At 41.0% G+C, this 518,177-nt stretch overlaps 6 protein-coding genes, 1 long non-coding RNA gene and 1 pseudogene across 21 annotated transcripts; 5 read left to right on the forward strand and 3 right to left on the reverse strand.

The window, feature by feature from the left end:
• On the forward strand, positions 338–26,429 carry TOR3A (torsin family 3 member A). The gene is made up of 6 exons (XM_003130340.5): positions 338–945; positions 1,885–1,998; positions 3,014–3,279; positions 4,765–4,943; positions 24,937–25,061; positions 25,576–26,429. The coding sequence occupies exons 1-6, from the start codon at positions 453–455 to the stop codon at positions 25,824–25,826; spliced, it is 1,428 nt and encodes a 475-aa protein (XP_003130388.3). The 5' UTR covers positions 338–452; the 3' UTR covers positions 25,827–26,429.
• LOC110255520 lies at positions 18,849–22,285 on the reverse strand. The gene is made up of 2 exons (XR_002335951.1): positions 22,187–22,285; positions 18,849–20,624 (listed from the first exon to the last, which is right to left on the reverse strand). It is a non-coding gene; the product is annotated as an uncharacterized LOC110255520 (long non-coding RNA).
• On the reverse strand, positions 29,395–125,228 carry ABL2 (ABL proto-oncogene 2, non-receptor tyrosine kinase). Of its 8 annotated transcripts, none has more exons than XM_003482731.4 (13): positions 124,767–125,228; positions 59,099–59,161; positions 57,344–57,514; positions 52,844–53,139; positions 49,432–49,704; positions 48,075–48,159; positions 46,706–46,883; positions 45,916–46,100; positions 44,605–44,757; positions 43,673–43,762; positions 39,846–40,019; positions 39,074–39,307; positions 29,395–38,788 (listed from the first exon to the last, which is right to left on the reverse strand). In XM_003482731.4, exons 1-13 carry the CDS (start codon positions 124,921–124,923, stop codon positions 37,608–37,610), a joined length of 3,240 nt encoding a protein of 1,079 aa, XP_003482779.2. In that variant the 5' UTR covers positions 124,924–125,228; the 3' UTR covers positions 29,395–37,607. The 8 variants fall into 8 exon arrangements, with proteins under 8 accessions (XP_003482779.2, XP_003357599.2, XP_003482778.2 ...); XM_003357551.5 differs by lacking the exon at positions 124,767–125,228 and adding an exon at positions 64,502–65,968; XM_003482730.4 differs by lacking the exon at positions 59,099–59,161.
• SOAT1 (sterol O-acyltransferase 1) lies at positions 185,715–252,897 on the forward strand. 2 transcript variants are annotated; one of them, XM_021063736.1, is made up of 16 exons: positions 185,715–185,795; positions 196,431–196,556; positions 214,411–214,469; positions 233,749–233,897; positions 235,614–235,673; positions 237,275–237,382; positions 238,307–238,589; positions 240,174–240,252; positions 240,789–240,870; positions 241,630–241,675; positions 243,077–243,206; positions 245,175–245,272; positions 246,274–246,372; positions 248,066–248,201; positions 249,232–249,377; positions 251,206–252,897. In XM_021063736.1, exons 2-16 carry the CDS (start codon positions 196,439–196,441, stop codon positions 251,260–251,262), a joined length of 1,650 nt encoding a protein of 549 aa, XP_020919395.1. In that variant the 5' UTR covers positions 185,715–185,795; positions 196,431–196,438; the 3' UTR covers positions 251,263–252,897. The 2 variants fall into 2 exon arrangements, with proteins under 2 accessions (XP_020919395.1, XP_003357604.2); XM_003357556.5 differs by having other exon boundaries at positions 185,719–185,953.
• On the forward strand, positions 260,535–350,190 carry AXDND1 (axonemal dynein light chain domain containing 1). 3 transcript variants are annotated; one of them, XM_021063737.1, is made up of 26 exons: positions 260,536–260,783; positions 261,181–261,372; positions 262,383–262,555; positions 262,964–263,067; positions 275,218–275,338; positions 276,118–276,203; positions 278,813–278,869; positions 281,669–281,771; positions 283,535–283,656; positions 291,380–291,520; positions 292,766–292,870; positions 300,976–301,096; positions 302,834–302,935; positions 303,753–303,916; positions 306,101–306,176; positions 307,300–307,534; positions 308,759–308,960; positions 310,650–310,743; positions 318,094–318,293; positions 319,235–319,331; positions 329,240–329,350; positions 340,099–340,212; positions 341,108–341,212; positions 343,935–344,017; positions 344,902–345,131; positions 349,146–350,190. In XM_021063737.1, exons 2-26 carry the CDS (start codon positions 261,294–261,296, stop codon positions 349,202–349,204), a joined length of 3,084 nt encoding a protein of 1,027 aa, XP_020919396.1. In that variant the 5' UTR covers positions 260,536–260,783; positions 261,181–261,293; the 3' UTR covers positions 349,205–350,190. The 3 variants fall into 3 exon arrangements, with proteins under 3 accessions (XP_020919398.1, XP_020919396.1, XP_020919399.1); XM_021063739.1 differs by lacking the exon at positions 329,240–329,350 and having other exon boundaries at positions 260,535–260,783; XM_021063740.1 differs by lacking the exons at positions 260,536–260,783; positions 262,964–263,067 and having other exon boundaries at positions 261,239–261,372.
• LOC106505013 lies at positions 265,295–267,321 on the forward strand (annotated as a pseudogene).
• Positions 358,238–376,718, reverse strand: NPHS2 (NPHS2, podocin). Of its 5 annotated transcripts, XR_002335952.1 has the most exons (9): positions 376,376–376,718; positions 372,245–372,348; positions 370,885–370,957; positions 368,610–368,692; positions 366,098–366,301; positions 363,520–363,575; positions 360,300–360,377; positions 359,813–359,945; positions 358,238–359,151 (listed from the first exon to the last, which is right to left on the reverse strand). XR_002335952.1 is itself a non-coding variant. In XM_003130341.4 (8 exons), exons 1-8 carry the CDS (start codon positions 376,635–376,637, stop codon positions 359,148–359,150), a joined length of 864 nt encoding a protein of 287 aa, XP_003130389.2. In that variant the 5' UTR covers positions 376,638–376,718; the 3' UTR covers positions 358,238–359,147. The 5 variants fall into 5 exon arrangements, 2 of the variants coding, with proteins under 2 accessions (XP_003130389.2, XP_020919400.1); XR_002335953.1 differs by lacking the exon at positions 359,813–359,945 and having other exon boundaries at positions 363,516–363,575; XM_003130341.4 differs by lacking the exon at positions 359,813–359,945.
• On the forward strand, positions 385,584–477,843 carry TDRD5 (tudor domain containing 5). Its single transcript, XM_021063742.1, is given in 19 exon segments — positions 385,584–385,666; positions 386,312–386,549; positions 387,904–388,311; positions 390,088–390,281; positions 415,990–416,073; positions 418,215–418,271; positions 431,359–431,512; positions 433,607–433,815; positions 436,211–436,431; positions 438,607–438,819; positions 439,316–439,382; positions 449,707–449,907; positions 450,696–450,854; positions 452,881–453,045; positions 458,035–458,217; positions 458,933–459,076; positions 467,430–467,523; positions 467,526–467,639; positions 472,476–477,843. Coding segments are annotated over 18 exon segments (3,147 nt in total). The 5' UTR covers positions 385,584–385,666; positions 386,312–386,317; the 3' UTR covers positions 472,724–477,843.

The following is a 518,177-nucleotide window of genomic DNA, read 5'->3' on the forward strand; positions in this document are numbered from 1 at the left end:
ACTGACATGAAACCTTGGGAGTTTCCCATGATTCTGGGCGTTTCTAAAACCCAAATACCTCCAGACTGCAGCCCACCAGCTTCCTCTTGCTTTTGGTAGACTCCCAGCTGTAGCAGAAACCCGCTGATCATTTGCTTCTCTCATTTCCCTTTGTAGAGGAGCCAGGCCCAGGGCCGACTTCCCCAGCAACTCAAGCTCCAGGGTGAGATGGTTGCCTAGTTTCTACTAACAGGTTGACCGGAAGATGATCTGCGGCCAAGGAAACAAGGCAAAATGGGTGCCCTAATTTGGTGGGCTTCAGATGGGCCACCAGAGACCCCGAAACCAACGGGTGATTGACAGTGGCCATCTCAAGGCCTGACTTCGACTTCTTCGCAACCACAGTCGTCCAGATAGACTGCTGCCTGGCAGCGAGACCCCGCTGGGTGGCGGAACCCACAGTCGGCCTCTGGATGCCCTCCCGGGCTCCAGTCGGTTTCGGTTCCCGGCGGACGCCAGGTTCGCCCTGGGTCACGTGGGGGCGAGTTCAGCTGCCTGCGGTTCCCAGGGCAACGCCAATCCCCAGCCAATCAGGGCCTCGGAAGTGCCGGCGCCCGCCCGCCAGCCCGGGGCTCCAAAGGGCCGAGAGGGCCGGGCGGCGGAGGGGAGCGGTAGCAGGGCTGGCCATGCTTTGCGGCCGGCGGCATCCGTTCTGCCTCTGGCTCTGGCTCCTGCTGCTTCTACTGCTGCCGCCGCCCCCGGGCGCGCGGGGACACGGCGACCACGCGAGGTCGAGGGACGAGGCGGCAGAGGCGGACTCGGGTCGGGCCTGGAAGGCCTTCCAGCGCTTGCGGGAGCATCTGAGGGCGGCCGGCGCCCTCTCCAGACGCTACTGGGCCCTCTTCAGCTGCCGCCTGTGGCCCGAGGCCTGTGGGAAGGATGAGGAAGCGCCCGCGCGGCCCCTGGGTAAGACTCGCTGGCTCAGGAAGGCGGGGGCGCGCGGGCAGAAGCGCGGGGCACAGTGCTTCGGGGTGCAGTTCGGAGCCTCGCGCCGGCCCTAGGACGCAGGCCGGCGCCTTAGCCTGCGGCGCTGCTGTTCCGGCCAGACTGAGGGCCCGGCAGCATCATTCCAAATTGCTGCTCTTGCCCACCTTCTCCATGGCTTTAAGGAAAGTTCCTGGTTGGAGACACCCTTCAAGTACCTCCCCCTCCTCCTCCTCTGCTGCTTATGGAGCCGGGGCCTGGGTTATGAGTCCGCCGCACCGAGTTCTGATTTCTGTCTCTGACAAATGGTGTGGCAGTGTTGTCACATCACTGTCGTGGACTCGGTGATCTCTGAGGCGCCTTTGCAATCGATGTCGTTAATTCTAGGTCCTGGAATAGGAATGCTGTAATGGTCCCCCTGCTAGAAATATCTTTCATTTAAATTCAAAGCCTTCTAAATTCCAAGTGAATGGTTTTTGTATAGTCTTTTGTTTTAGTCTTTGTGTTTGGTTTTTGTTACTGATGGGTATATTCAAACTGACATTTGATAAAAGTATTGAGACACTTGGGGTTGGCCATAATCAGATGATTCTGGAATCCAAAGCAAGTAGGAAGAAGGATAATCACCAGTTACTGTCTGTCTCCCTGCCGGACCAGCAGGGCCTGGGTTTCTTACATTCTGGACAAAGTGCTTAAGGCTGATTTGTTGGGTAAATTGAGCTTTTGCTGCAGCTAGAGCTGCATCTGTAGTGTAGCAAGGCCATCCACCCACTTCCTCAGAGCTGGAGGCGCCCAGTCTTGCACCCTCCCTGCTGAGGCACTGCTCAGGAGAACAGAAGAGCCTGGTTGGTGGTAGGGAGGCAGTGTTCCCTCTCCTCAACTCTGGGCACCGCCCCTGTCTCACAGCTCCTCCTTTTCCAGGCTGGAGTCTTCCCCTGCTGGGCCAGCAGTACCTGGATATCCTGACCACGTGGTACTGCAGCTTCCAGGACTGCTGTGACAGTGGGGACTGTAGGATCATCAACAACTTCACAGGTAGGACCTTACAGCCCTAAGGGCCAGGAATCTTCAGGGAGGGGAAGCAATTCAGGGAAATGTCAGGGTGAAGGGCGCCCACCTCTTTCTGCCCACAGCTGGCAGCCTCCCTGTCTCCACCATGGCTCCCAGAGGCCATGATCCAAACCCTGCAACCTCACAGCTGAGAGGAAGGAAGGCCTAGCAGAGGGCTTTGTACACACTAGCTGCCTTCAGCAGGTGTTTGCTGGATTGAATTGAAATGGTAAAATGAGGGAGTTACCGTTGTGGCGCAGCGGAAACGAATCCTACTGTGAACCATGAGGTTGCGGATTCGATCCCTTGTCTTGCTCAGTGAGTTAAGGATCAAGCATCGCATGAGCTGTGGTGTAGGTCTCAGATGCAACTCAGATCTGGTGTGGCTGTGACTGTGGCGTAGGTTGGCAGCTACACCTCCAATTAGACCCCTAGCCTGAGAACCTCCATATGCCGCAGGTGTGGCCCTCAGAAAAACAAAAGACCAAAAGAAAAAGAAAATTATAAAATGAGGAGTTCCCGTCGTGGCTCAGCAGTTAACGAATCTGATTAGGAACCATGAGGTTGCGGGTTCAATCCCTGGCCTTGCTCAGTGGGTTAAGGATCTGGCATTGCCCTGAGCTATGGTGTAGGTCGCAGACGTGGCTCAATCCCACGTTGCTGTGGTGCTGGCATAGGCCAGTGGCTACAGCTCGGATCGGACCCCTAGCCTGGGAACCTCCATATGCCGCAGGTGCGGCCCTAAAAAGACAAAAAGGGGCGGAGCAGTGATTCCATTCTCTCCCTTATGTCAGTCTTGATTTCTCAAACTCTTTAGCAAATAGCCCTGAATCTCTTCCATTGCAAGGTCTGCCTGGTGGCTTCTTGTATGGAGGCCACCAAACAGGATGGCTTTCACCTCAGAGATAGATGTTCACTGCTCCGTCTCTTGGCCATCGCGGAGCCTGGAGGGGACAGTGCCTGTGGGCCCTTCTCACAATGGCCTCGTTCCCACCCCTAGGCCTAGAGGCCGACCTGCGCGTGCGACTGCACGGTCAGCACCTGGCCCGGGAGCTGGTCTTGGCGGCAGTAAGGGGCTACCTAGAGCTGCCCCAGCCAGACAAGGCCCTGGCTCTGTCGTTCCATGGCTCGTCTGGCACAGGCAAGAACTTCATGGCTCGGCTGCTGGCGGAGAACCTGTTCCGGGATGGGCTGAGGAGCAACTGCGTCCAGGTGTTCATAGCCACGCTGCACTTCCCTCACCCCAAGTATGTGGACCAGTACAAGGTGAGGCCGGCTGCCTGGGCTGGGCCTCACACAGGCTTGTGCAGCCCCGGGCCCAGGCCTCTGGGCAGGAAGGCGGCCCAGGCCAGCCGTGGGTGTGGGGAGGAGGAGGGACCTGTAACCCGCAGAGGCATCCGCGACACCCAGATGAGGCCATGGACGTGTGGAGGAAAGCACAGGTCCCAAACTGCCGGGCTGTGTCCTTGCCGGCTGCACAGGGGGGGCCAGACACAAGCTGGACCAGAGGATCCGTGTGTTCATTTTTCTTTTTTTTTTAATCTATATATAATGATTCTTATTTTTTTCCATTATAGCTGGTTTACAGTGTTCTGTCAATTCTCTGCCGTACAGCAGGTGACCCAGTCACACATACATGTATAGATTCTTTTTTCTCCCATTATCCGGCTCCGTCATAGGGGACTAGACATAGTTCCCAGGATCTCATTGCTAATCTGTTCCAAAGGCAATAGTCTGCATCCATCAACCCCAGATTCCCAGTCCACGCTCTTCTGGGTTTCGTTCAATCAGACATGTAGCCAGACGATGACCAAGCCCCACTGCAGCATGACAGAGGTGACAGAGTCTGTCTTTGGCCTTCCGCTCCAATATTTGGAGTGTGTTAACTTGGGAAGATTATGTAAGCCTTTGAGGGCAGACTGCCCGAGTCACCTGGCAGTTCTGGTGTGGCCTTGGAGGTCAGGGGCAGCCAAATGCTCCTAAGGGCAGGCAGCTGGTCAGACAGGCCTCCTCCGAGAGAACAGCCTGGCTTTGCAGTAAAGCTGCTGTGAAGCTCAGCTTCCCCACTCGGAAGACCGACATGTACACACTCTCCCACCCTCCGCACATCCTCTCACACACACTCAGGGGGCAGGGGCTGAGGTCAGAATCCAGGTGGCAGGAGCTGGCTCTGATCTCTGGGGGAACCCTGCCAAGCAGCCTCTTTTCAGTCGAGGGCTTACTGTCCTGCCTGGGATGGGGAACTCCAGTTTGGCATTAGCTGGGTCCCAGACAAGTCCTCCCCAGCCTAGCCTGGCGCCCATGGGTGTTCTCCTCCTGGGAATTCAAGACGGGACTGGCCGCCTCCGGGCACTCCGGCCTGTCTCTGCTTGTCACCCCGTGTGAGAGCCTGACTCTTGCCCCTGGGGAGGGTGAATGAGCTGTCCGTTCTAGGGTGGAACCGCATCCAGAAAGGGAGGGAGCAGGTGTGGCCATTTCCCAAGGGCAGCCAGGCCCGCTCCCTCTCCCCAGGCTGGCTCCACCTGGTTGGCTTTCAAACCTTAAGGTGCTGGAGAATCACCTGGGAAGCTCGGGAAGGCAGATGCCCTCGCTCCACCCCCAGGGGTTGGATCTGGCAGTTCTAGGGCGGAACCCAGCCCCAAGTGATCCACTGCAGAGGCTCTGGAGAAACCGCGCCTCCCCTCACCGGGGGCCCTCGGGGCTGGCAGGCTCCTCCCGCTGCTCCCCAGCAGCTGCCTGTATTCCCTGCAGGAGCAGCTGACGGGCCAGATCAGGAAGACGCAGGAGCGCTGCCACCAGACCCTGTTCATTTTAGATGAGGCCGAGAAGCTGCACCCGGAACTGCTGGAGGTCCTCGGGCCACAGCTGGACCGCCAGACCCTGGAGAACCACAGGGCCAAGTCCCCCAGAAGCATCTTTCTTTTTCTCAGGTGAGGACGGAGGAACAAGTCAGGAGAGCTGGGTGAGGGGAGGAAAAGCCCTGCCCAGGCCCTGTGGGTGCCAGTCCTGGGGGCTCTTAATCAGCCTGTAGGCTGGGGTGGGGGAGTCCATGCTGTCCTAGGCTACCTACCCTTGTCCACAAGGGAAACCAACACAAACTCCAGGAGAGGAGACAGAAGCCCAGCTGCTTGGGTGGCAGCAGAGGTGGGGAGTCTTAGGTCTCCCTGCTCCTGCCCTGATTCTGCCAAGCACTTGAGAGGGGCTCTGACACCCCCTTCCCACTCTCCCCAGCACAGTCCGCCTAACTCATTCCCAGGACCAGCCTGGGGAAGACCAGCTGTCCCGCATCTAGCTTCTTCCGTGGTTCTCTTAGGGTGGGGAGGCTCAGTTAGTACGTAGCCTCCTGAGGAAGCTTCCTGAGTCCCCTCTTAGAAGGGCAGTATGTGGGTTTTTTTAAGTTGAGGTGTAACTGACATGTATTAGTTTCAGGTGTGCATAATTTTGTTTCTATTGTGAGAGGATCACAATAGGTCTAGTTAACATCTGTCACATACATAGTTACAGCTCCCATATGTGCAATACAGTGTAATTTCCTAAAGCCACCGTGTTGAATATTACGTCACCATGACTTGATACTTGAAGTTTGTACCTTTTGACCCCTTTTCCCATTTTTCCCATGCCCCCCCACCTCCCCTCTAGTAAGCACCCAATCTATTCTCTGTACCTACCAGTTGGGATTTTTGGTTTGGTTTTGTTTTTTAAGATTCGACATATAAGTGAGATTATACACTGTGTGTCTTACTTGTCTTTGACCTGTTTAACTTAATATAATCCCTTCAAGGTCCATTCATGTTGTTGCAAATGGCAAGATTAACTTTTTTTTTATGGCTGAATAGTATCCAAATATATATACAACATTCTTTTTTAATCTTAATTTTTCCAATTTAATTTGCATTTTATATCGGAGTGTATTTGACTTAACAGTGTTGCATCGTTTCAGGTGTACAGCCAAGTGATTCGCTTATACATACATCCATTCTTCAGATTCTTTTCGCAAACAGTTATTACAGAATATTGAGGAGTGTACCCTCCAATAGGTCCTCCAATATTGAGGAGTGTTCCATCCAATAGGTCCTTGTTGATTATTTTATGTGTAGTAGTGTGTGTATGCTAATCCCAAACTCCTAAATTATCCTTCCAAACGAAACGATGACGTCTTTCCCCTTTGGTAACCATAAGCTTGTTTTCTAAGTCTGTGAGTCTGTTTCTGTTTTGTGAATAAGTTCATTTGTATCACGTTTTAAGATTCCATTAGTGATATCATAGGTAATTGTTTTTGTCTGACTTCATTTAATAGGATAATGTCTAGGTCCCTCCATGTTGCTGCAAATGGCATTTCATTCTTTTTTATGGCTGAGTATTATTCCACTGTGTATATGTACCACATATTTATCAATTCCTGGTGATAGACATTTAGGTTGCTTCCGTGTCTTGGCTATTGAAAATAGCAGCACATTGAACACTGAGGTGCATGTGTCTTTTCAAATTAGGATTTTCTCCGGATATATGCCTAGGAGTGGAAATGGTGGATCATATGGCAGTTCTGTTTTTATTTATTTATTTATTTTTTGTCTTTCTGTCATTTTTTTTTTTAAGGGCCACACCCATGGCAAATGGAGGTTCCCAGGCTAGGGGTCTAATTGGAGCCATAGCTGCTGGCCTATGCCACAGCCATAGCAACACAGGATCCAAGCCACGTCTTCGACCTACACCACAACTCACTGCTTTTTCTTTTTTTTTTTTGGCAGTTCTGTTTTTAATCTTTTAAGGAACCTCCAGTGGTGGCCATTATGTCAAAGAGTGTTCTGCGAATATTTTCCACTAAAGATTTTATAGTATCTGGTCTTATATTTAGGTCTTTAATCCATTTTGAGATTATTTTTGTGTATGGTGTTAGAGAATGTTCTAATTTCATTCCTTTACATGTAGCTGTCCAGTTTTCTCCACTTATTGAAGAGACTGTCTTTTCTCCATTGTATATTCCTGCCTCCTTTGTTGTAAATTAATTGACCATAGATGGTTTATCTCTGGGCTTTCCATCCTGTTCCACTCATCTATATTTCTCTTTTCGTGCCAGTACCATACTGGTTTGATGACTGTGGTTTTATAGTATAATCTAAGGTCAGGGAACTTGATTCCTCCAGCTCCATTTTTCTTCTTCTTCTTCTTCTTTTTTTTTTTTTTGTCTATTTAGGGCCACACCCACAGCATGTGGAGGTTCCCAGGCTAGGGGTCTAATCAGAGCTGTAGCCCACCAGCCTACACCACAGCAACACAGGATCCAAGCTGCATCTGCAACCTACACCATAGCTCATGGCAATGCCAGATCCTTAACCCACTGAGCAAGGCCAGGGATCAAACCCTCAACCTCATGGTTCCTAGTCAGATTCGTTTCCTCTGTGCCATGACAGGAACTCCCCATTTTTCTTTCTCAGGATTGCTTTGGCTATTTGAAGTCTTTTGTGTTTCCATACAAATTAAAAAAATTTTAATTCTAGTTCTGTGAAAAATCCCATTGGTCATTTGATAGGGATTGCATTGAATCTGAAGTTTGCTTTGGGTGCTATAATCATTTTGACAATATTGATTCTTCCAATCTAAGAGTATAATATATTTTTTTAATCATTTAATTTTTTAAATGAATGACTTTTATTACATTAATAGTTGTACAACGATCATCACAACCCACTTTTACAGCATTTCCATCCCAGAGCCCCATCCCATCCCTCCCCCCACCAACCTGTCTCCTTTGGAAGCCATAAGTTTTTCAGAGTTTGTGAGTCAGTTTCTGTTCTTCTGAGAAGCTCATTGTATCCTTTTTTTTTTAGATCCCACATGTAAGCGATAGCATATATATGATGTTGGCATTTCACTGTCTGAGTAACTTCTTGGCATGATAATTTCTAAGTCCATCCATGTTGCTGCAGATGCCATTGTTTGATTCCCTTTTATGGCTGAATAATATCCCATCATGTGTACGTACTACATCTTCTTTATCTACTCCTCTGTCGATGGACATTTACATTGCTCCTATGTCTTGGCTATTGTGTATAGGGCTGCAATGAACACTGGAGTACATGTATCTTTTCAAGTCATAGTTTTCTCCAGATAGATGCCCAGAAGTGGGATTGCTGGATCAAATGGTAATTCTGTTTTTAGTTTCTTAAGGATCTCCATACTGTTTTCCATAGTGGTTGCACCAATTTGCATTCCCACCAAAAGTGTAATAGGGTTCCCTTTTCTTCATGCCCTCTCCAGCATTTAGTGTTTGCAGACTTCCTGATGATGGCCATTCTGGCTGGTATAAGCTGGTACAATTTTGTTGATTAGCATTTCTCTAATAATTAGTGGTGTTGAACATCTTTTCATGTGTTTTTTGGCCACCTCTCTGTCTTTGGAGGATTGTCTGTTTAGATCTTGTGCCCATTTTTTGATGGGGTTGTTTTTTATTGGTATTGAGCTGCAGGAAGTGTTTATACATTTTGAAGATTAATCCCTTGTCAGTCGTTTCATTTGCAAATATTTTCTCCCATTCTGTGGATTGTCCTTTTGTTAAAGTTTCCTTTGCTGTACAAAAACTTTGGAGTTTAATTAGGTCCCATTTATTTTTATTTTTATTGTCATTACTCTAGGAGGTGGATCTGAGAAGATACTGCTGTGGTTTTGTCACAAAGTGTTCAGCCTATGTTTTCCTCTAAGACTTTTATAGTATCCAGTCTTATATTTAGGTCTTTAATCCATTTTGAGTTTATTTTTGTGTATGGTGTTAGGAAGTGTTCTAATTTCATTCTTTTATTTATTTATTTTTTTTTTGTCTTTTGTCCTTTTAGGGCCCTACCCGCGGCATATGGAGGTTCCCAGTCTAGGGGTCTAATTGAAGCTATTGCTGCTGGCCTACACCACAGCCACAGCAACATGGGATCCTTAACCCACTGAGCAAGGCCAGGGATCCAACCCACAACCTCATGGTTCGTAGCAGATTGGTTTCTGCTGTGCCACGGTGGGAACTCCTAATTTCATTCTTTTACAAGTAGCTGTTCAGTTTTTCCAGCTGCAATTATTGAAGGGACTGTCTTTTCTCCATTGTGTATCCTTGCCTCCTTTGTCATAGGTTAGTTGACTATAGGTGTGCGGGTTTATCTCTGGGTTTTCTATCCTGTTCCATATTTCTGTTTCTGTGCCAGTACCATACTGTTTTGATGACTGCAGCTTTGTAGTACTGTCTGAAGTTAGGGAACCTGATTCCTTCAGCTCCATTTGTCTTTCTCAGGATGGCTTTGGCTATTCTGGGTCTTTTATGCTTCCAAACAAACTTTAAAATATTTTGTTTTAGTTCTATGAAAAAAGTCCTTGGTAATTTGAGAGGGGTTGCATTGAATCTGTAGATTGCCTTGGGTGGTATAGTCATTTGAATCAACCCCATCATATTCACTCTTCCAGTCCAAGAGTGTGGTATATCTTTCCATCTGTTTGTGTCATCTTTGATTTCTTTCATCAGTGGCTTACAGTTTTCAGAGTACAGGTCTTTTGTCTCTTTAGGTAGGTTTATTTCCTAGTTATTTTATTCTTTTTGATGCCATGGTGAATGGGATTGTTTCCCTAATTTCTCTTTCTGATCTTTCATTGTTAGTATATAGAAATGCTGTTGATTTCTGTATTAGTTTTGTACCCTTCAGCTTTGCCAAATTCATTGATGAGCTCTAACACTTTTCTAGGAGTGTCTTTAGAATTTTCTAGGTATAGTATCATGTCATCTGCAAACAGTGATAGTTTTACTTCTTCCTTTCCAATTTGGATTCCTTTTATTTCTTTTTCTTCTCTGATTGCCGTGGGTAGGATTTCCAAAACTATGTCGAATAGAAGTGGTGAGAGTGGACATCCTTGTCTTGTTCCTGATCTCAGCAGATATTCTTTCAGCTTTTCACCATTGAGAATGATGTTAGCTGTGGGTTTGTGATATATGGCCTTTATTATGCTGAGGTAGGTTCCCTCTGTACCCACTTTCTGGAGGGTTTTTATCAGAAATGGGTGTTGGATTTTGTCAAAAGCTATTTTTGCATCTGTTGAGATCATATGGTTTTTATTCTTCAGTTTGTTAATGTGGTATATCACACTGATTGATTTATGGATATTGAAGTACCCTTGCATCCCTGGGATAAATCCTACTTGATCATGGTATACAATCCTTTTAATGTATTGTTGGATTTGGTTTGCTAGTATTTTGTTAAGGATTTTTGCATGGATGTGTTTCCTTGTTTTATTTTCTGTCTGGATGATCTGTCCATTGCTGTAAGTGGGCTGTTAAAGTCCCCCACTATTATTGTGTTATTATCAATTCCTCCTTTTAAGGTTGTTAGCAGTTGCCTTATATATTGAGGTGATCCTATGTTGGATGCATATATATTTGCAATTGTTGTATCTTCTTCTTGGATAGATCCTTTGATCATTATGCAATGTCCTGCTTTGTCTCTTATATTCTTTATTTTAAAGTCTATTTTGTCTGATATGAGTATTGCTATTCCAGCTTTCTTTTGATTTCCAGTTGCATGGAATATTTTCTTCCATCCTCTCACTTTCAATTTGTATGTTTCCCTAGAACTGAAATGCGTCTCTTGAAGACAGCATATACATGGGTCTTATTTTTGTATCCATTCAGCCAGGCTGTGTCTTAAGCTTGAGGCATTTAGTCCATTTACATTTAAGGTAATTATTGATATGTATGTTCTTACTGCCATTTTATTAACTGTTTTGGATTTGTTTTTGTTGGTCTTTTTTCTTCCCTTCTCTTTCTCTTCTCGTGGTTTGATGACTAATTTTAGAGTTGTATTTGGATTGCATTTTTCTTATTTGTGTGTGTATCTACTGTAGATTTTTGGTTTGCAGTTACCCTGAAGTTTAGATACAGGAGTCTATATATATATACAAGACTGTTTTATACAGTATATATACATACAAGACTGTATGTGTATATATATACACACACACAAGACTATTTATATATATATATGTGTGTGTGTGTGTGTATATATATATATATATATATATATATATAAGACTGTTTTAAGTTGTTGGTCTCTTAATTGCAAGTACATCTCCAGTGCCCTGCATTTGTACTCTCTTCTTTTCATGATTTCTGACTTTGGTAGCATATTTGTGTGTAGATGATTTCCTACCTTTACTTATATGTGTTCCTTTACCAGTGAGCTATGTCATTTGCAATATTTTTCTTTCTTTTTTTTTTTTTGTCTTTTCTAGGGCCATACCTGTGGCATATGGAGCTTCCCAGGCTAGTGGTCTAATTGGAGCTGTAGCCACCGGCCTACAGCACAGCCACAGCAACCCCAGATCCAAGCCATGTCTGCAACCTACACCACACCTCATGGCAATGCCAGATCCTTAACCCACTGAGTGAGGCGAGGAATCAAACCCACAACCTCATGGTTCCTAATCAGATTCGTTAACCACTGAGCCATGATGGGAACTCCTATAATATTTTTGTTTCTAGTTGTGACCTTTTCTTTTCCACCTAGAGAGGTTCCTTTAGTATTTGTTGTAAGGCTGGTTTAGTGGTGCTGAATTATCTTAGCTTTTGCTTGTCCATAAAGCTTTTGATTTCTCCTTCAGATCTGAATGAGAGCCTTGCTGGGTAGAGAATCTTGGTTGGAGGTTTTTTCCTTTCATCATTTCAAGTATATGGTGCCACTCCCTTCTGGCCTGCAGAGTTTCTGCTGAAAAATCTGCCAATAACCTTATCAGGGCTCCCATGTATGTTGTTTCTTTTTCCCCAGCCACTTTCAGTATTTTTCTCTTTGTCTTTAATTTTGGTCAGTTTGATTAATATGTGTCTCGCAGTGTTCCTCCTTGATTTATATGCTACTCGTTGTGCTTCCTGGATTTGAGTGAGTGATTTCTTTTCCATGTTAGTGACGTTTTTGTTTATCTCTTCACCTATTTTCTTTGGCTCTTTCTCTCTTCTCCTTTTGGCACCCCTTGGCATGTTGGTGCATTTAACATTGTTTCAGCTTTGTCTTCATTTCTTTTCAATCTTTTTTTTCTTTTCTAGTCCCCATCAGTGATTTCCACTTGTCTGTCTTCCACCTTACTTATTTGTTCATCTGACTCCTATTCTGCCATTGGTTTCTTCTAGTGAATTTTTTATTTCAATTACTGCATTTTGCATCCCTGCTTGCTTAATCCTTAAATCTTCTATTTCTTTGCTCAGTGTTTCTTGTAATTTATCAATCTTTGCCTCCAATTCATTTCCAAGATCTTGAATCATCTTTACTATCATTAGTCTAAAGTCTTCTTCATGGAGGTTGATAATCTCCAGATCACTTAGCTGTTTTTCTGGGGTCTTTTCTTGCTCCCTTTTCTGAGTCATAATTCTTTGCCTTTTCATTTTGTGCAGAGCTTTGCTGTGGTCTCCTTTTTGCAGACAATAGAGTTTTAGCCTCGCTTGCTTGTGATGTCTGCCTCCATTGTGGCTGAAGTTGGTACATGGGCTTGTGGTGGCTTCCTGATGGGAGGGACTGGTGCCTGCCCACTGGTAGGTGGAGCTGACTTTATCCTTCTGCTGGGTGGGGCTTTGTCTCTTAGAGGCCCCTGGGGGGTCTTTAGGCAGCCTGTTTGCTTATGGGTGGGGCTTTGTTCCCGCCCAGATTATTGTTTGACCTGGGGCCTCTCAGCCCTGATGGGTGCAGCCAGATTTTTCCAAAATGGCAACGTCCAGAGGAGCACATGTCCAGAGGAGCACATGCGGATGATTATTCCCAAGAACTTTGCCTCCAGTGTCCTTCCCCCACAACGAGCTACAGTCACCCCCTCTTTTCCCAGGAAATCCTCCAGAACTGCAGTCAGGTCTGACCCAAATTCCTGTGGAGTCTCTGCTTTGCCCTGGGACCCAGTGCAGTGCATATGAAAGCCTGTGTGTGCCTTTCAAGAATGGAGCCTCCAAGAAGTTCCTGTCATGGCTCAATGGAAATGAATCTGACTAGTATTAGAATGCATGTTTGATCCCTGGCCTCACCCTGGGTTAAGGATTGGCATTGCCATGAGCTGTGGTGTAGGTCACAGATGTGGCTCGGATCTGGCTTTGCTATGGCTGTGGCATAGGCCTGTGGCTACAGCTCCAATTCAACCCCTAGCCTAGGAACCTCCATATGCCAAGACTGCAGCCCTAAAAAGACTAAATAAATAAGTAAATAGAGTGGAGTCTCTGTTTCCCCCTGTCCTCTAGAGCTCCTGTGCATAAGCTCCACTGTCCCTCAGTGTCAAGTGCTCCAGGGGCTCCTCCCAATGCCAGATCCCCAGACATGGGAACCTGATGTGGGGCTCAGAACTCTCACCCCATAGGTGAGTCTCTGTGATAGTTACTTTCCAGTCTGTGGGCCACCCACTCAGTGGGTATGGAGTTGGTTATATCACATAATCGACCCTCCTGCCATCTTGATGTGGCCTCCTCTTTGTCTTCTGAAGTAGCATATCTTTTTTTGATAGTTTGTAGTCTATTTGGTTGAAAGTTATTCAGCAAATGGTTGTAATTTTGATGTTTTAATGAAAGAAGGTGACCTCTAGTCCTTCTACTCTGCTTTCTTAATCCCTTCCTAAGAGCATGGTATATCTTTACATTTGTTTGTGTCATCTTTGATTTCTGTCATTGGCATCTTATAGTTTTCAGAGCACCTGTTTTTTGGTAGGGTTTATTCCTAGGTATTTTATTGTTTTTGATGCAGTGGTAAATGGGATTGTCTCCTTGATTTCTCTTTCTAATTTTTGTTGTTAGTGTATACAAATGCAAGCAATTTGGGAGTTCCCGTCGTGGCGCAGTGGTTAACGAATCCGACTAGGAACCATGAGGTTGTGGGTTCGGTCCCTGCCCTTGCTCAGTGGGTTAACGATCCGGCGTTGCCGTGAGCTGTGGTGTAGGTTGCAGACGCGGCTCGGATCCCTCGTTGCTGTGGCTCTGGCGTAGGCCGGAGGCTACAGCTCCGATTGGACCCCTAGCCTGGGAACCTCCATATGCCGCAGGAGCGGCTCTAGAAATGGCAAAAAGACAAAAAAAAAAAAAAAAAAAAAAACCAAATGCAAGCAATTTCTGTGTATTAATTTGGTATCCTGCAGCTTTATTGAATGCATTGATGAGTTCTGTTTACTGGTAGCATCTTTAGGATTTTCTAGGTATAGTATCATGTTGTCTGCAAACAGTAACAGTTTTATTTCTTTTCCAATTTGGATTCTCATATTTTTCTTTTCTGATTGCCATGTCTAGGACTTCCAACACTTTGTTCAATAAAAGTGGCGAGCATGGACATCCTTGTCTTGTATCTATCTTAGAGAAAATGTTTTAAGCCTTTCACTTTTGAATATATTAGCTGCGGGTTTGTCAAATATGACCATTATCATGTTGAGGCAGGGTCGCTTTCTGCCCACTTTCTGGAGAGTTTTTATCATAAATGTTGAAATTTTTGTTAAAAGCTTTTTCTGCATCTATTAAGATGATTGTAATGGTTGTTTATTCTTCAATTTGTCAATGTGGTGTATTACTGATTGATTTGTGGATATTGAAGAATCTTGTGTTCCTGGGATAAATTCCACTTGATCATGGTTTATGATCCATGGTGGATTTGATTTGCTTGTGTTTTGTTGAGGATTTTTGCATCTCAGTTCATCAATGATATTGGCTTGTAATTTTCTTTTTTTGTTGTGTCTTTGTCTGGTTTTGGTATCAAAGTGATGGTGGCCTCATAGAATGAGTTTGGGAGTGTTCCTTCCTCTGAAACTTTCTGGAAGCATTTCAGAAGGAAACATTTTCTAAAATGTTTGATAGAATTTGCCTGTGAAGCCTTCTGGTCCTGGACTTTTGTTTGTTGGAAGTTTTTTGTTGTTGAAAGTTTTTTAATCATAGTTTCAATTTCAGTTCTTGTGCTCATATTTTCTATTTCTTCCTGGTTTGGTCTGGGAAGGGTTGTACCCTTCTAAGAATTTGTCCATTTCTTCTAGGTTGTCCATTTTATTGACATATAGTTGCTCATAGTAGTCTCTTATGATCCTTTGTATTTCCATGGTGTTAGTTGTGACTTCTTTTTTCATTTCTAATTTTATTGATTTGAGCCCTCCCCCTTGCCCCCGTTTTTTTGTTTTTTTGTTTTGATGACTCTAGCTAAAGGTTTATCCATTTTGTTTATTTTTTCAGAGAACCAGCCTTTAACTTCATTGATCTTTTCTATTGTTTTCCTTGTCTCTACTTCATTTATTTCTGCTCTGATATTTCTGATTTCTTTCCTTCTACTAATTTTTTATTCTGTTTATTCTTTCTCTAGTTGCTTTACATGTAAGTTTAGGTTGGTTAGTTTGAGCTTTTTTCTAGTTTTCTGAGGTGGGCTTGTATTGCTAGAAACTTAAAACAGTCTTTATATATATATATATATATAAACAGTCTTGTGTATATATATATATACATACAGTCTTGTATATATATATGTATATATGTATGTATATATATGTATATATGTATGTATATATATGTGTGTGTATATGTGTGTGTGTATATATGTGTATATATATATATATATGTATATATATACTGTATAAAACAGTCTTGTATATATATATAGACTCCTGTATCTAAACTTCAGGTTTTGGATCATCATGTTTTGTTTTCATTTGTCTCTAGATGTTTTTTGATTTCCTCTTTAATTTCTCCATTGGTTGTCTAGGAGCATATTGTTTATCCTCCACCTTTTGGTGTTTTTTACAGGGTTTTTTTGTTTTTTTGTTTGTTTTTCCTTGTAGTTGCTTTCTAATGTCAGAGCATTGTAGTCAGAAAAGGTACTTGATATGATTCCAGTTTTCTTAGACGTACCAGGGCTTGCTTTGTGGCCTAGGATGTGATCTATTCTGGAGAATATTCCATGTGCATTTGAGAAGAATGTGTATTCTGCTACTTTCATATGGAATGTTCTATAAGTATCAGTTAAGCCCATCTGGCCCAAAGTGTCATTTCAGACCTGCATTTCCTTATTGATTTTCTGTCTGGATGATCTGCCCATTGATGTCAATGGGGTGTTATATTAAAGTTCCCCCACTATTACTGTGTTACTTCTATGGCTGTTAGTAGTTACCTTACATATTGAGGTGCTCCTATATATTTACAATTGTTTCATCTTCTTCTTGGATTGATCCCTTGATTATTATATAGTGTTTTTTGTCTCTTATATCAGTCTTTAAAGTCTATTTTATCTGAGAATTGCTTCTTGAGCTTTCTTTTGATTTCCATTTGCATGGGATACCTTTTTCTATCCCCTACTCAGTCTCTGTGTGCCTAGATCTGAAGTGGGTCTCTTGTATAGTATATATATATAGTTCTTGTTTTTGTACCCATTCAGCCAGTCTAGGTCTAAAGACTGAACATTTTAATCCATTTACATTTAAGGTACTTATCAATATGTATGTCCTTACTGACATTTGTTAATTGTTTTGGATTTGTTTTTATAGGTCTTTTTTTTTTCTCCCTTTCCTCTTTTGATCTCTTTACTGTTGTGTTTAGATTGTTTTTTCTTTTGTGTGTATCTATTGTACCTTTTTAGTTTGCAGTTTTTATGAGGTTTTCATATAGCTGTCTATAAATATATAAAAGATTGTTTTAAGTTGCTGGTCTTTTAAAGTGCAGTTCTAATATCCTGCTTTTGTACTCTCCTCCCGATAGCTAGTTTTGATAGCATATTTGTCTCCAGATGATTTCCTACCTTTACTGTATGTTTGTCTTTACCAATGAGCCTTCCCATTCATAATTTTCTTGTTTCTAGCTGTGGCCTTTTCTTTTTTCTTCCTAGAACTGTTCCTCTAGCATTTTTTGTAAAAGTTGGTTTGGTGGTGCTGAATTCTCTTAGCTATATTAATCAAACATATATTAATCAAACAGGCCAAGATTAAAGACAAAAACATTAAAAGGAACAAGGCAAAAGCAACAAATAACATACAAGAGAATCCTCACAAAGTTATCAATTGATTTTTCGGCAGGAACTGTGCAGGCCAGAAGGGAGTGGCACAATATATTTAAAATGATGAAAGGGAAAAAACCTACAACCAGGAATACTGTACCCCCCAAGGCTCTCATTGAGATTCAATAGAGAAACCAAAAGCTTTATAGATCCTTAACCCACTAAGCAAGGCCAGGGATTTATTTCTACTGCACCATGAAGGGAAATCCCTTCACATTCTTTATCCTTTCATCTGTTGATGAACACTTAGGTTGTTTTTTATCTTGGCTATTTTGTGAATACTGCTGTAGTGAACAGGGGGGTACAGCTATCTTTTAGTGTTTTTCATTACCTTTGGATAAATAACAAAGGGGAATTGTTGGATCATATGGTAGTTCTATTTTTAATTTTTTGGAGGAACCTCCATATTCTTTTCCATAGTGGTTGCACCAATTTAGATTCCCACCAACCATGCACAAGCATTCCCTTTTCGCCACATTCTCACCAATACTGGTTATTTCCTGTCTTTGTGATGATAGCCATTCTGGCAGGTATGAAGTGGTAGCTCATTGTGGTTTTAATTTGCCTTTGCCTTGTGATTAGTGATGGTGAGCACCTCTTCATGTAGTTGTTGGCCACTTGTATGACTTCTTTGGAAAAAATGTCTATTCAGATATTGTTTAGATTTTTGTTTTATGTGATTTTTATTTTAGATCCCTTAACAGATATGTGATTTGCTAATATTTTCTCCCATTCAGTAAGGTTGCCTTTTGTTTTGTTAATGGTTTTCTTTGCTGTGCAAAAGCTTTTTGGATGTCATTCCAGTTACTATTTTTGCTTTCATTGCCTTTGTTTTTGGTGTCAAACCCAAAAACTAATTGCAAAGACCAGTGTCAATGATCCTACTGCCTATGTTTTCTTCTAGGTTAGTGGTTTCGTGTCTTCAGCTCAAGTCTTTAATCCATTTTGAGTTAATTTTCAGGTGTGGTCTAGTTTCATTATTTTGCATGTAGTTTCCGAATACCATTTATTGAAGAAACTCTCCTCTTCCCATTGCATCTTCTTAGCTCTTTTGTCATAAATTGACTATACATATACATGCACACGTTTCTCTTTCTATTCTGTTCCATTTATGTTTTCATTCCTGTATCATAACTGCTTTGATTGTGAAAGCTTTCTGATAAAGTTTGAAATGTAACTCACACACTGGGAAATCCCCTCTTAGAAGGACATGAAGTTTTCACATCAACACATTGGTTGAAAATTACAGACCACCCTTAAAAATTCCCAAGGTGGAGTTCCCGTTGTGATGCAGTAGTTAACGAATCCGACTAGGAACCGTGGGGTTGCGGGTCCAATCCCTGCCCTTGCTCAGTGGGTTAACGATCCGGCGTTGCCGTGAGCTGTGGTGTAGGTTGCAGACGGGGCTCGGATCCTGCATTGCTGTGGCTCTGGCACAGGCCAGTGGCTACAGCTCCGATTCGACCCCTACCCTGGGAACCTCCATATGCCACAGGAGCGGCCCAAGAAATGGCAAAAAGACAGAAAAAAAAAAATCAATCCCTAAGGTGTACCCAGTTGGAGGATAATTTCCCACTAAGTCCAGCATGGCCAGTTCTTTTCTCTAGGCTTGAAAGGTCTTTTTTTTCACTGATCATGAGAGGAAGTCCCTGGCCTGGAATTCAGGGTATAATATGTTGAATGAAAAGTTCTCTGGCTCCTATGCTGAGATCTGCAATCCTACCCTGCAGGACTGATCACTTAACCAATCACTGCACTACATTTCCTGTTTGGCTTGACTGTGTGCCACAGGCTCTGAAAATAGCTTTTCAAAAAGTGAATTTTGACATCAACTTGTCCAGCCTTATCTTTTTATGGCAGCTCTAAAAGGCAAGTCTTGCTCAAGAACTTTAGAAGTCAAGTTGGGGTCCCATGCTGTCCCAACTTGAATGCTTCACAAGCAGCTTTTTGCACTCAGCGGAAGCCAAATCAGTTGTTCCCTCCTCTCCATTGCACCCTTCCCACAGGCCAGTATATGCTAAGGGGTCTTCTCCAGCTTTAGGGTACACCCTGTGAGAAGTAAGGGGTCTGGTTTTTCATCCAGGCTTGGTAAGTGTGAAGGAGCAAGCTGTGGAGAGCAGATCTTGTTTCACTGTGGACCCACAAGAACAAGGTGTAACAGGTTTGAACTGTGGTTGGGTTGGGATTTTGGTGTGTTCGGGGCAAGTCCTTCCTAGTCTATTAGTCAGACTAACAGGACACTATGGTTGCATTGCAAAGGTGGGAAGTGGAGCCCCAGAGGGTGATTGTAAGAGAAAAGCAGAGAAAGATATTTTGATGTGATTTGAACCCTCAGTAAATTCTTTGAAGTAACAACTCTCCTCCCCAGCTCCATATTACTTTTCACCTTCTGAGGCAGCCCAGAATTAGAAATCTCTTCCTGTTGCAGAGAATGAGGTAGGGGCTCCAAAATGCAGAGGAGGCCAAACAAGGAATCATCCGGGCTCCCCAAGGCTTCTTCACCCAAGCCCTGGCAGGGGGTGGGGGCAGTGACCCTCAGAACCATTCCTGCAGACACGGTCTTCCCATGGAATGGAAGGAATCCTGGTACCAGACGTCCTTGCCCTATTGCTGCCTCTTTCCTCTAACCCGGCCCAGCCCACCTCTGCCTTGTGGCTGCAGCGTAAGGTGCTGTGGTGTCACCTTTCCCACCAGTTCTCAGCTTGGAAAACCTCACCCTCGCAGGTGCCAGAATTTCCTAATGTGACCCCGGTGACCCTGCTGTCTCTAGGCAAACATTTGCCTTTGTAGTAGTTTGCTCATTGACCCTCCAGCAGGGCCCTTGTTCCCCTTTCCCCAGGCCCTGTCTTTTCCCCCAGTGACCTGGTCTCTGTGCACTGTCCAAGCAAGACCAGGCAGTCCCAGAGAGCAGACAGACAGCGGGGTGGAGGCAGGGCCGGCATAGAGAGCCACCAGGCGGAAGCTGCCCTGGCATGGCATGCAGAGGCCGCATTGGCCTGGAGGAGCCTCTGAGCCCCCTGGAGAGGGGCACATACCCTCACGACAGGGACCAAGGACCTGGCCTCCAGTGGGTCTGATAGAGCCTGGGCTGGCACTGTAAGAGCAGGGGTTCTTGACAGGCTGACAGGGTCTCAGAGCTGCTGCCCTGGGCATCCAGAAAGCAGCACCGCTCAACCCGAGTTTTCAGGTGTTCTTTCAGGGGGAGAAGACAGGGCCTCTGAACTTGATTTCTACGGCAACCTCCCCTGTGGTGTGAGGACTCACGTTTGAAAGAAAAGCACAGCTGATTCAAAGGATGGTGTGGACAAATCACTCGTGTAAGGCCAGCAATGCAACCCTGAAAAAAATCCTAAACCTGCTCTTTGAAGTAAAGTGGTAGTGGCTTTGCTGCTCCCTTCACCCTACAAAGTGGTGGTGCCCCATCCCTCAGAACCAGTGCTTCATCTGAGCCTGAGGAATTCAGCATCCCTGGCTGCGTACCAGAAAACTAACACTGACGACTTTCACCTATTGCCACCAAGTAGAGAAGGCCCCACCGAACGGAGGGAGTCACGGTGCAAGACAGGACCCAGAACTCAGGCGATCAGGGCTGCTGTCCTCTTCCCATGGAAGCTGTAAGACAAAGAGCACAATTAATGTCTGTTCTTTTCGGGCTCTTGTCAGGGGAAAAATGTAGAGAAAAGATTCAAAGAACTATACCAATGTAAATTGTTCATAGAATCATAGAATCAAAGTACATCTAAGGGGCCCTAAGGCGGACTTCTGATTCAGTTCTCTGATTTTACAAAGAAGGACATTAAGGCCCAGAGAGATTACGATTGAGTCATATTTGTATCTGTTCTGTAGGGCAGACTTAGCAGTGAAGGTTGTGGTTTGTTATCACAGTCTGGAGAGGTCATTGAGGCGCCCTTCCGGGGCATTCCTAGGGCTGGTGAGATTACATGCTGTCCTGTCCCAGAGCCTGGGGAGAGGCTCATCTCTAGAGGTGCCTTCGGCCCCTTGGTCCCTTCAGACCTCCCAGTCAGCAGGGGAGCTGGGAGGAGGTGCAAGGGCATTGAGGCGCATAGGAAGGCAGCCTCTGGCTCAAGGTGGAATGTTCGTGCCTGAGGAGCTCAAGCCCAGGGGTGTGAGTGGTGAATAGAAAAGGGACCCAGGTGATGGATCGATGGGTTAGATAAAGCCCATAACGTACAAGAAGAAGGGAGACGTTGGCTGTGGGACCAAAGAAGAGAACTTCAGAAGGGAGGTGGAGATAGTGTAGTCAAGCATGCAGAGATGGCCATTTCTTCAAAAAACATTTAATACACCTTGGGAGTTCCCATCATGGCGCAGCGGAAACGAATCTGACTAGAAACCATGAGGTTGTGGGTTCGATCCCTGCCCTCGCTCAGTGGGTTAAGGACCTGGCCTTGCCGTGAGCTGTGGTGTAGGTCGCAGACGCGGCTCAGATCTGGTGTAGGCTGGCAGCTACAGCTCTGATTCAACCCCTAGCCTGGGAACCTCCATATGCCATGGGTGCAGCCCTAAAAGGACAAAAGACACACACACACAAGACACATTTCATAAACCTTGACCACCCGAGAGGCGCTAAGCACCTGCTCTCCGGAAGCTTCGTGTCGGGGCTGAGGAAGTGAGTCCTCCTCCTCTCCCCTTCGCCCTGGATGCCTGCCCTGCAGGCCAGGCACATGTACACCCACCTTTGCCTCCTGGGAGGACTGCAGGATGGGGCAGTCCCCTGGCTGTGGGCAGGTCTTACCTCAGCTGATGCAACTGTGGTCTTGTGTATACACAGGTGACCTGCCTGGCAGGCCTCCCTGCAGCAGAGGGGGGAAGGCAGCAGCTTCGAGAAGCAGAGGAAATGTCGTAAGCAACTTTCTCACGTGCAGGCAGGTGTCAGGGGAAGTCTGGCAGAGCAGCCGAACCGGAGCAGAGCACAAGGGGTGGGGACTACCCTTGTCTCTGCCAGGCTTTCCAGCTGGGGGCTCAGGGCATCACTAAAATCTAGCTGAGGGGCACAGGGGCCCTTATAGGAAGGAAGATTGGCTCACGGGGCTGGAAGGACGCCTGCCCTGCCTCTCCTTGCCCATCACTGGAGGCAGGCGGGAGAGAACCACCCAGTTCCTCCTCCTGTCCCAAGCCTGGCCGCCAGGGTACTCACAGCTGAGTTAACGTACCTGCTGTCAGAGAGCCAGCCAGCGTGGTGAGCATGGAGAGCCTGAACCCCACTCCTCGCTTGCCCCCTGCCGTCGTTAGACTCCTCCCTCTGCTGGGCCTGAGGGGAAAGCAGGGCAGAGCATGGCTAATTTAAGGAGCTGGCAGAAGGTCTGGGAGGGGAGATGGGTGCGGGAAAAGTGGAGAGGAATATGCGGGGGCGGGAGCAGGTGCTGCTGGCCCTGCTTCTGCCTTCCCAGGTTCTCAGCTCCTGTGATTGAGACCCATAGTTCCAGTTGTCCAGGGAAACCACAACCCCTGGCGAGGTGATTGGCAAGTGCATGACACTTAAACGTGTGTTAATCCAAGCTGGCATCTCCACCCTTCTGAATGCTACTTCTGCCGAGGGCTGTAGGCCATTCAAGGATGACACTTGTTTTCTTGGTTGACCTCTTTTCTCTCACTTGGCCCAGTCAACTGTGCCTCCTCCACTGATTGCAACTCCTCGTCCATTGCCTGCATCACCTCTAAACAAGGACTGTTGTAAAAAGCTCCCCGGCTGGCTTTCTCTTCAGTCCAACCACTGTGGCCCCAAAATGATCTGCTTTGGAAGTAAAGCTGATCAGGCCACCCTACTACCCTATACTCCTAAATGAAACTCCTTCAGCAGTTCTCCTTTGCGCATAAGCTAAAACCCACGTGCATGGCTGACAAAAGCCTGAGGCCAGCCTCAGCCTACCTTTCGCCCTGTGTTTCTCCAGCCCCTGAACCCCACAAGCTCCCTGATGGTCCACACCTGGGCACATGCCCTTCCCTGCCTTCTGTCTGAGGGTCACTACGAGGTCTGCATTTGCTCAGAAGCCACGCCCTCTCTCTGGAGTCTCCTGCCTCCTTGCCACACTGTCCAGAATCACACTACATGGGCCTCTCCTTCCACACTGAGGTCAAAAGAACAACATCATGCCATTTTTTGTGCTTTCTGCACTGAGTACAGTCTCGGTGTTTGTCGAAAGGGATTGAGACAGGGAGGATGGGTGGCAAGGCAGGACAGTGGTGTATTTTCCATACAGACTTTTGTGTTGTGACAAGATTTCCTGGAGGAGGGGAGGCACAGGTATCTCAACCTCCATTCTTCCAATCACCTATGCAGTGGCTTCAGTGGTCAGACTATCCATTTAGAAAGTAAATATAGAAATAATAAAACCTAAGACATGACACTGTAAAACTCCTAGAAGAAAGCATAGGCAATACATCCTCTGACATAAATTGTACCAGTGTTTTCTTGGATCAGTCTCCCAAGGCAAAAAAAATAAAAGCAAAAATAAACAAATGGACAACTTTCCTGGTGGCTCAGCGGGTTAAGGGTCCCACGTTGTCACTGCTGTGGCTTGGGTCACCACTGTGGTACGGCTTTGATCCCTGGCCTGGGAACTTTCACATGCTGTGGGCATGGCTAAAAAATAAACAAATGGCACCTAATCAAATGCAAAAGCTTTTTTGCACAGCAAAGGAAACCATCAATAAAACAAAAAGACAACCAATGGAAGGGAAGAAAATATTTGTAAACAATGCAACCAATAAAGGATTAAGTTCCAAAATATACAAACAGCTCATACAACTCAGTACAAAAAATGAACCCAATCAAAAAATGAGCCGAAGACCTAACTAGACATTTCTCCAAAGACACACAGAGAGCCAACAGGTAAATGAAAAGATGTTCAACACCACTAACAGAAATGAAAGCTAAAAAGAAATCAAAACTACAATGAGCTATCACCTCACACTAGTCATAATGGCCATTATCAAAAAGTCTATAAATAATAAATGCTGGAGAGGGTGTGGAGGAAAGGGAACCCTCCTGCATTGTTGGTGGGAACATAAATTGGTGCAGCCACTATGGAAAACAGCATGGAGTTTCCTTAAAAAGCTAGAGTTACCTATGATCTAGCAATCCCACTCCTAGGCATGTATCCTAAAAAGATGAAAATTCTAATTTGAAAAGATACATGCACCCCAACATCCACAGCAGCACACTATACAAAAGCCAAGACATGAAAGCAACCCACATGTTCATCAACAGACAAGTGGCTTAAGAAGATGGGGTACACATCTCAGTGGCATGTTAGCCATAAAAAAGAATGAAATATTGCCATTTGCTAGGTAGACCTAGAGAACTAGGAAAGACAAATAGTATATGTAGAATAAAAAATGAGGAGTTCCCGTCGTGGCTCAGTGGTTAATGAATCCGACTAGGAACCATGAGGTTGTGGGTTCGATCCCTGGCCTTGCTCAGTGGGTTAAGGATCCAGCGTTGCTGTGAGCTGTGGTGTAGGTCGCAGACATGGCTCGGATCCCGCGTTGCTGTGGCTCTGGCGCAGGCCGGTGGCTACAGCTCTAATTAGATTCCTAATCTGGGAACCTCCATACGCTGCAGGGGCGGCCCTAGAAAAGACCAAAAAAAAAAAAGAATCCATGAACAAAACAGACCCACAGATATGGAAAACTAAGTTATCGCTACCAAGGGAGTAAGGGAGGGGGGCAAAGTAAGAGTATGAGATTAACAGATACACACCACTAATATATAAGCCACCAAAATTTACTGTATAACATGGGATAATATTCAATATCTATAATAACCTATAATGGAAAACAATCTGAAAAATATATGTAACTGAATCACTTTGCTATGTACCTGAAACCCAATACTGTAAATCACCTCTACTTCAATTAAACAAAAAACAGAATCTCTTAACAAGGACTTAATCTCTTTCAGTAACCTTGGGGGCAGTGTCATCAATGAGGTGGTCCTGGATCTGCTTAAAGGTGGACGGTCCCGGGAAGACATCAGGATGGAAAATTTGGAGCCCCACCTGCAGGCTGAGATTGTGGAGTCCACAGGTAGGAGACGGCCAGCCTCGCAGAAGATAAGCCCCTGATGAGAGGGGAGGTGGGGGGTGACGTGTGTGCGCTGGAAGCTGTGCTCAGGAGGTAGACGGGGGACTCATGACACGAATCTGCCGTATCGTCCTCTTGCTGTCCAATTCAGGCAGGCGTAAGAAAAGTGCCAGGAAAGCCAGAGTCCTTTTCTAAAGATACTTCGAAAGGGAGCAGTTGCCCTGGCAGTGCAGACAGTGGTCTGCAGAGTGTGTGGACCCTGAGCAAGAGAGTCTCACTTTGAGAAGCGCGGTGGCTCAGCCTCCTCTCGTAGGTGGGGTCACTCCGGCTTCACTGCAGCCCACGTCCAGTTCAACACAGCCCTCTCCCTAAAAGGAGACGCACTGCCGAGTTCCCAACACAATGTTCAACCGCCCTCCTGGAGTTGGCATATGAGATCAGACCTTGCCCAGGCCTTAGGGTGGAGGGCACGGTGCAACCCCAGTCAGACTTCTTGTAACTTGGGTCTTGATTTCAGACAGCGGCTTCGGGCACAGCCGCCTCGTGAAGGAGAACCTCATGGACTTCCTCATCCCCTTCCTGCCGCTGGAGTACCGTCACGTGAGGCTGTGTGCCCGCGATGCCTTCCTGAGCCAGGAGCTCCTGTACACGGAGGCGGCCCTGGATGAAATTGCCAAGATGATGGTGTACGTCCCCAAGGAGGAACAGCTCTTCTCTTCTCAGGGATGCAAATCTATTTCCCAGAGAATTAACTATTTCCTGCCTTGAGGCTAGAAGAAAACTTCCTGAAGCTGCCTTCCTTCCCCTAAGAGGACCCTAGGGCCTGTTAGCACACAGTCCAGGATGCAAGGGGTGGGAGGGGCAGGCTAGCATCCAGCAGTCACAAGTACACAAGTGCTGTGTAAAAGGGAGGCCTTACATCAAGAGGCAGAGCCAACTCTTCAAATCACTTGGTGCCTTAGAGAGCCACATTCCAAAATGTGGCCCAGGTGGTTGGAGAAAGCCACATGAGAGACGAATCCCAAGGATTTATTAGCTCATCAGCTCTTGCCTAGACTTGGGTTTCCTGGACTTGGGTGTTGGGCCTGAGGCTGCATATCCTCGGTGACAGGGAAAAGAAAAATGAAGGTCTGCTTACCAGTGGCTGGCAGTAGACCTCAAGTCTGCAGGCTTGGATGGGTTAGCTTTCAAGTTGTTATTCCCAGAGGCAAGCTGTGTGAGATCAGCAAAGAGCCTAAGGCTGAAGGAGAGAGTGCACAGAGGAAACTTACTTTAAATCAAGTCAGTGTAGGCTAATGCTGATTCTGCTCTGCACATCTAAATCCTTCATTGTGTCATAAGTAAAGATTAAAATTTTGTATTTTTCTAAAACCTCGGCTTCCTTACTTTCTTACTCAGACCTAGTAATCATGCTCACTCAGCAAAATTTCAAATGCCAGGTAACACAGACGAGGACTGGTGGAGGCGGGGGGTGTGCGCCGCCCCCAGAGAGCTGACAGGGTGGTTGCCTGGGCTGCCAGCTCTCCATTTTGCTTTGCGAGCACTTCAGCTGAGCTGGGGTGTTTCAACCTCTTACTGCAGAGGCACCCACAGCATATCGCCCTTACATGTGAAACCAGCACTCCCATTCTCCCAGTTTTCAAAAGAAAACCAGGCATCCTTGAGGCCTGAATGGCCACATATAAATGTGGACATTGTGCCTCTTGCTAACACAGAAAGGTACACATGTTTTTCCCCTTCTCTTGCTTCTCTTGTGAAATTACACACAGCTCTTTTCTAAGTGGCACCACTTCAGGTGGCCCTCCCTTTCATGGAAAGCCCTCCTAACCTGCTTGCCTCTAGCCTCGGTAAAATGGAACACTTCTGCTTCTCTCCCATTTAACACTTTATTACATTCATTTACTCAAATTACTGCCTCAAGGTGAGGGAGGACCTAGCCTGAGCCACATTAGATACCCAATCAATACTCAAATGAACTAAAGGGACTTAGTATCACACAACCCATGGGACAGAAGTAAATCTGACCTAACCTCACAATAAAACAGGAGCTGCTGGCTTGCTGTCTCAGCAACCCTATGCAGCCACCTAATCCTTTAACACACCCAGCCCTCCACACTGTGAATGAATACATACTTTAAATGGTACATTCTAGGAGTTCCCATGGTGGCTCAGCCTCAATGACTCTGACCAGTATCCATGAGGAGGCAGGTTCAGTCCCTGGCCTTGCTCAGAGGGTTAAGGATGCCAAGGGTGGGGCCCTAAAAAAAAAAAAAAAAAAGATGAATGGTACATTCTATAGCTTTAGGTCTCAGAGCCATAGAACAGCTGACATGTTTTTAGCACTGGCCAGCCATGTTTAATACTATAAACATCAGGTCTGAACCTCACACCTTGGACAACAGCAGGCTACAGGGGTTCCAAACACTTCTCTGGAGCCAGACTCCCCAGCCAAGGGCCTCGGCTCAGCCACTTACCACTGTGAGACCACGGGAAAGCTACTAGCTTGTTTTAACTTTGGTTTCCGTTTTTATGAAAGCCTAACTGTACTCACCTCATAGGATTTTGACAATCAAATGAATTAATCTTTATAAAGTGTTCAAGACATTAGAACTTTAGGTGTCCTAAGAATTGTAAAACTGCTGTCAGTTTTGGCACCACACTCAAAGCCCAGGCCGGGCCTTTCCCTCCAGTCTGGAACCCTGGTTGGTTGAGGCTTGTTTCAGGAGACATTTGAAAATGGACCAGGTAGCATAACCCATACGAAGCACTCTATAGCTGATACCTCGTGGAATCCTTAACACTGATCTGGACCAATTTAATCACCATTTAATGAATGAGAAAATTAAGGCTCTAATTTAGGCCCTAAATATCTTGTATTAAGTCACAAAGCTAGTCAGTGGAGGAGAATTCAACCCAGGCAGTCCACCTCCAGCTCTTAGGCTCTTATCTGAGATGACTTCCTTGGCAAATGCCATAGCCTCAGGTGTGGAAAATGTTCCAAGTGATATAGAGAGGGAGATGATAACAATGGGAGGTTCTCCTCCAAAGACTGAAACAAGACTTCCTAGACAAACCACAAATGGGTGGGAGAAAAGGACTGACCTGCTGTGAAACAGGTGTATAAACCTATGCTTAACAGGGCTAGGAGGAAAAATGTTCCTTTTCCCCTTCTGAGGTCTTTGGCTGGCCTGATAATTAAATGGACATAAGATTAACAGGAAGAAACCAAAAGCTTAATAAAATGTATACATGGGAGAGACTCAGGAAAACTAACTCCAATATGGCAGAAACCATCACCTTAAATACTATTTTCAGCTAAAGACAAAAGATGGTGGTGGGGCGGGGAGGAAGGATCAGTTATGGACAGTTACCAGGGAAAGCACAGTCAACAAATGTGAGGCTATTATATAAATTTAAGTCCTCACCTTCTCTGATAAGTTTCTAGAGATTGGGTCACGTTCCTCTTGGTACAGCAAAGAGACATTCTTACAATGGATCTCCCTTATAAACCCAAGTATCTCTTACATAAACATTAGCCTTTACTCCGTTTTCAGAGCTTCACCTGTGCCTTGCAATTTCTTAAAAATAACCAACTTAAGTTAGCAAATTCTACTCTCCCAGCAACAGCCATTCTTATTGGATCTTACATGCACAGCACTTGAGTATGTCCTACTCATCTTTAATTATTACTTCTAAAAGCAATGGATCACTTTTTTCTTTGTATGGCCACACCTGCAGCACATGGAAGTTCCCAGACTAGGGGTCAAATCAGAGCTGCAGCTGCCGGGGCTACACCACAGCCACAGCAACACAGGATCCTTAACCCACGAGTGAGGCCAGGGATGGAAGCAGCATCCTGAGAGACGATGCTGGCGTGTCACTCCGCTGAGCCACAACAGGAACTCCACTCTTTTCAGACTGAGACCAAGTCAAACAGACCAGGATATTCCCTGTGAGGTTCTACACTTCCTCTATGAATGCTGCTTTGGTGCAAAACATTTTTACAACTTAAATTTGGAGCTGTCCTCAGAATGAACTTGGAGAGAATTACATCTCATTTTACCATCACCTCATGTTGGATGGAGGGACAGACCCCCACACACATTACCCACCTTCTGTATCAGCTGGGCTCCGGATGATGCCTTCGGCCATTTCCACAATATCAAGAGATAAGCAGCCACCCCGACAGAGGACCATTCTAAAGAATGTGCCAGAGGGATGCTTGCTAAAATCAGCTTCTTTACCTTATAGACATCTATTTTACATAGAGAGAAATTCTGCTTAGGCTACCTGTCAGTTAAAATTATGGGAGAAACACTACAATCACAAGCCCACATTGCCAATAAAATATTGCAACCTTTATTTAAAATAAAACACAAGTTGGCAAGCCTTGTGAGACAACAGGCAGAGAGCAGTCCCCTTTCAAGGGCCTCATTTATTTACATCAAGTTTAACACTGTTAGCAGTTCACAGTCAGACGACAGGGTGAAAGTATTAAATTAGAACAATAAAACACCGGAAAATATACTACAATAACAATTAAGAACAAATACCTGACAACACTGGTAGTGTGACCCATAAGTGATGTGTTTTCAATTAAATCCCATACTGTCTCACTGTGTCCCCCTTAGTAACGCGCACAGGGCCAGGCCCCCCAGACCTCCCCGTTCTATGCACCCACCACACACACATCTGCAGAGCCTGACCTTTGGTATGAACAAACAAGTTTTAAGGAATCTGAATCATGTGTTTTAAGGTCAAAGTTCCATATCAACCACCATGAAGCATTCAAATTTATTTTTGCCAAATGAACATAAAACTGGGGCTTCCCCACTGATAGTCATGACAAAATCAGATTGCAAAGAAGGAAAAGTGTGGGGTCTACCAGGGGACTGGGGGTGGGGAGGTGGGTTATGAGCACATGTGAAGAGCTCAGCCGGCCTCCTGATGCCAAACCTGTTAACCAGGGCACAGGTGCCGTTCACCACAGGGAAAGATCGGAGTGACTCCTCTCACGCTCACTCCCCTCCTTTGCTAGCTCAACGACAATGGATGTACATAACGTGGACACCACATGTACCCTCTACACAGATCAGAAATAGGAGGGTTTTCAAACATACACCCTTCAAGAACTATGAACACCTCACTGTTCCTTCTAGTTGCTGAATACTAATTTCTCTGAAGGACGAACAGCCTCACCAAGGTGACTCCTCAAGCTCTCAGCCAACTGCCCCCATAATGGAGTCCAAGAACAGAGACCACAGTGAAAAATGGCTTGTCAAAAGCGAGGAAGGCTGGTTATCCAGCCCTCGTTTACCAGAAATTATCTGTCCCTTGGCATTCTTGCCACATACAACACATGGTATGGCACTTCTGAATTGTACACACAGCACGGGCTTCTTCACCAATGACCCTAAAGCATCAGGATCCTGCAGTCTCTTCTGAATCAAGGATAATTTGGCATACCTGCATTATTGTTAGAACAGCTAAAACTTAAGTATTTTTATATGTGATAATTTTAATAACCTCAAGTCTCGTTCTTCAACTAGAATTTATTGTTGCTTAAATGATTTAAAACATCTATCCTGAGGCTCAGAAGCAAATCTAAGCAAGCTCCAACAATACAGACTCTGTACTTCCTTTCTTAAAGCCTGCTGGCATTTGACAGTCCACTTTCACCATGTCCAAAAGAGTTAACTAGAAAGATCCCAGATCTCAAGCCCTGCATAAGCTCAGCAGCTTGGAATGACATGTAGGACCCAGAAACTTGCTGCTTCGAGTACAATGATGAACAAAGATTCTCACAGAACAGACACAGTGTGTACGAGTGTGCTCTGAGGACAATGTTGGGCCCGGCCTTTCCACTTAAAAGGAGACATCCTTTCCCTTAGATGGCCTACAGGGTGGAAAATCTGCTCTTGCTCCTGTGTTCAGGTCACACAGCAACAGAGAGGGTAAAAAATGTAATTGTTCTAGGAAAGGCAGACAAGTTCAAATTTGTAACTTACATAGTGCACTCAGAGGGAAGGCAGGGCCAGGTAGAGCGTCCGTCCCCCCACCCCCGCGCTTGCCAGGTGGATGGAGGAAAGTACAGCCAGCAGTTCACTAAATCGGCACCCCGTGTGGAGAGAATGCCTGACTGACTAGGGCTCGGAGCTATGGCTACCCAAAAAGCTCCTTTCCAGCCACTCTAGTTCCATCATCATGCAACATCAACCCAGCTGTCGTCTTTTCCTGCTCTGCAAAACTCACAAAACTCATCTCTGAAGGCACAGCCCTCTCGGAATGACCTCTACTACTGCAAGGCAGTTCAGAACCACGATGACATGCCCAGGCCTCCTCACTGGGGAGAAACACTGGATCTGCTTACCTTGTCCATCATAGGTGGCGTCTTCCCTAACTTCTTGGTCCTTTCTATCTATCTAGGCTATTGGGTCAGAAGTGAAGAAGTATCATCTTGCACATTTGTTATTCAAGACAGAACATACACCTCAGGTGGGTGGCATGAAAAGCAGCAGCCCCAGAACAGAAACTCATCTTTTTGGACACTGCAGTAAGCTTCACAAAAGACAAGCTAGAGCTAAGACAGTCACCGGGTCAGATGCTCTGGAGCAGGATGCAGCCCATTCCCAAGCCCTGAAATCCATCCCCACCACCCTTGGTTCTGCAGGAGGGCAGGGGATGGCAGGTGATTTCTGACTGTAACAGCTGCAACAAAGCAGGTAACAGTAACTGTTACTGTAGGCACTGCTGGCTTGCAAAAAAAAAAAAAAAAAGCTAGCCTTGTATTGGATTTTTAAAAGTTTGGTAGTTGGAAAACTGGAACTTTACCCAAAGAATATAAATATCCTGACTGTTAAGAATGGGACAAGTTTTAGAATCAGCCCAAGGCTTTGCTCTCTGACCAGTGAGGCTATACTAGCAGCAAGTTCCCTGTGTTGTCACACAGAAGATACAGGCAGTCTTAGCACTGCCTTTCTCTATTTCTGTCCTGCTGCCACATATCCAGGACTGAAGCACGCATTTAAAAAAGAACTGAGATACTGACTTGACAGAAACTAAAACAGAGATACAGAGAGCTGAAGACTAACAATACATAAGAAGAAACTCATGTCCAGAGAAACTTACCTACATAAAAAGAACTGGTCACAACAGATGCTCAGGGCACAGAGTTGGACCCCAAATCCAGGTAGAACAAGTTAATGCAAGATAATGAGAGCCCCAAATCAATGAATAAAAATGCAGACAACCCTGTCAGCCCGAAGTGAACACCTATGGGGGAGTCATCTGATGGTAAACAATGACATCAGTAGCAGAAATGGAGGGGAGTGGGAGGGATCAAAATGCTGTAACTCAACAGTGGCAACCAATGCAATTTAGTCTTGAGAATTTTTATAATTTAATAGATGAGTTATGTTCAGCTACTCTTCTTAGGAAAAACAAAAACAAAAACCCATGGATGATGAATGTCAAGATCATTTCTAACTGGCAGGAAATCCTAGAAAAATAATTCCCAAAGTGCACTGGTCCTACAGCCATCCAATCTCTGCCCCTCTTTCCCCCCCCAGAAACCCAACAAAACCACCCAGGACAGAGGTTAAAAAAGACACTGTCAACATGAACTGGTAACAAGTCTGCACCCACTATATTTAGGGTACTAAATGGCTGAGCATCTGGTGAACAAATGTTCAAAGGTGAGAGGGCCTCATTCTTCTTGAGTCAAGGTCCCTGGAGAACTTCTTTGTTCTGGAGTACACATTACTACTTTTTAAAGATTAAAATTAAACCAAAACATTGGTCCCTAGTTTTCTGCAGTTATTCAGTGCTGAGCTAATAATTTTAGCAAAACACTTACTATACCAGCACGTATTCGTTTAGCAGTTCCATATTAATAAGTGTTATAAATTACAGAGCTGATTGTTTATATATTTGCGTTTTCAGGTCCTCCACAGGCAAAAGCTTCTAAGTCAATCAGCAACTCATTAACTGCTTTATCTTCTAAATAGACCATAATAATACCACCTTATATTACATTTGATACTTTTCTCAAAGTGCTTTCTTATACATTATCTCAGTTATTAAAATGACATGGAACAATAAAGTTTTGTTTTTAAGAAAAAGGAATGCAGACTAGCTTTTTTAAAACTTAAGTTGTTATTTCTTTATTACAAAGTGCAGATTGCTATGTCGCTGAGGTCTGTCCAAAAGAATGACCCCATATAATTTTTTAAATTACTGAGTTCTACTGAATGCCTACTTTGCTAGTATTACCATTACTCAACATCCAAGGCTCTTAAGGTCAGAGAGTGCCAGGAACGTGTGCTTCAGAAAGTGTGCAGCACCGTGCAGACTGATTGTCTATCTGAGGCACTTTTTTTTTTTTTTTTTTTTTTTCTAGCGTCTCACAAGAGGCAGCAGCAATGGTGGCAAGACCCCACAAGAAAATACATAGACCTGATCTCTAGCCTTGGCTCTGCTGCTAATTAACTGCTCTGAGATAACGGGCAAGTAACTTAACCATCTTCTCTCCCAATTTCTTAAGCTGTAAAGCAAAGCTTTGGGGTGTTGCTAGTGTTCACATAGTGCTGGGTGTCTGAAATACCTGGAGGGATTCTTGGAAAATACACTGGCTGAGATTCAACCCCACAGGGAATTCTGATCTGGGGTGATGCCAATGTATCAGGGTTTTTTGGTGGGTTTTTTTTTTTTTTTTTAAATACCAGAAAATTTTGTTGCATATCCCTAAGACTCACTGCAGTAAATGTTAATAATAATAGTAGTTAACATTTATGGAGTACTCATTATGTGCCAGGCACTCAAGCTAAGTATCTTACACACTTTATCTCCTTTTATCCTTTGAACAACCCTGAGGTAGTTACTATTATTATCCCTGTTTTCTAGTGAGGACACTAAGGCCCAGGAAGGTTAAGGGACTTGCCTTCTTGACTGACTTGAGTCTGAACCCTTAATCACTACCAATACTATATCCTTAAATCTCTGTAACTGTGTTAAATAAATATGGGTGGAGCCTTAGCAAAGTCAGCATTTTATGAACCGGGCACTACTTTACTAACCAAATTTCAATTGAATTGTAAGAAAATTCTAACTTAAACCCAAAAATTCAGCTAGGGAAGAGTCTCCCTACCCAAGGACCTCCATGTATAGAGGTCATCTGGAAAAACACTGAATGAATTTCTCAGGGCGGACTTTTTAAGGCTACATCTCTGAAAATCACAATGGAGGATCTCTAGGAAAATAGACACATTTTAATTTCACCCAAAGCCTTTTTAAGAAAATACTTCACATAAAGTACAATCAAGATGTAGTCTACATAAAACACTGCATTTTAAGGTAGCAAATCTAAGATGAAATCATATTATCTGTACATGAAAAGATTCAAGCTGTGGTACCCCAGAAGTATGCATACATATAACTACTTGAGAGTTTTCAACACCTTATAGAAAGGCTTTTGTTCCTGCTACCTGCTGTTTTAAACCAGGTCGCATTAAACTACAATTTTAGTTTCTAAAAGCAGAAGTTTTTCTCTGCTTTAAATTCAAACTTTTAAATTACATACGGTTATTTTTAAAATCTGGTCCTTTTCAAGTAGAAAAAGGAAAAACCCATGTTATACTTTTATACATAAGTTGACAGTGCCTCTTTAACCTGAACCCTGAGCCCTCAACTCCTGAAGTTACACAGTTAAAGCATCATGTGGATGGGGCGTGTGCTACAACAGTCAGCTACTCCTGACAGCGTTGAAAGAAAATCAATTCAGTTCATGAACATACTGTGCACCTACTGCAGACGAGACAGAGCCAGGTGCTGCCCCTGAGTAAGCCCCAGTCCCCACCCTCAAGGACTGTTCTATGGTGAGAAAACCAGGCAGCTTAAATACACTCAGTAGTGTTCCTCCAAGGCTTATTTTCAGAGCTCTCAAGGAAAGATCCCTTGTTTTAAAAAAAAAAAAAAAAAAAAAAAAAACCCAAAAACCTGAAAAACAATTATAATCCCTCAACTTGCATCCACAATGACAGGGATAAACTTAAAAAGCAGCATAATCATATCCTAAAGTATTAGCTTTCCCTGCCCCACCCTTAACAGGTTAATTGCTAAAAAGAGTTCCTGCTGTGGCGCAGTGGGTTAAGAACCTGACTGCAGCAGTGCAGATCACAGGTTCAATCCCTGGCCCATTGTAGTGGGTTAATGGATCTGGTGTTGCCACAACTGCAATGTAGGTTGCAACTGCAGCTCAGATCTGACTCCCAACCCAAGAACTCCATATACCGCGCGCGGGTGGTCAAAAAAGAAAACAATTTCAAGTTTATGGAAATATATGAAGGAAAGTGGCAAAGAAGAAGGTAGGAGGAGGCCTGTTGGTTTTTAATTCCAAGTTAAAGGGAATTCTGTCTTCTCTTCCACCCGTTACAAGGAGATTAGCCAGATCACTCGCTGCCTGCGCTAATAGACAGCAATCACCCGACCCCTGAAGGGAATGCCCATACTGTCTCCTCCCCCTTTGTATTCTTCTCCTGGCCTGGGACTCCTTTGGAACATGCAAGGTAGGAATCAAGGTCTCCTTTCTTTCTAATGAAAACCAAATTTCCTCCTTGGTCAAAGATGCCAAACTGTGTCCAAAACAGTTTCCCCCCTTGGTATTCTAGCCCCATCAATATAATCTCAGCAGTCTTCATTTTCATTATCTGCAACTGAGCCAAAAAAAAAAATGAAAAACTTGTATTCAACATAATACTGTACTAAAGAGCTTTCCCGAGAGGCTCTCAAAGGGATAACTATACACTTATTTGCAAAACACCCTTGAGAATATGTATCATTACCTCCACTTAATAGATTAAGAGATGGGGCTAAGGCCTGACAGTGGATTGATGACAGAGCCAGGAAGAAAGTTCACTGTTCATCAATGTTGAATTCTTATCTTCCTAACTTAATACTCCTTTGGGAGGAAAAAATAATTTTATTTTTTTTAAACTGGGTACTCCTTGGACAGGGGGATGGAGGGGACATAAAGTTTTAACAAAAGGAATGAAGTGGTCATGGGAATTAGACCTGATATCAAAAGTATTAGTATTTAACCTGTAAGATTTGGTTCCAAATTAGGAAACAATCCTAATTAGCTTCCATAATTACTAAACAGGGAAGGAAAAGGAATCATCAGGTTTTCAGAATCTAACTGATGTCCCCTGAAAGTGACCTGCTCCTTTAATTATTCATTCTTGAAAGAGGTGAAATAATAAAATAAATATCAAAGAATATTCCCAAAGTGATCTTTACACACAAGCACAACAATTGGGGGGAGAGGGGGACACGTGAGAGGAGAAAAGCATGTGAAGATAATTTAGAGGGATTCATTTGAATCCATAAAGAGTGAGTGAAGGATTCTCCCTACTCTCTGCCTAGACTGGGTCTGAGGTGATATGGGAGGGGAAAGGTTACAGAGGAACAGCCATGAGAACTCAGCCAGCCTCTCCTCTCAGTCACGGACCCCTAGGCCAACCGCTGGGTTTCGAGAAGAGACCCTCTCCCTAGTATTTTAGTTGATAAAGAAATAGCCAGCTGCTCAAGTCCTTGGCCAGTATGTCGATGTGCAGGGCCACTGTATCAGAAAAGGATTTTCCTGTGAGACCTGTACATGACTGTTATTTTCAAATCAATGTTGGTTAATGCCCTGAATGCTGCCAGGAACAAAAGGAGACACCTGCCCAGCAAGGAGTACAGAAGAACCACCAAGGAGATCCTATGCCTATGGTTTACAGATAGGCACCAACAAGCAGAAAGCCAATCCTGATCCATTAGAATAGACTGGGAGAACTAACTTCTAAGCAATGTTTAAGATTTTAGGAGGAGATTCCAATCTCTCTGAAAATACTTCCTAGCATTCTTTACTTCCTGCACTAATTAACACACCAATGGAAAATAGGACAGGAGCATACAACTAAGGCCAGGTTTCCCAGTTTGGTATATATGGCCATCTGATTTGCAGTTCTTACTGCAGCAGTGACCTTGTGGAAATCAAGGTTAACAGCACTTCTGACAGCCTTGAAAGAAACGTCTCTTGGCACATTCCCAGCTTTCTTCTGTCCCACCCAGTACGTCAGATGAGTTGGAGCATAATCACCACAAGTACCTACTGGAGCCCCAAGTTAATTCCCTTCTGCCTGGTGCAGAATGAGCGCCAGAGCCTATGCACTGTCTAGATAGAGTCCCTGTGGCCTTGCTGGAACAGCCCTGTCTAAACAGCTCACATCACTCCTGGTAAGAATGGGCTGGCTTTGGCCCTGATGTTCCAGTGCAGCTTCCGATCCTGCCCACAATTGCCCTGGCCCCACCTATTTTCCCTCTCCTATGTGTTTTGCTTTTTGTTACTTTTGAGATGAACCTGTAAACGTGAGAACTCAGAGATCTGAGGTACTTCACAGAAACACACTCAAATACCAGTCTTCCATTTTTTGAAAACGAGAACACAGGAAAACAAGTCACTTTCCCTCTTCCCTCAGAAATGTGTGCATCTTCCCCCTCGGCTAACAGTGGCTACCTCTGCACCACATCACTGATTTCCTGTACGCACGACAGTAGGTTGTTAAGGACAGGGTTTGCCCCGGGCACACCAGCAGCTGCAGAAGACACCTGCAGCTCCTGCAGACTGAGTTCCAGTTTGCTCACGGCCTCTCGGAAGGCAAATTTGTTGCGAGTCTGGGGGATGCAGTCCACATAGCCTGAGCAGTAGTCGAGCAGCTGGTGTCCAGTGTCCACCAGCTGGCTGTTGGGCACAGGTTCCGTGATTGCACTCGACAGTAGGTCAGCACATTCCAGCAGGGCCTCCTTGCTGATCTTGTCAGCTGAGATTTTCTCAGCTGCCTGTTTGGTTTTTCTCAGAGCCACTTTAGTACCTGCTGTGCCGTTGGCCATTTTGGCTGGCGAGATGGAAGATGTGGGCAGAGGCACTTGAGGTGGAGGCATTGCAGGCCTCCCAGCTTTTCCACTGATGGGCACTGCCCCTGGAGCTGCCTTTTTTCCTCCTTCCTGTGTTTCTGACATGGGCTGTCCTGCAGTCGGGGCAGTCGGCTCTTCCGTCGGGTCCGAGCACATGGACGGATGCGGCAGTAGTCTCATCACTGGTGGTGGGGGTGGGGCACACTTTGGTTTTACCCGGCGGGGTCGGTCCTTGTCTCCAGAGGAAGTGACCTGATGCTCCGATAAGAGCTTGAATTTATTCCCCTGAGAGTCTGTGCCAATGAGCTGCACATCAGCTGGAGTGTGCTTTAGAGTGGGTGAGATAAGGACTGGCACTTTGTGGTTGTGAGTGGTTGGAAGGACCACTGCAGCCTTGGCTGGAGAAGACCAGCCTGTCTGTTCGCCATCCTCTGGGACTCCAGCCATGCCAAGCCGTGCCCCACCATTTCTCTCCTTGCTCTTTGGGGCAGCTGTCACTCCAGCTACCCCCACCCCGGGAGAGTCCTTCTCTGTGATGGCTGGATCCCCAGAGGGGGTTTTGAGAGGAAGAGCTGTGGCTCCTCTGGGCAAAAGTTTGGCTTTTGGTCTCTCCCTGGTTGGAGCAGCACCTTCCTCTGGTTTTTTTGGAAGCGTGTCATTGGCCCTGTCCCCATTCTCTTCTGGCTGAGAAGAGGTGGACACTGTCCTTTCCAGCTGGAGTTTGGACTTCTGGCAGTTCCTGGGAAGGGTCATTGCCATCCTATCCTGCTCTGGAAGCCCTGAGGACATGGAAGATGTAGAGTTTGACCTTGGAAAAGGCTTGGAAGTGTCATCACTGGCTGTTGGTTTACCCGCTCGTAAGCCCAGTGTCTTTTTGATTAAACGTGGTGTAAAGAAGCCTGTGATGCCAGACCACCCACCCCCACCACTGTCGTCATCACAGAGGTTCCTCTGTGCAAAGCTCCCCCCATAGCACTTGGGTGGCACCAGATTCGCCTCTTGCTGGGCAGAAGTGAAAGAGAACCCATCAGCATGCTGCAGAGAAGCAACAGATGAGAAGTTACCCGTGAGTTCATATTTCTTGTGGGGCTGATTCTCCATTTCTCGGAAGGAGCTGCTGCGTTTGGGGGGTGTGGGAGCATTTCTCTTTTTCATGAAGGAGCTGAAGAAGCCTCCCTTCCTATCTCTGGTGAAGCAAGTCTCTTTGGCATCTTCCAAGAGGCTGCTGGGTGACTTGTCTCTTTGCTTTCGAGGCAGTGCCGGGGACCCACTGGGGGCCTGTGCACTTCTAATGAACCCTGATGAAAAACAGCCAATCAGTAATGAGGAAGGTAAGAAATGACTCATTTGGGTTACTAAGGTTACACTGTAGGAGTTGTGTCAGCATCTATTAAATCTCAGGTATTAGCCGGACTCAGAAAACTAATAACACTTTATCATTTCACACTGTTATTCCAACTTTGAGGAGGGATTTAAGTGAAAATAAATAACCCACAGTTTTTTACCTCGGCATTCATCTTTTTTTCTAGAAACTACAACACAACCTGGCCTCATTTATTAGGCTCAACAAAGGAATTTCTGCCGGAGCTGTAAAGACAGTAACTACTTGGAAATGTGGAGCTTGGGGAAATGGGGTGGGAGGCAGGCTCTATGCTGGCTGGGCAGATCAGGACCACTAACCCTGGCAGTGGAGAGTTGAGGACCACAGTGGTGAATGAAGCAGGTGCCAGCCACACTGACCTCAGTGAAGATAGGCAGGAAAGTAGAAATAAAAACATCGTACCCCAAGGCTCCTTAAAGAAGGCAGTTTGGTTCTACTTGCCTAGGAACTCATACCTGGTGCTGAACTGGAAGCAGAATTTTCTGTGGCATCTTGTGCCCCTTCGATATTCTCCTTGTTCTCCCCCTGTTTCTTCAGCGTCCGGGTCTTGGAAGGAAGTGTAGGTAATCGAGGCAGATATGGAACAACAGATGAGGAGGAGGCTGCTCTCCCGAGCTCCTCAGCTACCTCTGTAAGGAAGACAAAGGGACCGGTAATAAGAACAATTTCATGACCAAAACGGGGGGAGGGGATTTTCTCTTTCAGAAAATGCATCCAGCTGAGAAGACTGGAGTCCTAAAATATGTTAGGTAAGTGGAGTCATTGAGTATGTAGTCTTTCTGTCTGGCTTCTTTTGCTCCACATGCTATCTGGAGATTCATCCAAGCTACTGTACATGGCATGGGTTTTTCTTGTTGCTTGTTCAAATGTGTGAATGTATCCATTCTCATCCTGGTGAATATTTAAGTTGTTTCCACTTGTTGGCTATCATGAATATACTGCTAACAACATCCTACTATGTGCCTTTGGCTTCACAATGGTATGTGCATCTGCTGGGTATGCACATCTGCCAGGAGGTGGACTGGTGGGTTACAGGGAACACACAAGTTCAGCTTTGTTGGGTCTTACCAAACTGCCTCCCAAACAGGCTGTACCAGTCTACATCCCAACTAGCACTGCATGCAAATTCTGGTTACTCTGGATGCCTGCCCGAATTTGAAGTTAGGGGTTTTTGTATCTTAGTTTTAGCCATTCTGAGTGTGTAGTGGTGTGTAGTGGCCATCTCACTGTTTTATTCTGTACTTCTTCATATGCTCATTGGTCATTTGGATATCCTTGTTTACTAAGCGTTTACTCATGGTTTGAAAAAAGCAACCAGATGTCAAGCAACCAGATATTTTTATTTTCAGGTTGTGCTTTGCAAAAAAAAAAGAAAAGTGGATACGATCCATTCCATTTCATGACAATGAAGCAAATGAGGCTCCTGAAAATGTGTTCACCCCATTAGTAAGCCTCAACTGATCAAACTCGGCCGTGGATTTTGTGGCTTTTACTAAAAAGGCAAAAACATGCTTTGCTACTCATTCCTGAACAAAAATCAAGTATGGATCAATTAAAGTGTGAAATTTTGTAACTATTTTACAACTTTTTTTGTATTTACTTTTCAAACCTGACCCCCCCACACACACACAAGAGGGGGTATATTACGGCACAAAACCCGAGCTCGCCAACGAGATTACTTTTTTTTTTTTTTTTTTGGTCTTTTTGCCTTTTCCAGGGTCGCTCCCACAGAATATGGAGGTTCCCAGGCTAGGGGTCCAGTCAGAGCTGTAGCCACTGGCCTACGCCAGAGCCACAGCAACGCGGGATCCAAGCCGCGTCTGCAACCTACACCACAGCTCCCGGCAACACTGGATCCTTAACCCACTGAGCAAGGCCAGGGATCGAACCCACAACCTCATGGTTTCTAGTCGGATTCATTAACCACTGCGCCACGACAGGAACTCCTGAGATTCCTTTCTTATAATGCTTGCTATACTCAGCTCCTAGAAGACAGATATGACCTATAAAGATACGGTCTCAAGGATGCTGACAACTGTGTTTCATGCCACTTGGAGGACTGATTTGGAGGATAAGAACAAGGCAGAAACAAAAGTAAAGAGATATTAGGTGGGAAAAAGTGTGGGAAGGAGGAAGAGAGAAAGGAGACTTGAAGCTATTGGAGCCTGTGGCTTCAAATGACCCTAAGGTTAGCTCCATCCCTGCTTTTCCATGGTCTGGCTATGATGCAATAAATCCTCCTCTTAACTGCTTCAGAAAAGTTTTGAGTTAGTTTCTTTCAGTTACAACTAATAAATACATCTTTGTAAGGTATGAACTATATCTTATCTCTATGTCCTCAGTAGAGTGCTTACCACAGATTAAATACTTAAATACTTAATCAAATGTGGATTTAATAATATTGAATTTCTTGCTTAACAATTCTGAGTTGAAATTAGCTATGAAAATTGTAAGAGTTGGTTTTCTAAAAGGATATAAACATTTTCGAGAGAAGCAGAAATACTTAGCTAAGGATTCAACAGAAGTTAAAAGTTTACATAGAAGTACCAAAGAAATGGAACCTATCCTTTGGCTGATATCCATGACTTCTACCACTTTGACTCCATTGGTAATAGAGCCACAGAGGAAAGAAGAATGCTGTGACAGACAGCTGCTCAATCTGTCCCAAAGGGTGAGCTGTGCCCTCCCCAACCCGCAGACATTTCATAGATCAAATGACTAGGATACAAATACTTTGCATTAAACCATGGTGCTGTACTTTTCCCTTTCTTCTTACCTAGACATGATAAATCATTCAGGGAAGCACACAAAACTAACTTGCCTGATTTCCTCTTCTAACATCTTTTGACTATGTTCAATTATGTTCTATGTTCAATTATGAAGGAAAAGGAAGATTTGAAAAATATGTATACAATTCTGGGAAGATTAACAAAATGTCTAAAAGACAGTATAATCAAGAATCCTGTGTTTTCAGCTTTCTAGGAATAATCTCTCTCTTTATTTGACAAGTTTATTGCTTGACTTTTGCAGATAATTTCAAAGAGGCAGTCTACACAAAAGTAGAAAACTGCCTCTATGTATCCATACCTAAGAGAAAGGTTCTCACTGTTCATAGCTTAACATCCTCATTTTAAATTCCTTTCTGTGGAGTTCCTGTCATGGCTCAGTGGTTGGTGAATCCAACTGGGAACCATGAGGTTGAGGGTTCGATCCTTGGCCTTGCTCAGTGGGTTGGGGATCCAGCGTTGCCGTGGGCTGTGGTGTGGGTTGCAGACGTGACTCGGATCCGGCATTGCTGTGGCTCCAATTTGACCCCTAGCCTGGGAACCTCCGTAGGCTGCAGGAGCAGACGAAGAAATGGCAAAACAAACAAACAAACAAATTCCTTTCTGTGTCAATATGTTTAACACGGCTCGGATCCCACATTGCTGTAGGCCGGCAGCTATAGCTCTGATTAAACCCCTAGCCTGGGAACCTCCATATGCCATGGGTGTGGCCCTAGAAAAGACAAAAAAAAGAAAAAAAATCATTTTAACTATTCAGTTATATGGATATAATAATTAGCACATAAGATATTTAAGTTGTTCTTAATTTTTCAACATGATATAACATCCTTACAGCTAAATTTTTGTTCATAAGATCTATTTCCAGAGATGGAATTTTTGGATACTCCTTTTATGACTTGGTTCTGCTTTTGTAGGTATGGTTCAGGGACTTGAAATGTTTTTCACTCTCATTTTTTCCTCTTCTCTTTCCTTCATTGTGTTACTGCTTAACCACTGAACTTACTCTTCCTGAAAAGACTGAATTAATTTCCAATTAAAATATTTCAATATTAAAAATAAATATGGGAACTCCCTTTGTTGGCTCAGCGGAAACAAATCAGACTAGTATCCATGAGGGCACAGGTTTGATCCCTGTCCTCACTCAGTGGGTTAAGGATCCGCCATTGACATGAACTGTGGTATAGGTCACAGACGCGGCTCAGATCTGGCACTGCTGTGGCTATGGTGTAGACCAGCGGCTACAGCTCCAATTCAATCCCTAGACTGGAAACCTCCATATGCCCCAGGTGTGGCCCTAAAAAAAGACCAAGGGAAGAAAAAAAAAACAACCTAGAGATACAAAGATACACTTTAACAAAAATAAAGGCCAAGAGTTCATTCAACATCCTGAAATGGAGTCCCAAATCACAAGCAAGAATCTATCATTTTTGAAATGTTATTACCATCACCAGCACCCAGAATTAGCCACCACCAACAGCAAATCGCCAAATCCTCACCTTCAGAAATGCTGGAGTCATGAAACATGGTTTCAAAAGCTTGATGTGTTTCAGCAAAAGAGGGCCTGTCAGCAGGGCTCCACTTCCAGCCTATACGACAAAAGAGAGCATTAAAAGCTCTTTGGAGGAAATAAATATCCAGGGGCACACTTTGATGGTGAGTTTCATGCATCAGGACATGTACTTGTTGAAGAAGAGTTTACAGAAAGTTTGCAAATAATAGTGAAGCAGCTGCGTCTTAGTTCAGACTCAGAGGTGTAATGAACCTACCCCCCTAGGGCCAGTCCTATGTAGCCACAGCTCCTATTCCCTCTACAATAGGGATGTGGGGGTGGGATGGGTGTTAGAAAATGACAAGTTTTCTTCCATCTGGAAAGATGAAAGTAGTAAAAGCTATCTTCACACTCACTCTTATATAATCAGCTGTATACATTCAGAAACCTAACAGGACACTGGAAAGGAGGAGCTTGGAATTCACATTTGACAAAGACAGGGCAGTAGGTAACACCAATGTACAATGAGAAAGTAACAGGACTTACACTCAAACACACTGCAATTTAATTCACTAATCACCTTCCTACTTTCTCATCTTTAAGAACTCAGATGCTTGTGTTTATTCATGATCGCATTCGCCATAGTCTTTACCATTTTATGTAGTTGAAAAGAGCCCTCCCCCTACCTAATCTTCAAAGTCAATGTCTTACTCTATTAAATATGCAAATAGTTCAGGGAAAATGAGTATTTGTGCCACTGACAGTGATACTTAGGGTTCCAATAAGACTAATGTAGAGCATATGATATTCCAACTGGCTGATCAGTGACCGACTCTATGTCATGAGGTCGGACTCAATCTTACAACATTAAGAGGAAAATGTTGCAATAGAAAATTGCTCACTCAAACTTGCACAATTAAAATACACAAAAATACTCACATGCTCTCATAAGTTCATACACCTTAGGAGGACATCCTTCAGGTTGTTCCATTCGATATCCTTTTTCCAGCAGATCATAGACCTGAGACAGGTCAATACCTGGATATGGTGACATTCCATATGTAGCAATTTCCCACAAGAGAACCCCAAAAGCTGCAGAAGGGATGAAAAAAGGAGTTTTATGTTTCTTCTTTCTCATTTACTTTATACCATTAGGTAACCACTCTTTCAAATTTTAAGTAACATTCTCACTGTTATAACCTTAGTATACTCCCATAATTCTTTTTCTTTCTTTTCTTTTGGCCGCACCTGGGGTATGTGGAAGTTCCAGGGCCAGGGATCAAACTTGCGCCACAGCAGCCACCCGAGCCACAGCAGTTGATAACGCCAGATGCTTAACCTGCTGAGCCATGAGGGAACTTCTACTCTTCTAGATCTTATAACGTAACTTGTTTTTCTAAGATATCTGCCATAAGAACATTTCAGATACAATCTCAATGGTTTTCTTTAAATTTCCCAATTTTTATTGGGATTTCCTTTACTACAATGAGGGAAAAGTAAACTATGATAATATAAGAAGCCTGGGGCATAATCATCTATTCTTAGAGCAATTTATGATCTATTTCATAAAAGTTTCACAATTTTTAAGTCAGCTAATACTAGAGGAGTAATATAAAAATGGACTCAACTTAAAATCAGATAAAAATCACACTTGTAAAAAGAATTTCCTTGATTTTGTCACAAGTTATTCCTGAAATTGATATTTCTGATAAACAAGACCAAGAAAAAACAAAAAACAAAACCAAGAATTCTACAAGTATTTCTATTGGTCCACAATCCAAATTTCCTGACTTGTTCTATTTCCTGAGCCTCTGCTAAATCACATTGCTTTTCAGGGCAACAAAAACAAGATCAGTTACACAGACAAATTCTAGATGAAACTTCATTATGCCTTCCTTGAAAAGAGTTTGCTACTCTGTGTCACAGTGCTCTAGAAACAAGCAATAAAGCCTAATGTGGACAACAGGGAGCTTCATAGAGAGAGGATCATTGTTACTCCAGTGCAGTATAATACCTAGATTGTGAGTGCTCCGCAGGCAGAGACTTTTTTCTTTAACTTTCTTCTTTATAATTTCTTTCTATGGTAAGTGCCTAGCAGATACTAAGTATTTAATAAGTGCTTGCTGAATGACTAAAAGAAGGATGAATGTAAAGACAGAAGACATGATTATATAAAAGATAAGCTCTAAAGAATTTAGTATTTATTTATAAAGAAAATAACACACAGGAAAATGTTCCTTTCACTCTTACCCCAGACATCAGATTTAATTGAGAAGGTATTGTAGGCAAGACTCTCTGGTGCTGTCCATTTAATAGGAAATTTGGCTCCAGCATGAGCAGTATAGGTGTCTCCAGTCATCAATCTACTTAAGCCAAAGTCAGCCACTTTTACCACATGGTTTTCTCCCACGAGGCAGTTACGAGCTGCAAGATCTCTGTGGGAAAGAGAACTCTAAAATGTGATTCCATACAGGTGGTTGTAGAAAAAGATCATGAATGCTCTATTATCAGTTCCCTTACAGTTTGATAAGTGCTGACAGATATGGTAGTATTTTATGAAAATTACTAAGATGGTAGAAAGCCACTAATTATACATCACTTGTAGAATCCCCATCAAGAGGGAGTTATGTGATGCCAGAATAAAGCAGGCTTCAGAAAAGGGGTTCCTATTCACAAATACTTGGGATAGGCTTCAGAAGTGAGCAACAGATGCTCTTCTACACAGCTGTAAGTTCATTACTAGGACAGAAAGCTATTTTTAAAATTAAGCCACTAGATGGGGCAAAAGGATCTTGGATATAGTCCTGGGCAAAGTAAAGAGCTTTCTCTTCTGAGAATAACAAAGGCCTCGCATTAATACTTTAATCAGAGAACAGGAGGGTTTATAAATTGGCAATGTCATTACAATGGTGCCTGTAAAAGAGAAAATTCCTGAGTCATCTGAAAATTTTTGCTAAAATTCTCACATTCTTTCTTTTATTTGCATGTCAATCAAGAGAGCTTCATGGTTAATCATAAGCAATAACCAGGTTTTACACACCTATGGATGAAATTCTTCTTTTCTAAATACTCCATTGCAGAAGAAATCTGAGTGGCCATGTAAAGCAGTACAACTGCAGTTACCTCTTCTCGGTTGCATTCTCGGAGATAATCAAGCAGGTTCCCATAAGGCATGTACTCAGTCACAATGTAAAATGGTGGCTCCAAAGTACATACACCTGATAGTTCAAATACAGCTTGTTTTATTAGTATATATTCACACACTGCAAACCACTTTGGCAAGAAAAACTGACAATTTTTTAATGGCTACATCCATGGCATATAGAAGTTCCTGGACCAGGGACTGAATCTGCACCACAGCTGCAGCAACTCTAGATCCTTTAACCCACTGCGCAATGCCAGGAGCAGACTCTCACCTCCTCGGTGACCTGAGCTGCTGCAATCAGATTCCTAACCCACTGTGCCACAGCAGGAACTTCAAGAATAATTGACAATTTTTAAAGTCTAGTTCAGCAGTAATCTTTTCCCGTCTTGCCATCATATTCCCTAAAAATGATATAAGCTAGTTGATAAGGGACTCTGTTCTCATTCTATCATTCTCTGGAAATTCATATCCATTTTGAGTAAGTGCCTATTTGGCAAAAGCAGAGTTGCTTGTTCTAATTCCACACGGGGTCAGGACTACCAACACATCTAGAGTTCTGTACATGCCTACATAATCCCCATCCTCAACTGCATGCTGCCCATGTTTACCTAAAAGTAACAGCAACTGTGCATGTGGTAAAGCCTGTATGTGAGCCCGGTCTGTAATAATACTTTGTAAAAAGATTCTGACTATTTCCACAATCAAGGATTCCACTAACACATGGCAGATAACTTATCAAGAACCAAAAGAATCTATTTCCTTTGGGATGGTTTGGCTCAATTTGAACATCCAAAGAAACTGACCCTATTTTTTAAAAAGCAATGGTTTTAGTCAACGGTTTTTCTGTGACCCAAACACGTAAGATAGCAGTCTATTGATGGCACTTTCTGCTTGTAAAGGCAAACTGATGGATGGTCACAATTTTTAATCTGTTTATTTTCAGCAGTCCTTTGCTTAGTATCTCTTTATTTTGTAAAACTATTTTGTGACCGTTTTTGGTTTAGTATCACTTGGAATGATTTTGAACTTTGGATCCAGGGCAATTACCACAGGCTGTGCAGTTTCATATATACTGCAATCAATCCAGGTTACTGCTTCTTGGGTAATTTTTAAATACAGAGACTGCTGATTAAAGTCATTTAAAGAAGTAGATTTGTACTGGGAGCTTCCACCCACAGTGATTCAAAAGAAGGATTTGGAGTTAATAGGGGGTTGGGGGACAAGCATCTTTGAGGAAAGTTATGGTTCAGGAAAGCTCCCTTACCTAATAGTTGTACCAGATTAGGATGCTTGATTTCTTTCATCACTGCAGCTTCTTTTAGGAATTCCTCCACCTCCATAGTATCCTCCTAGAAAGGTGGAAAGATAAGAAAGAAAAAGAGGGCAGGGACAAGCCCCCATCTTAATCATTTGAGTCAACTCACAATCCTAAAATTTCAGAAAAGGGAATATCTTTTGACTATTTCAGCATTTACTTCAGGAAGTTTTATCACAACATAATATCCTCCAAGAAAAATGTCTACTTAAATTTATTCATTATTTTAAACTATACAAAATTTTGTGGGGTGGAGTAAAATTCATCAATCATGTCCTATCACAACTGAAAGGTACAGAACAGTCAGCTGTCTTCCTAACAAATTCCTTAAGGAGCAAGGCATGTTTGCAAGACTATGAATATTGTTTCACACACTCAGAAAAAGCACTCAATAAATACTTGCTAAAAAAACAAAAACAGACTACTATTGATAGGTGAAGAGCAGTCCTTACAAGTGACATGACAAAGCTATTGAGGCATATGAAAGAATCTTGAGAGAATGGAGTGAGTGACAAAATGTATAATTTGATACCAGGATGCTTAAAGGAGAGAAAGGGTAGCATCAGGAAAAAGATATCTGTGAACATTAAGAACAAGAAGTGGTCGGAGTTCCCGTGGTGGCTCAGCGGTTAATGAACCTGACTAGGTACCTATAAGGACGCGGCTCGTGATCCCTGGCCTCGCTCAATGGGTTAAGGATCCAGCATTGCCATGAGCTGTGGTGTAGGTTGCAGACGAAGCTCGGATCCCGCGTTGCTGTGGCGTAGGCCGGTGGCTTCAGCTCTGACTGGACCCCTAGCCTGGGAACTTCCATATGCCGCAGGTGCAGCCCTGAAGAGACAAAAAAATAAGAACAACAACAAAAAAACAACAACCAAGAAGTGGTCTAATCTCAGGGATAAGGGAGGAAATAGCAGCAGAGAGAAAAAGGACAGAATAAGAAAGAGAGAACCCATCATTCTCTCACAGTGCATGAAGAATTGTGTCCAGCAGGGGTTGTTCTGAGGAAGTAAAACAGTTTGTTCTGTTTTTACAACTTACAACATGCATCTAACCTCCCACTAAGATCTACATCAACAGCCTCCAGAGACAAACCTTCTCCATCTGTGGGTTTCACTGCATTGCAGTGAATAAGTTGCCCCCGCATTGTCAGCAACAGCACCCGTGGTTAATCATCACAGTTTGCTGATGTGCTTGGCACCCGTGGGTGGAAAGCCCCGAAGTTAAAGAAAGGCATGCTGCTATTTCCAAGTGATTCAGCACACAAGAAAAAGATGCCTGAGAACTGTAATTCTCAGCAACCCACCTTCAGCGTTTTCACAGCAACAGTAAGGCTGTATTTCTTCCAGACGCCAACGTAAACCTCTCCATACTGACCACCCCCAAGTTTGTGCTTCATGGTAATATCTGTTCGTTCCATTTCCCATTTGTCATGGATGGGGGACACACCATACACGGTAGGCTTATTACACTTGGGTGCTGGGTAGTGTAGTGTTGTCACGAGCCCATCAGCCACTGTTGAGTGATGGTGAACAAGCTCGGCCAAGGTGCTAAAGCGGCTCTCAGCAGTTACATACACCTGATGAGGAGAATAGAGAAAAGCTACACCAACCAAAAAGGAGTCATTATTTCACGGATCTCAAGATAAGATGATAAGGCATTATCTTCTTGAGGTAAATTTAGGAATTAAACCATGATGGCAAAGGGGAAACAGAACTCCAGTTTAATCTCATTTAAACCACTCTTCCTATGATTCCTAAAGTAGTTCTAGTCTTGAGGGTGGGCAGGGGGAGTGAAGCCTCCAAAACCTCTCTCTTGATCATCAAGATCACTGGTCTTCAAATATTTTTAAGCAAAAAAAGGACTAAAAAACCTGAATATATAAGATAAAAGAAGAGACGCATTGATTAAAATAGCTAAGAGGGGACTGGCTTCCTATAAAAGTTTATGAAATACCACCTCAGAATCTGGCTTAGAACATAATTTGAAAACCATCGATTTCCTTTTTTTTTTTTTTTTTTTTGATAGTGCAAGGGCATTCAAACATTTTCTCATTTTTATTTCATTAAGATACGCTTTTGCGTGTCTAGGTCATTTAAAAAGAAAAGGCCACAATTTTATCTCAGAGAGTTGCTAACAAAACAGTTAATTTATGATAGGCAGTAAGAAGTATAAAATTAAATAGCAAGCACCCGTTGGGCCTTATCTCCTAAGTGAGTTTATTTTTTCACAAAAGGAACTTCTAGTATATACAGAAGAGTGTACAATAAACAGAGAATTGATGATTTTTTATTAAGTGAACTTACCCAAGTAAAAACAGCTCCCACACAGAGGATTATAGTACTACCAGCACCCCAGAAGGCTCTCTTGTGCCCTCCCCCCTGCTATTTACCCCATGTGCTGACTTCTAACACCTTAGATTAGCTCTGTCTGCTTGTGAACCCCACCTATACAAATGATATGGTTTGTAGAGGTATGCTACACAATCAGAAAAAACTATGACCCACCAACTGCCTGCTTTTGTTAATAAAACTTTATTGGGATACAGACACACTCATTTGTTAATGCATTGTCTGTGGCTGCTTTCTCATTATTGCAGTTCATCTGAGTAATGACAGAGAAGGTATGGCTATGAGCCTCAAGTATTTACTGTCTGGCCCTCTAGAAAAACTTGCTGACCCCTGCCAAAGGTGAATCTATGGAAGGGGTTAGTGATTGTCAGGGGATGAGGGGAGGGTGAATTACTGCTAATGGGTATAGGTTTCTTTGTGGGCTCATTAAAATGTTCTGCAGTTAGACAGTGGTAGTAGTTGGACAACCAGTGAATATGTTAAAAACCACTGAATTGTCCACTTGAAATTGTGAATTTTGTGGTATGATATATGAACTTTATCACAATTTTAAACAGTTGAGTGAGGAGTTCCTGTCATGGCACAACATAAATGAATCCAACTAGGAACCATGAGGTTTCGCGTTCTATCCCTGGCCTCACTCAGTGGGTTAAGGATCCGGCATTGCTGTGAGCTATGGGGTATGTCACAGACGCACCTCTAATCTGTTTTGCTGTGGCGAAGGCCAACAGCTATAGCTCTGATTGGACCCCTAGTCTGGGAACCTTCATAAGCCGCAGATGCAGCCCTAAAAAGAAAAATAAATTAATACATAATAAAAAGTTGAGTTAAAGAAAGCTGACACAAAACAATACCTATGGTGTGACTCCATTTGTTGCTGTCTCTGACGCCATTTTGTGAATATACCACAATTTATTAGTTCATTCTACTGCTGTTGACAGCTGGGTACTTCTAGTTTCTGGCCACTACAAACAGTACTGATATGAATATTGTACTTTTTTTGGCCACAACTGCAGCATGTGGAAGTTCCCAGGCCGCGTATCAAACCCACACCATAGCAGTGACCCGAACCATAGCAGTAACAATGCTGGATCCTTAACCACTAGGCCACCAGGGAACTCCTGATATAACATTCTCATACTTGTCTTCTGTACACATAAGCACTTGTTTCTATTGGGTGTACAACCAGAAGTCGATCTGCTGAGTCTCTTACACATCATCACTTATCTGATTCTATTTGGTTTCATCACAAGACAACATGTCTGTAAGGTGATGCAAAAGAAAAAGAAAATTAATAATTTACCATTTCCTACTTTTCATCAGCCATTATGTTTTACGGAAATTATCTCACTTGATCCTCACAAGAATCCAATAAAATGGGATGGGAAGCCAAGGCCTAAGTAAGGTCACAATGTTAATAAATGATGGAGTTACCCAGCACACCGAATTTAATTGCTCTAGAGCCTGTGCTTTTCCCCTACTACACACATCACCAAGAGGGAAAGAATGGAAGAATGGATTCAATCTACATTTACTGTTCAAAAGAACTGACATGAGCCTGTGCTTTACCAATTACAAAGTAAAACAGTTCTATTCTTATACAGCCATTCTTATAATGGCTAGTCTTTCCAACATGTAAACTGCTAGGTGACTAAATGATCTATATATTTGAACATACATTTAATGAACAACATCAGTCTCAGAAGCCTGATTTCTTACCCTGTAAACTTTCTGGTAGAGATTATTATAATTCTCAAAGGCACAAGGTTTAACTTATAAAATCTACACAATGTATCGGATGTCTATGTGCACATTTGTGTACTGGTGATGATGAGAACAGCTAACTCATACCCCTCTTTCTCTTTCCTTCATTCTTTATGTTCAAACACAGCTCACCACTGAACTATTAACAGTACTGTTTTTCATTTCCATTACCATATCCTTTTGAAAACAGTTAAGCTCTCTAACATGCCAAATTCACATCAGTGATTATTTTATTTCATGTCAGACATAAAAACTATTTTCTTGGAGTTCCCGTCGTGGCTCAGTGGTTAACAAATCCAACTAGGAACCATGGGGTTGGGGATTCAATCCCTGGCCTTGCTCAGTGGGTTAAGGATCCAGCGTTGCCGTGAGCTGTGGTGTGGTTTGCAGATGCGGTTTGGATCCCGCGTTGCTGTGGCTCTGGTGTAGGCCGGTGGCTACAGCTCTGATTCAACCCCTAGCCTGGGAACCTCCATATGCCGCAGAAGTGGCCCAAGAAATGGCAAAAAGACCAAAAAAAAATTTTTTTTTCTTTAGTCATTCTGAATATTGTTTCTAAAGAATGGCCAGTCCATACTAGAGGTGGCTGCCAGCCAGTCTTACCTTGCCATCTGTGGTGGTATTGATCCTGTAGTGATATACACGCCCCTCGTACCTGAGCGAGATTGATAGCTGCCCGGGGCTGCTCTCACTTTCTCGCACCAGGAAGCTGCCATTGATCAGACTGCTGAGTAGGTACTCTGCTGCGCTGCGGGACACAGGCCCATGGTACCAGGAATGTTTTTCCAGGCTGTTCACTGGGGTGATGTAATTGCTTGGCACCCAGCCTTGGCCATTCTTAGAGCGAACTTCACTCCACTCACCATTCTGGTTGTAACCAAGGACTCGTAGCTTTTCTCCTGGCCAAGAGGTCATCACAGAGTGAAAGAGATGTTAAGATTTTATTTCAACAGAAGCAATCTACCATCAAACTTTAAACTCACTAAAAAATGAATCAAGGAGTTCCTGTTGTGGCTCAGCAGTAACAATCCTGACTAGTACCCAAGAGGACCCAGGTTTAATCCCTGGCTTGGTAGGTTAAGGATCCAGCATTGCCGTGAGCTGTGGTATAGGTCACAGATTCGGTTCAGATACAGCGTTGCTGTGGCTGTGGTATAGGCCAGCAGCTAGAGCTGATTCGACCCCTAGCCTGGGAACTTTCCTATGCCACACCTAAGGCCCTAAAAAAATAAAGAATCAAGAACTTCTATGCCAACAAAATTTTTAAAAATAATGAAAACAAACTTGGCTGTCATCATAGCTTGGTTGGTATCTTTAGTTTGTTGCTTAAACAAAAGAAGCATAGTTAGTTACCTACAGGTTTTCACACCATGGGGAACCTCCATGTATGTAACTAAGGTAGCAAAGATAGAATTACTCAAATGTCTGGAAAACGACACAGTCTCACCCTTCAAAAAATAAAATTCATTTTTTCCTCAAAATAGTCTGTCAAGGAATGAATCTTATATATGGTTCAATGAGTAGCAACAATCAAGGATCAGGGATAAGACATGTGAAATACAAAGTTACCTCTAAATTTTAGTTGGCATCAAGGTTACAAAATCATCAACGTAAAAAAAACAGACAGGAGTTGCTGTCGTGGCTCAGCAGAAATGAATCTGACTAGCATCCATAAGAACGCAGGTGCAGCCACTGGCCTCACTCAGTGGGTTAAGGATCTGGTGTTGCCGTGAGCTGTGGTGTAGGTCACAGTCGCAACTTCGAATCTGGCACTGCTGTGGCACTGGTGTAGGCCAGCAGCTGCAGCTCCAATTTGACCCCTGGCCTGGGAACTGCCATATGCCGCAGGTGTGGCCCTAAAAAGATAGATAAGTAAATAAATAAAGTTGCACACATCGACTTTAGATTCCCTTAAACGTACATCCTGCCCCTATACTTGCAGCGCAAACAAGACAGGGGAGATAAAAGAGATATCACTTGTAATAAATGCTAATTTAAAGAATCCTAAGGTGTTAGGCCCCCATATCTGAGAGAGGCAAGCTTCCTAGAGAGTTCACATCCACTTCTGAGTGGCAGGAGGAGGAAGAAAGCCAGATCAATCAAAAGCACATGGCCCAGTAGTTATCAGGCAAAGACTGTTGAGGAAAAACTCAAATATTATTCTGGCAGCCATCTAACTTTTTTCAGTGGTCTACAGAAATGTTTAGCATGGGATAACTTTGAATTATCCCTGATTATCTCACCCAAGACCCCTGGATGTGAGACATTCAATGAGCAAAAACGTAAGTACATGCACATGCATATGTGTGTGAGTGTCTGTGTGTACAGGTAGATAGGAGTGTCTGTGCAAGTGTGTTGATAAATATTCCCAATCATACCTGCAGGGAAGAAAAATCTTAGTGCTACTAGAAAAGCTAAGTAAGACATGTTGGTCTAATCCTCCAAGAGAATGGGAAGTAGTGGCTAAGTTCCTTACTAAATACATCATTATTGCTTCCTTACAAAGAACTAAAAAGGACAGGTCATCATAATCTGGATAAAACGAAACACCCTAGATTTTCAGTTATTTGTCTTTCCCTTTTTGGCAGGAGGAGAATTTTCCACTCCAGAAGTTTTGAGTACCATGGAAACCGAAATTACTCTACTGCCAGAGGAATCCTGGGACGACTTTGCCTTTTTAATTCAAACAAAATAGCATCTTCGAAGAAGAAACTAAAATAAGTGCTGCTGCTTTATTTTTAATATATTTTCTCATCTTTTAAAATAAAATAGTTTTAGCATGATATCATTTTATATTATTAAGAACCTGGATTAAAAACCTGGCATTTCATAGGTTTTGAGAGAAATCACTGCTGGCCTTAAGATAAAGGTAATCCCACTTCTGGAGCTGCATACTAGTGGTTGCCATAACTGGTAAATGATGAATCAATGTTTCCTTAGTGACTGAGTTACCCTGGAAAATACTGACATGAAAATTACCTCTAGGAAAGAATATTCTGAGTCATCACTTCCCAACTCCTCTACTGAAGCATCTAAAGGTAAAAGAGTGTGTTGTAGCCCAGAGACTATCTACCACTGAAGACTATCTGCCTCTGAAGTCCCTTATTTTATCCTAAAACTGTGTGTAAAATTTTACCTCCAATGCATAGAACACACTCTTCCACACACATGCAAACACCATCACCATTCTGCCACCTGCACCTCTCCCCCACCCCCACAACTACCCAAAATCGTTAAGTAAACTGACACCAGAAGATAATTTTACTTTTCCTGCACCTCTGAAATCTCCTGGCACATGTATACACACCATTAAACCCACGTTGGGATGCCCTATACCCCAGTTTGAGAAATTCAGTTTTAAGGATTTCTGCTTTTGCTGAATCTGGCTGGATTTTAAAAAATGATATATATAAAAATTTTATTTAAGGGTAACATTGCTTGAGTAGAGACCTGTCTTCTCAATGTGGTATATCTACTCCCATTTTAATAACTTATTCTGAACTTTACAAATAAAAAATATGTCTGACAAATAATCACCTGTTACAATTTCATTTAGTAAAAAATTATGCGGAAACATGTTATTTCCCAGTAGAAAGCTTTCATGAGATCAGCAATCCAACTGACGTATACAACGAGAATGTTCCACACTCCTATTTCTTTCTCATGAAAGTTCCACATCTTCTGTCCTTGTTCAAAAAACCAATAATGGGAGTTCCCTTCATGGCTCAGCAGAAAGCAATCTGACTAGTATCCATGAGGACGCAGGTACAATCCCTGGCCTCACTCAGTGGGTTAAGGATCTGGTGTTGCTGGGAGCTGTGGTGTAGGTCGCAGATGAGGCTTGCATCTGGCATTGTTGTGGCTGTGGTGTAGGCCGGCAGCTACAGCACTGATTCGATCCCTAGCCTGGGACTCTCCATATGCCATGGGTGTGGCCCTAAAACAAGACCAAAAAAAAAAAAGAAAAAAAAGGATGATTTCACCTGGTCATGCTCTTAATGTTCCCTCTCACAAGAATTTACTACTGAAATGAACTACTTACTCTCCTAAGAGTGTAACTATAATAGATACCCTTCCTACTAGAGATTTCACTGACCCAAATAAACACAAATGAGAGATAAGTTGTCTAAGGTCAGTGCCACTCAAAAGCAGGTCCACAAAAAGATAAGAATGTGCCAGAATATGAATCAGTGGACTACTTTCTCCATGCTCAAAGTCTTGTTCCAAAAAAGAAAATGTCAGCTTAAGTAAATAATAGTGTACTTGGCAATGCAGTTTGGGGTGCAAGTTTTTTGTTTGTTTTAGGGGTAGGGGTCAAACTGGAACTGCAGCTGCTGGCCTACACCACAGCAACACCAGACCTGAGCCATGTCTGTGACCTACATCACGGCTCACAGCAACGACAGATCCTTAACCAACTGAGCAAGGCCAGGGATCAAACCTGCATCCTCCTAGATACGAGTTGGGTTCGTTACCACTGAGCCACAACAGAACTCCTGGGTACAAGTTCTTAATCTCAGCACAGACTAGTAACCAACAGTTCTCAGACAGGCAGGCAGTACAGGAACAACACTCTGAGTACCACTGGGGTCTGGCAACACGACTCCTCTTAGTTAGCCGGAGCTGAGTGAGAAGAAGGGTACATGGAGTTCTCCTGCAGCACAGCCAGTTAAGGATCTGGCACTGCCCCTGCAGTGGCTTGGGTCACTACTATGGCACAGGTTTGATCCCTGGTTGGGGGACTTCCACTTGTTGAGAGCGCAGCAAAAAAAAAAAAAAAAAAAAGGAGAATTAGACGTGAACAGTGAGCCTTACCTTGTGGCAGATGAATACTGGCATATTACACAGAATTCTGAGAATGAGTAAACTTTATATATTGGGTGGTGTTTTTTCTAAAGCAATTTATCTCATTTTATCCTTAATAAAGACCCTATAAAGTAGATTAACCCATGCACAGGTTAAAAAGAAAAAGACAATGAACCAAAAGTATCTGGGCCCAAATTGCCTGGCTAATTTTAGTCAGAGGCAGAATCTAGACTAGAACTCTTTATTTCTTAACCACTAATAAAAAGTCAAGTGAGAGGATGTTACACAGAAGCTCACCTTTAGTGATACTAAGTGTGTTATCACCACTTGCTACAAAATCATAAAGTGCAACAAAGAGATTGGGGTCACTCTCAGTGGCTCCAAGCAAGTTCTCCTTAGAGCTCCACCTGATGGCTTCATTCAGGGCTTGGGGTTCAACATCACAACCATAGGGGCGGTGCAAGGCTTCTGAAAGACATTAAAAAAAAAAAAAACAGTTCACAGTAAGTCCAAGAGTTGGAAATTCATTTGAATTCAGTGCATACACAATATTTAAGCTGCCTGCAGTTACTGATGGCTCCAGGGTGGAACAAAACTGTACACACAGTTGTAGAGTCATGAAGAATGAGCAAATGGCACTATCTCTTAGGCAGGAAAGAAGTCTACTTGTTGAAAATACAACAAGATAGAGAAAAGAACACAAAATGAGCATTTAGTTGTGATTTACATGCATTAATCAAAATCAGAAATAAATAAATAGGAAAAGCAGTTTCCTCAAAATGAAAAAAGAAATCTCAAAAAGAAATGGCAATTTGTTTTATAAAACACACAAGATATTTGTCTAGGTGATGGCGATTTTAAGAAGGGATAGTTCTACTTTATAAGTCCTCCCAAGATATTCTTCTTTCCTTACTCTCTCCATATATAACAAACTGTAGCAAAGAACAGATTTTAAGGAATATGTTCAGATTGCATTAATCCAGACCCTCCATTTAGATTAGAAATTATAGAAATGTTTTTATTTTTATTTTGCAGACACCACCCCCACCTCCACAGCATATGGAAGTTCCTGGGCCAGGGATCTCCAGAAATAGTGCTTTTAGGGAAAAAAAATCCCAAAATTACCTATTTATCCATGGTTTAATACAAAATATTCTTGGCATCCCAAAATGCCTTTGTGTTATCATGCACTGTCTGACATAACAGCTTTCAATTGTTAATTATTTTAATGAAAAAAGACTTTTATTTTTTTTCCTAGATGGTATATTTTTGTAAAATATCTGTAACTTAATTAGGGCTCTAGACAATACTGAAAGCAACAGATATGATTTATTGAGTTTCTATCATACATAATGGTTGAAGTCTTGGAAGACCCAGATTCTTCCTCAAGGCTTTATGGTCCTAAATTTAGTCATACTACATAAACATGTGATCCCTATACCAACCTAGTTAAAGATCACCTGCTTCTCATAGCTCTGGAGGTTTATACAAAAAAATACAATGCTCTTCCAGCAGCAATTTTCTTTCTTTCTTTTTTTTTTTTTTTTTTTTTTTTTTTTTTTTTTTTGCTGGGGGTTTAGGGCTGCCCACGGTATATGGAGGTTCCCAGGCTAGGGGTCCAATCGGAGCTCTAGCTGCCGGCCCACACCACAGCCACAGCAACACCAGATCCCAGCCGCACCTGCAACCCACACCACAGCTCATGGCAACGCTGGATCCCCAACCCACTGAGTGAGGCCAGGGATCAAAGCCAAAACCTCGTGGTTCCTAGTGTGATTTGATTCTGCTGCACCAAGATGGGAACTCCAGCAGCAATTTTCTTAATCACCAAAAACTTTTTAGTGGCTATCTGCCACTATTCAACTGCCTATGTCATATAACAATATTTTTCTAGTATGTCTCTCTCTTCTTCCACTCACTTTAAATTTAAACTTGGTTTTATCATATATGAAGAAAAAAACTTTGAACTGGGGATTCATCTCTTTCCCAATCCATTCCCTTCTCTCCATTTCTACTGCCAATGCCTTAGTTCAGATGCCCATCGTCTCTCACCTGGACTACTGCCTCCAGTCTTGTCTCCCTCAAATCCATCCTCCACACAGCTGGCAAAGTGATCTATTTTAAAACAAAAATTTGACCATGTCACTCTTCTTAAGATTCTTCAACAGTCACCATCAAGCTAAAATCTCTTCAATATGGCCTTCGAGGTCTCTCGACACCTCTAATTTTAAGCCTGAATATATAATATACAATGATGCTTCCTAGGTTTTTACCTTTGTTGCGGAGTCCTGCCTATCTCAAATGTGAGTTTTTTTGGACTGGCTGACTTCTATTCACTTTATAACACTTGACTCCAATATAACCTCCCCTTGGAAGCCTCACATGCTCCCCCTCTCTGTGCTCTCAAAAGCATTACATTTTCTGCATTAATACCTCCTACCTTTATCTTTATAATACACTTATTTTGTTTCCCCAACGTCACAATGTGCTCCTTGACATAAGAACTGTCTTTTTTCTAGCAGGAGTCACAGAGTATTATTCAATAATTGCTGACTGAATGAATGACCAAATTACACAAAAATATAGGTGAGAGGAAACATGTCTTTTAAATTTAAAACAGCATTAACCAATGTTTTTTAAATGGCCTCAAAATTATCTACGTGATAAAGACAGAAATTCCTTTTGTAGGTTGGATGTTCTCCTAACAGTTTACTTCATCACATTCCTTCTACCTACCTCTTAAAAAGAATTTTTTAAATTTCACAGCTAATTAAATTATTGTACATTAAGAATGTTAGAACAAACCTAAACACATATCCACATGTCCTGAAGAGTTAATCTGAAACAGATATCTTGCTCCTCGCTTAAATACAGAATTGTAGCAATTAGAAACAGTTTATTATAAACTGAGGTAACGAATTAGCATCACCAAAATACTGGTCACATGTATTATGTTTTTCTTTGTTCTAATGAAAAATCATCTGCTCTAGCAGAATTTGCATTGGGCTACTTCCTTAAATGAAAAGAACTGCCAAAAAGAAGTACAGAGAGTATTCTAAATTTTTTTTTAGATTCTATATTGAATATCACATGATCCACAATAATAAATGTTTCTTGCCAGTGATACTGTTCACACACTACAATGTTTTATAATTATTTCTCAGCTTAACGATTATCAAACAGTTTAAGTATATTTCCTTCTTTTTAGGTAAAAAAAAGTCCCCCTTGTTTGAAATTAGAAGAGAACAAAAATCAACAACAACAAAAAAAATCAAGGATAATAAGAACTCTTGTGCTACAAAGTCAGAAACAGTAATTAAACAGACACTGAAGCCAACTCTTAAACCCTATCAGGCCCCCAAACAGCAAACAACATACATTTCTACCTTACTTTGTGAAACCCAATATATTAAACATTTAAGATTTACAAAACTAATAATTTCAGTGAACATCTACTAAACACTAGGCACCACATTGGGCTTCAGAATACAAAGATTTAAAAAATCACTAAAATATCATTATTTAGACTATCAAAAAAAAAAAAAAAAAAAAAAAAAAAAAAAAACCTAGTCTCAGAGTTCCCGTCGTGGCGGAGCAGAAACGAATGAGACTAAGAACCATGACATTGCGGGTTCGATCTCTGGCCTCGCTCAGTGGTTTGAGCATCTGTCGTTGCTGTGAGCTGTGGTGTAGGCCGGCTGCTGCAGCTCCAGTTAGACCCCTAGCATGGGAACCTCCATATGCCACGGTGCAGCCCTAAAAAAAGACAAAAAAAAAACCAAAAACAACAATAAAAAAAACCACAAAAAAACCTAGTCTCCATTCTTGCCCCTAAATCTGCTCCTCCCACAGAATTTTCCACCTCTGTTAATGGCAATTTCATCTTTTCAGTTGCCCAGACCAAAAACCTTGAAAGTTTTTAAGTACAAGTGATAAATAAGTTCTGGTGATCCAGTATATAACTGACTGATTATAGTTAATAACATTGTATTATAAATTTTAAAGTCACTAAGAGACTGGATGGAAACTGGTCTCACCACAAAAAAAATGGTAATTATGTGACATGATGCAGGTATTAGCTGATGCTACAGTGGTAATCATCTTGCAATATGACTATGCACCAAACAAACACATGTACCATTATACCTTAAATTATACAATGTTATATGTCAATTCCATCAATACAGGTGGTGGGAAAGAGACCAAAAAAACCTAAGAATCATTCACAACTCCTTTTTTGCTCTCAAATACAATATCCAATCCATCAGGAAGGCCTATTGGCGCTGTATCCAAAAATCCATCTGGAATCTATCATTTTGTCACCCCCTCTGATACTACTACCCAGTCACCACCATCATCGATCACCTAGATTAAATTTTCACTAGCTTCTTAACTTATCTCCATGCTTCTATCTTTGCTTCTATTGTCCATTCTCAACACATGAGGCAGCTTTTAAAGCATAAATCAGATTGCTTTACTCCTCTGCTCAAAATTCTCTGACAGTTCCCTAGCTTAGAGTAACAGCTAAAGTTCTTGTGAGGTCCTTACTGTAAGGCCAGTTGCAACCTGCCTTGCCCAAGTCTTCTTCCTACTAATCCTCCCCTACTTTACCTCTTTCTGAGGACTCGCTTCCCTGCTGTTACTTGAACAAGGCAGGCACACTCCTACGACCTCAGGACCTTTGGACTGGCTTTTCTTTTTCCATCCACCTAAAACATTCTTCCCCAAGATATTCACATGAGGAAGATTTCTTGTGGTGCAGTAGGTTAAGGATCCAGTGTTGTCACTGCTTGTGTTACTGCTGTGGCACGGGTTTGATCCCTGGCCCAGAAACTTACACATGCTGCAGGTGCTGCCAAATAAAAGAACAAAGATATCCACATGACACCTCACTCAAATGTTATCCTCTTGGTATGCATGCCCTGGCCATCCTATTTTAAAATTCATCTATTCCTGACAATACTTCCACATTCCCATGTCTTCTTTCCTAATTTATTTCTCTGCACCATTCTTATTACCACAAAATATAAAATACTTAATTATTATAATCACACAAGTTATTACCTCATTTGCCCCACCAAGGTATTAGTTTTATAAGGATAGGGAGTTTTGTTTGTTTGTTTTCCAGCCCTTCCCAGGCCAGGGATTGAATCCAAGCTGGAACTGCAACCTACACCACAGCTACAGCCAACACTGGATCCTTAACCCACTGCACCAGGCTAGGGATCAAACCAGCTACTCCATAAAGACAAGCCCGATCGTTAACCCACTATGCCTCAGTGGGAATTCTGAGAACAGGCACTTTTTTTTTTTACTTTGGTCTTTTTAGGGCTACACCCACAGTATAAAGTTCCCAGGTCAGGGGTCAAACCAGAGCTGCCAGCCTACACCACGGCCATGCCAGATCCAAGCTGCATCTGCAACCTACACTGCAGCTCACAGCAACACCAAGCCCTTACCCTACTGGAGCAAGGCCAGGGATCAAACTCAAATCCTCCGGGATACCAGTCAGGTTCTTACCACTGAGCTACAAAAGGAAGTCTTGAGCACAGGCACTTTTTCTTTTTTGTCTTTTAGGGCCGCATCTGCAGCATATGGAGGTTCCCAGGCTAGGGGTCAAATTGGAGCTGTAGCTGCCAGCCTACACCACAACCACAGCAACGCCAGTCTGAGCCGAGTCTGCAACCTACACCACAGTTCATGGCAATTTAACGAAAGATACTTAACCCACGCGAGGCCAGGGATCAAACCTGTGTCCTCATGGATGCTAGCTGGGTTTGTTAACCACTGAGCCACAAGAGGAACTCCCAAGAACAGGTACTTTTGTCCACTCTCTTCACTGATAAATTCCAAGCACCCAGTACAGTTAAGAGGCTCTCAAAAATGATTTGTTGAGTAAATGAATCAAGCATGCTGCTGTACTCACAGAGGATACTATGAGAGCGACAGAACAGAAAACAAAACTCTAGAGTCAGAAAAAGTTTCAGAGAATAGAAAGCATTTAAAGTGGATGAGCAGGAATTCGGCACTGATGAAAGTACACTCACAGAGGTCAAAACGCAAGGACATGTCTATGACGTGATTCACCTACACTGGAGAGGAACTCCATCAAGGTCAAAGGCGGATTTTTAGAACCACAACTTGGAAAAAAATCCTTTTTATTCCCAAATCCCCTTCTGCCCGACTCTGATTTTACAGTCTTTTTGGTCAAGTCAAAAGACTGTATTTCCGTCCTTTCTTCTGTCTTCCCACTCATTCTTTTGTTCTCGCAGAACTAAGGGTCAATTTCCTGTACAATCCGCCTGCACAGGATATCCACTAACAACACCATCCTACCCACCAGCACCTAACAAAAGGGGAAATTTTTCAAAGACAAGAAACAAACATCCTAACATTTTCTGAGGCCAAGAAACAACATGCATTAAGTTATAAAGAGTTAAAGAACTAAATGAGGGAGAACAAGTTAAGGAATGAAGACAAAAAGAGGGAGTGGGAAGCACAGAGGAAGGAAATGCCACACTGTCACCAGTGGGTCTAGTTTATGCCACTTTCCTCATCAGCTTAAGACAAATCTGGATGATTCAGATGTACTACATCCGCCCAAATGCAAGTGTGTAGGTTGGGAATGATTTATTTTTGAACAATGTGAAGTGACTGCTATATATAAACTACCTTAGACAGCAAGTTATCATTCATTAATTCCTATTACAGAGATAGATCATGGATTTAAGATGAGACAACAGAAACTCTAGTTTTTACTTATAGAATAGGACCCAGGTAGCAGAAATACATTATGACTATTAAATACTAGTCTTAATACTTTTTTCTACAGATACACTTGTAGGATACACTAGGAGTAAGGTAAAACACAGAAATAGCACCTTGTACAAAATTATCAGGATTAAAGTTAAAATCTAGAATAAAACTCAAACTCAAATTCAGAGATAATTCCTCAAGTTAAAGCTTAATTTTATTAAAAATACTTTTCACTAATCATTCAGTAACTCTGATCAGTTTAAGTAGAAATTTTTCAGGTAATAATTGGAAAAATTAATATACAAAATTTCAGCTTAGGCATTTCAAAGTATTTTTACTTATCTTGCCAGAATTCTACTTTATCTGACTGCATGTTCTCTAAGAAGTTAATACTTTTTAATACCTCTTTTTAAAACTATGTAAGGATAAATCATTCAATTGTTCTTAATACCGAGCCATCTGTATCTTAATACTACAAAATATTACACATTATTTATGTTTTCATTCCAGAGCTACTTACTAAGGCCCTAGAAAGAAACACAAGGGGGAAAAAAAAATGAAGAAGAAAAAAAGCTTGAAACTTCACTGGCCAAGAATAAAGGTAATGACAGTAGGTTAGACTGATTTTTGTGAGCTCTCCATTCATGCTTGATTGCTTGATTATCTCCCCTCCCCCAAACTATCCCCTCTATACCATACCTGTCAAGTTGGGCAGAGCAGCTTCTGAGGCCCCACCGTACAGGCAGCAAAGGGATGTGTCCTGATCTCTGCCATAATTATTAGGTGGAAGCAGTACTGTCCCAAGGACCATTCCTCTGCCCAGAAGCACCAAAGTCTAACTGTTCTACGTCAAGAGGAAGTCCTGGAATTCCTCTCCCTGACAAGCAATACCACATGCATATGACACTTACTCATGTACTCAGTGGCCGAAGGGAACCAATGGAAGGGAAAGCGTTTGCAAGTCCCAAAGTGGGTGGAGAGTTACCTAAACAAAACGTCTAGTAATTAGCAAAATACTGAGTCAGAACGGAGTTACTTCAAAACCTCTGGAATACTTTGAAAAAATAAACAAGTGAAAACCAACACACATGAGTGACAAATAGTAAAATATGTAGAGTTTAGGACATGCAGATGGGAGTTCATTCCTAAGTAATGATGAAGTGAGACTGTAGGAAAAAGTTTCCTTGGAGAAAATCTGTTTATAATAAAACACCAAACACACTTTTAAAAAATAGGAAACGCCTAACAAGACTCATCTTTTATGTGACTTAAATTATTTCAAGAAACCACAAATCTAAAGTCCAATAAATAGTTACAATCTGATTCATAAACACAGAAGCCAGGAGATGACAGGCTTCAGTACAATTTTGGCTATATAGCTTAAAAAGGTTAAAACATGGCATGATAGTGTGGAAAAACTTTTGAATGTTAAAACTTTTAAAAATGAAGGGCTAATCTTCATTAATATATAGGAACAAAGATAAATTTAAGAATCTGAAAATGAGAGTAATATAAGAATTAAGCTAGTAAAATTTATAAATGACTTTAGTGGTAAAGCTACTACAATAATACAAGAATATTTGTTACTGTATAGGTAATAAAACTCATTGATTCAATAATTATTAAGTACATACTATATACCAGCCAGGTCCCAGATCAATAAAGGTAACAGGGTAAAATTACAGAAAGCAGGACTGAAATAGCCTTCAATAAGATGTTACAAAATTTAATGTAACCTTTAAAAAAAATCACTTTGATGTAGATAATTATTAACAGCTTTTTTAAAAAAAGAAAGCTTATATAAGTTCCCCTGTGGCTCAGTGGGTTAAGGACCTAGCATGGCCCAAGTCTGATCCCTGGTCTGGGAACTTCCAGATGCTGCAGGTATGGCAAAAAACAAAACAAACAAAGCTTATGCACTCAAAGAAATAGACTTTCATGAAGCCTGCACTCTTAATATCATGGGGAAAGAGTTAAGTTAAATGACTAATGAGTTAATTCAATTAATGACTCAGAATTTCAAGTACCGGTTGAATTTCTCCCTCCCTAAATTATAAAAACATAAAAGGGGACAGAGGATTTCCCATGTGGCTCAGTGGTTAACGAATCCAACTAGGAACCAGGAGGTTGAGGTTCGATCCCTGGCCTCGATCAGTGAGTTAAGGATCTGGCATTGCCGTGAGCTGCGGTGTAGGTCACAGACGTGGCTCAGATCCCACGTTGCTGTGGCTGTGGCATAGGCCGTCAGCTACAGCTCCAATTAGACCCCTAGCTTGGGAACCTCCCTATGCCACCGGTGTGGGCCTAGAAAAGACAAAAATAAAAATAAAAAATAAAAATAAAAGGGGACAGAGCTCCATAATTCATGTTCTATACACGTCTATATTCTATACCATATGATTTTAATTTACATTACTACTTAATCAGTAAATCTGCTATTTATATTACCAATTATTAATAACTACATTTTCAGGTGTTTTTTGTTTTTACTGTGCCCACAGCACACAGAGCTTCCTCAACCAGGGACTGAACCCAAGCCACAGCAGAGACAACTCCAAATATTTAACTATTAGGTCACCAGGAACTCCAATACTTACATGCTCCTATACTGTAATCAGGAGCACAGAGGGGATGAACAAGTGAACAGACTATGGTTACAGACATACAACGGAGTATTTTTCAACCATAATAAGGAATGAAATTTTGATATATACTACTACATAGATGGGTTTTGAAAACATTATGCTAAGTGAAATAAGTTAGACAGATAAATATTGTACAGTTCCATTTACAAGAAATATTTAGGAGTTCCCATCGTGGCACAGTGGCTAACGAATCCAACTAGGAACCATGAGGTTGCAGGTTCGATCCCTGGCCTTGCTCAGTGGGTTGAGGATCTGGCGTTGCTGTGAGCTGTGGTGTAGGTCGCAGACACGGCTCAGATCATGCGTTGCTGTGGCTCTGGCATAGGCCAGTGGCTACAGCTCCGACTAGACCCTAGCCTGGGAACCTCCATATGCCGTGGGAAGCGGCCCTAGAAAAGGCAAAAAGATCAAAAAAGAAAAAAAGAAAGAAATATTTAGAGGTTCTTACAGTTCTGGAATTCTAGTTCTACAAATGGGTGGTTACACACCATTGTGAATGTACTTACGGCTACTAAACTATATACTTTAAAATAGTTTACAAGATAAGTTACACATATTTTACCGTAAAAAATTATTATTTTTAAAATAAAAATATCTCCAAAAAACTCTGTTACATGGGTTACATCTATCACTATTTACCATATTTGAAATTAAAGCTGACTGTAATTATATTAATTTTAAAACAATAAAGTCGTATGTTAGCACATTTTTCTTTTTAATTACTACTCTTGGGAGTTTCCTGACGGCACAGTGGATTAAGGATCTGGCATTGTCACTGCTGTGGCACAGGTTCACTCCCTGGCCCAGGAACTTCTGCATGCTGTGGGCATGCATGCGCGCGCACACACGCACACACACACACACACAATCTTGAAAAGAGAATTTTTAAAAATTTTAAAAGAAAAAGAAGAAATAAGAGTAACACTTTCATTTTTTGCAAACCTCTTTAATATCTGGCTTACAACAAGATAGTTGAATCTTCATTCTGCATTTCATTTGCTGTGATGTTATTCATGTTGAAGTACATGAAAATCTTATTTCACATAGATATGCAGAAATAAAAGGAAGGGATTTTTTAAAAATTTTATTATAGTTGGAGTTCCCATCGTGGCTCAGTGGTTAACAAATCCGACTAGGAACCATGAGGTTGCGGGTTTGATCCCTGGCCTTGCTCAGTGGGTTAAGGATCTGGCGTTGCCGTGAGCTGTGGTGTAGGCTGCAGACGCGGCTCGGATCCTGAGTTGCTGTGGCTCTGGCGTAGGCCAGTGGCTACAGCTCCGACCCCTAGCCTGGGAACTTCCATATGCCGCAGGAGCAGCCCTAGAAATGGCAAAAAGGACAAAAAAAAAAAAAAACAAAAAGTTATTATAGTTGATTTACAGTGTTCTGTCAATTTCTGCTGTACAGCGAAGTGACCCAGTCATACATACATATATTATAAATGTTCCATCACAAGTGACTAGATATAGCTCCCTCTGCTATACAATAGGATCCCAATGTTTATGCACTTCAAAGGCAATAGTTTGCATCTACTAACCCCAGACTCCCAGTCTATTCCACTCCCTCCCTCTCCCCCTTGGCAACCATAAGTCTGTTCCTCATGTCCATGAGTTTGTTTCTTTTCTGTAGACAGATTCATTTGTGCCATATATTAGATTCCAGATACAAGTGCTATCATATGGTATTTGTCTTTCTCTTTTTGACTTACTTCAATTAGTTCATGAGAGTCTCTAGTTCCATCCATGTTGCTGCAAATGGCATTATTTTCTTTTTTATGGCTGAATAGTATTCTTTGTGTATATATACCACATCTTCTTAAAGGAAGGGTTATTTTAACATTCTTTCAGATTATTAGGGATATTCTTCTTTGGTACCATACCAAAAGTCAACAAGCAGTGGTTTTTTAAAGGTTAACTGTAAAGTGAAATCTAAAACCACACAGATAAAATTTCATAATCTGTCAAAATAAACTCTGTTGGTTTATCCTGAACTTGGAAAGAGTTTATCTTGTACTTCGAATTTTGTTTACATGTATTGTTGTGTGTGTTTTTTCTGTTTTGTTTTGTTTTTTGTCTTTTTGCCTTTTCTAGGGTTGCTCCCACGGCATATGGAGGTTTCCAGGCTAGAGGTCAAATCGGAGCTGTAGCCGCTGGCCTACACCAGAGCCACAGCAACACATGATCTGAGCCATGTCTGCGACCTACACCACAGCTCACAGCAATGCGGATCCTTAACCCACTGAGCAAGGCCAGGGATCGAACCTGCAACCTCATGGTTCCTAGTCAGATTTGTTAACCACTGCGCCACGATGGGAACTCCGACATGTATTGTTTTTTTAAGTTATCTAGAAATACAGATTCATTAAATGTTGATATAATTCATTATATAATTTTGATACATCATATTCATCACTATTAACCTTATCTGCAAAGTATTAAGTACTAGGAAGTTGTCATGTTCACAATCGTGGTTATTAATTTTAAGAAATTCTAATTTTTGCTTAAGAGCTCAAATTTTATCATTTCCAGCAATTATTGTTCTTTCAAGTAGCAAACTTATTTCATTTGTTTTGAAGAAAATGTCTGCCAAATCCCAATTCTGAGGAGTCTGCCATTCAATCTTTCAAGTAAAAATAGTGCTCCTCTGAAAAAAGCTGCCAGTTGAGCTCAAAACACAAAACACACATAAGCTCTCTCTAAAAACCACAGTGTTTTGATAAAAGCAGAAATGCTTTATGCATATTTCCTATTTTGTCACATGGAATACTAAAAAGGTATGTATCTAAGAACCAAGATTTTTATGAACTTAATTATTTTTACTGCTTTATCAAGGAAATTCTTAAGTAAAACTGACTTTTTTTTTGGACTTTTTAGGGTCACACTTGTAGCATATGGAAGTTCCCAGACTAGGGATTGAATCGGAGCTGCAGCTGCTGGCCTGTGCCACAGTCACAGCCACACAGGATCTGAACCACGTACGCTATCTACACCACAGCTCATGGTAAGGCTGGATCCTTAGTCCATTGAACGAGGCCAGGGATCAAAGTCACATCCTCAAGATACTAGTTAGGTTCTTAATCCACTGAGCCACAATGGCAACTCCAAAACTGATCTTTTTTTTTTTTTTTTTAACTGAAAGTATGTGCAGTGACAAATCCAAAAACTACTAAGTACAGTTTAGTGCCACTACCTTGATTTCTATTAAAGGCAGAAACAGTTTTACCAACAGTGCTTTGGTGTCATAAGTGTAAATAACAACACAGGGGCTTGTTGAACACTATCAAATTTTGAGAACTACTGATACTAGGGTATGCCCTGAAGTTAATCTCTTTTATTTTATTTTCAATCTTTAAGCTTTGATTTTTCAATTTTACTTCATTACATAAAACAGTTACATGGTTCCAAAACTAAACCTACAGAATGAGGCATACTCTCTTCTTTACCCTATTCACTCTTTTCTTAGAGGTAATCTAAATTTCTATGATTTACTCTTACATTGCTTTAATATAAATGGACACATATCCTCTCCCTTTTTCTTAAACAGGATATTTCACACTTTCTCCACTTCGCTCTTCTCATTTAACATATACCTGTAAGATCACTCCACCAGAGCACAAAGAAATACTTCTCTTTCTATGTACAGCTGCATAATATTTCATGTCATCAAGACACTCTTATTAAACAAGGACAATTTAGAATAAATAGTAAGACTGTTTATTCTAGACCATGAATGTGAAAAAATGTCAATTAAATTTAAATTGTCCATTCAAGTTAGAGAAAAACTAATCAGTGCTGTTTCTGTGTTCAAGTCCTATTTCGGCAAACAGACATTTCCACTTATGTAATAAACTTACACCAACAAATCAACATAAACTTTTTGTTAAAGCATGCTGACCTCCCCCTGAATTGCACTGTACAGAACTGAGTAAAACATCCCTAAAAAAGTCCTCAATAACTCAACATTTCTCTACAAAACCAAATTCAGACAATAACTAAATTTCTATTTATAATTTGTGGGTAAGAAAAGAACAGTTACAATAATGATAGGACATTCAGAAGCACCCTTACATTAAGTACTGCTTGCCTGTAAGTCACACAGCTCAAAGGAAAATGTAGAAGGAAAAAACCTACACAACTCCCACAGTACAAATCAGGCAAGGTTCAGAAAAGTCAAAGTCACTAAAGGCAGAGAAAGGATGTACAAAACAGCTCTGTGGGAAATGAAATTAAAATGATGACAGTACCTGAATTAGAAAACTACAAAAATCAAGACACTATAAAAGTAGAATACAAAAAAACACTTTTGTGATTTTACATTGCTTTAAATTATCTAAACCATCTAATACTACCTTTAGAGAATAAAATGAAAAAGTACACATGAAAAACTAAAACCAAAAAGTGATGAAAGCCAAAGACTAAACTCAACAAAATTATTAGTATGACATGTTTTCTTTTTAAATTGTTTTCAGATTATAAAAGCAATATATACTCATTACAGAAAATCTGGGAACTGTGTATAAATAGACAACAACAACACACTACCCACTTCTACATCCTCACTAAATTATTAAAATAATATTGGCCCTTTCTATCTGCATCATGTTTCATTCATTCAGCCAATATTTACTGAGTGGCTACCATGTGCAAAGCACTTTTCCAAGCAGGATATATCAGGTACTAGGCAAGAAATAAAGTCTCTAAGAGATAAAGATAACAAGCTCAAGTAGGGTGGAGAATTTCACTATTTCACTACAGGACTACACTTACAAGGGAATAATGACTAAAATACTGCAGATTTCACATCTGAAACCTTGAAGGCTAGAAAGAAATGAAAAACACTATCCTAACTGCTGAGAGAAACAGTCATCCCAAAATTCCCTACCCACAGAAAACATCCTTCTCTGCTGAAGGGAAGAACTCATTAACAGCAGACCTGCTCTAAAATTGTTAAAAGGAAGTTCTTCAGACAGAATGGAAAAACCAGAAGGAAATCTGATTCATCAGGAATAAAGAAAAAGAAACAAAAACAGTAAATAGAAAGGACTTCTCTTCTTGAGGTCTTTATGTTTGATGGTTGGAAGCAAAAAGTGTAACATCATCTGTAGGGACTCTTCACTGTATGCAGACATAATATATAACAACTATAATATAAAGAGGGAAAGGAAACCATATGACGGTAAGGTTTCCATGTTTCACTTGAAATGCTAAAATAGCTTATCTAAGCAGAGATCGAAAAGTTCAATATGTGTATTGAAACCTCTGGAGTGACACAAGAAAACAAAGAGATACAGCCATAAACACAACAGCTAAATTAAAATCCAATACTGAAAAAAAAAAAAAGTCAATAGTCAAGAGAAAGCAGAAAGGGGGAAAGAGAGGAACAAACAGGAAAAAAACCTAAAATGGCAGTCCAAAATTCAAACACATCAGTAAGTATACTAAATGACAATAGTCTAAACACAATTAAATGGCAGAATGCTATATATAATATAATCCAACAATAGGTTACCTAACAAACATTCATTTCAAATATAATCATATAAGCAGGTTAAAAAAAGGATGAAAACTTATGTCCAAATAACTTGCAATTGAATGTTCACAGCCATTAATCATAATAGCCAAAAACAGAAACAACCAAAATGTCCCAAATGAAAGCCAAAGGGGAAACAACCAAAATGAATGGAGTTACTTAGCAATAAAAATGAAATATTAAAACATGCTATAACATAGATGAAACTTGAAAACATTATGCCAAGTGAAAGAAACCAGTCAAAATAAACACATGTGGGTCCATTAATTTTTTTTTTGCTTTCTTTGCTTTTGAGCGCTGGACCCACGGCATATAGAGGTCCCCGGGCTCGGGGTCTAATCAGAGCTACAGCTGCTGACCTTAAACCATTGCCACAGGAACACCAGATCCTAGCCACATCTGCGACCTACACCACAGTTCACAGTAGATTAGTGGTAGGCCACAGCTGGGATTGTGGGGAGGAATATGGAATGGCTGCAAATGGCTACAAGGTTTCTTTGGAGAGTAATAAAAATGGTGTAAGGTTAAACTGTACTGATGGTTGAAAACCAGTGAATTATATACTTTAAATGGGTGGATTTTATGACATATGGATTTTTATCCCCATGAATCATTAAAAGCATTATGCTATATGAAAGAAGCCAAAATAGGAGTTCCCATCGTGGCGCAGCAGAAACGAATCCAACTAGGAACCATGACGTTGAGGGTTCCATCCCTGGCCTCACTCAGAGGGTTAAGGATCTGGTGTTGCCATAAGCTGTGGTGTAGGTCACAGATGTGGCTTGGATCTGACACTGCTGTGGCTGTGGTGTAGGCCAGCTGCTGTAGCTCCGATTAGACCCCTAGCCTGGGAACCTCCATATTCCACAAGTGAGACCCTAAAAAAGACAAAAGACAAAAAAAAGAAAGATGCCAAACTAAAAGTCTACATATTGCATGATTCCATTTATCCAAAAAAGAGTACATACAGAGACAAAGCAGGTTACCCAGGACTGGGAAAGGAATGCTGACTGACTACAAACTATTTAGTATAAGGGACTTGCTGGATGATGGAAATGTTCTAAAACCATATTGTGGTGAGGGTTACACAACTATGTACACATCTTTCTAAAAATCAACGAATTGTACATCTTTTGAAATTTTTTAAAGTTTCACAGAATGTAAATCCTAACTTAATAAAGTTGTTTCAGTAAGGCATGAAAAGGTAAAAAAAAAAAAAAAAAAAAGAAGCAAAACCAGAATTTTGTTCTCTAAAAGATACTTGTAGAAGCATGAAAAGATAAGCTATAGGGAGGTCCCATTGTGGCTCAGTGGAAAAGAATCTGACTAGTATCCATGTAGACGCATGTTTGATCCCTGGCCTCACTCAGTGGGTTAAGGATCTGGCATGGCTGTAAGCTGTGGTGTGGGTCACAGATGCAGCTCAGATCTGGCATGGCTGTGGTGCTCCGATTCAACCCTTAGCCCGGGAATTTCCACGTGCTATGGGTGTGGCCCTAAAAAGACTGAAGGAAAAAAAAAAAAAAGAGAGAAAAAAAGAAAGAAAAGCTATAAATAGAAGAAAACATTTGCAAATTATATATCTGGCAAATGATATGCATCAGAATACATAAATTCTGAATTCAATAATATGAAAACATACCATCCAACTTTGAAAATGGATAAAAATTTCCTTCACCAAAGAGGATTTAGGAATGACAAAGATGTTCAACATCAGCAGCCATTAAATAAATGCAAATTAAAACCACAATGAGGAGTTCCCATTGTGGCACAGCGAAAACGAACCCAACTAGGAACCATGAGATTGCAGGTTTGATCCCTGGCCTCACTCAGTGGGTTAAGGATCCGGCATTGCCCTGAGCTGTGTGGTGCAGGTTGCAAACGCAGCTCAGACCTGGTGTTGCTGTGGCTTGGTGTAAGCTAGCAGCTCTAACTCCAATTCGATCCCTAGCCTGGGAACCTCCAAATGCCGAGGGTGTGGCCCTAAAAAGACAAAAGATTAAAAAAAAAAAAAAAAAAACCCACAATAAGATGCTATTACCTGCCTGTTAGAGTAACTAACATAAAACTATTAACAACAATACCAAGTGCTAACTAGGATGTGAATCAATAGTAACTTCCATACATCACTGGGTGGATAGCAAAAGATATACATTCTAGAAAGCAATTTGGCAATTTCTTGTAAAGTAAAACTGACACTATTGTAACCCAGTATCCCACTCCCTAAGTATTTATCCAGGAGAAATTAAAATTTACGTCATAAAAAAAAAAACTCGCATATAAATCCTTTTTGGCAGTTCTATTCATAACCGCCCCAAACTGGAAACAACTTAAATGTCCTTTTTCAACAAATAAATGGATAAACTGTGGTACATGCATACAATGAAATACTCTTTGGCATTAAGAAAGGAATTAACTACTGATACACACAACTTGGATGGATCTCAAAGGCATTATGCTGAGTCTCCCAAAGAAGTCAGTATCACAAGATCACATTCTCCAAAAGACGAAACCATTGTAGTTGCCAGTGGTTATAGGTGGGGAAGATGTGACTACAAAGTGAGTACAAGGAAATTATTTTGAAGGGTAACTATTCAGCATCATGATTGTAGTGGTGGTTACATAAAACCTACACGAGTTAAAATTCCTACAACTATACTTCCCCTAAAAGTCAATTTCACTGTTTGTTTATTCAATTTTTTTTTTTTTTTTTTTTTTTTGGCTGTACCCATGGCATGAGGAAGTTCCCAGGCCAGAGATCAAACCGGAGCCACTTCAGCAATGCCAGCCACAGCAGTGGTAATGGTGGACTCTTAACCCAATAAGCCACCAGGAAACTCCTGTTAATTTTTTTTTTTTTCTTTTTTCTGTTTTGGCTGCCTCACCAGCATATATAGTTTCTGGGCCAGGGATCAGATTCAAGCTGCAGTTATGAACCACACCAAAGCTGCACCAACACCAGAGCTTTAACCCACTGTGCCAGGCAGGGGATCAAACCTCCATCTCAGCACTGCAGAGATGCCTCTGATCCTGCTGCACCAAAGTGGAAACTCCCTGTATGTTAATTAAAAAAAAAAAAAATGAAGTATAGGATTCAGGACTAAGCCCTGAAGAACTTCTACACTTAGGGAGCAAACAGGAAGAGAAGGCAGAAGGAAAAAAGCTATGGTGAACCAGATGATCTCTTACGTGGCAGCTGCCATACCCTGCCTGTTATTAACCCTCACCCTTAACTACAAACATAGCAGCTAACCAGAATGCTAAGAAGAAAGGAGAACATCAATTCCACATTTGCTACTTTAGTCTCAACACTCACTTCTTTACCTATGCTTTTGTGAACTCAAGTCTTGAGGGAAAAAAATTGGCCTCTCATTACAAAAAGATTCTGATTCTTAATTTTAAAACACAATGACTCAGAGGAGTTTTAAAATTTGGTGTATGCCACGCCAGAACTTCAAATGCATCCAAAAAATATAACCCTTTCTCTAATTTTAAAAATTTTTTATAGTGATTTCTATTTTTTTTTTTCATTATAGCTGGTTTACAGTGTTCTGTCAATTTTCTACTATGCAGCAAGGTGACCCAGTTACACATACATGTATAGATTCTTTTTTCTCACATTACCATGCTCTATCTTAAGTGACTAGATGTAGTTCCCATTGCTACACAGCAAGGACCTCATTGTTTATTCCCTTTCTCTAAATAATTGGACAACTTTCAGTTTTTCTTTGAAGAAATCTTACCAAAACAGAATAGACTTTGTTTTTTTGGGTTTTTTTTTTTAATTTTATGTCCACACTCACAGCATATGGAAGTTCCAGGCCAGGGGTGAAATCCAAGCCACAGTTGCAACCTATGCCACAAGTGTGGCAATACCAGAACCTATAACCCACTGCACCAGGGATCAAACCTGCACCTCAGCAGTGACCCAAGCCGGTGCAGTTGGATTCTTAACCCACTGCACCAGATCAGACCTAATGTGGTTTTTGATGTGCACCACATCAAACCTGATGTGGTTTTACTTTAGATTTGTCCTCAAATGAGCTGAACAAAAGCCTCCCCTTAAGCCTTCCCTCATCTCACAAATATCTAAAACAAAAAAAAACACTGTCTATGTGTGTATTCATTAGGAAATATTTCTTATAGTTCAAAAGCTCCTCCAACCTTACCCTTTAAGGACACCTGCCACTGACCTGCAGATAACTTAGTAACATAACAATCCTTTCATGTGATACTTAAAATAAAAAAAAAAGCTGGGTTTTCCTGTTTCAATCTGGTGGAGCTAGTTTTCTAATGTCTATGAAGAGGCATGTCTACGTATATATAAAACACTCCCTTTACTTGGTTTCTGACTGCAAGCTATTTCCTGCTGGCTAAATTCAGGTTTTTCCAATGGCCTTAACTAAAAGAAACAAAGACTTCATTCATTACCCTTATTTCAGCAGCACTGGCTGTCCAAAGCAATAGAATCCTTCCTACAACAGGAGAGCTAAGAAGGGGAAAAACATACTTCAAATTACAAAAATTTTTTGGTTTAGGGCTCATATTAATATATATTTGCTGTTCAAATCTATAAAAACACATGCAGAATTCACTACTGAACTCTATATATCTCTCCAGCTTAAAACAAGACTATCAGGGAAATTAGAAAATTACTGGAAAGTTTTAATGCTATATCTTAGTTAATAAAGCTCTCTAGGGAGTTCCCACTGTAGCTCAGCAGCAATGAACCCGACTAATACCCATGAGGTTACAGTTTTGATCCCCAGTCTCACTCAGTGGGTTAAGGATCTGGCACTGCCATGAGCTGTGGTGTAGGCTGCAGACGTGGCTCAGACCCTGTGGCCGTGGCGTGGCTGTGGCCAGCAGCTGCAGCTCTGATTCAAACCCTAGCCTAGGAACTTCCATATGCCACAGTTACAGCCCTAAGAAGCAAAAAACAAATGAATAAATAAAAAGCAAAATAAAGCTAAGTTATTTTTACTAGAAGATCTGTTGTGAATGCACAATATGGTAAGAACTAATATGCAATACTATGTATTATGTGACTGTGTTACTATGACTTATAGTTGAAATTCACTATTACCACTGGCTTAAATTATGATATGGGGTAAAATCATATAGGGCAGCAAAAAATTCTGCTCTAACACCACCACCACTTCCCAGGCCACTAGTTCAAATATCAAGTGAGAGGGGGAGCAGTTAAGCCAAGAATACTTTAGAGGTATCCAAAAGATTAAAACAAGAGCAGAAGGTAGTAGAGTTTCTTCACCAGGACAGCTGGGCCCAAGTCAAGAGAGTAGTCGTAGTGGCTTTGTGTATTTAAATTAACCTAAGTCACTTATGATGGAGCATGATAATGTGCGAGAACAGAATGTGTACATATATGCGTAACTGGGTCACCATGCTATACACTAGAAAAAAAATTTGTGTTGGGGAAATAACTATTAAAAATAATAATAGGAGTCCCCGTCGTGGCGCAGTGGTTAACGAATCCGACTAGGAACCATGAGGTTGCGGGTTCAATCCCTGCCCTTGCTCAGTGGGTTAACGATCCGGCGTTGCCACGAGTTGTGGTGTAGGTTGCAGACGCAACTCGGATCCTGCGTTGCTGTGGCTCTGGCGTAGGCTGATGGCTACAGCTCCGATTCGACCCCTAGCCTGGGAACCTCCACATGCCGCGGGAGCGGCCCAAAGAAATAGCAAAGAGACAAAAAAATAAATAAATATATAAAAAATAAATTAAAAAAATAATAATAATAATAATTAACCTAACAGTGTAACTAATTTCAATTTTCTTTTTCAGTTTTGCTAGGTTTCCCAATTCCATCTTGATGGTAGAAGGGAAAAATATTGTGCTCATTAACATTTACAGGACAGAGTGTAGATCAGCTATCAAAACTCTTCTTGAATGCTGAGCCACACTGTGAGAAAAAGAAATAAAGGACAGGGAAGAGTAAGTAAAAGGTTGAAAAAACAATGTTATACTAACAGCACAGGAGCAAAACTTAAATTATGGACCTTTGAGCACCACATGACTTAGGAACAATATAGAAGATAGAGAATGGGAAAAATTTAACATCTAACAGTTGTTGACTACTTGCTTATATAAGCAAAGCACTCATATCCATTACCACTAATTCTCATCTTAACACTGATAGAGGGGTTCCCATCGTGGCTCATCGGAAACAAATCTGACTAGTATCCATGAGGACCCAGGTTCAATCCCTGGCCCCGCTCAGTGGGTTAAGGATCTGGCACTGCCGTGAGCTGTGGTGTAGGTCACAGACGCGGCTCAGATCTGGCATTGCTGTGGTTGTGGTGTAGGCCAGAGGCTACAGCTCAATTGAACTCCTAGCCTGGGAACCTCCATATGGCGTGGGCGTAGCTCTAAAAAGACAAACAAACACTGATAGAAATATACTATTATCCCATTTCTCAGATAAACAGACTACATAAGGAAACTGTATGTATTTTTATTTTATTTATTTATTTATTTATTGCCCATGCCTGCAGCACGCAGATGTTCCCATTCCAGGGACTGAACCCATAACACAGCAGTGACAACACTAGTCCTTAACCACTGGACCACCAGGAAACTCATTTATTTTATTTTTGGGGGGGTCTTTTTAGGGCCACACCCATGGCATATGGAGGTTCCCAGGCTAGGGGTCAAACTTAAGCTGTAGATGCTGGCCTACACCACAGCCACAGCAATGCCAGATCCGAGCCACATCTGTGACCTACACCACAGCTCACGGCAACACTGAATCCTTAATCCACTGAGTGAGGCCAGGGATGGAACTTGCATCCTCATGGCTGCTAGTCAGATTTGTTTCCACTGAGCCATGATGGGACCTCCTGGAACTCCTTTAATTTTTTACTGTAACGCAGAGAGCCAATTTTGAAGTAATATTTGACATTCTGCCCCTGGCACTTAGGAGCCTTGAAATTATGAGCAATTAGTAACTCTGAAAACAAATAAAACCATTCTATTAACATAATAATATTACTGAAGTATACAAACTTATTAAGGAATCCTCCTCTACTGGGGGTCACTTACCCTGAACTGCCAAAACCACTATGTTTTATGGATCCCCCACAATCACCTGATTGTTTGGCTTTCTGCACGTATGCAGTAAAATAGACCTCTGACCTAAGGCTAGAAATAGGTGAATGAAAACAAGCCTTTTTCCATGATGAAGGAAGAGAATGACTTTAAGAAATGATAAAACCAGAAAAAGTTATCACAAGAAAACCACAGATGAATACATCACATAAATACAGACACAAGAGTTCCCACTGTGGCTCAGTCAGTGAAGAACCCAACTAGTATCCATGAGGATATGGGTTTGATCCCTGGCCTCGCTCAGGGAGTTATGGATCTGGTGTTGTCATGAGCTGTGGTATAGGTTGCAGATGCGACTTGGATCTGGTGTTGCTGTGGCTGTGGCGTAGGCTGGCAGCTGCAGCTGATTTGATCGCTAGCCTGGGAACTTCCATATCCCTCAGGTGTGGCCCTAAATAGATAAATAAATAAATATGCACAAATTTTTAATAAATTAGTAGCAAACTAAATCCAGGGGCATGTTAAAAAAACTACACACCATACCAAGTGTGACTTATCCCAGGAATATAAGGCTGATTCAACACACAAAAATCAACCAAGCAATACACCAAGTCAATAAACTAAAGGGAAAAAAAAATATCATCTCAATATAACAACCATTCTGAGTATGTGGGAAATTTTTTTTAAAGCATTCTTTATTTAGATATGTACTTTTCAGGGTTTTTTTTAAGATGTTTTATTTAAAGCCATGCTTTGCAGAATTCTTTCTAGTTGTTGTTTAACAAAAACATATGACATGTCTCACATACTAACTTACACATGTGAAGTGTTACGTGCATGAAATTTGATTTAATGAAAACTGTCCTGCAAGGCGGCTGTTATGAGCATAAACAGGCGGTAGAGCCCAGGAGTAAGAGCAGACTCTAAAGCCAGATTCACTGTTTAAATCCTAGTTCTGGAGTTCCCGTCATGGCGCAGTGGTTAACGAATCCAACTAGGAACGATGAGGTTTCGGGTTCGATCCCTGGCCTTGGTCCGTGGAATAAGGATCCAGCGTTGCCGTGAGCTGTGGTGTAGGTCGCAGACACGGCTTGGGTCCCGCGTTGCTGTGGCTCTGGCATAGGCTGGCAGCTACAGCTCCGATTAGACCCCTAGCCTAGGAACCTCCATATGCCGTGGGAGCGGCCCAAGAAATGGCAAAAAGACCAAAATCAATCAATCAATCCTAGTTCTACCACTTACTGGGTAACCTTCCTCAAGTTAACTTTTCTGTGCCTCAGTTTATCCATCCAAAAAAGGACAGTGTAATAGCACTTGCTCTTATAGAAGTGGGATAAGAATTAAATGTTACTGTACATAATAATGTTAAAATAGTGTCTGATGCAAAATAAGAACTATATAAAATGTGTTATTTGGTGGATGAAGATGAAAAGGCTGACTAGAATAAATGTATACAAAGCCCTATCTTCATACCTTAGCAATGAAGTTTTCATTTTTTCTATCAGACTGTACTGGATGCCTGAATACTGCTTTCAATATTTTTTTTTGGTTTGTGTGTGTGTGTGCGCGCGCGCGCGCGCTTAGGGCCGCACCCGAGGTGTAAGGAAGCTCCCAGGCTGAGGGCTGAATCAGAGCTATAGCTGCCAGCCTACACCACAGCAACATCAGATCTGAACCTAACCCTCAGTTCACGGCAACACTGGATCCTTAACCCACTGAGTGAAGCCAGGGATCAAACTCACATCCTTATGGATGCTAATCAGGTTTGTTACCACTGAGCCACAATGAGAATTCCGACACCTTGTTTCAGTTTAATGTGGGTAAAATGCATACTCTAAGGACAGATAACCCCTTTAATAACTGGAATCCTTAGAACATGATATCCAAGATTAATTCTCCAATTCATAGAAAGGGTTTATGCTGAACCTTTCCTTCTAACAACTAAGGTAATGAATGGTATAACAGTCACAGACCAAATGAAAATCATCCCATCTTGCTGGTGAAGAAGTGCTAAGCAGTCCTAGACAAGTTAGTGGCTTAAATGTAATGAGAGATTATTTCATAAATTATCAGCAATAGTTGTTTATGACTGGATTTCTGATTTAGGTGATTTCTTGATTTTTTGACTATGAATTTAGGAGTTTAAGAAAGAGGGTAAACTTCCCCCCAAAATGTGGAATAAAACATGGGTTCCCACTCTTACTACTTCTATTCGAAAAAGTATTGGAAGTCCTAGCCACAGCAATCAGACAAGAAAAAGGAATTAAAAGATATTCAAGTTGGAAGGGACGAGGCAAAATTGTCATTATATGCAAAAGACATGATACTGTATCTAGAAAATCCTAAAGACTACACAAAAACTACTAGAACTGATAAAACGAATTCTGCAAGGTAACAGGATACAAGATTAACATACAGAAATCTATTGCATTTCTTTACATTAAGAATAAAATGTCACGGAGTTCCCGTCGTGGCGCAGTGGTTAACGAATCCGACTAGGAACCATGAGGTTGCGGGTTCAGTCCCTGCCCTTGCTCAGTGGGTTAACGATCCGGCGTTGCCGTGAGCTGTGGTGTAGGTTGCAGACGCGGCTCGGATCCCGCGTTGCTGTGGCTCTGGCGTAGGCCGGTGGCTACAGCTCCGATTCAACCCCTAGCCTGGGAACCTCCATATGCCTCGGGAACCTCCATATGCCTCCAAGAAATAGCAACAACAACAAGAACAACAACAAAAAGACAAAAGACAAAAAAAAAAAAAAAAAAAGAGATAAAACAAAAAGTACAATATGAGAATGCCCAATGCAATCCTTCTACCCAACACTGTTATCACATTAATATCCTATAAAATTATCACCCAACTTCAAATTAGAAGAAACTCTTGGAATTCCCGTTATAACCCAGCAGGTTATGAATCCAACTAGTATCCAGGAGGATGCAGGTTCGATTGCTGACCTGGCTCAGTGGGTTAAGGATCCGGCATTGCCATGAGCTGTGAGCTGTGGTGTAGGTAACAGATGTGGCTCAAGATCCCTGTTGCTGTGGCTGAAGCGTTAGGCTGGCAGCTGCAGCTACAATTCAATCCCTAGCCTGAGAACTTCCAAATGCCACACTGAGGCTAAAAACAAAAAAACAAAACAAAAAAAAAACCATGGAGAAGAACTCTCATTCCTATACCCCATTTTTTTTTTTTTTTTTCATTAAATATAGTTGATTTATAGTGTTGTATCAATTTCTGCTATATCAGCATAGTGTCCGTATAATATCACACATTCTTTTTCTCATACTATCTTCCATCATGTTCTATCCCAAGAGTTTGGATATAGTTCCCTACCACATTATTTTCAATGGACAAATACACATACTTGTTCTTATCCCAGACTGCCTAACTTCATTTTTCAAATCATGCTATCATGATGGCTAGATTTCACCCATTTACTGTACTCATAAGTAGCAGAAAATAGATGAATTGATGAGTTAAACATAAAGATCTGAAGTATAAAGATTTAAGTCACTTAAACCTTTAAGAATCTATGTTCGAGGCATACAGGAATGAAATCTATGCTACATACAAAACTCAATCATATCATAGACAAAATTCAAAAAAATGGCTTAGAAAAATCAATAAACCAACAAGAACCATTATTTTCCTATACAAAGAAGAAAAAGAATAACCAGTTTTTCTAAATGCTCAAAGTCTGAAGCAACACCACCAAAAAAAGAGGCCAATGAATCACACACATGAATTTCCACACAACAAAAAATGCAGCAAATTCCATAATCTCACATATATGTGGAATCTAAAATAGTCAAACTCAGAAGCAGAGAAAACAATGGTGGTTGTGGAGTTCCCGTCGTGGCGCAGTGGTTAATGAATCCGACTAGGAACCATGAGGTTGCGGATTCCTTCCCTGGCCTCATCAGTGGGTTAACAATCCGGTGTTGCCATGAGCTGTGGTGTAGGTCGCAGACGAGGCTCAGATCCCACATTGCTGTGGTCTGGTGTAGGCCTGCGGCTACAGCTCCAATTAGACCCCTAGCATGGAAACCTCATTGCCACAGATGTGGCCCTGGAAGACACAAAAAGCAAAAAAAAAAAAAAAAAAAAAATGGTGGTTGTCAGGGAAAATTAAGGAAATAGGGAGATGCTGTCAAAAGGTACAAAGTTTCAATTACTTAAGATGAATAAATTCTGGAATCTAAAATGCAGCATGGTGACTGAGTTAATAATAATGTACTACATGCTTAAAATCTGCTAAGAGTGGGTCTCAAGTGTTCTCACTACCAAAAAAAAAAAAAAAAAAAAACCTTTGTGAGGTAATGGATATGTTTGCCGTGTTCAACTCAATGTATATATGTATCAAAACATCATGCAGGAGTTCCCATCGTGGGCAGTGGTTAAGAATCAGACTAGGAACCATGAGGTTGCGGGTTCAGTCCCTGCCCTTGCTCAGTGGGTTAGATCCAGCGTTGCCGTGAGCTGTGGTGTAGGTGCAGACCGCTGAATCCGCGTTGCTGTGGCTCTGGCGTAGGCCGGTGGCTACAGCTCAATTAGACCCCTAGCCTGGGAACCTCCATATGCCCGGGAGCGCCCAAGAAATAGCAAAAAGACAAAAAAAAAAAAAAAAAAAAAACACACGTCATATCATCAACATACATCAAAACTAAACAACAGCTTGATGTTTTAATTATGTACAATTCCCATTTATCAATTACACTTAATAAAGCTGAAAAATGCTGCAAATTCTTCCATAGATTAAATGTTGTAAAATAAATAACCCAAACCAGTCCTAAAAAGTATACTTTTTTATGAAAGCAAGCAGGAAAGTACTAATTTTATTAAGTAGGAGATAATTTTAAACTATCATAGCAACTGGATTTTCTTTTCTTCTCAAGTACTGGAGTATCCCCTAGTGGACTGCTGAGGAACAGAGGGTTTTTTAGTTATTATATTGAAACTTTGTTACATATTTGATCATAACGAATTCATTAACAATCCTCCCTAAAAAGTACATGTTTTTCCCACGTCAAAGCAAATTTAACATTTTTTTGGGGGGGTCATTATTTAGGAGTCAATAGAGGCCTTGCAAGACAGAACCAAATGTTTCCTGACAAAAATTGTTTCCAATGTTTCAAATATAATCTCGTCCAGAAAAATAAGCATGAATTTAGAAATTTAAAAATCAACTCTAACAGTTTCCAAATAATATAATTTAAAGCAAAGGAAGTTATTTTAATATCTACTCAGAAGAAGCAGAGTACCAAGCCCATGGCCAAGCAGAGGTATATAAAGCCTCAGCCTCAGTGTCTGGCAGTATTCTGCAATGGTGATCCAAGATATGGCCCAAGTATTCTTGGGGCATTTCAACATGACAAACTTAATTCAAAATACCAGAAAGAGGACAGTAGCCAAAACGGCAGAGTAAAAGGACCTAAGCTGACCTCCTCTCACGAGAACAACAAAGTCACAACTAACTGAGGAACGACCATTGCAAGACTGGAACCTACCAAAAAAATTTTCTACAACTGAAGACAGAAAGAAGGAACTACAAAGATGGTTAGGAGGGTAAACTCACAATTCCACAAATCCTACACACCCCAGGGTGGGTAACCCACAAGCTGGAGAGTCATTATATTACAGGAGTGAGAGTTATGAGCCCACATCAGGCACTCCAGCACACGAGTCCAGCAGCAGGAAGTGGAGCCCCAAGAGCATTTGGCTCTGAAGGCAGGCAGGGCTTGATCACAGGACTCCACAGAATTGACAGAAACAGAGGCTTCCCTCTTAAGGAGCACACACACAAATCCCATGTGCACTGGGACCAAGCACAAAAGTAGCAATCTGTAGGAGCCTGGGCAGCCCTATCTGCTACTTCGGAGGGTCTTCTGGGGAGGCAGGGCAGGGGAGGACAGTTCCTCTAGCTCTCCTGAGGACAAGACCCTATGGTGAACTTATCAGTGAGCATTCATCTGTATGAGTTCTCCTGGAGGCTGACATCTTGGCACCAAGACCTAGCCCCATCCAACAGCTTGTAGGCCCAGGGCTGGGACACCTGAGGCCAAAAAAACAAACAAAGCCACGTATCAACAGAGAGCCTGTCTAAAGACTTCCTGAGCCTATAGCTGCCCTTACATGGCCCTGCCCTCTCGAGCACCAAGACCCATTTCAACCACCAGTGCGAAGCATCCACCCCTCTAGCAAGAAGCCTTCACAAACAAACCTCTAGACATCCTTACCCACAGGGGACAGAAACCAGAAGCAAGAAAAACAGAGCCCTTCGTCTGCAGAATGAGCCCACAAACACAGGCAGAATTGATATCTGGGACCAGGTGACCCCTGGCCCATCAGTGACACGGAGGCAAATGCACTGCTCAGACCAGAGGATGCCTCCTACAAAGGACCACATCTCCAAGGTTGAGACACATAATCACCTATCACATATATAATACAAATAGGAATTTCCTGGTGACCTAGCAGTTAAAAATCCAGCATTGTCACTGCGTGGTGGGATTCAATCCCTGGCCTGGGAACTTCTGCATGCTGTGCGCATGCCATATATACACACACACACACACACACACAGGAATTTAGACAAAACAAGGCGAACAAGGAAACAGAACAAGAAACTAAGTGACATGAAGACAGGCAACCTACCCAAGAAAGAGTTCTGAGTAATGATATGAAGATGATCAGAGAACTTGGGAGAAGAATGGATGCACACAGCAAGAAATTAGAAGTTTTTAACAAAGAATTAGAAAATATAAAAAACAACCAAACAGAATTGAATACAATAACTGAAATGAAAAGTCCACTAGAAGGAACATTCTGCACTAGTAGACTAAGTGAGGCAGAAGAACACATCAGTGAGCTGGTAGAGTAATGGAAATCACCATCACCAAATAGAAAAAAGAACAAAGAAATGAGGACCATTTAAAAGACCTCTGGGACAACATCGAGCCATCTCATATTCACATTATAGAGGTCCCAGAAGGAGAAGAGAGATGAGCCTGAAAAAACATACAGCTGAAAACTTCACTTAACCCGGGAAGGAAACAGTCACCCAAGTCCAGAGCATCTCACACACAGAGGCACACACCAAGCCACATGGTAATCAAAGTGACAAACATTAAAGAAAGAATATTAAAACAAAATTACTCAAATTACCTCACTGATCTAAATGTGAACAAATTATGACTACAAAGCAGAATACTTTCTAAAGAGCCAGTGGTTATAAAAGATGAATTTGAGAAACTACTATGATAAAGGATTGAAAATGTTTTTACATATCATCTAATTTCTGATAATAAAATCACTAAAAAAAATTATTTTAAGACACACTCTAATTATTAAGACAAAAACTAAATGACTGTTTCATCTTTTTGCAAGTAATAAAAATAAATCTATAAGAAGATACTGAGTATGCAAAGCCTTTTCTATCAGACTTGAACACGTGAAAATAATGCCACCATGCTTCCTCCAATGACATGGTCTTTATACATTCTGTTCCCTCTACTGGAAATACTCTTTCTCACTCATATCAACTAGTATATTTAATCACCACTCATTCTTCAAATTTCAACTAAATCAACACTATCTCGCTACAAGGCAAATCTTATTAGTGCTTCTCATAGCACTATGTAGCTCACATTTATTGATTATTTAAGCAATGGCTGCTCGTTTTATTAGGTTACTTAGAGAGTTCTATTATTTACAAGGTTGCAAAGTGACACATGTGTAAACCACTAGAACAAGGCCAGTCACATGTAAATACCATTAGTATTGGCCCCATTAAACCTGTCAGAGATAAAATTTGCTTCTGTTATCTAAGATGATCCTTCAGAGTTTTAGTTTGTTGTTAAAAAAAAAAAAAAAATTTCAGGCACAGTGGGTTAAGATCTGATGCAGCAGCTTAGGTCACTGCATAGGCCTGGGTTCAATTCCTGGCCCAGGAGAAAGGGTTAAAGGATCCGCCACAGCTATGGCACAGGCTGCAGCTCGATTCAGTCCCTGTCCCAGGAACTTCCATAGGCTACAGGTGCAGCCATTAAAACAAACAACAAACAAAAAACATGGAGTTCCTGTTGTGGTGCATGGGTTACAAATCAGAGCTGTAGCCCCTCGGGCCTCTGTGGAGGTACAGGTCTCAATCCCCACACAGTGCAGTAGGTTCAAGGATCTGGCATTGCCATAGCTGCCTCCAGAAGCTGAGCTATAGCTTGGTTTCAATTCCTGGCCTAGGAACATCCATATGCCACAGATGAGGCCATTAAAAAAAAAAAAAATCCATTATTAGCATTAACAGAGTACTAAAGTTGCTCTAATCTTTTCCTTGACAAGAAGTATAGCTTCCTTCCCAATATATCCCAATACAACTATAACCATGAATCTCCACACATTTTAAATACAATCAAGTATTTATTTTCATTTTTCACAATATGGTGTGTGTGTGTGTGTGTGTCTGCCTGCCTGTCTTTTTAGGGTCACACCCACAGCACATGGAAGGTCCCAAGCTAGGGGTCAAATCAGAGCTGTAGCTGCCAGCCTACATCACAGCCACAGCAACACAGGATCTGAGTCACATCTTTGACCTATGTCACAGCTCATGGCAAAGGCATATCCTTAACCCAATGATCGAGGCCAGGGATCGAACCTGCGTCCTCACAGATACTAGTCAGGTTTGTTACCACTGAGTTACGACAGGAACTCCTCTTTTTGAATTTTGTGATTTTACTTATCATGTTTCGTTAAGTCCTCTTTAACGTCCCTCTTGTATTTTTGTCAAATTATCTTTTAAGACAAAATTGTCTTGCAGTCAAGTAACTGTGCAATGAAACTGTTTGCAGCAAAACCTCTTGCGGTAAAATTCTTAGGATGGAAATGCCAAACAGTATTTACATCTATTTACAGAGCATCTAATTGTTATTAAATATATAAATAATTGAGATGATTTAAAGTAGGCCAAAGATGTGCAGAGGTTATATGCAAACACTATGTATCATTTTATATGAGACTTGAGCATTGGATGGCTAAAGGGGAGAAAAACAACAGGACAATTAAAAAAAAAAAAAAATGTATACCTATCTTAAATCTCCAACTATATTACCATGTTGACACTCAAACTATATTAATGTGTTAACTTTTCACTAATTAATGTGTTAACGTCAATCTTGCACTATACTGCCGTTAACTTTGTTTTGTCTTTTTAGGGCCACACCCACAGAATATGGAGGTTCCCAGGCTAGGGGTCCAATAGGAGCTACAGCTGCCAGCCTACACCACAGCTCACAGCAACGCCAGATCCTTAGCCCACAGAGCGAGGCCAAGGATCAAACCCACATCCTCATGGATCCTAGTCAGGTTCGTTAACCACTGAATCACTAAGGGAACTCCGACCACTGTACTTCTTAACTTTCAAATTCAGATAATGCTGAATACTTTTCCAACTCTTTTTTTTTTTTTCTTTTTACGGCTGCACGCTCAGCATATGGAGGTTCCCAGGCTAGAGGCTGAATTAGAGCTACAGCTGCTGGCCTACGCCACAGCCACATCAGATCTGAGCCACATCTGCAACCTACACCACAGCTCACAGCAATGCCAGATTCTTAATCCTTAGCCACTGAGCGAGGTCAGGGACCATACCTGCTTCCTCACAGATCCTAGTCGGATTCGTCTCCACTGCACCACAACGGGAACTCCTCCAACTCTTAATAAAATATTAGGTGTTGTATGACAATCTTTCCATATGCAAATAATTCTTTATGAAATCACTTTACATACACATATTCCTCCATCATTTAAATAATCCCTACTTACTAAAATGCTAAAAAAAAAAACCCATGTTTTCTCCCCAAATTACCAAGAAACAATCCATATAGAGTTATATAAAGATGGAATAATTACTCCAATTGAAATCAGAGAAAATAAATGACAATCAAGCGGAACCTATCAAATAAAAATTATGTTTTGGGCCTAAGTAAAAGCACTATGAATGAATAGTCTGTCTTTTGTTTCTATTATTTCTTTTCTGTTAAAAAAAAAATTATTGCAAACAAAGCAAAGTATAAAAGCAAGAGTCTAACAATGGAGTTCCCTCCATGGCACAGTGGGTTAAGAATCTGACTGCAGGAGTGCCCGTTGTAGCTCAGTAGTAATGAACTAGACTAGTATCCTTAAGGACACGGGTTCGGTCCCTGCCCTCGCTCAGTAGGTTAGGGATCCAGCATTGCCATGAGCTGTGGTGTAGGTCACAGATGCAGCTCAGATCCCAAGTTGTTGTGGCTGTGGTGTAGTCCAGCAGCTACAGCTCTGATTCGATCCGTAGCCTAGGAACTTTCATACACCATGGAGACTGCCCTTAAAAAAAAAAAAAAAAAAAAAATAGAACCTGACTGCAGCATCTTATGTAACTGCAGAGGTGTGGGTTTGTTCCCCAGCCAGCACAGTGGGTTAAAGCTGTGGCGAAGGTCACAGCTGTGGATCGGACCCAGGAACTTCCACATGATGTGGGTGTGGTCATTAAATAAATAAATAAATAGTCTAACAGTGACATTTTGCCTTTCCTCTAGTCAAAGTATAACACAGCATAACATTCCATTTGTTGATTATCATTGTATATAGCAGGGAACTTAACCATATTCAGTAGGTACAGACTGGTTATGAAAAATCGTTCATAGGAATATTCTGACAGTAGCTCTGACAATCATTCTACCTTAGATACACAGAGCTGGTATCCTGGTCATGCTGGTCAACCTAACCAGACACATGCATAGCTTAAAGACCTAATTATCCCAACATTCTCTAGCTCTTTCCTCATTTTGCTAGGGAGATAGAGATAAAACAAAAAGTACAATATGAGAATGCCCAATGCAATCCTTCTACCCAACACTGTTATCACATTAATATCCTATAAAATTATCACCCAACTTCAAATTAGAAGAAACTCTTGGAATTCCCGTTATAACCCAGCAGGTTATGAATCCAACTAGTATCCAGGAGGATGCAGGTTCGATTGCTGACCTGGGGCTCAGTGGGTTAAGGATCCGGCATTGCCATGAGCTGTGAGCTGTGGTGTAGGTAACAGATGTGGCTCAGATCCCCTGTTGCTGTGGCTGAAGCGTTAGGCTGGCAGCTGCAGCTACAATTCAATCCCTAGACTGAGAACTTCCAAATGCCACACCTGAGGCCCTAAAAACAAAAAAACAAAACAAAAAAAAAACCATGGAGAAGAAACTCTCATTCCTATACCACATTTTTTTAAATTTTTTTATTTTCATTAAATATAGTTGATTTATAGTGTTGTATCAATTTCTGCTATACAGCATAGTGACCCAGTCATAAATATACACACACATTCTTTTTCTCATACTATCTTCTATCATGTTCTATCCCAAGAGTTTGGATATAGTTCCCTACCACCATTATTTTCAATGGACAAATACACATACTTGTTCTTATCCCAGACTGCCTAACTTCATTTTTCAAATCATGCTATCATGATGGCTAGATTTCACCCATTTACTGTACTCATAAGTAGCAGAAAATAGATGAATTGATGAGTTAAACATAAAGATCTGAAGTATAAAGATTTAAGTCACTTAAACCTTTAAGAATCTATGTTCGAGGCATACAGGAATGAAATCTATGCTACATACAAAACTCAATCATATCATAGACAAAAATCAAAAAAATGGCTTAGGAAAAATCAATAAACCAACAAGAACCATTATTTTCCTATACCAAAGAAGAAAAAGAATAACCAGTTTTTCTAAAGTGCTCAAAGTCTGAAGCAACACCACCAAAAAAAGAGGCCAATGAATCACACCATGAATTTCCACACCATAAAAAATGCAGCAAATTCCATAATCTCACATATATGTGGAATCTAAAATAGTCAAACTCAGAAGCAGAGAAAACAATGGTGGTTGTGGAGTTCCCGTCGTGGCGCAGTGGTTAATGAATCCGACTAGGAACCATGAGGTTGCGGATTCCTTCCCTGGCCTCACTCAGTGGGTTAACAATCCGGTGTTGCCATGAGCTGTGGTGTAGGTCGCAGACGAGGCTCAGATCCCACATTGCTGTGGCTCTGGTGTAGGCCTGCGGCTACAGCTCCAATTAGACCCCTAGCATGGAAACCTACATGTGCCACAGATGTGGCCCTGGAAAAGACACAAAAAAGCCAAAAAAAAAAAAAAAAAAAAAAAAAAAATGGTGGTTGTTCAGGGAAAATTAAGGAAATAGGGAGATGCTGCTCAAAAGGTACAAAGTTTCAATTACTTAAGATGAATAAATTCTGGAAATCTAAAATGCAGCATGGTGACTGGAGTTAATAATAATGTACTACATGCTTAAAATCTGCTAAGAGTGGGTCTCAAGTGTTCTCACTACCAAAAAAAAAAAAAAAAAAAAAAACCTTTGTGAGGTAATGGATATGTTTGCCGTGTTCAACTCAATGTATATGTATGTATCAAAACATCATGCAGGAGTTCCCATCGTGGTGCAGTGGTTAATGAATCAGACTAGGAACCATGAGGTTGCGGGTTCAGTCCCTGCCCTTGCTCAGTGGGTTAACGATCCAGCGTTGCCGTGAGCTGTGGTGTAGGCTGCAGACTCAGCTTGAATCCCGCGTTGCTGTGGCTCTGGCGTAGGCCGGTGGCTACAGCTCCAATTAGACCCCTAGCCTGGGAACCTCCATATGCCGCGGGAGCAGCCCAAAGAAATAGCAAAAAGACAAAAAAAAACCAAAAAAACAAAAAACACACGTCATATCATCAACATACATCAAAACATAACAAACAGCTTGATGTTTTAATTATGTACAATTCCCATTTATCAATTACATCTTAATAAAGCTGAAAAATGCTGCAAATTCTTCCATAGATTAATGTTGTAAAATAAATAACCCAAACCAGTCCTAAAAAGTATACTTTTTTATGAAAGCAAGCAGGAAAGTACTAATTTTATTAAGTAGGAGATAATGTTTAAACTATCATAGCAACTGGATTTTCTTTTCTTCTCAAGTACTGGAGTATCCCCTAGTGGACTGCTGAGGAACAGAGGGTTTTTTAGTTATTATATTGAACTTTGTTAAGTATTTGATCATAACGAATTCATTAACAATCCTCCCTAAAAAGTACATGTTTTTCCCACAGTCAAAGCAAATTTAACATTTTTTGGGGGGGTCATTATTTAGGAGTCAATAGAGGCCTTGCAAGACAGAACCAAATGTTTCCTGACAAAATATTGTTTCCAATGTTTCAAATATAATCTCGTCCAGAAAAATAAGCATGAATTTAGAAATTTAAAAATCAACTCTAACAGTTTCCAAATAATATAATTTAAAGCAAAGGAAGTTATTTTAATATCTACTCAGAAGAAGGAGAGTACCAAGCCCATGGCCAAGCAGAGGTATATAAAGCCTCAGCCTCAGTGTCTGGCAGTATTCTGCAATGGTGATCCAAGATATGGCCCAAGTATTCTTGGGGCATTTCAACATGACAAACTTAATTCAAAATACCAGAAAGAGGACAGTAGCCAAAACGGCAGAGTAGAAGGACCGTAAGCTGACCTCCTCTCACGAGAACAACAAAGTCACAACTAACTGAGGAACGACCATTGCCAAGACTGGAACCTACCAAAAAAGATTTTCTACAACTGAAGACAGAAAGAAGGAACTACAACAAGATGGTTAGGAGGGTAAACTCACAATTCCACAAATCCTACACACCCCAGGGTGGGTAACCCACAAGCTGGAGAGTCATTATATTACAGGAGTGAGAGTTATGAGCCCACATCAGGCACTCCAGCACACGAGTCCAGCAGCAGGAAGTGGAGCCCCAAGAGCATTTGGCTCTGAAGGCAGGCAGGGCTTGATCACAGGACTCCACAGAATTGACAGAAACAGAGGCTTCCCTCTTAAGGAGCACACACAAAATCCCATGTGCACTGGGACCAAGCACAAAAGTAGCAATCTGATAGGAGCCTGGGCCAGCCCTATCTGCTACTCTTGGAGGGTCTTCTGGGGAGGCAGGGCAGGGGGAGGACAGTTCCTCTAGCTCATCCTGAGGACATAGACCCTATGGTGAACTTATCAGTGAGCATTCATCTGTATGGAGTTCTCCTGGAGGCTGACATCTTGGCACCAAGACCTAGCCCCATCCAACAGCCTGTAGGCTCCAGGGCTGGGACACCTGAGGCCAAAAAAACAAACAAAGCCACGTATCAACAGAGAGCCTGTCTAAAGACTTCCTGAGCCTATAGCTGCCCTTAAACTTGGCCCTGCCCTCTCGAGCACCAAGACCCAGATTCAACCACCAGTGCGCAAGCATCCACCCCTCTAGCAAGAAGCCTTCACAAACAAACCTCTAGACCATCCTTACCCACCAGGGGACAGAAACCAGAAGCAAGAAAAACAGAGCCCTTCAGTCTGCAGAATGAGCCCACAAACACAGGCCAGACATTGATATCTGGGACCAGGTGACCCCTGGCCCATCAGTGACAGGAGGCAAATGCACTGCTCAGACGCAGAGGATGCCTCCTACAAAGGACCACATCTCCAAGGTTGAGACACATAACTCACCTATCACATATATAAAAATACAAATAGGAATTTCCTGGTGACCTAGCAGTTAAAAATCCAGCATTGTCACTGCTGTGGTGGGGATTCAATCCCTGGCCTGGGAACTTCTGCATGCTGTGCGCATGCCCAAAATACACACACACACACACACACACAGGAATTTAGACAAAACAAGGCGAACAAGGAAACAGAACAAGAAGAACTAAGTGACATGAAGACAGGCAACCTACCCAAGAAAGAGTTCTGAGTAATGATCATGAAGATGATCAGAGAACTTGGGAGAAGAATGGATGCACACAGCAAGAAATTAGAAGTTTTTAACAAAGAATTAGAAAATATAAAAAACAACCAAACAGAATTGAATACAATAACTGAAATGAAAAGTCCACTAGAAGGAATCACTTCTTCTGCCTCACTTAGTAGACTAAGTGAGGCAGAAGAACACATCAGTGAGCTGGTAGAGTAATGGAAATCACCATCACCAAATAGAAAAAAGAACAAAAAGAAATGAGGACCATTTAAAAGACCTCTGGGACAACATCGAGCCCATTCATATTCACATTATAGAGGTCCCAGAAGGAGAAGAGAGATAGAGCCTGAAAAAACATACAGCTGAAAACTTCACTTAACCCGGGAAAGGAAACAGTCACCCAAGTCCAGAGCATCTCACACACAGAGGCACACACCAAGCCACATGGTAATCAAAGTGACAAACATTAAAGAAAGAATATTAAAACAAAATTACTCAAATTACCTCACTGATCTAAATGTGAACAAATTATGACTACAAAGCAGAATACTTTCTAAAGAGCCAGTGGTTATAAAAGATGAATTTGAGAAACTACTGATAAAGGATTGAAAATGTTTTTACATATCATCTAATTTCTGATAATAAAATCACTAAAAAAAATTATTTTTAAGACACTCTAAAAATTATTTTTAAGACAAAAACTAAATGACTGTTTCATCTTTTTGCAAGTAATAAAATAAAATCTAATGAAGAATACTGAGTATGCAAAGCCTTTTCTATCAGACTTGAACACGCTGAAAATAATGCCACCATGCTTCCTCCAATGACATGGTCTTTATACATTCTGTTCCCTCTACTGGAAATACTCTTTCTCACTCATATCAACTAGTATATTTAATCACCACTCATTCTTCAAATTTCAACTAAATCAACACTATCTCGCTGACCAGGCAAAATTCTATTAGTGCTTCTCATAGCACTATGTAGCTCACATTTATTGACTTATTTAAGCAATGGCTGCTCGTTTTATTAGGTTACTTAGAGAGTTCTATTATTTTACAAGGTTGCAAAGTGACACATGTGTAAACCACCTAGAACAAGGCCAGTCACATGTAAATACCATTAGTATTGGCCCCATTAAACCTGTCAGAGATAAAATTTGCTTCTGTTATCTAAGATGATCCTTCAGAGTTTTAGTTTGTTGTTAAAAAAAAAAAACAAAAAACATTTCAGGCACAGTGGGTTAAGATCTGACTGCAGCAGCTTAGGTCACTGCATAGGCCTGGGTTCAATTCCTGGCCCAGGAGAAAGGGTTAAAGGATCCGCCACAGCTATGGCACAGGCTGCAGCTCAGATTCAGTCCCTGTCCCAGGAACTTCCATAGGCTACAGGTGCAGCCATTAAAACAAACAAACAAACAAAAAACATGGAGTTCCTGTTGTGGTGCAGTGGGTTACAAATCAGACTGTAGCCCCTCGGGCCTCTGTGGAGGTACAGGTTCAATCCCCCACACAGTGCAGTAGGTTCAAGGATCTGGCATTGCCATAGCTGCCTCCAGAAGCTGCAGCTATAGCTTGGATTCAATTCCTGGCCTAGGAACATCCATATGCCACAGATGAGGCCATTAAAAAAAAAAAAAAATCCATTATTAGCATTAACAGAGTACTAAAGTTGCTCTAATCTTTTCCTTGACAAATTGTCTAATACCCTTCTCTTCAAGAGGAAGAGTTTAGGAGTTCCCGTCGTGGCGCAGTGGTTAACGAATCCGACTAGGAACCATGAGGTTGCGGGTTTGGTCCCTGCCCTTGCTCAGTGGGTTAACGATCCGGCGTTGCCGTGAGCTGTGGTGTAGGTTGCAGACACGGCTCGGATCCCGCGTTGCTGTGGCTCTGGCGTAGGCCGGTGGCTACAGCTCCGATTCAACCCCTAGCCTGGGAACCTCCATATGCCGCGGGAGCGGCCCAAGAAATAGCAACAACAACAACAAAAAAGACAAAAGACAAAAAAAAAAAAAAAAAAAGAGGAAGAGTTTAATTCCCTACTCTTTGAGGAAAATTAGGGGCTCACTTCTAAGAAACGGAATAAGATGAAAGTAAAATTGTGTGACTCAGGGACTAGGTCATAAAAGGTACTAGGGAATTCCGTTCACTCTCTCTAGGATGAAGTCTCTCACCAGCAGCCATGTACATGAGCCATTCTGGAAACAGATCCTCCAGCCCCAGGTAAGCCTTCATATGACTATAGCTCCAGCTGGCTGCTTGACTGACACCTCACAAGACATGCTGAGCCAAAACCACCAAGCTAAGACACTGAGAAATCATTGAGTTCATAAATATGGGTAGTTTTAAGCTGTTAAACTCTGGAATAACTGGTTACTCAGCAATAAATATAAACAATGTATTGTGCACGTTTAAAGAAAAAAGAGAATAATGATAGCAGATGAAAAAAAAAAAGACACTATAAAGAAAGACCAACTCAATAAAAAAATAAACCTGATTTTAAAATGGGCAAAATTTTTTCTTTTTTTCTTTTTACAACCACACCTAGAAGTTTCCCGGCTAGAGGTCGAATCAGAGCTATAGCTGCAGGCCTATGCCACAGCCATAGCCACACCAGATCCAAGCCACACCTGTGACCTATGCCACAGCTTGCAGCAATGCTGGATCTTTAACCCACTGAGCGAGGCCAGGGATCAAACCCACATCCTCATGGACAATACCTCAGGTTCTTAACCCTCTGAGGCACAAACAGAATTCCAAAAATGGGCACGAGTGAAGTACTATTCACCAAGAGCCAAGACATGGGAAGAACCTAAATGTACATCAACAGACAAACAGATTAAGAAGATGTACTATACGCATACAATGGAATAAAACTCAGCCATAAAAAAGAATGAAATAATGCCACTTGCAGCAACACAGATGGACCTAGAGATTCTGATACCAAGTGAAGTAAGAAAGAGAATGACAAATACCATATGATATCACTAACATGTGAAATCTAAAATGTGGCACAAATTGGGAGTTTCCGTCATGGCGCAGTGGAAATGAATCCGACTAGGAACCATGAGGTTGCGGGTTCGATCCCTGGCCTAGCTCAGTGGGTTAAGGACCTGGCATTGCTGTAAGCTGCAGTGTAGGTCACAGATGTGCCTCAATCTGGCATCGCTGTGGCACAGGCCTGCAGCTGCAGGTCTGATTCAACTCCTAGACCAAGAACTTCCATATGCCACAGGCGCAGCCATAAAAAGAAAAAGATAATAATAAAAGTAAAATAAAATAAATAAAAATAGGCAAAAGACGTGAATAGACTTTCTCCAAAGAAAAGATATGTAAGTGGCCAACAAGCACATGAAAAGATGCTGAACATCACTAATCACTAAGGAAGTGCAGTCTGAAACCACAACGATATACAACGTCACACTCATTAGGATGGCTACTACCAAAATAATAGAAAATAAGTGTTAACAAAGATGAGGTAGGAATCCCCCTGCAGTGCTCTAAGTTAGGGATCCAGTACTGTCACTGCTGTGGCTCGGGTTTGACCCCTGGCCTAGGAACTTCCACATGCCAGCAATGTGGCCAAAAAAAAATTTTTAAATGAGTTCCCATCCATAGTGGCTCAGTGGTTAACGAATCCAACTAGGAACCACGAGGTTGTGGGTTCAATCCCTGGCCTTGCTCAGTGGGTTAAAGATACAGCATTGCCATGAGCTGTGGTGTAGGTCGCAGACAAGGCTCAGATCCCGAGTTGCTGTGGCTGTGGCAGAGGCCCGCAACTACAGCTCCAATTCGACCCCTAGCCTGGGAACCTCCATATGCGGCGGAAGTGGCCTGAGAAATGGCAAAAAAAAAAAAAGTTTTGAAAGATGTGGCTATTCTGGAACCCTTGTGTACTCTTGGTGGGAATGTAAAATGCTACAGCTACTATGGAAAACAGTATGGCAGCTTCTCAAAAAATTAAATATAGATTTGCCATGTGATCCAAAAATTCCACTTCCAAAGAAATTAAAGCAGGGTCTCAAAGACCTATTTGTTCACCAGTGTTCATAGCAGTGTTATTCACAACAGTCAAAAGGTAGAAACAACCCAACTGGTCCATCAATAGATGAACAAAATGTGGAACACGCAGAGAGTGAATTATCATGGCATATGCTACAACATGGAGAAACCCTAAGGACGTTATGTTAACTAAGCTAATCACAAAAGGACCAATGTTGTATGATTCTCTTTCTATGATGTACTTAAAGCAATCAAAGTCATGGAGACAAAATAGAATGGTGGTCGCCAAGGGCTGGAGGAAGGGGAAATGAGTTATTGTTTAATAGGTACAGAGTTTCAGTTGTGCAGAATGAAAAAAATTCTGGACATGGATACTGGTGATAGTTACACAAAATTGTTAAAACGGTAAATTTTATGTGTATTTTACCACTTTAAAAAAAAAAAAAAGACATTCTAAAGAGAATCAGGGAGTACCCATCGTGGCTTAGCAGTTAATGAACCCGACTAGTATCCATGAGGACTCAGATTTGATCCCTGGCCTCGAGCAGTGGGTTAAGGATCCAGTGTTGCCATGAGCTGTAGTATATTTCACAGACGTGACTCAGATCCCGCATTGCTATGGCTGTGGTGTAGGCTGTAGGCCGGAAACTACAGCTCTGATTCGACCCCTAGTCTGGGAACTTCCATATGCCCCAGGTGCGACCCTAAAAAGAAAAAAAAAAAAAAAAAAGAGAGAGAGAGAGAGAGAATCAAACAAAACTTGCAGAATTGGAATACATAATCACTAAACTAGAAGTTCAATGAATGGTTTAAATAGCTCATTAGATCAGGTAAAGAGCACTTTGAATACACAAAATCTAGCACAGTGATACAACAATTGAAAATACAAAACAGAGATAAAGCAACATGAGGCAGAACAAAAGGTTCAGCATATGTCTAAGCAATGTTTAAAAAGAAAACGGTAGAGAAAATTAGAAAGAGGCAATATGTGAAGATGTAATTGCTGAGACTTTTCCAGAATGCTAAAGTTTCAGAAAGCCTATGGAGTTCCCGTCGTGGCACACTGGAAGTGAATCCGACTAGGAACCATGAGGTTGCAGGTTCAATCCCTGGCCTCGCTAGTGGGTTAAGGATCCAGCATTGCCATGAGCTGTGGTGTACGTCGCAGATGCAGCTCGGATGTGGCGTTGCTGTGGCTCTGGCGTAGGCTGGCAGCTACAGCTCCAATTAGACCCCTAGCCTGGGAACCTCCATACACTTCAGGAGCAGCCTTAAAAGTACAAAAAGACCAAAAACAAAACAAACAAACAAAAAAAGCCCAAAGAATCACTAACAGGATAAATAATAAGAAACCTATACCTAGCAGTTACTTTACAGTGAAAATGCAAATTACTAGAGACCAAAAGATTTATAAAACTACAAGAAATGACAGACTGAGTCCAGGAAGGATAACTACAATGACAGCTAAATTTTCAATAACAATAATATAAACGAGGGGATAACAATATATTTAGAAAAGTGAACACTAAAGCATACATATTCTTAGGCCATACGATTTAGCCTAGGCCCCTCTGCAGTGCAGGGCCCTCTGCAGTGCAGGCCTTTCTAAATAAACTCTCATTATCCTACTACAGTGAACTAATTCTTAATCTGATGTGCCTATCCAAATCCCCAGGGAGAGTTTTTAGTTTTCTTCTCCAGAATGCCCCTACTTGGTTCAGCAGGAACACACTTTTTTTTTTAATATCCTACAGGTGATTTGTGATACATACTCCTGGTAAAGGAGGAAAAGGTAGAGGGAGAAGGAGGAAATATAATAAAACGAAGTGCTTTCTACATCACAGTGCTCTGAGTTACAGAACCTTAGCAGATAGCCTGACACCAAGACCCAGTCTCACAAAAATAGAACCTTGGACAGAAGTTTCTCAGTCACAACTTAAGAGCCTTTTTTTCCTTTCCTACAGACCACAAAGTTTTGGGTTTTTCTTTTCTTTTTTGCGCTTTTGAGGGCTGCACCGAGGCATATGGAGGTTTCCAGGTTAGGGGTCGAATCGCAGCTACAGCTGCCAGCCTACACCACAGCTGCAGCAACGCCATATCTGAGACACGTCTGGGACCTACACCACAGCTCATGGCAACACCAGATCCTTAACCCACTGATGGAGGCCAGGGATCGAACCCACAACCTCATGGTTCCTAGTCGGAGTCATTTCCACTGAGCCACGAAGGAACTCCCCAAACTTATTTTTTTTAGTTTCTCTCTGCTACTCTATTTAGACTATAGCTTAAACCAAAAGAATGACACCTACCTATTGGATACTTCCAGGTAGAGGGTTTATATGAGCATGGTAGACTCCAGTTATAAATTTACTGGATCCACTGTTGTGTCAGGGGTCCCCAAGATCACTCCCAGATTCAATGACTCACTGGGAGGATTCAGCACATAGTTGTATTCATAGTAACAACTTATTAAAATAAAAGGATACAAAGCAAAATCAGCAAAGGGAAAGAGTAGATGGAGCAAAATCCGCAGGAAAACAGGTACAAGTTTCCAAGAGTCTTCTCCCAGGGGAGTCGCAGAAACACACTTCTCCAGTATTGAGTTTTAAGGTGTGTAAAGTGTTGTCTACAGGGAAGCTCCTTAGAGATTTGGTCTAAGAATCTCCTTAGAGATTCTTGGGGGCTGGTCATACAGGCACCCTCTACCTATCCCACAAAATTCTCAACTCCCAGAAGGAAAGCAGGGGCTCTGCAGAAACCTCATTATTTGTGCTAACAGTTTAGACACAGTGAACCACTTTTCTCAGTTCTGGGAATGGTGGAAAGCCTCCCCAAATTCAGGTTCCAAGACACCAGCCATGGGCCAACCTTGTAAGCAAAGGGTTCTAAGGATTATCAGTCTCAAGCTGGTTATGTTCAGTTTTTTCTGCACCACTAAGATGTTACCTTTGCAAATATCCTGTTTCATTTTTGGAGATGCCTGTTTTCTATAAAATGTGTCCCCATTTCTTGTCATTTTAACTAAAATTTTCATTCCTAAGATTTGATTTTTTTCTAACTTATTAGCTACTTATGCTCAACTTTTAAAAATCTTTTTTACGAGCCACAAATACACGTAGATACATGAATGTTAGGATTAAATTCTGTATCTTTAAGGAGAATACCTGTGAGAAAAATCTTTCTAAGATTTAAAAACAGGAGTCCCCACTGTGGCACGGTGGGTTAAAGAACCGGGCATTGCCATGACTATGGCAAAGGTCACAGCTGCAGCTTGGGGTTCAATCCTTGGCCCAGGAACTTCTATATGCTATGAGTGCAGCCATTAAAAAAAGATTTAAAGGAGTTCCCGTTGTGGTGCAGTAGTTAACGAATCCAACTAGGAACCATGAGGTTATGGGTTTGGTTCCCGGCCTTGCTCAGTGGGTTAAGGATCTGGCATTGCCGTGAGCTGTGGTGTAGGTCACAGACGCGGCTCGGGTCCCATGTTGCTGTGGCTCTGGCATAGGCCGGTGGCTACAGTTCCAATTCGACCCCTAGCCTGGGAACCTCCATATGCCGAGGGAGTGGCCCAAGAAAAGGCAAAAAGACAAAAAATAAATAAATAAATTTGTACTTTCTTAGTTTGGGGTTTTATCAGCAAATTAAGCAATGATGGACTATAAAGGAACTAGTGATTGATCTGTACCCTGAAATAATTGCTGAAATGTCTTCTGCTTTTTTCCCCTACAATCTCTTCCATTAATGTATCCTGGCCTTAAATAAATTTAGTATGAGCTCAGAAGAATGAAGGATACAAGCCTTCAATGAGGAATTTATCTAAGGAAACAGGAATAACAATAAAAAGTGTAGGACAAAAATGTGTATGTTAAATAGTGTGAGGAGGAATAAATGCAAAAGTTCTAAAAAGAGGAAGAAAACTTTCTCTCTGAAGATTTACAACTTTCAAAACACATAAAGTGAAAAAAGGAGAGTTAACAAAAAACCGCATGTAAGTTTTACATGCTTTTTGGTTAACAACACAAAGTACATTCACGAAAGAGGGTTTAAAAGGATACACACCAGAATTTTAATAATTTCTGTCTCCAAACAGCAAGGTGGTTTTTTGGCTTGTTCTACTTTTTGCTTATGTTCTTCTTTTCCTATAGTTAATTATACCATGTTTATAATAAGAAAAAAATAACTTTTCCCTTCCCCTTAAAGAAACAAAAGAAAATAGTAAATAAATGGCTTTTTTGTCCTCTTTTTCTAAAGATGAAAGTCTTTATAATAAACATTTTATACTCATATAAATAATACAAAATACAAACATTTCACACTTTGCGATTCTTCTGTTGCCTTTCTAAGGTGTCCCCTTAAAACTCAGTGACCAAAAATAAATACAAAAGGGGCGGGGGAGTTACCTTGTGACGCAGTGGATTAAGGCTGCAGCACTGTTACTGCAGCAGCCTGAGCTGCTGTTGTGGCTCAGGTTCTATCCCTGGCACGGAACTTCCACAAGCCATGGGGGTGACCAAAAATAAAATTAAATAAATAGATAAAAAAAACTACTCCAGGAAAGATCAAGTTAAAAACCAGTTACTATGTATCATTACCCTCCCATTAGTATAAAACTAGCTCCTCCTCTCTAGGTAACCGTCTTAGATCATTCTTCACTTTCATTACTTTCCCAAAAATCATCCTCCTACAAGTAAATTGCCCTTTTTTTAACTTCTATTTACTTATTTATTTTGCTCTTTTTGTCTTTTTAGGGCCGCACCCGCAGCACATGGAGGTTCCCAGGCTAGGGGTCCAATTGGAACTGTAGCCGCCAGCCTACGCCAGAGCCACAGCAACACTGGATCCAAGCTGCGTCTGCGACCTACACCACAGCTCACAGCAACGCTGGATCCTTAAACCACTGAGTAAGGCCAGGGATCAAACCTGCAACCTCATGGATGCTAATCAGGTTTGCTAACTGCTGAGCCACAATGGGATCTCTGTAAATTGCTTTTTAACTCTCTATATTTATTGCAAATAACAAAAAAAAAAAAAAAATACCTTTATATTACTGTTAGAAAGCTGTAACACAGAGGCCCATGCATTATAAGAGGCCACTTGGTATACTGGAAAACACAGTGGGCTAGAGTAAGTCTTACATCACAGTCTAGCTCTGGCTACGCCACTCATCACACATTATTTAATTTAGTATAAATAGGAGATAAGAAGTTTCTTTTGTGCTAGGTTTTGTTCAGATACTTCTCAACACCTGCTCACTGTAAAATATACATATATTCAAATAATATAGATAGGAATTCCCACTGTGGCTCAGTGGCAATGAACCCGAGTAGTATCCATGAGGATGTGGGTTCAATCCCTGGCCTTGCTCAGAGGGTTAAGTGTCCAACATTGCAGTGAGCTGTAATATAGGTCCCAGACGCAGCTCAGAGACCAAATTGCTGCAGCTGTGGTGCAGGCCAGCATGTGCAGCTGCAATTCGACCCCTAGCATGGGAACTTCCATATGCTGCACATGCAACCCTACAAAGCAAGTAATAATAATAATGACATATACAGAGAGTTAAAAGTGGATATTTCTTGGGAGTTCCCGTTGTGGCTCAGTGGTTAATGAATCCAACTAGGAACCAGGAGGTTGAGGTTCAATCCCTGGCCTCGCTCAGTGGATTAAGGATCCATGAGCTGTGGTGTAGGTCGCAGATGTGGCTCGGATCCCGAGTTGCTGTGGCTCTGGTGTAGGCCTGTGGCTACAGCTCCAATTCGATCCCTAGCCTGGGAACCTCCATATGCCGCAGGAACAGCCCAAGAAATGGCAAAAAAGACAAAAAAAAAAAGTGGATGTTTCTTATGTATCTCCAGTCCCACAACCACCAAGGAGCAAGACAAAATACTAACAGGATGCATTTTTTCTTTTTCTTTTTTTCTGGTCTTTTTAGGGCACACCCATGCATATGGAAGTTCTCAGGTTAGGGGCTGAATCGGAGCTGTGGCCACTGGCCTACACTACAGCCACAGTGACAGCAAAGCAAGATCCAAGCGGTGTCAGTGACCTATACCACTGCTCATGGCAACACCAAATCCTTAACCTACTGAGTGAGGCCAGGGATTGAACCTGTGTCCTCATGGATACTAGTCAGATTCGTTTCTGCTGAGCCATGATGGGAACTCCTAGGATGCTATTTTTTTTTTTTTTTTTTTTTTTTTTTGTCTTTTTGTCTTTTTGCCATTTCTAGGGCCTCTCCCACGGCATATGGAGGTTCCCAGGCTAGGGGTCGAATCAGAGATGTAGCCTCCGGCCCACGCCAGAGCCACAGCAACTCGGAATCCCAGCCTCGTCCGTAACCTACACCACAACTCACAGCAACGCCAGATCATTAACCCACTGAGCAAGGGCAGGGACTGAACCCGCAACCTCATGGTTCCTAGTCAGATTCGTTAACCACTGCGCCACGATGGGAACTCCCTAGGATGCTTTTTTAATAGACCAGTTATTATCTTACCTGTTTCATTCACAGCTATCTAGACAAAAAGGAACCTCCTCTGAATCTAATAGACTCTGAATATCACTCAAGAGATTCCAGAGTTTGAGCTCAACACAGTTTCTGACAGAAATCTGGGCTCTCTAAGAGAAGGGGTTAGTATGTTGTATATAACACAAAGAGTGACCCATACTTAGCAACCAGCAGAGCAAGCTTAGGTAGTCCTTACTGCTCCCTACCAAATATTTCTAGCTGCCCTCCCAGACACAGAGCAAAACTGCACCCTCCCTATCCCCTGACATGATGTGAAGCCCAACAACTTGCTTTGGCCAATGAAATGTAAGAGTAAGGGACGCATGTCTCTTCTATTTTTTAAAGTTTCCTCTAGTATTTGATTCACCATTCTCTTTCCCTCTGATATCCAACTGTCAGCATTTTAGAATGATGATATAAGACTTTGTCAGCCTGGATGGCTGGATGACAAAAGATAGGCAGAATCCCTCTCTCATCTCTGCCAAGGCTCCTTCCCCCAACACACACACTGATCTACAGTGAACAGGTATTGTGAGTGACAAACTTTGATGTGTTAATCTACTAAGACTAGGGTGGGGAGGAGCTGCTGTTATCAACCCATAACCTAGTTTATCCTAACTAGACAAACTATTAGATAGGTATTATCATCTCTATTTTACACATAAGGACACTGAATTAAAGGGATGTCAGGTAACTTGCCCAAGATCACACAGCTAAGGAAGTGAAGATTCAAAGCAAGGCAGTTTACGAGTTCCCGTTGTGGCTCAGTGGCAACGAACCAGAATAGTATCCATGAGGATTCGGGTTGGATCCCTGGCCTTGCTCAGTGGGTTATGGATCCGGCACTGCTGTGAGTTGTGGTGTAGGTCGCAGAAGTGGCTCAGATCCCTCACTCCTGTGGCTGTGGAGTAGACTGACAGCTGTAGCTCCATTTTGACCCCTAACCTGGGAACTTCCATATATATGCCACAGGTGTAGCCCTCAAAAGACAAAAATAAATAAGTAAATAAATAAGGCAGTTTAGCACAAAAAAAAAAAATTTTTTTTTTTTTCCTCTTTTTAGGGCAGCACCTGCAGCATAGGGAGATTCCCAGGGTAGGGGTCCATTCAGAGCTATAGCTGCCAGCCTACACCACAGCCACAGCAACGCCAGATCTTAACCCACTGAGCAAGGCCAGGGATCAAACCCGAAACCTCATGGCTCATAGCTGGTTCCTAGTTCCTGCTGCACCACAACAGGAACTCCACAAGATATTATGTATCTTTAACTGCCGTGGTTTACTGCACATTATAAAAATACAATAATTAAAACAGTGTGATACTGGCACGTAATTAGGCAAAACAGAAAATAACAGAAAATCCAGATATAGAATCAAATGCACATACGATTTTAGTGCACACAAAGAGGATTCAAATGCACACAAAAATGTGAGTGAAGACAATTTATTCAATATGCAGTTATTTTAAAATCCTTGGACCCGTTCTGTCAGCAATTTCAATTCAAGGCATTTATTCTATAGCTACACCTAGCGCATGTTTAAAATGATACGTATAAGACTACACTGTTTAGGGGAGTTCCCTTTGGGCTCAGCAGTTAGCAAATCTGACTAGCATCCATGAGGACACAGGTTCAATCCCTGGCTTTGCTCAGTGGGTTAAGGATCGGGCATTGCCATGAGCCGTAGCATAGGTCACAGACATGGCTCAGATCCTGCGCTACTATGGCTATGATGTAGGCCGGCAGCTGTAGCTCTGATTAGACCCCTAGCCTGGGAACTTCCATAAGCTGTGGGTGTGGCCCTAAAGAAAGCAAAAAAAAGTAAAAGGGAAAAAAAAAAAAAAAAAAGACTGCACTGTTAGAAAACAATCTTAACTATATAATTCATCTATACAAGGAAATGTCATGTACTTTCCTAAAGCAAGTTCTTTTTATTTATTTTCTTTTTAAAGAATCTTCAAGATAAATTAAGTAAAAAAAACAAGGTGTAAAACAAGATATATGATTCCGGTGATCTCAAAAAAAAAAGGATTGGAGAATACACATGCATACAGACATGCCTATACGTATATACACCTATCTCTGGAAGTACATACACAAGGAACTGGTGATTTGGATTGCCAAACTTGAGTGGCCAAGGAAAAGAAGGTAGCAGAAACATTTCTGTACCATTTGATTTTTGAACCATGGAAAGGTAATGAGCATTCAATAAATAAATGATTTAAATTTTACAAGAGAAAAAGACGGAGCCATTTACTAGCAGGGATAAATGCCAAAAGAATATATTGAGAGTTGTCATGATAAAGAGAAGCTGAGCAGCCTTTACACTCCATATACTACAAGATGAAATCAAGAAAACCAGCTGGAAGAAAGGAAAACTGAACAGATGTACAGAGCAAAAAAAGATGCCAAAACCCTGCAGCTCCTGAAAGAGAAAGATGGAGTATGCAGTCTTAATTTCTAATGGCTTACCAGCTCCAATTTCCATGAGGCCCAGCTATACAATGATTCCTATCGATGCAGTGTCCCAATCCCAGTGCACCCACATACGACACACGCTTCCACTGGAGTTAGCGCCACTAGTTCACCATGCTCCCCACTTTTTTCCCCTAAGGCTCCTACCACTAGCTTTTCTATTCATATGAGTGAGAAGGTATTTTAGGATAATTTTAAAGAGCCCTTTGTGAAAGAGAAGAGAAAGACTGTGATTCACCTAAGTGAAATGCTGGAAATATCCAATCAGAACACTGCCAACTGTACCAAGATTACTTACCTATATAACCAGAAGAACAGAAATCTAGGAATTAAACCTAGGCACAGAAGAAGCCTAAATACATTATCTTGTCTGAAGGTCTCAAAATTATCTCAGCCTTAACATGACCATAACTGTTAAGTATATTGACTAATAACATTGTTAAAAAGGCAATTTAAAAAAAAAAAATAGGTACCAGTTTTTGAATATCTACGATTCATCACATATCCTTTAGAAATTTTACACCTAGTAATTTTCAGAACTCTATGAGGCAGTTAGTTACCATTAGCATGAGTATTTTACAGACGAGGAAACAGACACACAAAAAATTTGGATCTCTAAGTGACGTAAGTAATTGTGTATTCCTGAGCAAGTTATTTTCTACCTATGCCAAGATCCTGGTGGGTTAAATCATAAATTTAATCCAGGATCTAAACCCACAGTCTAACACCAGACTCCATGCTATTAACAACATGCTTACAAATGGATGCGGCACTGACTGATCTTATCATTGAAAGCACTTAACTAAGCACTCAAAACCTAAAAGCTTCAAGAATTGCAGGGGTAGGAGTTCCAGTTGTGGCTCAGCAAAAACAAACCTTACTAGTACCCATGAGGATGTGGGTTTGATCCCTGGCCTTGCTCAGTGGGTTAAGTATCTGGTGTTGCTGTGACCTGTGGTGTAGGTCAAAGACCCAGCTCAGATCTTGTATTGCTGTGGCAGCTGTAGCTCCAATTCAACCCCTAGCCTAGGAATTTCCTATGCCACACCGTTTGGCCCTTAAAAAGCAAAAAAAAAAAAAAAAAGAGAGAGAGAGAGAGAGAGAATTGAAAATGTTAAAAGTCTATTTACATCAAGATGAAGGAGCAGGGAGTTCCCGTCGTGGCTCAGTGGTTAACGAATCCGACTAGGAACCATGAGGTTGCGGGTTCGGTCCCTGCCCTTGCTCAATGGGTTAACGATCCGGCGTTGCCGTGAGCTGTGGTGTAGGTTGCAGATGCGGCTCGGATCCCGCGTTGCTGTGGCTCTGGCGTAGGCCGGTGGCTACAGCTCCGATTCAACCCCTAGCCTGGGAACCTCCATATGCCGAGGGAGCGGCCCAAGAAATAGCAACAACAACAACAACAACAAAAGACAAAAAAGACAAAAAAAAAAAAAAAAAAAAAAAGATGAAGGAGCAAACACAAAGTCATTCCTGGTAGATCAGTATATCTTAAATATAATTTTTTAGAGAAATATTTTCCTGGTAATAGCACTATCTAGTTTTGGGGGGGTTGTTTTTTGCTTTTGAGGGGTGCACCTGCAGCACATGGAAATTCCCAGGCTAGGGGTTAAATCGCAGCTGCAGCTGCCAGCCTACACCACAGCCACAACAATGCAGGATCCAAGCCAAGGCACATCTGTGCCTATACCACGGCTCACGGCAACACCAGATACTTAACCCAGTAAGCAAGGCCAGGGATCAAACCCGAATCTTCATGGATACTAGTTGGGTTCATTACCGCTGACCCATAAAGGGAACTCCTCTAGCTTTCTTTTATTAATATTTCTTTTAAATTCAATTCTAAAAAAATCTAAGAAGGCACAAAACTCGTATGAAGGCTAATCTCAAGATGAAGAAAACAGTAATATTAATCCTTAACAAGGTGAATTGTTTATGCTATATTCTATTTTCCCTTCTATTTTGTCATCATGAAAGCTCTGGAAAGACAGTGAAGTATCAGTACAGAATACGTCCCCCTAGGTACAGCACAGAATTGGAAAAACCATGAAATTTACGTCAAGCTCTGCTTCCTACTAGTTATGTGGCCTTAAGGCAGGAGACTTTTTTTTTTTTTTGCTTTTTGGGGCCACACCCACGGCATATGAAGGTTCCCAGGCTAGGGGTCTAATTGGAGCTACAGCTGCCGGCCTACACCACAGCTCACGGCAACGCCAGATCCTTAACTCACTGAGCGAGGCCAGAGATCAAACCTGCAACCTCATGGTTCCTAGTCAGATTCCTTAACTGCTATGCCAGGTCGAGAACTCCAAGGCAGGAGACTTTAATCTCTCTCAGCTAAATGTCTTCACCTGCAAAACTAGGAAATATGTATAGCTTCCAGGGTTGTGTTGAGCATTAAGTGATAATAGAATAAAGAACAGAACACAAGCACCCAATCATTTCCCAATGCTATTATGCTACTATTAAAACATAATGGTTACTAGCATAACTTTTAGATACGCCTTATTTTGAGACTCTTTTTATCATCCGTTTGCAGAAAACTAAGTGATATAACACTGAAAGAACAGTTTGGCACATTAATGCTGAATAAATATCAGTATATAAGTAATACTGCCAAAAGCAAAAAAAAAAAAAAAAAAAAAGAGCACCAAAGGTAAGTAGGAACTAAAACTAGAAAATAAAAGTTAGATTATATTCTTTCTGTGCTCTACCAATGAACCCTGTGTCCATGATCAATTTGTTTCATCTAAGCTTTAGTTTATCAATCTGTAAATCAAATTTATCAGAACACATAATTTCTAAGGTCTATTCCGGATCTAAATTTGTATAACTTCAGTTAAAGATTTTAATAAGAAGCATGTTACCATGAAATACTTAAATGAGAAAAAATTATTTCACACAAAGGAACAGCTAAAATAATTTTTTGAAGTGTTCAATTTATAGTTGCTACAAAAAACTGAATATACTTATCAGGCATTTTGAGTACCTGTCTGGCTCATACAGACTCTCCTGCAATGTCCTTCTCACACAGTGGTGGGTCCAGAGTAGCCAAATACATTCTAGATCAGTAGTTCTCAAACAGGGGTGATTTCACCCCAAAGGTGATTTTGGCACTAGCTAGAGATTTTTTTTTTTTTCTTCCAGTTATTACTGTTAGAAGGTGAGTGCTACTAGCATTTAGTTGACAGGGGCCAGAGATGCCGCTAAACACCTTACAATGCACAGGACAACCCCTACAACCAAGAAGCATTCAGCCCAAAATGTCAGTATTACAGAGTTGATCTGACCACCAATCACAGTCACTCTCCTGGGAATTTGGAACTGAGACTAACAAACTAAAATTTACTATAGACTGTGTTTCTGAACAAAGAAGAGATTACCAAAAAATGAAAAGTACGGCATGAATTGAGTATCTAATAATAGAGAGAAATTAAAGTAAGCAAACAGAAGCCAAAACAGGAGACAGAAATAAATAATGCCCTGAATTTTTAGCAGCCTTTCCCTTCCTGTTTCTGGGCTGGACTAGCTGCATTCCTGCGCTTGAGCCTCTACTATCTCCACATAAATTTTCTAGGTATTGCATAATCTGGAACTGGTCTCTATTACTTGTAACCAAGAGTCCTACTCACACATTTTACCTTCTGCCAAGATAGAACAATCGACTATAATGGAACATACAATAGTTCAACACAAGTCAATCAGAAATAAATTTGATGAAACTTCATAATAATGAAAAACCAATGGTGAGGTATAGAAAAAAGATCAATGAGAACTAATCTGTAAGGACAACAGATAAAACAGAAAAGGCAAAGAATGTGAAACCAGGAGGGAAAGTCAAAATTTCCTAAACTAGAAGGACAACCAAAATCCAAAGATAGGTAGTACGTCATGTACAGACTCAAAAATAATCATTTAAGACAGACTTCTCCTCAAACATCGACATAACCAAGCTCTTACGTTTTAAGAGGAAGAATCTTATATAAATCAATAACACAAAAACAATTCAATTGAAAAATGAGCAGAGAATCTGAATAGACATTTTTTCCAAAGACATACAAATGGCAAACAGGTACAAGAAGAGGTGCTCAACATCACTAATCACCAGGGAACTGCAAATCAAAACCACAATGAGGTATCACCCCATACTGATTGGAATGGCTATAATTTAAAAAGAAAAAAAGAGAGATAACAAGCTTTGGCAAAGGTGTGAAGAAAAGGGTGCCCTTCTGCACTGCTGGGGGTAATATAAATCGGTATGGCTACTATAAACCTAGTATGGAAGTTCCCCCAAAAATTAAAAACACAACTGTCATATGATCCAGTGATCCCGCTTCTGGGTTTATATCCAAAGAAACAAAATCAAGATCTTGAAGGTTATCTGCACTTCCATGTTTACCAAGCATTATTCACAACAGCCAAGATGTGGACACGACCTAAGTAACCATCAACAGAATAAATAAAGAATGGAGTGCCTGTTGTAGCTCAGCAGATTAAGAATCTGACTAGTATCCATAAGGATGCAGGTTCAATCCCTGGCCTCACTCAGTGGGTTAAAGGATCCGGCACTGCCAAGCACTGTGGTCTAAGCTGCAGATGCCACTCAGATCTGGCATGGCTGTGGCTGTGGTGTAAGCCAGCAGCTACAGCTCCAATCAACCCTTAGGCCTAGGAAACTTCCATGTGCTTCTGGTGCAGCCCTGTTGGGGGGGGGGGGGAGATGAGTGGATAAAGAAAATGTGGGATACACACACAAACACAACAGAGTATTATTCAGCCATGAAAAGAAGAAAATCCTGCTATTTGCAATAACTTAACTGAACCTTAAGGACATTATGTTAAATGAAATAGAAGACAGAGAAAGGCAAATACTATACAATATCAGTTATATATGGCATCTTAAAAAGCTGAACTCAGATAAGCAAGAGAGGAGGGTGGTGGTTAACAGTGGCTAAGATGGCAACAACTTAAATGTCCATCAACAGAGGAGTGGATCAAGAAGATGTGGTACATATACACAATGGAATGTTACTCAGCCATTGAAAGGAAAGAAATAATGGCATTTGCAGCAACATGGATGGACCTAGAAATCTCATGCTAAATAAAGTTTAGTCAGACGGCAAGACACCATAATATGCTATCACTGACATGTGGAATCTAAAAAAAGGACGCAATGAACTTCTCTGCAGAACAGATACTGACTCACAGACTTTGAAAAACTTATGGTTTCCGAATGAGACAAGTTGAGAGGTGGGGGATGGGCTGGCAGTTTGGGATGGAAATGCTGTAAAACTGGATTGTGATGAACACTGTACAACTATAAACGTAATCAAATTCATAAAAGAAAAAAAAAACAGGGGCTAAGAAGCACAGGAAATCGGGAAATATTGGTCGAAGGGTATAAACTTCCAGTTAGAAGATTATACAAGTTTAGGGAGTTCCCGCTGAGGCTCAGTGGGTTATGAACCTGACTAGTATCCACGAGGATGCAAGTTCGATCCCTGGCTTCGCACAGTGGGTTAAGCATCCAGCATTGCCATGAGCTGTGGTGTAGGTTGCAGACATGGCTCAGATCTGGCATTGCTGTGGCATAAGCCTGCAGCTGCAGCTCCGTTTCAACCCCTAACCTGGAAACTTCCATAAGCCACAGGCAAGGACCTAAAAAGCAAAAAACAAAACAAAACAAAAAACCTAACAAGTTTTGAAGATCTAATGTACAGCATGGTGATTTTAACTTTTTCTACCATATTACATATTTGAAAGCTGTTAAAAGAAACCTTACATGTACCCACCACAAAAAGGAAATGGTGGCATCCCCGTTGTGGCTCAGTGGTTAATACATCTGACTAGGAACCATAAGGTTGCAGGTTCGATCCCTGGCCTTGCTCAGTGGGTTAAAGATCCAGCACTGCCATGAGCTGTGGTGTAAGTCACAGATGTGGCTGGGATCTGGCATTGCTGTGGCGTAGGAGGGCGGCTACAGCTCCGATTGGACCTCTAGCCTCGGAACCTCCATATGCTGCACGTGCAGCCCTAGAGAGACAAAAAGACAAAAAAAAAAAAAAAAAGAAAAGAAAGAAAGAAAGAAAGAAAGAAAGAAAGAAATGGTAGTTATAATGACTTGATGGAGGTGTTAGTTAATGCTATTGCTGGTAATCACACTGCAGTAGATAAATGTGTCACATCAGTAGTTGTATACCATAAACAACAGTATATGTTAATTATATCCCACTAAAGCTAAAAGGAAAAAAAGAGGGAGAATTTTTTTTTTTTAAAGATTTCACATGCTGCCAAGAAGAAAGAATATAAAATGATAACCAAGACCTAAGAATTGAAAAAGGAACAGCTTGGTAGAAAATCTGCCAGAGCTAAAGCCATCTTGACACAGCTCATGCCCAAAACGACTTTTTTTTTTTTTTTTTTTTTTTTTTGCTCTTTAGGGCCGCACCTGCCACACATAGAGGTTTTCAGGCTAGGGGTCAAATCAGAGCTACAGCTGTGGGCCTACACCACAGCTCACCCCAACACCGGATCTTTAACCCACTGAGTGAGGCCAGGGATCAAACCCGCAACATCACGGTTCCTAGTCAGATTCATTTCCACTGCACCACAAGGGGAGCTCCTAACTTTCCTCTTTGAAGACACCTAATAATTTCAAGGAACAGATAACTTGAAATAATTTGATCAAATACTTACAAATCCGTTAGAATTTTTCTAAATAGCAGGATTAATAACAGAAAAAAATGAAATATATAATGATAAATACAGAAGGAAAACTTACAAAATCCTAAGACTTAAAAGTGCAGGTAAGCTAAATATATGTAGTGACCAAAGGAAAAACACACTGGATGATAAAGTCAAATTTAAAGTAACTTTTTACCAATCAGTAACTGTAAAGAAAACTCAGGTTAATTCAAAGCACCTCATGGACTGAACTCTTAATTGTAACATGCCAGATAAAACATCCCTATGTGAACAATGAAGAAAATGCCGTCTCAGAGTTCCCACTGTGGCACCATAGCATCAGTGTCTCTGTAGCCCCAAAACCCAGGTTCAATCCATAGCCTAGCACAGTGTGTTTTAAAGAATCCAGCATTGCTGCAGCTGCAGCATATGGCAGCTTGGTCCGATCCCTGGCCCAGGAACTCCATATGCCCCAGGGCAGACGAAAAAGAAAAATAAAAAATTCTCTCTACTTGCTCAATATAGCAATTCATTTAAGTAATTATTGAGTGTTAACTCTGTACCTTTCACTGTTAAAGGTATAGGCTCTAGTACTGAATAAGATCAAGTTCCTGCTCTCTTAGAGCCTACCATTTAAAGAAGATCTTTCCAGGAGCTCCCATCGTGGTTCAGTGGGCTAAGACTCAATGTTGTCTCTGTAAGGATGTGAATTTGATCCCTGGCCTCACTCAGTGGGTTAAGGATCCATCGTTGCCATGAGCTGTGGTATAGTTCGCCAACAAGGCCCAGATCTGGTGTTGCTGTGGCTTTGGCTATGGCTGCAGGTCCAGTTCAACCCCTGGGCTAAGAACTTCCATATGCCACAAGTGCAGCACTAAAAAGCAATCAAACAAAAAAGAAAGCAACTTTCCAACATAAATGCAAGCAAAATGTTCTGTCATTTTACATAGTCTAGTAGTAGGTAGGTTAAATTCTTTAATCTGTAAAATTAATTTTAATAACCTATTGTATTTAATCTGATACATCTAAAACATCATGTCAGAGTTCCCATTGTGGCGCAGAAGAAACGAATCTGACTGGGAACCATGAGGTTGCAGGTTCAATCCCTGGCCTCACTCAGTAGGTTAAGTATCTGGCATTGCTGTGGCTATAGCGTAGGCCGGCAGCTACAGCTCCGATTAGACCCCTAGCCTGGGAACCTTCATATGCTGTAAGTGCAGCACTAAAAAGGGAAGGAAAAAAAAAAAAATATATATATATATATGTCAACATGTATTCAATATAAAAGGTATGAATGAGATATTTTATTCTTTTTTTCAAACTGGGTATGAAAAATAGTGTATACTTTAACACAGCTCTTCTCAATTAGTACAAAACACATTTGCTCAACAGTGACATGTGGCAAGGAGCTGCCATACTGGATAGTGCCAACCTAGAGAGATGCGGCGGCTATTATTTTACCTCAAACTTGTCCAATCCTTTGACTATTTATAAATTATCTACAGGTATTTCTCCGATAAAAATAACTAAAAAGGGTTTTCTGATCAGAGCACATAGCAACTTCAAGCACCTACTTTATGCAAAACTGGAAACATCCTAGTATCAATATGAAAAACTATTGTATAGTTATACAATGGTATACTGAACTCTATTAATTCAACATGGATATATGTCAACACACAGGACATAACACACAGGATAAAAAAAAAGTTCCATGGAGTTCCCATCGTGGCTCAGTGGTTAATAAATCTGACTAGGAACCATGAGGTTTCAGGTTTGATCCCTCGCCTCGCTCAGTGGGTTAAGAATGCGGCATTGCCGTGAGCTGTAGCCGTTGCAGACATGGCTCAGATCCCACATTGCTGTGGCTCTGGTGTAGGCTGGCAGCTACAGCTCCAATTAGACCCCTAGCCTGGGAACGTCCATATGCCGTGGGTGCGGCCCTGCGAAAGACAAAAAGACAAAATAAATAAATAATAAAATAAAAATAATAAATTAGAAAAGGATACAATGAACTTATGTGCAGAACAGAAACTAACTCACAGACTTTGATGAATTTGACCTTAGAGTTAGCTAATGGATTATCAGCTGAGATAGATAGATAGATATGGATTTAGAAGTTAAACACAAGTCCAGATGCGACCTGGAAAGAATCCAGATCCCCTCCATAGTATCCACAGAATACATCTTTTCTTCATAGATAAAAGGTTTACATTTTCCAAAAATCAATAATCACAGATCTCAACTACTAACATAGCTCTGTGATTATGAATTGTCCACACTGGGAATATATTTACAAACTTAGTATTTTCCTCAGTGCAAAACCCCTAAATTATATACTTTATTCTAGATGTGAGCCACCAATAATGACACTTAATATGTAAAATGCAGAGAAATAACAATTCCTCTAGCTGCCCTATTCAAATATACCAGGGAATTTTGAGGATACACTTACATATTTAATATTTATGGGTATACATACATATTTCTGATAATATATATACTTTAGATATGTTTACTATATTATTTTCTAGAAAGTAAATGGATAAAACATGGATTACCACCAATAATCATAGCCAGATTCATTAATAAGTATAGATGGTCTCTCTCTCTACAACCCAGCCCTATTTCCACCATGCCTCCTCCAACTAAATGCCTTAAGAGTATATTATGTATCACAGAAGGGTGATAAAGGATAAACAGTAAAACAGCTTAAAACTCTTCTGAAATAGTACTTATTTAAAAAAAAAAACTCTCTGGGAGTATCATTTTAATGGAAATAAAAATGTTGGTACAAAGTTACTAAAAGAAAACCTGGCTGCCTACCTAGGAAGAGAATTGAAGGGAAAATGCTTAGGTGTAATATGAGCTCAGTAAGGCAATCACATCCAAGACTGACAAACAAAAACCACCAGTTGCCTTATATACTAGCAATAAACAATTAGGAAATATTTAACACTGAAGAATTAACACTTATGACTACAATAAAAATTATAAGATACCCACAAATAAGCCTAGAAATGTCCAAAAACAATGGAAAATCTTTTACTACAGGACGCAAAAGATGATCTACACTGGCAAAGGGACTTTTTTTTTTTTTTTTTTTTTTTTTTTTTACTTTTTAGGGCCGAACCAGCAGCATATGGAGGTTTACCAGGCTAGGGGTCCAATTAGAGCTGTAGCTGTTGGCCTACACCACAGCCACTGCAACACCAGATCAGAGCCACATCTGCAACCTACACCACAGCTCACAGCAAAGCTGGATCCTTAACCCACTGAGCAAGGCCAGGGATCGAACCTGTGCCCTCATCGATGCTAGTCAGATTCGTTTCTGCTAAGCTACAAGAGGAACTCCCTCAAAGGGACATTCTTTTAGTTTTTGCTTTTGTGCTTTTTTTTGTCTTTTTGTCTTATTAGTGCCAAACCCGCGGCATATGGAGGTTCCCAGGCTAGGGGTCCAATCGGAGCTATAACTGCCAGCCTACACCACAGCAATGCCAGATCCAAGCCTCGTCTGCAACCTACACTACAGCTCATGGCAACTCCAGATCCTTAACCCACTGAGGGAGGCCAGGGATCGAACCTGCAACCTCATGGCTCCTAGTCTGGTTTGTTGACCACTGAGCCACGACAGGAACTCCCATTTGAGAATTTAATATATGAGAAATATGGCTCTTCAAAGCAGTGGAAATTGATGAACTCTTTAAAAATTAGTACAACAGAAAAATACTAAGTTGGTTCCAACCTCAAATAAATCTACATAAATTTCAGGAGTTCTCATCATGGCGCAGTGGTTAATGAATCCCACTAGGAACCATGAGGTTGCGGGTTTGATCCCTGGCCTTGCTCAGTGGGTTGGGAATCTGGCGTTGCCTTGAGCTGTGGTGTAGGTCGCAGACACAGCTCGGATCCCGTGTTGCTGTGGCTCTGGCGTAGGCTGGTGGCTATGGCTCTGATTCAACCCGTAGCCTGGGAACCTCCATATGCCCCAGAAGCAGCCCTAGAAGAGGCTAAAAAATAAAAATTTCAGATAGGTCCAGGTTGGTAATATAAGGAAAAAAATAAGAAGCAGTTGTGTGAGGCTCAGAAGGTTTAGTATCTGGTGTTGTCACTGCAGTGGCTCAGGTCACTGCTGTGGCACAGGTTCAGTCCCTGGTCAGGGAACTTTCACATGCAGGTGAGGCCAAAAGAAAATATGTATTTCTTTTTTTATATATATATAAAAGATATATATATTATCTGAGAAGAAAAACACATCTTTAATAATCTTGTAAACAAATATGCATCAATAAGAAAGTGGTTAATATCTAAACAAAATGGTTTAAATACATATCTAAAGTATAGAACATTATAAAGCTATTGGCAAGAATCAGAAATGTACACATACTGGCATGGTAAGGTCTTCCAGACATATTAACTGCAAAAAACAAATCTGGGAGGAAAAAATCTATACAGTAAAGGTATTAACTTGCATTTGTGAAATGGCAAGAGAAGTATTAGTATGTACACGTACATAAATGTAAATACAGGAGCTCCCACTGTGGTGCAACGGGACCAGCAGCATTTTGGGAGCGCTGGGACAAAGGCTCAATCCCCAGCCCAGCACAGTGGGTTAAGAATCTAGCACTGCCACAGCTGTGACTTAAGTCAAGACTGCGGTTCAGATCTCATCCCTGTCCCAGGAACCTCCACATGCCATGGGCACAACCGAAAAAAAAAACAAAAAAGAAAGAAAGAAATAGCAAAGAGTACTTTCATATCTAGTGTCTTCACCTCTGTATTCATTATTTTTATTACATTGAGATACCTCTTTACATATTTGTACACAACTAAAAAGTGCAATTTTCAAAGTTAATTAAAGAAAACTACTATAATAAAAACATTCAAGTATCAACCTTTCTTTCCTCTAAGAAACAGATGGGTGATTACAAACTGTTCCAGTTAGTACTGCTAGTTTTAAGAAAATGTTTTCTTAGTAATTATCTGGAACCACAAAATGCTAAGTAGTAATCTTTAGTCCTAACTTGTATTGTTATTTTAATTTGCTGGAATTAGCACACAGAGGAACACGTTAACAAAACTGTCCATGTACATACGGTACACTGTATTAAGCCACATAACATTTTCTTTGATCCTGACCACATCAAGTGAAAGGTTTCTAAACGTTCCCTCTCCATGGAAAGCAAACCAGGGAATATAAATTGCCCAGGCCTGCTGAGCTTTGTGTTCCCACTGGATCAAAAGCCAATACTTGCAGAGTTCACTACAGAGAAGCCTGCAGTACCACCACCGACACACTCAGCACATTTATGGCATGAAGTAAAGGGGCGGGGAGGAAGCCCAATATAGTTCTTATTTTTTTAAGAAACTAAAATTCAATTTGGCATAGTATTATATTTTATGTGTACTGATCTTTCATTTGAGTGAAAGTTCATTTGAAAACAATACTGAGAAATTATTCCAATTAGTATAATGACCACAAATTTACATACTGAAATTATGCCCTCAACCCCAAAAGGCAGAGATTAGTAACTAAGGCTTCCCCACACATAGACACACAAACCAAGACTAGTTTTCTAGCTTATGACAATGCTCATCAATATCTACATAAGCAGCATCATTCTTTGGACAGCAGTTCTAAATTATACCTGAAAACTATAACATATTACAATAGTCAATTACTGTAAAATAACTGAATAAAAAAAAATACTCTGGAGCATTAAACTCATTTGTTAAAACTTCTGTCATGTTACCTAAAAAGGAAAAAGAAAGGTCCTTATAAGTTGCATACTGCAGTAATATACTAAATACATCACTTTAAGTGGCTACATAAATTCCAAATCAAGCAAAGGAGAGCTGTAATCAATGAGGGGGTGGGGTTATATGTCTTTAAATAAAAAATATAATAGGAGTTCCTGCCGTGGCACAGTGGTTAACGAATCCGACTAGGAACCATGAGGTTGTGGCTTTGATCCCTGGCCTTGCTCAGTGGGTTAAGGATCTGGCATTGCCGTGAGCTGTGGTATAGGTCGAAGACACGGCTCAGATGCCGCATTGCTGTGGCTCTGGCATAGGCTGGTGGCTATGGCTCTGATTCGACCTGCAGCCTGGGAACCTCCATATAATGCGGGAGTGGCCCAAGAAATGGCAAAAAGACAAAAAAAAAAAAAAAAAAAAAAAACAGTAACACTAAGTTCAGAAATTAAGCCAATAATTCAACATTACCATAAGACTTCAAATTGAATTGTGAGTGCCTACTGCTCCCTTTGTTGGACCATCATATCTATGCCTCAATCCACAGCCACAGAGAATACAGACCTAACCCTGGCCTACCATTCTGAAAACCTCACCAATGGTCTCAAGAGAGAAGGAGTAAAAAAGACTAAAAATCTTCCCATATACACACACATACATATACACAAACCCAAAAAAGGTACTAGGCACCATTACCACTCTAGAATCCCAAATAGGTGTTCAAATGTCTTTGGTCTCTAATCTTTTTCAGTTTGGGCAAGTAGGATTCTATGGGGTTTAAATGAGAGGGGAAAAAAAAAAAACAACAACAAAAAAAACCCTGCTATCAAGTACTTAGAACATGCCAGGCACACAGTACTCAATAAGTGGCAAATTATTTCTTCACAGCTTCTTCCAGAGACCAAAGCGCACTCTAGTCATCAGCAGAACACTATGCATCTGACCTCCCTTTTCCCTGATACTCAAGATTCTTTCAAAAGTGCATCTCTTGGAGTTCTCATCAGGCGCAGCAGAAATGAATCTGACTAGGAACCATGAGGTTGCAGGTTTGATCCTTGGCCTTGCTCAGTGGGTTAAGGATCCGGCATCGCCGTGTGCTGTGGTGTAGGTTGCAGACTCAGCTCAGATCTGGCATTGCTGTGGCTCTGGCGTAGGCTGGCGGCAACAGCTCCTATTAGACCCCTAGCCTGGGAACCTCCATATGCTGCGGGTGCGGCCCTAAAAAAATAAGTAAAATTTTTTCAAAGTCCATCTCTTAGCAGACCCTCAACATTAGAACTTTCAGAGGTTAAAAAGAGATTATTCTAATGTTTACAACTTAAGGTTAATTTCTAATAGCATTTTCAGGAAAAGAATGCGAGAAGGAAGTAAAGTTGAAGTGAAATCACTCAACTGTTGTAAGGCACCTCGGCTATTAAAAAGACAAGTAAGTATTCAACCCTAGATTACTAGTCACAAGACATCAGCTCACCAAAAAAAGTTCAAAAGCAAAGTTCAGAAAAGTCACAGAACCCCTTTGGTATAAACCAAAAACAGCCCAATTATTTTTATTCTTTCTAAATTACATTGACAAAAAGCATTTTTGGCAAGGCAAATTCCTGTAACAACTTGCCCACTTGTTAATTAAAATATACCATTTTCTCATTTTTAATAGTATTTGCAATGAGAAAATACTATTTTTCTACAGAAGAAAAAACATCACAGACTTTGATATGCTAATAACTCAACACTGAAACTCAAGACAATGATTACTACACTAGTTACAGAATCCAGGGTTTTTTGTGTAAGCGTCAAACAACAGGTCTACTGAGAAGCTTTTGATTCTAATTCAATTTACTCATTCAATTGATAATCTACCATGAGTTTCCAAGCAACAGTTCTCACCTAGAAGCAATTTTGCCCACCAGAGGACATCTAGCAATATCTGGAAACATTTCTGATTGTCACACCTGGTGGGTGGGGTTGCCCGAAAGGGGCCCTACTGGCATCTAATGAGTAGAGGCCAGGGATGCTGCTGAACATTTTACAAAGCACAGGACAGCCCCCCACAACAAAGAATTATCCCCCCAAAATGTCAATACTGTCAAGGTTGAGAAACTCATCTACAGAAGTTTATGAACACCTGTCTAAAAACAGTACTCCACTTTTGTTTCCAGTATTGTTTGCCAATTAATATTAAAGAACTAGTATTAAAAGAACTAGTTTAAAAAGAACTAGTATTCTTTTCATACTAGTCTTTAGCAACAAACTTACCCTATGCCCATCCTTTCAATCAACTTCTAACTTCAAACTTGTCAATATAGCCAACTTCAAAACTTAGTCTTTAAAAATCATTATTTAAAAAAAAAAAAAATTACAGAAGTTCCCATCATGGCGCAGTGGAAATCAATCCGACTAGGAACCATGAGGTTTCGGCTTTGATCCCTGGCCTAACTCAGTGGGTTAAGGATCCAGTATTGCCATGAGCTGTGGTGTAGGTCACAGACGCAGCTCGGATCTGGCGTTGCTTCGGCTGTGGTGTAGGCCAGAGGCTACAGCTCCAATCAGACCCCTAGCCTGGGAACCTCCATATGCCACAGGTACAGCCCTCAAAAAGACAAAAAAAAAAAAAAAAAAAAAAAATTACAGTCTTCGACGCATACCTTTTTTTTTAATGGCCGTAACTACAGCATGTAGAAGTTCCAGGTCAGGGATTGAATCCGAGCCAGCCAAAGGGCAGCAATGACAGATCTTTTAACCCACTGCACCCGGTGCGGGAGTCAAACCCGCACCTCTACAACAACCCAACTCAAGCTGCTATAGTTGGATTCTTAACCCACTGCACCACAGCAGGAACTCCTACTCTTCTCTATTTTTAACAATAGTAGTAGTAATGGCTGGAGCCAGCACATATTTAATCCTAATTACATGAGAGGCACTATTCTAAGTGCCTTGCATACATTAACTTATTTAATCTAAGTACCATTATTACCAGGTATTCCCATTATCCCCATTTTACAGAGAAAATCCAAGGCACAAAAAGGTTAAATAACTTGTCCAGGGTCATGCATAGAATAAGCAGCCAAGCCAGGTTCCAAATTTAGGCAGAATGGCTCCTCAGTTCATGCCTTTAAGTATTCCAAAGTGATCTCTCTTCTTTCATCCTCTAATATCAAATCATATAGTCCTTAAATTCCGTAAGGACAGGGACCTTGTTATACTCACAGCCAACATCCCCTGAGCTCAGTACATAGTAGGTACTCAAAACACTTTTTCTTCACTGAATGAGTGAAATCTCTCTCAAACTTACTATTTCCATTGCCTCCACTCAAGGCCAAGTCTTTCAGCACCTCATCCTTGGGTTTATCTATATATCCTATAAACTAGCCAGTCAGATACACTGATATAAACTCCTCTGCCACATTTTGATAAGCCAGCCCATAACTCAACATATTCAAAGTCTTCTTCCCACTGCATTGCAGTTAGAATCACTAAGTCTTAGAGTCACAAAATATCTTAGAGATCATCCAGTCCAAGTAACTGTTCTTTATTTAACAGATAAAAAAAACCTGAGGATGGTTAAGTGACAAAATCACCCAGTCAGGTACAGCCAGGTCCAAAACTTGTTTCTTGCAATTTTTGCTCTAGGATTCACTCCTGGAGGATTTGCTTCACTCATGACAGATGTCTCCTCATCATTCCATCAGCAAATTATGTTCATTCCAATTGTTCATGCTTAAGTTGTTTCTGTTGCACAGAAACAACCCTTTTTCTTGCTCTACATATCCAAATCCTATCCATCCTTCAAAATCTCTTCCTCTTTCATTCTTCATGACTTCCTCCCTCTCTGAAAATCTCATGTCCTGAATAAGACACTAGAGAAAAAGGCTCACCAGTGCCTACTGGGCCAAGAGTAACTCATACTAATGCTTCCCACAAAGCATTGCTACTTGGATCATTTCTTCCCTGAAAGTTATTCACCCATTCTTTCCTCCTGTGTTTCAGGAAGTTATTTCAATAAAGACTAACTTATATGGCGCCTTCATAAAATGTTCAAATACCTGGAAGGAAAGCTCACTCACATCTTCAATAGTAGACACATAACACCTGAATGGCCGCAAATGACCTGTATCTCTTCTATTAAGAAACTCAGCTTATTCACAAAGTCCAAACCTAGAACTCTGAAACAACTCACCTAGTAGCCTCAGCATCTAGAGTTCATCTCTTTTTCTGCATACTACCATTTGTCTCAACTACCTCCAAAACTCCTTCTTTTTCTTTCTCTTCTTCCCTACACGACACAGTATAGGACACCTTGTCTCTTAGAGTATATTCCACATGCCTCTTCAGTGGAACTCCAGTGTGCTACCTCTCATCCAACTTCGACTATCCAGTCCTTTCTGTATTAAGTCACATCTATATCCTCAGCCCCTCTCAGGTCTTAGGGTATCTCCTATCTCAACCTGGTGAAGGTTAATTTTGTTTTTTCCCCCTTCTCCACTCTTCCTTCCTCTAGACAAGTGGCTTCGGTAGTGATATGGGTACAGCTCAGAGGAAGTGCACAAAGATCCATCCCAAAGGCGGCAGGAAGAACTCTTGCTACATTTTTTCATCTTATCCTTTCTTAAATTCTGTCTCGGTATACATTCATTAGTTACATAATAGTACAAGAGGACAAATACATAATTAGCAGAGATACATAAATTCTTGGAGCACATGATCAACTATTCTAAAAACACCTTGACAACAAGGCCAAAGCAATAGGTTCCAGACTATATAGAGAATATACGTATGTATTTATATAAGCACACATGGTAGAAAGAAAAACTCTTGTTGGTATCCAAAGTCCTAATCATGCCCCCCAACCTCTAACCGCTGCCAGCTATCTCAGAATTGTATCCTTCTCAAAAGAGCAGAAAAGAGCACGGTTTGGCAAAGCCCTTCATTATCAATTCGAAAAAAAAAAAATCAGAAGTGTTGAGATACTGTCCTTATCTTTCAGGACACTGTTCACAATCCTGACACTGCTCATTACCTGACTTATACATGTACTTCATACGCCAGCCTCCTGAGATTCAGTTCCTATTTCCCAATCCCTCGAGGCACAAACTCATGCTCCCTTCGCTAACAACCGATTTATAAATACTAACACCTGGATTGAGCTCGCACCTCCCTTCATCTTTCTCTCCCCTGGGGATACTATCCACCGTCCTCCCCGCGCCACACTGTCCCGTCCCGGTGTAGAGGACAGTCCATCCAAGGTCCCTAAAACCACTTCTCTTTCCTTCTCCGCCCCCGGGAGCTGCCAGCCAGGCTGGAGACGGGAGGGGGGAGGGGTGTGACTCGCCTCCCGTGACTGGCCCAGATGGTAGCAGATTCCGCCCCCACTCTCAGGCACCCCTCCACCCCTCGACCCCCTGGAGCTGCCCGTCTGCCTCCCACCCCGCCCCAACCCCACCCCGGCCTCCCCGACGCCCTCACGCCGGCTCCCGGACACACTCACCATGCTGGGTGAAGATATTGAAGCCGGCCTCTGTGGTGCGCCCCGCCAGGTCCCGCCTGCGGCCGGAGGGCCTGGCTGCACTGCTACCCCGGATCCCCCGGGGTTGTGACTGCTGAAGCCCCGGAGCCTCCCCAAGGCGGCCCACCTGCTGCCCCATCCCTGCGCTCGCGTACTCCCGCGCCCCCGCCGACCCCTGGTCACATTCCTCCTATCCTGGGCTCCGGCCTCGGGCTCCAGGCGCTGGTCCGGCCTCTCCTTCCCAGTCCAGGCCCCAGCCCTGAGCCGTGGGACCGCCGGCGGCTCTTTACCCGGACTCCTCACAGCAGCCACCGCGCTGCCTCTGGGCACCTCACAAATTCTCCTTTTCCCTCCCCATCCCGCGGCTCCGCGCCCCCAACGTTGCTGCCGCCGCCGTCGCCGCCATCTTTAAACCACCGAGCGCTGGGAGAGCGTGGGACAGAGCGTCTCCCGCCCCCCACCCGACCAGTCACCTCCGCTCCTCAGGGGGAGGGCTCCCCGGAGGCCCCGCCCCGGCCCCGCCTCGCCCCGCCTCCTCACAGAGTGGGTGCCCCCCAGTACCCACCTCATTGGAAACTCCACAGCTGTTTCAGGTCTTTCCACCCACCCTGTTCCTTAGCTCTGGGGCTCCCACATCTGAATCCGCCTAAGCCGGACCCCTCCCACGTTTGGCTCTACAAACGACCGTCTTTTTTTGGGGGGGGGGTCAGTCTAAAGCCTTCCTCTCCCACCTCCACCTGTCAAATCAATCAGCCTCATTGAGAGCCCCAGGTGCACAGCTCTTTAGCGGGCGCAGCTGGGACAGAAAAGCCGTTTCGTGCTTGCCATCCAGGTGAGGCTCCCAGAATTCCTTTAAACACCCTTGTCAGCAGCAGGCCTACAGTAAAAATTCATGATAGAAAATGTACATGGAGGCAATAAAAAGGTACATTATTATTCCACTGGAATTTTGTGAAATTATGTCGTGATGTTAAATTGCACTCGCCTTGGTTGTCGGCACTCTACGGTCTCATTGGAGAAGCAGTTATGACCCCATTCCTCATATTATATTACCATGAATCCTCTTGAGCTCCTTTACCGTCTAACCACATGTGTGTTTCTGTTTTCCTTACATTGCTTGACAGTAAAGCTAATCTTCCTTCTGGCATGCTTTATATACCGTGCACGTGGTCAGGTCTTCTTTTGATGACAAAGGAGAAAAATAAAACTACCTTTGACCCTGTTTCTGAGTCAGAACTTACTCATCTTTAACTTATGTTGTCTAAAGAGACTCAGGCAGAAGTGTTTTTAATGTGCACATACACACGCAAAGAGTATATTCACTTATCATTTCCCCTCTACTGTGCATTCTTGTACCTTAATATTGATCCAGTTTTTCACATTCTCAGAGAACTTGATAATTATTCTTTAGCTATTCAATTAGCTTCCCTATTTCCTTTATAAAAAGTGTCCATCTTGGAGGTACAACAGCTGAAAATTTGCTTTAAATTAAAGCAGAGAGGGAGTTCCCGTGGTAGTGCAGTGGTTAACGAATCCGACTAGGAACCATGAGGTTGCAGGTTCGGTCCCTGCCCTTGCTCAGTGGGTTAACGATCCGGCGTTGCCGTGAGCTGTGGTGTAGGTTGCAGACGCGGCTTGGATCCCGCGTTGCTGTGGCTCTGGCATAGGCCGGTGGCTACAGCTCCGATTGGACCCCTAGCCTGGGAACCTCCATATGCCGCGAGAGCGGCCCAAAGAAATAGCAAAAAGACAAAAAAAAAAAACAGAGAGTATGGGAGCCATTGCAAAAAAGCAGCAGAACAATTGGGAAGACAGGTTTGGGGGGAAAGGTAGATGCCGCTGTCCTTTATATGTCTTTCGTAGAATCAGGCTGACCTTAGATGAACCATCTACTGACATTGATACTCACCCCTATAAGAGTAGTATGAAATTATTCCATTACCATGCAGGATATGACCAGAAATAACTGAAAATGCTCACCAAATGGGAACAGAAACACTATGCTTTAGCATTGGCTGCAATATAAATTTTCCATTCAGATCAAAGTTTTCCTATGTTTAAAATACTGTTTTCTCCTTTTAACTACCAAAGTGTTTGTAACTACCCCAAAAAAATCACTGATGAGGGCTAAAGTTGACCATAGAACCAGAATTTGACTTGTTGGGTTTTATTATCTGAGAGAATTTAATTTGGGGCTTATGTTCTGGTGTCTCTGCTAATTCAAGCATAGCATAAAATGGATGAGTATAATATAGCACAGTGGTTAAGGGCAGGGACTTGAAGCCAGACTGCTTGAGTTCAAAACTGAGCTGCGGTACTTATTAACCGCTTGCTCTTCAGCAAATACGCAACCTCTTTGTGCATCACCTCCTCGTCTGTGAATTGATGATAAGAATACCTACTTTATAAGGCTGTTGCAAGAACTAAATAGGTTAATGTAAATCAAGCACTTAAAACAGTATTTGGCATACAATAAGGGTCATACAAGCACTTACTACTAGTGCAAAAAAAAAAAGAAAGGTTTTTTCAGAAATCCATCAACATTTCCAGGCCTCATTTTTTCAAGTGGTATATGCTTAGATCATGGAACAAATTCTACAGAATTTATTCAGGTGATTCCCCTCCACCACCTGTCACCTTGTATTTAACCAAAAACACCAATCAACCAATAAAAATACTTGTAATCATATACCGCTTTACTAGTCATTCCTACGTGGTATCACCAGTTACCTGCACATGTGAACTTTTTTTTTTTTTAAGGGCTGAACCCCACGGCATATGAAAGTTCCCAGGCTAGGGGTCAAATTGGAGCGTCAGCTGCCAGCCTACCCACAGCCACAGCAGTGCAGGATCTGAGCTTCGTCTGCAATCTGCACCGCAGCTCCTACGTGTATGAACTATTACATGTGAAATGTTACCTCTCTTTAGCATCTGATGATTCCTCTACCGCAGTTCCTTAAAATTCTGCCTAAAACAAATATCCTGTAAGTGAAGACTTCGGATACACGCATTATCTTATAGATGTTTTTCAAAGTGAAGTGGGAATTTTCAGAATGGGGACAGAAAGTGGTAGACCCAGGAGAACCTACTTAATTAGATGTGGGACACCTTCTTTCATGTCAATATAACCAAGCCAAAGTGACTCACCTGATTATTACAATTAAACATTAAAACAGTCCCAAGTAGGAAGGGCTCATTGAGTTAAGGATCAATCAATCAATCCCAAGTAGTACTAGCTCAAACTGAATTGAGGGCAGCTATGAGCTCCAGGCAGGTGCAGAAACCAGATGAGAAAAAAAGGAGCAGGGATGGTGCCCAGTAACATGGGGTCAGTCACGTCTGAGTAACGGCCTGTGAATGGCATGAAAAATCAAACATGTTATCAACACTAACAAGACACATTGAAGACATGGATGCCCATCCTCTTTACTTTCCCTGTAATATCAGCAATATCACTATTTCCCAAAGCAAGGAGCCCATAAGCAATGCTTTGCTGATCCCCGTCTTTACTGACCTGGATTTCCAAGCTATTGCCATATTCTTACCTCATCTCCTAGCTTGACTTCCTTCTCTACATCTAAATGGATATGCTGTTTATTTAGACTCAGGTCACCTCTCTGCCGATTCCCTTGCAACTAATCTTTTCTTTCCAGGCTCCTCACCTTTCACACCAAGCCGTTCAGTAAAGTAAAAATACTTCTTCCTCTCGTTGCTTTGACTGTGTTTCCCCTCCCATTCATTATGTACAATGTCTACATTTTTCACCTAATGTTCCAAAATTACTTTCCAGGATACCCTGGGTGGTAACTGCCTAGTGTTCATCAGCTCCTGTGCCTCCAAACCCCAGCCCTTCTATGGCGAGCATAAACATAGACTTTTATCCAATAAGCTTATGTCTAGGATGTCTTCTTTTTTAGCTCTGACTTTTGCAATACTCAGATTCTCCCCAGTATGGTTCCCAAATGACTCCCTTTACAGTATTTGACTCAGATCCCGCTTCTTAGGAAAATCTCAGACTTATCCGTAGAGACACAATAGTTTCCCTGTACTCCACTTGGTCCAAACCTAAAACAACCACAGCTGACAACAATTCTTTGCCTATAAAATTCAATTGCCTTCCTCTATAGCCCACAAATGTGATTAATTTTGACTTATGGCTCAATGTCATAGGATTGGAAAGAACCTTAGAGGTCATCTAGGATAAGCTTTCGGAATTCTCTCTACAATAACTCTAGTGAGGGAGCTCATTTATTTTGAAGGGTTCTAATTGTTAGAAAGTCCTTCCTAGGAGTTCCCGTTGTGGCTCAGTGATAACAAACCTGACTGGTATCCATGAAGATGCAGGTTCGATCCCTGGTCTCACTCACTGGCTTAAAGGATCCAGCCTTGCCATGAGCTGTGGTGTGGGTTGCAGATGAGTCTCGGATCCCTCGTTGCTGTGGTGTAGGCCAGCAGCTATGGCTCCAATTCAACCCCTAGCCTGGAAACTTCCATATGTTGTGGGTACAGCCCTAAAAAGACCAAAAAAAAAAAAAAAAAATTCTTCCTAACCATAAACTGACACATGCCACCCTATAACTTGCACATGTTTCACCTCTGGTCCTAGTTTTACCGAGTAGCGACAAAGAACAAATCTCACTTTTTTTCTACACAACCCCCTTCAAGTATTTGGGAGCTGTCATGTTTCTCAAAATATATTTTTTTAGCTCTGTAATGCATATGCTTGTATACTTTTATTAACCTCTGTCTATATTATCTACATGGACTCAAAATGTTTATGCCGATAAATTGAGAGAAAAAGTAATTTTATATGTAGCATTTTTCCTTTTTCTTTTTTTAGATTTACTGAGATTTAATTGGCATATCATTAAGGCATACACCTTGATGATTTGATACACTTAGTTTTTTTGTTTGTTTTTGTTTTTGTCTTTTTGCCATTTCTTGGGTCGCTCCCACGGCATATGGAGGTTCCCAGGCTAGGGGTCAAATCGGAGCTGTAGCCACCACCCTACGCCAGAGCCACAGCAATGCGGGATCCGAGCTGCCTCTGCAACCAACACCACAGCTCACGGCAAGGCCAGGTCCTTAACCCACTGAGCAAAGCCAGGGATTGAACCCGCAACCTCATGGTTCCTAGTCAGGTTTGTTAACCACTGCGCCATGATGGGAACACCAATACACTTAGATATTGCAAAATGGTTACCACCATAGAGTTACCTAACACTTCCAGCAGGTCACATAATTGCCTTTTCTTTTTTATGGTAAGAGTTCAGGATCTATTGTCTTGGCAACATTCAAGTATATAATTCAGTATCATTAGCTATAATCACGATGGTGTACATTACATCCCCAGAATTTATTCACCTTGTAAGCAGAAGTTTGTACCATTTACTCAATACCAATTCCTCTACCCACCCCACTGGCCCCTGCTAACCATCATTCTAGTCTCTGTTTTTATGGGCTTGGCTTTTTAAGATTCCATACATAGGGAGTTCCCATTGTGGCGCAGCAGAAATGAATTTGACTGGGAACCATGAGGTTGCAGGTTCGATCCCTGGCTTAACTCAGTGGGTTAAGGATCCGGCGTTGCCGTGAGCTGTGGTGTAGGTCACAGACGTGGCTTGGATCTGGCATTGCTGTGGCTCTGGTGTTGGCCGGCAGCAGCAGCTCTGATTAGACCCCTAGCCTGGGAACCTCCATATGCCACAGGTGTAGCCCTATAAAGACAAAAATAAGTAAATAAATAGGGAGTTCCCGTCGTGGCTCAGTGGTTGGCGAATCCGACTAGGAACCATGAGGTTGCGGGTTCGATCCCTGGCCTTGCTCAGTGGGTTAAGGATCCAGTGTTGCCATGAGCTGTGGTGTAGGTTGCAGATGCAGCTGGGAACCCACGTTGCTGTGGCTCTGGTGTAGGGTGGTGGCTACAGCTCCAATTCGACCCCTAGCCTGGGAACTTCCATATGCCGTGAGAGCGACCCAAGAAATGGCAAAAAGACAAAAAATAAATAAATAAGTAAAAGGATTCCATACATAAGTGATATCATACCATAATTTTCTTTTTCTGGCTGACTTATTTCACTTAACACAGTTCCCTCAAGGTCAATTTATGTTATTGCATATGGCAAGACATCTTCTTGCCATTTCCTTCTTTCTCATGGTTGAATAAAATTCCATTGTACAGACAGGCAAACTTCATTTTATTGCACATGCCTTTATTGCAATTCACAGACATTGCGTTTTTATAAATGAAAGGTTTGTGGCAACTCTACAACACACAAAACTCTTGGCGCCATTTTCCCAACAGCATTTGCTCATGTTGGGTCTGTGTATCACATTTCTGTAATTCTGGCAACATTTCAACTTTTTTCATTACTATTATATGTGTAATGATGATCTGTGATCAGTGGTCATTCGTGTTTCTACTGTGACACTGAAGGCTCAGGTGATGCTTAACATTTTTAGCAACAAAATATCTTTAAACTAAGGCATGTACATTGTGGCATTTTTTAGATAAAGTGCTATTGCACAGTTAAAGGACACCGGAGTATAAACATAACTTTTCATATGTACTGGGAAAACAAAATAACTGACTCTCTCTTTTGCAATATTTGCTTTATTGCAGCGGTCTGAAAGGAACCCATAATACCTCTGAGATATGCCTAATTATACCACATCTTTTTTACCCATTCTTTTTAAGCTGTTTGTGCATGCAGTACTTCGGGGTTTGTTTATGTATGGTTTGTCTCCACATTGTTGCATTAAATTTTTAAAGGTTTATAGTGTGCCAAATATAGTTCCATTTACAGATTGACATTTTAAAAGTTTTTTTGGATGACAATGAGGAGGAGGATTCTTATCTGGCTGGAATAGAATGTCATTCTCTTTGAAGATAAGGAGATGGATTGCATAAGTTCTTGCTGTTCCTTTTAGCCCCAAGGGTCTATGATTCAATATTTCTTTGATTTAAAAACTTCATAAATTATGAAGAGATTATTTCAAATAATTGGTAAAGTGCTATATAAATGTTAGTAGTAGCAATAATATCTATTCATTTTAAATTAATAAATTAGAGATTTTCTCATGTGGCACAGAGGGTTTAGGAATCCATGTTGTCTTTATGCAGGTTCAATCCCCTGCCCAGGGCGGTGGGTTAAGGACCCAACATTGCTGCAGCTGCAGCTGTGGCTTGAATTTGATCCCTGGCCCTGGGAACTTCCGTATGACATGGGTGCTGTCGCCCCAAAAGTAAGTAATCAATTAGCATTCTTTTTTTTTCTTGTCTTCCCTTTTGCTTTTTTTTTTTTTTTTTTTTTTTTTGCTTTGTAGGGCCACACTTGCAGCATATGGAAATTCCAAGGCTAGGGGGCTAGGGGTTGAATTTTGTAGCTACAACTTCAAGCCAACATCACAGCAGAATCCAAGCCACATCTGTGACCTACAGTGCAGCTCACATCCCTGACCCACTGAGCAAAGCAAGGGATCAAACCCACATCCTCATGGATACTAGTTGGATTCGTTTCCACTGCACCACAGTGGGAACGTCCTCACTCCTTTTCTATAGTGACAATGAAATCGCTCACTAAACCATCCATTTAACATGTAGCCTATCACTACCTAGTGTGGTGGAACTAAGCCTGCTTTATAATTTATGTGAAATGGGTTGTTTTTTTTTTTTTTTCAGTTAGCAATTGCTGAATAAGAAACTATCCCCAAAACCTAGTGGCTTAAAACAACAGTGATTTATCAGTCCTTGCAATCTTATGGATTGTTTGAATAGTTCTGCTGCTGATTTCGCCTGGGTTCACTCACGTAACAGCATTCAACTGGAGGCTCAGCTGAGCTGGAAAGTTAGCAATGGCCTCATTCTCATATCTGGCAGTTGGCGCCACTGTCTCAGTTCTCCTCCACTGTCCTCTTGTTGTGGGCTGAATGTTGCCCCCCTCCCCATTCACATGTTAACACCCTAAGCACCAGTACCTCACAATGTGACTGTGTTTGACTTCGGGGACCTATAAAGAAGTAAATAAGTTGAAACGAGGCCCTTAGGATGGATCCTAATTCAATACAACTGGTGTCCTTCTAAGTGGAAGTTTGGATTTCACACTGTGGTACAACAGGATCAGCAGCTTCTCTGGAGCACTGGGACACAGGCACAGTGGGTTAAAGGATGCAGTGTTGTCACAGCTGCAGTGTAGGTCACAACTGTGGCTTGGATCTGATCCCTGGCCTGGGAATTCCATATGCCAAAAAAAAAAAGAAGTTGTGAAGACACAAGGAGAAGACAACCATTTACAAATCCAGAAGCCTCAGAAGAAACCCACAGTGCTGACACCTGGGTCTCAGACTTCCAGCCTCCAGAACACCGAGAAAATAAATTTCTCTTAACTCATCCAGTCTGTGGTACTTTGTTATGGCAGCCCTAGCAAACAAATGAAAACAATTTGCCCTATTGGATAATGAGAGATGTATTAGGTTGCTAGGACTACTGCACCAAAGTACTATAGACAGAGTGACTGAAACAACAGAAATATATTTTCTCACAGTTCTGGAGGCTAGAAGTCCAAGACCAAGGTGTCAGCAGGGTTGGTTCCTTGTGAGGGCTATGAAGGCAAATCTGTTTTCTGCCTCTCTCCTAGCTTTTGGTGATTTCCTGGTAATCCTTGGCGTTTCTTGGTGCATAAAAGCATCATCTATCCCCTGCACCACAAGGGGAACTCCAACACCATCTTAAGTGATCAAAATAAATAACATCAGGAAGTCCCGTCTTGGCTCAGTGGTTAACGAATCCGACTAGGAACCACGAGGTTGTGGGTTCAATCCCCGGCCTTGCTCAGTGGGTTAAGAATCTGGCATTGCCGTGAGCTGTGGTGTAGGTTGCAGATGCTGCTCAGATCCCACATTGCTGTGGCTGTGGGGTAGGCCAGCGGCTATAGCTCCGATTCGACCCCTAGCCTGGGAACCTCCATTATGCCAAGGGAGCAGCCCAAGAAATGGCAAAAAGACCAAAAATAAATAAATAAATAAAATAAAATAACATCATAATGACTAATCAAAATCATGCTTCCACTGGAATTCCCTTTATGGCGCAGCAGTTAATGAACCTGACTAGGATCCATGAGGCTGTGGGTTTGATTCCCGGCCTTGCTCAGTGGGTTAAGCATCCAGCATTGCCATGAGCTGTGGTGTAGGCTACAGACATGGCTTGGATCCCAAGTTGTTGTGGCTATGGTGTAGGCCAGCAGCTGTAGCTCCACTTCGACCCTTAGCCTGGAAACTTCCATATGCCAGCGGGTGCAGCCCTAAAAAGCAAAAACTAAAAAAGAAAGTCGAAGGAAGACTGGGGAACTATTTCAGAATGAGAGAGACTAAAGAGGCATTACAATCAAAAGATGACACAGGTGTGCAATAGGGTGTGAAGTAGAAGGTACCTATGTTAATTTTCTGTTGTTGATGGTTGTATTGTAATTATCCAGGAGAATGTTTCTAGGAAAGGCATACTAATGTGCAAGGACTAATGGCACTTTGCATGGGCAACTTACTCTCCAAGAGTTCTGTGGGCAAAGAATGTCCCCTGTCTTTTCAGTAAAGAAAGAATGTTGCAGCCATAAAGCCCTCAGCCACTGTATCCACTCCTGCTCCTCGCCCCAGGGGCACACAGAGGGGAATTCGGGATGGCCCTAGAGAGTTAAGATGCATATCAAAGAAATACTTTTAACAAGCCCAGACTCTTGCAACTTCCCATACATAGAAAAGCTCTAAAATCATTAACTTGAGATGTCTGTTTCTTGTGTATGATTAACAGTAATCTTTGGATGTTCCACTACTTTTTTTTTTTTTTCAGCAAAAATTCTGCTCTATCCTGGCTCCCCCCCTTACCTCTTTGGAACCGTCACTCAGAGCTGTCTGAGGTCTTCCAGAGCTATAGTCCTTGGTCATGTCCTCAAATAAAAGCTACTTCTCAACTTTTAGGCTGTGCGTTTTTTCCCCCCAGTGGACAGTTTAAATGCCTTACCCTCAGCATCCCAAAAATCAAGATATATAGATCCATGAAACTGCCCTCATTGACTAATCTAATAACCTTATCAAGAAAAGAAACAAGGGCAGTTTAAAATGAACAATGGTACATTAGAATTGTTTGAATGAAAATTGGCTGTTGGAGTTCCCGTGGCTCAGTGATTATCGAATCCGGCTAGGAACCATGAGGTTGCGGGGTAAATCCCTGGCCTTGCTCAGTGGGTTAAGGATCCAGCGTTGCCATGAGCTGTGGTGTAGGTGGCAGATGTGTCTTGGATCCTGCATTGCAGTGGCTGTGGCATAGGCTGGTGGCTACAGCTCCAAATAGACCCCTAGCCTGGGAACCTCCATATGCTGCGGGAAGCAGCCCTGGAAAAGGGGAAAAAAAATTGGCTGTCTTCAGTGGTTACTGCTTTATTTGATATATGCTGACAAGTTATCTATTAATTAGGGTTTTTTTAGAGATTGATATTACGGTCTCAGAGGAACACATTTCTGAAAATTGATCATTGCCAGTCTTTTTACTTATGTCTCTCTGACATTTTAGGGAATGCTGCCCGTGGAGAGGGATCAGTTTTCCCAGTTTGCAGGGGCTCATCCCCATTCTAGCACAGAAAATCCCCCTTGATGTGATACCCCTCCCCAAGACATGAAGTTTCCATCCACACTGGTGCAAAGTAAAAGCCTGCAAAAATAGAGGCTAAAAGCAACACTGTTTTTAGTGTCAAATAGCTCTGACACAAATTACCCCACTAGTGTGGTTGTTGGCTGTTGTTTTCACACCTGAAGGTGATGTTGGCAAATTTGATTAGCAGTTCGCAATAACAGGTTATCCATTAATACTTTAATCTGAGTGGGCAATGCAAATACCTTGTAACAATCCACTTTCGGCTTTGCCTGTTAACTAATTATTACGCTTTATATCAAGAGAGTACTAGTTTAACTTTTACAACTGTGAATTGTGGCCATATTTTGTAAAAATTCCGATAATGAAAAAGAATAATTAGTTTATTTTTTTTTTTTTTGGTCTTTTTGTCTTTTTAGGGCCACACTCGTGACATATGGAGGTTCCCAGGCTAGGGGTCTAATCAGAGCTGCAGCCTCCGGCCTGCACCAGAGTTACATCAATGGGGGATCTGAGCCACATCTGTAACCTACACCACAGCTCATGGCAACGCCAGATCCTTAACCCACTGAGCAAAGCCAGGGATCGAACCTGCAATCTCTTGGTTCCTAGTAGGATTCATTAACCACTGAGCCACGACAGGAACTACGAAAAAGAATAATTATAATACCTACACCAGCATGACCTAAACATCACTGAAAAAAAGAAAAGCTAAACAACTGTGTTATTTTAATGGAGGTGGTAGAAGGACCCATATAATAGGATTAAGAAGGTAAATAACCAAAACAGAGCATAATGCAAAATTTGCAGAAGTTGGGATTGAACATGTAAAATGGAAGTGAAAGTTCTGATTTTGAGAGTCTCACAAATCCCGAAAGAGAAAGGCAAGTACTTCTAAAGCACCAAAAGATTTCTTATCTCCCCCAATACACCAATACTCAATCTAAAATGGGCTGCGCTGAATGAACTTGGCCATCCCAAAACAGCTCACATAGATTAACAAGCATTATTGTATCTTTTCCTTGATTGCTCTGTGAAACTGAGCAAGTTATATTTCCTAATTCAGAAATGTCTTGGCAAACAGAGAAAATCTTGATAACAGATACATTGGTCTGTACAGGGTAGAGCTGATTCTGACAGGTGCTACCAAAGTCATCCTGTCTAGAGTATATCAAGTGATGCCTTAAAAGTCACAAGAGCAGCAATAACCAAAAATGTTCTCCCTGGCTCTTAAGAATTTTGAAGTTTCTTTTCTTTTCTTTTCTTTTCTTTTTTTTTTTTTTGCCTTTTCTTGGGCCGCTCCCGCGGCATATGGAGGTTCCCAGGCTAGGGGTCCAGTCAGAGCTGTAGCTGCCGCCCTACATCACAGCTCACGGCAATGCCGGATCCTTAACCCACTGAGCAAGGCCAGGGACCGAACCCGAAACCTCATGGTTCCTAGTCGGATTTGTTAACCGTGACGGGAACTCCAAAGTTTTTTTTTTTTCGTTTTTTTTTTTTTTTCTTTTTAGGGCTGCAGGTGTGGCATATGGAAGTTCCCAGGCTAGGGCCGAATCAGAGGTACAGCTGCCGGCCTATGCCACAGCAACATAGGATCCAAGTTGTGTCTGCAACTTACACCACAGCTCATGGCAATGTCAGATCCTTCAACCACTGAGTGAGGCCAGGGATCAAACTCTCTTCCTCATGAATACTAGTCAGATTCATTTCTGCTGCACCACAATGGGAACTCCCAGGAATTTTGATTTTTAAAAAGGACTTTCAAGTGCTACCCACCCACCAGAATGGCTACAATGAAATATGACAAAACCAAGGGTTAGCCAAGGTGTGGAGCGACTGGAACTCTCAGGCACTGCTGGTGAGAATGTAAGTTAGTGCAACTGCTTTGGAAAACTGGCAGTGTCTGCGGGAGCTAAACATATGCATATTCTATGAAATAATTCTACTCCTGGGCATATTCCCAGCAGAAAAGTATACATTTATCAACTGAAAGACACGCCTAAGAATTTTCATAATAGTCCATAAGCTGGAAAAGACCCAAATGCCCCTCAACAGAGTGGATAAACTGCATGACTATACAGCAAAGGAAATAAATGAACTGCTGTGAACCACTGTGACATACTACACACACACACACACACACACACACACACACATGGGTTTCAAGTCATCTTCCTGATTTGGATAAAGATTTTAATGGGGTGGGAGGATATATATACATATAAAAAGATTATGTCTTATCCAAATAAAAATTATACTCTGATAATCCTATCTGCATGTTCAGCAGATAGTATAAATGTATATATTGGCAAATTCCAGTCTATAAACTTCTTGCCAAAGAAAATTAAAAAAAAAAGTTACCTGCTAAGTATCCTGCACTGTATATCTTGCACGTGGCACTGCTTTTTCTTTTAAGTGTGATTTGTATACCTGTGATATTGAGGCTTTTGGGGGGCGGGGTGAGCACAGCATATGGAAGTTCCCAGGCTAGGGGTCGAATCAGAGCTATAGCTGCCAGCCTACAGCCCAGCCATAGCAACACAGGATCTGAGCTGCTACTGCGACCTACACCACAGCTCATGGAAACACCTGATCCTTAACTCACTGAGCAAGGCCAAGGATCAAACTGGCAGCCTCATGGATATTACTCAGGTTAATTGCTGCTGAGCCATAGCAGGAACTCCCCTTGAGGATTTTTTAATACAATTATTTTGTGATTTTTCAGTTTATTTAAAACATGCAGAAGCAATTAATGAGATATTAGACATGGAAAGAGACAGTGCCTTAGACATAGGCTTTCAAGATGACTGTCATTGATGCCTGCCCTAGAAAAGATGTTGGCCTGCTATAATACATTTTCAAAATGTAGGACAAGAAGAATGTCCTCTAGTTTGCAAATTCATTAAGGATGAGAATGGAGAAAAGGATTATATTAAAATAGAAATGTTTATGCTATTTCTCCAAAAATGTTTGATGATCTTTATTTATTTTTGCCTTTTTAGGGCTGCAACCACGGCACATGGAGGTTCCCAGGCTAGGGGTCCAATTGGATCTACAGCTGCCGGCCTACGCCACAGCCACAGCAACATGGGATCCAAGCCACATCTGTGACCTACACCACAGCACATGGCAATGCCAGATCCTTAACCCACTGAGCAAAGCCAGGGATCGAACATGCAACCTGATGGTTTGGATTTGTTTCCACTGTGCTACAGCAGGAACTCCATGATGATCTTTAAATAAGCCATAAAGAGCTCTAAGAAAAGGATAAACTGACTACTCCTGAGTTGTTCACTGTTACGTGTAGGTTGCAACAATAACAACCAAAAATCACGCAGTATAAAAAGTGATTCTTTTTTGGAAATAAGACTGCTTCAGAACAATAAAAAAGTAAACAGAGGAGTTCCCGTCGTGGCACAGTGGTTAACGAATCCGACTAGGAACCATGAGGTTGCGGGTTCGGTCCCTGCCCTTGCTCAGTGGGTTAAGGATCCAGCGTTGCCGTGACCTGTGGTGTAGGTTGCAGACGCTGCTCAGATCCCGAGATCTGTTGCTGTGGCTCTGGCATAGGCTGGTGGCTACAGCTCCAATTAGACCCCTAGCCTGGGAACCTCCATATGCCGTGGGAGGAGCCCTAGAAAAGGCAAAAAGACAAAAATAAACAAAAAAAAGTAACCAGAAAACAATAGCCAAGTGAAACACAAGTTTCTAAATTTCATTGCTAACACCGTAATTTATTTGGAATTCCACTTTCACTTCCCAAGTTAAATTACCTTATTTTAATTTTCTATTATAGTTGATTTACAATGTTGTGTTAATTTTTGCTGTATAGCAAAGTGATTCGGATATGTATTATACCCACACAAACACACACACACATTTTTTTCCGTAAGGTTCACCACAGGATACTGAATGTCGTTCCCTGTGCTATACACTAGGACCTTGTTGTTTATGCATTCAAGGCATAATAGTTTGCATCTGCTAACCTCAAACTTCTACTCCTCTCCTTACCCTCTTCCCTCTCCCCATTGGTAACTACGAGTCTGTTCTCTATGTCTGTGAGTCTGTTTGTATTTCGTAATTTGTTCATTTTTGTCATATTTTAGATTCCACATGTAAATGGTATCGTATAGTATTTGTCTTTCTCTTGTTGACTTACTTCACTTAATATGATAATCTCTAGGTCGTCCATGTTGCTGCACTTGGCATTATTTCATTCTTTTTTATGCCTCAGTAGTATTCCATTGTATACGTACTGAATCTTCTTTATACATTCATCTGCTCTGCTGATGGACAGTTATGTTGTTTCCATGTCTTGGCTATTGTAAACAGTGCTATGAATATTGGGGTGCATGTACCTTTTCAAATTATAGCTTTGTCCAGAGGTATGCCCAGGAGTGGGATTTCTAGATCATATGACAACAGTATTTTTAGTTTTTGGAGGAACCTCCATACTGTTCTCCATAGTGGCTGTCCAATTTACATTCCTACCAATAGTATAGGAGGGTTCCCTTTTCTACCTGTCCTCTCCAGCATTTATTATTTTTAGATAGCAACTAAAAGAACTCCTAGAATCATTTTTAAATTGTCTGATCTGTTGTTAATTAGCTTGATTGTGGTAATCATTTCACAATGTATACATATGTCAAAACATCATGTCAGAAGTTCCTTGGTAGCCAAGTGGATTAAGGATCCGGCATTGCCACTGCTGCAGCATGGGTTCTATCCCGGGCCCATGAACTTCTCCACGCAGGTGTGGTCAAAAAAAAAATTAATGCAGCAAGTTAAAAAGGCTAGATATAAGTAAGGGTACATAGGAGTTCCCATCGTGGTGCAGCGGAAACGAATCTGACTAGGAACCAGGAGGTTGTGAGGGTTCGATCCCTGGCCTTGCTCAGCTCAGCTCAGTAGGTCAAGGATCTGGCATTACTGAGAGCTGTGATGTAGGTTGCAGACGTGGCTCAGATCTGGCATTGCTGTGACTGTGGCGTAGGCTGGTAGCTACAGCTCTGATTAGGCCCCTAGCCTGGGAATCTCCATATGCCATGGGCATGGCCCTAAAAAGACATAAAGACCAAAAAAAAAAAAAAAAGTAAGGGTACATAAACTTAGCAGCTTTCCTTTATGGGAGTGATAATGAGTTAGAAATAGAATTATTTCTAAATAAATAAATACATACACACCCACATATATATATATAAAATAAGTTGATTAGAAATGTGTTAAATAGGAGACAAATATAAAGCTATAATAAAGAACACAAAGATTAACTTGATAAACAGTTCTTTTTGAGGAGGAAGACATTATTACAAGGTATATAACTTCTTTCTAAGAAAGTGTTTTACCCCAATTCTAATAGAAAAAGCCTTTGATATAAAATAAACACCTATTTAAAGATGTTTTATATGAAATGAATAACATATTTGCATAGCTTACACACACACACACACACACACACACACACACATTTGGGGAGGGGGCAGTCTGCCATAGCAGTGTTCCATTTTGACTCTCTAAAGAGCTGGTCATGACTCTAGCCATTCATTCACTAAATATTTATTAAGTTCTTCCTATGTGCCAAATGCTGTATTAGGGTCTCAGTTTACAGCTGTCAAAGGCCAACAAAATTCCCTTCTCAAGAAAACTATAGTTGAATGGGGTATTCAGCTGAGATAACAGACACTATCATATACTGTGTGCTAAGTGCTAAGAGAGAGGAAATGGCCTAAGAGCACAGAGACAGGGCAAGGAAGGCTTCCCTGGGAATCTGGAGGATGACGATGAGTCAGACAGGGGTGCTAAGGGTTGGGGAAAGGGCAGAAAGAAGCATCCTCCATGCCCTAAATAAGGTCAGTGAGAGCAAGCACAAGCGGGAGCTGTGACGTTTTCCATCAGACTCCCCCCCTTGCATCAGCAAATATTTGTGTTTCCTGTGTCCCCTGTGAGAGATACAGAGAGCAGTGGATAATCATGTGAGTGATTATAACATCGTGGGAATCTGAGACCTAAAAAGTTGAATATCAACCCAGGAATAAATCAGCAGAAGAGATGTCACAGCTTGTTGAGTACAAATGCAGTTAACTTTTTAAGAGACATAGCTCAATGCTTTTATATTACAATTTGATTCTTTTTTTAATTTTTATTAAAAACATTTTTTTTGCCTTTTTAGGGCTTCACCTGTAGCATATGGAAGTTCTCAGGCTAGGGGTCAGATAGGAGCTGTAGTTGCTGGCCTATGCCACAGCTACAACATCTTCGACCTACACCACAGCTCACGGCAATGCTGAATTCATCAACCCACTGAGCAAGGCCAAGGATAGAACCCAAATCCTCATGGATACTCGTACTAGTCAGATTTGTTCCCGCCAAGCCACAACAGGAACTCCTACAATCTGATTCTTTTGAAAAGAAAAAATTAAATGTGCAAAGTGAAAAAACAACATAATGAAAATCCATATTCTTCCCCACTTAGATTCACCAACCATTGACATCTTGCTACACCTGCTTCATCTCTCTCCATGTGTTTCCCTTTTGCCTAAACATCTGAAACTAGGTTTCAGACATCCTCCTATATTACCCTTGAATATATCAGCCTGCACCTAAGAACAGAAACATTATCTCCTACAAGAGCACAGGGCCCTAACTACACCGAGGAAAAGCATCATGAACTGAATCACATCACCCAATATCGACTCAGCACTCAAATATCCCCAGCCCCCAAACGCCCTTCATAACTGCCCCCACGACCTATCACATTTAAAAGTTCTTCCATTGGAAGTTTTCTTCTTGGCTCAGTGGTTAAGGATCCTGACTAGGATCCATGAGGATGTGGGTTTGATCCCTGGCCTCACTCAGTGGGTTAAGGATCTGGCGTTGGCATGAGCTGTGGTGTAGGTCACAGTCGAGGCTCGGATCCCGTGTTACTGTGGCTGTGGGATAGGCTGGCAGCTACAGCTCCGATGAGAGCCTTAGCCTGGGAACCTCCATATGCTGCAGGTGTGGCCCTAAAAAGCAAAAAAAACAAAAAAAAAGTTCTTCCGTACTCTGCAATGTACTTCTACTGTGTCTGGAAAACAAATGTAACCACTTTGGGCCTGTTTCCTCCCCCATAAAGATTAGTGACACATTAACATTTATTCGTTTTGGACTTACCGGATCTGTGATGAATGGTTTATGATTGGGTCTGTGAAGAAAACAATTTGGAAAGCATTTCAGGATAGGGAATCACGTCCCAAAAGCAGCCTCTAGGTGTCCTCCTTGGATAGAGGAAACCTGTAGCTATTTGCTTTCAAGGACTTTTGCAGAGCAGTTATTATTTGAAGAGATACATTTTCCTTTAGTCAACATAGATTAAAGAGTCTAATAATGCCTCCAAGTTTTATTTTATTTTATTTTTATTTTTTTGTCTTTTTGCCTTTTCTAGGGCCGCTCCCCTGGCAAATGGAGGTTCCCAGGCTAGGGGTCTAATTGGAGCTGTAGCCACAGGCCTGTGCTACAGCCACAGCAACGTGGGATCCCAGTCCAATCTGCGACCTACACCACAGCTCATGGCAATGCTGGATCCTTAACCCACTGAGTGAGGCCAGGGATCAAACTCACAACCTCGTGGTTCCTGGTCGGATTCGTTAACCACTGAGCCACGACAGGAACTCCTCCAAATTTTAAATAGAACATAAATAAGCTACCTTTATATGGTTCCACAAACATTTGGGACACAAACTAACTAGGTTGCAAATTGGGCAATGTGAGGATAATAAAAAAAGTCGCAGAACAAAAATAAACCAGTCTAAATATTCAGACTTGTTTCCCCCACTTCTGTCCCTTTTTTAAATGATTTTTTAGTTGCTCAATATTGTGCTTTTGTTATAATTCCTCAGTTAAACGGGCAGATGAGAAAATGGAGGCAGAGAGAGATTAAATCGCCTGCCCAAAGGTCGCGTACCTAGTAATTAACAGAGCTAAATTTGACTTTTTTTTTTCTTTAGGGCCGCACCTGTGGCATATGGAGGTTCCCAGGCTAGGGGTCCCATTGGAGCTACAGCCACCAGCCTACGCCAGAGCCACAGCAACGCCAGATCCAAGCCATTTCTGCAATCTACACCACAGTATATGGCAATGCTGGATCCTAAACCTACTGAGTGAGGCCAGGGATCGAACCTGCAACCTCATGGTTCCTAGTTGGATTAGTTTCCCCTGTGCCACGATGGGAATCCAACAGAGCTAAATTTGAACTCAGGGAGTTTGGTTCTAGAGGTCATGGATTTCTGCTTGTAATGATGCTATCAAGCCATTACAAAGCGATGTGATCATCTTCAATTGTCCTCTTTTTCTTCAGAAATACTACAAAGTCATAATATAATATACGAATAAAACAGTGTGAGAAGTCACTTACTCTTCCTGTGTTAGATAAATCCAAAGCACTTGAGTGCATTTTAAGAACTTTTCTTCCTAATTTGCTAAAATTTCATGTCACTGTACCTGAGCCCGAACGTGAAGGTTCTTATTTATTTATTTAGTCTTTTGTCTTTTCAGGGTCGCACTCATGGCATATGGAGGGTCCCAGGCTAGGGGTGCAATCGGAGCTGTAGCTGCCAGCCTAGGCCACAGCCATAGCCATGCCAGATCTGAGTTGTGTCTGCGAACTACACCACAGTTCACAGCAAAGTTGGATCCTTGACCCACTGAGCGAGGTCAGGGATCAAACCTGCAACCTCATGGTTCCTAGTCAGATTCGTTTCCACTGTGCCATGACAGGAACTCCAAGGTTCTTATTAAAAATGGAGTTGGCCCCCAAATCCGAAGTTGGCCCTAGCAACCCCAGGTTTTTAATGAGTTTGAAGCAGGTAGGATTTACAAGCCAGTCAGAGCTCCTGCACTAGCTCACTGAGGGGAAGGACTCCAGGGAGTCGGAAGGAAGGGGCTTGGAACGAGCAGAGTTGATTGAACTGTCATTTACCCATCTGGATTCTTTCCCCCACTGATAAAAATGTTTTAAAATCAGAAAGTAAAAGTTAAATTTACCAGAGTTCCCATTGTGGCTCAGTGGGTTAAGAACCAACACAGAGGTGGTGAGGATGTGGGTTCAATCTCTGGCCTTGATCAGTGAGTTAAGGCTCCAGCATAGCTGCAAGCTGTGGTGTAGATTGCAGCTCAGATCTGGTGTTGCTGGGGCTGTGGCACAAGCTGGCAGCTGCAGCTCTGGTTTGACTTCTAGCCTGGGAACTTCCATATGCAGCAGGTGTGGGCATAAAAAAAAAAAAAGAAAGAAAAAAAAAAGATAAATTTACGGTATTCAAAGTCAAAGCAAAATAAATTATTTTGATGTCCATTTTTTTTTTAGAAGAAAAGAGGCCTTCAGGAGTTCCCATCGTGGCGCAGTGGTTAACGAATCCGACTAGGAACTATGAGGTTGAGGGTTCGATCCCTGCCCTTGCTCAGTGGGTTAACGATCTGGCGTTGGCATGAGCTGTGGTGTAGGTCACAGACGCGGCTCGGATCCCGCGTTGCTGTGGCTCTGGTGTAGGCTGGCAGTTACACCTCCGATTAGACCCCTAGCCTGGGAACCTTCATATGCCGAGGGAGAGGCCCAAGAAATGGCAAAAAAAAAAAAAAAAAAAAGAAAGAAAAGAGGCCTTCAGGACTGGATCAGCTCCAGTTTTTTTTTTTTTTGTTTTTTTTTTTTTTTCTTTTTGTTTTTTTTTTTTTTTTTTTTTTTTTTAACTTTATTTTCCCACTGTACAGCAAGGGGGTCAGGTTATCCTTAGATGTATACACTGCAATTACAGTTTTTTCCCCCACCCTTTCTTCTGTTGCAACATGAGTATCTAGACATAGTTCTCAATGCTATTCAGCAGGATCTCCTTGTAAATCTATTCTAGGCTATTTCTTTGGGCCGCTCCCGCGGCATATGGAGGTTCCCAGGCTAGGGGTCAAATCGGAGCTGTAGCCACTGGCCTACACCAGAGCCACAGCAACGCAGGATCCGAGCTGCGTCTGCAGCCTACACCACAGCTCACGGCAACACTGGATCGTTAACCCACTGAGCAAGGGCAGGGACCGAACCCGTAACTTCATGGTTCCTAGTCGGATTCGTTAACCACTGCACCACGATGGGAACTCCGGATCAGCTCCAGTTCTTATCACTTACATCTCACATAGACTATAGCATTTTTTGTTTGTTTTTGTCTTTTTAGGGCCACACCTGCAGCACATGGAAGTTCCCAGGCTAGGGATCGAAAATCAGAGCTGTAGCTGCCAGCCTAAGCCACAGAGAGCAATGCTGGATCCCAGCCATATCTGTGACCTACACCACAGCTCACGGCAATGTTGGATCCTTAATCCACTGAGCAAGGCCAGGAATCAAATCCAGATCCTGATGGATACTAGTCAGTTTCGTGTTCACTGAGCCACAATGGGGAACTGCTGACTATAGGGTTCTTTTTGGCTTATTTCTGGGACATTCTGAACATGACCGAGACAAGATCATCTTTTTCCTGGAGAAAGGACATCAGTATACGTTACTTACAAGGACCTGTACAGTCATATGGACTTTTCCATCCACATTTAACACTAGCAATGCTTTCATTCATTTTTTCAACAAATATTTATTGTTTGGAGTTCCTATCGTGGCTCAGTGGTTGGCGAATCAACTAGGAACCATGAGGTTGTGGGTTCGATCCCTGGCCTCCATCAGGGGGTTGGGGATCCGGTGTTGCTGTGAGGTGGTGGCTATAGCTCTGATTGGACCCCTAGCCAGAGGCTATAGCTCTGATTGGACCCCTAGCCTGGAAACCTCCAAACGCCACAGGCAAAGCCCTAAAAAGGTAATAAAATAAAAATAAAAATAAAGTTGGGATACATATCATATCCTTTACTAGGCTTAAATATGTAGGAGATTTTTTTTTTTTTTTTTTTTTGGTCTTTTTGCCATTTCTTGGGCCGCTCCCGCGGCATATGGAGGTCCCCAGGCTAGGGGTCTAATCGGAGCTGTAGCTGCCAGTCTACGCCAGAGCCACAGCAACACGGGATCTGAGCCGTGTCTGCGACCTACACCACAGCAACGCTGGATCCTTAACCCACTGAGTGAGGGCAGGGATCGAACCCGCAAACTCATGGTTCCTAGTTGGAGTCGTTAACCACTGCGCCACGACGGGAACTCCAGTAGGAGATGTTTAATCAGTAACTGTGAGTCCCTGCCCCTCCCCCCTCACTTTAATGAGGTAGACACTGGAAAGTTATCTTGGTCACCTTTTCTAATTGACCTTGAAAGTGACCCCACCCAGCAATCACACATCCACCAAAGACAGTGTACAGAGACCCCAGGAGGCAATCAGGGCATCTGGCTTCAATGGTGAGTAGGTCAATAATCTGGAAAAGAGAGTGTAATTAGGACTTTTGTGTTTGGGAGTTGAAAATAAAAATATTCCTGGCCTGGAATTCCCGTCGTGGCGCAGCGGAAACGAGTCTGACTAGGAACCAAGAAGTGTGGGTTTGATCCTTGGCCTCGCTCAGTGGGTTAAGGATCCGGCGTTGCTGTGAGCTGCAGTGTAGGCTGGCAGCTGTAGCTCTGACTAGACCCCTAGCCTGGGAACCTCCATATGCCGTGGGTGTGGCCCTAAAAAGATAAAAGACAAAAAAAAGAAAAAAAAAATTTCTGGCCTGTTGAGCTATGGCTCACCCTTGTAAGAGAAAAGCTCTGGGTCACAAGTGGTGAACATTTCAACCCACTCTGACTAAGGTGACCAAACATCCCAGGTGGTCTGGGACGGGGTGAGGTCCTAGGATGAGGGGTTTCCAGTACGAAAACCAGTCAAATTCCAGGCAAACCAGGACAAGTCAATCATCCGGATGCAGTGTCCTTGTGGTGTCTGGCCTATGAGGTCATGGATCTGGGAAAACCAGACACCAATGTAACTCTGTTTGTGTGTTTGTTTTGTCTTTTTGCCTTTTCTAGGGCCACACCTGTGGCAAGTGGAGGGTCCCAGGCTAGGGGTGTAATCAGAGCTGTAGCCACCGGCCTACACCAGAGCCACAGCAACGCAGGATCCGAGCTGCATCTGCAACCTACACCACTGGTCACGGCAACACTGGATCCTTAACCCACTGAGCAAGGCCAGGGATCAAACCCGCAACCTCATGGTTCCTAGTCGGATTCGTTAACCACTGCGCCAGGACAGGAACTCCAGGAAATCTTAACTATTTTGAGATACTCCATCTGTAAGCCATAGAGACACCATGGCCACACGAACACACAATGGTTACCTTACTTGCCAAATCACACCCTTGAGGGGGAATGAGGGGAGTGCTGCTCAAAGTCTCAGAGTGTGCGCTGTGGAGCAGAGTTCCTTCTTGAACCTGGATTACTTGCCTGTGTCCAGATGGTCATGGAAATTGAGAATGGGCGTGTAGAAAATTTTATAGCAGTTGGACAGAATAATTTGTGTTTGTTGAATTTAATAATAAAAACATCAGCTTGTAAAAAAAAAATCAGGGACTGCCCAATCCAATGTGCTATTAGTTAACACCAGTGGTTTTTTTTTTCTTTTTGCTTCTTAGGGCCGCATCCACAGCATATGGGGGTTCCCAGGCTAGGGGTTGAATCAGAGCTGTAGCCTCTGGCCTAAGCCCCAGCTATCAGATTCGTTAACCACTGCGCCACGACGGGAACTCCCCATCGGTTTTCTTATATGAGTTAAGACTAGCTATTTCCTTAGTAGTTTTCTAACTTCAGTGTATTTCAGGATCACCTGGAGGGCTTGTTGGGCCCCACTCCCCGTGTTCTGATCTGGGGTGGAGACTGAAAATCTTGATTTCTAACAAATTTCCAGGTGATACTGATGCTGCCGGTCTGGGGCCATACTTTGAGAGCCACTTAGTCTTAGATGAATCCTCTAAATCTCAGAGGTTTAGGGAGTTCCTGTTGTGGCTCAGCAGTAAGGAACTTGACTAGCATCCATGAGGATGCAGGTTTGATCCCTGGCCTTGCTCAGTGGGTTAAGGATCCAGCATTGCCATGAGCTGTGGTGTGGGTTGCAGATGAGGCTCAAATCTGGCATTGCTGCAGCTATGGTGTAGGCCAGCTGCTGTAGCTCCTATTCGACTCCTAGCCAGGGAATTTCCTAAAATGCGTGGCCCTAAAAAGAAAAAAACATATATATCAGAGGTTTAGCATAATATTCATTCACCCAAGAGCAAAGGGTCCTTTTTTTTTTTTTTTTGCCTTTTCTAGGGCCACACCTGTGGCATATGGACGTTCCCAGGCTAGGGGTCGAATTGGAGCTGTAGCCGCCGGCCTACACCATAGCCACAGCAACGCAGGATCTGAGCCTTGTCTGCTACCTATACCACAGCTCACAGCAATGCTGGATCCTTAACCCACTGAGCGAAGTCAGGGATTGAACCCGCAACCTCATGGTTCCTAGTTGGATTTGTTAACCACTGAGCCACCACAGGAACTCCCAAAGTGTGCATTTGTTGTAAAATGGTTCTCTTAGGCAGCTCTCCTCTGAGTGGTGACTCAAGGACCCAGGTCCCATCATGTGGTTCTGCCATAGTCAATCCTGTGTGCCCAAGGTTGCTCGGGGAATCATTACCTTCCTGCCATCAAAAGAGGGGGTGGGGGTACCAGCAGGAAGGATCCCTCCTGGGTGGTTTCTGGGCATCAAGCCTGGAAGTTAGCTTATTATTCAGACACATGGCCACAGATAACTACAAGAAAGACTTGGAAGCGTTGTCGAGCTATGTGCCCAGAAAAAAACATGGGTTTGGTCTCTGCCACAGTCCTTTCTTCTGGCCATCAAATATCCATTTCACCCTTTTTAACCATACATAGAATACAATCCTCTTTCTCCACCAAGGGAAACAACTCAAAGCCCCTTTCAGTCATCACATCAAGCTCAAAGGCCAGGATCTCTGGGTGACACACAATTTTCCTCTACATCTGGATGTAGCTTCTCAGGATCTCATGACTTTTGAGTCAGGAAAACAGGTTTTCTATAAATTGTCCTCTCCCTTCCCCTACATTCAACGGCAGAGCTGAAACATACCATCCACAGTAACACAATCAAGCAAACAAAACTCCCATTCAGCAAAAGGAAAAACAGGTGATACACACAGCTGCTAGAGAGCAACTGTGAAAACCAGCTGGGCAAAGCATTGTGACGACCTCTGTCTTGGGGTGGGGGAATTTCCTTGATTAGACCTTGGTCTTGCTTTTTTGGAAGAATTCCTGTTCTCCTTCTTCTCTGTAGACGCTGGCTCCGTATTCTGAGAGGCTCTTCCTCTTCCATCGTCCTTCATGGTCACATCTGAAGCCCACGTGGGGGAGCTTATCACCTCTGAGGGCTTTCATGGCATGCTCCCTGCCCATGCAAAGGTGGAGACTTCGGCGTTGTTATAAAACTTCCTGGTGGAGTTCTCACCATGGTGCAGTGGGTTAAGACCACCTGAGAAGACCTCAGGTCGCTGCAGAGACATGGGTTCGATCTCAGATCGGCAAAGTAGGTTAAGGATGCGGACACCACAGCTGCAGCTCAGATCAATTCAAGGCCCAGGAACGTCCATCTGCCACAGATGCAGCCATAAAACACACACACACACACACATACGAACACACACTTCCTGGACAGGCAAAAGTTTTCATAGACTAGGATTGTGGGTTCTTTGTCAATACATTTTCCTCAAAAACCTGGATATTCTGACCTATTTGCTTTCAGAAAGACTTAGATGCCACTAACTATACCCGAAATTATTTGCTAGACTGAGGGTTCCCAGATAAATTCTTGGGTGTCCTGTATTTTCATTTGCTAAATTAGTCAACCACATCTAGGTCCAGCTCTCAGGGCTGTTTTATTTCTCTGCTTCTTCAACCTCATGGTTTGCTCTTTCACCTAAAAGGTGGTTACCTTAAGGCTTAGCAGAGAAGAGAACATCCTTAATCCATTTGCCACACAGCTGTAGTTTTGTTTACTTAGCAGTCTTAGCCTTTTCACTCAAGGCTTTTTTTTTTTTTTTTTTTTTTTTTTTTGCCATTTCTAGGGCCACTCTCTTGGCATATGGAGGTTCCCAGGCTAGGGGTCTAATTGGAGCTGTAGCCACTGGCCTACGCCAGAGTCACAGCAACACGGGATCCGAGCTGCGTCTGCAACCTACACCACAGCTCACAGCAACGCCGGATCCTTAACCCACTTAGCAAGGTCAGGGATCAAGCCTGCAACCTCATGGTTCCTAGTTGGATTCGTTAACCACTGAGCCACGATGGGAACTCCTCAAGGCTTTTTTTAAATCTTACCCCTTACCACTCAGTTCTAGAGTGTGTTCATTTCTGTCAAGAATAACCCCTAACTGAGAGCAGAGACCTCATCTCACACGCACTAGCACTCAAACTCTTTTCGACCACCTGCCCTCAGCCAAGATTCTTCTTTTTTTTTTCTTCTTAAGGGCCACACTCGCAGCATATGGAGGTTCCCAGGCTAGGGGTCTCATTGGAGCTGTAGCTGTTGGCCTACACCAGAGCCACAGCAATGCCAGATCCGAGCCGCATCTGCGACCTACACCACAGCTCACGGCAATGCCGGATCCTTAACCCACTGAGCAAGGCCAGGAATCGAACCCGAAACCTCATGGTTCCTAGTCGGGGTTCATTTCTGATGCGCCACCACGGGAACTCCCAAAGATTCTTGGCCCGAGGGGTTCTATAGCTTGGATGATGTATTAGGTCAAGTTCTCTGGAAGCAGGCCCTGAAATGAGGATTCCTATGCAAGTGACTTATTAAAGAGGAACCAGGATTGAGGAAACAACAGAATAATGACAGGACGCAATTTTACATGAAGTTCCAATCTCAGCTTGACCCCACAGGGGACAAGTTACACCTCAAAGCAAAGAAGCCAGGCTGTTGGACATCATTACCAGTCAGTCATTGGCCATGACCTGCCCTCTAAACACCCATGTATTTCCAGATTTCTGCATCTGTAGACAAAGGGCTGGAGTAGTCCGGGGTAGTACTCGGAAAAAAGTCTCAAGTGAGAGCTGATAAAGCAAAGGTAATAGGAACTATATGGTTGGCAGATGGAAGCCCTAGAAAGGATCGGAGAGGATGGAGCAGAGCATCAGCAGTGTCCACCAACATAGGGAATAAATTAGCATCTTCATTTTCACTAGCCCTCAATTGACAGTTAGCATTTCCTTTATTCAGTTATGAATGGAGGCAGCAAATCACAGTAGTATTAGCAGTTCGTGATACTTGTATCTCATATTATAGTTGTTGCATATGTGTCATAACATATTTCAAGGTACTGTTTGCACTCACATGCACATCACTACTTTGAAATTGTGATGGTCCCCAGATTTGCAGTCGGCAACCTGTTGACCCAGCATAGCCTCAGGTCTGATCAGACTCTAGAGGCCTGAGACCTGGAAAGCCAATGATGTAAGTGCCAGCCTGAGTCCCAGGTCCAAAGACCAATGTCCCAGTTTGAAGACAGTCAGACAGAGAGTGAATGAATTCTCAGTACCGTTGACTTAAAAAGTACAACCTGAAAGTTTGTGAGTTAAATTTTATTGGGGGCAAAATTAGGACTTAAGCCCCAGAGACAGCATCTCAGGTAACCCTGAGAAACTGCTCCGAGGCAGTGAGGGATGAGCTAGGATGTACAGGAGTTTTTGCACCAAAGGGCAGAGAGCAGGAAGAAAAGCAGCCTAGGCTCACCGAAATCATTCCTTTGAAATGCACCTCAGCTCTCAGGGGCAGTTTCTTGAGTTTTTACAGCCTGCGGGACTCACAAGCTCTCTCCCTTGGAGGTGATGGCATGCACGGATGACTGTGACCGTGACATTCTTTGTTTTATCCTGAACTACAGACAGACCCCTTTCCAAAGAGGAAAAGAGGAACTATCAGGATATGATAAAGGTGATGGAGAAGTGTACGCAGAAAACACATATTTTACGAAAGTTTTTTTGCTGATCTCCTACTAGTCATTAGGAGCAAACATAAGCATGAAGGATTTTGTGTTTTTCTAGAAAAGAGGAGATGCAAGAATTGGACACATAGGAGTTCCCGTTGTGGCGCAGTGGTTAACGAATCCGACTAGGAACCATGAGGTTGCGGGTTCGGTCCCTGCCCCGGCTCAGTGGGTTAACGATCCAGTGTTGCCGTGAGCTGTGGTGTAGGTTGCAGATGCGGCTCAGATCCTGCGTTGCTGTGGCTCTGGCGTAGGCCGGTGGCTACAGCTCCGATTAGACCCCTAGCCTGGGAACCTCCATATGCTGTGGGAGCGGCCCAAGAATAGCAAATAGACAAAAAAAAAAAAAAAAAAAAAAAAAGAATTGGACACATAAAATCTTCTCCTAAAAATCTCTGACTATCTGGGGGCTCCCGTCGTGGCTCAGTGGTTAACGGATCTGACTAGGAACCATGAGGTTGCGGGTTTGATCCCCGCCCTTGCTCAGGGGGTTAACAATCCAGCGTTGCCATGAGCTGTGGTGTAGGTCGCAGACGCGGCTCGGATCCCGCATTGCTGTGGCTCTGGCGTAGGCTGGCAGCTACAGGTCCGATTAGACCCCTAGCCTGGGAACCTCCATATGCCGCGGGAGCGGCCCAAGAAATAGCAACAACAACAACAAAAAAGACAAAAAGAAAAAAAAAAAAAAGAAAAAAAAAAAACCTCTGACTATCTGAAGACCTATTCTTCCAGTTTTCCCAGAGCACAGAGTGACTCTGATTTTCACCCTGAGCTCTGCTCAGGGGGGTGCTGTGGGTCAGCAGCTGCACTGGCTCATAATATAATCCATGTAGAGGCTGATGGCAGGTGCTAAACTTAATTTTTTTTTTCTTTTTAGCAAGGGTAATCTTTTCAGCAAGGGCAAGCTCCTTCACTCCATCCATTACTTCAAACACTAATCTCAGAAACACCCTCACAGACACACCTAGAATGTTTAATCAAATATCAGGGTACCCAGTGCCCGGTCAAGTTAACACATAAAATTAACCATCGCACATTCCTAGCTCTTATTATTTAATAGATTAATAAAGATGTAAATATGGTACTCTATCACGTTTGCTTTTTGAAAGTATTTTGCTAAGCATTTGTCAGTAAGATTGGTTTTCTAACAGACGTTTTATTTCATTGATTTAAAAATATTACTCTGGAAAGGTGGGGTCGTTAAGTTTCAGCCAAACTGCCAAAAGCATACATGGCACCATAAATAAAAAAGGAAAGGAAGGAAGGAAGGAAAGAAAAGAGATAAAAAGAAAGAGTTAAAAAAAAAAAAAAGGAGTTTCCGTCGTGGCGCAGTGGTTAACGAATCCGACTAGGAACCATGAGGTTGCGGGTTCGATCCCTGGCCTTGCTCAGTGGGTTAATGATCCGGCGTTGCCGTGAGCTGTGGTGTAGGTTGCAGACTCGGCTTGGATCCCATGTTGCTGTGGCTCTGGCGTAGGCCGGTGGTTACAGCTCCGATTCGACCCCTAGCCTGGGAACCTCCATATGTCGCGGGAGCGGCCCAAAGAAATAGCAAAAAAAAAAAAAAAAAAGAAAGAGTTCCTGTTGTGGCACAGTGGAAACGAATCCGACTAGTATCCATGAGGATGAGGGTTTGATCCCTGGCCTGGCTCAGTGGGTCAGGGATCCAGCGTTGCCATGAGGTGTGGTGTAGGTCACAGAAGCAGCTCAGATTCCATGTGGCTGTGGCTGTGGCATGGGCCAGCAGCTGTGGCTCTGATTTGACCCCTAGCCTGGGAACTGCCATATGCCACAGGTTGCAGCCCTAAAAAGAAAAAAAAAAAAAAAAAAAGATGAAAAGAAGAGATTAAACCTCTCCACCCCACAACTACGAATTCATTTGGGTACACTGTCATCCTCCTAAGTTATTTCAAGTGACATCAAATCTTTTGTTATTGCATAATACACATCTCCATTTTTCTAGGTTTTCTATCTGATTCCTTACCTGTCACTGCTGATCCACTAAGCTAATGCCACTAATTTTAGGTTTTGGTTATGGTAGCTTACAGGGCTTTATGAATGGATTTATGCCCTTTTAAAAGAGATCCCAGAGAAATCCCTTTTCCCTCTTGCTATGTGAAGGCACAGCAAAAGATGGCCGAATATGAACCAGAAAGTGGGGCCTCACCAGACATGGAATCTGCCAGCACCGTGATCTTTGGCTTCCTAGCTTCCAGAGCAGTGAGAAATACATTTCTGTTGTTTATAAGCCACTCAATCTATGGTAATCTGTTATAGCAACCGAGCAGGCTAAGAAAGTAGCACTCCATCCACTTCAAAATACCAATGCTTGGAGTTCCTGTTGTGGCTCAGTGGTTAATGAATCCGACAAGAAATCATGAGATTGTGGGTCGCAGAAATCATGAGGTTGCAGACACAGCTCGGATCCCGCGTTGCTGTGGCTCTGGTGTAGGCTGGCAGCTACAACTCTGATTCGACCCCTAGCCTGGGAACCTCCATATGCCCCGGGTGCGGCCCTAGAAAAGGCAAAAAGACAAAATACAAACCCCCCCCAAAAAAACAAACACCAAAAACAAAATACTAATGCTCTGTATTAGTTACGGTAAAACTCTGCTATAATGAATACACACTTAATCTCAGTGGCTTAACAATAAAAAAAAGTTTATGTAGTGTTCATGGTTCATGGCACATGGCCATTCTAGCTGATTCTCCTGGGCAGCTCCCACTCAGGTGGTGATGTGGGTACCAGATCCCTTCCATCTTGTGGCTCCGTCGTCTTTACCAGATGGATTTCCTTAACCAACTAGAAAGAAAAAGGAAAGAAGATTGTGCTTGAGAGGTTTTTATAACTAAAATTCAATCTTATCACACCACCTAACTGCTAGAGAAGCTGGGAAATATAGTATAGCTCTATGTCCAGAGAGAAGAAATGGGTTTGGCGTAGGATTGCCCGATGAAATATAGAACACCCAGGTAGATTTAAATTTCAGATAGTAAAAAAGAAAAAAAAATAAATTTCAGAGAGTAAAGAATAATTTTTTTTTACTATAAGTATGTCGCATGTAATATTGGGACCCTCTGTATTTTTACATGCTAAATCTAACAATTGTAGCTTGGTGATCTGCTAACAGTCTGTCACAGGAAGGATGTTAGATGGAGCTTTTGAACTGCTTGAGGCCTTGTGTTAATTGAAAGCTCTGGGGGGGGAAGGAGCCTGAAGAGAGGGCAATTGTAGACTTCCTAATAAGTGGGATTGGGACTAGGGTAATTTATTTGGGAAGATGAAAAGGTGAGACAATATTTGTATTATGTGTTCATGGGGGCAATAAATTATATTACCAGGAGACTTATCCTGGGATATTTATGAATTTCCACCTAGCACATACTAGTATTATGGATTAATGGAAACTTCCCACATGGGAAGTGTTGAATTTTTTTTTTTGGACAATGGTTATGATGCAACAGAGAGGCTAGAGCACGGGAATGGGTGTAGATACTTTTAAAGATCTGCTACTGTGGCAGATAGAGACTAGTGGTCTGTGGTGAGCCTGACCAGACAGAGGAAGTTCCCGTCGTGGCACAGTGGTTAATGAATCCGACTAGGAACCATGAGGTTGCGGGTTCGGTCCCTGCCCTTGCTCAGTGGGTTGGGGATCTGGCATTGCCGTGAGCTGTGGTGTAGGTCACAGACGTGGCTTGGATCCTGCATTGCTCTGGCTGTGGCGTAGGCCGGTGGCTACAGCTCCGATTCAACCCCTAGCCTAGGAACCTCCATATGCTGTGGGAAGCAGCCCTGGAAAAGGCAAAAAAAAAAAAAAAAAAAAGACAAAACCAGGCAGATATAAGGTGGTTGGCAGAATACCCAAGAGAGAAGACACGATAATATTAATTTCTTCTTTGTGCTCTCCATCCCTGGAGAGTTTTGTATAAGGCAGATATAGAAAAGATAGTTTCTTAAGTTTCTTTCTTTCTTTTTCTTTTTTTCTTTTTTCTTTTTTTTTATAGTTTCTAAAGTTTCTAACCCAGGATCCAAAAATTTCTAAAACTAACAGCACTCCTCCTGAAGCATGGACTGGGCCAAGTCTTGGTGTACGTGAAAACTCGAACTACCCCAAGCCTGGGCAAGCCATCAGAGACATGCTCAACATGTTATGTTGCAACAGTCTGTGGGAAAGGCCATTCAGCCTGTGATAGAAATAATGATTTCCAGAATCGGAGGGTATTATCTGGAATGACCTTTCCATCCCTGGGGAAAAAAAAAAAAAAGAAATACTACTTTAGGACTGGAGTTCCCATTGTGACTCAGTGGTTAACGAATCCAGCTAGGAACCATGAGGGTGCAGGTTCGATCCCTGGCCTTGCTCAGTGGGTTAAGGATCCGGCGTTGCCATGAGCTGTGGTGTAGGTCGCAGACATGGCTCGAATCTGGCGTTGCTATGGTGTAGGCTGGCAGCTACAGCTCCAATTAGACCCTTAGCCTGGGAACCTCCATATGCTGTGGGAGCAGCCCTAGAAAAAGGCAAAAAGACAAAAATAAATAAATAAATAAGATTTTAGGACAAATGACTGAAATCCTACAAAAGAAGTAGATGGTAGAAGGAGACCAGATCTCAATATAGTGTTCCAGGGGTGGTGCCCTAAAAATTATTGATGATGACCCTGTGTAGAAAATATCTTTATGAATTGGTGAAGAATTAGGTTCTTTTCTTTCTTTCTTTCTTTCTCTTTTTTTTTTTTTTTTTTTTTTTTTTGTCTTTTTGCCTTTTCTAGGGCCGCTCCCATGGCATGTGGAGGTTCCCAGCCTAGGGGTCCAGTTGGAGCTGTAGCTGTTGGCCTACACCAGAGCCACAGCAACACGAGCTCTGAGCCACATCTGCAACCTACACCACAGCTTGAGGCAACGCCAGATCCTTAGCTCACTAATTAAGGCCAGCGATGGGACCTGCAACCTCATGGTTCCTAGCCGGATTCATTAACCACTGTGCCATGACGGGAATTCCAAGAATTAGGTTCTTAAAAGTATTTGGGAAAGCAATTTTTTCCATTAAAAAAAATTGGGATTGGCATTCCCATTGTGGTTCAGCCGGTTAAAAACACGACTAGAATACATGAGGATTCGGGTTCAGTCCCTGGCCTCACTCAGTGGGTTAAAGATCTGGCATTGCCATGAGCTGCAGTGTAGGTTGTAGACACAGCTCGGATCCCACCTTGCTGTGGCTATGGCGTAGGCCACCAGCTGCAGCTCTGATTTGACCCGTAGCCTGGCAACTTTCATATGCTGCAGGTATGGCCCCAGGAAGACCAAAAAAAACCCAAAAAAACAAAAAAAAATTAAGATTATATACAGTAAAACTCACCTTTCACTAAACACTGTATGCTAGTATAATTCTGTGAGTTTCAAGTCATTTAACTTCCACCAAGGTCAAGATACGGAAGTGTTCCACCTCCCAAAAAGCTGTGTCCATTTGTAATCAATCCCTGCCAGTCTCTGGAATGTACTGAAATGTTTGCTGTCCCTACTACTTCTGCCTTTTCCAGAATGTCATATAAATGGAATCATATAATGTGTAACTTTGGGAGTCTGGGATTGCCATGAGCTGAGGTGTAGGTCGCACGCAGACTTGGCTCAGATCCTGAGTTGCTGTGGCTCTGGCGTAGGCCGGTGGCTACAGCTCCGATTAGACCCCTAGCCTGCGAACCTCCATGTGCCATAGGTGTAACCCTAGAAAAGGCAAAAAAGACAAACAAACAAACAAAAAAGAATATAGAGTATCATCAGCTCTCTCTGGTCACAAATTTAGGACTAGACTCATAGAAAGGAATCTCCAAATTCGAAAATAGTAAGACAGGAGCTCCTGTTGTGGTGCAGTGGAAAGGAATCTGACTGGGAACCATGAGGTTGCATGTTCGATCCCCGGCCTCACTCAGTGGGTTAAGGACCCTACATTGCTGTGGCTGTGGTGTAGGCTGGTGGCTATAGCTCCGATTAGACCCCTAGCCTGGAAACCTCCATATGCCGTGAGCGCAGCCCTGAAAAAACAAAAACAAACAAACAAACAAAACTTAAGACATCAAGAGCAGTTAGAGGCATTGCTCCAAAAACTTTCTCCAATGGATACCATTGAAAAATCAAGTCAGCTGCCAGCCACAGCCACAGCCACAGCCATAGCCACAGCCACGAAGGATCCAAGCAGTGTCTCTTAATGAAGGGGAGAGATGTAGGCTAAAACTGCGATAACTGCCTCCAAGATTTCTAAAATTAAGGAGGCTTCTGAAAGAAGAAAAGCTCTAGTCCTCTTGAAAGGGCCATCAAGACTCACTCTAGAATCCCTGCAGTCTGTTAGGATTGTTTAACCACAGTTCTGAACTTTGGGAGTAATCCTTAAAAATTCAAGGCCAGAAGGAACTTCCCGGCTATGTTGATGCTTTTATTTGCTCTGGAAAAGATGAGTATTTATAGAAGGCTGCACAAAGGAGAACCATAAAAACTAAGGTATGCTTTGGAGTTTTTAAGAAACAAGAGTGAACCAGACAAAAGAAGATTCCCAAGGCTGCTATATGCTTTTCCTCCCCTCAGAGACAGCAAAGGATCCAAGATGAAGAGAAGAGGCTGCAACGCTCACAAAATAGTAGAAAATAGTCAGTATGGGGGCTGGCCACATCCAAACTAAATATCTCCTACTTGGCTGTCTGAAGGTATTTACTGTCCATTCTTTAAATCCCATGGCAGGAACCAAGGAAAGTACAGAAAGGAGTGAAACCGAACACTGCCTGTGGGGCTTCTGGGTGCAAACGCCTTTCAGTGTCCATTTCTGGTTTTTTTTTTTTTTTCTTTTTGTCTTTTTGCTTTTTCTAGAGCCACTCCCGCGGCATGTGGAGGTTCCCAGGCTAGGAGTCTAATCGGAGCTGTAGCCACCGGCCTGCACCAGAGCCACCACAACACAGGATCTGAGCCACGTCTGCAACCTACACCACAGCTCATGGCAAGGATGGATCCTTAACCCACGGAGCAAGGCCAGGGATCGAACCAGAAACCTCATGGTTCCTAGTTGGATTCGTTAACCACTGAGCCACAATGGGAACTCCCTGTCCCCCACTTCTTGTTCTTAGGAACTGAGCCTCATTCAGCCACCATGACCTTCCCAGGGTTCCTAGGGAGAGGTTCAGACAGTTGCTGATCCGGGAAGGGAGAGGATGCAAAGGCAAGAAAGGAAGGGTCGGAATTCCCATTGTGGCACAGCGGAAACGAATCCGACTAGGAACCATGAGGTTGCGGGTTGGATCACTGGCCTCACTCAGTGGGTTAAGGATCTGACGTTGCTGTGCCTGTGGTGTAGGCTGGCGGCTATAGCTCCGATTTGACCCCTAGCCTGGAAACCTACATATGCTGCAGGTGCGGCCCTAAAAGGACAAAAAAAAAAAAAAAAAAAAAAAAAGAGAAAGAAAGAAAGAAAGAAAGGGTCAGGGACAGTTTAGAGTCCTTCCTTGTCCTCCCTGGCTTAACTGTACCCTAAACACAATCACCCCTAAACTAAAGATTAGGCACCGTGAGAACAATTGCCTTTGGGTTAAAGATGATGAGAACATGTTTTTCAGGAACTTTCCCAGTTTGTTCTAATCTCTGATCAATATGCCCTTTTCACAAGTATTGTTATTCTAGGCAATAACCCAGAAAACCATCCTCATGATCATACTGAGATATCCTGACTCTAGGGGTGTGTGTGTGTGTGTGTGTGTGTGGCTCATTGGTAGAACAACACTAGTATCCATGAGGACATGGGTTCCAATCTCTGGCCCTGCTCACCGACTCTAGTTTTGATGACTAAATTCCCCCAAGGAAAGAAGAATGCATGTTTGTCCCAATCCTGCTTCCTATCTGAAAACATGATTTTTCTCCTTTTTACTATAAAACTCCTCACAATTCTAAGGGGGGTGGGGGTGCAGTCTTTAGGGCTTTAGCCTGCTGTGACCTTCCTTTGCCTGGCAAAGCAATAAAGCTGTGTCTCTCTCCTTTACCCAAAACTCCGTGTCTGCGTTTCAACTCGGTACCAGCAGAGAGAGGCGGAATTCCAGCAATAGGAGGACAGACAAATATAAATAAGGAGATGTTTTTTCTCTTCTATGGGGTCCAGAGGCTTAAGCAATGGTCGTAACTCTGAGGATGGAGGCTTGGTTGGAATTTCAGGCTAGAAAAACAATGTATTTGTCTGTTTGGAGTTACATTTAGAAGTAAACTTCCAGGGAGTTTCTGTTGGGGCTCAGTGGTTAATGAACCTGAGTAGCAACCATGAAGAAGCATGTTTGATCCCTGGCCTCGCTAAATGGGTTAAGAATCCGGCGTTGCCATGAGCTGTGGTGTAAGTTGCAGACACAGCTCGGATCCTATGTTGCAGTGGTTGTGGCGTAGGCTAGTGGCTGCAGCTCTGATTCCACCCCTAGCCTGGGAAACTCCATATGCTGTGGGTGTGACCCTAAAAAGACAAAAGACAAAAGACAAAAAAAAAAAAAAGAAAAGAAAAGAAGAAGTAAGTTTCCAGGCTTCCAAAGAGGAAAAGAGAAAAATTATCCAGAGCCTTGGATCCATAAAGTGGTAAATATTTGAGCACATCCTGATTCTGGATCCTGGGCCAGATTGCAGCCCTTAAGGCAGCAGTGCCTATGAATGGAGGAGATTATTATGAACAAACATCTTGCTAGTGCCTTGGCAGAAGCCAGAACTGAGGATTAGCCAGCTCACTGGAAAGGCCAGCTGCCTCTTGCTATTAGCATTCCATTTCATGATAGCAGCAAGAAATTCTGTCCACAGGTTACCCTGGATTCTCCAAGCATCCTAGACAACAGGGATCCAGTATCCAGGATCCAGGAAAAAGTAGGGCATGAATGAACCTCAAATTTGGAGACTAGGGAAGTTGGAACTCTGGTTACATTTTTTTTTTTTTTTTTTTTGCTTTTTAGGGCCGCACCCACGGCCTAGGGAAGTTCCTAAGCTAGGGGTTGAAATGGAGCTTCGGCTGCCGGCCTACATCACAGCTACAGCAATGCCAGATTCTTAACCCACTTAGCAAGGCTACGGATCAAACCTCAAACCTCATGGTTACTAGTTGGATTCGTTAATCACTGTACCACAGAGAGAATTCCTGGTTACATATATTTTTACAAAACCATGTTATTTGAAATTGGATTGTGATGATCATTATACAACTACAGATATGAAAAAAAAAAACGTTATATGTAGCTCTGTACCCTCAGAATGTTTTTTTTTTAATTTCTGATTTAATTAAATCTATTGAGTGCTCATTATATACAAAGGACTGTTGGGAAAAGTCAAGTTCATGTAATAATCACCTATACCCTAGTAACTCAAAACATCATTACCATCAGTAATACACTTATGAAGTACTAATCACAGTGATCTATCCAACAAACCATTCCATTATTTCTTTAAGAATTATTCCGGGGAGGGAGTTCCCGTCGTGGCGCAGTGGTTAACGAATCTGACTAAGAACCATAAGGTTGCAGGTTCCATTCCTGGCCTTGCTCAGCGGGTTAAGGATCCGGCGTTGGCGTGAGCCATGGTGTAGGTTGCAGACGCGGCTTGGATCCCAAGTTGCCGTGGCTCTGGTGTAGGCTGATGGCTACAGCTCCGATTAGACCCCTAGCCTGGGAACCTCCATATGCCGCAGGAGCAGCTCAAGAAAACGCAAAAAGACAAAAAAAAAAAAAAAAAAAAAAAGAAAGAATTATTCTAGGGAAAGTGAAGTCAGCCATACAATGAGACACCAACATCAAATGCTTTCACTGACAGGTGGAATCTGAAAAAAGGACAGATTGAACTTCTTTGCAGAACAGATGCTGACTCACAGACATTGAAAAACTTACAGTCGCCCGAGGAGACAGTTTGGGGGGTGCGGGGATGTGCTTGGGTTGTGGGATGGAAATCCTGTGAAATTGGACTGTGATGATCATTATACAGCTACAGATGTGATAAATTCATTTGAGTAATAATCATTAAAAAAAAAAAAAGAATTATTGCAGGGAGTTCCTGGCCTCACTCAGTAGGTTAAGGATCTGGCATTGCCGTGAGCTGTGGTATAGGTGGCAGATTTGGCTTGGACCTGGCATTGTGGGGGTTGTGGTGTAGGTCAGCAGTTGCAGCTCCGATTTTGACCTCTAGCCTGGGAACTTCCATATGCTGTGGTATGACCCTAAAAATAGACAAAAAAATAAAAATTATTCCAAACAGATTTAATGAGATCATATGTACTAAGTACCAGCATTGGACTTGGCTCAGGTTCAGAGGACAAAAAAGTGGACAGACAGCCTTTTTTAAAAAAAAATTTCATTGAAGTATAGTTGATTTACAATGTTATTTTCTGCTGTATAGCAAAGTGACTCAGTTATACATATAAATATATTCTTTTCTATTATGGTTTATTTATTGAATATAATTTCTGAGCAGATAGTCTTTTACTTCAAGGAATATTTTATAACCATTATATTTATATTTACATATATGAAATTTAGAGCCTTGATTATAAACATTGTACACACTGGATTGGCTTTATAAAAGGGAGGAATGCATATAGTAAGAATAACAAAATGTGCTTATACACATTTAAAACCACATGGCCCAGTGTCTGACACATATTGGTTGCTCAGAAATATCTATCTATTCTATCTATTCATTTAGAGTTCCCGCTGTGGCTCAGCAGTAATGAACCCGACTAGTATCCATGAGGATGCAGGTCAATCCCTGGCACCACTCAGTGGGTTAAGGATCCGGAGTGGCCGTGAGCAGCTGTGGCATAGGTGGGCAGCTGCAGTTCTGATTTGACCCCTAGCCCAGGAACTTCCACATGCTGTGGGTGTGGCCCTAAAAAGACACCCCCCCCAAAAGAAATAAATAAAAGGAAAAAAATCTATTCATTTACCAAATGATTGTATTTGAAAATACTCTGGTGAAAAAAGTTTTAGAGGCATATTTGCCAGTTTTAGAGGCATATTTGCTTTTTTTTTTTTTTTTTGCTTATTAGGGACGTACCTTTGGCATATGGAGGTTCCCAGGCTAGGGGTCGAATCGGAGCTGTAGCTGCCAGCCATAGCCACAGCCACAGCAATGCAGGATCTGAGCCTCGTCTGGGACCTATACCACAGTTCATAGCAACACTGGATCCTTAACCCGCTGAGCAAGGTCAGGGATGGACCTGCGTCCTCACTGGATGCTAGTCATATTCCTTAACTGCTGAGCCATGATGTGAACTCTTGCTTTTTATTTTTTAAAATATGAAAAAGGATGGAGTTCTCTTGTGGCTCAGTGGGTTAAGGATCTGGTGTCGTCACTACAGCAGCCTGGGTTTCTGCTATGTCACAGGTTTGATCCCTGGTCCAGGTCCAGGAACTTTCACATGCCATGGGTAGGGCCAAAAAAAAAAAAAAAAAAAGGACAGATTTCAACATGCTTTGGTCTGGCTCTCACACTGAAGGGATTTATTTTATACTGTCTTATCCTTGATCTGTAAAAAGGGATTACAAATACTATCAGAAAAGGGACTTCTCAGATTTCCCATCATTGCTCATTGGTTAACAAACTAGACTAGTCTCCAAGAGGACACAGGTTTATCACAGGTGTATCTCATTTGACTCTAACTTCTTTGCATCTGCCTTTGTCTATCCAAATCCAGACGTGGGAGTAGACATATAGTGGGTGGGCGAATTGCAGGATAGGAGAGTGTGTTTCACTGACTTAACAAAAGAAGGGCTCTTGGTTACACCTGGAATATGTTCAGAAAATAGATGAATTGGAATTCCCGTCGTGGCGCAGCGGAAACGAATCTGACTAGGAACAATGAAGTTGCAGGTTCCATCCCTGGCCTCGCTTGGGGGGTTAAGGATCTAGCGCTGCCGTGAGCTGTGGTAAAGGTCGCAGATGAGGCTTGGATCTGGCGTTGCTATGGCTGTAGCGTAGGCTGGAAGGTGCAGCTCCGATTCAACCCCTAGCTTGGGAACCTCCATATGCCGAGGGTTTGGCCCTGAAAAGATAAAATAAAATAAAATAAAATAAAATAAAAAATCAAGAGTCAAGTCCAGACTATTTAATTAACTACCTGAATGAAGTTGAGTAATCCCTTTAAACCTGCTTGGTTTTGGTTTTCTCATTCATGAAACAAAAAGGCTGGGCAATGTCTGTCTCATTTAAGGGCTATCATTCTGTGTTGTCAGTCACTCACTTGTCACCACGTTAGCTCTAAATTCTATCTTGGAATCTTTATTTTTTTTAGAAGACATTTCCTATAGTCTCAACTAGCATGCGCATTTAGCAAACTAACTTCTTGCATTTCACAACTGCATAAGCAAATTGAGAAAAAGCAGTGGTCCTTTATAGATTTTATTTTATCATATAGATAGGATATATACAGGCATCATATTCTCTTTCTATAAAAAGGAATTCCTGTTGTGGTTCCAGTTGTAGTGCTCCTGGGAGCAAATCTGACAAGTACCTTTGAGGATGAGGGTTTGACCCCTGGCCTCCCCTGGTGGGTCTGGGGTCTGGCATTGCCATGGAGCTGTGGTTTAAATCACAGACGCGGGCTTGGATCCCTCGTTGCTGTGGCTGTGTTGTAGGCCGGCAGCTGGAGCTCTGATTCAACCCCTAGCCTGGGAAGTTCCACATGCAGGGGGTTCAGCCCTAAAAAGAAAAAAAAAAAGTAAGGAATAGAATTGCTATTTTTATTAAGATGAGGTTTTCTCAGACTGACCCAAGGCAAGACTTTTAAAACTATGAGGTTCATTATAAGCAGCCTCTCACCTCTTTCTTCACCTCCTCCCACTTATTAATACTGCCTTTGTCATAACCCTAAATGCTCCTGCTTTCATAACACTCTGCAGGTGCCTAACACCCACTTCTCTTCCTAACTTCTCATGTTTCACTTTATGTTCACCCTTTAATACCATACCTCATTACCGAATTCCTTATTACTTACCCAAAAGATCAATGTCCATTCTTAAAGTTCCTAATTCAGTGGGAATGGTGAGAAAAACTCTCTGATTAAAAGAGTTAATGTTAAGTTGTGAATAAACCCGCAATTTGTTTCAGAAAGTATAATTGGCAGACTTTCAGACTCAGCAGCAGAATAAAATAATTTTAGGGAGTGGAGGAAATTTAGGCAAGTATAAGTGGCAGAAAGGGCTTTTCTCCTTCACAACCTTGTTAAGTATGGTCCTAGGACCAGCAGCAATGGAATCAGCTTGGTTCTTATTAGAAATTCAGAATCCCAGGCATTCCCAGCCCTACTAGTCAGAATCTGCAATTCTTACAAGAGAGGAGAAGGGGTGAGAGTTTCTTTACACATTCAATCTTGGAAGCATCAGTTTACAGTATTTCACATAAGTGAAAAACGTCTCCCTTCTCTAGCTCAAAGTTGGCCAACTGTTGCTTACAAGAATCTGTATTCAAATGAAGACCCATTTTATATTTCTAAGTGGGTCTTCCCTTTTTTTTTTTTTTTTTTTTTTTTTTGTCTTTTTGCTGTTTCTAGTGCCGCTCTCACGGCATATGGAGGTTCCCAAACAAGGGGTCCAATCAGAGCTATAGCCGCCGGCCTACACCAGAGCCACAGCAACTCGGGATCCAAGCCACGTCTGCAACCAACACCACAGCTCAGGGCAATGCCAGATCGTTAACCCACTGAGCAAGGGCAGGGATCGAACCCGCAACCTCATGGTTCCTAGTCAGATTCGTTAACCACTGCACCACAACGGGTACACCTTTTTTTGACTACCCTGAGGCATGTGGAGTTCTCTGGCCAGGGATCAGATCTCAGCTTCAGTGGTGACCTGCACCTCAGCTGTAGCAATGCCAGATCCTTGACTCACTGTGCTGGTCCAGGGATGGAACCTGCATCCCAGCGCTCAAGAGATGCCTCCGTTCTCCTTGCACCACAGCAGGAACTCCCGGTCTAACTTTTGACCCAAGGATGGGATTGCCACCAGTAAAGTCTCCATTATAATTTAGTACATTTGAAGAGGAGGAGGTATTACGAAAAGCTCTCATTTAACACAGTATTGAAGGGAAGACGTATAGCAACTGGAAATTAGAAAACTATGTAGGACACGCAGATGCAATCGTGAAAGCAGAAGCCAGTGGCTGATAAAAGGTTTTAATCCACATGACAATCAAAAGAGAATAGCTATGCAATTGCTAGGGTTGCTATTGGTAAGAGAGTAGAAGTTTAGCTTGTATATATGGCAAAGGTATAAATGAAGGTAGCCAGTCCAATCCAACTAATTCTACAGGGTCCTTTTCCAATTGCATCTCCTGTCCTCTGAAAGGCCTTCTCTGACTCCTCCAACAATGCTGCCATTGTTAAGGTTACCAGCTGGCCTGTTTGCTCAGGACTATCTTGGATTTCTCTCTGAAGATTGTGTGTGCCAGGAAGCCTTTTAGTCTCCAGAAAATCAGGATCGTTGGTGGCCCTTCCCCCAGTCCAAGCTGGAAGTATGGCTCCCAGTTTTGAACTTTTACAGCTCTTGGAACGCTCACCATTTTTTTGGCACTTCTTTTGTTTTACATTGTAGTTATTTATACACAAGAAATGTTTCCCAGAGAAGCATTCTCTTATAAGTCACTTAAGGACAGAACGTGTCTTTCATGATTTCTTTTACTTGACACAGCATGAAACTAGTGTCAGGCAACATGAACCACTTAATAGTGTTAATGGAGGAGTTCCCATCATGGCGCAGTGGTTAACGAATCCGACTAGGAACCATGAGGTTGCGGGTTCGATCCCTGCCCTTGCTCAGTGGGTTAACAATCCGGCGTTGCCATGAGCTGAGGTGTAGGTCACAGATGCGGCTCGGATCCTGCGTTGCTGTGGCTCTGGTGTAGGCTGGCAGCTACAGCTCCGATTGGACCCCTAGCCTGGGAACCTCCATATGCCGCAGGAGCGGCCCAAGAAATGGCAAAAAGACAGAAAAAAAAAAAATCTATAATAGGAATAAAAAAGGTTTATTGGGAGTTTTCTCATAGAGCAGTGAGTTAAGGATCTGGCATTGTCACTACAGTGGCTTGGGTCACTGCTGTGGCTCAGGTTCTGTCCCTGGCCTGGGAACTTCCACCTGCTGTGCGCATGCCCCCTCCCCCAAAAAGAGTTTTATTTGAGGCAAACTGAGGACTATAGTCAAGGAGATAACCTCTCTGATAACTGGGAGGAACTGCTCCAGAGACGCATAATTTCCAACATGGTTTTATGTCTTGTTGGAACAAATCAGGGATACATTCCTTCAAAGTATAAAAAAAAACAGGTCAGTATGTTCACAGTGAGTTAGTTTGATCTTGGCACTTGGGAAGGGAGTCTTCTCATTGAAGGAATACCAGCATTGATGTCCAAGGAAGGGAAACATTTAATCTTTATTTATTATTCATTATTTTTATTACTGTTTTGGCTGCCCCCATTGCATTTGGAAGTTCCTGGCTGGGGATCAAACCCGTACCATAGCAGCAACTCAAGCCACAGCAGTGACAACACCAGATCTTTAACCCACGGCACCACTAGAAAACTCCCTTAACCTTTATTTATTGTTTGTTTATTTATTTATTTATTTTTGTCTTTTTGTATTTTTAGGGCCGCACCCACGGCATGTGGAGGTTCCCAGGCTAGGGATCCAATCAGAGCTGTGGCTGCCGGCCTACACCACAGCTCACGGCAACACCGGATCCTTAACCCACTGAGCAAGGCCAGGGATTGAACCCTCAATCTCGTGGTTCCTAGTCGGATTCATTAACCACTGAGCCATGACAGGAACGCCAATCTTTATTGTTAACATGACCATTCTTCTGGTCAGTGCACTCTTTTCTTTCTTTTTTTTTTTTTTTTTTGTCTTTTTGTCTTTTGTTGTTGTTGTTGCTATTTCTTGGGCCGCTCCCGAGGCATATGGAGGTTCCCAGGCTAGGGGTTGAATCGGAGCTGTAGCCACCGGCCTACGACAGAGCCACAGCAACGCGGGATCCGAGCCACGTCTGCGACCTACACCACAGCTCATGCCAACGCCGGATCGTTAACCCACTGAGCAAGGGCAGGGACCGAACCCGCAACCTCATGGTTCCTAGTCAGATTCGTTAACCACTGTGCCACGACGGGAACTCCTCTTTTCTTGAATAATTAAAGCAGATGTACAATGCATGTTTGATAGGCCACAAAAAGACTCTTTTAGTTAGCATAAAATTCAAGTTAACTCATGTATAAGCCATGATTCCCTATGTGAAAATTTCTTTCAGCATTTTTGCCTTTGATTGCAAGTTTTCAATAGAAAGCATTAAGGATCAAAATACTTGTCTGATGTCAGAGTGGTTACTGACTGTCCTGTGTTCATCATGTCCCTCAGGCCTCTTTTTTGGTTGTTGTTTATATGTGTATACGGATTTACCTAGTTATTCACATTGGGGGAAATAATCAGATACAGTGAACAAACACTATATGCCAATGGGGAATTTTTTTTTTTTTTTTTTTTTTTTTTTGCTTTTTAGGGCCGAAGTTACAGCATATGGAGGTTCCTAGGCTAGAGGTGGAATTGTAGCCACAGCTGCCAGCCTACACCACACCCATAGCAATGTAGGATCCAAGCTGAGTCTTTGACCTACACCACAGTTCACAGCAATGCCAGATGCCCGACCCACTGAGCGAGGCCAGGGATCAAACCTGCATCCTCGTGGATTCCTGTCGGATTCGTTTCTGCTGTGCCACAATAGGAACTCCCGGGGAAATATTTTATAGGCTGTACATTATCAATTGTATTGAATTGTCACACACATTGTATGCATGCTTTTAGCAGTAGACTTAAAGCAATTAGTGATACATATTATGATAGCTAGGAAAGGAATAATAACACATACTATGACAATGATAATCATCTGTAAAACCAAGCAGAAAAAATTGTCTATTTCTGAGGGGAATCAACTGCACAGAGCCTTTAAAGGGTTAGTTTTTCTTTCTTTTTTTTTTTTTTTTTGGTCTTTTTGCCTTTTCTAGGGCCACACCTGTGGCATATGGAGGTTCCCATGCTAGGGGTCTAATTGGAGCTGCAGCCGCCGGCCTAGCCACAGCCACAGCAATGCCAGATCCGAGCTGCATCTTTGACGTATACCACAGCCCAGGGCAACGCCGGATCCTTAACCCATGGAGCAAGGCCAGGGATCAAACCCGCAAGCTCATGGTTCCTAGTCAGATTCGTTAACCACTGGGCCATGATGGGAACTCCATAGTTTTTCTTATATCTTGTAACCATTTTGCTTTTTGAGAAATTTTTTCTTAGGGATGTCAGTTTCTCCAGAGGTATTGATATAAGTGCAACAAGTAGTATGAGTAATATCACAAATACCTTCTGGTTTATCCAGTAGAAAATCTAAAGCAACCCTCTTAGCTAATATTGCTTGTGCTAAGGAAACACAATAACACTAGAACTTACTATCCATAAAGGTATATCGTTGCAACATAATTTTTATCTATAAAATTATCCTTATTTCTATCACATATAGTCAAATTAAAACTAGTTTGTTTGCAGGAGTTCCCATGTGACTCAGTGTTGTCACTACAGTAGTTTGAGTCACTAATGTGGCATGGGTTTGACCCCTGGCCTGAGAACTTCCACATGCCATGGTGTATCCAAAAAAAAAAAAAAAGAATGAAAAAAGACCAATTTGTTTGCAAAATAAGTCTAGTGGCAATAAACTTGGCCTGATTATTTATGTAAGTGTAATTGATCATATAGACTCATTGGTTAATTGATATATTGATACACAGCCACACAGAATGTGTAAGTTCCTAGGCAAAGGATTAAACCCATGCCACAGCAGATGACTCAAGCAGCTGCAGTGACAATGCTGGATCCTCAACCCGCTGCACCACAAGAGAACTCTAGGTTCTTTTCAATTTTGCTATGCTAAAACTTTTCATAAGGAATCTCAAACTGAACTTTTTTTTTCCTCCAATTTTGGCTGCCCAAAATCATACAGAACTCCAGGGCCAGGGATCAGATCTGAGCCGCAGTAGAGAGAAATGACAGATCCTTAACCCACTGTGCCAAACTGAAGATCGAATCCACGTCCCAACACTCCCAAGACACCACTGATCCCGTTAAGCCATAGCAGAAGCTCCTAAAATATAATCATTCCAGTTTGTTTGGTTTGTTTTGTTTTGTTTTTTTAGCTTTTCAGGGCCGCACCCATGGCATATGGAGGTTCCCAGGCTAAGGGTCAAATCTGAGCTGTGGCCGCCGGCCTATGCCACACTCACAGCACTGCCAGATCTGAACCACGTCTGCAACCTACACCACAGCTCATGGCAATGCTGGATCCTTAACCCACTCAGCAAGGCCAGGGATCGAACTTGTCAACCTCATGGTTCCTAGTCAGATTTGTTTCTGCTGTGCCACAGCGGGAACTCCAAACCTAAAAACATTTATCCCATTTATCTCCATTTCATTATTTATGAAAATATCATCATACCAAGTTAATTTTCTTGGTGACAAATTTTGTAGCAGAGATAAAATGAACTCATTGACTTTTAGTAAATACAGGTACAATAAAATATTATTCTTAATTTTTTAATAAAATTTTTGAAGTATAGTTGACTTATAAAGTTGTGTTGGTTTCAGGTGTACAGCAAATTGAATCAGTTATACAAACACATATATCCATTCCTTTTCAGATTCTTTTCTATATAGGTTATTATACAGTATGGGTATATTTCCCTGTGCTGTACAGTAGATCCTCGTTACCTATTTTATGTACAGCAGTGTGTGTATATGTCAATCCCAACCTCTTAATTTTTCCCTCCCCCATTAGAGTTAATGTTGATGACTGTAAAGTTATGTCTGTATTAATCAAACCAACAAGCTAAGCTTGTTTCATTCATTAAAAATTAATCCTAAATTACCCAATCCTTGAAAAAAACTGGGTTAGTTTTTTGTTTTTTGTCTCTTTGCCTTTTCCAGGGCTGCTCCTGTGACGTATGGAGGTTCCCAGGCTAGGGGTCGAATCGGAGCTGTAGCCTCCAGCCTATGCCAGGCCACAGCAACGCGAGTCCATGCCATGTCTTCGACCACACCACAGCTCATGGCAATGCCGGATCCCTAACCCACTGAGCACGGCCAGGAATCGAACCCACAACCTCATGGTTCCTAGTCAGATTCGTTAACCGCTGCGCCACGACAGAACTCTGACTAGAGCTCTTTTATAAATTAATTTAGATGATATCATTCAGAGGTAGAAATATATTTATAACTTAGGCAAAGATACAAATACATCCTTATAGAAACAAAGATCTCACAGTTTTCCTGGCTTCAGTTTTAAAAGGCTTTTTTTTTTTTTTTTTTAACTTTTCTTTTTTTTCCGGTTGTAGGATCTACTAACTGAGCCAAGGCTGTAGTCTCAGGCAGTGTGGACTATGTTTGCATTTCAAGGACATGCTAAGAGTTTTTAAAATTTTATTTATTTTTTGTTTTTTTTGCTTTTTAGGGCTGCACCTGTGGCATATGGAAGTTCCCAGGCTAGCAGTCTAATCAGAGGTACAGCTGCCGGCCTATACCACAGCCACAGCAACTCAGGATCCAAGCCACATCTTCGACCTATACCACAGCTCATGGCAATGCTGGATTCTTAACCCACTGAGCGAGGCCAGGGACAGAACCCCCAACCTCATGGTTCCTAGTCGGATTTGTTTCCACTGGGCCACGACAGGGACTCCTAAGACTGTTTTAAATGTGATCACAACTTGGAGTTCCTGTCATGGCTCAATGGTTAACAAATCTGACTAGGAACCATGAGGTTGCGGGTTCGGTCCCTGCCCTTACTCAGTGGGTTAAGGATCCGACGTTGCCGTGAGCTGTGGTGTAGGTTGCAGACACGGCTCAGATCCCGCGTTGCTGTGGCTCTGGTGGAGGCCGGCGGCTGCAGCTCCGATTTAACCCTAGCCTGGGAACCACCATATGCTGCAGGAGCGGCCCAAGAAATGGCAAAAAGACCAAAAAAAAAAAAAAAAAAAAAGTGACCACAACTTAACTTTTCAATCAAATCTTTCACTCCTCCGCTGTGTTCCTGAAACAATGGTTGATGCAAGAATGTCCAGAAGGTAAAAGAAGTCACAGAATGAACATGGTACATTTTCCCAGAGACTAGGGTTTACTTAGACTTTTTCTGAGAGTCAGGGTAGGATGTAAAGTGTGAACTTCTGCACAAATGTGCTTTGTCAGATTTTTCATTTCGGCATTATGGTGGATTAGGTGTCTAGAGAAATCCTACTAGTATAGAACACATCTGTATACACACACACACCTACACACACATATATACATATGGCTGAATGGTAGGAAAACTTGAAATCAGCAATGCAATCAAACAGTGGTGTTTTCTACATGGGTGGCCTAAAGCTCGAGTTCTAATAGGTGTAGTGGGCAAGAGAAAAAACTAAGCCTTGCCCCCTTATGGTGGAAGATTGGATAGAAAACCCTACATCGATCTGAGAACCCCAAAAAGATACTTTCCTTCAGCTTTTAAACAAGGAAAAACATTACCACACAGAAAAATTTGTCAGTGTCTCTTGTCTGTCTCAATCTAGGTTTTTTGGAGGAAAAACTTGACTTTGGTGGAATTTCTGAACGATGCAAAACACAAAATAAACAAAAGACTCTAGCTAAAAATGTAGTTTAAAGTGTGCTTGAAAATAAATAAAAAATAAAAAGGGAGTTCTTGTTGTGGCTCAGTGGGTTAAGAACCTGACCAGTATCCATGAAGATGCAGGTTCAATCTCTGGCCTTGCCCAGTGGGTTAAGGCTTGGATCCTGCATTGCTGCGGCTGTAGCATAAGCTGGCAGTTGCAGCTCTAATTCAACCTCTAACCTGGGAACTTCCATATGCTGCAAGTGTGGCCTTAAAAAAAATAGAAAAAAAAAAAAAAAAAAAAAAGAAAGTGCACTTGGATTTCTGCTTCTCCACCTGGCAGAAGTACTTGCAAAACAAATTCAAATACTCTCGGGGAAATGCACTTTGGTGATAGCCATGCTGACAGGGTGAAGTGACATATCTCAATGTGGTGTTGATTCGCAGTTCTCTGATGATTGGCGATGTTGGGCATCTTTTCATGTGCCCGTTGGCCATCTATATGTTTTCTTTGGAAAAACATCTATTCAGGCCTTCTGGCTTTTTTTTTTTTTTTTTTTTTTTTTGCTTTTTAGGGCCACACCTGCACCATGTGGAGGTTCCCAGCATAGGGGTTGAACTGGAGCTGTAGCTGCTGGCCTACATCACAGCCACAGCCACTCCAGATCCGAGCCGCGTCTGAGATCTACACCACAGCTCATCACACCAGATCCTTAACCCACTGAGCAAGGCCAGGGACCAAACCTACATCCTTAGAATCCTGGTTGGGTTTGTTAACCTTGAGCCATGATGGGAACTCCTGCATTCATTTTATTTATTTATTTATTTATTTATTTGTCTTTTTGTTGTTTTAGGACCACACCTGCAGCATACAGAGGTTTCCAGGCTAGGGGTCCAATTGGAGCTGTAGCCGCCAGCCTACTCCACAGCCACAACCATGCTAGATCCGAACCGAGTCTGCAACCTACACCACAGCTCATGGCAATGTGGGATCCTTAACCCACTGAGCAAGGCCAAAGATCAAACCTGCAACTTCATGGTTCCTTGTCGGATTTGTTTCCACTGCGCCACAACAGGAATCCCCTGCATTCATTTTAAAGATAAAACATGAGGCATTCCTGTCTGTGGCTCAGCAGAAGCAAATCTGACTAGCATCCATGAGAACGAAGGTTCAATCCCTGGCCTTGCTCAGTGGGTTAAGGATCCAGTGTTGCTGTGAGCTGTGGTGCAGGTCGCAGACGCAGCTTGGATCCTGAGTTGCTGTGGCTGTGGTGTAGGTGGGCAGCTGCAGCTCTGATTCGATCCCTAGCCTAGGAACCTCCACATGCTGCAGGTGCCACCCTAAAAAAAATACTAAATAAATAAAGATAAAATATGGGATTTCGCAGACATTGAGTGGAGACATGGGGACAAATGCTTAAATTTCTTGAGGAATAGGACATTCAGGTTTATTCTTTCTCTGTAAGGAGCTATTCTGGCAAAACAGTTTGGAGAGCTCTGGGTCTCTTGGCCAACTTGATGACTCATCATTTCCTGAACACATCCTATGTCTTCTTTCACACTTTTGCTTCTCCCAAACTTTTCAAGTCACAACATTTACTTGGCACAAAGGAGGAGGTGACAGCCAACTTGTTCTTGCCCAGAACCAGCACGATTTTGATCTACATTCTGTCTTCCCACAGAAGGGAGGTAATTCTCTAAAATCTGTGCAGGGTTGCCATTTGACGTGAAATCTGAAGACGTGAATCCATTGTTTCATACTGACCCTGCAACTCAGCTGATAAGGGTGATTGTTTCCAGTTTATAGCTGTTTGGTGAAATTAGTTGTTGCTTAATATTTGTTATTTAAAATGCATTCAGGAGTTCGTGTCGTGGCTCAGTGGAAATGAATCTGACTAGTATCCATGAGGATTCAGATCTATCCCTGGCCTCACTCAGTGGGTTAAGGATCTGGCATTGCTGTGAGCTGTGGTGTAGGTTGCAGACATGGCTTGGATCTGGCATTGCTGTGGCTATGGCCTAGGCTGGCAGCTGTAGCTCCGTTTGGACCCCTAGCCTGGGAACTTCCATATGCTGCAAGCGTGGCCCTAAAAAGCAAAAAAAAAAGTAGTCAGCTTTGTTGGAGACCACTGAAACTGCTGAACTCTGCAGTAAACAAATTTGGCGCACACGCAAAAGCACAACCACTAAGATGGCTTTATCATTAACTGCCCCTGATTTTGCTCATTAACCACCATCCCTTCCTTAATAGAAGTCATGTGGGCTAAAGCCTAGGGTCTTTGTTCTTCAGAACAGAGTGCCTCCTGGTCCCCCCACTTTCTTGATGGAAAAGGGTCTTGTGTGTTTTATTATGTGTGCCGCCCCTCTTTCAGGGTCTCCCGTTGTCCTGCAGCGCTGGATGCGGCAGAGTGGTGCCCAGTGTGGGGCTGGAAGAGAAGGGCCGCCAGGAACAGGAAAAGGTGAAAGGGCGGACGGCGGAAACTGTAGCCTTGCACTTGACAGAGTGGCGACCGTGAGTGGCAAGTAGAAACCTGAAACCAGGATAACAGTGGGGAAAAAGCAATCACAAGAAACTAAACATTATATTCAGTTACTTAAATGTATGACAAAGCAGTTAGGGAGTCAGGTAATAGAGTCTAAGAGAAAGGAATCGTTAGGAGCCGGGGTCAAATATAATCCTTGGTTTGCAGCCGAAGGTACTGTGGACCCGGAATATTGGGTTCGTGTAGGAGAAAATTTAAAGCGCCCCCATTGGTCTGCGACCTTCTTTCCGTTTTTTCTGCATGGGGACTAGTAAAACATGTTTTGGAACCCTTGCGAGAGCATAAATTTGAATCCAATCTCTCTTGTAACTGACAGGTTTTACACAGCTGTACCTTATCCACAGCTAAAATTTCAAAATGGGAAATATGACGTCTCTGTTTTGCTGTTTGTGTCTTTGTGTGTGTGTTGTGCATGTATGGCATTGCCAAAATTAATTCATAAAAGAGCTCTACTTGATTAGCTTAAAGGAAATGAAGCGCTTACATCAATTCTCAAAATACCTAAAGTAAGCTAATTTTTGGTTCATGTGAACTGCAAAAAATTCAATACTCAAGACTTTTTTTTTGTCCTTTTTTTAGGGCCGCACCTGCGGCATATGGAGGTTCCCAGGCTAGGAGTCTAGTCGGAGCTGTTGCTGCTGGCCTACACCAGAGCCACAGCAATGCCAGATCTGAGCCCCATCTGCTATCTACACTATAGCTCACAACACAACTGGCCACAACAGGAACTCCCCAGTATTCGAAATTTAATATTAGGTGTTAATATTAAAGTTTGTTGATCTAACTAATATAGACATGTCTTTAAAGTCATCAACATTAAGTATAATACCTTGCTGTACCTAGGTTTAATGGAGGAATGTAACTGCATTTTATTAAGAGAAAAAGTCTGTCTTATAGCTTATTTTGAATAGAAAGAGAGGGGACAGAATAATATGTATACAAAAAGTGATGGAAGGGTTGCGGGAAGTGGACAACGAGAAGAGAATTTTGTGCAGGGTTGGGATTAAGTTTAAAATTTCAGTAAACTAATTTTAAAAGTAAGCAAGTGCAAAACTTGAATTTGGATTCAGTCTCTGTTAAAAGAAGGTTTTCTTAAGTCAGGGCTATGGGAAATCCAAGATGGCTCCTTGGCAATGCCGATGATGCAAAAGTAATGGTTCAAAAACGTGTTTTCCATTTGGGGTACACTTTCTACAGTCCTAATTTGGCTATATTTGGTAAAACTGAGGGTAATTTTAAAGAAAAATTTTGATTCATATTCAAGTTTTGTGTATTGAATTAGTGTTTATTGTCTAAAACTCACCTCCCAGATAGTTCTGTGCCACTGTTACATTATTAGAAACTTTAGGGTTTTTTTTTTTTTTTTTTTTTTGTCTTTTTGCCTTTTCTAGTGTGGCTCCTGAGACATATGGAGGTTCCAAGGCTAGGGGTCCAATCGGAGCTGTAGCCGCCAGCCTATGCCAGAGCCACAGCAACACGGGATCTGAGCCGCGTCTGTAACCTATACCACAGCTCATGGCAATGCTGGATCCTTAACCCACTGAGCAAGGCCAGGGATCGAACCCACAACCTCATGGTTCCCAGTCGGATTCGTTAACCACTATGCCACGATGGGAACTCCCATTATTAGAAACTTTAACTGAGTTACTGAGAAAAATGCTCTAAGCTTGTTTAGAGTATTGTTAAGCTGAAGGCTATAATCTGTCTCTGGGCGAATATCAGATGTCCCTTGATAAGCAGGAGAATAAATACATACATTCTGAAAAAGTATCATTTTTTTTGTTGTTGTTGTTGTTGTTGTTGCTATTTCTTGGGCCGCTCCCGCGGCATATGGAGGTTCCCAGGCTAGGGGTTGAATCGGAGCTGTAGCCACCGGCCTACGCCAGAGCCACAGCAACGCAGGATCCCAGCCGCGTCTGCAACCTACACCACAGCTCACGGCAACGCCGGATCGTTAACCCACTGAGCTAGGGCAGGGACCGAACCCGCAACCTCATGGTTCCTTGTCGGATTCATTAACCACTGCGCCATGACGGGAACTCCCCTGAAAAAGTATCATTTAAAGCGTTGTCTTCAGTCTAGATAAAAGGTTTCTTAACAGTAATTGTTAAGTGCCATATGCACAAAGTGAAGAAAATTAACTCAAATTTAGATTTCTCACTCAAGAAGGGCCTCTACATTGGACTAGTCTATAGAGAAAACTACTGACTTCAAACTCACCTTAAAACAAGGCTCTTATAAGAAAAACACCAATGCATGGAGAAAAAAGACATTGGAAGTAGACCACTATCCCAAGATTGTCACACTGGACTGGTATGGTTATTTGTTTTACTTCTGATTAACCCTGATGGGTTTCTCCCTTCCAAGGCTCTTATTATTGTTACTGGGTGGGATCCCCCACATCTGGCCAGTTGATAACCTGCTCCGACCGAGGCCATACATGTTTTTTTCTAATGTTACTCAAGTTTAATCAGCAACAAGTGAGACATCAGCCAAGGGCTATAACTTTGCCAGGCTATATTAATTTAAATCTAAAGGCTCCTTTATGTCTTAATACCACAGCAAACATTAAAACCTACTTAGAGGAGTTCCCGTCGTAGCGAAGTGGAAACGAATCCGACTAGGAACCATGAGGTTTCGGGTTCGATCCCTGGCCTCACTCCGTGGGTTAAGGATCTGGCGTTGCGGTGAGCTGTGGTGTAGGTCACAGACTTGGCTTGGATGTAGCGTTGCTGTGGCTGTAGTGTAGGCCGGCAGCTGTAGCTTCGAAGAGAACCCTGGCCTGGGAACCTCCCTATGCCGCGGGTGCAGCCCTAAAAAGCAAACAAACAAACAAATGAAAACAACAACAACAACAAAAAAACCCTACTTAGATAAAAAATACCACATCAAACATTAAAACGTACTTAGATAAAACTACACTCTTCCTTCAACAGTACCGATATCAACCTAAATTCCAAATCTCTGTTTAATCTTAATTTTCTTTTCTTTCCCAGTCTCCATACTAGAAACCCATCACGTCCAGCCACCCAGTACTCGTCCCCCTGGCCAGCAGGAAGTAGCTACAGAAGAGAGGATCGTCGCCCCATCCCATACAACCAAAGGCTGGAATACTAGGTTCCCAGGAGGAAGGAGACAGACCCCCAGCTCCCAACAATGACTGTTCAACTTGGAGACCTGCTGTGGACATGGTCTGACAATCAGATTGATCCATAGAAACCAGATGAACACTCTGCCCTCAAAATGTGCTAGGACTGTTCTTATGCAGCAAATAAAAAAGGGAGGAGTTCCAGTCGTGGCTCAGTGGAAACGAATCTGACTAGCATCCATGAGGACACAGGTTCAATCCCCGGCCTTGCTCAGAGGGTTAAGGGATCTGGTATTGGCGAGAGCTGTGGTGTAGGTGTGCAGCTGCAGCTCCGATTCAATCCCTAGCCTGGGAACCTCCATATACTGTGGGTGTGGCCCTAAAAAAAAGCCAAAAAAAAAAAAAAAAAAAAGGGAGAGATGTTGGAGACCACTGAAACTACTGAATTCTGCAGTAAAACTTGGCGCACATACAAAAGCATAACCACTAAGATAGCTTTACTCTTACCTGCCCCTGATTATGGTCATTAATTCCCATCCCCTTCCTTAATAAAAGTCAAGGAGGCCAAAGCCTAGGGCCTTTGTTCTGCGGAACAGTGTGCCTCCTGGTCCTCCACTTTCTTGATGGAAAAGAGTCTTGTGTGTTTCGTTATGTATGCTGTCCCTCTCTCAGGGTCTCCCGTTGCCCTGTGGCGCTGGACGAGGCACAGCTCTGACAACCTATTAGGGAATAGGGGTCAAATTTCTAACAGAGGCTATTGATTATATTGCTAAAACCACCACAACTTTTACTTGAATTTTTACTGGTAACTTCTGTAGATTTAGGTTTTGGTGGAAAAAAAAAAAAAAGGAAGACTGTTAGAACATGGCATAAAGAATCGGATACAGTCTTTATGCTTTTGTCTTTTTGCTATTTTTGGGGCCGCTCCTGCGGCATATGGATGTTCCCAGGCTAGGGGTTGAATCGGAGCTGTAGCCACCGGCCTACGCCACAGCCACAGCAGCGCAGGATCCGAGCCACGTCTGCAACCTACACCATAGCTCACGGCAATGCCGGATCGTTAACCCACTGAGCAAGGGCAGGGATTGAATCCGCAAGCTCATGGTTCCTAGTCTGGTTCGTTAACCACTGAGCCACGACAGAAATTCCCTGGATCTTGTTTATTAATGTTCTCTGTTCAATTCATTTACATGTACTGTTATCAGTATTGATAGAGTCCAGTTTATGTCTACCATTAAAATTGTTTTCGACGACTCATTTCCAGGCTAGGGGTTGAATTGGAGCTGTTGCTGCCAGCCTACGGCACAGCCACAGCAACTCAGGATCCGAGCCGTGTCTGAGACCTACACCACCACTCACAGCAACGCTGGATCTTAACCACTGAGCAAGGCCAGGGATCGAACCTGCATCCTCATGGATACTTGGGGATTCGTTTCCACTGCGCCTCACAGGAGCTCCTTGCCCACCATCTTTATATTTCAGTTGCTTCATTAACTTTTCAACATATTTATCAGTTGGCTTTTATTGTGCTGAGTGCTTCCAGAATTCATAAACAAGAAAGGAGGCCCATTGTCCAAGAGTTTTCAGGGAGATACCATCAAGGTCATCCTGATTTACACTCTTGCCTCTTTGTTCTTATCTTAGTCACAAAATCTTAACTCTAGATAAGACTAACTACGTTCATTTTTTGTTTGTTTGTTTTTTTTTTTTTTTGTTTTATGCCTTTCCTAGGGCCGCACCTGCGGCATATGGAGGTTCCCAGGATAGGGGTCTAATCAGAGCTGTAGCCACTAGCCTGCACCGGAGCCACAGCAACACCAGATCTGAGCCGCATCTGCGACCCTACACCACAGCTCATGGCAACGCCGGATCCTTAACCCACTGAGCAAGGCCAGGGATCGAACCTGCAACCTCATGGTTCCTAGTTGGATTCGTTAACCACTGCACCACGACGGGAACTCCCTATGTTTTTGTTATGCCTCAGTGCCAATGGAGAAATGACACTTGGAATGGGATGTTTATTGCTTATTTGGTAACATTAAGGAAGAAGTGCCCCTTTGAAGAAATTAGATGTTTGTATTTTAAAACTTGGGAGTTTTCTTCTGGCACAGCGGGTTAAAGATCCAATGTTGTCACTGCAGTGGTTTGGGCCACTGCTGTGGCGTGGGTTTGATCCCTAGACTTCGAACTTCTACTTGCCATGGGTTCCCGTCCCCCCACCCCAAAAAAAACAACTTGATTTGGTTCTTGTTCACTTTTCCTTTCTGCCCCCCTGCAGACCCCAGTGCCTTCTTGTGACAGACCTCAGTCCCCAGGTGCTGGCCATTGTTATTTTCCTTCCCCACATCAAAATTTAGCCACATCCCTAGGTGGTAGAACATTAGATGGCTTTTATCTTTGTGCTTTTTTGGATTTGATGATTTTCTGCAATAAGCCTACATTATTGACATAACTAGCAAAAAAAAAAAAAAAACAAAACAGTACAGCTGTTTTATTGTAAAACTGCACAAAATTTGATTGCTTCTTGTTCAGTTACTTTATGTCTCAGTGGAGGTGGACTAGTCCAGCTTAAATATTAACCTGAGTAAAGCTTACTCTTCCTTCTTCTCCAGGATGCATTTTCTTTCTTTCTTTCTTTTTTTTTCCTTTTTCTTTTCTGGACACACCCAAGGCATACAGAAGTTCCTGGGCCAGGGGTCGATTCCAAGCCCCAGCTGCAACCTACACCACAGCTGCAGCATGCTGGATTCTTAACCTACAGTGCCAGGGATCAAATCAGAGTCACGCAATGTGGGATCTTTAACCCCCTGGGCCACAATAGGAACTCCAAGGATGCATTTTCTTTCTTTTTCCTTTTTTTTTTTTTTTTTTTTGCTTTTTAGGGCTGCACCCTGTGGCGTATGGAAGTTCCCAGGCTAGGAGTCGAATCAGAGCTACAGCTGCTGGCCTATGCCACAGACACAGCAGTGCCAGATCCAAGCCTTATCTGCGACCTACACCACAGCTCATGGCAATGCTGGATGCTTAACCCACTGAGCGAGGCCAGAGATCGCACCCGAATCCTTCTGGATCCTAGTCGGTTCATTAACCCCTGAGCCATGAAGGGAACTCCAAGGTTGCATTTTCTTACTGCAGTCAGCACTAACTCCAGCCCCCCAGCCTAAGCTGGAATTCATGAACACATCCTGGACCACCACTTCCAAACACTCTAATTATGTCAACTATTTCTTTAAATATCTCTCAAATATGTCCCAACCTTCCATCCCACTTGCTACTGTCTTCTTCGTTTAGGCAGGTATCATCTCTCACCTGTATTGCTGTAATACCCTTCTAATTGGTCTCTCCACCTCCAGACGCACTTCGTCTAGTTCCATGTCCTAAATCCTGTTCCCTACTTAACTTCCTTCACTGGCTCCCCACTGTCTATAGGAGGCTGCCTCAGAATGTCTCAGCATGGTCTCCAGATTTCTTTCTTTCTTTCTTTCTTTTTTTTTTTTTTTTTTGTCTTTTTGCCTTTTCTAGGACTGCTCCTGCACCATATGGAGGTTCCCAGGCTAGGGGTCTAATCGGAGCTGTAGCCACCAGCCTGTGCCACAGCCACAACAATGCGGGATCCAAGCTGCGTCTGCAACCTACACCACAGCTCATGGCAACGCCAGATCCTTAACCCATTGAGCAAGGCCAGGGACCAAACCCGCAACCTCATGGTTCCTAGTCGGATTCGTTAACCACTGAGCCACAACGGGAACTCCATCTCCAGATTTCTTAAACCCTGAAACCAACTTTGTCACTTGCCACTTCTCGGTTAGTAGCACACACTTCAACCATGTTCAGCTACCTTCCTGTATCCCAGATGGCCCCGGCTCCCTCTTGTTTTATTGGTCCTTGACCTTGTTTTTCTTTTACTTGGAATGTCCCTCCTCCAACTAAACGCCTTGCCTGCCAACTAAATGCTTCTTCCTACTGGTTCAGAAAGCTGCAGTCAGGCTTCCTCCATTCAATCTTCCTTCAAGAGTAGAAGAATGTGATAATTATTCCATCTGCTCCCACTGTATCCAGAAGATAACAATGTCAACAATAGCATAGAAACGTGTGAAATAACTGTTAATCATTATCGAGCACTGTACTTAGAGCTTTGCGGGTATTAACTCATGTCATCCTTACATTGCCTCTGTAAGGCAGGCACTTTTATTACATTTTTTACTATGATACTTGTCCTATTGTCTTGAAATGGCTTAGTTATTATCAATCTCCCCCGCAGACAGTGGTTCTTATTCATCAGCATAACCCCTAGCAACTAATCTAAGTTCTGTAACACAGCTTTTGGAATGTAATGAAGTCAGCGTTCGCATTTATTTATTTATTTATTTTTGTCTTTTTGCCATTTCTTGGGCCGCTCCTTTGGCATATGGAGGTTCCCAGGCTAGGGGTCTAACTGGAGCTGTAGCCACCGGCCTACACCACAGCCACAGCAACTCGGGGATCCGAGCCACGTCTGCAACCTACACCACAGCTCACAGCAGCGCTGGATCCCTAACCCACTGAGCAAGGTCAGGGATCGAACCCGCAACCTCATGGTTCCTAGTCGGATTCGTTAACCACTGAGCCATGATGGGAACTCCGAAATCAACATTTGTATTTAATCCAGCCTTGACCTCAAGGATTGAGTGATATGAGATTCTGACCAGTAGTGGGAGAGGCTCGGAGTTTGGGCGGAGGCTTTCAGGGTCCCTCCAGTCATATTAAATGGTCTTCCCCCTTCAGCTAGATGACATTGCCATCCTCCTGCTTTGCTTAAACAAGCCAACTGGGAGTCACCTTGTTCCTTTCTTCACACATGAACCTCAGGAAAATATTCCGAGATGACCCAACTTCTTTTTTTCCTCTATCAACCACCCTAATCCAATTACCTTCGCATATCCCATGGACTGGTCCAATAGCGCCTGACTGGAGCTCTGGCTGCTTTCTGTTCTCGTTCAGCCCCCCTCCAAGTCATTCTCTAGAAAATAGGTTGACTTAAAAATAAGACTTGAAATCATTTAGCAACCAGAAAATCCAAACAATATGATTAGGCTTCTGCTTAACTGGCCAACCTCAATCTCATACTCTCCACAAAAGCCTTCTGTTCCTCAAAAAAGCCAAAGCTGTTCAGCATCAGCACTTTCACACCCCTGTCCTCTGTCTAGAATCGCTTTCTCCTTCCCATAATTGGCGTAGCTGGCTCCTTCTCCTCATTAAGTCTTTGTTCAGATCTTCTTTTCAAAAAGTCCTTTCTTTTGTTTTCTTCCATCACTTAACACTATTATCAATTATTTTATCAACTTTTTTTTTTTTTTCAATTTTAGCCACACCTGAAGCATATGGGAACTCCCCAGACAGGGATCAAATCCACAACTGCAGCTGCAACCTATGCCACAGCAGTGGCAATGCCTGATCCTTAACACACTGTGCCACGTCGGGAACTCCAAAACACAATTTTTTTTTTTTTTTTTTTGCTTTGTAGGGCTACATCCACAGCATACGGAGGTTCCCAGGCTAGGGGTTGAATCAGAGCTACAGCTGCCAGGTTACACCACAGCCACAGCAACGCCAGATCCAAGCAACATCTGTGACCTACACCACGGCTCATGGCAACACTGTGTCCTTAACCCACTGAGGAGGCCAGGATGGAACCCACAACCTCATGATTCTTAGTTGGATTCATTTCTGCTGCACCACGACAGGAACTCCTCACAATGTTTTGTTTTGTTTTTTTTTTTTTTGAATGAATGAATGAATAAATTGAACAAAAGAAAAGACAGGAATCTTCTTGGCACACATGTATATAGTGGCCATCAGTCTCAAAGAAATGAGTCCCTGTGTTCCTACTGCTCTTAAACTGGTGGGGAGAGTGAAGGACAAAAGCCATTGGAATTTGCCAGATCCTATTATCATCCAGTTGGCAGAATTAGCAATCATGACTGTAGACATATATAAACTGGATGGGTCGGCCCAGCCTACACTGATTCAATGCTGAGGCCCATTCTGCTTTGGGATGAACAGTGCTGGCCACTCTGGGTGTCCAGGGGAATTTATGCAAATCTTCCCCTTGTTTTTGTTTGTCTTTTCAGGGCCACCCCTGCAGTATATGGAGATTCGCAGGCTAGGGGTCAAATCAACTGTAGCCTCTAGCCTACACCACCACTCACGGCAATGACAGATCCTTAACCCACTGATCAACACCAAGGATCAAACCTGCATCCTCATGGATGCTCATCAGATTTGTTTCCACTGAGCCAGGGATGGGAACTCCTACAAATCTTCCGTGTAAAATGTGCAGAGTGTAGTCAGTACAGGGAAACTTGATCCATTTGTGCAGGGCAGTCTGATGGGGTCCTGGGAGCCATCTCATACAGTTTGCTGTAGGGCTGGACTGATAAGGCAGGATAGGGTAGCTTGCTGGCTGTGAGTGTGGCGCTCCAGTCTCTGCTGCCCTCATCACCCCCTTTTTACCTATCTTTAGTTTCACCCACACCTTTGCCTTCATAAAATCTAAGGGACCTAAACAGATACAGTCTAACTATTGCTTCTAATCTATGTCCCAAATCTCTCGGCAACATAGTTTTTCTTTGATTATGAAGTCCCCTTTTAATTTATAATTGGCCCATTTCTCTTATCTTACTGTCTCTTTATCTAATTTGCTGAAGGACACAGTTAAGAACAGTATACAAAGCATTAAAGCATTCCATGACTAGCCTCTGGCTAGTGCGCCTAGGTGTCCTGGGAGGTCAGCGCAAACTACAACGATCTACATACGGTCTCAAGAAGGGCACCGAGCTCGCCAATCCTGCGCAACCATGCAGGGTGCATTTTCGGACCTACAGCTTCTAATCTCCGTCGCATTTCTGCTACACATTGGATTGCAGGGGCAGAAATGGAAAAAAAGGCTGCTGCGGCCGGCGTCACGTTCTGTTGGCCCCAAGTGCCTCTTGCAGGGGACCCCTTGAACCCGCGAGCCGAGGAAGGGGCGGGGCGCCCGTGGGCGGTGGGCGGAGCCTGGCGGCCGCCCGGACCACCAATAAAATCCTGAGCCGGCGAGGGCCGTGCGCGTTACGCTGCGTAGCGGGCTGCGAGGCTGGGGGCGGAGGGGCTGGTGAGTTGGACGCTTATTCTTGGTCTGCGGTTGGTTGCGTTGCCGGCCTGGGGCAGCCGGAGTTCGGCTGCGAACTGACCTTCCTGCAACCCACGCTGTGACGGTTTCCCGGCTTTGCTCTCCTTGCTCAGGTCCCTGTTGTCGGGCTCCGGCCCCAGGTAATGCTCATGCTCCCCGGCTCCCTCCTCACTTCCCGCCTCGGTCCACCCACTTCTGCCAGAGAGGAAGGGGACAGAAGTGGTGGCTGCAACTCTGGCCGGGCCGGCCTGGCCTTGTCCCGGGCTCAGGGGCGGGGGAGCCGGGGGAGCGGGAGACTGCTCGAGTCCTGGGCAGTTTGGGGGATGGGACAGGCGGGAAAGTTAGCTTCGGGAGCCGGGTTTGTTTGGTGTCCCCCCCGTCTTGTGGCATCTCTCAAGGCAGTAGTAAAGAAAGTTATGAATTAGAACACATTTTATTCCTTAAAAAAACGAAACCAAAAACGCCCTGAGGAAGTCAGCTTTTGATTGATTTTAGGAAAAACGTGTGTTGATGGTACTTCAGGACATCCGAAATCTGGGTACCAAAATCTTAATCAAGCTCATATTTTATCTTAGTAAATATTAGTAAATATCCTTAGTATTAGGATGTAATTAAGTTTCTGTAGTTTTTAAATGTTAATAGCCGTGCAGTTTAAATGATATATGTGTTTAGATGTTATTTGTAAGCGAGAAACAGCTGTAAACTATGCTCTCCATGTTTATATATAAAGTTTATTATCACTTAATATTTAAGGGGCTGCTATCTGTTTAGACTACTTTTCTTCAGAGTGCTTGCCTTTCCCTTGAGTAGAAATCAACTTGAAGCATTCGTCTTTTTTCCCTTGCTTCAAGTTGAGCGGTATCAATGGATGAATGAATGGCTACGGAAGTTGTGTGCTGTCTGGGCATGAAAATGGATTTTAGAAGGAGCTCTGATGCATTCAAGAGTCACCATTTAAAAATGAACGTTTCTCATTGCATGATGTGCTGAGAACTCTTCGAAGACTTCACCTTCTTAGGATAAAGATCAAAACGCTGCTGCCATGCTTGTCTTCAGTTCAGTTTGGGTTGCTATTTTCCTGGTTCTCTAGGGTCACTGGTTTTATTTTTATTTTAAGAAAGCTTCTTTCTCTTTACTATTTTCTGGTTTTTAAAGGTTTCCTCCATCTTTAATTCACTCTTCTCTCCTTCTCATACCTTTTTCCTCAGTATCAACCCAAACAAATGTCACTTCTTCAGTAAATGGATACTCTGCCTGTTCATCTCTCCTAGCACTTATTTTCTTTAGCTGCATTAATTGTAATGGGCTCCATTAGTTACTTAGATGCTTCCTTTTCTCTAATGGCATGTAAATTTCATGAAGGCTGGGCTAGTCCTAATTTAGGTCTTCATTCTCAACGCCTCAACCAGCACCTGGCACAATGAAAGGATGAATGAGTTGGAGGACAGTGGAGGGGAATTTTGAATGGAAAATGTTAATTGGGGAAGGTTCCTGTTTCCTTTGGGAACGAAATGGAAAATAGTTTTTAACAAAGGCGGTTAACAAAATTTACTTTTGGAATTTATCCTCTAGGAGAAATGATTATACGGGCCATACAAATGCACGTAAGAATTTGTCTGGTTTCCTTGGGTTTGCTAATTGACATATTGACCTAGTTCTTCTTGATATGTAAATATTGTAGGTTGTACTAGACCAAATTGTTGTTTGGAAGCCAGAGGGATAAGTTTGTTTTGGATTGTTGTCTTTATCTGCTAATTATCCTCTCTTCCCCCCCCCCCCCCCCCCCCCCAACATAGCAAGAAGGCTTTAATAGTAGGTATATGGCAGGCTGAAGTGGACACTTCTTTCTAACATCATTCACTTCAGTGGTTCAATCCAGTTATTTTCATTTTGCTTCTTTTCCTTCTTTTTTTTTTTTTTTTTTTTTTTTTTTGTCTTTTGTCTTTTGAGGGCCCCACCTTTGGCATATGGAGGTTCCCAGGCTAGGGGTCTAATCTGAGCTGGCCTACGCCACAGCCACAGCCACAGCCATGCAGGATCCGAGCTGCATCTGGAACCTACACCACAGCTCACGGCAACGCCGGATCCTTAACCCACTGAGCAAGGCCAAGGATCAAACCTGCAACCTCATGGTTCCGAGTCAGATTCATTTCCACTGCACCACCATAGGAACTCCAGTCATTTTGCTTTCTTAAGGCAAGTTAGATACCACCACACTGAATATTCTGAAACCAGTGAACTGACTGGATTCTTAAGAAATGATTGTTCAGGAGTTCCTGTCATGGCGCAGTGGTTAACGAATCCGACTAGGAACCATGAGGTTGCAGGTTCGATCCCTGGCCTTGCTCCATGGGTTAAGGATCTGGTGTTGCTGTGAGCTGTGGTGTAGGTCGAAGACTTGGGTCAGATTCCGCGTTGCTGTGGCTCTGGCGTTGGCCAGCAGCTACAGCTCTGATTAGACCCCTGGTCTGGGAACCTCATATGCCGTGGGAGCGGCCCAAGAAATGGCAAAAAAAAAAAAAAATGATTGTTTGGTGTGTGTACAGTTCCCCCCCACCCATACCTGCGACATGCAGAAGTTCCCAGACCAGGGATCAAACCCTAGCCATGACATTGACCCAGCAGTGACAACACCAGATTCTTAAGCCCCTGAGCCAAAGGGGATAGCTTTTTTTTTTTTTTTTTTTTTTTTTGGCATTTAGGGCCACACCTGAGGCATATGGCTAGGGATCAAATCTGAGCTGTAGCTGCCGGCCTATGCCAGAGCCACAGCAATGCCAGATCAGAGCCTCATCTATGACCTACACCGCAGCTCACAGCAATGCTATGTCATTAATTCACTGAATGAGGCCAGGGATCGAACCCACAACCTCATGGTTCTTAGTTGGATTCGTTTCCGCTAGCTATTTTTAAAATAGCCATCTAATCAGCTTGGTCACTTTGGGTGTAAATGTTTCTACTGCCACTTACTGGCATATGACTTTGAGTTTATTAGTATTTCCGAGTATTTTAGATCTTTAAAATGGAAGTGTTAAGTGAGGTATGATGTGTACTCACCCTGGCGCCCAGCACTGTAGATATTACTGGCTTGGTAAACATTAGTGCCTGGTTCTTTTATTTCTGGACATCTTGAGAGACTAGTCTTATGATCATGATTTTTACTTCCTCAATTCATTTTGCAACCCAATCCAATTTATTTCTTTGTCCTTCTTCCTGAAACTGTGCAAGTAAATGGTAGCTATTAATGTCCCCAAATTGTGAAATATTCCCTGGCCCACCCTCTTTTTTTTTCCGCTCCTCTGCTTTTTTCCTTTTATCTGTGATATCTGTGATATTGACAGATATTGACTTTTTTTTTTTTGGTCTTTTTGCCATTTCTTGGGCTGCTCCTGTAGTATATGGAGGTTCCCAGGCTAGGGGTTGAAACGGAGCTGTAGCCACCAGCCTACACCAGAGCCACAGCAACGCAGGATCCGACCCGTGTCTGCGACCTACACCACAACTCACAGCAACACCAGATCCTTAACCCATGGAGCAAGGCCAGGGATCGAACCCGCAACCTCATGGTTCCTGGTCGGATTCGTTAACCACTGAGCCACGACGGGAACTCCAGATATTGACTTCTTGAATCCTCTAACTTTGGAACTTGCTTGTTCCTGGTTTTCCTTGAATCTTGCCTAGGCCTTGCTTTTGTTGTTGTTATTGTTGTTGTTGTTGTTTTTGTCTTTTTAGAGCAGCATCCGAGGCATATGGAGGTTCCCAAGCTAGGGGTGGAATCAGAGCTGCAGCTATAGGCCTGTACCACAGCCACAGCAATGCTAGATCCGAGTGACCTACACCATAGCTCATGGCAACGCTGGATCCTTAACCCACGGAGCAAGGCCAGGGATAGAACCTCTGTCCTTAAGGTTACTAGTCAGATTCATTTCCACAGAGCCATGACAGGACCTCCTTGTTGTTGTTGTCGTTTTGTGATTTTTGCTTTTTAGGACTGCACCTGTGACATATGGAAGTTCCTTGGCTAGGGGTCGAATCAGAACTATACCTGCCAGCCTACGCCACAGCCATAGCCATGCAGAATCCAAGCCGTGTCCGCTCTCGGCAGTGCTGGATCCTCAACCCACTGATTGAGGCCAGGGGTTGAACTGGATGTATTATTTTGAAGGCAGAGAAAAATGGACTGACTGTTGGATTGGTTAAGGAAAAGTAAAGTATCAAGGATAACGCTTAGGTTGGTGTGTTTGTTAAAGAGTTGTTAAAGTTTGTTTCTTAAAGAGCAAAGAGTTAGTGCCAGTCTCATTAACTGGGTTGGGAAAGACAGAATGGAGTTGGAAGGAACATCAGTATTTCAGTTTTGGTCATGTCAAATTTGAGATGTCTGGGAGTTCCCGTCATGACTCAGCAGTTAATGAACCTGACTAGTATCCATGAGGACGCAGGTTCGATCCCTGGCCTAGCTCAGTGGGTTAAGAATCCGGCATTGCCCTGAGCTCTGGTGTAGCTCGCAGACATGGCTTGGATCCCTCGTTGTTTTGGCCGTGGTGTAGGCCCGCAGCTGGCGCTCCAAATGGACCCCTAGCCTGGGAACCTCTGTATGCTGTGAGTGCGGCCCTAAAAAGACAAAAGACAGAAAAGGAAAAAAAAAGAAAACATTTGAGGTGTCTGTAAGATCTCTACCTACATAAAGGCATCAGGTAGGCCTTTGGATAGGAGTCTGGAGCTCTAGGAGGTCTGGGCCTGGTTAGGAGAGGAAGGGTATCAAAGAATTAGTGAGTTGGTAGAGGTCAGAGGGTTAGATGAGCTGGAGCTCAGAATTATGGACATGGTGCAATTATTGGTAACAGTAAGTTCCAGGAGAAGACATGACTGGGAACAGCTTTGTGGAGAAAGGAATAAGTCGAGGAGCTTGGAGGCCATGGTTTGGATCATTTTACATGGATGTTGAAGTGAAAGAGGTGTGTGTGTGGGGGGGCAGTGAACGAGGTGTCCACGTCCTCAGTAAACAAGGGAGTGACCGGGAAGGCAGTGCATACTTAGAAGGAGAAGCATCAGATGTGATAATCTGACCGAACTATTTAAGAAAAGGAAGGGGAAACAGTGACCTGAAAGTAAGTGGATAACTCCCCTTCCTGTCCTAATGGGATGGAAGAAAAAACTATGGTACTATGTTCGTCTGACATACGTGGCATATGGAGGTTCCCAGGCTAGGAATCTAATCCGGAGCTACAGCTGCCAGCCTCCGCCAGAGCCACAGCAACTCGGAATCTGAGCCCGTCTGTGACCTACACCACAGCTCATGTCAATGCCAGATCCTTAACCCACTGAGCAAGGCCAGGGATCGAACCCGCAACCTCACGGTTCCTAGTCAGATTTGTTTCCACTACGCCACGACCAGAACTGCTATTTATTTATTTATTTTTATTTTTTATTTTTGGCCGTACCTGTGGCACGTGGACGTTCCTGGGCCAGGGGTTGAATCTGAGCCACAGCTGTGAGCTACGTCACAGCTGCGGCGACCCCAGATCCGCAATCTACTGTTCTGACCTGGAGATTGAACCCCTGCTGCCACAGATAAACAGCAGCCAGACCCTTAATCTGCTGTGCCACAGCAGGAACTCCTCATGTTCCTATTTTAGCCGAGTGGTCAGAAAGTTCCGCTCTCCTTCATCTCACTTGGGTGGTTTCAGGAGTCTTAGGAGGATGATTGCAAAGGAGGTTCCTTGCACACATGTTTGCCCTCACTGTGATCTGCTGTCCGCAGAGGCCAAAGTGATCTGTCGGTGTAGAGAGGGAACAGATGAACTGAATGCTGCTGTCATTTCCTTCTGTCTTCTGCCACAACAGCCATGTACTGTTGGCTGATACGCCCGGCAGGAGGAGTTCGATTCAGATGTCATCTCCTGATCTTAAGATTTACCTAATCGGAGAATTTGGTCAAAACTGAGTTGTGATATTTTAAGTAGTAATCTTTCCTAACATCTGTGTCATAGACAATAATAAAATTTGTTAATGTTTTCTCGGAAGCCACGTGGTGCTGAAGCAGCATCTGAGAAAGTATCTAATTACAGCATTTTATTTACCCTCAGCTAGCACATTGTGAAAGCAAACACAAGTAGAATTTGAGGGATGATAAGGCTTATGTTTATAGTGTCCTGTAGCATACGGGAGGTGGAAATGTAGGGATCAGGCCATTTAGTTTTTAAAATTTGGTTCTTAAGAATACAAAGTTGGCATTCTAGTATTATCTCGCTCTCTTGGCTGTGGGAGCTCTGTGCAGTGGTATTTTTTCATTTTCTAGGTGATGCACCAGAGTCAGAGGTTGGAGGATTTACCTGAGGACACAGTATGGGAACAGAGATGGAAACTTAACTCTTGGTATTCTGATGCCAAATCTTGTGCTTTCCCTACTGTGTTATGGTTTTGTCTTCCTGTGAAGTGGAGGAAATGGATGCCAAAGATATTAGTATAAACTGTGTCATGGAGATTTTTGTGACGCGTTGGTGCTTTTTTTTTATTTTATTTTTGATAGGCAAGAAATAGATTTATGAAGATAGGATGCTTGTGAGAGATGCAAACAGGTAGGCAAGGAGGTTCTGCCAAGAACTGGCGCTTTCTTTGGCTCACGTCTCAAATGAAACTATGGCAGTGTAATTGCAAACTCAGTACCTGTGCTTAGGTTTTGTTTTGTTTTTTTTTTTGTCTTTTTGTCTTTTTGCCTTTTCTAGGGCTACTTCCGCGGCATATGAAGGTTCCCAGGCTAGGGGTCTAATCGGAGCTGTAGCCACCAGCCTACGCCAGAGCAACAGCAATGCCAGATCCAAGCTGCGTCTGCAACCTACACCACAGCTCACGGCAATGCCGGATCCTTAACCCACTGGACAAGGCCAGGGACCGAACCCGCAACCTCATGGTTCCTAGTTGGATTTGTTAACCACTGCGCCATGACAGGAACTCTTTGTGCTTTAGCTTTTGAAGTCAGGTTTATTCTCTAAACTAGGTTGATGGTTCTAAATCTTATCACCAACAACTCCTTTAATATTTTCATTATTTTATAAGGTACCCAGATTTACGTTGTTTTTTTTTTTTTTTTCCTTTCCCCTATAGGCCTATTTAACAGCACTTATTTGTCTGTTAAACTTGATTTATTAAGGCATCTTTTCACCTTAAAAAAAATCAGTGTATGGAGTTCTCTTGTGGCACATTGAGTTAAGGATCCACTGTTGTCCCTGCAGGGACTTGGATCATTGCTGTAGAGCGGGTTTGATCCCTGGCCTGGGAACTTCTGTATGCTGCGAGCACGGGCAAAAACAAAAAAAAAAGGACAGAGGAGAAACAGCTTTCCAAAGACAGGAAAGAGTACATGGGACGATGTGGTGACCGAAGATATTATTGGGGGGATAAAATAATAGTACCTACCTTAAAGACTGTATTGAGATAAAAATACATGACAAGCACATAGATACTCAAAGTAGAGTCCCTGGGTTTTTTTGCTTTTTAGGGGCACACTCAGGGCATATGGAGGTTCCCAGGCTAGGAGTCCAATCAGAGCTATAGCCGCCAGCCTTTGCCACAGCCACAGACAGCATTGCCAGATCAGAGCCCCATATACGACCTACACCACAGCTCACGGCAACGTCGGATCCTTAACCTCCTGAGCGAGGCCAGAGGTCAAACCCTCAACCTCATGGTTCCTAGTCAGATTTGTTTCCACTGCACCATGGTGGGAACTCCACCAGAGTCCCTGTTTTTAATTCCACACTGTTAACCCCTGTATAATCCCTTTTTGAAACATCTTGATTATTTGTGCATCTTTCTTTCTCTATTCTGATTTCTTTTCTACTTCTTGATGTCTTACTTGAGGGCATCCCCGAGTTCATTTGTAAGTTCTCACTTCTCTAATTTTTTTCCACTGGAGAATTTGATGTGCTTCTGGCTTCCTCTGTCACCGTTACACAAATGACTTTCCGTATGAATGAATTGCACTGATCTCTTTCCTAGGTTCCTCCTTTTAAGTGGATCTTATTGGTCTAAAATTTCTACTTAATATGTTCATCTACTGTTCCATAACTGTTTCATTTGTGTGATTTCAGAAAAAATGAGGGAGTTCCCGTTGTGGCTTATCAGTTAATGAACCCGACTAGTATCCATGGGAACATGGGTTCGATCTCTGGCCTCGCTCAGTAGGTTATGGATCCAGCATTGCCCTGAGCTGAGGTGTAGGTTGCAGACGCAGCTCAGATCCTGCGTTGCTATGGCTGTGGTATATATAAGCTGGCACCTACAGCTCCTATTCCACCCCTAGCCTGGGAACTTCCATATGCCATGGGTGTGGTCCTAAAAAGACAAAAGAAACAAAAACAAAGAAACTAAAAAAATGAAAGGTAACTGTTCCAGATGTATCAGATTTTTATTTTGCTAAGCAGTGATATTTAAGAAAACAAACTCGTCATGTGCTTATTTCACACAGGAAAGGACATTTTAACATAAATGTCCATAACCTTAGAATTGAAAAAGTGTAGTGAGTACTTCATTATTGTTCATTTTATTTCAGACTAATGAAAACTTGATAGTAAAACACTACTTTGGCATAAACCTTCTCCTGTCTTATTACTGATCTGCCTAAAATTTGATTTGGGGCCTATTTTTCTTTTTAGGACCACACCCACGGCATATGGAAGTTCCCAGGCTAGGGGTCTAATTGGAGTGTAGCTGCTGGCCTACACCACAGGCACAGCAACACTGGATCCTTAACCCACTGAGCGAGGCCAGGGATCAAACCTACAACCTTATGGTTCCTAGTCGGATTCATTAACCACTGAGCCGCGATGAAACTCCCAATTTTGGGCTTATTTTTCAATGCATACCATGGCTTACCACTGCCCAGGTGATAGAAGCCCTAATTCGTTAGTCCTTGACAGTTTGATTCCAGCTCTCATTTCTGGTCTTTGCTGCTCATCATATTTCTCTGTTACCAACTTAAAAACAAAACAAAACAAAACAAAAAACTCAAATAGTGGGTGGTGTTTGTAGTTTGGATCTGACGCAGGTTCAGATCTGGCCCTGTCCTTAGCTGTGTGGTCTTGGGCAAGTTACTGTATGAGCATCAGCAAAGCAATCCTGGGTATCCTGGAGCTGCACTGGTACAATCAACACCCATTAGGTCTTGGTGTTGCTGTGAGCCAGCCTGACACTTAACAGCTGGGTCTTCTGGGTGTTCTCTTGGACACAAACCGTTTCACTGAACGTCAGCATCCGACAAGACTACGACAGATCATGGAGAGAGCATAATCCTGACTTAACACAGATAAAAACATGAACCACATGAATATCAACCAAGTCATGAAGTAGCCAGCATCCTCCTCTCCAGGCTGCTGGGGATGATGGTTGCTGGTTCATCCGTTACAGCTTTAGCCTCCCTCTAGTCGGTTCCCCCATGGAGAGACCTGGGTGGTGTAGCCTGTCATCCCATTGTCCTCGCTTCTGATGGCCCTCAAGCCAGAATGAACCCCTGCTTCTTTGGACCCTCCTCCAAAATCGCTTAGCCACATCCCCAATCCTAAATAAGTCATTTCTAATACTCTCTTACTGAGATGCCCCCCAGTGGCCCAGGGTATGTGTTCCTAATACATGCAACTCTTTCAGCCATGGGTATGTTCCTGGTGTGTGGGCGGGGGGCCTTGACAGTAATTACTTGGAGCCTTAGTTTTCTCATACATGAAATCTTTTTTTTGCAGAGTTAGGAAGATTAGAGGAGAAAACTTACTGTACCTAGTAGAGTCCTGGCAGTTAGTAGATACTCAACAAAAGTTTCTTTTTCCGTAGTGAAGGAGCCTGATCAGTCATGGTTGCCTGAAAGGGCTTATAGGGACCTTGTTTTCATTCACCCTTTCTCACCCACAGAGTGAGTGCTCTGCTCTCATCCCCAGGGCTCAGTTCACATACTTTTTTTTTTTTTTTTCTGTGAAACCTTTACACCTCTTAGTGATCTCTTCTGTCTCTGAACATGAGGTACATATTGTTTTTACCATTGCCTCAACTTTTGTTTTTGTTTGTTTGTTTGTTTGTTTTTTAGGGCTGCACCCGAGGCATATGGAGGCTCCCAGGCTAGGGGTCCAGTGGGAGCTACAGCCTACGCCAGAGCCACAGCAACATCAGATCCACGACACGTCTGCGACCTACACCACAGCTCATAACAACGCCGGATCCTTAACCCACGGAGCGAGGCCAGGGATCGAACCCGCAACCTCATGGTTCCTAATTGGATTCGTTCCCGCTGCGCCACAACAGGAACTCCCCATTGCCTCAACGATTGATTATACTCTACTTTGACACATCTTTGGATTTACTTTTTATTTAATTCTTAATTTTTCAGGTACTTACTATGCCTTATTTGTTCAAGAATGGGGCCTGTGTTTTGAAACCTGCCCGTTACTTTACAGGGACTAATTTCTTCATCTTCGTTAACAGTATCTTGTACTCAGAAAATGCTTAAACATGATGAAAGTAAAACAAAAAGAGGAGAATATATCATTTGCCACCTCCCCTACATATGGTGATGTTGTAAGATATGCCTAAGCCAGGTACTTAGTTCGGGGCTTTTTCTGTCTTCTTTCCTAGACACCACGATGGTGGGCGAAGAAATGTCTCTGAGAAAACGCCTGTCAAAGTCCAGCGAAAATGCTGAGGGAAAGGAAGGCGACCAAAGAGACCGTTCAGAGGAGTCCCTAGAGCCCCGCAGCAACGGTGAGACTTTTACTTTTTTTTTTTTTTTTCGGTCTTTTTGTCTTTTCTAGGGCCACTCCCTTGGCATATGGAGGTTCCCAGGCTAGGGGTCTCATCGAAGCTGTAGCCACCGGCCTACGCCACAGTCACAGCAACTCGGGGTCCGAGCTGCATCTGCAACCCACACCACAGCTCACAGCAACGCCGGATCCCCCACCCACGGAGTGAGGCCAGGGATCGAACTGGCACCCTCATGGTTCTCCGTCGGATTTGTTAACCACTGCGCCACGACGGGAACTCCGAGGCTTTTGCTTTTTGAGGTGAATGACTGAAATAGAGAACAAATTCAGTGTTCTAGAGCAAAGATTGCCATCTCTTTAGCTCTCTTTGTTGCAAATGGATATTCGGTAGGTACTGTTGAGGTGCAGAGGAGAAAACTAAATTGGAGAATACGTGCCAGTCACAGACACCTCAGTGCCAGTGACACGGGTGTGTAAATTGCTGCACTTCTCATAGAAGTGAACTTTATTGATGTAAGTGGCGTTTGCAATGTATGCTTTAAGATTTATGCTAAATATCTGGTGGTGAAGGAGTTAGAAAATAAGCCCTTTTAAATTAATTCAGTGAACATTTTGGGGGGGTGGTATCTGCTATGTTGTAGACTTCCTTCCTTCCTTCAACTCCCTAACTTGTCAGTAATTATGGGTGCCCTGCTAGATGCTAGGGGCATAGCAGTGATCCAGTACAGATGTATTTGCCTTCAGGGAGCTCCACGTAATGAGAACGCCCCTCCCTCTCATTAGCATAATTAGGTTCATACAAATAATTGTTGCTAATTACCTTTAACAGATATAAGGGGCATAATTAGCAGGGTGTCTAGCCTCGGTAGTTCAGTACTCCGTTATAAATCTTGGGGGAGAGAGAGATTAGGGAGTTTTACTAGTTGTCCTGCCTAAGTTGCTCAACATAAGAATGCAGAGAGGACTGTGACACCGGGCTTGTTGTTAAGGTCAAGGTTTATGCTTAAGATTCATAGACATGTAACTGATGTCATTTATTGCATCAGGCTGTTTGTTTTATGCAGTGACATTTGTATAGGTTTGATTTCAGCAAGGGTTTGAAATTTGAGACTTATTTAGTTAACAAATAGGTGTGGAACTTGCTAAGATGGGTTGTCTTTGGCATCCTGAGACTTTGCTTTTCCTACTTGAACTGTGAATACAGCAGCTGGATATGGGAATATAGATGTTGCTGCTTAAGTTAGCATGATGAAGTTTATTCGTAGACTCTTAATTAGCTAATTGTGAAATATTTATGTTGTTTATGAGCTAGTTTTAGTGTGACATAAGATGTGAAATTTGTGCAGAAGGGTGAGCCAGCATTGGGTAGCCTTTGCCTTCCATGATTTAGGTTCTGGAGGCTAATTCATGTTGTTTTTTAACTGAAACTTTTCTGTTATCAAATACGATTTTCTCTTTACCTCTTTGTCTTTTTTTTTTTTTTTTGCGTGGCATGCAGCAGTTGATGTGGAATCTCAATTCCACACCAGGGATTGAACCCAGGCTGCAATGGTGAAAGTGCTGAATCTTAACCACTAGACCACCAGGGAACTCCCTACATCTCATTAAAAAGAAAAAAAAACAACAACAACTTTTCAATTGTTCTAATGTCTATATGTTTTCAGTACTCCTTATTGTCTTAATTCATTAAGGTTTTTTTAGTTTTTTTTTTTTTTTTTTTTTTTTTTTTGTCTTTTGTTGTTGTTGCTATTTCTTGGGCTGCTCCCGCGGCATATGGAGGTTCCCAGGCTAGGGGTTGAATTGGAGCTGTAGCCACCGGCCTACGCCAGAGCCACAGCAACGTGGGATCCGAGCCGCGTCTGTGACCTACACCACAGCTCACGGCAACGCTGGATCGTTAACCCACTGTGCAAGGGCAGGGACCGAACACGCAACCTCATGGTTCCTAGTCGGATTCGTTAACCACTGCGCCACGATGGGAACTCCTAGTTTTTTTTTTTTAGTTGATTTAATTCATTAAGTTTTAATCATTCCAGGCTTTAATGCGGTTAATAAAAGTCAGATTGTTTAGTTTAAAACAAGAAGTAGGACCTTGTTCTTGGTTTAGTGTAAGTAATACTGCTCTGAAATAGAATGTGTTTTTCCATTTTAACATTTGTTCACTTTAGGGAGTAAGCAGATGAGTAAAATGTGACCTTTGAGTATTGAGAACCCCACCATGCCAGTCGTTATGGCTTACCAGCTGAGACCAGGGGCATCAGCACCACCTGGGAGCCTGTTAGAAATGCCCCACCTCGGGAGTTCCCACTTCGGTGCAGTGGGCCGATGACCTGGCTTGTCACTGTGGAGGCGCTGCTTTGATCCCTTGCCTGGTGCAGTGGGTTGAGGATCCGTTGTTGCTGCAGCTGTAATGTAGGTCATGGCTGTGGCTGGGATTCAGTCCCTGACCTGAGAACTTCCGTATTTGGTGGCCGAAAAAGGGGAAAAAAAAATAAATGCCCCACTTCACACTTGCTGAATAAATTTCATTTTAAGGAGTTCCCCTTGTGGCTCAGTGGTAACAAACCTGACTAGTATTCATGAAGATGTGGGTTCCATCCCTGGCCTCACTCAGTGGGTTAAGGATCTGGCGTTGCCATGAGCTGTGGTTTAGGCTGCAGTCGTGGCTCGGACCTGGCGTTGCTGCATCTGTGGTATAGGCCAGCAGCTGTAACTCCAGTTTGACCCCTAGCCTGGGAACTTCCATATGCTGAAGGTGTGGCCCTAAAAAGACCAAAAAAAAAAAAAATCGTTTTAATTAGATTCCCAGGTAATTTATATGCAGGTTACAGTTTGAGACACAGTTCTTAGTGTGGCAGTTCTCAACTGGCACGTGTATTAGTCAGGGTTCTCCAATGAAGCAGAACTAATTGGATGTATATAAATATATAGAAAGATTTATTATGAGAGATTGGCTCAGATGGAGGCTGAGAAATCCCACAATTTACTGTCTGTGTGCTGGAGGCCCAGGTACTTTAGAGCTGCTTCCACCTCTTGGTTATTGTGAATAATGCTGCGGTTGTGAATGTAGGTATCAAGTATCTCTTCAAAACTCTGCTTTCGATTCTTTTGGATATATACCCCAAAGTGGGATTATTGGATTATATGGTAGTTCTATTTTTAATTTTTTGAGCAACCGTCACAGTTTTTCCTGGCAGCCATACCATTTTATAATTGTACCAATGGCACACAGGGCTCCAATTTAACCACCTCCTCACCAACACTTGATATTTTCTGTTTGTGGGTTTTTTTTGGCTGCCCCCACAGCATGTGGAAAGTTCCTGGGCCAGGGATGGAAGCCATGCCATAGCAGCAACCTGAGCCCCTGCAGTGACAACACTGGATCCCTAACCTGCTGTGCCACAAGGGAACTCATTTCGTTTAGTAGTAAGCTGTCCTAATGGGTGTGGGGTGCTAACCTCATTGTGGTTTTGATTTGCGTTTCTCTAATGATTAGTGGTGTTGAGCACTTTTCACAAGCCAATTGGCCATTTGTACGTTGTCTTTGGTGAAATGTCTATTCATGTCCTTTGGCCATTTTTTTGGTTGCATATTTGATTTGCTTTTTTGTTGTGAGTTGTACTTCCTTATAACATTCTGGAAATTAACCCCTTATCAGATGATTTACAGATATTTTCTCCCATTCTATAGGTTGCTTTTTCACTTTGTGTGGTTTTTTTTGTTTTTTGTATTGTCTTTTTGCCTTTTCTAGGGCCACTCCCACAGCATATGGAGGTTCCCAGGCTAGGGGTTGAATCAGAGCTGCAGCCGCCGGCCTACACCAGAGCCACCGCAACATGGGATCCGAGCCACATCTGCGACCTACACCACAGTTAACGGCAACACTGGATCCTTAACCCACTGAGCAAGGCCAGGGATCGAATCCGAAACTTCATGGTTCCTAGTCGGATTCGTTAACCACTGCGCCATGATGGGAACTCCAGCCCTTTCACTTTGTTGATTATGTTCTTTGATGTACAGAAGTTCTTAGGTTTGGCATGATTAAATTCATTTGTTTTTCTGTTTATTGCCTGTGGTTCTGCTCTCCTATCAAGGAGATCATTGCCAAGCCCAGTGTCACAAAGGTTTGCTCCTATATTTTCTTCTAGGAGTTTTACTGTTTGGAGTCTTACATTTAGGTCAGTAATCCATTTGTGTTAATTTCTTTTTTCTTTTTTTTTAGGACGGCATTCGCAGTGTATGGAATATCCCAGGCTAGGGATCAAATCAGAGCTGCAGCTGCCCGCCTACGCCACAGCCATAGCATCACCCGATCTGAGCGGCATCTGTGACCTACATTGCAGCTTGTGGCAATGCTGGGTCCTTTAACCCACTGATCGAAGCCAGGGATTGAACCCACATCCTTGTGGACACTTATGTTGGGTTCGTAACTTGCTGAGCCACAGTGGGAGCTCCTTGAGTTAATTTTTGTATACGGTGTAAGATAAGGGTTGAACTTCACCCTTATGCCTGTGGATATCCACATCAGTTTTAGGAGTATTGACATCTGTGGTAGGCGGAAAAATGACCCCTCCCTCCAAAGGTCCTAAAACCTAGAACCTATGAATGCTACTTTATATGGCAAGAAGAGGGGCAAAAAGGTCTTTATAGAAGTTTTTATTTTATTTATTTTATTTTTATTTTATTTTATTTTGCTTTTTAGGGCCGCCCCCGAGGCATATGGAAGTTCCCAGGCAGAGGGTTGAATAGGAGCTACAGCCGCCGGCCTATATACCACAGCCACAACAACTCGGGATCTAAGCTGCACCTGCGACCTACACCATAGCTCATGATGATGTTGGATCCTTAACCCACTGAGCAAGGCCAGGGATCAAACCCTCATCCTCATGGGTTCTAGTCGGGCTCGTTATTGCTGAGCCACAATGGGAACTCCAAGTTGCGAATCTTGAAATTTACCTTGAGTATCCTCTGGCCCTGAATGCAGTCTGTGTATTGTAAGTGGAAGACAGGAGTTCTGGTTTATTTCTAAATATTTTGTTCCTTTTGCTGCGATTGAGAGTGGTATTGTTTGCTTAATTTTTATTTTCTGATTATTTGTCATTAACATGTTGAAAATGTAGCTGGTTTTTGTATATGGATATGGTATCCCGCAACCTTTATTAGCTCTAAGGTTTTCTTGCCTAATGGCCCTTGCTTGAATTTCTAGTACAATGTTGAATTGAATTGGCAAGAGTGGACATTGGACATTCTTGTCTTGTTTCTGATCTTAGGGAGAACGCTCTCAGTCTCTCTGTTACTTAGGTTAGCTGTGGTTTCTGTAGGTGCTCTTTATCAGGTTGACGAAGTTTTCTTTCTCCTAATTGATAGGCAGTACCTATTCTTGACTCCCTTTTATTTTGCTGCATGGTTCATTGGCTAGCTAGTTAATAAATATAATAATAACCGCAAATAGTTTATCATGTGCCAAGTACTGCTTTAAATGTTTTACATCTATTAACTCAGTTAATATGCTTTTAGTTCTATTCAGTGTTCTTTGAGCTAAGTATGTAACTGAACAGAGAGGACATGTGTTTTATAAAAAACTGGAGAGTTCCTTGGTAAAAATTTATGAAAAACAAGTTCACATGTTTGTTATTCTGCTTTAGCCCCTTCATCCCGTATATGCATCTAATTCTAAAACTGACACGTACGGAGTTCCCGTCGTGGCGCAGTGGTTAACGAATCCGACTAGGAACCATGAGGTTGCGGGTTTGGACCCTGGCCTTGCTCAGTGGGGTTAAGGATCCGGCGTTGCCGTGAGCTGTGGTGTAGGTCACAGACGCGGCTCGGATCCTGTGTTGCTGTGGCTCTGGCATAGGCTGGCAGCTACAGCTCCGATTTGACCCCTAGCCTGGGAACCTCCACATGCCGCGGGAGCGGCCCAAGAAATGGCAAAAAGACAAAAAATAAATAAATAAAACTGACAAGTCCATGTAGAGCTTTGATCAGCTGAGTAGGTTGAGAATACATCCCTTGTTTTCTTAGGATAAAAGCAAAACATGTTTGGGAGTTCCTCTCGTGGCGCAGCAGAAACAATCCAACTAAGAACTATGAGGTTGTGAGTTCGATCCCTGTCATGAGCTGTGGTGTAGGTCACAGACATGGCTTGGATACTGCATTGCTGTGGCTCTGGTGTAGGCTGGCAGCTGTAGCTCCTCTTCGACCCCTAGCCTTGGAACCTCCCTACGCCATGGGTGCAGCCCTAAAAAGCAAAAAAAAGCAAAACATGTTGGTTCTAGAAAGTGCAGATAAGCCAAAGTTCAAGTGTTTGTGATATTTCCTTGGATATATTCCTAGAAATTGTTTTTAGTTCAAAGAGAATACATGCTCATAAGATTTTTGGGGGTAGGTATTGCCAAATTATCCTCTGGAAGTATTGCTCTCCTAGTAGGAATATGTGCCTGTTTCTTCAACCTTTCTTCAGTCATGGAAAATGTGATCTTTTGAATAAACTCTGGCATTTTGAGAGATGATAGAGTTCAATTTACTTGAACAAGGCTTTGTACAATGAGATATAATTTAATTACCAGCAGCAATAAAGTTATTGAATATTAATTGGTACTTTTTATAGCTTTTAAGGTCAAAAGATTGAGTTTGAATATCTTACAGAAAGACTTCATTTTAGAAAGAGATTTCTATCTTTCATTATAGAAAGATTAGTTAAAAGAAATGGGAGTTGCTAGCTGAACTTGCTTTGACAGCTTTTTAACTTTTTTTAAAGGATTGTTCTAAAAAATAACGCTGGAGTTCTCTGGTGGCCTAGTGGTTAAGGATTCAGCATTCTCACTGCTGTAGCTGGGATTCGATCCTAGGAACTTCTAGGTGCCACAAGCATGCCCCCAAAATAAATAAGTTAAAAAAAAAATTGTGAAAAGATTTCACATGCTAAGAGGGTAAACAAAGTATGATCAGTGGTTAATTTTTTCTGGGGTGTGATGTATTTGAGGCAAATTTGTGTATTAGGATTGCTAAAAACCATTTGAGTAGTTTTGCGCAGGTATAATGGGTACATTCATTTTTAAATAATAAGACATAAAGGATAACTTGATTATTTTAAAGAAAAGAGGGCCTGTCGTAGTCTTTTACTTCTAATGGTTTGTCTTTTGTCTTATCCCGTTGTATGTCACCAAGCCTTGGAGCAGGAATATAACTGCAAATTTTAAGTGTTCGATGGGGAAAATAAACAATCAGCTTTATTTATTTATTTATTTATTTATTTATTTTCGTCTTTTTTTGGCTGTGGTGTAAGCCTGCAGCTGTGGCTCTGATTGGAGCCCCTAGCCTAGGAAACCTCCATGTGCCACTAGTATGGCCCTAAAAAGTAGGGGAAAAAAAAGTTGAATCTTGTCATTCTAGGCCCTTAGAATAAGAATTGCCTTTAGCAGTCTTTTAATTATGCCCTTACTTGCAACACATACATCTGAGATTAAGTCTGGTTTACTGCCTTTTAGCCAACAGGTTATTCTAGTGTTAGTTAAGCCTTCCTGGTTATTCTAGTGTCAGTTAGTCTAGTTGCTTTTGATCCATATAGAAGGCATTGTAACTCGTTTACTACTAATAGGGTTCAGGCGATTAAGACAGCTATCTTATAAATAGGAATTAAATAATATAGCAACCAAATGGTATAGGAGACCAGCTGGGGAGGGAATAGGGGAATATTGCTTTAGGGTTTTTTTGCTTGTTTGTTTTTGGGGTTTTTTTTTGGTCTTTTTAGGGCTGCACCTGTGGCATATGGAGGTTCCCAGGCTAGGGGTCGAATCAGAGCTCTAGCTGCTGGCTTACACCACAGCCTCAGCAATACCACATCCGAGCCATGTCTGCGATCTACAGCACAGGTCATAGCAACGCTGGATCCTTAACCCACTGAGTGAGGCCAGGGATCAAACCTGCATCCTCCTGGATGCTAGTCGGATTCGTTTCTGCTGAGCCACGACAGGAACTCTGGAATATTGTTTTAGAATGGAGGGAAGTGACTCACTGCGGAAGTAGAAGTTGCATTTGGCCTTGGAGGAAAAGCCTGGAAAGGGGCTTTCAAGTAAGCCGGGACAAAAGGTATGGGTTTTCAATGGTATGGAGTTTAAGTCACTGCTGTGTTATGTGTATGGTGTTTTGTTTGTTTTTAGAGAGAATTGGGAGGAAGAGGGGGAAGATGGTACAGAGATGGATTTGTGGTTTTTTTCACAGATAGGAAGACGAAAGTAGAAAGGCAGGACAAAGTCAGAAAATGGGGCTTGGTGTCTTAGTGTGTATGTAGTCACTACCAATATGGATGATTTATAGGCTGTCAGATGTGCTCAGATTTTTTTTCTTACACAAAACCAAGGAGAGCAAATGTGAAAGCGCTCTGTATGAGTCTGTAGCGCTAGGTTTACTCGAGTATTCATTTGCCATCTCACTGTGGTGTTGGCAATTCTTCTGCTAGATCCTTTCTGGTTTCCTGCTATATATAGTACATCAACTGAAAATTTTATAATCTACATCAGACCTTCTGATGTTTCCATAAAACATTATCTCTGTTGATTTTAAAATAAGATCATAGGATATTGTGAAAGTTTAATGGTAGTAAGGATAATTCTCTTATTGCATATCTGGTCAACCTGCACAGTTGACACAGGTAGGATGGTAAAACAACACAACCAAAATTAACTCTGGTTGAGTAATATAGTTCTGGATTATTTTGATTATAGAATAGAAATAGGTTTATAGCTTAAACTTGTAGACCAGTGGATGTACCAATCACAGTTTATTGCTTTTATAGATTACTCATACTTTTACGATTTTAATTGGTTGTCCTCATGATAAATAGATTGGGGCTCTTTCCTCTTCAGTTGTCCTTGTTCAAGAAAGAGAAGATTGGTTTCATTAAAAAACAAATTGCTGCAGTTCTCTTGTGATGCAGAAGATTAAGGATCTGATGTCGCTGGGTCAAGGCTTGGGTCAGTGCTGTGGCGTGGGTTTGATCCCTGGCATGGACCAAAAAAAAAAAAAAAAAAAACACACCCAAATTGCTGAAATACTCTTACAGATTTTACTGTTCAAAGTAATATATGCTCTTTGAAAAGAATTCAACTACTATAGAAAGTCATAAGGTAATAAGGAATAATTTTTTGTACATTCGGGACCATATTTGGGTCCTCTTCTGTAACTTGCTTTTTCTAAACTTCGTAAATCTTAAATATCTTTTTATCCAATATATGTAAATGTGATTCTTTTAAAGGTCTCTGTTTAGCAATTCTGTTGCACAAATGCTTGGTAATTTAACTCATCCCTTATTGATGTGCATTTGGGTTGCTTCCAGGGTTTCAGTATTATAAACAGTTGCTGCAGAGAACATCCTTGAAATAGTATCCTTGCTTAAGTGTGCCAGTGTGCTTATAGAATACATTCTTAAAAGTGAAATTGCTGGATCAGAGAGTTTTGCATCTGAAAATTCAGATATTACTGAATTTCTTTTTAAAAATGTTATACCAGTTTACACTCCCACCCGTATTGTTTCCCTGTGGGTTTTTTTTTTTTTTTTGGTCTTTTTGCCATTTCTTGGGCCGCTCCCACGGCATATAGAGGTTCCCAGGCTAGGGGTCGAATCGGACCTGTAGCCACAGCCACAGCAGCGCGGGATCCGAGCCGTCTGCGACCTACACCACAGCTCATGGCAACACCGGATCCTTAACCCTCTGAGCAAGGCCAGGGATCGAACCTGCAACCTCATGGTTCCTAGTCGGATTTCGTTAACCACTGCACCACGGTGGGAACTCCAGTTTCCCTGTATTTTTGTCAGTGTTTTAACAATCTTTTTTTTTTTTAATTGCTAATATGAGGGGTGCAAATTTGTTCCCTTTTCCATGTATTTTTTTAATTGCTAATTTAATTGCTAATTTGAGGGGTGCAAAATAGCATATAGCATAAATTTGTTCCCTTTTCCATGTATTTTTTTAATTGCTAATTTAATTGCTAATTTGAGGGGTGCAAAATAGCATATAGCATAAATTTGTTCCCTTTTCCATGTATTTTTTAAATTGCTAATTTAATTGCTAATTTGAGGGGTGCAAAACAGTATAGCATATAGCATAAGTTTGTTCCCTTTTCCATGTATTTACTGTATTTTTTCTTCAGAAGCCCTGTGCATTTCCTTTGCCCATTTTTGTTCCCTATCCGATGGCTATTATTTTTCTTTTATTCTGTGAAGAATTCTCCCTTCCTTCCTTACCTTCCTTTCCTCCCTCCCTTCCTATTTGCCTTCCTTTCTTCCTTTCTTTTCTTTCCCATGCCTGCTGAATGTGGAGGTTCTTGGACCAGGGATCAAACTTGTGTCACAGCAGCAATCGGGGTAGCTGCAGTGACAAGCTGGATATTTAAGCTGCTACACCACAAGGGAAACTCACAAGAGTTCTTTCTTTATTAAGGAAATTTCTTCTTTGACTATCATATACTGTGAATATTTTTTAACCAGCCATTTGTCTTTTGACTTTGCTTATAGCGTGCCTTAACATGTTTAATTCTGGAGTTCCCGTCGTGGCGCAGTGGTTAACGAATCTGACTAGGAACCATGATGTTGCGGGTTCAGTCCCTGCCCTTGCTCAGTGGGTTAAGGGTCCGGCGTTGCCGTGAGCTGTGGTGTAGGTCACAGACGCGGCTCGGATCCCTCGTTGCTGTGGGTCTGGCGTAGGCCGGTGGCTACAGCTCCGATTGGACCCCTAGCCTGGGAACCTCCATATGCCGTGGGAGCGGCCCAAGAAATAGCAAAAAAAAAAAAAAAAAAAAAAAAGACAAAAAAAAAATGTTTAATTCTTAGGTAATCACCTAATTCTTTTATTGCTTTTAGATTTTTGTTATGCTTAGAAATCCATTCAAGATTATGAAAAAGGAAATGGGTGAATTTTTTTTAGTTTTATGGTTGTCTTTTAGATTCAGATATTTGAGCCATTTGAAATTTACGTTGGTAAATTTAAGTGATAAATGATAAGTGAGTTAGGAATCTAATTTTTACAGTTTTTCAAAATGGCTAGCCAATTGTTTCAACATTATCTATTAAATCTCCTTTTCTTCTTGATGGTCTTTATAAACTGACCCTCATTTCTAGTTCACATTCCATTTTTCTGTAGTATTGTAGCTTTGTGATTAGTAGAGAATTTTGAGAGGTTTTTGAGGTCAGTGGAACTATAGAGGATGTACATGGATTATACTTTTTTTTTTAATCTCCCCTTTTGCTTCTGAGATCAGTAAATGATTGACTGTCAAGGGCTACTCTTAAACCTGCCATTCAGTGGACATAAAAGACGGCTTTCCACCAAAAATAAATGAATAAATAAATAAGGATGGCTTTCACTTGACACTTTTAGATGACTTGTATCTCTGGAAAACAAGGTGAAGCTGGGTCCAAGGCATGGTCAATGAGAGTTTTTTAGAAAATAATCAGTATTTTAAAATGAGTTAGAACTTCTCTAGGCAGTAAAAACCTGCTAGTCAGTGCCTACACATTAGCTAATTCTGTACTTGCCACAAGGAGACAAAGACAATGCTAGTTAAAAAAACTGAAACTTGAAAAAAGTAGTTATTTAGTCACTGCCTGGTACTCCTTAGTCATCTATAGGAAATTCCTTCTTTTTTTTTTTCTTTTTTTTTTTTGGCTGCATCCTTGGCCTGTGGAAGTTTCTGGGCCAGGGGTCAAACCTAAGCCACATCAGTGACAACCTCTAGGCCACCAGGGAACTCCATCTTTAGGAATTTAGTTACTATAGATAAAGCCCTGATTTTTTTATTTGTTTATTTTTTGTTCTTTTAGGGCCACACCTGCAGCATATGGAAGTTCCCAGGCTAGGGCTCTACTAGGAGCTCTAGCTGCCCGCCTATGACACAGCCACAGCAATGCAGGATCCCCGCCACAGCTGCAACCTACACCACAGCTCATGGCAATGCCAGATCTTTAGCCCACTGAGTGAGGCCAGGGATCGAACCACGTCCTCATGGATACTAGTTGGGGTTCATTAACCACTGAGCCATGACCATAACTCCAATAATGGGCCTATTTTCTTAATTATTTCTGTGGTGCATGGCAATTTAAAATCAGAGAAAACAGATAGCAGTCAGTATCTGGGTTTGGGATCTGGCATGGTAGGTCCAGGAAATTGGTGATAGTGATAAATTAGGAATAGAAGTATTGACAGGGAGTTCCTGTCGTGGCGCAGTGGAAATGAATCCGACTAGGAACCATGAGGTTGCGTGTTCGATCCCTGGCCTTGCTCAGTGGGTTAAGGATCTGGCGTTGCCGTGAGCTGTGGTGTGGGTTGCAGATGCAGCTCGGATCCCATGTTGCTGTGGCTGTGGTGTAGGCCGGCGGCTACAGCTCCGATTGGACCCCTAGCCTGGGAACCTCCATATCCTGCAGGTTCGGCCCTAGAAATGGCAAAAAGACAAAAAAAAAAAGTTTTTATCCAGTGAGTGAATGTATAATTGAGAGAATAAATGAGTTAACTTTTTTTTCTTTTTATGGCCATGCCTGTGACATAAGGAAGTTCTTGGGCCAGGGATTAAATCCAAACCTCAGCTGCTACCTGAGCGAGCTACAGCTCCAGTGATGCTGGATCCTTAACCCGCTGTGCAGGGGTTGGGGATTGAACCTGTGTCCCAGTGCTCCTGAGATCCAGTGCTCCCAAGATGCCTCCAGTCCTGTTGGAACTCCTTCAGTTGGATTCCTAACCTATGGCACCATGGCAGGAACTCCAATTTAATAAACTTGGTTATTTGTCTTTTCCTTCTGGGTGACACTGGCAATAAATCTGGCACAGTAGGATAGTTACAGAAGCAGATGTGGTGAAGAGCCATGAAGAAGCAGCCAGAGTAGAGAGGTCCAACTCCCGGGGCTTGTTTAGTGTAGGCTGCATTGCTTTCATTTCAGTTCTACTGAAGGTATCAGTTAAGTAGCACAGTACAGTAACTGATCACTCTTACTTGACATAAAGATTATGTATGGAATAGACTCTCTTTTTTTTAAAGTGGTAAAGCATGTAATAATTTTGCCAAGGTCTTCATCAAAATGGTTCAGATTAGATTTCTCATACTTCAGGAGTTCCCATCATGGCTCAGTGGAAACGAATCTGATGAGCATCCATGAGGACGCAGGTTTGATTCCTGGCTTCGCTCAGTGGGTTAAGGACCTGAGCTATGGTATAGGTTGTAGATGCGGCTTGGAGCTGGTGTGTCTGTGGCTGTGTTGTAGCCCTGCAACTGCAGCTTCCATTCAGTCCCTAGCCTGGGAACTTCCATATGCGGCAGGTGCAGACCCCCCTGCCCCCCAAAAAAGATTTCTGATACTTCAAAACGTAACTTTTTTTTTTTTTTTTTTTTGGCCATGTCTGTAGTATGCGGAAGTGCCTGGGCCAGGGGTGGAAATTGTGCCACAGCTATCACCAGAGCCACAGCAGTGACAATGCCAGATCGTTAACTCACTGAACCACAGGGAAACTCCAAGGAGTAAACTTTTTCTTTTTGGGGCCACACCTGCAGGATATGGAAGTTCCTGCTCTGGGGTCAAATTGGAGCTGCTGTCACTGGTGTATGCCACAGCCACAGCAACGGCAGATCCAAGCCACATCTGTGACCTAAGACGCAGCTTGTGACAATGCTGGATTGATTCTTAAGCAAGGCAAGGGATCGAACCAGCATCGTCATGGATGCTAGCTGGGTTCTTAACCTGCTGAGCCACGACTGGAATTTAGGAGTAAATTTTTAAATATTCAGTTCAGAGTTATAGACTTGACAAGTGTGAAGGAGTGTTTCTGAGGATAAATGTTACAAGCCTGATTTCTTGGAGATCAGAGAGTTAGGAAAAAATGAAATCTGGTTTTCTTTAAGGATTTACCATTGGGTCTACTAATTAGATATTGCCAGTTAACTATCAGTGATCTTAGTGGATGGAGGTATAAATTGCATGACCCTCACTCAGTCCTGGCTTATCACTATTTCAGGGTAATTATTTTAGAACTGTAGAGACCTTGTGGTGACTTAGTGGTTGGTGTATATAGTTCTTTATAGCATTGAATGTTACCTTTTAGGCATTATTCATTTGATTTTTATAACATTAAATTTAATTTAAATTTGGGGGGTTAGCAAGAAAGTAATTTTTTAAATACTGTATGAGATTAATTTTAAGGTCACGGAAAATGAGTTGAATTGGCTTTTTTTTTTTTTTTTTTTTGTCCTTTCTAAGGCCGCTCCTGCAGCACATGGAGGTTCCCAGGCTAGGGATTGAATTGGAGCTGTAGCCTCCGGCCTACGCCGTAGCCACGGAAACGAGGGACCCGAGCTACATCTGTGACCTACACCACAGCTCATGGCAACACCAGATCCTCAACCCACTGAGTGAGGCCAGGGATTGAACTCGCAACCTCATTGTTCCTAGTTGGATTCGTTAACCACTGAGCCCCGACGGGAACTCCTGAATTGGCATTTTAATATATTTTTCTTTTTGTTGTTGTTGTTGTTTTGTTTTGCTTTTTAGGGCCGCACCTGTGGCACATGGACGTTCCCAGGCCAAGGGGTGAATCAGAGCTACAGCTGATGGCCTACACCAGAGCCACAGCAGCGCCAGATCCAAGCCACGTCTGAGACCTACACCACAGCTCACAGCAACACTGAATCCTTGACTCACTGAGCAGGGTCAGGGATTGGACCCGTATCCTTGTGGATACCAGTCAGATTCCTTTCTGCTGAGTCACAACGGAAACTCCAATATATTTTTCTTTGACTTATATTAACTTTACTGCCCTTTGGAGTGGGGCCTTCAGAAACTCTAGTTTAAGTGAGAAAAAAACTTGTTTTGTTTTCCAGTCCCTGACTCGGTCAAAGCCAGTTCATAACAATGGTTATGTTATTTATGGATAGACAGATTCTTTTTGGAAATGATGCACAAGTAGTGAGAATTAATCTGATTTAATGTCTTCTTCCCCATCCCCTTATGGTTATGAATGGGAGAAGCTTATGTATTCTTTTATTTATGAAGTAATAAATAGCTTATTCATGAAACCCTGGTCTCATCATGGATAGTAGAGAACTAAATAAAAAAAGTCAAATAAGTATTTGTCTTACTCTCATTTCCTATCTAATAAATCACCAATTTCTGAATATCTTCAAAATATATCCTCCCCTATCCATTCTCATCGCCATTGTTTTGGCTTATAGCAACATCATTTTTTTGGTCTTTTTTTTTTTTTTTTTTTTTTTTTAGCTGCTGCAGTGACTGACAATGCCAGATCCTTAACCCTCTGCCGCAGGAGAATTCAGGCAACGTCATCTCTTGTCTAGACTTACTGCATTTCTCTTACGTGATCCCGTCTTCCTCTCCTGCCAGGGAGTGGGATTTGCTAATATCAGATCAGTTACTTTTCTGCTTAGAATTCCTAGTTTCCTCAAAGCCCTTGAGATACACACAGATGCTTCATAATGTGACCTCCAGCCTCCTTCCCAGTCATAAACGCTAAATGCCACCACTTTCAACAGTTGAAGATACTATTTCACTATCTGTAGGCTTCTGTTGTTTATGTTGATGAGTCAGATATTCAGCATAATTGCAGTTCTCTTGAAGGTGATATTTTCTTTCTGGCTGCTTTTCAGAGTTTTTTGGTTTGTTTGTTTTTAAATCTCTGTTACAGAGTTTCGCTATATATCTTAGTCTGCTTGGGTTTCTTTGGTCTTTATTTGAGGACTGGCATTTTTTAACACTTCTGGAAAGTTCTTAGCCATTATTACTTCAACTTTTATCTCTCCTTAGCACTCTTATCAGATGCATTTTAAACCTTCACGTTTTCCATACTTTTTTTCCAAGTGATATATTGTGAAAAGGTACAGTCTAAATGTCTGTTAGAAGATTACATTTCTATTTCAGCCGTAAAAAAATAGAGTGCTAGACCAATAAAAATGATGTAGAAGGATATGTAATGAGGAATTCCCATCATGGCTCAGTGGAAACAAATCTGACTGGTATCCATGGGGACGCAGGCTTGATCCTTGGCCCCACTCAGTGGGTTAAGGATCTGGCCTTGTTGTGAGCTGTGGTGTGGGTCAGAGACACAGCTCAGATCTGGCGTTGCTGTGGCTGTGGTGTAGGCCGGCAGCTACAGCTCCGATTGGACCCCTAGCCTGGGAACCTGCATGTGTCATGGGTATAGTCCTAAGAAGCAAAACAAGCAAACAAACCAAACAAAAAAAACCCCTGTTTTTATTTGTACCAAGCATGTGTGTTATAAACATCACTGTTACCAGTGTTTATAAACACTTCTCTAATTGTATTACAGAAAAGCTATCATACCCAATCCCTGAAATAACACTCTTCTCAATTTCTTGTTTGCACAGCTCTTTTTTAACTTTATTGAGATAATTGATACATAACATCCTATAAGCTTAAGGTGTACAGTGGCCAACACTTGAAAGTGTTTTTGATTAAGGCCGTCTTAGTGGATCTGAAGTGATACTTCTTTGTGGATTTGATTTGCATTTCCCTGATGCATTTCCCTTTTGAAAGACTGAGCATCTTTTCAAATGGTGTGACCATTTGTCTATTTTTTTTGGAGACATGTCTGTTTAGATTGGACTTGCATTGGACTTACTTGTGTTTATTAGTAAGTTTTAAAAGTTCTTCACATTCTGGTTGCACTTTCCTGATCAGATTTGCAGTTTTTTCCCTGCTTTTTGTGGGCTGTCTTACTTTCCTGATGGTGTCTTTTGCAGGAAAAAAAAAAAAAAATTTTTTTTTTTAATTTTCATGAAATGCAGTTTTTCTAATTTTCCTACCATTGCTTGTACCCTGTACCTATCATAGGTGCAGAATCTCTTCAGAGAGTCTAACTTGCTATACTATCAGGATTGGATCTTACAGCATCCTATGATTTATATAGTTGTAATTACTATGTGTACATATAGTTTTGGTTTTTTTCCAACTAAGCATTGTCATGTATAAATTTTCTGTTAATATTGGTCATACTTCATTTTTAAGAGCTGTGTCATGTTTTGTGGTTGTACTGAAGTTTATTTACATAGTCATCATTTTTGGCTTTTTTTTTTTTTTTTTTTTTTGCTCTTTCTGGGCCGCTTCCGCGGCATATGGAGATTCCCAGGCTAGGGGTCCAATCTGAGCTGTAGCTGCCGCCCTACACCAGAGCCACAGCAACGCGGGATCCGAGCTGCGTCTGCAACCTACACCACAGCTCACGGCAACGCCGGGTCGTTAACCCACTGAGCAAGGCCAGGGACCGAACCCGCAACCTCATGGTTCCTAGTCGGATTCGTTAGCCACTGTGCCACGACGGGAACTCCGTTTTTGGCATTTTTTTAATCTTATTTTTTTAATTAAAATTTTTTTAAATTAAAGTGTTGTTGATTTACAGTGTTGTGCCAATTCTATTCGATCAGGTTCTATCCCAGGGATTGGATATAGTTCCCTGTACTATACCGTAGGACCTTATTTATCCATTTTGCTTATTATTTTTTTTTCTTTTTATGGTCACTCCTGCGGCATATGATCGTTCCCAGGCTAGTGGTCAAATTGAAGCTGCAGCTGCCAGTCTATGCCACAGCCACAGCAGTGCTAGATCTGAGCTGATCTGTGACCTATGCCATAGCCTTTGGCAATGCTGAATCTTCAACCTACTGAGGCGAGGCCAGGGATTGAACCCGCATCCTCACAGACACTATGTTGGGTTCTTAATCTGCTGAGCCACAGTGGGAACTCCCATTTCGCTTGTTTTTCACCTTCATGATTTAGATAATTCTGATAGGTAGCTATCTCTATCAATTTAAAAATTACGTTTTTTTTCTTTCCTTAGGTCAGATTAATTTAAAACAGTTGATAGCAAAGAAGATACAATTGACAGCAGAGGCAGAGGTAAGTAACTCCCTTTTCCAGAAACAAAAGTATAGAATTGTAAAGGAAAGAGTTTCATTCAGTACAGTTTTTGTTTTTTATTTTTTTACTTTTTGTATTTTTGGGGCAACCCCATGGCATATGGAAGTTCCTGGGCTAGGGGTCAAATCAGAGCTGCAGCTTCCAGCCAGCGCCATAGCCACAGCAATGCCACAGCCACAGCAAATCAGATCTGATTCATATCTGTGACCTATGCCGCAGCTTTTGGCAACGCCTGATCCATAACCCACGAGCAAGGTCAGGGATTGAACCTGCATTCGCTTGGATGCTAATCAGGTTCTTAACCTGCTGAGCCACAACGGGAACTCCTATTCAGTACAGTTTTTAGTGGTATATTATTTAAAAGATGATTTACCTTTTTTATCAGTTGATATTACCTTACTATGGAACAGGAAAATAAGGTCTGCTGTCTTGTCACCCTACATAAGAACTAGATTGTTTTCTTCTGTGCTGTCATCCATCACTCATTTTCTGGCTTTTTCCAGTAAAACTCGGTTTTAGTGAACATGATACAGTTGAATGCCTGTGTAGGTGCCTTATGAAAGTATCTGTCATGATTTATAGTAAATAATAGGCTCCCACTAAACATTGAATCTGATTCTGGAAGTAGATTTCCTGTTAGGGATGTGGAATAAGTATCAAGTCACAAATAACTATATCAAGTCATTTCAGGCAAACAGTCTACAAGTCAGAATTAAGCAGTACCCTCAGGAAATTCTGGAGGACAGAGCACTTAAAAAAAAAAAAGAAATCTAGGATTTCCCATAGTGGCACAGTGGAAACAATCCAGCTAGGATCCATGAGGTTGCGGGTTCGATCCTTGGCTTCACTCAGGGGTTAAGGATCCGGCATTGCCGTGAGCTGTGGTGCAGGTCGAAGACGTGGCTCCGATCTGGCATTGCTGTGGCTGCGATGTAGGCTGTTGGCTACAGCTCCAGTTAGACCTCTAGCCTGGGATCCTCCATATGCCATGGGTGCGGCCCCTGAAAAGACAAAAAAAAGCAAAAAAAAAAAAAAAAAAAAAATCAAATGTAATATTGGCTCTTTCTGAATGTAAGTCAACTTCAGATGGAGGGCAGCCTCTTTTTTTTCCCAATAAGAAGTTCACTCCCAAAAGTTATTGGGCAACTTGAATATGTAAACATCTGATGATGTAGATGAAATAGCCCTGTTTTGTCTGTTAATTTAGTTACATGTGCATGTGTGCATATATACATTTATATAGAATACTTTAAATTTAGATTTTTTTAGTTATATTTCATGCACATATGCAGGATTGTTTACATTCACTTTGATATTTGTGTCTTTGTTATTAGGAGAGCTAGTTTTTCAGTTTTTTTCCAGTCCTGAGGTATAATGATCTTTGCTGTCATCTCATTTGTGGGAGATCCAACACTGTTTTGTTATCCAGCCCTTTTTGAGTCCAGGGATGGTGCTGTCACTAGAAATTTTAGTACAAGTACCTGTTCTCATAACATTGAGATAACTCTCCCCCATCCCCAGTGTGAGAGGTGTAGAAATATGACTTCTCCAATGTAACCACTTTACATTGCTTTATAAAGTGGTATTCAAAAGGTGTATTTATACACTTAAAATTGTGGGTCTAGATTCCTAGTTAATCGTGGGTTACATTTTGTTTTACTTGTTTTTCCTGATTCTACTAGGTTACCTGTGTAAGACTTTAATACAGTGATCAGGCTGTTTTCTGGTGAATGTCTTTTCCAATTAGTAATTTGTCTTTTCCAATTAATAATTATCAAAGATTGTGTATTTATTTATTTACTTGGGCTGCACCCGCAGCATATGGAAGTTCCCAGGCTAGGGCTACAGCCACAGCCACATCGGACGCGGGTCCAAGCCGGGTCTGTGATGTATGCAGCTTAGTCCACTGAGTGAGGGCAGGGGTCGAACCCGAATCCTCAGGGATACTAGTCGGGCTCATTACCGCTGAGTCACAATGGGAACTCCAGAAATTTTTTAAAGACTTGATTATTTGGTAAGTAGTACTTGTACTTATCTGAGGGATAATTTATAATTTCAGCTAACAAAAGAAAACATCTAATATATAGGTACGTGTGTTGTTTTTGAGGACCCATTCTGGTAAATGTAGTCATTAAAACAAGGAAATTTTGCTTTAATGGCTTACTAGATTTCCTGACCCTTGCTCCTCTAAACAGCTGGGCACCCCCCATTCCTGTTCTGATTCTCCTCTGTTCCCCTTTTGCTTCTTGTCCCTTTCCCAGCAAGAATACAAAGGCCTTACTGTGTTCTACTTGGAAGGGGAATTTTCAGATAAGTTTAAGGGCAATCCATGCCTGCTATCCTTGCTATTTATTTAAAAAATCCGAGGTACGAGGGGAATTTTTTTTAATAGAGCATCACAAACCCAAAGAGGAACAGAAAGTAGAGGGGGAACAAAGGGATGGGGTGGGTGGGGAGGGACGGAGGGGGCGTGGAGGGGATGGTTGGTTCCAGGATTTAAGTAGAAACTTTGTTTTGAAGAGAATATCCTACTACTCTGCTTTCTATATTGTGACTCAATTATTATATGATTTAGTTGGGTCAGTTGGAAAGATGGGGAGAGAGAAAGAAATGGATGACGTAAGGGAAGAGAAGCTGCGGGAAAGGTGGAGGTTGGTTTAGCTACTTATTTATTACTCTGTGCTGGGTAAGATGTGTTCCTGGTATGGAGGGGGGACCCCAGCTTGAACAGAGGGATGATGCTTAAACGGTTAAGAAACTTCCACTGTTTCTTGGAAATGATACTTGATTGGCATCTGTGCCCCTTGGGGTATGATAGAAAGGAAAACAAAATTTGGGCCAGGTTGTAAAGCACTGCGTTGCTATAGCTGGTAGCTCTGATTCGACCCCAAGCCCAGGAACCTCCATATGCCACAGGGTTCGGCCCTAAAAAGCAAACAAAACAAAACAAAAAATACCCAACTTGTAATGACGTCCTCCCTACTTTATACTTCTAAGTTCTGAGTTTATACCCTTGGCATATGCTTCACATGTATTATACACTGCTTTGATCTGCATGAATCACCCAAATTCCTTTGATGAGCTCATAGGTGATTTGACTTAGGAGAGTTTTAACTGGCAATTTGATATTTAATGAGTTTGAACATCTTGCCATTATTAATTAATTAGAATGCTTTTGAGGGAAATAGATTTGGAATGCTATGCTGATAGCAAAATTGAAGATACTTTATCGAGTTCGGAGACAAAGAGACCAGATAGGAAGCTACTGTAATATTTTAGTATTCTAGACAGTAAACAGAGGGGCAGGGAGGAGAAAGGAAGTATGTTTAAAAAGTCCTGTTATGGGAGTTCCTGTCGAGGCTCAGTGGTTAATGAACCTGACTAGCACCCGTATGGACGAGGGTTCAATCCCTGGCATGCTCAGAGGATTAAGGATCCAGCATTGCTGTGAGCTGTGGTGTAGGTTGCAGATGAGAATTGGGTCCGAGTTGCTGTGGCTGTGGTGTAGGCCGGTGGCTACAGCTCTGATTCGACCCCTAGCCTGGGAACCTCCATATGCCACCAGTGCAGCCCCAAAAAGAGAAAAAGACCAAAAAAAAAAAAGTCCTATCATGGGCTACCCCTTCTACTAGTTGATTTATGTACATAATCTTATTTACTTAAATTATCCCATTTACAACAGTGATATCTGGTTACATTTTATTGTTGTTTTTATTGGTTACATTTATTAGTGTGAAATGACCACTGAAGTGACAGGTACGTGAATATTGTTCAGAGCCACGAAACTTACTTGTTCTGTTCTTTTGTGGGAAAGTAAAGCTGTATAAAGTAATTTTAAAGACACATGAATGTCAGAATTCTTTCTCTTTATTTGTAATTTGGCATCATGTTCCAACCCAACTGGACACTCTTCCCTTAATGTTTTTGTGTTTTTTTTTTTTTTTTTTTGTCTTTTGTCTTTTGTCTTTTTTTGTTGTTGTTGTTGTTGTTGTTGCTATTTCTTGGGCCGCTCCCGCGGCATATGGAGGTTCCCAGGCTAGGGGTCTAATTGGAGCTGTAGCCACCGGCCTACGCCAGAGCCACAGCAACGTGGGATCCGAGCCGAGTCTGCAACCTACACCACAGCTCACGGCAACGCCGGATCGTTAACCCACTGAGCAAGGGGCAGGGACGAACCCGCAACCTCATGGTTCCTAGTCGGATTCGTTAACCACGCACCACGACGGGAATTCCTTCCCTTAATGTTTAAAGTGAGAACGCTGGACTAGGTGTCTCCAAATTCCCCTTCAGCTCTTAACAGTCTGCGTCATAATTGCCTAGCTAACTTAAACTTCGGCTTTTAAGTCTCTACTTTCAGTTGTAAAGAGTAGTCTACAGATCTTATCGAACAAGTCTTTTGGCACAGCAACCCTCGAGTTGTCAGATAAAATACAGTTACTTGTTAAATTTGAATTTGAGATAAACAGCAAAACGCTTGTTCCTCATCATACAATGTTTGAGCCGTACCTAGTCTTAAAAAGTTAGTTGTTTATCAAATTTAAGTTTCACTGGATGTCCTAAATCTATTAATCTGTTTTTTTAGGGGGTCCTATATTTTTATTTGGTAAATACGGCCACTGACAAAGAATGCAATGAACATCTGTAAATGCAGATAAAGGAGCTTATGTTAAGGAAGGGTGCATGGAGAAGGTTGTCAAGTAATGGGCAAGCTTTTTGGTCTGAAGGGAGGAGAAATGAGAGAGGTGATGACATTCAAGGGTTGAACTGATTGAATCTCTCAAGGTCACTTCTAGGCCTACATGCCGTCATAAAAAACGTGGAAGTAATTAAAAAAAAAAGTCTGCTTCGGGTCATCCGGCATTGCGTAACTCTGCATCATGACCTTTTGAAATCCTTAGAATTGTGTTGTAACACATCTTTAAAGATCTTGGAACAGTTCAAGGGAGATTCAAATGATTAGGTTCCAACCAACTGCATTGGAACTAAATTCTCAACATTAGTAGAGGAATTAGCTGTATTTAACATGGTGTCCGTGATGTATTTTTTCTTTTGGTGGCACATAACAGAAAACGACTTTGCCTTATTTAAACGTACAAGGAAGTGTGTTTGAAAGATTAATAATGTATCTCACAGACTCCTCAGAGAAGCGAACACTCAGGCTTTGGAAAGGTTTTCGTTTTTTTTTTTTTTTTTTTTTTTTTTTTTTTTTTTGTCTTTTTGCTATTTCTTTGGGCCGCTCCCACGGCATATGGAGATTCCCAGGCTAGGGGTCCAATCGGAGCTGTAGCTACCGGCCTACACCAGAGCCACAGCAACGCGGGATCCGAGCCGCATCTGCAACCTACACCACAGCTCACGGCAACGCCGGGTCGTTAACCCACTGAGCAAGGGCAGGGACCGAACCCCCAACCTCATGGTTCCTAGTTGGATTCGCTAACCACTTCGCCACGATGGGAACTCCTGGAAAGGTTTTCTTTTAGTGGCCGCATTTCAGCTCTTTCTGATTTTTTCAGTTAATAAGGTTTCCAGTCCCACTTTCTAAGCTCAGAATTTTTGATCTATGAGGGAGAGAATTGGATTTTATCCAGAAGGGCAGGGCCATATAGTACAGCCCTAACCTGGACACTGGCTACTTGTCCTCACCTTTGCAGGCTGTTTCCAGAGAAAAGTGAGTATGTTAAGAAGAGAAAAAAGGGTTTCTTTACTCTCAATATTTGTAGAACGCCTGTTAATGTATCTTTTTATAGAGGAAATGCTAAGTCTAATGTGAAGATTGAAGGGATGAATAATTACTTTTTATTTCTACTTCTTTTTTCTTTTTCTTTTCCTTTTTTTTTTTAAGTGGCCACACCTGTGGTATATGGAAGTAGCCAGGTCAGGGGTCAAAGCAGAGGTGCAGCTGAGGCCTGCGCCACAGCAACAGCAACACCAGATCCATGCTGCATCTGTGACCTTCTTTGCAGCTTGCGGCAACGCCAGATCCTTAACTCGTTGAGCAAGGCAAGAGATTGAACCCACATCCTCATGGAAACATCAGGTCCTTACTTAATCTGCTGAGCCACAGTGGGAACTTCTATTTCTGCTTCTTAAAAATGCATATTTGGGGAGTGCTGGTTGTGGCACAGCAGAAATGAATCTGACTAATATCCATGAGACTGTTGGGTTCGATCTGCCCAACCTGCCAAGACTGTAGGTGATAAATACAGTTCCAGACAGCTTTTGAAACCAACTCCTGGCACCAAAACCCTTACTCATGTCACTGCTCACTGTATTCAATGTGTGTTATAAAGCAGAAAGTGTGTATCTAAGAAAAACTGCATAGCCTTGACTTTTCAAGGGAAAGAGACTAAAGATTACTATGAGTGACTGCCTTATGCTAGATACTCTATTAAGAGCTTTTATATATTATTTCTAGTCTTAAAACAATCTTTGAAGTGAGCAATATAATTCCTATCTGACATACGAACAGTTCTGCTATGGCACAACAGGATCAGTGGCGTCTCTGGGGCTCTGGGACGCAGGTTTGCTCTCCGGCCCAGCACCGTGGCTTAAGGATCCGGTGTTACCGCAGCTGTGGTGTAGGTCGCAACTATGGCTTGGATCTGATCCCAGGCCTAGGAACTCTGTATGCTGCCAGGTGGCCAAAAAGTAGGGAAAAAACAAAACAAAACAAAAACACTTGGGAGTTCCCGTCCTGGCTCAGGGGAATCTGACTAGCATCCACGAGGACACAGGTTTGATCCCTGGACTCGCTCAGTGGATTAAGGATGCAGTGTTGCTGTGAGCTGTGGTGTAGGTCGCAGACACGGCTCAGTTCCCACATTGCTGTGGCTGTGGCAATAGGCTGGTGGCTGCAGCTCCAGTTCAACTCCCTAGCCTGAGAACTTCCATATGCCGCAGGTGCCTCCCTAAAAAGACCAAAAAAAAAAAAAAAAAAAAAAGCCCAAATAAAAAAAAAACTTCAGGGAGTTCCCGTCGTGGCGCAGTGGTCAACGAATCTGACTAGGAACCATGAGGTTGCAGGTTCAATCCCTGCCCTTGCTCAGTGGGTTAAGGACCTGGCATTGCCGTGAGCTGTGGTGTAGGTTGCAGACTCGGCTCGGATCCCACGTTGCTGTGGCTCTGGTGTAGGCCGGTGGCTACAGCTCCAATTAGACCCCTAGCCTGGGAACCTCCATATGCCGCGGGAGCGGCCCAAGAAATAGCAAAAAAAAGACCAAAAAAAGTAAAATAAAATAAATAAATAAACTTAAAAAAAAAAAAACTTCAGTTTATCTGACCTCAGTTCACATTTATATTATATGGCTTTTCACTATAATTTATATGAAATATTTTCTATGTGGTTATTAGCACTGTAAGCCAAAAAAGTAAAACAAACCAAAAAAAAAAAGTCTATAATGTACGTGCATATAGCCTGGAAATGACAGGTAATCTAACAGAAAGGTGTTGTTTAGTTTTAGTTCTATTACAGACATTTCATTTGAAGGCATCAGTGTAGAAGAGGTTTACAGCACTAAGCAGTGCACTATAATAAACTCCTCTTCCATAGTCAAAAAAGTCTTGAGTATAACTGTTACATAATCCTTAATACAGGAAATCAAAGGTTCAGGCTAAACTAGCAACTAGTGAAATTAGAGCTCTGAATTTTAATCCCTTTTTGTTTAAATTAAAATCCATTCTGGGCTATCTGCAATTTTAATTAGACTACAGTATCTTTAATATCATGTTGTTATCAGTCTAAACTGAGCTGAGACACATCTGCCTTAATCGACTTACGTAGCTCCCGCATCGTAACTATCCAAATGGTATATTTTACTGTTTCTCATCAGCATTGCCTACCTCCTTCACTTTATTATCAGCCACTATTAAATGCTAGAAAATTAGAAAGGAGTAAAAATACCTTCCTAGTAGTTAATATATGATACATACATACAAATGACTATCATGAAATCATTTTTTTAGGAGTTTCCTGGTGGCTCAGTGTGTTAAGAATCCAGTGTTGACACTGTTGTGACTTGGGTCACTGATGTGGCACAGGTTCGATTCCTGGCCCAGAAACTTCTGTGTGCCGTGGGAGTGACCAAAAAAAGAAAAGAAAAGAAAAAAAAGAAATCATTTCCAGAACAGTAAATTGGAAAAGGAAGTGCATTAGTATGCAGAATATTACCAATGAGTACTTTTGATGTTTTGGATTCTTATTAACTGTAGAGAGTAACTATTACCTGTAAAATCTTCAGTAGAGCTCTAAAATCATGTACTCTCTGACGTGATTCACAAGTACCAGTGTACGATGACATCATTTTATAGCTTTGAACAGACATTTTAAAGGGATCTAATTCAGGTGTTCCTCATGCTTAGCCATTTTATATATAGTATTCTCAACATGAGAACAGAAACAACGCCTTCACAATCTCAGCACCTAACACAGTGCCTGACAAAGGAATGAAGTAGGTGTTCATGGAACTAAATGACTGAACATTTCTAAGGGGCAATACGGTAGCACATGTCTTTGTTCTGCAAATACGTGATGAAATCATAAAGAACAATGGACTCACTTTCCCAAGTAGATGAGACACTAATATGTCTATGTATTTAAGTAAAATGAGAAAAGGCAGAAAGGGAAATAGAATGTAGTCACTCTTAAACAGCCAAAAGAAGGTAACATTTGACCAGAAGATCGGGGGTAGCAAACTGCAATGGACAGTTGTTTTAGTGACTGTTAATTGTCAATGTATCATTTCCCACCCCCATTCTTAGTACTAGAATCCCTGATTTTCATTTGGGCACTTAATTACCTAGAATAAATAAAATTTCCCAGTGTCCCTCTGCATGTAGGTGTGGCCAAGAGACTAAGTTCTTGCTAACGAGATACAAGAAGAATTGGTTTAACAAAACTTCCATAAAACATTTCTTGCCAATGAATACAAGAAGAATTGGTTTAACAAAACTTCCATAAAACATTCTTAAAGTACACCTGGTACCTTTTCCTTGTCTCCTTTCTTTCCCTACATCAATTCTTTTCCTTGAAACTCAGATGAAATGATCTGAGCCATTTGGACAATGAGAAGGATTACAACCGACAAGTGGTTAGGCAGGGAGTAGTAGAATCAGTCACCATAGGAGCTGTGGGAGTTCCTCTCGTGGCTCAGTGGAAACGAATCTGACTAGTATTCATGAGGATACAGGTTCGATCCCTGGCCTCACTCAGTGGGTTAAGGTTCCGGCGTTGTCGTGAGCTGTGGTGTAGGTCGCAGACACAGCTCAGATCCCGAGTTGCTATGGCGGTGCTGTAGGCTGGCAGCTGCAGCTCCTGTTAGACCCCTAGCCTGGGAACCTCCATATGCTGTGGGTGTGGCCCTAAAAAAAAAAAAAAAAAAAAAAAAAAAACCCAAACATATGAGCTTTGGACATCTCACCTGGAAATCATTTACCCAAGAGGAAAATACGCTTCTGTCTTGCTAAGCCGCAATTGTTTATGTTCATCTTGTGCCACTGTTGCAACACAGTCCTAATCTCAGTTTATACAACAGTACAAGAATTTCTGGGCAGAAAACATTTTGACTTCCTTTCTAGGAGTCTGCCGACAAATCAAATAAATTGGCACTATCCAAAAACTTTTATTTTTTTGGCTGCGCTTATGGCATGTGGAAGTTCTCAGGCCATAGATGGAACCCGCACCACAGCAGCAACCTGAGCCACTGTAGTACCAACCCCAGATCCTTAACCCACCCGCTGCAAAAACTCCTTTAGTTTACTCAAACAAGTGATAAACCACAAGAAGTCCTCATTTGCGGACGTGCCATTTGAGTCTTACTCATTACAGGTTGCTCATTTAATGGTGGGGCATTAGTGATGTGAAAAGCAATACTAGAAATGATATGTATAAGAAGCAAACAAAAGATAAATATGTTTTGGACTTCACGTGTGGCTCACAACGTAACTACTCGGCATTGCTTCTGCAGTGGCTGTGGCTCAACCCCTAGCTCAGGAACTTCCCTATGCCACAGGTGTGGCTACTTGTTTAAAATATTTATATATTTTTGTTTTGTTTTGTTTTTGCTGCACCTGTGGCATGTGGAAGTTCTGAGGCCAGGAATCAAACTTGGGCCTCAGCAGTAACCAAAGCCAAAGCAGTGACAACACTGGATCCTTAAGTCACAGAACTCCAAATATGCATTTTTTAAATAGCTTTTATTTTTATCTGCTTATTTGTAAATATTTTTGCATTTTAGGCAAATCTAAAAAAAAAAAAAAAAAGCTAAGAGCTGGCTGTACAGTGGTTAACTAAAAGACATGGTTTTACGGTCCAGTGGAGGAGGCAGACGTTAAGACAACAAAAAATAGAATACGTAGCATTTCAAGTGCCATGAAGGAAAAGAACAAGATGCAATAACTTTAGATTGAATTGTGAGGGCAGACCTCTCTTGGGGAGTCAATTTAAACAGTGTGTTCTCTATTCTATTGTGTTCCCTGCTTTACCCAGAAAGGTCAGGTTTCTGGTTCCATGGCACTGTGAGATTAAAAGATTTTCTGTGCAAAGCTAGGAGGTGAATCAGAGAAGGAAACAAGTAATTCATGGATCAGCAATATGTCCTGTGGAGTCAATATATTAAAAATGATATTTAAAAAAATTTTTTAATCAAGCCAGGTGGAAGAGCTGCACAGGGCAAGGTATGGGGAGAGGGCTTGGAGCTTCCATGCTCTCTGAGCCCTCCGTTCTGCCTGCATCGCCATGAGTATACATTTTCACTCTGTTTTTCTTTCTCTCATCGTCCTTTTATTTTTTTCATGCCTCTGTGCCTTTGAAAAGATTACTTTATCTATTACCCAGCCAGTTTTTTTCTCATCTTAAGACTCAGTCCCGTCCCCCCCCCCCCAAAAGACCCAGTCCAAAGTAACCTGTTTGGAAGCTTGTTTACTTTATCTATTACCCAGCCAGCTTTTTTCTCATCTTAAGACTCAGTCCCGTCCCCCCCCCCGCAAAAAGACCCAGTCCAAAGTAACCTGTTTGGAAGCTTGTTTAGAAGCATTTTCTTTCCAAGGTGCAAATCTGAATATGTTTATAAACCTTGTGCTTAAAACATCATCAGTTTCCAGTTGCCCTTAGGATAAAATGAAAAGTTCTGTAAAATGACTTCGAGACCTGTCATGAACTAGACCCTGTTTGTTTCTCTAGCCTCACCTCTGATCACCCGTGTGTGCCTTCACCGTGTTCCCACCGTAGGGTCTTTGCCTATTGTGGTGGGTTCCCCCGTCTTAGAATCTTAGAGATTGTCTCCTGCAGCTGCTTCTTTTAAAAACGAGATTCTCTGATAGATGATCTAAGCACCCTGCTTTTCTTGTTACCTGCCGGCCTCCTTCCTTCTGTTATGGTGCTGAGACCGTCATAGTCCATGGGCTGGGTGAGATGAGTTGAGAAGATAAGCAAATTAGAAGGTCTAACCTTCAATCTCCTTTTCAGTTTACTGAGATGAGACATTTTTTGACAGGTTTATTGTGCTCACCTTCTGAAGTTCTAATTAGTGCCCATTTCCTATAATAAAGAACTGGAAGGCGGCGGGGGTGGAGTAGTCTTATCCTGCATTTTCGAGTAATTCCCTCTTACAAGGGGGTTGACAGTAATAAGCAAGCAGTCACTCTTTATTTCCTTCAGTACTTGGATACCTGCAAAGAAGAGGCTGGAGAATCTTAATGGTGTCCACAAAGTTTTTCTTTGTTTCCAAGTGGCAGCAGCTTTGATCAACTTTAATTCCTCAGAGAAAGAGGACAAAGGCATGGGTGACGAGAAGAACTAACAAATCCTTCTAAGAAAGAAATGGGAAACTCTTTGAGCCAAGTTGAGGATTATAACCTGGGAGCAACCTCTCGGAAAGTGCTGAGAACTGTTCTGCCTGTGAGAGCACAAAGACAGTGAGATAAGATTTGGAGGCAGAGGGCTGTACATGGAGTGTGTAAACGGTTGATAATCTGTCATTCAATGTACACTTCCAAAGCAAATAGTGGGTCATCGGGTCCCTTACAAGATTAAGAAGGAAGGTTATCTCCTAAGGAGATCTGGTTAATGCAGATGCACAATACATGCTAAAGGGGAGGGAGGAGGTCAAAACAGGCAAAGAAAAATTCTGTGTTTCAATCTTGCCATAAAATGTGCATTTTATGTCACTAGCATTAAGAAATACCTTCGTGCTATTGTGGTTGAACGTGCCTGATATACTACTCTAAGGCCAGACAAGGGAAAACGTGAGACTTAGGAGTGGAGAAAGGTTTATTGCAAGGGCCCGCCCAAGTGTCACCTGAAAAAATAGGTTCAGCTCATGATGGGTCTCCAGCCAAAAAGACACAACCCAGGCAAAAAGCAGGAGAAGGAAGGATGTGTTCCTTGGAGCACGTGAGGATCTTTTCCAAAGGCAGTGTCCTCCCGACAGCAAAACAGGGGACATTTAAGCCAAGGGTATATGCATATTCGTGAAGGGGCTAGAGCAGAGCATTTAGCATAGAATTGGGGCAAAGACCAACAGAGGCGAAGCTTTCGTTGCTTGAAGTCACAAGGGTTAACATCATCATTCCATTCTCCACCTGGATGGAGGCTTTAGTTCCTGCATTCTCAGCAGTATTACATATATGCTTGAGAAAGAACTAGGACCATTTTATGGCTGAGCTGGTGTTGCTTGACTCCTTTTCCTTTGTTCTGTATTCCCTCACTTCTGTTAAGATCATTAATTCCTGAGACCTCTTCAAGGGCAAGCATGGTGGCCAGGCTTGTCTGTTTTTGTCTTTTTAGGGCTGCACGTATGGGCACGCGGAGGTTCCCAGGTTAGGGGTCGAATCTGAGCTACAGCTGCCGGCCTACACCACAGCCACAGCAACTCGGGATCGAAGTCACGTCTGCAACCTACATCACAGCTCTCAGCAATGCTGGATCCTTAACCCACTGAGCAAGGCCACGTGAGGGAACCTGCGTCCTCATGGGTATTGGTGGGTTTGTTAACCACTGAGCCACGACTGGAACGCCTCTTTGTTTTATGGCCACTCCGGTGGCATATCAATCCAGGGGTTGAATCCTGTCCACCGCTGTGACCTACAACCCTGTGCCTCTACAGCAACCCAAGCCACTACAGTCGGATTCTTAACCCACTGCACCATAGTGGGAACTGCCTGTGGCCAGGCTTAGATCACAAAAAAGGCTCGGGCCAAAAATGGCTTCTTTGTCAAGAAATGCCTGCTTCTCTTTCTCCTCTTACTCTGTCTGCTTACAGTAAGGAGAATGGGTGGCTTGTGCCCCAAAGACCTGAACTCCTGATGGTTTTGAGAAGTTTTAAAGGCAGCATTTGGGTTGATGGCTGCAGGGTGTGTGACTTTCTTCTGATAGGTGGTGAGGAAACAGGGGAGCTGTTGGAATCTCAGTCATCAGCCTTCTGGTTGAAACTAGTCCTGGGTCTGCGCCTGTAGGTATGACCATCCTCCGCCTGGGTGGGGGCCTTCGTTCCTGTAGAACTTAAAGATCCAGATTGTTTGGTATACCCCTTGAGCAGGAACTCTGTTTTACTGTTGAGCTATCTTTCTTGACTGCTTTTCCTTTATTTCTGCATTCCTCCCTTAATAACTGCATGAGTCTGCCCTTTGGGATTCAGGGAAGGTCTCGGAAGGTCTAGGAAGCTGAAGCCTTCTTCCTACAGACAAAGAAAGGGATACAGAAAGGCTTATGTCCTCAGAAGGGCTCCCCCCTCTTCTATGTCCTCGGTTTCACTGTCACTGAAAGAATAACTCGCAATGTCAAGGTTGTGAGTTAAAAGTTTTATTCAGGGACCTTACTGAGAACTCTAGGCCAGGAAGTAGTCTCTCAGTGGCTCTGAGGGGACTCTTCCAAAAAAGGCAGGAAAGGAGCGGGATAGGCATGAGATTTTTTGCCTGGGAAAAACATGTGATCAAGCATAGAAAAATGACTGCTGATCACAAAGAACAGACCTCTCCAGTTAATGATTTTAGTTCTTTGCTGCATCTGAGAAGATGCAGGAATCTGGGTTCACTGAAATTCGTCCTTGGGTTTTCAGTACACATCTTAACTGTCTAGGGATCTGTCTATCCTAAGCTCAGAACGCTTCCTTTTTTTTCCATCCTTAACTCCCCTCGCGGTGCACTACCACTTAGTCCTTAGGATAACGGGGTGGTGTGCACCTTTTTTTGTCCTTTGCAATGCTCTGGAGATGCCTGTGATTTTTATTTTACTTGCTCTTTTCTCTTTGTTCCCCTGTCACTCTGAACTCTCCTTTCTTGGCAGCATTCAGTGCAGCATTACTAATTAATGTTTTTCTTCTCTGTTGGACAGTAAGCTCGGGAGGTATAAGGCCGTGTGTATCTTGTTCACCACCAATAGCTACTGAATAGTAGAAGTACTTCTTGTTATTCAAATCTGTATGGTCCCTGGAGTTCCCGTCGTAACTCAGGGGTTAATGAATCTGATTAGGAACCACGAGGTTTCGGGTTCGATCCTTGGCCTTGCTCAGTGGGTTAAGGATCCGGAGTTGCTGTGGGCTGTGGTGTAGGTCGCAGATGCAGCTTGGATCTAGCGTTGCTGTGGCTCTGGCATAGGTTGGCAGCTACAGCTCCAATTCGACCCCTAGCCTGGGAACCTCCATATGCCGTGGGAGCGGCCCAAGAAATAGCAAAAAAAAAAAAAAAAAAAAAGCATAAAAAAGGATGACTGCTAGTCAGAGACACCTCAAGTTAATAATTTTAGTGCCTTTCTGTGTATGGGAAGATGCAAGAATCTGGGATTCTTTGGCAATTTTCCTTAGATTTGCATCTGAACTATGTAGGGGTCAGTACGTCCAAAGCACAGAATGCTTTTTGTTTTTCTCCACCGTGGATTCCCCTGAAGGGTACACAACTGTAGAACCAGAATGGTGGGCCGCATTCTTTGTTTACCTGAAGTGTTTTGAGGATGAGGAGAAAAGTCAGGGAAAAAGAGAATGGTCCCGTTGATAAGGAGGGTGAGGTCAAGGAGATTGCTGCTGGTTCTGGAAATTCCAGGTGTTTTGGAATGTAAGTCAAAGGCTCATCTGGGTGAGTAGCAAGTTAGACACAAGAGCTTGTGCCTTAAGAAGTTGAATATATTGGAGTTTCTGTCATGGCTCAGTGGTTAATGAATCCGACTAGGAACCATGAGGTTGCAGGTTCAGTCCCTGGCCTTGCTCAGTGGGTTAAGGATCCGGCGTTGCTGTGGCTCTGGCGTAGGCTGGCGGCTACAGCTCCGATTCGACCCCTAGCCTGGGAACCTCCATATGCCGTGGGAGCGGCCCAAGAAATAGCAAAAAGCCAAAAAAGAAAAAAAGAAAAAAAAAGTTGAATATATTCAGATTGAACGGAGCAGATTAGGTTCTGATTTCAGCAGCTTTTACTAATATTGGTGTAAGGTTCATTATGTGATTTTTTTTTTTTCCCCCTGCTTTTGGTCTTTTTAACCTGATCAGTAATTAGGAAGGGAACTGGTCCACAATCTGAGGAATCCTAAAAAAGTAGTGAGTTGATTCTCTTTTCCACATCTTGAGATTCCAGGTTACTTTTTTATTTTTGGAGGGCTGCACCTGTGAAGTGTGGAAGTTCCTGGGCCAGAGATTGAACCCCTGTCACAGTGATCTGGGCTGCTGTAGTGACAATGCCAGATCCTTAACCCACTGTGCCACAAGGGATGTCCTCCAGGCTTCTTTTTATTCTTTTGTTTTTTACTTTAATTTTTTTCCTTTTGGGCTGCACCTACAGCATGTGGAAGCTCCCTGGACAGGGATCAAATCTGAGCCACAGCTGTGGTAACGCCAGATCCCTAACCCACCGCGCCCAGCTGGGGATGGAATCTGTGTCTCCAAAGAGACAACATCAAATCCTTAACCTGCTGCGCTACAATGAAATTCCCAGGCTTCTTTTTGATGTTGAGTAAAATTTCAGTGGACTGATGTGAATAAGGGGTCACCTGTTAAGACCTTACATTGTTTATTTAGCCCCTCTCCTGCCACCCTCCCCTTCTTTCTTTCTTTCTTTCTTTCTTTTTTTTTTTTTTTTGGTCTTTTTAGGGCCACACCCGTGGCATATGGAAATTCCCAGGCTAGAGACCGAATCAGAGCTGCACCTTTGACCTTCACCACAGCTCATGGCAATGCTGGATCCTTAACCTACTGAGAGAGACCAGGGATCGAACCTGCACCCTCATGGATGCTAGTCATATTCATTTCCACTGCGCCATGACAGAGACTCCTCCCCTTCTTTTCTGACCTCAACTCTTGCTTCAGCTCTAATGTCCAGTTTCCTTGCATTTTCTCAAACATGCCAAGGCCGTTCCTGCCTCGGCTTTTTACACTCAGGCTTCTTCCTCGTACTTTCCCACAGAGACTGACCAAGTCGCCCTCTTACCTTCTTCAGATCTTCTCAAACTCCCATCTTTTTAAGACTTTTCCCTAACCTCTCTCTGAGGTTCCCCCAGTCCCTCTGCTTTATTTCTTTAATGAGGAAAAAACTTTTTTTTCTTTTCCTTTTTTTTTAGTCCCCCCCCTTTTAAATTTTATTTATTTATTTATTTATTTTGGGTCTTTTTGCCTTTGCTAGGGCTGCTTCTGTGGCATATGGAGGTTCCCAGGCCAGGGGTCCAATTGGAGCTGTAGCTGCCAGCCCACGCCACAGCCACAGCAACTCAGGATCTGAGCCGCGTTTGCGACTTACACCGCAGCTCACAGCAATGCTGGATCCTTAACCCACTGATCAAGGCCAGTGATCGAACCCACAACCTCATGGTTCCTAGTCGGATTTGTTAACTACTGTGCCACGATGGAAACTCCTTTAGTGTCCCTTTTTTGGAGGTTTTGCTTTGTTTCTTTGAGTCTTTTCATTGATGGTTATATTGTTCAGGTGACACTGAAGGTAATCTACTGTGTATTGTTTATATGTGTATATCTTGTATTTTCCATCTCTATCAGCTGTCTTCTGAGGGCTGGAATTCTTAGTGTGTTCTCACTATTCAGGACCCAAAAGGCATTTAGAAACTCTGGGAGATAGCAGGGTTTTTTGGTTCTGTGTTTGTTTTTGGTTTTGGTGGTATACGGAAATTCCTAGACCAAGGATCAAACCCACATCACAGCAATGACAATGCCAGATCCTTAACCCACTGCACCGTAAGGGAACCCTGGGGACATTTTATTACTATTATTTTTTTAGCCACACTTATGGAAAGTGGAAGTTCCCGGGCCAGGAATCAAACCTGCACCACAAGCAGTGGCAACACTATATCCTTAACTCACTGAGCCACAAGGGAACTTTGGGAGATAGCAGTTGGAAAAGTCTCATATAGTTCTATTAGAAACATTGATATTTTTAAATTTTTTCTTTCTTTCTTTCTTTTTTTTTTTTTTGCTTTTTTTTTTTTTTTTTTTTTTTTTTTTTTTTTTGCTTTTTAGGGCCCCTCCTGTGGCTATGGAAGTTCCCAGGTTAGGGGTCGAATCAGAGCTACAGGTGCTGGTCTACACCACAGCCACAGCAACACTGTATCTGAGCCACATCTGCAACCTACATCACAGCTCACAATAGCACCAGATCTTCTAACCCACTGAGCAAGGCCAGGGATTGAACCCAAATCCTCATGGATCCTAGTTGGCTTCCTAACCGCTAGGCCACGAGGGGAACTCCTTTTTAGGCTTTACTTTTAAAGGACTTGGTCAAACTCATGTTGAAACAGAATCCAGGAGTTCCCTAGTGGCTCAGTGCGTTAGGATCCAGCGTAGTCTGTGCTGTGGCTTGGGTTCTTTCCATGGCCTCTGAACTTTTACATGCTGCAAGTACAGCCTAAGTAGGTAAATAAACAAAAAAAGAAAAACCAGAATCCAGAAAAGATATAACTTCATATGTTTTAGGTTCAATCCAAATAATATTGTTAGAGGAAAGAGCATGTTTTTTCCTTGAAAAATTAATAAGTAAAAAAAGTAACACTTCGTTTTCCTTTGTGTAGAGAAGTCTTGCCGATTAAAAAATACCCAGATTTACAGATTTCCCATTGTGGCTCAGTGGGTTAAGAACCCACCTAGTATTGACAAGGTTGGGGCTTTGATCCCTGACCTTGCACAGTGGGATAAGGATCTGGCATTGCTGTGAGCTGTAGTGTTGGTCGCGACATGCCTCAGATCCCAAGTTGTTGTGGCTGTGCTATAGGCTGGCAGCTGCAGGTCTGATTAGAGCCCTAGCCTAGGTAATTCCATATGCTGCAGGTGTGGCCCTAAAAAACCAAAACCAAAACAACCCCAAATTTGCAATTTGAGCATCCATGAGGTGGCCTAATATAATTTTTAGAAGTATATATATTTTTTCTGCTTTATACTTTTCAAAAAATGTTTTTAAAGAAATGTTAAAAATTGGAATTCCCTGGGTGGCCTAGCAGTTTAAGGGTTTGGCATTGTCACTGCTGTGGCTTGGGTTCAATTCCTGGCCTGGGAAGTTCTGCATGCCTTGGAAGTGACAAAAAAAAAATAGCTGTAAAAATGTTGGTATCATACAAAAATGACATTACTTGGAATATAAACACTGGATACTTGGGGCTAAGAAAGGGGACTTAAAATTATGTCATGGTGACGTATTAATGATTTTTATTTTGTTTTCCAGATAAAAAACTGAAGAGAAAAAATAGACTCTCATGTTTAGCGGTTCCGTTGTTTCGTTTTTCTGTATCATTTGTTGGAGTTTATTTTTTATTATTTATTTATTTATGTCTTTTTGTCATTTCTGGGGCCACACCTGGGGCATATGGAGGTTCCCAGGCTAGGGGTCCAATTGGTGCTGTAGCCACCAGCCTACGCCAGAGCCACAGCAACGCAGGATCCGAGCCACGTCTGCAGCCTACACCACAGCTCACGGCAATGCCAGGTCCTTAACCCACTGAGCAAGGGCAGGGATTGAACCTGCAACCTCATGGTTCCTAGTAGGATTCGTTAACCACTGAGCCACGACAGGAACTCCTGGAGTTCGTTTAGTAGGTGATTACTTTGATTATGCCTAAAAGGGTGTAGAATTTTGAAAAGACAAATCATCATGTTGCTTTTTCAGTAGCGTTTACTGAAACTACAGGTCAGCTATAGAATAATCTTTTCTGTTTTCACTCTTGAGAATTCACTTAACATGCACTCCTTTTGATCCAGCTCCGTTTCAGGGAACCCTTTAGAAAATTGTTAATAACCGTAAGCTGGTTCGCTCCTAACGTTTTCCCGTGTTTGTTTTAAAATTCTAGGAATTGAAGCCCTTTTTTATGAAGGAAGTTGGCAGTCACTTTGATGACTTTGTGACCAATCTCATTGAAAAATCTGCCTCATTAGACAATGGTGGCTGTGCTGTCACATCCTTTTCTGTCCTTGAAGGAGAGAACAACCACAGGGCGAAGTAAGTATGAGTATTCCTTTCTCTCTTTTTTTTTTTTTTTGCTGCAGCATATGGATGTTCCCAGGCTAAGGGTCGAATCAGAGTGGTAGCCTCTGGCCTACGCCACAGTCATGCCAGATCCAAGCCGAGTCTGTGACCTACGCCACAGCTCACGGCAACACTGGATCCTTAACCCACTGAGCGAGGCCAGGGATCGAACCCAAAACCTCATGATGCATAGTCGGATTCGGTTCCGCTGTGCCATGACGGGAACTCTGAGTATTCCTTTCTTTCTTAATGCACCCACTTACTCCAGCATAGATCAGTGGTCAGACTATGGACTGCACTAAAAATGCCTGAGTTCACATCCTAGCACCACTTTTTCTTAGCCGTGTATTGCCTTGGGCAAAAATTATTTTAACCACTTGAAGAGTGTGTTTCTTCGTCTTAACATGTGAATTATTACAAACATGCATACCTCATGTATGACTGTGCTGTCTTATAACAGCCAACACTTGCTGAGTGTTTTGCATTTAAACCAAAAAATGACCCTATGAGGCAGATCCTCTGTCTGCAAATTACAGATTAGGAATCTGAAGCAGAGAGCAGTTAAAAGTTGCGCAAGATGGCACAGCAAGGGTTTGAGCCCAGAGTCTGGCTCCAGAGTCCATGCTCTTTACTCTGGTTATACTGCCTCTTCCCTCTCTGTCGTACTCCATATACTACTTGCATTAAAGTACAGTATGATTAGTATATTGTCTTTTTGCCATTTCTTGGGTTGCTTCTGTGGCATATGGAGGTTCCCAGACTAGGGGTCTAATCGGAGCTGTAGCTGCCGGCCTTCACCAGAGCCACAGCAACACAGGATCCAAGTCGCGTCTGCACCTACACCACAGGTCACGGCAATGCCGGATCCTTAACCCACTGGGCAAGGCCAGGGATCGAACCCAAAACCTCATGGTTCCTAGTCGGATTCGCTAACCACTGAGCCATGATGGGAACTCCAATTAGTACCTGTTTTTTAAATTGGTCAGTTATTCAGAGCAGTAGAGGGAAGGCTGTCAAAGGCTACTCTGTGCTAATTTGCCATTTGCTCTGTGGTTCCCTGGGGTTATGCCTCTGTGGTCTCTGTCAGTCTCTGCTGTTCTGGAGGACAGTTTTGACCAGAATAGCCGGCTGAGGTGCAAGTGGTACTGCAAGAAGCCCGAAAGAAGGTGATAACATTAGATGTTAAAATGGGAGGTTTTAATAACCGAAGTCAGCCTTTTAGGTCAGGAGGCTGTTGAGGGTGATTGGAAGGGCTTAGGGGAGGGTATGATAAGCATCGATGCAGTTTTGAAGGGGAGATACTATCAATAACAGTATTGATCCAGTGAACTGGAGTAAAGTGTGGCTGGAGGCTTGTCCTTAGGGGTGTTGAGAGAAGGAAGTGTCATCAGCCTGTGATGCCAGGAATGAATTCATTTCCCCACAGGCTGAGCAACTTCGAATGCTCCTCTGGTTAGGTTTGTGAATATCTCTTCCTTCCTAATCAGACATACCTGACTCATATCATAGCATTGTTCAGAAGGAGTGAGTGAGATGACATGCACAAAACCCTTGACACAGTATCTGGGTCATAGTGAGAAGATAATTATAAGCTGTAGTTGGTTATATTCCTTCTCTTAACCATAGGTTTAAATTTCTTGTAATATTTGAAATCCTCGTATTTTGTGGTAATTTTTGTGTTTTCCCCAGAGATCTGCGAGCACCTCCAGAACATGGAAAGATTTTTGTTATAAGGCGATCTCTCTTAGAGTGAGTATTTATAGTTGCTTTTGTTCATTATCTGTTTGAATTTTTAAAAAATCAAACTACCTGGGAATTCCTGTTATGGCTCAGCGGGGTGATAACTCGACACAATGTCCATGAGGATACAGATTCAACCCCTGGCCTCACTCAGTGGGTTAAGGATCCAGCATTATCACAAGCTACATCGTAGGTTGCAGATGCTTCTTGGATCTGGTGTTATTGTGGCTGTGGTGTAGACTGCAGCTGCAGCTCTAATTCAACCCTTAGCCCAAAAAACTTTGATATCCTGCCGGCATAGCCATAAAAAAAAAACAAAAACGAAAAACAAAAACCTTCTGATTGTTAGAATTACTGTGTAATCTATGACCGTTTTTAACCAGCTTTCTCTGTATTCATATAATCTATTTGTTTTGATACTTCATTTGGTACATTTGCTTCTCCTTTGTGATCTTTTGTTCAGTCATTCAGATCCTATTTCTTTCTGATTTTGGGGTTCTGTATCTAAGGTCAAAGGAGGAGTTAGAGTTAAGAATGGTTACTGGTTCTCTGATAAATTCCTTCAATTTATGCTGGAGAGAACTGGTTACCAAAGAGCTACTCATTAGATGAACCACTTAGAGAGTTTTGGTGCTGCAGCCCTCTTTTTTTTTTTTTTTTTTTTTTTGGTCTTATTAGGGCCACATCTGAGGCATAGGGAGGTTCCCAGGCTAGGGGTCAAATAGGAGCTATAGCTGATGGCCACAGCAACTTAGGATCTGAGCTGCGTCTGCGACATACACCACAGCTCCTGGCAATGCCAGATTCTTAACCCACTGAGCAGGGCCAGGGATCGAACTGGAGTCCTCGTGGATACTAGTCCGATTCGCAAACCGCTCAGCCACGACAGGAACTCTGCAGCCTTCTTGATATATACATTGTTTCATCTCTTTGGTGAGCCAGTTTAGAGACTTGATAGTCTTCTCAGATTTCCTTATTTTAGAACCCTAATTGTTGGGATTTTATGGGGGAAAAAAAAAAGGCAGTGTCAATTAATTGTGGTAACCTCATTTGCAAACTGAAAATTAAAAGCTTTTTGAGTAGGAATGGATATTTCTTTTCACCTGCTCGCTGAATAGCTCATTTACTCAGTCATTTATTCATTTGAACACTGATACTCATTCGTAATATTCTTTTTTTTTTTTTTTGTCTTTTTGTCTTTTGTTGTTGTTGTTGTTGTTGTTGTTGCTATTTCTTGGGCCGCTCCCGCGGCATATGGAGGTTCCCAGGCTAGGGGTTGAATCAGAGCTGTAGCCACTGGCCTACGCCAGAGCCACAGCAACGCGGGATCCGAGCCTCGTCTGCAACCTACACCACAGCTCACGGCAACGCCGGATCGTTAACCCACTGAGCAAGGGCAGGGACCGAACCCGCAACCTCATGGTTCCTAGTCGGATTCGTTAACCACTGCGCCACGACGGGAACTCCCGTAATATTCTGAGTTGACTGTTTGACATGTTTTTGGAGCATGGACTTTTAAACATCTTCTCAACTGCTTTAACAGTAAAGTCTTTCATGTGTGGTGTTTTAATATTAAATTTCTCTTAATCTTATTTGAACTACATTTACAGTGAGCTGTTAGAGGTGGACCACATCAGAACAATATATCACATGTTCATTGCCCTCCTCATTCTCTTCATCCTCAGCACACTTGTAGTAGATTACATTGATGAAGGAAGGTAAGACAAGAAAAGGGATCTCTGCGCAGTTGATCCATGGGGTGTTGGGAGTTTTCACTGTATTTAAATTGTGGCAAAAGGTGATTTGGTTAAATTTGCTTCAGACAAATCCCCGAGCAGCTGATTTGAAGGTCAGCTTTCTCTCTCCTGAAAAGTGCAACTAAAAAGAATATGAGTTTTATTTTAACTGCTTTTATTTTGTAAATTTTACTTTACTTTTATTTTTAAACTGTTCCGTTTTAATGGACCATATCAGTAGTTTATAGGTCACTTTAATATAAAGAATCAGAGGGCAGCTAAAAATGAAGTAGAGTTGCTTTTCAATGTTGTGTTAATTTCTGCTGAACAACAGTGGTTCAGTTGTAGGTATACACATATCCATTCTTTTTCAGATTGTTTTCCCATATAGGTTATCACAGAATATTGAGTAGAGTGCCCTGTGCCATAAGCAGGACTCTTTGACCATCCATTCCATGGATGACTGTGTGCATATGTTGGTCCCAACCCCCAATCCATCCCTCTCCCCAGCCTTTCCCCTCACTATTGGAATATTTCACTTTTTTAATTTTTATTTTTTCCATTATAGTTGGTTTACATGAATATTTTAAACAATAACTTTGTCATATTTTCGAGTTGACAATGTGTGAATATGATAACTTAATCTTTGTGACGTTTAGGGTCTTATTTTAGGTTCTTTTAGGTATCTTATGTTTAAAGACCCTATCATCCTGGGGCTTTTGGAAAATAGCTAAGACGTGCCACTGAGGCTTAGGAACACAACTGTTATAGCCATGATTTCAGTGTATGAGTGTTGTTGTATTTCCCGGCGTGAGAGTTTCAGGTCTGAAAAGTTTTTCACTTCACGAATCAAATGCAGATTAAAAATCCACGTCCGTGTTCTTTCTCTGTGCTTTTTCTCCCCAGGCTGGTGCTGGAGTTCAATCTCATGTCTTACGCTTTTGGCAAACTGACTGTTGCCATGTGGACATGGTGCACCATGTTCTTATGCACCCTGACAGTTCCCTACTTCCTGTTTCAACGCTGGGCCAGAGGCTATGACAGGAGTTCTCATCCGCTGGTCTATTCTGTCTTCCATTGCTTCCTTTTTGTGGTCTTCCAGGTTGGAGTTCTGGGCTTGGGGCCACTTTATGTTGTCTTAGCATATACACTGCCACCAGCTTCCCGCTGCATTGTTATATGCGAACAGGTAAGGTTTCGAGTGTTGCCCAGTGCAATGCTATGCCTGGTTAATAACAATAATAATGATGATAGTAAAAATTCTGGTTTTTTTTTTTTGGCTTTTTGCCTTTTCTACGGCCGCTCCAGCGGCATATGGAGGTTCCCAGGGTAGGGATCTAATCAGAGCTGTAGCCACTGGCCTACATCAGAGCCACAGCAATGCGGTATCTGAGCCGTGCCTTCGACCTACACCACAGCTCACGGCAATGACGGATCCTTAACCCAATGAGCAAGGGCAGGGATCGAATGTGCAACCTCATGGTTCCTAGTTGGATTCGTTAACTACTGCGCCACAACGGGATCTCCCAAAATTCTGTTATTTTTGTTGTGTGTAGTTTTCATATCTAGCCCTTCATGCCATTATCTATAAATTTTTTTTTTTTTTTTGGTCTTTTTGGTCTTTTTGCTATTTCTTTGGGCTGCTCCCACAGCATATGGAGGTTCCCAGGCTAGGGGTCTAATCGGAGCTGCAGCCGCCGGCCTACACCAGAGCCACAGCAATGCAGGATCCGAGCCGCGTCTGCAACCTACACCACAGCTCACGGCAACGCCAGATCGTTAACCCACTGAGCAAGGGCAGGACCGAAAAAAGAACAAACAAAAAGAACACCTTGACTTTTGTAGTGTCAGACTCATTGTTTTGTCATATAACTGTCTAAAAGATTTATTTTGGGGAGTTCCTGTTGTGGCTCAGTGGTAGTGAACCCGACTAGTATCCATGAGGGTGTGGGTTCAATCACTGGCCTCGCTCAGTGGATTAAGGATCTGGCATTGCCGTGAATTGTCTCATAGGTCACAGACATGGCTCAGATCTGGCTTGCTGTGGCTGAGGCATAGGCTGGTAGCTGCAGCTCCAATTTAACCCCTAGCCTGGAAACTTCCACGTGCTGTAGTTGCGGCCCTAAAAAAAGATAAAAAAACAAAACAAAACACCACAAAGGTTTGTTTTGTTAATATGCCCTTCAAAATTTTCTGACTTACGTTGGCTGTCTGTAATACTCTGATGGAAAGAACAATTTCCTTGAACAGCCTTTTAATTTCTTTATTTTGGTCTTTTTTGCCTTTTCTATGGCCACACCCATGGCATACGGAGGTTCCCAGGCTAGGGGTCTAATCAGAGCTGTAGCCGCCAGCCTACGCCTCAGCCACAGCAATGCTAGATCTGGGCTGCATCTGCAACCTACACCACAGCTCACAGCATTGCCGGATCCTTAACCCACTGAGCAAGGCCAGGGATCAAACCCGCAACCTCATGGTTCCTAGTTGGATTTGTTAACCACTGAGCCACAACGGGAACTCCGCCTTTTTTAATTTCTTAATTTGTAACATGCCTGTAATTGATGGTGCTGTTAGAGGCAAGATAATTTGAGTAATAAGGACATGTCCTTCTTTAGAGTTTTACATTTGCGTTAGTTCATAAAAGCGAGTTTGTGTTGGTATATACGAATTTCACAAGTTCGTTATGTGATTATAATCGAGTGCTGTTCAGTGGTTGCTTATAGGAGACAAGGCAATGATAGAAAATTCATCTTTTTTCCTCCTTCCTTTGTAGATTCGTTTGATAATGAAGGCTCATTCATTTGTCCGAGAGAATGTGCCTCGGGTACTCAACTCAGCCAAAGAGAAATCACGTATGTAGTTCTATAAGTCAAAGGATTGTTCATAGAATATTTCAGCCTTTGAAATAATACATGTTTGATTTTAAATATATGGGATCTGAAAAAAAAAACCCCACAAAACCTGTTGGGAGGGGGAATACACACACACACACACACACACACACACACACACACACACGATCTGTATTGATTTGGAAGACTTTGTTTCCTCATTGTTCCTGTTTTTTGTAAGAGGTTTAAAAGCATTGATCGTTTGATTCGTGCAACTTGGCATTATTTTATAGAATGTTAGTAGACTCGTTATATACCCTTCTTAATTTGCTGCCTCAAACTCTGAACGTTTTCTCTAAGTCACAGGAATAACTTAGTTTACAGGGATTGGTAATGTTCAATTAATTTAGGAATAAGAAGTCATCATTTTGGGAGATCAGAAAGAAACACTGTGAGCTAAGAGATGCAGTTTTTTGTCTTCCCTATCCTGTGCTTATTTTTCCCCTTTCAGTTTTGCCGAAAGCGCCTTCAGTCTGAGTATAGTTTTCCTTTTCCAGGCTCTGTTCCAGTCCCCACAGTCAACCAGTACTTGTACTTCTTGTTTGCTCCTACCCTAATCTACCGTGACAACTATCCCAGGTAAAGGCCCTGTGAAGTAGAAATGGGGCAGCATCAGCAGTGTGCCATGGGTGGGGCGAGGTAGGTAGACAGGTACCAGTTCATTCATGTAGGGCTACAGAGCAGATAGTGGGGGTTTGAATTTTTCTGCTGGCATGGCAAACCCCAAATTGTGATTCTAGCAATCAGATTTGATATTAGTAATTTCTGGCAGTATTATACAAATATTTCCTGTGTTAAAAATGATGTTGTTGGAGTTCCTGTCATGGCGCAGTGGTTAATGAATCCAACTGGGAACCATGAGGTTGCAGGTTCGGTCCCTGGCCTTGCTTAGTGGGTTAAGGATCCAGCATTGCCGTGAGCTGTGGGGTAGGTTGCAGATGCGGCTCGGATCCTGCATTGCTGTGGCTGTGGTGTAGACTGGTGGCTACAGCTCTGATTAGACCCCTAGCCTGGGACCCTCCATATGCCACAGGAGTGGCCCAAGAAATGGCAAAAAGACCACAAAAAAAAAAAAAAAAGTTGTTATGTATGGGAAAATATTGTGATGATTTCTCCCCTTTTTTAAAAAAAATTATTTTTTAATTGAAGTGTAGTTGATTTACAATGTTCTGTTTGTTTTCAAGTGTACAGCAGAGTGATTCAGTTATATATATATATTTTTTCAGATTCTTTTCCCTTATAGGTTATTAAAATATATTGAGTATAGTGCTCTATGAAGATTTTTCTTTAAGTTCATGTCTTTATTTAGAAAAGTTAATTTTGTTTCTTCCTTTTCAGAACTCCCACTGTAAGATGGGGTTATGTGATTATGCAGTTTGCACAGGTAAATTTGTTTTTAACTGCCTAATGGTTGCTTGTTGGTGGGGAATGGGTGTTTGAATATAATAATAATTTAATCTCTTTAAGGTATTGGCAAATTCATGTCTGCAGGGAGCTCTAGAACTGTTACTGAAGTCTTTAAACTATTCCCAGTACAAGAGTTCCCATTGTGGCTCAGTGGGTTAAGAACCTGATGTAGTGTCCCTGAGGATGTGGGTTCAACCCCTGGCCTCGCTCATTGGGTTAGGGACCTGTTGCTGCCACAAGCTACAGCATAGGTTGCAGATGTGGCTTAGATCTGGCATTGCTGTGGCTGTGGTATAGGCTCTAGCTCCAGCTCCAATTCAACCCCTAGCCTGGGAACTTCTGTGTGCTCTAAAAAGATAAAACTATTCCCTGTACAGTAAATGTATTTGCTTTACCAACACATCAAAAGTAATTTTGTACAATAAAATCATTTATTTTAATTAAAATAATGTATGCATCTACATTAATTTGCCCCTGTCTGGAGTTCCCATTGTGGCGCAGTGGAAACGAATCCAGCTAGGAACCATGAGGTTTCAGGTTCGATCCCTGGTCTTGCTCAGAGGGTTAAGGATCTGGCATTGCTGTGAGCAGACACAGCTCAGATCTGCTGTTGCTGTGGCTGTGGTTTAGGCTGGCAGCTCTGGCTCCGATTTGACCCCTAGCCTGGGAACCTCCATATGCTGTGGGTGTGGCCCTAAAAAGCAAAATAAATAAAGAAATAAAATCCCCCTTTCTACTTTTTTTCTTTTGTTTTTGGGTATATATCTGTGTGGATGTGATCTAACACTTCTCCAGCCCCTTATTAGAATTATATATTTGAAGAGGTTCCCCTTGTTTTTTTTGGCCGTGCTCTAGACATTCAGAAGTTCCCAGGCCAGGGATCGAACCCAAGCCACAGCAGTGATGATGCTGAATCCTTAACCGCTATGCCACCAGGGTACTCTAAGAAAATCCCATTTTAAAATCCTGTGTTACTATAGCGGCGTGGGTTGTCGATGTGGCACGGATTCAGTCCCTGGCCTGGGAGCTTCCTCATACCTCAGATATGGGCAGGGGAAAAAAAAAAAAATCCCTTGTTAATCAAATACCCATTTATGAAGTTGGTTCTTTTATTATGTGTTTCATGTAGCAGGAAAAGCAGATTCCAGAGTCTGATCTGTTAAAAATACCCTTTGGTAAAGGATTGGGAATAGGTATGGTAGAAATTGGGCTTGAGTACCATCTTTGAAGGATTGTAGTTGCTTACTAGTGTTCAGTGGAGTATCTATGTCAACTTTTGTTTATGGGTCACATGTGAATCTTCTTTGGAAGGTAAAAATCACTTTTCATCTTCCCCTGGCTTGACATTAATTATCTAATTATCTTTGTTATGTTCCAGGTTTTTGGTTGCTTTTTTTACGTGTACTACGTCTTTGAAAGACTCTGCACGCCCTTGTTTCGGAATATCAGACAGGAGCCCTTCAGCGCTCGTGTTCTGGTCTTGTGTATATTTAACTCCATCTTGCCAGGTAACATGGGTACTGGTTTAGTTGGCCATTTGTAGAATTGCAAGGAAGACAGAAAGCTGTTGCATGTGAGCACCTTTGATTTACCTGCTTTTAGCTATAAACTCTACGACGCATCTCTACCCATCTTTGGCCTCTTTTCATCTATCTCACGTACTTCTGGTCTCCAGCCAATTTTCCCATTCATCTTCTGCCTTCCACTCAAGTTTTGCTTTCTCTGACAGTAGATAGTCCACATTTATGCTTTATCGTCCCATTCACTCTTCCGTCATCATTGTCTTGCTCCTGATCGGACCAGGCTCTTGAAATGGCCCTTATTAAACTCACTAATCTCTTCCAGTAGTTGGTGTAGCTCTGTTTGATCAAACTCTGATCTCCACGACGCCTTCGATGCTGTTGACCACATTTTGAAATCTCTCTTGCCACTCTCTTCCTTTTCTGCCTTTCTGGCCATACCCCAGTCTCCTAACTTCATTCATTCTGTTCTTTTTTTCTAGAGATAGCTGATTACCTGTGCCAGGTGCCGGGGTCATAGCAGTGAACCAGACAGACATATTCTTTATTCTCTAGAAGCTTGCAGTTTAATTACATGTACAGTTTCCTTTACTTAGGCTTTCTCTTTTCTCTACCCGTTAAATGGTGGTATTGTTTGCTGTCCTGCTATGGTCTCTCTTCCTTACCCTCTCTCCCAGACTTCTAGGCATCCTCCCTCATGGCCTCTCAGGATTTACTCCGATAAGTTCTTTTTTCTCTTCCTCTGATAGAATGTATGTTACATACATGTGTCTTTCTAACTGTGCTGCAAGTTTCTGACGATCCAGGATTGTGTCTTAGCGCCAGTGAGCCAGTCACCGTGTCCTTTATTATCTTACACATTTTTTGGAATAAATAAGTAAATAAAAGAGATGGGCATGTGAATGGATGTTTTACAATATAGTATGATATCTACTAAAGTGCTGATGAACTTTGTCTCCTGCTGGAGATGACATGTAACATTGTGTCTTGAAAAACAGAGGACGGAGTTCCCATCGTGGCTCTGTGGTTAACGAATCCGACTAGGAACCATGAGGTTGTGGGTTCGATCCCTGGCCTTGCTCAGCGGCTTAAGGATCCGGCGTTGCCGTGAGCTGTGGTATAGGTTGCAGACACAGCTCAGATTCTGTGTTGCTATGCCTGAGGTGTAGGCTGGCGGCTACAGCTCCGATTAGACCCCTAGCCTGGGAACCTCTATATGCTGCAGAAGAGGCCCTAGAAATGGCAAAAAGACAAAAAAAAAAAAAAAAAAAAAAAAAAAGAAAAGGAAAAGAAAAGAAAAACAGAGAGGTGATTGCCTGGCAGAGAGACGGTGGAAAGTTGTTTTCAGGCAGTGGGATGGGTTCAAAGGCTTGGAGTATTTTATTTCGAATGGCAGAAGTCCAGCCATGGATGGTGTCCACAACCCTGCGAGGAGAGGCGGCAATTAGTTCACCTTGTCGCTGTTGACATTCTGGGCTGGATGATTCTTTGTTTTGGGAGGCTGTCTTGTGCATCGTATGGTATTAGCCACTTCCTGGCCTCTAATAACAAGATAACCATAGCACAAGGCTATTTTGAATTACGAAAATCAAAAATGTCTCCAGAATTTTCAAGTCTCCCATGGGGCAAAATCGCCCCAGTTTTAAACCCCTGGTTTAGAGGAATGGATGAAGGGCAGATTTTTAAGGGCTTTTCATACCAAGTTAAGCCACATATCTAGGCATTTCTGTTAAAAGTAGGTTGGGTCATTTGCCATCTGTAAAACCTATTGGAAGTTATTTCTTTATAAGATTGAAATAATTAATGTTACAATTTCACTATTTCTGGAATGAGTAAGCTGGAATAATAACTTATTTTGTAGACTAATTCCAGCTAAGCAAATGGTGACAGATAATGAACTGATTGGCATGTGAGCTGTTTGGAAAGACTCTTAATATTTATTCGTCTTATTTTTAGCTGCGCTGATACTGTTTCTTAGTTTTTTTGCCTTTTTGCACTGCTGGCTCAATGCCTTTGCTGAGATGTTACGCTTTGGTGACAGGATGTTTTATAAGGTAATGTGTGCTCGGACTCATCTTTCTTTTATTTGTGACCTTATTGTTAAGTATTTGAGCATTGTTGGTTACTAGCTTTTTAATGTAAGCATTGTGAAATCATTTTTATCCCCACAGGTTTTACCAGAATTAAGTCTGAAATTGTATTACTGATATAATTGGCACCATCTTGTCTTTTCTTCTACCTCTGATATTTGCTCCCTTATTAGTAACACATTTGATTCCTTCTGGATCCTGTTTTGGTGATTACAGCAAGAAAACCTGTGTCGTGAGGGCATTCTGAGATGTTGCTAACTTTTAATTAATTTGAAATTGCCCATCTGATGCTGTAGTAATGATCTCAGCAGATTTATTCTGTTTAAGCTTGTTGAACAGGAGTTCCCTTGTGGCTCAGCAGGTTAAGAACCTGACATAGTGCCTTCAGGATCTCTGGCCTTGCCTAGTGGGTTGAGGAGCCAGCGTTGCTGAAAGCTGTGGCATAGGTGCAGATGCGGCTCAGATCCGGGTTGCTGTGGCTGTGGTGTAGGCCAGCAGCTGCAGCTCGGATTTGACCCCTAGCCCGGGAAATTCCATATAATGCAAGTGTGGCCCTAAAAAAAGAAAAAAGAAAAAAAAAGAGTCCAACTGCATTGGCTCAGATTGCTGTGGAGGTGTGGGTTTGACCTCCAGCCTGTCACAGTGGCTTAAAGGATCTTGCATTGTTGCAGCGGCAGCATGGGCAGCAGTTCTGCCTTGGTTTCAGTCCCTGGGCCAGGAACTTCCATACGCTGTGGGTGTAGCCATTGAAAAAAACAAAAAAAACACCAGGGAACTTGATCATACATAGAATTAGAATTAATGTCACATTGAACACTAGTAACCAAAACGCATTTTAAGATTTTTCTGATGTCAGTGTATAACAATTTATCATAACAAATACTGCAAATATGTACATATATTCTTTGGGGGTTTTGCTTTGGTTCTGTTTATATATGGTTTTATACCTTTGCTTTTTAACTCAGGATTGGTGGAACTCCACATCGTATGCTAACTATTACAGGACCTGGAATGTTGTGGTCCATGACTGGCTGTATTACTATGCTTACAAGGACTTTCTCTGGGTAAGCAGCAAGATTTAGCTGGTGGTGTTCAAGAAACGGAGATTCTTTTCTGGAAAGTATTAGTATCGTGCAGCTGGAAGAAGTTAAATTTAGTTGTTCTCAGTTCTCTCGTGAGGTGTTGCTGTCATCGCGCAGCAGAAACGAATCCAACTAGGAACCATGAAGTTGCAGGTTCGATCCCTGGCCTCTATCAGTGGGTTAAGGGTCTGGCATTGACGTGAGCTGTGGTGTAAGTCGCAGAGGCAGCTTGGATCGCGTGTTTTGGTGGCTGTGGCATAGACTGGCTATAGCTCCGAATTGACCCCTGACCTGGGAACCTCCACGTGCCGCAGGTGCGGCCCTAACAGAGGAAAGAAAACAAAAAAATCCTCTTGTGAGTCATTTATGTCAGAGAAACCTTCTGCTTTGAATAGTACTGCTTAGAGACCAGGATACAGTTACTAGGACTAATGCCATGTGTTTTACCCTGACTTTTATTTTACATAATTAGAAAGTAATGCACGGAGGCATTTGAAGAAGTTGAACAGATCCACCAGTAATGAAAAAAAAGTTTTTTTGAACCTCATTGTCAACAAATAATCTTCCTTTTGTTTTATTTGCTTTTTTCTTTTGTTATTTACTTTTTGTTTTGTTTTGTTATTTGCTTTTTTTTTGTTTTATATTTTTGTTTTTTATTTGCTTTTTTAAATTTTATTTGCTTTTTTTTGTTCTTTTTGTTTTGTTTTGTTATTTGCTTTTTTCTTTTGTTTTTTATTTTTGTTCCTCTGTTAGAAGTGGAGAAACTACCTATGTTTGAATTTACAACTGTTCAGTATAGATTGACAGATGTCTTCAAGACATTCTTTAGAGCAGAATGTATTCAGACTGACGGAAAATGTGATCTCGAGGCTCGTGGTTGTTTAAGGCAGCATGTCTGGATTGTAGGTTTCAATTCTTAGGTAAGGGCACTCTGGCTCAGTGACAGCCGGTTATGGTGCAAATAGCACTGGTACTCGAACGTTGTTTCATTTATAACTGTGGTTTCACATCTTAGTTTTGTTACCTGTAAAAATGATACCTGCCCGGTCTACCATTCAGTGTTGCTCTAAAGGTTAAGATTTGATGTGTCCATTTATAAATGAAAACTGTGTTTTGAAGTTCCCATTGTGGCTCAGTGGAAACAAATCTGACTAGGAACCATTAGGTTGCGGGTTCGATCCCTGGCCTCACTCAGTGGGTTAAAGATCCCATGTTGGCGTGAGCTATGGTGTAGGTCACAGACGTGGCTCAGATCTGGCGTTGCTGTGGCTCTGGCGTAGGCTAGTAGCACAGCTCCGGTTAGATCCTTAGCCTGGGAATCTCCAAATGCCACAAAAGACAAAAGACAAAAAAAACCCCACCATTTTCTTTTCTTTTTTTTTTAATCAACCATAGTGAGTTACACATAGAAGTTATTAATGTTTTTGAAAATATGCCCAATCTTCCAACATTAATGGTTTCGAAATGCCTTATTTTAGTAAAATAATGATTTTTAAGGATTTTTTTTTTGGTAATTATTTTAGTAGGTTAGGATTAATTTAAGGAGTAGACGTAGAAAATCAAATATGAGTAGAATTAAATAGGTGCCTTTAGTGTGTATTAATTGTAAGACTTTTGTAGCTCATGTTTAATTACATTTTTAAAATTGCTTTTTAATATTTTCCTTTTATCCTAGTTTTTCACAAAGAAGTTCAAACCAGCTGCCATGTTTGCTGTCTTTGCTGTGTCTGCTGTAGTGCACGAATATGCCTTGGCTGTTTGCTTGAATTTTTTCTATCCAGTGCTCTTTGTGCTGTTCATGTTCTTTGGAAGTAAGTATCTTGACATCTCATGAATATGGAATATGACACTAAAAGTGAAATTTAGTGGGGGTCCCTGGTGATCTAGTTAGGACTTGGCACTTTTACCACTGCAGCCCAGGTTCAGTCCCTGGCCTGGGAACTGAAATCCCGCATCAAGCTAATGCATGCCATAGACAACCCCCCCCCCAAAAAAGAGAGAAATTTAGAAAATAAAACAGAAGATTGATGTAGAAAACTAGATGATAAACAGCAATACCATTTTGAGGCAGTGTTTGTTTATTAGATGGTAAGGCCATCAATTTTGAGTGATTATGCACAGTTTTGTGGCCAGGTGCTTACACTTTGATGCAGGGAATGAATAACCCCTTGAAGACTATTGGTATCAGTGATGTGATAGCTGATAAAAACTACAAATAATTGGAGTTCCCGTTGTGGCTCAGTGGTTAACGAATCCAACTAGGAACCATGAGGTTTCGGGTTTGATCCCTGGCCTCGGTCAGTGGGTTAAGGATCCGGCGTTGCCGTGAGCTGTGGCGTAGGTTGCAGACTCGGTTCAGATCCTGAGTTGCTGTGGCTCTGGCGTAGGCCAGTGTCTGTAGCTCCAATTCAACCCCTAGCCCGGGGAACCTCCACATGCAGCAGGAGCGGCTCAAGAAATGGCAAAAAGACAAAAAAAATAAAACTTTGTCATTCTTAGACTCTGTCACTGTTCACCTCCTGAAAAAAACAAAAAACCTAACCTTTTTTTTCATGGAGTGGAGAGGGACAATTAGAATATGAATGATTCCATGAAATATGTTTTCACCTGTTCTGAATACTGTCTGATTTCCAAATAATCACTGATTAATACATTTCAATGCTGAAGCTTTATTACTATTTTTTGTTTATAGAACCAGTAGCCAGAATCAAACCTGTATATACACAGTTGACGCTGTTGTGATAATTAAGCAATTATTTATAGCAGATATCTGAGAACCTTCACCTCCTGGTAGGTTGTGTTTTGATGACGGTAATTTTTTTGTTATCTTCCTTACTTTAGTGGCTTTCAATTTCATCGTCAATGATAGTCGGAAAAGGCCGATTTGGAACATTCTGATGTGGACTTCCCTTTTTGCTGGCGTTGCCGTCCTCCTGTGCTTTTATTCTCAAGAGTGGTATGCACGGCAGCACTGCCCCCTGAAAAATGTGAGTCATCAGCCAGGCTGGAGTAGAAAAGTAACCAATTTGTCCCCTGGTTGGGAGGGTTGGGGGGCAGTGTTAACAGGAGGCGTAGGGGGCATTATGATGAATTAATATGAAGGGGAGAGAAATGTGGAGTAAAAGCATTGACTTAGGATCTAATATTGCTGCGCTGTCCTTGAGCGTTTCTTTGATTTTCTTCCCATTGAGCTCTCCTCGTTCTTGGTTCACGTCTTTTTTTCTTTTACTGGTTTTTCTTGAGCTCCTGTGTACTGAAAATGGAGGTCTCCTCCAGGGTTGTCTCAGTGGCCTATGTATTCACTCCCAGCCCCAAATAATCTGTTTTTTCTTCTTCCTTTTTATAAAAACGTCCAGCTAGACTCACGTGCCTAAGAACCCATTTACCTTGATTCTTCTGTTGTTGTTGGCTCTTTTGTAGTTTCGTAAGAGTCTCATTCTTCAAGCTATAGCCTTCAGCTGCTTATGGATAACTCCTAAATATTACAGTGTGTGGGGACGGCCCTTCTTATTTTTTTGTTGTTGTTGTTTGTTTTTTTGTTTTTTTGCTTTTTAGGGTCACACCCAAAGCATGTGGAGGTTCCCAGGCTAGGGTCACATCGGAGTTATAGCTGCTGCCTACATCACAGCCACGGCAATGCAAGATCCAAGCCACATCTGCAACGTACATGAAAGGTCACAGCAACGCCAGATGCTTAACCTGCTGAGCAAGGCCAGAGATTAAACCTGCATCCTCATGGATGCTAATCAGATTGGTTAACCACTGAGCCATGACGGGAACTCCAGGAGTGGGCCTTCTTGATATATCTACCTGGGTATTTCTTGCAGGTACCTATAAGATACTTTCTAATCAGATGAATCAATTTCTTTCCCACAGCTTCTCCCACTGTCTACCCTGATTTTTTGGTGCCTGCCCTAACGCCCCTTCCTTATTTCCTGTGACTCCCTTGGTGCTCTTGAACTAACTGTTCTGAACTCTGACTCTGGTCACTCCACTCTCTGCACTCAAATATTACCTGTCAGGTTTTATTTTTATTTATTTTATTTATTTTTTGTCTTTTTCTAGGGCTGCATGTGCGGCTAGTGGAGATTCCCAGGCCAGGGGTCGAATTGGAGCTGTAGCCTCCAGCCTACGCCAGAGCACAGCAATGTGGGATCCGAGCCTCGTCTGTGATCTACACCACAGCTCATGGCAACGCTGAATCCTGAACTCACTGAGCAAGGCTAGGGATCGAACCCGAAACCTCATGGTTCCTAGTCGGATTCGTTAATCCCTGAGCCATGATGGGAACTCCTGTCAGGTTTTATTTTATCAAAATCCTATTTGGATACAAGATCATCCATAAAGCTTTTTCAAATTCTTGTTCCAGTGTCTTTTCTATTTCTGAACTTTGGTTGTATTTCTTCTGTTCCTCATTTAGGTAATTCAGTAATTTTAAACCTTGTATTGTAGTAAGATGTATATATTAGCATCCCGAACCTACCACCATATGGATTTTGAGCTGCTAAAAATAGGGCTAAGCCCTGCTTTTAAGATAAATAAATAAAATGCGAGACCAGAAAAAAGGTAGTGCCGATTTGGAATTTGGTCAGGAGTCTGTGCAGTTAGTAGAGTTAGTAAATCCATAACCATAGATAAAAATGGTGACCATCATTTGACTCAGTCAGCTGCTTGTAGCTTAAATGTTCCTGAAATGCGGGTGGGGATTTGGGAGCTGTGCAGTGTGCAACACTAACAGCCTCTGTCCGCCTCATAGCTCGTGCATACAGTGCACACACACAAACCGCTCTTCCACTATGTTTTTTCCCCTTGAAGCCTACATTTCTGGATTATATCCGGCCACGTACCTGGACTTGCCGCTACGTGTTTTAGAAGCTTGGACTTTGGTTCCATCCTTGACGCTGAAGATTGGGTATCCTGCCTGATTTGAGGCCAGCATCTGTTTCCAGCTATTACTGAAGTTATCTGTATTTTTTGGACCACGCCACACCTTCCAAATGGCTCACTCCACTCCTAGGCCATCTGCAACTGAGCTATTAGAAGTTGACTGGACGCTTGTACAGTTCTTAATTTTTTACAGCTGTCTCATAGCTGATGTAATGACAGATTTTTGCTGGATCACATCAGCTTAAGCCTCGGTGATTCTGTTTTGTTTCATGACTCCATCTAATTAGAGACAGAAATATCATGTTTTCTTGGCCACTGCCTTTAGCCAAAACACTGATGAAGAAATCATTTAAATACCTCTGGCTTAGAAATTTTTTCATTACACTGTTGAAATGTATGCTAATGAACCATTCAGCTGGGAAAGAAAATAATGTGGAATGTTTTGCTGTTTCTAGTAGAAAGAGAGAAAATACCTATTTTTCCAAAGATAATCTTGTTACACATCCTAATTTGTATTTTTTTTTAAGTTTAGCTCTATTCAGTTTTTACCTTCTTTTGCTGTACAGTAAATGTCATGATCTTTGCGAAGCAATATTATCCCTTTCACCTTGAATTTGAGTTTGCGTCAGTAATATTATATATTACGGGGAACCTAAGTAGAAAGGGAAGAAGAAAGAAGTGGCACAGAATGAAGAAAAATGTTTCCTCTTATAACTTCCAAAGTAATTTTTTAAAAAGAACTTGTGCAGTCAATTGTCTAAGTTATTTTTTCATGGAACTTAGGTGGAAGATAACTTTTTGTTTCAACTTTAGGGTAATAACTTCTTTGACGTTTTTTAGAAGTAACCTTTGGTACAGTTACTTCAGTGTCTAATAAATCCTGACTTGAATTATTTTGCAGGCATATAAGTAGTAATCCCCACCACCATTATTATTAAAGGGAATATAAAAGATCCAGAAGCTGGCTTCTGCATTTGCTCCGTTGTTAGACTTTTAATGGAGCTTACCTTAGGTGCAACCAAATATAACCATTTCCAAGAAAACATACTTTATTGTGTAGTGTTCCCATGTTATAAGATGCCTATAACACACAGTACGGTGTGTGGGAATTACTTTGGTTGTTTGGATGATGTGTGATTATGCTTGTAAAGATTGAGCTGTGGAAAGGCTGCTGGAGGCCAAGAAGGTCAACTTTCCATCCAAAGAAGTGAGACTTATGAATTACCCAACATATTACTGTTATCGGGAGGCGCCTACTTGAGAAGCTATCTTGGTATTCTAGCAGCCCTGCTGCTATCCATAAAGTTTTGGGAACTCTCTTTCAAATTGTTTTCAAAGTCAGTTTGAATCTCACAAGAAGGTAAGTAGAGTTTCTTAATAATCACAAGTTAATTCGTACCGCAGGAACCCAGCTAGTCACCATACCTTTGGCCCAGTTGAGTTTAGTTAGGTATGTCCAAAAACCTCGGCAGACAAAAGCATACCTCAAGTATACCTTACTGTTCCCAAGCACTGATTATCTGTATAGTGGTTATTATAATTGTCATGGAATAACCTCCAAATAAGACTGCTTTAATACAGCTCATTGTTTCTAGCACTTTTATTAAAAATTAAAATCAATCAATGATTTGAATTTATAAGTACGTTATTAATACAATGAGAGAACTGAAAAATTCCCTTGTGGTCTGGTGGGTTAAGGATCTGGTGTTGTCACTGCAGGGGCTCAGGTTGATACTGTGGTGCAGGTTTGATCCCTGGGAACTTCCACATGCTGCAGTTGTGGCCAAAAATAAAACAAAGCAAAAAAGGCTTTAAATACAATGAGCGAGCAGAGAAGAACAGATTGGTCTAAGATCTGGTTATGAATAAGCCAATCTATTGAGGTGAGAGAATGGAATTCTTTTTTTTTTTTTTTTTGCCTCTTCTAGAGCCATTCCCATGGCATATGGAGGTTCCCAGGCTAGGGGTCTAATCGGAGCTGTAGCCGCATCTGCAACCTACACCACAGCTCACGGCAAAGCCAGATCCTTAACCCATTGAGCGAAGCCAGGGATCAAACCTCATGGTTCCTAGTCGGATTCATTAACCACTGAGCCACGATGGGAACTCCTCCCACCCTAAATTTAATGCCCAGTTTGGAAATCAATAGATAAAATTGATCGTCTTATGCTAGTAGGGAGGCTGTCCAATCTATATAATTTACTAAATCCTTAATAACATTTCCTTTTTCCCCTATAAAATATGAAGGCTTTTTAAAACATCTGTAACTTGTTTCTATACTGCTTTTTTTTTAAAATGCTTTCCTCATATCTACATTATGACATTCACATTTTTGTTGTCAACATACCCTTCCCAGTGGAGTTTAGCCTTTAAGCTAGCAGATACTTGACCATGCTTTGTGGTGTTCTTTTGTTTGTTTTAGTGAAGTGATAGGTATACTTGGTTTTAAATAACTTTGAAACCTGGGGCAGTTTACTGCACCCAGTTGCTTAGGGATGCAATTTGAATTCCCATGTGCAAACCTGACACTTGCCCAGTGGGAGGAGAACTCAAGCCTTAGCCAAGGCTCTGCCATTTGGGCCAGAGCAACAGCTTCCTTCCTGTGGCAGTACCTTTCCAGCAGGTCCATTGAATTCATAGTGTTCTGAACGCTACAGAGAAGTCACAGGAGTCTGAAATTATTATAAATTTTACTTTCTAATTAACGACCTTTTTTCCTAATTCATTCTTGTTTGCCCTTTCCCTACATTCTTATCCTTCCCACCTCCTGTATCTTCATCAGATTGCTGCTATCATCAGTTTGTTTAGGTCATACTGTATTAGCATTAACTTCACAGTTTTTTAAACTTTAAAAAGCAAACATGCACACAGAAGGGCAAAATATTGCCTCTGTGAAGAATGTGGTAAATAAAAAATATTTGGAAAAAACCTAGTCTCTTGGTGTTTTTTTGTTTGTTTGGTCTTTTTAGGACAGCACCCACAGCCTATGGAGGTTCCCAGGCTAGAGGTCACATAGGAGCTGTAGCCTCTGGCCTACACCACAGCCATAGCAACGCCAGATCTGAGCCTACACCATAGCTCACGACAATGCTGGATCCTTAATCCACTGAGTGAGGCCAGGGATCAAACCTTTGTCCTCATGGATACTAGTCAGATTCATTTCCACTGAGCCACGACGGGAACTCTGGAAATGGATATGGGTTTCTAATGAAAAGTGAAAATCTGTTGACTGGGAAGTGTGCCTTTTCAGACAAGACTTAGAGAAACATTTTGAAATAAGATAGGTTTCCTCCCTTGCCTCCAAAGAATCTCATTATAGGAAACTTTTATGAGTAGGACTTGATGTCACAATATTCTTTACTAGAATATGTAGAGTAGTAACAGCCAAGAAGTACTTGCTAGTTTGTGTTCTACTCACCTACCTCTGCAGTGTCAGAAGAGTTAGAAGGGGGAAGACCCTTCAGAAATTAGATGTGCCCCTATTTCTTGGACCATGTGGCTATTTGCCTCTAGGGCTGAAGCCACAATGTGATTTTTCTTGATAGATTTACTAAAGTTTAGGGTCCTGTTGTCCTTTTAGGTTCAGCTTGTGCTTGGACCCAAGTTAGCTACTACGTTCATGAGTCTGGTTTATAAAACCGAAACTCCAGTTTGTAAATATAAGAAGTTGCACATGGGGTGGCACGCTCAGATGGTCACTGAATTTGCTCTCTATAGCAGTCCAGCTTATTATATGCTGGGAATTATGAATTTTTTGCCTCGATGTCAATACCATGTACTATGCACTGAAGATGCACCGGTGAACTGGACAAAAAGCACTTTTCTTCCTCTGGACATGTCTGCTTGGAATCTGAAGGGAGGCAGTGCTGGAGAAATTGCATAATGACCTAAAACTAAGACAATCATTTCAGTTTTAGAGATACCATTGTTTTATGAAAGGAATACTAGAAGCTACTTTACACCTGGGAAGTGTTTGGCTGAATAGTGTCTAGGTTTTTGTCTCAGTGTCTCCTTTTAAACATTTGTGATTCATACCTTCGCTTTTTAGCTCTATTAAATACAAATGCTGGCCCACTTCCCACTCAGACGCCTTCAGGGAGCTTTGCATGCTATATTTAAGTGCCCACAGATGTGTGTATAACCCCTGCCCACACTTAGAAAATGAGTTGGTGATAGACTGGTACATGAACACACCCAGTGTTTGTTTATTCCCAGTTCAGGACACCTTTGGTGATTACACTCAGTGGCTTTTTTTTTTTTTTTTTTTTTTTTTTTCTTTTTAGGGTCACACCCAGGGCATATGGAAGTTCCCAGGCTAGGGGTCAAATCAGAGCTGTATCCTACAGCAGGATCCGAGCCGCATCTGCAACCTACACCACAGCTCACAGCAACACCAGATCCTTAACACACTGAACAAGGCCAGGGATTGAACCCGTGTCCTCTTATGTTATCTCTTCTTGTGCTTACTTACTACTTCATATACTTCTACAACTTTTTTTTGTCTTTTTTGTCTATTCTAGGGCCGCTCCGACGGCATATGGAGATCCCCAGGCTAGGGGTCTAATCGAAGCTCTAGATGCTGGCCTACACCAGAGCCACAGCAATTCGGGATCCGAGCTCTCGGCAACGCCGGATCCTTAACCCACTGAGCAAGGCAGGGATCGAACCCGCAACCTCATGGTTCCTAGTCAGATTCGTTAACCACTGAGCCACGAGGGGAACTCCTGACTGGCTTTCTTCTGAGATGTTTTGTCCACCTAAAGTCCTGGAAGACCCTACTGCTGAGAAGGTGTTAAGCTGCCACAGAAGTCAGCTGACTTCAAGAAGCAGTTAGCCTTGTTTATAACTGTCACTTTTACTACGTCTTGATAGTTTTTATTTAGAAAAATTACCTGCATTTTGCCATGGTATTTTCCATCAAAGACCTCAATAGTCTTAGAACATTTTTTGTTTTATGTTGTTACCTGACAACATTTTTGCATTCCCTTGGTATGATTTAAACTTTTGAGAGGAGTTTCTCAAGAGTAGCAGTTGTATTCTTCAGTAGCTCTGGTCTTACTGTAATGGTCTTATGTTATCTCTTCTTGTGCTTACTTACTACTTCATATACTTCTACAACTTTTTTTTTGTCTTTTTTGTCTATTCTAGGGGCCGCTCCGATGGCATATGGAGATTCCCAGGCTAGGGGTCTAATTGAAGCTCTAGATGCTGGCCTACACCAGAGCCACAGCAATGCGGGATCTGAGCTCTCGGCAACGCCGGATCCTTAACCCACTGAGCAAGGCAGGGATCGAACCCGCAACCTCATGGTTCCTAGTCAGATTCGTTAACCACTGCGCCACAACAGGAACTCCCATACTTCTACAACTTTAACCCAGATCTTTGCTCAGGAAGTGGTAGGTGTAATCACCACACCATCGTACCTGATAAAAAATGAGAATTAACTGGAGTTCCTATCGTGGCTCAGTGGTGAACGAACCCGAATAGTATCCATGAGGACACGGGGTTTGATTCCTGGCCTTGATCAGTGAGTTAAGGATCCAGCATTGCCACGTGCTGTGGTGTAGGTTGCAGACAAGCTCAGATCCTGTGTTGGAGTGACTGTGGTATAGGCCATCAGCTACAGCTCCCATTGGACCCCTAACCTGGGAACCTCCATGTGCCACGAGTACAGCCCTAGTAAGACCAAAAAAAGAGAAAAGTAAACTTTTTTTGTTTTGGGTTTTTATGTCTTTTCTAGGGCCGCTCCGGCAGCATATGGAGATTCCCAGGCTAGGGGTCCAATGGGAGCCGCAGCCACCAGCTTACGCCTGAGCCACAGCAGCGTGGGATCCGAGCCACGACTGCAACCCACACCACAGCTCACGGCAACGCTGGATCCTCGACCCACTGAGCAAGGCCAGGGATCGAACCCGCAACCTCATGTTCCTAGTTGGATTTGTTAACCACTGCGCCATGACGGGAGCTCCGAGAAAATAAACTTCGATGTCTTTTTCTTCCATAGATCCAATCACTTCCCAAATCTTACAGGTTTTACTTTTCTTGTATCTCAAATCTGTTCACTTATCCCCATCTTATCAGTGCCCTATGTTAGGTTGTGGTTAAACTTAAGAATATGAAAAATGAGTTACTTTGTTCTAATACTTAAAGGCTTGATAAACCATATAAGCCAACACTGGAGTTTTGGCACCTTGACTTTCATTATTCTGGTTGTAGTTTCAAACTCTAATGTGGAGTTAACATCAGTGAGGAGGGAGGAAAATGAACTTTGGAGCAAAATTACCTTCTACCTGCTGTGCATTGCTTCTGCGCCTTAGATTTCGATGGTTGCCAGGCCTTAAGGTGAACTGTATGTGTGCTATGTGTGTGTATTTTAGTTCTTGGAAAATCTAAAGAAATATTAGAGTGATGGGAGATAGGGCTAAAGGCTAACATAGACTTTTTGTGTGTCTAAAAGAATTAAAAGGGGCCATCGAGATTGTTGTTTGTTTTCAACAATTTGCCTGTTTTTATGAGCTATTACCCTGAAAACCAGAGACTTAAGCCTATAAACGCAGAAGCAATAGAACATTTCAGTTGATTTTCATACATCATGTATTGAAGGTGTTTGTGCCAGGCACTGCCTGACTGAAACTTTTCTTCCCTCCTGAAATTAATTTTTTAGACTAGAGGCATCTGGATGCTGGGATTCCACCAGCATTACTTGGCATCAAGGTTCCATTCCTAAGACGAAATGAACCTAAAACTGAGCAGAACCCTGTGAAGCCTCCTGGCGGACAGACACCACTCCCTGCCCGCCCCCCCCCCCCGCAGTTCCCCACGTCTTATTTGTAGAAAAGCATTAGCCTTATAGGCCTTCCTTGGGTTCCAAAGAGCAAATTTAATCAGAGAAGTGAGAAAGTGCAGAAACAAAGGAAAACTGTCAAGTAAGGTAAAATAGTTTAAAACAAAAGTCAAGGACCCTGAGTTCCTACTCAAGGGCTGATAATATTCTGAGCCATATCTAAGTTGTTTTATAGATACTCAACCCCCTGCCAGATAGAAGAAGGTGACCCCTGCTGACGGAAACACATAAATCCCAAATAGTTTTGAGGCCAAATAATAACTCAGGTCGTCAGTGTAGGAGCTTGGGCTTCGATGCCTTCTTTGATATGGCCATTGATTAACATTTGTGGCTTAAGGGCTCCAGGGAGTAACATCCCCACAGGCCTGGTTTACTATAGGGAGTGTACCTACACCCAGATGGACATTAATCTCTAATCCCCTAGGGGAAGAGAAGGGCAAAGAAACGATGAGACTTATGGGACATCCCCCCACCCCAAAACCCCTATTGGACAAGGACTGATAGAGGTAATTGGGCAAGGCCAATGGGGGGCCCATTGGACCCCACATTGGTACCCCCATCTTTAAGGGATAAAAACCCCTATAAGACAGTAAAGAAGGGGGACTCTTCTTCCCCCTCCCAGCTGTCGTGGGAGCTATTTGCTTTCCTGTAACGAAGACTTTGCTTGCTTGATGCCTGTGTGTTTTCAAAGTTCATGCTTCAGCTTCATGAGCAAGAACCCAGATTCCAGTAACATCTTTCCGGCAGCAGTTTGAAATTACAAGGGTGATGATGTTGACTCCTGAAACATCACCCAGTTACCTCACTGCCAACCAGAAATCAATCAGAAAAATGCTCGTGAGTTGATCAGTCTTCCTGTGACCCTCTCCCTTATCTGGCCTTTAAAAACACTTCCATAACAGCCATCAGAGAGCTTTTGAGCCTGTTCTCCTTGCTTGGCACCTTGCAATAAACAGGGTGCTTTCTTTCACAGCCGGTCGTCAGTAAATTGGCTTTGCTGCCAAGTGGGTGAGCTGACCCAACTTCAGTTGGGTAACAATCCGGGTGGCGGAAAGAGGGGGGTTCTCAGCTCCTCCATTTGAAATGTGTTTATCTCATTATTTCCTGAGAGCAGATTTTTAAGCAGTAGGACCCAACGATTTTATTTGGAATGCGTCTGCCTGAAGTGCCATCTCCTGACCAGCCTCTAGCCAAAAAAAATGTCTGGACATAGGAATGCCTTCTGCCTGCCAGGGGAGTTTGGTGAGGGTGTGGGGGTGGGGAGGGCAATGCTTAAATATCCAAAGAAGATGCCAAGGACACGGGCAGCATCTGCATTTAATGCCTCTGATCTCAGAGAGACAGCAGTGAGTGGTATCTTGGAGCAAGATTTTAATTCTTTGCTCAGGAATCGAACCTGGGCAGCATAAGTGAAAACCAGGACTCCTAGCCACTAGACCAGCTAGAGGGTAGAATTACCCCGATTCTTGCCCCCTTTTGAAAGTGTTGCCGAAATTCAGCCTCTCCACTGTTGCTGAAAAGAAACACAGAGCGTTTGGGGTGAAGGAGAAAAATACAGCTTTACTGCTTTGCCAGACAAAGGGGGCCCCAGCAGGCTAATGCCTTAAAGACTGTGCCACCCCCTTGGGAGAGATTAGGAGGTGGTTTTATAGTTTGGAGAGTGGCAAATCTATAGGGCTGTAGATAAGGATCAGGGTGGATGGCCAGCTAGCATTGTTTCTCAGGGCGGGTTAAGTTTAGTGGCCCCAGGACTGGTTCTGGTGGTCCTCCTTCTTCCCAGAATGAAGAATGCTTCATCAAGTAGTTCTTCTACTTGCTGGGGGTTTTAGTTCTACCGATAGGTTCAAAGGTATTGCTATGTATATTCCTTGAGGAGGAACCAGGACCCTGCCCCAGGGCTGCACGACTGTTATCTTGTCTCCCTGGTCTCTGCATCCCCTTCCTTCCCTAATTAGCAATGGCCCTTTGGAACTGAGGGAAGGTCATGAAGGCTGAGCCTTATTCCCTAAAAACAAGAAATGGAGGACACAGGAAGGCTTGTGTGCCTAGGAGCCTCACAGGGCCCTGCTCCGTTACACTGCTTCACCTCAACTGATGGGAACCCAGAGTTTTTCAGTATCCAATTTCCCCTTGAATTTAGCTTTTAGAAAAATAGGCAAAACAACACAAAAAGCACGATAGAGCGACGTGAAAAAACTTTTCAGGGATGCTTGCTCAAGTCCCAGGGCGCCTTGGGTCAGGAACCAGAGAAGTCAACAGTAGAGGTCCAGAAGCAGGTGCCTGGGGGAGAGAAAGGGCAAGATGTCGTGGGGGTGCAGGGAGCATCCCCAGCCACCCCTAGCGCGTGCGCACTGGTGCAGGTCTGCGGTCCAAGCCCAAGGATTCACTTTCTGACCCTGTGAGAACGGTCCGATTAAACATTTTTATTTTCCACGGCTGCCGAACCTAATGCTATGATTTAAAACACATAGGCTCCCCGAGAGATTGTTGCGATTCTTAGCCGGCTCCCTCCTCCGCCGCAGTGGGCGCGGACGCCGGCACCGCCGAAGGCAGCCCCGGTTGAGGGTTGCTTAGGCGCGGGGTCCTGGGTTTCTATGACGACGCGCACGCGTTTGGGGAGAGGCGAAGCGACAAGGTGTCCGGCGGGAAACACAGTTTATGGGTACGGCTTGCAAGTGTCCGTTTTCCATCATTTCTGAGGCAGTAACATTGCGAACTCTGCCACCCTCGAGTCGGTGGGGCTGCATGCACGAGGCGCGGCCTGTGGGGGAGGCCGGGGGTCGGAGACCGCTCGCCTCGAGCGGGGGGCGCCCTCCGTGGTTGGAGGGGTGGTAAGAGCGTGTCTCTCTCCCCGCCGCGGAGGACCAGACTCTGATCCACCCACAAGCTTCTTTGTTGCCTTGGGAGAGCCCAGAAGTGTCCCCACAGAGGGAGAACCCATTGTAGATGAATTGTAAACGCCAAGGGTAACATAAACACTTGTTTGGTGGGGAACGGGGGTACTTGTCTCACTTTGGTGTTTTTTTTGTTTTTTTTTGTTTTTTTTTTTTTGTCTTCAGGTCAACGTGGCAGCCCTGCCAAGTCCCAGGATGCCTCTGCTTAAGTTTCTAGGTTAGCTTTCTGGAGGGATATTTCAAATTACTAAAGAGAGTGATAGGAGGCATTGCTTATTATGTCGCTTCCGAAAACGCCTTCCACATCAGCATCTGAGGGCAAACATTTGAAAATCTCTACATCCAAGGAAGAGAGAGGTAAAGTGCTTCAAGGATCTCACAGGGATAAATAATCATGGTCCTAGACAGAAAGCACAATACGTTGTGTGCCTTAATCTGAGATTTCAGGATACCTTTTTAGCTCCGTTTTTCAATACAGTTGTTTTAAGAAAATCAAAAGCCATTTTATAGTATTTTTGAGTCGGAGTCTTGTTTCACTACTCCACAGAAGGACTGTGTTTGTAGTTTTTTTTCACATGCTGATGAGTTTTATGTATATATACATATATATGTATATATACAAACACACACACACACACACATATATATATATATATATATATTGGTCTTTTTGCCATTTCTTGGGCTGCTCCCACAGCATGTGGAGGTTCCCAGGCTAGGGGTCTAATCGGAGCTGTAGCCACCAGCCTACGCCAGAGCCACAGCAATGCGGGATCTGAGCCACGTCTGTGACCTACACCACAGCTCACGGCAATGCCGGATCCTTAACTCACTGAGCCAGGCCAGGGATCGAACCCGCAACCTCATGGTTCCCAGTCGGATTCGTTAACCGCTTTGCCACGATGGGAACTCCTATATTGTTTTAAATTCAACTTATTTTAAATACCAGCGGTTTTGTGATATATATATATATATATATATATGTTTTGGCATTTGATACCTAAGTTTGTTTATTTTGCTAGCTGCTCCTGCAGCATGTGGAATTTCCCAGGACAGGAATCGAAACTGACCTGCTGCAATGACAACACTGAACCCTCAACCTGCTGCACCACAGGGGAACCCCTGTATCTGTGTTTTTGAACTGATGTCTGATATAAGTGTGAGTAGGACAGACAACAGTAGTTTTTTTTTTTTCCCTTGACTAGATGATTTTCAGTGTTTTAAATATTGTTGCTATTCTTGACAACCAGAAGCAATTTTTTTTTCTTTCTGTTAGTGACAGATAGATGGGATTGATGAGGCAGCCTGGAAATCTCTTAACTCTCAAAAAAACTATAGTAAGCTTTTCTTTCCCATTCTTTTCTTAGGACTTCCTGAACTAAGGGAGAAAAAAAGTCTGGTGGATTGGTCAAAACCCCTTCCTCCTTCCCTTCAGAACCAGTTCATCCCTGAAGAAGTTCTACTTTCTCTGACCTGTGCAGCCAATGCTGGTCCTTGTCCTGAGAACTTACTGCCCCCTAAGAAAATTAAAACCCCAAAGGTGTGTATATACATTTATGAAGGACTTGGGAACATTACCTTTTGGTGTCCAGTTCATTAATTATTTATTGAGCCTATGTTATATGTTCCAGATTGTCTTAAGACAATTTTTAAATTAATTTCCTAGAATGAAAACTCTTTTGCATGAATATTTCCAAGGAAATGCTTGAGTATTTCTGTTAACCTGTGTCATTTTCATAAATGATCACTACTCCTCTCAGTCTTGATATTCTTCTTTCGCTATTGAATTAGCCTAGTTTCGGTCTTTCTTCCTAGTACTGAATAAGAGTTCTGCTCTCTTTTCCATAGTGTATCCAGATGCCCTTGTAAATACTTAAAAAACAATTAATAATAGATTTCACTGACTACAGCGCCCTCTGCTGTGTGTTCATGTTTTTCTTCTTCTCAGGTTACTCTTCCACGCCGTGCTGACCATGTTTGGCATAACCCTATTCGAAGAAATAAGTTCAAATATCTGATTGACCATCCTGTTTCCCTAACGGGAGCTGGAAGGTAAAGAAGGAGGATAGTGGGGTAGAAACAAATGAATAGGGTAATGATCTCATTTTGTATGATTGCCTTAGGAGGAGCAGAATTGGAAAAAAATCAGAGAATCATAGATTTTTAAAGATTGCAGTGTCTTTGGAGTTCCCGTCGTGGCGCAGTGGTTAACGAATCCAACTAGGAACCATGAGGTTGCGGGTTCGGTCCCTGTCCTTGCTCAGTGGGTTAACGATCCGGCGTTGCCGTGAGCTGTGGTGTAGGTTGCAGACGCGGTTTGGATCCCGCATTGCTGTGGCTCTGGTGTAGGCCGGCATCTAGAGCTTCGATTAGACCCCTAGCCTGAGAATCTCCACATGCGTGGGAGCGGCCCTAGAAAAGGCAAAAAGACCGAAAAAAGAAAAAAGAAAAAAAAAAAAAGATTGCAGTGTCTTTGATGAATCTGAATACAATCCAAAGAGGGCATGAGACTGCCTTTTTGTGTATGGTTATTATCAGGATGGTAATAGGTGTTGGCTCTTCTGACTTTTCACTTGTTTAAATTTGTTTTTGCGTGCCTTTGTGTCCTTGTCCCCTTACTCTCCTATTCCTTGTACCCTAGTAGAAGGGACAGTATATGCTTTTAGGGCCTGTTATATTGGCCCATCTGAGAAGAGCTAAGTAATATAGCTTCATCATGTGAAAAACCTTGAAAAGCAATTGCTTAATCTGTGGTTTTCCTCAAAGCGAACCCTTAAACTTTACACTGTTTTTTTTTTTTTTTTGTTTGTCTTTTTAGGGCCACACCTGCGGCATATAGAAGTTCCCAGGCTAGGGATCAAATCAGAGCTGCAGCTGCCGGTCCACAGCCACAGAAACATCCAAGAAAGATCCAAGCTGCATCTGCGACCTACACCACAGCTCACGGCAACACCAGATCCTTAACCCACTGATCAAGGGCAGGGATTGAACCCGCATCCTCATGGATACTAGTGGGGTTCATTATTGCTGAGCCATGATTGGAATTCTCTACACTGTTTTGTATCAACCAGCAAGTTCTATTGTTGGGTTCTCTTTCTCCCACCCCCACCTCTGGCCAGGGATCGAATCCAAGCTATAGCAGTGACACAAGCAGCTGCAGTGACAATGCCAGGTCCTTAACCCACTGCACCACTAGGGAATTCCTATTGTTGTTTTTATATCATTTCTAAAAATATTCAAAATGTCAGGAGTTCCCATTGTGGCACAGTGGAAACAAATCCGACTAGGAACCATGACGTTGGGGGTTTCATCCCTGGCCTCGCTCAGTGGGTCAAGGATCCGGCGTTGCCATGAGTGTGGTGTAGGTCGCAGATGCGGCTTGGATCTGGGTTGCTGTGGCTGTGGTGTAGGCCAGCGGCTGTAGCTCCGATTCAGCCCCTAGCCTGGGAACCTCCGTGGGTGCGGCCCTAAAAAGACAAAAAGACAAAATAAATATTTACAATGTCAACATTTCCCCTGTGAAGATTATGATCTGCTAATTTTCCATGTGTTGTTCATTTATCAGTTTACTCCCTCCATGCTTCTTGCTGAAATATCACTTATTAGTAAGTTCACAGTTAACTAATACTTGGGTAGGTTATTTAGTCTTGCTGAGTTCCATTTTCTCATTTGTAAAAAAAGAATGATAGCCTTGCTCTCTTTTGTGTACCTCCTGGGGATATAGAAAGCACAGATGAGATAATGAGTCCAAAGCACTTGTAAAACTTTACGGTGCTATTTAAATATGTTCTTACTCAGCCATGTCTCAGTCGTAGAAAAGGTGGCAGAAATTCAGGCTGTTGACTTTTGTGTCCTGGGGCTTTGGTGTTGTAAATATCTGTATTTTACTCTATGCCTTCAGATATGGCTATAATTATTAATATCATAACTAGTGACTATAAGCCATTCGAAGTACTTGGAAAAAATAATTAGCTATATCTGAATGTGGCGATAAACTGACATTAAAGTTTTAACGTCAAATGACCTATGACTTGGAATTTTTAAAATGCGAAGACCTGTCATGCGGTAGAGAGGAAAACGGCCTCCCTGAAATGTCCTCCCTTCAATCCTCAGAACCTATAGATGCATGTCTTACGTGGCGAAAGGGACTTTGCAGATGTGATGAAGGTTAAGGACCTTAATCTTGAGATTATCCTGAATTATCAAGATGGGCCCCCGAAGGAATCGCATGCTGCCTCACTTCCTGGGCTGCGACTGCTTTGCAGTTGTCCTGCGCAGTATGGGGCCCCTACTGTGACCCCTGGAGCTCTTCTGTGATGTGCTGTCCCCCTCCTCCTGGCTGTCCTTCGAGGCTCTGTGCTGGTACAAGAACATCTGGAACGTCAGCCTTGAGCTTAAGTGCAGGGATCATGAAAGACAGCAGAAACCAGCTGCCAGCTATGCTTCCCCGCAAAGCTCTGTACTTGAAAGGTGACATTAAGCTCCTGGGACTGCATCTCCAGGTTTCCCTCCACTTCCCGAGAGATTTCTTCTCTGTGACCCTTGAAAAAGGAAGTTTGACAGCCATGCACTTCCTCCTCTCAGTAAAACTGGAGCACCCGGCGATGCTGGAGAAAGTGTCCGGGGAACAGAGGATGCACATCTGGTCACGGGACGAAGACATCACAGAGCCCCAGAGCATCCTGTCCACAGCAGAGAAGGCTGGCATGTCCACAGGACAGGCCCAGGACTTCTGGAAAGGGTCTCAACACCACAGGTGAAGAACCAGCTCAAGGAGACCACTGGGGCAGCCTGCAGACCTGGGGTCTTTGGGCTGCCCATCCCTGTGACCCACCTGTATGACAGAACCCACATGCTGTCTGGCTCTGACCCGATGGAGTTGCTGGCACACCTGCTGGAAGAGAAGTGGATGGCCCTGTGCCTCCATCTGTAAATGCCAGACTTTAAGGAGCCCAAGGAAGCAAAGCTATTGGTATGAAACAGCAGACGCATCTGCTCACCCCTTCACTGCAGGGCCCTGGGACTCTGGTTTCTTATCTGACAGGTTCTTCTGGGGCCCTGGGAGAGGCCAGGGAGGGGGCTCTGGTACATCATCTACTGTTAGTCTCCTGGCTGCTGTTACTTCAGTGGCTCATGAGAGCTCCAAGCTCTGCTTTCCACAAAATAAACCTAATGCCATTCAGCAGCCTGTTAAAAAAAAAAAAAAAAAAAAAGATGGGCCCAACCTAATGGCCTGAGTCTTCAAAGTGGAAAAGGAAGGAAGGCGAATGGGACAGAGAGAGGAGACAGAGACAGGACAGATTCGAAACATGAGAGGAATTAAGTCTGCCCCCTCTGGCTTGGAAGATAGAGGAAGGGAGGACACAAGCCAAGAACGCCATTGGCCACTAAAATCTGGGACCAGCTTTCAGCTGACAACCAGGAAACAGCAATTTCAGTCTTAGACCTGAAAGGAACGGAGTCGTGTTCACCCAAACAGGCACAGAAATGAATCTCTCCTGGAGCATTCAGGAAGGGACACAGCCCTGCCAACAGATTTATTTTATCCTAGTGAGACCTGTGTTGGACTTCTTACTTCCAGAACTGTAAGATAATAAATTTCTGTTGGTTAAGTTGCTAATTGTTATGGCACCAGTAGAAAATCCACGTGGACACAATGAATAGTATTCTTAACAAGGGGTAACTTGTTCACCAGCCTTAAATATTCAGAGCACAGCCGTAAAATGCAAAGCGATCAAGCACATAGGCTCTGAGTAATATTTTTTGATGGCTCTATCAACCAGAATTCAGTGAAGAAAATAAATACTCTAGATATTTTAAGCAAAAAATTGAGTATTTAGAAAGCTGTTGGAAGGGCTGAAGGAGCAGGTGTGAAGTGATGCCTTTGGGAATAACTCTCAGAAGAGGATGGAATTAATGCTTCATGGAGGCTGCTGCTTCTGAGGCTGTCACAAAAGTTTAAGGGTATGCTCCCTTGATTAGACATTTGTACAAAGAAGATAAAAATGCCCAATAAGTACATGAAAAGATCTTCAGCATCATTAGCCTTAAGGAAATGCAAATCAAACCACAATGAAATACTATTTCACGTGTAGTAGGATGGCCATAATGAAAAAATAGACAATATCAAGTGTTGGTGAGGATATAACAAAATTGGAAGTATCATACATTACTGATGGGACTGTAAAATGACATAGCCTCTTTGGGAAATAATTTGGCACCTCCTCAGAAAGTTAAACAGAATTACCATTTGACCCAGTAATTCTACTCCTAGGTATATACACAAGAGAATTGAAACTTTATGCCCAGAAACTTTTACATGGGTATTATTGGCAACAGTATTATTATTACTTTTCTTTTCCTTTTTTTTTTTTTTTTTTTTTTAGGGCTGCACCCGCAGCATATGGAGGTTCCCAGACTAGGGGTCGAATTGGGGCTGTAGCTGCTGCTCTACACCATAGCCACAGCAATGCTAGATCCTAGCTGCATCTACAACCTACACCACAGCTCACGCCAATGCCAGATCCTTAATGCACTGAGCAAGGCCAGGGACTGAATCTGTGTCCTCATGGGTACTAGTCGGATACGTTTCCGAGAGCCATGACAGGAACTCTTCATTATTTTTGTTTTTTGTTTGTTTTTTTTTTTTTGGCCGTGCCTACAGCATGCAGAGGTTCCCGGGCCAGGGACTGAACCAGGGCCACAGCAGTAACAACACCAAATCCTAAACCATTAGGCCGCCAGGACACCCCAGTAGCATTATCTGTATAGCCCCAAAGCAGAAACAACCCAACTGTCCATCAGTTGATGAAAATATAAATGTGGCACATGATGGAAGATTATGCAGCCTTAAAAAGGAGTAAAGTACTGATACATGCTATAACATCAATGAACTTTGAAAACATTATGCTAACTGAAAGAAGGTATTCCCCAAAGGGCATATATAATATGTTTTTGTTTATATGAAGTGTCCAGAATAGGCAAATCCATAGAGACAAAACGTATATGAGTGGTTTCCAAGAACTGGGAGTGAAGAGATTGGGGAATTATTGGTAATTGCTAAGGGGTTTCTTTCTGGGGTGATGAAATATTCTGGAATTAGATACTGGTGATGGTTGTACAACTTTGTGGATATACTAAAAACTTTCACGTTATGAATATACTAAAAACATGTAAATATACTTTTTAAAAGGATGAATTTAGTTCCTGCTGTGGTACAGTGGGTTCAGAATCCCTCATTGTCACTGCAGTGGGTCAGGTTGCTGCTGTGGCACGGGTTTGACCCCTGGCCCAGGGTTTTCCACATGTGCGGCCAAACAAGAAAACAAATAAAAACTAACCCCCAAAAGGAGTTCCCTGTGGTGCAATGGGATCAGCCATGTCTGTGCAGCACCAGGACACAGGTTTGATCCATGGCTGATGCAGTGGGTTAAAGGATCCAGCATTGCCACAGCTGCGGCCTGGGTTGCAGCTGCAGCTGGGATCTGATCCCTGGCCCGGGAACTCCATATGCCTCGGAGTGGCCAAAAAAGAAAAAAATTAAATGATTTTTTTTGGTATGTGAATTATATTGCAATAAAAAATACCCCCTTAGCTGTGATCCAGGGATCAGGAGACTAAAATCAATAAGCTGTCACTGCTGGCTGCTGTTACTACACTGCTTCTCTGGAGCTGGGTAGCAGAAGGATGAATCCTGAATTGCTGCTCAGGAAAATTACTTTGCCATGATGTTTCTGGCAGAATCAGCTAAAACTTGGCAGGAAATTGGCTTCTGCCTCACTTTTATGTCCAAAATCTTGAAAAGTGTGTCTACTCATGGAACTTAGTTCATACTCAGGTCCTCCAATCTGGGAAAGCATTTCCTTCCTCTCTGGTCCAAAGAGGGTATCTAACACACAAGGGCCTAATGTATTCCGGTACTGTACTATGGTTCAGAAGCAACCAGGCAGTCCTCAGGAAACTTCTAGCTTCACAGAGTTCCTGTCATGGTGCAGTGGAAACAAATCTGACTAGGAACCTTGAGGTTGCAGGTTCAATCCCTGGCCTTGCTCAGTGGGTGGAGGATTTGGTGTTGCTGTGCCCTGTGGTGTAGCTCGAAGATGCAGCTTGGATCCCGTGTTGCTGTGGCGGCTACAGCTCCAATTGGACCTCTAGCCTGGGAACCGCCATATGCTGCAGGTGTGGCCCTAAAAAGCAAAAAAAGAAAAAGAAACTTGTAGCTTCATAAGTCATTACCAGAATTATCGAAAGATTATATTATGTCATAGGTTCTGACAGAAAGGTGCAGAGTTTTAAATACATTTTAGGAAGACTTAATTTTGCTTAAAAAGGATACCTCAGTTATTTGGAAAATTAGTATCTCTAAAATACCTTATTCCCTGATAACTTCAGATCAAACCTGTGTTTATTGATGTATGTATATAAGTCAACCAGTGATGATTTGGAGAACAGTTTGAAATATGAACTCAGTTTGATAATCAAGGGGTTGGAGAAAGGGATGAAAAATTTCTTTTTTTTTCCCACCTCCCCCCTCACCCCCATTACCTTGGCTAGAACCTCCAGTACAATGTTAACTAGAAGTGTTAAGAGTGTATGTCTTGTCCTATCCTTGACCTTGGAGGGAAAGCTTTTGTTCTTCCTTAGAAGTATAATGTTAGCTGTGGGTTTTATCAGGCTGAGCACCATACCTCTGTTCCTGGTTTCAATGTTTTTGTTATGAATGGATGTTGGATTTTGTCACATTTGTTTTCTCCCAGTATGACTGTGCATTTGTTCCTTTTAATCTATTGGCATAATGTATTTTTTTCATTTTATTTTATTTTTATTTATTTTTCCACTGTACAGCATGGGGACCAAGTTACACACACACATATACATACTTTTTCCTCCCATTGTTGTGTTGCGATGTAAGTATCTAGACATAGTTCTCAATGCTACACAGCAGGATCTCATTGTAAATCCATTCCAAGAGCAATAGTTTGCATCCGGTAACCCCAAGCTCCTGATCCCTCCCACTCCCTCCCTCTCCCCCTGGGCAGCCACAAGTCTGTTCTCCAAGTCTATGATTTTCTTTTCGGTGGAAACGTTCATTTGTGCTGTATATTAGATTCCAGTTATAAGTGATATCATATGGTATTTTCTTTCTTTTTCTGACTTATTTCACTCAGTATGAGAGTCTCTAGTTCCATCCATGTTGATGCAAATGGCATTATGTCATTCTTTTTTATGGCTGAGTAGTATTCTGCTGTGTATACATACCACATCTTCCTAATCCAATCGTCTGTCAATGGACATTTGAGTTGTTTCCATGTCTTGGCTATTGTGAATAGTGCTGCAGTGAACATGCAGGTGCATGTGTCTTTTTTAGGAAAGTTTTGTCTGGTTATAAGCCCAGGAGTGGGATTGCTGGGTCATACAGTAGTTCTATGTATAGATTTCTAAGGTACCTCCATACTGTTGTCCATAGTGGTTGTACCAGTTTGCATTCCCACCAACAGTGCAGGAGGGTTCCCTTTTCTCCACAACCCCTCCAGCACTTGTTACTTGTGGACGTATCAATGATGGCCATTCTTACTGGTGTGAGGTAGTATCTTATGGTAGTTTTGATTTGCATTTCTGTGATAATCAGGGATGTTGAGCATTTTTTCATGTGCTTGTTGGCCATCTGTATATCTTCCTTGGAGAACTGTCTATTCAGGTCTTTTGCCCATTTTTCCATTGGGTGGTTAGCTTTTTTTGCTGTTGATTCTTTTTTTTTTTTAACTCAATGAATTAAATTAATTAATTAATTAATTTATTTATTTTTGTCCTTTTGCCTTTTCTAGGGCCGCTTCCTGTGGCATATGGGGGTTCCCAGGCTAGGGGTCTAATCGGAGCTGTAGACGCCGGCCTACACCACAGCCACAGCAACATGGGATCCTAGCCTTGTCTGCAACTTACACCACAGCTCATGGCAACACCAGATCCTTAACCTACTGAGTGAGGCCAGGGATCGAACCCTCAACCTCATGGTTCCTAGTCGGCTTCGTTAACCACTGCGCCATGATGGGAACTCCTTAACTCAGTGAATTTTATTACATTTATAGTTGTACAATGATCATCAAAGAATTTCTTTTTTAAAATTTTTTTATTAATGATTTTTATTTTTATTTTTCCATTATAGCTGGTTTACAGTGTTCTGTCAGTTTTCTACTGTAGAGCAAGGATTTCTTAAAAGTCTAATAAAATCAGGTTTTTATGTTATGGCTAAGAATCAGGTTTTTGTTTTCTTTGTTTTTGTTTTCTCCTTTGGCTGCACTAGTGGCATGCGGAAGTTCCTGGGCCAGAGATCAACCTGAGCTGTAGGAGGTCCTGCTGTGGCACAGTGGGTTAATGATCTAGCTTATCTCTGTGAAGACGTGGGTTTGATCCCTGGCCTGGTGTAGTGGGTTAAGTAAGGATCTGGCTCAGATTCAGTCCCTGTCCAGGGAAGTTCCATGTGCTGCAAGTGCCCCTGAAAAAGAAAAAAGAAATCTCGTTATGGCTCAGCTGGTTAAGTAGCATGGATAGCACCATGGATACTACCCGACTAGTATCCATGAGGATGCGGGTTCAATCCTTGGTCTCACTCCAGAGGGTTAAGGACCCAGCATTGCTGCAGGCTTCGGTGTAGGTTACAGATGTGGCTCGTTTCTTGAGTGGCTGTGGCATAGGCTGGCAGGTGCAGCCTGGGACCCCTAGCCTGAGACCCCTAGCCTGAGAACTTCCATGTGTCTCTGGTGTGGCCCTAAAAACCAAAATAAAACTTAAAAAAAAAAAAAACAAACCCTGCCATAGCACAACCTGTTGCATTGACAATACTGGATCCTTAACACACTGAGCCACATGGGAAGTCCAGAATCAGGTTTTTTGTTTTTATATTTTTTTGTATTTATTTTTTCAATAAAAAATATTTTCCAGAAGAGTAGAAGCACGTGACTTACCATGAGAGTTTTATGAAAAATATGTCTATTTTTGACAAAAATTATATTCTAACAAATAAGATATTTCCTCTAAAAATAAAGATACCAATAATTCAAGAATAGAAATATAAAAGGCTTCTAAAATTACTCTTTGAGAAAATTTGAATGACAGTTACAAAACCAATATTTCCTTTATAAAGAAGTAGATTATGGAGTTCCCACTGCGGCTGAGTGGAAACGAATCTGACTAGCATCCATGAGGATGCAGGTTCGATCCCTGGCCTTGCTCAGTGGATTAAGGATTCGGTGTTGCTGTGAGGTGTGGTGTAGGGGTTGCAGACACAGCTCAGATCTGGCATTGCTGTGGCCGTGGCATAGGCCAGTAGCTATAGCTCTGATTAGACCCCTATGCAACCTCCATATGCCCGAGGATGCAGCCCTAAAGACACAGACACAAAAGTGGATTATGTATATATATATAGATGAAGCATTCAATGTTTTTAGCTAACAAAACAGTCATATTGGCCAACCTCTCCAGCAGTTACTGGTGTGGTAGAAACTGATGTCCCAAGATTCTGAGAGTAGCTTAAAAAAAATAACTTTATGCCATGTCTTTGACACATAAAAACTGTGTGTGTACACATATAAGGTGTACAACTTATGTTTTGATAAATGTATATACATTGTAAAAGATCACTACAATCAAGCAAAAAGAATCCATTATCTCTATATAGTTACCATTTGTGTATGTTGAGAAGATTAAGATTTATTCTTGGCAAATTTCAAGTATACAATGCATATTGTTAACTTATTATCACTATGCTGTACATTGGATTTCCATTTTACATAACTGAAACTTTATTTGTCTTTTGTCTTTTTAGGGCTGTACCCACGGCATATGGAGGTTCCCAGTCTAGGGGTCTAATTGGAGCCACAGCAATGCAGGATCTGAGCCGTGTCTGCGACCTACACCACAGTTCATAGCAATGCCGGATCCTTAACCTACTGAGTGAGGCCAGGGATTGAACCCACAAACTCATGGTTCCTAGTCGGATTCATTTCCGCTGCTCCACGACGGGAACTCCCCTGAAGCTTTGTACTTTTGACCCAGTTTCACCCTTTGCTCCTACTTCCCTCCTCTCACATAAGCGTGAGACCATGCAGTATTTATCTTTCTCTGTTTGGCTTATTTCACTTAGCATAATGGTCACCAGTTTTCATCTGTGTTGTCACAAATGGCAGGATTTTCTTCTTTGTTAAATCTGAATAACATTGCATTGTAGGGAGTTCCCATTGTGGCTCAGTGGTTAACAAATCTGACTAGGAACCATGAGGTTGCGGGTTCGATCCCTGGCCTTGCTCAGTGGGTTAAGGATCTGGCGTTGCCCTGAGCTGTGGTGTAGGTTGCAGATGCGGCTCGGATCCCGCGTTGCTGTGGCTCTGGCCTAGGCCGGCAGCAACAGCTCCAATTAGACCCCTAGCCTGAGAACCTCCTATGCCGCAGGAGCGGCCCTAGAAAAGGTGAAAAGACCAAAAAAAAAAAAAAAGGCAAAAACATTGCATTGTTTAAGTATGTATTCCACATTTTCTTCATACACTTATTTGTCAGTGGGCGTTTAGGTAGTTTCCATGTCCTAGCTATTGTCAATAATGCTACAATAAATTTGGAAGTGTAGTATCTCTTCAAGATCCAGATTTCCTTTCTTTGGAATATGCATCCAGAATTGGGGTTGTTGGATCATGTGGTAGTTCTATTTTTTATTTTCCTTTTTTGAGGAACCTTCATACTGTTTTACATAATGGCTGTACCCATTAAAGCTGGGGGGAGAGGCAGAGAGTGTTGAAAACTATGTGCAGTAAGTGGCATGGTTAAAACTTCTATAGGGAGGAGTTGCTGTCGTGGCGCAACAGAAACAAATCTGACCAGGGACCAAGAAGTTGCAGGTTCAATCCCTGGCCTCGATTAGTGGGTTAAATATCTGGCATTACTGTGAGTTGTGGTGTAGTGTGCAGACTTGGCTTGGATCTGGCATTGCTGTGGCTGTGGCGTAGGCCAGCAGCTGTAGCTCCAATTTAAACCCTAGCCTGGGAACCTCCATATGCTTCAGGTGTGGCCCTAAAAAGCAAAAAACAAAAACGAAAACAACCCCTGCTATAAGCAGGTAAATCTGGCAGAAGGATGTAGAATATACTAGCGAGACACAAGAATCCACATAAAAAGCAATGACAGCTTCGACTAACGATTTGGCATTGGCAAGAGACAAGAGGACTAACCACTGGGATGGTGGAGGAGTGACTGTGAAATTAATAAATGTTAGTGAAAGGTGGATCTTGAGGACAAAGGATGGGATCAATTATGGATGCTGAGATTTGGATGAGTAGCGTGGTGGTGTTGACAGGATTAGTGAATACCGAAGGGTGAAAAGTTGGAATGGAGGAGAATTATGGAGCTGTACCCAGAGGTAATAAATGTGAGATTTGTTAGCTTTGCCAAGGGAAAGAAGAACAGAGGGATGAGGACAGAAAGTTGTGGCGCATTTCCATTTAGAAGGCAGGAGGTCGCAGAGGTGCCCGAGAAGGAGTCGTTGGGACGAAAGAACTGGGAGAATCCAGTCACACAGAGGATAGAGGAGAAGAGGGTGTTTTTAAAAAGAAAGGGGATCAAGCCTGGAAAATATTCCAAGAAAACAGTAGACCGTGAGAACTGATGACTTCACTGTAGGAAGTCATCGTCAGCTTTTTGGAGTGTGATTTCACAGGAGAAATAGGGATGAAATCGGATGGCAGGGAAATTTTAAGAAGTCTAATGTTTAGCAGCAAGTGAGTCATAGATCAATCAAGGTAACTTGACCACACCATGTGGTCAAGGGGAGATTTTTTAGAAGGAGAGACTTGAGTTATAGACCAAGGGGAATGTTCTGAGAGAGGGGGAAATACACAGAAATTATGATTGGGGAATGAGACCCCCAAGGATGTGGGCAAAGATGAGATCAAGGACAAAGGGAGGAAATCATTCCAGGAAGAGACTACATCCGAACCTGACATTGAGGGAAAGGCGGCTGGGAAATTTGAGGTGGAGAAGAGGAAGAATGTGGGAGAAAACTCACGTCTAATGCCTCAGCCTTCGTGGTAAAGTATGCGGTAAGGGGACCCGTCTTGTGTCCCTTTTTACCCACCAGAAGGTTGTGGGTGTGGACCTTACCACTTTTATGCAGGAGCCAAACAAAATTTATTTTGTCAATATCTTTTTCTTATCTTTTAGGGATATTTCATTTCTGTATGATGTTAAATATGTGAAAGGAGAGACGAGGGAGAGCGCGGTTTGTCCCCCGCAGATGGACCGTTCGTCACAGTCACACGATGGCGTCATTGTGCCTCATAAGGTAAATAAAGTACTTAACAAATTATTTCCCCATCCTCTCTCTGCTTAAAAAAACCCATCTCCCCCAGATATAAGTCCATGTTATAAGGGCCTGCATTATGTTTTCATAGCGCTTCCTAAGTATTTCCAGACAAGGGCATTTAGCGAGAGAAGATCAGATATCTTATTTTAAGCCATTCTCCAAACTACAGTTACTTACTGTAATCTAGAAAATGTAGTATAGGAGACAGTGTTTTTTAAAAAAGAAACCCACAGTTTTAAGTTGTAGAATTCTTGAAACTAACACAACATTGTAAATCAATTATATTTCAGTTTTAAAAAAGGCAAAAAATTGTAGAATTCTTATTTTTGGCATATTGCTAAGGTGAATTTTAAATTCTCATTAAATTTTAAAGTCAGTAGATTTTTGTGTAACTAATACTAAAACCAAGACTGTTCTTAAATTCGTGGGTTTTTTTTTTTGGTTGTGCTCACAACATACAGAAGTTCCTGGACCAGGGATCGAACCCATGCCACAGCACTGACTCAAGCCACAACAGTGACAATGCCAGATTCTTAACTGCTAGGCCACCAGGAAACTCCCACGGTTGATTTTTTTAATTTGCGCTCTGCTAAAAGTTACTGCTCTTTGCCATGACCCATATGAATATTGTTATTTCTCTAATCAAAATCTCTTAATAAATAGTATCCCTTTAGGTTAGGAATTAGAATTTGTGCACTTCAGTTTTTTTTTTGTTTGTTTAATCGACTAATGTTTTTATTCTTATTGTTCTTTCTAAGCCAAAGAAACTAACAGATACTTTGATTCCTGAAGAATTTCACATTGTGTCAAACACAGGCGTTTCAGGTTTGGAGTGTTACGATGAGTGAGTACCATGCTATATACGGAATGTCTGAGAAGTTGAACTGTTTCTTATTTCCCAGACACAGAGAAATCTGAGTGGTTCATTCATGTTCCCAGGCAATATCTACACTGAAATGGGTAAACATTTGGCCTGTCATCCTCATGCAATTTAAGAAAGGTATCAAACACTAATGAAAAAAATCTTAAAGTTTGACACAACAAGGATTTCCTGTATAATGCAAGAAACTATATTCAATGTCTTATAATAACCTATAATGGAAAAGAATCTGAAAAAGAATTAAATGGATATAGTTCACTTTGTTGTATACCTGAAGCTAACACCATATTGGCAATCAACTATATTTCAGTTGAAAAAAAAAGAGTTTGGGATTTCCGCGATTAAATGGTTCTCTGTCTTTTCCTGTTGTTTACTTTTGAATTAAAAAAAAAATAGACCTTTGTTTTGAATGCTTGCCATGCCTTTTTAGGAATGGTTTTGAGCCGTGATAAAGGAAAGTATTCCTCTAAGCTGGAATGTTAGAATGCATACCCTAAGGCTTAGCTCTAGACTTCAGACTAGGTATTTCCAGTTTTCTTTGGTTTCTACTTATGGGACTAAGAATGAGACCTTGCTTTTCTTTTCTGAAACAGCACTTAAATGTGTCCTAGTTTAAAAAACTAGGAGTTCCTGTCGCAGCTCAGCGAAAATGAATCTGACTAGCATCTATGAAGATTCGATCCTTGGCCTCACTCAGTGGGTTAAGGATCCGGCGTTGCTCTGAGCTGTGGTGTAGGTTGCAGATGCGGCTTAGATCTGGTGTTGCTGTGGCTATGGCGTAGGTCAACAGCTACAGCTCCAGTTTGACTCCTATCCTGAGAACTTCCATATGCCCAGGGCGTGGCCCTAAAAAGCCAAAAAAACAAAAAACAAAAAACAAAAAACCCAGAAAACAAAACTAGAACTTTGGACTAGATATTATAGTAAAATATCTAGAAACTGTCACTGCTTTTACTTTATCTGACATGTATGTTACATGGCATTTCTTTCTGAACATGAATTTCAGAACAATGTTTTGCCAGAGGGACTAAATGGAACTCATTTTTTGGGCAGCTTTTAATTTTTATATAATTTAAAAATTCTAAAAAATGTTACATAAATAGTACAAGGGCCTCTCATATACCCTCTATCCTGACTCACTGTTTTCATTTTGCCTCATTTGCTCAAACACACACACGCTTAAACTATTCAAAAGTAAGTTGGAGACATCATGACCCTTTGCCACCAAATACTTTAGTATATATTTCCTAGCAACCCACTAGTTTTAGATCTTTTTTTTTTTTGTCCTTTTAGGGCCACACCTGCAGCATTTGGAGGTTCCCAGCCTAGGGGTCCAATTAGAGCTGTAGCCTCCGGCCTACACCACAGACAGAGCAACGCCAGATTGAGCTGCATCTGTGACCTACACCACAGCTCACAGCAATGTTGGATCCTTAACCCACTGAGCCAGGCCAGGGATCAAACCTGCGTCCTCATGGATGCTAATCAGATTCCTTTCTACTGAACCATGACAGGAACTCCAAGTTTTAGATGTTTTTAATGACTTTTTAGCTCCGTCATTTCTTAAATGTTTATCAGTTGCCATTTTATAATACAGACTCACAGATTTCTATTATTTTCTGTGGGTTATAATTCCTTGATATCATTGACGTTCAAGTTTTTCCTGGTTTTGCCAATGTGAGCCCCTTTGAGCTGGCTCTTCTTTTCCTTAGGCATGTCCCCATCATTCTTTGAATGTTTTCTTGTTTTCTGGCTCAGTATGATTTTTCAGGTTCATGTTATATTTCCCAACTCCCGCTCTAGAATGAGCTGTGAGTCCTTTCTCCAAGGGAGTACCATTTCCTCTTAGTGGACAAGGACACTTAGAAACCAAGATCTGGGTGTTGGGTGTGCTCTTTGCTCCTAGGGTTTTATTGTTTCTAGGCGCTCACGCACACTCCTTTTTGAAACTTTATTTTGAGTCTTTATATTCCCTGGAGATTTTTCACTAATACAAATTCTGAAAATTCACCTTATTACCCAAATGTGTTCCATTAGGGGGCAGAATCAAAGGAACTATTTTTAACTAGGGAGAGAAAAAGGTATATAAATAATAGTGAATTTGAAGGATTATTATGAGGTTCTCAATGTGATACCCATTTAGGTACAAACAAATACTTCCAGAGGACAGATGCATATGCTGCACGCCAAGAAAACTGGGTTCTCCTTCTATCTCTGCGTATTAATTTTATAAGCTGTTTAGTCACCTAACTTTGTTGGCTTCAGTGTTCGTACAATACTCTTCCACCTTTGATTTTTCTTTTTTTAATGAATCGGAGAAACTTTTGTATTGTGAAATATTGAGGAGTATGATCAAAGCTCTTTAAAAAATGTTTACTATGATAAGTATCATAGCTGTATCTGGAGATATCTAAGACTCTTTAGTTATAATCTTATGGGTAAAACGATGGGCCTTTCTGATGGCCTTCAAGGTTCTCAGTTCTATGAGGTCTTAAGTTTTTCATGTTGTGTTATGTGATAAACAGGCCAGATAATTTTCTTACAATAACATTTACCTGTCTTGCTCATTGCAGCAAATATACTACTCTCCTCACAGACAGTGAAAATAGACTATTGCTCTTCCCGTCCATGTAAGTACAGTTTGTTTTTGAAAGTGTTTCTTAGAAAGAATAACATATAAATATATATTCCTTTTTTTCTTTTTGGCTGCTATGGCACATGGAAGTTCCTGGACCAGGGATTGAACCCATGCCACAGCAGTGACATTGCCGGATCTTTAACCTCCTGAGCCATCAGGGAACTCCTGTCTTCTTTCTTATTGGTAGTTTATGACACAAAAATATTAAAAATTACAGCAGATACCCAAGATAATAAATGCCCACAATTCTACCATCTAATCATTGTTTTCATTTGTCCAATTGTGTATTGATTTTCTACATATTTAAAATTTGTAGTAATATTGAAGTACTGTAAAATGCTTTCTTAAACGGTCTTAAATGGTTTTTTTGTTTTTAAATTTTATTTCATTGTGGTAAGAATACTTAACACGAGATCTGCCCTCTTAGCAAATTTTTTTTTTTTTTGTCTTTTCTAGGGCTGCACCCGCAGCATATGGAGGTTCCCAGGCTTGGGGTCTAATTGGAGCTGTTGCTGCCGGCCTACGCTAGAGCCACAGCAATGGAGGATCCAGGTTGCGTCTGCAACCTACACCACAGCTCACGGCAACGCTGGATCCTTAACCCACTGAGCGAGGTCAGGAATCGAACCCGCAACCTCATGGTTCCTAGTCGGATTCATTAACCACTGTGCCACGATGGGAACTCCCTTAGCAAATTTTTAAGTGTGTAATACAATGTTGTTAATTATAGGCACACTGTTGTATAGAAGATCTGTAGACCCTTTTGCTTAACTGAAATGTTATGCCCATTGACTAGGAATTTCCCATTTCCTTTTTCTCCCCAGTTCCTTGAAACCACCATTCTACTTTCTGATTCTATGAGTTTGAATATTTTATTTTATTTGTTTTTATTTTTAAATTTAATTTTATTATTTTTTTGTCTCTTTGTTATTCTAGGGCCTCACCCACGGCATATGGAGGTTCCCAGGCCAGGGGTTGAATCAGAGCTATAGCTGCCGGCCTACGCTAGAGCCACAGCAATGCGGGATCCGAGCCTTGTCTGCGACCTACACCACAGCTCATAGCAACACCAGATCCTTAACCCACTGAGCAAGGCCAGGGATCGAACCCGCAACCTCATGGTTCCTAGTCAGATTCGTTTCTACTGCGCACGACAGGAACTCCGTATTTCTTTTTCTTTTTTCTTTTTTTCTTTTTAGGGCTGCACCCACAGCATATGGGGGTTCCCAGATTAGGGGTCCAGTCGGAGCTGCAGCTGTCAGCCTATACCACAGCCGCAGCAACAAGGAATCTGAGCTGCATCTGCAACGTACACTGCAGCTCATGGCAACGCCAGCTTCTTAACCCATTGAGGGAAGCCAGAGAAGGAACCCGCATCCTCATGGATACTAGTCGGGTTCGTTAACTGCTGAGCCATGAAGGGACCTCTGAGTTTGACTATTTTAGATTCCTCATATAAGTGGAATCAAGCAGTATTTGTTCTTCTGTCACTGGCTTATTTCACTTAGCATAATGTCCTCCAGGTGTATCCATGTTGTTGCATATTGCAGAATTTCCTCCATTTTTTAATGGCTGAATAATGTGCCTTTGTATGTGTATACCACATTCTCTTTATCCATTCATTCATCGGTGGATATTTAGGTTATTTCTACATCCTGGCTCTTGTGAATAGTGCTTCAGTGAACATGGGAGTACTAATATCTCTTCAACATTCCTGATTTTAGGTCTTTTGGATAAATATTCAGAAGTGAGATTGTTGGATCATATATAGAATACTCTTGCATTCTACATTTAACCACTGTTAGTATTTCTCCATTTTGCTATAGGCTTTTCTTTTTTTTTTTTTTTGCTTTTTAGGGCTGCACTAGCAGCATATGAAAGTTCCCAGGCTAGGGGTCAAATCAGAGCTATAAGCTTCAGGCCTACACCATAGCCACAGCAACATGGGATGTAAGCTGCATCTGTGACCTACACCACAGCTCACAGCAGCACCAGACCTTTAACCCACTGAGCTAGGCCAGGGATCAAACCCACATTCTCATGGATACTAGTTGAATTCGTTTCCACTGTGCCACAATGGCAATTCCTGCTATAGGCTTTTTTTCTTCTTATTGCTACTTTGTCCCTTTTCTTTTTTTTTTTTTTTTTTTTTTTTTGTCTTTTGTCTTTTTGTTGTTGTTGTTGTTGTTGCTATTTCTTGGGCCGCTCCCGCGGCATATGGAGGTTCCCAGGCTAGGGGTTGAATCAGAGCTGTAGCCACCGGCCTACGCCAGAGCCACAGCAACGCGGGATCCAAGCCGCATCTGCAACCTACACCACAGCTCACGGCAACGCCGGATTGTTAACCTACTGAGCAAGGGCAGGGACCGAACCCGCAACCTCATGGTTCCTAGTGGATTCGTTAACCACTGCGCCACGACGGGAACTCCCCTTTTCTTTTTTATTGTGAAGTAGGCAGTATGAACAGTTTAGTGTTTATTGCTTCATATTTTTCTATGTTCTTATAATCCTACACAGTAGGTGTATAGAATTTTTTTTAATGGGGGAAACTAATTTTTTCATGAAAAAAAGGATCATACTGTTTGCATTTTTCTTGTTTTGTTTTGCTTTGAGTTTTGTTTTACTGTGTTATTGATATCTCGCTAGATTAGTATAGGCGGGTCTAATGCCTTAACATTTCATTAATTGTCCATAGTATGTGCACTTTCTTTTATACATATTATATTCATTTTGCCATTTGAACATGACCTATTGTAACACTAATTACATGTCTTCCATCTCAATCTTTTAGGAAACCTAATAAAAGAATAGAAGTGGTCCAGCTGAATGATGTGATGGATACTATGCTGGAGAGGGCTGGTGTAGACAATCAGGACTATATAGGCCCAACCAAGGTAATTGCAAAGATCAGTGTAAACTAGTGGTTAAGAGTATGTGTTTTGGAGGTGGAGTGTCTGGATTGGAATCCTGGCCCTGCTGTCATTTATCAGCTGGTGACTTTGGGCTGTTCATTAAATGTATTTGCGCTTGTTTTCCTCATCTGTGAATTACAGATAATATTAATTACCTCATAGGGTTGCTGTGGAGATTAAATGACATAATGAATTTAAAATGCTTGTAACAGTGCTTGGCATATGGTAAACACTGTATAATTAATTGTTAGTAGTATTATTACTGTATTTAATTAAATAGAAGGCACCATTGATTCTAAGATTCTTATTTAATATCCCACTGAAAAACACTGCCAATTAAATCTTCTTACTACTTAAAATTTTTATTTTGCAACTAATGAAAGAGCTCTTTTAGTCTTACATAGATATAGATTTTTTCTTCATGGGGCTGTTTCTCTTTTGTTTTGTAAATTCTTATTTTTATAGAATTTGGAACTTATAGGCAAGTTCAATATAAGGTGCTCCTATGTAACCTTTACATAAATTCACTAATTGTTTACATTATGCCCTGTTCACTTTATCATTCTCTCTCCTTCTCTGTGCATCTCTACGTATATGGTTTTTTTCTGAACCATATTTTATAGTAAACTGGTAACCTCATGCCTCTTTACCACCAAATATTTCAGGGTGTATTTCCTATGAATAAGGACATTCTCTTATATAATACAGTTATCCATAATGCAGTTATCCAAATCAGGAAATTTAACATTGCTATGATACTATTATCCAATACAATTCATATTCAAATTCCAAATTTTGTCATTTGTCCTTCTAGTGGCTTTATGGCCATGTTTCCCTCTATTTGGGGATCCTAGGGTCACACAGTACTTTTAGTTGTCATGTTCCTTTAGACAACTGTAATCTGAAACGGTTCTTTGTTTTTCTTGACCTCGACATCTGTAGAAAGTTCCTCAACCTTGGTTTGTCTTATGATTCAATTCAGGTTTTGTACTTTTGACAAGTATAACATAGCAGTGATATTGTGACTTTCTCAGTGCTTCATATAAAGAGGGGCATGCTTTAACATAGCTTTTCTTTTTCCCCATTTTTTTTTTTTTTTGTCTTTTTGCATTTGCTAGGGCCACTCTCTTGGCATATGGAGGTTCCCAGGCTAGGGGTCTAATTGGAGCCGTAGGCACCAGCCTATGCCAGAGCCACAGCAACGCAGGATCCGAGCCACATCTGTGACTACACCACAGCTCATGGCATTGCCGGATCCTTAACCCACTGAGCAAGGCCAGGGATCGAACCCACAACCTCATGGTTCCTAGTCGGATTCATTAACCACTGAGCCATGACGGGAACTCCTTTTTTTTCAAATGTAAAATAATTTTTATGGCAGCAGGAGCAGCGTATGGAAGTTCCCAGGCCAGTGATTGAATCTGAGCTGCATTTGCGAACTGTGTCACAGCTGGGGCAATGCCAGATCCTTTAACACATTATGCTGGGCTGGGGTTTGAACCCACGACTCTGCAATGACCTGAGTTGCAGCAGTCAGATTCTTAACTCACTGCACCACAGCAGGAACTCTTAGACATAGATTTTTTTTTAAAAAAGTTTCATTTTTATATATATTTACAAAGGAAAATGTAAGTGAACAAAGTGGTATCTAAACCTTATTCACATTCAGAGTGCTTACCTCCTAAGATTTTTTTCTACTGACAAGACTATAATAAATACTAGTTATCTTACTCATCTTTTACCAGATGCACAAGCTTCTTCACATATTGAAAAAGGAGCAGACCATTTACAATACAGTATTTCATGAACTTATTCGACAAGTCAGTGTGGACTGTGCAGATAGAGGAGAACTACTGTCCAAAATCAGGTGAGAGCTGTTTTTGGAGTATCCTAGTTTCCTAATGAATTTTTTTTTACAACAGAATATAATTTATTGCAAAATAGTGATACATCTTACTTTCATAGGAAACAAAACCTTTTATGACTGCTTTAATACTCACTTATGCTATTTCTGTACATAAATGGCTATTAGATTTATCAGCCTGTTTTGTAGCATAATTCTTTTTTCTTAAGTTTTTAAAATTTATTTGATTTTTTATTTTTTTGCTTTTTTTAGGGCCGTGCTCATGGCATATGGAGGTTCCCAGGCTAGGGGTCTAATTGGAGCTGTTGCCACAGCACAGCAACACGGGATCTGAGCCATGTCTGTGACACCACAGCTCACGACAACACCGGATCCTTAACCCACTGAGCGAGGCCAGTGATCGAACCCACAATCTCATGGTACCTAGTGGAATTCGTTTCCACTGTGGCACGATGGGAGCTCCATGTAGCATTATTCTTAAATAGGTTCAACAGTTGGCCTACCTTAGGGTCCACTGTAACCAACCAATTCTGAAATCACATGCCAAGGTTTTACTTAAACCGGTGAATCACTTTTCCTATTGAAAATCCTTAAGAATTTTATATTAGAATTTTTTTTATATCTGCTGTTAAGAAAATCACAAAAGTACGCTTCTCTATTCTGTTGTTAATAAGGGCCCTAAGTGCATTTCTATTATATATTCTATAATAAAAATATATTTGTTGAAAACTTCCTTAAGGTGATTTCCAGTCAGATGTTTGACACCATATTCTTTTACGATTGGGAGGCAAGTGCTGTGTGAAAAAATGGAATAAGTGTAGATTCTGGAGACACACCAGTGTGGTTTTAAATCATTATCTAGGTGTGTGACCTTGGAAAAAAATCTATACCTTGGTTTTCTTATCTGTAAATGAAGATAATAGCGACTGTGAAAATTTTCATTTATTTGTCCATTTGTCAGTCAATGATATTGAGTGTGTACTCTGTGTCAGGCGTTAAGATACTTCATAGAATTGTGCTGAGGTTTAAATGAGAGCACAGAAGTAGGTGCTCAAGGCATATGATGATTTTAGATGATGATGTAAATTCTATTATTAATTACTATAATTCTTCTTCTTATGACTACGGTACTTTCCAAAAAGCTGAAAGGAATGGTGGAATTAAAATACGGAGTTCAAATTATACATCTGCAGCTTATTTGCTATGGAACCATAAGCAAATCATTAGATCTCTCTGAATGTCTTTTGTCCTGAATGGAAATTAATAGTGTAAATTTGCTCTATTTTCTCACTGTCTGATTTATGGAAACAGAGTTCTGCTATCTGACAGTGCTGAGAAACCAGGAGCAAAGCAAACCAAGAGACTGGTCATGATTAGATACGAAGGAGTGAGTTGTTGGAACAGCATCCAGAGCTACAGAATACCAAAGTAGGATGAAGACAGAGACAATTGAACACTGAGTTGTCAATCTGAGAACAAAGCCAGGAGGGACAGATGAGGAATCATTGCGAAGGAATGAAATGACTAACTGTGTATCCAGACCTGCCTTTTATGAGGAGTAGGTGTGAATGGGACTCTTCCAGTTGCTTTCAGCCTTTGGTTTCCAGGGGCCAAAATAAGGTGAAGCCCTATTCCAAGAAGTCTAGGCAGAAAGAGATAGGCAGGAAAATAAAAGCCAAAATCCTTTAAGAAAAATTGAGCCAGACCCCAGGCAGACAAAAACACTAACTTCCAAGTGTTAGAGGTAGGATCAAAACAGGGCTTCAAAGCAAAGGATTTAGGATGAGAAAAAGTTGGAGTTAAGAATACACCTTGCTCAGTGGGTTAAGGATCCGGTGTTGCCGTGAGCTGTGGTGTAGGTTGCAGACGCGGCTCAGATCCCGAGTTGCTGTGGCTCTGGCATAGGCCGGTGGTTATAGCTCCGATTGGACCCCTAGCCTGGGAACCTCCATATGCCGAGGGAGCGGCCCAAGAAATAGCAAAAAGACAAAAAAAAAAAAAAAAAAAAAAAAGAATACAAAGTAGGGGGTGGGGGGGGGCAGCAATGAGGTTTCATGGTGGTTTCTGCAAACATTCATGATGTGCTTATAAAATGGTGAAATACTCAGTAGGTTGAGAATAATCTAGTGTCCAGCATTTCATTGTGGGAGGAGCTTTTTATTTTTTTATTTTTTTGTCTTTTTGCCATTTCTTGCATCATATGGAGGTTCCCAGGCTAGGGATCGAATCGGAGCTGTAGCTGCCAGCCTATTGCAGAGGCACAGCAACACGGGATCCGAGATACATTTGCAACCTACACCACAGCTCACGGCAATGCTGGATCCTTAACCCACTGAGCAAGGCCAGGGATCGAACCCGCAACCCCATGGTTCCTAGTCAAATTCGTTAACCACTGAGCCATGACGAGAACTCCTGGGAGCAGCTCTTTTGAAGGCCCAGGGTCTGCCTTCAATGAAGAAGAAGGAGACCTGAGCCTTCTTACAGAGTCCTCCCTGCTTCACAAGATTGTTGAGAGGATCTAACAGACCTCCCCAGTAAAACGGTAACACTGTGCATGTCCTGGAAATAACTATCAGCTCCTAGTCTCCCCTGTGTTTGCTTGTCACACTAGTTTTCTGCGCTGTCTCATTGAGTGCTTTTGGATCAGCTTAGCGTGTCTCTGCTTTTCAAGCAACTGTCTCTGAGGCCTGTTGCTCTAGAAGGAGGATTTCAAATGAAACAGAGGTTCATAATAACCATTTTTTTATAAGGAGGCGAATAACTGCCAGATTGAGTATGAGCTGAATAAGACTTTCACATTGCACAGAAATAGGGCTATTGCAGTAATTCTTTTTGGTTGACGCTATAAATATCTTTGGGTGCAGGCAGCTAACTTTCTTTCAGTTGTTATTTTAATTTTTCCCAATATTTTATTATGAGAATTTCCAAATACCTACATAAACATTGAAAGAATTTTACTGTGAGCACACCTATATCTAGATTCTGCCATTTACTTTATTTTTATTTTATTTTATTTATTTATTTTTTGTCTTTTTGCCTTTGCTAGGGCCGCTCCTGCGGCATATGGAGGTTCCCAGGCTAGGGGTCGAATCAGAGCTGTAGCCGCCGGCCTATGCCAGAGCCACAGCAACGCAGGATCCGAGCCACATCTGTGACTACACCACAGCTCATGGCATTGCCAGATCCTTAACCCACTGAGCAAGGCCAGGGATAGAACCCGCAACCTCATGGTTCCTAGTTGGATTCGTTAACCACTGCGCCACGATGGGAACTCCTAGATTCTGCCATTAACTTTATACTCTACTTGCTTTATTGCTTGTCTGTCCATGTAGCCATCTTCTGTTCATCCACCAATGTCACGAACTTCAAAGTAAAATGCAGACATCAGTGTATTTCCCTCAAATACCTCAGCATGTATATATTAACCAGAGTTCCTTTTTTTTTTTTTTTTGCTTTTTAGGGCCACACCCATGGCATATGGAGGTTCCCAGGGTAGGGGCTGAATCGGAGCTACAGCTGCTGACCTACACCACAGCTCACGGCAACGCCAGATCCTTAACCCACCAAGCAAGGCCAGGGATTGAACCCTCAACCTCATGGTTCCTAGTCAGATTTGTTTCCGCTGTGCCACGACAGGAACTCCTTTTTTCCTTTTTAGTGTAAATTTAACATGTAATAAAATGAACAAATCTTGTCTGTGTTTGTTGACTTTTGACAGATCCATACACTTAAATAACCCCAAACCATATCAAGATATAGGGTATTGACCATCACCCCACAAAATTCACTAATGTTCTTTCCCTGTAAATTCCCATCCGTGCTTCTCCAGAATTTCTGACGTCTTTGCGTCTTAGACCAGTTTCACCCACTTAGGAACTTCATACACATGGGATCGTACTACTTTTTGATGAGTAGTATGAGAAATCACATGTACTATTTTATGTAAGGCTTCTTTCATGTAGCATGTTTTTGAGATTCATCCACATTGTTGCATATATAGGTGGTTTGTTCCCTTTTGTTGCTGAATATTATTCCATGGTGTGAATGGAACAAAAAAACAGCTTATCTGTTTTCCTATGGTGGATACTCGATTGTTTCCAGTTTGGGGCTGTTGTCAATAAAGCTACTGTGAGGAGTTCTCTTGTGGCTCAGTGGGTTAAGGATCCAGCGTTGTCCCTGCAGAGGCCCAGGTTGCTGCTGTGGCATGGTTTGCTCCCTGGCCCAGGAACTTCCACATGCTGTAAGCGCAGCCTAATAAATAAATAAATAAAGCTACTGTGAACATTCTTTTAGGAATCTTTTTATGTAAATGTGTTTTCATTTCTTGGGTAAATACCTAGGAATGGGATTGCTAGTTTGTAAAGTAAGGGTTTTTTTAAAATGAAAAAAAAAACTTATTTTTATAAAACTTTACAAGGTTATTTTCCATTTGTAGTTATTATAAAATATTGGCTATATTTCCCATATTATACAGTATGTCATAAAGTAGGTTTAAGTTTATTGTTAGAAGAAATTGTCATACTTTTCCCCAAAGTGTTCGTATCATTATTTACTCCTACTTGCAGTGTATGAGAGTTCTGATTGCTCTAAGTTTCTGCCAGCATTTGATTATTTAATTCTTTTTAATTTGGGCCATTCTGGTGGGTGTGTAAGAGTGTTGTTATGGTTTTAACTTACATTTCCCTATCACCTCTTGATGTTGAGCACTCTTTTGTGAGCTTATTGACCATTTGTTATTTTTCTGAAATATCTGTTCAAATTTTTGCCTAATTTTAAATTGAGGTGCTTTTTTGAATTTTTTTTATTAAAGTAGAGTTGATTTTCAGTGTTTATGCCAGTTTCTGCTGTACAGCAGAGTGACCCCGTCATACATATATGCACATTCTTATTCTCATACTATCTTCCATCGTATTCTCTCCTAAGAGATTGGATATAGTTCCCTGTGCTCTACAGTAGGACCTCATTGCTTATTTATTCTGGGTTGTCTTTTTATTATTGAGTTCAGGAGTTCTTTATATATATAATTTTATGTTTACATTTAGTGTAAATATTAATGTATTTAAAAATACATATACAGTTGACCCTTGAATAACACACGTTTGAACTGTATGGGCCCACTTACACATGGATTTTTTTTTCTCCAGTAAATACAGTACTACATGTTCCACGGTTTATTGAATCCATGGATTTGGAACCTTGGATACAGAGGGCATTCGAGCATCCTTGGATTTTGGCGTCATAGTGGGTCCTAGAACCAATATCCAACAGATACCAAGGGATGACAGTTCACGAATTTTTGACTGTGCAAGGGTGGGCACCCCAACCCCTAAGGTGTTCAAGGGTCAACTGCATTTAGTATTTTCTCCCAGTTTGTTACTGGCCTATTCATTTTTTAAATTTTTTTAAATTGTATTTAATTTTTTGTCTTTTCTAGGGCCGCTCCCAAGGCATATGGAGGTTCCCAAGCTAGGGGTCTAATCGCAGCTGTAGCCACCGGCCTACACCAGAGCCACAGCAACGCGGGATGCGAGCCGCATCTGCGACCTACACCACAGCTCATGGCAATGCCGGATCCTTAACCCACTGAGCGAGGCCAGGGATCGAACCCGCAACCTCATGGTTCCTAGTCGGATTTGTTTCCCCTGTTCCATGATGGGAACTCCCTATTCATTTTTTAAAAAATGTGCTCACATGACTTTCTTTTGAAAAATGAAAGTTTCATTTTAAGAATAGTTTTAGATCTACAGAAGAATTGAACAGATGATACAGAGTTTCCGTATACACCCCTCTCTCCATGTATAGTTTCCCTTATTATTAACACCTGTGTTAATGTGGTACCTTTGTTATAATTAATGAACCAATATATCAATATGATTATTGAAGTTCATAGTTTACATTAAGATTTATTCTTGTGTTATACAGTTCTCTGGGTTTTGACAAATGCTTATTTCGACCATGAAAAGGAGTGAAGTACTGTGATATGTGATGTTTCATGGGAGAACCTTGAAAACATTATGCTAAGTGAAAGACGCTACTCACAAAAGATCACTTCTTATATGATTCCATGTATATGAAATGTCCAAAGAGGCAAATCTAGACAGAAAGTAGATGAGCAGTTATAGGAACTGAGAGAAAGACTGGAGAGGTGTTTTGAGGGAGTTCCTTCCTGCTCAGAGAGTTAAGGATCTGACGTTACAGCTGCAGTGGCTTTGGTTATAGCTGTAGCACAGTTTGATCCCTGGCCCAGGAATTGCTGTATGCTGCAGGTGCAGCCAAAAAAAAAAAAAAAGTGTTTTGCGATGATAAAAATACTCCAGAATTAGATAATGCTGAATGTTGCACAACTTTGTAAATGTACTAAATACTTCATTATACACTTTAAAAGGGTAAATTTTATGGCATATAAATTATAAATCTCAATAAAAATTACAGTATTCCCTGATAGTCATTCCATCAGTGATTTCTCACTTATGTTGCCCCGGTTACTTTGTGTATCAAATTTCACATAATAAAAAGTTTAAGCACCTTGGTTTTTTTTGGGGGGGGCATGCCTATGGCATGTGGAAGTTCCTGGGCCATAGATCGAACCTGCGCCACATCAGTGACCCAAGATGTGCAGTGACAATGCCAAATCCTTAACTTGCTGTTCCACAGGAGAACTCCTAAACACCATTTTTTATATAAGCATAATATCTACTTTCCTATAACTTTTACTAGCTAATCTTAATTTTATACTCTAAAAATCCTCAGAATAAGTCCGTTCTTTCCTTCTCATTTATTTATTTATTTATTTATTTTTTTTTTAATGGCCATACCTGTGGCATATGGAAGTTCCCAGCTCGAATTGTAGCTGCAGCTGCTGGCATACACCACAGCCACAGCCATGCCAGACCGCTGACCTGCTGAGTGAGGCCAGGGATTGAACCCAAGTCCTCATGGATGCTAATTGTATTTGTTTCTGCTGCACCATAACAGGAACTCCGAGGCTTTGTTTATTGTTTATTTTTAAATAGTTGGTCTCTTTTTACATTTTGGTCAATTTGAGAAAAATGATTTTATACATGAATTTATTTATAAAAAATACTATTTATAGGCATTCCCATCATGGCTCAGTGGTTAACGAATCTGACTTGGAACCATGGGATTGTGGGTTCAATCCCTGGCCTTGTGCAGTGGATTAGGGATCCAGCCTTGCTGTGAGCTGTGGTGTAGGTCGCAGATGCAGCTCGGATCTGGTGTTGCTATGGCTGTGGTGTAGGCCGGCGGCTACAGCTCCGATTGGACCCATAGCCTGGGAACCTCCATATGCTGCAGGTGCGGCCCTAGAAAAAACAAAACAAAACGAAAATACCATTTATAAAAATTCCACTATGTTCAAGGCACTCTGTTAGATGGTCTTAAATGTATAAATATATGATATAGTTTATATTCTCTTAGAGTTTATAATTTAGAAGAAGAAATAAAAGAAGTCCTTATTTTGTTTTACACCTCAGACATTATATTCCAAATAATCATGACTAGTTCAAGTTCTCCACAGTTCATTCTCTTGTATGAACATGGCAGGAATTCACAGCCTGGATCCTTTTCTTTTTCAGCCTTGTTTTTTCCCACATATCTTTTGTGAGTGTCTATTCATTTTTTCCCTAACAGTACTTTCTCATGTATTTTCTGGCTCCCTTTTCCTTTTCTTCTGCATGACACCTTGTTTTCCTTCTTTCTCACGCAGAGAGCGGTATGTGCAAATGCTCGACCAAATCGCCCGGCAGATGATTGACTTCTACAAAGACATGGTAACTCAGCGAATGATGGACCAGCGCATTTTAGAAGAATTGTACAATTTTAAGAATGTTATTGAGGAACTGACCAGGTAAAAACTGCTTATCAAAGGTCTTCTCTTTTTTTTTTTTTTTCTTGCTTTTTATGGCTGCACCTGCTGCATAGGAAGTTCCCAGGCCAGGGGTCAAAATGGAGCTCCAAGCCTAAACCACAGCCACAGCAACGCAAGATCCGAGCTGCATCTGCGACCTACACCGCAGTTCACAGCCGTGCCTGATCCTTAACCCAGTGAGTGAGGTCAGGGATTGAACCCTATTGTCCTGGATATTGTTCAGGTTCGTAACCCTCTGAGCTACAATGGGAACTCTGTATCAAAGCTCTTCTAAAGAGATTAAAAAAATATTCAGGGAAAGTAGAATGGTCAAATGTCAGGACTTTCTCATTCTCTTTTCATGTTTAGCAAGAGAACAGAAAGGCCTGAATAGAGATGTAGAGACATGGGTTGTGCAGGTCCACACAAAACTAGAGTTCTGTGTGTATTTGAAAGGGAAAAGACTCTTGTTCTTCCTGCCAGGATAGCGAAGTTTATCTTAATCTGGTTTACAGAGCAGTGCTGTGATTATGGCTGTTGAGGTTCAAATCCCAAAGAGAATAAGCACTAAATAGCAGTCACGTTTAATGATCATCTAACCTTGTGGCAAGATACAGTGGCAAGAATGAAGAAGACAGGCTGTGTCAGAGGGCAGGGTAGAGGGGCCTTAAGGCTTTGCCTACGAGCATCTGCCTTCAGTCCACTCTAGAGAATCCTCTAGATCCTCTTTCTGCCTGTTCCTAGCCAGTCTTATTCCATTGCCAAACCTGGTTAAGAGTCCATCTGAATGAACACTAGATTTTAGTTTGCTTTGTAAGGTTGAAAAACTTGGAAGAGATCTAAACGTGATTACTAAGAAGATTCCTGTATATAAATCTGATTTCCTGGGTAGAAACTTTTTTATTTATTATTATTATTATTATTAGTCTTTTTGCCATTTCTTGGGCCGTTCTCGCGGCATATGGAGGTTCCCAGGCTAGGGGTCCAGTCGGAGCTGTAGCTGCCAGTCTATACCAGAGCCACAGCAATGTGGGATCCGAACCTCTTCTGCGACCTACACCACAGCTCCCGGCAACGCCGGATCCTTAATCCACTGAGCAAGGCCAGGGATAGATCAAACCTGCAACCTCATGGTTCCTAGTCGGATTTGTTAACCACTGCACCACGATGGTAACTCCTTTTATTTTTTAGAAACTTTTTTAAAGTCTTCGATTATGAATGTAAAATTTGTTTGCTTTATTTCAGGGAGCTGTGTCTGGTTCGGGCACATGATGTGAAATTAACAAAGGAAGCAGAGAAGGCCCACAGGGATTTGGCACAAGCTCTTTTAGATGCTGAAGAGAATGCCAAGTGAGTTACCAAATGTTAGCCATTATGTCGTATTTGCTTCATACCTTATTTCAAGACATAAAATTTTATGGGAACACTTAAAGTTTTTTTCTTTAATTATAACAGTGCCTGAAGGAGTTAATATATGTAAAGTTGATTGCATATATTAACTCCTCCATGTGCTGTTGCAATACAGTGCATCTTGTGTCTCCTTGTGTGAGAATTTTCCAGTGGGATATACCTAGGAGTGAAATTACTGGGTCATAGGATATGCATAGCCTTGTCTGGCTGGATATTACCAAAGCCCCCACAGTGTAGTGGTATCAGTACATATTCTAATCTGAGTATGAAGTTTCTCTTTTGCCCATATATTATATCAGTGTTTGATATGAAAATGTATCTGATTTTTATTTGCATTTTCCTAGTTAGTAGTGTGAGTCTAGTTCTTTTTTAGATTTTAATTCATTTTTTTGAATTTACCGTAGTCCTAATGTTTTTATGCTATTTTAGGGGTTAGCAGACTTTCTATAAAGGTGAGATATGGTTTCTAATAAAAACTACTCAATCAACTCTGCCTTTGTAATATGTGCCATTATAGTGCAAAAGCAGCCAGGGACAATACCAGAACATGGCTGTGCTCCAATAAAGCTTTATTTATTGACACTGAAATCTGAATTTATAACTTTTGGGGGGGGCCTTTTTGTCTTTTTAGGGCCATATGGAGGTTCCCAGGCTAGGGGTCGAATTGGCGCTACGGCTGCCAGCCTACGCCAGAGCCATAGCAACGCATGATCCGAGCCGAATCTGCGACTTACATCACAGTTCACGGCAACACTGGATCCTTAACCCACTGAGTGAGGCCAAGGGTCGAACCAGCAACCTCACGGTTCCTAGTCAGATTCGTTTCCGCTGTGTCATGACAGGAACTTCCTGGATTTTTAACATTTCTATGTGTGACAGATTATTCTCTTATTGTTTTTAATCATTATCAAATATAAGAAGTAAATATGTAAAAAATTAAAAATTAAAATTCTTAGCTCATGTGCTATACAAAAACAAGTGGTGGGCCAGGTTTGACCTGTAGGCTGTAGTTTGCTGACCTTTATTCTATTTCATTTTCATAATCTATTTCATTTTCTGTTAGAGTTCTGATTACTAGGAAGCTCTTGAGTGTATAGCAAAAGATATGTTTAATTGCAGTTTAATTTCTTTTTTCTTTTTTTTTTTTGCTATTTCTTGGGCCGCTCCCGTGGCATATGGAGGTTCCCAGGCTAGGGGTCTAATTGGAGCTGTAGCCACCGGCCTACACCAGAGCTACAGCAATGCAGGATCCAAGCCGCGTCTGCAACCTATACCACAGCTCACGGCAACGCCGGATCGTTAACCCACTGAGCAAAGGCAGGGACCGAACCCGCAACCTTATGGTTCCTAGTCGGATTCGTTAACCACTGCACCACGACGGGAACTCCCCAGTTTAATTTCTTACTTAGTTGATTAAAAATATTATTACAGAAGCAGCACATGTGCCTTATAAGAAAATTGGAAAATGCAAGGGGAGTTACCATCGTAGTGCAGCGGAAACAAATCCAACTAGGAACCATAAGGTTGTGTAGTCGATCCTTGGCTTCACTCAGTGATTTAAGGATCTGGTGTTGCCAAGAGCTGTGGTTTAGGTCGAAGACGAGGCTTGGATCCCGAGTTGCTGTGGCTGTGGTGTAGGCCGGCAGCTGTAGCTCCAATTTGACCTCTAGCCTGGGAACCTCCATATGCTGCGGGTGTGGCCCTAAAAAGCAAAGGAAAAAAAAAAGAGAAAATACAGACAAGCAAAAATAATTTAAAAATCACAATTTCACCGTCTATAGATTACTAGTTAAATACTTCACAGTACTTAAACTTTGTGTATATTCTTGTGGATCTTTTCTCTGTGTACATGTGCACACATGCATTTTTTTTTCTCTTTTTTGACCATGCCTTTGGTATATGGAAGTTCCAGGGCCAGGGATTGAATCTAAGCCATGGCTGCAACCTACACCACAGTTGCAGCCATGCTGGATCCTTAACCCACTGTGCCAGGCCAGGGATCAAACCCATGCTGCCTCAGAGACGAGGCCAGATCCTTAACCCACTATGCCACAGCGGGAACTCCACCCATGCTTTAAAAAATTTTTTTTTTTAATTTGAATTTAATTTTTTTTTTTTTTTTTTTTTTTTTTTTTTTTAGGGCCACATCCATGGCATACTGATGTTCTCAGGCTAGGGGTCTGATCAGAACTACATCTGCTGGCCTACACCACAGCCTCAGCCACACGGGGTCCCAGCCATTTCTGTGACCTACACCACAGCTCAAGGCAATGCTGGATCCTTAACCAACTGAGCAAGGCCAGGGATCACACCTGTGTCCTTGTGGATACTAGTTGGGTTTGTTACCACTGAGCCATGACGGGAACTCTGCATTTTTTTAACCAAAATTGTATTGTACATACTATCAGACTCCTGTTTTCTTAGGTCAACAATCTGTACCTATTTCAGCAAATTTTTACTTCATAAATTACCCAGTTTATATTTGAATTTTTAAAATTATTCCCAAAATGAATTTTACATTGAGTTGTCCAAACTAGTACCCAATCTAGAACAACACAATTGCATCTTATTTTATGGCCTGATTTATTTATTGAATTGAATTGAATTGAATTGATTTTTTGGGTCTTTTTGCCATTGGGCTGCTCTCGCGGCCTATGGAGGTTCCCAGGCTAGGGTCTAATCAGAGCTGTAGCCCCCAGCCTATGCCACAGCCATACCAACTCAGGATCCGAGCTGTGTCTGCAATCTGCACCACAGCTCAGGGCAAAGCCGGGTCCTTAACCCAGTGAGCAAGGACAGGGATCGAACCCACAACCTCATGGGGGTTGACGACGGGAACTCCCTGGCCTGATTTAAAATCTGGCATTGTCTTTTTCTTTTTTCTTTTTCTTTTTTTTGTCTTTTGTCTTTTTGTTGTTGTTATTGTTGCTGTCTCTTGGTTCTTGGGCCGCTCCCGCGGCATATGGAGGTTCCCAGGCTAGGGGTTGAATCGGAGCTGTAGCCACCGGCCTACGCCAGAGCCACAGCAACGCGGGATCCGAGCCGCATCTGCAACCTACACCACAGCTCACGGCAACGCCGGATCGTTAACCCACTGAGCAAGGGCAGGGACCGAACCCGCAACCTCATGGTTCCTAGTCGGATTCGTTAACCACAGTGCCACGACGGGAACTCCTGCTTTTTTCAAAAAATTTAATTTTTTTGTTTTTTAGGACCGCACCCATGGCATATGGAAGTTCCCAGGCTATGGGTTGAATTGGAACTACAGCTGCTGGCCTATGCCACAGCAATGCAGGATCTGAGCTGCATCTGTGACCTATACTACAGCTCACCGCAGTGCTGGATTCCCAACGCACTGAGCAAGACCAGGTTTCAATCTCACATCCTCATGGATGCTAGTCAGATTTGTTTCCACTGTGCCACAACAGAAATTCTTGCCTTTTTAAAAAAAATTTGCTAAAGAATGACTGTATTTTCTAAATGTCAAGAAAAACACACATGAATACAAAATATAAATTCAAACATATATTCTCAGTTCTATTTTATTCCTTGCTAGAATGACAAGGGTAACCTCATCATTTTTTGCCCACTGAATGTACTACTGTTTTCCATAGGTGATTCACCCTTGTTGTCTTATTTAGTAAATAACTATTCTGTAGTTTATCTTCTGTCTTCTTACCTCTAATACTATCTCTCTGTGCTCTTTCTGAGCTGATGATCTTGCTTTCTAAAACGTAGAAGCAAACTGAAGAAAACTCAAGCTCTCACCCCTCCATCTACCCACCCACCTGCACCTGTGCTCATGCGTTCTATCTCTCTTTCTCTTACAGTGGATGAACTGTTTGCTTTCTGAGGCTGATCTCTCCGTTTGTACTATTACATCTGCTCTTACCTACTCAAGATATTTTCAGCAAATATTTCCTCTTTCTCCTGTGTCAATTTTTCTCTCTCCATTTCATTTGTCCCGTCAGTAGACACGTATGCTATAATCACTCTTAAAAAAAACAACAAAAGGAAACAAAATCCCCCAAACCCAAAAACCAAACTTAAAGACTCTCAAGTCTCTTAGGACAACACATCCTCTTCTAGCTATGGCCCCTTTCTCTGCTCCTCTAACAACAGACTTCTTGAAAAGTGGTCATACTCGTTATCTCTGCTTTCTGTCCTCCCGTTATTGCTTGAACCCACTCCAATCTGGCTTTCACCCCACCTTTGCACCAGCCTGCACTTGTCAAAGTTGCCAGTGACTTTCATATTGCTAAATTCAAGGGTCAGTTCTCAGTTCTCATTTCACTTGACTTAGCAGCGGCATTTGTCATAACTGACCAGTTGCTTTTACGTACGACAATGTCTCAGTATTTTATGCTCTCCTAGTTTTCTTTCTGCTTCACTGTTGGCTCCTTCGTAGTGATGTATCCCTTATAGTTTCCTTTCATCTCATCAATTTCTATTTATTTATTTTTAAGTATATTTATTTCAGTATAGTTTATTTATTTATAATGTGTTAGTTTCTGGTATACTGCAAAGTGATTCAGTTATACGTGTATATACATATTATTTTTCATATTTTTTCCATTATAGTTTGTCACAGGATATTGAATATAGTCCTATACAGTAGAACCTTGTTGTTTATTTTACATATAGTTGTTTGTACCTGCTAATCCCAACTCCTAATATATCCCTTCCCTACCTCCTTTCCCCTTTGGTAACTGTAAGTTTGTTCTTTATGTCTTCATCTCACCCGATTTCTAAATGCCGGTGCACTTATTCCCTGGATCTTTCCTCTTTCTATATTCACTTCCTAAATGAATCCATTCAGTTTATATAGTAGGCACTAAACAGATATTTGCTGAATGAACTTAAGAAAATAAACTAGAACCTCTTTTGTGTTAATCACCGTAACAATAAAACATCTTCAATTTTTTTTTTTTTTTTTGCCTTTTCTAGGACGTCTCCGCGGCACATGGAGGTTACCAGGCTAGGGGTTCAATCAGAGCTGTAGCCGCCGGCCTATGCCAGAGCCACAGCAACGCAGGATCTACACCACAGCTCATGGCAATGCCGGATCTTTAACCCACTGAGCAAAGCCAGGGATCGAACCCGAAACCTCATCGTTCCTAGTTGGATTTGCTAAGCACTGAGCCACGACGGGAACTCTTAAAACATCTTCTAAAACCAGAGAAAAGTGGAAGAAAAGAGAGGGGAAAAAAAATCTCTTTTTCTTTAAACATTGATTTTGAAGTAGGATGGTTCAGTTTTTTTCTGTGTGATTAGAAATTATAGATAATACCTTTTTTTTTTTTTTTTTTTTTTTCTGTCTTTTTGCTCTTTCTTGGGCCGCTCCTGCGGCACATGGAGGTTCCCAGGCTAGGGGTGTAATCGGAGCTGTAGCTGCCAGCCTACACCAGAGCCACAGCAACGCGGGATCCGAGCCGCGTCTGCGGCCTACACCACAGCTCACGGCAACGCTGGATCGTTAACCCACTGAGCAAGGGCAGGGATTGAACCTGCAACCTCATGGTTCCTAGTCGGATTCGTTAACCACAGTGCCACGACGGGAACTCTGATAATACTTTTTTTCTTTCTTTCTTTCTTTTTTCTTTTTTTTTTTTTTTTGCCATCCCACAGCATATGGAGTTCCTGAGCCCACGATCAGATCCAAGAAGCAGTTTTGACTGATGCTGCAGGTCTGGCAACATCAGATCCTTAATCCACTGGGTGAGGCCAAGTATCAAACCTGTGTCCTGGTGCTCCAGAGGCATTGTCAACCCCATTGTGCCACAGTGGGAACTCTAATATTTTTTTTAAACTAATTATTTTGTTGAAAATTTGGAAAATGTAGAAGCATATCAATAAGAAAATAAAGAACATTCATAATTCTTTCTTTTAGAGTTAACTACTATTAATATTTCACTTTATTTGCTTTTTAGTGGCATATGGAAGTTAATATTTTAATATATTTTTCTTTTATATACATATTTTTAATAAAAATGAGATCAAACTAAATAAATGCTATTATCATTTGGGTTTTCTTATTTTATGTTGTACACACATTTTTTTCCTATGTTTCAGAATATTAAGAACATGATCTTGAGTTCCCGTTGTGGCACAGTGGAAACAAATCCGATTAGTATCCATGAGGATGTGGGTTTGACTCCTGGCTTTGCTCAGTGGGTTGGGATCTGGCATCGCCGTGGGCTATGGTGTAGGTTGAAGACATGGTTTGGATCCTGCATTGCTGCGGCTGTGGCTTAGGCTGCCAGCTACAGCTCCGATTTGACCCCTAGCCTGGGAACTTCCATGTTTTGTGGGTGTGGCCATGAAAAGCAAAGCAAAACAAAACAAAAACATGGTATTTAATTAGCTACAGGGTATTTTCTTCATAGAGCTACATTATGTATTTTATTTGGCCAATCCCTTGTTGTTGGACATTAAGGTTGTTTCTGAATTTTTTCTTTTGTTATTATAAACAAGGGTCAGTAACGCCCTTTTTAAAATTGAGGTTTTTCAGGGAATTCCCATTGTGGCTCAGCAGAAATGAGTCTGGCTAGCATCCATGAGGATGCAGGTTCCATCCCTGACCTCGATGAGTGGGGATCCTGTGTTGCCATGGGCTGTGGTGTAGGTCGCAGACGTGGCTCGGATCCTACATTGCTGTGGCTGTGGCGTAGGCCGTCAGCTGCGGCTCCTGTTCAGCCCCTAGCCTGGGAGCCTCCATGTGCTGTGGGTGCGGCCCTAAAAATACAAAAGACATAAATAAATAAATAAATAAATACATAAATAAAATTGAGGTCTTTCAGATAGTAAGGTACATAATTCTTAAGGTTGTAGCTTATTGAAATTTTATACATATATTTATCTATGTGCTACCTAGGGTGATTAATTTTTTCTCAGTTTTTTTTTTTTTTTTAACAAGTGAAAGCCTCTAAATAGAATAAGCTTTAAGAATTGATGTTGGTGGTTCATGGCTTTCACCAAAATTAGAAGAATTTTCTGTCATTGACCTTTAACTCTTACAGAAAAGTTAGTATTACTTAGGAGGAAGTGCTTCAAAAGGATTATGAAAGGCTACCAGTTACTTTACAACTTCTGTGTTTGCATTTAATCTCAGAAAGGCTTTTAATTCTCGGAGTTCCCATCATGGCTCAGTGGTTAACAAATCCGACTAGGAATCATGAGGTTGTAGGTTCGATCCCTGGCCTTGCTTAGTGGGTTAAGGATCCAGCGTTGCCGTGAGCTGTGGTGTAGGTCGCAGACGTGGCTTGGATCCCATGTTGCTCTGGCTGTGGCGTAGGTCGGTGGCTGCAGCTCCAATTCCACCCCTAGCCTGGGAACCTCCATATGCCGTGAATGTGGCCCTAAAAAAAAAGCAAAAAAAAAAAAAAATCTTTTAATTCTAAAAGAAACTTCAGTGTAAGTTAGAAGGAAAAGTATGTTCTGGTAGGCATGAAGAAAAATGGTGTAAGAAAAAAAATTATATTTAAGCTTTTGATTGGTACAGAATTTCTTTAAATCTTATACTAATTACATATTAAAATTTAAAAATATAGTGGCTCACAATTCTTGGTCTTTGTGCCGTTGTACCTTTTTAATAAAGAATTCTGAATTCTATGACATAAAAGACTAAAAGCAGCTATATTACTGCTACTTGTATTCTAAATTTTTCATTAATATAGTGTTATACCATTAGAATGCCATGGTATAATTTATTCTAGTAAATAAAGAATATGATGAGTAGTGTTTGGAGCAGGGAATGATATAGTGAACCTTTTACTTTAAGACCTTTGTTAGATTTATAAACGAAAAGTGAATGTTTTATCTTCTTTTTCATTGTATATTAGTTTTACTAATATATCGAGCAATTATACTATAATTACTCTATGATGAGTTTTAAAGATGTAAAACTTATACCATAATTACTCTATGATGAGTTTTAAAGCTTTAAAACTTATTTTAAAACAAAGCTATTTTCTAAAATGCTTATTTTAGAACAAAGTTATTTTTTAATAGGTATTTATGTAGCTGTTTATTAATTTTTCTTTCAGAATTGTAGAAGAATATCATGACTTATATACATTACAAAGAGGAAGAATGGAGAGTGATATTAAACAATTAATGATGGAAAGAGATGTCTGGAGCTCATCCACATATGACTTGTCCATAAAGGTTGATTCATCTGGAGTCAAAATTTCTTTTTTTCTTTTCTTTTTTTTTTTTTTGTCTTTTTAGGGCCACACCCATGACACATGGAGATTCCAAGACTAGGGGTCAAGTTGGAGTTGCAGCCACCGCCTATTCCACAGTCACAGCAATGCCAGATCCAAGCTGCATCTGCAATCTACACCACAGCTCATGGCAACGCCGGATCCTTAACCCACTGAGCAAGGCCAAGGATCAAACCCACGTCCTCATGGATGCTAGTCATGTTTGTTAACCGCTGAGCCAGGACAGGAACTCCCAAAATTTCTTTTTTTGACTGAATAAAGTTTCATTTTACAATTGTCAATAATCTAGATAGAAAATTAAAAGATGAAGATTTATATTTAATTGATGAAAAATGCAGCTATTCTATTATGGGCCTTGAAAAAAAGGTAAAAGTTTTCTTTGTTTCTTCTCTATTGCCCAATTAAGGGATCATTTTTTTTTTTTTCCATTAGAACCTATGAAGTATGAGCAGGAATTCTTTTTCTGTTGCATATGAATGTGTTTCAACTTTATACTGTTAATAAACTAAGAAAAACTTTTTTTAAAAAACATAATCTAAGCATATTAAGATCATTGGATAACTTACTTTGGTTCTATTGCCTTGGTACCCAGTATGACAACCGTATTGAAACATGGCAGCCTGTGGACCATTCTAGTGATGCTCTAGGAAAGTAGCAAAGTTGTACAATATTCTGTTTTTCTAAAATGTTTACTGGTTGGGTGCCTGATTTCACATCTGAGACTTATAGTATTAACAGCAAATTATGACCCTCTGCAGATTCATTTTTTGTCCTGTTTTCCTCTGGAATGGTCAGATATCATCTAGGACACAAATATTCTGTTCTGATGATTTTTTTTTTTTTTGTCTTTTTCTAAGGCTACATCTGTGGCACATGGAGGTTCCCAGGCTAGGGGTTTAATTGGAGCTGAAGCCACTGGCCTATGCCACAGCCACAGCAATGCCGGATCCGAGCCGAGTGTGCAACCTACACCACAGCTCATGGCAACACCAGATCCTTAACCCACCGAGCGAGGCTAGGGATGGAACCTGCAACCTCATGGTTCCTAGTTGGATTCGTTAACCACTGAGCCACGACAGGAACTCCCATTTTGATGAATTTTTAAAGGGATATTGTTGGGAGTTTCGTGGTGGCCTAGTGGTTAAGGATTTGGCATTGTCGCTGCTGTGGTGCCGGTTCAGTACCTGACCCGAGAACTTCCACATGCCATGGGTTCTGCCAAAAAAAAAAAAAAAAAGAAAGAAAGAAAGGAAATAGTTATTTTTTTCATAAAAAACTATGTTACGATATATAATGGGTTTACTAATGTTTAAGTGAATTAAATGTATTTTAAATCATCTCAGTTTTAATTTCCAATTCAATAAATAATAATAGATATAATCCATATAAACAAAAGCTTTTTGGAGTTCTCTAATTTTTTAGAGTGTACAGATGTTTTGAGATAAAATCGTTTGAGATCCTCTGTTATATACTGTATTCAATTTCGTTCCAGTTCAGTAATTTTAGAAAACATGAATTTGTGATTCAAATTAGTTCATGGCTTAAATAAGAAATTGTGATTGAATTGATGATGCACTAAAAAAATTGATATGTGATATTGGTTTAGGTTTAGTTTACTATATATCATAGTGGTTTGTTAATGTTTTAGGTTCCTAATTTTTGTACTTTTTAAAAATAGATAATTGAAAGAAATAAAATCATATTGGCTAAAAGACTTTACCTCAATGAAAAAGGCTGGAGTAAATATGCTAAGCATTTCATCATATTGCTGTCAACTAAGGTAAAGCTCAGTTCACCTAAGTCTGTTACGGGTTGAGACTATAAGACACCTTTGTTAATTTATAGATTAAATTTTAAATATAGTTTAATATTTGTGCTTTATTGTGGGAAGAATGAAAAATCCAAGGGAAACCAAATAAAGTCTCTTTTTTATGTTTGTCTTCTATCCTAATTAGAGCTATTTAAGCAATTTAATAACATCGCACATGTTACAGAGTTATAGTGCTTAAACAAAAATAGAGCTGTGTTCATTGAAATAGTTGCATTATTGATGCATTCTATGCATTTTTATGGGAAAAAACAGTGCGCCTACCAGGTTGAAAAAGAAGGACATGGCATTTAGTATGTTTCTAGAACCAAAGCATTTACACTGGCCATTTCATTTAATTCTGCTAACAATCCTGTGGGATATAGATTAGGGTCTTTATTTTATGCATAAGAAAAATTAATCTTGAGTGAAATAACATCCCCCAAGTTTAGCTAGCCAGTGAATGGCAGGGGTTTACTTTTTGTAGTTTGGCTTTGAAATTCCTCCTCTTTCCAGTTGCTGTACTGCCTGCCACATCCTATGAGGAAATTGGCTCATGTTGCAAAGGAGAAAATCTTGTTCCTAATACTCTTTTTACTGTGGAAAATTCACCACCAAAGGAACTGTGTAATTGTGTCACTGATACTTTGCAGGAGGAGTATCTTTTCAAGTTTTGGATTTATTTTCTATGAATGTCTCTCATATTATTAATAATGGCCTGGTGTATGGTAGTAAATGTTTGTTACATGAATAAATGAATAAGTGGTTTAATTCCATGCATTTTGTCCAGGATACTGCAGACCTTGCACTGTTGCAGAAATTGACACAGAAGTGGAGAAACTTGGTTAATAAATTTAAACAAGAAGTGGAACAAAATGAAGAGTCTGTAAAGAAGACCTTGCAAAGCATTAAGGATGGCCTTGTCAAATGGCAGCACTTCTTCAGAAATGATAGGTGGGTCTCTAAGAAACTTGTTTTTCTGGTTATACTACATCATGTTTGATAACTCAGTTCAGTTCTTCCTCTCTCTCTTTTTCTCTATCTCTCTTACCTTGTAATTACTTTGACATTGATTTTGGCAAGGTAATCTGCTGTCATTGCAAGGACATAGTCCTGCAGGGGCTTGAATAGGAATATCTAGTTCTTTTTTTTTGCTTTTTCAGGGCCGCACCCTCAGCATATGGAAGTTCCTAGACTAGGGGTCGACGTGGAGCTACAGCTGCTGGTCTACGCCACAGCCACAGCAGCACGGGATCTGAGCCGCATCTGCGAACTGCACCACAGCTCATGGCAACTCTGGACCCTTAACCCACTGAGCGAGGAGAGTATCTAGTTCTAATCATTTCTGATCATCTTATCCCTCTACCCAACTCCTGCTGCCTCCATTTAAGTCCAACTCTTTTTATCTTTTCTTTCCTCTCTTTTTGTTTTTTTATTTATTTTTTATTTTTTTGTCTTTTGTCCTTTTAGGGCTGCACCTGCAGCATATGGAGGTTCCCAGGCTAGGGGTTAAATTGGAGCTGTAGCTGCCAGTCTACACCACAGCCACAGCAACACAGGATCCGAGCCGCATCTGCGCCCTTCACCTCAGCTCACCGCAATGCCGGATCCTTAACCCACTGAGCGGGGCTAGGGATTGAACCCACATCCTCATGGATCCTAGTTGGGTTTGTTAACCACTGAGCCATGATGGGAACTCCTCCTCTCTTTTTATTTTATTTTATGTATTTATTTTTTTTGTCTTTTCTAGGGCCGCATCCGCTGCATATGGAGGTTCCCAGGCTAGGGGTCAAATCAGAGCTGTAGCTGCTGGTCTATGCCAGAGCCACAGTATTGCAGGACTTGGAGCCGCGTCTTCGACCTACACCATAACTCACGGCAATGCCGGATCCTTAACCCATTGAGCAAGGCCAGGGGTCGAACCCCCAACCTCATGGTTCCTAGTCGGATTCGTTAACCACAGCGCCACGACGGGAACTCCATCCTCCTCTCTTTTTAAAAATCAATTTATGAAGGTCCCTGTGGTGCAGTGGGTTAAAGATCTGACATTGTCACTGTAGCATCTCAGGTCACTGCTGTGGTGACGATTCTATCCCTGGCCTGGGAATTTTCACATGCCATGGACACAGCCAAAAAAAAAAAAAAAAAAAAAAAAAAATTTAAGTCATATTATTGCTTTTGGCAAACTTGAATATCAGGATCCATTTGCAAGGTCTGTAGCATAGGGCAGGTGCAAAGATGTGGAATCAGTGGCTGGCACTTACAAGGGTTGGATTGGACATTATTTATGCTTTGTAACAGTTAGAAAACTGACAATAGAAGAGGCTGCTTATAAAGTATTTAAGTGGAGGCTGGATGACTAAATCACAGCCAAGGTTAGTGGGAATTTATCTATACTTTGAATGCAGGCTGGACCCTGCGATTTCTACAATTTTATTTTTTAAATTTAAAGATGCTTTCTCTGTTGAGAAATCACATTTAGGTACCATTCCCATCTCAAATTGAGAACAGTGGCCTCAGTTTTTCATCCTCTGAGAAGTTTCCCAATTAGTAGATTTGGAAGGTGTGGGAGCTGAAGTGGTACATTTTCCAGGCTGGTTGCTGTGCCATTGCCCGCTCTGCCAATTGTTGATTCTGCTGGGAGGGGAGCACAGGTGGCAGTGGTTCTTTTCTTTTCTCCTCAAGAACTTCTTTACCAAGAGCTTTCTTCATGTGATACTTCCAAAGATATTAAAGGAAATGCTTTCTTACCAGAAGGTGGGGCTCCTGAGCTAACTGTTGGGTCTTGATTATTCTTTGGGCTTCCTCTCTATTTACATATTGTTTTGGCAGCTGTGTTCAACAGGAGTTACTCTTATGATGACCTAATTTTGAATGCGAAGGACTCAGAGACCACCTTTTTAATACTTTCATGGCCTCTGACCCTGTAACTTGCTTACTCAGGTCTGATTTTGGTCTGAATTTATATTTATAAATTTCAAGATGAATGCCCAAGAGTGAGAGGCTGAACCTAGAAGGCATTACTGGGAGATCATTGGTGAGAAACATAAAATTAGTTGTTATGTATGAGTGGATTCATAATTTTCTTTGTTTATATCTTATTCTGAGGCCATGTTCTTGCTGTTTTTCCTTTTTTAGTGGAAAAAACATTTTATCCCCTAATAAAGAAAATGTATCTGAATCAGTTGTTCTAGACTTCAAACAGTGGCTAGAGGTAAGACTTTCTAATAAACAATCGGTAACCAAAATGCTGTCTGTAAACTTGCCACTCCTCACTCCTCACTGAGTCACATTTCATTCTTTGAAAATGCCAGACTAAGTCTTATAAAAGACGAAGAAGCATCAGGACTACAGGGGCTTTTTAAAAATATTCTTGGAGTTCCCATTGTGGCACAGTGGTTAATGAATCCGACTAGGAACCATGAGGTTGCGGGTTCAATCCCTGGCCTTGCTCAGTGGGTTAAGGATCTGGCGTTGCCGTGAGCTGTGGTGTGGGTCGCAGACTTGGCTCAGACCCCTAGCCTGGGAACCTCCATGTGCCTCAAGGAGCAACTCAAGAAAAGACGAAAAAGAGTTCCCATCGTGGTGCAGTGGTTAACAAATCTGACGAGGAACCATGAGGTTTCAGGTTCGATCCCTGGCCTTGCTCAGTGATCGATTTATTAGACTTCAGGTTAGACAAACAAAAACCTATACAATCTAGGAACTTTCATGGGAATCGTGTAAACAGAAATGTTACATCTTACCAAAGCAAATAGTAATTAAACATCCTCTGCTCTCTGAGACTTAATGCTTGTCGATTTTTTTTTTTTAACCTACATAGGATCTAATATAATTATTTTCATCCTGGGGAGTTCCCGTCATGGCTCAGTGGTTAACGAATCCAACTAGGAACCATGAGGGTGTGGGTTCAATCCCTGGCCTTGCTCAGTGGGTTAAGGATCTGGCATTGCCCTGAGCTGTGGTGTAGGTTGCAGACGTGGCTCAGATCCCACATTGCTGTGGCTCTGGCATAGGCCAGCAGCTACAGCTCCAAATAGACCCCTAGCCTGGGAACCTCCATATGCCGCGGGAGCAGCCCTAGAAAAGGCAAAAAGACAAAAAAAAAAAAAAAGTTATTTTCATCCTGGTATACTATGGGTTGGTTATATAGAGTATCAAAATTAATTTAAATTCACTTTAATTTTGATAATAAAATGTGTGTCATATAAAGGAATGGTATGAAAAATAACAATAGGATATGTAATTTCAGAATAATTGGGAGTCACCTGAATAGACTTTGATGAAATCATTAGTGAATAATGTGCTAATTTCCTCATCTCTCTTTCACTCTCTAGATACTGACTGAAGACAATGACAAGTTTTTTGGGGATCTTCTAGTGTCAAAATATGATTCTCTAAACATCATTAGGCATTTACAGGAAAACTGGGCAGATATTGGGCTTGGGATATTTAATCGCCATAAAAGTATGGAGGGGAAGATACCATCAGAGCAGAAGCACATGGAGGAAATTATGAAAAGCATAGCAAGACTCTACAAAGAATTTGAAATAAGAATAAATGGTGATAATGGTAAAAAAAATGATAATGATAATTAGATGGCTTGACAGCATAAAGCATTTTATTTTATTTTTTGATTTTTTTTAGGGTGCACCTGCAGCATATGGAAGTTCCCAGGCTAGGTGTCAAATCAGAGCTACAACTGCCTGCCTGCACCATACCCACAGCCACACAGAATCTGAGCTGTGTTTGTGACCTACACCACAGCTTACAGCAATGCCAGATCCTTAACCCACTGAGTGGGGCCAGGGATTGAACCCACATCCTCATGGATACTAGTCAGGTTCGTTCATTACTGCTGAGACAAGACGGGAACTCACCATAAAGCATTTTAATAGTAATTATTCTTTTCAATACATTTAATATTTAAAATCAATAATATAATTTTAAAAATCAAGCAAAATAAGGCACCGAGCATTACACACAATACAATTCATTCATCTATAGTATACGATTTGATGAATTTTAGTATATTTATGGTCATATGCAACCAGGTGGTAAATGGTTTAAAGTAAATGAGGAAGTCAAAATGATGAATGAGAGTGAAATTAATAAATCATTTTGAATAGTCCTAAAAGATTCAAGTTTACTGATGAAGGCAGTGAAAATATTTTTATCAAGGACAAGACAATGTTTGCTTTTTAATTATTTCTCTTTATGTGTCTCTGAGATGGGAGCATTTTCATTTCTTAAATGCAAAATGACATTAGACTAAGATATAGAGAGGGTATTTTGCCATGCTCTTACAGGTAATCAGTCAAAGATTAGGATCTAGACTTGATCTTTATTCAACCAAAACAAACGTCATGTAAACCTGGAAAATGACCTAAAACATGACTCAAGAACTATGTCTCTTCTTGTTTCTGTTACTAACTATCTTATAATCACCAAGAAACTGTTTTTCATCCTTGTCTTAATAGGATGACTCACTGACCTTTAACAGAAAATTGTAGTTCATAGTTTCTGGGTGTAATTCATTTCAGTCTCAGCTGAGAAGACAGAGTAAAAACTGTCGTCATAGAAATAGTCCATCAGTCAGAAAGGCACTGATTACAGTGTTTATTCACTAAATATATATTTAGGAACTACAGTTTGTAAGATTCTCCGCTAATTAAGCTGTAGGATAATAAGAAAAAGAAAAAAGATATGCCCCTGCCCATTAGATTTCATAACTTACTACAGAAATAGTAGACTTAGAAATACTTCTAAAAGTTAATGCTTTTCTCACTTTTCTAGGTCTCTCTAAAATTCTTCCAAGTTTGATTAGTTCTCTTGAATTCTGTTCTTTGAAGCTGGGAAGCCTTGCGGAGGTTCCTGAAATGCTTCTTGAGGAATGGGACAGACTTAATGAAAAAATTGATGAGATGAAATCTCAGTTGGATGTATTGTTAAACATTATTGGTGCTGTCCCACAGTACATAGATGTGGACTCTGGCTTGTAAGTTCCTATAGCTCTCTGCTGGGTGGGAGAAGGGGATCCCCTCTTCTCAGCTGCATTTTCTCATACCTAGTCCCAGCAATGGGTATTTGGGGTCAGATAAGAAACCATAACATCCTATTCCTCCCAGGAAGAAAGTCCTCTAACTGGGAGCTGGAGGGCGAAGGAGTCCTGCATTCTTTTTTTTTTCCAGGGTGACACCCGCAACATATGTAAGTTCCCATGTTAGGGTCTGAATTGGCGCTGTAGCTGCTGGCTGTGAACTGAAGTTGGCACTCGCCATCAGCCTCTACGTGGGTTAAATCATGAGGCACTACAGCTGCTGATCCGCGGCACCCCCTGAGCAGAGCTCTGTGCTCTGGGGAAACTGGAAGAACAGGTCTTCAGATAGTCAGAGATTTTTAGGAAGAGAATTTATGTGCCCAGCTCTTGGATCTCTTCATGTCTCGAATAACACGAAAGCCCTTCGTGGTGATGTCTCCTCCTTGTGACTCGTAGTAACCCTCACGAGCCTAGCAACAAACTTTTATAAAGTGTGTGCATGGCTGCACGCACTTCCCCCTCACCTTTATTGTATAGACTGATATTCTTTCCCCCTGCCTCTCTGGGGAGGCATTTCACCGTCCTCTGCGAATGCCGACACCTCCAAGTGTGAGAGCCTGGGTCCTCCTACAGGTCGTGAAAACTCAGGATACTGGCCCCATAGCTGAGGCGCATATTAAAGGAATGATTTCAGTGAGCCCAGCCCTCTTCTGTTCCTGCTACCTCCCCTTTGCTACAAAAGCTCCTATATATCCTTGCTCCTCCCTCACCGCCTCGGAATGGTTTCTCAGGGCTACCTGAGATGCTGTCCCCCGGGTTAAGTCCTGATTTCCCCCCAAATAAAGTTTAACTCTCAACTTTCAGGTTCTGCATTTTTTTAAGTCAGCACAACCTACACTACAGCCATAGCAACACCAGATCCCAGCTGCCTCTGCAGCCTATACCGAAGCTCAGGGCCACTGGATCCTTAACCCACTGAGCAAGGCCAGGGATGGAACCCGCGTCCTCATGGACACTCGGGTTTGTTTCCACCGAACCACAGTGGGAACTCCTGGGAGTCCTGTATTCAGTCTAGAGTGGAGTTTCTGCCTCACTGAGCTGAGAAGGCGAGGAGTCAAATTCTATAGACTCTTGCCTTTTGTCCTGAATCTTCATAATTGTGTTGAATAGATGCTTCTTCAGCTGTCCTTAGAACCATTTCCAGAGGCTTTCAGTGGTTTGGTTGGTTGTTTGTTTGTTTTAAGTAATTTTCACTAGTTTCGCTGGGGAATGGGTGACCTTTTCTCCTCACACTGTCATGTTGGAATTTGATCTCTTGAGAGGTTTTAAATTCATTCTCACTCTGTAGCCTCAGTGGTTCTAGAAGTGAATGGGAAGGGTGTGAGTGTGAGTTTTTATCGCGTGGACCAAACACTGAAAATAAGATCTACATTCCCCAAGTGCATTATACCACTGGCTACCTACCTAGGGTTAGGAAGGCTGTCAGGGAGTAAGCCATTCATTCCACTAGGTAATTCGAGACTTTGATTCACCTTTCTCTGAATTCTTAAAACAGTTGTCAACCCCTAAGTTTACTAGGCTCAGGCAAATAAAACTTTTATCTGATGGCTACTTTCATACCTTTTTTGGACTTGCTTTTTCCTTCAGGGTACTCCAAGCACATGTATCTAACGCGATTCAACAGTGGCTTTTGAAGATAAGCAATGAGATTAACAACGGTAACATGGAACTTCAGCGCCAAGTATGTACTTGCAGGAATTTGTTAAATTGTTTTTCGCCTTAACTGGGGCTTTTCTTCAAGGAAAAACAAAGTCATGCCAATCCAATTGAAGCAGAAGGTTGGGAGGGCAGAATGGGTCCTAATGTAATTACTCAAATAATTTTCAGTAGATTTAAAAAAAAATTTTTTTATTGGAGTATATATAATTGATTTTCAATGTGTTAATTTCTGCCATATAGCAAAGTGATTCAGTTTTATATATATATATATGTTCTTTTTCATTAGGTTTATCACAAGCTATTGACTATAGAGTTTCCTGTGCTCTATAGTTGGACATTATTGTTTATCAATTCTATATATAATAGTTCACATCTGCTAATTCCAAACTCCCACTCCATCCCTCCCCCACCCCACCTTTCCCTCGGCAACTACAAGTGTGCTCTCTCTGTGAGTCTGTTTCTGTTTCAGAGATATGTTCATTTATGTCATATTGTAGATTCCACGTATCATATGGTTTTTGTTTTTCTCTTTCTGACTTACTTCACTTAGCATAGTAATCTCTAGGTCCGTCCCTGTTGCTGCAAATGGCATTATTTCATTCTTTTTTTATGGCTGAGTAATAAAATGTGTCTATCTATCTATATCCATCTATCTGTCTATACACAAATATATACACACACCCACACACACACCACATCTTCTTTATCCATTCATCTGTCAGTGAACGTTAGGCTGTTTTCATATCTTGGCTAATGTGAATAGTCCTGCTGTGAACATAGGTGTGCATGTATCTTTTTGGATTATAGTTTTGTCTGGATATGCCCAGGAGTGGGATTACTGGATCATATGGCAATCCTTTTTTTTTTTTTTTGTCTTTTTTTTTTTTTTTGCCATTTCTTGGGCCGCTCCCGCGGCATATAGAGGTTCCCAGGCTAGGGGTCTAATCCGAGCTGAGCTGCCAGCCTACGCCAGAGCCACAGCAACATGGGATCCAAGCCGCGTCTGCGACCTGCACCACAGCTCACGGCAACACCGGATTATTAACCCACTGAGCAAGGGCAGGGACTGAACCCGCAACCTCATGGTTCCTAGTCGGATTCGTTAACCACTGCGCCACGACGGGAACTCCGGCAATTCTATTTTTAGTTTTTTGAGGAACCTCCATACTGTTTTCCACAGTGGCTGCACCAAATTACATTCCTTTCCATGGATTTTTAAATGTGGTATGTTCCTGCCTCTGGAATGAAGTTTCAGAGATGATCAAACGTTTTTGAGTTTTAATTATTATCTTTATCCTTTATTCAATATACTGAAACTTTTTCCTTACGTAACCTTAATCATTTTAAGAATTCATCTTGGTGCCCCTGACTGGCTAAAGGGATGACAGAAGCCTGTTTCTAGGAGGAGAGGGCTACAATACTATTGGTCTGTAGTTATTAGAAAAAATAAGAGAATTGTCCTGCAATTCCGAAGAACAACCTGTAGACTTCTTAACTAGCACAACATGAAATAATAATTTCCAAAGGATATCTTGATTTATTCTATTTAGTTCTACCTCTAGTCTTATAGTTAAATTTACAGACGAGTATTACAAGTAAACAATATGTGAGTATTTGATCTTACAAAATAGATTAAATTAATATAGGGTTTTTTTGTTTTGTTTTGTTTTTTGGTCTTTTTAGGGCTGTACCTGCAGCATATGGAAATTCCCAGGCTACGGGTAGAATTGGAGATGTAGCTGCTGGGCCTACACAACAGACACAGCAACTCGGGATCCAAGCTGCATCTTCGACCTATACCACAGCTCACGGCAACACTGGATCCTTAACCCACTGAGCGAGGTCAGGGATTGAACCCGAGTCCTCATGGATCCTAGTTGGCTTCGTTAACCACTGAGCCACGATGGGAACTCCTAATTAGTTTTAGTATTGCTTAAATTAGGAATTTAAAATGCATAGATCATCATGTCATATGGACATATTACTTATGAAAAATTATCTTGAAATTTATGTGCATGTTGTAAACATAGAGATACTAAGAGTTGAGGAGCAAATATATTAAGACTGGAAGTATGAATCCGGCGATCCCCAGGCTTGGGAAAAAATTCTATGATTTAGAAAACAACCAAAATTGAGGAAAATGGGGTTGGCATATGCACATTGTGGTATATGGAATGACTGGCCGACGGGGACCGGCTGAATAATACAGGGAACTAGGCCCAATGTTCTGTGATAATCTGTATGGATAAAGAATCTGAAAAAGAGTGGATGTGTATACATGTAAAGCTGAATCACGGTTGTACAGCAGAAATTATCACAACATTGTAAATCAACTATACTTCAGTAAAACTTTAAAAAATGAAAAAAAAAAAGAAGAAAAAGTGTAGCAGAATGCCTGTCACATAGCGGGACTCAATAAATATTTTTTGAATGGAGTAAGGAAAATTATTCTGGCATTGTTGGTGTTCTATAGTGTTGCTATATTAATCCCTTCTTTGGTAAAGTACTCAGTTTACCATTGGGAATTATCTCTAAAGAATAAGATTTTTAATTTTTAGTGTTATGGAATTCAGTTTTTATAATACAGAACTATTGGAAAGTTTCTTTATATGCTTCTTATATTTTATATACTTCTCCATTTTAACACTGTAGGATTATAATGTAATTAAACTGCAAGATTATAAATTCCTCAAGGACCTGTGTATATTCATGTTAACTGGTATAAGTATTAAAAAATGGGAAAGTTGTTTTTTTTTAAATCTTTTTTTCACCCACCATTCATTTCCCTTTCTGATCTATTTTCTTACTAACAGGGTTTTAAATTTTTGTGTTTTTTTAATTTTTTATACCTTATGCCTTTACTCCATCTAATCTGTATTGCTTGGCAATATAAAACAGTGATTTTCAAAAAAAATTTTTTCTGGCCGCACCCACAGCATGTAGAAATTCCTGGCCCATGACTCAAACCCGTGCCCCAGCAGCAGTCCAAGCCACTGCAGTGACAGTGCCAGATCCTTAACCCACCACTCCATGGGAGAACTCCTCCTCTTCAAATATTTCTTATCATGTACCTCTGTCAGCAAAAAAATCTCTGAGCAAATTATATCTAACTTACCGTTTCTAACTTCTATGAAAGAATTACTCTATTGCCCTTGGTTTTGTACATTGTAAAATATACACAAGTAGTCAAAAGAGAGGAAATGAACAGTATTTTAAACTAATGTTTAATAATGGTTAAAGAAACTGGTGTGATTGATCAGACTTTATAATTTTCTTTCAGGTTGATACTTAGTGATAAAGCCATTTGAAGGTTGCTTCCAAGTTCCATTTACTTTAATACTTGTTAAGGACTGTCATTGTTGAAATAATAGCTCACAAAGAAACAATCAAAACTGAAGAAGTGCATTATTGGCTGTATTCATTAAATAACAATACTCATTTTCCAATTCTATCAAGCTGTTATGTAAAGATTTAAAAAAATTGATTAGTAAATATGTCCATCTACCATTATGTCAGTCAGTTGTTCTTATAAACATTAGGTAGCATTTCTTTATTCCAACAAAAGATTCCAACCAATTGAAATACTTTATTCGTAAGATTTTGAAACAATTAGAAACTTACTTCCAGATTTTCAGGTTTATAAATTTGAATTTTAAAAAGAGAGCTATGTGTTGTATTCAGGAGTGAAATCACACCAAGATGGAAATCCTTCCAACTATCCATTTTCAAAATCACCTTCCAGTAACATAATTTTTTTTATTCATTGTTAACCATCAATTATATTTTGAAAGGACAAATTAGCTGTCATTTTTTTTTTCACATAAACTAGGAGATGGCTAAGTTGCTACTTACCATCCCTAAGAAGTTTAGTAAATTTAGAAAAAATCTTTTTATAAAAGAAAAACTCTTACTCATCTTAACATTTTTCTGGAGTTCCCGTTGTGGCTCAGTGGTTAACCAATCCGACTAGGAACCATGAGGTTGTGGGTTCAATCCCTGGCCTTGCTCAGTGGGTTAAGGATCCGGCGTTGCCATGAACTGTAGTGTAGGTCGCAGATGTGGCTTGGATCCCACGTTGCTGTGGCTCTGGTGCAGGCCAGCAGCTACAGCTCCAAATAGACCCATAGCCTGGGAACCTCCATATGCTGCGGGAGCGGTCCTAGAAAAGGCAAAAAGACAAAAAAACCCCCAAAAACCCCATGTTTTTCTTAAGAATTTTTTTATCAGAATCACAATAAATCTATGGTTTATTATAAAAATTATTTTAATGAAAGAAAATGATTACATATCTTTGTGAAAGTGAAAGATATTTTTCTGTGTTTAATTTGATTCTAATTTTAAATTCACCAATGACCTATTGCATGACCTTGATTCTACCATTTAATCTCTCTACTATAACTTTTTTATTTTTTATAATGATTTTTATTTTTTCCATCTAATGTAACTTTGAAATGAAGATAATAAATTTCTATTTATTTTATTGGGATAGTCTAAGGATTTACTAATATTTTATGTAAATAAAATGAGTTCTTCCAGTGACAATATCATCCAGGCCACTGGTATGAAAAAAATAATTTAGGGACTTCACTAATTCTCTAAAAGGAATTAATTTAACTGAGAAGCAGCAGGGGCTTAACTAGTGGGGGAAATATCTTTGACTTCTGTAAGAATCTAGTAGGATTTTTAAACTCTTTCTCAGGAAGAGTTGCCTTTACCTGATGTGTTAGTTCAGGTATAAAAATACACTAGTTAAGATTGTTTTAGGTCATTTTCAACCTTTCCTTTTGAGGTGGGAAGTTTGGGTTTTATTTTATTTTATTTATTTTTTTAGTGCCGCACCACAGCATATGGAGGTTCCCAGGCTAGGGGTTGAATTGGAGCTGCAGCTGCCAGCCTACACCACAGCCACAGCAATGCTGGATCTTTAACCCACTGAGCAAGGCCAGGGATTGAACCTGCGTCCTCATCGATGCTAGTCAGATTTATTTCCACTGAGCCACTATTGGAACTCCAGGTTCGGGTTTTAGTACAAAGATAGACTGCCAAGCTTTATTTATTTATTTATTTATTCACTCATTCTTTTCATGGCTGTACCTGCGGCATATGGAAGTTCCCAGCTTAGGGGTCAAATCGGAGCTGCAGCTATAGGCCTGCACCACAGCCATAGCAATGGCAGCACCAGATCCAAGCCGCACCTCCAACCTACACTGCACCTTGCAGCAATGCTGGATCCTTAACCCACTGAGTGAGGCCAGGCCAGGGATCGAACCCGCATCCTCAGGGATACTAGTCAGGTTTGTTACTGCTGAGCCACAATGGGAACTCCTCAACAAATGTTGACTTCCTCCCAGCTAAGTGCTGTGTGTGATTTGAAGGATAAAATGATGGTCCATGCTTTGAAGAGACTCACAGACTAAATGAGGAGACAGATATGCAAACAGTTATGATAGAGATATGTACAAAGTACTATAGAAACATGGGATAAGGAGTAAATTAAAGCCAGTGGAAGTTAAAAAGTATTTTCAGAGTTGATCATATTTAAGCCAAGAAGAACACTTAGGAGCTCAGCAGAGAAAGGCGGTGGGATATTGAAGAGAAGTTGTCGACATTCACATTTCATAAAGATTTTTGCATCTTATTTCTGAGACCCAGCCTTAGCAAATGCCATTTGCAAAGATTCCCAAACTTTCTCTGTTCTCATTGCCTTTTGTGCTCCAGTATTTTCACACTCCTAAGCCGGAAAAAAAAAAAAAAAAAAAAAAAAAAACCCGCACCGTTCATTTTTACATAGGTAGGTTCAAACAACATACTAAGTGTCTTAAACATTAGTAACTTTTAAATAAGTTACACATGTTAAAATAGTTAAACAAGCAGGCCATTGGACTGGGGTAGCTCCAGTGCCTTTGGTAGCCTGTGTAAACAAACTAAGAAAATGAAACTCAAGAACAACAAATTCTAAACTGTCAACTAGATCTCAAATATGAAAAAAATGAATCTCAGGAACGCTATCATAATAGCCAAATAACTATATTTTCCTAAATAAGGCAAACATTAAAGTTACAGCTTTAATTGCTTTGCTTCAGTGTCTTGTCTATAGAAATCTCTGTCTTAACTCCTGCCCACAGGGAGCTTCTAACCATTTTTCACTTTTGGCACTGCCTGATGGAAATTAGTGTTTGCTCAAAGAAACTTTGTAAAATTTGTGTCTCAGTTTAACTTCATTGAAAGAAAAAACTTTTAATTAATTGTAAATTGAAGTATATTGACTTATTAGTTTTAGGTATACAACATAGTGATTAGATATTTTTGTACATTGCAAAATGGTCACTGTGATAAATTCAGTTACCATTTGTCACCAGAGTATTACAATATTATTGACTGAATCCCCTATGCTATACATTACATCTCATGATTTATTTGTTTTATAACTAGGAGGTTTTTTGTTTGTTTGTTTGATTGTTTGTTTTTTGCTTTTTAGGGCTGCACCCGCAGCACATGGAGGTTCCCAGGCTAGAGGTCAAATTGGAGCTACAGCTGCCAGCCTGTGCCACAGCCACAGCAACACAGGATCCAAGCTGCGTCTTCGACCTCCACCACAGCTCACTGCAACGCCAGACGGATCCTTAACCCACTGAGCGAGGTCAGGAATCTCCAACCTGCAACCTCTTGGTTCCTAGTCAGATTCATTTCCACTGCGCCATGGCGGGAACTCCCAATAACTAGGAGTTTTTCCCTCTTAATCTCCCTTGCCTATTTTACTTATCTTCTCATCTCACCTTTAAAAAATCCTTTATTCTCATTTAATCAGAATTATTTACCAATGTAATGTATGTGCTTTTGATCCGTACAACCTCTCCAGCCTTGAAATCAGAGGACTTCTCCATCGTCATTTCCAGAACTGCCTTAATTTTCACACAGTAATTGTTTTTACCCTGCAACTGCAATCAAACCAGCTTTCAGAGATAGGATGTCATCACAAGTGGTATAGTGTAAGGTTGAAACTGTGAGCCACTTCACATTCATCCTATGTTTGGCAGTTGACACATATAAGTACTGTTTCCTTTAAGAATTTAAAATCCCTTGGTATCCTTGAGTGTTCCTTGTGAAGCCCTGGGATGCCTGGTGCACATTTGTGGAAACGGCGGCCCTAAGTGATTAATACCCTTGACCAGGCTAAAGAAGAGGAAGAGGATAGAGGATAGCAAAAGAAAATAAGGTTACATTAGTTGAGTAGTGATGATTTGATTTCATTTAGAATGATAGTTTGTTGAAAATTGGACGCGGGTATGACCAGTCCTATGTTTAAATTTATATGTCTTTTACTGTTTAATTTCTTTTAAATGGGTCATTTATATAGTAATTTTTTTAACAGATGGATGAATTGCATATACCCATGATCCAGTGGATGGTAAATTTGCTTATTTTAATGGTACCTGACTTTCCTGATCCAGACACTGTCATAAAGTTGGAGGAGAAAAGTGCTGAACAACGTGACCTAGGAATTGCAAAGCTAGAGCTAGATGCAATTGCCCTGACGAAAAAGTTGTCTCAGTACTCCAGCTACTTGAGCAGGTGAAACTATCTGGTTATTTTATTACTGCCCTTTTGAAGATTAAATGTGACATAAAGCAGAAGAGGAATTGGCAATTAAGTAGTAGCAATAAGGGATTGTTTTAAAATCTTGAAAGAAAGGCTAGTTCAGTTTTTAAACAGCTTCAACCCTGTTGGAATATGAGATTTTGTTGTTTCCTCAATGTTTCTAAAATTCTTTTGAAAACAGTGTTAGCATTGGCAGGCTGGGAACTGTGTATGTATGTGGGCTGAGAAGTGAAAAACTGAAACAAGCCACTTACTTGCATAAGTAAATTGCATCTTGCATTTTTGCACATACCATGGGGAGCATATTATGAAGAAGCTTGTAGTTTCCTCTGTAATTCCATGCAAAGCTGAGTGTATCCTTTTATATGTTTCACTACACACCAACCAATAAACATCTCTTAAAAAGTGGGAAAAAAAAGTGAAAAAAAACTTCTATCTGAAAAACTAGAAGATTCTTGTCAAAGAGAACATCTATAAAGTTGTAATTTATTAACTAGAAAGCATTCTGTCACTATGCTTCAAATTCAGTAAGTAGCTTTTACAGTCTAGCCAATTTCCCCTTCATTTCCATTCAGTGTTACCAGTGGTCAAGAGTGGTGGGAATGGGGAGTTCCCTCGTGGTGCAGTGGGTTAAGGATCCTGCATTGTCACTTAGTGGTCCGGGTCACTGGTGTGGCACAGGTTTGATCCTGGAAATTTCCACCCACGAGTGAGGCAAAAAAAAGAAAAAAAAAAAAAAAAGGTGGGAATGGAGGGGAGGAAGAAGAGAAACTGAGCAACAGATGGAGTATTCTCTGGTGAGTCAGTAACTTAATTATTATGGTAAACTTCCACTGTATCTGGATTTAAAACACTTAGAAGAGGAACCCACAATAAAAAGTTCATGTTCTGTATGTGCACTTTTTCCCCCCCAGTTGTTGCAAAGACATGGTAGCAGCTATGACACCGAGTAAAGCAAGTCACTCAGGAAAACATCCTAGCAAGGAGCTTAATGACCTGGATGAGATGAAGGTAATAATTCTGTATACCCCTTGTTTTGTTTGTTTTAAGCAGACTTTTTAGGTTTAAATGATGTACCACAATGGTGCATATTTAAATGTGCAATTTGATAATTTCTCAAATGTACATACACCTGTAAAATAATCGCTATGATTAAAAAGGAACATATCCAACAAAGTTTCCTTGTATCCCTTTATAATCTCTCCTTGTAGTCTCATCCCATTCCAAGGCAATGTCTGATCCACTAACACCAAAGATTATTTTTCATTTTTTAGAGTTTATATAAATAGAATCATACAGAATGTGTACTTTTCTTGTCTGACTTATAAATATACACTGATTTGTCTGAATACAGTGGTGGTTTGTTACCACTGAGCACAATGGGAACTCCTTGTTGACTTGTTAATGATGGGAATTCCGACTGGTATGAGGTGGTACCTCATTGTAGTTTTGATTTGTATTTCTCAGATGTTGCGCATATTTTCATGTGCCTGCTGGCCATCTGGATGTCTTTGAAGAAATATCTGTTTAGGTCTTCTGCCCATTTTGTGATTGGATTGTTTGTTTTTTTGTTGTTCAACTGTATGAGCTGTTTGTATATTTTGGAGACTAGGCCCTTGTTAGTTACATCGTTTGCAAAGATTTTCTCCCATTCTGTGTGTGTGGTTTTGTTTTTTTTTTTTGTTTTTTTGTTTTTTTTGATTTCCCTTGTTGTACAAAAACTTTTGAATTTAATGAGGTCCTGTTTTTTGTGTTTGTTTTTATTTGTTGTTGTTTTGTCTTTTTGCCTTTTCTAGGGCTCCTCCCGTGGCATATGGAAGTTCTTAGGCTAGGGGTCTAATCGGAGCTGTAGCCACTGGCCTGTGCTACAGCCAGAGCAATGTGGGATCTGAGCCACGTCTGCCACCTACACCATAGCTCACAGCAACACCGGATCCTTAACCCACTGAACAAGGCCAGGGATCGAACCAGCAACCTCTGGTTCCTAGTTGGATTCGTTAACCACTGAGCCACAATGGGAACTCCTATTTTTTGTTTCTATTGTCATTTTTTTTAGGAGATGGATCAAACAAGATGTTGCTCTAATTTATGCCAAGAGTGTTCTGCCTGTGTTTTCCTCTAGGAGTTTTATAATATCCAGTCTTATATTTAGGTCTTTAACCCATTTTGAGTTTATTTTTATGTATGATGTTAGAGAGTGTTCTAATTTCATTCTTTTACATGTAGGTGCCCGGTTTTTCCAGCCCCACTATAAAAGAGTCTCTCTTTCTTCCCGTATGTTCTTGCCTCCTTTGTCATAGATTAGTTGACCATAGGTGCTTGGGTTTTTTTCTGGGCTTTCTATCCTATTCCGTTGATCTATAGTTCTGCTTTTATGCCAGTTCCATACTGTTTTGATAACTGTAGCTTTGTAGTATATTCTGAAGTCAGGGAGCCTGATTTCTTCAGTTCTCTTTTTCTTTTTTCAATATTGCTTTGGCTATTCAAGGTCTTTTGTATTTCAATACAAATTTTAAATATTTTATTCTAGTTCTGTGAAGAATGTCATTGGTTATTTGATAGAGATTGTATTGAATCTATAGACTGCCTTGGGTGGTATAGTCATTTTGACAGTATTGATTCTTCCTATCCAAGAACATGGTATATCTTTCCATCTGTTTGTGTCATCTTTGATTTCTTTCATCAGTGTCTTATAGCTTTTAGAGTAAGATCTTTTGTCTCTTTAGGTTGCTTTATTCCTTATCATTGATTTTTAAAGTATATTGATTTCATACCCTGTGATCTTGCTAAACTCACTATTCCTGCTAAGAAGTTTTATTTTTTTCAGATTCCTTAGAATTTTCTTTGTAAATAATTATATCATCTGCTGATAGGGACAGTTTTATTTCTTCCTTTCTAATCTATATGCCTTTGATTTCTTTTTCTTGCCATTATACTAACTAGACTCTTCAGTACCAGATTGAGTAAAAGTGGTGAGAGCAGACTTCCTTGCCTTATTACATCTTAGAGAAAAAATATTTATCCTGTCATTGTTAAGTATAATGGGAAATGTAATCTTTTCATAGATATCCTTTATCATATTGAGGAAGTTTTATTTTTATTCCATGTTGGCTGTAAAAACTTTTAAAAGTAATGAAGGAATGTTGAATTTTTTTTTTTTTTTGTCTTTTTGCCATTTCTTGTGCTGCTCCTGTGGCATATGGAGATTCCCAGGCTGGGGGTCGAATCAGAGCTGTAGCCACCGGTCTACACCAGAGCCACAGCAACTCAGGATCTGAGCCGCATCTGCAACCTACATCACAGCTCACGGCAACACCGGATCGTTGACCCACTGAGCAAGGCCAGGGATCGAACCCACAGCCTCATGGTTCCTAGTCAGATTTGTTAACCACTGAGCCACGATGGGAACTCCTGAATGTTGAATTTTATCAAATCCTTTTTCTGCTTCTACTGAGATGGTCAATGAGTTGTCTTTTTTAGTCTTTTAATATGATATCTTAAAATGATTGATTTTTGAATTGAATGTTAAATCAACCTTGTATTTCTGGGATAAACCCCACTTGATCATGAAATATCCCTAAATTCAGTTGGTTGAATTTTAAAATGTTGGTATTGAAGTTTATGAGGGATATCGATTATATTATTTTGCTTTGTTTCTAATATCTTTGTTTGGTTTTGATATTATAGTAGTGTTAGCCTCTTAGAATGACTTGGGAAATGTTTCCTACTCTCCTATTTTATACAGCAATTTGTGTAGAATTATATATTATTTCTTCTCTTTGTCTTGAATCTTGGTCAGTTTGATTAATATGTGTCTGGGTATATTCCTCCTTGGGTTTATTTTATATAGTATTTGTGTGCTTCCTGGATCTAAGTGAGTAATTCCTTTCCCATGTTAGGGAAGGTTTTGGCCTTTATCTTCTCAAAGATTTTCTCTGGCTCTCTCTCTTCTCTTTCTGGCACCCCTCTAATATGGATATTGGTGCATTTAAAGTTGTCCAAGAGTTCTATTAGACTGTTTTCATTTCTTTGCAATCTGTTTTTTCTTTTCTGTTCTGTGTCAGTGATTTCCAGCAGCCTGTCTTCCACCTTGCTTATCTGTTCTTTTGCCTCCTGTATTCTGCTGTTGGTTCCTTCTAGTGAATTTTTTATTTCAGACATTGTATTTTGCATTTTTGTAAATATTCTATTTCTTTGCTCAGTGTTTCTCATAATTTATCAATTTTTGTTTCCAGTTTATTTCCAAGATCTTGAATCATCTTTACTATCATTAGTCTAGTCTTTTTTGTGAAGGTTAGTAATCTCAAGATCACTTAGCTCTTTTTTTTTTTTTTTTTTTGGAGGGGGTTCTTATTCCTTTATCTGAATCATAGTTCTCTGCCTCTTCATTCTATATAGATTTTTTTTTTTGGTATGGTCTCCTTTTTTTGCAGGCAGTACGGTTGTAACCTCTCTTGCTTCTGATGTCTGCCCCCTTTGTGATTGAAGTTGGTACAAGGGCTTGCTGCAGGCTTCTGATGGGAGAGACTAGTGCCTCTTCAGTTCTCTTTATTTAAAAAAGTTAGGAGTTCTTTTGCTGTGCAGTGGGTTGAGGATCTGGCGTTGTCACTCCAGTGGCTTGGGTTATTGTTGTGTGCGTTCAGTCCCTGGCCTGGGAACTTCCCCATGCCATAGGTACGACCAAAAAAAATAATAATAATAATTCCCATTTCCTTAGGGTTATCTTTATTTCAAATTCATTCCCATCCTGAGTAGTACTGTCTTCCTCTTATCTCCTGGACAACCTCTGTGGTACGTGAATCTTTATGACATCAGACTCTGGGACTTGTATGGCCTTATCCATATCCCATAAGGTGAATGGTAGAAGATGGTTCTCCCTAGAAGCCTTGTCTAATCTATACTGTGATGCTGTATGGCTTGTAGCACACCCCAGCTATATTCTAGCAGTTGAAGAATCTTGCCAACCTACTGAACTGATATTTGGATGACATTAACTATAGCTTCCCACAATCTAATATTTTCTGGGCTCCCTTCTGATAAATGAGAGTTACATGATGCTGGACTGCGTTCTGGAGTGGGAACCTCTTAAGTAAGCATCCTTTGGAGTTTGATCACTCTTACTGATGGTTCTTACTCCACTCTTCCACAATAACCACCTAAATAAATTACTTCTTCCTGAATTCTTGGGGATTATTTAGTTCCCCAAGAGCATCAAGGCAGTTCAGTATAACTAACAACCCTATCTACCTCCCACCTGATTCTGGTGTATTCAGTCTGACCTCACACAGCTGTGCTGTAGTTAATGCTGGAGGCCATTTTCCAAAAGGACTCAGTTCTTGGGATCCACACCCTTGTCCCTATTTCTCTTTTTTTCTTTTTCTTTTTAGGCTCTACCTGTGGCACATGGAAGTTCCCAGGCTAGGGGTTGAATCAGAGCTGCAGCTGCCAGCCTATGCCATAGCCACAGCAACACGGGATACCAGCTGCATCTGCAACCTGTGCCACAACTTGTGGCAACACTGGATCCTTAACCCACTGGGCAAGGTCAGGAATCAAACCCGCATTCTCATGGATCCTAGTTGGGTTCTTAACCCACTGAGCCACAAAGGCAACTCCAGCCCTGTGCCTCTTTCTGAAAGAAGTTGATCTCAGTTGCATAACATTCCCTGCTTCCCTTGGGAATGAGAAGTGCTTAAATCTTCATTTGAGGCTTAGAAGCACTATGTCAAAGAGTCCTGGCATCTAGTGAAAGTATACTGGGACCACTACAGCCAAACCAGCTGCTAAAAACCCAGAAGAAACTTAGCCCCCAATAAACTGGATAGATGTCTTTTTTCATGTACATGAAGGTTGATCATCTGTAATGTATATGGCATCCAGATTTACAGCCACTGATACCCTGGAATTTGGTCATAATCTGAGCAAATGGCAGACTACTTGGTCATTTCAGAAGGCCTAGATTGGTAAAAGACACACGTGGATCAGCACTTGATCTTGCTGAGGATGTGTAGGAGGATAAATCTCCTCTCAATACCAAAGAAATATCTACCATGATGGAAACAACAGGACTGCTAGCTAGAGCCCTTCAGTCCAGCTTCTGGCTGCAATTGACTCCCTCCATGCCATTCTTTCCTGTCTCTGTCCTGTGTAATCTGTCAAGACCCTGCCATCCACCTTGGCCTACAGTAACCTCCTATGTGTTGCCCAAGATAGTATTTCCAGCTTGAGGATTTGGCCCTCCAAAAGAAATATGACTTTAAAGAGTGGTGCTAGGGATTTGCCTTAGTGTTCCAGCAGGCAACTCAGGGAAGTCCCAGCTTTCCCACCATTTTGGGGGGACGTAGAATGGATGGGTTCATTACCACCATAGTCTCAGTATTCATAAAAGACTATCTCTTCTCCTGTTTTGTGTGTGTGTGTGTGTGTGTGTGTGTGCGCACGCACGCACCTTTTTTAGGGCCACACTCCAGGCATTTTTTTTTGGAAGAGCTATTTTTTTTTTTTTTTTGTCTTTTTAGGGCTGTACCTATGGCATATCGAGGTTCCCAGGCTAGGGATCGAATCAGAGCTGCAGCCACTTGCCTACACCACAGCCACAGCAACGCCAGATCTGAGCCGTGTCTGTGACCTACGCCATAGCTCGTGGCAATGCTGGATTCTTAACCCACTGAGCGAGGCCAGGGATCAAACCTGCATCCTCATGGATGCTAGTCAGATTCCTATCCGCTGAGCCACGATGAAAAGCTCCTTCTCCTGTTTTTGATCCACTACATTAGGCTTAACACTTAGGACCATCCCCTCTTAAATCCTCCTTTACCCCAGGCGTGAATTTTAGTCCTTTTACTTCACATCAGAAACATTTATTTACACAGCCCTGAATCAGACTTTATCAGAATTAGAGTACTGATGGTAGGAGATTCATATGTATCGACTGGTAACAAAGCTATCCTCATCTATAGCTGGTCAAAAGTGATGTAGAAGGTTTTGAAGAAAAACTTACTTCTATGGAAAACTTGCTTGACTCTATAGATTACCTTGAGACGTTCATCAAAAGAGTCCTACTGATATTTTCTCCATCAGAAGTCCTATGATAATATTTTCAGTGTCTCGGAAGTTTGTAAAAAATGGCTAGGATCTACTTCATAGAATGCAGATTCAGTTAGAGAATAGTTTATTTCTCATGAATGGAGAATTAACTCTGAAGAAATAAAAATTTTTAAATGCCATTACTATTTTCAAAATTAATGAATGCTTTTGTTCTGGGTACAATAAAGTTAAATAATATATGGATCAATTTTTGTAGCTGGAAGGATCTTTAAGGGCAGTGTTGTGATGGAGGTTCATGCTGGCTCACAAGGGCTAACTGTGCAGAGTGCTTCACAACTCTGTATTCAGTGATAACACACTGAATTGATGAATACCATTGAAATTGTCAAGGCGGGAGCATATGCTATAGAAATTAACAAACGCTACACATTAGGGGTTCCTCCCACCAGAGAAGGTTTTCACCAGCTCCCCAGTGCACAGAGGTCATCCAAAGTACATCAACAACCTCATTTTGTTGTTGTTTGTTTTTTCTGTTTTGGCCACCCCGATACATATGGAGTTCCTGGGCCAGGGATCAGATCCAAACTGCAGTTGTGAACTACTCTGCAGCAGTGGCAACACTGGATCCTTTAACCCATTGTGCCTGGCTAGGGATTGAATCTGGTGTCCTGGTGCTGCAGAGACACCACTGATCCTATTGTGCTACAGCAGAAACTTCCCTCGTTTGTTTGTTTTTGTTTGTTTGTTTTTAAATAATTTTATTTTTTCCATTATAGTTGGTTTACAGTGTTCTGTCAATTTTCTACTCTACAGCAGTGACCCAGTCACACATACATATGTACATTCTTTTTCTCACGTTATCCTCCATCATGCTGCATCACAAGTGACTAGATAGAGTTCCCAGTGCTGAGCAATAGGATCTCATTCCTTATCCATTCCAGATGCAATAGTTTGCATCTATTAACCCCAGATTCCAAGTTCATCCCACTCCCTCCCTCTCCCTTTTGGCAACCACAGGTCTGTTCTCCAAGTCCATGAGTTTCTTTTCTGTGGAAAGGTTTATTTGTGCCTATATTAGATTCCAGATACAAGTGATATCATATGGTATTTGTCTTTCTCTTTCTCACTTACTTCACTTAGTATGAGAGTCTCTAGTTCCATCCATGTTGCTGCAAATGACATTATTTTGTTCTTTTTTTATGGCTAAGTAGTATTCCATTGTGTATAGCTAGTATATCTTCTTTTTTTTAGTCAATAATTTATATCAATTATTTATTTTAAGATAGTCAAGAAAGTACATACATAGTGATTTTGTAGAAGTCACCATATTTGACAAAAACCAATCCTGATGAGTCAAAACCAAAGATAAGTATTTATCATTGGAGTAAGGAACTTAACAGGCAACCAATATACATGGAAATTCCTGACCTATGTAGCTCAAGTGATTGCTTATACCCAGCCCTGTGTCCCATCTCTAGCACCTACACAAACACACTTTGTCCAAGAAAGAAATTTTGAAAACTTACCTCTTCCAAGATTTTTTTTAAATTTTTTAATTTTTAAATAGTTATTTCCCCAATACAATTTTTTTTCTACTGTGCAGCACGGTGACCCAGTTACACATACATGTACACATTCTATTTTCTCACATTATCATGCTCCATCATAAATGACTAGACATAGTTCCCAGTGCTACACAGCAGAATCTCATTGCTAATCCATTCCAAAGGCAATAGTTTGTATCTATTAACCCCAATTCCCAGTCCATCCCACTACCTCCCCCTCCCTTTTGGCAACCACTAGTCTATTCTGCAAGTCCGTGATTTTCTTTTCTGTGGAAAGGTTCACTTGTGCCTTATATTAGATTCCAGATATAAGTGATATCATATGGTATTTGTCTTTCTCTTTCTGACTTACTTCACTTAGTATGAGAATCTCTAGGTCCATCCATGTTGCTGCAAATGGCATTATGTCACTCTTTTTTATGTCTGGGTAGTATTCCATTGTGTATATATACCACATATTCCTAATCCAATCCTCTGTTGATGGACATTTGGGTTGTTTCCACGTCTTGGCTATTGTGAATAGAGCTGCAGTGAACATGCGGGTGCATGTGTTTTTTTAAGGAAAGTTTTGTCTGGATATATGCCCAAGAGTGGGGTTGCTGGGTCATATGGTAGTTCTATGTGTAGATTTCTAAGGTACCTCCATACTGATCTCCATAGTGGTTCTACCAGCTTACATTCCCACCAGGAGTGGAGGAGGGTTCCCTTTTCTCCACACCCCTTCCAGCGTTTGTTATTTGTGGACTTACTGATGACGGCCATTCTGTTTTTTAATAGGTGAAACCTATTAAGAGTTTATTGAAGAAGTCACAACCAATTAGGTGAAATTAGGACTAGAAGCCAGTACTTTCATCTCCTTTATTTGATCCTCTTTTCTGCTATTCAATAAGATATCATCCTAACCCTTTGAATGCAGAATTTAAACTTACCAGTGACATTTGCAAAGCTGTAGTAAACTTACTTTACCGCTATAGACTTTTATTCCTTGTCTGTAACACAAGGGTTTGGATTTTTTTTTTTTTTTTTTTTTTTTTTTTTTTTGGTCTTTTCCAGGGTTGCACCCACAATGTATGGAGGTTCCCAGGCCTAGAGGTCGAATTGGAGCTGTAGCCGCTGGCCTTCGCCAGAGCCACAGCAACTCGGGATCCAAGCCGAGTCTGCGACCTACACCACAGCTCACAGCAATGCCGGATCCTTAACCCACTGAGCAAGGCCAGGGATCAAATCCGCAACCTCATGGTTCCTAGTCGGATTCATTAGCCACTGAGCCATGATGGGAGCTCCACAAAGGTTTGGATTTGATTTTTTAAAATATTTGGCTCTGACATTTTACAGTAATCCCACAATTAAAAATAAATCTAATGAGAAAAATATGAGACATATTACTGCTTTTTATGGTTTATTTCAGGAACCTAACCTGTGTAATTATTTCACCACATGGTACAGTTTTTGTTTTTGTTTTTTTTGATGGTGTAAGTGACAAAATCACCTTCCCCAGAGAAATAACCTTCCCTAGTTCCCTCTGCTTTTACTCGCTAATGAGGACTAATGCATCTTTTAAACACTGAAACCAGATCTTAGCTGTGAGGAGATCTCAGTAAAGTTAATGTAGTTTCGCTATCCACTGTAGGGGGATGAGACCTGCTGTAGACCGATACTGTATCTCAGTAGATAAGGGGTGAGCGCCTTTTCCAAAAAATGTTTCAAATCTTTAAACATTCACTTTATCAGGGACAGGAGAAGTAATATTTTTGTAGTGGTAGAGCCCAGGCTACCTGGACTATAATCCAAGCACTATGCATAACTGTTTATGTGACCCTGAGTGAGATATTTAACTGCTCTATTCCTTAATATCCTCATCTAAAAAAATGGGATTAATAATAGTCTCATAATGAGGATCAAATGAATTAATAATGCACAATCTTTAGAACTGAGTCGGCATATAATTAAATGCAACTAAGTGTTTGCTGTTGTTATCATTATCCAACTTATAGTTGACCCTGCTAACATTTATTATGCCTTGGTAAATTCAGCCAGCTTTCTGCATCTAGTTTTATAGCACTTCACTACTCTTTGTCCTATTACAACTCAGATCCCAGACACTGCCAGTAAGAGATGATACGATTTGGCTCTGTATTCATAGAAAATCACTTCTTCATAAATCTTTGAGCTGAACTGAAACAAAGTTAATTGAATGGAGCTGTATTTAGAGGAATTGTTCTTAGCAGCTCCTGGAGAGAATGGATAAATGAGTTGGGGTAATCTGATTTTTTTCCTCTTAGTGATTTACCTTTTATCTCTTCTCAGAGAGAATGTTATGAATGGATCACCACGTGCTCTCACCTCCTTTCTGGCCTCAAAGGCAGAAAAATAAAGTTATTGACACATGAAGAAAAACGTCACCTACTTGGAGAAGGGGTATTTGCCATGTGTTTGCACTGGTCACTATTTATGCTTTTCCTGTATTTCAGTAGATAAGGGTACAGCAGCTTCCCCAGTGTTCTGCCTCCTCACTCATTTACTCTATTGGAAGAGATTCCAGGGGAGGGTAGCATCACCCAGACGTCCCTCCTCACTTTCTTGGAGGATGGTTTGTCTCCTACATTATGGAGGAAAGGATGACTTTCAGAGGGGAGCCGCCTGCCGCTCCCTGAAGCATATCCTCAGACCCCTCTGTTTCTGCTCGCCCCCTTCCCCCTCCCTTCCGTCTCAGTCTTCCCGTCCAAAGTCATTGCTTCCTTTGAGTTCTTAATCCCATGCACATTGTCCTCTCTCTTTTGCGTCTTTAGTGTCTTCCTCTCTAATGGTTCCATCTATCAGTGCATAAACAATCTATAAATATGGTCTTTCTCCCATGCAAAAAAATGTCTCTTGATTCTCTCTCTTTCTTTACTATTTCTTTCCCCCTTTCCTGTCACAATCACTTTTCTTAAAACTCTGCAAGTACTGTAAGGTCACCGATGATTCCTCATTACCAGATCCAAATATCTCCAATCCATATTTAACTGATTTCTCTGTAGCATTTGATCCTATTAACCATTCACTTTTTTTGATAATCTCTCCTTACAAGACAGAAATTCCACTTTTCTCTGTTATTTCTTTTCATGCTCCTTCTTGTAGTCTTCCACCTCTGCCTGTTTCTTTTCTTTTTTTTTTTTTTTTGTCTTTTGTTGTTGTTGTTGTTGTTGTTGTTGTTATTGTTGCTATTTCTTGGGCCGCTCCCGCGGCATATGGAGGTTCCCAGGCTGGGGGTTGAATCGGAGCTGTAGCCACCAGCCTACGCCAGAGCCACAGCAACGCGGGATCCGAGCCGCGTCTGAAACCTACACCACAGCTCACAACAATGCCGGATCGTTAACCCACTGAGTAAGGGCAGGGATCGAACCCGCAACCTCATGGTTCCCAGTCGGATTCGTTAACCACTGCGCCACGACGGGAACTCCTCTGCCTGTTTCTTAAATGCTGACAGTCTGTCCTTGACTTGTTTTCCCTTCTCATTCTACACCCTACACATTACTGTGTTAATCCCATAGTTTTAACCACCACCTGCCCCCTGAGGGTCCCACGTCAATGAATATCTTTTACCTACTGGCAGTCACAGATGTTTACTTTTACTTCAGTCTCTTTGAGGGAGTTCACCTCTAACAAAGTCTGAAGAAGCGCCCATTGTTGTCAGAGCCATAAGCTGTACAGGTATGATCTGACGGCATCCGTGGTCTAAGAGGAAGGTTCTGTCTACACACGTGCAGGACCTTTATTTCACATTTAAACACTGAAGAAACATCACCTTTCTAAATTATATACCTTTAACAAATTCTTGTTTTTCCTTGCTGCCCAGATCTTGGCCAGAATTATTTTGAATTAACCACTGAATTATTTCATCGACATTATACATCTTAAATTACAATATACGTTTGATAAACTTAATGAAATACACTAGAAATGAGCGTGGCTGCACATCAGCTCTAGGAAAAAATTGAAGAACTGTGCAGAATCACAGGGACTTAAGGGAAAGGATTTTAAAGGTGTTTGACTTCACCCAACCGTCTGATGCAAGAATCTTACTGTAACACCTACACTTCATCATTATGCCTGTGTTCGAATATCTGAGATGACAGAGAGCTCCTTCAGTTAGTCCATTCAATTTGATGAGCAGTGGCTGTTAGAACATCATTCTTTTATTGAACTAAATGATATATATTTCCTTGTAGCTTTTTTTCTACTCGTCCTAGTTTAGTCTTTTATGTTGATATGAAAAGCGCAATTCGTCTTCTACATTATAGTATTTCCAACCATTTGAAAATAGCCATATTCAACCTGAGTCTATTTCTGGGTTTTCTATTATTTTATATTAACCTGTCTATTCAGGAGTCATCACCACAGTCTTTTAATTATTGAGGCTTTGTGGTATATTTTTATATCTGGTAAGGCCAATGCTCCTTACTAATCTTTTTCAGGTATTTTATGGCTATTCTTCTGTATTATCTACCTCTAGAAAATATATGATTCTTAAAAACTGGGATGATATTAAATTTATGTCTTTTTTTTTTTTAGGGCCACACCCATGGCATATGGAGGTTCCCAGGGTAGGGGTCGAATCGGAGCTGTAGCCACTGGCCTACTCCACAGCCATAGCAACACAGGATCTGAGCCATGCCTGCAACCTACACCACAGCCCACAGCAACACCGTATCCTTAACCCGCTGAGCAAGGCCAGGAATTGAACCTGTGTCCTCATGGATGCTAGTCAGGTTCCTTAACCACTGAGCCATGACGGGAACTCCTAAATTTATATGTTAACTTGGAACAGATGTGTTTATGATGTTGAGTTGTCTGGTAAAGAATATGGGATATAGAATGTCTACTTTTATGCCTTTCAGTAATGTTTAATAGTTGGCTCATTTTGTATTTTTCACATTTTTGTAACATATGCTTGAGTATTTTATTTTTTTCAGATTTTTTTTTTTTTTTTTGGTCTTTTTGCCTTTTCTAGGGCCACACCTGTAGCATATGGAGGTTCCCAGGCTAGGGGTCTAATTGGAGCTCTAGCTGCCAGCCTACTCCAGAGCCACAGAAATGTGGGATCTGAGCCGTGTCTGCAATCTACACCACAGCTCACAGCAATGCCATATCCTTAACCCACTGAGTGAGGCCAAGGATCGAACCCGCAACCTCATAGTTCCTAGTCAGATTCGTTAACCACTAAGCCACGACAGGAACTCTTCAGATTTTTAAGTGAGATCTTGTTTTCCGTTTTATCTCCTAATTGGTAACTCTGTATATATTACTGATTTCTGTATTTTAATTTTATATATGGTGACTGTACTAAATTAATTTATTGTTTTTAGTAGTTTTTCAGTAGATTGTTTTGGGTTCTCCAGATATTCAATCAAATCACCTATGCAGAGATAGTTTTTTAAATCTTTCTTTCAATTATTATGCCTTTTTTTTTCTTGTCTGTTTGCATTGAATAATTCTTCTCCTCTTTCCTTCTGCCTTAACTTTTAGAATTTTCATTAGTGAGGATCTACTAAAAACTCAAATTTTGTTTTTCTGAAAATATTTTTATTTTACCCTCATTCTTAAATTTGTTTTGCTAAGTATATAATTCTAGGGTGATACTAAATAGATACTATTTCTACTGTTTGCTGGGTTTGTTACCAAACTAACAATTGAAAATTCAGCTGCCGGAGTTCCCCGCTGTGGTGCAATGGGTTCAGCAGCTTCTCTGCAGCACCAGGACACAGGGTCCGTCTCCAGCCTGGCACGTGGGTTAAAGGATCCAGCATTGCCACAGCATAGGTTGCAGCTGCAGTTCAGATCTGATCCCTGGCCTGGGAACTCCATATGCCACAGGGCAGAAAATTCAGCTGTTGCTTCTTTCAAAGTTAATCCATCTCTTCTCTTTGTCTACTTTTAAGATAGTCACCTTGGCATTTTGCAGTTTCACTCTGCATGTAGGTTAAGATTTTCTTTTCTTTTCAAATTTTGCTTGGGATTTTCTTGGTTTTCTAAATCTTTGGCTAGGTGTCTTTCATTAGATCTGGAAATTTCTCAGTCATTACCTCTTCAATTACTGTTTCTACACATACAGTATTTGCTCTCTTTTTTTCCTTCTGGAGCTTTGAATGGATAGATATAGGAATCTATCTCCCATGTATTTTAATCTTCTTTCATATTTTCTATTTCTTTGCCTCTTTGCATTGCATCCTGGATGACTTCTTCTGGCTTACCTTCCAATTCACTAATTTGCTCTTCAGCTGAGTTTAGTCTGTATTAAAGCTTTCTATTGAGTTTTATTTTTTTAACTTTTTTTCATTTTATAATGATTTTTATTTTTTCCATTATAGCTGGTTTACAGTGTTCTGTCAATTTTCTACCATACAGCAAGGTGACCCAGTCACACATACATGTATACATTCTTTTTTATCACATTATCATGTGCCATCATAAGTGGCTAGATATGGTTCCCAGTGCTATACAGTAGGATCTCATTGTTTATCCATTCCAAATGCAATAGTTTGATCTATTAACCCCAGATTCCCAATCTATCCCACTCCCTCCTGCTTCCCCTTGGCAACCACAAGTCTTTTCTCCAAGTCCATGAGTTTATTTTCTGTGGAAAGGTTCATTTGTGCCATATATTAGATTCCAGATATAAGTGATACCATATGGTGTTTGTCTTTCTCTTTCTGACTTAACCTCACTTAGTGTGAGAGTCTCTAGTTCCATCCATGTTGCTGCAAATGGCATTATGTCACTCTTTTTTATGGCTGAGGAGTATTCCATTGTTTATATACACCACATCTTCTTAATCTAATCGTCTGTTGATGGACATTTAGATTGTTTCCATGTCTTGGCTATTGTGAATAGTGCTGCAGTGAACATGCGGGTGCATGTGTCTTTTTCAAGGAAAGTTTTATCTAGGTATATGCCCAAGAGTGAAATTGATGGATTATATGGTAGTTCTATGTGTAGATTTCTAAGGTACCTCCATACTGTTCTCCATAGTGGTTGTGCCAATTTACATTCCCACCAAGAGTGGAGGAGGGTTCCCTTTACTCCACACCCCTTCCAGCATTTGTTATTTGTGGACTTATTAATGATGGCCATTCTGACTGGTGTGAGGTGGTACCTCACAGTAGTTTTGATTTTCATTTCTCTAATAATCAGTGATGTTGAGCGTTTTTTCATGTGCTTGTTGGCCATCTGTATATCTTCTTTGGAGAACTGTCTATTCAGGTCTTTTGCCCATTTTTCCATTGGTTGGTTGGCTTTTTTGCTGTTGAGTTGTATAAGTTGTTTGTGTATTTTAGAGATTAAGCTCTTGTCAGTTGCATCATTTGAAAAACTATTTTCTCCCATTCCCTAGGTTGTCCTTTTGGTTTTTTTTATGGTTTCCTTTGCTGTGCAAAAGCCTGTCAGTTTGATTAGGCCCCGTTGGTTTATTTTTGCTTTTATTTCTGTTGCTTTGGGAGACTGACCTGAGAAAATATTTGTGAGGTTGATATTAGAGAATGTTTTGCCTATATTCTCTTCTAGGAGTTTGATAGTGTCTTGTCTTACATTTAAGTCTTTCAGCCATTTTGAGTTTATTTTTGTGCATGGTGTGGGGGTGTGTTCCAGTTTCATTGATTTACATGCAGCTGTCCAATTTTCCCAGCAACATTTGCTGAAAAGACTGTCTTTTTCATAGTTCCTGTCATGGTGCAGTGGTTAACAAATCTGACTAGGAACCATGAGGTGGCGGGTTCGATCCCTGCCCTTGCTCAGTGGGTTAAGGATCGGCATTGCCATGAGCTGTGGTGTAGGTTGCAGACGCGGCTTGGATCCTGCGTTGCTCTGGCTGTGGTGTAGGCCAGCGGCTACAGCTCCGATTTGACCCCTAGCCTGGGAACCTCCATATGCCACAGGAGCGGCTCTAGAAAAGGCAAAAAAAAAAAAAAAAAAGACTGTCTTTTTCCCATTTTATATTCTTGCCTCCTTTGTCAAAGATTAATTTATCATAGGTGTCTGAGTTCTCTGATTATTCTTCTAATTCTTTTAGGTGGTGGGTTGTTGATTTTATATTTTTCTTCTTTTCTGAAGAAGGCCCGTATCACTATGAACTTCCCTCTAAGGACTGCTTTTGCAGCATTCCATAGATTTTGAATGGTTGTGTTTTCATTATCATTTGTCTTGAGGTATTTTTAAATTTCCCTTTGATTTCCTCATTGACTCATTGGTTTTTTAGTAGCATGTTGTTTACTCTCCATATAGTCAGTTTTTTTCTCATTTCTTTTCCTGTGGTTGATTTCTAGTTTCATGCCACTGTGGTCAGAGAAGATACTTGAAATAATTTCTATAGTCTTAAATTTGTTGAGGTTAGCTTTGTGCCCCAGTATGTGGTCAGTCATTGAGAATGTTCCATGTACACTTGAAAAGAATGTATATTCTGATTTTTTTTGATTAGATGTCCTGAAAAACATCAATTAAGTCTAACTGTTCTGTCGTGTCATTTAAGATCTCTATTGCTGTGTTGATTCTCTGTCTAGAGGATCTGTCCATTGATGTGAGTGGGATGTTTAAGTCTGCTACTATTATTATATTCCCATCAATTTCTCCTTTTATGTCTGTTAGTATTTGCTGTGTGATCCTTTTATCATTAGGTAGTGTCTTTCTTTGTCTTTCTTTATGACCTTCATTTTAAAGTCTGTTTTATCTGATATACGTATTGCCACTCCTGCTTTCCTGTCTTTTCCATTTGCATGAAATATCTTTTTCCATCCCCTCACTTCCAATTTATATATGTCCTTTGCCCTAAGGTGAGTCTCCTGTAGGCAGCACATTGTAGGCTCTTGTTTTTTATCCAGTTTGCCATTCTGTATCTTTTGATTAGAGCATTTAGTCCATTGACATTTAAGGTAATTATTGATAAATATGTATTTGTTGCTATTTTGAACCTTGTTTTCCAGTTTATTATATATGTCTCCTTTGTTCCTTTCTTTTTTTTTTGTTGGATGATTTCCTTTTATTTTATGCTATGTCCTCTTCTTTTTAGTTTTCTGAATATATTGTTTGGTTTTGATCTGTGGTTGTCCTGTTTTTCAAGTATGTTAATCCCTTCCTATTCCTGCTTGCTTTTGCTTGATAGCCATAAAGGCTCAAACACATTCTAAGAAAAAGAATCTCAATTTTCTTACTTTCCTTCCCCACATTTTACGATTTTGATATCCCTTTTTAACATCATCATGTTTATCCTTTTGCTGTTCTTTACGCTTATGGTCACTTTTTGATCTGTATACTGGCTTATTTGAGTGAATACTTTCCAGTTGTGATCTCCTCCATCCTATTTCTTCTACTTCTTTTTTATTTAGAGGAACCCTTTCAGTGTTTCTTTTAGAATGGGTTTAACATTGCTGTACTCCTATAGTTTTTGTTTGTTGAAGAAATTCTTTATTTCTCCTTCTATTTTAAATGATATACTTGCTGTGCAGAATATCATTCTAGGCTGCAAAATTTTCACTTTTAGACCTTTGAATATATCTTGCCACTATCTTCTGGCATATAGTGTTTCTGTAGAGAAATCAGATGGTAGCCTTTTAGGAATTCCTTTATAATTAATTCTTTGTTTTTCTCTTGCTGTCTTTAGAATCCTCTCTTTATCTTTTAACTTTTGCCATTTTATTATAATATATCTTGGTGTGGGCCTATTTGGGTTCAACTTGTTTGGGGCCTTCTCTGCTTCCTGTGTCTTGATATCTGTTTCCTTTAGATTTGGCAAGTTTTCAGCCATAATTTCTGCAAATATATTTTCAATCCCCTTTTCTTTTTCTTCTGCTTCTGGAATCCCTATTGTGTGTAGATTGGCCTGCTTTGTATTATCCCATAGATCTCTTATATTGTTTTCATGTTTTTTCTTTTCTTTTTTTTTTTTTTTTTTGTCTTTTTTGTTGTTGTTGTTGTTGTTGCTATTTCTTGGGCCACTCCCTTGGCATATGGAGGCTCCCAGGCTAGGGGTTGAATCGGAGCTGTAGCCACCAGCCTACGCCAGAGCCACAGCAACGCAGGATCCGAGCCGCGTCTGCAACCTACACCACAGCTCACGGCAACGCCGGATCGTTAACCCACTGAGCAAGGGCAGGGACCGAACCCGCAACCTCATGGTTCCTAGTTGGATTCGTTAACCACTGCGCCACGATGGGAACTCCTTTTCATGGTTTTTCATTTGGTTTTCTGTCTACTGTCCTGACTGGGTGATTTCCATTATCCTTTTATCTTCCAAGTCACTGATTTATTCCTCTGCATTATTCATTTTGTTCTTCAGTGCCTTTAACTCAGCTTGTGTCTCTGCAAATGAATTTTGTAATTTTCCTTGGCTCCTCCTTATATTTTCTAGTTCTTTTCTTTGTCTTTTTTTTTTTTTTTTTTGTTGATATATTGTTGCTATTTCTTGGGCCGCTCCCGCGGCATATGGAGGTTCCCAGGCTAGGGGTTGAATCGGAGCTGTAGCCACTGGCCTACGCCAGAGCCACAGCAACGCAGGATCCGAGCCGCGTCTGCAACCTACACCACAGCTCACGGCAACGCCGGATCGTTAACCCACTGAGCAAGGGCAGGGACCGAACCCGCAACCTCATGGTTCCTAGTCGGATTCGTTAACCACTGCGCCACAACAGGAACTCCTCTAGTTCTTTTCTAAAGTGATCTGCATTACTGTTCATATCTGCTCTTAATTCCTTCAGTATTATCGCTATCTCTTTTTTTTTTTTTTTTGGTCTTTTTTGGGCTGCACCCATGGTATATGGAGGTTCCCAGGCTAGGTCGAATCAGAGCTGTTGCTGCCGGCCTACGCCACAGCCACAGCAATGCCAGATCTCAGCTGGGTCTGCGACCTACACTGCAGCTCACGGCAATGCTGGATCCTTAACCCACTGAGCAAGGCCAGGGATCGAACCCCCAACCTCATGGTTCCTAGTCAGATTTGTTTCTGCTGTGCCAAGATGGGAACTCCACTATCTCCTTTTTGAACTCAGTGTCTGTTAGACTGCAGAAGTCTGTTTCACTGTTTGTACCTTCAGGGGAATTTTCCTGTTATTTTCCCTGGGAATAGTTCCTGATCTTCATTTTGCTTATATTTTTCTTGTTCTGTGAGTTTTTGGGAAAACAACCACTGTAATCTTGGAGGGCTAGTTATATGTGTGAGCACCCTTAGGTATTTTATAGCACCTCTGGCTTACTATTTATTTTTAGGGTATTGTGTGGGCTTCCAGGGAGATGGAGGCAATGGACAAAGCTAATAGCCAGTGCCTGGTTGCTGGGCCCTTGACAATGGCCCAGTAATTTTTTTTCCTAGGAAAATCTTTTAATTAAGTTTACATAGCAACAATTGGTCGTGACTGTAGACATTAGTCAATTAGAAGATACGAGAGAAGGAGATGGAGCAGGAGGTCGAGTGGGGTCCCAGGGTGCAGTGTGTGTGTGTGTGTGTGTGTGTGTGTGTGTGTGTGTTAGAATCAGGGAGATTGAGGGTTGTGTGCAAGACTTGGAGAGAGGGAGGTGTGTCTCTGTTGCTCGTGGTGGCTTGTGGGATGAGAAGGGTCTGGTGCTCCTACTGGAGCCCTGGAACCTGCAGGAGGAGGGCAGCTGGCAGCGACTCAGAGAGGGCTAGCCCTCTGCATCCCCAAATTGCGCCTCAGTGGATGATCAGAGGAGCGTAGTGGGCCGGGAAGACAGTTGGCAAGTGAGGACACTGCCTTGAGAGAGGAGATGGCCCGCAGAGAGGCCACTCACTGCAGAAGGCAGAAGGCTGAGCCTCAGCACCAGCCCAGTGATTTTTGAATGCATTTTTCTCTTGTGAGCATTAAGCTTATATCTAGCTTTTATTTTATAAACATTGCTGCAATACACATCCGAAGGGCTGTCTTTAGGCAATATCTGTACAGACTCCATTGAGGTAGTCAACATTGTTGGCTCTTTCTCACTTCTCTTTTTCTTTCCTGGTAGTCCTCTCACGCTTCTGAGTCCATTTAGAGCCTGCTTTGTAGGCTCCTCTTTCTTCCCTGGCCCTTTATGTGATCTAGGTTCCTGTCTTAAGGCCTAGTCCTCTAGTCATTTCATAAGTTCTCCTTTGGTGATATAATTTACTTCCTTGGCTTTAAATGAATGCAGATTGCTATTAAATCTATATCTTTAGCCCAAATCCCTCCAATCTAAACTCCAGATCCACAAATTTAGCTACTTACTAGGCATTTCCACTTGGCTATCTTAGTGGTGCCTCACACTCACATAGCCTAATCTGAATTGATCTATCTTCCCAAATCTGCTTATCCAACTTTGTTCATTATCTCAGTGAGTGGCATTATCATCTGTGCAGTGGCCTAAATCATATACCAAGTGACATTTAAGATGCTTGTTTTCCCTAACCATCTCATATCCATCTAACCAATTGATTACTCAGAGTTACTTCCTAAAAATCTCTTGAATCCTCCTCTTCTTCCTACAACCCTGTGTTGTTCATTCCCTAGTGTTGTCTTTTTCTTCTCCCTTCTCTTCCTCTTGCATTCCCCACCTCCCTTCCTCCTTTCCTTCCGCCTTCCCCTCTTTCCTCTTCTTTCAGTCTGCTCTCCTGTTGGTAGAGTGATTGTTTTAAAATACAAAACAGGCCAATCAGTTTATCTGTACCTCACTTCCTTCAGGATAAATTCCAATCTCCCTGGCAAAATATTCTAGCCTTTCCTCTGTGATCGTGCCCTTAACCATCTGCCTCTTAAATTTCTGTCCTATTGAGCGACTTTTGTTCTCAGAGCCAATCGTGCACAAATAACATCCTCTGCCTAGAACTCCCTTGTACCATCTTTTTTCCCCCTCACTCATCCTCCAAGAAGAAACTCAGACATTAGGTCCTCAGGAAACCTTCCTGACAAACTCTCTCTTTCACCCCCACCCTGCTGGATGAGGTGCTCCTACTCTGTCACTGTATGTATCCATAGCATTTTCTTGTTCATTAAATTGTAAACTGCTTAAGGGCAGGGACCGTGGTTATTAACCATTGTGTCCTTATCACTAACTCAGAGCCCATTTGCAAAACAATGGTCATTAAATATTTTTGAATGGAATAATTGCTAATATTGTGCTAAAATATTTACATCCACTGAACTATAATATGATATTGTTTTATTTCACAGGACACTGCAAAAGAATTACTTGAGTCTGAAGCAGACAAGCCCCTTAAACATAAAGAAGAAAATATGGAGGATAAGAAACTTGAAGTGGAAAAGGAAGAAGAGAAAGCAGAAGAGGTAACATTATTTAGTATTTTTTCCCTTCTCTCTCTTTCTCTCTCTCTCTCTCTCTCTCTCTATATATATATATATATATGGGTTTTTTTTTTTTTTTTTGTCTTTTCTAGGGCCACACCATGGCATATGGAGGTTCCCAGACTTGGGGTTTAATTGGAGCTGTAGCTGCCAGCCTACGCCAGAGCCACAGCAATGCAGGATCCATGCTGCATCTGTGACCTACACCACAGCTCATGGCAACACCGGATCCTTAACCCACTGAGTGTGGCCAGGGATCGAACCCGAAACCTCATGGTTCCTAGTCGGATTCTTTTCCATTGCGCCACGACGGGAACTCCCCTCAAACTTCTTTTGACCAGAAGTTTCTGTTTTACTTCTAGTACAGTACTTGGCATAAAGAAGGCAAAATAAATGGAAAACCTTATTGTTTGGCCACTAAATCTGTCATACCTTTTAAATCTCCTTCCCTTATTCTGTGACCTTAATTCAGGGCCTTTCCTCTCTATTTGATCATTTCTTTTTCAGCTTTCAAATATCATTTTCTTTTGTGTCTAGACAGAATGCAGGGCCCGTTTCTGGGTGCACATAGTCTTGGCGCACACCTCCGTGCCAACAGTGGTCATATGCACCCTAATTATGTTACTGCTCGTCTTTCCTGCTGTTCTGTGAGTTCCTGACTCTGGAAGAACCCCTCTTTGTTTTTCTCACAGATCTCCCCCTTCCCCCTTCCCCATCCCCCTTAATCTCCTACAGTTTCCCGTGTGTCGTTCAAAGTGCTCGTTGAATGATTAAAGCAAATGGAAAACCAAAAGCTTCAGACATGGTGTCAGGCACCTTACTGTGCCACTGTGTCACACCAGCTCACTAACAGGTCCTTGGTGTTTCTGTGCCCTAGAAACCTTCCGCATCCACAGAGAAGGAAAAACTAATTCGATACATTGGAGTAGATGAGAATATTCATTCGCAACCTCTTTTTGGAACAGATATATTGTCTTCCTGGGTACGTATCTGAAACCCAAAAGGAAATTCAAAACTAGAGGGAAAAAAGCTAGGATATATAACATTACGTAAAAATTATAAGGATCTAACATAACCTTTAGCTTCTCCAAAATAATTCCTAAAGATATATTTTCCAGATTTTTTTTCTCTCAGCATCATCCCTAGAAAAACCTTTATTTTTTTTTTTAAACTTAGCTTTACAAAAACTCCTCATTCTCCTCTTTAAATGTCATTTTAAAATCAGCACATAATCCCTTTCCTTAACTTAACAGTATCTTGATAATAGTTGACCAATTTTTAAATATATTCACTCAGCAGACTCTGTTGATAACTGTGAAAAGCATGTGCCCCCAACCACAAGACTTAATGGGAAATTGGAAACTTTTAGACAGTAGCTATGGAAACTCAGCAGGAAAGCAGATTTAAAATTCTTTCACACGGAGTTCCTGTGGTGGCGCAGTGGTTAACAAATCCGACTAGGAACCATGAGGTTGCGGGTTCGGTCCCTGCCCTTGCTCAGTGGGTTAACGATCCGGCGTTGCCATGAGCTGTGGTGTTGGTTGCAGACGCGGCTCGGATCCCTCGTTGCTGTGGCTTTGGCGTAGGCCGGAGGCTACAGCTCCAATTCGACCCCTAGCCTGGGAACCTCCATATGCCAAGGGAGCGGCCCTAGAAATGGCAAAAAGACAAAAAAAAAAAATTCTTTCACAGAAAGTTCTAGGACCATTGAGACTTAAGTCAGCTCTAGATTGGTATCTCTCTGTGAAGGATGCCATGATTTTAGGAGTCTAGGGGTGGGTTTCATTCCACTAATCCCCTGAAATATACAACATTTTGTGTGTATGTTCATACTGTGCATTTTCTTGGGGAAGGTGGGGGATGCGCCGGAAATGAACAGACATCATCAAATTTCAGAACCATTTCACTGCTGGGGTCTGATCCAGCTGAGTAGGTGCTGGTGTGTGTATATGGGTGGGAGTTGTGGTGAGGGTACTGGTGGATGGCAGCTAGATCATTCACATGGCAGCCTGGTCCAAAGCAGAAGCGCAGATCACAGGGAGGTATGTCTAGGGAGGTCATAGGAAATAGGTGCCAACTCTGGGAGGAAGAACTGGGAGATACCATGTGGAGGGTCAGGTAGGAGCCGGCACAGTTGGAGTGAGAGTGGTATATGGGGGCGCACAATCCCATTCTCCCAAAGTAATGCCTTTCCAACACATTTTTAAAGACTGTGTGTTGGAGTTCCTTGATAGCCCACCTGAGGACAGTGTGACCCAGAAAGTCTATCTCCAGGATTTTTTTTTTCCCCTTGTCTTTTTAGGGTTGCACTTGTAGCATATGGAGGATCCCAGGCTAGGGGTCAAATCGGAGTTGTAGCTGCTGGCCTACACCACATCCACAGCAACACAGGATCCAAGTGGCATCTGCAGCCTACACCACAGCTCACGGTAACACTGGATCCTTAACCCACTGATCGAGGCCAGGGATCAAACCTGAGTCCTCATGGATACTAGTTGGGTTCGTTAACCACTGAGCCACAACAGGAACTCCTATTTCCAGGCTTTGAGAAGTTGCTAATACTCTACTAGAGATCTGTGAAGACCAAACTGTCTTAAAGTGCCATCCAGATGTATAATTACTTGCAAGTTCCTGGAGGTAAAGAATCAGATTCATCCTGTGGGGGTGATGTCTGTTTGACACAGTTTCTTTTCTCTGGTTAGCTTTTAGAAGAAGCTAGCACAGTGCAGTGGGATGTGTGAGTGAGGATGAAGAGGCCTAGATGGGGGTTTTGCTTTCACCCGCTCCATCATTCGGTGACTATGGCAGCTTCCTATCCTCTCAGACCTCCTTTTCCATCTATAATGTGGGGATTCCTTTTACCTGCCTCTGTTTAGGAAACATGGGTAAATGACATTTTTAAAAGTACTCCCTTCTGGGGAAACGTCCTTATTTTGTTGTTGTCTTTTTAGGCCATACCAGAGGCATGTGGAAGTTCCCAGGCTGGGGATCAATCCGAGCTGAAGCTGCTGGCCTACACCACAGTTCACAGCAACACTGGATCCTTAACCCGCTGAGCGGGGCCAGGGATGGAATCCGTATCCTCATGGATAGTAGTCGGGTTCATTACCACTGAGCCACAGCAGAAACTCCAGAAATGTCATTTTTAAATATGCTTATAGTTTTTGTCTTCTAAATTTTCTTTTTATCCTTTTCTTTTTATCCTTCTGGAATATATTTAGAATCAAAATAAATAAAAGAGGTTCTTTTTTTCATATTTTCACCGCTTTGCTATTTATGAAATTCCCCAAGGAACTGAAAGATCTTTTTGGATTTTGTAATGTTAAGTGATTAGTGAAATAAATTATTAATAAGTGTAGTTAATTTCCTTGACTTAATTTTATTTATTAGAGAAACATGTTTACCTTTCTCTTTATTTTTTAAACCTTTTCTTCTTTCCCTATTCTTTTTGTCATTATTTTCCCTGTTTCTTCTTTACAACTCTCATCAAATTTATATCCACCCAAGTATGAATAATTTGCCAGCTGGTATGCTCTTTGGCCATAGGAAATCCCTATTCTTCTCTGGTTTTAAGAGTGTATTTAATTATCTACTACATAAATATGAATAAGAGGAAAGAAGGCTTGGTCCAGAGTATTCTGAAGAAGAAGGCCATTTACTTTGGGGACTCTCAATTCATTCAAAGTACATACTTCCTTTGTCAGAGAGAATCAGCTGATCAAGGTACATTGGCCCCAGAATATCTTGAAGTAATGGCTATCATTGAACACATGCAGGAGAAGATATTGTAAGTATTGAGACACCACAATGGTAAGAAGATACAGACTGCTGGCCAGGAGGTCTGGCTGAGAAAGGTGCACTTATAGGCCTACCTTTGGCTTCCTTTTTCCTGCTAGTTTAGTGGGAAGGGTATCTTCAAATCTTCTGCTAGGGGCAACAAACTGTGCTGCTCCAGTAGAGACAAATGTCCTCCGTGGAGATGGAGGAAGTCGTGTGTGTGTGTGTGTGTGTGTGTGTGTGTGTGTGTGTGTTATGTGAAGTGGGGGATAGAGGGTTAGAAGTGATCCACTTCAGTATGTTTCTAGGAGAGGAACTAGAAAAATAAATGGAAACTGGGAGAAACTATTGTGTGCAAGAAACGAGGTTGCATAACCCCCCAAAATAGGAAGAGCTGTAGAGCTAAGATGACTGAGAACCCCAAGAGAGCATGTATGGATATATAACGTGTGCTCTAGCAGTTGAGAAACACACTCCAAACTGGTTTTCTTGATTGTAAGATTTGGTTTTGAAGGTGCTGAAAAAGCAGGAAGACTATTGGATTTAGTTTGTTGGGTCACATCCATAAAGAGAAGCCAAGGTTAACTACTGAAAAGGGGTTCCTTAGCTATTGATGGAGAATTCCAAATATCGCAAAGTCGCATTTCACTGAGAAATGAAAAATAGGTTGTGTTCTTAAGTCACACCTTGACGGCAACTCTGATGTTACTCTCAGAGTGGCTTCTACGCCAGTTCTTGGCTAATCATTGAGGCTGATGCTCCCCTTATCTTTGTTGTTCCAATACATTCTTCTAAGACCATTGCCTTCTTTTAGACAATGAGTTTCTAGATATGAGAGATACTTTTTCAGACCTTTCCATTTTATTGTGTTTCTCCGGACTTGGTCCACATCAGAGAGGTTGAAAGCAGAGCCAGGGAAGCAGAGGAGAAGTTCGATGATGTAAACGAACAACTTCATTACACGCTTATACGAAATAAAGAACTGGAGAAAGAACTGGAGGAAGTATGGATGAAGTATAAAGAGAAGGAGTCTGAAGGAGAAGAAGAAGAAAATGAAAGAGAAGAAGAAAAAGAAGAAGATGAGATAAGGCCAGGAGAAAGAGCCTCAAAGTCTCCAAAGAAAGGTGAGGATTGCTTTCTTATTTTGCTTTATTTAGATTGTATTTATGAGCAAAAACTTGATTGGGTCATAAATATTTTAGAAAAGGATCAATATCTTTAGCAGTAATCTACTAGTTTATACTTCTCCTAGGAATGTACTTCTAGGGTTAGGGTTAGGGTTAGGGTTTAGGTACTTCTCTTAGGAATAATCAATATAATTATTCTATAATTTTTGTGTTGAGACAGCTCACAAAAAGGAAAACCATATAAGTAACAGTGGGAGACAATAAACAAATGAGAGATATAATATTTACTTATAAAACTGACAAAGATTTCTAAAGACAATACAATACTGGCCAGAAGAGGTAAAGTAGTTAGTTTTACAGATAATACCTGTGGGTAGACAAGCAGATACAACTCTTTTAGAAAATAATTTGAGAGTATACATGGATATGCCTTAAAAATATACATATACTTTGATTTAATAATCTTACTCTTGAGACTCTAGTCTAAGGAAATAATTCTTTTTTTGTTTTGTTTTGTTTTGTTTGTCTTTTTGCCTTTTCTAGGGCCGCTCCCAAGGCATATGGAGGTTCCCAGGCTAGGGGTTGAATCGGAGCTGTAGCCATTGGCCTACGCCAGAGCCACAGCAATGTGGGATCCGAGCCGTGTCTGCAACCTACACCACAGCTCACGGCAACGCCGGATCGTTAACCCACTGAGCAAGGCCAGGGAAAGAACTGGAAACTTCATGGTTCCTAGTCGGATTCGTTAACCACTGCGCCATGATGGGAGCTCCAAAGGAAATAATTCTAAATACAGAAACAAAAATTAATGCACAAAGATGTTCAGTGTATCACTGTATCTGATAGGAAAAAATAGAAACAACCTATCTCTTCAATCATGGAAGAAAAAAGAAGAAAAAATAAAATTTGCCATATTGAAATACCTGAATATTATACAACCATAAACATGGTATTTACAGGAAGTTTGTAATGACATGAAAAATTCTTATGTTAAAATATCAAATGCAATGGGAGTTCCCATTGTGGTGCAGTGGTTAACGTATCCGACTAGGAACCATGAGGTTGCGGGTTCGGTCCCTGCCCTTGCTCAGTGGGTTAACGATCCGGCGTTGCCGTGAGCTGTGGTGTAGGTTGCAGACGCGGCTCGGATCCTGCGTTGCTGTGGCTCTGGCGTAGGCTGGTGGCTACAGCTCCAATTCGACCCCTAGCCTGGGAACCCTCATATGCCGTGGGAGCGGCCCAAAGAAATAGCAAAGAGACCAAAAAAAAAAAAAAAAAAATCAAATGCAAGAAACAGGACATGACACAATTTTTTAAAGCCAGAGAAGAGACCAGAACAAAATATTCCCAAATGTAGCTAAAGATTGCCTCTGGTTGATGCAGGTTTATGGGGAATTTTGTCTTTAATTTTTGGTACTTAGTAGATTTTCTGTGATGAAAATAATTTATTCTACAGGAAAAGCAGTTCAGCTCTTTGTTTTCTTATCTCTAATTTGTAATCTGCCCTCAAATAGTTCTTTTTTACAAGAAATTATTCACTTATTCTTTTTAGGGCTGCTCCCACAGTATATGGAAGTTCCCAGGCTAGGGATCAAATCTGAGCCACATCTGTGACCTACACCACAGCTCATGGCAACGCTGGATCCTTAACTCACTGAACGAAGCCAGGGATAGAACCTGCATCCTCATGGATACTAGTCGGGCTCTTAACCTACTGAGCCACAATGGGAACTCCTTCAGGTAGTTCTTAGTATCCCCAATATTGGAGGCTATTTTATTTATTTATTTATTTATTTATTTATTTTTGTGTTTTTAGGGCCGCACCCGAGGCATATGGGGGTTCCCAGGCTAGAGGTCTAATCAGAGCTGTTGCTGCTGGCCTACACCACAGCCACAGCAACTCGAGATCTGAGCCTTGTCTGAGACCTACACCACAGCTCATGGCAATGCGGGGTCCTTAACCCACTGAGCGAGGCCAGGGATTGAACCCGAAATCTTATGGTTCCTAGTCAGATTCATTTCCACTGCGCCACAATGGGAACTCCAGTAGGCTATTTTAAAATGTTTGCTTTCATCTATAACCTGTGGTCTATTCCAAGGACAACTCCTAGTGCCAGGATAGTACTGGGAAGATACCCTCTTTGTTTCTCTCTGTCCCCCCATCTCCACCTGTGCTCCCAGCAAAGGCATTGAGTTACCCAGCCCCTCATGGTCTCCCACCACAGCTGCAGTGTATCCTATCAATACTGGAGGAAGCATCTGAGCCCGTTTTCTCTCCTATAAACTCTAAACTGCTGAAATATTAATTGTTCCAGGTGTGAAAATCCTTTCGGTTGAGGTTCAACTATATGTGAGGTAGTTTTCATCAATTCAAAGTACTGGAATTCTCTTCGTGGCTTAGCGGTTAAAGGTTTTTTTTTTTTTTTATTCTGGATATAAATTAATCCTCAAGACTTTTATGGAAATGGACAAAACTAAAATCACTCATTCCATGTTGAGGTAAATTATTCCACGACTGGAGCTCAGCAATTAATAAATCTGACTAGAATCCATGAGGATGCAGTGGGTTAAGGATCTGGTGTAGGTTGCAGACGCGCTTAGATTCTGCATTGCTGTGGCTGTGGGTAGGCCGGCGGCTACAGCTCCGATTAGACCCCTAGCCTGGGAACCTCCATATGCTGCGTGTGTGACCCTGAAAAGTAAAAAAAAAAAAAAAAAAAAAATTATCTTCTCATACTATGGTGTAATTTTATCTTGATAATTTGAGAACTAGACCTTTCCCAGATTACAGAAGAATAAATATACAGACCACACAAAAGGCTTACATGTTAAACTGGAGGGATTATCTCAACATGGAATGAATAACTTTAGTTTTGTCTGTTTCCATAAAAGTCTTGAGGATTAGTTTAAATCCAGAATAAAAAAAGTTTTAATGATTTTAGGTAGCAGTTAACTATGTGCAGTTAGGCCCCAACACACAAAGAACAACCTACACAAGCACATAGCTACCCTTCTCCCCATCAGATCCACCACCCCATCACAGTCATTGCTGGGAGCTCAGAAGGAGAGCCTTGCAAAGCTTAGGGGAACCGGCTACTAAGCAAGGCCATCCCTGTGCCATTCAGGTGATCTGAACCTTTCTCCAGAAAATCCACAAGTTAGAAATTCCTTAGGGTTAGCAGGCAGCTCCTTTAAAAACTGCAGACACCTCTGGAGCAATCTGAGACTCAAATGGGTCTATTTGTATGTGTTAGTATAGGAGATCACTTCTCTCCTGAGAGTTGTGCAGTGAAGGAAGGCAAAGTCGTATGGTAAAGGAAGGAGCCTTGTGAATGCTGAGTAAAGAGAAGATGTGGATGGAGTAGGGAGACGTTTATTTATGTTTCATGTCATTTTTAGCAATTATTAAGTCACTGTGTTCTGAGCTGTGAATGGAGACGAGGGTTTACGAAGATGAGTATGGCTCAGTCTCTGACCTCAGTGAGGCCTGTAGTTAGGAGTGGGGGCAGAGGGCGTGAATAAAGTGACCAAATGTGGGAGGGAGATGGCAGCTGCCAGTCGGAAGGATTCCAGGTGTCGTGGAGCCGCTGGGGAGAGCAGGCTTGCCAGCAGAGGTCCTCCTGCTATAGAGTCTGCACATGGGAGACTGCAGAGAGGGGCCAGGTACAGGGCTGGATTTGGGAGGATTCTGCAGACTGGCTCTGTTTGAATGTCTTCCCCACCAAGCTTGGGGAATGTACAGGAAGGAAGGAGGATATATTCTTGCTCTTCTCCTTCTCTCCTTGACCACATAGTGCTCTTTTCCAGGACCACTAACGGACTACATCTAAACTTTGAGAAAAATGCATTCTCAACCCCAGTAAGCAACATAGAGTCAAATTTGGGGCACATAGTTTTTAGCTTGAAGTTACTCATCTAGAACAGAATTTCTGAAAAGCTTCCTAAAGTCAACAGTTCTTAGTACACGGGTATAAGATACTGTTACCACAATAATTGTTTTTGTCTTTTCAGAGACACAGAGGAAGGAGAGTTCTAAATCCAAAACCCGAACTAAACCCCTTCCAGAATGAAATCCAAATAGCAGCCAGATGCTGGGCTTCACCACAGCTCCCCTCACTGAACTCAGCCGCGATATCTCTGCACTTTTGAGCTGACAGTGTGGCCTGATTGGAGGGACTCCCTTTGCAGCAGCTTCCGGAAAAGCCATGACAGACAAGTCACGGGCATTTTCTCTTCAAAAATCACAGTGATGGCTGTAGGGAATGGGTGCATTAGTTTATTTCCAAGATTAAAAATAGCTTGTGCAAAGCTTTTCTAGTTTCTGCAATTGATTTCCCAGCAGAAGTCTATAAAAAGTATCAGTTTCTGTCAAGGAAATAATGCTTTTTGAAGACTTGGATTTCTGCAGAGAAGAGTAGCAAATAAAAAGCATTATTTTTTCAATTTAAAAGGATCATGATAATGCTCTAGGTTCGGCAGCATTTTCAGATTTCTTATTTCAGGCATTCTTAAGATTTATCTGGTCTTCTCCTTAACCCTGCAAAGTAGATGGAGGAAACAATATCATCCCCATTTCTCAGAAGATGAAATTAAGGTCCCAAATGGTGTAAGATTCCCAGGGTCACAGAGCTGATGGATATCAGAGCCTTCAGCTTGCGAACGTGTATCTGGATTGTCTGACAACGGTGATGGGCCTCCAGGCCATTGCTAGATAGCTTCCTTTACAGGGGTCAGTGTTGCTGAAGATTCATTCAGAGTCTTCTTTTTTGCTGTTATTGCCTCCTTTGTCTGTTCTGTTTGTGACTCTGGATCCGTCTAGGCACTAGAGATGGACTGAGCTACAAAAATATGTTGCAAATGACAAATGGACGTTCTGGGCTATCACTTAGCAAGGGGTCCCTCCTGCCTCCCTGCTCCTGGCTCCCTTGCCTTTGCTTTCTCTCTCCCTGGCTCCAGACACCTACAAGATTTCTGCACCTGCTTTGCTTCCACATGTTTGCTATTTCTTTGGATTTATCTCCTGGAATTTTAGGCCTCTGCCTGCTCCTTAATCCTCAGAAACTCCAGAGCCCTCAGCCCTCTTTAAGCCCAACCCATGGTCAGGCCTGCCTTTGCCCACACATCATCAAAGTGTGTGTAGGATGGGTTTCAAAAATGCTTGGGTGCTAAGCCTACTGGATGACTCCTTAATTCTGGAGAAAGAAAACATGAAATTCTTTGGACAGGTGACTCTATTCACAGCCCAACTGAAAGCCACAGCTTAGGCTTCTTGGCTCACGCTTCCAACTACCACTTGCTGGGGCAGAGCTAGCCCTATGCTTTCACTTTCCTAAGAGATTCTTGGATAATTTTAGCAAATTTGGGGGCTTTTGGTGGGATTTCAGAATACTTAAAAAATTAATTTCCTACTTTCAGGAATAAGTGGTCTTTTCTATATAAATCAGCAGCCCCGATCCCTGAACCCACAGTCTTGCTCCACAGAGCATGTCAGCTCCATTGGGTAAATGGCTGTCTTCGAGGTCAGAGTTATGCCTGATGCCCCTACAAGGAGAATGAGATGTTGGTACCATAGACCTAGTTGGGGTGGTTCGGTTGTGAGCCACAGAAACCCATTCTTGCAAACCACAAGTGAAAGATAATCTATTGAAGGCATGTTAGGGAGCTCAGGGTATTTAAGGGAAGTCTTAAAACAACCAGGGTAGGGACAGATGGAATCAAATGGTTTTAAATTTCAGAAGTAAGAATTGCTTCACCAGTTGCTGCCACCAAAGAACTCCAGTCATTTTTACCATCCTTACATTCTTCTTAAATGCCCCATAAGGGAGAAAATCTACCTTATAGTCACAGACCACCCCATGGATATGCCAGAGGTGATGAGAAGACTTCAAGGATCTCTCCAGCTTCCTTAAAGGTAAGAAGCACACCTTGTACTATTTCACCAAGATGGAACGCAGGATGGGGGAAGGAAATGCCCAAAAGAAAATTGGGGCTAATGTTAGGAAGGCAGAAAGAAGAAAAGGATGCGATAAGGGAGGTACCTCTACTGGTGCTCCCTGAAAGTTATCACGGGCAGCTCCACTTTCCCAAGTAGCTGATTCATGGGAGGTTTTTAGATAGACCTTGGGGCACTGCCACACCTTCTCAAGGTGACCCCGAGGTGGTCTCCTGAGCAGAGTGGAGGGAGGAGTTCTTGCCACACTTCTCCAGCAATCGGGTTGTCCTGCTTGTGCTGAAAGAGGTCAGCCACTCTGTACTGTCAGATGTCCAGACAAAGAGGTGCTGACCTCACTTCCAGAAAGCTGGCCTGGCCCTCCTGGAGAGGAAACTGGATGGGCCTCGTCACATCCCTTTGTGTCACAGCCCCTACTCTCAGTGGTGATGTGTTCCATGTCCCTGGGGAGCCAAGGTGGGAGGGTCTCAGGGACCTTAGGGAGTTGGGAGAGCGAGTCCACAGCCCACAGGCCTGGCTCTTCACCACACACCCAGACCTGCTCCATGCATTCTGGTCCTTGGTTATGGTACCACCAACTTGACCGTGGTCAGGCCACTTGTCAGGTACTTTCTGGCACACAGTGATGGGGCTTTCTTCTTGTTCTTGGCCTTTTCGAGCTGGATAGCAATGATTTAGCTATTGCCTGGATAACCTACATTTTGCATCTCACTTTCAATGACTGCTGAGAATTCTGCTTGCAGGCCTCCAATCCCTAGAGCACTACCTGCCCACTTTTTGAATTCCAAACAAGTGTGCCATCTACCAGCAGGCATTTCCCACAGAAAGCGGAGGAGCGTCTCTAAAATTAGGAGTAAAACTGCTGCCTGGGGCCTGCATGCCTCCAAAGCAAGAGTGCTTGCTGGCTGAGCCTACGCCTGAGGTTGTGACCACAGCGATGTGAAGCAGTGTGGAGTTCATCAGCACCTCTGCCTCTGCCTCAGGAAAATGGACAGCTCATCTAGTCCGGTCTGCCACAGCCTCAAGACAATCTCGATTCAGAACTGTTGAGCAAGTCCACTACCCCTTTAACCTCAAAGACGAACTCTGCCGTGTACAAGTTTTCAAAAAGCAGGACTCCCTGGATGGTGCAACTTGCTGAGATGGTGCATCTAAGAGCAAGACCAGAAGGCAGCCTTCCGGAGGTTCCTTAAACAATCCCAGTGTGCAGCAGTGTCATTTGGCCTGGACACTGTTCCCATTGCTCTGGAATGGCTAATGAAAGGGCTCCTGCACGCCTTTCTGGATGGCAGTGGCTTTTCTTTGGAGAGTGTCCTCTTGTACTTGCAGACTTGGCTCCCATGAGCCCTGATCTGACAGAGGAATATCTATAGACTACCTAGGCCAGCTGTGAGGAACACTTTTGAAAGTCTGAAGTTTAGCAGTTCCCTTCATCTGTCAAACCAAGGCAAACTGCTTTGTGGCAGACCAGGTATTCCCGTCCCAGATATCCAACAGATCCTGGAGTTCACAAGGTACAGCTGGAAATACATCCCCCATTTCCACTCTGGCCACCCAAATAGTCAAACCTAGGTAAGGAAGCAGAGTGTGTCTGATTTCTGGCTGTAACTTACGCTCATCAAGTCCTTTCTTCTGTCTAGTTTTGCTTTACTGTCATGCTAACGAATGCTACACCTTTGAAACAAGTGCTTGAAATATTGCGTGTGTGTGTTTGAGGGCAGATTCTGATACAGGAGAAATCATATGTAATTTCTTAAGCTGGTTCTGTCCAGGAACAACCACCCTGGGGACAGGAGCTCCTTTGAAACATGGGGACAACCAGTTTAGGGGGCCGGGCTCCTATTTAGATGAGCCCAATTTTTGTCATTTAGAGCTACTCAGAATAAACCAGAAAAATAGTATAGTCATGATTTATCAAGCATTTACCTCATGTAAGCACCCTGCTAAGCACTTCACACGTATTATCACATTTAGTCATAACAACTCTGTGAGTTTACTTTTATCCCCATTCATAACAGGGTAAGTTGCATGTCCAAGGTTACATGCCTAGTGAGTTATAGAGTCTAGATCAAATTGGTATGTCTGACAGTAGTGTCCAAGCTCTCAGTTCCAGTGCTGCTTTTCCTCTCCAAGCTCAGAAAAAGCTAGACGTGCAGTTGATGAACCCTCCTTAAAAGGATTTGACCTCCACATTCTCTGCTTATGGCTCAGCTCAACCACTGAGCAAACGCACTGACGTGCAAGCCAACATTCTGAGGACATCAGAACCTTCACATCCTGACAGACCTGCCAAAGACCATTGTTGCAGCCAGGAGCAATCTAATGAGGCGGGACATACTCTGTCATGCAGACATGGTCTCCAAGAATATGGAATGCAGAGGCACTGGCAGAATGACTCCCCGGATTTAGGGGAGTCCAAACTTCAGAGCCCCAGCATTACCTTGATATCAGGGTGGCCCCTGAAGTTCTAAGGAAGGCCTGCAATGCCCCTTTAAAGCAAACCTCTCCATTTTTTGGATAATAAATTTATAAGCTCTTTGTATGTTTTGGTTATTAACCCCTGTGGGTCTCATTTTTTGCCAGTATTTTCTCCCAGTTTGTATGTGTCTTTTCAATTTGATGATGATTTCCTTTGCTGTGCAAAAGTTTTTGAATTTGATAAGGTCTTATTTTTTTATTTTTGCTTTTAGTTCTTTTACATTGAGAGACTGATCTAAGAAAATGTTGCTATGATTTATGAGAGAGAATGTTTTGCCTATGTTTTCTTCTAGTTTTATGGTGTCATTTCTTACACCAGGCCTTTAAACCACTTTGAGGGTTATTTTTGAATATAGTGCGAAGGAATGTTCTAATTTTGCTGATTTACATGTAACTGTCCAGCTCTAGCAACACCATTTGTTAAAGACTCTTTTTTCCATTGCACAGTCTTGCCTCCCTTGTTGAAGATTAACTGATTGTATGTGTGGGGGTGTATTTCTGGGCTCTCTATTCTGTTCCATTGATCCATGTTTCTTTTTTTATGTTGGTATCATGCTGTTTTGATTACTGTAGCTTTGTAGTGTAGTGTAGAAGGGTTATAGCTCCAGCTTTGTTCTTTTTTCTCAGGGTTCCTTTGGCAATTCTGGGTCTTTTGTGGTTCCATATACATTTTAGGATTATTTGTTCTAGTTCTGTGAAAAAGAATGCCCTATTTCTGGTGATATGGGAATCTAACAACCTACGGTACACCAGGCCTCAAGTTATATGCCGGCACAATAAATGCAGGTCTAGACAGACAAGATTCACGTTAATCCCCAGTGCCCTGAAATACCATTGTCGTATCATTTGTTTGTCTTAGACTCGTCCCACTCTCACACCCATGTTGCTTGGTTGTGGTGGACTCCAATACCAAATTAGAACATGTTATCCCCTTTTATCAGCTTACAGCCTGCAATAGACTGAATGTTTGTGCCCGCCCCCCCATTCATATGTTGAAATCCTAATCTTCAGTGTGATTGTATTAGGAAGTAGGTATTAAGGTGCTATTAAGAGGTGATGGTATTAGTGTTGGGTAGGTGATTAGGACGTGGATGGTAGAGCCCTGATGAATGAGACTAGTACCCTTAAAGAGACCCCCCGGGAACTCTCTTCCCCATTATGCAATGTGAGGATATAGTAAGAAGGTGGCTGGTTTTGAACCAGGAAGTGAGGCCTCACAAGATGCTAAATCTGTCTTGTACTTCTCAGGCTCCAGAACTGTAAGATATAAATTTCTGTGGTTAATAAGCCACCCAGCCTATGGTATTCATTATAGAAGCCTGAACTAAGGCACTGCCAATCTATTAATAAATAAAGTAAATTTCCAGAGGAAAATGATTCCCTAGTACATATCCTAGTTTTGGATTATACTAGGTGAAAAGTAACCAACAACCCTTGATGTCATCTTAACTCCAGTAATCAGTATGCTGGGATGGGTATTGGTCAACACAGTGGGAAATACTTCCCACCTCAGAGACGCTCTGATTGTCATTGGTCTCTTAGATGGCTGGACCATCTATGACAATGTCCTAGTTGATCCACAAAAACAAACTGCAAATCCTAATAGAGTAGATATTCTAAGAAATCACCCAGGAGTCCCCGCCCACCAACTCTTATTCTATCGCTGCCTCATCAGCGCTTGCTTTCTTCTCTCTGGTACCAAGTTCCTGGCTTTGGCGTTTCATTACCTGTCTTTGGTTTACTTGGATTTGACGGGTTTTTGGATTCCACATTTTGTGTTTTGGCACTTCTGCTCAGTTTAGAGCTTTGCCCACTCCTTTGGCTTCAGAATCTTCTGTTGCTTCCAGCAGAAACTACTCCATCCATGGCTTCAGCACTGCCACTGTCCCCAAAGCAAACAAATATAGTCTTTGGGAGTAGGGACTGGGGAGGCTTTTCTTCTAGTAAGATGTGGAAGTATGTTTTTAGAGTTTGACAAAACAGCCTTCTGATACAAAATCGAAAGCTATAGTCTCAATATTTAGCAGCCCTATAAGCGGATTGTTATATCAATAAATTAATTTGGCATGGTTGTATGGATATGTGGGTTTTGAAATCATCTAGTAGTCTTGTATAATCTTGGGAAGATGAACTGCTTGGCTAAAGTCCTAAACTAGCAAGACTGAACTAGAACATGTGGTTTTCCCAGCTGTGAATGGAGGTGAGGAAGCGGCCCAAAGATGTATGACAGAGATGACCCTAAGGTTGGCATCATTATATCCTGCTTCATTACACTATACTGTTAGGAAGTTTTTAAAATGAGGTAATGCTGTTTATAATGTTCTCTGTGCTTCATGTGTACATTATATTTTGACTTCTGTATGTACTTACCACCAAAAGTTTAGTTTTCATCTGTCGCTATACAATTGATCCCCTTTACCCAGTATAAAATAATAGCACCAAATTACACGAAGAATAAAGAGGCAGTTTGAAGGACATAGACATTTCCAAAGAGTGAGGCACTGGGGACGGTTACCACAGTTTCTCTCTATCAAAGAAGCCTGTAAATCGCCATTATATGTAGCCTTTTACCAACATCATGATTTTAGTCATATTTTTGCAATTTTTGTAATTTTTTCCTCTTTTTTGGCTGCACCTGTGGCATGTGAAAGTTCCCAGGCCAGGAATTGAATCTGAGCCACAGCTGCCACTTATACCACAGCTGCGGCAACACCAAGTCCTTAACCAGCTGTGCCACAGCGGGAACTCCTTAGTAATTTTTTCCTACCATTTTCTAAAGTTTTATTGAAGTATAGTTGATTTACAATGTTGTGATAATTTCTTCTGTACAACAGAGTGATTCAGTTATATATACACACACATACCTTCTTTTTCATTCTTTCCCCACATAGACCATCACAGAATATTGGGTAGAGTTCCCTGTCCTGTGGAGAAGGTTTCCGTTGGTCAGTCATTCCATATACCACAGTGTGCATATGCCAAACCCAAAGCCCCAGTCCATTCCTCCCCCCAGCCTGTCCTCTTTGGTAACTCTAAGTTTGTTTTCAAAGTCTGTGAGTTTGTTTCTGTTCTGCAAATAAATTCATTTGTAGCCCTTTTTTAGATTCCACATATAAATGATATCATATGTTGTTTATCTTTCACTGTCTGACTAACTTCACTTAGTATGGTAATGCCTAGGTCCATCCATTATTTCATTCTTTTTTATAGTTGAGTAAAAATCCATTGTATCTCTCTACCTCATCTTCGTTATCCATTCCTCTGTCAATGGATATTTAGGCTGCTGTTGCAGATAGTGCTGCTATGAACACTGGGGTATATATATCTTTTCATGGTTTTCTCAGAATCTATGCCTAGGAGTGGGATTGCTGGATCGTATGGTTGTTCTATTTTTAGTTTTTTAGGAACCTGTATACTGTTTTCCTTAGTGGTTGTACCAATTTACATTCCTACCACCACTGTAATAGGGTTCCCTTTTCTCATCACCCTCTGCAGAATTTAGTGTTTGTAGACTTTTTGATGATATCTATTCCAGCTGGTGTGAGGCTGTACCTCATAGTAGTTTTGATTTGTATTTCTCTAATAGTTGGTGATGTTGAGCATCTTTTCGGGTGTTTTTTGGCCATCTGTATGTGAGAAGCATTTACTTATATGTTCCTGCTGAGATTGTAAGTATCCAGGGTAACTTCCTAGATGAAGATTCTGATGCCCTTCTATTTTGGTTATCTTTCAGAAACTCAGTAATGTTTTAGTTGATTTTTTAAGTTTACAGAGAATTTGGTATATACCTCACTATGCTTTCTTATTTACTTGGCTAATATTTTCTGTAGATATATATTTCTAATTGTGTAGGGCAAGTTAATGGAAAGATTTAAATTATACTACAGGAATGTGTTTATATTAAGAAATATCTGTATTAGAAAAGAATACTTCAGGGCATGTATACATCACATAATGTTATTAGTGTTTAATAAATAAGTAGCTGGTAGGTTCTATACTGAAAATACATCAGCCCCATATTTATAGGGATGCTTCCTCAGATTTTAATCAACATGTATCTGAGAAGCATTTTTGGCCTTTTATTTCTCTATTTAAAGAAAGAAAAGAGTCTCAGAGTTCCTGTTGTGGCTCAGTGTGTTAAGAACCCAGCTGGGGAGTTCCCGTCGTGGCGCAGTGGTTAACGAATCCGACTAGGAACCATGAGGTTGTGGGTTCGGTCCCTGCCCTTGCTCAGTGGGTTAACAATCCGGTGTTGCCCTGAGCTGTGGTGTAGGTTGCAGATGCGGCTCGGATCCCGCTTGCTGTGGCTCTGGCGTAGGCCGGTGGCTACAGCTCCGATTCAACCCCTAGCCTGGGAACCTCCATATGCCGCGGGAGCGGCCCAAGAAATAGCAACAACAACAACAACAAAAAGACAAAAGACAAAAAAAAAAAAAAAAAAAAAAAACCCAGCTGGTATCCATGAGGATGCGGGTTCAATCCCTGTTCTTGCTCAGTGGGTTAAGGATTTGGCATTGCTGTGAGCTGCAGTGTAGGTTGCAGATGTGGCTCGGATCCCATGTTGCTGTGGCTGTGGTGTAGGCTGGCAGCTGCAGCTCAGATTTGACCCCTAGCCTGGAAACCCATAAGCCTCGCGTGTGCCCCCCCCTCCAAAAAGGAGTCGCTATAAAAATAATTCCTTTTCAATTCTTTAATAGGTATACATTTTATATCTAGCCCAAGTACATCTCCTTTTTCTTTCATTCACTCAGAAACACTGAAACATTTAAGTGTCACTGTGGTGCAACTCTCAGGATAAGTGCACATAACTTGGGGTGGAGTGTACAGGATTGAGTGTGGTGGGGGTGCCTTTGAGTTTGCAGTGTAGCTGGAGAAAGGCTGCACCTTACGTACAAGATTACAATGGTGTTTGATAAGCGCATGATAGGGGCACGTGGAAAGGGCTGTGGGAGCAGCAGAAACCTTCCCAGAGGGGCCAGAGGTTGAAAAGGACATTTGAACTACATCTTCAGAAGTCAAAATTTAGCCATATATAGATTCAAAATTCTTTCCAAAGTAGAATGCAGGCTAAGGCTCTTTCCCCAATTACTCAGATTAGATGATCCAGCTACACATGTCATGTGGCTTCTCTGTCATGACATGATTTCACTGTCTTTCATGTATGTTGTTGCATGGTGACTTTGTGCATTCCAAGGACATTCCACATGGCAACCAAAGAAAGGGCAGGAAGTGAGGACAGGGGGCCTCGCGCAGGGATGTGGCAATTATATGGCAGCCCTCTTTGCAGTCACATTATCTTTTTTCCTTCTCCTATAACATGGGAGAGTCTTTCTTTTTAGGATTCAGTGGCTCAACATGTTTGGAAGGATTTGGGAAGGGGATGCTTCCTTGAGTTCTATTGCTTGGAGAAGACAGGACATTTAGCAAGTCAAACGGCAAAGGTAAAACCACGGTGGAAGGTTTCTCTGTGGACAAGGACTGAAGGGTGTGGAGGTATCGAAGCTGAACAGCGGCTGGAGTGCCTGATAGAATCTCGGCTGCCATCCTCAGGGACTCGGATGCAGCCTTTTCCCCCTCCGCAGCAATCATCTAGACAACAGGTATGAAGAAAAGCAAAGGGATTTTTTTTCTTCTTGGCTCCATGAAGTTTTAATCCTATTTACCGGGACTTAACAAAGAAGCTCTAGTATCTACTGTGTGACAGGTGCTGCTATGCAGAGGCGAGCAGACCTTTTCTCAGGGATCTTGATCTCGGGAGGGAGATCCGCTATCCATTGCAGTTTAGGGTGGAATTTGTCAGGGGCCTTGACACGTCCAGATGAAGTGTTAGGAGAGCTATTATGTCTGGCGGGTCTTGAAAGATTAGTAGGATTTTGCCATATAGAGAGGAGGTTGGCCAGCATTCCAGGCAAAGACATGGAATCTTGAAAGAATAACACCCAATTTAGGTAAGCATTTCAGAAGAAAAAGCACCCAGCTTGCCACCCAAATGTCCCCTGAAAATGAGCAAAGAGGGCTAGAGTCAGAGACCTAGAAGCAGCTCTGCCCAGAGGGCCACCTTCCTCCCTTCTGCCTCCACCAGCGCTCCAAAGTTTTCCAACCTCTTAGTTAGTTAGGGGTTTGTCTTCTACTTTCTGTTCTTTGAGAGAAATCCACCTCCCCTCTAGCTCTCATTTTCCTCCACCCAACACACCTTCCCACCCACACCTCCACCCTCAGGGGCTGCCGGCACCCCGTTTTTGCTTCTCACTGGCACGCCAGAGCAGTGGCTCCGAGCAGCACAGCCTTCTCTCGGCTCTGGCGTTGAGGGGATTGGGCTCTGGTCATGGCCATCCCTCCAGAGCTGGTGCAGAGCTAGGGATACAGATCTGGGTGTCCTTCACCTAAAGGGGGCAGGTGATTGATATTACCCAGGGAACGATGCCAGTGGAGGAGAAGAGGGATGGAGGGCAGGGAAGTGCCTTCAGGGAGAGAGAGTGAAGGCAAGACTCAAAGACGAGGAAGAGCTCACCGCTACCAAAGAAGAGAGATGCTGCGCTGGGCGGCAAGGAGGCTATTAACACACTCTAAGAGAGCCATTTTAATTGAGTGGTGTGGACCCAAGCCAGCCCCTCCCTCAGCGCCCAGATGAGTAGGTCAGGAGCAAAAGGGAAGTGTTGTTCCTGAGCAGGCCTCGGATCCCCGGAGCTCCTTAAAGAACAGCCGGGCGGAGAACGGCCTGCTCAGGGCTGGCTCACCCGCACTCTGGCTGTCTCTGTGCTTCGGCTTCCACCGCCAGCGAGTGCTGCAGCCCGGCCGGCAGCCTCACGTCCTTACTGAAAGAGAAAGCACGTGGCTAGGATGGTGTGTGGCACTGCTCTTAGCAGCCCGCTTTCAGATAGACCTACCACCTCTCTACAACACGTCACGATGCACAGCAATTCTGATTTACCAGCTTATGCCTCCCTAGACTTCTGTGCAGACAGCAAGCAGAGAAGTGTCTCAAGGGTCAGTGCCCCACATGCAGATTTTTATTATCACTGATGCTCTAGCAGAGTTTTCTCTTTACAATTAAAAAAGAATTGTATTGATGTACTATGATGATTTTCCTACAGAAAGTTTCATCTAAATCCTAGCTATTAAATTTGAATCATGAAAAACAGCCTTGGAGAGCCAGGCTATTAATAACGAGGGAAGTCATCTAAGTTTATAAAAGAAGTGATTTTGAAAAGAGTAGAACTGACCAACTAGGAACAATACTTAATGTATTGCATAAAAGATACGAAATTGCATTTTCCTCTGTTTGTAACTATAATAGATAGAAAACACTTTGGCTGTACCTCAGAAAGTTAAATATGGAGTTACTGTATGATCCAGTAATTCCATTACTATGTCTATACCCAAGAGAACTAAAAACATGTCCACACAAAAATTTGCACATGAGTGTTCATTGCAGCGTGATTCATAATAGCCCCAAAGTGGAAGTAACCCAAATGTCCATCAGCTGATGAGCAGATAAACAAAATGTGGTATAGCCACACACTGGAATATTATTTAGGAATGAAGCACTGATTCATGCTTCACTTTGTATGAACCCTGAAAACATTATGGTAAGTGAAACAAGCCAGACACAGAAGGCCATGTATTATGTAATTTTTTCTAATATCTATAAATTAATTTTTTTGTATTTTTATTTTGTAATCAAATTTAATTTTTATTAGGATATGTTTGATTTACAATGTTGAGTCAATTTATGCTATAGAGCATAGTGACCCAGTCATGCATACATATACTTTTTTTTTTTCATTTTATCTTCCGTTATAGTCTACCCCAAGAGACTGGATATAGTTCTCTGTGCTATACACTAGGACCTCATTGCTTATTCATTCTAAATGTAATAGTTTGCATCTACCAATCCCAATCTCCCAGTACATCCCCCTTCTTTCTCTCTTCCCCATGGCAACCACAAGTCTGTTCTCTATGTCTGTGAGTCTGTTTCTGTTTTGTAGATAGGTTCCTTTGTGCCATATATTGGATTCCACATATGTGATATCATATGGCATTTGTCTTTCTCTTTCTGACTTCACTTGCCATGAGAATCTCTAGTTGCATCTATGTTGCTGCAAATGGCATTATTTTGTTCTTTTTTATGGTTGAGTAGTATTCCATTTTGGGACCTTTTTAGGGCTGCATGTGTGGCATATAGAGTTTCCCAAGCTAGGGGTCAGATTGGAGCTATAGCCCTTGGCCTACACCACAGCTCACAGCAACATCCGATCCTTAACCCATGGAGCAAGGCCAGTGATCAAGCTTGTGTCTTCATGGATGCTAGTCAGATTCATTTCCGCTGAGCCACGATGGGAACTCTGTGTACCACATCTTCTTAATCCATTCATCTGATGATGGACATTTAGGTTGTTTCCATGTCTTGGTTATTTCAACGAGTGCTGCATTGAACATAGGGGTGCGTGTATCTTTTTGAATGAAACTTTTGCCTGGGTATATGCCCAGGTGTGGATTGCTAGATCATATAGTAGTTCTATATTTAGTTTTTGGGACCTAATTAAACTCAAAAGCTTTTACGTGGCAAAGGAAACCATTAAAAAAACAAAGACAACCCACAAAATGGGAAAAAAATCTTTGCAAACAATGCAGCTGACAAGGGCCTAATCTGCAAAATATACAAACTTAGACAACTTAACAACAAAAAAAAACAACCAAATGGAAAAATTGGCAGGAGACCAAAATAGACATTTCTCCAAAGAAGACACATGGATGGCCAGTAGACACATGAAAAAATGCTCAACTTCACTAATTACTAGAAAAATGCAAACCAAAACTACAGTGAGGTACACCTCACACCAGTCAGAATGACCATGATTAACAAGTCAACAAATAAATGCTGGAGAGGGTGTAGAGAAAAGGGAACACTATCACACTGTTGGTGGGAATGTAAATTGGTACAACCCCTGTGGAAAACAGTATGGAGCTTCCTCAGAAAACTAAATATGTAGCTATATTTCTATTAAATTTCCAGAATAGCCAAATCCAGAGAGACAGAGAGTAGATTAGTGGTTGTCAGGGGCTGGGGTTGAATGGGCAATGAGGAATTCCTGCTTAATGGATGCAGACTTTCTTTGGAGGATAATGAAAATATTCTGCAGTTAGATGGCAGTGGTGGTTGCATTACTCTGAATATACTAAAAACCACTGAATTGTAATTTAAAATTGTTAAAAATGGTGAGTTTTAGGTTCTAGGATTTTTAGCTTCAAAAATGTTTAACTCCTGGAGTTCCCATTGTGGCTCAGCAAGTTAAGGAGCCAATATAGCGTCTGTGAGGATGCAGGTTTGACCCCTGGCCTTGCTCAGTGGAAGAAGGATCTGGCATTACTGCAAGCTGCAGCATGGGTTGCAGATGGGGATGGGGCTTGGATCTGGTGTTGCTGTGGCTGTAGTGGGCCAGCAGCTGCAGCCCAAATTTGACACCTGGCCTGGGCACTTATATATGTTGAAGGTGTGGCTGTAAAAAGAAAAAAAAAAAAGTTTAAATTCTGGAGTTCCTGCTATGGCACAGTGGGTTAAGACTCTGACTGCAGCAGCTTGGATCACTGCAGAGGCGTGATTCAATCCCCAGCCCACTGCAGTGGGTTAAAAGATCTGTGTTGCTACAGCTACAGCATAGGTTGCAATTGTGGCTGGCTTTCAATCCCTAGCCTGGGAACCTCCAGATGCCACGGGTGCAGCCCTAAAAAAAAAAAAAAAATTAAATCCATAGAGAAAAAATATGAAAGTAATTTGCCCAGATGTTACAGTGGTTGGGTTATGGCTATGAAATAATAAGTAAGTTTTTTCTTCCAAGTTTACACTATTATGACCACAGTACTCATTCAATGAAAATAGTTTTTCAAATAGAAATTTTGAAATAAAATCATAATATTTCCTCTTATATTGTTCTTTCTGGTTAATTTCCTACCCACATTTCTGTTCTCTCCACTTTGATTCCCCAAATACAGGTCACTGCATCCAGGGCAACCTGTGGAGGCAAGAGTAGGGATGTCAGTGAGAACCTCTGGGCGGGAGGAAAGCTCCCCTCTGCACTGACGGCCGTTGTCTACACGGAGAAAGCACATTTCTTCTGAAGGGTCATTATGTACTGCCCTGTTTTAGCATCAGAGCGCCTTAGAGGTTGTTTAACTTGCACAGCGCCCCCCAATAAATGTGGAATTAAAGGCAGTAAAGTCAGCTGACTAATGGCTCCTAAAGACATCCCTGTCCTAGTCCCTGGAACCTGTGACTGTTCCCCCAAAGATACTTTGCAGATGTGATTAAGTTCAAGGCTCTTAAGATGGGGAGCTTATGCTGGATCTTCCCCGAGGGCCCTAAATACAACTGCAGGTGTCCTTTTATGGAGTTCTCATTGTGGCTCAGCCGATTAAGAACCAGACATAGTATCTGTGAGGATGTGGGTTTGATCCCTGGCCTCGCTCAGTGGGTTAAGGATCTGGTGTTGCCGTGAGCTGTGGTGTAGGTCACAGACGTGGCTCGGATCCTGCGTTGCTGTGGCTGTGGTGTAGGCCAGCAGCTGCAGCTCCACTTTGACCCCTAGCCTGGGAACCTCCATATGCCATGGATGGGGCCACAAACAAACAAAAACTGTAAGAGATTAAATTGGTGGTGGTTTAAGCCACCAAGTCTGTGGCACTTTGTTACAAAAGCAGTAGGAAGTAACACTGGTGAATTTGTTACATTTTTTTTTTCAAAATCATTTACTAGAGGACCAGAGCCTTTAATCTCTCATGTGACATTTATTCTCTTCCATATAATATTCATTTACAGGTGCTTTTACTTCCTTCCTGGTGGTGGCCCTCATCTCCCCCATCTCCGCATCCCAGGAGTGGGAAAAAAATGGACTGTGGGTTCTGGAAGGAAGGTGGAACAGGGCATGGAGCTCCCCACATGGGTCATACTCTTTCTCCTTTTGACCTATTTCTGATGATTTCTTAGTGGCTAGATAAAAAGTTAGCTTGAGCATTGGGAACCTTGAAAAGACTAATTTGGGGTGGTTGGAGAATTGATGAGAGGAAGGAATGTTGAAAAAGGAGGAGGAGGCATCTTAAAGAAGACGATTTTGCCTGTGGGGAAAAGGCCAGTATTCAGTGCAGAGGAACAGCCCAAGAGGAGGCGTGATAGCATGAAAGTGCTCAACCCTGGAGAAACACTAAATAGGCTGGAGTTTTAGATACACTGGGGGAAGGATGGCAAGAGGTGAGGCTGCAACAGTTAGGTCATTTTTTCACTCACCCCCCCCCCAAAAAAAAACAACCAGTATCTGGTTGCCATGTGATAGCCCTGTGCCAGGTACTGAAGACAGAAAGATGAATAATATATGACCCCTGACATTTTGGAGTTCATGGTCTGGGAAGACAAATGCACAAATACATACATTACAATTCAGTATAACAAGGGCAAGCTTGAGTGTCAAGCATTTGGCTCTTACCCTTTATCCTTTGGAAGGGAGGGATGAACAGGAAGAGAGGCAGGAGGAGGACAGAGGGGAGCGGCCGTGAGTGGATTTTAAATTCCAGAGCAGCAATTCCCCTCTATCTCTTATTCTAATTTATTCTCTTTTCAGCTTCTCCTATTTTTTGAGTCCTTCCCCTTTCCATTAGGATGCTAACACGGGTAACGAATTGGACAAGTCACTTCATTTTCTCAGCTGTGTCTGTTCAGGCCCCATCAAGCACTATCCTTCTCATCAAGCACATTCAGGCCACCCTTAGTTCCTTCTCTTGGAGGTCCCTCTTCAGCTGGACATGATTCATAACCTCCTAACTCAGTTCTGGACCTGGGTGTCCCGTGGCCTTAGTGACAGGCTCTGTCACCGGGGGTAAGAGCCAGCTGACCAGCCAGCTGTCCGGAATCCTGCTTTGTTCTTATGTCTTCTGAATACCTTCGCCACCTTGTCATGGTGGGCATCTGGTGTAGGTGAGGTTGCTGAGCTCACTGCCTGCGGGCTAGATGAGGCTGCTTGTGAGACAGCTCTTGCTTTTCTCTCCTTCATTCCAACTCAATCAAACCTAGACGGTTGATTGGGGAATTAAATCATGTAGGGGTTTATGACATCTTACCCCTTTTCACCTGAAAGTCTTAGGTGAACTCACCATTATATAACTTTGCTCATTTCCCTAGAGAGTAAGGTCTCAGGATCCATTCTTTATCTCTTTGTATCCCACCACCCCCTCCTGTCCAGCCCCACCTACCCTCCCTGCCAACTTCCACTCCCACCAACTCCTGCTCGGTGGGGACTTTACAATGAGTCTGAGGCCACCAGGGGAGGGTTGAGAGCAAAAGTGTGGCAGTGACCGACTAATCAGCACAGATGAGTGACTGGCTCAGGGTCAATTGAGCCACCTCTTACTTAACTGTCAGCTCCTTATGGGATGGTAGGTACCTTTAATAGTAAATGTGTGGCACATGGGAAATTCAGTAAGAGGCCAATGCAAAAAGGAATAAAGGGGATATTTCGACATACTTGGCGTTACTTCATCTCTGTACCTTTACATCTTGAGCAATGCTCTTCCTCTCCAGGAGAATTTCAGTGAGGGATCGATGTGCTAGGAGACGCTTCATGGTGGTCTGCACAAGGAACTGGACTGCTTTGGACACATGAGCAAGACTGCTTAGGAGAAGAGAGGCATTTTCCATTCGGTAGTAGCAGATGGCATCTATCTCCATTACAAACATATCTTTGGTGACAACCTAGGTAGAAAAACATTTGGGTTGAGAGGTCTGATTCTTGGCTTCCTTTCCCACATAGGGATGGAGGAGCTACATGTGTTCAAAGGGTATATTCTCAGCTAAGACGATAGCGAGAAAGAGAGTGTGTAGGTGGCTCACCCTTGAATCACTGTAAGCATGTTTTTGAAAATGATGGAGCTTTTATTAAATACATGAAAGAACTCATGCTTTTAAAGAATCCTGTTGTAAATCCTTTTGTGAAAAATCAGGAATAATTTTCTTATATGAAAACATTCGGTTGGTTGCATATGAGGTCTTTGAAAATTGATGCCAACCCGTACCCCTCCAGAAAAAAAAACTCTGCTAAAAGAGCAGACATGTTCTGGAAAACAAGCACTCTAATGTACTGTGTGTATACTTGGAGGGCAGTTTAGTGCCACATATCAAAAGCCCTAAAAGATGTATGTGCACAACATTTTCATTTTTTGTCATTTTAGACACAAGGATATATTTTAAGGATTTAGTTGCAAGGATGTGATTCACAATATTGCTTATTATAACAAAAATGGAAATAACTTAATATCAACAATAAGGAATTAGTTGAATAAACTGCATAGAAACTCAACCAGTTGAGTAAATTGAGTAAAATCTGTCCAATGAAATGCTATGTGTCTGTTTAAAACAGAGGTAAGACAGAGCTAACATATGAAAAGACAATAATAGATTGTTGAGTGAAAAAAAGACGTTTCAAAATAGTATGTATGGTATGAAATAAATGTCTCTCTCCCACACACTCCTGTCCGAAATATAACCAGATATATAGAAAAGTCTGAAAGGATACATTCCAAAATATCAACTCTATGGGTCATGGAATTGGGTGTAGTTTTATTCCTTTTTTACATTTATTATCTAAAATTAGCCTTTTAAAAGTATCTAAGTTTTATTCACATTTCCACTTACCAAAGCAAAGAGTGAGAAAGAACCTCAAACTGAAAGTGGGAAACAATTTAGGAAAGGCTTATAAATCTGAATTAGTAACAAGAAAGTCTAGATGTCTCTACTTTTAACTTTCAATTGTGGTAAAACACACATAACATCAAATTTACTATCTTAACCATTTTTGAGTGTACAATTCAGCAGTGTTAAGTACATGCACATTGTTTTGCACCCAGTCTCCAGTACTCTTTATCTTGCAAAATTAAAACCTAATGAACAACTCCCTGTTCTCTCCGCATCCCAGCCCCTGCAACTACCATTCACTTTCTGTCTCTAAATTTAACTACTCTAGATGCCGTATATAAATGGAATCACATCGTTTTTTGTCTTTTTGTGATTGGCTTGTTTCACTTAGCATAATTTTCTCAAGGTTGATCCATGTTATAGTATATGTCAGAATTTCATTCCTTTTTAAGTCTGATTATTATTCCATTGCAAGACTATACCCCAGTTTGTTTATTCAGCCACCGATGGGCATGTGGATAGCTTCCACCTTTTGACCATCATGAAAAAATGATGCTATGAATATAGGTATACAAATATCTCTTCACTACTCTGCTTTCAATTCTTTGGGATACATACCAAAAGTTAAATGGATGAATTATATGGTAGTTCCATTTTTAATTTTTTGAGGAACTGTCATGTCTTATATAGCAGCTGCACCATTTTACATTCTTACCAATAGCATACAAGGGTTCTAATGTCTTTACATCTTTGCAAACACTTACTATTTTCCTTTTTTTTTTCTTTATAATAGATGTGAGGTAGTATCTCATTGTGTTTTATTTGCATTTCTCTAATAATTAGTGATGTAGAGCATCTTTTCCTGTATTTGTTGCCCATATATATATCTGCTTTGGAGAAATGGCATTGAGGTATAGAGGGCAATCTGCTTTACTCAAAGTCAACTGATTTAAATACTAATCTCATCTAAAAAACTGTCTTAACAGCAACATCCAAATGTATCTGACCAAATAGTTCAGTATCATGGCTTAGCCAGATTGACACATAAAATTAAACATCACAAAGGCCTTTTGCCCATTTTTAATTGGATTGTTTGCTTTCTTGTTGTTGAGTTATAAAATTTCTTTACATATTCTGGATATTAACTTCTTATCAGATATAACGTTTGCATTTTTTTTCCTATTCTGAAGGTTGCCTTTTCTGTTGATTGTGTCCTTTGAGGTATAGGAGTTTTAAAATCTGATGTAGTCTGTATCCTTTTCTTTCCTACTTTTAAGCAAAATTAGTCATTTTTCTCTCAGCTAGAACTGGTAGCTCAGCCAGGGGAAATGTAGAGAGAAAGTAAAATCCACCACATGGCCTTACTTACCTCGTGAAAGGGTATCTCCAAGGTTTGGAGACGAAGGTCAACCTTGTGGTAGGTATCCAAGCAGGGCAAAAAGAAGAAAAGGCCTAGAAGAGAGGAAAGGAGAATAGTTATGACAGGTGTGTGGGGTTCCTTTTTTTGGGCACCAAATGTAGTCAGTTGCACCCTGCATTGCATTACTTAGCTTCCAGCTACACATAGACCACTGAGCCATCCCACATCTACCCCATAGTGTGTTTGTTATTGCTAAGGTTACCATGTAATTTCTTGTTCAGTCTCAGACACTTTGGAGGATGTCATTGTTAATTTTTTTACAAGTGTTTTTTTAAGCTTTATTGGAGTATATTTGATTTACAATGTTGTGATAATTTTAAAAGCACTATTACACCAGGACAACAAGCACAAACAGGGATTATCCCCAGCAAAGTGAGCTGTATGGTCACCTTGGTTGTTGTGCTGATCCATCCCGATCTTGGGTTACATATCTGTCTCCTTCACCAGATTTAAACTCTAAAACAAGAGTGTCTTATGCATTGTTGTTAGCCGTAGTGCCTAACTTTGTCCCTTTTAAGTGCTTTTAAAATTGTTTTTGAATTCATGTGTGTTTTAAAGAAACCTCCGTGTGGTATTTCTTAAAATGTGAGCCCCACAGGTAATCAGAATAGCAATGTCATGATACCAGCCTTCTGGTTGTCTAGTTAGTCCTCACCCATCCAATGTAATGTATAGGGCCCATGTGCAATCAGTATTTTTAGATTGATTTATTGACATTTTTTGAGATCCCACTGGACACTGTAGGCTCCTACAGGAGTCAAAGCTTTGTTGGAACCACCGGCTCCTCAGGGAGACCAGGATCTCTCTGAGAAGCCACCCAGCTTCTAGCCCTTCTCAGCCCCAATGAGAAAGATGCCGAAAACTAGAACCAGAACAAGGTGGTCCCTGTCCAGCATCTGCAGGGCCTGGTTCTGCTTTGGTGGGGCCCCATCTGCTGGTTCTGAATCTTCAAACTCTGATTTGTGTCTCCTCGTCTGATTTCTATTCTCTACCTGTCTCTGTAGACCTCACTTGGAACTTGGACCTTTCCTCATATATGCACAGGGACTTTACTCCTTCTCAAGTCTTCCTGGCTGGCTTGGATCTTCAAACCCCAACCATCTGACTTTTTACACTAATGATACATCAACCTGTGTCCTATAACCTGCTTGGCCACCAACTCTGCAAGACTTTAAGGTCCTAGAGACCACATGTCATTCATCTTCGTATCCCTTATATTTAAACAAGGTCTGAAACACAGGACGTGCTCCACCCAAGTTTCTTAGATTCCATTAACTGAAGGCCAGTTTGATACTTGGATGCTGAACTTTGCCTGTCTGGCATGGTTTGGTTTGATCCCCTGGATTCTGAACTAGCTTAGTTTCACCCTGAGAATTCATAGACTCAGACCACATACACAATCTACTCAAACTAGTACTTGCCATAGGTCCTAAGCCTACTTGCTACTCCAGCCAGCCTGGCCCTGGTATTTGGCTTTCTGCATCTATTCTCTCTCAGTCATTATGACGTGGTAGTAATGCGTAATACTCTCTGAAGAATTTCTTTTCTTTCTTTCTTTCTTTTTGCTTTTCAGGGCTGCAACTATGGGATATGGAAGTTCCCAGGCTAGGGGTTGAATCAGAGCTGCAGCTTCCAGCAACGCAGGATCTGAAATACATCTGTGATCTACAATACAGCTCACAGCAATGCCGGATCCTTAACCCACTGAGTGGGGTGAGGACTCAAACCCACATCCTCACAGATACCCGTCAGGTTCATAACCACTGAGCCACAATGGGAACTCCCTAAAGAATTTCTTAAACCTGTGTTACAAGCAGTAGATTAGAAAACGAAGATAGGGAGTTCCCGTCGTGGCGCAGTGGTTAACGAATCCGACTAGGAACCATGAGGTTGCGGGTTCGATCCCTGACCTTGCTCAGTGGGTTAATGATCCGGCATTGTCGTGAGCTGTGGTGTAGGTTGCAGACGCGGCTCAGATCCTGCGTTACTGTGGCTCTGGCGTGGGCCGGCAGCTACAGCTCTGATTGGACCCCTAGCCTGGGAACCTCCATATGCTGCGGAAGCGGCCCAAAGAAATAGCAAAAAGACAAAAAAAAAAAAAAAAAAAAAAAAGAAAACGAAGATAGGAATCAAGTTACTTCATGTAATCTGTGGGCTAAATTACAAATACGCATGGATTGAAGAAATTGGCAAGTCTCTGGGGGGTAAAAAATGTCATTCTCACCAGGGCCTTTGGCTCTTCCAGGAAGCAGATGTCCCAGTCGGAATATAATTACTCTCTCATACTCCTGTACAACCTAAGGGGACATTTAATAATTCTGAATCACTCTAAGAAAGAAAAACGAAGTCTTCAAAAGACCTTGGCATGAGAATGATCCTAGGTATTAGAAATCTCTTGTTTTGAAAACCAAGAAAAACTTGTTAATACTTACATTAATGCAATAGAAAATAGAAAAGCATTAGAGAAAATCAACTGGACCAAAAGTTGGTTCTTTGAAAAGATCAACAGACAAATATTTAGCCAGACTGACCAAGACAAAAGAGAGAAGATTTAAGCTGCTGAAAGACATCATTACTCTCCTTACAGAAATAAAAAAGATGATGAGAAAATACTATGAACAACTATACGCCAACAAATTAGATAACTTTGATGAAATGGACAAATTCCTAGAAAATCATAAACTACCAAAACTGACTCAAGAAGAAAAGGAACATGAAAAAGACCCAGAAGTAAAAGATTGAATTAGTTGTTTAAAATTTTCCCACAAAGAAAAGTCCAGGACCAAATGGTGAAATCTGCATGAACAGTGAAACTGACAACCGCCCCAGCAGCATCTGCAGAGGTCCAGCCATAGGCATGCTCTTCCCTGGTACTCCAGCCAGTGACTAAGAACGGCAGGGATTCAAGGGCCTGGCCGTTTCCATTTCTGCCCATTGTGAGACTCATCTCTGAGGCACACTCTGCTCTGGAGTTCCCTTTCAGGCTGGCCAAGACTTTCTTGGAGGTGTCCCACAGTCTCAGGCTCTCTCTGTCCAGTCCTTCCTTCCCCTTCTCATCCCAGGCGTCAGATCTGCATTATTCTTGAAGGCTTTCCCTACCTGCTCTTGTTCTTTCTCCCTTTAATCTTTCACAAACAATGGCGCCCCATAAGTCCCTTTTACTTCTGCCTGAGAAGTTTCCAGGAAGTGTCAGGAGTGGACAACATAACCTATTCTGGGCCAGTCTTTGTGTAACAGAGCGTAGATGATCTAAACGTAGCTTTTGCCCTCAGTGGCTCTCCAGGCAATGGGAGAGATCGGGTATCCACAAATATTATACATGTGATAGGTGCTGGAATGGCTGCAAAAATAGGATGACACAAGAGCACAACGTAGGGAGTGACAGTCTGGAGGAGTCAAGGAAGGCGTCACAGTTACCACTGAGCAGGTATAAAGGAGTAAGAACTCTCGTGGAAGGTGAGTGGAGGTGAGGGCATTCCATACAGAGCAGACAGCATGTGCCAAGATGCAGAAATAAGACCGGGCATAGTGTGGTCAGCAAGGGGCACCAGGAAATTACTTATTGGATCCTCCTGGAATCTCACCTTTATGCAGAACCAGATGGAAAAAGGGAACGTCACGATGATGAAGAGCAGGGATGTGAGGACAAGAAGCCACTCACAGGCCCCCAAACTGGAAGATTTGGTACCTTAAAAAAAAAAGCCAAAGAATAATTATATTGGAGCGTCATCATATTCACTGACTAACACTTTGTTAGCACAGTCCTTGGTATCAGGTCAGATTAAAGACTTTGCTGGAAATAGTAGAATGAGCTGGATATCTGCAAGGTCAGTTCACAGGACCTGGGGTGCCATCTGCATAAAGGGCTGGTCCATGAAGATGGACCAGGCTCCTGGAAAGGAAATAGTGGTTACGCTGGAACAAGCACAGAATCCAGAGGTCTGGGTTCCCGTTCTGGCTCCACCATTTTCTGTCCAAATGACCTTAAGCAAGGCACACAACCTCCAATTTCCTCATCTATTTAGGGACATACTGTCTACCTCATAACTATTTCGTAGTAACTATCTGATGGGACATCTCCTAACTCTGGCATAAGGATGAAATGCCATATAAACATAAGAGCACTGAACTGTATTTTTTTCACAGGTCTAGTGCTATTATTTGACATGATTTAAACCACATGTGTCCAGAGTTTTATCTCCCCCATGTGCCACTTGCCCCAATTCTGAAATTCCTCAGTGAGAGCCCTTTCTTTGGGTTAAGGTGTAGATCTTTAGATAGTCTTTGAAAATCACCCATATGGGGTAATATTAGCCCATTTGTGCCTAAAAAAGGGGTGTAAGGAACTGGAGTACAGACCATCCAGGTTGCTTGGGTGATAAATGGAATGTTATCAGGGAAAGTTGATCTTAGGAACAAAAGCTTCTTGAGGTCTTGTCTTGTTTATAAGTCCCCAAGGCTGGAGTAATGCTTGACACATACATATTTGTTGAATGTAGGAAGGAGAAGAGGATAGTGAAAATGATTAAAATTCAGTAGTTACAGAAATATTGAGAATTTTAATCTCTAGGTATTAGAAAACTGGCCAAAGTTATACTATTTGTGAGTTAAAATCTCAAGGTGACTACAGATTAGAAATGGTGAAAAGTCTATTTTTAAGAGATGGGAGGAAATGGATAACCAATCAGTAGCCCTGAAAAATTTTTTTTCTTTTGGGGCTTGCACCTGCAGCATATGTGAGTTCCCAGGCTAGGGGTCCGGTCGGAGCTGCAGCTGCCGGCCTACACCACAGCCACAGCAACGTGGGATCTGAGTTGCATCTGTAGCCTGTGCCACAGGTCACAGCAATGCTGGATCCTTAACCCAGTGAGTGAGGCCAGGGGTTGAACCCACATCCTCATGGATACTAGTTGGGTTCTTAACCTGTTGAGCCACAATGGGAACTCCTGAAAATTTGATTTCCACGTTTGGAAAATAACTGGAGAGGTCATCACCAAGTTAATGTGCAGATTATTTGAAGAGGGAAGATATGCAAGCTGTATCAACACAAAAATAATCTCAGCACCAAATGCCAGAGTATGGTGGTTCCCAAATGGTGTCCCACGGAACACTAAGCACACAAAGCAAGAATTCCCAGAGCAATATAAGACTAAGAAATACTGTGTTCCTATATCTCAATCCTGGAGCTTCCCAATATTCATTGGCATATTGAAGCTAGGAGAATCTCTGCAGCAAAGAAGCATTCTTAGCCTTGTTTAATCTAGTATCCACCAAACATTTAACCAAGCAATGTTCTCTCCAAGTGAATTCATTGCATTATTTCTCATGCAACCCACTTTGGGAGATGTGGTTTTTGAGAGATGTAGCCCTACTAACATCATATTAGTTTTTTAGTTTTGTTTTTGTTTTTGTTTTTTGCTTTTTTAGGGCCGCACCCACAGCATGTGGAGGTTCCCAGGCTAGGGGTCCAATTGGAGCTACAACTGCCGGCCTATGCCACAGCCACAGCAACACAGGATCCAAGCCGAGTCTTTGACCTATACCACAGCTCACGGCAATGCCAGATCCTTAACCCACTGAGCAAGACCAGGGATCGAACTCGTGACCTCATGGTTCCTAGTTGGATTCATTTCCGCTGTGCCATGACGGGAACTCCCACATTAGTTTTTACAATATTCTTCCCTAAGAGCAATAACAGTGTTGTTGCTATGTTTAACTAGTCTTTAAATATATTTCATTTGCCAGTGGGAACCATTGTAAGTAAAAATAAATAAATGTACCTATAGACAAAATTTACATTTTATAAGTGAAGAAAGTCCTCAAAATTTCTTCAAACAGGACTTAGTGATGTGAACAGAAAACTAATATCTACACTCAAAACCAGACTTGAAGCTTGATTCACAAAATATTATTCTCTTAGAATGAGTTCCTTGAATATCCAATTTGTTCGGTTTAAGTGAACTGTGACACATGACATGGTAAAGCAGGAAGGGCCTTTAGATACGACATAGTCCAAGAATCCCCAACATTTCAGCAGAGTGAAGGTCCTTTTCGTTTCTCCCAAATCTTAGGTAGCCCAGTGACAGGAGTGTGGTGCTAAGTGAGGATGGGGAGAGGGTGCTGCTCTTCCCCTTTCCTCTGGGGGCCACAGAAACCTCTCAGACTTGGGCTCAGCAAGGGTGCCTCATACTTACTATGACTCATTCTTTGCTTGGGAGGCCTTGGGCTCTGGTCATTTATAGCTGGAGAGACTGAGCGAGGCCCACATGGTGAAGCTACCAGCCCAAGGCTGTAGCAAGCTGATGCAGTGCTGGTAGCCTGACCAGCAATGAGGGTCAGCACCCTGCAAGGATGGGCTTTCAGTAAGACTGTCTCACTCTAGAATCTGGCTTCTCTACTTCCCAGCTGTAGGTCTTGGGTAAGTTATTTAATTTCTCAGCATTTTTTTCCTCATCTGTGACATGGGAATAACAACACTCAGTAAAAGACCTAGTGTGTACCAGGCGTATAATAGGGGTTCCTTAAAGGGGGCTCCCTTCCTTCCCTACCCGACTTGTGTGGTCTGAAGCACAATACTTACAGATCTCGAAACTCAGCGTTACTGTAGCATTGAACCCAAGAACGTTTTAATGACCAGAAGTTTCTGACTGATGAAAGGACATCGATTAGGCAAAACAGTATTGACATGGTCCACATAAACTACACCCCAACTGCTGGATCTTTCTCAAGACATAGCTTTCAATGCTACACCATATAGTGCAGTGTAGGGAGTCAGGAAATGTTAAAATATCACAGTCAGTGGGAAGTAGTACAATACACTATTCCTTATTTACCTTCCTTTAAACTTCCCTCACCTATAATTAAGGTGTAAGGTGTTTCTTCTAGTCACTATAAAAAAAAAAAAAAAAAAACTGGAAGCAGATGCATTTGTTCCTAAGAATTGCTTTACCTGCAAAAGCCAAAGAGACACCTTTCCCCAGGATGCCCTCCTTTGGTCTAAGCTGCCTCCTTTAGCTTGCAAGGATTCTGCTCTGAGTATGTTTTGTTTTCCTCCGGGCTTTGTGAAAAGTGCTTTGGCTATCTTAACTCATTTTATCCTCACAATTACCCTTTTAGGTAGGTTCTGTTGCTGTCCTGATTTGACAGATGGTTAAGGCCCTGACTACTATCACAGGCTCACTGAGATTTAAATGTAAGATCTGGCTTTTCTCTACTTGGCTCTAGTGTCCCTACTTTTTAGAAAGAATGATCACCCCAAAGAAAGTGTAAAATGCTTTTAGGCAAGTCTGAGGGGGTGGGGATGAGGCGAGAAGGAAAAGCTACAGAGTTGCTCAGAACCACCAGCTCATGCATGCCTTTACTTAAATTAGGTGCCCATATACCCTTCCACCGCCACAAAACCAGCTGCGTAGTTCCTTGGAATGTTGATTGTTCCCCAACGGGGACCACACTCCTTCCCACCTCTCATCCATGGCTGGCCCCTGAGAACAACGTGTTTAGTTGATAATATTTGCATTTCTTCTGATGCATTTTGGTCTCCATTACTGGGGTGGGGTGGGGTGTCGGTGGGTCCTAATTCACATTTTCCATTAACTGGGAATCTGAGCAGGTCCACGCCCTCAGTGCGGTGACTCATTGTCCCTCACCTAACATCCCTTGGGTACCACTGGGAAAGGCCGCATCCCCCTGCCAGGGCCTCAACCTTCCCTCTGTACCTTCCTCTGGCCGCTCACTCTCCAGCAGCGCCACCACTTCGGTGCCCTCCTCGCCAGAGCCCCGGACTTCATCCACGTCCACCACGGTGGCTGCCGGCGGTCGGGGCTCCGCTGGGCTCTCTGCGCGCCCGACGGCCGGCTGCTCCCGGCGCCCGCGGCCTCTGCCGCCCTTCTGGGCGTTCGGCTTCTTGTTCTCCTTGTGCGGGGACCCGCCGCCTCTCCGATGGGCCTCTCTGGAGGAGCTCCGAGCCCTCTTCTCCATCCTTAGAGCAGCCGGGCTCCGGGAGCTGACCGCGGTCCGGGATGCGTCGCTGGCGGGGATACAGGCACGTCCCAGCGGGGACTTTAAACACTTTGGGCGGGGGCGGGACCCGGCGGGGCGCGGGCGGGGCTCTGCTCCGGGTGAAAGGCGACAGCTGGTTCTCACCAGAGGACAGGGCCCGCTCCCCAGGAGACTTGGTGTCCCCTGCAACAATGAGTTTGTCTGAAAGCCCATTTATGGCGTTTAAAGCTGTGTTTCTAGAGATGGAGATCTGAGCTGAAGTACGACGGAAATGCGCAAACCGCTGAAGGTGTGATGGCGTTTGCTCCATTATTCGTAAATATAGGATGGAATAGAGTATGCGGTCTTCGCATATGGCTAGAGAGCTCAAGAGAACAGAAAAGGGCGTCACGTTAGGGTAACGTTAAGGTAAAAAGGGAAACCTCTCCCCAGGCATCTCCTCTTCCCCCTAAGGTCTTCCCAAGGGTGCCTTTCTTCTCCGCGCCCCCGCCGCCCCAGTTTATTTTAGACTCTGGCCCTGCTCTTTCTGCTAAGCCTTTCACGGGTAAGGACTACTCCTGGGAAGATTCAACTCTCTGATTTTATGCAATGGGTTGATTATGTAAGGAAACTCAATAAGCAATAAAGTGCAGTTAGATGGCCCATGAGAAATAAACCTCTGTGAGTAGGTATTTAACATGGAGCTTATAATGTTGACTCTTAAAACATAAATACTATGTATATCTTAAGCATTTAACTAACAATGTCAGTAGCTTTAATATGCGTTAAAAAGAACTTAGAGGTGCAGAAAATAAAAAAATAAAATTGGGAGTTTAAGGAAAATTCTTTCAGGCTTCTTCTCTCTGTCTCTCTTATTTATATTTCTTCATTTTTACTAATTGTTATTTTTACTAGTGCGTAAGCCTATCGATGTTGCTTCTTGAAGAATCAGAAGGGAAGGGATCTGATTTAACTTCTGCTTTTAGGAAAGGAACACTTTTGTCTTTGGGTAGGCCCTGTTCCATGCTTCCTTGATGAAAGGAGGAGTTTTGCTTTTTTAAGGTTTGCTTTTTAAGGTCCATCCAGCAGCAAAGTTGGGGAGCAGTCCCACCTGCATCTGAGGAGCTTGAAACATTGACTAGATCTATTTTAAAAAAATTCTGTTAAAAATGTGGTTCTCACTGAATGGGAGGTTGGTTTAGGTAACCCTTCAAACTTAAGATTTATGATTCTACTCAAATAGCTCAGACCACATTATGGTAGAAATAATGTTCGCTTATTTTTAAATTTTTCAATATTTATTGAGTTCACCTAGGGATAGCTTTCTTTCCTCTCAAAAATCTTATTAAAGAATGAGGACCTGAAGTAACTCAAAACGAAATCTGGAAAAACCATTCCACTCCTTTCTTCCATATGTTTCAAGTTAGGCTCCTGGTGGTAAAGTAATTAAATGATTAGTAATAAAGTAATTTAAATAGTGTTGTTTACTCTCTAAACCTGATTATTACATAAGGGAGGACAAATATTTCCTTTCAAGTGCCTGAATCAATTAATAGTTCCTGCCCAGAGCACTACATTGAGAGAAATTCTGAAGCTGTACTTGGCCCATAGGAGGGAAGAATATCATGATTATTTAATATTTACTCAAAATTAATAGTTGCTATTAAACATAACTAGTTCATCATCCTGTGAAGATTTACCTATTTGGAAAAGCATGAAACTAGCACTTATTATTTTCTCAGTCTTTGATTCTGTTACAAGTTAATCTGATCTAGAGTCCTAGCTGTAGATTCTTAAACTAAAATTGCACCTCAATTTTTGACTCAAGAATTGGCAGGATATCTGGCCAAATGACATTCTCAAAGCTGCCCCTGTCTCCCAAGAAGATAGTGGGATTTCTTTTCTTTCTTTCTTCCTTCTTTTTTAAATGAATTGAAGTTCCCAGGCTAGGAGTCAAATCGGAGCTATATCACAGCCACAGTAACACTAGATCCCAGCCGTGTATGCGAACTACACCACAGCTCTCCGCAATTCTGGATCCTTAACCCACTGTGTGAGGCCAGGGATCGAACCTGCATCCTCGTGGATACTAGTGAGGTTCATTACCGCTGAGCCACAACGGGACCTCCAAGAGGAATTTCTTATAGGAGAAGAATTGGTGAGAAGGGGCTGTACTTGATGTTGGAGCCCATGTGGGTCACTTGTTCTCAATCTCCTTTGCTGTTATATAATCATTACTTCATTTTCTACATCCATATGTAACAGTAACACAAACACCTGCTTATAACACAAATCTATTGGGATTATGAAGGACAATGACAACATCTGCGAAAGTGTGTAACATTCCATGTGAAAAAAGTCAACATGGCATTTCAAAGCTGGAGGAGTTTGGGAGTGCCGAAGCCCCATCTACTCATAATGACGTTGCTGTTTTCTTTCAGATTCCTTTTTAATTGAAAGTGTAGATCATCCCTTTGCTGAAAATATTATATGTACACATCTTTCAGCTCTTAATACTTTAGGCCTTGTTTGGGTTTGTTATGAGGCTGATGTCTGTGGGAATGGAATTATTAGAAGAGGGGGAGGACCAGTTAAAGTTGCTGGCTTTGAGTTTGTTTCCAAGACCAAGGTCATGAAAGATTTCAAAGCTTTTTAGATGACTATATTTATTCTCATTTAGTGGTTTTAAATTTTATATCCATGTGGATTAATTAAGGGTGAATATTGATTTATATGACTTACTGGAAAAACTGGAATAAAATTATCAGTAGATAAAATTGAAAGTTTTATCTTTTTTTTTTTTTTTTTTTTTGGTCTTTTTTCCTTTTCTAGGGCCACTCCCGTGGCATATGGAGGTTCCCAGGCTAGGGATCTAATCGGAGCTGTAGCTGCCAGCTTATGCCAGAGCCACAGCCATGCGGGATCCAAGCCTTGTATGTGATCTACAGGCAACACTGGATCCTTAACCCACTGAGCAAGGCCAGGGATTGAACCCACAACCCCATGGTCCTAGTCAGATTTGTTAACCACTGAGCCACGATGGGAACTCCAGAAAGTTTTATCTTTTTAAAGCTAGAAGAAACTATGGGGACTTAAATTTGACTTTTTTTTTTTTTTTTTTTTTTTTTTTTTGTCTTTTTGCCATTTTCTTGGGCTGCTGCCATGGCATATGGAGGTTCCCAGGCTAGGGGTCCAGTCAGAGCTGTAACCGCCAGCCTATGCCAGAGCCACAGCAACGCGGGATCTGAGCCATGTCTGCAACCTACACCACAGCTCACGGCAACACCGGATCCTTAACCCATTGAGCAAGGCCAGGGACCGAACCCGCAACCTCATGGTTCCTAGTCGGATTTGTTAACCACTGCACCATGATGGGAACTCCAAATTTGACTTTCTTAATTTGTAGATAGCAGAGAGACCAACCAGGAGGGCACAGTAGTGGTCTAGTGATGCTGATGAGAGCTTTATACTGGCTTTGGCAGTGGGGATGGCTTGGATTCAGGAAATCTTTCTGAGGCAGATCATCAGCAGATTTGGTGACCGCATGAAGTTATGAAGGAGGGGGTGGTGAGTGCTTATAAGACTTGAGAAAGAGATTTTGACCTTTATAGGCTGAGCCTTTGGTCATAACTGCAGGCACCTCTGTCAGACCCATTTCCCCTAATTATTCTGCTCTCAAGCATTTTATGTCCTGGCCTTCTTTGCCTGAAGATGCAGTTGTCCACTTGTAAGGTGCAGATAAGACCAGTTTGATTTTTCTCTCATTAATTCACTTCACAGATACATAGGGAGCACCTACTGGATGTTTTGCACTGCTTTCCTCGCAGGATGTAAAGACATGCCCTTGAGGAATTTAGTCTAACAGGGAGAAATAGATGGGTAAACAGATATGGTGATAAAGTGTATATGTTATGACAGACAGATCTACAGCAGGGTTTCTCCACCTCAGCACTCTTGACATTTTGGACCAGATAATTCTTTGTTGTAGGGGGACTGTCCTGTGCATTGTAAGATCTTTCATATTGTCCCTGGCCTCTACCCACTACTAGATGCCAGTAGCACCTCCCCTCAGTTGCAGTGTCTCCAGACATTGCCAAGTGTCCCTTGGGGGACAGATTGCTGTAGGCGTTGAACCACAGATCTATATGGTACCATGAGGACACAAATGATGGGTAATAATGCTACTTGGGAGGAGTCAGAGGAGGCCCAGTTTGAGCCACATTAATAGATGGGGCTGGTGATCCTCAAGTGAATTTCAATAACTGGGCCTTCCACAGGATCAAATGGCTGCATGAAATTCCTCATCAAGGCTTTTTAGTAAGCTTTAAATATTCTTGTTACCATGGATGAGAAACGTGTTCACACAATTATAAGCTTTATTTATGTTTTTAATAATTTTCCAGATTTACGGCAGTATCATTGACAAAATTGTCTATATTTAAGGTGTACATATATATTGTGAAATGATTACCAAGTTTTTCAAAACCATTTTTTTTACAACAATTTATAACAGTGGAACAAAGACTCGGATATCTTTTCTTTCATCTGCAAATGTAATTTTGATGATTTCCTGTGATGATACAAGTAGATTTCAAATCCAAACTTTTTCCTAAGGAGTATTTCAGAATAATGGTGGAACTTCAGGGAGCGCGGCAGGTGCAGGGCAGCAGGAGAGGAAGCTGCTGAGAATGCCAGGACACGCGCTGGGCAGGCTCCCTCCCCCGCCGTCCAGGGGCCTGGCTTAGACCTGTTGTTGCTGCTGCTGTGCAGCCTCCTTGCCCACCCGAGCCTGCACCACCTGGAGGGGAACTTTGTCTGTGGACTTGCAGGGGGCAGATTCTTGGCAGCGCCCAGCTTCTAGCAGCAGATGCAGTGAGTGTAGAATGGCTCTTACCTTGTGACCTTGGAGGCCAGTGGGCAAGTCAGTAGACCCCACTTGGTTGCCTTCTGAAAAGTCTGAGGTTACCTTTGACGAGAGTCCCCAGGGCCTCCTTTCCCCCCATACCTCAAGCTACTGAGAAAATGCCTATTAGACTGATTGCTGATTACACCTGTAATCTATTCATGGCACATGAGGTGAGAGGAGTTGGGGTTCTCATATTAGCGGGCATCAGAATCCCCTGGACGCTGGAGGGCTTGTTAAAGCACATGCTGGGCTCCTCCTCCCCGCTTCTTGAGCAAGTCTGGGATGGAGTCTGAATTATTGACATTTCTAACAAGTGTCTAGGCTCTTCTGCAGCTCTGGAACCACAAGTTGAGGCTCACTCTCATAGAGAGTGAAGTGTTTTCTAAATGCCCCATTTAAAGCAGCCTCTTCTTACTCCCCATTGCCCTGGTTGCTTTTTCTTTTTTTTTTTCCCTTTTGTCTCTTTAGGGATGCAATGGAGGCATATGGAGGTTCCCAGGCTAAGGGGCCAATCAGAACTGTAGCTGCCAGCCTATACCTCAGCCACAGCAACTCAGGATCTGGGCTTTGTCTGTGACCTACACCACAGCTCACTACACCACTGCTGAGCCATGATGGGAACTCCATGGTTTATTTTTCTTAAGAGAAGTTATCATTACTTGATATTACATACATTTGCTTTTCGTCTTTTGTAAAGTTCAGGAGAACAGGAACTTTTGTTTTGCTGTTGTAGTTCCATATTCTAGAACAGTGCTTGACACATAGTAGGAACTAAAAGATATTTGTTACTTGAATAAACATGGTGTTTTGGAAGCCATCAGCCAAAACTGAGCCCATGAGAGTGACAAAGGTCATTGAGAGGGAAGAGTAAAAAGGAGAAGGGCCAAGGACAGAGGCGGGTGTGCATGGACATTTAATGGAATAACATAAATAGGAAATAAGAGCAGGAAGCTAGGTACCCAGCCCAGTGCAGCAGCATCACAGACATCCATGGAGGAGAGGTTTTTCAGAAATGGAGGGTATATCGAGGTAAACAGCAGAGATCGTCTAAGATGAAAAGACTGAAAAGTCCTTAAGATTTGTCAATTAGAAGATCTGTCATTAATGATTTTGGTAAAACTAACTTGAGATGTCCAAAGTAGCAGGCTGATTACTTTGGACTGAGTAGTGAATGGTGGATGAAAAAGTGAGAAGAAATGACTGCTTATTCAAGGATTTGGCCATGAAGGACTGGCTGGAGGATATAGGTTGAAAGTATTTCTTTGTCTCTCTCTCTTTGTGTTTCTGTTTTGTAAGATAAAAAGGATTTGTGCATAATTTTGTTATAGGAGTCTGTAAAGAGATAATGAATATACAGGACTGTATAATAATAACCAAAGGTCAAGGTCATAGTCCTAGAGGAATTAGGGGGAGAGACCCAACAGTAGGATGGACGGGTGGGATGGATGGCCCATCCACTCTCCAAGACCAGGATGAAAGATATAGGGGGCTAGTTTAGAGGCCAGGGGCTGGAAGTTGAGGGGTGTCATTTTCTCTGGGAGTCAGAACAAAGTTATTTTGTAGTGGTGAGGCAGAAGTATGTAAAAAGCCTAATACAGCTGGCAAAGGCTTGGAGTAATTTCTCTGGGAAATAGAGTTGAACAGTAACATCATCTGGCCCCAAATTGGGCATAATGTTTGGGAGGAAGGAATATAAGATGTATCATGAGCTTCTAACTTACCTATTCCTTCACTGTGTTTTCGAAAGATTCTCTCATGCTGTTACCAAAAGTGGGGTCCAGCAGCTGGGCTCTCTAAAGCCAATAAAGAGGCAAGGTTGGTGGAAAGGAAAGTTCGCTTTATTTCGGAGGCCTATGGGGAGGGGTGGGGGGAAGGACTGCTGGCCAAAGGCTGACTTCCCACCCACCAACGATCTGTGGGCAAGAGTTTTTATAGGTGGAGGGAGGGGGCTACATGCAGAAACAGCACAGTCAACTCTGTCAGTCATCTTGAAATTGGTCACTCAGTGGTCTGACCAGCATCGTCTTGATTATTTTAAGTAGTTAGTCTTTAGTTCCAGGGTCAGTTTGTTCCCATTTCCTTGAGGCCAGTTATCAAATTGTGGCAGCTTATGTCATGGCTACAGTCTGTTATCATGTAGTTAACTTCTTCCACTTGGTGAGGGTTTCAGTATCTGTAGACAGCTCACAGGATATGGCTCAGAATATTATCTACAGCTCTCGAGAGAGAACTAAAGGTCCCTGGCTTTGCTTAATGACTGAACTATTATTTGGTCTTGTTTGGCTCTTTTCCTTTGCGTCTGTATTTTCTTATTTCTCTGATTTACCTTATTCTTTGGCTAAAGATTTTCTACAGACAAAAGGCAGGCGGAGGACATGGGGGGAGGACCATAGGGTCCTGCTCTGTTTCAATATTTGTCATAGGGCGTGTATTAAAGTTTCAGAAGCTTAAAACACATGCACACACAGACTCATTATTGGCTGTTTTCTAAGGCAAGAATGCTGGTAGGAGCAGCTGCAATGGAAATACACTCCCAGATGCAAGTAGAGTGGGGAGGAGACCAGGTGGAGACAGTTAATTATCAGAAGAAAAGTGGGGTCTGGTCATCATAATAGGCTGCAGGATGGAAAACACATTGGTGACTCACAGAGCTCTCTGGTTGTGGTAATTAATTGTAGGATCCCAGGGAATGAACTCAGCAAACAACCCGCTAAGTCTTTTTGATTTGTGTAACTACAAAAGCAAACCAACAAAACATTTCTGCATCTGCGGAACAGAGGCCTCTCATAAGTGAGGGACATGACTTGTCATCTTATTCCCAGAATAAGATTCCCAGATCCTGGACCCAGAGCTTTTGGAGTGTAGCCTAAATATTCTTAAAGAAGGATGCTGCTGAAACACTATGTACTGCAGACCTTTCCCTCAGCCTTTCCTCAAAGGCCTTGTGATCCCTATGGCTAACTAAAAACACAACCACAGCAACATCAGATCTGAGCTACGTCTGTGACCTACACCACAGCTCAAGGCAATGCCGGATCCTTAACCCACTAAGCAAGGCCAGGGATCGAACATGCATTCTCACGGATACCCGTCAGATTCGTTTCTGTTGAGCCACGATGGGAACTCCAAGTCATGGGATTTTAGATGGAAGAGAAGGTGGATGTGTGTGCTCTGGTTTCCTTCTTGATTTGAATTCCTTGATTATCTTTTGTCTTGTTCCTTTAATTAGAACATACATTTAAAAGTGGAAGTCATTATAGACTATACCTCTCTAACTACTGCTTCCTAGTTTTCAGCGATCTAAATCCGGCTCATTCCACTTATCCAATAAATACGTCCTCTTTAGTTTCCCAGCATTTTTTTTTTTAAAACTCCACTGGCACCTGGAATGTTTTCCATTCATTTAAGAAGGCCTCCTCCCTCCACCCATTCCTCTGTTCACGGAGCCTAAGTTGCATCTATCTAGCTCAGCAGTGATTCTCCACAAAGCATCCGAATTGCCTGAAATTTCCTCCGAAAAGACCTAGACCTGCTGAATAGAATTTTGGCTGATCGCACCTGGTCATCTTCCCCCCACCTCCCTTAAATAAGCCCCTCACAGCTTGTTCTGTGCCACACCCAGGCTAAGAACCTTGAGGCCTCCTCCAACTCCCGCTGCCTGCTGGTAGGGCACCACAGCTCCCAGGGAGGTGGTTGGACGGGTTTCTCGCGCCTCTGCCCCACCTCCTGTCTTCCAACCACTTTGCAGGAGGTAGGCGCTCTGCCATCCTGGAAGGCTGCTTCCGCCCCCTGGGAGCCGGTGGCGGGGGAACCCAGGCTGGACAGCAGACTGGCCAGGCTTGCCCAACCGTCGCGCCCGCCGCGCGCCCTCGTGGCAGGAACGCGGCGCCCGCGACGCAGCCGGCCAGCCCTCCCGCACCAGTGCGCAGGCGCGCACGCCGCCTCGCAGCTGCTCTTCCGCGGCCGCTGTTAAGGAGAACGCCTTTGACTTGGCCGGACCTGCAACGGCAGCGCCGGCGCCGACGCCAGGGTGAGGGGCGGCGGGGCAGGGCTGGGCTGCAGAGCGGTGCCCCGACTTCCTCCCTCCGGCCTTCTTCACCCCAGGTTGTGGGCAGTCCCTGGGGTAGGTGGAAGGACAAGGCCCCACGCCGCTGGGGCCCTTGAGGGACGTTGGGGGAGGGGCAGGGGACGACCCCTCTCCCCCCTACCCCAGCAAGAAGTAGGGAGGCTGCAATGAGGTCATTGATTCTGGAAGGGGACAGGGAACCTCCCTGTCGGTTTAGGCTGGAGAAAATCTGCCTGTGCGAGCGTCTTTTTGCGGCACCCTGTCCTTGCACAGGGGGAGGCCGTATTGCGTCGGCCTCGTTCCCAGTCCTGGTTCCCAAAAAGTCGAATAGAGGGTCTGTCTGAAACGGAGTTTGTAGTGTAGAGTAAGACAGCACACACGTCGAGTTAACCCGGAGTTGATGCTTCACCGAAAACCGAGCCAGGAACTTGGACTTCTCACACATTAGCCCGTGGCAGGGATTTCTGGAGATGCACGTAGGTTAAGCAACCCAGGTTGGGATTTAGAGTTTGAAATGTGTGTGGACTTTGCCAAATGATATTCCAGAGACCCCTCACCGTGTCGCTTCTGCCTCATTACCTTTAAAACGTACATCTCAGTTTGTATTCCCCTATTGGCCATTTTGAACTTTTTTTTTTTTTTTTCCTTCTTGGGTTTGCCTGCTTTTCTTCATGAGCAATGTTTCTGATTTAAATCTCGTAGGACGAAATGTCTGAACAAGAGCGTGTACAGGAATGCCTGAGGAAGGAAATAAGGTCGCTTCTCATTTCCACCAAAGATGGTCTGACCCCACAGCAATTGGAAAAGGAATATCTTTTGATGGTTGGCAACCATTTACCACTTCGAATCCTTGGTTATCGGTCCACTATGGAGCTAGTGTTGGACATGCCTGATGTTGTCAGTGTCTGTCCCTGCGGGGATGGTACTGTAATACTGAAAGGTAGGTTTGGAGTTCCCATCGTGGCGCAGCCGAAGCGAATCTGACTAGAAACTATGAGGTTGTGGGTTTGATCCCTGGCCTGGCTCAGTGGGTTGAGGATCCGGCGTTGCTGTGAGCTGTGGATGCAGATACAGCTGAGATTTGGCATTAATGTGGCTCTGGTGTAGGCTGGCCACTACAGCTCTGATTAGATCTCTAATCTGGGAGCTTCCATATGCGGTGGGTGTGGCCCTAAAAATAAAATGAAATAATAAAAAATAAAAAATGAAAGGTAGGTTTGAGATTTGAAGGTCTATGAACTTTCTAGTAGTAACCACTTAGTAAGGAGTTGTTCTAGCTCTGCAATTTCCCTGAATCCCAGGGAGGAGATTTTAATTTTTTGAGAGAGAAGGGCGAACATAGGCACCTTTGAGTTCATAGGCAGAGTTACAGCTTTAGCACAATCAAGAAACCTTTCCCCTGGCCAACCAGGATCTGCTGTTTACCATAGGGAACTCTACCCAATATTCTCTGATAATCTCTATGGGAAAAGAATCTGAAAAAGAATGGATGTGTGTATGCGTATAGCTGAATCACTTTGTCGTACAGTGGAAGTTACCATTTACCGTTGTAAATCAATAAAACTTTAAAAAAAATGGAAAAAAATTAACCAGCAAAACATGAGAAGCTTTTCCCAGAACACTGTGCATTCGCAAAAACTACATTTTGGGAGTTCCTGTTGTGGCGAAATGGAAATGAATCTGATGAGTATCCGTGATGATGTGAGTTTGATCCCTGGCCTCCTTAAGTGAGTCAGGGATCCCATGTTGCCCTGAGCTGTGGTGTAGGTCGCAAATGCGGCTTGAATCTCCCTCAAGCCTTTGGCTGTGGCGGGCAGCTGCAGCTCAAATTGGACCCTTAGCCTGGGAACTTCCGTGTGCCTTGGGTGTGGCCCTAAAAAGAAAAAAACAAACCTACATTTTTCATACGATTTAAGATTATTGCATCTCAAGTCAGGACAAATATAACAGTGGGAGTTTTAAATTATGAAACCATGTTTTAAATTTTGTGAAGCACAGAAAAACAATTGTAAGGAATTTATTGTTTATCTCCAGAGTTTTCAGATCTTTCAGGAGTTAATTAGCAGCAGTGATGATTAATTGGGCTTTACTGATCTCTCTTCATCCTCTAGTAGAGAGGCTAACAAGCTTTTGCCTAAAAATCGAGAGGTGGCGTAACTAAGGGTTCATGTTTATCATGCTACTTAGATATACAGCTCCTTGGAGAGTTAAAAATTACCTAAGCACTGATGCAAAGAATAAAGATGGGAGTAAGTTTTCACCTAAATGTGATTTCTCTTTCCACGCTTCTCCAGCCATTCCAGATGAATCCACCAAAGGAATAGCAAGTTTAGTTGCCAAACAGAGGAGCAGCCATAAGGTCCGAAACTGCATGCAGAAGGGAAGGGCTGGTGTTTGCTCTGGGCCCAGCTCTCGCCGGCGAGTACCTTACCGAGGAAGGGTGCCCCCTATTCTTCCAGCTGTCGTGAAGAGTGAGTTGAAAGACCTACTGGCACTATCTCCCGTTCTCCTTTCTGATTTTGAAAAGGCATTTGCCAAGCGATTTGGACGATCCTTCCAGTATGTGCAGTATGGATTCCTCTCCATGTTTGAAGTGCTGAATGCTGCTTCAGACGTCATTTCTGTAGAACAGACCCGAGCAGGTTCTTTGTTGATGCTGAAGAAGAGCGTATCAGAGGAAAAGCAGAGAGGATGGCCTGCAAGTAAGCATGTTAGCACTGGTACCTGTATTGCGAATCAGCAAATTCTGGAGCAGTTGGGGTACATGTATATTATGTATGTAATGGCTAAGCTCCAGCAGTTTGTTGAAATTGAATCCCAACTCTACCACTTGCTGGCTGAGTGATCTCAGGCAACCATTCTTACTTAAAATGTTTAAGCATTAGTTCTCTCATATCTGGAATAGAAATAATGCTTGCCTTTTGGAGTCATGCTAAGGATTAAACGAGATGAGGTCTGGCATTTAGTAAGCTTATACTAAGTGGAAACTATTACTATGAAGACACAATATCAGCTCTCTCTAGAGTGCCGTAAATAAACATTAGTTATATGTGTTCATATAAAGAAGATATAACTTGGAAAACAAAAAATTTTAAAAATGATACTCGTTGGTAGCATTTGCCAATCTGATCTTTGCTGTCACTGATCTTTGATATCCCGGCAGGCACTGGGACAATTGATGTGGTGTAAGAATAAACCGCCTTATCTGTATAGCATTTTACCGTGAATTCTCATATGATAGACAGGTTGGGTCAAAAGCTGTCTTATAGATAAGGAAGCCAAAGCTCAAGAAAGTTAAATGACTTGTTTGAAAATCTCTTGGCTAGAGAAGTGGTACAGCTACGATTAGATACTGAACTCGTAATACTGCACATTCAGTGCTTTTCCTACCCAATCGCTGTCTCTCTCAGAGGCTCAGAAGACTAATGTGATCATTTGTATATTGTCTGCCTAGATCTTGACAGTATAGAATCTATACACTGAGCCTGTTGGAATTTTATGCCTAGTTCAGATTTTTCTTTTTCTCCAAAATCTGTATTTAGATTAATATAAGTGAACCATAAGAATATCATGAGTTTACAAACCAGTATTTAAAATATGCTGGGAAGCATAATTTGACAAACATGTGCGAAGGGTTTTATAGGCTCTAGTCAGGGAAAGCTGTGGGGGCCCCTGAGTGTTTTGAGTCTAAATCTCAACCTTCCTTCTCTTGAGGTGCTCAAACTTGAGGAGACTAACTCATGCTATTAAACTTACATGAGGTCAAGTGGTAGAAAGCAGTTTGCCAATTTATTGAACAGTAGGGGGTGGATATTCCTTCCCAGTGACTGGATTGTTCATGTTCCCCATCCATGGTCTCTTATTCCTCCTCAGGATATCTTGGAAGTAATTGCGCGCGTGTGTGTGTGTGTGTGTGGAGGGGGGCTTGATCTTAGAGTAAAGAAGGAACTAGGCCATGGTGGGGGTCCAGTGACCTATCTTTCATGTTGTACAGCAGAATATACCTCTCCTGTGATATTCCCATCTCTATAATTCTTGGGGGAAAAAAGTCTGTACTCTGGAATAATATCGTTTATTCTGTAGTTTTTCATTCTCCTCCCCCCCCATACTGCTGTAGTTATCTAGTTTGAAAAGCGTAATTCAAGCAGATTCCTTATTTGAATACTTTTTGGTCTCTTAAGATACAGCTTTTTAGGTTTTTACTTATTGAAGTCTGCCTCTTTATAATTATATTCAGGTGTCCTTAAGAGGCATTTTGGATAGCCTTAATCATTCAGTAACACTGTTATAATCTCTTGGTTTTCTTCTGTAGATGACTAATCCCTTTCACTTTATGTAAATTTTGTTGGCTTATTATGAAAATGTAAGCTTACTTAAATTTTAGTTCTAAGCTGAGGGCTTAACCTCTAGATATAACCACCAGAAAAAAACCTAGAAATTGTGACAATTTTTCTCTCTTCTTCTTTTATTCACATAAGGTAAAATATTTACCCAGCCTTTTAGAATGAAACAACAAGGCTCATATCCCACAGGCTGTCCAATAACAAAGGCATGCTTTTCACAACCCACTTCAAACATGGAACCACTGAAGCAAATATTGGACATGGAAAAGACTTCTAGGTCAAATGTAGTGGAGACTTCAAGACTGAATCACACTGAAAAATTAAACCAGGTGAGATATCTTGAGTTTGCAGATAAAAAGACACCAAAAAATGTGTTTAAACTCAATGGTTATTAGCTCTTATGGAAAAGCTGACCTTTTAAAATTCCAATCATTCACTTATTTCAGATTTAATATAAGCATTTTCTATGGTTCTGAGGATTAGTAAGAAGTGAGAGGTGGCAGTGAAAAAAAGAATACAATTTTATCAATCCCATGGTTTCTACTATTTTCTGCAGATGACTCCCAAATCTGTATCTCTAGTTCCAGTTTCTCACCAAAGTTATAGAAGCATATTTGCAACTTACCTCCTGAATATCTTCACCCGAATGGCTGGCCCTGAGCACTGCAATCCTGGTATTTTTCTGTGACTATAATGCTGAAGGACTTTGAGTAAAAACCACTAGAATAGAACCAACACAAGCATGGTTAAGTTAGCAAGATAGGAGTTCCCCTCATGGCTCAGTGGTTAATGAACCTGACTAGCATCCATGAAGACGTAGGATCGATCCCTGGCCTTGTTCAGTGGGTTGGGAATCCAGTGTTACCATGAACTGTGGTGTAGGTCACAGATGCGGCTGGAATCCAGTGTTGTTGTGGCTGTAGTGTAGGCCGGCAGCTGTAGCTCCAATTCGACCCCTAGCCTAGGAACCTCCATATGCTGCAGGTGCAGCCCTAAAAAGACAAAAAAAGAAAAAGAAAAAAAAAAGTTATCACAATAACAACTTAAGTAGAGCTCAAAATAAACACATGGAAATTAAATTTAAGACATAAAAGTACTTTTTTCTGTAATTTCAAAAAATTAGCTTCAGTAACATAATTTATATCTAGTAAAATTTGCCCTTCAACATGTATGGTTTGAGATTTAATGTATGTATCTAGTTTGTATAATCATCATCACGATCAAGAAACAACATTTCTGTCATCCCTCACAGTTCCTTCGTCCCACTTTGTAGTTGATCTCTTTCCCCAGCTACAGCTACAGATAACCACTGCTGTCTATAATTTTGACTTTCCAAGAGTTTCATATATCTGAAATTAAATAATGCCTAGCCTTTTGTGTCTAGCTTCTTTAACTTAACAGGATGCTTTTGAAATTCATCCAGTATATATATGTAGTTTGTTCCTTTTTCTTGTTGAGTATCATTCCACTGTATTGGTACACCTCAGTTTGTTAGCCATTCACCATCGGATAATATTTGGGTTGTTTCCCATTTGGGGTATTATGAATAAAGCCACTGTGAACATTTGCTTACACTTTTTATGGACGTAGACTTCATTTCTCTTTGGTCAATACCTAGGAGTAGGAGGGTCATGCAGTAAGTAAGTGCATGTGTAACGTGTTAAGAAGTTGCCAGCTATTTCCAAAGTGGCTGTATAATTTCACTTTCTCATGAGCTACATATAAGAGTTCCAGTTGCATCTTTGTTAATATTCGGTATTATCAATTTAAAAAATATTAGCCATTTGAGTGGTATGTAGTAATAGCTCCTTATGGCTTTATCTCAATTTCTTTAATGATGAGTAATATTGGATATCTCTTCTTAAGTATATTTGCTATTATATCTTTTTTGAAGTGTCTCTTCATATTTTTTTGATTATTCTTAAAAAATGAGTTTTCTTTGTATTGAGTTGGAAAACTATTTATGTATTCCAGATATAAGTCCTTTATTGGAGACATGTTTTGCATATGTTTTCTTCTGGTCAGTGCCTGCTTCTTCATTTCCTGAATCCTGTCTTTTGTGGGGAAGTCTTTAATTTTGATGAAATCTTTTATTTTTTCTTTTGGCTCTTCCTATTTAATAGATCTTTGCTAAATCCAAAGTGACAGAAATGTTTTCCTGTGTTTTCTTCTAGAAGTTTTATGATGTTAGTTCTTAGGTCTTTTATTCATTCAAGTTAATTTTTATATAAGGTACCAGGTATGTGTTGAAGTTTATACATATGAATAGTCAATTGTTCCAGCATGTTTTTGGAAAAAACCTCTTTCCTTATGGGACTACCTTATTTCTTTGGTACCTCTGTCAAATCTGTTGATCTCATGTTTGTGTAAGTCTGTTTCAGGACTCTGTATTCTGGTGCATTGATCTGCATTGATCTGTTCTTTTGCCAGTTATCACCCTGTCTTTGATGACTGTAGCTTTATAATATCTTGAAATTATATGGATGGGTCTTACAGCTTTCTTCATTTTAAAATTGCTTTTGCTACTCTAGTTTTTTTTTTTTTTTTTTTGTTTTTTTTTTTTTTTTTTTAGTCTTTTGAGGGGATAACACCCGCGGCATATGGAGGCTTCTAGGCTAGGGGTTGAATTGAAACTGTAGCTGCCTGCCTGCGCCACACCACAGGAACACAGGATCCAAGCCATGTCTGCGACCTACACCACAGCTCACAGCTCACAGCAATGCCGGATACTTAACCCACTGAACAAGGCCAGGGATCAAACCCATATCCTCATGGATATTAGTTGGGTTTTTACAGCTTAGCTACAATGGGGACTCCATAAAGGGTATTTTTGATTTTTTTCTTTTCTTTTTTCTCTCTTTTTTTCTTTTTTCTATTTTTTTCGTATATTGACCTGATATCCTGTGACCTTGAATTAAGGTACTTAATAAACTCAATTCTATAGTTCAATCCAGGCAAGAAAATTTTACTTCCATATCATTCTATATGACTTTTTTTTTTTTCCTTAGCTTATGACATAGGCTAGTTTCTCCAGTATAATAATGATTAGAAATGGTGGAAGTGGACATTCTTGACTGGTTCCTAACTATAGGGGAAAAACATTTATTTTTCATCATTAACTGTGATGTTAACTAGCATTTTTATAAATGTCTTACATCAGATTGAGGTAATATTCTTGTGTTCCTAGATCCTGAGAATTTTTTTCTATGAATGTATATTGATTTTTTTCCCATCCATTGAGATAATTATAGGATGTGATATTGTGACTTATATAGTAAAAAAGGTATATTTGGTTTTCATCCTTTTTTGGCACAGAGCTTCTAAAACCTTTGGATTTCCTAAGTGATTTTGTTATTTAATGAGGTGGCTTTTGGAAAGCACCTAAGGATGGGAGTTGGTTGCTAGTGGAGCCAACCATGTAATTTGAAGATTGGAACTTTCAATCCCATCTCCAACCTCCTGGAGGGGAGAGAAGTTGGAGATTGAGTTCAGTCTTGGCCATTGGTTAATCAGTCATACTGATATAAGGATGCCTCCATAACCCCCCCCCCCCAAACTGGATTTGGAGAGCTTCCATGTTGGTGAACACATAGAAAATTGGGGAGAGTGGCATGCCAGTTTAGGAAGTTCTGTGCCCCTTCCCCATACCTTGCCCTATGCATTTCTTCCATTTGACTTTTCCTGAGTTATATATTTTTATTTTTCTTTTACTTAAAAATTTGAGATATGCTTGATATATAACATTATATTCGTTTCAGGCATACAACATGATCAGATACATGTACATATTGTGAAATGATAACTGTATAAGTGTCATTAATATCCATCACCACACACAGAATTTTTTTTTCTTATGGTGAAATCTTTTAAGATTTACCCTCATAGCAACATTTAGTTATAGAATACAGTGTTATTAATATATAGTTGATATACATTAATAGTTGCCATGTTATACATTACATCTCCAGGACTAATTAGTTTATAACTGGAACTTTGTACTTTTTGACCACCTTCACCTATTTTGCCCACTCCCAGTGTGCTGCCTCTGGTAACCACCCATCTGTTCTTTGCTTCTGTGAATTTGGGTTTTTGTTGATGGTTTTTTGGTTTGTTTAACAGACTTACATATAAATGAAGTCATATATATTTGCTTGTCTGACTTATTTTACTTAGCGTGATGTCCTTAAGCTTCTTCCCTTGTTGTTGCAAATGGCAGGAATTCCTTCTGTCATATCAGTGTTACGCTGATATACATATCCCACACATTCATCCTTCACTGGACACTTAGGTGGTTTCCATGTCTTGGCTATTGTAAATAATGCAGGTACAGATAGCTTTTTGAGTAAGTGTTTTTGTTTCCTTTGGATAAATATCCAGAAGTGGAGTTGTTGGATGATATGGTAGTTCTCTGTACTGTTTCCCATAGTGGCTGCACCAGTTTACATTCCCACTGGCAATGCACAAGGATTCTTTTTTCTCCACATCTTTGCCAACACTTGCTATATATTGTCTTTTTGATAATAGTCATTATAACAGGTGTTAGGTGATATCTTATTGTGGTTTGGTTTGCATTTCCCTGATGATTACTTATAACAAGCACTTTTTCATTTACTTGTTGGCCATCTGTTTGTCTTTGGAAAAATGTCTCTTCAGATCCTCTGCTCATTTCCTAATTGAATTCTTTTTGGTTTTTGTTTTGTTTTGTTTTTTGTTTTTTGTTTTTTGGTTTTGTTCTTTTATTTTTTTTTTTGGTTTCTTGGTTTTTTTTTTTTTTTTTTTTTTGTTTTCTTGGCCGTCTGAGCTATGAGTTAGCATGAATCGGCTGTACACCACCCCAACCACACAACCACCTCACCACCCACCACCCCCCATAACCATGAAAGGCAACGAAGCAACTCTGTTTATATTTTTGGGATATTATTAACCTCTTACCAAATATAAGGTTTACAAATTTTTCTCCCATTCATTTATTTTGTTGATGATTTCCTCTGCTCTGCCATAGCTTTTTAGTTCGATGTAGTCCCACTTGTTTATTTTTGCTTTTACTGTGTTTACTTTGTGTTAAATCCAAAAAATCATTTCCAAGACTGATGTCAAGGAGCTTGCCATCTAAGCTTTCTTCTAGGAGTTTTATGGTTTCAGGTTTTACGTTAGGTTTTTAATCTATTTGAGTTATTTTCTGTGTATGGTGTGGAGTTATATGTCATTTTATAATAAATCAGTAATCTAGTAATTAAAATGTTTCTCTCAGTTTTGTGAGTCATTCTAACAATTTAAATTGAACCCAAAGGGGGATCTGGAAATCTGATGTGCAGCCACTTGGTCAGAAGCTCAGGTAACATCTGGACTTGGAGTTGTCATCAGAACTCAGTGGTTGGAAGTTCAGTCTAGTTAGAACTGGCCCTTAACCTTGGAATCTGAATGCTGTCTCCGGGTAGTTGGTGTCAGAATTGAGTTGAATTGTAGAATTCCCAGCTGGTGTTGGAGAACTGCTTGGCTGTGGGGAAACACGTACACACATATTGTAATTGGAATCAGAAATCTATAGAGCGTTTCTTTTTTAATCTGTTATTTATAAATTACATTGATCTTTAAATAATGTTAAACCAACCTTATGTTGCTTGATGAATCCCACTTGGTCATCATATATTATCCTTTTTAAATACTGGTGGATTTGATTTGCTGATATCTTGATAAGGACTTTTGCATTAATGGCCATAAGGTATATTCTGTAGTTTTCTTGTCATGTTTTATCAGTTTTGGAATCATGGCAATATAGGCCTTTTGAAATGAGTTGGGATGCTTTCCTTCTTATTTTTGTTTTTTAATTTTTAAAATTTTGGGTTAAAAATTTTTTTTTTCTTTTTGTCTTTTCAGGGCTGCATCAGAGGTGTATGGAGGTTCCTAGGCTAGGGGTCTAATTGGAGCTGTAGCCGCCGGCCTACGCCACAGCCACAGCCATGCCAGATCTGAGCCCCGTTTGCAACCTACACCACAGCTCACGGCAACACGGGATCCTTAACTCACTGAGCGAGGCCAGGGATTGAACCTGCAACCTCATGGTTCCTCGTCAGGTTTGTTTCTGCTGCGCTGCAACGAGAACTCCTGTTTTTTGGTCTTTCATTAAATGTTGCACAGAATTCATCAGTGAAGCAAACTGGGCCTGGATTTTTTGTGGTGTGTGTACTGACTTTAAAGTAGAGACTCAGTTTCTTTAGTAAATAAAAAGCTATTCAGATTATCCATTTTTCTTGAATGAGCTTTGACACTTTATGTCTTTCAAGAAGTTGCCCCTCTCATCTTAGCTGTCAAAGTTGTTGAAATAAATTGTTCATAATATTCACCCAGTGTCTTTTTAGATCTGTAGGAACTGCAGTGCAGCTTCTTCTTTTGTTCCTAGTATTGATAATTTGTGTATTTTCTTTTTTTTTTTTTTAATGATCAGTCTGGCTAAAGATTTATCCAGTGATTTTTTTTTTTTTTCCCAAAGAACCAAATTTTGGCTTTATTGATTTTTTTCGTTTCCAATTTTAGTTCTGTGTTTATTGTTTCTTTCTTTCTATTTACTTTGGGTTATTTTTCTCTTGGCTCTTAAGGTAAATATTTGGTCATTGATTTTGATCCTTTTTTTTTTTTGGCCACAGTCACAGTATATGGAGGTTCCCAGGCTAGGAGTCCAATCGGAGCTGTAGCTGCCAGCCTACACCAGAGCCACGGCAATGCAGGATCCCAGCAGCATCTGCGACCTACACTGCAGCTATGGCAACACCAGATCCTTAGCCCACTGAGCAAGACCTGGGATTGAACCCGAGTCCTCATGGATACTAATTAAGTTCATTAACCACTGAGCCACGATGGGAACTCCTGTCCTTCTTTTCTAATATAAACACTTAAGGCTATGTATTTTGTCTAAGTACTACTTTAGCTGTATCTCATAAATTTTGATACAATATATTTTCATTTAGTTCAAAATATTTTCTAATTTCCCTTGTGATATCTTTTTTCTTATGGATTATTTAAAAGCATGTTGCTTAGTAGTTTCCATTGGGGCTCAGTGGGTTAAGAACCCGACTCGTATCCATGAGGATATGGTTTGATCCTTGGTCGTGCTTAGTGGGTTGAGGATCCAGCATAGCCACAGGCTGTGGTGTTGATCAGAGATGCAACTCAGATTTGGTATTGCTGTGGCAGTGGTGTAACCTGGCAGCTGCAGCTCTGATTCTACTCCTAGCCTGGGAACTTCCATATGCCACTGGTGTGGCCCTAATTTCTATACATTTGGGGACTTTTGAGAGATGATGCTGAGTTCTAATTTAATTCCATTGTGTTGAGACAACATAGTTGGATTTCATTCCATGTGATTTATTGAGACTTAATGTGGCCCAAAATATATTTATGTGGGTGAGTGTTTCATATCTGCTTTAAAAGAATGTTTGGGTAGAGTGTTCTCTGCTGTATTTGGATGGTGTGTACTGTAGATATCAATTAGTACGTTGATTATGGTGTCATTCAGCAGTTGTGTACTTTTAGTGATTTTTTTTCCCCCTGTTTTTCCCATTTCCCAGAATATGTTGAAATCTTCAAATATAATGCTGATTGAGCTTCAGATATTTTAAATTTCTTTTAGGTGCGTACATATTTAGGATTGATATTTGTTCCTGAGGAGTTTCCCCATTCATCATTATGAAATGTTACTCTTTATTGCTCATAAAATTTCTTCTTTTGAAGTCTGCTTTGTTTGATATTACCATAGTGATAACTAGCTTTCTGTAGTGTTAGCAGTGTGTATCTTTTACATACTTTTTTTTTTTTTTTTTAAGAGCTGCATCTGTGGCACATGAAGTTCTCAGGCTGTTGGTCGAATTGGAGCTGCAGCTGCTGGCCTGTGCATACACAGCCACAGCAATGCCATATCTCAGCCGCATCTGTGACCTACGCTACAACTCATGGCAATGCTGGATCCTTAACCCACTGAACAAAGCCAAGGGTCCAAACCCACATCCCATGGATACTAGTAAAGTTCTTAACCTGCTTAGCCACTAGGGGAACTCTCCATACTTTTATTTTTAACAGACTTATATTTAAAATGTGTTTCCACTAGACGTATATAGTTGTCTTACTTTTTTATCCAGTCTGTCAATCTCTGTCATTTAATGGGAGTGTTTATACTATTTATATGTAGTATAATTACTGATACAGTTGAATTTAAGTCTGATTTTTGTGTTTTTCCTCCAATTTCTCTTTTCTTTTGGATTAATTTTTGCAAATAAACTTTTTAGAAAAATTTTATATTCATAGCAAAATTGAAACAAAATTACAGCGGGTGCCCATATACTCCCTGCCCCACATTCACACAGTTTCTCCCACTAGGAGCATACTGCAGCAGAGTGGTACCTTTGTTTCAGTTATCAACCTCCATTGACACATCATAATCACCTGAAGTCTGTAGTTTACATTAGGGTTTATTCTTGGTATTGTATATTCAGTGGGTCTTGACAAATGGGTAATGACATATATCCACCATTGTAGTATCACACAGAATAGTTTCACTGCACCATTCCCCCAGATCCTTGGTGTTGCATCTCTTCTTCTCTCCTTCCTCCCTAGCCACTAACAAACACTGATCTTTTTACTGAATCTATAGTTTTGCCTTTTCCAGAATGTCATATAGTTGAAATCATATAGTATGTAGCCTTTTCATATTGCCTTCTTTCACTTAATGGTATACATTTAAGGTAATATGTGTCCTTTCATGGCTTGATAGCTCATTTTGTTTTAGTGATGAGTAATATTCCATTGAATTCATATACTGCAGTTTATTTACCTACTGAAGGACGTCTTGGTTGCTTTTAGGTTTTGGCACTTATGAATAAAGCCGCCCATCCCATTGTGCCACAGTGAGAACGTCCACCTGTATTTTTTTTAACTCAATGAATTTATTACTTAACATTTATAGTTGCACAGTGATTATTACAACCCAATTTTATAACATTTCCATCCCAAACCCCAGCCCATCCCCCAACCGTCCCAACTTGTCTCCTTTGGAAACTAAGTTTTTCAAAATCTCTGAGTATCTATTCTGCAAAGAAGTTCATTGTATCTTTCTTTTAGATTCCACATATAAGTGATAGCATATGACATTGGTGTCTCACTGTCTGACTAATTTCACTTAGCACAATAGTTTCTAGGTCCATCCATGTTGCTGCAAATGCCTTTATTTCATCGTATATATATACCACATCATTTTTATCCACTCCTCTGTTGATGGACATTTAGTTTGCTTCCAGGTCTTGGTTATTGTGTATACTGATGCAGTCAACATAGGACTACATGTATCTTTTCTTTTTTTATTTTTTCGTTTTTGTCTTTTTACGGCCACACCTGGGAACTCCTAGTTCCCAGGCTAGGAGTCAAATCAGAGCTGTAGTTTCTGGCCTACACCACAACCACAGCAATGGCAACACCAGATCCTTAACCCACTGAGCGAGACCAGGGATCAAACCTGCGTTCTCATGGATGCTAGTCAGGTTCATTTCTGCTGAGCCACAAAGGAAACTCCTACATGTATATTTTTGAGTCATGATTTTCTCTGGATAGATGCCCAGGAATGGGATTGTTGGATCAAATGGTAATTCTGTTTTTAGTTTTTTGAGGACTCTCCATACTGTTTTCCATAGTGGCTGCATCAGTTTACAGTCCCACCAACAGTGTAATAAGGTTCCCTTTTCTCCACACCCTCTCCAGCGTTTATTGTTTGTAGACCTTTTGATGATGGCCATTCTGGCTGGTGTAAAGTGGTACCTCATAGTAGTTTAGATTTGCATTTCTGTAATAATTAGTGATGTTGAGCATCTTTTCATGTGTTTTTTGACCATCTGTCTGTCTTTGGAGATTTGCCTGTTTAGATCTTCTGCCCATTTTTTTGATGGGGTTGTTGTTGTTGTTGTTGTTGTTGTTTTGTATTGAGCTGCAGGAGGTGTTTATAAATTTTGGATATTAATCCCTTGTCAGTTGCTTCATTTGCAAAGATTTTATCCCACTCTGTGGGTTGTCTTTTCATTTTGTTTAGGGTGTCCTTTGCTGTGCAAAAACTTTTAAGTGTAATTAGTTCCCATTTGTTTATTTTTGCTTTTATTGTAATTACTCTAGTAGGTGGATCTGAGAAGATATTTTTGTGCTTTAGGTCAGAGAGTATTCAGCCTAAGTTTTCCTCTAAGAGTTTTATATATCTGCTCTTATAGTTAGGTCTTTAATTCATTTTGAGTTTATTTTTGTGTATGGTGTTAGGAAGTGTTGTAATTTCATTCTTTTACATGTAGCTGTCCAGTTTTCCAGGCATCACTTATTGAACAGGCTGTCTTTTCGCCATCGTATATTCTTGTCTCCTTTGTTATATATTAGTTGACTGTAGGTGTGTGGGTTTAATTCTAGGCTCTCAATCCTGCTCCACTGATCTATATTTCTTTTTTTGGGTTAGTACCATACTGTTTTGATGACTATGGCTTTGTAACATAGTCTGAAGTCAGGGAGCCTGATTGCTCCAGCTCCATTTTTCTTTCTCAGGATGGCTTTGGCTATTCTGGATCTTTTGTACTTCCAAACAAACTTTAAATTATTTTGTTCTAGTTCTCTGAAAAATGTCCTTGGTAATTTGATAGGGATTGCATTGGATCTGTAGATTGCCTTGGGTGGTATAATCATTTTGACAATATTGATTCTTCCAGTCCAAGAGCATGGTGTGTATTTCCATCTATTTGTGTCATCTTTGATTTCTTTCATCAATGTCTTATAGTTGAAGTACAGGTCTTTTGTCTCTTTAGGTAGGTTTATTCCTAGGTGTTTTATTCTTTTTGATATGATGGTGGATGGGATTGTTTCCCTCATTTCTCTTTCTCGTCTTTCATTGTTAGTATATAGAGATGCCATCGATTTCTGTGTATTAATTTTGCATTCTGCAACTTCACCAAATTCATTGATGAGCTCTAACAGTTTTCTAGGAGTGTCTTTAGAATTTTCTAGGTATAGTATCATGTCATCTGCCAACAGTGATAGTTTTCCTTCTTCCTTTCCAATTAGGATTCCTTTTATCTCTTTTACTTCTCTGATTGCTGTGGCTAGGACTTCCAAAACTATGTTGAATAGTAGTGGTGAGAGCAGACATCCTTGTCTATTCCTGATCTTAGCAGGAATTCTTTCAGCTTTTCACCATTGAGAATGATGTTAGCTGTGGGTTTGTGATATATGGCTTTATTATGTTGTGGTCGGTTCCCTCTGTGCCCACTTTCTGGAGGGTTTTTTTTTTTTAATCAGAAATGGGTGCTGGTTTTTGTCAAAAGCTTTTTCTGTATCTATTGAGAGGATCATATGGTTTTTACTCTTAGGTTTGTTAATGTGGTATATCACACTGGTTGATTTATGGATATTGAAGAATCCTTGAATCATGGTGTACAAACCTTCTAATGTATTGCTGAATTTGGTTTGCTAGTGTTTTGTTGAGGATTTTGCATCTATGCTCATCAGTGATATTGGCCTGTAATTTTCTTTTTTTGTAGTATCTTTGTCTGGTTTTGGTATCAAGGTGATAGTGACCTTGTAGAATGAGTTTGGGAATGTTCCTTCCTCTGCAACTTTTTTGAATAGTTTCAGAAGGATGGGTGTTAGCTCTTCTCTAGGTGTTTGATAGAATTTGCCTGTGAAGCCATCTGGTTCTGGATTTACGTTTGTTGGAAGTTTTTAAATCACGGTTTCAATTTCAATACTTGTGATTGGTCCATGGATCTTTTCTGTTTCTTCTTAGATTAGTCTTGGAAGATTGTGCTTTTCTAAGAATTGTCCATTTCTTCTAGGTTGTCCATTTTGTTGGCATATAGTTGCTTATAGTAGTCTCTTATGATCCTTTGTATTTCTGTGATGTCTGTTGTAACTCCTTTTTCATTTCTAATTGTATTGATTTGAGTCCTCTCTCTCTTGCTTGATAAGTCTGGCTAAGGGTTTATCAATTTTGTTGATCTTTTCAAAGAACAAGCTTTTAGTTTCATTGATCATTTCTATGGTTTTCTTTGTTTTCTATTTCATTGATTTCTGCTCTGATCTTTATGATTTCTTCTGCTAACTTCAGGTCTCATCTGCTCTTCTCTCTCTAGTTGCTTTAGGTGTAAAGTTAGCTTGTTTATTTGAGCTTTTTCTTGTTTCCTAAGGTAGGCTTGTATTGCTATAAACTTTTCTCTTAGAACTGCTTTTGCTATGTCCCATAGGTTTTAGATTGTTGTGTCTTTGTTTTCATTTGATTATAGATATTTTTAAATTTTTTCTTTGATTTCTTCAGTGATCCTTTGGTTGCTTAGTAGCATGTTGTTTAGTCTCCATGTATTTGTGTTTTCTGTAGTTTTTTTCTTGTTGATTTCCAGTCATAGAGTATTGTGGTTGGAAAAGATGCTTGATATGATTTAGATTTTCTTAAATTTACTGAGGCTCGATATGTGGCCCAGAGAGTGTTCCATGTACACTTGAGAAGAATGTGTATTCTGCTGCTTTTGGATGGAATGTTTTATAAAAATCTCTTAAGTCCATCTGTTCTAATGCATCATTTAAGACTTGTGTTTCTGTGTTGATTTTCTGTCTGGACTATCTGTCCATTGCTGTAAGTGGGGTGTTAACGTCCCCTGCTATTATTGTGTTATTGTCAATTTCTCCTTTTAAGGTTCTTAGCAGTTACCCTATATATTGAGGTGATCCTATGTTGGGTGCATATATACTTAAAATTGTTATATCTTCTTCTTTTTTTTTTTTTTTTTTGTTGTTGTTGCTATTTCTTGGGCCGCTCCCGCGGCATATGGAGGTTCCCAGGCTAGGGGTTGAATCGGAGCTGTAGCCACCGGCCTATGCCAGAGCCACAGCAACGCGGGATCCGAGCCGCGTCTGCAACCTACACCACAGCTCACGGCAATGCCGGATCGTTAACCCACTGAGCAAGGGCAGGGATCGAACCCGCAACCTCATGGTTCCTAGTCGGATTCGTTAACCACTGTGCCACGACGGGAACTCCTGTTATATCTTCTTGGATTGATCCTTTGATCATTATGTAATGTCCTTTCTTGTCTCTTAAAATATTCTCCATTTTTAAGGTCTATTTTGTCTGATATGAGTATTGCTACTGCAGCTTTCTTTGGCTTCCCATTTACATGGAATATTTTCTTCCATCCTCTCACTTTCAATTTGTATGTGTCCCTAGAAGTGAAGTGGGTCTCTTGAAGGCAACATATATATGGGTCTTGTTTTTGTATCCATTCAGCCAGTCTATGTCTCTTGGTTGGGACATTTAATCTATTTACATTTGAGGTAATTATTGATATGTATGTTCTTATTGCCATTTTATTAACTGTTTTGGATTTGTTTTTGTTTCTCTTTTTTCTTCCCTTCTCTTGTTCTGTTCTCTTGTGGCTTGATGACTATCTTTAATGTTGTATTTGGATTGCTTTTTGTTATTTGTGTGGGTGTCTATTGTAGATATTTGGTTTGCAGTTACCCTGATGTTTTTATATAGGAGTCTATATATATATATAAGATTGTTTTAAGTTGTTGGTCTCCTAATTGCAGGTGCATCTCCAGTGCCTTGCATTTGTACCCTCCTCCTTTCACAATTTCTCATTTTTGTAGCATATTTATGTGTAGATGATTTCATACCTTTACTATATGTATGTCTTTACTAGTGAGCCTTGTCATTTGTAATATTTTTGTTTCTATATTTTAAATTTAAAAAATAATTTTATTTTTCATCTTTTTAGGGCTGAACCTGTAGCATATGGAGGTCCCAGGCTAGGGATCAAATTGGAGCTGTAGCTGCCAGCCTATGCCAGAGCCACAGCAACACTGGATCTGAGCTGAGTCTGCAATCTATACCACAGCGAATGGTAACACCAGATCCCTAATCCACTGAGCAAGGCCAGGGATCAAACCTTTGTCTTCATGGATGCTAGTTGGGTTCTCTAACCACTGAGCCATGACAGGAACTCCAATATTTTTGTTTCTAGTGATGGCCTTTACTTTTCCACCTAGAGAAGTTCCTTTAGTATTTGTCATAAAGCTGGTTTTAGTGGTGCTGAATTATCTTGGCTTTTGCTTGTTTGTAAGCTTTTGATTTCTCCTTCAAATCTGAATGAGAGCCTTGCTGTGTAGAGTAATCTTGGTTGGAAATTTTTTCCTTTCATCCCTTTAATTACATGGTGCCACTGCCTTCTGGCCTGCATGGTTTCTGCTGAAGAATCTGCCAGTAACCTTATCGGTATTCCCTTGTATGTTACTTGCTTTTTTTCCCTAGCTGCTTTCAATATTTTCTCTTTGTCTTCAATTTTTGTCACTTTGGGAAATACTTGTCTCAGGGTGTTCCTCCTTAGGTTTATTTTATATGGTACTCATTGTGCTTCCTGGATTTGAGTGAATGATTCCTTTCCCATGTTAGGAAGGTTTGAGGCTGTTATCTCCTCAAATATTTTCTCTGGCCCTTTCTTTCTCTCTCCTCCTTCTGAACCCCTGTAACACAGATGTTGTTGTGTTTGACATTGTCCCAGAGTTCTTTTAAACTGTCTTCATTTCTTTTCAATCTTTTTTTCTTTCCCACATCAGTGATTTCCACTACTCTCTCTTCCATCTTGCTTATTTGTTCTTCTGTGTCCTGTTCTGCTGTTTGTTGTTTCTAATGAATTTATTTCAGTTATTGTATTTTGCATCTCTGCTTGCTTAATTCTTAAATCTTCTATTTCTTTGCTCATGTTTCTTATAATTTATCAGTCTTTGCCTCCAGACTGATAAATAACAAGATCTTTATTTCAAGATCTTGAATCATCTCTACTATCACCAGTCTAAAGTTTTTCATGAAGGTTGGTAATGTCCAGATCACTTAGCTGTTTTTTTGGGGGGGTTTCTTGCTCTTCTGAGTCACAATTCTCTTCATTTTTTATAGATTTTGGTGTGGTCTCCCTTTTTTCAGGCAAAATGGGGTTGTAGCCTCTCTTGCTTCTCATCTGTGCCCCCCTTGAGGCCCTCAGCACCAAATGCTCCAGGGGCTCCTTCTCCCAGTGCCAGATCCCCAGGCATGGGGACCTGATGTGGTGCTCAGAACGCTCACTCCCATAGGTGAGTCTCTGTGATATAGATACTTTCTAGTCTGTGGGCTGCTCAGTGGATTTGGGTTAGTTATATTGCATAATCACCCCTCCTACCATCTTGATGTAGCCTTCTCTTTGTCTTCTCCAGTAGAATATCTTTTTTGATAGTTTGCAGTCTATTTGGTTGAAGGTTGTTCAGCAGTTGGTTGTAATTTTGTTGGTTTTATGAGAGGAGGTGAGCTCCAGTCCTTCTATTCCACTGTCTTAATCTGGTCTCCCCAACCTGGATATTTTAAGAAGTCTTTGCATTCTTCCCAGTGGGAACACAAAATTTTCTCAGCTCTATGTGAGATCTGGGTATTGTTTGCTCTGTTGTTTCTTATTGTTTGTTTCCCCAGCCTCAGAGAACATCCCCTCCCCCACTATATACAGATAGTAATAATCCAGAAACTTGAGGGGTCCCTTTGTGGATTTCCAGAGCTGTATCTATCTGTGCCAATCCTTTTTCTCTATACCTACCTGTATATTAGTATCCTTGTCCTCCCCAAACTCTTGCTCCTCAGTTCATGTGTTTCTGTTACCCCTTTCTGTGCCACAGCCTGAGAACCCTCCAGGCTGCCAGGTGGGACAGTTTAGGGCTCACTGCTCAGTTCTGTACTGTTATTGAACATCTGTAACTTAATGTTTTCTAGTAGTTTATGGAGGGAGGGTGTGATTTATAACTTTGTTTTGAAAGGTGAGTTTTTTTAGTATAAAAAACTCAGCCTAAAAAAGTTACTTATAGTTCTGTTGCTTTAAAAGGTAGTGTTCATTACTATTCCTTTCATGAGGATGTCCCTATTTTTTAGGTTACTTTCATTTTTCATGACATTACCTGTACTAGAGAGACCTGACACCAGCCTGCTCATCTTCCTTTGTAAGGAGACTGATTGTATGCTTGTCAGTATCTTTTTTTTTTTTTTAAGGGCCAAACCTGTGGCATGTGGAAGTTCCCAGGCTAGGGGTCAAATTGGAGCTACAGCTGCTGGCCTATGCCGCAGCCACAGCAACACCAGATCTGAGCCAAATCTGTGACCTGCATCACAGCTCACAGCAACGCCTGATCCTTGATCCACTGAGCAAGGCCAGGGATTGAACCTCATCCTTATGGATCCTAGTTGGGTTTGTTAACCGCTGAGCCATGATGAGAACTCCAATATCTTTAATTTTTGAAATTCTGAACGATTACAATGAACTGTCTAACTGTTGGTTTCTTTTTCATTAATTTTTTTTTCTGTCTTTATAGGGCCACACCCGTGGCATAATGGAGGATCCCAGGCTAGGGGTTGAATCGGAGCTACAGCTGCCAGCCTACACGAGAGCCACAGCAACACAGAATCCAAGCTGTGTCTGTGACCTACTACCATAGCTCACGGCAACGCTGGATCCTTAACCCCCTGAGCGAGGCCAGGGATCAAACCCGCAACCTCATGGTTCCCAGTCGGATTCATTGCTGCATCCTTGGTGGGAACTCGCCTCTTTTTAATTAATTTTATCAAAGAATATTTGCATTTTTTAAAAATAATTTTTTTTTCCAAACTGATGTTCAGAAAAGTACTAATATATTATGGTATGTTCGTGTCTGTTTTCTCCATACATTCCAGTTAGATTACTCAAGATTTCATGCAGTTTTTAAAAACTCAAATGTTAATTCTTGAAAGATGGCTAAATACAAAAATATTTTCTCTGACCAAAAGCTACACATGGTCTAGTTGTCCATTTTGGATTACTGACAAAGTTGACTTTTAAAAATATTTATTAGCCACGTTTATTTATTTTAATGAATTATTTGTTCTCTTCCTTTGTCTATTTTTCTCATGAGATATGCTCATGAGTTGAAAGTTTACTTAGTGAATTTTTACTGAATGAAGTGCAGGAATTTTGGCTGTCATATGCTAGAGATGTATTTTTCTAGATTGACATTTTTCTTTTTTGAAATAGAAGTTCACAAGGTAGAAATATCAAATCAATTAGTCTTTTTATCTTACTTTTGCCTCTGATCTCATATCTGCAAAGCTCTTTCCTGCTTGAAGATTTAAAAGAGCTTTCTCTTTGTTTTGTGGCTAAAAGAAAACTTGAAGTTTTAATCTAGCTGGATTATAATTTGGGAATGTGTAATTTTGTGCTTCTGTGCCAGTTCTACTCTGTGCCAACTGAAAAAAAAGACAAAACACCCAACGCAACTTAAAAGGTACAGTTATGTTTTACTTGGGGACCTTACTGAGGACTGTAGCCTTGGAGACAGCTTCTCAGATAGCTCTGAGGAACTCTTGCAAAGAAGTAAAGGAGGATCCAGGATACATAGATGTTTTGCTGGGGAAAAGCAAACCCCAAGAAGTTGAACATAAAAATATGATGGTTAATCACAAAGAACAGCCACCTCAAGTTAATGGTTTGAGTGCTTTTCTGTGTATGGGAAGATGCAAGAATCTGGGCTCATTGAAATTATTCCTTAGAAATGACTCTTAACTGAGTTCCTCTTGTGTTTCAGCAGTAATAAACCTTACTAGTTTCCATGAGGATGTGTATTCAATCCCTGGCATGGCTCAGTGGGCTAAAGGATCAGTGGGTTAAGGATCTGGCATTGCTGTGAGCTGTGGTGTAGGTCACAGACGGGGCTTGGATCTGGTGTTGCTGTGTCTGTGATATAGGCCAGCAGCTGTAGTTCCGATTAACCCCTAGCCTGGGAACTTCCATATGCTGGGGCTGCGACCCTAGAAAGAAAAAAAGAAATGACTCTTGATGTTCTAGGGGCAGTATTCTGTTTTTCCTCATCCTGAATTCCCCTCAGTGCACACCATCAGTGGGGACAGATGGGGAAGTGGGGGGTGTTGCTGGATGGCAGGCAGCATTCATTGTTTACTGGAATGGCAGGCAGCATTCTTTGCTACTGAAGTGATAGACAACATCTGTTTACAACTGTTTTAATTTTGGTACTCTAAAATTTACCATAGTGTTATGTTAAGGCAAATCCCCCTTAATTAGTCTCTTTGGACTCTTTTTCTGTTCAAGGTTTTTTTCCCCTTGAAGTTTACAATTTCTCATAAATTCTAAAATTTCAGTGAGATTTCTTTTAGAATTAAGTTTTAAAAAATTTGGAGACTTAACACATTACATTAAATGTATTCATTCAATAACATGTTGCAGTATTTATTCGGCATTCTGCTCTTGAGAATAGATATGTAGTTTTTTCATTAGAGTTTGGCACAGTTCTTGTGTTTTCTTAGGTATTGTACAGTATGATAACTTTTCTTGTCATTGGGATTTGGGATTCTAACTGCTTATGGCTTATGAGAAAAGAAACTGATTTTTTTTTTTTTTTGCTTTGCTTTTTAGGGTCACATCTGTGGCATATGGAGGTTCCCAGCCTAAGGGTTAAATCGGAGCTAAAGCTGCTGGCCTGTGCCAGAGCCACAGCAATGCGGGATCTGAGCCACATCTGCAACCTACACCACAGCTCACAGCAATGCTGGATCCTTAACCCACTGAGGGAGGCCAGGGATCGAACCCACAACCTCATGGTTCCTAGTTGGATTCGTTTCTGCTGCGCCACGACAGGAACTCCCTTGAAACTGATTTTTAAAAATATTATTTTGAAACTGGCCACCTTATTGAGCTAAAGCTGCTGGCCTGTTTTAATAATGTTCTCATAGGTTTTCCAAATAGATCATGGTAATTTTATGAATAATAAGTTAATGTTTATAAAAAGTTTTCTTTGTTTTTCCCAACATATACAGTTTTTGTTTTCATTTTTCTAAATTTATTGTACTGATTAAAAGTTCCAGAAGCAATATTAAAGGGTGATAATGCATATTTCTTTTTTTGGAGACTTTATAGAATTGAGTGGGAAAACTTGGCCTTTAACTGTCAGAATGAGGCAGTAACAAGTGCGAAGTTTGGGACATCTGCTCCTGGCACGGCTCCAACGAAGACTCGTGAGAGTGATACAGAGACACTTTTCTGTATTTATTTTCCTTTCAGTTTCATCCTATGTTTTGCAGCCTCAGGAATTTCTTATAGATGCAACCCAATAACCATATTTCACTTCCAGTTGAAGTTTTTGCCACCAGAACTGTTTAAATCTTGTTTTAAGGCGTTGGTTTTAATTCCTAATTCCTATATTTTAATTTCCTAGTGGGATAAACTACATAACTATCAGATTTCATATAATTCTATTTATAATATAAAAAGTACAACTTTGTTTCTTAAAATTATAAATGCATCAGTTTGCTAGGTGTTTCCTCAAAATTCTGAAGGCGTATATATGTTTTTTGTATTAACAGAAAAATGATAGATATATAACAATATTTGATTTAAATTGTAAATTTAGACAACTTTTTAAATCATATGTATTTTTTCACAGTGAACATACATTATTTTGTCATAAGAAAACCATGTTATTGGAGTTCCCATCACAGCTCAGCATTAAATGAACCTGACTAGCATCCATGAGGATGTGGGTTTGATCCCTGGCCTTGCTCAGTAGGTTAAGGATCTGGTGTTGCCGTGAGCTGTGTAGGTCGCAGACGCAGCTTGGATCTCGTATTGCTGTGGTGTAGGCCAGTGGCTACAGCTCTGACTGGACCCCTAGCCTGGGAACCACGATATGCTGCGGGTACGGCCCTAAAAAGACAAAAAAGAAAAACGTATTATAAAAAAGAAAAAAAATCAGTTTCTTCTTTGTAAAATGAGGACTGGAATTTTTTTTTTTTTTTTATAGCCACATCTGTGGCATGTGGAAGTTCCCAGGCCAGAGGTCAAATGAGAGCTGCAGCTGCAGCCTATGCCACAGTCCTGCACCCTTAACCAGCATTTTAAGAATAAGCATTTTAAAGCCAGGCGAACATGCATTCCCACATAGACAGTGTTTGGTCCCTAACTCACTGAGCCGCAACAGCAGTTCTTGGAATTTTTTCATTTTTCAACCATAAGAATAGACAGGTTTGCTCATTAGTATTCTACCTTTCCCCATTGTCCTCCTTTATTTCACAAAAGCAAATGGTTAGAATAATTTAAGCTCTGTTTTTGCAAGACATGCAATCTTTTGACCACATTCTATTCAATTTCCTTGACCTTCCCAGTGGAAGTTTAGATGAATGAGCATGTGAATGGGCAGTTACAGCTTAGCTGTTACCTTTCGAATGAATGAAGCCTCAGATGCTCTGTCCAGCCCAGCTCTTCAGGATTCTCTGCCTTAGTGTATGGACCTATGCCACAGCTCTAACAATAGTGTTCCTTTGCTTCCTGTTAAAAGGTTATTGCCTGTAAGAATGTTTGGTCAAGTATCAGGGATCTGGCATTTCTTTGTTCTCTATCCTTACAACTAACAGTACTATCAACCAAAAAATTAATAGTCAACCTAAGAAAGAAATAGGAAATTTTATTCAAGACAACCTGAGGATTATAACCTGGGAGGCAGTCTTTCAGAAAGGTCAAGGCACAGTTGTATCAGTTTTTGAGACAAAGGTTTATACATCAAAATAATATATCACAGCTTACATAGTTCAACAGGGTGGGTGGTGGGTTGCTATGACCTCCTACAGAATTGAGAAAGGAGTGTTATCTCCTAAGGAGGAGTTGCTTTGCCAGGAGAAAATTGCCTTTTTTTTTTTTTTTTGGCAAGTAGGTGTTCCTGTGTCTTCTAAGGGGATCTAGATAATATCTAATGCACATGAAGAGTGCACACTAAAGTGGGGAAGGGGGAGTAGTGGCTCAAATGGGCAGAGAGAGAATTTTATGTTTAATTTTTTTGTCCTGTTTTAAAATAATTTTATTTCATCAATATCCCATCCTACCCTACTTTTAGAAACCTTTAACATTCAGTGTGAGATTTAAAGTAGGTAAACATGGAATTATAAAAGAAGTTCTGGTGTTAAATGAATTGAAAATCATGGCTTAGTCTTAGTTTGCAACTACTTTCTTGCCTTGTCTTTTTAGGGCTGCACCCATGGCATATGGAGGTTCCCAGGCTAGGGGTCTAATTGCAGCTGTAGCTGCCAGCCTGTACCATAGCCACAGTAATGCCAGATTCAAGCCACATCTGCGACCTACATACACCACAGCTCACGGCAATGCCGGATCCTTGACCCGCTGAGTGAGGCCAGGGATCAAATCTGCAACCTCATGGTTTCCAGTGGGATTTGTTTTGGCTGCGCCACTATGGGAACTCCTGCACCTACTTTTAATTTGCGCTCAAACAATTGATAGTTTTTCATAAATTGGATGCTGTGATTGGTATTGCAAAGAAAAGAAGCTTTTTAAATTTCACTTGATGACCTAGCTCAACTGTCTCTTAATAATATCCTCAACAAATAACAGGATAAAAGCAGTTGCTGTCAGGAGCCCTTTAGTGGTTAGTGCAATTCTTCAAGTTTCATCCTGTGGCCAACTTAGGGTAGCTGCTCCCTGACTGTTTTCTCATGAGTTCAGATGAAATTTTTAGGATGGCAAGTCACATTCGTTACTACTTAGTTTTTAGTCATATGAGATACCTAACAAATATTTAAGCATTTGAAAGTATCACTTCTGCATGTGTGTCTGTGCCAGTTTTGTGATCTTTATCAGAAATGTATTAATATTTTACCATATGGCCAAAAGATCTGTGGTATAGTCCTCTAAGATATAGCTTCTGTTCCTTTCTGCTTTTAGCTTCATGCATCTTCTTTCCAAAATGCTTCCACCCTCATATTTCTAAATATCATCCAGGTGCCTATATTTTTAAAAAGATTTTGTTGCAAAAGTAATACAGATCACAAAAGATAGGAAATACAGAAAAGCACAGAAGAAAATTAAAGTCACCTATACTTCTTGCTTTTTAGGGCTGCACCCATGGTATATGGAGGTTCCCAGGCTAGGGGTCTAATTGGAGCTACAGCTGCCAGCCTACACCACAGCCACAGCAGCACTAGATCCAAGCTGTGTCTGCGACCTACACCACAGCTCACGGCAATACCAGATCCTTAATCCCCTGATGAGGCCAGGGGCCAAACCCACAACGTCATGGTTCCTAGTCGGATTTGTTTCCACTGTGCCATGACGGGAATGCCAAAATCACCTATATTTTATCACCCAGAAAAGTTGACTTTTTTAAAAAAATAAAATGGGAATAATTCTGGTGCAGGTTTGTGACTTGCTTTTTTAGTCGTAATTATGAATTGTGAACATGCTATGTTGTTAAACATTGTAATGCAACATAATTTTTAGTTGCAGTATGGATATGCCATACATTTTTTAACTTGGGAATTTGGTCTGTTGTTAGTTTTTGCTATTAAAAATAACCGTATTGATGAAAATCTTGCTCAAATTTACGCTTATCTTGATTGCTCCACAGATAAAGTTCTAGAGGAGCAATCACTGCATCTAAAGAAATGTGTACCTCTATGACTTTTCATTTATGTAGTTGGGTTGTCCTTCATAGAAGTTGTTTCATTTAACACCTAAGATGTGTGTGAATGTGCTTCTTTCTCTGGACCTTTGCTAATACTTGGTATAAATGAACACTTCTTCAGAAAACCCTCCCCTGACCTCTCCCCACTAACTGTAGTTGCTTTCCTAACACTTTCAGGTGCATTATTCTTTCATGACATTCTGGGGTTTTCATAATATTTATCAAAATTGTAATTATATAGTTATATGACTTTCATGTTGGTTTCCCAACTCTAGACTGTAAGTTCCATGAGGCCAGTGATCATGTCTAGTTTATTTACCCCTGTTTATTCAATGCTGAGAGCAATGTGAAGCACATAGTATGTGTTCATATTTGTTGAATGAATAGGTGGACATTATTGTAAAAGTAATATTCCAATTTGATAGGCAAATAACTATATCTGACTGTCGATGTCTTTCATCCTCTAATGCCTTCAGGCAAACTATTTTATCCTTTTCCCTTGAACTTTATGCTTTTATTGGCTAGCCAGTGTTAATTTCTATCAATTGCCTGTTCATATCTTTGTCCATCTTTCTGAGGAGTGTATCTTTATTCAGGACTCTTCCCTGCCTCCTCTCTGGTCCTGTAGTCCCCTATCTGAATATGGCATATATATATATGTGTAATTATCTATATGTAATTATTCCCATCTTTATGCCCTTATTTATAATCTTTAGTTTATTTGGTTTATTGTCCATTTTTTTGTGTTTGGTATGTAGGCATTTGAGATTAAAGCATTTTTGAAATCAGGGTCCCCTCTTGATTCCTTTCTTCATGTCAGTCGCTGATTACCTCCCACCCTACTTCCCACCACATTATCACTTCTTTTCTCTACTTAGAGATAGTCCCAAAATATTCCCAACTTGGTATTTTAAAAATCGTCCTCATCCCATTCAGTTTAAAGTCAGCTTAATTTAGTCAGTTAGTTTGAGGCCAAAAAAACGTTTTTTTTTCTTGAGATACATTATGTTCCCAATGAAGAGCCTATTATTTTGACGTCTTAGCCTAGGCTTGGCAAATATTTTCTCTGAAAGGCCACACGGTAAGTATTTGAGGCTTTGAGGGCCAAATCCTGTGTGTCGTAACTACTCAGCTGGCCTTAGTAGTGCTGAAGCAACCTTAGACACCAGGCTAATAGGTGAATTTGGCCACAATCCAATAAAACTTCATTTATGGACACTGACATTTGCATTTCATAAAAATGTTTGTCACAAAAATTATTCTTATTCTTTCCTCAATCATTTAAAAATATTGAAACCATTCGTAGCTCATGGGCTGTACAAAGACGGATGGTGGGTCAAATTTGATCCATGGGCCATAGTTTGCTGACCATGTCATAAGCCATGCTCCATAGAGACAACTCATGTTTGTAATCACCATCCTGACACTTGCCTCCCAGATTCTTGGAACTGATTAAAAGCCAGCAAAAATCCTCCTCTGTGTTCCAAAGTCCTTTAGTGTTCTGTATAAAACTTGAAGTCTCTGAGGCTTTTCCCTGGTCTATTTTTATTCATCCCTGTAGAATCATCACTTCCTTCCTCTCTATTATATTCTTCCCTAATTTCTGTGGAATCCACCTTTGTATTATCGTTTCTTTCTATTCTCACTTGCTTGGCACCCTGGTTAAAACTCTGCAACTGATTGTCACGCCTCCAGTCTAATTTCCTGCTGCCAGATTAAAGTTCTGAAAATTCTCTCCCTTGCTAAAAACCTCTAGCATCAGTTTTTGTGTAGGTAACCAAGAAAAAGTCCTTGGTTTGGCCTTTAAGGAGCTCCTGCGGTATGACTTCAGTCCATCTACAGTATTCTCTTCCACTACTTCTCTAGGGCCTTCAGGCAAACTGTTTTATCCTTTTCCCTTTGTGCATCATGTTCCTTCCATTTTCTTTCCCTCTCTTCCACCTTCCTCTGCAGTATTCTCCCCATCCTTCAAGGCCCCCCTAGAAGGAAGTCTTGTGTATATATTGATGCGATGTATCCTTCTCACTTTTGTACTTCTGTAATGGTGCTCAGAGTCAGCCTCAGGCCTCATTTCCCTACTTAATCGTCACTGGCTTGGGAGGAATGACACTGTCAGAGGTGACTTTTTTTTTGTCCCCTGAAACACCTAGTGCAGTGACAGTTTAATAAGTTGTGTTGAATTGTCAAATGGTGGGATGTGAAAAATCAGTTCTCTTTAGATTCTCTATTGTTCACTTACTAGGAAATATCTTGTAGCAGGTCCAAAGAAATGTAAAGAACATACGACCAAGGGCTGAGGCGTTTTGTGAAAGTTAGTAATCTAATCGTAGGACTCTAATCCCCCCTTATTAGATCCCACTTTCCTGTCAATTTAGGAGATACTGAGATTATCTTCATTTTTCAGATTATCTTCATTTTTTGGTTTTTACAAGCCGACCTTTTTTAAGGTCTCAGTTTGTTCATAATGACAGGCCAAGTGACATATGAAGAAATATCTAAAAAATAAAAAGTTTAGAAGGTAAAAATTATGCGATAGGATTTTAGGTCATTTGTATTTTTCTTTTATTGTCTTTTCTAATATATATTTTTAACATCTACTTAATAGCTTTAAACATAACTCTATGATATTTCACTCCAGTTGGGTCTCTACCCTGTGGCTGCTTACTGGACCTTAGTGTCTGGATGTATTCCATGCTCCTAACCGCCAGTGCTTTCAGCCTGTTTTTTCAGTTATTCCCCTGCATCATCTTTTTACCTTATTGGGGCCTCTCTATGCCATTGCCTTCTCTTTGCTAAAATCCTCTGACCCTGCCATCTTAACTCAGGGCTCTCCTATCATTACTCCCTACCCATGGAGTTTAGATAATCATCCATTATTTCATTAACTTTATTTTTCCACTTTCTCGGCTGTTTGAGCTCCCTTCCCTTTCCTACTGTTCTTAGAAGTGGACCTTGCTTCTGAACTCACAGAGAGAATACTGAAGCCATCATGTAATAATTCTCTCCATCTGCTCACACCACATTCACTGAGCCTTTTTGTATCCCTCCTGGTTCTTTCCTCCTTCATTTCTCTAGTAGCGGAAGAGTAGGGCGAGACATTCCCTGGCTCACTATCCTTCCCGGCTTCCAAGTCCCTTCCACCGTCCCATCTCTTGCCTGCATTAGGCGTTCACTAAGTCTGTTTTTAATAAACATTGAATATTTTTATAAACAGAAGAAAATTAGTAACAAAAATCTTTCCTGGTAAGAGTGTGGGATTTCATAATTGAAGATGTTAAAACCTAGAGAATGTTAATTATCCCAGAGAATTTCAGTGTTTAGTTTTATAAGGATTCTTTCTACTCTAAATATATAGTGTGAAAAGTTATAGTGCCTCTTAAGAACAGTATCCATTTGATTGAAATACATATCCTGTGATAGATGTTTCCTTTACAAACTGTTCAGATATATCTTTTACTTTTTTTTTCCTACTGTAACTTGAACTCCTCCCCCCCCCCTTTTTCATAGTTGGAGAACACCTTCAAATCAGTTATTGCACAAGTTGGACCTGGAGGGACTATCAATCCAGAATTAAAACATAAGATAAAATTTGTAAGTATTTTCTTTTTCTGGGAAGTGGATGAGAGTAACTGATTATACACTTGGGTGTCATTTGTGGTTAAGTTTAATTTGCCTACAGGTATTTAAATTTTATATTTATACCCGATCTTTTCAGATTTACTGCAAATGGAGTGATTGTTTCAGATCAGAAAAAATAAATTACATATTCCTAAACATTATTAGTGTTCTCAAAATTATTTAGAAAATATAAGTTCTTCCATAAATTCTCTTTTTTTCTTCCCCTCACCCCAATAAATCATTGTTATAACAGTTCAAGATCTTTCCAATGCCAGTTATATATATATGTATGTCAAATATTATTCTAAAAAATGCATGGTATCCCATTATGTTGATATACCGTATTTCACTTAGAGATCTGTTATTGGTTAACACTTGGTTTATTTCTAACCTTGGCTATTAGAAACTACTGCAGTTAGTGTCCTTGAACATTAGCAGTAGACTTGCCAAAGGTATGGGATGTATTAACTTTTGATAAATATTACTAAATTGCCTTCTAAAAGTTTTGAACAAATTTATACTCCCTCTGACTCTGAAATGTCACTCGCCAAACATGTTGTTTTAACTTACACCTCTTGACTTTTACTTTGAGCATCTTTTCCTATGCTTAGTAACCATTTATATTTCTTATGTGACTTGCCTGTTCATGTCCTTGGCCTAATGTATTCTTTCTCCTTATTAATTTGTGAAAGCTCTTGAGCTCTTTTGTGTTGAGCCAAACGGTATGTACACTTAAAATTTTGGTGGGAGCTGTTAATTCTGATTTGAATGATCACTGTCATTATACCTAGCATTACCTTATATTAGTCTATTTCACCTGTTGTGGTTTTACTGGGAGAAATGCAAAAACCTTGGTGCACTCAGTATCTGTTTTTTTTTGTTTGGAAATTTGACAAGTGTCCAACAATTATTTATTTAAGGATGTTCAATATGACTTTTTTATGGTAACAAAAAGTAAGGGAAAATATTCTTTTTTTTTTTTTTATAAATTTTTTATTTTCCTGCTGTACAGCAAGGGGGTCAGGTTACCCTTACATGTATACATTACAATTACATTTGGGAAAAATATTCTTGATAAAGGATTGATTAAATTATCCACTCAAACTAAAGGATATCATGTAGCTCCTAAGAAAATTGATGTGTATCTCAATTAATTTACATGGAACTATCTTCTTGATATATTGTTGGACTTTAAAAACAAGTTTTAAAGGATAGTATGTTTAATATTGTCCTTTCATGTGAAGTTGTGAATGATGTGAGTGTGTGTGTGCCTAAAGAGGATGTTTTCTGAAAGGCAGCAACAGCTGTCTCTGGGTCACAGGATTTTGGAATAGTTTTTACTTTGTATTTTTCCAAAGCTTGAATTAGAGTTTTTAATAAAATACATAATATCTGGAAAAGTCTAGGAAAACACAAAGCTTTTTATACTTTGTTGTGGTAGAGTTAGTCCACTTCTAGGAATTTATCCTAAAAATATTTGTACAAGTGTGCAAGATAACAAATATGATGATAATCACTGCAATATTTGTGATGATGAAAAGTAGGAAATAGCCATAAGTAATCAGGTAAATTTAATTATATTGAATATTTGAAAACCCTATAGTTAGTAAACATGTGATCTATATTTCCTGATATGGAAAGAGGTCTATGGCATGATATCAAAAAACAGAAACAGTGACCTTATTTTTATATTAAATAAAGGTATTTTAATGTGCATTATCTGTGGATATTTTCTTTTGCTTAAATATATTTTCCAGCATTTTCTATAGTGTCCATTGCATTTCTTTGTACCATTTAAAAGGCTTGAAATCATGCCATAGAATATTTATTTAATGTGAGCTAAAGCTAAATATGTTAGTTGAGCTTAAGAGCTATAGGAATTTGTGGAGAGTTGTGGTATTACAATATCATGATTTCTCAAATCTGGAAATGTTGGAAGTCACTGCCTTTTTTGGAAACCAATTTTAAAAAATGCTGACTCGAATTCATTCATTCAATAATGACATTATTTTTGCCTTTGTTACTATTTAAGTTACACTGTCTTATTTTAATATTTTGTCTTCCAGCATTCCAGTAGTGTTTGTTTATGTTACATTTCATTTTCTATTTATCAGGTTGTATCCAAGTTTCCAGAGGGTTTGCTTATTTCTAAACTGCTTAGAGAGTTTGAGGTGAGTGTTGTTGTTGTGGTTTTCTCCCCTACCAACCATGGTTTTTTATGGCTGGCTTATTTTTCTCATGATTGATAGATATTTTGTTGCCACTCTTTGAATCCTCCAAGTCTGTGCTCTAGAACTCAACATCTTGTTTTGCACTTTGATGGCCTCTTCTTTACTTAAAACAGTTAAGAATATGATTCTTAATAAATACTTGATTATGCATAGGATGGGCTATTTTACCACCATTGTAATGTTACTAGAATAAAAATTATTGTTAATGTCTGATAATACCAAGTGTCAGTGGGAATGTGGAGAAACAGAATAGCTCATATGCTTCTTGTGGCACAAAGCCCTTTGGCGAGCATGTTGACAGTTTCAGTTTACTTGAAGATGTGCACCCCTGATGGTTCAGGAGTTCCACCACTACATATGTACTTTAGAGAAACTCTTAAACATGTGCACATGAGAAGACATACATAAGACATGCACACTGCAGCATAGTAAAACATTGGAAGCAAATTAAATGGCTAGTAATAGGAGAATGGATAAATAGAGATTGACATTTATACAATAGAGTAAAATGTAATATGAAATAAATGAACTAGATTTTTTTTTTTTTTGGTCTTTTTGCATTTTCTAGGACTGCACCTGCGGCATATGGAGGTTCCCAGGCTAGGGGTCTAATTGGAGCTCTAGCTGCCAAGCCTACGCCAGAGCCACAGCAACGCCGGGTCCTTAACCCAATGAGCAAGGCCAGGGATCAAACCTGCAACCTCATGGTTCTTAGTCAGATTCGTTAACCACTGAGCCACAGCGGGAACTCCGTAACATATAACACGGATCATTTTTGGAACTATCAAAATAATATTGGAATATTAGTGAAAAAATAATATTGCAGAATGATCATTCAGATACTGCCATTTACTCAATTTTTAAAAATGGTTAACTTTGTACTAGGCTCTGTTCTAAATGCTTTTCTTATAATAGTTCATTGTTTTCACAACAGACTGAGGCACAGAGAAGTAACTTGCCTAAGGATGAGGTAGCCAGTAATGAGTGAGGCCAGAATTTGAAACCCTGCAGTTTGGTTTTAGTATCCTCTTAACTACTAAAGCATGACACTATCTATACTAAAGTATACACCATCATGTATTTGCATATATGAACACATATTGAGAGGTAATGTATAGCATAATGATTAAAATTCATCACCTGTATGTGCTATTTTATAGATGATAAAGTCAAGATAGAGTTTTGTGAAGTTTAAATAGCTTAAAATAATTAGAACAGTGCCTGCCACATAGTAATTGTCCATAGTAGAAGAAAAAGAAGAAAACTTAGGAAAGATACATATCATCCTCAGATAGTGATAAAGAAAATTTAAATTCTCAGTGTTTTAAAGAGGTGAATCTTTTAGAACCACAGAATTTATTTCAGTAGGCCCACGTGAAAGCTAAAACAAAAGGTCTTGATGTTTTTTAGATTTGCAAATCAAGTCAGTTATTTAATAATGAAATTATAAAGTCTGAAATAGAGTGACAAAGTAATGGAATATGACTCAATTATCACAAAACTAATGGGTAAAAATAAACTGCCTATGCCATATTCATAGCTCAAAGTGAGTGGTTTTCTACCACAGGCATTTAAGCAAAAGTATATTTCTGTAATAAAAATTCATGGTAATTGTAATGTATACATGTAAGGATAACTTGATCCCCTTGCTGTACAGTGGGAAAATAAAAAATTAAAAAAACAGGGTGTTAAGATTACAAGTCAACAATATTAGAAGAACTAAGACAAACCTTTTAATGTTACAGGGAAGCTCTTTGTCCTTAGTAAGCAGACTTAGGCAGAAGTTCAACATTATTAAAAATACATAATATAGATTTAATTTAACTTTATTTATAGAGACACTTACTAATAACTCTTACTTATCCAACATGATGTAAAAGCTATCTGTATAATTTGTCTTCTTGAAATATCTGGTTAACAGTCTGCCATTCTTTCAAGATCTCTTATTAAGTTTCTGACTGAAGGGAAAATAATACAGTAGCTGTGGCATGGGTTTTGGATCTTCTGAAGCTTTGCATAACAACAGTCAGAGAAACTAGATAGCAAAACCAAAAATCCACAGACAATATTTACAACAAAAGTGGGTAATACATCACCTATGGATAATTGTTGGAGAGTGATCAGCAGCATCCACAAGAGCCTCATGATATTAATGTCTGTGCCAGGAGAAGACAGAGGGAAGCCAGGGAGCCAATGTCTGATTGACCTAGGGAACAGAAGAACTACAAAATAAGCATCAGGTATTCAGTAGAATGTACAGCAAGCCACTTTAAAAACAGCAGCTGAAACTGAATGGTGCTGCGACCTATCTAATAGCAGAGAGTGTTTCATAGTAAGACTTAAATGGGGCTGAAGCACCATAGCCCCTGAGAATTCTTGAAACTGACCAGCTAGAGCTCCCTTCCAGACACTAATGAGAAATTGAGCAGGATATGGACAATAGAAAGAAGTTCCCGTAGTGGCTGAGCAGAAACAAATCTGACTAGTAACCATGAGTTCGCAGGTTTGATCCCCAGCTTTACTCAGTGGGTTAAGGATCTGGTGTTGCCTTGAGCCGTGGTGTAGGTCGCAGATGCTGGCTCAGATCTGGCATTGCTGTGGCTATTGTGTAGGCCAGTGGCTACAGCTCTGATTGGATCCCTAGCCTGGGAACTTCCATATGCTGCAGGTGCAGCCCTAAAAAGACAAAAATGAAAGAAACGGATCTAGATGTAAGGAGGATTAAGAGAAAGAGCCAGGAAATTTCAAAATAAAGCTACTATATATTTTTAACAATATGTGAAAGCAATAGGAGGAGCTCTGTGAAGCAGAAGGCAATCCAGAATGATGTCCTACAAGTCAGTAAAAAGAATTTCGTATAAAATGTGCAACAGAAGAGGGTCATGGTCAAATCTCATCGTTTTTAGAAAAAAGAGAACAAGGAGCAGAATAACATATCTATAGACAATGAAAGCATGTCAGAAATACATGTCCCTAGTAGAGATCAAAACTGAAATCTGCATTTTCAAAAATATATATTAAGAAAGTGATACAAAACATGATAGAACAACATAAATCTAAATTAGGCGAACTTGGAATAAGGTGAACAGTACTCAGGGAAGAATTATAAATAAAAAAAATTATTTCAGAAATGAAGGGTACAGTTCAAAGATTACAAGAGCAAAAAATTCAACTAATGCCTTAGGAAAAACAGTATGTAAAGAAGAGGAACATTTTGAAAATCAAAAGGAAATGAAGGCAGCACTGGGAGTCCATGCACAAAGGGCTCTGTCACTGAGGTTTTTGTAATAGAATGAGAAACCCAGGCATGCAAATAAATTAAGATAAATAATACTATGTCTGAGTGGTCTATATTGGAATAGGCCTACAGATAACTATTGTAAATTCTAGAGAAAATATACAAAATCACTCCCTGAAGGTACTTGAAATTGTCTCAAAGCAGGCAGAAACTGGAAAGAAGTCAGCACCTGGAGGAGGGAATGTTAGCTTTTTATTTGCCTGGATTTTGGCCTGATGTTGGGCCCTACACAGTCTCTGGAATTGGAGATTTGGATAGAAATCATAAATTTTATTGGCTTAAGGAACCAGAGGATAGAATTTGGAGCTAAGTAGCAGCTGAAAAATGAGGAGAGAAAGCTTTGGATTGAGAGAGCCACAGAGAGGGAGCATCAAAATCTGCACATAAATTCTGCTTAGATCTCTGACTTTAGAACTGCACGTGCCTGGGGCAGACTCAAAGCAGTCTAGTAAGGCCCGAGAACTAACACTGTTTCAGCTGTTGCCCACCACAGTGAGTCAGAGTTTGAGTTTAAGTTTAGCCAGGTTAATCCCCTGTTAAAACTAAGCAAAAAGCAGTACTCTTAGAAGGAGCATACACGGTTCTAGAGTATCAACAGCCTATCTATTACGATGTCCAGGATACAAAGCAAAATTATTAAAGAAACAAGAAAATGTGACCCTTGGTGAAGAGAAAAAGTAATCAATGGAAACTAATCCTGAGATGATGCAGATGTTGAAGTTAGCAAAAAGCATTTTAAAGGAATTCTTAAAATCACATTTAAAGGGGTAAAAAGCAATTTCTGTTCATATTGAATGAGCAGATAAGAAACCTCAGTGGAGAAAAAGACTGTAAAGCCAGATGTTTTTTCTAGAGCTAAAAATAAAATATCTGAAGTAAATTCACTGCAACATCTTAACAATAAATTGGAAATGGCAGAAGAAGCATCAGTAAACCCCAAGACAGATTGGTAGAAATGATCCAATCTGAAGAAGAGAGAGAGAAAATGGATAAAAAATTTGAAAAAGCAAAATCTGGCCTGATATGTAATTGTGAGGAGAGAAAGATGGTAAGGATAAAAAAATGAAAAACAGAAAAAAATATTTGAGAAAATAATGGCGGAAAATTTCCTAAATTTTGTGAAAGAGTTTTACAGACTTAAACTCAGAAAACCCCACAAAATAAATACAAAGAAAACCTTACATAGGCACATCATAGTCAAACTGCAGAAAACCTAGACTAATTAGAAAATCCTGAAAGCAAATAAAGTGACACATTGCCATAGAAGGGAATGGTGTTACAAATGATGCTGACCTCATTAGAAACAAAGGCTAGAAGGCAGTGGAATGACATCTTTAAAGTTCTTACCCATCCCCCGCACTCTGCCCAAATTTTTATTTTCAGTGATAGTATCTTTCAAGAACGAAGGTAGGAGTTCCCATTGTGGCGCAGTGGTAACGAACCTGACCAGTATGCGTGAGGACACAGTTTCCATCCCTGGCCTCACTTAGTGGGTTAAGGATCCAGTGTTGCCATGAGCTGTGGTGTAGGTCACAGACGTGGCTCAGATCTGATGTTGCTGTGGCTGTGGTGTAGGCTAGCAGCTGTAGCTCCTCTTCTGACCTCTAGCCTGGGAACTTCCATATGCTGCAGGTGTGCCACCCCCCCCCCCAAAAAAAAGATGAGGGTAAAATAAAGAAATTTTCAGATAATTAAAAAATAAATACTTAATCATAAACAGCCATGCACTATAAGAATTTCTGAACATTCTTCAGGCTGAAGGAAATGAAGCCAGCTTATATTTGAATTTACAGGAAGAATTAAAGAGCACTATAAATAGTAAATATGTGAATGTATATAAAAGAATTCTCTTTTATTAACTAAATATATGGCTGTTTAAAGCAAAAATTATAACACTGTATAATTGGGTTTGTAATGTGGAGGTGTAGTACTTGTGAAAACCATAGCATAGTGAATGGAGGGGCAGTACATGGAACTATAGGTTGCAAGTTTCTTGTATTTTATGTGAGGTAGTACAGTAAGACTAAAAAGTTAAGGATGTATAAAACAATAAATAATGCAGTTATTCTATAAAGCCAGTAGATAAATTTAAATGGAATTGTATTAAATACTTAATAAACTCAAAAGGAAGACAGAGTTTACCATTAATTAAGCTGTTTTGCTTGAAAGACAGAAAAGGAACAAAGTTTGAGACAAGTAATTTACAGATTGGATCAGCAGAAACTAAGTAGCAAAAATGGTAGCTGTTTGGGAGAAAATATTTGCACACAATGTGACCCACAAGGGCTTAATCTCTAAAATATGCAAGGAATTTATACAGCTCAACAACAAAAAAAACAAACTAAAAAAATAAATGGGCAAAAGACCTAAATAGACATTTCTTCAAAAAGACATATAGATGGCCAACAGACACAAGAAAAGATGTTCAGCATCACTAATCATTAGTGAAATGCAAATGAAAACTACAGTGAGGTATTATCTCATACCAGTCAGAATGGCCATCCTTGAAAAGTGTAAAAATAATAAATAATGGAGAGGTTATAAGAAAAGGGAACCCTCCTATACTGTTGGGAGGAATATAAATTGGTACAGCTGATGTGGAGAAATGGTATGGAGTTCATTTAACAACTAAAAATAGAGTTACCATATAATCTGGCAGTCTCACTCCCCACTCCTGGGCATATATCTGGAAAAGGTGAAAACTCTAATTCAAAAAGACAGATGTTTATAGCAGCACAATTTATAATAGCCAAGACATGGACACAACCAAAGTGTCTATTTAACATATGAATGGATAAAAAAAACGTGGTATATATAAATACAGTGGAATGTTATTTAGCCATAAAAAGAATGAAACAATGCCATTTGCAGCACATGGATGGAGCTAGAGATTATCATACTAAGTGAAGTAAGTCAGATCTGTATATGTATCATACGATATCATATGGTGGTATCTAAAAAAAAAAAACCTTAAAAAATGGTGCAGATGAACTTATTTACAAAAGAGAAACAGACTCATAGATAGATAAAATAAATTTATGGTTACCAAAGGGGAAAGGATGAGAGGGATAACTTAGAAGTTTGAGATGAACAGATAAATGCTACTGTATGTAAAATGTATAAACAACAAGAACCCATTGTATAGGATAGGGAGCAATATTCAGTATTTATAATAACCTATAATGGAAAAGAATCTGAAAAAGAATTTTAGATAGATAAAATGACTTTGTTGGATACCTGAAACTAACACAATATTATGAATCAACTATACTTCAGTTAAAAAATGGTGGCTGTAAACTATATTAATAATTTAATTAATGTAATAAATATTATAAATAATGTAATTGTGGGATGGAATGAAAGAGCAAGATGTAACTAAGTACTGTCCACAGGAAATACACTGATAGTAAAAAGATACAGATTAGTTGAAAGTAAAAGATGAAAAAGATATACATATAGGAGTTCCTGTCAAACTGACTAGCACCCATGAGGACATGCGTTCGATCCCTGGCCTCGCTCACTGGGTTAAGGATATGGTGTTGCTCTGAGCTTTGGTGTAGGTCAGATCTCACGTTGCTGTGGCTATGGTGTAGGCCAGCAGCTACAGCTCCAATTAGACCCCTAGCCTAGGAAACTCCATATACTGCAGGCATGGCCCTAAAAAGACAAAAAAGAAAAAAGAGAGAAAAACATATACATTTAATAAGTGTAAAAGAACTGAGTGACTAAAAAAAAATCAGGTAAAGCAAACTTCAAGGCAAAGTGTATTATCAGAGATAAAGGGACATTTCATAAGGATAAAGTTAATCAGGAAGACACTACAGTCAAATATATGTTCACCTAATACATCATCTAAAAATGACAGAATTATGAGTTATTTCCACAATTATAGGGATCCTCTCCTTCTGGCTATCAATATAAAAAAAATGAATAAGAACATAGAAAATCTGAAAATCTGAACTATGTGCTCTACCATTTGATCTGTTTGACTTTTTTTTTGGCTGCAATTATTGGCATCCATAAATTCCCAGGCCAGGGATTGATCAAACCTGAGCCACAGCAGTGACAATACTGAGTCCTTAAACTGTAGGTCACCGAGACTTCCTGTTTCAGTTTTATATAGCACTGTACCCAACAACTGCAGAATACACATTCTATTCAAATACACTTGAAACATTTGCTGAGACAATAGAGATATATTGGCCATAGAAGAAGTCTCAACAAATTTCAAAATACTGAAATCTTACAGAAAATGTTCTTTAAGATGGTATTAAATTATAAATCAATATAAATTACCTAAGAATTAACCCTCTAGATAATTTGAAATTAAATAATACTCTTCTAAGTAACTTATTAAAGACTGAATCAAAAGGGAAATTAAAAAATATTTCCAACTGAATGATAATGAAAATATATCAAAAAATGTGAGATACAGCTAAAGCAGTAGTCAGAGGGAAATTTATAGCTCTAAAATGCCTAAATTAGAAAGAGAAGAAAGGTTTAAAATCATCATTGACCTAAAGGTCTGCCTAAGGCTAGAAAAAGAGGAGCAAAGTAAACTCAAAATAAGTAGGAGAAAAGAAATAATAAACTCAAGAATATAAATTAATAAAATAGCAGCAGTTAACAAAGCCAAATACCGATTCTTTGCAAAATACCAAAATTAATAAATCATTGGCTAGTTAAATTAGGAAAAAAGAGAGGACAGAAGTACCAATGTTAGGAAAGAGATAATGTCATTATAGAGCCTACTATAAAGACAATAAAGGAATATTATAAACAACTGTGCCTATTATTTTACAACTCAGATGTAAAATTCCTCCAAAGATACAATTTACTCAACTGAAGCAAGGTGAAATAGATAATCTGAATATAAGTACCAAATAAGTGGATTTTTGTTACTTAAAAACAAAGTGAAACAAAGGCCCATGTGGTTTCATTGATGAATTCTATCAGATTTTTAAGGAGGAAATTATGTTAATCATACATTGTTTCTTCCATAAAATAGAATGAGTTAGGGAGTATTTTCTTGGAATACATTATCCTGCTTCCAAAACTTGACATAGGGTATTACAAAAAAACCAATTTAGATCATGTTTCTCATAACATAGACTAAAAAATCTATTACAAAAATAATGACAAATTGAATCCAGCAATATGTGAACAAGAACTTTTTCCTTTTAGCAATACAGGTTGGAGAAAAGAAATAATTGTCCAAAAGGAATTATTGTAATTCACCATATTAACAGAATAAGGAAGAAAATCATGTCATTTTAGTAGATGCAGAAAAAGAATTATCATAGTTTAATATCCATTTGCAGTAAAAATTCTCAGAAAAGCAGGAATTTCCTCAGTCTGATGAAGGATATCTCTGAAAATTCTGTGCTTGTCATACCTAATGTTAAGACACTCGACACTTTCCTGCCAAAATCAGGAATAAGGCTACCATGTCCATTTGCACTGCTTGAATTCAGTGTTGCACTGGAGGTCCAGTAAATAAGAAAAGGAAATAGGAAGGCACAAAAACTTGAAGTAAAACGGTCGTTATTTGCAGAAAACATGATTGTGTACATAGAACATGCTAAACAATCCATGAAAAGTTATTAGAACTAGTAAGTGAATTTATTAAGGTCAAAGATAGAAGTCTTTAAAAATTAAATTGTATATCATATATGTTAATAATATAGATTAATATAAAAGTCTATTTCCATATGTATGCAGCAGACAATTGGAAAATGAAATTTTAAAAACTCTATTTACAATTGTGGCAACATAAGTTATTTGAAATAAGTATAACAAAAGAAACATAAGGCATCTATACTGAAAAATACTAAGCATTGCTGAGAGAAATAAGACTTAAATCGAGAACAATAACACATTCATGGGTGAGAGGACTCAGTATTGTTATTAATCTATAGATTCAGTATTCCCATTTATAATTCTTGTAGGCTCTTTGTAAATATTGACAATCCATAAATTTGTCATATGTGATAGTGCATAAGGAATTCAGTTCTTACACACTCAGCTGATTTAAAACAGAACTGCCAAAGGAATTCAGTGGGGAAAGGAAATTATTTTCAATAAATGATGCTGGAACAGTTGTTTATATAGGGAAAAAAAATGAGTCTAAACCCCAGCCTCACACTATGAACAAAAATTAGAGGTAATGTCACAGACCTAAATGAGAAAAATAAAATTATTAAAGCTTCTAGAGGAAAACTTTTTTTTTTTTTAAGGGCCACACCTGTGGCATATGGAAGTTCCCAGGCTAAGGGTCAAATCAGAGCTGCAGCTGCCAGCCTACACCACAGCCACAGCATGCCAGATCTGAGCCATGTCTGCGACCTACACCACAGCTCACGGCAACAAGGGACCCTTAACCCACTGAGTGAGGCCAGGGGTCGATCCCACAACCTCATGGTTCCTAGTTGGATTCGTTTCTGAGGCACCACAATGGGAACTCCCCAGGAAAACTTTATTTAAAGGCTGAGGATATTTAAGAGTTTCTTAGGACATGGAAAGTAATAACCATTTAAAGAAAATTGATAATGAGACTTTTAAAATTCTATTCAGGAGACTCTAAAAATTAACAGATGAGGAGGGAAGAATTGGGAGGGTGGGTATAGCATATACACACTACTGTGCAAAATAGGTGATTAAGGAGAACCTACTATATAGCACAGGAAAATCTACTCAATAGTTTGTAATAATCTATATGGGAAAAGAATGGATATATATTTGTGTGTGTGTGTGTGTGTGTATATCACATGGATATATGGATCTATATGGGTATATACACAAATATATATCCATGTATATATGTGTGTGTGTTCCATATATATATAGGTGTGTATATGTTTATAGGTATATATATGTATATATATATAGGTGTATATGGATATATATATGAATATACAGCTCCGAGCTGTGTCTGTGACCTACACCATAGCTCATGGCAATGCCAGATCCCTAACCCACTGAGCGAGGCCAGGAATCAGACCCGTGTCCTCCTGGATACTAGTCAGGTTCATTACCCCTGAACAACAACATGAACTCCAAGAATGGATAAATTTATATGTATGACTAATTCACTTTGCCGTTCATCTGAAACTAATATAATATTAAAGTCAACTATACTCTGATAAAATTTAAATAAATAATCATTGGAAAAAAATTGACCACTGGGAAAAAATTTTACAATTATATATCTGGAAAAAGGACTCATATCCAGAATAGAGAACCTTCTATAGTGCTATTACAGAAAGCCAAACAACTCCATTAAAGAAGATTTGAACATACACTTCACAAATGTAGGTGTATGAGGGATTAATAAACACAAATGATGATAAGCCTTTACATTTTTGGAGCAAGTATAAAATGGTACTTCTCTGAAAACTGTTCTGACATTTTGTTATAAAGTAAATATGTTTACTCTTTGATCCAGAACTATACTCTCAAGATATTTATCTAAGAGGAATCAAAGCTCATGTCCCCTGAAAGACTTGTACAATAATATTTTTAACAGTTTTATGCTTAATAGCCTAAATTGGAAACTACCCTATTGTTCTTTGTATGAAAATGAATAAAGAAATTGTATATTCTTTCAATGAAATACTGTTAAACTGCTGAAAGGTAAGCCAACATGGATGAATTTGAGAAATACTTGCTGCTGAACTGTAGGTTACCTTCTCTGTGACGTTCTAGAGTAGAAGCTAATAGATTAAGCTAATCTGTAGTGGAAAAGAGAATTGTTTTTTTCTGCGAAAGAACTTGCTGAGGTGATTGAAATGTTTCATATCTTAAATGTGGGTTTAGGTTACACAGTTTGAATTTGTCAAACCTAATTAATTCAGTGGTAAACGTAAGTTCTGTACATTTCACTGCATGTAAATTTTACCTTAAAAAGACTATTAACCTCAGTTAATAATGGCATGCTGACATGTTTGGGAGTAAAGAGTATTCATGTCTGAGGTCGTGTTGAAATGAATAAAAAAGATAGTTTGGTAGGTAGATGGATATATAGATGATAAAGCAAATATAGCAGAACACTAGTAATAATATAGGTAGTGGATTTTCGCTGTCCGAGTATTTCGCCCTTTCCTGTGTTTAAAATTTTTTATAAGAAAATACTAGGAAAAAATGAACAAGGAAAGAAAGATTAAAGCGAAAGTAAAAGGTATTGAAAACAGGTGGAGAAGAGGCAGCATATGAATAATAAAACCAAAGGTGGAACAGAACAAATACTGAAAACTATAATTTGAGTAAACTTATTGAAATGGAAAACTTGAAACTGTATGTTGAAGGAGCACACTGCATACCTGAGAATACTGACCCAGAATGACCAACACCAGATTACTGAACTTGAAGAAAAAAGCTAATTATCTGAGCTAGATCTAAAAGAGCAAGTGATTTATAAGGGAGACAAATTTAGGTTATAGATATTTTCCCAGCAATGTTTACAAGAAAAGGGATTTTAAAAAGTAAGGTATTTCAACAGAAAGTAAAAAGTAACATATTTCATGGGAAGAAAATATGAGCCAAGGATTTTATGGCTAGCAAAATTGAATTTCAGCTATGCAGAGCTAGGCAAGCTATTACTGCCATACAAGAATTCAAGAACCGTTGTTCCCATGAGCTTTTCTCACGAAGTTTACTGAAGAATGAACTTCAAATAATCAAAATCACTAGAGAAACATCAACAAAAAGAACTGACAGTGAGTGCCACTTAGAAAACTAAGACTAAATGAAGGTTAGAAAGAAGAGAACATAGTATATGATGGCTGTTACTCTGACAATGTAAAGGACCATCATGCAAAATGGTAGAAAGAGAAAGGATGAACATAGGTAAAAAATGTTCATTGCTTTTATTAATTATACTGGTAATGGCAATAACAGTACTGTTTTTCTGAGACTTGTATATTGAGGTATAGAACATAGTAGTAATTATGGGGTAAATGGGCGTAATTATGAGGTAATTTAAATTGTATGTACAAGGGTATTCTAATTGCGTAAAATTGAACCTGGATCATCTTATCATCCCAGACCAGCAAGGAAACTATTAAAGACTAGGTTCAGCTCAGGAGGACTTAGGAATCCATGTGAAGTGGTTTTTCAGGTTTCATTAAGGATAACAATTGCAGTGGTTTGAAGCCCATCAAATGTGTTTAATTCCTTGAGTTCATATGATACTAAAATCTAATTGGTTATCATGGAAGATGATAGAGAACCATTTCATTTTCTTGGAAAATGGTAAAGAAAAGAGAAAGAGTCAATCACTTATTCTGGCTTTCCTAAATGAACTAGTAAGAAATGAGGGGAGCATATTCGCCACAAAATTTTTTCCAATAAAGTGATAAAAAAGAATCTGTGGAATTAGAACATCACTATGCTAAAACTCTCAGTAAAATAGTAGATCAGGCATTGACCAATAATGGCTCCCAACAAGATCAAGAAAGAGACAACCAGACTTTATTTGTGCCTCTTTTTAGAATATGGCATCACCAATAGGCTTGTCCAAGTGGAGGAACTTCTAACTGGCCTAGCAGTTTATGGTGAGGGATTATAAGTCTCTTGGTTTGTATAATACTTGTTTGGAAGCAAACATTTATTATAATGCCTGAGTTCACTCACCCTTACAATTTTAGTTTGGCCAAATCCAAATTAAAAGTATTGTCCATGGGCATCTGATATGTTATATTCCTGTTTTGTTTGTTATTGTTTTGGTGACAGGTAATTTTTAAAGAGCCACTTTCACCCAAAAAACTGGGCTTCTTAAATGTGACAGAGCTTGTTGGATCTCTTAGTGACATTCTTCATGTTGAGTTCAGGGAAGGAGAACAAGACTTGCTGGTGTTTGATGCTGATAGGAAGCCTCTGCCACCTGGTGAGTTTATAGTATAAGTAAAGCTGGTTTTTAGTTGTTTCTGGAAGGACAAGGGGGAAAAAAAAGCACTGATTATGTAATAGTCTTTTTGTGTGTGTGTGTCTTTTTAGGGCCGCACTGTGGCACATAAAGTTTCCCAGGCTAGTGAGGTTCCGCTGGCCTACACCACTGCCTCAGCAATGCCAGATCTGAGCCACATCTGCGACCTACACCATAACTCACGGCAATGCCAGAAGTAAACTTAAGAAACTCTGATGGTCTTTATTAATAATACAGCAGCCTTATTACAACACCTATCACCAGAATGGAGGTCATTATATACAAAACATCTTCAAGGCCAGTGTGTGAGCTGTGTGATTGATGTGGTTACAGTACAACCATTGTCCAGATTTGGATAATTCTGAAAAAATAAGTTTTCTGAAATAGTATTCTGATGGGAAACACTCAATAGTTTAGTGGTTCTTTGGCTGTTTAGGAATACGTGGAGGTTCTTAGAAATACTTGAAGGTTCCTGATAAGTGGGTGTGCATTGGGACTCAGCAGTTGTACTTTTTTAAAACATTTTGTTTTGTGATAATTTTAGGTTAATAGAAAAGTTGCAAAGATAGTACAGTGTTCCCATATGCCCTTTATCCAGATGCCCCTAATATTGATATCTCACATAACCATGATATGTTTATCAAAACTAAGAAATTATCATTGGTACATCACTTTTAACTAACTTAGGGTTTTATTCCGGTTTTACTAGTTTTGTTCCTTTTCTGTTTTTGTCCCATTGCATTTAGGGCTCTGGTTTTTGTTTTTGTTTGGCTTCGTTTTTTTTTTTTTTTTTCTTTTGAGGTTTTTATTGATGTTATTGTAGATTCACTTGTAGTTATTAAGAATGAATACAGAGAGATCCCATGTATTCTTTCCTCAGTTCACTTAATGGTAACATTTTGCCAAACTGTAATACAGTGTGGTACTTGTATTTTTATAAATTTCAACAAGTACCTATGGTGGACAGATTTTTATTTTCTTGGTGTTTTTTTTTTTAATAAAATGTGAATGTATCTTTGTTGATTTTTTTGGATTATTAAAACAATATTCATTCTAAAGAAATTCCAGTAGCACAGATGAGTAAAAAGTTGAAAATGAACATTTTTCATTTCACTCCCTCAAAAAATGCCATTAGAATTTTTTATAGCTTTCCAGATTTTAAAAAAAATGTGTATGTGAGCCTAACTACACTTTTAAAGAATTACAAAAGCAGTATTTGCTTGTTTAAACAATTCCAATAATGCAGAAGTAGTAACTAGTAGTAATAGTTTTAGTGTTTTTTTTTTCTGGATCTTTTCTAATTATTTATCATATGTATAATTTTTTTCCACAAAGCATCATTGTATATAAATCCTTGCTTTTTATACTTTGTAGAGATATTTTTCCATATCCGCATATACAAGTTTATTTCCTCCTTTTTAACTGTATATGTAATTGTTTTATGTAACTGTATTAGAATTCATCTAGACAGTCTCACATCAGTGGACATATAGAGTATCCATTTTTTTCCGTTAGAAAAAAAACACAGAGATAAACATTCTTATACCTACATCTTGTACAGTTATTTATTTCTTTAGGAGTCATCATAGTTTTTATGTTTGTCTGGGGTCTTTTTTATGTCAGCCTCTTATGGTCATACACATGTAAATTTGAACAAAATGTGTGATTTGTTTGGGAATTCCCTAAAACTTAAGGCATCATATTATGGAATATTAAGTAGTTACATGTATTGTATATTGTAACAGTGAAGGTTCATAGCTAAAGTTGAACAAGAAATAAATTGAAATCAGGATGTTGAAAAATAAAACCTTTCACCAAAGTTTAAAAAACTTTATCAGACTTACCTTCTCCCCACACCATGAATGATTTAAGATTTGTTTCCACCTGGACCTCTCCTTATATCTCTCATACTGAAAGATTTACAGAGAAGTTCATATCTCTCATCTTTATTATCTGCCCAGGGCCTAGTACATAGAATGTATTAGTAACAGTTTACAAATTATGTATATGTATACATACATATATGTATATAGGCTGCTGTATTGCTCATTTCAGATGGAGCTGCTTCATCAGTCAGAAATTCATGTTTAGTTCATTCAGACGAGAAAATAGAAGCCAAAGCTTCTGTGTCCAGTCCCCCTAGAAATTCACTGTCTACTGCTGTTATCAAGGAGACAACATGGGATTGCCCTTCAAAAAACCAGAGAGAGCCAGAACAGAAGATTTTTAAGAAGCCTAATCTTGTGGTAAAGCCTTTACAGCTGGTGAGTAGGGTTTAACGACTGTGTGCACTGGAGATTCAGTATTATGGAAAGTAATTGAATGTTTCTTTAAAATAAACTTCTGTTTGAGAAAAGTCTTATTTCTAGATCTGTAATTTCATAAAAGAGATCGTACCTTTGATCTGAAGTCATCTTATGCAGCATTTATTCTGATTTCCAGTCTTTTTTAGAACTAATGTTCCTTGAGTCTCATTTCAGAGTTTTCAGATGGCTTTAAGGATTGGACACTTGGCTTGGGATGACACTGCTCTGTTGTGTTTCAGTAGCTTAGAGACCCTCCAGGCCTTGGAGGGAAGAATTGAGGAGCTTTGTTGTAGCTGTCTGTCTCAGCACTGCTGCAGGTCACCCCTGTACCTAGCCTCAGTTATTGGGTGATTTTTTTTTTCCTCCTTCATTATATATCCACAGAGACTTCTCCCTTTTTGTGTTTTCATTCCCTATTACTTATTTTGTCATTGTTAAGGAATTAATTGCTAACTTTTCTTCCATTCTGCTCTTTACATCTGGCTTTTGGTTTGAATTTCTCTAATAATTAGTGATGTTGAGCATTTTTTTCATGTGCCTGTTGGCCATCCTTATGTCTTCTTTGGAGAAATGTCTACTTAGGTCTTCTGCCCATTTTTTCAATTGGGTTGTTTGTTTGTTTTTTTGCTGTTGAGTTGTATGAGTTGTTTGTATATTTTGGAGATTAAGCTCTTATGGGTTGCATTGTTTGCAACTGTTTTCTCCTATTCCATAGGTTGTCTTTTTGGGTTTTTTTGTTTTGTTTTGTTTTTATGGCTACCTTTGCTGTGCAAATGCTTTTAAGTTTGCTTAGGTCCCATTGGTTTATTTTTGTTTTGATTTTTATTGCCTTGGGAGACTGACCTAAGAAAAGAAACACTTGTATGGTTGATGTCAGAGCATGTTTTGCCTATATTCTCTTCTAGGAGTTTTATGGAGTCTTGTCTTATGTTTAAATCTTTAAGCCTTTTGAGGTTTTGTTTTTTTTTTTTTTTTTTTTTGTGCGTGGTATGAGGGTGCGTTCCAGTTTCATTGATTTACATGCAGCTGTCCAGTTTTCCCAGCACCCCTTGCTGAAGAGACTGTCTTTGTCCCATTTTATATTCTTGCCTCCTTTGTTGAAGATTAATTGACCATAGGAGTCTGGGTTTATTTCTGGGTTCTCTATTCTGTTCCATTGGTCTGTATATATGTTTTGGTACCAGTACCACACTGTCTTGATGACTGTGGCTTTGTAATATTGCCTGAAGTCTGGGAGAGTTATGCCACCTGCTTGGTTTTTGTTCCTCAGGATTGCTTTGGCAATTCTGGGTCTTTTATGGTTCCACGTAAAATTTTGGATTGTTTGTTCTAGTTCTGTGAAGAATGTCGTGGGATTGCATTGAATCTGTAGATGGCTTTGGGTAGTACGGCCATTTTAAGAATATTAATTCTTCCAATCCAGGAGCATGGACTATCTTTCCGTTTCTTTGCATCCTCTTTAATTTCCTTGATTAATGTTTTATAGTTCTCAGCATATAAGTGTTTCACCTCCTTGGTCAGGTTTATTCCTAGGTATTTGATTTTTTGGGGGTGTGATTTTAAAAGGTATTATACTTTTATATTCCTTTTCTCATATTTCATTGTTATATAGAAATGCAACTGATTTCTGAATATTAATCTTGTATCCTGTTACTTTGCTGAATTCATTGATCAGTTTGAGTAGTTTTTGTGTGGAGTCCTTAGGGTTTCTGTATCATGTCATCTGTATCATGTCATCTGCATAGCATGACAATTTTACCTCTTCTTTTCCAATTTGGACACTCTTTATTTCTTTTGTCTAATTGCTGTGGCTAGGATTTTCAATACTATGTTGAATAAAAGTGGTAAGAGTGGGCATCCTTATCTTGTTCCAGATTTAAGTGGGAAGGCTTTTCACCTTTTCTCCATTGAGTATTATATTTTTTGTGGGTTTGTCATAGATGGCTTTGATTATTTTAAGGTATGTTTCCTCTATACACACTTTGCTATCATGTTTGCTATCAGTTTTTATCATGAATGTTTTTTTTAATTGAAATATAGTTGATTTACAATGTCATGTTAATTCAAGGTGGGTGTAAAGCAAAGTGATTACTATATTTTTTTCAGATTCTTTTCCATTCTAAGTCATTACGAAATATTGAGTATAGTTTCCTGTGATATATAATATGTTCTTGTTGGTTATTTTATATATAATAAAGAGTGTATGTTAGAATTTTCATTTTTCTAATTTGCCAGGGGATTCTGTTAAAGGTGGCCCATGAAATATACCTGAAGAAACATTGTCATAGAGTTTGAAATGTCACCCAAATATTTATAGTGGTTTCTTTGGTTTTTTCTTTTTCTTGACTTGTAGCAAGTAGAAATTAACAAATCACAGCTCTGCTTGGCAATGGCAAATCATGATATCCCACCAGATGCTGTAAAGGACAAGAAATTATGCAGACTGCCACCATTAGATACCAGTACTCTCGTGGGGGTCTTTGTGGAGTATATCATCTCTCCTAGTCAATTCTACATCCGAATCTATAGCAGGGATTCATCAGAGTTACTTGAAGACATGATGATTGAAATGCGGTAGGAGTCCATTGTTTTCAATGTATTTATCTATTTCTTTCTAAATCAGTTCTCAAACATTTTGGTCTCAGGACTCTTAAAGATTAAGGCCCAAGAGAGCTTTTGTTTATTAATATTTATTGTATAGAGATTAAAGCTGCAAGAATTAAAAAATACTATTAAAATAATAGTAAATTGTTTATCTGAATATAGATAACATTTTAATGAAAAATAACTGTTTTGTGAAAATTAGAAGAGTGCATTGTTACATTGTTGCTGATCTCTTTCATATCTAACTTAGAAGAAAATTGGATTTCCATATCTGCTTCTGTCTTTTAATTTCTTGAGATACATTATTTTGGTGGGAGCATATGAAAACATCTGGCCTCACACACATAATGTAGTTGGGAAAAGGAGTATTTTAATAGACTTTTCAGAAAATTGTGACTACTCTTTGGTAGTATACCAAAACTTGACAAGTGGTAATTTCTTTTTTTTTTCTTTTTACGACTGCACCTGTGGCATGTTGAAGTTCTTGGGCCAGGGGTTGAATTGGAGCTGCAGCTGCTGGTCTACACCACAGCCACAGCAACATCGAATCTGAGGCCACATCTGCGACCTATGTTGCAGCTGGCAGCAGCAATGCCAGATCCTCAACCCACTAAGCGAGGTTAGGGACTTTCTAAGTGTAGACTCAGTGGAACTGGCCCTGAATTTTACCACCATCTAAGATTTTAAAACATCATGCATTGGTCTTTTGGAAAATACTGGTTCACTGAGTTATATATATCTTCCAATGTTGACATGTTTCATCACACGGTATATTTTTAAAAATCACATTCATTAATATCATCGCTGATCTCAAAAAAATTATTAAGTATTAGGAAGCCGTCAAGCTCATGGTGCTGGATGCAACTTTTTTCCAAAAATCCTAATTTTCATTTGGAGGCTTTGAATTTTGTCATTGACAGTAAGTTCTGTGTTCTCCTGGAAATGACAAGCTCACTTCGTTTTTGAGAAAATACTATGTCATATACCCAAATTTGAATAAATGTAATTTGTGAGTGGACCTTTCAAGCAAAAATAATGTTTAAGAAAAGTGTCTAGTTCATCTTACTAATAAAAATAATGCTACACACTCATGTACACACGCACGCGCGCACACACACACACACACACACAGAGCAACTACTTTAGTTTGCAGCTGAAATGCACAAGTGCTTTTCCTTAAGGCAACTTGGGAAGTATTTTACTTGTACTTCTATTTTTGTTACAGAGAATATTTAAAAAGTCATCACTTAGTAGTTGAGATTTAATAAGCTTAATAACTTTTATTGCTTTATCAAGGACATTCTTAAGTGAAATGGGTCTCTTTCTTTTCTTTTTTATTTACTGGGAATGCATGGCAGTGAAAAATAAATGATTAGTGCAGTTTGATGGAGTACATTTGCCTTTATTTAGCAAAAAGCCACCTGGAATTTATTTTTCAGCAGTGAAAAATAAATGAGTACTAGTGCAGATTGACGGAGTACATTTGCCTTTATTTAGCGAAAGCCACCTGGAATTTCACCCTTGCTTTTACACCATCAGTGCAAATGTTATCACAGTGAAGAGAGCACATAACTATTTTCATAATACTGAAGTATTAAAGTAGCTTCTATCTTATGCACTTTTTGAGAGGATGTAGGGTTCCAGGAGTCTTTGAGCTACACTTAGGGAACTACTGCTCTAAATTATCTTTGCTCTTCTGAAATATGATGTCCTTTTTTAGTAAACCCATGTAAAATGTTTATCTTCTCAGTCTCTTTAGATTTATTCATGAACAACAATGTCTAATTTTTACATTGGTGTCACATATAAGAATGACTTATTTTGTAGCTCTCCAAAAGCATTCCATGGTTTTTTCCTAAGTTTACTACATTATATGGTCATCTCCCACTCAAGAACTCCTGGCAGAATGTTATGTAGTAGTCACTTAGAAAGTTTCTATTTGAAGAAGTTTGCTGATAAAGAGAAGGGATTTGGATAAGAGAAAGAAAATTAATTGGTTTAATAATAAGCATTGCCAAATCAGAAAAGGTGAGGATTTTTTTCTTTGCTTTTTGCTGAGACTTTCCTATCCTTGGTACATCAAAAACAAATGATCTTTAATTTTTCCTACCCCTGTGGGTTTCTCTATATTGTGGAATTCTTCAGGCGCTGTTACTCTAATCAGCTGGTTTCTGATCGATATGCCATGCCAGAGTATTTTATCCGACCAGGACACCTCTGCTGTGTAAGGATTTCTGAGGATAAATGGTGGTATCGGGTCATTGTCCATCGAATTCTTGGGAAACAGGAAGTTGAAGTGTTCTACCCAGACTTTGGAAATATTGGAACTGTTCAGAAGAGCTCCCTGAGGTTCCTTAAGTAAGTTAATAAATTTTATAAGGAACTAAGTTTTGAACCATAATGCTAAAGTTCTATGGTATTAGGATCTCTCTTCCTTTTCTCCTTCATCCCTCCCTCCTTTTCACCCTTCTTTCTTCTCAGTGCAGATTTGGCAAAATGGTCACTTAGTTTCACAATTGAATATAATCTCTTGCATCTTCACATGACTGTGAATCTGAATGGACAGATTCCATAAAACTAAATTTTAATTTCTACTAAGAAAATGGTTCTTTGGGTCATGCTAAGAGGTGAATTTATATAGCATGAAGGTTGAACTGTTCCTCCCTGGTTTTCAAAGACTGCTACATTTTACAAGTTTATTTCTTAGATTGCTTTAAAGTGTAAGACATTAATTTTAAAATGCAACAATAAAATACACTGAAATGGTGTAAAAAGCTTAAAGAGTGGATAAGAGATTACATAAAATGCAGTTTTAAAATATGATTAAACATCCATATTTGATTATCTGTTGCAGGTTCTGCTATACAAAGCTTCCGGCTCAGGCTATCCCTTGTTCTTTGGCTTGGGTGAGACCAGTAGAGGTATGTTTGTGTGTTCTCAGTTTAATAAGCAAACATTTGATGCCAAGAATAATTCTAGATTTTCAGGATACAAACATATATAAAACATGGAGTGAGCCCTCAAAGAAATCGTTGTAGATAGCATGTGTTTTGCCTTTATTCTCTTCTAGGAGTTTTATGGAGTCTTGTCTTATGTTTAAATCTTTAAGCCTTTTGAGGTTTTGTTTTTTTTTTTTTTTGTGCGTGGTATGAGGGTGCGTTCCAGTTTCATTGATTTACATGCAGCTGTCCAGTTTTCCCAGCACCCCTTGCTGAAGAGACTGTCTTTGTCCCATTTTATATTCTTGCCTCCTTTGTTGAAGATTAATTGACCATAGGAGTCTGGGTTTATTTCTGGGTTCTCTATTCTGTTCCATTGGTCTGTATATATGTTTTGGTACCAGTACCACACTGTCTTGATGACTGTGGCTTTGTAATATTGCCTGAAGTCTGGGAGAGTTATGCCACCTGCTTGGTTTTTGTTCCTCAGGATTGCTTTGGCAATTCTGGGTCTTTTATGGTTCCACGTAAAATTTTGGATTGTTTGTTCTAGTTCTGTGAAGAATGTCGTGGGTAATTTGATAGGGATTGCATTGAATCTGTAGATGGCTTTGGGTAGTACGGCCATTTTAAGAATATTAATTCTTCCAATCCAGGAACATGGACTATCTTTCTGTTTCTTTGCATCCTCTTTAATTTCCTTGATTAATGTTTTGTGGTTCTTATCTCCTTGGTCAGGTTTATTCCCAGGTATTTGGTTTTTTTTTGGTGAATTTTAAAAGATATTGTATTTTTGTATTCCTTTTCTAGTATTTCAAGATACATGTTTTTTTAAAGAATCTTCTCATGACATCATTGTGGGAGATGATTGGAGTGGGATGGAACAGGAGGCATTTCCATCATATAGATACATTTGTTTATGTAGTTATAATTATGCACATAATTTTGTTTTTCACTCAGAACTCTTAGACATGCCATGCATATTTATTATACTATATTTGCCTGTTTAACCTAAACCTAAGAGTTGCTTGCATATACACATGGATTATCCCTTTAAATTGTTTTTGTCAGAAAAGCACAATAAAGAAGAAAGAAAAGGAAAAAACGTAATTTATAATTCCCCACTTAGATACATTCAGTTTAGAAATTTGGTGTGAGTTTCTTCCAGTTTAGTTTATTGGATATTGGAGATGAGGGTTTTGGAGGGTTTTGTAATAGTAATGTAATAGTAATCACATTATTTTATATTCCATTTTTCTACTCATCATTATAACAAATATATTTGTATGTCATAGTTCTCAATTTTAATATGTTCATAGTAATCCGTAAGGTAAGTGAGTATTATAGCCTGTTTAACTGTCCCTTTATTGTTAGACTAATTCAGTCTGCTTCTGATTTTTATTATCAATAATGTATGGAAAGTATGTATTTTGTGCAAGTCAGTACCGAGTATTGTTTTTTAGGGTGCGTTTTAGCCCTGACTAGGTTTCTTTTTATAGCTTCCATCAGAAAGGTCAGGAATAAATTTGTAACCTACTTACAGCCAATGTCCGTTACTCTCATATTAGCCAAATGGCTTCCATTTTTGGTTCTTTTTGTTGTTTCCTTCACAAATTGCTTCTGGACTTAGGGCTTTTGCCCTGGCTGATCACTAAAATAGCTTATTCAAAGAATTGTCATGATTGGATCCTTCTTGTTCAGATTTAAGCCCAACTGTCATTTCCCCAAGAAGGACTTCTTTGACCAGCCAATTTAAGATGTGCCCTTCCTCTTCAGTTATTCTCTGTCACTTTGTTTTACTTGCTAACATCAGCTGGTATTATCTTAATTGTTTGATCATATACAACATCGTAAGTTCCTGAGCCCAAGGATATTGTCTGTCTTGTTTACCACTTTATCTCCAGTGCCTAGATCAATGTTTGGTCCATAGTAAGTGCTCAATAATTTTTTTTTGACTGAATGAATGTATCTCTCTTTATTTCTTTATCTTTTTTCTGGTTTCAAAAATAGTTAATACACTTGGTAATGGTAGAGTAGCAATAGAGTGGCACAATGGGACTAATAGTCTTAAACACAAAATCCAAAGCAGGCAGAAAAAGAGAAGTCTACCCTTGGATGTCAAATTGCAGTAAGAAAGATTAGGAGTTTTTCAGCTTCTTTCTTGAGGTCATGCCCCAGTCTGCAATCTTGCTGGATTGAAACGTTAGAGGACATTGTTGGGGGCTAGCAGAACAGCTAAAAGTTAGGGGGTAATACTTGAAGGAAGGGGCCATAGGGTGGGTGCATTCCAAAATTAAGGTATGGATACAGTCTGCCAAAATCCTTAGATGACAGCTAAACTTTTCAAGCTCTGGGAAGAACCTAGTGGCCTTAGTGAAAGATCACTGGCTTACCTGTTCTTTCTTCTTCTCACCTTGCATGCCTTAGTTTGAAGAGATTTTTAAATTATTCCACTGTGTTATTTAAGTGATGACTCTAGGAAATAAAACATATGTGAATAGCAGTGCAAGGACGTTAGAACACTAACTCCTTTAATGTCCTCTTCTGATTTTTGTTTTGTAATCAATGCTACTATTTTTAACCTCTCAAGGAATTGACTGTATAAAATAATAATAATGTCCATTTAGGTATAGTTAACATATTTCTCAGTTTCTTAGTTGTTCTTCTCACTACTCAAACCTTCTGTCTGGGGACATTTTCTATTTGAACTGTATTATTTAGGATTTCATTTTGTGAGAGAGTTTACTGACGGCAGACTTGGTTATGCTTACCTGAAAATATAATTTTGTACTTCTTCTTTTTTTTTTTTTTTGTCTTTTGTCTTTTTAGGGCTGCACCTTTGGGATATGGAGGTTCCCAGGCTAGGGGTCCAATCGGAGCCGTTGCCGCCAGCCTACGCTAGAGCCACAGCAACGCCAGATCCGAACCATGTCTGCGACTTACACCACATCTCACAGCAATGCCAGATCCTCAACCCACTGAGCGAGGCTAGGGATCAAACCTGCAACCTCATGGTTCCTAGTCAGATTTGTTTCCACTGCGCCATGAGGGGAACTCCTGTACTTTTTTTTTTTTTTGTCTTATTTTGCCATTTGTAGGGCCACTCTCACGGCATATGGAGGTTCACAGGCTAGGGATCGAATCGGAGCTGTAGCCCCTGGCCTACACCAGAACCACAGCAACACAGGATCCGAGCCTCTTCGGTAGCCTACGCCACAGCTCACAGCAATGCCAGATCCTTAACCCACTGAGCAAGGCCAGAGATTGAACCCGCAACCTCATGGTTCCTACTCGGATTCGCTAACCACTGAGCCACAACAGGAACTCCTCCTGTCCTTGTTCTTAAAAGATATATTCAGTAGGTGTAGAATTCTAGGTTGGCAGTTAATATCTTCAGCCAATTGAAGAAATCATTACACTGGCTTCTGGTTTCCCTTATTATATTTAAGTCAGCTATCCATTAATGGATGTTCCTCTGGAGGCAATGTCCTTTTTTTCTGTGGCTGTTTTTAATTTTTTTAGCTGTTTTTATGATTCCATATTTTTCTCTTGTGTTCTTCAGATATTTTTAAAAACAGAATACGTTTTTATTTTATAGATATTTACTCTTTGTATAAAAGACCTTTTCACTTATCTAGGAGATTTTTTTAAAGAATGCTACGTTTTTAACTATTTCAAAATCAAAATCATATTAAAATTACCTGCTAATGAAATTGAAACTTGAACATTTTCTCTTTAGAAAACAAAGCTCCTTATTATTGAGGTAACATTGATTTATAAATTACATAAGTTTCATGTGTATAGCATTTTATTTCTGCTTCTATATACCCTACCACATGCTCACTGCCAAAGATTTGTTCTCCATTTGTCATCAGACAGTTGACCCCCTTCAGTCATTTTGTCCTGCTCCTTTCCCCTTCCCCTGTGGTGGCCACTACTGTGTTCTCTCTATGTCTGTTTCTGTTTGTTTTGTTTTAATTTTGTTTCTGTCTGTTTATTTTTTTTATATTCCACATGAGTGAAATAATATGGTATTTGCCTCTCTCTGACTTATTTTTAGGTAGCATAAAACACTCAAGGTCCACTTACATTGTAGAAGACATCATCTTCTTAGATAGCTGAGCAGTATTCCGTTATATATGTACCACATCTTTTTTATCCATTTATTTGTTGATGGACAGTTAGGTTGTTTCCCTGTCTTGGCTATTGTAAATAATGCCACAGTGAACATGGGGGTGCAGATGTCTTTTTGGATTTGTGTTTTCATATTCTTTGGATAAATACCCAGAAGTGGGATAGCTGGATCACATGGTAGTTCTATTTGTAATTTTTTGAGGATTTCCATACTGTCTCTGATAGTGGCTGCACCAATTTACATTCCCAACAAAAGTGTATGAGGATTGTTTTCTCCACACGCTCACCAACACTTGTTAGTTCTTGCTTTTTTGATAATAGCCATTCTGACAGGTACAAAGGGATATCTTACAGTATTTTTCTTTTTGGCTGCCCCATGGTATATGGAGTTCTGGGGCCAGAGATCAGATCCAAGCCTCAGTTGTGATCTAAGCCACAGCTGTGGCAATGCTGGATCCCCATCTCTGCAAATGAATTTTCCAATTTTCTTTGGCTCGTCCTTATATTTTCTAGTTCCTTTCTAAAGTAATCTCCATTACTCTTTATATCTGCTCTTAATTTCTTCATATTCACCCTTAATTCCCAGTATTTTCACTATTTCCCTCTTGAACTCAGTGTCTTTTAGACTGCAGAGATCTCTTTCATTGTTTACTGCTCTGTTATTTTAACTGGAAATGGTTCCTGTGCTTCTTCATTTCATTTATATTTTTCTTTTCCTGTGATTTAGGGAAGCTAACTACTGTAATCTTGGAGGGCTCTTTCTATGCAAGAGTGCCCCTCTGTATTTTGTGGGGGGTTGCTATTGAGTTTTGGAATGGGAGTTTGGATATTTGCTGTCTCGTTCTTTGGTGTGAGGAGGCTGTTATCCCCTTGAGTGTGTTTCCAGGGAGAGGGAGGCAATGGCAGGGCTAGTAGTCAGTGCCTGGTTGCTGGGCTTTTCACGGTAGCAAGGACCTGCAGGAAGGTGGCACAGGCTACTCCCAGTTGCAGGGCCCTGGGAAGTGGTAATGAGCCTCAGGCAGATTTAGATGGTGCCTGGAGCACTTGGCAGTGGCAGGGTGTGTGAGTTCCCAGGGGGAGAAAGCAACAACAGGCATTGTTTGGTCACAACGCCTTCCCCTGAGGTACTTTCTGAGGTGATTGGGGCCACAGATGTTGCCCGTTCGTGGACCCCTGGTGGCGGTGGCCCACTTCTGGAGTCAGAGATAACTGTGGTGGTTCGCCCCTGCCACCTGTATGCCATGCAAGAAGCACCTTGTCCCACTTAGCCCATGTAGGAAGTGCTGCACAGGCTGCTACTAGTTGCAGGCTCCTGGAAGTGACAGCGATTGGATATGTGTGGGCACTGCCCAGAGCATTTGGCAGTGGTGGCAACAGGGCAGGTGTGTTCCCAGGAGAGTGAGAGCAACAACGGGTGGTGCTCGGTTGCAGGGCCCTCATTTGTGCCAACCTCTGAGGTGACTGAGTTCACAGGTGGGGCCTGCTCACAGACCTCTAGTGGTGCAGGCCACGCCCTGCTCTGGTTTCTGAGATGCCTGCTGTGGTGTAACCTCGCAGACTATAGATCACACAAGAGGCTCCACGTCGTGCTTAGCCCCCTGCTGCCCTTAGCCCTCACAAGAGGTGCCCAGCCACCCAGGGCCCACACAAGAGGCACCCAGTCTCCTGTAGCCAGAGCAAGGGAGAGAGATTCCTATTGCGGTCCTCCCCTCCTCCTCTCACTCTCCCCAGCAGTAGCACCTGGCTTCTTCTGCAGGCCCACATCTCCTCCTGGGTTCCCTCGGCTGTGGTGTTCTGCTCCCCAGCCTGTGGCACACCCCTTCTTAGCCCCTCAAGCTTCCCCCACATAGCCAACCCTAGTCTGCTCCCTGGAACTGACCTCCGGAGCCTGAGTCTCAGCACCCAGCCCCCGCCCGAGCGGCTCAGGCTCTGCTGTCTGGGTGATGGCGCAGATGATCTGTGTGGCTCTCACTTTGCGCTGCTTTTCTCAGGACTTGGAGATCCCCCTGTCTCAGTTTATCTCCCTGTAGGTTAGGTGGCTTCCCGGGGTGTGTTTTCCTTTTCTCTTTAACTGCTCCCTCTCGTGAATGCTAGTCCTGTCCTAATTCCTTTTCTCCCTCTTTTTCCTTTTGTTCTACCCAGTTATGTGGAGGGTTTCTTCCCCTTTTTGAAGGTTTAAGTTCTTCTGCTAGCATTCAGTAGATGTTCTGTGCGAATCATTCTACATGTAGTTGTATTTTTTTGATGTGTTTGTGGGAGAAGGTGAGCTTGATGTCTTACTCCTTCTCCAGCTTGATCCTTCCCTCTCTCCCTGACGTCTTGATCCTTTCTTTGTCATTCACTTTTGACAATTTTAATATTAGGTCTTGGAGGATGTCTTTTTGCATAGAGGTAATGAGGTGTTCACTTGGCTTTGTGAGCCTTCATATCCAGTTTCTTCCCCACGTTTGTATTATTTGAATAATCTGTTGTCTTCTCCCTCTCTTCTCCTTCTGCCATACCCATTATCCTAACGTTGCCTTTCCTAAAAGAGTTGGATAGCTTTTGTAGGATTTTCGCATTTTTAAATATCTTCTCTTTCCTCTCCTGCTTATGTCATTGCTAGATTTCTGTCTTCAACATCACTGACTCTCTCTTCCATACGGTCTGCTCTTGTCCCTGTGCTTTCTAATGCATCCTTCATCTCATTTACTGAGTTCTTCTGTTTGTTTTTTTTCTAGATTTCATTCTCTTTAGTAAAGTTCCTTCTGTTCATTAATTTTATTCCTGAGCTCATTAAACTGCCTTTTTGAGTTAAAAAAAAATTTTTTTTATTCTTAAGGTGGTACCCATGGCATATGAAGGTTCCCAGGCTAGGGGTCAAATCAGAGGTACAGTGGCCAGCCTACACCACAGCCACAGCAATGCAGGATCCAAGCCAAGTCTGCGCCCTACACCATAGCTCATGGCAATGCTGGATCCTTAACCCACTGAGTGAGGCCAGGGATTGAACCTACAACCTCATGATTCCTAGTTGGATTCATTTCTCCTGTGCCATGATGGGAACTCTTTGAGGTTTTGTTTGTTTGTTTGTTTGTTTAGCTTGGTTGACTTTCTTTACAACAGATGTTTTGAAATTCTGTCAGTTGAATCACAATATTCTGTCTTTGGTTTCTGGAGAATTGTCATTTTCTTTTTGTGATGTAGGGTTGCTATAGTGCTTCATGTTGCTTGATGATGAATTTTTCCTCTGCCAGCACATTTGATGTTAAATGGGAGTTCCTGTTGTGACTCAATAGGTTAAGAAACCAACCCATGAGGATGTGGGTTCAATCCCTGGCATTGCTCAGTGGGTTAAGGATCCAGCATTGCTGCAAGCTGTGGCACAGGCTACAGATGCAGGTCAGATCTGGCATTGCTATGGCCATGACATAGACCAGCAGCTGCAGCTCTGGTTTGACTGCTAGTCCAAGAACTTCATATGCTGCAGGTGTAGCCTTAAAAAGGAAAAAAAAAAGATGTTAAATAACAGGTTAGGAGTTAGAGTCCTTTGTTTTTTGTTTTCTGGTAGGTGGTGCCGCACACATTTTTTGTTTCTTTTTCGTGAGCTGCCACTGGTTATATTCGAGTGGCAGTTTCCCACCTCCATCTTTTCTGTAAGTGGTGTGGCTCCATGCCTTCGTTGCTGCTTTCTGTGCCACTATGGGCATTGCTGCCTTGCTTCTTCCAGATTTGCTGTGGTCACCAGGCTGGTGGGCTCTTTCCTTGCCTCTGGGATCCCCTGAGTCACAGGATCTGCTTTTGGAGGTGGGGCATTAGTGGTGGGAGTCATGGGCACCTCAGAAGCTGGAAGGGCAGGGACCCAGGCCCTTCCCCCACTGCTTACCAGTTACCTGTGGCCATGGGTGCCAAGTGTGGTCAGGTGGCCAGAGTTGTGTCACCGCCTTCCCTGCTGCTACTGGGTTCTCTGAAACTGTGGGCTCCACCACCTCCTTCAGGGCCAGGATTGTAGGCCCTGACTGTGCGGTTCCCTCGCCTCTTCTCTGTGCTCCAGTTTGCTTACCTTTGGATGTACAGATGTGTGTATTTCTCCAGGGCCCTATTGTGTGGGTCAGAGACACCTTTATTGAGTTATAGATGTCTCACTGGATATAGGTGAAAGGGGAGAGATGAAGGTAGTTTTTCTACTCTACTTTGTTTCTGAAGTCTGAAAAACATATTCTTCACTTTTAATGTGTTTATTCTCATTTGTCCTACTTTGTTGTTCACTGGACTTCTTTTTATCTGTACTTTGTTATATCTGGCTTTGTTATATCTGGCTAATTCCCAGCCATTTATTTCTTCAACTATGATGTTTTCCCTGTATTAATATTTATATTCCCCCTGTCTCTGTTCCTGCCTCTCTTTTTCTGGCACCATAATTAAACACATGTGAAATCTTCTGAATTTACCTTCTATATTTTTTAACCGCTCTTCTGTATTTTATGTATTTCTGTCTTCCCATATTGCATTCTGGGTAATTTTTCTAAATCATCTTCCATTTCACTGATTTACTCTTGAAAATACCTAACCTACTATTGAATTAACCCTATTAGGGTTTTAATTTTGATAATTATATTTTTACTTTCTAAAAGTTCTCTTGGTTCTTTAATTCTGCTAGATCAGTTCTTAATAGACTGTACATCTCTGCAGAAGCTTTAAAATTATTTTCATTTTTTTCTTTATTTTTACTTTAAGCATAGCAAGTTCAATTGTTTCATAATTCATCTAGAAATTCAAATACATAAAGTTTTTGTTTTGTGTTATTTTGTTTCTCTTTGTTCTTACATGTGATTAATTTTCTCTTTAAGTGCTTTTTATCATTGCCTATGTACTGCTCATTGACTTTTAAAAATTTTTGTAAGAATATCTGAACACAGATTAAGATTGCCTATCACAGAGTTCCTATCGTGGCACAGCAGAAATGAATCCAACTAGGAACCATGAGGTTGCGGGTTCGATCCCTGGCCTCACTCAGTGGGTTAAGGATCCGGTGTTGCTCTGAGCCATAGTGTAGGTCACAGACTCTGCTTGGATCTGGTGTTGCTGTTGCTGTAGTGTATCTGGCACCTATAGCTCCAACTGGACCTCTAGCCTGGGAAAACCTTCATATGACGCAGGTGCAGCCCTAAAAAGCAAAAAGATTACCTATCCCCAGAGAGATTTACATTTGCTTCTGCCAGGTATCTAGCAATGTAACCAATCTGAAACCATGTTATTTTAAATGAACATCCTGAGGGTTTGTGTACCATCCAGGTGGTATGAAAGTTGAGCTGCAAATCTATGTGAAGGCTAGGTTATTTCTTTTCCCCCTTATCCTAAGCTTGTTACCCCTAGGAACTTAACTTAATAAGGGAAAGTTCTACTCTTCAATCCCTCCATGGATAGACACTGGTTTTGATTTCTGTCCTCTTTGACCTGTGAAACCATCAAAACCAAAGTTCACAGTTGCCTGAATTGGCAATTAACTTTAAGGCAAAGTAGTTACCTATTTCCCTTTAATTTTAGCCTGATAATTTGTAACTCTCTTGTCAGTTCTTTGCTGATTTTTGGACATATTTTAAAAATATTTTTTAAGGACTTCCTTTTGTGACTCAGCAGGTTAAAAACCCAGCCAGTATTCATGAGGATGTGGGTTCAGTCCCTGGCCTCTCCTAGTGGATTAAGGATCCAGCTTTGCCATGAGCTCTGGCATAGGTTTTAGATGCTGCTTGGTTCTGGTGTTGCTGTGCCTGTTGTGTAGGCCAGTAGCCGCAGCACCAATTTGACCCCTAGCCTGGACTCTTCTTTATGCCACAGGTGTGGCCCTAAAAAAAAAAAAAAGCATTATTCAAAAAATTTTTTTATTCTAGAACATTTAGTTGTTACTGTGAAAGAATTGGTCTAGTAATCTGACTCAGCCATTTCTGAACATGAAAGTTATCATCACATAACAATAATTTTTTCATAAGCCCATTCTCATCATTTTTCCTTTATTCTGACTTTTCTCATTCCCAAATCATAATATCCTCAAGTGTGTTATTCTGATGTTTTCATGGTTTGATTTTTCCACTGAAACGTCTAGTTCATTCATTAGAAATTCATTTTTGTAAATGATTTTAATAATTCATGTTTTAATCTGTCATCTGAATCTCGTATCTTGATTGTGTTTCAGGAACATTGGACATCCAAAGCTATTTTGCACTTCCAGAAGTTGTGTGGTTTGAAGCCATTAGTGGGGGTAGTGGACGAATACGTAGATGGAATCCTTAACATTTTTCTGTGCGATACATCCTCAAATGAAGACGTCTATTTCCATCATGTCTTGAGAACAGAGGGCCATGCTATTGTATGCCGAGAAAATGTCCCTTCTAAGGTAGAGCAATCGGGATGTATTTTGTAGTGTATGTTATTCAATCTCAACACTTCAAGGTGTAAGAGCATTTAGTAGAGAAAGTGATCTGATTTTGTAACCTTTAATCTTAGAGACATCTGTGAGTTTCTCGCCTTCTTAATGCAGAGCACTTTGTAAATTTTCAGATGACCATGGAAAACTACGTTTGACTTATTGTCCTTTAGAAAGAGAATGCTTTTATTTTAAATAATTGAGGATTCTGTCTTACTCCCAAGTATTTAATTCTCTAATGTTTTCTTAGATAAGAGCAACACTCTCTTATTTTGCAGTTATTCATAGCAGTGTCTACATCACCATTAATATTACCATTGATAAGTTTTTTTTTTGTCCTTTTTTGTTTGTTTAAGGGCCACACTCATGGCACATGGAGGTTCCCAGACTAGGGGTCAAATTAGAGCTGCAGCTGCCAGCCTACACCACAGCCACAGCAACACAGGATCTGAGCTGCATCTGCAACCTACACTACAGCTCACGGCAACGCCAGATCCTTAACCCACTGAGCAAGGCCAGGAATCAAAGCTGCATCCTCATGGATACTAGTCAGATTCGTTTCTGCTGGGCCATGATGGGAACTCTGCTGTTGATAACTTTTGTGACTGGGAAAAACTATCCATGTGGGAAAAGAAAATCTAACTATTAAATTTTAGAAGGTAATACGTTTCCACAACATTTTAAAATTATGACATACTAAACTTTTTCACTTTTTCTCTGAGAAACTAAACTCTTCCTTCTTCTTTGTTCAACCCTAGGGTTTCAGAGACCTTAACCCTTTAGCTTTATACACTAAATGCAGTGCAGGGTCAGATGACATTGTCCTCCCAGAGCGGGCTCATCCTTCCCAGCGGCACTGTTTTCATGAAGACCAAGAGTTAAGTCCACGATCAAGAGACAGTGAATTATATACCCTGGTAAGAGGTTTCTGCAAATATTATTATAATTCTTTTTTTAATTGTTAATATTAAACAAGTACTTATAGTATGTCAAGCACTGTAAAAGGCCCTTTGTATTATTTAATACTCATAAAATCCTTGTGATGTAGTGAGGATAATTACCCTTATTTTACAGGTGAAAAGACTGAGTCTTAATTTACCTTGTTTCTCATCCTCTGCTGATTTAAACCTTGACTTCAGGCATGCTGATTCCTGCATGATTTCTCTCATACACTGAATTCTGCTGTTGTCTTGGGCAGTCATGGCCTCACCGACATTGACCCAAATGCTGTTCTTCTTCCCTCTACACTCCTCAGATTCTTCTTGAAGTGTTCTCATTTCTTAATTTCTCTGTAAACCTTTTGGCAACTCCTACACACAGTAATAATAGTATTGTTATGTATTATTCTATCCCACAGTAGTAATAATAAAAAAATAACAACAGCGACACTTACTGAACTCATACTCTATGGCAGGTACTATTCTACGTACTTGCATGTACTAGTTAGTTTAATCTTCGTAACCACTATACCAGGTTGGTGCTTTTGTATCCCTGTTTTATTTAATTTTTTTTTTTTTTTTTTTTTTTTACTTTTTAGGGTTGCACCTGTAGCATACGGAGGTTCCTAGGCTAGGGTCAAATCGGAGCTACAGCAGCCGGCCTTCACCACAGCCACAGCAACACAGGATCTGAGCCAAGTCTTCAACCTACACCACAGCTCATGGCAACGAGGGATCCACGACTCACTGAGCAAGGCCAGGGATCAAACCTGCATCCTCGTGGATATTAGTCGGATTCATTTCTGCTGAGCCATGATGGGAACTCCTGTATCCCTATTTTAGATATAAGTGAAACATGTTAATAAGTAGTAAGTTAAATGGTTTTTCAACAAACAAGCGGATAAACAGAAATGCCTCATAGTCCTCATGGCGGCAAGTACTAGACTAAGAATATGGGCTATGTTCAGTTTGAAAGCCAAAAATTTATTTTTTTGAACACAGCAGGCCTTTTCCTTTGAATAAAATATGAAAATACTGTTTTATATTGGGATATTTTATGTATATAACTTTTTAAATTATAGGGGTAATGCTTTTTTTTTTTTAGTGGATATTTATTATTTGAAAAGAAAAAAAAGAAATGCCATTTAACTATTGGGAGGTTAACCTTACTCTGAAAAATATGTATAAATGCTTACTGATGCATGTTTAAAGCAGTATCAACATTTTAGATTTCTAGTTGAAAATTAGTTAAAATTAATTGGGCTTGTTTGGCCCATAAAACTTTCTGAAGCCTGAGTTTTTCTTAGTTATCATTACTTAATTAGAATGGTTATATTTTCTTATTCTTAAATAGTGAATTGAATTCCAGCTTAAAATTTTTTAGATTATCATTGCTCTGTTGATGTCTTCAAAAAATCATAGTTCAGTCCTAAAAATGAAATAAAGCCATCTTTTCTGCAAAAGAGATAAGGCCCAAGCTCCTCTATCCCACTCCAGCCTGTCTTTTAACATATCAAGACTCCCATATGCTACACACACAGGTATGCACACAAACACCTGGTTCTTTCTAATTCCTACTCTTCTTTTAAGCATCCTAACAGTTTGTGTTATCTCCTTTATTGCATCTTCTCAGATATCCTCCTCCCTCAATAATATTTTGGTTATATTTCTGTTTTGGCTCTACATTGAAGGCTTCATTGTGATTATCTGCCTTCATGCTACATTTTGAGTTCCTTTGAAGCTGGAAACTGTTGCATTCACCTTTATATCCACAGAGCTTCTTGTACACATTTCATAATATGTGCTCAATAAATGTTGACCTGAACTTGTTTAGCTACCTGGGAAGACCTAGGGTTGTAGATTAAGTTAGTAAATGATATATAGCATTTGCATGAGCCTTAGCAAAATATCCATCACTTCCCCCCCTCCCAGTTTTACAGACATGTAGATTTTGAAAACAGTGTTAGTATAGAAAATAAAATAATTTCTCTCTCATATCTACTAGCAAGATATTAAAGATGAAAAGGATTTCAGTCACCTTAAATCAGTCACCTCAAAGGAGCCATTAAAGGATTCTGAATTCATTTCTTTGAAAACTCAAGTTAAGAACTGTGAAGAAGATCCAAATTGGTCCATCCCAGAGCTAAAGGATCTGAAAGAAGACAGTGAGGTAAGAGAAGGGAAGATAGTTTTTTTTTTAATGTACTTAATATAATTAATTCATAAGTGAAGGGGACTGGAATAAAATAGCTCTTTAAACCCTACTGCTTTCTGTTCCTTCAGAGCATCTTTCACAGATGAATTACAGTCGCCAAGACCAAAGTTGCAGCAACATAGCCTGTGCCACAAAAAAGAAAAGCCGTTATCTGACTTTGATATGTTAATTACTATCCCATAGCTCTGGGCAGTCTTCAGGAATTATGCAGTGATTAGAAACTAGTATTGAGAAAACAGAATTTGGAAAACTCATCAGAAAAATGTTGACAACTTTTTTGGAGGACCTATTTTAGTCAAATATGTATAAACGCACAGCTTTTTAAAAAAATCAGATGTTTTATGTACACATAGCTTGGAGTTCCCCATAACCCACCCCTTCCCTTACAATTTCCTCTTTCTCAGAGCAACCATTTCCATCTCTTTTAGCTGCTTCTTTTGGAATTTACCTCTCTTTCCTTCACTAATAGCTTTCTAAGATTGTTATTTCCTGATTTTTCAGCTTTCAGTATGCATGGCCTTCTCACTGTGAGAGATGGGGGTTTAGTTTTCTTTTATCCCTTCACTCCCACCACACACACAAATATCCCTTCTGTTTGCCTCAACACCATTTTAGTAATATAGTTATATCAAACTTTCCACTAGATCACTATTCAATATTTATTTGAATTATGACTGTAAATTCTATTTATAGCCAAGTCACGGCAAGTTTTCCTTTCCTCCATAACTTTTATTTTCTCTAGTGTTAATATTTCTTTCTTTTAAAATCAACATACAGAAAAAATTGACTTTGTTTTTGGAGTACTGTCCAATCAGTTTTAATATATGTATAGATTTGTGTGAACACCACCACAGTCAGGATGCAAGAAAATGGTTCTGTCACATAAAAAGGAAAACTCCCTGGTGCTACCCCTTTATAATCACATCTCTCCAAATCCCTAAACCTAGCAACCCTTTGACCTGTTTTCTGTCACCGTAGTTTTATACCTTTTTAGTTCTGTCATGTAAGTGGAGTCATATGGTATATAACATATGTGTGTGTGTGTGTATATATATATATAATTTTATGTGCTTACTCACCATCCACACGTATTTCTTGGTGAAATGTCATCATCTTCGTCATCATCTTCGTCGTCTTCGTTGTTGTCTTCTTCATCTTCGCCTTTGTCTTCTTCGTCTTTGTCATCTTCGTCATCATCATCATCTTCATCATCGTCTTCATTGTCGTCTTTGTCATCATCTTCTTCGCTGTCTTCATCATCGTCTTCGTCGTCTTCGTCATTATTGTCGTCGTCTTCGTCTTCGTTGTCATCTTCTTCATCTTCGACTTTGTCTTTGTCTTCTTCGTCTTCATCTTTGTCTTCATCTTCTTCGTCGTCATCTTATCGACATCTTCATTGTTGTCTTTGTCGTCATGTCTTCGTCATCGTCATCTTCATCATCCTTGTCATCGTCTTCATTGTCTTCTTATTCTTCGTCTTTATCATATTTGTCATCTTCGTCTTCGTCGTCATCTTTGTCTTCATTCTCGTCTTCATTGTCTTCATCTTCATTGTCTTCTTGGTCTTCATTTCTTCGTCTTCATTGTCTTCATCATCGTCTTTGTCTTCATCTTTTTTGTCTTCTTCTTCATCGTCATTGTCATCTTCTTCTTTGTCGTCATCGTTATCATCATCGTCTTCATCTCTTCATCGTTGTCATCATCTTCATCTTTTTTTGTCTTTGTCTTCTTCATCTTCATCGTCTTTTTCATCTTCATCGTCGTCACCATCATCATCGTCTTCATCTCTTCGTCATCGTTGTCATCTTCGTCTTCTTCTTTGTCTTCATCTTCTTCATCGTCTTTTTCATCTTCATCGTCGTCATCATCTTCATCATCGTCTTCATCTTCTCTATGTTCGTTGTCATCGTTGTCTTCTTTGTCTTCGTCATTGTCGTCATCATCTTTGTCTTCTTCGTTGTCATCATCATCATTGTCTTCGTCTTCATCTTCGTCGTCTTCGTCATCTTTGTCATCTTCGTCATCATCTTCTTTGTCGTCATCGTTGTCATCGTCTTCTTCTTTGTCCTTGTCATCATCGTTTTCATTGTCATCTTCTTGTCTTCTTTGTCATTGTCATCTTCGTCTTCATCGTGGTCTTCTTTGTCGTCCTCATCATCATTGTCTTCGTCTTCTTTGTCATCGTTGTCATTGTCTTCATCATCTTTGTCATCGTCTATGTCTTCCTTGTCTTCTTCGTCGTCGTCATTGTCATCTTCATCTTCGTCGTTGTCTTTTCTTTTTCATCTTCGTCATTGTCGTCATCTTCTTTGTCTTCTTTGTTGTCTTCTTCTTCGTTGTCATCATTGTCTTCGTCTTCTTCATTGTGGTTGTCATCATTGTCTTCGTCTTCTTCGTCGTCTTCGTCATCTTCATTGTCGTTGTCTTCATCGTCTTCATCATCTTCTTCGTTTTCATCATCGTCTTCATCATCTTCTTCATCTTCGTCGTCATCATTGTCTTCTTCTTTGTCTTCTTTTTTGTCTTCTTCGTCATTGTCTTTGTCTTCATCGTCTTCGTTTTCATCTTCGTCTTCATCATCGTCTTCGTCGTCGTCTCCTTCTCCTTCTTCTTCCTCCTCCATCTGTGGCATATGGAAGTTCCCAGGCTACAGGTCAAATCAGAGCTGCAGCTGCCGGCCTAGGCCACAGCCACAGCAATGCCAGATCCAAGCCATGTCTGTGAACTATAGCTGATGGCAACACCGGATCCTTAACCCACTGAGTGGGATTTCTAAGTATTAAGTTAGATGGTTATTTTTCCCACTCTTGAATAATGGGCCTTAGGTAGGAGGCATTGTGGCAGTGCACCAGCATGCTCCGTCTGGCACCAGAGCTATATGCTCTATGTGGGTTATGTGGGCTTTTCTGTTGTGACATGGTCCACTACCGTGGGTGCACTGGTAGGCAGGGTTGGCTCCCAGCCTCGTTGGTTGCTAGGCCCTGCCTTGTGTGGTGACTGGTGAGTTGGGCTAAATTCTGGGTTGACTGGCTTTGCAGTGCCAATCCGCTAATGGTGGAGCTGATTCCTAGAACGGCTGGCTGCATGGCCCTGGGCATTCCAGGGTTGGTTTCAAGCTGCAGATGGGCAGGGCTAGGTTCAGGTGTGACAGCTGAATTTTAATTAGTATGTTTAGAAAATTTACATCTAATAAAATTATAAATGTTTTGATTTTGAGTCTATCATTGTATTATTTTTGTTTGTTTCTCCAGCTTTTCATTCCTTTACTTCTCTTTTTCTTTCTTCTTATTGTATTTTTTTTCTTTTTTTAGAGCCACACTCAGAGCATATGGAGGTTCCCAGGCTACAGGGTCTAATCAGAACTGTTGCTGCTGGCCTAGGCCAGAGCCACAGCAACGCCAGATCTCAGCCGCATCTGTGACCTACATCACAGCTGGATCCTTAACCCACTCAGCAAGGCCAGGGTCGAACCCGCAACCTCGTGGTTTCTAGTTGGATTCGTTAACCACTGCATCATGACGGGAGCTCCTAGCTTCATTCTTGAAGGGTGTTTTTGCTGGATGTAAAATTCTGGTTGCCAGTTCTTTTCTTAGAGCCTTTTAAAAATTTGATTCCACCTCTTTCTGACTTTCATGCTTTTTGAGGTAAGATCTGCAGTGTTAAAATTGCTGTTCCTCTAAAATAATATGTCATTTTTCTTTGGCTTCATTCAAGATAGTTGTGTTGGAGTGACTGTTGTGGCTAAGTGGGTTAAGGACCCAACATTGTTTCTGTGAGGAGGTGGGTTTGATCCCTGGCCTTACTCAGTGGGTTAAGGATCTGGTGTTGCCACAATCTGTGATGTAGGTCACAGATGCAGCTTGGATCTACTATTATTGTGGATGTGGCATAGGCTGCAGCTGCAGCTCTGATTTGACCCCTAGCCCAGGAACTTTTATATGCCATAGGTTCAGCTTTAAAAAGAATTTTTAAAAAAAGATAGTTTGCCTTTACTTTTCAGCAGGTTGACTGTAATCTCTGTAGGCATGGATTTCTTCAAGTTTGTCCTGTTTGAGGTTTTCTAAGCTTTTTGAATCTGTAGGTTTTATATATTTCACCAGATGTGTGAGATATTTCTTTAAATAATTTTTCTGCACTGCATTCTTTCTCTTCTCTTTTGGGACTTTGCTGACTCAAATGTTAAACCTTTTGGTATTAAGTCATAGGTCCTTGAGGCTGTATTTTTGTACATTTGTTTGCTTGTTTTCCTGATTTTATTCTCTGTTGTTTATATTGAATAATCAGATTGAATCTGTCTTCAAGTTCATGCATTCTTTACTCTCATCTCTGTCCTGCTATTGAAAAGAGAGTGCAGAGTTCTATTGTCAATATAAAAACCTTTACTTAATTCCACTGTTTTTATTACATGCTCGTACCATCCTCAGCTTTACCTTACAGAAGAGCACTAGTCTTTTCAGCAGAAGGAAGAGGTATGGTTTCCTTGGTTTTTTAAATAGAGGAAGGTATCTGGGGACACCTGCTTCTTTCACAAACTTTTAACTAGTGTTTTTGTTTTCATTCCCACTTTACATCCTCAATTCCAAAAACTTTGTAGTAGCAATTCCTGAACTTTTTCAGTATCTGTAGCATAAGTTTGGGTCGATTCTCAGTTTTTCCTGCTACAAGCTTAGGATTTTACTTTCTCAGGATTACTGAATAAGTTGTCACTTCTATGCTTTCCTGTATCCAGAATATAGGAGGTGTTTTTCTCCTCTTACATTCTCTTTGACCATAAGTTTATACCTTTAATATATTTTATTTTGGTGAAGGGGAGAATAATAAATTTGTACTCAAACTGCCATCTTTACCTGGAGTCAGGAAAAAATTGTAAATCTAAATTTTAAAATATATTCATATAGGAACCATAAATTAAAATTTTTTTCTTTGTCACCTGATACATTCTAGGATGAGATTCCCACTGGAATGCCATGCCTGGAGTCAGTAACCATAGGTGATGATATTTGGGATGAGAACTGGTTACCTTTGCAGGCTAAAATGGGAAAAGGAAGTGATGCTGCCTCCTATTTATTTACCTCAAGCCTTGATGGAAAGAAACCATATTCATCATGTAAAGAAATGCCACAGGAGGTTAGATCCTTGGGAAAACATAAAGCAAATCACTACTGAAAAGGAAATACAAACGTAATTGTCTAGGCCTCAAAAAAGCTATACATTCTAAAATTCAAAAGGATTTCTCAGACAGTAATTCAGAAGAATGCATTATTCCCCCCAAGGATGAGTGTTAGGGATGGGGACAGGATGAAGCGGCGGAGAATAAACCATGGACTTATTGTGCCCATCTGCCCTATCAATCATTATGGTTTTTTGTTTTATCACAGGCACCTAGTCAGGACCTTAGGATCTAGAAATAAACAGTTTTCTCTAATTTTATTTTTGTTGTGTTAGCCTCTACAGTGAGAATATTTACTTGTAATGGGCCCCATGTATTTAAATTTTAACTTATTTCCCACTGGCTATTAGAAGAAATATCACACTTTAGCTGCTGCTTGTTATTTGTGCCATTTAAATACTTGATCATGAAAATCATCTAGCCATGAAACAGTATTAAAGAAATACTGCAGAGTTATATTTGTTTTATGAGATCTATGTATTCAAAGGAATTCCATATGTTGGTATGAAACAATAAAGCAAGGGGGAAAACTCATGCTTATATACAAAGTTAATGAATATCTTTTATTGCTTAGTATACGTTGCTTCCTTGCCTTTATGTAGCCCAAGTTACCCTGTTTGGATCATATGGCACTATGTCTCAGTTATTGTTGCAATTTTTTCCTCTATGTAGGAATGGTGTTTTTCTGCACCCAAAGATATATGGGATGATTCTTGGCAGCCTTCAGGCTTTGTGAATGGAATGAAAGTAGAAGTTCAGAAACCAGAAGGACTGGGTGCTCTAGAAAAAAATACTGGCACAACCAGGATTCAGAAGGTAATTGTCCAATGAATGTTATTGTGACAAGTTTTCATGAGGAAGTGCTTTCTTTTTAGCAAGTCAAATTCTAGTTAATGATCCTCTCTTGGCATTTACTAGAATACATATACATAAAATGTATATTTATTTAAAATTTTCAGTTAATATAGTTATTTATCTCTTCAGAAGAAAATTCTGAGCCTATAATTAAAAAATTAAATTATTAAATCTCTAGGGATAGAGAAAATAGGTATTTTCATTTAATTTAATCATAACTTTTAAATTCTGTATGTGACCTATCATCTAGACGAGTTTTTCGTTGTATATTGCTTTGGAAGAAAGCACTCACCCTGGAATGAAGTTCATTTGTTTCATGTTTCTCAAATATATTATGAATGTCCTGAAAATAGCAGGACAGTTTGTGGGAATCATGAAATGTGGCTGACATGAGTCTGTACTTTTATGCATTACATTAAACATGAAGGATTTGAGTCTAGGAGATTTGTTGAAAAGCAGATTTGTGGAAGTTAACCTTTCTGGGTGATGTATTTTCTACAGAGTATGGTTACTTTGCATGTGAACATTGATAAAGTATGCTGTATTACACAGAACAGTCTGTTCCAGAAATGCAGATTGCTTAAAGCCACAGATTTAGTTTTAGAATAAACTTATATTTTGTTTCTCAGGTATTTTTATTTTAAGATATAATAGCTTTATTGAAATGTAACTCACAAACATATAATTCATTTAAAGTATGCAGTTCAAATGATTTTATGCAATCAGTCCATTTTAGAACATTTTATCTCCCCTTCAAAACAACCCCTACTATTGATTAACAGTTATGTACCCCCATCCTCCCCCAGCCCTAGGCAACTACTAATCTGTTTCTCTATATATAGATTTGCCCGTTTGGGGCATTTCATATAAATATTATATAATGTGTGGTTATTTGTGATTGGGTTGATAATTTCCTTTGCTTTGCAGAAGGTTTTTAGTTTCATGCAGTCTGCTTGTTTACTTTTGCTTTTGGTTTTGTATCCAGTAAATCACTGCCAAGACCAGTGTCATAGTTATTCCCCTATGTTTTCTTCTAGGAGTTTTATGTCTTATATTTATGTCTTTAATCCATTTTGAGTAGGTTTTTGTGTATAGTATGATATTAAGGATCCAGTTTTATTCTTTTGAATGCAGAAATCCAGTTTTCCCAACATCATTTTTTGAATAAACTATCCTTTCCCCATTATGTATTCTTAGCACACTTATCAAATATCATTGACCAAATATGTGTGGTTTTATTTATGGGTTCTTGAGTCTGTTCCATTTGTCTGTATGTTTGTCTTTAAGCGAATATCATACTGTGATTACTGCAGCTTTGTGGTATATTTTGAAATTAAGTGTGATCCCTCTTTTTTTTTTTCTCAAGATTTTTTTTTTGGCTGTTTGGATCCTTCATGATTCCATATGAATTTTAGTACTGTTCTATTTTTGTGAAAAAAAAAATGCCATTTAGGGTCTAGTGCTTAGGACTTGGCACTTTTACAATTGCAGCCCAGTTTAACCCCTGATATTAGTACCGAGATCCCACATAAAGCTGCCACACGCTGTGGCAAAAAAAAAAAAAAAAAAAAAAAAAAAAGGCCTTTTAGATTTTGATAGGGATTGCATTGACTATAGATCACTTTGAATATTATGACATTTAATAATATTCTTCCAATTCATGTATATGGAATGTCTTGCCATTTATTTGTCGTCTTCCACTTCTTTCATCAGTGTTTCACCATTTTCATTCTATAGATTTTTCACTTCCTTAGTTAAATTTATACCTTGATATTTTATTCTTTTAAATGGGTTTGTTTTTAGTTTTCTTTTTGAATAGTTCATTGTTACTATATAGAAATATATAGTATTTTTTTTGTTGTTTGATTTTTGTTGATTTTATGTTTTCCAACTTTACTGAATTTGTTGATTTAGGTCTAACAGGTTTTGGTGGATTCTTTAGAGTTTTCCATATATAAGGTCATGTCATCTGTGAACAAAGATTATTTTTTCCTTTCTGAATTGATGCCTTTTATTTCTTTTTCTTGCCTAATTTATTTGGGCAGGACTTCCAGTACCATGTTAGTAGGTGTGATGAGAGTGGGCATCCTTGCCTTGTTCTCAATCTTAGAAGAAGAGTTTTCAGTTTTTCACTGTTGACTATGATGTTAGCGTTGGCTTTTCATATATGGCCTCTATTATGTTGAGATACTTTTTTGTATTCCTAGTTTTTGAGAATTTTTATGAAGAAAATGTATTGAATTTTGTCAAATGCTTGTTTTCTGCATCAGTTGAGATTATGTGATCTTTTTATCCTTTCTGTTAATGTGGAATATTTACATTAATTGATTTTTATATATCAAACCACCCTTGCACTTCAGGGGTATATTCTACTTGGTGATTGTGTATGATTCTTTTAATTGTGCTATTGTATTTGGATTGTTAGCTAGTATTTTGTTAAGAATTTTTGTGTCTGGAGTTCCCCTCATGGCGCAGTGGAAATGAATCTGACTAGGAACCATGAGGTTGAGGGCTTGATCCCTGGCCTTACTCAGTGGGTTAAGGATCTGGCGTTGCTGTGGCTGTGGTGTAGGCCAGCAGCCATAGCTCTGATTCGACCCCTAGCCTGGGAACCTCCATATGCTGCAGGTGAGGCCCTAAAAAAAGACCAAAAAAAAAAAAAAAAGAATTTTTGTGTCTGTGTTCATCAGGAATATTAGCCTGTAGTTTTCTTATCTTGTACTGTCTTTATCTTTGGTATCAGGGTAAAGCTGGCCTTATAAAATAAATTTGGGAATGTTCCCTCTTCAGTTTTTGGAAGACTTTGAGAAGGATTGGTATTAATTATTCTTTAAATGTTTGGTAGATTTCACCAGTTAAGCCATCTTATCTCGGGTTTTTCTTTGTTGAGAGGTTTTACTGATTTAATTTCATCACCAGTAATATGTCTATTCAGATTTTCTATTTCTTCCTTTCCATTTTCTATTTTCAGTATGTCTTCCAGTCTCAGAAGATTGTATGTTTGTAAGAATTTATTCATTTCTTTCATGTTATCTAGTTTGTGCACAATTGTTTGTAATAGTCTTTCATTTTTTTATTATTAAATTTTTTTTATTTTTAGGACCACACCTGCAGCATGTGGAGATTCTTAGGCTAGGGGTTGAATCAGAACTGCAGCTGCAGGCCTGTGCCATAGCCACAGCAATGTCAGGTCCAAGGCATGTCTGTGACCTAAGCTGCAGCTTACTGCAATGCTGGACCCTTAACCCACTGAGGGAGGCCAGGGATGGAACCTGCATCCTCATGGATACTAGTCGAGTTCTCAACTCACTGAGCCACAATGGGAACTCATTCTTTTCTGATATTATTTGTCCTTTTTTTCTTCATTCATCTAGCTAAGTGTTTGTAAGTTTTGCTTGTATTTTCAAAAAACCAACTCTTGGTTTCATTGATTTTTTTCTGTTCTGTATTTTATTTATTTATGCCCTAATTTTTAATATTTCCTATCTTCTGCTAACTTTGGTCTTAGTTGTTCTTTTTCTAGTTCCTTAAGGTCTAAAGTTGGCTTGTTTATTTGAAATCTTTATTCCTTTTTAAATGTATCTTTTATGCTTTATTCCTAGAGACATCCCTCTTATATTCTTTTGCTGCCTCCCATAAATTTTGTTTCCATTTTTATTTATGTCAAAATATTTCCCACTTACCTTTTTTGGCCCATTAGTTATTCAGGTGTATGTTTTTTAATTTACTGTATTTTTTATTTTAATCTTCCTTTTTGATGGATATTCTCTCTGAGTGTTGCAGTTTAGGTTGACACTTTTTTCCCTCAACCCTTTGAAGATGTTATTCCTTTGTGTTCTGGCTTGTGTTGAATTACCAGCTGTCAGTTATCGTTGTTCCTTTGAAGGTATGTCTTTTTTTTTTTTTTTTTTTTTCCTCTCCTGGCTTCTTTGAAGATTTGTGTTTCTTTGTTTCCAGCTATTTAATAATTATATATCTTGATGTTATTTCCTTTGGATTTATTCTGCTTTTGGGTCCTTGAGCTTATTGTATCAGAAGATTGATACCCTTTATCAGTTTTAGAAAATTCTGGCCCATTTATCTAGTCAGACACTGCTTCTGCCTCATGATCTCTCTCCTCCCTGCTGGCATTTCAGTTATACATATTTTAAACTTTTGGCTGAGTCCTACATACCTACTGGGCTCTGATTTCTCATTCACAGCCTTTTTTTTTAATAGTGCCTTTTATATTGATTTTTCCAGTGCACTAATAATCCTGCCTTCTACAGGATCCAGTCTATTAAATCCACACATTGAGCTCTTAATTTCAAACAATATTTTTCAGTTCTAGAATAATCATTTAATTTTTTAATAGGTTCCAATTCTCTGTTTAAATTCTCCATATTTTCATCAATTTTTCTATCACTTCCATTTTCTTGAACGTGTTAATCATAGTTGTTTTAATGTCTTTTTCAGCTAATTTCAACATCTGAATCACCTTTGGGTGTGTTCGTACTGTTTTTTTTTCTCTATTTGATCTTGTCATTTGATCCTCTTTTTGTCATTCAGAGTAGTGGGGTGGGCACATAGAGGGAGGATACCGCATGTTTCTTTTTTTTTTTCTTTTTTGGCCATGCCTGTGGCATATCAAAGTTCCTGGGCCAAGGATCAAATCCAAGCCACAGCTGTGAACTATGGCACGGCTGTGGCAGTGCTGGATCCTGAATTCACTGTGCCAGGCCAGGGATCAAACCAGAACCACAGCAGAGAAAACACTGGATCCTTAACCTACTGTGCCACAGTGGGAACTCCTCATGTTTCTTTTTAATTCATTGATGGACATTATGGATAAAAAATTGCAGAGGCTCTGGATGATTGTCTTCCTCCAAGGAGGGTTTGGTTGTCTTGTGCTGGCAGGTACGAGACAGTCCCCTTATATTGGGGCTTGGTTTAGGTTTCGTTGATACTGCTCTATTTCACTTTTGTCCTTACTCCTTAGATGTGGCTCTTACTTCTAAAGCATGATTCTTTGGAGATGTCAGCTGAATGCCTGAGGAGTTGTCAGAGCCCCTCCACCTTTGTGAAGCTCAGACCCCATCCTTTATCTCCTCAGCTTAATCATATATAATTTACATACCATACGGTTCACCCATTTAAATTGTACAACTCAATTGATTTTAGTATATTCACTAGTTTAGTAGCATGTTGTGCATCTGTCACCATAAGAATTTCCAAACAGTAATTCCTGTCATGGCTCAGTGGTTAATGAATCTGATTAGGAACTATGAGGTTGCGGGTTCGGTCCCTGCCCTTGCTCAGTGGCTTAACTATCCAGCGTTGCTGTGAGCTGTGGTGTAGGTCGCAGACATGGCTCAGATCCCACGTTGCTGTGGCTACAGCTCCAATTGGACCCCTAGCCTGGGAACCTCCATATGCTGTGGGAGCGGCCCGAGAAATGGCAAAAAGACAAAAAAAAAAAAATTTCCGAACATTTTCATTGCCCCCCCCCAAGAATTCTTAAGGGCATTTCATAAATTGGAATCCATACAATATGTGGTCTTTTTAAAAAAAAATTTATTTTTAATTTTTGTTTTTTTATGGATGCACATATGGCACACGGAAGTTCCTAGGCCAGGGATTGAATCTGAGCAATGACAGACCTTTTAACCACTGTACCAGGCTGAGGATCAAACCCATGCCTCCCCTGCAGTGACCTGAGCCACTGTAGTCTGATTCTTAACCCACTGCACCATAGCAGGAACTCCATGTAGAATTTTATGTCTTCTTAGCATGATATTTTCAAGTTTTATCATGTTATAGTGCATATCAGTACCTTTCTTCTTTTTATGGCTGAATAATCCATTGTATGATTGACCATGTTTTGTTTGTCCATACATCAGCTGATGGACATTTGAGTTGTGTCTGTTTTTTCACTATTATGAATAATGCTGCTGTGACATTTGTGTGTGTGTTTTTATGTAGACATATGTTTTCAGTTTTCTAAGAGTAGAATTGCTAGGTCCTTTGGTAACTCTGTGTTTAGTGTTTTGAGGAATTGCCATACTTTTCCAAGCAGTTGCACCATTTTACATTCCCACCAGCAATATAAATGTTCCAGTTTGTTCATATCTTTGCCAACACTTGTTATAATATATGAAATATAACAAATATAACATACACTTACATGTTTTTTAAATTATAGCCATCCTAGTGGGCATGAAGTTTTATGGTATTGTAGTGTGGGATTATGCTTTTGATTACATACATCTGTTAATGTTTCAGAAATCATGAACATGTTTCTTGAAAATCTGCTCATCTCTAGTTACATAAAAGTACATTTTCTGACAACTTTGAGGGAGACAGTCATTGATGACTACAAAGGGATAAATCTGGTAGAGCAGTGCTTCCCAAACTATAATGTTCATACAGATCACCTGAGAATCTTGTGAAAATACAGGTTCTGATTAAGCAGATACGGGTTGGGGACTGAGGTTCTGCATGTCTTACAAGCTTCCAGGTGATGCTGAAGCTGCTTGACAGTAAATGAGACTTGGAGCAGCAAGGCTCTAAACCACTGTTTGGAGGAAGAGACTCTTGTCCTTCAGTTCAGTGATTAAACTGGTTACAGGTGCTTGCTTTCAAAGTTGCATACGTATTTAGAAGACATTCACCTGTGTTCTTTTTTCAGAGTGAAAAGCTGTCAGAATGCATCTTAAATATGTTTTAACAATGTCTTTCTTCAAAATCATATTTTTCAGGGAAGAAAAAAGTGCTTTTAGAAAATTGTTTCTGATTTTTATTGTTATTAAACTACTGAAGATAGGCAGCAGTAAGCTTTTGTCTGGGAGTTCTGTAATCTAGGGCTTATTCTTTACCACAAGTTTGAAGAAGTTGGCTTTTGGAGTCTCAGCTTATCCGTCTGCACATATTGATTTGAACCAGTGATCTTTCCAGCTCTAAAAGTTTATCATGTTAATGTTTCTTAATTATCACTGAATCAGTAATGAAAGAACTTCATTTTAAGTGAGAAAAAACTTAAAGGATAACTGACAAATACATGTGAGTTACATAAACTAAGCAAAAAATTGAATCTAGGTCTTTGCTTTCCTACAGTAGCATATTGTATGGTAGGATAATTTGTGGAATTTTAGAGTTTTCATTTTTGCTGCCAAAAAGGGGGGCACACATACACAGCCATTTGTATATAACATAATTGTAAGTCTCATCTGTGCCAGCCAAGTTTGAAAATGAACAAGAGTTTTGTCACGGAAGAAAAAAGGAATTCAAAAGAACACCGACTGATATTAAATGTCTACTACATGAGCCTAAAGAAACATAAAGCCATATTTTCTGTTTATGTAATTTTTGTTTCATTTTACTCTAGATAGATCCCAGGCCAGAAGCCACTTATGGGGGTTTGTTATGGCCTGGTCCTGGTGGGACCCACCTGATCATGTTAAGACTGGTTAACAGGGCAAAAGATAAATGCTCTGAGTCACTGTAGACTGTACCTATTTCAGTAGTGACTCTGTGGTAGGGTATAGGCTCTATTGGTTAAAATTTGGCACTTATTCACTTTAGCCCCAATTGAGTCTTTTCTTGGAAATTCATATTTTTCTCTCAAACTCTGATTCTTAGTACTCCATTTTGTCACACCTTCTGAGGAGTCTCCCTTTAAGTCCTTTGTGTTGTCCTAGTGTGTTTTCATGCTGCAGAATGCAGTTAATGCCTCCTTCATGGCCACCTGCAGCACATGCACTGTTTCCCTAGCTGAGCATCTGAGCTCCTAAGGGACAGGGACCATCTTCACTGGGAGGTGGTGTGATGAAGCAGAACATACGCCAGCCTGAGTTCACATCTCTGCCTGTCACTTATGGTTGATGTTGGATAACTTGCTTATTAATTACCCTCTTATAAAAAGCATATGCTAAGTGAAAGAAGTCATAATAAAGAAGATATAACAACACCTAGCCTAAAACAATGATCTGATGTTTGAGTGAAGAAACACATGCCAATAACCTAGCACTATGCCTGATAATGAGTAGTCAGTGAATGTTATTTCTCTCATTTCCTGCCATACTTTCTTGGCGGTGTGTGGTAGACCTGAGTACATGTTTGCTCATAATATGTGTTCAATAAATGCTTCTTGAATTAATGGTTACTAAGAGGACTTGTTTTCTGGAAAGTATCTAAGTTCTTCAAAGTGGGGAGGTTTTACTAATTTTGTATGAAGATGTTTGTCTTTTGTATATAAGTAAGGAAACAAAATAGACTTAATTCTTATTATCCTAACAGTTACTTTTCATGCTTTTGCCCCATTTTCCCCATTCTGTAGCAACCAAACTTAAAGAGTTCCTCGGAGTCTTCCACATTACCCAAATTGGAGGAGTTCTACCTCTCTCTTATCCAGTCAGAGCATTCGGCAGAAGGGGCCAGTTTGAGCCCAGCAGCATTCAGACTCCGCCAAAGCAAATTCAGCTGTCCACAGCAGCACTCGGCCCAGCTCCTGCAGTGGTCAATTCCCCACAGAAACACTCTGGTTCAGGTAAGTTGACATGCAGTTGCCATGTTGCTAAAAATTTTCATTTATCTTTTTCAGATAAATGCTGGCCTTTATGTTTGTCTTAAGTCCTCATGTTATTTCTGGGCTCAGTTGTTCCCTTTCACTCTGCCACACCTTTTTTTATGCAGTTGGGGGATGGTCAGGTTTATGTACAATGAAATTTGTCAGTTTTTAAGCGTGCAGTTCTGTGAGTCCTGACGAATGTATACAATCTTGTAATCAGCAGCACAGTCATGATATAGAGCATTTCCATCAGTCTGAAGTTTCTTTGTGGTCCTTTTCAGTTATTCCCGCCCACTGTTTGCTGGCTCTTGGTGTTACTTCCCCTTTTCTAGAATTTCATATTCAGGGAGTCAGGTAATATGTAGTTTTGTTTTTTTTTTTTTTCATCTTTTCAGGGCTGCACCCACAGCACATGGAGGTTCCCAGGCCGGGGGTCAAATTGGAGCTGCAGCCACTGGCCTGCCCTACAGCCACAGCAATGCAGGATCCGAGCCGCATCTGCCACCTACACCACAGTTCACGGCAACACTGGATCCTTAACCCACTGAGCAAGGCCAGGAATTGAACCTGAGTCCTCACGGATGCTATCCAGATTCATGTCCGCTGAGCCACAACGGATATTCTGTGTGTCGTTTTTATGTCTTGACTGCTTTCATTTGGCATAATGTTTTAGAGATTCATTGATGTTGTTGCCAGTGTCTAGAGTTTGTTCCTATTTATTGCTGAGTAGTACCCACTTGTGCAGACATACCACCATTTGTTTATCTGTTCATCGGATGATGGACATGTGGGTTGTTTCCAAATTTGGGCCATTATGAGCGAAGCTGCTATGAGCGTTCTCATACAGCTCTTTTGTGTGGGCTTGTGTTTTTTGTTTCTATTCAGTAAGTACCTAGGAGTAGAATTGTTGGGTCCTATGCTAACTGCATGTTTACTGTTTTGAGAATTGCCAAAATGTTTTCCACAGTGACTGTACCATTTGATATTCACACCAACAATGTACATCAGTTCTGATCGCTTCATCTCCTTGCCAGTGTATTCTATCAACAACCTTTTAAAATTTTACCATTCTAGTCGGTGTGCAATGGTATCTTACTGTGGTTTTAATTTACGTGCTGTATTTGCCAGTGATGTTGGTCATCTTTCCATGTGTTTATGTGCTCTCTGTATATCGTCTTTAGTGATTGCCTGTTCAAGTATTTGAGCATTTTTTATTGGATTATCTCCTTTTTATCAATCTGTAAAAATTCTTTATTCTAGATATAAAACTTTTGCCAGATACATGTATTACAAATATTTTCAGTTATATGGCTTATCATTTCCTTAACTGCATCCTTGGGAGAGCAAAAATTTTCCTTTTGATGAAATCAGATTTGTTAATTTTTTCTCTTATGGTTTGAACTTTTTGTGTTTTATTTAGAAATCTTTCCTAACTCAAGTAAATAAGACTTTCTCTTACATTTTTATTAATTAAAAGTTATATAGTTTTAGGTCTTATGTTTAGGTCCGTGATCCAATTTGTTAATTTTTGTATGTAGTGTGATATAAGGATCAGTGTTTATTTTGATTATGTGTAAATATTGTTTTTCCAGCATAATTTTTGAAAAGACTGTGCTTTCTCCATTAAACTGCCTTAGTGTCTTTGTCAAAAGCCAATAGGTTGTAATGTGAGGGTCTATTTCTGGGCTTTCTGTTACGTTCTATTAGTACTGTCCACCTTTATATCACTGTCTTGATTTCTGTGGCTTTATAATAAGTCTTAAAATCATACAAGTTGGTTTTTTCAAATCGTGGCTATTGTAGGTCATTTTCCATGTGAATTTTAGGACTAACTTAATTTCTAAAGAAAGCCTGCTAAAATTCCTATTGGGATTTTTTTTTAATCTTTAGATCAATGGAAAGAATTGTGACATCTTAACAATATTGAGTTTTCTGATCTACGAGTATCATATAACCTTTTCTTGTTCAAGGTTTAGTATGTCCTTTCCTATTCAGCATATTTTTCACCTTCAAAGTTCTCTAGGATTTTGTTTGGGTCTCTTTTATATCTTCCATCTTTCTCCTCAGCATTCTCATCATTCACCTCTTGAGTAACTTGGAGTATTTATGGCAGCTGTTTTAATACCTTTGTCTTGTGATTCTAGCGTATGTATCATTTCTGCATTCTGTCATCTGTCATTTCTTTTAAAAAAAATTTTTTTTTGTCTTTTGTTTTTTTAGGGCTGCACCTGTGGCATATGGAGGTTCCCAGGCTAGGGGTCGAATTGGAGCTGTGGCTGCCAGCCTACACCACAGCCACAGCAACGCCAGATTCGAGCCTCGTCTGCAACCTACACCACAGCTCACGGAAATGCCGGATCCTTAACCCACTGGGTGAGGCCAGGGATTGAACCCGCAACCTCATGGTTCCTAGTCGGATTCATTTCTGCTGTGCCACAATGGGAACTCCTCCTTTTTTAAAAAAATTTTTTTTGTGTGTGTGTCATCTGTCATTTCGGAATGGCCTCTACTGATTGGTCTTTCTCTTGATTACAAATCATATTTTTTTGCTTTGCATATCTGGTATTTTTTTTTATCAGATGGGAGACACTGAATTATATACATTGTTGGCTGAATCTCTTTTTCTTCTTTCCTCCTTTGCTTCCTTCCCTTTGACCTTCCCTCCCTCCCATCTAACTATTTATTTATTGGGTGGTGTAATTAAATTACCTGAACCTGGTTCGGTTATTCCTCTGTTTATTTTAGGTTTCATTACACGGGTTTAGAAAAGCCTGTAGTCTCTTAGCCCTGCTAGGCTGTACTTTTCTGAGGATATTGATGGGACTTGATGTCCTATGTGTCATGAGGCCTTTATGCTAAAGCTGGTGGGAACACAAACTGTTTTGCTCTAGTATAACCTGCAGTGATTGCTCTGCGTAATCCCTTCAGGTAGGTTTTCTCCCTGGCTTTGGTGGTTTCCTCACATGCGTGAGCCAGATCACTACCCAGCCTGAGACTCAAAAGGACCTCTGCGCCGTCTCCAGCTTCTGCTCCTTCTGCAGCTACCTCGTCACTTATACTTTCCACTCACAAATTCCAGACACCTTGGCCTCTGTGAATTCCAGACTACGTCTTCTCAGCCCCAGCCTCACTGTGGATTCTCCCTCCCTGTACTGCAGCCTGGACTCTGCCTTGACCATGAGCTCAGGCACTTCCAGGGCTCACTTCATTGGTTTCCTGTCTCTCAGGGATCACTGTCCTGTGAGCTAGAGCTTATTGTTCAATGTCTGAGAGCTGTTGTTTTATATATTTTTTTCCAGTTTTCTAGTTGTTTAAAGCAAGAGAGGTGATTTTTCAACCCTTGTTCAGTTAGCACCATGTCTGGAAGCAGAAGTTTTTGCTGTTCTTTTAAGTTCTTTCATCATTGTCCCTTATTTCATATTTTTAAAGTCTGAGCTCACCAAAGACTCCCTAGAAAGTCCCATTATTTCATTAAAACTCGCCATCTCTTTTCCGCTCTAGTGGGCATTAATGGTAGTCTTGTGGTCAGAGTTTTACTTTTTATAATATCCTGTCAAATCCTCCTTAGCATAATTTATCACATAAATGTATGGCGCATATGCCACATGCTCTGTGCGAGATACTAAAGATACAAAGGTGAATAAAATATTGGCCTATGCCTGCTTTTTCTCTCGATTTCTTTTGAAATCTGTGATTTTTAAGTCTAGAGCAGTGCTTTTCAAAATGTAGTTAGGAGTTCCCATTGTGGCTCAGGGTTCCCAGCTAGTATCCATGAGGACGGAGGATTCTATCCCTGGCCTCGCTCAGTGGGTTAAGGACCCAGTACTGCCGTGAGCTATGGTGTAGGTCACAGAGGTTGCTCAGATCCCATGTTGCTGAGGCTATGGTGTGGGCCAGCAACTACAGCTCTGATTTGACCCCTAGCCTGGGAATTTCCATATGTTGTGGACGCCGCCCTTAAAAAAAAAATGCTCAAAATGTAGTCAGCTTACTGGTACTAGTCAGTGAAGCATTTGTGATGATGGACAACGAAATAGCACATTGTTTTTATCTCACATTTTTTTTTCCCCCTAAAGCAGGACTTTCTTGATGGAAGCAGTTGTTGCCTTAGATTCTGGCAAAGGCTCTTTCTCTCCTTGTAGGCAGATGACAATTCATAGGCCAGTTTCTCAGTAGCCCTGCTCTAGAGAACACATGTGGAAGCCTAGTATCCCCTTCTTTAGCCATTAGGAACTCTCATTGGAGTTCCCAGCAATTTATTTCATTTAAAAGATTCTTCCTTCTTAGTTAAACTAATTCCCAAGGAATTCTTTTTATGGCTGGTAATTAGTTTTTGGAATTTCTTAGCAAGCACAGTCTTGGTCAGTTTTGTTTTTACCCTGGCAGACTTGGAGTTGGAACCACTTTGGCAATAGAAAATACCCATCAGACACCATTTTGCTCACTGCTAGAAGGAAATAGGGGAACGTAAGGATTCTTCCCTGGAATTGGAATTGGAATTCTATCCTGTTTATTTTACGATGTCCTAGAAAGAGATCTTCCCTTCCTTGTTCATAAGTACATGTTTTGTCCTCTCCTCTTTGCCCTCATCCTGACAAGAATTCATTTTGTCTCAGTGCACGATTTTCCCATCCTCTTTTCCTTTCCATTTGTTGACTGGTTTCCGAGTCTCATTCTCTCAGATTTGCCCTTGATGGTTGTTACCACCTAACAGAAGATGATTGTAACACAGATCGGTAAAGGTCTAAAATAGGAGAGAGAAGGCAGTGAGTATGAGAACCTCTTGAAAAGACCTGTGTTTTCTTTCTTTTTCAGTGGAAAGCTCTCCAGAGAGCCTAAAGAATGAAGATTTTTCTAGTAGCCATGCTATTACAGTGTTCAAAGATAAGAGTCAGGGAGCCATGGACCAGCTCTCTTTGATTTTGTCTCCTGAGCACCAGATTTCTCAGAAGCTCTACATTCCTCGAAGTACAGCCACTGCTGCCTTAGGAGCTGCTGCACGGTTAGCCACTTCCAGGAGCCTCCTCCACTGGTACCCCAGTGTGAAAAGGATGGAAGCATGAGGGAGGGAGGAAGGGAGGAAAAAATAAATCAGATACTTAGGATGGGGTGACTTCCCAGGCCAAAATAAGAAGGAGGTATTGAGACAAAATCATATTTTGATAGTTGATGCCTTTGTCTTTCTGCGTGACTCTTTCTTAGCTTAATTATGCTGGCAGTCCCCTTTCTTGTGTAAGCATTAATGTTTAATGTTAATTTTCCTTTTTATTGATGTTTATTATTCTGTATAGTGTTGTTCACCTTTGTTCAGTGTAGTAATTTAAAAGAGTTTTTAGGGTTTTTTGTTTTTAAGTTTCTGTAAATGTTTTGCTTGTGTATATCATGACTGTTAAATGTAAACTGAAAAACTACTGTTTTCATGATCCATATTTAGTAAGACAAAAATTCTCACATCCCTATCCCCAGAAAAAAGGGTGTCTGAATTTAAGGCTGCTTTTTCTCATTTGAAAACTTCTTTATCATAGAGAGACTCTAGGGTTCCAATCTTTACCATTATAATTTCTCTGGAATACTGAGATCAGTAAGAAAATCCACACCAAGAAGTTTTGGTCATGTGAAAAATTTTACATTGTAAAAGAATTAAGCTTTTTTTTTTTTTTTTTTCCCAGTATAGGCAATTTCTTTAAGACTAACAACAAAATTATAGAGACGGATTGTTGAAACTTCACTGGGCCATCTCTGTAGTGGTCAGAGTTCCCAGGAGGCTTAATGTAACAGTGGTTTAACAGTGGCATTGTGGAAGCCCTTTATGACATGTTGTTTTCCGAAGTCCAGTTTATTATATGACATTCTGTTTAGCTCATAGTACCAACCATCAGAGAAAAGAAAAGACTGAAAGATGAAATTAAAGAACGTGAATGCTACAGATTTCTTTGTGGCAAAATACCAGACTTAACCCCAAACTTAAAAAATCCCATACAGAACCATTTCTTAGTGGTAAAATCAGAGCAAGAGGTAGGCATTACTAGCACACTGCACATGTCTAAGTTCTCATCTTTCTAGCCGCTCTTCCAAGGCCTCCTGTTTTGGCGTTAAATGGGAGAGCTGGCCCTTACTGCCTTGTTCTTCTTCTACAGTAAGGAATATCTTCTCTTTCCTTCTCACTTGATCAGCAAAATGTCCACTGAGGAAGGGAGTGATATAAGAGCAAATATCAGAGTGCATTTAAGTGTACAGTTTAGTGGTTGCAACTTCTTTCTTAAAATGAAGTAATCATGAGACAAAGTTACACCCAAAGTCTTAACTCCTGAGTGTTGTGATTTTAAAATCTTAGAGAAATCCTGTTTAGCGCAGTACAATTTAAAAATTCATGTTCACCTTTAATTCCAGGATATCTATAAAAGTGATGATACGCTAATTGACACCTTCCCCCCGCCCAAAAAAAAAAATCTGGAGACATCGTTGGTAATTTACCCAGGCAGAGTAAAATTTTCATTTGGGTTTCTGTGACTTTATATCTGACGTCTTTGTTGGAGAAAACACTTGAAGAGCTATATGGAGGGTCAATGAACACTTAGATACCACATGACCATTAAATGTTAGGCATGACACTCAACTGAGATATGAACTGGCAAAGCTCTGTTTTTCATATAAGTTTGGGTAATTATCCACATTTTGTGTCTAAAGAAGAAAATTCATTTTGGATGATGCTTCTCAGAATTTTAAGTGTGGGTAATATCCTTCACTTCTCCAGATGGACATTCACTGGGTTTCTGGAAGTGAATCTAGTAGAAGCAGTATTTACATGTTTAGTACATCAAGCTGTAACCCTCTCTATAGTAGCACAAAACTACCAGTAAGAACTGTATTAACATTGGGTAATGTGACAGCAGCTAATTTTACACATTGCCAGTTAGATAGGGATTATGGAATCACTGTGCGAAGGCTCTTTCAGAAGCCTGTTCTTTACAAATAGCCAGATAGAGGATCATTTAGACGGAGCTATCTCAAACTAATGAGTGTCAGCACTCTTTGAAAGGAGCCTATTTAGTATTGAATAGTTAACATCCTATTTGAATTAGCAGAGTGAAGAATGAATCTTTTTTTTTTTTCCCTAAGAATGAATCTTTGAGAGGCTTGTACATTTTGGCTCTTTGTCTTTGACTAGGGCGGCCAATCTGCCAGTCTGTTTCCCTGTCTTCTCCCAAAAGGTGGGCTTTGGTATTTAACTGAAATAGCTCAAAGCAACAGACACATTTAATAGATGAATTGAAAGTGAGTAAATAGGTTTCTGTGTATGGGCAGGAATAGGCATAAGAAGTATTCAAAAGATTGGGAGCTGGTCATAATTAAGGGTTAATTATATTGTCAAAAGATGGGTTGACATCTGCTACGCATAGAACAGCCCTCCCTCCCCACACTTTTGGTGTTAAGGAGCTGTTAGCAGTAGTGGAGGTCCCTAAGAATTGCTGACTGGGTGTGGGAGCCGGAGGTGTGTGTGAGGGAATGGGGGTGAGAACACACAGGAAAATCCTGGTAGTAAGCTCCTAGGGAGGAAAAAGAAGCGGCTTTACTGTTAGCCACTCAGGTTGTGATTCCAGTGGCTTGTATCCAATACCCTCTCTCCCATCCAAACACAAAAGAGGGCCATTCCTGTTGCAATGAGCTGTGCCTTTTCCCTCTCACTCTCACATATTTGAGATACCAGTTGTCCATTTCAAGGCCTTGGCATAACTAGAGACTTCTGTCTGCAGCCAGACTCTGTCTAACCTAAAGACTTAGAACTGTGGACTTTTGTTCTGGAAGGAATCTCAGATGAGGAAATTTGAAGCCTAGAAAGACTGACTTGCAGATGATCACACAGCAGACATTCCTGTGTCTCCCATGTCACTCCTAGTTCAGCACCCTTTCCACAGGAAAATAGGGCAACTCCAACTTGGGTGGATGATTTGATGCCGGAAGATATGGTTTGGTAGGTAAGTCCAAAGGAATGCTGGTTCTGATAGACAGCTGAGCAACCCCTGGCATTGGCGAGGAGAGGGATTGATTTACAAAGATTTCATGCTCTTGAATGTGGATATAGCTGTAATAACTGGCCAGTTCTACAGCTGTAGACTCCGAAAGGGGGCCTCTTCAGGGGTAAGAAATTAAAATCTTAGAAGTCTTTCTGAGGCTTCCTGTTAACATTTGTACTAGGTAGAAAGACCTTTCTCACGAACTTCTGATGTCTTTTCAGAATTAAATTCATCGTATTTATATATGCAGTGCTACAGTTATTCCTAATTTTGCAGGGGCCACCACTAAGACATTTGTAAGATTTCATTTTCTAGAGCCCATTCGGATCTTGATGTTTTTCCAAGATGCCAGCCAAGGTGGATATCAGCTAAATTTGTCCATGTGCTTTGAACATAGCCCTGTTGCTAACAGTTAGGTGTCATTTGTCTCATTTAGTCACCAGTCAGCCTAGTCACTTTTTGGTGTCATTGGCCTGTTGGAACCAGAGTACTGTAAACTCTTCTCTTCCTAACCATGGAGACACAAATCGTTTCAGCTTCTCAGTGGAAAACTTCTCTAGTATTAGATCATCATGTGCCACTTTTCATATGAAATTGGGTGTTTGACCAACCCCAAATGTTGGTAGAGAATTTATTCGCAGTGAAATTTTCTTGGTTATAAGCATAGATTGCAGGAAGTGCTTTTATTTTTCTGTTCAGTACAAGCTTTGTTTTGTATTTCCATTAAAATTTTTTAAAATGTTTTTTAAAACGTCTGGGATCATAGGAAACATCATTTACTTGATTATTATTTCTTGGTGTGACTTAGGTAAACAATTTGAGGAAATGAAAATATGATATTATATGTGCCCTCTAAACTTGTTACAGAGCTAATGGGAAGTTACTGGGATCAAAAAATTGTGATTAGCTTTATCTTTGGAGTTTGTAACTGCCTTTGGTTTGATTTATTTAAATATTATTGAAGTTGGAATTTGTTTTGTCAAAAATGTTTAGATGCATTTTTGGGTAGCTTTGGTTGTGATGATTCTGCAGGAATGTAAGTTTCACTTAAATATGTGACCCATAAGAACTTAGTTGCGTAAAGTACAAAATTTCCTTGTGCAGTTCTGAAAACAAAGATCTGATGTTCTTCTCTACTGAAATATTTGTCTTCATTTTTGGCACAACCTCTTTGTACTTCAGATACTTTGGCCTTTGTAAACCTTTGCTATATTGTAGATAAATACTTTTATTCCAGGAGGTTGGAAATTCATTCACCCTGGAGCCTCTTCTTAAGTATCCGGCAGCCATATTTCAAAGACTTGTTTTCTTTCTCTTGTACAGAGAACCTATCGAACTCTTATAAAGCCATCTTTCAGTTTCTTAAATTCTCTTTGAGACCGTTGCACACACTGAATACCCAAGCTCATTCCATCTTTTGGTTGTAATTCAGCACTCTTTCGGTTGCTTTCCTGATTTCCTGATTCCGCTCTCAAGGTCTTTGCTGCAGCAGCTCCTCTTCCTGGAGCAGCTTATTTCCAGGTGGTTCTCAACTCCATTTGAGTGAAGTTTGGTACAAAATTTTACTTAATCTGTCATTCCATAGGACCATAGACACCAAAGACTAATTCATTTCCTCCTAGAACAAATTACTCCTTGACAAAAGCATCCTGTTACTACGGTATGGTTATTCGTATGTTTTAATGAAAGTTTTTCTTCTAATATCATATATATATATATATAACAATCCCTGTCAATCAAAGAAAACTGTGGATGTATCATTTAGAATAACACCAGGCAAAATATATCCCCACAGGATGTTGCCTATTTCCTCTTCGTGACACCTTGCTCTTAGTGGATACCTGTTTTCCTTTGCTAAGAAGGAAAATACATGGTATGGGCCAGAGTCAAAAGTTTATCCTTTCTTTTCTAAATTTTAAAAGTAATAACATTTCAGTACTGATCAGGGTCCAATTGTGCCTCCTGAATATCTCATTAGTCCAACTATTTAGCTATTGCCACCACCTGAAGCAAATTGAGAGGAGAGGAGTAGGGTGGGACATTTGGCTGTAATTAAATAATAATATCTTTCTAAAAATCTCACATTTTAGGCAGTAGAACATCTGCTTGTGATCAAGTTGACTCATTTTCAACAACTTTTTTTTTTTTTTTTTTTTTTGCCGTTTAGGGCCGCATTTGTGACACATGGAGGTTTCCAGCGTAGGGGTCGAGTCAGAGCTGTAGCTGCCAGCCTACACCACAGCCACAGCAACACAGGATCTGAGCTGCATCTGTGACCTACACCACAGCTCACAGCAATGCCAGATCCTTAGCCCACTGAGTGAGGCCAGAGATAGAACCCACATCCTCATGGATATAGTCAGATTTGTTTCTGTTGCACGACAATGGGAACTTCTTCAACAACTTTTTTTGCAGTTGATACAGATATATCTTTGCTAACCTGTTCAGATTCAGAAACATAATCCACCAAAACCCTTTGGTCTTTAGTTTCTACATGGAATAGATCCAACAGTTGACTTTACCCAGATTCATGAGGCTCAGCAAAGTTGCCTCAAAACTTGAGTTAAGAGAAAAATGGTGAATTTTAAAACCAAATCAATTCTAGCAAACTTCATGTAGTTATCAATAAATCCGCACTCTGTACTGGCTTTGCTTAGAATCTTTTCAGATTTACAGTCATCCCACATGTTGTGGAAATCAATTTTCAATGTCAATTTAGAGTTCTGTGGAATTCCTCTCAAGTTTCTCGGCTATGTTGAAAGAAATTAATGCTCATGGATGCTACCTTGTCCTTGTACCAGATCTAATAAAGACTTGAGACATAGTCTTATTAAAGACCATTTGCTTGAACAACTTGGCAGAACCATTTGTTTGATGTGAATATATATGTTTAAGAATTTCCAGGAGTTCCCATCGTGGCGCAGTGGTTAACGAATCCGACTAGGAACCACGAGGCTGCGGGTTCGACCCCTGGCCTTGCTCAGTGGGTTAAGGATCCGGCGTTGCCGTGAGCTGTGGTGGAGGTCGCAGACTTGGCTCGGATCCCACGTTGCTGTGGCTCTGGTGTAGACTGATAGCTACAGCTCCGATTCAACCCTTAGCCTGGGAACCTCCATATGCCACGGGAGCGGCCCTAGAAAAGGCAAAAAGACCAAAAAAAAAAAAAAAATTCCCAAGTTCTATGTGCTCTGTATCAGTGATCCCTAAGCTTTCATGGGGTGGAGTGTCATTAACTTTATTTTAAATAAATGTCAAACACCGAGGACTGTCTCCCCAGAATGTGCACATTCACACAAAATTGCTCCCTATTTTCTGGGAGACCTTGACTCCTGAAACCCACTTGACGCATTCTTTTTTTCTTTTTTTGTCTTTTTTACAGCTCATGGCAACACTGGATCGTCAACCCACTGAGCAAGGGCAGGGACCGAACCCGCAACCTCATGGTTCCTAGTCGGATTCGTTAACCACTGCGCCACGACGGGAACTCCCACTTTACACATTCTTAAACCAGAAAGGGTCAGGAAAATTGCTGTCTTACTCCTGGCCTCACCCCCACCCCTGGTGTCTGTCACCATCCACTAGTTGCCTCAGATGTAAACCTAGGAGTAGAGTCCATCCTGGCTGCTCTCTGCCCTTCATCCCACATCCAACCCATTTTAAAGGCCATCAGATTCTACCTCCTAAATATAGTCCTTCTATTTCTCTGTAAAGCTACTGCTGCCGCCTTAGGCCAGGCCACCTTCATGTCTTTTCTGGCCAGTGGTGGACATGCAATTAGTTTTATTGAGTGAGCGAATGAGTAAACAGGGCAGAGAATAGGATATAATTAAGATCAATTGAAATCATGGTCTTTTTTCTATAAGACTGTATTCTGAAAGTTTATTAAACAGAAGGCTATCCTGGGAAGAGTCTAATCAAACGCAATCCATTTAAACTTTGCATTTCTAATTGAAGAGCACAGCCTCTGGGTAAGAGAACTGAGTAGAAGGACTTGGAGGTATTTTGTCTAGGTTATTCTTCTGCACAAACCACATTTGGGTTATTTTCCTGGTTTGGTTTGTGAAAGAAAGTGCCAAAATAAAAAAAATTTTTCATAGAGTTTGATATTTGCCACTTCTCAGCAGCCCAGTTTCTTAGCCTCCTCTCAGAAAAATTTGATATACCAAATTGGCTCCTTTTAGCTTATCATTCTTTATTCTTGGAGGCACACCTCTGACTTCCCAGCTTATTTTCCAGAAAACCCTTTCAGCCATTACAGACCCCAGTTCAGTAATCAATCAAAAGAAATTGGTTTAAAAGTGTTCTCGGAGTTCCCCTTATGGCTCAGTGGGGTACGAACCCAACGTTGTCTCTGTGAGGGTGTGGGTTCCATCCCTAGCCTCGCTCAGTGGGTTAAGGATCTGGTGTTGCCATGAGCGGTGGTCGCAGACATGGCTCGGATCCTGTGTTGTTGTGGCGGTGGTGTGGGCCAGCAGCTGCAGCTCCGATTCAAACCCCTAGCCTGGGAACTTCCATAAGCTGCAGGTGTGGCCTGTAAAAAGAAAAAAAAAAAAAGGTGTTCTTTAGGGTTAAGATATTAGGTTGGACATAAATCACTTTTGCAGACTTCCTGGTGGCCTCTCAGTTGAGGCTAAATTGAGTTGTGTAAGAGAGAGGGAGAGGTGGAGACAGACAGGGAGTAGGCAGTCTCGTGGCGGCTGTGTACCAAATAACGGACTCCAGAGCCAAAGCAAAGTGAAAGACACCAAAGAATCTGCTGTCCTTACCAAAGACCACCTCTTTAGTTTTTGATGACTTTTCAGCCATTTATTCTTTTAACGAATGTATTGACTTTGAAGATTCATATTGTGAGGGTTTTCTTGTTTTGAATTCAGTGTAGTGATTTTTAAAGAGTTCACTGATGTGGCTAAAAAGAAATGAGCAGGGAAACTGCTACCGGCTTTAACCCTGTTAAGTGGCAGAGGTTAAATTAAAGATTTACCCTGAAAAATAAAATGTTCATGACTGACCGTCACTAATATTACGGACCCCACAGGAAGTGGACCAATTTGTTAGCTGGGCCCTAGAGTTTAATTACCTGGAGGAGCTTTCGAAAACTTCTGTGGCTTGGACCACATCATCCTCCAGAGTTTCTGGTTTTATTCGTCTCAGGTGTTCCAATGAACAGAAAGGGCTAAGAACTACTGTCCAGGAGGGTAATCCCAACCACAAGAAAAACTACATGCCATGTCCTGGCCTTTCTCACCATAAGCATTAAGGTTTAAAATGATGGTTCTTGGAGTTCCTGTCGTGGCTCAGTGGTAACAAACCTGATTAGTATCAATGAAGATGCAGGTTTGATCCCTGGCCTCACCCAGTGGGTCAAGGATCCCGAGTTGCTGTGAGCTGCGGTGTAGGCTGCAGATGTGGCTGGGATCCTATGTTGCTGTGGCTGTGTCATAGGCTGGCAGCCCCCAGCCTGGGAACTTCCATATGCCGTGGGTGCGGCCCTAAAGAAAAAAAATTAAGTGCTGGCTCTGAAGGGAAAGGTGAGAGGAGCCTGCTATCTGCTCCTGCCTGCCCATTTCCTCGTCCCTTGTCTCATTCTGACGGAGCCCACGGTCTGCCACCCCCTCCTTGCCCTCCCACTCACAGAGACGTGAGCCACTGTGACAGACAAGAGGGTTGTATCCCTTGGCGGTACTAGCGTGGGAATAAGAAGTGCAGAGCTATTGTGTTAGAAAGTCTTTTTTTATTTTAAATAAATAGGGTAGTGATTGACTACTGGAAATTTTGTTTTAATATTTATTTAAAGGTAAGAATGTTTCACTGGAGATCTGCCCTCTAAATAGATTTTTCAAGTGCACATTACAGTATTGTGAGCTATGGGCACGATGCTGTTCAGCAGATCCCTAAAACTGATCTTTCATTACCGAGGTTTTAACCTCATTGACTAGCAACTCTGCATTTCCCCCAAGCTGGTCTTAATGTGATTATCTGATATCTAAATCCCTGGTTCTTTTATACCCCCTGGTGGCATTTTCCCACTGAACATTATAAAGTGATATCATGCTTGAGTTGTGGTGCCTTTTCTTTCTTCTCTCAGCAAGAACCAAGTGCTACAGCAACATGGCAGGTTTTGAAAGGACATGCCCAACCCTGGAGCCAGCAGTAACTGTCTTCTTTTGCTATTTGTTAACCAGTTATCATTTTATTTTGACTCGACAAGATAAACTAATACAGTTGGGAACCCTGATGGGAAACCTTAACAAAACTGAATTTCCTGCCGTCTTTGGAAGGAGTCTGTGTAGGAGAGTTGGAGTGGGCTGGTGTCACAAAAGGCATCAGCCGAGGCTTTGTTGGTGATGCCTCCCAGGCTTTCCTTCCAGACCAGACACAGCTGAGCTTTTGGGACAGCTGCTCAGTTGGGACTGCAGGAGCAAACATAGTGTGTGAAAACCTCATGGGAGTTTTAATTTGGGGATTATAAATCCAGGATTTCTCTACCTGAATTACGTCCCCGAGTAGATTTGGTGAAGGGAATTTCACAAAGCTGGATTTTTAAAAATCCGTTTTGTTTTAAAAGCTAAGTATGGGAGTTCCTGTTTTGGTGCAGCGGAAACCAATCTGACTAGAAACCATGAGGTTGTGGGTTCCATCCCTGGCCTCATTCAGTGGGTTAAGGATCCAGCATTGCTCTCAGATGAGTCTTGGATCTGGTGTTGCTGCAGCTGTAGTGTAGGCCGGCAGCTGTAGCTCCAATTCGACCCCTAGCCTGGGAACCTCCATATGCCACGGGTGCATCCCTAAAAAGCAAAAATAAAAGCTAAGTACTTTGTTCTTCTGAGATGAGTTTTTTTTAATAATGATTTTAATTTTTTCCATTATAGCTAGTTTACAGTGTTCTGTCAATTTTCTACTATACAACAAGGTGATCCAGTCACACATACATGCATACATTCTTTTTTCTCACATTTTCATACTCCATCATAAGTGACTAGTCATAGTTCCCAGTGCTATACAGCAGGATCTCATTGCTTATCCATTCCAAAGGCAATAGTTTGCATCTATTAACCCCAAATTCCCAGTCCATCCCATTCCCTCCCTCTCCCCCTTGGCAACCACAAGTCTGTTCTCCAAGTCCATGTGTATCTTTTCCACGGAAAGGTTCATTTGTCCCACATATTAGATTCCAGATATAAGTGATATCATATGGTATTTGTCTTTCTCTTTCTGACTTACTTCACCCAGTATGAGAGTCTCTAGTTTCATCCATGTTGCTGCAAATGGCATTATTTTGTTCTTTTTTATGGCTGAGTAGTATTCAATTGTGTATATATACTACATCTTCTTAATTCACTCATCTGTCGATGGACATTTGGTTGTTTCCATGTCTTGGCTACTGTGAATAGCAGGTGCATGTGTCTTTTTCAAGGAAAGTTTTGTCCAGATATATGCCCAAGAGTGGGGTTGCTGGGTCATATGGTAGTTCTATGTATAGTTTTCTAAGGTACCACCATACTGTGCTCCATAGTGGTTGTACCAGCTTACATTCCCACCAACAGTGCAGGAGGATTCCCTTTCTCCACACCCTCTCCAGCATGTGTTATTTGTGGACTTATTAATGACAGCCATTCTGACTGGTGTGAGGTGGTACCTCAGAGTAGTTTTGATTTGCATTTCTCTAATAATCAGTGATGTTGAGCATTTTTTCATGGGCTTGTTGCCACCTGTATATATTCCTTGGAGAAATGTCTATTCAGGTCTTTTGTCCATTTTTCAGTTGGGTTGTTGGCTTTTTTGCTGTTGAGTTGTATAAGTTGTTTGTATATTTTAGAGATTAAGCCCTTGTCAGTTGCATCGTTTGAAACTATTTTCTCCCATTCTGTAAGTTGTCTTTTTGTTTTCTTTTGGTTTCCTTTGCTATGCAAAAGCTTGTTGGTTTGATTAGGCCCCATGTATTTATTTTTGTTTTCATTTCTGTTGCTTTGGGAGACTGACCTGAGAAAACATTTGTGAGGTTGCCATCAGAGAATGTTTTGCCTATATTCTCTGAGATTAGGTTTTGCTGTCTCCTCACTGCTAGGTGGCGCTCTAGGACAGGAATTTTGTTGCCAAGCCTGATGCTAAAAATGCTTTGAAGTCCTTTCTCTTTCAAAGCAGTGTAGCTTTTCAGCATTGGAAATGGATGGATCTTGCAACTCCCTTCATCCAGTCTATCTTTTTACTTGAAAAAACAAGTAAAGTGCCATAAGTGACTTCTTTGGGAAGAAAGGGTCTTAGACCACAGTTTAAAGTTTCTCCTCCTAGGAGTTCCCATCATGGCACAGTGGTTAACGAACCTAACTAGGAACCATGAGTTGGGGGTTTGATCCCTGGCCTTGCTCAGTGGGTTAAGGATCTGGCGTTGCTGTGAGCTGTGGTGTAGGTCACTGACGCGGCTCGGATCCCATGTTGCTGTGGCTCTGGTGTAGGCTGGTGGCTACAGCTCCAATTAGACCCCTAGCCTGGGAACCTCCATATGCCATGGGTGTGGCCCTAGAAAAGACAAAAAAATAAATAAATAAATAAAGTCTGTACTCCTGCACAGCAAAGGAAACCATTAAAAAAAAAAAAACCCAAAAAGACAACTTAAAGAATGGGAGAAAATAGTTTCAGACGATACAGTGGAATACTACTCAGCCATAAAAAGAACAAAATAATGCCATTTGCAGCAACATGGGTGGAACTAGAGACTCTCATACTGGGTGAAGTAAGTCAGAAAGACAAACACCATATGATATCACTTATATCTGGAATCTAATATACGGCACAAATGAACCTTTCCGTGGAAAAGATACTCATGGACTTGGAGAACAGACTTGTGGTTGCCAAGGGGGAGAGGGAGGGAATGGGATGGACTGGGAATTTGGGGTTAATAGATGCAAACCATTGCCTTTGGAATGGATAAGCAGTGAGATCCTGCTGTGTAGCACTGGAAATTATATCTAGTCACTTATGATGGAGTATGAAAATGTGAGGAAAAGAAGAATGTATGCATGTATGTGTGACTGGGTCACCTTGCTGTACAGTAGAAAATTGACAGATCACTGTAAACCAGCTCTAATGGAAAAAAAATTAAAAATCATTAAAATAAAAAAAAATAAAGTTTCTCCTCCTAATTTGACCCTACTGGGAGCTGCTACAGAGCTTAGACTCTTAACACTTTATTGCATGATGTGTCCATCTTTACTGCATGAAGTGGCAGAGAAATGTCAACATAATCATATTTGGAAGCTGTAAGTACTGATTCTACCTTGCTCCACTGAAAAAGTTCTAAGGAAAAAAAGTCCCCTTTCCATCTTTATTTTGGACTTTCCAAGCAGATATGTTTCTACCTCTTTTATAAATTTCTGAGGTAAAAAATTGTAAAATTCTTACAATTTAAGTACATTTTGAGTCTTTGAGAGGATTTTCTTATCCTAGGCCCTTAAATTTTGTGTGTTTATGTTTTCTCGGGGAAGGTCCCTGGCTTCCTCGGATCCTCAAGAATGATTAAGAGTGCCTGCAGGAATTCTGCAGCCTGAGTTAAGATTATATATAACCTCTCAGGTTCTCTGGGGAGCTGGCAAACAACTGTTAACCCTTGTGACTTCACTCTCAAGTGAAGACAAGCAACTTCTGTGGTGCAGAGAATGGGTTTAGCTCGCAAGAGGATCTCAAGTCAGTTATGATAACCATCACTTCGTAGGGCTTTGCACATCGCAAAGCAGCAGAGACAGCTGCCATCAAAAGTTAATGAGTTTGCTGTGAAACATGGAAGAAAAGGTAAGAAGCAGAACGGCTGATGTTATGTAGCCAGTTTGATTTGCTGCCTGTATGATTATAAAAGTCCAATGTATGCAAAACATAAAAGGATTGTTTATGCATTTATCTGACACCTATTTCACTCTTACCATAAGAAAAAGTATTGGAGAAAGGGCATAAAAAGAAAAAAGTTAATGAGGTTGTATCACATTAACCTAAGGATGGTATCTAAGACAGGAAGTCACTTTATTTATTTATTTATTTATTTATTTATTTATTGTCTTTTTGCTATTTCTTGGGCCGCTCCCGCGGCATATGGAGTTTCCCAGGCTAGGGGTCTAATCGGAGCTGTAGCTGCCAGCCTATGCAGAGCACAGCAACTCGGGATCCGAGCCGGTCTGCAACCTACACCACAGCTCACGCAACGCCAGATCGTTAACTCACTGAGCAAGGCAGGATCGAACCCGCACCTCATGGTCCTAGTCGGATTCGTTAACCACTGCGCCACGATGGGAACTCCAGGAAGTCACTTTATAAGTTCAGCACCCTGTTCACTTCTGGGCAGCACTACATTTATAAGAGAGGTAGACCCGCCTTCACAGGATTGCTTGAATAATAGAGCTTTATTGAGTTGATATAATGTTATGATTTATATAATGTTATCTGTAAAAAGCTTCTTGTTATAGATTATCTGCTTTATGCAGATGATTTCACTTACTCATTTCAACAACACTAGAGAGGAGGTACTATTATTATTCCTGTTTTACAGATAAGAAAATTGAAGCATAGAAAGGTTTAAGTAGCTTGCCCACACTGGACAGAAATTAATATTGTGCCCTAACTGTTCATTTACTAAGTATCCCATACCCTCTACACATTTCATTTTCATAGCACCCTATTACTGTTCCTGTTTTCCAAGAGGAGAAACTTGAGGCTCAGAAAATTAAGTAGTTTACCCACAGTCACGTCTAGTAAGTGGCAGGAACTAAGTGTCTGATTCCTTCAGAGTCTTTGTCATCTTCCATCATGCTTCTCCTCTTCCCTCCTAAACCACTCCCGTTCCACCCACTGCATTCTATCAAAAGTGCTCTCGTGGGGGCGCATTGCTGAATCTAGTCGTTAGCTCTCAGTTCCCATCTTGCCTGACCCATCATTAGCACCTGACGCCCTCTCTCTCCTTCCAGGGCATCATGTTCTCTAGGGTTCCCTCCTACTCATTGCTCAACACTGGGCATCTCCTTTCCTGGCTCTTCCTCTTTCCCGCTGACCTCTTAGTGCTGGAGGACACGAGGCTTCCCTCCCTTGGTGAGTTCCACCGTTCCCATGGCCTTAGTTGTTGTCTATATGCTCCCACATACATATCTCTGGCTCAGACCTCTCTCCTCAACTCTGCGCTCAAATGCCCACTTGACCTCTCTGCTGGGATATCCAGACAGCATCTGGAACTTCGCAGGTCCAAAATGGAACTCGTGATCTTTGCCTCCTCTGCACCCGAAGCCACACCTTGTCCAGCGTCTTCAGTAACCCACGTGATTGCAACCCCCTCTATCTCACTAGGCAAAATCCGGGAATTATCACCAAGTCTTCTCTTTCTCTCGTCCTTCACACCTAATCAGCCAGGGAATTCTACTGGCTCTACTTTCAAAACGTATCTGGCATCCAATGCCTTCCCACCGCCCCCACTCCTGCCACCTGTTAGGAATCATGTTTAGCCTGGGTTACTTCAGCAGCCTCATCTGACTTCCCTGCTTCCTGCATTTCTCTTCCACCCTGTTCACAAAGCACCAGAGAGAACCTCTCAAACTGTTCAGTTGGAAGGAATCTTTCCTCTGCTCGAGACCCTCCAAGGGCTCCCAGTCTTACTCAGAATCCTAATGGACCTCACAGGGCATTGCCAGATAAAATGCAGGATGCTCAGTTAAATTTGGATTTCAGATAAATAGCGAATAATTTTTTAGTGTGAATATGTCTCATGCAATGTTGACATAATTATACTTAAAAATATCATTGTTTATCTGAAATTCAAATTTAGCTGGAATCTATAGTTTGACTTGTTAACTCTGCCAGTCCTACCTCCAAAGGCCCCACCTGATGTGTGCTCCCATTACCTTCCTCCTCTCATCCCCACAACCTCCCCCTTGCTCGCTCCGTTCCTCCCACACCGACCTGGCTTTCCTCGAGTGAAACAGGCACCTTCCGCCTTTGGCTTTGTCTTGGCTGTTCTCCCTCCAGTATCTGCATCTTCTCAAAGAGGTCACTTTGAAAATTTCTACCTGACCCTGACTCCTGATCTCTCTTACCAACTGCTCTACATTTTTCCATAGCACCTAACTTCTAACATAGAAATTTTATTGTCTGTCTCCGATAACCAGAATATGAGCTCCACCAGCGGGTATTTTTCTCCAGTTTGTGCATTACTATGTTCCAAGAGGCTGAAACAATAGCACAGAGGTACATGCTAAGTATTTGCTGAATGAATGAAAGATTTGGAAAGCTTATGCTCCTTTCCTTTGCATTTTTTTCCCCTTCGTTTCAACTTGTTTTATGAGCAATATTTGAAAAACCTGAGAGGGTATAGCCTGGAGAAGAAATTATTGGCCGAGGTGGGGAATGTACTTACACCCCAGCATGGTGGTCCTGCAGTTCTGGGATATTCTGTCAAGATGCAGGACTGTCCATGTCTCTCTGTGCAGGCAGTTACCCTGTCCCCACACCCTTAGCACCCTATTTAACAAAAAGCTGTTTATTTTCTATATGCCAGGCCCCATGCTGAACTCCAACAATATGAGAAGAAACAAAAGAATTCCTACCTGCAAGGACCTTAGAGTGGGTTTGAGGTTCCTGCCTGTCTGGGAAACAGAAAGGGAATTGGGCCTGACTGGGCCCATCTGCCCCCTTTTCAAAGAAAGCACCACAGCTTGCAGGCATCCTCTCTCTCCTCTTCGCCCCCTGGGTTTTTTCCTACTCTGGTAATCCCCAGAGGGAGAATCAAAGTGACTATTAAGCAGGAGCAGTGAGAAGAACATCTGCTCTAACCTCACTGTGACCCTGCTGTGCTCCACAGAGATAAATTAAAGCAGGCGCAGGAAGCCTGTTGGCGTCAGTCTCCAGTGACGCCAACAGGAAGGTGGAGCGGGAGAGGGAGGATGCGTGAGTGCACACAGGGGCACTGGAAGCAGATTTGCTGCTGAAAATCATTTCCTCCCAGAGTGTCCCAGGAGAGGGAAAAAAATCCTTACAACCAGGATAATGATGTTTACTCAATAGCTTGGTATCAATTTTCAACCTACCTTATTTCTGTACTGTTGTGTTCCTGAATTACTGATTAGAGAAATCATCTTTTTTTTTAACTCTTATTTATTTTAAAAAAATGTTTTATTAGGATCGATTAGAGAAATCATCATCTTCATATGCAAATGCTAACTAAAAAATTCTAGAGTGGTTTGCAGACGTGTAGTAGTAGGTGCAAACTAGAAGATGGAGCAAGACGTATCTTTGGGAGAGGATGGCTTTCTCTTCTCTCTTTCTAGGTGGACACTTCAGCATGTACTGGTCACTCGAGAGGGCTGTCATTTTCTAATTCAATGAGAATTTACTATGGACCTATTTGACACAGGCTGTGAAACGTCCTGTTTCCATGGTATTAAATTTACTGAAAGAGCTCATCCTTTACTAAAAGAAGACAACTCCCTCTTGGAATTGATCAGGCGGAGAGAGGGTGAAGAAAAGTAGACCTTGACATCAACTCAATACCAGGAGCAAGAATTTGTTCTTTCTTCTTGTTAAAACTGACTAGATGATGGAGTTACTTGGTGGCCGAGGAATTAAGGATTCAGCCTTGTCACTAATGTTGCTCAGGTTCGCTCCCTAGCCTGGGAACTTCCACATGCCATGAATGCGACCAAAAACAAAAAAATAAAACACTGACAGTGGTAGCTGGAACTCAGGCACTTTTGACGACAGAGTTCTGGAGGGAAATCCTAGATCTGGTGATCTTGTAAGGATAATTGGGGGTGAGCCATGCTGACCCTTGGCCACTCTGGAAATTTCATTTTCAGCTCTTCTCTCTGACCCACGATGGGTGCTGCCCTGCCCTCCCCCATCATAGCACATGCAGGCCCTGCTAGGTGGCAGTGACCTTTGTTCCACGTTGGAGGCAGGATGTAGCTATTGAGTTTAAAACTTTACCCATCGCTCCTAGTAACTATTAGTGTCTTACAGTGAAATCTATCCCCTGACTTACTTCACTCAGCATGAGAGTCTCTAGTTCCACCCATGTTGCTGCAAATGGCATTATTTTTTTCTTTTTAATGGCTGAGTAGTATTCCATTGTGTATATATACCACATCTTCCTAATCCAATCATCTGTTCATAGACATTTGGTTGTTTCCATGTCTTGGCTATAGTGCTGCAATGAACATGCAGGTGCATGTGTCTTTTTCAAGGAAAGTTTTGTCTGGACATATTTCCAAGAGTGGGATTGCTGGATCATATGGTAGTTCTATGTATAGTTTTCTAAGGTACCACCATACTGTTCTCCATAGTGGTTGTACCAGCTTAAATACCCACCAACAGTGCAGGAGGGTTCCCTTTTCTCCACACCCTCTCCAGCACTTGTTATTTGTGGACTTAATACCATATGATATCACATATCTGGTATCTAATATACAGCACAAATGAACCTTTCCACAGAAAAGAAAATCATGGACTTGGAGAACAGACTTGTGGTTGCCCAGGGGGAGGGTAGGAGGGAGTGGGAGGGATTGGGAGCTTGGGGTTAACGGATGCAAACTGTTGCTTTTGGAATGGATTAACAATGAGATCCTGCTGTGTAGCACTGAGAACTATGTCTAGATACTTATGACGGAGCATGATAAAGGGAGAAAAAAGTATGTATACGTGTATGGGTAACTGGGTCCCCATGCTGTACAGTGGAAAAAAAAATTGTGTTGGGGAAATAACAATTAAAAAAAAAAAAAAAAGAAATATAGCCCCCTGATTAAGTCTTCCCTCTTTATATGTATATAATGCACACATAAAGCAAAGAGAATCTACATTCTGTGCATATTTGCTTCAACAACTTGATTTTCCCATCAGTCCTTTATATTTGGCGTAACATAATGTTTTTCTATTTCTTGGTAATAATGTCTTAGGACGATGTATTTTAAACTTGTTTTAGCACTGGGCATTTATCCTTCCTGTCACCTTGATGAAGTGGGAATCTGGGAATAAGTAAGATTCCAAAAAAATTTTTTAATGAATTAAATAATTTTACTGGAAAAAATTACACCTTGAGTAGCAAGCAAGAGCACTGTTTTCAATCAGCTTAGCAGATCACGTTCCAAAAATAAAATGCTCATGGCAGGCCCAGCAGACCACCCACAACCATCCAGCTAAATGTTTAGCACCATTACTTTCATTTTAACAATTAGTAAAATATCCACTGCTACAAAAACTAGGATCAGACAGGATCCACTTACACCTTTATCCCAAACCCCAATCTTCTTCCCAGGAAACTTGGCTATCTAGCAGGGGAATGTGACAGAACCAAGTCAAAAGGAATGGCTAATGACTGTACGAGTTTAGATGACCCTTCTTGGAGGCTTTTGTGGGAGAGGCAGTTAAAGAATGAGGACAATGAGGCTCTAACCCTGCAGGACTAAATAGGTGCTTCTTAGATCCTGTGCTTCAAAGTAATATGAGAATTAACTAAAATACTGAGACTGTGCCAAGAAGGAAGCTTCCCTTTATTTCTCATCATAACTGAGACAACTTTCAGTTCTTAATCAAACTTCCGCTTTTCCAGACAAATGCCAGTATTTCCCTTGTTTCTGATTCCTCACGTATGGTAATGTGAAGTGATATTATCTTAACTGTGAAAAGATGGTAAATTTCTTCATCGCTTTATTGCAAAACATAAATCACATGCAAAATGAAAGATGGCTGTTAAAGATTTATTCCAAGATAAATAAATCTCTAGCTCCCCTAAACTCAAAGGACCTCTTGTAAACTGAGGAATAGGCTCTGAGAAGAGACACTAAGCCAAGTGTGAATAAATGTCTAGACCGTTGGTCTTGAGTGGCTCAAGCTCCCCCTCTTGATTCAGTCAACAGATGTTTGACGAAGACTTACCTAGTGTGCGAGGCATTGTGTGAGATGATAAAGATCATTTCTGTTTTTAAGGATTTCACAGGTGAGAGGGTGGACAGGGTTGGGGGAACTTGCAAATAAGCAACCATAGTGGGCATGATAAATGCTCTTTGGAGCACATTTAGGGATCCTTGGCAGCATGGAAGGCTTGATCCAGCCTAGGGTTGGAGAGCAGGATATCTTGCAAGGAAGACTTCTCCAAAGTCATCACCTGTGCTAAGTTTTGAAGGTCATACACCTGTCTCTGGTTTTAGTGTATAGAAGGTATTTCAAAAACACAAAAGCACAAAAAAAAAAAAAAAAAAAAAAAACTAAAAAAAAAAAAAGCCAAACTGCTAAAGAAGGTAAAAATGCTCTCAGGCTAAGAGCATTTTCTAATGAGCCTATCTTACTTTGTTTGCATAACTGATTGCGGCCCAGACGTTTTTACAAGTCTGTAAAATTTATAAGGTTATTTCTTTTCTGCCAATTTAAAGAAGGTAATTCTAAAAGTTATAGTTGATTGTTCTGTAGGACATTAACCAATTTGAAACTGACTTAGCAAGTTTATTTCACCATTATTTTTTTTCTTCATTAATTATAAAAACCCCCAAGTTTTCACATTGCCTTTGAAAACAGCTTCACTCTCCTGGTGGTTTCATCATTAGAGTTAATAAAACTTTGAAATGAGCTTATTATTTTTGTTTGTTTGTTTAAAAACCAGTTTTTTGGAGTTCCCGTCTTGGCTCAGTGGTTAACGAATCCGATTAGGAACCATGAGGTTGCGGGTTCGATCCCTGGCCTTGCTTAATGGGTTAAGGATCCAGTGTTGCCATGAGCTGTGGTGTAGGTTGCAGACGCGGCTCAGATCTTGCGTTGCTATGGCTCTGGCATGGGTTGGCAGCTACTACAGCTCTAATTCGACCCCTGGCCTGGGAACCTCCATATGCCGCGGGAGCAGCCCAAGAAATAGCAAAAAGACAAAAAAAAAAAAAGTTTTTTAATATTTTGGGAATTACACTTTGATAGATAAGTATGATCAGAAGGTAAACAGTTCATTATGAAAGCATATACTATATGCAAAGTGTTTATTAAATAAAGGTCTTGAATTTAATGATTAATTACTCAACTGTCATTAGCTACATTCTGTTCTGTTTTTCCATTATAAGAAAAATAGTGATATTCAGTAATGATCTATACTCAGTGCTTTCATCTAGGCAGCAATCTCAACTACTGTTCTCTCACCTGTGTGCACTAATAGGGATCATTTTTCACCATCTAGGGGTCTTATAGAAATGCTAATTTGTGGGGTTTTTTTCTTGTGATTTAAAAATTCTCTTGGCATATACATGCACAGAGATTAATTTGAGAAAACCAGAACCATATAGTACCAAGTGGCAATTAAGAAAAAGGTATATCTGCCAGGAAACCACCTTACATCCTACTGGAACTAGTGCAGTGCTATGATTGGGATGCTTTTTTTTTTCTTTTTATGTCTATACCTGTGGCCTATGGAAGGAGGTTCCTGGGCTAGGGGTCGAATGGAAGCTGTAGCGGTCAGCCTACACCACAGCCACAGCAATGCCAGATCCGAGCCACTTCTGCCACCTGTGCTGCAGCTTGTGGCAACATGGGATCCTTAACCCACTGAGCGAGGCCAGGGATTGAACCCGCATCCTCATGGACACTGTGTCAGGTTCTTAACCCCCTGAGCCACAATGGGAACTCCTAAGCAACATGCCTTTAAATAATTTTGTACTTCAAAAGATAACATCAGGAGCGTGAAAATACAGCCCAAAGATTGGGAGAGAATTTTTGCAAATATATATGATTAGGGACCTGTGTCTAGAATATATAAGACATTAATCATAACAAAAGAATAGAATAAAATGCAGAGATAACATAAAAAAAAAAAAAAAAAAAAAAAAAAAAAAATAAAAAAAAAAAAAAAAAAAAAACTAAAAAAAAGATAATAACAAGTGTTATGAGAAGGTGGAGAAACTGTAGCCCTCATTCATTTCTGGTGAGAATATAAAAGGATGCAGCTGCTTTGAAAAAGTTTGGCTAAATACGGAACTGCCGTATGATCTGACAGTTCCACTCTTAGCTATTTATCCAAGAGTAAATGAAAAGTTATGTCCTTACAAAACTTGGACATGAATGTTGATAAGAGCATTATTCATAATAGTGAAAAAAGTGGAAACAACCTTATGACTGGAGGGATAAACAAAATGCAGTATAAACAAAATGTATATCCACACAGGGGAATATTACTCAGCCATAAAAGGAACGGAGTAATAATTCATGCTATAGAATAGATGAACCTTGAAAACATGGTAAGTGAAAGAAGCCAGACACAAACGGCCAAATATTGTATGGTTCTGTTCATGTGAAATTTCCAGAACAGGCAAATCCGTAGAGACAGAAAGTCAATTATTGATTGCCAGTGGCTAGGGGATTGAGGGGGACAGGGAGTAACTATTAATGATGATGGAGTTTCTTTTTGGAATGACAAAAATTAGATAATGGCAATGGTTTCATAACTATGAATATGCCACTGAATTGTGTACTTAAAAGAGGTGAATTTTGGAGTTTCTGTGGTGGCTCAGCGGTAACGAACCTAACTAGGATCCATGAGGACATGGGTTCAATCCCTGCCCTGTTCTGTGGGTTAAGGATCTGGTGTTGCCGTGGGCTGTGGTGAGGTCGCAAATGTGGCTCGAATCCTGAGTTGCTGCGGCTGTGGTGTAGGCCAGCAGCTGCAGCTCCGATTTGACCCCTAGCCTGGAACTTTCTATATGCCGCAGACGCGGCCCTAAAAAAGACAAAAAAATAAAAATAAACAAATAAAAAGGTGAACTTTATGGCCTGTGAATTATGTCTCAGTTAAAAAAAAAGTTAACAAAAACAGCCCTTTGATAGGAGCAAAAGCCTATATCTGATTAAGAGTGCACTGTTGACTTCATAGACGCCAAAGGAGGCTCAGGACAAACACAGTGCTACACAGTGATGGAGCAATAAGAGACATGGATCAGAATCACCTGCAGAGCTTTTAGAATATACAGACAACAGGCCCACTTTCAAATTTCCTAAATTAGTGGATCTGTGGTGGAATCATGAGTGTTTCCATGCCCTAATCCCCATCTTGTCCTAAAGTGTGGATAAGACCAAACTATGACTGTGTATATTCCTGCTTTAGATGTTCAGTTATTAGAGGACAAGATGAGAAATTAGAATCAGGAAATCCAGATGCCTCTGATTCTAAATCATTTCAGTTCTATACCACGGTTTCTGTCCTACACTCACCAAATGCTGTCCATTCCTCACATTTCATGAAGAGTATTTACAAAGCATATTGGTCACTGATACTTCTTTTCTCAAATTCATGCCAACATCTCAACTGTCTCAGGTATGTAAAAGGTACTCAATAAATGTAATTTGTTTCCCTTCTATATATCTACTTATGTCTGACCCCTAAATCTTTAGGAATGAATAGCTTTCTCCAACAGTAGCTTTGGAATTTGCAATAGCAGCGCTTGTAAAAATACTTGGAGTATTTTTTTGGAATGAAACTAAGTTAGACAAGGGAGTTCCTGTCGTGGCACAGTAGAAATGAATCCTACTAGAAACCATGAGGTTGCGGGTTAGATCCCTGGCCTCGCTCAATGGGTTAAGGATCCAGCTGTGGTGTAGGTCGCAGAGGCAATTTGGATCTGATGTTTCCATGGCTGTGGCATAGGCTGACTGATTGGGCTCCTAGCCTGGGAACTTCCATATGCTGTGGGTATGGCCCTAAAACGCAAAAAAAAAAAAAAAAGAAGTTCAACAAAGATTAATATTGGTTAATCTAAAAGTAAATATGGGGAGTTCCCATTGTGGCTCAGTGGGTTACAAACCCAAACTAGTATCCTTGAGAACACAGGTTTAATCCCTGGCCTCACTCAGTGGGTTAAGGATCCAGCATTGCTGTGAGCTGTGGTGTAGGTCATAGACACAGCTCGGATCCTGCCTTGCTGTGGCTATGGTGTAGGCTGACTGATTCGACCCTACCTGGGAACTTCCATATGCCGTGGGTGCAGCCCTAAAAAGCAAATAATAAAATTAAATATGAATTCTAGTGAAAATCAGAAATCTCCTTCATCACTGAATGGCATTGTGTGTGTAAATCTGTTGCTCACCACCTCAGCCTTGGCAAGTGTCAGATCACGAAGTCTCTGGGGTTGTCCCAAACACAGCGGGTCCCAGAAAAAGAAGAATGTCTCATGACAAGAACCCTGGGGAGTGCTTCAGTCTGTTTCCATGATTTATGATCCCCTTACCTCAGTGGTGATTCCTGCCATTTGGTCCAGACCTATAGAGGCCATGTCTGACACTTTGGCAGAGAGAGGGGTATGTACCATCTTGAGTCTATCTTGGGCTCACAAGTCACCTTTCTTCCCTGCAAAGTTATCAGCTGCTTAATTTTCAATGAGACATTTGCATCTGTGCCTGGAAACCAAGGCCAGGTTTAATAAAACCTGAACTGGTTCCCAGTTTCCAAGGACGATCAACATCAAGGAACCCCACTACATACTTGCCCAGGACTTTAGGGTAGATGAAAAATGCCAGTCTTCCCACGTGTAATATTTTCAAAGATTCATGAATGGCCACTGACAATGTCTAGCAAGACAACTGCTAATACATCTGGGTTAGAGTGAGATGGCAAGAAACCGAAACTCACTGTCAAGGTGACTACAAAGATCACTTCCCATCTGTCTCCAGTCCTCTTCCTCTAAAACAACATGTAGGGCACTTTGGTATGGCCCTGCGAAAGTAGGACAGAGGCATGAATGACTTTTCAAGATTCTTTAAGCTCCCCTAATGTGCGATTCAATGTTTGGGGAATTGTGTGCAGTTATTATTTTTATAGCTAATAAGATACACATTGTACAAAACTTAAAAGATTCAAAAGGATCTACTGAAAAAAAAAATGTCTCCATCCCATCCATTTCCCTTAACCTTCCAGCCTCTTATCCCAGGGGCAGTAGTTCCAGGCCGTGTTTTAGGTCCTGGGGTAAAGCATTCCTTGATGAGCTTCCATTCTGGTGTGGAGAGACACAAAATAGCTTTGGGTCTTGATAAATCCTATGCGAGAAATAAAATAGCCTGAGAAGGACCAGCCTTTGAGGCTCTCAAGAAGAGCTTGGTTAGCTCTGCCAAATGTTGCCAAAATGTCGTGGTAATGATGGGTCTACTCAATTTCCCAACATGAAGATGGTTGGTGACCTTGACATTAGAGGGTGGAGATAGCAGCTCAATTGTGATGAGTGGAGGAATGAATGGGAAGCGAAACAGTGGAGACAATATTAATTTGCTCCAGAGATTTACTGTGAGTTGGCAGAGAAATGGGACAGTAGCTGGAATGCTGTTGCACAGGTTAAGTGACACACTGCCCGTAAAGTGATGAACCCAATGCCTGGCACAGAGTGAGCGAGCACATATCTATTCTTAGTATTGTATTGCCTATCCCTGGTCCTTTCCATGTCTACTCAAAACTCATTTTTCCTAAAAATATTTTCCATCTATTATTGTCTCATGTGAGCCCTGGGAATGTACAGTGACTCAGAGAATCATCCACAGTTATGAGTGATTGTATCTCTGGCAACTACAGACACAAGTTACTGTTCCAGAAGTTGTAAAAGGAAGGGCCTTATGTTTTAAGTGGCTTGTCCGAGTGCATGTGATGCTGGCAGGGTGAGGTCAAATGCCAACTCATTGCAGCTTGGAAGAGTGCTTTGAAGGGTGCTGCCAAGTCCCAGGTTTCAGGCAGTAAGTGATCTTCCTCCTTTTTCTCTCTTCTTCTGGGTCCCACCTTCAGCTCCATCACGGTACAGATGTGAATGCATTGTCTCTAGACAGATTTTGTGGCATTTCCATATTTTCCTGTGACAGTTAGGGGTGGTGGTGGTGGCAGGTTTGTGGTTTGTTTGCTTTTGGTCTTTCGTTTGTGCAATGTCTGCCAAATGGATGCATCTCCCCAGTTGTCACTGTGTATGATCAGCTAAATGGCCAAAGCGGAGTCCTAGGGATAGAAAGACAGAGCAACTTGGATAACATACAACTCAGGTCAGCTACCCTAGAAGAAGGGAAAGAGGGCTGATGGAGTCCGGCCTAGGTCACTGTAGTCCTGCTCCTCAAGGCGTAGTCCTGCTCCTGAGGCCATATTCATTTCAAAACCCTAAGCATACATGCAGCACGTCAATCTCATTAAAGAATCAGTTAATCCCAGACAATCCCAGACTCTCAGTAAATGCATCTCTTTGTACCCAGGTGGACAGCTACTGTTCTGGGAAGAGAGGAACATTCCTTCTCATCTTCAAGGTGACAGAGTCAGAATGACTCTTCTCTTTCTCCTCCTGCCAGCTGAAGGGCGGTGTCCTGAAGCCTGGAGTCATGGCTTCTTAAAGCTCTCCCCTTCCGCATTGTCTCTTTAGCCTTGAACCCTGTACAAACACAATTTGGTGGATATTCATGATATGACCCCATGTGTGTGTGGCTTTAGTCATGGCCTTGCACTGACATATAGTTGTTCTGAATGTCTTATTTTTCCAACTATAAGTGTGAGCCCCTTAAACGTCTTTGAATTCCCTTAGGCTGAGTATATGGTATAGACACTCTGCAAATATTTCTGAATGAGTTTTCATGCATTCCTTTAGCCTCACAGATCTTAGAGTTGCACTGGAGAGGCAAGGGATACTCAGGTGAAATAGTTCAATAGCAGGGCAAGGCGAGAATTCAACGCCAAAATGGCAGTGGAGACCCAGAAGGGGCAGGGCCAAGGATGTCAGAGGAGAAAAAGTCACAAGGCTCGGTCGGTCTGAAAAGCTCTGACTTGCCCTGAGAGAATAAGTCAGTAGTTGCTTTTAAAGTTGTCCTGGCGTTACAGTGAATCTGGCTGGCATAATAGTATTACTGCAACGGTCATTTTGGTTTTTGTACACTGATCTCTCTGCTTCCTAAGAAGTATTTTTTCTACAGACAAGCCCAGCTCCTGGCCTCCAGAAATCTCCCAGCAAAGTTTACTTCCATCCTCTTTTCCCACTTTCCAAAGCCCTCTCACCACTATTCTTTTCTCTCTCTCTCTCTTTTTTTTTTTTTTTTTTTTTTTTTATAAAACCTCTGTTTCTATGAAAAGATTAATCTTATGGTTGAGCTCTCTAAAAGAAAGAGCCGATGGCAGGAGAATGGGCAAGGAGAGGATGCAGATGCTTTCCTGTGCTGTTTTCTGGGTGCTGCACTTTTGCTTTTAATCCTGCTGCTGTCAAGCTCCATTAGGAGATTAGAGCATCAGCCTCCTACCTTTGGGGCCTGGCCTCCCATCAGCCCTGGCTGAAATGAGGACGTTGTTGGAGACTGGTAATCAAGAAGAAAGACAGGTCGGGTATTTGCAAAGAGCCCTTCCTCACCATCCGTACAGCCCAGTTGCCTTTCACATCACATGGGGGCATTTATCTTCCTCCTTGTGAACACTGACAGCCATAAGTGAAGCCATCAGGTTGCCATCTGCCAGCATCCATAAAGGGATTTTAAAACAGTAGTAGAGGATCAAGGCTGAAACTCTGTAACCCTCATATACCATGGAAAAGGAATGGATTTCCTTTTCCTGGGACTATGAAACAGTGCTGGAGGAGGAGAGAACCCTTCTCCTCCAAAGCAGACAAAACAGTCAAAAAATCTTGGTGATCATGGCGTGACAGATGTTACAGCCAGGCAGCCTTCATATCTGGCCTCTGATGTGACTTTGGTGGGTCAAGACATTTGCACCCTTGCCTCGGAAAGCTGGCAGCAAGCTTCTGGGGAGGAAAAGGCCCCCTGGTTTCCTTTCTTTGCACTTGATACAAAGTAGAAACCAGTGCCATAGAAAGAATCTATGGGGGGATGTTTGTTTCTCAAGCTGAAATTCACACCTTCGTTGTCATCAGCAGAAAATATTAAGAGCCCCACCATGCATGTTATTATGGATCTAAAACCAGAATCTGTATTTTTTTTCTTTTTGGCCACACCCGCATTAAATGGAAGTTCCCCGGCCAGGGATTGAACCTATGCCATAGCAGCAACCTAAGTCACAGCAGTGACAACTTTGGATCCTTAACCCACTGAGCTACAAGGAACCTCCTGGAACCCATATATTTTTTTGTGAGCCCTTAGTGTAAAACAGCGCTGACTTACACTCAGCAAATATATGAAAAAAAAAAAATAGGTGGAATATAAAGCTTGAAATCATTGTTGGGAGGGAAACAAATAGGAAGATTATGACTGTTTATCCCTATCTTTTCTCCAGAGCTAATTACTAAAATCAATGCTGCTTTTTTGAGGACAGCTTAAAAGTTTACCTAGAAATGCATTTGCTAAAGCCAGGTATTTAATTTGGAATTTTAATTTATTGGTTAAAATTTAACTTGCAAAAGAAAAAGGTCTATATTAATGCCTACAATTAGGTTTAGTGATACAAGCCCCAACACACTCATTTTTTTGAAATGGTTAGTTGTGCTTCCTTCATTAGGTTGAAGCAAAAGCTTTTCTAGGACAATTGGTTAGACAAACATATTTAGCATTGAGATAAGTGCAGACAGAATGGCCTCAGAAGAAAGAAGGAATATAGATTTATCAGGTGATATGCCAGGAAGAGCTGTAAGCGTGAGTTTGGATGTGAAGTAGCAAAGCAAAGTCTGAAGGAGCAGCAAATGTCCAGATGACAATGAGCACATCCCATCTGCTGTGAGAGCCTGGGAGAACAATACTGAGCTAAGTACAAAGATTTAGGGCTGGGTAGCACTGGGGACTATGTCTAGTAACTTAGGATGGAGCATGATAATGTGAGAAAAAAGAATGTATACATGTATGTGTAACTGGGTCACCATGCTGTACAGTAGAAAAAAAATGTATTGGGGAAATGAAAAAAAAAAAAAAAAGATTTAGGGCTTTTCTTTAGACAGCAATGATAACAGTAGGAGAGCAATCTCAAAAGAAATTTCCTGAGGAAATAGGACAGTTTGCTCTATAAGACATGACATAGGAGAAAGCAATTCATATAGTAAATTTTTAACCATAACTTTTAGTGTAAGAAGAAAATATTGATTTGCGGTACCCACCTTGGGCTGAGTAAGCAATGCTCTGAACTTGGGCCATTCCAGCCAGCCTCAGCATTGCCCAGATTGTGATGTTTAGAATGGCCTCATCGTGAGCTCCTGTGTCTTCAAGCAGTTTGCCAATTAGGAGAACATTATTCTTTTCTCTTGTGCTCATCAACCTGTTTACAAATATGCCATATAGGGGATTTCCTGTTGTGGCTCAGTGGGTTAAGAACCCGACTTAATCTCCGTGAGGACGTGGGTTCAATCCTGGGCCTCAGTGGGTTAAGGATCCAGCATTGCCATGAGCTGCAGTGTAGGTCACAGACACAACTCGGATCTGGTATTGCTACTGCTGTGGTGTAGACCTCCAGTTGCAGCTCTGATTTGACCCCTGACCTGGGAACTTCCACATACTGCAGGTGCAGCTATAAAAAGAAAAAAGCCATATTTAGTCATTTTAGGGGGCAAATATTACATCCTTTTTTTTGTTATGATGTTGCAGCCCTTTTTTTTCTTTTTTCTGCTTTATTGAGCTATTATTGACAAAAGTGTACATATTTTAAAGTGCACACCTGATAGTTGGATATACATATACTTTGTGCAGTGATGACCACCATCAGGTTAATTAACATGTCCGTCACCTCCCATAGTTACCTTTGTGTGTGTGTGTGTGTGTGTGTGTGTGTGTGTGTGTGTGGTGTAGTAAGTTCTACTCTCGTAGCTAATTCTAAGTCTACAATACACTGTCATTAACTGTATTCACTGTGCTGTACCTTATCCCCGGAATTTACTCATCTTACAACTTAAGGTTTGTGCTCTTTGACCAGCATCTCCCCATTTCCCCATATCCCAGCCCTTGGTAACCACCATTCTACTCTGTTTCTGTGAGTTCAGCTTTTTAAGATTTCACATGTTAAGTGATATTATGCAGCATTTGTCTTTCTCTGTCTGACTTACTTCACTTGGCATAATGCCCTCAAGGCCCAGCCATGTTGTCACAATGGTACAATTTCCTTCTTTCTCACAGCTGAATAATATTTATATCATTCGTGTGGGTGTGGATGTGGGGGTGTGTGTGTGTATCACATCTTCTTGTATCCATTCATCTGTCGATGGATACTTGTTTTCATATCTTGGATATTGTATCTAATGATGCCATGAATGTGAGAGTGTAGATAACTGAGAGTATTAATTCTGTTTCCTTTGGCTATATACCCAGAAGTGAGATTGCTGGATCATACCATGTTCAATTTTTAATTTTTACAGGAAACTTTTATATTGTTTTTGATAATGGCTGTACCAATTTATATTTCCATCGATAGTATGCAAGAGTTCCCTTTTCTTCACATCCTCACCAATACTAGTTTTCTCTTGTCGTTTTGACAAAAGTGATAAAAGCCATCTTAAGAGGTGTTAGGTGCTATTTCATTGTGGTTTTTTTGTTTTTTTGTTTTTTTGCCATGTGGAAGTTCTTGGGCCAGGGATCAAACCAGTGCCATAACAGCAACCCAAGCCACTGCAGTGACAACACCAGACCTTAATCTGCTGTGCCACCAGGAAACTCCTCATTGTGGTTTTAATTTGCATTTTTCTCATGATTAATGATGTGGAACACCTTTTAACATACCTGTTGTCCATTTGTATGTTTTCTTTGGAAAAATGTCTACTCAGGTCCTTGGCCCATTTTTAATCAGATTATTTGGGGTTTAGTTTTGATTTGTTTTGTTTTTTGCTATTGAGTTGTATAAATTTCTTATTGTGTTTATATTAATCTCATATCAGATAGAGGGTTTGTAAATATATTCTGTCATTCCATAGGTTGACTTTTCACTATGTTTACTGTTTCCTTTGCTGTTCAGAAACTTTTTAATTACATGTAGTTCTACTTATATTTGCATTTGTAGCTTATGCTTTTGGTGACATATCTATAAATTACTGCCATAGCCAATGTCAAGGAGCTTTTTCCATATGTGTTTTCTTCTAGGAGTTTCCAGTTTCAGGTCTTACATTTAAGTCTTTAATCCATTTCAAGTTATTTTTTTCTAGCAGTGTAAGAAATCCAGTTTCATTCTTTTGCATGTGGATATCCAGTTTTCTGGAAACCATTTATTTAAAAAGACTGTCTTTTCCTTTCCACCTATTGCATGTGTTTATTTCTGGACACTCTGTTCTGTTCCATTGAGCTTTTTTTTTTTAAGCCAATACCATACTGTTTTGATTACTATTGATTTATAATATAGTTTGAAATCTGGGAGTGTGATGCCTCCAATTTTGTTCTTTCTCAAGATTATTTTATTCAGGGTCTTTTGTGGTTCTATACACAAAAGGATTGCTTGTTCTATTTCTGTCAATAATATGCCATTGGAATTTTTATAGATATTGCATTGAATCTGTATGCATTCAATCATTTAGGGTGAGTATGGACTTTTAACAATATTAATTCTTCCAATCCATAAACATGGGGCATCTTTCATTTATTTGTGTATTCTGCACTTTCTTTCATCAGTGTCTTAGAGTTTTTGCACACAGATGTTCCACCTCCTTAGTTATACTTATTTCTAATCATTTTATTGATTTTGAAGCTATTGTAAATGGAATTGTTTCTTAATTTCTCTTTCTGATGTCTTGTTAATGTATAGAAGTGCAACTGATTTTTGTATGCTGATTTTGTATCTTGCAATTTTTACTGAATTTGATCATCAATTCTAAAGTTTTTTGGTGGAATCTAGGATTGTATATATATATGCAAAATATGTATATATGGTTATATCATCTGCAAATGGAGACAGTTTTATTGCTTCCTTTCCAGTTTGGATGCCTTTATGTCTCTTTTTAAAAATTTTATTTACTTTTATTTTATATTGGCATGTGTTGGTTTACAATGCTGTTAGTTGTTTGACTTACTTCACTTAGTATGATAATATCTAGGTCCATCCATGTGGCTGCAGATAGCATTACTTCATTCTTTTTTATCGCTGAGTAAAATTCCATTGTATAAATGTACCACATCTTCTTTATATACATTTATTGGTGGACATTTAGATTGTGTCCATGTCTTGACTGTTGTAAATAGTATTGCAGGAGTTCCCGTCGTGGCGCAGTGGTTAACGAATCCGACTAGGAACCATGAGGTTGCGGGTTCGGTCCCTGCCCTTGCTCAGTGGGTTAACGATCTGGCGTTGCCGTGAGCTGTGGTGTAGGTTGCAGACACGGCTCGGATCCTGCGTTGCTGTGGCTCTGGCGTAGGCCGGTGGCTACAGCTCCGATTCAACCCCTAGCCTGGGAACCTCCATATGCCGCAGGAGCGGCCCAAGAAATAGCAAAAAGACAAAAAAAAAAAAAAATAGTATTGCAGTGAACATTGGGGTGCATATATCTTTTAGAATTATGATTTTCTCTGGATATATGCCCAGGAGTGGGACTGCTGGATCATATGGTAGTTCTATTTTTAGTTTTTTAAGGAACCCCCATACTTTTCTCCACAGTGGCTGTATCAATTTGCATATCCACCAACATCCCTTTTCTTTACACTCTCTCCAGCCCTTATTGTTTATAGACTGATGATGACCAGTGTGAGGTGATACCTCATAGTAGTTTTGACTTACATTTCTCTAATAATTAATGGTGTTGAGCATCTTTTCATGTGCTTTTAACCATCTGTATGTCTTCTTTAGAGAAATGTCCATTTAGATCTTCTGCCCATTTTTTGGATTGGGTTGTTCATGTTTTTTGATATTGGGCTGGATGAGTTGTTTGTATATTTTGGAGACTAATCCTTGTTGTTCACTTTGTTTGCAAATATTTTCTCCCAATCTATAGGTTGTCTTTTCATTTTGTTTATGGTTTCCTTTGTGGTGCAAAAGCTTTTAAGTTTAATTAGGTTCCATTTGTTTATTTTTGTTTTTATTTTCCTTATTCTAGGAAGTGGATCCAGAAAAATATTGCTGTGATTTATGTCAAAGAGTGTTCTACCTATGTTTTCCTATAATAGTTTTATAGTATCCTGTTTTACATTTAGGTCTTTAATCCATTCTGAGTTTATTTTTGTGTATGGTATTAGAGAATGTTCTAATTTCATTCTTTTACATGTAGCTGTCCAGTTTTCCCAACACATTTATTGAAGAGAATTTCTTTTCTCCATTGTATATTCTTGCCTTCTTTGTCGTATATTATTATTATTATTTTTGTCTTTTTGCCTTTTCTAGGGCCGCTTCCTGTGGCATATGGAGGTTCCCAGGCTAGGGGTTGAATCGGAGCTGTAGCCGCCGGCCTGCACCAGAGTCACAGCAATGCGGGAACCCAGCCGCTTTCTGCAACCTACACCACAGCTCACGGCAATGCCGGATCGTTAATCCACTGAGTGAGGCCAGGAATCGAACCTGCAACCTCATGGTTCCCAGTTGGATTTGTTAACCACTGCACCACAATGGGAACTCCTGTCGTATATTAATTGACCATAGGTGTGTGGGTTTATTTCTGGGCTTTGTATCCTGTTCCATTGATATATATTTCTGTTTTGTGCCAGTTACTATCCTGTTTAGATGACTGTAGCTTTATGGTATGGTCTGAGGTCAGGGAGCCTGATTCCTCCAGCTATGTTTTTCTTTCTCAGGATTGCTTTGGCTATTTGAGGTCTTTTGTGTTTCCATACAAACGCAACCTATCTGCAAAAGAGAAACAGACCCACAGACATAGAGAACAGACTTGTGGTTGCCAAGGGGGAGTGGGGAGGGAGTGGGATGGACTGGGAGTTTGAGGTTAGTAGATGTAAACTACTAAAATTATATTTGAAATGGATAAGCAATGAGGTCCTACTTCATATCACAGGGAACTATATCCAGTCTCTTGGGATAGACCAGATGGAAGATAATATAAAAAAGAGAATGTATATACATACATGACTAGGTCCCTTTGCTGTACAGCAAAAATTGGTATATTATAAATCAACTATCTGTTAATAATTTTTTGAAAAAATAGAAAATAATTTTGTTCCAGTTCTGTGAAAAATGACAATTGTAATTTGATAGGAATTGCATTGAATCTGTAGGTTGCCTTGTGTATTATAGTTATTTTGATGATACCGATTCTCCCAGGCCAAGAACATGATATATCTTTCCATTTATTTGTGATATATTCAATTTCTTTTATCAGCATCTTATAGTTTGGGGATTATAGGTCTTGTGCCTACTTAGGTAGGTTTATTCCCAAGTATTTTATTCTTTTTGATGTGATGGTATATGGGATTGTTTCCTTAATTTCTCTTTCTGGTCTTTCATTGTTAGTGTATAGGAATGCAAGAGATTTCTGTGTATTGATTTTGTATCCTGCAGCTTTACCAAATTCATTGATGAGTTCTAGCAGTTTTCTGGAATGAGCTGGGAAGTGTTCCTTCCTCTACAAATTTTTGGAATAGTTTCAGCAGGATAAGCATTAACTCTTCTCTAAATGTTTCATAGGATTCACGTGTGAAGCCATCTAGTTATGGACTTTTGTTTATTGTTTTTATTGGAAATTTTTAATCACAGTTTTAATTTCAGTACTTGTGATTAATCTGTTCATATTTTCTATTTCTTCCTGGTTCAGTCTTGGGAGATTATATACCTTTCTAAGAATATGTCTATTTCTTCTATGTTGTACATTTTATTGGTGTATGGTTGCTAGTAGTACTCTTTTATGATACTTTGTATTTTTGTGGTGTCAGTTGTAACTTATTTTTCCTTTTCTAATTTGATTTGAGCCCTTCCCTTTTCTTCTTCATGAGTCTAGCTAAAGGTTTATCCATTTTGTTTTATCTTTTCAAAGAACCAGCTTTCAGTTTCATTGATCTTTTCTGTTGTTTTCTTTGTCTCTATTTCATTTATTTCTGCTCTGATCTTTATGATTTCTTTCTTTTTACTAACTTTGGGTCTTGATTGTTCTTCTTTCTCTAGTTGCTTTAAGTGTAAGGTTAGGTTGTTTGAGATTTTTCATGTGTTCTCAGGTAGGCTTGTATTGCTATAGACTTCTCTCTTAAAACTGGTATTGTTGTATCCCATAACTTTTAGATCATTGTGTTTTTGTCATTTGTCTCTTGGTATTTTTTTATTTCCCCTTTGATTTCTTCAGTGATCAATTGGTTGTTTAGTAGCATATTGTTTAGCCTCTACATGTTTGCATTTTTTACAGTTTTTTCCCTTATAGTTGATGTCTAATCTCATAGTGTTGTGGTGGAAAAGATGCTGGATAGGATTTCACTTTTCTAAATTTACTGAGGCTCACTTAGCGGCCCAGCATGTGATCTGTCCTGGAGAATGTTCTGCGTGCACTTGAAAAGAATGTGTATTCTGCTGATTTCAAATAGAATGCTCTATAAATATCAATTAAGCTCATCTGGCCTAATGTGTCATTTAAGGCCTGTGTTTCCTTATCGATTTTCTGTCTGGATGATCTGTTCATTGATTTAAATGAGGTGTTAAAGTCCCCCACTATTACCATGTTACTGTCAATTTCTCCTTTTATGGCTGTTAGTAGTTACCCTGTATATCGAGGTGCTCCTATGTTGGGTACATATATATTTACAATTATTATATCTTCTTGGATTGAGCCTTTGATCATTATATGGTGTCCTTCTTTGTCTCTTGTAAGTCTTTGTTTTATGTGTCCCTAGATATGAAGTGAATCTCTTTTAGACAGTGTATGTTTGGGTCTTATTTCTTTATCCATTCATCCAGTCTGTGTCTTTTAGTTGGATAACTTAATCTGTTTACATTTAGGGTAATTATTGATATGTATGTTCTTCTTGCCATTTTGTTAATTGTTTTGGATTTGTTTTTACAGGCCTTTTTTCTTCCCTTCCTGTTTTACCTCTTGTGATTTCATGACTAATTTTACTGTTGGATTTGGATTGCTTGGATTGGTTTTTCTTTTGTGTGTGTGAATCTATTGTACCTTTTTGGTTTGTGGTTCCCTTGAGTTTTCATATAGCAGTGTGTGTGTGTGTGTGTGTGTGTGTGTGTGTGTGTGTGTGTGTGTGTGTTATTATTTTAAGTTGCTGGTCTCTTAATTTCAAATGCATTCCTAATATCCTGGATTTGTACTCTCCTCATGATTGCTGGTTTTGCTATCACATTTGTATATGGATTTCTTACCTTTATTGTATGTTTGCCTTTACAGATGAGCTTTCCCAATTGTAATTTTCTTGTTTCATTGTGGCCTTTTCCATGTAGAGAAATCCCTTTAGCATTCATTGTAAAGCTGGTTGGGTGTTGATGAATTCTGTTAGCTTTTGCTTGTCTGTAAAGCTTTTAATTTCTCTGTTGAATCTGAATGAGCCTTGCAAGAGTATTCTTGGTTGTAGGTTTTTCCCTTTCATTACTTTAAATATAATATACCACTCCCTTCTGGCCTGCAGTTTCTGCTAAAAAGTCAGCTGATAACCTTATGGAGATTCCCTTGTATGTTGTTTGTTGCTTTTCCCTTGTTGCTTTTAATATTTCTTCTTTGCCCTTAATTTTTGTCAGTTTGATTAATATGTGTCTTGGTGTGTTCCTCTTTGGGTTTATCCTGTATAGGATGTTTCCTGGACTTGGGTGACTGTTTCCAGTGTTAAGGAAGTTTTCAGCTATTATCTCTTCAAATATTTTCTCAGGCCCTTTCTCTCTCTGTTCTCCTTCTGGGACCCCCATAATGTGAATATTGGTGCATTTAATGTTCTCCCAAAGATTTCTTAAACTGTCCTCATTTCTTTTCATACATTTTTGTTTATTCCATTCCATGGCAGTGATTTACACACCATTCTTGCTTCCATATCACTTATTTATTCTTCTACCTGATTTATTCTGCTATTGATTCTTTCTAGTGTATTTTTCATTTAAGTTATTGTATTATTCAACTCTGTTCTTTATATCTTCTAGCTCTTTGTTAAACACTTCTTGTATCTTCTTTATCTGTGCTGCAAGATTGTAGTTCCTCTTGCTTCTGGTGTCTGCCCCCTCCTGGGTGAGGCTAGTCCAGAGGCTTGTGCAGGCTTCCTGGTGGGAGGAACTGGTATTTGCCCACTGGTGGGTGAAGCTGGGTCTTCACCTCTGATGGGAAGGACTGTGAAAATTGGTGTGTTTGTGTTGGTTGTGGGCTCAGGAAGACTTTAAGTATCTTATTTGCTGATGGATGGGGCTGTGATCCTTCCATGTTGGTGGTTTGGTCTGGGGCATCCCAGCACTAGAGCCTGCAAGCTGTTGGATGGAGGTAGGTCTTGGTATCAAAATGGAAGCCTTCAGGAGAGCTCATGCCATTGATTACTCCCTGGTACCTCTGTCTAAGTGTCCTTGTCCCCACAGCAAGTCATGGCCACCCTCTTCCTTTCCAGGAGAACTTCCAAGACCAGCAAGTATGTTTGGCCCAGGCTCTTGTGAAGTCAGTGCTTTCCCCCTGGGTCCTTGTGCACATGAGATGTTGTATACACTCTCCACGAGTGGAATTTCTGTTTCCCCCAGTCCTTTGGAGTTCCTGTGATCAAGCCCCATTGGCCTTCAAAACCAAATGCTCTGGGGGCTACTCCTCCCATTGCCAGACCCTCAGGCTGGGGAGCCTGACAGGAGGCTCAGAACTCTCTTGTCAGAGAAGCTCTGTGATATAATTATTTTCCAGTCTGTGGGTTATCTACCCAGTGGGTAGGGGATATGATTATATCAGAATGCACTCTTCCTTCCATCTTTTTGTGGCTTCTTCTTGGCCTTTGGATGTAGAATATCTTTTTTGATAGGTTCCAGTCTCTTTTGTTGATGGTTGTTCAGCAGTTGGTTGTGATTTTGATGTTTTCATGAAAGTAAGTGAGCTCAAGTTCTTCTTCTATACCATCTTGTCTGCACCTAAATGTCCTTCTGCCTTTATCTCTTTTTATTTTCTAATTGCTCTAGTTAGGACTTCCAGTACTATGCTGAATAAAAGTAGGCATCCTTGTCTCGTTCTTGAGGCCAGCATTACCTTGATACCAAAGCCAGACAAGGACACTACAAGAAAAGAATATTACAGACTAATATCCCTGATGGACATACATGCAATAATCCTCAACAAAATATTAGAAAGCAGAATTCAGCAGCATATTAAAGCATCATTCATCATAATCAAGTTGGATTTTTTGTTTTTTGTTTTCTTTTTATGATCACGCCTGTGGCATATGGAAGTTCCCAGGCCAGGGGCTGAATCCAAGCCACATCTGTGACCTACACTGCAGTTTGTAGCAATGCCAGATCCTTAACCCCCTGAGTGAGCTGGGGATCGAACTTGCATCCTAACAGAGAAAATGTCTCATCTTTAACCCACTGAGCCACAGTGAGAACTCCAAGTTGAATCTTCTTGTTTTTTTCCTTTTTTTTTCTTTTTTTTGGCCACACCATGGCATGTGGAAGTTCCCAGGCCAGGGATCAAACCAGTACCACAGCAGTGACAATGCTGGATCTTTAACCCACTGAGCCACAACGGAACTTCACTATCAATTTGGATTTATCCTCAGAATGCAAGGAGGGTTCAATACATGCAAATCAATAAATGTGACACACCATATTAATAAATGAAAGATTAAAAACTCATATCATCATTTCAGTAGAAATCACTTGACAAAATCAAGATCCTTTCATGATAAAAAACTTTTGACAAATTAAGTATAGAAGGAATGTACTCAACATAATAAAGGCCATATGTGACAAGCCCACAGCTAACATCATACTTAATGATGAGAAGCTGAAAGCTCCAAGATCAGGTGCAAGACAAATAACAATATATTTTTTTTTCATTTCATTATGACATTTTGTTTAATCATTGAGAGCACCTGTGACAAGATGCTTTTATCAGTAAACCAGGGGAATAAATAGAATATCTTTGATGGCAAAGAAAACTATAGCACCTACAATGTTCCTAGGTCTACTCAGATCTTTTGCATAACTTGAGTAAATCACATACCATGTCCCCCTGTGAAAATAAGCTAATAATCCCAGTTCATATGGGCCTTGAGAAGCTCCCAAACATGTGAATTAATTACCAAATATATAATTGTGTTGAAAAAGATAAATAAGTTAATATATTGCCTATGTTTTAGGTGGCTTAAACAGTACAAGGCAAACTCATTCTATTTCTTTAATCATTCTCCGTTAATTTAAGCAATTACAGGGACCACTTTAAGAGTTTGCGAATCCAGTGATGCAACTAAGGGATTAATCTCTAAAATATACAAACAACTTATACAACTCAACAGCAAAAAAGCCAACAACCCAACTGAAAAATGGACAAAAGACCTGAATAGACATTTCTCCAAGGAAGATACACAGATGGCCAACAAGCCCATGAAAAAATGCTCAACATCACTGATTATTAGAGAAATGCAAGTAAAAACTACTCTGAGGTACCACCTCACACCAGTCAGAATGGCTGTCATTAATAAGTCCACAAATAACACATGCTGGAGAGGGTGTGGAGAAAGGGAATTCTCCTGCACTGTTGGTGGGAATGTAAGCTGGTACAACCACTATGGAGCACAGTATGGTGGTACCTCAGAAAACTATACATAGAACTACCATATGACCCAGGAATCCCATTCCTGGGCGTATATCTGGACAAAACTTTCCTTGAAAAAGACACATGCACCTGCATGTTCATTGCAGCACCATTCACAGTAGCCAAGACAAGGAAACAACCTAAATGTCCATTGATGGATGAATGGATTAAGAAGATGTGGTGTATATACACAGCGAAATACTACTCAGCCATAAAAAAGAACAAAATAATGCCATTTGCAGCAACATGGATGAAACTAGAGACTCTCATACTGGGTGAAGTAAGTCAGAAAGAAAAAGAAAAATACCATATGATATCACTTATATCTGGAATCTAATATGTGGGACAAATGAACCTTTCCATGGAAAAGATACTCATGGACTTGGAGAACAGACTTGTGGTTGCCAAAGGGGAGAGTGAGGGAGTGGAATGGATTGGGAATTTGGGGTTAATAGATGCAAACTATTGCCTTTGGAATGGATTAGCAATGAGACCCTGCTGTGTATCACTGGAAACTGTGTCTAGTCACTTATGATAGAGCACGATAATGTGAGAAAAAAGAATGTATACGTGTATGTGTAACTGGTTCACTATGCTGTATAGTAGAAAAAAAATAATGTATTGGGTAAATAAATAAATAATAAAAATTTATTTGAAAAAATAAGAGGTTACAAGTATGAATAAGAAATTTCTCCTTAGTTACTGAATTATGCCAGAGCTCTCTTGTGAATTTTTATTCAAAAACCGATTCATCCTTAAGTATCTTCTGGTGGCCGATGCCAAATGTAAATTGGATATCAACTTTGCTTCATATGGAAGCATAGATGCCGTAAAGCTCTTTGGTGCTGGGTAGAGCTCTTAGGGAATGAGCATTGGTACTCTATCCCTGAAGAGTCACGCTTTTTAACCCCTGGTTGGCTGTGCCAGTTACTTTTACTTTGACTAAGAAAGTACTTTGCTGTGGTTATAATAATTTCGGCACATTGTTTTGATGAGTAATATTCATACCCTCCCAAGAAAAGAGACTGAGCACATTCAATCTTGAAAGCAGCCACATTGGCTGTAGAGTGGTTGCTTAGTCTTGTGCATGGGCCAGTTTTGGCCATGAAGGCAGGTGGCAGGAGCCAGAGGAGAGGATGTGGACAGAGGGACAAGACATGATTCGAAAGGCCACCAAGAGTGTGATACAAGTAAAAAGAGACACTTGAAAGTGATGTGAACACGAAGCATACAAAGGAGTCAGGGACCCTGGCAACTATTTTTTAAAGCTACCATTGACTGTATACTAACAATGCACAGACAGTGGGCTAGGCAATCTCCATATGTGCCACCTGAAAGGTGGAAAGTATCCATCTCCCATTTTGCAGCTGAGGAACTAAGATTAATAAAGATTAAATTTTGGGGTTAGTAGATTAATTTTTGGGGTTAGAATGGATAGACAATGAGGTCCTACTCTATAGCATAGGGAACTGTATCCAATCTCCCAGGATAAACCATAATGGAAGGAATATATAAAAATGGATATATATGTGTGTATAACTAAGCCACTTTGCTATACAACAGAAATTAGCACAACACCGTAAGCCAACTATACTTTAATTGTAAAAGTGAAAGAAAGATTAAGTAATTTTTTCAAGGTTAATCTGGCTATGAAAAGATCCAAACTCAGTCTGTTTGATTAAAAGGTTCCTGCTGTTAATAAATTCACTATTGACTCTACTATTTTGTTTTTGCAGTATGATTATTTATTTTTTGACTTTATAATGATTTTTATTTTTTTCATTATAGCTGGTTTACAGTGTTCTATCAACTTTCTACTGTATAGCAAGGTGACCCAGTCACACATACATGTATACATTCTTTTTCTCACATTATCCTGCTCCATCATAAGTGACTAGATATAGTTCCCAGTGCTATGCAGCAGCTGCAGTATGATTATTTAAAATACAAGTGAATAATTCCTGATTCCCAAGAAGTGATTATAAAATAAAATATTTTTTATCTAAAGAGAGGGAAGGTGCTTTCGGGGAACCCAGGAGAGGGAGACAGAATAAATTGCACAGTTGAATAAATTTAAATGAAAGATAAAATTCAGACCTTCACTGAGGTAGCATACCCCTTTTTGTTGGATAACTGATTACACCTTAAAAGAGTTCCAGTTCCAAGGTCTTATGAGAGAGGACCACCCTCCAATATTTCTGGGAGTTTGCAGAACTCATTTTCTCACATTTTTTCTCTCTGTCTCTGGGTTCATAGACTCACACATACTACCTCCTTCCTGACCCACATTGTAACTGGGACAGAGCCAACTCTCTTCACCTGTTCTTGCACACCCACAAATCACTCGCAGGAATGCATATTGTGAGTTTAGAAACTTTGCTAAAGATTTGGGGGAAGAAGGTCACAGGATAGGGTGACATATGCCTGTGTCCCCTCTTCCTGGCTTCCTCTTTGTTCTTTACATCCCAGGAGCCATAAAATCTTCCCTTTTCCTCATGGAGAAGAGTTTTTGGAAAATCAATTTCCCTCCTAAATTTAGAAAGGAAATTTGGTGCTTTTCCTTTTTATTAGCATAACACACCCCAGTAGAGATTGATTGGTGCGGCAAACACGTCAATGTCTTTACAGCAGAACGAATAAATATTGGCCCCATGCTAAACCACCCTCTGCTTTGGGTTGGGATCCTACAGGAGTTACATTCTAGTGTAGGGAGCCTAGAAGTGCACCTGAGCTTAGGTGTTGGCTGGATTTAGTGACTCACCTTTTTTTTTTTTTTTCCTAGGGTGGCATCTGTGGCATGTGGAGATTAGGCTAGGGGTCTAATTGGAGCTGTCGCTGCCAGCCACAGCAGCGCAGCATACATAAAGATTCTAATCTATCCGGACAAAACTCTACTTAAAAGAGACACGTGCACCCGCATGTTCATTGCAGCACTATTCACAATAGCCAGGACATGGAAACAACCCGAATGTCCATCGACAGATGATTGGATTCGGAAGATGTATATATACACAATGGAATACTACTCAGCCATAAAAAAGAATGATGACATAATGCCATTTGCAGCAACATGGATGGAACTAGAGAATCTCATACTGAGTGAAATGAGCCAGAAAGACAAAGACAAATGCCATATGATATCACTTATAACTGGAATCTAATATCCAGCACAAATGAACATCTCAGAAAAGAAAATCATGGACTTGGAGAAGAGACTTGTGGCTGCCTGATGGGAGGGGGAGGGAGTGGGAGGGTTCGGGAGCTTGGGCTTATCAGACACAACTTAGAATAGATTTACAAGGAGATCCTGCTGAATAGCATTGAGAACTTTGTCTAGATACTCATGTTGCAACAGAAGAAAGGGTGGGGGAAAAATGTAATTGTAATGTATACATGTAAGGATAACCTGACCCCCTTGCTGTACAGTGGGAAAAAAAAAAGATTCTAAACAGCCTCACTATTGCTTAAGATTTGCCACCAAATTAGGTCATATCAGCTCAGATTTTGTTCTCAAATGAGATCTTCCCTAAAGTGATGTTCAGAAAATTTTGAATTCAAATTGTGGATAAAGGGTTGTAAAACTGTATAAGAGAAAGCCAGTGAGCTAGGTTTTATAATCTAGCCTCTTTCTAGAGGCATCTGTGGTCTTAATCACTGATTAAACAGTACTTTTCATTTTTAAAAAGATATACTTAAATCCTATCTCTGATTTACTAGATAGCTTGAATATCAGATGGCAGAGTTGGTCACATGGAAGAAATTAAACTAATGCTCCTTTTTGAAACTTCCACCAGAGCAACCTGTCTTTAGATAAAATGAATTTTTGTTTTTCAGATTATACTGACAACACCAAGATTGCTTTGGAAAAAAACAGCCTCCTCAGATAAAGGAGGAGGAATGTTTCCCCTGGCCACAGAGACTAGGTTGGGGTCTGAGTTTTATCTCACTCCTATTAAGTGATGCAGTCTCTCTCTGATGGGTCCTTTTATTTTATAATGAAAGTCAGTAGAAAAATATTATCAACTTTACAACTTACTGTTTTATTTACCTACATCTCTTGCATCCAAGAGAGCAATGAATATGGGCAATTACCTTTTTCCTTGATGTAGTCCTATAGATCTCTAGCAAAAATAAAGAATTTTTACCCAAAATCAGTCCTCCCAGATTAGAATAAAAACAACTTTACACATGGAACTGAAGACTTTCTGCTTCTGATAGTAGCAGATCCATCCTCCTGAAGGGTAAGCTGAAGATAACTAAAAGGTTGGATAAAACATGTTTAAAGTCTTCTAAAATGCTATCAAGTTAATGAAGAATTACTAGCTTTCAGCCTCAAGAGAGGGTAGAAATTCATAGATGAACCTTACATTTGGGACTGGTTAGAGGTCAAAAGTTGGAGCCCATGGTCCAGTAAAGGTACGGATGCTGCTAAACCACCTTCTCTCTGCTTTGGGTTGGGATCCCAAAGGAGTTACATTCTAGTGTAGGGAGCCTAGAAATGCACCTGTGCTTAGGTGTAGGCTGGATTTAGTGACTCCTTTTTTATTTTTTTATTATTATTTTTTTTTAGGGTTGCATCTGTGGCATATGGAGATTCCAGGCTAGGGGTCTAATCAGAGCTATAGCTGCTGGCCACAGCCATAGCAACGCAGGATCTGAGCCACATCTGCCACCTACACCACAGCTCACAGCAACGCTGGATCCTTAACCCACTGAGCAAGGCCAGGGATCAAACCTGCCTCCGCATGGATGCTAGTCAGATTTGTTAACTGCTGAGCCACAACGGGAACTCCTAGTGACTCACTTCTAATGAATAGTATATGGCAAAGGTGATGCGCTTTCTCCACACGATCTTTCCATCCTGGGTTTCTTTTTTAAATTTTTTTATTTACTGAGGAGTAGCTCATTTACAATATTGTGTTAGTTCCAGGTGTACAGCATGGTGATGCAGTGTTTTTTATATTCCATTAGAGGTTATTGCAAGATAATGGGTATCATTTCCTGTGCTCCTTGTTTCTTATCTATTTTGCATATAGTAGTTTGTATCTGTTAATTATCCCGTTCCCCTAACTTGTCCCTTCCCTCTTCCCTCTCCCTTTTGGTAACCACAAGTTTATTTTCTATGTCCTTGAGTCTGTTTCTGTTTTGTATATACATTTGTTTGTATTATTTATTAGATTCTACATACAAGTGATATCATATGGTATTTGTCATTCTCTGGCTGACTTATTTCATTAAGCATAATATTCTCTAGACTGATGACCAGCAATGGTAGAGAAGACTTGAACAAAACTATAAACAGCTAGATAAAACATACACCTACAGAACACTCCCCACAATAGCATTCCTCTAGTGCAAATGAAACATTCTCTAGGATAGACCATATGTTAGGACATTAAATAAGTTGCAATAAATTCTAAATATTTAACATCATAGAAAGGATGTTCTCTTACCAGAATGGAATAAAATTAGATAACAATAACAGAAATAAACTTGAGAAATTCACAAATACGAACAAGTTAAACAACATACTCCCAAATATCCAATGAGCCGAGGAAGAATTCAAATGGAAAATTGGAAATTTTGAAATGATTGAAAATAAAAACACGAAACACCAAAACTTATGACATGCAGTGAAAGCAGTGCTTAGGGAGAAATGTATACCTACAACTAGCTATATTAAAAAAGAAGAAAAATCTCAAATCAGTTACCTAAACTTCTACCTCGGGAAACTGGAAAAAAAGAGCAAACTAAATCAAAAGCAAGAAGAAAGAAATAATAGAGATTAGGGTGGAAATAAGTGTGATGTAAAATGGAAAAACAATAGCGAATCAATGAAACAAAAACCGTGTTTTGATAAAGATCAACAGGGGAGTTCCTTGGTTGCCTAATGGTTAGGACTTGGGGCTTTCACCACTATGGCCCAGGGTTCAATCCCTAGCTGGGAACTGAGATCCCACATCAAGCTGCTGCACACCGTGGCCAAAAGAGAAAAAAAAGAAAAAGATCCAACAAAATTGATGAAGCTTTAGCTAATCTGATCAAGAAAAAAAAGAGAGGACTCATTATGAAACTCAAGAATAAAAGCCAACCACTGTTGATATCACAGAAGTAAAAAGGATTATAAAGAAATATTGTGAACAATAACAAGACCAAGTGAGCTTTATTCTAGGGATGCAAGGCTGGTTCAATTTTTAAAAATCAGTCAATGAAATTCACCATACTAACAGGCTGAAAAAAAAATCTCATAGTTATATAAACCACTATAAAAGCATTTGACAAAATTCAACACCCATTTATGACAAAAACTTTCACAAAAATAGGGACAGAAGGAAAAATTGCCAAGTTTATTACTACAGCTAATGATGAAAAAGACTGAATGCTTTCTCCCTAATTCTTAATCAAAATATCAGCAAGATTCTTTGCAGATATAGAGAAGATTATTCTAAGATTTAAATGGAAAAGCAGAGGAATTACAAGATCTAAAACAATTTTGAACAGGAAGAATAATGTGGGCAGAATCAGTCTGCCCAATTTCAAGGTTTCTTATACAGCTACAGTAATCAAGACCCATAGTAGGAAAAAGTAGAAAATCAGACCTTATCAAAATTTAAAACTCCTTTTGCAAAGGAAGGAAAGAGGGAATATCTATGTAAAGAGGATGAAAAGACAAGCCACAGACTGGGGAAAATATTTTCAAACCGCATATGCAACAAAGGACTAGGAACTAGAGTATATAAAGGACTCTCAAAAACTCAACAGAAAAAAAAATCCAGTTAGAAAATGGCCAAAAGACATAAACATTTCACCAAAGAGAAGATATAGATGGGAATATAAATGGCAAATAAGTATTTGAAAAGATGTTCAACATCATTAGCGATTAGGGGAATCTAAATTAAAACCACCATGTGCTATCATACTGATCTATCAGAATGGCTAAAATCTTGAAAAAGTGACAACACCAAATG

The sequence above is a fragment of the Sus scrofa genome, chromosome 9, assembly GCF_000003025.6.
Source record: "Sus scrofa isolate TJ Tabasco breed Duroc chromosome 9, Sscrofa11.1, whole genome shotgun sequence".
NCBI lineage: Eukaryota > Metazoa > Chordata > Mammalia > Artiodactyla > Suidae > Sus > Sus scrofa.

Bases quoted from the DNA above. Each gene is read 5' to 3' on its own strand.
- ABL2 (XM_005667790.3), bottom strand. From the start codon at position 124,923: ATGGGGCAGCAGGTGGGCCGCCTTGGGGAGGCTCCGGGGCTTCAGCAG. The intron at 48,160-49,431 runs GTGGGTTGCTGA...CCACCTTTCTAG, and splicing joins TTGCTGTGAAAACGCTGAAG to GAGGATACTATGGAGGTGGA. The intron at 39,308-39,845 runs GTATGAGTTCCT...GTTTTTCATCAG, and splicing joins TGCTTCCAGTTCAGCACCAG to GGTTCATTAGAAGTGCACAG.
- SOAT1 (XM_021063736.1), top strand. From the start codon at position 196,439: ATGGTGGGCGAAGAAATGTCTCTGAGAAAACGCCTGTCAAAGTCCAGC. The intron at 238,590-240,173 runs GTAAGGTTTCGA...CTTCCTTTGTAG, and splicing joins GCATTGTTATATGCGAACAG to ATTCGTTTGATAATGAAGGC. The intron at 249,378-251,205 runs GTGAGTCATCAG...TTCCCCTTGAAG, and splicing joins AGCACTGCCCCCTGAAAAAT to CCTACATTTCTGGATTATAT.
- TOR3A (XM_003130340.5), top strand. From the start codon at position 453: ATGCCCTCCCGGGCTCCAGTCGGTTTCGGTTCCCGGCGGACGCCAGGT. The intron at 1,999-3,013 runs GTAGGACCTTAC...TCCCACCCCTAG, and splicing joins GATCATCAACAACTTCACAG to GCCTAGAGGCCGACCTGCGC. The intron at 4,944-24,936 runs GTGAGGACGGAG...AATCTCTTTCAG, and splicing joins AGCATCTTTCTTTTTCTCAG to TAACCTTGGGGGCAGTGTCA.
- AXDND1 (XM_021063737.1), top strand. From the start codon at position 261,294: ATGTCGCTTCCGAAAACGCCTTCCACATCAGCATCTGAGGGCAAACAT. The intron at 275,339-276,117 runs GTAAATAAAGTA...GTTCTTTCTAAG, and splicing joins GCGTCATTGTGCCTCATAAG to CCAAAGAAACTAACAGATAC. The intron at 341,213-343,934 runs GTACGTATCTGA...TTCCTTTGTCAG, and splicing joins CAGATATATTGTCTTCCTGG to AGAGAATCAGCTGATCAAGG.
- NPHS2 (XM_003130341.4), bottom strand. From the start codon at position 376,637: ATGGAGAAGAGGGCTCGGAGCTCCTCCAGAGAGGCCCATCGGAGAGGC. The intron at 363,576-366,097 runs GTACAGAGATGA...TTGCCTCCACAG, and splicing joins GCATTGCTCAAGATGTAAAG to GTTGCCCTGGATGCAGTGAC. The intron at 360,378-363,519 runs GTGGGTAGGAAA...TTTCTCTTTCAG, and splicing joins AAAGTGGAGAGAACAGAAAT to TAAGGACGTGAGGCTGCCGG.